Below are 545,107 nucleotides of genomic sequence, written 5' to 3' on the forward strand. Positions count from 1 at the left end.
GAGATCCAAAAGAACGGGTGCAAAGTCAATCAAAATGGAAATCAAAAACAAACACATTGCCCCATGGTCCAAATAATAAAATTGAAAACATCCACAAACTATGTACAAAGATGATTGTCCGGGTCCAATATCCCTAAAAACCATAAAATGAAACCTACCCAAAACCTAACTAATGCGAACTATATACAAAAAACGTGGGCCATTGTCCAATCAACCCAAATAATAAATAAAAATAAAGGAAACCTACTATCTACATAACTATATACAAAGGCGGCGGGCCAGTCCTGCGGCTCACTGAGAGATGTTATGGGCCAGGGCATCATCGAACTCCCTTTCTATCTCCCCGAGGCGTTCCTCCTCAATGGCCCCGAGGGCCCGCAGGGCTGACGCAGTGTCCACCTCCAAGCCCCTGCGGATCTCCTCGAGGCACTCGGCACGCCTCAGGGCCCTCTGCATGGAGTCCACTGCCCTGACCATAGCGAGCCGCCCCTCTTCTGCCCGCCGCCTCTCCGCATCTATTGCGTGGCCTAACCGCTGCCACACGGAAGACACATTCTGTCCAGGGTCCTCCTGCCCTCCAGCCGATGGCTGCCCCTCCGATGTTGATGGCCCCGAGCCATGACGCCTCCCACGTCGCTGCCGCTGCCTCTGCAGCCACTGCCTCTGCCAGCACGACGGCATCCAGGCTGATGGTATCCACCGACGCCGTCGTGCACGTGCCCTGCCTGATGATGCCGGCACATCCTCCACCTGCAGGGGTCCAGTTGCCATGGTGTCCACACCAGCTGGACCACCGACTCCCGACTGTGGCAGGGATGGGATCCCCACTGAGCCGGCTGCATTGGTCGGGGCAGGTCCACAGGGGGCCCTGGTGTCAACTGGGCCGGAAGACGGCAAGGAGAACGACTGGCGCATACTTTCCACAGAGGAGGAGATGCCCGACACATTGGCCATCACCTGCAGAAAACCCGCGCCAATGGCAGATCCCAACTGGGCCACGTCGGCACGGTGCTCTTCGTGATGATGTGCGTGCTCCTCCCGGGAAGCACGCACGTCATCACGAATGACCCCCGTGCGCAACGCGACCCCAATCAGGACCTTTTCCATGCGCCCACGGGTCCCCTCGTCCGCAGGTGGAGGGGAGTCAGATGACATAGACACCCCCTCCACCTGCGGACGGGCCTGGGACGGGGCATCCATGCTGGTGCATGGTGGTGCACTCACAGGGTCAGGGACAGCGACATGCACAGGCACCTCCACGGCGACCTGTGCTGCCTCCTGCCCCTGGCCCTGGACTGCACCACTTGCACCAGCAGGGATGCCCCCACCAGGCCTCAGGTGTGCCTCAGTCTCGGCCGCCTCCTCCTCTGTAGAAACCACCAACCTGGATGGCTCCTTGCCCTCTTCCGCTGTAGCTGGCCCCTGTGGGGGCTCACCCACCCCTTCCGCCGCAGCCGTGGGGGCATCCCCGCCGTCTACCTCCTCAGCGCCGTCTCCGCCCTCTCCATCACTAGCCGCTGCATAGAGGGAGACATAGAACACAAGCATCAGGGCACTGTACAATGGTCCCCTACACAGGAAGCAATATCAGATGACTGGCAATGGTAAAGTACACTTCTATCATGTCCCTCCACAACACATGGGTCAGGCAATACACACACGCAACACCCATGGTCCATGGCATGCACATCAACATACATGTCCACTGCACTCTTCTAAAGTACGATGTCATGGAACACACATGCATCATTGGTCATGCAAATCACACGCACACACTTCACCTCTGTCACATCCATGTGGCCTCGTACATCACAAACACAGTGGATACAAGGATGATTAGGCAGCATCAGTGAATCTGTACAGTGTCACAGACATGTGTCATGCATCCATGCCATTCAAAAGTCACAGACAAGCAGGTCAAGCACACCGACCTCGACACCATACATGTACCTGGCATCAGCATCCATCCCTCACCCACACCCATGTCCACGAACATACACTTGCATGCTCACATGTGTCCAATCTGCATAGGCCTCCTCAGGTTGCATAGCAACACATACAACAACCATGTGATCCACAAAATACTGGTCGCACATGCATCGCCATGACAACACTGCACACATACATGCCTACAAGGCCCATTCCACACATACAGCATCACACAACCAGCACACTGCAACATGCACTGTCTCACACAGCAATGCCTGCACACTTACCGCTCAACTCCAGACGGGTCTCCCTCTCAAGGACCTGGGAGTGGAGCGCTGGGTGTATGCGTGCCAGGACCCTCATTTGGATCGAACTCATGTGGCCCCGGCCCCCCTCCACGAGGCGCCGGGCCTTTGAGAGGGTCCTGGACCTGCAGTCCTCCCAACGCTTCCTGACATGTCGGTTGTCGCGGACTGCCACCCCCTCCGCGTTGATGGCAGTCACGATGTCGTCCCAGATCCGAGTCCGTCCTTCATAGTTGGCGCGGCTACTTCCGAAGAGGGCATCATACTGCCCCAGGACTCGCTCCACCAGGACCCCAACCTCGGTGACACTGAAGCTGGGGCCCCTCTGCCTCTCTGGCTGGGGGTTGCCAGTGGTGCCAGATGTTTCAGTGCCCGACATGGCAACCCCAGAGGCAGGAGTGGGTGGGCAACTTGGTCCTGGGGCTGGGCTGTGGAGTGGTGTTCTTCCAGTCGGGAGTCTTCAGTTCCAGCAGGGGTGGACACAGCAACTGTACGCCTGCAGATGGCTGATGTGCAGGCACCAAATGGCAGGGCACGGTGGCAGCAGGCAGGCAGGCAGCAGCAGATGGCACGTGGGAGGCTGCTCGGGGCACTGGGGGGCAGTAACTCGGCCTTCTGGGCAGGAGCGTGGTCTTCTGTGTGTGAACGCGTGGCCAGCTTGATACGGAGTGAATTGGCACGTGAAAATCATGCACGTCTGCGTGGAATCCGAGGAAAGGCCCTCAGCGCGTAAGCACGTCAGCACGCGTACGCGATTTCATTGGTCCAAAGGGCCAGGCGCTTAAGCGCGCCTATGACGCACGGGTGTTTCCCAACCCAAGTGAAAAATAAACACGTGCCGCGCGAGCGCATCAGCACGCGTACCCGATTTCATTGGTCCAAAGGGCCAGGCGCGTAAGCGCGCCTATGACGCACGGGTGTTTCCCAACCCACGTGAAAAATAAACACGTGCCACGCGAGCGCGTCAGCACGCTTACCCGATTTCATTGGTCCAAAGGGCCAGGCGCGTAAGCGCGCCTATGACGCACGGGTGTTTCCCAACCCACGTGAAAAATAAACACGTGCCGCGCGAGCGCGTCAGCACGCGTACCCGATTTCATTGGTCCAAAGGGCCAGGCGCGTAAGCGCGTCTATAACGCACGGCCGTTTCCCAACACGCGTGAAAGAAACACAAGCCAGTGTCAATGCGTGTGATTGGAGGCTGGCCCTTCAGCGCCTACACGCGGAAGTGACGCAGGACCTGTGGGCCTGCATAAAGGTACATGTAGAACGCCATTTCCTTGTACGTGCTTTTCGTGGAGAGCGAGTTGGTGTATTCTGTACTTCTTGTCAGTTGACACGCGATTTACTTCACGGCGTTCAAAGGTCGTACTCCCTGTTACCTCTGACAGCTTTTTCTCTTTTGCTCTTTTTCCTGGACCTGTTTCCTCACACAGCGTTCCCTTCTACTGTTGTCCTGTCTCCTCAGACAGCGTCCCATTCTTCTTTTGGCGGGGGTGTTGCCAACGCGCACACGCGCGTCTTTTTGACGCATTTCTCCCTGGCAGACGGTGAGTTGCGCACGCATCTATCATCTGTGCTTGCCCCGTGTGTCACGTACCTCTTCAGAGGTCAATCTAGGCTGCGTGTGACACGCATACGTTCATTACTGTGTTACTGGATGCCACAGCGTAGTGCAGGGTTTTTCATACGCACACGTGGTCTAGGAGGGGTATCGTGCACGTTCCTTAACTTTTTTGGGGTGCCTGTGCGTTGCGTGACCCGTCATCTTTCCCCAGGGGTGTCATATAGCCTTGCCACTGCACTAGGGTACGAATACCATCTGGTACCCAACCCCTTTGACACCCAATTGCCCAGGACAATTGTGCACACCCACTCCCATACGCACAATAACATCAGTGCCATGGTTGGGAGGCGTGCAAGCCGTAAGGGTGGCAAAGGTGGCCGAGCCACACGTGGTGGCCGTGGAGGATCCACTAGGGGACGTGGTTGTGACTTGCAGGGTGCCCCTGTCCCCCCCAGTCTGGAGGACCAGTCAGGGACACCCATGCCCCCCCCTCCCCCCCCCCAGGTTGAGGGTCATGTGGCTGATACCAACCCTGATCAGCCCTTGTTGGACCAGCCCATTGTGGCACCAGACCTGTCCGAGGGTGACTCCATCGCTGACATCCAGGTCAGCAGGTCCACTGCACGTGCACCGGTGCACATTGGTGTCATCAGGACACGCACATCTATGCCAGATAGGTCATCTGCTGCCCCCCGTGGCCAGGGTGTGGCTCCATCCACCCCACCTCTCATACACCCTGCCAAGACTGTGTCGGTCCTAGTTCATGCACCTCAGATCAGGCCTGACCCTATCCCTCTACCCCCAATGCCTGCACCTACTTCCATGCTGAGTGTGCAATCCCACACACCCAGTACTGAGTCCACCACGGCTCCTGCCCCTAGTGTCCACAGCGGCGTAGGACACTCTGGATCCCCACCCCCTTCCAAGCGGAAGAGGAAGAGTGCACGTCCGGCACAGGCTGATGCCCCAGGCACGGCTGCACAGTCCGGCCCATCAAGGAAGCCCAGCTTCACAGACGCCGAACTGAATGCACTTGTTCAGTATGTGTCAGACCATGATAGGGAAATGGTCATCGTTGCAGGGTCCAAGACCACACATGCCAGACGCCAGACACACTGGCAGACCATTGCTGACAAAATAAGTGCCCTTGGAGTAGTGAGGCGCACAGCTAGTGATTGCCAGAAGCGCTGGAATGACCTTAAGCGCAGGGCAAAGGATAAGCTGGCCTCAAGTCATGCCGCAACCTTGGTGACTGGAGGTGGGTCCCCAGCACAGGAAATAGAACTCACACCACACGAGTCCGTAGCTGGATCCTACGTCACCGAGGGACAACTCCAAGGTGTGGGAGATCTCCCTGATTACGAGGCATCATCCGGTGAGTGCACATGCATGTGTGTTATATCAATGTGCATGGTGTGTGTGCGAAGCCTTCATGTTGGGTGCCTGTCAAGGGGGTGTGTGGCAGAGTTGATAGTGTCACCCATGTGCCTCATCCAGTATGTTCAGTGCAACACCATGTGCCCACACCACTATCCCTACTGCCAACAGTGCACATATGGCCCTACACCATGGAAGTTCCCCTTGAATTGTCATTTTGTCACGACATTGTTGCTCATTCTCCCCTGTCTATTCATCTTATGTCTTACATACCATTCCTACACTTTCCCCCAGCCATTCAAGTTCCATCGTCACATGCCTGACATGCAATGATACCACATGCTAATGCGTCCTCTGTATATACATGGCACTCAACATGCTGTCATACTCTGGATTTTGCCTTGACACCCACCTCCTACCTGTGTGCTCTTGTTCCGTCTGGTTTCAAGCCCCATTCCCTCACACTCCATGCTGCTCTTCATGGTCTATCTTCCCTGACTTCTACTGTTCAGACCATCGTGCCCTACTCACGACACCTGCTTGCAAACAGTCAAATGAGGGCACCCTGCCCTCCAATGCGACCCACCCTATTGCTGACAAGTACATCTGAGCCTACTCTAGGTTAACTCTCACTGTCATCTGCTCATACATGCCTTTGCCTGTCCCATGGACCCTTCACATGGTCCCAGTCCTCTCTCCTTGCTCCTCTTCCACCATCAATGGTGTGACCTGTTGGGGTGTACTCTTGGCCTCCTTCCAATCCTCAGAGGCCACAATTGATGAGTATGGTAATGGGAGCATCTCAGTCCAAGGACCTCAGGCCAACCTTATTCTCCTTGACAAATGCTACCCACATCTCATCAACTTCCTTTCCTCTCCTGCTGTCCCCCCTCCTCTCTCCTCATCTATCCTTCACTGCCTCCCTGCACCCTCCCATGATCCTTCTCCGCCTCCCACTCCAACTCCTACACAAGCTGCACCTCTGATCTGTAGCACTCCCCGTAAGTCCTACAAGGCTGTCAACCTCCTCCACATTTACACTCCTTACTCTGCCGCTGCATCAGGCATTCCTCCAATATATGTCACTTACATGAGGTAATGCACCTTGACATCCTTGGTCTCATGGAAACATGTCTGACGGCCAGCTCTGTCTGCATCTTTGACACACTCCTACCTGACGTTCAGGAGATCCTCTCCTTGGCCCGGCACTACTGTGCAGGGGGGGGGGGTGCCCTTGCCTTCCCTGAGGGTATTCCTGCCACTGTCACTCCTACGTAGACCTACTCCCCTCTGGAATGGCTTGTGTGACGTCTCTCTCCATCTCACCTCGACATTCACAAACTGTGCGTACTGTGTATCGGAAAAATGGTCAAATGTACTACTTCCTTTCTGAGTGGCCTCACCTCTCCTCCTCACTCATGTCCCCAGACACTGAAATCCTCTTCCTTGGTGATGTACGCATCCACCTGCATGCTTGTTGTCCCCCCCACGTGACTTTTCCGTGACCTCAGCAACTCCCTATCACCCTCTAAACTCCCGTCTGTCCCTACTCATTCTGCAGGGCACACTCTTGATGCTCTGATCTCATCTGACCTTCCCCTCTCCATCCCTCTCTGCACTCCTCTCTCCTGGAGTGATCACTTTCTCCTCTCCTCCCACCTCACCCTCACCACCCCACAGGCAAAGCCACCCTCACCACTGTCACACACCTTCTTGGTATTCCAACCCATGAAGTGTGTGTCAGTCGAGGCTTATGCTGCCAAAATCTACCCCCATCCAGCTCCCCCTTAGGCTCACTCCCATCCTGACAGGGCCCACTCCATGCTCCACTCTATGTCAGGTACACTGGATGTCTTTGCCACGGTCTTGACAATCCACCTGAAGCCCCATGCCAATGCTGACTCCTGGCATGACTCGCATCTTGTGAACCCAAAACACAGGTGCCGGGTGGCAGAGAGGAAATGGCCTGCATCATGCTCATCCTCTGGCAAACTGGCCTGCCACCTGCTCCAAAGGCAATAGCGTCTCACCCTTCTCACCAAGATGAGAGCCCCAATCCAAGGGCACATATCTGCGGCATCTGACAACTCTGCAGGACACATTGAAATCTGCAAGGACCTTGCCAAGCCAGATGCAGTGTGTACCTCCCCTGTCCCCTCCGAGCCCACAGCACTGCATGACTGTCTCTGTACCCCTATAGGCCACCCCCCCAGCACTTGACTGCGCCTACCGCCATCTGCCCTCGACGTTAAGTCCTACTTACCTTGTACAGCACTACCAGCCGCAACTTCCCCTTGCACTTCATTGTGCCACCCACCTCTGCACTTGCGTTACATGAATGACACCAGCACCAGTAGGATTGTTGAATGGCATCCCCTTCTGCCCCACCACCCCTCAGTGCTCCGCTGTTCCTTCATACATTTCTGTACAGGTGCTTCACGAATGCTATATGAATCCATTACAGGTGATGGGGAGGTGGAATCTCATTGTTTACTGCATTTTGTTAATGTTGACAAGGCACTGTGCATCGTGGCCAATTGGGACTAGCAGATCCATGTCCAACATGTTAACTTCTTGATGTGATGAAGCAATGTCAGGACCAGAGTGGCCAAAATCCAAAATAGTTGCCCTCCTCTCCCTCTTCACTTGGTGGCTATGTCACATGCCATGTGTGTGATGGCATGTGCATTTGACATGGCAATCACCGGCCAATGTGTGATGCCAGTGCTAGGCAGCATGGGGAGCAGGCGTTGCTCTCCATTCTCTGTGTCATCATTGTGTGCCCTGAGCCTCCCCTCCAGACCCAGTGATGGTGAATGCATAGGAGGTTTCCCAGTCATGTGGGACATGTGTCATTGAACTACTGGCTCTGTTGTTCATCAGCCCTTGTTGTATGCCATGGTGCTAATGCCTGTTTCCATTTCTCTCTTTCATGTCTTTGCAGGGGACGACGCACTTGTTGATGCTGGGGATGTGGTGGTGGAGCCGTCCCAGGAGGGCAACCCGGGCCGACCTTCCACAAGTGAGGGACGTGGTGTGTTTGTGGGTGAAAACCCACAAGTGCTGCAGGTCGTGCTGTCGAGGGGTGTCTCTGGGGGTTCCTCCCCCGAGCAGTATTCAGGTGTAGACTCGGAGGATGACACCTATGTGCAGTCGCAGGTGAGTGTTCTTGGGAGAGAATCTCCTCTGTCCGACCCACCTGCAGCCGGGTTATTGCCCTCAATGGGGATGTCAGTGTCGGCAGCTCAGCCTCCGGTGGTTACGGATGCAGGGCCACACCACACAATCTCTGATCCTGTTCCTGGGGCTGCAGATCAGAGAGGGAATGCAGTCCTGCAGCCTGAGGCTTTGCCGGCACAGCAAGGCGCAGTCCGCCTTGCCCCAGGCAGGTGTGGTGCCCGCCAACGTGGTGGCCGTATGCCACCTGGCAATACCGCTTGGGAGCAATCCATCTACGGTATGGCCACCCAACAGGCAGCATCATCCGAGATGATTGCACAGGCCATGGATAGGGTGGCCACTTCCATTGTCCCCCCAGAAAGGCTGATGGAGCGACTGGAGCAGGCTACAGAGTCCATCTGCCAGGCACACAGGGAGGACATGTTGGCGTCCAACATGGACAGGCGGGCAGGACTGGCGACTCTGCGGGAATCACTTTCCATGGAGTCCCAGCGCCACAGGGAAGGCCTGAGGGAAGAATTCCATCACCTCAGGTCGACCCTGTCAGAGCTTGAGGCTTCATCCCATAGAAGGACAGAGGAGCAGCTGGAGCGTCTGACACGGACGCTCTCGGCCGAGATGCAGGCAACTCGTGCGGAGGTCAGGTCATCCCGGAAGTTACTGCATGGGGACCTCCGCATGATCATAATCCAGAACCAGACCTTCCAGACCCGCCTGCTTGCAGCCATGGAGGAGCAAACTCGGGCTTTGCGTGGGCTGCCTCCCATTGTCACACCATCTTCTGAGGCAGCTCCCCCACCTCCTGAGTCAGCTGCAGGGTCTGGCCAGAGCGATAGCGACTCATCTCCCACAACAGAGTAGCCGTGTGGGCCACGAGCCTATGGGGTGTTTTTACTTCCCATGATCCACACAGGTGGATTGTGGCGTGCATCCTGTCCTCGGACCTCATAGGTGGCCCCCCCCTCCCCGCCGGCCCTTTCATGGCCATTTATTCTTATCATATTTTTATTTTTCAAGTGTGTTGCCTTGTGTGGGTACCTGGGCATACACTGTATTGTGGCTGGGCACATGCAGGCTTGTCCTGAGTTTGGTTTCGATGCTTGGGTATCTGGCATCCACACCCCTCCTGCTTCCGTTTCCATGGGCTTGCAAAGGGTGTGCCCAAGTGACAGCAAATTACACGGTGACATTGGACTTCCATGAGCTGTTGGGCAGTCCATAGTCAATACTGTGTAGACATTCATGGTGTACATTGTTGTTGCACCTAACTATGCATGATGGTTTGATATGTGCCTCAACTTACATATGTTACTCATGTTTTGCAGGTATTTCACACAGTTCTTCACACGGGCATACTCTCTGGAGTCAGACTACATGTCGGTAGATGTGCAGTGACACTTTTGCGTGGCGCCATCACTGTACATCTGGACGGTGAGGACATACCAGCACAATCAGGTATTGAGACTACCATTGATTACATGCATTGTGTCTTGTTTTGGTGGGCTTCAGGGTGGGTTGGTGTGTAATTTGATTGAAATGACTCTTACACAGGTGTGTAGTAGTGCCTCCATCACGGTTAGCTGTTCAAGTGCGGCTATGTTCCATTTGGGGCACTGCTATTTGTGACACCGGTGTCATGTTGTGAGGGTCCGTTTCTTTGCTCTCACATACCATGACATGGTGTCCTCTGTGGCGGGACTGTGAAGGGATTGGGTGACATGGCAATGTTGTAATGTAGCAATTCGCCTGTGCCAATGCATTTTTGATGAATGGAGTTGTGTCTTTTCATAGTTATGCATTGCTGGTGTATGTGTAGGTAGGGGTGCACACATAGTGACACTTCCATGTTAACAATCTCAGGCTGATGTGTTTCTGACAGTTTATTGCCAAGAAATTTTGTGACATTGTCAGGTAGTGTCATCATTGATCGTCAGATGGTATGTGCCAGAGCAGTGTGCACTAGCCAGCACTGTGATTCCTAGGTGAAGAAGTTGGCCACCAGTTGCGTACGGGCTGCCTCCCCCCGTGCCCTTTCCCCTCCCATGCGCAGCGGCCGTGCATGTGGTTGTGGATGTGGGGGCACCACCATGTCCACGGGCAGGCCCCGGCGTGTTGCAACGTTGTGCAGGACACATGCTGCCACTATGATCCTGCACACTAGTGGGGGAGCATATAACAGCTGCCCGCCAGAACGGTCAAGGGAGCGAAAGCGTGACTTCAGCACTCCGAATGTGCGCTCCACTATGCCCCGTGTTGCAATGTGGGCTGTGTTGTACCTTACCTCGGGTGGCGTGGTGGGGTTCCGGATTGGGGTCATCATGTGGTGGCTGATAGGGTAGGCACTGTCCCCTGCGGAGGTGGTGATGGGTATCATTAGTGGTGTTGTGACATGACCCTGTATCTGACATGCATGCATGTGCAGTGGCATTCATGCTCACCAAGCAGCCATGTATCTCCATGCCGGCCAGCCTCTAGGTCCCGGCTTAGGGTAGACATTCTGTAGATGAAGCTGTCGTGGGTGGACCCGGGATAGTTGGCATATACTGATGTGATGATTCCCTTGGCATTGCATACAACTTGCACGTTGATGGAATGCCAGTGCTTGCGGTTTCTATAGATGTGCTCTGTTGCCCTGGGGGGACGTAGAGCCACATGGGTGCAGTCAATTGCACCAAGCACTTTGGGGAATTGCGCCACACCATAGAATTCCTGGATGCACGCCCGCCTTTCTGCAGGAGTCCTGGGGAGATATATGTGCCTGCGGACTGATGGCCGTGCAGTGATGATGTTCAAGACCTGGTGTAGACAGCGTGACTGCGTGGCCTGTGACACACCACCCACTATGGCACTTGTCCGCTGAAAAGATCCAGTGCCCAAGAAGTGCAGTACATTCAGGACCTTCTGCAGGGGGCTGAGTGCTTGGGAGCACAGGGTGGGTGATGTGAGGTCATCCTCCCACTCACTGACCAGGTCCAGTATGATGTGTGCTGGAAACCTGTACCTCCCATACACCTGGTCATCAGGCATCCCGAATAGGCTGGTTCTGGGTGAGAAAATTCTGGCCCTGACTCTCCTCCTCCTCCTCCTTTGGTAACCCACAGCCACTGCTGCTAGGAACGGTATGTTCATCTTTGCACTGAGCTTGTAGGATGTTTTCACGTGAATATTTAGACGTGCCGGGTCACGTACGCCTGCTTCCTGCAGGCGTACGTCTTTCCGTATTGCCTGTTGCAATTTTGCACGTGTCGTGGCCGAGCGTGTGTGACTACATGCTCGAGGTTTACCAGGTTAAATGTACGTTATTAATATTGTAATTGTATTCAGATGTAAATGGTAACCGGGCGTTTTTCACGCGCGCAGTTGAATATGCGATTACTCGCTGTGTGCCTTTGGACCAATGAAATCGGGTACGCGTGCTGACGCGCTCGCGCGGCACGTGTATTTTTTTCACGTGGGTTGGGAAACACCCGTGCGTCATAGGCGCGCTTACGCGCCTGGCCCTTTGGACCAATGAGATCGGGTACGCGTGCTGACGCGCTCGCGCGGGAGGTTTATTTTTTTCACGTGGGTTGGGAAACACCCGTGCGTCATAGGCGCGCTTACGCGCCTGGCCCTTTGGACCAATCAGGCGGGTTGGGAAACGGCCGTGCGTCATAGGCGCGCTTACGCGCCTGGCCCTTTGGACCAATGAAATCGCGTACGCGTGCTGACGTGCTTACGCGGCCTTTCCTCGGATTCCACGCAGACGTGCATGATTTTCACGTGCCAATTCACTCCGTATCAAGCTGGCCACGCGTTCACACACGGAAGACCACGCTCCTGCCCCTAAGGCCGGAATCCTGCCCCCCAGAGCCTCGAGCACGCTCCCACCTGCCATCTGTTGCTGCCTGACTGCCTGCTGCCCACGTGCCCTGCTGTTTGCTGCCTGCACATCAGCCAGGGGTGCAGTTGCTGTGACCACCCCTGCTGGAACCAAAGACTCCCGACAGCCGTACCATCGCTCCACAGCCCAGCCCCAGGACCCAGTTGGCCACCCACTCCTGCCTCTGGGGTTGCCATGTCAGGGAGCACAACATCTGGCACGACTGGCAACCCCCAGCCAGGGAGGCAGAGGGGCACCAGCTTCAGTGCCACCGAAGTTGGTGTCCTGGTGGAGCGAGTCCTGGGGCAGTATGATGCCCTCTACGGACGGATGCGCCTCGACAAGGAAGGACGGACCAGGATCTGGACGGACATTGTGACTGCCATCAACGCAGAGGGGGTGGCAGTCCGAGAATTCCATCAAGTCAAGAAGCGCTGGGAGGACTACAGGTCCAGGACCCTGAACAAGGCCCGGCGCCTCGTGAAGGCAGTGGATGCCAAGGGGCGGCGGGGCAACTTGTCGCAAGATGAACTTTGGGTCCTGGAACGCATATCCCCAGCGCTCCATGTCCAGGTCCTTGGGAGGCAGACCCGTCTGGAGTCGAGCGGTGAGTGTACATGCATACTGATTGTAAGCTGTGTGTGTGGTGGTGTGCCAGGAGTGTGCATGTTGCACATGTCTTTGTGTGGCCATGTATAAATGTGTGTGTGCAGGGCTGTGAGACAAGCACATGTGTGCCTGTGATGTGTGAGACAAGGATGGTGCATGTGTGTGTGTGTGTGCTTGCAGTGCAAATGCTTGTGTGTGGGCACATGTGTTTGACTGTGCATGTGAGTTGGCATGCTTGTGGTGTGACACATGGATGTTGATTCCATGTGCATTAGTCTGCAGCGTGTGCGTGTGTGTAGTTGTGAAGAGTGCAACAGTGTTGCTACATGGATGCAGGTGACACTGTCATGTTGGAGAGTGAATTGCAAATGTGACATGGATGTTCATCTCATGACTGACAGTTTGCGGAGTGGTACACATGCTTGGATGTGTGCTTTGCATGTGTGCATGTGTATTTGAGTCTGTGTGTATCATGTGATGTGTGGCTCACCTTTGTCTGCTCATGCTGCTGTATGTGAATGTATGTAGCGGGCTGTAGCAATATGGCTGTTGAATGACTCATGTGTGTGCGTTGAGGAGACAAGTGTGTTGGGGATTGTGATGCCAGGTCTGGAGTATGACAATGCCACTCTTGTACAACTGTTATGTGTGTGAGTCAATTGTACAGTGTCCTGATGCCTGTCTCCTGTCTCTCCCTGCCTGCAGCGTCATCTGATGTGGAGGGCGGAGAAGGTGCTGTGGAGCACAGCAGCAGGGATGCCACCGCCAGCCGGAGACGCAAGGCCCGGCTCCCCTCCCCTGTTGTCATCTCGTCGGGGAGTGAGGAGTCCGGTGCTGTGTCCCAGGTCGCAGCTGCCGAGGGGAGGTCCAGGAGGCGCAGGAGGAAGTTGGACTCCTCGGCAGCAGAAGGGGCAGCTGAGACCCCACAGGGTTCCGCGGCGGAAGATGGCAGGGAGTCATCCAGGTTGGTGGTGGGTTTGGTGGAGGAGGAGGCCGTGCAAGGGACTGAGATGGGGTCTGGAGGTGGGCATTCCACTGGTGCTAGTGGTGCAGCACAGGGGCAGGGACAGGAGGCAGCACAGGCCGCCGCGGAGGTGCCTGTGTGTAATCCTGTCCCCGGTCCTGTGTCTGCATCATCTTGCACCAGCAGGGTTGCCCACGTCCGGACCCATTCTCAGGGAGACCAGGCTGTGTTCCTCCATACACTGGGCCTTGTTCCGACCCCCTCCTCACCTGAACCCCCTATGCGCCAGTCGTCCTCCGTGCCATCTTCCTACCCACCTGTCACCTGGGTGCCCTGTGGAGCTGCCTCTGACGATGGGGCCAAGCTGGTGGAGGACACATCCCTGCCCCAGTCGGGAGTCGTGAGTCCAGCAGGGGTGGCCACCGCAACAACAGCACCCCAAACAATGGAGGATGTGCAGGCAGCAGGTGTCAGGGCACCGGCACCAGCACGTCAGCAGCAGGAGGAAGAAGGTGGGAGCCTTGATGGCTCGGGGCCATCACCATCAGAGGGGCAGGCATCAGCCGGAGGGCAGGAGGACCCTGGACGTCAAGTGTCTTCCGTGTGGCAGCGGTTGGGCCATGCCATAGATGCGGAGCGGCGGCGGGCGGAAGAGGTGCGGCTCGCTATGGTCAGGGCGGAGAACTCCATGCGGAGGGCCCTGAGGCGGGCCGAGTGCCTCGAGGCCATCCGCAGGGAGTTGGAGGTGGGTACATCGGCGTCCCTGCGGACCCTCGGGGCTGTGGAACGGGGCCGCCTCCGGGACATCGAGCGGGAGTTCGATGATGCCCTGGCCCGGAACAACGATCAGTGAGCCGCAGGACTTGCCCGCCGCCTTTGTATATAGTTCTGTAGTTTAGTTGTAGTTAGGTTTCCTTTGTTTTAATGTTATTATTTGGTTGCCAAAGGACAATGCACCACATTTTTGTATATAGACATTTTCTTACTTAGTGTAAATAGTTAGGTTTCATTTATTAGGGCTCATGGACCCGGATCATCATGTTGATAGTTTGAGGGATGTTAATATGTGTTTGATTTTTTCACATGAGGCAATGTGTTTCTTCTTTCATTTGTACTTGGATTTGATTTTGGACTTTGATTTTGGACCCCTATTTTACTTAATTTTTGTTAATTAGTGTTCGTGATTTTTTTGGTTGTGCTTTTTTATTATTTAGTTTGCATTGCATGTTTATTGTTATTTTTTATTTTTACCATCCTTGTTTATTTTTAATACATTTTCATTTGATCCTTCAATGTGTTGTATCATCTCATTGCTTTCATGCATGACATGTGGGTTGTTTGGACATTCACTTGCAACATCTGTGTGTGACAGTCATGTGTTCATTCATATGATTTACATTGGGTGTGTCACATGTCATTGTGTTTGATATGTGGGTGGATGGGATAGTTGTTTGGGAATTCTTGCAGGGCAGACTGTCCATTACGGTCATGATTGTGTGGGGTTGTGACCCAGGTGAAGGTGGACATGGATGGTACATGGGTGGGGGCCTTCTGGTAGGTGCCCCTGACTGCGGGGGGGGTGGTAGACATGGGTGGGGGCCTGCTGGAAGGTGCCCCTGACTACGGGGGGGGGTGGGGGTGGTAGACATGGGTGGGGGCCTTCTGGCAGGTGCCCCTGTCTGCGGGGGGGGGGGGTGGGGGTGGTGGGAGGCATGAGCAGGTGTGCAGGGTAGTCCCCTGTGGTGTGGGTTGCATGCAGGGGACGTGGAGGGTGTGAATGGAACACCTGTGAGGACCCACCCAGCAGAGCCGCGTGTGAAACTTCCCGCGCACCCCTGTAAATGACGTACCCTAGTTTTTCGCGTGTAGGATTTCACGCGCACCCCTGCAATTCCCGTAGCCTAGCTTTTCGCGTGTGAAACTTCCCGCGCACCCCTGTAAATGACGTACCCTAGTTTTTCGCGTGTAGGATTTCACGCGCACCCCTGGAATTCCCGTAGCCTACCTTTTCGCGTGTGAAACTTCCCGCGCACCCCTGTAAATGACGTACCCTAGTTTTTCGCGTGTAGGATTTCACGCGCACCCCTGGAATTCCCGTAGCCTAGCTTTTCGCGTGTGAAACTTCCCGCGCACCCCTGTAAATGACGTACCCTAGTTTTTCGCGTGTAGGATTTCACGCGCACCCCTGGAATTCCCGTAGCCTAGCTTTTCGTGTGTGAAACTTCCCGCGCACCCCTGTAAATGACGTACCCTAGTTTTTCACGTGTAGGATTTCACGCGCACCCCTGGAATTCCCGTAGCCTAGCTTTTCGCGTGTGAAACTTCCCGCGCACCCCTGTAAATGACATACCCTAGTTTTTCGCGTGTAGGATTTCACGCGCACCCCGGGAATTCCCGTAGCCTAGCTTTTCGCGTGTGAAACTTCCCGCGCACCCCTGTAAATGACGTACCCTAGTTTTTCGCGTGTAGGATTTCACGCGCACCCCTGGAATTCCCGTAGCCTAGCTTTTCGCGTGTGAAACTTCCCGCGCACCCCTGTAAATGACGTACCCTGGCTTTTCGCGTGTGGAACTTCACACGCACCCCTGATATCGACGTGGCCAGGGCAATCGCGTGTGGGACTTCCCCGCACCCCGGGATACACGTACCCAGGGCAATCGCGCGAGTGACTTCTCGCGCAACCCGTTGTACACACACGCGCGAATTTTTGCACAGTGGGTGTCCGTGTAAATGGCGTACACCTTTGCACATCATTAGTCCTTTGGGGTCACGGTATGGCCCATTGCTGTATGTGGGTGGTATTTGTTGGCGCAGGTTTTGGCGCACTTTCGTTGAGTGCGTCGGGACGCTACCGCCTGCTTACTTGTGGCGTACGTTTTTGGGCCTGTGCGCTGGTTTGATCGAGCGCTGTTTTGCCCTGTTCGAATCCATGAATACGTGTTGCCGGAGAGCGTGTGGGCGTTCCGCGCACTTGCCTCCTGTACTTCCCCGTGCCGCCCACATTCTTCCCCATTCCGAGTGTTGTGCCCCATTTTATTCCCCATTCCGAGTGTCCCGCCCTGTGTTCCGCCTACTTTAGAGCTGTGCGCTGCACTCGGAGTGATAGCGCAGTGGCCGTGGCGCACGCCGTTGGTTGACCTGTGCGCCGGCGTGCGCCGCGCACTTTTTCAGCGCACGTCCTATGCTTTTCTTACGCACGGACTTCCATGAATCGACGTGCGCTGGTTTCCCTGCGCTTTTCGCTATTTTTCGGCGCAGCGCACGTATAGGCCCCTCTGCGCCGGAATTTTCGGCGCACATTTATTCCATGAATCGGCCTGTAAGTGTTTACCTTGTGTTTTGTAAAGTATACGTTTTATATATTGTGTTTGATATTGAGTTTTATGTAACTTGATCATTTTATGAGTGTTAAATTCTATAGGTTTAATAATAAACATACATTTTAATGTGGATATTTGATATACCACCTGTTCTTTCTGTCCCATTTTGTGGTGTAGACATCTGTTAATACATCTTCTTTTTGAATATTATAGATCTTATCCATGTGGTAAGAAGTGTGTGATCCCCATAGAATAACACATGCCGTTTGAGAGTAGTGGCCAACTTGCTGTCATCATTCGTCTCCATCGTGGCCCTGAAATACATTTCAAGTCTGTCCATCGACATCTACCACCGTGGCCCCAAGCTCAAAGGTGCACCTGAGATATCAAACTCAGGCATTGGTGGGAGAGCACCTGGAGGTCTTGTCCCAGGTGGTTGTTGTGCATTGCAGGGGGCTGTGCTGGAGGTTGAACTGGTGGCACAGGGGGCTGCACTAGAGGCAAAAAAGGCAATGCAGGGGGTTGCGCTGGAGGTTGAACAGCCACTGCAGGGGGCTCTGCTGGAGGTTGGCCAGGCAACACAGGGGCTTGCGCTCGGGGCTGACCTTGTGCAGGAGGTTGCTGTTGGTCCACTGGTTGCTGGGGCGCCACTTGACTGCCACCATCCATGGCACTGAGCGCACAAGCACCCTTGTAGGAACACACAAAGGCCGCAACTCTGACCACCTTCCTTGCAGGTTAGCAGTGTCGCACCATCCCCATGATCAGCTGATTCAGCGACAATGTCCAATCTATACCAGGAGGAATCGCCAGCATGAGCACAGTAAGTTGTTAGTACACCCTTGTGGGTGAGAGTTCCAAAAATTGAGCCAGGTGGGCTCAAGGTTTACACCACTAGCTTAGCAGGCATCCCCTGGATCCACCTTACACTCTGTGAAAACACGATGAAAAATGTTCACAATCCTCATCAAAACTACATCAAGTGGTAAAAGCAGCATCCTGCAGCTAAGCGTTCAAAACCCTGGCCCTGGATGGCCCACCAACACTTCAAAATGAAGCCGCAACCTTCCTAGGCCCGATGTACAAAATGGCCACCGACCGCGTGGTTTGCATCCTCCCGTTTGGCATTATCAGACGGTGAAATTACCAGGAAAAAAAAAATTCACCGCTGACATCACCGCCCGGCCCGGGATGTAATCCTGCTTTGTCACCACTGTTTGGGTGTTCCGTGTCCTTGTGGATGTCTGTGAGCCCCCTCCCGCCACAGACTGTACTCGGACACATCCGTTCGGTTACCGGGAACGCCCCCTTTATTTGCACTGCACGCAGCGGAGTGCATCATCACTCCGCCGCGTGTGTTCAGCCCTTAAAGGGGCAGCATCACAGTCATGACATCTTAAAGGAGCCAGACACTACAGTCTAGGGTGACCAGACGTCCCGGTTTTCCTGGGAACTGGGACAGTCTGGGGAAATCACCCTCTGTCCCGGGGACTTTTTCATTTTAGAAACCTCGTGGTTGGACGGCTATGGTAATTAAAATTGAAATTATTTTTCACAACAAGTCGCAACACTTACTGACTGTGCTACAGAGACAGACTTGGAAATGACTGTACAGCAAGCCATGCAATATCAATTGGAGAAAACGCCTGTTTTGAATTAAAATTCCAAGGTTCACAGAAAAAACTGCACAAATGAGATCATATACAGTTTATAAAAAGGCAAAGTGCTGGAAATATGATTAGGTGGTGGTTGTGGGGGCGTGTTGGGGGTGGGACAGTAATTGGTGGGCTGCGATGGGATAGTTGTAAAGCCTTATGCTAGACATTCAGGATGCATCACTGAAGTACAGACCAGCTGTAGTCTAGGCTTGGTTCCAGGTAGGCTTTATTCACATAAGTACAATCTGTACAATACTCCAGTTACTCTTCATGTATTTACAGCACGCGTAGACATGGACAGGAACATAGGAAGGTATAAACATCACTAACAAAGGAGCAGACCCACCGGCCATCCATTCAACTCAGCTCAGGCCCCCAACTGACACTCACAGAACATTCACACACAGATCCACCCAACATTCTCCTGAGCTGCATTCATGCACCAACATTCTACAGCAAACATCCAGGCCAGTGACAGGAAAAGACTACATTACAACATCTCCCTTTCATACCAGACTCACCACACACAACATCTCCCTTTCGTAACAGACTCACCAGAACATCTCCCTATCACCAAAACCATCTAACCAAAACAAACACCTTCCATTTGGACCTGCCACATCCAAACACACAGCCTGCCACACTCTGGCACCAACCATACACAGCCAAAGAAGCCAATCATACATCCGGGTGGGAAAACAGGGGGGTGGGATCATGCATTTGCCCCGCCACAGACCCGGTGTCACCACAACCATGACACCCAAGGGATAGTAGTCCAAGTCCAACAATCTCACACACAAAAAGAGCTGTTGCCATGACAGGTCAACAATTGCAGAGGGGCTACTCAGATCACTCCTCTTTCTCTTTACACCCTCACAACACATCCAAATACAAATATATAGTCCCTCTTTTATGTTGTTGGCAGTCCCGGGTTTTCGTTTTGGAAATCTGGTCACCCTACCACAGTCCCTCGCGCGGTTTTCTGGAGCAGAGTTGCGGTGTTAGAAAAACTGGTACCAGTTAAATGTGGCAGAAAAACAAGATCAAAGACGCTTGTTCCAGGCAGAAAAACAAGATCAAAGACGCTTGTTCCAGGCAGAAAAACAAGATCAAAGACGCTTGTTCCAGGCAGAAAAACAAGATCAAAGACGCTTGTTCCAGGCAGAAAAACAAGATCAAAGACGCTTGTTCCAGGCAGAAAAACAAGATCAAAGACGCTTGTTCCAGGCAGAAAAACAAGATCAAAGACGCTTGTTCCAGGTAAATCAGTGTACCCCTATGCCCCCACTGAGCTGCAACAAGGGATTATAAAGAGCGTGGAGACTGGAGAGGGGGCACGTGAGAGCTGGGGCGTGAGCTGGGTCCCCGCAGGTTATAGGGGTGCAGACAGCGCCTGGGGCACGTGCAGCTTCACTCCAATGAATTCTGCCTCCTCCGCCTCGAGCTACGCCCATGCAGCCCTCGGCCCCTCCCCGGTCCTCTATTTCGCGGTTCGAGGAGGGGGCGTCACTGTCAGGGTAGTATAATGTTCGGCGCGTGCGCAGCGCTTAGTGAGAAGCGTAATGCCTCATCAGGCCCCTCGGGGAAATGTCTCCACTTCTGCGCCGCCGCAGTACATACCGCGGTGACGTTTCACTTATGCGCAGCCGCAGTGCAACGTGCTTCTGTGAGCGTCTTGGCTTCTGCGCAGCCGTAGAGCAACGTATCTAGCTGTATCTCGGCTTCTGCGCGCTGATGTGTCATCTGTCCGCAGCCGCAGTGATGTGTGCCACGTGATATCTCCACTTTTGCGCAGCCGCACTGCAGCGTGCCTCGGTTAAATGTCTCCTTTACTACGCAGCCGCAGAGCACCTTGCCTCAGTACCGTATCTCGGCTTTTCCGCCGCCGCAGTACGTGCAGTGATGCGTGCCTTGGGCGTGTCTCCGCTTCTGCGCAGTCGCAGTGCAGCGCTGGAACACCCTAGGGAGGTTTTCAGCGGAGCCGGAGCTGCTCGTCAATTGCCAAGGATCCTGCAAGAGATCCCTACCGGATCACAGGAGGGGATCTGTCCACCCACCTAGGACCACCGAGCACTGGGGCGACATGTCCGGCCAGGGCGCGGATGAGGTGAGCTCTCCTCCTGTAGCTTTTTGGGGGTCCGCCGCCAGCCCTGTCACCGTCATTCTCTTTTTAGGCCACCGTGCTTTGCATTCTGGGAGTTGTAGTTTCACTTTGTTCTATTATCCACGTAGTATGCAGAGGGCCTTGAGTTTCAAAGCCAGGACTGGCTTGAAAGGACATCATGGCCTGGAGTTGACAGCAATTGAGCCTTTGACTCTGAGGTCATTATTAGTTGGAGTTTTCAGAATGATCGCTCTGCTGAAGCTATGGAGACATGAATGCTTTGGGAATACTGGCCAAGGTCTACGCCCTGCTAACTAATTTAATACAGATATGTTGTGTCTGAAGGGGAGTTGACCCCATTCTAGGTACTGGGCCACGTAGGACAGTGCTGTTTTATGACTTGAGCAGCCACATTGTTGATCCTGGAGAGTGCGAATAGAAATCCAAACAGCCTACAACCTTTGTGTCCGTCCTCATATGCCACGCCCCATCTGTGCTCTAATGCAATATTGCCCGATTATATGGCGCTAATGCACAACCTAATAGCTAAAACTAAACATGAAATAGCACCAGATTTTAAAAAAATGAATATAAATGCCTTCTGAAAAATAAGGAAGGGGCACAGTGGTTGCAAGGATTCATAAAGGAGCAGTGTGATGTAGCTTAAACACAAATCTCAGCTTCAGCTACATTATCTCAACCTGCTAACTACCTCCTCTCATTTCTACCTTAAAGGGGTAGTGCCATCAAAAATGTTATTGGCTCAAAAGATGGGCCATCATCAAAAATATATATACAAAATAATCATTAAGAAAGTTGCTATGTAAACTTTTGAGCGAACGAGGCTCAAAGTCGCAGATTCAAAGCACCAGGAGGCATCCATTTTGTGAAATGGATGAGCCTCCTGTGCTTGTGTTAATTTTTGCCCTTGCAGCACTAATGAAGCAAAAAACAGCCAGCTGTAATTAACAAAAGCTACCAGCCAGTGGCTTTTGCTTCATTATTGCCGGAGAGCAGATATCAACACAACCTGCTGCTGTGCTGGTAAGTGCTTTCAATTTATTTTTTAAAAGCACTGGAAAATAAATGCTGTGGAGCCTGAGAGACGTAGAAAGAAAACCGCAGCATATTTAAATACAACCACGTTGTATGTCTGAATGCAGCGGCTTTGACTTTGAGTCTCCTGGGTGAACCCAGGAGACTCAAAGCGAAAGCTGCCGCAGTCAGAAATACAACGTTGTATTTGTAAATGCTGCAGCATTTACAAATACAACCACATTGTATTTCTGACTGTGGCTGCTTTCACTTTGAGTTTCCTGGGTTCCCCCGACCCGGGGGATCCCAGGAGACTCAAAGTGAAAGCCGCTGCAGTCAGAAATACAATGTTGTTGTATTTGTGATTGCCGTGGTTTTCCAACCACGGCAATCACAAATAGAACAAAGTTGTATTTATAATTGCAGCGCCTTTGCTTTTTGCATTTCATTGTACGTTTTCTTTGCTTCCCTTGGCTTGGGGAGCACCAAAAACGTAAAATGAAAGTGAAGGAAGCCTCCTCAGCTCATGCAGCGCTGCTCTGGCAGCATGCAGTAAGCAAAAGCTCCCAGTAGGGGACTTTTGCTGCTTATTTAGTGCCGCAAGGGAACAAGGGAAGACCATAACATGAGCTGAGCAGGCTGCCTGAAATGGTAAAATGGATGCTCCCATGTAAACGCTTTGAGCCTCTTTTGTTCAGAAGTTTACGTAGGAACTTCCATTAAAATTATGTGTAATTGATGTTTTGTATTATTGCCCATCTTTTTGGACAATAATATTTCTGTGGGCACTATTCCTTTAAGCACAGATCTCCTGATACAAGCAATACATCTACATCACAGAATGAATAAATGATGGGGGGAAAAGTCATGAAAACACAATGGGAACAGAGACACAGGTTGGTGTGGAGGGGGGTTCACCAAGCAAGACAGCAACATTCACCAGGATGAGCAAGCAATCAAGACTGGGGCTTTCCCGTTGTTTTCACCTGCAGTTCAAATGCTAGCTGACAGTCAGTCTGGGGAGGTGGGTGCCCACACACTTGTAGACAGCGGTGAAGCCAGGAAATCGTGCAAGCAGCTGGCATCCAGGAAATGTTGAAGGTACGAAGCTCCATTCACCGCATCCGCTTGTAGGTGCTCTGCCAGTCTCTTGTAGCAGAGTGTAGGGAAAAGAGGGGAAACGTTTTATTTTTATTATTTTTTTGTTTTAGTTTATTACAATCTTTTCATACTACACATTTAGTTTCCAATTAATTTCATATCTCCAAAAAAACCCCACCCAAGAATACCATCATTTGATACCACCAATTCATCTCTTGTTAATCCCAGTTGTTAAGAAGTACTTGATTTAAAAATGTCATTCCCACACAAATGATACAAACGTTTCCCCTACTTAAAAACATATTCCACCAATCCTGTAATTACACAGAATTCATATTCTTGGTAATATCCTCCAGGAATTTTGTTCACTTAACCGTTGGGCATGTGCGTTCCAATAATATATGTTTCCCCGACTCCATCAAACCTCGCCCAGTGCAAAATCAAAATCGACGATATGCCTTGTCTTTTGGAATTTCACCCCTACAACTTAAATTGTAACTCTAGTAGCTAATACGTTTAGACGAAGACGCAGAAGAGAATCCTGTATAATGGCACAGGGAAATTTGGATAGATACCGTGGAATCTGCCAATAGATCTCCTTTCAAGAGTCAAATTATGGGATATTTTATGGGTGTTCTGTTTATTTTGGGTGTTAATCCAGTCTTGTCTTCTTTGTTTTTGACCTTTTCTGGATTAGTCATTAACATCTCATCCATTAGCTCTAAGGACAATAACCAGCCTTGGCATCTCTGCTTCAATTTCTCCAAAAGCCATTCCCTTTTCATCTTCTGCCTAATTCTCAAAATCTCGAAAGGAGGGAGATTGTCTTGTAATATACCTTTACGGTAGAGAGCTTTAGATTTCCAGAGTACAATAGATTGGAGAGATTGTCGCCCTGATTGAGGCTATAGGCAGACCCTTAGGGAGGTGGAGTACCCTTTTCCAAAAGTCCCCTTACAAAAGATCCCAGAAATGATACATTTAAAGCTGCATCTGCACTGTAAGTTAGGAAAGGAGTCACCATCTGCTTATAAAGGTGATTAGAGGACTTGGAGTAAACTTTCCGTATCTTCCCTTCAGTACTCGAGCCAAACTAGCAAGACTTTTCGTTTTAGATCTTAAAACCAGCTTCTAGACACTTTCATCAATGTTCTGATTAATACATACTCCAAGTTAGGTGATTGCATGTACTCTTTCCAGTTTCTGCTTGCCCATCTAGCATTTTGCCTTTTGGGCTGGACTCCCCTTGGCCTTTGAACATTGCATCATTTTTGGTTTTATACATTCACTCTAAGGACATTCTCCTCCATATAGGTTTCAAGCAGATTTCATCTTCGCTGCAATCCCACTTCCGTCTGATCCATCATAACCAAATCATCAGCATACAGGATTCATAGAAGTGGGATGGCTTGGATTTTTGGAGGGAATGCTCTAGCCTTTTTTTGGCTCTCCCCCATGTCAGACAGATACAATCTAAACAGGGCAGGGCCAGGGGACATCCCTGTTTTAACCCCATAAAGGTGTGCATTTTATCAGAGACCACCTTATCCTTGGACAATCTCACCTGTATGGATGTAGAAGTATACAGAACCTCAATTGCCTCCACCAGATCTTCCGAGCACCCCCCGAGTTGCATCTGTCGCCACAACCTCTCCCTGCTGGCACTGCCTAAAGCCTGTTCTAAATCAATAAAGGCCATATAGTGAAAAGGCTTGGAGAGGTCGCAAACTGTTCCACCTTGGATGGCCTGCAATTTGTTGGCCCTCAATGACAAAAAAACGGAGCTCATGATTGTCGCCACCAAGAATACCCAGAGCAAGTTAACATCTGACTATTCTAACTTCTTGATTGCTGATCATGTCATAACAGTCTCAACAAAAGGTGAAAACACGTAGGTGTTACTCTTGATAACGAACTTTCAATGAAGTCACATGTATCCAATATCCGGTTGAGCTGTGGACTCATTAATAAACGGGTACAATACATCCGACAACTGTGCTTTGCTGTACACAGCACTAATACATTCCAGGCTGGACTATTGTAATAGCCTGCTGACCAGCACCACTGCTGCCAATATGCAGGTACTCCAAGTCACACAGAACAGGGCTGTGCGCACCATTTTTAAACTATTGCGTCGCACACTCATCTCTTCATTCAGAAAAACTCTACACTGGCTTCCCGTAAGGCAAAGAATATCTCACAAAGCACTCACTCTGACTCATAAATGTGTGTCTCTCACAAGCCCTCTATCTATAAGAGCGTATTAAGATGAAGCCTAATAATAGGAATCTTAGTTCTACCACGGCCACAGTACTTGTTCAGCTGAGATTCAAACTGACCCGGTTTGGTGGCACTAGCTTTGACACTCAGGCTCCCACTCTCTGGAATGCGCTCCCGGCGGCTATACGCCAAATACAGAACTACCTTCTCTTTAAAAAGGCCATAAAAACCTACCTCTTCAACCGTAGCCCAGAATAACCGGCCTAAGCTTCTGCTCACGCACTCTCCCGCCTGCTTTCCATTTGTGCGTCCCGTCGTCGTTTTATGTGCGGCCTGAGGGCATGTGGCGCGTTATAAGAATTATAAATAAATACTCTAGTTCCTGATCTAGAGGCCTCAAGCTTCACTAAATCAATAAGGTGCAAATGTGAAACACGGACTTCCCCTTTCTCCTGTATTTCATCAGTTTTTAGTTTACACACAGTAACAAATAGATGACATGTGTCATCATATAACTAACAGACTCAAAACTTTCATGCTGGTGTACAGGAAACGTTTGATTAATTTATTTTACAACAATCGTTTCCTCATTACAGCATTTCATATATAAAAACACAATTGGTGGAGGCTGCCCCTGGTGGCTGAGGGGTGGGGGGGGGTGGTAGACATGAGTGGGTGCCTGGTGGAGGCTGCCCCTGCACTGCTGGGTGGTGGTAGACATGCGTGGGGGCCTGGTGGAGGCTGCCCCTGCACTGCTGGGGGGTGGGGGTGCAGGGGGACATGAGTGGGGCCTGGTGGAGGCTGCCCCTGCACTGCTGGGTAGTGGGGGTGCTGGGGGACATGAGTGGGGGTCTGGTGGAGGCTGCCCATGCACTGCTGGGGGGTGGGGGTGGTGGTAGACATGAGTGGGGGCCTGGTGGAGGCTGCCCCTGCACTGCTGGGGGGTGGGGGTGGTGGGAGACATGAGTGGCGGCCTGGTGGAATCTGCCCCTGGTGGCTGGGGGTGGTGGGAGACATGAGTGGGGGCCTGGTGGAGGGTGCCCCTGACTGCTGGGGGGTAGGGGGTGGTGGGAGACATGGGTGGGGGCCTGGTGGAGGCTGCCACTGCACTGCTGGGGGGTGGTGGGGGACATGAGTGGGGGCCTGGTGGAGGCTGCCCCTGGTAGCTGGGGGGTGGGGGTGGTGGTAGACATGGGTGGGGGCCTGGTGGAGGCTGCCCCTGGTGGCTGGGGGGGTGGGGGTGGTGGGAGACATGAGTGGGGGCCTTGTGGAGGCTGCCCCTGCACTGCTGGGGGGTGGGGGTAATAGGGGACATGAGTGGGGGCCTGGTGGAGGCTGCCCCTGGTCTGGTGGCTGGGGGGTGGGGGTGGTGGTAGACATGGGTGGGGGCCTGGTGGAGGCTGCCCTTGGTGGCTGGGGGGGTGGGGGTGGTGGGAGACATGAGTGGGGGCCTTGTGGAGGCTGCCCCTGCACTGCTGGGGGGTGGGGGTAATAGGGGACATGAGTGGGGGCCTGGTGGAGGCTGCCCCTGGTGGCTGGGGGTGGTGGTAGACATGAGTGGGGGCCTGGTGGAGGCTGCCCCTGGTGGCTGGGGGGTGGGGGTGGTGGTAGACATGGGTGGGGGCCTGGTGGAGGCTGCCCCTGCACTGCTGGGGAGTGGGGGTGGTGGGAGACATGAGTGGGGGCCTGGTGGAGGCTGCCCCTGCACTGCTGGGGGTGGGGGTAATAGGGGACATGAGTGGGGGCCTGGTGGAGGCTGCCCCTGGTGGCTGGGGGGGGTGGGGGTGGTGGTAGACATGAGTGGGGAACTGGTGGAAGCTGCCCCTGCACTGCTGGGGAGTGGGGGTAATAGGGGACATGAGTGGGGCCTGATGGAGGCTGCCCCTGGTGGCTGGGGGGTGGGGATGGTGGTAGACATGAGTGGGGGCCTGGTGGAGGCTGCCCCTGCACTGCTGGGTGGTGGGGGTGCAGGGGGACATGAGTGGGGGCCTGGTGGAGGCTGCCCCTGCACTGCTGGGGGGTGGGGGTGGTGGGAGACAAGAGTGGGGGCCTGGTGGAGGCTGCCCCTGGTGGCTGGGGGGTGGGGGTGGTGGTAGACATGAGTGGGGGCCTGGTGGAGGCTGCCCCTGCACTGCCGGGGGGTGGGGGCGCAGGGGGACATGAGTGGGGGCCTGGTGGAGGCTGCCCCTCCACTGCTGGGGGGTGGGGGTGGTGGGAGACATGGGTGGGGGCCTGATGGAGGCTGCCCCTGCACTGCTGGGGGGTGGGGGTGCAGCGGGACATGAGTGGGGGCCTGTTGGAGGCTGCCCCTGGTGGCTGGGGGCTGGGGGTGGTGGTAGACATGAGGGGGGGCCTGGTGGAGGGTGCCCCTGACTGCTGGGGGGTAGGGGGTGGTGGGAGCTGCCCCTGGTGGCTGTGGGGTGGGGGCGGTGGGAGACATGAGTGGGGGCCTGGTGGAATCTGCCACTGGTGGCTGGAGGATGGGGGTGGTGGTAGACATGAGTGGGGACCTGGTGGAGGGTGACCCTGCACTGCTGGGGGGTGGGGTGGTGGGAGACATGGGTGGGGGCCTGGTGGAGGCTGCCCCTGCACTGCTGGTGGGTAGGGGTGGTGGGAGACATAAGTGGGGGCCTGGTGGAGGCTGCCCCTGGTGGCTGGGGGGTGGGGGTGGTGGTAGACATGGGTGGGGGCCTGGTGGAGGGTGACCCTGCACTGCTGGGGGGTGGGGGTGGTGGGAGACATGGGTGGGGGCCTGGTGGAGGCTGCCCCTGCACTGCTGGGGGTGGGGGTGGTGGGAGACATGAGTGGGGGCCTGGTGGAGGCTGCCCCTGGTGGCTGGGGGGTGGGGGTGGTGGGAGACATGAGTGGGGGCCTGGTGGAATCTGCCCCTGGTGGCTGGGGGATAGGGGTGCTGGTAGACATGGGTGGGGGCCTGGTGGAGGGTGACCCTGCACTGCGGGGGGGTGGGGGTGGTGGGAGACATGAGTGGGGGCCTGGTGGAGCCTGCCCCTGCACTGCTGGGGGGTGGGGGTGCAGGGGGACATGAGTGGGGGCCTGGTGGAGGCTGTCCCTGACTGCTGGGGGGTAGGGGGTGGTGGGAGACATGAGTGGGGGCCTGGTGGAGGCTGCCCCTCCACTGCTGGGGGGTGGGGGTGGTGGGAGACATGGGTGGGGGCCTGGTGGAGGCTGCCCCTGCACTGCTGGGGGGTGGGGGTGCAGCGGGACATGAGTGGGGGCCTGTTGGAGGCGGCCCCTGGTGGCTGGGGGCTGGGGGTGGTGGTAGACATGAGGGGTGGCCTGGTGGAATCTGCCACTGGTGGCTGGAGGATGGGGGTGGTGGTAGACATGAGTGGGGACCTGGTGGAGGGTGACCCTGCACTGCTGGGGGGTGGGGTGGTGGGAGACATGGGTGGGGGCCTGGTGGAGGCTGCCCCTGCACTGCTGGTGGGTGGGGGTGGTGGGAGACATAAGTGGGGCCTGGTGGAGGCTGCCCCTGGTGGCTGGGGGGTGGGGGTGGTGGTAGACATGGGTGGGGGCCTGGTGGAGGGTGACCCTGCACTGCTGGGGGGTGGGGGTGGTGGGAGACATGGTTGGGGGCCTGGTGGAGGCTGCCCCTGCACTGCTGGGGGGTGGGGGTGGTGGGAGACATGAGTGGGGGCCTGGTGGAGGCTGCCCCTGGTGGCTGGGGGTGGTGGTAGACATGGGTGGGGGCCTGGTAGAGGCTGCCCCTGGTGGCTGGGGGGTGGGGGTGGTGGGAGACATGAGTGGGGGCCTGGTGGAATCTGCCCCTGGTGGCTGGGGGATAGGGGTGCTGGTAGACATGGGTGGGGGCCTGGTGGAGGGTGACCCTGCACTGCTGGGGGGTGGGGGTGGTGGGAGACATGAGTGGGGGCCTGGTGGAGGGTGACCCTGCACTGCTGGGGGGTGGGGGTGCAGGGGGACATGAGTGGGGGCCTGGTGGAGGCTGCCCCTGGTGGCTGGAGGGTGGGGGTGGTGGTAGACATGGGTGGGGGCCTGGTGGAGGCTGCCCCTGGGGGGTGGGGGTGGTGGGAGACATGAGTGGGGGCCTGGTGGAATCTGCCCCTGGTGGCTGGGGGGATGGGGGTGCTGGTAGACATGAGTGGGGGCCTGGTGGAGGGTGACCCTGCACTGCTGGGGGGTGGGGGTGGTGGGAGACATGAGTGGGGGCCTGGTGGTGGCTGCCCCTGCACTGCTGGGGGGTGGGGGTGCAGGGGGACATGAGTGGTGGCCTGGTGGAGGCTGCCCCTGGATGCTGGGGGGTGGGGGTGCTGGGAGACATGTGTTGGTGATCGGTAGTGCAAGGTGACATGTGGGTTGGCTGGGGGGCATGGCCATGGTGGATGGGTTGCCTGTGGGACATGAGCAGGGGTGCAGGGTAGTCCCCTGTGGTGTGGGCTGCCTGCAGGGGCCGTGGAGGGTGTAGAGGGAACACCTGGGAGGACCCACATGGCCAAATCACGTGTAGCATTCCCCGGCACCACCTAAATACACGTACCTTGCTGAAAGCGCGTGTGAATCTTCCCGCGCACCTCGGAATACACGTACCCAGGCCAATCGCGTGTGGAACTTCCCGCGCATCCCGAAGTACACGTACCCAGGCCAATCGCGTGTGGAACTTCCCGCGCACCCCGAAGTACACGTACCCAGGCCAATCGCGTGTGGAACTTCCCACGCACCCCGAAGTACACGTACCCAGGCCAATCGCGTGTGGGACTTCCCGCGCACCCAGGTACACACGCACACGCTATTTTCCACACAGCGGTTGTCCATGTTTGTCGGTACCCCTTTGCACCTCATTTGTCCTAGAGGGCCACTGTATGGACCATTCATCATGGCTGTATATGGGTGCTTTTTGTTATCGCACATTTTGGCGCACATTTTTTTCAGGTGCAGGGACGCTTCCGCCTGCTTTCTTGTGGTGTACTTGTTTGGCCCTGTGCGCGTCTTTGACCGTGCGCTGGTTTGCCCTATTCGATTCCATGAATACGGGTTGTAGGCGAGCGTGTGGGCGTTCCGCGCACTTGCCTCCTGTACTTCCCCCGTGACGCCCATATTTTCATGCGTTGTTCCCCATTCCGAGTGTTACGCCCCGTGTTCCGCCTACTTTTGTGATGTGCGCTGCGCTATGTGCGATTTCGCAGTGGCCGTGGCGCACGCTGTTGGATGACCTGTGCGCCGGCGTGCGCGGCGCACATTTTTAGCGCACATACAATGTTTTTCTCGCGCACAGACTTCCATGAATCGCTGTGCGCTGGTTTCCCTGCGATTTTCGCACTTTTCCTGCGATTGGCACGTTTTGGCACCTCTGCGCGGGAATTTTCGGCACACATTATTTCCATGAATCGACCCCTAAGTCTATGCCATTCAAGGACACTCCTCAACGAGTGCAGACCAAGCTCATAACGGATCGCCATTAACGGTACACATTTGGGTAGGCATTTGACCATTGCTCTTAGTATCTTGGATTCATATATTGCCACCTCTCCCCTACACCAGGAAGGGGCTAGTTCTAATCAATAACAGAATTGGGCCACAATTCTGCTTTTATATAGGCGGAGACAGGGCAATAAAGAGAATTTACCATATTTTGTGTCTATTTTACGTACTTGAGCGATCAAAGTTACAGCCTTCGCATCCAGTAAGGTTCTAAAATTAGCCTTTTTTTTGGTCTCCAAAGACCGGATATCCTAAATATCTGAAGGGCGTGCTTGTAGGAAGTTTTTCATGATTTAGGAACCAGGTAAAATGTTTAGATTGTTTCTTCCCGGCTAGACATACTATCACCGTCTTGGAGTAGTTAATTTTTAGGGCATTAGCCAGGATGTAGTTATTAAAGGCTGATAACAGGCGCTGCAGGCCAATGGGGGTCCAGTCAAACAAGGTAACATCATCTGCATAAGCAGGCCATAATAATTTGCTGCCTTCAATCTTTGGAGAATAGATGTTAAGGTTTTTAAAACTATTTCCCATATCAGAAAAATACAAATTGAATAGGGTTGGGGCGTAAATACAACCTTGCCTTAGGCCGTTAGTAATCTCAATTTCGTGTGATAAATTGCCCTCGCCACTAAGTCGCACCCTCAGTTTGGAGTCCTCATGCATATGATACAGGATTGATAGTAAAGGTGGGGGCATCCTAGAGAGTCCAGTTTTGCCCACAGGATTGACCTATCCATAAAATCAAAAGCTGTAGTTAGGTCAATAGATGCCACAGAAATAGGTGAATTTCCTGGGGACCATGCTGCATTTTGTAAGATATTAATTACAAGACCGTTTGCATCAGTGCCTACGTTTTTCCTGAAGCCAAACTGGTAAGGTGAAAGAATGTTACATTTATTAATCCAGGTCCGAATGTGCTCCAAAACCATGCTAGCAAAAATCTTAGAATCAACGTCTAAGAGGGCGATGGGTCTGTAACTTACTGGGGATGCCCTATCCCCTTTTTTGTATATAGGTACGATGTACGACATTCTCCAACTAGTCGGGATGATTTTCATGTGGAGAATGTCTTTAAATAGAAGGAATAGCAATTTTGCCCATACGTTCACATTACCTTTCAAGACACTGATACAGAGCAAATTCGGCCCTGGAGCCCTAGAAGAGGAGCATTTGATGATTTTGTCTTCAACCTCCTTTACCACAAATGGGATGTTCCCGGCAGTATTCACAATGTAGGGCGGGGACTCCAGGCTCTGACAGACGATGAATACAAGCTACCAAAGTGTCCTTTACATTTGTTAGAGTTTACACATGCTGTTTGTAAGTTACTTTGTGCAGATCCACACTTGTTGATCAGTGTCCAAAATCTTCGTGTGTTTACATCGCCAAGGGATACCAACATGCCTGCGGCATCTCCCTGATTGGGCTTGCAAACATCTGGCTTTCCTCTTCCACTTATTTTTTTAGTCGATTGTAATCACCATGATCTATCACTGTTTTGGAATATTTATGGTGGCTTAGAAAGCCACGTATTTCACGGTTACGCTTTTTCTTGAGTGTTTTTATCTCATCTGAGAAAACGTGCTTATGGGGCTCTTGTCTCCTTTAAAAGAGATTTTTTGTTTTGTTTTCCCAATTTAGATGAAACTACAGATTCAATGTAACCCGTAAAAGAATTATGGGTATATAGCATTTTTTTATGAATAAAGACACTGCAATCGAAATGTTCCTGAAACAGCATGTTCACTTTATCAATGTTGGTTTTGTGCCACACAATTCTGTTCTTTTGTGTGTTTAGGGATACTGGGATGGCGTAGGTATATTTCTCAACCACATTTGCCGGTATCTCTATAATCCTATTTAACGTTTTGTGATCACTTTCCGAAGAATCAATCAGATTGAACTCCTAGATGAGAGAAAAGGTCTTAGTACAAACAAAGATATAATCTATGGTGGAACTCCACTTTCCACTAGACCAAGTGGCAGGGTCTGTTGTCTCCTCCATTATGTTGTTTGCACGTTGCAGCCCCCAACCCCCAATATATTGCCCCCATTGCACTCCCTGGGAGAGTTTCCGGGAAGCCCCCGTACTTTCTTTGTCCAACCCATCTTTCCTTCATACCCATCTTCTTCAATGCAAATATCTGAATTAAAATCTCCGCACATAATGACATACAGATCATTGTCCAATTCCAGGCATTCCTGAATCATTAAATCCATAGGGTCAGTATAAGTCTTTAAGTCACGATCAGGTTGCCAATATATGTTTATAATTAGTAGGTGGCTCCGGATACATTTCCAGGCCACCTTTATGAGGACTGCTATGCAGCCATTATTTAAACGAAAGTTCTTTATGGTGTTAAAATCTATATTATTCTTAATGGCAATAAGCAGTCCCCCCACTGGTCTCCCCATAGCTTGTTTTGTGGCTGGTTCCTGAAAGATCATGAAGCCATCTAATGATATTGCATTAACTGCCCATGTTTCTTGAATACATAGAAAGGAGTATTTCAGGAGCTCTACACACGTCTTGGCCGAATACACCAGTGGCCGGGACCCCCTGGAGTTCCATGATAAAAATGTGTACTTAGCAATACTCTAAGTAGGGTTTTTCAAACCTTGGATCTTGACCAAAAATTCCTTCAAAGATTCTGCCAGTGATCTGATCTCAGCCACTTCATTTAATATTTTCTCAGGGTGGGTATTACATCCTCCTTGTGTAGAAGTGTGATCATGTATCTCTGAGTATTGCCCTGTTCGTTCCCCTCCTTGATGTAATCCCGCACCCTGACTGAAGTTTACAATGTCGTAGCCAAATCTTTGCAGAGCCACACCTTCAGTTAACACAAGTTCATATGTTGCTCTTGAATAAAATACAATCCTTACGCAGTCGTATCTGGTGGGGTGAATATAATCAATGAGCTTAATATCTTCTGAGGAGATTAGAGACAGACGGGGAATCTCTTTAAACAAAGAGAGAATCCTCCCTCGATTTAATGACGGGGGGCCTCCCATAGTCAATACGAAATTCAACATTACACTAGGATCTTCTGTATATTTCGGTTCCCTCCATTCTCTCCTATCCTCTGACCAAACATTTTGGTGTCTAGTGTTCTGTTCTTCCCAGTTATATTGTTTCCTAGATTCCCAGTCCCTCCCGTCTCCCCCTCGAGTTTCAATCAGGGCCTCCTGCCCTTGATGAAACTCTCTAGCTTGTTTTCGGACCTTCTCTTGGTTCCACAACTCAAATTTTTCTCTTATCCGCTCTTCAAATTCCTTAGCTACGAGCGGGGAGGGTCCCTCACCGCGGGTGTCCTCACAAACTTTAGCGGTATTAGCCGCAGTTTTTGTGTAATCACCCCCATGTGATATAGTAGAGGCCTGAATAGTCAGCCCAACTTCCGGAGCAGAACGCTTAAGTCCTGGGTGGGACGTATCTTTGCTAACCTCTGTCATCTGATGGGGGGAATCCCTCCTCTGTTGTATCTCCCCAGAATTACCATCCATTTGTGACATAAGCAGAGGGAGAGGTGTACCATACTTAGTCGGATGTTGAAGCAATTTAAGTAGTGCTTCCTGAACCAGTTTTTTTATATCTTCACTGGGGACCATAATAGGTTCATTAGAATGTGGTTCCAGATTATCATTTCCTCCCACCATTCCCATCCCCTCATTCTGGGCAGAGGAAGAGGTATAAACTGTCCCCTTAGGGGCAGTGTAGTTAACCTCTTTTTCTTTTTCCTCAATCTCAGTGTGGGCCTTTTCCTTTGTTTTAGTGTTAAAGAACTGTTGGATACTCCGCACGTCTTTGTGTACTTCAGATTTACTGTCATTCTGTTTTTTTAGGTCTGTTTTTTTCTTTTTATTTCTGTATTTTGGTTTTTTTGTTTAACAGTAGGCATTTTCCCCTTGTGATTCATGGCATCTGAGAGGGTGTTTGGAGCTTCACCATATTCATTCACCTGCACATACAATTCGGTTTCTGAAATCTGAGGGGGGGCTCCCTCCGGGGGGCTCTCTCCCTCCCCACGTCCTGGCCGCCAGAAGTTGCTTTTACCTCTAAGGCCAGCTTACTTTCTTCGTCCAATTGTGTAAAATCAAGAGATCCTCCTTCCCCTCGATAAACTACAGATATCTTTGATGTTTGTATTTGAGTTCTTTATTTTGGTAGCTGGTGGGTTTTGTGATTTTTTTTTTTTCTTTTTGTTTTGTACTGATTTGACCCCCGCTCACTCTTCGCTCTTCTTTTGAGGGCTCTTGCTCTCATTTTCTTTTCTCTACGGGAGATGAGATACACAAAGGGCCGTTCCTCTTCCTGATTTGACTCTGAGTTCAGAGGGGACTTCGATCGCTGTCCTCCTCAATTACCTGGAATAATGCCGAGGGGCTATCGGGTTTATTTCTAATGCTCTGTTCGTGGACATTTATTTCTTTGGGATCACAGGAGTCTTGCCCCCTAGCCTGAAGACTTTCCACAGATTTCATCTTATCTGAATTAATTAGTATCAGTCTCATTTGTTCCTTCACCTCTTCCAACTTATTCACCTGCTCAGTATTAATTTGATTGGGTACAGAAGCGACGAGAGACGATTCTTTTTTTACCCAGAGGTTGCTGTTCCTGTCCATTTCTAGATTCTTACACTCTCTAGCCTCATCCAAGATTTGGCAGCCTATGCTGAGTCTCAATTCAGGTTCCTTTACTGAATGCGATAAGGTAAAAGGATTCAGGGAATATACAAAACCTTCCAACCTACTTAGTTTTTCTGAAGATTCCACCAACATAAATCCCAATTCCTGTAGCTCCCCATGAGCCCTTTCATGTCCCTTATCCAGGAGGTTTACGATCCTGGTAAGTACAGGAAAGGATTCTACCATGGGTGCATTCTCATCCACGTTCAATTCCTTTTCTAGGTGGTTGGAGGGCTGTTCATCACACTCGTGATTCTGGGGAAACGCAGATAAAGTGGGACTTGAACATTTATGAGTGCCAGGCTTTGGATCCCCCCCTATTCACACTACCGAACATGCCCCTAACTTCCCCCATGGGCTAGACGTCAGGTCGCAATGTTGGCACTGACAAATTCTCCTCCGCTCTTCCTACCACATGTCAAGACCTCCACCCCTCGCCCTTGCCGGATTTGAAGGTCCGATGGAGAGTCTGACCCTTCTAACCAACTACGCGGACACCACAGTGGCCAGAAGGGACGTATCCAATTGGGGTGTAGAGGGCAGAGTATCATCCAGATTTAGAGTTGAGGGCCTTATTGGTATGTCCTGTACACTTAAAAAGCTTTTTTGCTGGGGTTCTTCTGGGCGATCTAGAACCTTGGCATGTTCACTAGGGTCCATTGTAGGGAGTCCCACAGGATTCGGGAGCGGGGGGAAATCAATACCACTTAGGTCCCATTTTCCAACTTCCCCCTCCCCCTCCCACGATTGTTCCTTTTAAATCTTCTTCGTTCATTTTCCCCTGTGGCAAATTAACAATGCGGGGATTTTTGATGTTTGGGTATGCAAAGGTTCCGCTCGCAATAGGAGTTTTTCTTCTTCCCAATTTTTTGTATATGGCCCCCGCACGGCGTAGGTATCGTCCCACTTGAAGGGTTCCTACCATACCCCGGTTGTGGCAGCACAATCGAACCCTTAGGTGCAGAGTAACGGACCACTTATCTATTTTGTTGATAAGTTATTCTTGCGTATGTAGTGCCAAAATCGAGGGAACTCGACCATCCATCGGCCGCAATACTTTTTCAAAACAAGCCAATATTTACCTAAGTCTACGGAATAGTAGGTATTAAGAGCTATCCACTCCAATCCATCAAATAACCCACTCCTGCTCCCGTATTTATATTGTGAAAATAATTGAGCATAGGCTCTAATGAATAGATTTTCCCAACAGGCGTTTGGGGAGAACCGATGAACAGTCCACCCCCCCTTATGGAGCGCTCGGCTCAATGTATATGCACAAGGTGTACCGTGGCCAAGAAGCGGCACAAATGTCAGCAGTCCCTTCCACACAAATTACCATAACAATGAACACAGTTCAATTGAGTACAATTCCCTCCGCGCGCACAGGAATACAGACAACGTATATACAAGTGCACAACAGTGTACAACCGGGCAATCGGAAGTTGATTACCCCACTCCCACTCGAGGACAATGAATGACAACAAGGGGCTCAAAGAAGTCAAAACTCGCTGAGGGGAAAAGGCAGAGTAACTCCAAGGAAAACAGACACAATTCAATGAATACAGTTCTCCACACACACACACAAGATAGAAGCACCGTGCTGCGAATGCAAGCAGTTTACAGCCGGGGTTGCAGAAGTTATTACCCCGCTCCCAGCTCCCGTTGAAGGTCACACATGACAACAAGTGGCTCAACAGGGTAGATACTCCCAGAGGAAAAAGGCAAAGTAACGGCAAGGGAAACGGGCACAAATTACCTTGTTAGCATTGACGCTCCTGTGTGCCGTAATGATGAACCCTTTAGAATGCTGTGTAATGACCACACAAGCCGATATGCAGCACAATGATATAAGTGAGGAAAGAAAAGGAAAAAGTGAGGAAAAATACGCCTCTTGCGCCCCCAGGCTCCCGGCTAACAGGCAAACGGGCACTTCCTGGGCACTTCTCGGTGCGCGCGCGCTGGTGCGTGCAACCGTGCCTATTTGGGCGTGTTGACACAGGTGGGCGGGGCTTGTTGCTGAAAAGTAAATATAACGGTGTAAGTACTATAGTTAAGTACGTATATTATATATAAGTATACTATTGTAAGTATACTAAATGTCAGGTCTAAAAGCTGCATCTATTTTTAGTTTTTAATAGTTTCACATAGTTGCAGCATTTTGTATACCAACTTTGCCCCATTATTTGTCTATATATACGATTTCATGAGGCCCTTTTACTCAAATATTCTTCATATTGTGGGGTTGTGTTGATTTAACACCTAAGGCTTGACTTATTCAGCAGTCATCTCTTGCATCATGTGAAGATATTAACAATAATTCTTAGACCATAATGTTTGAATCTTTTTTGGTGATGAATCTATTACACAATACAACACAATGTGCATTTACATTTTTCAGATTTTGTCAATTCTTATTGGTTTAACATATCGCACATGATTAATGCACTGATTGTCTCTCATCTAATATACAGATATTCACAGAACTTGCTTCTTGCATGGTGCAATATCAATAATCAAACCATGGTATTTGGATCGCTTTAGAAGGTCTTTCTTTGGTTTCTGTTTCAGAGATGATGTATCTCTTACACAACACAACACAATATGCAGATACATGTTTCCTTTTGTTAGGTGTTTCTAGATTCAGCATTCTGATTACCCATATGCGTGTGTTATTTGCTTTGACAGAGAAATGTCAGAAAAGTTTGCAAAAGCAATATAGCAATACCATTTCTAATTCCAAATATCTTCACTTCATAACTTTAATTGTACACCCCATGCGGGGGCAATTCCTATATGTGTTCAGTCAATATTCAATTGTTTGGTGTTACAAACAGCAACAGGGTTAATCAAAAGGGGAGAACAACATTCATACATTCTGTCTTTGTCAGGAGTCCTCCCCGACACCCACATGCTCTTAAACCTGCACTCAGGTCGAGGCACACTCCTGTTCCCTCAACTGCTGTTACCCTTCCATTTCAACCCCTAAATCATAAACTGTGTTCCAGAAGGCCTCATAGGTTTGTTTCATTGTCACGCTTCTATTCGTTCACGGAACGCTGCAAGTTGTCGTGGAAACGTTGGCACCCCCTCCGCAGGCTTGCAAGGCGCTGCTTCTAAATTTGTTTCTAGCAGCATTTTTGTGTTAGGAACTTCTGATTCCTGCTTTTGTATCTTTGGCCTGTTTTCTGGACTCCTTGGTCTGTTCCCTGGTTCTGTCTTCTGCTACGCTGTTGGTTTTTTACTCAGAACGCTTTAACAGACTCCCTTGTTACTACCTGGTCTTTTGCTCCTGCTCGTTGCTGAACTCGGACTTCGCATCGGACTGTTTTGAATTGCCCCTGATTGCTACTACGTTTTCTTGGAACTGCTTCACTAGCGCATCAGCGCTTGGATTTAAGTACTGTTTCTGCATCACCTGGAACTCTGGACACTGGCGCATGAGCGCATGGAATAAGGACTTGGATATAGGCGTCCTTGTTTCAGCAGTGATGGGTGTGTTTCTTCTTGGACTTCCTTTACAGGCGCCCTTGTGCCGGCGGTAATAGGCTTTCAACATTACTCCCGGACAACCCACCTTTTTTCTCTAAATCTTTTGAAGAGTAGAGTAGTCTAAAGCCTCCTCGCCATTTACTACCCTCCCACGATACTGTTTAGTAATAGGTTGGATCTATGCTGGGCTAATTCGCAGTCTATTCCCCCCATTAGAGAGTTGTTGTGGGAGACAGAGCCTTCTTCTTCTGGCATTGGTAATTCGTCCCTCCACATCACGTTACCAATTGATGGTCACTTTGTTTCATTGGAGTAACCTTGAGAGTGTCAATTAGATCAATCACATTTCTCGACACAAACCAATAATCCAGATGTGCTTTCTGCTCTCCACTGTCCCATGTGAACTTGCCTGGGTGCCTGATTATGCCAGCCTGTGCGAACGCCGGATTGGTCAGTCGTTCCCCTTCTTGATGATGCCGTGAGTGTGAGCCAGCAGGTGAAGCCGGCTCACCACAAAGGGCCAACACTAAGGACCAGGTCTATTTCTGTCCGGGCCTGTCAGGGACAGGAAAGGGCCCTGCAGCTCTGCTTCCCAAGGTACGTTCTAACACCTGCGCTCCCTTAATAGACTATCTGGCATCGATGTAAGGCCCCACCACGCCTACGTATTTACTCGGCAGTCATTTACCCGAAATGTCTCTCTTCTTGCTCCTAAGGAAACACTTAACACCCTCCTCATCACAGCTTTGGACTCTTGGCCCCATTACCTCCCTCTGCTGAGGTTTCCCCCAGCCCCTCTGGGTGAAGATTTTCCAGCAGATGCAGGCTGTGTGTTCTTATTGTCTTTCTGAATATATTATACCTTAATCTATGGTATGGTATCCTGCGAACTTGCTGGCAACATACCTATTTTGACTCTCAGCCTTGTGCTGCATACGTATCTGTCCTGCAACGTACCTATTTCGACTCTCGGCCTTGTGCTGCATATGTATCTGTCCTGCAACGTACCTATTTTGACTCTCAGCCTTGTGCTGCATACGTATCTGTCCTGCAACGTACCTATTTCGACTCTCGGCCTTGTGCTGCATATGTATCTGTCCTGCAACGTACCTATTTTGACTCTCAGCCTTGTGCTGCATATGTATCGGTCCTGCAACGTACCTATTTTGACTCTCAGCCTTGTGCTGCATATGTATCGGTCCTGCAACGTACCTATTTTGACTTTCGGCCTTGTGCTGCATACGGATCTGTCCTGCAACGTACCTATTTTGACTCTCAGCCTTGTGCTGTATATGTATCGGTCCTGCAACGTACCTATTTTGACTCTCAGCCTTGTGCTGCATATGTATTGGTCCTGCAACGTGCCTATTTTGACTCTCAGCCTTGTGCTGCATATGTATCGGTCCTGCAACTTACCTATTTTGACTCTCAGCCTTGTGCTGCATGCGTATCTGTCCTGCAACGTACCTATTTTGACTCTCGGCCTTGTGCTGTATATGTATCGGTCGTGCAACGTACATATTTTGACTCTCAGCCTTGTGCTGCATGCGTATCTGTCCTGCAACGTACCTATTTTGACTCTCAGCCTTGTGCTGCATGTGTATCTGTCCTGCAACATACCTATTTTGACTCTCAGCCTTGTGCGTGCTGCATGCGTATTGGTCCTGCAACGTACCTATTTTGACTCTCAGCCTTGTGCTGCATGTGTATCTGTCCTGCAACGTACCTATTTTGACTCTCAGCCTTGTGCGTGCTGCATGCGTATTGGTCCTGCAACGTACCTATTTTGACTCTCAGCCTTGTGCGTGCTGCATGCGTATTGGTCCTGCAACGTACCTATTTTGACTCTCAGCCTTGTGCTGTATATGTATCGGTCGTGCAACGTACATATTTTGACTCTCGGCCTTGTGCTGCATATGTATCTGTCCTGCAACGTACCTATTTTGACTCTCGGCCTTGTGCTGCATACGTATCTGTCCTGCAACGTACCTATTTTGACTCTCAGCCTTGTGCGTGCTGCATGCGTATTGGTCCTGCAACGTACCTATTTTGACACTCAGCCTTGTGCGTGCTGCATGCGTATTGGTCCTGAAACGTACCTATTTTGACTCTCAGCCTTGTGCTGCATGTGTATCTGTCCTGCAACGTACCTATTTTGACTCTCAGCCTTGTGCGTGCTGCATGCGTATTGGCCCTGCAACGTACCTATTTTGACTCTCAGCCTTGTGCGTGCTGCATGCGTATTGGTCCTGCAACGTACCTATTTTGACTCTCAGCCTTGTGCTGTATATGTATCGGTCGTGCAACATGCCTATTTTGACTCTCGGCCTTGTGCTGCATATGTATCTGTCCTGCAACGTACCTATTTTGACTCTCAGCCTTGTGCGTGCTGCATGCGTATTGGTCCTGCAACGTACCCATTTTGACTCTCAGCCTTGTGCTGCATGCGTATCTGTCCTGCAACGTACCTATTTTGACTCTCGGCCTTGTGCTGCATATGTATCTGTCCTGCAACGTACCTATTTTGACTCTCAGCCTTGTGCTGCATGTGTATCTGTCCTGCAACGTACCTATTTTGACTCAGTAGCCCCATGTAACATGAGGCGAAGATTTCCCAGTCTGCGTACACACACCTATTTTGACTGTAACCAACGTGCTCGTATAAAGGGATTAGGATTCCTCTCTTCCACCACATTCAGGCCCAGACCCACTTGCACCGAGGTCATCAGCCCAGAATAAGGTCTGTCCGCCACCCCCTTTGAGGCAGGGTTCAGGAATACATTATATCCATCACATGTTGCCAACACAAGATGCCATGGGCTTCCGTGTTATAAAGATGCCTAAACCCTCTTGTATTCCAACATCCATTGTAGCGTAGGGCTCCGTCCTCCTTCTTCGGAAGTTATTGGGTAGTAGATGACACCAATGAAGCTGGCAGCCATGACCATTCCTGCGGCTCATTTAAGGGTTTGTTTTTGTGAGACTCTGTGACTTTTCTGTTATTTTTCCTTGCTTTATGACTTGTGATATGCAAGGGTGGGGAGGTTCACGTGTCTTCTTGTGTTTGTTTCTCCCTCATATGGCCCCCGATCTTCACATTCTTCCTAGGCAGAGGTGACTCCTCCCCAGATTATCTTGACTGCGCCATTGGTTCTTCACTCAACTCAAAACCTCGGGAAGAAGATCCGCAATTGCGTCCATTAAGGCCGTTTCTGACCAATCTCGGTGTCAAATGTTATATAACCCAATCCAGGTGAGCTTCATTAACAAATTGTACTATTTTGATGACATCCGAGACGGTCTCTCGCAACTTGAGAGCAGTACAAGAATTTCAATATTTTGGTCCGATTTTAAAACTAGGCCGTCTCTACTGCGGAGCGAGGGGCGCAATGCAACCTTTAACCCTGAGGCACCGGTTAACACCCTGCCCTGAAGGCTCCAAGGCAGGATCCCCACCATTGTAATGAAAGAGGCACTAAAGGGGCAGCTCTGCAGGGCATACTTCAAGGAGCTAATTAACGTGCTAGAATGAGAAATGGGTGCTAAGAAGTTGATGAGCTGGTGCTGGGCACCTGCGTGGTGGCCAACGCTGAGGGGGATGCAGCCAAATGGTAATGTAAAGGAAACTACCTGGCAAGGCAAAGGGGTGGATGAAAGCAGTTTCTACAGTATACTGCGCGATCATGGAAAATGCAGCCTCTTCCAGGCCAAGTATTTCTTTTTAATAAAACAAAGGCAGCTGCTGGACCCCAACCCGCTTGAGGCTCAGGTCCACCCTCAGAATGCTCTTGTGCAGGAAATACGAAAGAAATGGTTGCGCAGAGCACTTAACCTGAATTTCTTCCAGTGGATTGAAGCCAGTTTCCTGGGGTAACGTTGTGTCCTTGAACGCTGCTCTGCACTTCATTTTGCCTGTCGGCCGTACAAAAAAACAGGGCACTGCATATTACTCGGTGGGGGCTTGGGTGGGGCATGGCCAGCTTTCCACACACCAATCGCTCATGCTCTGCCTAAGGTTATCTATGTGCCTATTCCACCTCCAAACACCCCAAAATCTAAATGTTATGGCACCCTGGAGTGGCGCAGGCTCTCGGTAGACCTTTCCGTCTGCTAGAAGGCATGGCATATTGTAACACAAACAGACACATGCCCAGTAATTGTTAGCATGAAATATGTTTTGATTTTTAGCATGAGGGCTCAGCATGCCTTTACTTCCACACTTGGGCAGCATCTGGGCAGCCCTCCGAAGCTCAGGGCCCATTTCAAATGAAAGGGTTGAACGGCCCTGATACTGCCCTTGTGTCCAGGCAGCAGAGTAGCACTCTTCCTTACCTGTATTTCTAGACCCAGCACACACTATCTTACAATAGGCTGCTGGAGCGGTTACGTAGTATCCCCTTTGTCTAGTTTCTCATGTAACATTTTTATGTTACACTTTCTATAATTAATAGTTGGTGGCAGTGGTTTACGTTTTACTACCATTGTGTGTTTGTACCGTGGGTTTCGTTCGCAGCTACAGTAAAGCACCCATGGGTACCCATTGTGTCAAAAGGGCCCAGACTTCTTTTTTTGCCATTTCTTGTTGGAAAGGTTCTCCTTGAGATTTACTCTGCGCGCCAAACCAGGTTTGGTCCCTTTGTTTGTTTTGTCTTTGGCAGGATTCACTGGTGAAGGCCACCTCTGGCATCAGTGTGTCTGCAGGGCAGAAAGCGTGGGAGGTGTCCGAAACTCCCTGTGCTTAATTCGTTTGGTTACAGGAGTGCACCCAAAGGTGATTGGCCAGCTGGCTGTCCGGCAAGGACAGCCACCCTGCTGTGTGATTGACAGCTATGCTGGAATGAATGGGAGAAACCTGCATAAAAGGCGAGGCTTTTTGGCTTGGAAGGCAGAGTTGACCACTGGACGAAGGAATCTGGAGAAGAACTTGGAAGAGACGATTGCTGCAACTCCTGGACCGTTGGTTTGCCCGGTGAAGCCCTGCTGCTGTGCTGAAGCTCCGAATTCGACATGACTAGAGAAGCCCTGCAAGGACGACTTCTCCCCTTAAGTTGGTGTGACCAATCAACTCCAAAGTGAACTCGTTTGGACATCCTCATGGAGCTTCCACAGCTGCTGGAACCGAAGTGGCAGGGAGAGGAACACCAAACGGAGTGCATCAGTTTTAAGTCGGACCCGAGCTTGTGGAAGATCCCCCGGACTCCCAGTAAGCAGGACTGACCAAGCCTGAGCCACCTCAACAGAGTGCTGCACCCCAGATGCGAGGAAAGTCCAGAGTGGTATCCGAGAGTCTGCAGTGGTGCTATTTACTGAGACACGAGAAGCTGAAACTGCTAATTGCAGCTGAATAGAAGTTGGTCCTTTTCTGCCGCTGACTATCCTGTTGTGTTGTAGGAGTCCCCAGAACTCCTCCCTCTTGTCCCCACGACTGAGGCCCAGGAACAACAGGATCTACAGAGCCACATAGGAAGAGCAGCCAGCTGGAAACATTTCTTCTAACCAAAGGTACTGTACAGTCTAAGAGAACTTACCTCTTGTCTTGTAGCCTTACTTGATCTCAGTTGAGACGGGTATCAAATAACCGTTTCATGAGGATACTGTGTGAAAGGCAGAGGCGATATCAAGGGGCACTGCCCTCAATTGTACTACAATCATAACTACAATATACACTTTAATTATATCATTCCACCATATTACAAATTGTTTACTCCCTTACAGTACCTATAATTACTATACACATATTGCTATATTATGTGTTGCCAGTGGCCGCAACCACCACAATAAAATGAAACCATATAACAAGTACGTACAAAACCCTTTCACATAACAAAGCGTGCCCTCAACCTCCTGCAATTGAAATGATGTTCGCGGACACCAATATTGACCGCAGACTCGACAGCATCTGCAAAACCTTTTTTTCACCTATAAAAACAGCCCCATAGCCTCTTTATTCCACTCCACTCCCCTGCCCTTTCCTCACCCTTTGTCAGTCATCAAATAACCCCAAATATGTCTTACCAACTGTTAGTTTACAGAACTGTCTTCGGACTACTGCGGCAACTGCACACCATTTTTTCACCTATAAAAACAGCCCCATATCATCTTTGTTCCATCTCCACCCTTTCCCGCTCCTCTTTCGAACACCAAATAACCCCACGTGTGTTTTCCAGACTTTTTCCGCCGCTCCTGGTGCAAATTTGGTGAAACTCCTCCCGGCGGGTTGGGCTGTAGGCGTGAGCAAAATGTATTTTCCATTGCGTCTGAGAATTTCTACAAATATTGGGTGGCCCTGTATAACTCAAACCTTGATGAAACCGCACCAAACTTCACAGAATCGTTCCGGAGGGGATGGGGGTATATACTTATTTTGCAAAGTTTGGTGAGGATTCTTCCAGGGGGGGGCAAAGTTATAAGCTGGCCAAAAAGTGTTCTTTCTATGAGTTGATCAACTTAACCAGAACTACAGGGCCGTTACTGCAAGCCCTGTAATATATATGTTTTGTGTTTGGGGTCGGGGATTGGGGGATGATGTGTGGCAGGGCGAGGTGGTGGTGGTCGGTAAGATGGTCGGTAAAATGGAGACCTGGGGGAGGGAGGTAGCCCCCATAAACAAAAATGAGGTGAAAACTACCATAGGGAAAAGTGCACAACTAATGTGCAAACAAGGAAAGCGACCTTGTAAAAAACATGTACAACCGTATGAAATTAACACTCATTGAATACTGTACTACACTGAATGGAAATAGTAAATAATTCATGTCACATGTTCTATTCCAGGTGCAGCTCAACTTTCACGATGTTCCTGCCTGTTTCTCTGAAAAGGAGTGGAAGGTTTTGAAGGAGTGGCAGAAGGAACTCTACAGGAATGTGATGAAGGAAGTTCACCAAGCTCTGCTCTCTCTGGGTACAGTTACACCCCTGATATTTAAAAAGTGGCTTTGATGCCTATGAAATGGCTGCCTTGTAATTTCAGACTCTCCTAAGAGGCTTCTGTTATTCTGCATTTGATCTATCTATTTTAAATCTTTGAGTTTCCGTAATCCTCCTAAATGATTTACTTGTTGCTGTATGCATGATATGATATGATAGTTTATTTGTATGGCGCCTATACACAATGGGCCTCATTACGACCCTGGCGGTCCGGAAATAACGGTGGCGGTAAACCCGCCGCCACTGTTGTTTCCGGACCGCCTGATCCCGACCCCTGCAGGCGGGAGATGATGTTCCCGCCAGGTCTGACCTGGCGGGTTTAACACCTCCCGCATGCAGGCGGGCGAGGAAACACCGGCAGCATTACGAGATGCTGCCGGTGTTTCCATGATCCCGATTCCCATTGAGTCCCACAGGACTCAATGGGAATGGGGATTTACACCATTCCGCCTCCGTGATTCCCGGAAAACCGGGGTTGTAATGCCCCGGTAATTCCGGGAATCACGGAGGCGGAATGGTAATACGAGTCCGGCGGTAACCAGGTGGTTTTACCGCCGCGGTTACCGCCGGACTCGTAATGAGGCCCAATGTGTTTCAAAACGCTTCAAGGAAGGGAGGGAACAAGGGAGAAGTAAAACAATGTACATTCGTACAGTCCTTGATACATTCAGAATGTGAAAAACTAAAATCAACTATCATAAACAGCCTATACAGACATTATAGATAGTGAAAGTGCCAGGACAAAGGGGAGAGAGAGAGAGAGAGTTAGGGAGGGAGGGAGAGGGAGGGAGAGTGAGACAGACAAGCAGCTACATTACTATGCCTGACGGCAATTGAGGTAGTACCCGAAAGTTAACAGGTAGAGGGTGGGGGGTTAGTGGTATTGGAAGGAGGGGGAAGGAGAAGAACAGAACAGGCAACTATTCTACTAGGTCTGACGAAAATTCAGATCGTGCCGGAGGGGGGAGGGAAGGGGGGACATAAGAGGAAGGGGGATTTGACAAACAAGCTCCCATTAAATAGGTCAAAGGACGTATATGAAAGAGTAAGTGAAAAATGACAATGGTAAGGAGGGGAGGGCAAGAGGATGAGACAGACAGGTGGCTACATTACTATGCCTGGTGGCAATTGAGGTAGTGCCGGAAGGTTAACAGGAGGAGGGGGAGGTAGGGGGATTTGCATGAGGGAGACGGAGAGGAAACAAACAAGCAAGCTATTTTACTAGGTCTGACGACAATTCAGTGCAGGAGGGGAAGGGGATGGTGGAAACAAAAAGGTTTGGGGCAACAGACAAGTGGTTAACAAACAGGTCAGGTGACATATTTGCAAAACATAAGTGCTAGAGGTGGGGGACAAGGGGAGGGGGGAAAGACAGAAAAGAAGGGGGTTGGGCGGGGGAGAAGAAGACAGCATAGAGAGGTAGCTGAGCAGGGGGGTGACAATGACAGAAGATGAAGAGAAGGTCAGGGCCAACTAGGGGGGTGGGGTGGGAACACAGTCCGAAACAGTGGGTAGTGGGGAGCTGGAGGGGAAAGTGTGAAGAAAGGGGCAATGGAGGGAGCTGGGGGGGGGGCACAGTTAGCTGAATGGGGCAACGGAAAGGGGGATGGGGAAACCAGAGCTTTTAGGAGCAATGGAAGGGGGAGGGGGGAACACAGAGCTGCACGGGACAAAGGAGGGGGGTTGGGGATACAGAGCTGCATAGGGCAATGGAGGGGGGCACAGAACGGCATGGGGCAAAGGAGGGGAGTGGGGAGCCACAGACGCATGGGACAAAGGAGGGGTGAGTGGGGGGACACAGCTGCACAGGGCAATGGAGGGGGTGAGGGATACAGAGCTGCACAGGGCAACGGAGAGGTGTGGGGGGGGATACAGAGCTGCACAGGGCAACGGAGGGGGACACAGAACGTACACGGGGCAAAGGAGGGGAGTGGGGAGACACAGACGGCACAGGGCAAAGGAGGGGGTGGGGGACACAGCAGATGCACAAGGCAACGGAGGGGGGCAAGAAGCGGCATGGGGCAAAGGAAGGGCATGGGGTGACCAGGAGAGCAGCACAGGGCAACGGAGGGGGGACACAGAGCGACACGAGGCAATGGGGGGGACACAGAGCGACACGAGGCAAAGGAGGGGAGTGGGGGAACACACCGCTGCACAAGGCAACAGAGGGGGGGCAAGAGAGGCACAGGGGTAACGTAGGGGGGTGGGCAGACACATAAACGGCACAGGGCAAAGGAGGGGGGTTTACCTCACGAACTTGTCTCCGAACAGGAAACAACCAGGAGCCTTAGATCGAGCCTTGGAGGCGAGCCGGCATACGCCTGCCGGCTAGCCTGATTGGTGCTGATGTAATGCAGTTGCACCAATCATAGGCAGGCAGGCAGAGCTGGAAAGGAAGGCATGGTATCAAGGTATGGTATCAAGGTAAAACAGACACAAGTGACCACAGTTCAAGGGGGTTTTGTACAAAAAGACTGTATCTAAACGGTCGCATGTACAAAATGTTCTACAAATGCTAGCACCAAACGTTAGAACTTTTGGTGCTAGCATTGCAGGTACTGTGTGGTATAGTGAGCGGGGTGTTGCGGGGGACACCCCTGCAGTACACCCGTGAAAAAAAAAGAAAAAAACAGGGGCTGCGGGGGTTTCTCCCACAACACCCCACTCACTATACTTAACACTATAGTGAGCAGGGGTTGTGGGGGAAATCCCTGCAGCCCCCCTAAAAGAAAAAAAAAAGAAAAGGACCCTGCAGCGCCAGTTCCGATCACGGAAGTGAAAGGGAACTGGCGCCGTAGGGACCCAGCATGAAGAGAAGGTAAGTGGGGTTTGTTTATGTTAGGGGTGTGGGTGGGGGTGTGTGGAGGGTGTGGGTAGGGGGTGTGGCATGTGTGTGTTGTGGGTGGGGTGGGGGTGTGGGTATGTACGTATGTTCGCATGAGAAAGATGTGAACTTTTGGTAGTTCGCACCTTTCTCATGCGAACATTCCGGCTGCAGTAAATTCAAGCGCGGTCGGATCACGTGGATTTGTTCAAGGGCGTTTATTGAAATTTGACAAAGGTGTGATAAATGCCTATCTAATCCTGAATCTATAGGTGGGAGCAAGCTACAACCATCAAATAATAATAATGCAGTCCTAGTGGAGTCTCGTCAAAATAAAAAGGCCTACACTAAAAAACCTATTGTCAATCCTTATGGCTAATTACAAATAATGTGGTATAATGTTCATGAAAAATAAAGAGTTCACATAATGATAAATCAGGATGTTCAGGCCGTTGGCCTCCCTTCCCTACGTTTTTAGCATGGGATAAGGCAGTTCACTCGAGCATAGCACACTCTCTGGCTTCTTCGGCACAGGACACAGTTCCATTACCAACAGAGCCTTCTGTGCCCAAGTCTCTTACGTTATCAAAGTCTCTTGATTCAGAGGGCCTGGTGTACTAAAACAAATGAAAAGTTCCTTTAAAAATACTAAAGTCTGGTGAGTCACTCTTCACCCTGGATCCCCCTCAGCTGGGCTCAGATCCCTTTTACAAAACTAGTCTCCCTCAGCCGGGCTCGGACCAATTTCAGCAATGCTTATAGAATATCTTTTCTCGTGTGACTCATGGTTCACCCTGGATCCCCCTCAGCCGGTCTCGGATCCCTTTTACAAAACTAGTCTCCCTCAGCCGGGCTCGGACCAATTTCAGCAATGCTTATAGAATATCTTTTCTTGTGTGACTCACGGTTCACCCCGGATGCCCCACAGCCGTGCTCAGATCCCTTTTGCACAACTAGTCTCCCTCAGCCGGGCTCAGACCAATTTCGGTTTGTATTAGCTTATCGAAGACCTTCAAATGTGCACAGGATTTAGCTTGATCCGTTGCAGGACCACTTCGATTTCACAGTTCAACAATTTTACCCTATCAGTTGGATACCTAATAGAGACCTTCGAATGAGCACCCACGTGGTGCCGGCCCACTCTGCATATGGTATCTATCTTGATTTCAAAAGTTCAGTCACTCCTTGGATCTTCAAGTATGTTCGCGTCCTTCATCACATACACCTCACACTCTGTTCTTTGCAGTTTCCTTCATACAATGTTGCAGCTCACAACCTTGGTTCTAACACAGACTGGTCTGCTATCAGTTTCCGCGATTCACCTACTGTGCTGACTTTACTGACGCTGCTTTGATGTTGGAGCCAAGGACAGTACCACAGCAGCAATCACTCCTCCCTGCCTTGGCTATTGATGCAGAAGGGCACTGTGTACCTTTGACACAGAGGGATTTGCATTTGATCCTTGCAGCTATCGGAAGCCAGTGGAGAGTTTTTAGTGCTGGAGAGATGCAGTCCCTGGGCTTGAGGCCAAGGATAAGTCTTGCAGCCCTATTTTGGATTAGCTGGAGGGGCCGTAGAGAGGAACAGGGTAGATTAAGGAAAAGGCTATTGCAATAGTCTAGCCTTGAGAGACCCAGGGGTCTAGAGACATTGATCTCCTGGGGGAAAGTAAGAAAAGGAAGAATTCATTTGAGGAGGTGGAGTTGAAAGTGTAACTTCTTGGAAAGGTCCTGAATGTGAGGGATGAAGGAGAGAGAGGAGTCAAAGATGACGCCAAGGTTTGTGTGAGAGCCCAGGGAGGATGGCCAGAGTGAGGGAGAGAAAGAGGCAGCATGACATCCGATAAGAGGGATCTCAGTCTTGCTGACATTAAGGCAGAGATCATTGGAAGTACCCCAGGACTGGACAGTCAGGGATGATAGATGAAGGGAGAAGAGGATCAGTGGGAAGTTTGAAGATGAGTTGTGTGTCAACTGATTAACACTGGAAGTTTGGGGAGAAGGTGAAATGATGTGTGCAAGCGGGGCAAGATAGTTGTTAAAAAGCCAAGGAGAAAGGTAGAAGCCCTGGGAAGCTTCTCTTGGGTGTCCAGGGAAAGTCAGAAGCTACCCTGGGGGTGGCTGTCTGTGGCAGGACAACGTATGGGAGGACAAACCCCAGGCAGAAAGAAGAATACTGAATCTGAATGATCCTTGAGCTGTAATTCTGAATGACTTGTGTGTGTCTGCAACATTCCTGTATGGCTTATTGTGATGAAGGTGGGGAATTCCTGCGTTTTCATGGCCAAGAACATTATTTATCTCCTCCCCCCAGACGCCCCCACTTTGTATAGTGCTGGGACGAAGAGAAATGGAGTAATGAGGATGACGAGAAGCGGTAATCCAACGCGGCGTTCTAGTCTTTGGAAAATGTTAACCAATGCTGGGACATTTAAAACTGACGCAGCTGAACAGAATGTGAGAGAGAGACGGAAACTGCTTCTGAATCCAACTTCTTCTGATGCTGGTTGGGACACCAGAGGCGAGCAGACTGCAGGACATAGCACAGAGACTCACGAGAACCGTGTGCAGAGAACCCGAGCCGAGGCGTTTACTGCATTATTGCCACAGGCAGCTGGAGCTGCCAAAAGCAGAGGAAGGTAAAGCGGGAATCAAACGGCTAACAAGACACACCCCAAGTCAGCGGGCTAAGAGCAAAAAAAACGGTGAGACACAAGGAATGCCGAAGCCGCCAGTAAAGACTGGTAAGCCCAGTGAGAGCGAATGGGACACTGGGGCGCTTCAGGGCGAATGCCACGTACCATTGACAGCACGAGAGAGCCTAATAAAAGGAAATGTAATAGTTAATATGAGTATGAACCATGTTAAGAAAGGATTGGCGACCCAGTACTTGAAAAGCATTATTTCCTGGATGCAAGAGAGAGTGTATGGAGAACGGAAATGCCCTGGCAGGATAGTGAACCAGGCAAACTGTGAGTCTGGGACTCACACCCATGAGAGGACATGAAAAGCCCTAGCAAGAAAATAAACCAGGCGGTGTGCGAGTCTGGAACCAGTACCCAAGCGCGATATGCTGGCAGAAGTGTAAACCAGGGGTAAGAAGAGAAGTGAGAAAAGTCAGGGGTAAAAACCCCTGTCCTGAAATTGTGGAATAGTGATAACCAATATAAAAAGGGAAGAACCATACCATACCCCTTGTAAGGATAAGTAACAAAGTTGGGAATACCCCGGCAGGAGAGTACACCAGAGTACACCAGGGGTGGAAAAGGGATTAAGAAAGCTTGGGAGTCAAACCCCTGCCTTGAAATTGTGGAACAGTGACAATCAATGGACAAGGGAAGACCCATACCCCTTTTAAGGATAACTGTGATCCAGAGAGTGAGAGTAGGAAACATTCAACAGAACTGTGTGCATAAAGGAGACTCAAGAGAAGAGTCTTCTCCCTTGAACAAACTGGAGCTATGAGAAAGTGACATTCAAAGCACCAGAAGAAATCTAGGGGAAGGGAAGACCCCTTTCCTGGTGGAACTGTATTCCTTTTCTTTTCTGCACCTTAGAACGTTATGTTTTGGAACTTTGAAAGCATGCTATAAGTGTATAGCTTAAATAAATTCTGAGTTGCACATTATATTGAGTTTAGCGTTGAAGTGTCAGTTTAGCGTTTTTGGACACAGGATGGAAGATGCTTTTTGGTTTTGTTGAGGCGGGGAAACCCCTTTTAGGATTTGTGACAGGCTGGATTTCCCCTAATCCCTTTTTCCTTTGTTATGTTATTTATAAGGCTCCAAAGCCCGAAAGCGTCCAGGCACCATAGAAGAAAAAGGAGAACCCCATCTAAGCCAGGTGGCAGGTCAAGGACTAAATAAACAGAAATGTCTTCAACTGTTTCCGAAAAGCCAGGAGGTTGACTGTGACATGAAAAACGCGACCATTTACGCCAGCTCTTTTAAAACGATCTACTTGCAGGAGGCAATCATTAGCTGACCAAAGTGGTCTTCTAGGGATATATAATCTCAGCAAGTTCTGGCCACGCTGTATCCTGTATTCTTGCAGCCGCCTTGTATTCTGGCCACGCTGTATCCTGTATTCTTGCTGCCACCATGTATTCTGGCCAAGCTGTATCCTGTATTCTTGCTGCCACCATGTATTCTGACCGAGCTGTATCCTGTATTCTTGTAGCCGCCATGTATTATGCTCCTGCACCTCTGTACTTCGTCTCCTAACTCCCATCCTGCTCTTCTGGCGGGTGTGTGCGGCGGGGCCCATGAGATGCTTTAGAAGCAGCACTCGCTACTCCTCTCTTTCGGCATTCCCTTTACGCTGTCCGGGCATTTCTGTGGCTCACATGAAGGTTACGGATGAGATGGTGGATGTGAAGGTTGCCCGTGTACCACGTGTGGGCCTGCATCAAGGAGTGGACCGTGGACCTAGGTCCCCAGGCTTATCCCGATCCTATCCCGCAGCCTCAGGCTTGTGACTTCATCATAAAGGGCAGGAAACACGTTTCAGTAATGATCGTGCTGCGATGGAGTTAGGTTGATTGATTTGTTAAATAATGCACATATGTCTCATATTCTCTGGGCACTGGTAATAAACTATGGGTCTCATTACGACCCAGACGGTAAGGGGTTAATGGTGCCGTAAAAGGTGGCGGCGCCGTTAACCCCTTACCGCCTAATTACGAGGTCCCTTTGCGGGTCACTACCTTAACGGCTGGTTTTACCAGCCGTTAAGGATTGGACCTGCAAAGGGACCTTGGAGGTAATTACGGTACCGCAATTTGCGGTACCGTAACTACCGCCTTCCCCATTTCCATTGAGCCCTATGGGGTTTAAATGGGAATGGGCCAATGGTGAATGGGGAATTACCGCCCGCCAACCTTGGAATGGGGCGGTAATTCCGCCATTCACCATGGCGGAATCAGTAAAATACCAGCAGCAACGCCATGGTTACCGCATGGGTCGCAATGAGGCCCCATGTGTGAAAGGTAGAGAGAGATGAACGGGAAGATTATTCCAACGTTTTAGCCACTTGCCCGGCAAGCGTCTGCCCCCAGCTGCTGCAAGATGAATTCAGTGGATGCAGGGTAAGAGCTGGCTACCGCTCCTTAGCCATCTCTGGGGATGCAGGGGAGGAACCGGCTAGCACTCCTTGGCCATCTCTGAGGTTGGTTTTTTGAACATGTGGCCATGGGATATTTGGAAGCCAAATTATACTGGAACCTAAAAAGAATGTGTGCTTAGACATTCAGCCAATCGAAGGTTCAGGCATCCAGCATGTACCAGCTGGTAAAAAAATGGATGGTTCTCTTTCTTATGGAAGCGTCATGAGATTAATAATGAATGTGTGTTTTCTCTTATAACCAGGGCCGCTTATTGTCACGACCGTCTTTTCATTAAGGAACAAAGACCAGCAAGGCCCGAGTCACATGGACAGCCAGGAGGCAGTGGACAGAATTCATGGTATTAATTTCTTCATTTAAAGATTTAAATTATTTGCATTTGGCAACCGGCGCGGTGAGGGCGGAAAGGGTGATGGTGCTGCAATCACTTTTCCTGTGGCAAGTAGAAAGTGGGCGGTTGCATTTTGGACATGTTGCATTTGATGGGTCAGTTTGGGCAAAAGGCTGAGGGAAGCAGTCTTTCCATCATTGAGTCCAGAGGAGATGAGAACACTGATGATGGGCCGCCCGTGCACGAAGAAGAAGAGCTGAAGGATGTTCCTGCAGGTGCTTAGGAAGAATCAGCAGATGCTGATTAGGCGTACAACAGAGGATACCCAAGCCTTTGTCTAAATCTGAAGGGGAAGGGTAGGTTGAAGCGATAGAGGGCCAGAGGTGGTTGGAGTTTTGATAGTTAGAGCTTCTGTTATGTCCTTGTTATGGATCTCACATTCAGTCATGTCCATCTGGCGCGCAACGAAGGAGAGGCGCTACTGCCGATCCAGGAGCTAATCCATTCTGAGAAGGATTTGGGTGTCATCATTATATACCAACAGTAAATGGTTCTAAAGGAATGAATGAAAGGGGGCATGGGACAAACCGGGGCACTAAAGAGGAGAGGAGAGGAAGGAGAGACCCTTTGGGGACTCCACAGGTGGGGGTGGAGCAGGTGGGGCCTGGATTGGAAAGTGGGTTTGGCAATGATCGAGAATATGTCCCAGAGGAAAGATTCAATCCAGGAGAGTGCAAGGCTTTGGAGCAGAGTCCAGAAAGGAGGATGGCATCAGCCGTGCTGAACGCCGCTCAGAAGTAAACAAAATGAAGGCGCTGGCACCGCTGGCATCTTCACCTTCCACAAAACACTTGTGCCCTGAATATCACTAGTGCCGTCACCTTACATCAGCCAAGAGCCTATCCGCACCCTCCTCCAAGCAACCATGCACTATACCATGCAAGTGGCCCAAGGAACACATTACCAGCCTACCCCATCCCCAAACGTTAGGAGGGCCACCATCCCTCCTCAAGGCGCCCTAATAAATGCCAGCTCTATCCCAGCTCATGCCCTTGACGTCCATGATATGATCATAGCCCACAATGTAGACTTATTGGCCACTACAGAAACATGGTTACAACAAGCATCCGACCAAGCCCTATCCCTGGCAATACCTGATGGCTTCACAATTCTGAGAACTGAGAACTGGGCCCCACTACATTAGATTCAGGCCCCATGTGTAGACAATCCTGGCTACGCCTCTGGTTCTAGGCTGCACTGTCGATTGGAACGATAGAAGGATACTTTACATCTTTAAGCGCTTCTCTGAAGAGGACTCTTATTTCAAGATCCCATTAATTGTGCCATTTCTAAAGGGTCTCACTAATGTGTGCCCTCTAGTCCCTTTCCATGTCCCTGTTTGGGATTTGAATTTGGTATTGAAATTTCTCACACATATTCCATTCGAGCCATTACATTCATGTCATCCGAGGCTACTCACGTTAAAAACAGTCCTTCTAGTGGCTTTAGCATCAGCCCTCTCTCTTGTAAGCCTCCTTACACTGTATTCCATAAGGATAAGGTCATCGTCAAAGTCAAACCATCATTCCTGCCTAAAGTAGTCTCAGCTCACATCTGTCGCAAAGGGTAATACTGCCAGCTTACTATCCTCCCCCGCACTCAAGCAAGGAAGAGGAAAGGCTTCACAGGCTCGATCCAAGAAGGGCTTTAAGCCTTTATAGCTAAAGACTTGCAAAATTTAGGCAACATGATCAACTTTTCATTCGATATACTGGCCACAAGTTGGGCTTGGCCGTAACAAAACAAACTTTATCTAAGTGGATGATTTTAGCTATTGGAGAATGTTATGGACTGGCTGGCAAAGAGCCACCAGATGGGCTAAGAGCCACTTCACTAAGGGCCGGGCAACTTCTGCAGCTCTCCAGTGGGGTGTCCCAGTACGTGATCAGAGGGGTGTCCTGGTGCAGGATATCTATGCAGCAGCCACTTGGTCCTCTATGCACACATTCATAAAACATTACTGTTTAGATCGACATTGCTTCAAGGGGACTGGGTAGCTGATCTTAACACTTCTCAGACAACACTTCTTGTCCATGATCTGATCATCACATACTTTCCTTCACCTTCTCTCCTTCTAAGTCTCACCAGTGCACACACCGCCACCCCCACCTGGAGTCGCAGTGCCTGAAAAATGAGTAAAGAATCCTTATCCCCACACTTCTCACCACTGCTGCGCAATTCCAGAGTCCACATTGGTGGAGATTATGGCTGGGAGTTATTGTGCGAGTATGGATAGATGCCATCTGTCAAAAAGAGAGAGGAGAAGAAAGCAGAAACTACTTCCCAAATCTACTAAGCCTATAGTGGAGGTCTACGGTGTAAATAAGGAAAAAAGTTAACATATAATGAAACAACCTCTTTCCAAAAGAGGAAGAAAGAGGGGCACCAGAAAATCTAAAAGGCTTGCCCTCAAAACGAGTAATTTGACAACATGACTCCCTACATCTAGGAATAGTCTCAAGGTTAAGAATGTTACCATACTGCCTGATGTGGTAAACCTATCTGTGGTATCCAGCACTAGCTCGCTGGATACAACAGACTGCATGCCTGAGAGCAGTATTGAGTCTGTTGAAGTTCATGTACCTAAAAAGAACTCCAAAGTGAAGTTTAGAACTCTGAATCAGGAGGTACATAATATGTCCATGAGCAAGCCTAAGAGATTGCTGGAGGGTAATAATTATGGCAGGAAAAAAAATAGATATGTTCCCAACAGACAGTTCACTATCTCAGCACTGGCTAGGAAAAACAGAAAGCCTATTAACAGAAGCAAGCTTTTGGAAATCTTCAACTCTCTCAGCTGGCGTTGAAGACTATAAAAAGCGGGGATTTCAAGTTTGTAGAACAATGTCCTGGAAATATAACTAGGGTACACTGTTTTTCTGAAGCAGTGGTATGCCTTATTAGGATTTGTAATGATGAATTGAAAAGGAGTGGATATGTGCTGGATGTTTGGTGTGAAAATGATGGTGTAGCTGGGATGAATAAAATAATGGAAAAGTATGATCAAGTTGAACTGAGGGACTTAGGAAAGATACCTATGGATGGTGATGCAGAGGTGAAATCTCATTGGGAATAGTTGTGTTCCTTTCTGCCACCTATCAACAATGGCAAGTGAGCTAAACTTACCATAGTGTCATGGAGTACCCGAGGGCATCGCCATCTTTTGGCGGAATCGGGCTCCTATACTAGTTTTAATAAAGCTCAGATCATTTTTTTACAGGGGACTTGGCTGATGCAAGCAGTGGAGTTTGACGGCTATACTGCTTACCATAACTATGCCAAAAGAGGAGAAAAGGGCAGACCCTACGGTGGGCTAATTATATTGGTATCAAATGCCTTTGACTCTACTGAATGAATACAAGTGATGAATAATCCAAATATACTAATTGTTGACGTTCGAGTGAATGATGATAGTAAAATCATGTTGGTCAATATATATGGTCCCCCGGGCGATGACCATACTGTTGCTATCCAACTGGACATGTATGAATGTTTAATTGGCAAATATTCATCTGGGGCTGAGATGAATATCATCATGGGAGGTGATTAGAATTCCAATGTTGTACTGTCTGATAATATAAACACTACAAAAGAGGTGGACATCAGAAAGGCAGAAAGGTGGAAACCTTTCATAATGGATATGGAACTTCAGGTGGCTAATGGGTTCAGGTGGGACATGTCTAAAACTGTTTCGACATGGACTAACAGCCTTTACTCACCGACGCTTGTCTAAATCTGTCTATATGATAAGCTGTTTGACCATCTGTATCATTTTCAACTATTGGCAAACTCATTTAGTGATCATGCCGTGCTGGTCTGCACCATCACGTGGGACACGAAATTGCTGCACTTGGATAGAATTGGGGATGTAGACAACACCAGTAGAGGTAACAGATTAGTATGGTTGGATGCTAATCCTGCAAAGGAAAGAGTATGGAGTCAAGGACTACAAGTAGAATATCTGGCTACATGATCAGCTGAAGAAATCGTGTGTTGGATATCCTCACGCATGCACAACATGATGCCTATAGGTGGAAAGTTACGACCGCATAAGTATGGACATGATAAGCAGAGGCCATATGACAAGGTTATACGTGGTATGAAAATTAGGATGCGTAGAGATCTCAGAATATGTGATTGTGGTGGTCTCAGTCCTGATTGTCTACATACGGCTAAACGCCGGATTAAGAACAATCACAGAAATTGGGTCAGACGCTACTTGGTCTCTGATAATAACATCAATTGGCAACATATGTTGCGGCTGCTGATTGATGGAGATACCAAGACATTTTGGGCTAGCTTCAAATCTATTAGCAATGGTGGAAAGCATGAGCTTGTTATCCCTATTGACAGCCCAGATTGAGCTAAGTTTCATTTTATGAGTGCTTTCCCTAGATTAGGAACATGTAAGATTGGATGGATCAGTTATGCAGATGATATTATTGACTTTGATAATACCAATATTGGCATATGTAATAGTGCTGGGGCCACCTGTGATTATTCCGCAAATAATGGTCTAAAAATTAAGCTGTCTAGAACTCAATTTATGGCTGTTGGCCGTAAATGTTGCAAAGGTCATGTATCTCCTGCCCGTTGGGTAAGATAAAAAAAAAAGTAAAGTGTTGCAAATACCTAGGGCAATGAGGTATGTGGAGAAAAGAAAAAAAATAATCATATGGTTCAACAAAGTAAAAGAGTAAAAGTAATGTCCACTCTAACCGCAGTAATGTCCTTTTCCAAGAAAACGGCTGGGTACAGTCTTCTTGGCATTATTACAATCTATAAACCGAAACCTAAAGCCATATTCCTATATGCCTTGGAGACATCATATTCAGACTGGTTAGACTGGGCAGATGTCGCTGAGGGCACTATATGGAGAAGACTATTGGGGCTCACGAAGTATACCCTGGTTCAGACAGTTCATCTAGAACTGGGACTTATTTCCCTATCTGCACGCATCAAATTAAATCGAGCTACACTGTTTATGTTAAGATTATATTTGCTCGACCTGATACCATTTTGTCTATGCTCCGGGAAGGTTTGGAGGGATGTAAAATGGAAGATTTTAACAAATTTCAAGAAAAAATCTTATTATTTCTGGACAAGATAGGGTGGACTCCAAAATGGGACTATGGGGAAGGAGCACTGGTAAAATCTCTTAAGGATTCCATAGAGAAGTGGGACTGGGCTGTCAGCCACGATAAGGTGGCTAATATGAGATCATTAAGCTCCTTTGCTATGATGCCTTTTGAGTATAAAAAACGGCAAAGGTACCTAAAATTGCTGCCGTCTCCTGTGAGGATCTTCGTGATCCGACCGTGGCTGATTTTCCCACGGCCGGAAAGTTTGCATGAGAAATGTGGGAACCCCCAAAGGTTCGCTCATTTCCCATGCGAACACACGCACACAACACCTACATACCCACACCCACAACACATCCCCCACCTACCCCCTCAACACAGCCCCACCCACACCCCCAACATAAACATACCCGTGATCGGGAACCGGCGCCGCATGGTTCGTTTTTTTTTTTTTTTTTTTTTACGGGGCTGCAGGGGTTTCCCTTGCTCACTATACTGTAAAGCAGGTTTTTTTTTCCAGGTATATTATAGTGAGCGGGGTGTTGCGGGGGACACCCCTGCAGCCCCTGCAGTCTTTATATATATATATATATATATATATATATATATATATATATATATATATATATACTCACCTATAATAAAAGGTTTGAACGTTTGGTGGTAGCATTATTAGGACTTTTTGTCCATGCACACTTTGGGTTGCGGTCCGTTCGCACAATTCCCTCTGCGACATGCAGAATATTCTCTTAGGTTCAACCGTTTGAATATTCTAGAAACAAGGGGAGGGAGCATGGACTGGTATGCCGGTTGAGAAGAGGACATGTAAACTTATGTCTGGATGGTACTACGTTGGAATCGGCTAGACATGTACTCGCATGCTGTCCTAAAATGAGACCGATATATAATAAATACTTTGCTAAATTTGAGTTTGAAGAGGAGTTATACGGCTAGTGTAACATTCTGGCTAAGATGCCTCTCCAGGTATAATAAAGGGCTAATCACCGCCATTACCCAGATTTGGAAGAATGTTAACGAATATCTGCGTAAATTTGAAGAGGATGTGAAACAGTTGATCTTGAAATGTCAGTGTGATGCTATGATGTCAGCTGTTAAAGCTGTTATCCCAAGTCGAATGCCATTAGATCTCCTTGTCACTGAATGCATAGTATACATATGTTTGGATGGTTATAGCGGAATACTGTTCAGGGGCTTGATATATACGTTTTTGCCCTCAATTCTGCTTAGATACCGGTCTTTCTCCTTTATTGCAAGGTTTGATGTATTTTTTAATTTGTATTTTTAATGTAATAAGCATGTTTTTGTGATATTTTTAAATGTTATTTCATTGTTGTTCTCTTCTTCCTCCTTTCTTTTTCTGTATATGTTTATATTTGAATTTGTGTTAAAGTTTAATAACTATACACACAATAAAATAAAAAAATAAATAAATACTAAAATCATCAATGGAGGAGTTGTTTAGAGCAACAGTGATGGATGACGTATGATTAGGTTGAGCTTTACCAGTCGAAATATCAGTTCATAAAGATTGCAGGAGAGGGGAATGGGTGAATATATTTTTCTGCAGTGTTCAGCTCTGCCAAGTCTTTATTTGTGTTAACATTGCAAGTATTCAGCCAGAACTGGGGGGAAGTCGGGCTAATGATTAACTGTGTATTCCCATCAATAGGGTGGAACTCATGGAGGTTTACTTTCTACAACAGGTGACATGATTATCGATCCCGAAGAGTCATTCAGCGTAAAAGCAGAGGAAAACATACACCTGGCCCACCCTCCAGACACAGAAGCCTGCGGAAGAAAGCGAGACTTCCCCAGCCCAGCTGAAGTAGGAGGTATGGTGTCTGTGCTGTTCAAATTAAAAAAAGATCACAAGTCGCCCTCCCCCCCCCACATGGGGGGGCATTCATGAGCCCGAGCACGATGGCAGTGCCTCAATGAACTACATATAGCCGCAGGTAGAACCCTTCTTGATCCTGTGGCAAAACATGTTTATGGCTCCATACCGTAGGGCCGTGAGGTTTGGAGGTGCCTGAGGTGATTTGCTTAAAGGCTAGCTGCCCCATTGAACTGTGGCACAGGAGCAAATGCCTGGCACATTCATGTCTGGGTGATGCTGGTGTGGCTTACTGCGCAGGCTGGTGAACTGTGGAGCTGCTGTGGATCGAGACAAGGAGTGTGAGTGGTCCCAGCCTGCCTGGGCCATTACCTGTAATCGTCTTTCCCAATGGGCCGCTGCCTGAGGCATGGTGTAGCATGCCCGCATCACAGAGGAAGCTGCACACCTCTAGTGTGGCGTGTGCTTGATGAAGGCCACTCCTGTGCCTGGGACATTTCTGTATCAGCTGGAAGGTGACATATGGCTCCCATCCTATTCTCCAACCAGTGTAGTAGCTACATTGCTTTGCGGGGGAGCAGTGGTATAGAGCCCCACACTTATTTAGATGTTTTTTGTTGCCCTGATGAGCCAAGCTCTGGTAGTGTGCCACTGTGTCCGTTCTTTAGTTGAAAGGCCCTCCTTGGAATAGATTAGTGGCATCACTTCCACCGTGACCACCTCTCACAGTACTGTGCCTGCTCTATTTGTGAACTTCCTGTTATGGTCCCACTGTAAAGATCGGAGGGGGGGGTCTGTACTTCCGCTCTCTATTTGGTAGAGGAGAGACACAGAGACCCCTGCCAAGAATCTCTAATATTGGTAGTTGTGGTCGAGCAATCAAGGCCTAGCTTCTCAGGAGGTGATGCAAGCTGGTTCTTAAGTACAGTGTAGTCCTCAAGCACCCACAAAGGATTGTCCACACACTGTATCGGTTAAAACACAGTCTTTATATAATTAATATTCAAGGTCATATACACGATCACGATAACTCACTTGGTACTCTGAAAATCAACAATGGTAAATATATACAATTCTAAAGTGGTACCACTAACGTTATCAGATCTCATTAAAGTGCATACGGTCAGAATGACACACAGATCAAAATAAAGAGAAAACCAGCAGTAGAGAGAGGAAGGAAAGCAAGATGGTTGTGCATTTGGCAGAATACTGGCCCCGTACCACTAGACACAGTTCTGTGTGGAGATCCCGCCCCCCCCTCCTGGGCAACCTGTAGAAGAAAGATACAAGCCCAGTCCATATATTGTTCACACTAGACTTTCCAATAGTTCTGCAACCCCAAAGTACCTTGGCGTTGTAGTGTTCCGCGTCGGAGAACAGGTCGAGCTATGACTGTGAAGTGGCCGTGTCGTTCCTAGCGGTGCTCGTTGACAGTATGCATAAACGTCCTGCAAGGAAGAGGCGTGCGAGGCACATTGAGGTCAATAGTTCTGGACAGCAATGAGTTGAAGAACTGTGGCCCAGCAAGGGTGTTGAGTCGTCGGCGTGTCTGTGGTCTTTGAGTGGCCGGAAACCCACCGGTGGATGCTCCTCGGCGTGTCGACGGTCAGGCCTTCTCCAGCAGGATACAGCAGCGACAATGCGGATGAGAGCGTCCTTGGATCAATGAAGTTCTTAGGCAACAGGAGCACGGCGGCTCCAGTCGGCGACGGCGGTCGGCGACAGTGGTGGACAACAGTCCGGGCGCTTCTCCCTGGAGTTCCGCAGCAATCCCCGTATCGGGTCGGCAGCCTGTCGAAGGTCTGTCTACCAGGGAGCTTAGGCAAAGATCAGCTGTGCACGATGATCCCTCATAGCTCGGGAAGAGGGCGCCTTACCAGGTCCTCTCTGGGTCAGTCCTTGGGGCACAGCAGCTTTCAGATTGCGGAGGAGAGCGACAGCAATTCTTCTCGTCCAGCAGGGCTTCAAGATCAAGCTTCAGTTACTCGTCGTAGTGGACTTCAGCTTCTGAACACGATTCCTAGCAGTGACAGATCCCCAGATATACTGTTGATCTCCCATTCATTCCGCTGGGTCAAACTCAAGCATCCAATCACGACTAAGGTAATTCATGCAGGCAGGCAGCCATTCAGGCACACGGTGCATTCAGGCCATTCACTTCTCTCCAGACACTCACAACAAGTTATGTGTATTGGGACAAGACCCAGCCATTCAACACTCCAAGCTGCATTCATACCGGTTTCGGGCAGGGCTGTCTCAACCATTGTGTGAAACACCAGATACTAGACACCCACAACATAGAATGCATATTCGTCACACACTCTATTCACCCAGGTCCCACCCACAGGCGTACCCACAACATACGGTCATTGAGAAGGCTCCAGCCAGTCTGATCGGCACTTCCCCACACTACCATATACAGAACTTCTACCCAACAGCCAGTCAGGGGGAAGGGACAGAGGCAGGGCTTCCTGGGACTTCAGGAAGATCAAGGTAATAGGTGATGGAAGGCAAGAGGCCATGGGGACCATTTTGTCTCCATCAGGATTCCAATGACAGGGCCTGAGCATCCCAAAATGGAGGACGCTCAGGGCACCAGTCATTTCAGCACGGAGCTGCCACCAGCCCGTACCCTGCTCTGTGGGTCACACATAAGTGCCCAAAACATACACTAGGGGCACAGGGTTGTACTCCTACCCATGGGTGCCATAAGGGTATCCCATGGGTCTGTTCACCAAACCAAAAGAGAGAGAGCTGCACCACCAGGAGTCCCATACGAACTCCTGCGTGGAAAACACGACAGAACATACGATAAAAAGTAGTAAAGGACAAGGATACAGAGACCCTGTCCCTCCGATGCATTTCCAGCATCGCACCCACTTCCTTTGTTGTGCATTGGGAAGTGTTTGTGCCCTCCCTGTCTTATACGTGCAAGAAAATAAAACAAACACTCCCCGGACAGGGAATAAGGCAAAGAGAGCAGGCTGCGAGAGTTCAAGGAAAAGTTTATCTAGATCTCTGAGAGCGCTCTGACAAAGTTATGTTACAATACATTATATAGGTTTGCATGAGGCGTCTAACATATGATACTACGTTGGACCCGGATTGGTCAGCTGAGGTGGTGCTTTAGGTGTGGGCATCATCTCGTCCTCCTGGTTGGTTGCTCGGTTGGCGAGAGGATGAACGTCAGCCATCTGTGCTCCAGATGGTTGAAGGTCAGGGCATGGTGATACATGGTGGTCACTATCTAAGCTAACATAACTCATTCTCTATAATGCATGCACTAATTACTAGTAATTCAAAACACTCTCGGTAGTTTATCCTGTCTCTATAAAAGTCATTCAGGTATCTATATCATCTAAAACATTTAGATTATCCAAGTCACAGGTTAAGGGTCTTGACCACTATAATACAATGACCAGAGTGTAGGTTTATGTTTACAAGAATCTCAGGTATGTGGCATTTGTTAGTACTGGGTACGATATACTGCAGCAGGGGTCTAGTGTTAGTTGGGAGTCTGCGGGGTGGGCATCATGGCATGGTCAGTGGTCTGGCACATGTAAGGAATATCTTGCAGGGACACGGGGTCGAAATGGCAGTAAGTTTCCACTGGCGAGGGTGTGGGGGTAAAGACACATTTGTGATGATGGACGAGTTATGGCCTTAGTTCATGCTGGTTCACATGCAGGACAGTGATCTCAGAGGAAGAGTGATGTGTTACATTCATTAGTTGTTGCAATTACCTCCGGCTTCAGCGTGAGAATGGAGCTGCAGAGTTATCCAGTCAGAGTGAGGACGAGGGTGGGGGCCATATGCTCGGTGTGCCTGAGTGCAGAAATGAGAGGGAGAGAAGCGTTTCGTACTATCGCAGTGAGGCCTGGTTACCAAGATGGAGTCGAAAGGGGGTACTAAAATGGATGCCCTGTGTCCTGCTCAGTGGTCCCATCTATGCGAATGTCACCCAAAGTTAAGGGAAAACGTAGTTGCACTCTTTTCAATCATGCGCCAATAATAAGAAAAAAAGAAAGAAGAAATCCACTCAATTGGAATGTTTAGAAAACTGCTTCTGTATTTAGTAAGCATTAGTGCCGTCAGTGATGAGCATAGGTGCCCTATATGATTACATGTGTTTCAACGGACTGCGCCACCTTTTTCAAATCAGGGCTTGCATATGAGAAAAATTGAAAACATACAGTTGTAATTGGTCACAGTTAATGAAAAAAAATATATATATATATATTTGTTGTATGTGTCAGATGTACCACAGACATGAAGGGAGGGGTATAGGGGTGGATTCATGGGATCAACAATGTACCCATCAAAGATAATAATAAATCCATCATAAAAAGAAATGGGAGCGTGCAGGAAACACAAACGGGATAGGATGGGACAATGGAGAACAAAAACCACAAGAAAAAAGAAAAGAGAAAGAAAAAAGAGAAAGCTGTAAATTAATTTGTCTTAGGATATGTGGGTAAATATTAGTTAACAGACACGGTTGCTTTTGATTCAAATAATAGTCTTACCCAATTTAATAGATTCCTTAATGTGGAACGCTGCTTTTCAGCTTGAAAAAAGAAGTCCTTGGGATAAATCCCTGCCTGTCAAGTTAATGTGTATTTAAGTATATGCTTGATATGTAAATCACACTATAAAAGCCGAGTTGTAGTCAATGGAGAAGTAGCCTTATAATGGTTTCAAAGCATGATGCTTCGATATTAGATTATCGACTAGCCGCGAGCTACATACGTAATGCGCGTGTGTTCTCACTAGTAACATACAAAATCATAACCTGGGTTCCAGGAATATAGATGCGCTTGCTTGAATCTCCTTACGTTACGAGCGATTTGAGACACCAGGTATACTTTATCAAGTGGCTTCGAATCTCATTGTATTTGCGGGCGGTTTGTATTGGCAGGGCGTGTGCTACAAGCTTCAAAGCATATTGCTCCGGTATTGAGTTATCTGCTAGCCGCGAGCTGTATGCGGAGTGCACATTTGTTTTGACTGATAGCATACAGTTTTCTCTAGTCACTTCGAATCTCCTTACGTTACAAGCGATTTGGAATGCCAGGAATGCTTAATCTAGTCGCTTCGAATGTCATTGTATTTACGGGCGGTTTGTATTGGCTAGACGTGCGCTACAAGCTTCAGCTTACCTTTGCAGAGTATAAGTTGACAGCTCCGTACGAATCTGTTCGCGGAAAGGACCCAAAATGGCCGCTTAAGAGGTGGTTAATTTTGGTTGTCAACGCAACCACGAGAGTCATGCATTACAGAAAAACATGGGCGCCATCTTTTAGTGTCAAGGATACATACTACCAAATGTTCGTGAATGCATCAATAAAGCTCAGGGATAAATTCTAAATGGACAACCGTTGCCTATTTTATCATCACACAAAGAACTTCACAGAAACACTAATATTGTCCCAAATCATGTGTCCCAAATACTATGAACCCAATCTTATAAGCAAATTAATGTCCGGGCTGGAACAGCATACGAAATAGTTAAAGTCCTGTAATTCTTCTAATCACTGAAATATTCTCGTACACTTCAAAGTGATTATGCAAAACCTTATGTCATATAGAAACAATTGTTATGAACAAGAAAATCACACCATTAATCGTATACAGTTATTGTTTGTGTCATATTAGTCTCTACTATCCATCTGCGGAGTAAAGTAAGATTAGAATATTGGTTGGCAAGTGGTTCATATCTGATCTAGGTCTTATACGTATCAGTTTGTGTTCAAAGAAAGGAGGACATCTCATTGTCTGTGTTCAGGCCTCTATCTACTGTACGGAATTTGTATATTAATTTGGCTTCTTCTTGTTTTAGTCGCTTTACTTGATCTCCTCCTCTTGGACCAAGTGTAATCTTTTTGAGACCTAGAAATGTAATGTCTTGCTTGTTGCTGAGTTGGTGTTGCAGTTGCCAATGTGCTGCCAAAGGTAAGTTGGAGTTTTGGCTTCCAATGCTGGATAAGTGTTCACGGATTCTGATTCTCAATTCTCTGATCGTACTCCCAATGTACAGTTTCTTGCATTGGCAGATAATTCCATATATCACAAATTTAGTTTTACAATTGATAAAGTTGGAAATCCTATGTTTTGTGCCAAAGGCGTCCTCAAATACTTCAGTGTTTTCCATAGCATATTGACACATTGAGCATGTACTGCATTTACAAAAACCAACAGGCAATTGGGGTAACCATGATGTTTGTCCTGTAGGTTTGACCTCTGGTAAAAAAGAAGGACTCAGAAGATTTTTCAAAGTTTGTGCTCTCTTAAATGTTATTGAGGGGTTATCTTCAATCCAATCTTGAATGTGTGGATCCATTTTTAAGAGTTCCCAATTTTTTTAAAGAATCTTTCTTATTACAGAGTTATTGGCACAATAAGTTGTAATGAATCTGATGCAGTCTGGCTTACTTAGGTTTTGTCTATTCGAGATCATTATGTTCTCTCTTTTGAGCTTTTTTCGCTTGATTCCGGGCCTTAACAATATTTTTTGAGGCATATCCTCTGGCAAGAAAACGTGTTATCAGTAATTTGCATTCCTTATCAAAGGCTCCTTTCGCCACACAGTTTCTTTCGGGCTCTTATGAATTCCCCTTTGGGGATGTTTTTGATAACAGAATTAGAATGACAACTTGTCGCAAATAGTCGAGTTGGCCTCAGTTGGTTTTCTATATGTTTTAGTAAGAAGAACATTATCTTCTATATATATTCTTAGGTCTAGAAAGTTCACCTCTGAGGCACTGTAAGTTCCAGTAAATTGTATTCCTAAATTGTTTATATTTTCACGTTGTTGAAATACTTGCAGTAAGTCGTCATTGTCTTTCCAGATGAGGAAAACATCATCAATATATCGGTTCCATAGAAGAACATTCTCTGCGTAGTTAGGGTCTGAATAAAAGTGTTGATCCTCGTACATAGCCATAACCAAATTGGCAAGTGCAGGTGCATATTTGACTCCCATAGCTACACCACAGGTCTGTCTATAAAACTCTTTGTTAAACAGAAAAACATTATTCTTCAAAGTCAGGAGTAACATTTCTTTGAGCATCTGAATTGATTGATAGCTAGACGCTGTATCTTGTGAGAAGGCGTAGTCTATTGCATCCAAAGCTGTGTCGTGCCTAATGGAAGTATAGAGCGCTTTGACATCCCATGTTGCTAGGATGTATCCTGGTTGCCATTTCACATTCATGAGTTTTTGGAGGATTGCTGTAGTATCCTTCAGAAATGACTTGGTTAGGTTAACCTTAGGTCTGAGAATATTGTCAATATATTCAGCTATATTAACGGTTGCCCAACCTATCCCACTCAGGATGGGTCGTCCTTCTGGTATTAATTCAAACGGTTTATGAACCTTCGGTAAAAAGTAAATAGTTGGTAGTGTGGGGTTTCTAATTTCTTACGCTTGTTTCTCCTCATCTGATAAAAGACCTTGGCGGTGCCAGCATGTAATTGCTCCGAATAGTTCTTCAGTGATTGATGTTTTGGGATTAGATATTAATTTGTCATGGCATAAAGGTGTCTGCAGATGATTATAGGCCATTGTTAAATAATCTTCATGGTTCATCACCACAATTTTGCCGCCTTTATCAGCTGGTTTAATCGCTATTGTAGAGTCTTGTTGCAATTTCTGAAGAGCCTGTCTTTCTGTTATTGATAAATTATCAGATTTGTATTTGATTTTGGACAGTTTCTTTGACTTAGTCATATCAAATGCTTCATTGAGATCCTTCGTCGTTGTTTTGTAAAACACATCAATCAAGTTGTCTGGCATGAGTTGGGGTGGGAACTAAGATTTGTGTCTTATATCTTTAGGTGCAAGGCTACTTTGTTGAATCCGTAGTTCGTGTAGTGTTTCATGTATTGGTCTTTCCAAATTCTCTTCCAATGATCTGAGTAAAGGAATATAATTGAGATCTTCAATTGTAAGTTCACTTGGCATAATAGGAGTTTCTTTATGTCGGTATGTGTTTGTTACTTGAGTTGCAAACCATTTCTTGAGTTTTCTAACAAATTTAAACAAATCTATATGGACATCTGTGGTCTTGAAATTGGTGGTCGGGGCAAAAGAAAAGCCTTTATTGAGTAAGGAAATCTCATCTAAATTTAAATGTCGATCAGATAAGTTGAGAACTAGATTGTCTACTTGGTCTTCTTCGCTGCGTCTCTTGCTGCAGCTCGTGTCATTCTTCTGAAATCGTCTAATGCGTCTGGATTGCCTGGATCCACCGCTTCCACGCCTTCCCCTGGACCTGTGACTGGTTGCTGTTGTATTGTTTGAGGTGGAAGTAAAAAACTTACTTTCTTCACCCAAAGTTAACATTGCATAAGGGCAAGGGGCGTACCCACTACTGGAGGCACTTGGGCTGAGTTTTTTTACTGAGAAGTGGAGGTTACGAGGGGCCTACTGGCCCCTCGCTCCCTCACATTCCCCCCTTTCGTTACATCGAAAGTAACGAATATTTATTTTTTATTCTTTTCACTCTCCCTTCGGTAGTACTCAGCTTCTGCAACTGCTTCGTCCCATGCTGGGGTACCCTTTATTGGCATCAATGCCCTGCATACGCTTCTTAGGCTATTCCCTCTCCTTGCATATTCATCTGGTGTACATGTCATGTAGATTCCACCATCTCCATCCAAATCCACCCATACCTCTCTGTACCTGTAACGCTCACCTGACTCCCACGGAGGCGCTGGCCTGGTTCGCGCTGCTGTGACCTCTTCTAAGGTGATGCGCAGGGTTCGGAAGACGGACTGGACCGGGCCACCAAATCTGGCTTGTCTGGCTCGCAGAAGTATCCTTCTGTAGGCGAAAATAGGGGATTAACTGTCTGCGGGGTAATGCAATCAGCCTCCCACTTTCCCCTCTCACCCTCCTCAAAACCCTTCTGTGATTCCTCGTAGCGTCTCACCTTAGGGTCTGGAAGGACGAGCTCTCCATCCTGCTTCTGATGCAGGGGCGCGTTGGTATCCAGTTGTTTCACTGGATTTTCGGATTGGTGAGAACCAAACTTGCTTGGCTTCCAGGTAAGTTTTTTGATAAGAGGTTCCCCTTGTGTCCATGCATTAATGTACTAATGCTAGTGTCTTTTTCCCCCATAGGGGCCGGGGTACGGAATGCCGCGGAACAGGCACCGACCCGAGATGAGAGGTGAAATCCTTGTAGAAATCAGGTAAGTCTTTAATGAGCTTTTTTTTGGTAATGTCTTTTCATTCGCTCATTAACGCTGATGTCTCTTTTTCCCCTTAGGGGCCGGGGTCCGGAAATGCCAGGATGCGGCACGGACCCGAAATGAAGAGGGAATGAATCAACAGGTAAGTCTTAACATGGAGATTTAGCTTTCCTTATTCCCTTCTCTCTCTCACCCTTTGTTCTGGTCTTTTTTTCCCTAGGCGCTGGGGCGTGACTGCGAATCCGGATGATCGTTGCTGAACATGGAGGCGCCCTGTAAAGGTGATTGGAATGCGGCGCTGCAGCGATCGACGCGATGAGCTTTTAAATAAAAGTCTTCCTTTTCAGGATTGTCGGCGAGATGTCTCCGAGGATGCGGATTTAGCAGGTAAGGACTTTTCCTTCTTCTGTTCCCTTCTTCTCTTCCTTTGCAGGTGATCCAGGATGCTGGCAGGCACGAAGCACGTGTGGCTGTTCGGGTGGGGTTTAAATAGCCTTGGAAGAAGTTCCAGGTATGCATCCTTCCCCGACCACGCCCGGATGGTAAATTAGTCCCACAGGTAAAGTAGTTCCTTTCAGGCCTCAAGGAGGCCGGGATCCTGCAGCATGGTCTGCATCAGGTAAGTGCTCCCAAGCACTTCCATAATGAGCCTGGCGCCTATGGCGCCAGGACTGATGTCTTTTATGAGCCTGGCGCCATAGGCGCCAGGACACTGTCCAAAGGGTCCCTATATGGGGTTGCTGGGTCCTTCCTTGGGGACTGGATGTCCGCTTTCGGGGACACAGGGCTTGAACCGGCTCCCCGGGAGCGGGCATCATGACAGCACAACCCCCCCGAAACCCCCCCACCCAAGGCCCCTCCCAAGGTTGTTCCCTCCGGGGGTTTTGGTTTGTCTGGGAAGAGTCGGTGGAATTTCCTGACTAATCGAGGTGCATGCACATGGTCGCTGGGTTCCCATGACCTCTCCTGAGGTCCGTACCCCTTCCAATCAATTAGGTAGAACAGTTTTGACCTAAACATTTTTGAGTCTAAAATGTTCTTCACTTCGAATTCGGGCTCCCCATCTATTAGAATAGGTTCTAGAGGTTTGAGTAGTCGGGTTCCGGGTACCACTGGTTTCAGAAGTGAAACAGGGTGAATTTGCATACTAGCTGGTAAATCAAGTTTAACAGCCACTGGGTTAATTATTGCCGTAATAGAATAAGGTCCCAGATATTTTGGGTTAAAAGTTCGAGGCCCTTTGAGTGGTAAATGTCTGGTAGCTAACCACACTTGATCCCCAATCTGATACGGAGGTGCTTCACTCCGATGTAGATCAGCATTCTCCTTGTATTTTCTCTTGGCTTGTTGTAAATGCGTAGTTGCCTCTTTGAAGGCTTGGGTAATTGTAGAATGCAGATGTTCTACTGCAGGCATTCCGAGGTTCTGAGGTGAGTCAAGGTTTGAGGTTCGAGGGTGATGCCCCAACAAAGTATAAAAAGGACTGTGGCCAGTTCCAGAGTGTACCGAATTATTATATGCGTATTCGGCTATCCAAAGAATGTCTTTCCAGTTGCTTTCAGATTGCTGTAACATACACCGTAAGTATTGCTCAAGGGTCTGATTTGTCCTCTCGGTCTGACCATCGGTCTGAGGGTGGTGACTGGTCGTTAATCTTACGTCGATCTGCGCCATTTGACAACATTTGCGCCAGAAGTGGGAAATTAATTGGCTTCCCCGGTCAGAGATTAGTATAGATGGGAATCCATGTAGCCGAACAATATTTTCGAGGAATTCTTTGGCTAGGACAGAAGCTGAAGGTAAACCTTTCAAAGGAATAAAGTGGGCCATTTTGGAAAACAAATCCACAATTACCAGAATAGTATTGTACCCCGAACAAGGAGGCAGGTCCGTAATAAAATCCATTGATAGGGTGTGCCAGGGTGCTGGCGGTATGTCTAGAGGTTGAAGGAGACCGGCTGGTCTTTTCTTTTGACTTTTATTTTGGGCGCAAACACCACAGGACATCACAAAAGATTTAACATCTTTTCGCCAAGAGGGCCACCAAAATTGTCGTTTCACCTTTTCCTCTGTCTTGGCAATACCGGGGTGTCCCTCTATTAATGCATCATGATAACCGGAAATAACTAGTTCGTGTAATTCCTTATGTGGCAGGAATAAGCGTCCTTGGAAATAAGGTAAACAATTATCTATGGTAAAGTCTGATCCCTTTTGTATCCAATCCTGTAAGGTTGTACGGTCCAGGAGTTGTTTCACTCTGGCTTGAATGTCTTCAAGCGTCTGTAACGAAGTCATGCCTAGAATCCTCTGTTCGGGAATTATTGGTACTGGTTCTGAGTTTGTATCAGATTCTCCCATTCCAATTCGGGATAAGGCGTCTGCCTTGCCATTCTTGCAACCAGGTCGATAGATAATCACAAAATCAAATTCAGTGAAAAACAAAGCCCATTCGAGCTGCCGTGATGACTGAACCTTGGCGGTTTTCAAATACTGTAAATTCCGGTGATCAGTGATCACTGTGATGGTATGTCGAGCGCCAAGCAGATAATGCCGCCAGGCTTTAAAAGCGGACTTAATGGCTAACAGTTCTTTGTCCGTGATTGCATAATTAACCTCGGGTGCCGAGTTTTTTCTGGACCAAAATGCTACGGGATGCAGTTGGTTGGTTTCGAGATCTCTTTGGGACAGGACAGCTCCCATGGCTAGGCTGGATGCGTCAGTCTCGACGACATAAGGGAGATCTGGACGCGGGTGTTTCAATATAGGTGCGGAGGTAAACTTAGCTTTTAAATCCTGAAAGGCCTGCTCGGCTTCTTCAGACCATTCAAAACATTTATTTTTCCTCAAGAGTGCAGTAATGGGTTGTACCACGCGTGAAAATTCCGGGATAAACCTGCGATAGAAATTGGCAAAGCCGAGCATGCTTTGAACCCCTTTTACAGAGCTATGTGATGGCCATTTGAGGATGGCATCTGCTTTTCTTGAGTCCATTCGGACTCCTTTGGGTGTCAGGATGAAACCTAGAAACTCGACTTCTGTGGTATGGAAAACACATTTCTCCAATTTAGCAAATAGTTTGTGTTGGCGCAGTTTTTCAAGTACTGCCCTGACGTGTTTTCTGTGATCAGATTCCGAAGAGGAGTACACCAGAATGTCATCGATATATACGACAACACAAACATCGATGATTTCCCGAAGGACATCATTCATGAAGTATTGGAAGGCAGCCGGCGCGTTACACAATCCGAAAGGCATCACCTGGTACTCGAATAATCCGTATTTAGTACGGAAGGCAGTTTTCCATTTGTCGCCTTCTTTAACTCGTACCAGATGATAAGCTCCCCGGAGATCTAACTTGGTGTATATGCAAGCGTCCTTCACCTGGTCAAGGAGTTCAGGGATCAGAGGCAGAGGATAACGGTTTTTAACCGTTATCTGGTTCAATGCGCGGTAATCGATACAAGTTCTAAGGTCGCCTTCTTTTTTGGGCACGAAGAACAAAGCCGAGGATGCCGGGGACTTTGACGGGCGAATAAAACCATTAGCTAGGTATTGATCCAAATATTGTCTCAAATGCAGATTCTCAGGTTCGGTAAGGGCATAAATCCTGCTACAAGGGGGTTGTGCACCGGGCACCAGATCGATTTGGCAATCGTACGATCTGTGAGGAGGTAACGTGTTGGCCTGTTCCTTTTGGAAGACGTCCTGAAAGTCTTGGTATTCCGGAGGTAGTTGCATGGAGGCAGAGGTTACAGATGCTAGATTAATCTTCAGGTTTTCTGGGTAGCAGGTTTGTGTACAATCCGGGAAGGTTATTCTCTTAGCTCGCCAATCAATTCGAGGATTATGTGTCTCTAACCAAGGGATTCCAAGAATAACCTGAAACTGTGGAGCCTTGATTACATCAAACACAACACCCTCCCGATGGCCGTCGGGACCAATAAGAGTCACCTCCGTAGTGGAATGTGTTACCGGTCCAGAGGCAATTTCAGTTCCATCGACTGTGGTGATGACATCTTTGCTGGTTTTAGGACGGAGAGGGAGGTTAATCCTAGAGACCAATTCACGATCCACATAGTTTCCAATAGCCCCACTATCGATGTATGCCTTTATTGCATGCAACCGCTTAGGCTGTTCTGGATCTACGAGAACCATTGGCACAATGAAATGCGAGGTCTGAGAGTTAGTTTTCAAGCTCGGCAAGCGGACCCCTACACTTGTCGGGCGGAGTCGTTTCCCGAAACAGAGTCTTCATGGTTTTTATCAGCGGCTCCTACCGCCTTTCGGGGTGGTTTTGCCGGGCAATCTCGTAGAAAGTGTCCAGAATTCCCACAATAAAGACATAATTTTAACTGCCGCCTCCTTTCACGTTCCTTTTGAGTTAAGGGTCCTTTAACCCCTCCAATTTGCATAGGCTCAGAGACATCACCTCCCTTGGGATTAGCATGGGTCTTGACCAACACCCGGGTCTCAAACCTGGACCGATCTGCTTTTCTGTTTTGAAGTCTGTGATCCAATTGGACCACTAAGTCTATATACTCTGTGCATTCTTGGGGCGGATTTACAACTTGGGCCAAGACATCTTTAAGTTCTCCGCGTAGGCCTCGATAAAACAACGTGACTCTTTTATCCTCTGGCCATCCCGTTTCCACAATTAGTCTATTAAAGGTTGCAATATAGGATAGGAGGTCCTGATTGCCCTGTCGCAGGGATAGAAGTTCATCATCCAGAGCCTGCCCCTGAGAGTGTCGAGCAAATAACCTTTCCATGCTTGCTTGAAACCTTTGAAAATCACGGAGAATCGGGTCATCTTGAGTAACCAGTGGAACTGACCAATCGGCAGAGCAGCCGCTGAGATATGACAATACAAAGGCTACCTTGGTCTGATCATTAGGGAAGGCCCCAGGTCTGCATAGGAAGTGCAAACGACACTGATTCATGAATACGGCGAATCGTTTGGGGTCCCCAGCAAAGCGTTCGGGTGGGGCCAGCGGCATGTTTCCAGGTAGATTAATCTGCACAGGGTTACTGGAAACCACAGGAGCGGGGTTCCCTCCGGAACCGGGTAGAGGAGTTTGCCCAGCTTGACCTTGCAAAAGCTGTCTGGCCAGGTCATCGGTTCTTTCCTTTGATATTATTAATTCCCTCCTGAGGGCATTAGTCTCTTGACGAGCGGCATGTACTTCGGCCCGTAATTCCCCCAGTAATTGGGCCAACTGATCAGTCTCAGAACTTTCCATAGCGCCTGGGGGGGAATTTGTAGGAAGGCTTCGCGTTCTGTAACGCTCACCTGACTCCCACGGAGGCGCTGGCCTGGTTCGCGCTGCTGTGACCTCTTCTAAGGTGATGCGCAGGGTTCGGAAGACTGACTGGACCGGGCCACCAAATCTGGCTTGTCTGGCTCGCAGAAGTATCCTTCTGTAGGCGAAAATAGGGGATTAACTGTCTGCGTGGTAATGCAATCAGCCTCCCACTTTCCCCTCTCACCCTCCTCGAAACCCTTCTGTGATTCCTCGTAGCGTCTCACCTTAGGGTCTGGAAGGACGAGCTCTCCATCATGGTTCTGATGCAGGGGCGCGTTGGTATCCAGTTACTTCACTGGATTTTCGGATTGGTGAGAACCAAAATTGCTTGGCTTCCAGGTAAGTTTTTTGATAAGAGGTTCCCCTTGTGTCCATGCATTAATGTACTAATGCTAGTGTCTTTTTCCCCATAGGGGCCGGGGTACGGAATGCCGGGGAACAGGCACCGACCCGAGATGAGAGGTGAAATCCTTGTAGAAATCAGGTAAGTCTTTAATGAGCTTTTTTTGGTAATGTCTTTTCATTCGCTCATTAACACTGATGTCTCTTTTTCCCCTTAGGGGCCGGGGTCCGGAAATGCCAGGATGCGGCGCTGACCCGAAATGAAGAGGGAATGAATCAACAGGTAAGTCTTAACATGGAGATTTAGCTTTCCTTATTCCCTTCTCTCTCTCACCTTTTTGTTCTGGTCTTTTTTTTTAACCTAGGCGCTGGGGCGTGACTGCGAATCCGGATGATCGTTGCTGAACATGGAGGCGCCCTGTAAAGGTGAGTGGAATTGCGGCGCTGCAGCGATCGACGCGATGAGCTTTTAAATAAGTCTTCCTTTTCAGGATTGTCGGCGAGATGTCTCGGATGCGGATTTAGCAGGTAAGGACTTTTCCTTCTTCTGTTCTCTTCTTCTCTTCCTTTGCAGGTGATCCAGGATGCTGGCAGGCGTGGCAGAAGTCAGGATGCAGGAGCAGACACGGTGAGCGTCCAGCTGCTAGATGCAGAACAACGCGAAGCACGTGTGGCTGTTCGGGTGGGGTTTAAATAGCCTTGGAAGAAGTTCCAGGTATGTATCCTTCCTCCAATCAGGTATGTATCCTTCCCCGACCACGCCCGGATGGTAAATTAGTCCCACAGGTAAAGTAGTTCCTTTCAGGCCTCAAGGAGGCCGGGATCCTGCAGCATGGTCTGCATCAGGTAAGTGCTCCCAAGCACTTCCATAATGAGCCTCGCGCCATAGGCGCCAGGACACTGTCCAAAGGGCCCCTATATGGGGTTGCTGGGTCCTTCCTTGGGGACTGCATGTCCGCTTTCGGGGACGCAGGGCTTGAACCGGCTCCCCGGGAGCGGGCATCATGACAGTACCATTGTAGTTCTCTTGGTTCTTTTATTGTTGTGTGGGGCAAATTATCAACCCTATCTCCGTATTGCCTGTAAATGGCTGTCATTCGGTACTGTGGCATAGTGTATTCCCCAGTTCGCATTTGTGCATCTATCATAGTGGCTACCGTTGTCGGTCGGCCCATTGTTACCATCATCATAGCTGAGGTAGGCATGCTCTTTTCACAGCACCGGAGTCCCAGTTGGCACACACAGAAGAATAGGAGCACAAAGACGATGATAGGGACGAGTATTTTCATGGCCACATTCACCCATGATAGTATCCAGCTGAACATATTGTCGAACCATGTGCTTTCCTCTGCTCCTCCTTCATTTCTCATCCTCTCTCCTAAATTATGCACTGCTGTTATCGCATGTGAGAGTGTCCCGTTATCAGCATCTTCAGTTGGCACGAATGTGCAACAGGCCACCCCGAATTTTCGGCAAACACCACCGTCCATCGCCGTGAGGAGATCTAAGACATATTTGTTTTGCATCGTCATCAGGTGTATTGCGCGGAGCTCTATTTTTATAACATTGAACCCTTCTTCAGTGTCGTTAGCTAGTTGGATGAGCTCCCAGCGCACTATCTGCAACCATTTGACGTTTGTTCGTGCTTGGAGTCCTGGAACAAGGAGTGATGCGAAAAATGTCTCTGCAGACGAAAAGAGCGTGTACTTCTGCGGAATCTCAGCAAGGAGTTTTGAGGATTCTGATGAGATGTAATTGGAGGATCTCTTACTTCGTGTTAGTTTTTTCTTTAGTTCATATTCTGACAATAGTTCATACGCTGGAGCTTCTGTTATCATTAGTTGGGGCGCTGCCAATGGTTCAGCCGATTGCGCTGCCGATATGCCAGCCGATTCTCCTGCTGCTCCTTGGATATGACTCTCTGGTATTACCATCAGGGCTGTGTGGAGGGTGGCTAAAGCACAAGTTCCTTTCCACGATGTGGGGAGGTGCAGGTAAGCTTGTTTGCTGCAAATCCAATACATGTCCATTAGTGCTGCGGTACCTTTCTTCATGTCGGGTATGATCACTGTCTTGTTGCGCTTTCTTACCTCCCCCATGTTTATTTTCCCGTCCCCATGGAAGCATAGTTTTTATGTGGCACTTCCTTCTGTATTTTTATAGGTTTTTCCAATGCTGTGACCCAGGTTAGCTTTGTTACGTGCTGCGACCAGATAGGGGTGCATATGTATTTTATCCATTGGAATGTGTCATCAGGTAGACCTCGCAATGCTTCTGCCATGCACTCGATAGTTTCATTGTGCCACTTATTTTCTGCATACCTCGACCCTTTGATGATAAGAAATGGTTCTTTGACACAAATTACTCCCTGACGTCTGCTTGTGTACGTTCTTTCGTTTTCCAGCTTTTCCATTGTAACAGTGTGTGCCTGGAACTAGCTCTTTATCCTACACAAAACTAAATGAATCAAACATTGGGCCTCCGACAAGGGCACTTCCTGTGGTACCAACATTTTCAGTGTTTCTGATGCATGCGGGATGAGTGAACAGACATAACAGCTTTCATTTGTTGCTTGTTTCGCCGTAGCACTCATGTCTGAATACCATTTGTTTTATTGATCTGGGTGGCGAGGGTCCTCTATTTCATCTAACCCCAGGTCATGATAAATATCATATCTTTTCCCTTCCATTCCCCTTTTTCTTCTCCTTTTTCCCCCAATTTTACTATTTTCCACTTTTTGGTAATGTATTGGGAACATTCCAACCCAGGCAGTATCATTGTTGTTCAATATGGCATGTGTGTTTTCATCAGTAGCAGCGGCGTAATATGAGGTAGGGTTGATGGTTGCCCGTGCATACATACTTGTGTTTATTACATCATTCGGCCAATAATAGTCGCCATCATATATGTTCAATTCAAAATCATTTCTTATATTTATACTTGGATGTGCCACTGAAACATTTGTTGGATCTATAGTGGCCCATTTTGAAGGTTGCATTACATCAGTATCATTAGCATCAATGTCATATGTTTCTTTCCAAATTGTCTTGACTCCAGTCCATATTAAGTGCGAGCCTTCTCGTATCAGGTTAGCTCCACTCCCCCCCACCCCCCGTGCATGTCATTAACCAAGGATAGCAGTGTGTAATACCACACCATAAAAAACAGCATTACTGAAAACAAAACTGCAGCACATTTTAAAATGCATTCAACATTGCTAAACCTATTAGCCCTAATGGCGTCCCTATCGCTATCTAGCATTAATTGGTTCTCCGCGATTGTTGTTTGTTGGGCCATTTGTCACCTAAAGGGGTGATGCAAATTTGTTAAGTCATCACAATATATACATATATTTATGTTTCAAATTTTTATTTAAACATCGTTTTCATTCTCCTTTTGCTCGTTATTATTTACACATTCATTTCAGTTGAGCTTTTTGTGCAAGAAAGGGAGAAAGGAAAAGAGAGAGAGAGAGAGAGAGAGAGAGATTAAAAAGGACAACAATAAAAGGCATTTCATTAATTTCATTTTTGCAGTGTCATTACTTCTCAATTTCATTTGTTGTATTATTTGCACGTTCCTGTTCACTCTGAAGGATTGCACTATCGTGTGCCCTTCTCACATCTGAGAGGTGCACCCAATATTTCAATCCTTTTACCTTCACTGCAGTGGGTTTACTGTATATGACCTCGTAAGGACCGTGAAACCTAGGTGAATTCCATCTCCTTACAAAACTGCGAACATAGACCTATGCTCCTGGCATCAGTGGCCCACTTGGGCTGTCTATGGCGGGTGGGGTAGTATCAGTTGCCACATTTTCAGTAAATGGTGGTGCTATTTGTCGCGCTATGCTTCGCACTGCGCGCGTCAACTGGGTTAGGTATTCCTTGAACTCTTCCCCCAGCACTGTGGCAGCCCTGTGCCCATCTGATGCTCTCCTAATCGGAGATACTGGCATGTGTATTCGCCTCCCAGTTACAATTTCGTGGGGGCTCAAATGGTGGTCTTTCCATGGCTGCGTTCTGAGTTGGAACAGTGCTAAGGGTAAGCAATATACCCAGTTTTTTTTCAGTGTATTACACAATTTCGATGGCTTACTCTTCAGTAATCCGTTGATCTTTTCTACCACCCCATTCGCCATCTGATGATAAATGGAACATAGCTTGTGTTTTACCCCCAAGAGCGATGTCACTGCCTTGAAGAGGTCATTCACGAAGTGCGTGCCGTTTTCTGATCTTATCACATTGCATATTCCCCATCGGGAGCACACTTCCCGAACAAGCAATTTCGCCGCACACTTCGCGTCTTGGTGGGGACATGGGCCCGCTTCCACCCATCTTGAAAAGGGACATACCACTACAATCAGATACCTTGCTCCGTTACATCGCTCTCCCATGTCAGCGTAGTCTATGTGGAGTTCCCTAAATGGTCCTGTTGGTCTGGGCAGGGTACCCCGCAGTGTTCTTAACATCATTCCTGAATTGTATGTTTGACATGTTGTGCACTCTACTACGAATTTTGACACATGTTCCTGTAGATTGGGGACAAACCAATGTTCCTGCAATGTCAGCTGCAATGTGTTGTTTTGCTACGTGGCCTGGAAAGTGTAACTGTTGGAATGCTACTTCTAGTAATTTTGCTGGCATAACCACCTTTCCTGTTGTCTCCTGTCTCCAAATAAGGTCTGTGGCTGATTGTTTACATCCTCGTTTGCTCCATAATTCTTGTTCCTCCTGTGGTGCTCTTCTTTGTAATTCTATTATCTGCGCTATTGGTGTGTTGCTGTATGCTTCTTCTAGTGGTTCTGTAATGGTTGCCTTTACAATGCATTCAAGTGTTGGCGTTGCATTGAAATACGAGGCCTCCTTCGCCGCTGCGTCGGCTGCCGCGTTTCCCAATGAGATTGCATCTGTGTTGTTGGTATGGGCTTGGCATTTCACCACTGCCACTACCGATGGTACTGCTAGTGCATCTATCAGTTCATTCAATAGTTTGGCATGCTGTACTGGAGAGCCATCTGCCCGTCTGAACCCTCTTCTACGCCACCGCGATAACCCTCAATGGACTGTGGTAGTTGCATATGCTGAATCTGAGTATATGGTTACTGTGCATCCTTTAGCTGTGTGCAATGCCTCAATCAGTGCAGTTAGTTCGGCTGCCTGTGCTGAGTAATGGGACGGAAGGCGCTTTTGGACAATCGTTTCATATCCTTCTTCCTCCATGCGCACTACCGCCATCCCTACGTGTTTTTCCCCTGTTTCTGGGTTTATCGATGCTGACCCATCTATGAAATATATTTCTCCATCCTTCAGGGCTTTTTAACTTGCTTTTGGGATGTCATCACCTTCCCCCTCGTAGGTGGCACTATCATGTTCCTGTATGTCCTCTGTTGTGCATGGCTGAATGTTGCTGGGTTCACTGTCTTGCATCTGACCACATGTACATTGGGGCTAGAAATTATTATTTCATATGCAGTTGCTCTCTGGGTTGTCAATGTTGCTCTGCATATAGTGTTACTGAACATCCCATCACAATGGTAGCGCTCTTTTCAATTGCGAAGGCAGCAGCTGCGAGGGTCTATTCACACGCGAAGTGGCCTTGCATTACTGGATCTAGTGTCCCGCTGTAATAAGCCAATGGTTTGTGACCAAGTGATGTCTTTTGTGTCAGTAGTACTGCTGTCATCAGTGTTCCATTACAGTGTGAGAACAGGAAAAACTCTCTCTCATAATCTGGGTTCGCGAGAACTGGGGCGTCGGCAATGAGGTCTTTTAATTTAAAATACTGTGTCATCATTTCATGTGTCCATTTTATTGTGGCCCTGTTCTTCTGCGCTTCTTTTAATGCTTGTAGCAATGGACGTGTATATGCTGCACAGTCGAAGATCCATGCTCGGCAATAATTACAGATGCCAAGAAACTTCTGCATGTCTTTTACTGTTTTTGGAATGATTATGTTGCGTATGGCAGCTGCTCTGGTTGGGAGTATTTGTTTCTCATCTTTTGATATTAACTGTCCAAGGTATATGACCTCGGCGAAGCAGTATTGCAATTTTCCTTTGTCCACCTTGTAACCTTTGGTAGCTAACACATTTAGTAGTGCTACTGAGTCTTCTCTGCACTTTTCTTCTGTGTGGCTGCAGATGAGTAAATCTACGTATTGAATAATAGTGCTCTCTACATCTACATTTCCAATGTCTTCACGTAGCACTCTGTTAAAAATGCTAGGGCTCTCGCAATACCCCTGTGATGTTCATACCTGTTGTTCCCTAATGTGAACGCTGTCAGGTATTGAGATCCTGGGTCAAGTGGTATGGAGAAAAAAGCATTCTTCAAATCAATTACAGTAAAGCACGTTAATTCTTTTGGTATGCTACACAATATTGATGCTGGGTTAGGCACTAATGGAAACTCCTTTTGAATGACGTCATTGAGTGGGCGGAGATCTTGGATCATCCTCCATGCCTCTCCTTTTGCTTTTTTGATCGGGAAAATAGCCTTGTTACATGGAGAGTTTGATGGCACTATAATACCTTGTTTCAGGAGTGCATCTATTGTCTCCCTAATTCCCTCCTCTGCTTCTCTGGATATGGGATATTGTTTCACTCTCTGCGGTATGGTACCTGGCTTGAGTCTTATCTTTATTGGTGTCACTTCATGTAATAACCCTACATCGTGGGGCCCTGTAGTCCAAATTTCAGGTGGTACCTTTGCCATGTCCTCGTCAAATATGGTCGGTGGGGCATTGACACTAGCCATGAGTGGGTTGTGTACCTCTCTGTACTTAATCATGATGTCACATGGTATGCTTATTTCCATTATTATTTCTCCGTCATCTTCATTATCAGTGAATAATTCTTCATCTGTTCCGTCTCTTAGCATTATGTTTGGGTCTATGCATAACACAGTTCTCCACTCACACCCATGCGCGTCCAGTCCTGTGACCACAATACGTTTGCTTGATACTTGAACTGCCTCAATGTCTATGGACATGATCGTGCCTGGCACGACATCTGTGTGTGCAATTGGGCGGAATATAAAATCTGATGGTGTTCTCCACTCTTTTCTCGTTATCTGTGGTACTACTCTGGCTAGCACTTTGATGCCATAGATAAACATGTCTACATCAATGGGTATCCCTCGCACTACAACTTCGTTCATCATTGTACTGATCATCAACATGGCTCGTACTGGGCACACTCCTGGGGTTGAACATACTATTCCTCGTTCTGTAAACGAGATGGTCATATTCAACTTGCTTAACAAATCTCTCCCCAGCAGATTGATTGGTGCGTCTTCGTGGTACAGTAAGGGTGCGCGCACTGTTTTTCCCCCCACCTTTATATCAAGATCTTTAGTGTAAGGAACTTTTAAAATAGCCCCAGAGAACCCCTGCATTTCCAAATTCCTGCCTGAGAGCGGAAACCGCCCTTCCATAAGACATAATTTCTCTGCTCCTGAGTCTACCATAAAGATAAAATGCTTGTTTCCTATCTCTGCCCCCACTAGTGGTTCCTCTTCTGCACGTAGGGTGGTGGATAGGACTGGACACGCAAGTGTTCCCTGTGGGCTGTCCTAGTCTCAATGTCTTTCTTGTCCTGGTACTGAAAAGACATTGTCTCCAACCACTGTCACGCTACGGAATGGTGCAGGTGCACCATTTGCAGCCGTTGCGAAACAATTATGGTTTGCGTTTCCTACCGCGTTTTGTCTTGCCATAGGTTGTGGCGGCGGTTGCTGTCTTTGCTGCATTTGACGTTCGTTATAGCACTGGTCCTGCTGTCTCCCTCCTCCCATCGGTAGTCCATAGGGGCTACCTGGGTGTGGGCACCCCCATCCTTGTTCATTCTCTATGGCCTGCTGCCCTTGGAAGTACCCTGAAGGCCGCATTCTGCAGTCTCTTGAATAGTGTCGCCATCTTCCACAGTTCCAGCATGACCCCTGTGGTCCACCCCTCATTCCTTGCCCACCAAATCCTCTATTTCCCATTCCTCCGAACCCCCCCTCTCTGGCCACGATACCCACCTCTTCCTCTTGCCGGTCCCTCTTGCCACTGTTGTCTGCAGTAGTGCTCTTCTCCGTTCCACGGTCCTTGTCCTCCTGTTGCCCGCAGTGCTGCTATTGTAACTGGTCTGTTTCCCGCTCCTTCATTCCCCTTGTTTTCTCTATCTGTGGCTACGCTGGCATTGATGGCAGCGACCTTCACTAATTTGTTCTGTACCAGCTTCGCCTCGTCTGCCAGCCTTTTTTGTGCTATCTCCTTTTCTCTCTCTTTGATCCTCCTGCAGTGGTGCACAATTATACTCTGTATTTCTGGCCAACCTTTGGCTTCTATCCCAGCTATTTTATCCAAGGCCTCCTGTACCTCCTTCGGGAGCCCTTTCTTGATGATAAAATAGAACAAGGCGGTGGACTGGTTCCACGCCGTACCAGTTTCGCTTCTCCACAAATCCTGCACCCGCAGTATGAATTGCGTAGGATCTTCGTTCTCCTCCATTGTACACTGCATCACTAAATGTAAATCTGGAAACGTGCGCCGCAATGCATCCCACACTTGTGCTCGAACGTTGTTTAACGCTGACCCATCATGGCGGTCACAACTCATTGTTACTCCGAGGAATCCGGCCTTTTCCCACACTCTGTCTGCTTGGTCACCAATTGCTGACACTAATAAACTTTTCACATCCCCTATTGCTAGTGGCACTCCTGCCGTGTTCTTCTCAAATGCATGTATCCATTTCCCAGCCCCTCCCGATAGTGGGGGGAGGACTTTCAGCAAGTTGTTTTTATCCATTTGAGCCCACGGGATGTAGTTTGGCCTACCCGCTCCTTTATGTATCCATGGCATCTGCAACTTGTGTTTCTTTCCTACTTTACTTAATGTACCTTTCTTTATTTTACTTACCATCATATTCCCTCCTCGCTGTCTTAATCTACCCTGCCATAGTGGTGGTGATGGTGTATCTGTACTCCATACATCTTCTATTTCTGATTCTTGCTCATTGTTTTCCTTGTGTCCTTCCCCTTTCTCATTTTCCGGGGTGGGTGGGCGTATAATCCTCACAGGTTTATCATTTAGATGGAACAGGAACTCCCCTGACTGCCACTCTTTCCCTCGCCCTTGTGATATGCGTGTCCCCTGGGATGATATTGATCGCGCTGGCTCTGAGATTGCTGGCGCCACTTCCCCTGCTGTGCTTAATGATGGCGTGAGATCTGCCATGGACAACAGTGATACCTCTCCTCCTACCCCCCCCCCCCCCCGGCAGCATTTGGCCTCTATCGCACAATGCTCTTAGCCGTGTTATTTCCATCTGTGCATGCGCTAGCTGGCGGTCTAATTCTCTGGTTAAGTGTACCAAATTCACGGGAGGAGCACTTGTCGGGCCATACAAACCTCCTTTATCATAGGGTGGCGGTGCTGTAGCTATTGCTCCATTTGAGGGGGTGGGACATTGCCGGTACATACAGAGGCTCACTGTATCCCACTGCTGGTCTTGACATTAAGGGATATATTTTAGTTGTATCACCATCAGCTGTAGTGGTTGTGCACTTGCCTTTTGGCGTCCCGCTTACCTCTTCCCGCGTTTGCTGGTTTTCGTTCGTTCTTTCTTTACCTACCTCTGCTATGGGCGTAACTTCTTAGAACATTCGCCACAGGTCTAGTACTTCTCTTCTATTCTGTAACTGTTTCCCCTTATATTTTGCCAACAAGTGCGTGGACACTCAATCTAACACCCTTTTATCGAATGACCCACCTTCTGGCCAAATTGGCGTCACACTGTCTCCTTTTATCTCTGTCAACCACTGATCGTGGTACTTTTGTATCTTTTCACTATATAGTGGAAGGTGTTGACAAATATGAGCTAGCGGTGTTACTTCCCCCATGACGATATTTTTCCCTTTGCCTGTATTTGCGCTTGAATCTCTATTCCCCTCTAATCACCTCTTCACCCACTCTTCCTTTCTTCTAGCTCAACAATATACCAATATACCACAGACTTCTCAATTACTTGTAGTTTATATGTGCATATATATGTCTATATATATATATATATATATATATATATATATAGATCAATTTTCAATGTTATTCTTATGATTATTGCATTTTCAAATTCAACAGTTCACTTTTGCATATTTTGCCACTTACCAACGAATAAATGACAATACTTGGATATCCTTGACAAAAATAGACCGAACACGAAAAAACATATTGCATATCATGCACATGCACTACCTGTGCGCTTTTACTTCCCGTTTGTTCTTGTTACCAACCCTTCCCCGTTTCACCTACTCTTTTCATTCACTCCCCACCTCTTACTACTTTCCAAGAATTCTTTCGTACCCAGAAAAAGAATATTCAAAATAACTACTCCGAGTCTACTCAATATACGAGACTCCTACTATTTTCTCTTTATCTTCACTTATTTATTCTGCACTGGACGAGACAATGCTATGCGGCGCCGCCTTCTACCCCGTTCGGGCTAGGATACCTCTTCTCTTCTTCTTCTCCCTTTTCACAACACCTAATGGCCATATAAAGGATAGATCAGAAAAGCCTCAATGTCACTCGTACAGACCCTATTCCTGGCTGAAACCCCACTCTCACTTGTTCCCTTCTTCCCTTATATTCCCCCTTACCTTTTCTTGGGAACCTTCGCAACCTGCACTCCCGTGTTCAGTCAGGTAATCCCAGGGTCACCGTTCGCGGTCCGACCCCAGTTGGGTCCGCACCCCAACCAAGCCATGGCCCGCCTCAGCGAGCAGCTTTTCAGTCGGGTATTCGGGAACCCTTGATCCTTCCTCGTAGTGTGCACAGGCTGGTCGGCGGCGGAGGTGATGGTTTTGCTGGGGGGCGTCCCTGATCTCGCCGCACAGCGCCGGCCTCGAGGCACCTCTCCAAATCATGTTGCAGGGGGTCACCAAAGAGCGCTCTGACAAAGTTATGTTACAATACATTATATAGGTTTGCATGAGGCGTCTAACATATGATACTACGTTGGACCTGACTGGTCGACTGGGGTGGTGCTTTAGGTGTAGGCATCATCTCGTCCTCCTGGTTGGTTGCTTGGTTGGCGGGAGGATGAACGGCAGCCATCTGTGCTCCGGATGGGTGAAGGTCAGGTCATGGTGATACATGGTGGTCACTATCTAAGCTAACATAACTCATTCTCTATAATGCATGCACTAATTACTAGTAATTCAAAACACTCTCAGTAGTTTATCATGTCTCTATAAAAGTCATTCAGGTATCTATATTATCTAAAACATTTAGATTATCCAAGTCATAGGTTAAGGGTCTTCACCACTATAATAACAATGACCAGAGTGTAGGTTTATGTTTACAAAAATCTCAGGTATGTGACATTTGTTAGTACTGGGCACGATATACTGCAGCAGGGGTCTAGTGTTAGTTGGGAGTCTGCGGGGTGGGCATCATGGCATGGTCAGTGGTCTGGCACATGAAAGGAATATCTTGCAGGGACACAGGGTCGAAATGGCAGTAAGTTTCCACTGGCGAGGGTGTGGGGGGGTAAAGACACATTTGTGACGATGGATGTGTGTGATCGGAGGGATATGGACGGCATGAAAGGGAAGAGGCGAGAGGAGGGACCACATGGGAGAGAGCACCCGATGGAAGGAAGACCACCTGAGAGGGGGTACCAACCGACCAAGCTGCGAGGTGGGGAGAGCACGGTCCAGATAATTAACAGTCCTGCGACCCCGGAAGACAGCATTAAGAGAGACGTGGATGAAAGGACTACGGCTGACACCGCTTACATGAGTATAGGATACGCGGGAAGAGTTTGTTCCAGCAAATGGAAAAACCGGAACGGAGGCGATTGGGCCGTCCTTCCCGTACAACCGCTGGCTTACCGGGGCAGGGTTCCGCTCGAGTGCAGCATGGACCGTGGCAAGCCGAACGCCTTCACAGGCAGACGCCGGCTTCCCACGCGGTTCCTTTCGCAACACGGTCGAGGCCGTACCCAGTGACACGGAAGACAGAGACCTGCTTCCGAGTTCACCGCCAACACTCACTTTCAGAAAGCGTCACAGAGACCTCGAGGGTGCCAGACCTCTTCAAGATGGGGGGGTTCCTCGCGGGGACCCGGACTTGGCGGGCTGGGCAGGCAACCCTCCTTCATAGCAAGAGAAAGGGGGCGGGGCTTATGGGGATATTTATAGAGAACCAAGCCAAGTCTGTGCTGATTGGCTACCAGGACCCCAACCCCTATATAAGGTAAAAACAAATGATGGACGGTGTGCCTCTTTGGGGGGGGGGGGGGGGGGGAGGGAGGGAGGGAGGGAGGGAGGGAGGGAGGGAGGGAGGGAGGGAGGGAGGGAGGGAGGGAGGGAGGGAGGGAGGGAGGGAGGGAGGGAGGGAGGGAGGGAGGGAGGGAGGGAGGGAGAGGGAGAGAGAGAGAGAGAGAGAGAGAGAGAGAGAGAGAGAGAGAGAGAGAGAGGGAGAGAGGGAGAGAGGGAGAGAGGGAGAGAGGGAGAGAGGGAGAGAGGGAGAGAGGGAGAGAGAGCACTAGCACTAGCACTAGCACTAGCACTAGCACTAGCACTAGCACTAGCACTAGCACTAGCACTAGCACTAGCACTAGCACTAGCACTAGCTGCAAGGTCGAGAAACCACATCCATATACCAAGAAAAAGAAGCATTCTTGAACTTTTTGTTCCTTTTGAATTCCTTTATCCTGAATAAAGGTTTTACTTAAGTTCCACTTCTGGCTCATTCACAATGTGCTATGGCCTTAGTTCATGCAGGACAGTGATCTCAGAGGAAGAGTGATGTGTTACATTCATTAGTTGTTGCAATTACCTCCGGCTTCAGCGTGAGAATGGAGCTGCAGAGTTATCCAGTCAGAGTGAGGACGAGGGTGGGGGCCATATGCTCGGTGTGCCTGAGTGCAGAAATGAGAGGGAGAGAAGCGTTTCGTACTATTGCAGTGAGGCCTGGTTACCAAGATGGAGTCGAAAGGGGGCACAAAAATGGATGCCCTGTGTCCTGCTCAGTGGTCCCATCTATGCGAATGTCACCCAAAGTTAACATCGCATAAGGGCAAGGGGTGTACCCATTACTGAAGGCACTTGGTCCGAGTTTTGTACTGAGAAGTGGAGGCTGCGTGGGGCCTACAGGCCCCTCGCTCCCACACAGAAGCCAGCACATATCAGGCAAAAAAGCATTGAGGTTTCAGTGGGAAAGAAGAATAGGAAACTGTTCTGACGTCATCAGCATCGGCCATGGCTGCACAGGGTCTGGAGGCAGATGTGCGATCTGTGTTGCTGGACCTGAAGGAAGGCGTTAATACACTGTGTATCCTGATTTCTTTCCCCTCATCTGCAGAGTAGAAGACCTGCAGCGAAGGCTGGATTGCCATGATAATACCCTGGATGACGCTGAACAGAGCATTTCTGCAGTTGAAGCCTCATCCTCTGAGCTGGTGAAAGACCTCAAGAAGATGCAGGCCATCCTTCAAGTCATTGTGGCCACCGTGAGGACTGGGAGAGCCTCTTAAGAAAGAGCAATATCCGCATTTTTGGTGTGGAAGAACATTTTAGAGATCAGCTTGATTCCTTCCAGTTCTCTGGGGCATAGATCTTCACTTCCTTGATCGGGAACCGGCGTTGCAGGGTCCTTTCCTTTTAATTTTGTAAAAATGTTTTTGGTACCGGGTGCAGCGGGCTCCCCCACAACCCTCACTCACAATATAGTGAGCAAGGGTGTGGGGGACATCCCCGCAGCCCCTGCCACCGAATGGGGGATTTGGTAAAAATTTTCAGCCGTTTGGTATTTTTGGGCGGGTGAAATGCGTCCAAATCACCCATTCTGTCTTTTGAACTCCGTTTTTTTGGCTGATTCCAATCAAATTGGATTCCAGGCTGCCTCCAAGGGCCCCACCATGTCCCATCAGTGCACAGCTCTGAATGCTGGTGCAGCTAAGCCCTGCATCCTTTCCAGATTGGTAAAATGAGTATCATTGGGTGGGCAAAGAGTAACCTGAGCCAGGGCGAGGTGCAGAGAAGAGGGATCGTGCAAGGAAAAGGTCATCACACATCATTCCACTACTCCTCTGAAACATAGCAGACCTTTGCAAAGGGCGCATCACTGAGCGAGCTGGGTGGCTGGAGGCACCTGCTGCTCTTGCTGCGGCCTGGCAGTGCTTCGATCTTGCTGTGGAGACAGTGATAGGGCTTTTTGCAGGGTTTTTGCAGATGTGACCGCCTGGCAGCTGTCTTGTGGCCTGTGCTTTGCACGCCCAGCATCATGGCTGTGGAGCTGGCTGGGCCTCTGCTGCTTCTGGCTGGCTGTGCATCGGGGTCACAGGGTGCTGTAGTTGCCAAGGACCGGTGGTGGTAGTGCGTCTTCCTTTTTTGAGAAGCTGTGTTTCTAGAGAGTGATTCTCATGCCCAGGACATCCACCATTGCTCACTGTGCGTTTGAACGTGAGGTTTATGTTCTCTGCATACACTAATCATCTTAGCCATACTATCATCTGGAGCAGTTTCCTGGGCTTGTGATGGCCATGTTAGATTTATTTTTTGTGCATATCGTTTTATTATTTTATAATAACAAGTGAGTAATAAACAATAACAGCACAGCTGTTTGGAAAATCGAACCATCAGGACAAAACGTTCAGATTTTTATGACAAACGCACACAGTTTATGCCTGTGCACCTACCATAATAACTGTGTTCTTTACATTAATGCATGTGTAAGAGAAATAGAGGCATTCTCATGTTGTGCACTCTGGGTTAAGTTGTACTAAATAACTATACAAACTTTACTTAATGAAACATCTTTTCACGATGAGGATTTTACAACTCGGGGAGAACCTAATTATGTAACTATGAGTGGTTAAATTCTATATTTACCGAGGAAAATCAAACAGATTTTTTGCAAATCAGTTTGAATCTAACAAAAAGAATGCTTAAGATGAAATGTTGTTGAATTCCGAACAACCCTTATGTGTATTACAATATTTTTCTTTGTTTCCTTTTCTACTTTTTCTTTTCTCTTTTTTTCTCTTCTTTTTTCCTCAGCCATTCGATCCAAACCCCCTACCCCTCCCAATTCTCTGTCCAACTGAATGTTGTTGAATATATGTGTATACAAATATGTTGCGAATCATGTTAATAAATATCAAGATATGTGATTAGAACATATGTCCTATAATTTTGAAACGGGCTCAGGGTGAAGCCGAAACACGTGGCAATAAAAAGGGCACTTAAGTGATTTGTTCAAAACCTTACAATACAAATCTTTGAAAATGACTTTTTTTGTGGCACAGTTACTGTATGTGAGAGCAATCCAATCCAAGTTATAGCATGTGTGACTTTTTGGAGGGATAGTTAAAGCACAAAGTCAGAGGTTAGAAGAGTCTTTCATGGAGCCAGGACAGCCAATGTAAATTGAGCTAAAGACTAGGTGAGCGGAAGCACTTCTTGAAGGTAAGTAAAAAGTCTTGCACAATATTTTAGAAATGTTTGTAGAAAATTGAATCACTGTTGGGCTACAAGCTGTGAGGCTTATGAGGGATAAAGCTGCAAGCAACTCTGCAATGGCAACCAAGACACGTCTTAACTGAGAGCTAGCAAGGCTACACAACAAGAGGTAAGTACCCCTTAGTTTACAGTACCTTAGGTCTGACGAAATTGGTTCCAGCTGGCTTCTGTTCCAGTTATAGTATGGCAGATCCTGCTGTTCCTGGGCCTCAGACGTGGGGACAAGAGGGAGGACGCCTGGGGACTCCTGCACTACGAATTGAAGGTCGGCGGCAGCAATGGGTAAACTTCAGATCAGCTGCACTTTGCGGTTTCAGATTCTCACAAATAGCACCACTGTGGTTCTTGGATACCTTATAGGCTTTCCTCGAATCTGAGGTCCAGCACTGTTCAGGTGGCTCAGGCCTGGTCAGTCCCGCTTCATGTGAGTCCAGAGGATCTTCCTGGAGCTTGGGGTCTGACTTAAAGACAACACACTCGATTCTGGTGTTCCTCTCACTGGCAATCGGTTCCTGCAGCAGAAATGGAAGTACAGCCAGCTCCGAGAGTATTTCCAGATGAGTTAGTCTTGGGGCCGATTGGTCCCACATACCCAGAAGTCGTCATTTGCAGGACTTCTCTAGTGGAGGCGAATTCTGAGCTTTTGGCACTGCAGCAGGGCTTCACCGGGCAAACCAACAGTCCAGGAGTTGCAGCTGGTGTCTCTTCCAAGTTCTTCTTCGGATTCCTTCTTCAAGTGTTCGACTCTGCCTTCCAAGCAAAAGACCTCGCCTTTTATGCAGGTTTCTCCCATTCATTCCAGCCTAGCTGTCAATCATACAGCAGGGTGGGTGTCCTCCAAGGACAGCTAGCCAGCCAAGCACCTTTGGGTGCATTCCTATAAACAAGGGGAGTAAGCACAGGGAGTTTCGGGCACCTCCCTCCCTCCCTTCCTGCCCTGCCAGACATGCTGGAGCCAGAGGCGGGCTGCATCAGTGAACCCCGCCAAATACAAAACGAACAAAGGGGCCAGCACGGGTATGGCGCGCAGAGTAAATCTTAAGAAGGACCTTTCCAACAAGAAATGGTGAAAAAAGACGACCAGGGCCATTTTGACAAAGTGGGCACCGTGGGTGCTTTACTGCAGCTGCAATTGCAGCCCGCGGCAGAAACACACAATGGTAGGAAAAAGTAAACCACTGCCACCAGGTATTAATTGTAGAAAGGGTAACATAAAAATGTTACATGAGAAACTAGAGAAAGGGGATACTAAGTAACCCCTCCAGCGCCCAATTATAAGATAGTGTGTGCTGGGTCTGGAAAGTTACAAATGTAAGTAAAGTCAATTTCACCGCTTTTGGAAACGGTTTAACCAAGAGAAGGTATTTAAACCTTTGGGAAATCTAAGAGACTTCCCTGCGCTACTGCACTGAAGGTGCTGTGTGACAACATGTAAAAAGATGATGCCAATGGAGTTTGTCAGACTCACCACAAAAAGAAACCATGTTCAAATCAATGGAAAATACATGAGAGAGTGGGAAAAAAAGGTCTCACTCTCTTCTGGATAAGAATTAAAAGTCATAAAGTCCAGCAAAAAGAGCTGGGGGTCTCTAAGGTTGAAGGGAATTAACACATTTCTGAGAATTCTCCCTAACACCGGCTGATTGACCATCTTAACAATTTAGGATTCTCCCCCTTCATCTACATTAACCCTCTCAAGGGTTGGTGGTCTGTTTGAATTACAAAAGTAGACCCATACAAGTATGGTCTAAACGTCTTCAAAGACCAAACAATTGCAAAACATTATTTTTCAATTGTTGGCCACCTTCTTTCACGGTCCTTCAGTTTCCTACTGATGAAGCAGATAGGGTGTTCCCTGCCTTTCTCATCCAGTTGACTCAGAACTGCACCTATTCCTGTAGTTTAAGCATCAGTTTGTACAATACAGGATTAATTGTAGTCAGGAGCTCTCAAGACTGGAGCTTGACAAAGGGCTTTATTAAGTCCTTTAAATGCCTTAGGGCACTCCTCATTCCACCTGACCTTCTTGGGGAATCTGGGTGAGGAGATCACATTTAAGGGAGACGCTATGGTCCCATAGTTGTCAATGAAATTCCTAGAAAGGCTTTCACTTGGGTTTGAGTAGTAGGGGTAGCCTAGTCTTGTACAGCTTGTACGTTGCTAGGCAATGGCCTTATTTCACCTCCTCATACCTCATGTCCAAGGTAGACCACTTTATTCTAACCAATTTGACATTTGTTTGCCTTTATGGTCAGATGGGCCTGCTCAAGAGCCTGCAAAATATATCCAAGTTGGTCAAGATGTTCTTCCCAAGTGGGGCTGAACACTGCAATGTCATCCAAGTATGCCATGCAGAAGACCTCAAACCCGTTCAGAACATGATTCACCATCCTCTGGAATGAAGCAGGTGCATTTTTTAGTCCAAAAGGCAAAACCTTAAACTGGCAGAGGCCTCCTCAGGTGGAAAATGCAGTTTTCTCCTTGGCATGGTCTGTCAGAGCTATTTGCCAATACCCTGATGTTAGGTCACATGTACTGAGGTACTTGGCTGAACCAAGTTTATCCACCAGCTCATCTGTCCTAGGTAAAGGATGGGCATCAGTCGTGGTGACTGCATTAAGAGCTCTATAGTCCACACAGAATCTCAACTCCTTGGATCCTGCCTTTGGCACTAGCCCATGGACTTGTAGATGGCTCTATTACCCCGAGATGATATGATATGATATATGGCATTTGTAACGCGCTGTCATGCCCGCGCCGCTGGCGCACGCATTGGCAACCATCATGGACTACTTGGTACTCATTTATCCTCCTAATACTCCTTGAACAACTCCTTTTCACGCCTTGGTCTTTTATTTCCATTTGCTCAACTTTGGTTCTTTCTTATTTTATTCAATGAACTAGATTTACCATAATGCACCTGGCTACAGTCCTCAATTCCTGGCTATTCTCATGCATCGTTATTGGGACCACAATCCCGAGAAGCCCTAGCCGCCAGTGCTGCTTCCACCTGCTCAGGACCAGAGAGGGAGGAGGCAGATTGTCTTCAGGTGTGCTGCTCCAGGTGCTGTCAATTAGCCTGCCTCAGAACAGGGCAGGGCTGTATATAAGCAGCTGCCTGCAGGAGCACAGTGTCTTGCATCTTGAGATCTCCCCGCTCCTGTTTGCCGTGACCCTCTACTTTGTATGCTGTTCCTGTTGCTGCATTATCCTGTTTTGACCCAGTGTCCTCTGGGCTCCCTGCCCTGCAGCCTGCCTCACTCCGGCTGCCTACAATCCTTGTCCTCTGGGCTCCCTGCCCTGCAGCCTGCCTCACTCCGGCTGCCCACAGTCCTTGTCCTCTGGGCTCCCTGCCCTGCAGCCTGCCTCACTCCGGCTGCCTACAGCCCTTGTCCTCTGGGCTCTCTACCTTGCAGCCTGCACCTCTTTGCTGCCTACAGTCCTTGTCCTCTGGGCTCCTTCCTTGCAGCCTGCTCCCTCCGCTGCCTTCAGCCTGTGTCCTCTGGGCTCCTTCCTTGCAGCCTGTCTCACTCCGGCTGCCTACAGTCCTTGTCCTCTGGGCTCCCTGCCCTGCAGCCTGCCTCACTCCGGCTGCCTACAGTCCTTGTCTTATGGGCTCCCTGCCCTGCAGCCTGCCTCACTCCGGCTGCCTACAGCCCTTGTCCTCTGGGCTCTCTACCTTGCAGCCTGCCCCTCTTCGCTGCCTACAGTCCTTGTCCTCTGGGCTCCTTCCTTGCAGCCTGCTCCCTCCGCTGCCTTCAGCCTGTGTCCTCTGGGCTCCTTCCTTGCAGCCTGTCTCCCTCCGCTGCCTACAACCCTTGTCCTCTGGGCTCCCTGCCTTGTGGCTTGCTACACTCCTCTGCCTTACAGCCTGTTTTACACTTAGCTGCCTACAGCCCTGCTCCTCTGGGCTCCCTACCTCGCGGCCCTATTCTTTTGGGTTCTCTGTCTGTCGCCTACTACTAATCTCTCTCTGTCCTGTTCTTCTGGACTCCCTGCCTTGCAGCCTACTACAGTCCTCCGCAGTCCACTACAGTTTGCCTGCACCTAGTGCCACGCTTGACTGCAGACCTGCTTCCTACTTTGCAGCCCTTCTGTTTTCCTGACTGCTGCTCCCTTGTTCTCTTCCTTGAGTCCTCTGTACTCCACCTTAGGTTATCTATTTCAGTCTAACTTCCTTTCCTTCATTTCCTTCTGCTAGATTGCTATTTGACTTCCTTTTCGTTGGATATTTTTGTTCTTGTCTTCTCATGTGTCTTATGTAATCCCTTTGTACAGAGCTTGCCTGTTGGTTTCCGGCAGGCAACCTCTGCCCCTTCCCTTGTCGCGTTTTCAGTATTACAGATACCCACTGCTGTTGTTCCCAGCCATGAGCATACAGCGTGGGCCTCTGTTATAGCAATCTGTGCAGAAGGCTGGAGTTTCCTAAGGTTCGTGGAACCCTCTTTCCCATTTCAGCATACACCCCAAGAGGGAATCCAGTTTGTACCTTTGTATCTTTTGCCCCTTTTGGCTCACAGCTACAGTTTCCTACTCTTCTTTCTTGTTGAACTTCCTGCTGTGTGTGCTTATCTGCTACCTTACTTCAGCACAGCCACCCAAACCCTACCTGGGTACCCTGTGCCACTCTTGACAGAGTGCCATTCCAGACACGCGCCTATACACAAGTGTTTCAAGGCGCGATCATGATCAAGCATCTTCTTGACCTCTTCCTTTATGTGGGTTCTTACATGGTCTGACATCCTGTAACCCCTGCTTTTGACAGGGATAAAGTCACCAGTGAGTATATCATGCTGGCCCCAAGGGGTCAAGCCTTGTGTCAGTGAGAACAGGGAGGCAAACTGATTAAACAGAACTTTGCACTCCTCCTGTTGTTGCAGAGTCAGATCACAAGAGAGATTAACTCCTTCTATTTTTTCATCTAAAGGCTGTCCCTCTGAGAAGGTCAGATAGAGGTTCACTCTCATCCTCCTCTTGATCAGATGCTAAGAGCAAAGCTCCCCGTTCTGGTCTGGATACATATGCCTTTAGGCGGTTAGTGTGAAAGACCCAGGGGGCCTCCTTGGGATTGCCAAGTCCATTAAGTAATTGACCTATCCAAGTTTGCCCACAACCCTGAAGGGTCCAATCCATTTGTCCTGTAAGGCCCTCTGCCTTGTAGGTACCATAACTAGAACTAGCTGGTCGGGAGTAAACTCAACCATGTTGGCCTTCTGGTCATGCCAATGTTTAACCAGAGCCTGGCCTGCTTTCAAGTTATCAGAAACTTCTGTCATCATTTGTGTCAGTCTCCTTCGGAGACCTAACACCTAGTCAGTGACTCTCACTGGCTTGAGGGAAGGAGCACTCTCCAACCCTTCCTGGATTAGGGCCAATGGACCTCTAACCGTATGACCATAGAGGAGCTCAAAGGGGCTTCCTGAGGGACTTCTCTATAAGCAAAGAGAAGGCATGGCAGTAGAAGGTCCAACTTTCTTCTAAGGGGTTTCTCTAAAGCACCAATCATGCTCTTCATAGTTCTATTAAACCTCTCTACCAACCCATTGGTTTGGGGTTGGTAGGCTGTTGAGAACTTGTAGGTCACTCCACAGTTTTTCCACATGGCTTGACATGTAGTAGGGCATAAAATTGGTCCCCCTGTCTGAGATAACCTCCTTAGAAAACCTACCCTGGTAAAAATACTAATAAGGACCTTAGCCACTGCCTGAGTAGTAACAGTCCTCATAGGTATGGCTTCAAGATACCTAGTAGCATGGTCTACCAAAACCAATATAAATTGGTTGCCTGAAGATGTGGTAGGGTCTAGGGGACCAACAATGTCAATCCCTACCCTCTCAAAAGTAACTCCCACCACTAGGGGGGGCAACAAGGGTACCACGTACTTGGCTCCACTCTTGCCAGAAGTCTGACAAGTGTGTCAGCCTCTACAGAATGTATATACATCAGACCCCAACTTAGGCCAGTAGAAATACAGGGAAATCCTTTCCTTGGTCTTCTTAAAGCTTAAGTGACCAGCTATAGGAATCTCATGGGCTAACTGTAGAAAGTGAGGTCTCACCATCTGAAGCACTACAAGTCTTCTGTAATCTCCTGGGGTAGACTCAATAGGCTCACTGTAAAGGAGGCCATCCTCCTAGTACAGCCTGTGCTTCCCTGGCTCTTGACCTTCCAGCTGGGAAGCTGCCTGTTGGCGAAGTCCTTCAAGAGTAGGACACTCTCTTTGACCTCTGCTGGCTGATGTCTGCCATAGAGGGTCCACCTTCTACAAGCAAAGTCTGCAGCTCAGGGTGGTCTTTAGGATCCAGATCTCCAACATAGGGAAGGGCTGGTTCCAGCTCTGTTTCACCAGCAGCAGATTCACCATTCTCTGGTTGTTCCTCACACTCAGCCTCAGCTGGTGCAGGGGTCCCAGGTGTGACCTTGGACTGTCCACTCAGGGATGTCCTTCTCCTTTGAACAGGGGTGATACCTTTCTTCTTTCCTGAGACCTTGGGTTTCCCCCTTGTCTCCTTTTTCCTAGAAGTAGACAGGTAGCCTTCCTGTGGACTGGAAGTTCTAGGTTCCTCTGTAACTTCCCATTGAGAGTCACCTAAAGTTGCCTCTCTGGCCAATCAAGTCTGCTCCTGCTTCCTTTTACTGGGAGTCCTGGGGGTGCTTGATACAACTCCAAGAGGCTTTAAGTCATTCCCCAACAGGTCTCTCACAGGAACCTCACTTTGTACACTGACAGGGATTCGTACAGTCATATTGTTGCACTGGATGAGAGCTGGTCATCTAGGAATCCTCTGGAGTGGGTGCCCTAGCAACATCCTCTGACTTGAACAAAGTTCATCCACTACTGTAATGCTGGCCCCAGTGTCTCTAATGGCAGGGGTCTCCTGTCCATTCACAAGTACACTGTCCTTGTAGTATTCTTTAGTGTTATCTGATATACAGTTATACACATCTACATTTTCTGCTGTTCCCACAGCCCCAGGGACACTGAAGAAACACCGGCAGAGACTCCAATGGGGGTCTTCAGCCAATACATGAAAGTTACCACTAGCCATATGTACTTCATCCTCAGGGGTGAAGGCTAAGGAGACAGCGTGGACCCCTGAAGGTTTACCCTTACATCTGGTATCCCCTGTCACATGGTCAGTTGACCCACTGGCATAACATATACCAAATGTTTTGTGGAATGGGGGCTTCTGCTGACCTCCCTCGGTTTAGCACCAGAGTTTTCACTAGACTGACCTGGTTTCCCAAATGGTTTACCCTCCTTATGTTTGTGGCCCTCTTTTGGGTGGTTGGAATGTGAATTATCTTTTCCATCTTTCTTGTGCTGCTTCCCCTCATCTTTTTTGTGAGTGTCAGCAGCCTTTGCTAACTTTTTGGGATCAATCTCTTGAGTCAGCCAAGTGCTGTATGAGCTCAGGAGAGCAGGCATCAAAAATAGATTCTAACAAAAATAGATTTCTCATTCCTTCAAAGGAGTTTATTCTGTAACTCTTAACCAAACCAGGGTACGTGCCCCCACCTACCATCCACACATGCCACTAGAAAACTTGGTGCTCGCTAAATGAATAGGAAGTATAGACCCAGAGGCAAACAAGAAGCCAAGGTATGATCCCTTACTTAATCCCCTAAACTGGAGGGCGCAGGGTGGACGCCCCGATCACCCTATCCACATAACGCAAATGCATAGGGATACCTAGGTAGGTAAGGACCCCACTAGATGGGCAGGGAGGAACCTGAAACCTTAACCCAACCATTGCCAACCCCAGGATGGGGAGGATGCGCCTCCTGCAACATGTACACATACCACTAAAGTACTACAGATGAAATGCGCCACTCTGCAATGTGCCTGTCAACTAGATATCCAAACAACAATACCAAACAGGATAATCGTAGATGCTGATCACAAAACTCAAAGATACACTACTTACACAGAAACTCGCCCAACCAACTCTGCACAGCAATCCGCATGTACTTCAGACAAACAACACATAACAGGCACAACAACACATGGGAAAAACCACACTCAAGCTCCGCAAACGGTGCAAACCGAACTGAAGCCGCCAACAGGACATCACATTCTCTCGCATTCCTTTTCCCACGAACACCCCACAAACACTAAGACCCTCCTTTTCAGATCCCCCCAAAGCGCCTGGGGACCACTCCGGTGGTGATGGGCACAGTACAAATACCTTTGACATTAACATAAATTAAGCATAAATGAATGCAAGGTATACATTAAGCAGTGTCACATAGCCATATGCAATTCTGTAGGTCTGCAAATTAAATTGAAACTTGTGTAGCACAGTCTTCTATTTAAGTTTCACTATTAATTCAAAACATGGCTCACTCTTCATTCCTGGCATATGTTCAGGCCTCTCTTTCTCTCTTCACTGCAAGTTCACAGGGGCTAAGGGAGGGAGGGTGGAGGAGTACTCATCTCCTCTCTTAAAAGTGGCAAAGGCCTTTGTGGGAGTGCTAGGATCTTCTTTTCCAAATAATTGCAACCCACAAATAATCAGGATAATACTTTTATTAACTAGATCATTTTTGGCAAACACCACTATGTGGTTACTTTATTTTTTTTAAACAGTCAATTTTTGTTATATCACACATACTGGATTGTCTCCATGTTGTTCAGTAAACTTTAGGTTTGTGCATCTAAATATCATTGTCGGCTGCATTTCATTTTGTTGGGGCAGATGCATCTTATTTAGGGTTTCTAGTTTTCGGTAAATTCTGGAAAAAGACACCAGCGAATTGTGTTTTTCTTCCTGGGGGGGTATTCTGAAAAACACTGGATATTTTTTAGAATGTATTAATTGTGCGGGAACTGGATTCGAAACGGTGTCATCCAAGACCAACACATTACCGCAGAGCTATCCTGACGGCTCCTCTGAATCTGATTCTTCCTGGATGGCAGCTCATGGAATTACACATTGATGCCTCAATGGATTTGAAGCGAGTCACGTCACAACTATGCATGGTTCTGGTGCACTATGTAGGCTTTGTCTTTGGCGTGTGCTTATTGGACTCAGTGACTGTTACTTGGTTCCCACTGCGCTGTGTGAGATGGGCATGGTATCAAAAGAGACCCAGATTCAAAAGGGTTTGTTTGAAAACCTTTATTTACTAAGGTTCCTGGGTTGGTGTAATGCCTGACTGCACCTAACTCTAAAGGGGTAATTATTATTTTTTTTTAATTTCTTTTTTCATTTGTCCATGATTCGTAAATAGAACCTTTACAAAACATAATTGACAACATATGTAACACAATTAAAAGTTATCTTCATGGTTGTTTAGGCATCAACATACTTAACAAAGCAAAGGTTTAAAAACAAATATTCATAAAACAAGAGAAACCAAGGGGTAATTCCCTTAACTGGTATTTCTAATGGCTGGCTTTGTCCAATAGTCCAAAATAAACGTCTGTCTTTGTCTAAACCCAAGCTTGCCCTCACTCTGCACACAAACGTGATGGGAAGTCTTTTAAAAAGGGAAAATAGAAAAAAGTGGGAAACCAGAGTTGGTTTCAGGTGGTCTTCTCACCAGGTGCTATTTGGTCAATGTCACACAAATGAGTTCAATCAACAGGGCTGTTCATAAGACCTTCTCAATAGGTCCCTTGTAGTTATTCCCACTAACCTCAGTGTCTTTCAGTTCCTTGGGGGGGGTTCCCTTCCCCAAGCTTCAGCTTATTCAAGTTTCAACATAACAAATAAGAAAAAGTAGCAAAGTTCTTTTTGTAAGCTTCTTGGGGTTCCCTACCCCACGCTACACTCCTTTCAACACTATAACAAAACTAACAAGTCTCCAACTTATTTGGCCCTCTTAGGGTTCCCTTCCCTAAGCTCAGGCCCCTTCCAGCTTTTTAGCACTGTGTCAGTTTTATCTGAATACACTTTGTTTCCCTTGATTTCCTTGTTAGGCCTCTCCGGGTTCCCTTTCCTAAACTCAGGCCTCTTCCAGCTTTTTAGCACTGCGTCAGTTCCCTTCCCTAAGCTCAGGCCTCTTCCAGCTTTTTAGCACTGCGTCAGTCTTATCTGAATACACTTTGTTTCCCTTGGTTTCCTTGTTAGGCCTCTCAGGGTTCCTGTCCCCAAGCTCAGGCCTGACCCAGCTTTCAAACACAAAACGTAATCTATCACAGTTCCTTCTTGATTTCACAGGGTGCCCCTCCCCAGGTTTAGGCCCCTCTAATTCAAAACACAAATTCAGCTGGTCAGGATGCACCTTTTCCTTATTGATAATCTTTTCCACATACCATGCGTTCATGGGGTAGAATCGGATGCTTTTGAAACGCCAGGCTCTTTGCTTTTCCTAGGCGCGACCACTAACCCTTTGCCCCTCTCTTTGTTTTCTTCCTCTTACTGTTCTTGGCCCCTTTTTCTCTTCAGATGCCTGTTGCACCCCTTTATTTCTTCCTTCCTTTCCGTGCACACTTGCACTCTTTATTCTTGCTTTTCCTATTGTGCCCCTGGCACTTACTCTCCTCGTGCTACCTTGAACCCTCTTTTCCTTTTTATCATGCCCCTGGCACCTTTCTTTAACTCTTGTCGTGCCCACTCTTCCACTCTTCTCCGTTACGGGCCACTCGCACCCTTCTGCCTTTTCTTTACTTTCTCCCATTTTCTGCTCTGATCTGTTTTTTGCTCGCTTTCCCCTGCTTTTCGCTTCACTTTTGCCTTCAGCTGCGCTTTTAGCCTTTACACTTTCCTTTTCTTACAATTCCGTGCCACTTTTACTGTCCGTTCCTTTCTCCCGCTCCGCTCTCATCCAAACACACGCTGCCGAGTTTCTCTCACATTCGCCCCAAACTCACCAGGCCGTGTCTCGTTGAGAGGCGGTTTCTCCAGGAAATACGGAGTTGAGGTCAGGGTCTCACCACCTGTCCCTCAGGCATCCTTGGGGTTGGCACAGGCCCCAAGGGAACAAGCACTTTACCGAACCTGGCCGGCAGAAGGCAAGCTGCGCTTCTCTGGCTCCCTGGAGGCATGGCTCCCTCGCCACATTGCAGTCCTTAATCCACACTGGGCCAGCATCTCTGCACGGTATCCTCCTCTAGCCTGCAGCTCCTGCCTCTCTCTGCTCCTGGGCTCCTCCGGTCCAGACTGCTTCCCCAGCTCGCTTATTTCTGTGTGCATGGCCGCACCTTTTATAGTGAACAAACCAGTCAAGTGGAGTCAGGTGCGAGTAGTTACTATTGAATGCCTGACCCTGCCTGACCCTATTAGTGGGACAACCTGAGTTCTTTCTAGGGTAGGGTTCCCTCACTTTCCCCATGTTACTTCTTTGGGTAATCTTTACTGATCTTAGTTGCCTCCTCCTCTCAGTATTTGTTGGAAATGGGGAGGGGCAGATGGTGTAAGATTTTAAATATCCCTTTGAGGTTAAGGGAAAGAGATTAGAAGTGTAACAAGATTTCGATTGAGTTCTGATCATCCTAACAGGGTATTGACAGGGGGTATAAGAAAATCTCCTGATTCGGTCCTCCCCCTAGGAGGAAGTTGTCCCCTTCTTTGTCTGCCAATGGCTTATGTGTGTAGGGCTCTAGGTGTGTTCCCCATGATTTGGAGAGGATGAATAGATCTTGTTCTCAGTGCTCTGATCTTGTGTTACTTGGGCCTTCTTCCCTCTCCCTCTTGGGTAATCAACTATTTCCCTTCTTGCTCTGGGGTCATGACGCCTAGAATGAGATCTAAGGATTTTGCTCCCTGGATGGAAATCCAGATATCCCAAGAAGGCATCTGGGACTTCCTCCTCCACTGCTGTCCCGTTAGTATACTGCGTCTCTCCTAGGGTATTCTCCTGAGGGCAACCCCGACTTCACTTACTCCGGTGATCCTCCCTCGCTTGTTTCCCCCCTCACCCCCCGACCCTCTAGGCTCAGGATCCGAAAGCGATTGCTCTCCCCTGGCCACCAGAATAGAGTATTGTCGGGGTCTACATGGGAGAATACCCCGAGGTTTCTCACAGCTGCCAGAGCTGCTAGGTGGCGAGGTGCACACCACACACACACGTTTATATGATTATTAAATTGTCCTACACAGCTTGCTTGTTTAGGGTCAGTTAGAGGAGTTATGATCTGCCCTTCCTTATCACTTGTGGTGTGGGGAAAGTTTCTGTGGAACTTTTCTCTTGATAAGTTTCCCTGCAGGATGGCACCAGGAGCTGTGCGGGGTGAGTGATGCTTAAATATTCCTGGGTATTTCTTGTCCAGCGTTGTTTGCTCCTGGTGGAATAGGGAATGAGTAACTGTTATCCTGCTCCATGTCTACCCAACTAAGCAGGAGATTGGACAACCCTTTACACCTCCCAAACCTAGAGCGGGTAACAAACACATACTCAATCTCCCGGTGGCACCCTCCGGTCTGAACTAGAAAAGTGGAGCAAGGACCCGACAGCAAGTAAAGGCCAGTGCAGGTAGTTGCATAAACAGCTGTCCTGATGTGACCTGGCTTCTCTTTCCAACTGTCCCACAGGGCCCAATGATTTATACATATCCAGAGAAAGCGTTCTTACAGTAAGAGGTGTTACGTCCCCCCTAGGAGCCCACATCGCACTTGAGGCAGGAGAACACTTGGTTTGTGTCAAGGGGTGCCTGGGAACCAGAGGTACTGTGTCAACACCATATTTTCCACAAGTATTTTCCAGGCACAACTATTTTCAATTCCTTCCCCAGTGAGCAAGGGACAGCATATGGTCCTGTTTCTCTTTCCTTCTTTTGTGTGATGGTTCCGCTTCCTACTATTCAATAATCGGTTCATGAAGTGAGAAACCAAGCAACAGCCAGGAATATGACTGCAGAACACAAATGCAACTGCCTCAAAATGGTCTAATTCTCTATCCTCTTTGGTAAGCTAAGCATTTCTGCTTTGCCATTGGTAAGGTGAATTAACGCAGAGTTAATGCCCCACCAAACCTATGCAGCTCCAATTTTCTTTTCATGAAATGCTAGTCCGTGGCCCTACTTCTAGACAGACTACCTCTGGCAAAATTACAATTTAATATTAATGAGCTATATGTATGTATAGCCAGTCTGATCCTGGCAGCTACCACGCAAGTGCCTGCAACTCTCCATATGTTTTGGACTGCAACTTCCACGATCCCTCACTTTTAACTATGCTGACTGGGGCTCATGGGAGTTGTAGTCCAAACACAGAATCAGAATCAGCAGACCGACAGAATTAGGGATCTCCCCTCTAGCTCCAGAGGTGTTCCGCTAAAGGAATGTTCAGTTTTGCAAAGTTCCAATAAATCCAAACTTTATCCAAGCCTGGTGGTGGGTATAAAGCAAAAAGTGTTCAAAGTCTTCTCCTATTCCCAAAAGAACTGTGCACATGGTCATTAAAGACCCCCCTCTTCAGGGAGGGCATCTCTCTTGCTTCCAGGGGCTACTGAGAGAGAGAGGGTGTCTGGTCCCCTGGCCCACTCTCAACTGCAGGCCTTCCTAGGCTTTGGAACCATAGCGCTAGGTGCAGAGCTGTGTTTCTGAGGTGTTCTTGACTGCTGCCTTCTGGGTGTTTTCTTCAAGGTTCTCTCTAGGTAGAGCAGTGGGAGCTCCCCACCAGACTGGTCGCAAGATAAGTGTTTCACAGGATTTCGGGGCACACTCTTTTGGTGTGCAGAGGTGTGTGGGCCTATTCTTCCCATCCACCTACTTCTCTCGATATTCTCCCTTTGGCCCTTTTCTTTCCTGACTAACGCTACACTACCCTGCCTGTTCCCTGATGTTAGTGGTACCGCCTCGTTCCACCATACCCCTCTATGATCTGTCCTAGACCAATAAGACCCTCTGAATCCTTCCTTATCTCTCTATCTAAGTTATGATGATCGGCCTTATATCTCCCTCTATCTTGCCATTCTTTTCCTCTCCCTCCTGATGCCATCTCTGCTTCCCACCACAACTCCCTTTCAGCTTCAAGTATCCTCCTGCTCTTGACTCTACCCCTCTCCTATATCCAAAACTCCATATTAATATCCCCCATCTCCTTCCTTCTTTTCAAACTCAATATTACCCTCCTCCTTCCGAGAGTCAATATTTCACGACTTCATCTGAAAATCAGTATCTGTCTCCTTCCTCTCAAAGCTAACATCTTCCTTCTTCTCCGGCACTTTCTTGCTCCTTCCTTTCCCAGAAGACTGGCCTTTCTCTCTCTGCAGAGATTGCTTGCTGCACCTAGAAAACAGAAGACGCCACAGCCAAAAGGCTGAACAAGGGTTCCATTTGGCTCACAGCTGACTGACCGATTCAAATCCAAGATGGTGGACTCCCCCGTTTACACCGCTGTCTGCATCTAACTTGTATACTGAGGAGATGTGTTGCTGTCCTTTGATTTACCATGACGCTTGTCACTCCATGTTTCTCAAGCCCCGTGAACCTATGAGATTCTTCCAAGTTACATCCAACAAACTGGTGTTCCTTCTCTTCTGATCTGTAAGGAGCGCTTGCTCCATTAAGCCTTTCAGGCTTTCTTAAGCTTGTCGTTTCTTTCAACTTGCAGTACTCTTTCTTTCCTTTCCGAGCCTCATGCCTTGGCTTTGTTAATCCGCGTCTCTGACCCCCGTGACTACATATACGTGTTCAAACTTTCCCCTGCTTCATACCAGGGTTTTGCTTGTTCGGGACTTCAGGCACCCATGGCCTCATATGCTCTCTTGCTTCAAAGTGTTCATGGATTCTTTCCCCAGCTTTACACTGGATGTTTGTTCGGTCGGGAGTCTCAGGCTCCCATGGCCTCATAGGATATCTTAAACTCAATATACAATGCCCATTCCTCTCAATGGTACCTTCTACGTAGAAGCATTCGCTTCGCTGACACAGCGTCCCTCAACCGCTGTTGTTCGTGGAGCTTGGGAATTTGTTCCTTCCCTACTGGTCTGGTTTCTGTGTATGTTGCTAGGCACCTGGCCTACCGCTGCTTCAGTGAGGTCACGCCACCAGCGTAAACGAGGGCTTCCCCGTTGCCGCCCGTGCCTCCGACTCTGACTGCTCAGTCGGACGGGACGCCAGCGTTCTAGCATTCAGCTAGGCTCCGGCTCACTTCCCACCTCACTGTTTGCTCCGCTTGCAGACTTGGCTCTGCCCCTCAAGGACGTCCCTTCCGCAGAGGTGCCTCTTTGCATCAGGCTTGTTCTGTGCCCGGCGTATGAGATTCCTCTTTGTACACAGTCTTCACTCTGCTTAAGTACTTCCATTACTTTTAGGTAAAGAAGTGTCGCTGTTCGGTGGCATGGAGAAATTAGTAACGATATTCTTCTCTACATCCATATAAGCAGACACGGTGCTCTGGTCTGGGTAGTCTTCTTGGACTGCAAGGCTTTGTCCCACAAAGGGGAGTCCATCCCATTGAGGTCCTGCTTGCCCAAACCCCTAGGGAGGGTTTTGCAGAGCGGACTCGCCTCCCTAGCCTCAAACGGGGTTGAAGAGACAAATTGACCAGATTTGTCACACTTGCTTAAAAAAATAGCGCATTTGTTTTACTCTAAAACTATTTTACTCACAACTTCAAAAAATTGTCATGAATGACTCCTACTTGTGAATGGAGGACAGCACAGGGGCAACATGCTGGTCTTGGAAGCAAGAGCACGCAGTGCAACAGAGGTTCGAATCCCCGATCCGCGTTTAGAAACCGAACTCGAGTATTAAGCGTGTTATTAAAAAACTATTAAATTAAATATGTGAACATTTTATCTGGTACCCTCGCTAATGCCCAGATGACTAGAAAGAGAGGGAATCCAGATTTTGCACAGATTCTGGATGGTTCTTGAAATCTCTGCCTGTGATGATCCGGCTGCTTTTGAACCTTTTATCTTTTGGTAGCGTTTGGTGAGGTTGCCTTTCCCGTTCTTCCTGTGCTAACGCTACACTTTACAAGCGCTTAGGTTATCCTTTTTATCTTGCCTACCTGTCTTTTTGTTACTGATCTGTATATTTATGTCTCTTATAATGTTTGTGCATTGGGGTCTTGCCATGCACACAACCCCACATGCACAGCTATCCTTACCTTGAGACCCGGCTTCTTCTCCGCACCCCCCCCCCCCACTTCTAAACATCGGCTGGCTTGGTCTTTGGATCCCCGGTGAGCGACAGATGTTGCAGTCATTTTATTCTCGCATCCAAATCCTGTGGCTGCCGGAATGAGTACACAGGGTTCATGGTTGCAAACACTTTGATATTAGGGTGAGCGTTCTCATAAATACAATGAGCACTGAGCCCAGTGTTACACTGTGTGATTAGTGATACAATCATACAATGTTTCTCACAGGCATATTTGTCAATTATAAAGAGCTGTGTTATGTTCTTAAAATTCGCTTTGATTTTATGGAAATCAACCAGGAAAACTCATTGGTGCTACTTGCCCCTTCCCCATTCTTATAGGGGTATTTGGAAAGAGTAGAACAGGAGTGCGCCAGACTGTCCATCTTGCAATGATAACTTTCTCCCAGAAAATAATGTATATGGTTATTCTAGATTTTGCCAATGTGTTTTGCTCAGTAAGGCACGTGTAACGTTCTTATTATGACTACAATATATACTTGAACTGATCATTAGAAATGAATAGTGTAAGCATTTAAAAGAACCTGTTTACAATGGTAGTATACTTAATTCATATACAGTTGTTTTCCTTTCTTTTACCGGGTTTACACACTATTTTGTCTTTCAAATAGTAGTGAAAGGGTCACGCTCAGATTCAAACCAATGATTTGTTTCTTCTGGGAGCACCAATGCAATGTTTGTTTGCCTCTGATTAGTTGTTAGTGCTAGTGAACTTTTGAATCTGGTACAGTACAAATAACAAAATATAGAAAATAACTAACACAGTTGTAGATCCTGCAAGCTCCTCCCCTGATCTCTTAGAAGGGCTCTGAGAACCCCAGCGCCCCACCGCTCCTGAGCTTATCTGTATCCCTCTCACCTCCACCCATACAAATAATATACCCTCAGTGTGGTGGCAGCATTCCTGTAGGACACATGTGATGACATGTCGCCAAATACTGGGTCGATCCTACCTGATGGAATCTCTGTTCCTGCCGCTCTCCTTCAACTTTTAAGAATTAAAAATCACAGCAACCCCCCAGCCCCTCAAGATATCGTTATTCTCTGGGGCGGTTGCTGTCGGCTACAGCTGTGGTGGCTCTAGCAGACACACACGTGACAACATGACTCTTGCCCACAGAGCCAAAGAGAGTGCAGAGAGTGAGAGACAGACATTAAGTGACACTGATGAGAGACAGAGCTCAAGAGAGATGAGAGAAGGACAGCACTAGGTCAACACATCTGACAACATGACTCTTGCCCACAGAGCAAAAGGCAGAGTGAAAGAGAGTGCAGAGAGAGCAAGGGTGAGAGAGTCAGTGCAAGAGACAGAGCAATATCTGCATATGATCCATTGAGTGCAGCTAGTTGTAGTTTTATTCTTTCCATCAACCCAGGCTATTTTCAACTGGGCTTTCTGTTTCATTTCTTGCTTTTTCTGGTTTTTAATTAATTTCATATTATTGGCTCTTGCTTACTAGTCCTTTATCCTCTGTCATATATTACAAGTTAAACATGAAAATAAGTGCAGGAGATTGAAACTGCATGAGACGGAAGAGAGCAGAGAGGAAGTGACAGATGCTGTGAAGGCGAGGCCATGGGAGTTCGAGGGGGGAGAAAGAAGTAAGGAGGGAGTGATGGGGAAAGGCAGAGAGAGGAGTCATTAGGAGAGGGGTAGGGGCTATTATGTTGTTGGGCTTTGTCACTTTTTTTGTCAACACAAGATGCTTGCGGACATTCAGTAAACATGATAGTTGCTTGTTCTAACATCTAGAGGGAAGTGTGACACAGATAGGATTAGATGATGCATGGCTCTAAAGGCAGAAGTATATTTATATTCAGAAGGTGGGAATCATGGATATTTACTTTATATCACAGGTGACGTGATGACCAATCCTGAAGAGTTGATAATAGTAAAGATAGAGGAAGATCTACACCTCATCCACCCTCCGGACTCAGAAGGAAGAGAGAGAAAGGAGGTCTGTCTCAGCCCCGGTCGATGCAAAGGTACAGTATCTGCACTATTCAAACTCGCAATACATCACAAGTCCCCACCTGCCTCCTCGATTCAATTCCCAAAGCAGGACACAGAGTGATCATTGCAAACAATGTGACACACCCAAGAATTATGTCAGAAAAGTGTTTATCATTTACTTAATATGTTGTGCTGTTTAACTTCATGAACAAATCTGGTACAAGCCTTGGTTGTGTAATGGAGGAGGCGGTCGGTTTAGCCCCCCCATACATCTACGTGAAAGGGACCACCTGCTCTTGCACTAGTGGTGGGATGCCTTCCTTGCCCTTCTGTGGCCTTAGGGGACAAGTCCCTGGCACATACAGAGATGGGTCTATTGCAAGACACATTTGGACTCCAATTTGTGTACCCTCAACTCCATCTTTGGACTAGGCCGCATTCTGATATTGTGAGGTCTCCTCTCGTCTCAACAGCGCTGCGCACAGCGAGCACTGGCAGCACCCACCTTTTCCTCCCGCGCCTGTGCCTCCCAAGTCCCTTTCTCACGGATGCTCTGAGACAAGTTGTTGCGAACAAATAGTGTATTCTTTTCACCCTTCCTCTGAGATCACGGTCCTGTGTGTGACCAGGCCGAACCATGACTTGTGGCTCATCCATCTCAACAAACCTGCTCCTACACCTCTCACCTGTTCAACCCTGTGCCCCTCCAAAGCTATTCTTTTGAGGTAACAGAAGTGTGACCCTTCCCTGCTGACCACCCTAGAATGCCCACAATAAAACTCCTGTCACGATATATTCTGCCCTAAACTAACATGTGTCATTCCACCCCTCCGGCTCTGATGTGCCAGGCCTGACGGCTATCAATCCAGCCCCCCACAGGTTACTTGAGGGGCAAGACCCCCACACCCTTCACCTTGCCAGTGACCTAAAGTAAGATAATACAAACACACGTGTACAATATATAGGCCTCTCGTAAAAACATGAAAGGTGTAGTAATTATCATTATTTACTGTGTGTCTTAGGATAAGTGTATATATTAGTTGGCCAGAACCAGCTGGCTCTCTGGACCTGGCCCAACCTTCACCTTGCACGGACCGGCCCAGATGAACCACGTGATGTCCAACCTCCTGCCAAGTCTTCAGCCAATCTCGTGGAGCCGGCCCTTACAGCGCTATACTCGCACTCCTACCCTAATCTAGCAAAATGTAACTTGTAGCCTGTCTAGAAATCACCACAGAGGACTCTGTAACCCTTTAAAATGTATTGTTTCTGTATTGTTTGCCAGAGCGCTCTCAAAGCAGCAGGGTTCTCTGGATGCTGAATCTTATATAAACCTTTGCTGACTCTCAAAACCAATCTCTTGGTCTCATTCCCTACTGGGATGTGTCCATTATTCTGAGTTTTATTTGTGATGTGGCGAGTGAGCGCCTTCACTTGGGGACCCCTGGGACGTGATTTAAGGGTGCACCAAGAGTCACCCCTGTGTCATGCGGCGAGATCCGGGACACCCCCCGTCCCCCAGCAAAACCATTGCCTCCTGCGGCTGACCAGTGCGTGCACAGAGAGGTTCAAGGGTCCCGGCCATTGCAAATACCCAACTGTTCACCGGGGCGGGGTCACAGCTTGGTTGGGGTGCAGCCCCGATTGTGGATAGACTGTGAACGGAGGCTCTCGGATCACCCAGGACATGTGAGTATCGATTACGAGAATCCAAAGGACGGACATTTAAAAAGGAGATAACGAGTATAAGGGTAATTCTGGGCGAATAGTGGGGAGTCAGATTTAGGGCCTAGGGCTTGTATGAGTGTAACTGGTAGGCTTTTTCTTCTCTTTTCTTTATATGGCCATTAGGTTGTGAATATAGAAGTAACGGAATACGGGAAGAGTACAGGAACCTAGCTCCAAAAGGGGGTGGAAGGCGGCGCCGCGTAGCATTGTCTTGACCAGTGCAGGAAATCAGTGGAGATAAAATAGAAAAAACGTAGGAGTCTTGTGTAATGAGTAGACTCGGGAGATATTAGCACATTCTTTTTCTGGTGCACATAACTCTTTTAGAGGTCAGCCCGAAAGGGGCTCAGGGAAGGGGGAAGGGAGAGTGAGTGGGGGAGAAGAATATGATAGTGTGATCTAGGGCAGGGTGGGGGTGTAGCTATACATTCAGCAAATCTGTGTTATATGTTAACTGTTGTTAAAGTCAACTGTGCCGGTGTGTCTAAAAAGTATATGTGAATTTGTCATACATTGAATTGGTTTAAAGTCTGCTTTTATACATGTGGAATCGGAAAGGTGTAAGTGAAAGTCTTTAAACTGTGACATTGCACGATTGCTTATTAAGGTGTTATAAGATAAACAGAAGTGTTTCTTGATTATCCTTCTGACGCATAACACCTACATGAGTGAACCCAAAAGTGAAGCAGGGAGTTATGAGGGGAGATACACCATTAGCCCATATTTGCCAGCACCTCCCCCTGTATAGTGAGAAAATCCAGAAGTACCATGACCAGTGGCTCACAGAGATAAAGGGAGAGGGATTGTCCCAAGTGTGGCCAGAAGGAGGGTCATTCAACAAAAGAATATTAGATCTTGTGACAACCCAGCACAGCAAAATACCGGGGAAGGCAACTTCAAAATAGACGCGAAGTGCTAGATCTCTGGAGCATGTTTGAAGAAACATCCCCAGCGAGTGGTGCAGACAAGGAAGTGCCCGCCTGAAACGGCACTGGCCTCGGCAGCGGAGGGAGGAGAAGCAGCTGAAGGAAAAATAGTAAAAACAGGGGACGAAGAACTGACTAGACTTTACCCATTAACTAAGCCCACTGTGCGGTACAGTGACCCATCTTATTTTCCTGTGCCATATGCACCTTCTACTCCCGCAGCGACAGCCCCGCCTCCCTACGATCCTAGAGGATTGTGCGGTCCCACAAGTGCCCCTCCAGTAAATCTCGCACACCTAACTAGTGATTTAGAAAGACAACTTGCCACCACGCAAATGGAATTGACACGGTTAAGAGCACTATATGACAGGGGTCAAATTTTGCCTGGGGGAGGAGAATCGCCATGCGTCTCGGCGGGCGGGCCAACACCATCGCCACTCCCGTCCAGGAATCCATCTAGCCAGCCGGGAAGATGAATGGAAATCGGGAGTTTTTCTTTCACCTCAATAATACCCCCATAAGGATAGTAGGAGTAGGACAGGAAGGTAGCCAAGCAGGGGAGGAACAGGGAAGTGTAGAATCTGACAGGGAGATGGATGAAGTGTGGAGTGATCTAGATGAATATGAGTAAGGAGCAGCGGCAGAAGGAATGCCACTGCCACTACGAGAAGAGCCAGAAGATGGGTTGGTATGACAAAGGTGGTAGGGGAGGCTCCGCAGTACGTTGGGAAACATGTCAAAAGGAGTAAAAGTAAGTAGGAAAAGGGAGTAAAACTAAAATTTCAAATGTCTCTCATTCATAAAGGAGCGGGGAGGCCCCATTACATACCATGGGCACAGATGGACAAGCTTAATTTGTTAAAATCGTTGCCCCCACTTTCAGGAGGGGCGGGAAAATGGATATGCACATACTGTGGGGGTCCCACTGGCTATAGGGGACGTAAAGAGTTTGCTAGTATCTGCTGTGGGTGATCAAGCAGACAGAGTGTGGGTGAAGGCTGGTTTCCCGGGAGTGGCAACAAATTGTGACCACCATGTGACCGCCTTGATGGGTCAGCATTTAATAATGTAAGGTCTCAGGTATGGGATGCACTACGGAGAACCTTCCCTGACCTTATGGTGAACGAGAGTTTTTTCGCAGAGGGTCCTATTTGCTTTTTGAACTGCTTCCTGGTGATCATAGAAGATAAAGTGTGTTCCAAGCTCAAGTGTGATGCCTTGTCCTGTGCTGAAACGTAGGGAAGGGGAGCTTCTACCTCATCTATTCTGACATATTGTTTCTTGAACACTCTTTCTATTGCATACATAATTTCCCCACATCATTTGTATTTAGAAGTAAGGATTGGCAATAGGTTTATTAGTATAGACCCTTTTCATTTCGACAAGACTCCGCTAGGACTGTTATTTGTACTTTGATGGTTGTAGCTTGCTCCCATCCTTAGATTTAGGGTTAGATAGGCGTTCATCCAACCCATTTTAAATTCAATAAACACCCTTGAACTGTGATCATTTGTGTCTATCTTCACTGTTTGATACCAGGCCTTCCTTACATTACATGCGCGCGCACACACACACACGCACATGCGCACACACATATTCATACCCATGCACACACCTGTCACTCACCCATAAGCATTTCACATTCCCTCACACTACATTCTTCACTCATGCACCCACCAACCCAGAACATTCACAGTCACATTACTACCCATTCACTAACCTGTCACTCACCCATACACCTTCTCTCACATTCACTCACTCTCTTGCAATCTACACAGGTACCTACAGTAATCCATCAGGATTAAGACTCAGACACAGAGACATTATGGTGGTTGTTATAAACTTTTATTAAAGCAAAAGTAGGGTTGAAGAAAGAGCTATCTCACACTAACACTTTGAGGAGTTACCCTGCCTCAACGAAATTAAATGATGTCATTGCCAGAATGTCCAAAAATATAAGGAGTTCTCCGTCCTGTGTCCAAACTCGTATCCTGACCCTTACAAACTAATCCTAAGAAAAAGTGCAAAGGGAAAAAGTCTTTCAACTGGCCATCTGTAGTCTTCCTTACTGTTACAACCTAAAGTTCCAAAAGGTGTACAAATAAACAAATTATTAAAATTCCCCAAGGTTTCACAGCTCTCAGAACAATGGGGAAAGGTCTTCCCTTCCCTCGAGTTTTCAGCTCTCTACCACAGTTCTTTTCCTTGGCAAAAGGCAACTTTTAAATGAAGGGGGTATGATCCCCTCCACCTAGCATCACACTCTCAAGGATTCTTCCCCACCCCTTACTCCACAGTTCAGAGTGTTTTTATAATTCACAGTCCTCACAGTTCTTTTACGACTTTTCCACTCGGGGGGTAAGGTTCCCTTCCCCCTAGATTTCACACTTTTAAAAATATGGGTCTCCAGACTCACACTTGCTTTGGCTTGGCTGGCTCTCCTGCCGAGACTTCACGATATTTACACATTCAGATTGGCCTGGTTTACTCTCTTTCCAGGACTTAACAACAAGTTCAGGTGCTGGTCTCCAGAATTGCCTTCACAACGTTCTCCACTTATATATGGGTGCAGGTTCCCAACTCACACAGTTCCTGGTTTATTCTCTGCCAGGACTTTTGAAACTGTTGTTTACAACGTAGGTAGCTTTCAGCAGCCCTCAATCTTCTCTAAAGGCTCTCTTGGTTAATGTTCATTCTCTGGTGGCCCACCGGGACGATATTGGGTATACCTGAGAAACATTTGCACCTAATGTGCTATATATTACTGACACCTGGTTCAATGCCCATTTTGGCCCTGATATCCTTCAATTACTCCCTGCCAAATATGATATATTTCAACTAGATCGTGCACCTCCTAAAACTGGAGGGGGAGTTGCTTGTGTAGTTGAGAAAACTTATAGTTGTCAGACAATACAGTATATCCATAACCTTGCATGTGAGCGACTTCTCATCAAACTGCAGGTATCACTGGGAAACTAAGTCTACTTCCTTATTGTGTAGCGAACCACGGGTTATGCCAGCAATCAGTTTGTGGTTGATTTTTATGCAAACCGTAGTTTATCTAGCTCTCAGCTATCCCAAGTGAGTTCTATTGAGAGACTTTAACCTCCATCTAAAGCAGCCCCCTGACTCCCAAGCGTGGACACTTTTTGCCTCTCTTGTAGATTACGGCTTCCCCCTCAGTAATCACAGTCCCACGCATGAATGTGGTAACCAGCTCGATCTGATTATTCCAACATCTCTCACCTTCAAGTTTCCACTACTCTACCTGTGTTATGGTCTGATAATTTCTTAATCCCGTTCGCTTTTCCTTGTACTCTTCCTAAAGCCAAATCCATTTCTCATTAAATTTCAGCAACGCTGGTCTAAGGTCCCTACTGATGCTGTTTCTAACTCTGTTGTAACAATAACTCAACAGAGCAGAAATAAGTGCATGAACATTTGCAACGCTTTAGTGACCGCCCTCAAGCATACGGCCGATTGTTTTCGCCCCTTCTCAGCTGCTTCCCACATGTAACGTGCCTTCAGCCCCTTGGTACTCATCGGAGTTGAGGCTGAAACAAAAGTGCTGTCGTCTTGAATGAAAATGGCACCACTTGCCTGACCTCTCTACTAAGCTGGCCTACACACAAGCACGGAGCAACCATCATAGCTCTATAAAAACTGCCAACGCCCAGTATTATGCAAATTGTATTTGAAATGCCCCTTGCTCTTCTGAAGAGCTCTTTCGGGTAGCTAAAGAACTGTCTACTCCTGCTCAGCCTCCCTCTATGGCTATTCGCACTCAAATTTACAGCAACCACATTGCTTCTTTTTTTCAAGAACAAATTCATGGTATACGGAAGAAGATATGCGCGGAAAGATCTACTCCTTTTAGTATTACGATCTCCCTGATCGAGCACTTTTAACTCTGTGACCGTTAGGGAAACCTTGGTCACTAATGTCCTATCTAAATTGAAATCTGCCTCCCCTGTTAACCCTATTCCACTTCATATTCCTCAGGATCTCTCTAGGAATCTGGTTCCCCTCTTCACAGAGGCACTGGAATATTTTTGCACTACTGGATTTATCCTTAAGCCACTTAAATATGCTGTGATCTCTCCGCTGCTTAAGAAACCCCATCTTGATCCGGCAGTGGCTGAAAACTATCATCCAATCTCTCTCCTCTCTGCTATGACGAAGCTGTTGGAATCTATTATCACCCCTCAGCTCTTGGTCTACTTTGAGACCAATCATATTCTTCACCCTCTCCAGGCTGGCTTTCGGCCAGGGATGAGCATGGAATCGGTGATGATCGCACTTCATGACGACATTGCGATATTACAGGACTGCAGAGAGACGAGTATTCTTATTTTACTCAATCTCTCCACGGCCTTTGACACCCTTGACCTTCGGAGACTTTTGCAGTGCCTTTCGAATGCTGGACTTTCAGGTGTCCCTTTGAAATGGTTTTCGTCTTTCTTTTCTGAGCACACTCGGGTGGTGCCTCTCCCTCCGTTTACCTCTGCTCCTACGGTGATTGATTGTGGAGTTCCACGAGGTTCGGCTCTCTCCCTGTTGCTTTTTAATCTGTACATGGTCGCACTGGCCAAACTTATTTCTAGCTTTGGTGTGCATTTTGTCACCTATGCCGATGACACCCAGATTCTCTTCCGTCGTAATGCCCCTATGGAAAGCCCCCCCAACTGTTGAGAGACTGTCTCAGTGGTGGGAGAGTGGATGACCGAAAACTGGCTGAAGTTAAATGGAGAGAAGACTGAGGTACTGGTGGTCAGCCAGGCTTCCGCTAGCCCCTGCTGGAACTCAGTCTACTGGCCTGCATGTCTCGGTCCTTGCTCGAAACCTTCTGCTGTAGTTAAGAGCCTTGGTATTAAGGTTATGACCTCTGGCTCTAGAGAAGCGAAAGTCTCTTCGGTTTGCCAGACTGGCTTTGCCAAACTGAAAATCTTGAAGATTCTTCCCTTTCTCCCTAATGAGGCCAGGGCCAAAATTGTGACTGCCTCCATCATGGGGTCAATAGATTATTGCAACGGTATCTATCTTAGCCAGCCAGAGGCGCTTCTTCAGCGCCTCCAGATCCTGCAGAATGCAGCAGCTAGGCTTGCCCTTAATGCTCCTAGACTGTTCCATTCCCATGATCTCCTTCAGCGCCATCATTGGCTGCCTGTTAAAAGCCGGGGGACCTTTAAGATTGTAAGCACGGTTCACTGCGCCATTCACTCTATTGGAGCTGAATTTCTTCAAGCTAAGCTCTCTCTTTACCAACCTAAGAGATCTCTCCGCTCATCCAACCAGTTCTTGTTGTCTGTCCGCCGTTTCCGACGTCCTCGTGTGCAGGGGCACATCTTTCTCTGTGCTTGCCCCATCTCTGTGGAATGCCCGGCCTTTTCATATGAGGAACATTCATGTCTTATCCCTCTTTCACAAACAGCGTAAAACACTGTCGTTTCAATGTGTGTGTGATGCTGCCTTATCCTCTCTGGTTTTCAGCACCTGGATGCCACCAGGTCCTTGTTGCACTTTACAAATACATATGCAATACAATACAATACAATACAATACAAACCTGTACACTTCACTAGGCAACAGCCTTTTCCATGCTTTTCTTATCAGTTTGATCAATGGGCCTCCACCCTCTCGTTCAGTATTTTCATTACTTATCACTTATTCACTCTGAAGCTTCCCAATGTCACATGCTTCCCCTTTGGGCTTGCTAGTTTGGTTTGGCTGCTCCGGCATTCTTTATGTCGTCCCTTGGTTGCTGTGGCTTGCCGGTGGCTAGGTGCAGCTTCCTGCCTCTCTCTGCTTTTCTACTGGTCTCCTGCATCTCCTGACAGCTTTGCGCTACACTCAGTCTCCCTACAGCAGACCTCTGGCTTCCCAGACATCATTTCCAGCAGCCGTGCAACATCGGGTAACACTCTGCTTGCTTTCCAACTTCTGACCGGTGACGCATGCCGCGAGGTTCACTCTGCAGGATCTCTCTCCCTGTGATTCTCTCTGTGTTTCTCTCAGCTGACGGGTATGTAAACATCCCACTACTATGTAGCTCACGCCAACAACTAGAATGAGCGTAGGCTTCCTGGTTCATCACTCCCGTCTTCTTTCTTGTGTCAGTACTTTGGTATAATTTGTCAGACAGAACCCTGATGTCAGTATAAGATGGTTGGATGGGTTTAATATCACGATAAGCCATAACAGTCTGTACATTTGGGAGGATGGGTTATACTCAGAATGGAAAGGTGGGTGTTGTGTTTCTTGCCACCAATCACCTTTCCTCTCATTAGGGTCCCCTCCCTCGCCAGTGTATGAGAGCAGAGATGGCCCAGCCCCTGTACCCATCCCCATTGTGCCACCATGCTTGTTTGCAGACCCTTATCTTCATCCAGCCTTGGCTCAAGTCTTAGATACTTGCCAGTGTCCCTTTTCATTTTTTAGAGATCAACAACCTGGTGCAAAAAAAAGAAAAGCTGTTTCCTGTTTTAGTCTTAGAGCTTCATGCCTCTGGGCTCTTGTCCAGTGCTTTAAAATAAGTAAATAAAAAGCAAAGAGCAAGCACGACAATCGACATCAACGACCCCTGTGCCAAACAGAAGGAAAAAGACTTGAAAAGACAGCAGAGGAGAAAAGCTGCACAGAGAATCCGTAGCTCCTCTGAAACTTGCCGGCAGATGCTCCAATTACGGGAGAGAGAGATGTCTGCGATAGCAACGCATGGACACAGCACAAAGACCAGCGCCACAGAGCAGACAGAGCCTACCAGCTCAAATGAGCAACAAACCACAGGTTCCCTAGACCACCAGGGACAAAAATGGGAAGCACAGTTATCCTTCCCCAACAAACATACCGAAATAAACCCCACATATGGGCCCGGAACATGAACTGGAATATTTAATTTCCACAGTCAGCATCTTTGGTACCCGGCAAGCATGTGCAGAGACAGACTTGCCCTTGTACATGCATGCCCCAGGCGGGGAAGACGGGCCAGATCGGCCAGAGAAAGGTAGCCAATCCTTATAGGGAAAGGGCGATTTAAGCAGGGGACAAGAAGCTGGTAGTGTGGGGTTTTGCATGAGGTCAGAGGTGGAGGTGCATGATGACCAAGAGACCAGCAGGCGGAAGGAGGGAGCGGCGGCTTGTGCAAGAGATCTATGGAGCAGATGAGGTATTGGTTTAGGAATGTGAGTGGTTCTGCAAAGTGAGTGTGCATGTTTGTATGGCATCTAATTGGTGAAATTAGAGTAAGGTATGATTATGAAGTGAATGTAAGGAGTAAAAGGAAGGGGTTTGATTTGTAGCAGTGTGGGTGGAGTGTAGTGTGGGAGTAGTTGCACTGGTAGTGTGGAGGTGGAAGCAGTAGTATTGTGGACAAGAGTAAACCTGTCGAGGAGGGAGTAGTAGTATGGAGAAGAGAGTAGTAGGGGGAGAGATTAAGTAGTAACATGTAAGGGTGGAGGTATCAGGAGGGGCAAGTGACATCTGACGGACAGTAGAGTAGAGAGTGAGGTACAAGATGATGATTGGTTATTTATAACGCGCTTAATACCCAGAGGTGTCTAAGCGCGGACCTGGGGATTGAACCTGTGTTGCCCTGTGCCGTCTTGCTTCTAAGGCAAGCACGTTGCCCCTGAGCTATCCTCTCGAGACTGAGTGGTGATTTCAGAGGAGAGTAGTGCGGAGAGGAGAAGGAGAGACTGAGCATGACCGATCACTACTGGGCATCTGCAAGACACCATCCCTGTCCAAATAGAATGGTTGGTTCCATGTGTTAAAATCGCGGCAAAAATGGCTGTTTACACAAAAACTTGCGGCAAAAAGGCAGTGGTTTTGCAACCGCCATCAATGTAAAGGATGCGGTGGACACCCCTCGCAACCCCTAGGCCCATTATACCATTTAAGAGGTGCGGGGGACACCCCCGCAACCTCTGCTCCCCTTAAATGGTATAAAGGGGTACACCTTTACCAGGTCAAACCACAGCAATTTTTGCTGTGATTTTTTTGTAAAGGCGACATTTTTGCTGTGATTTTATCACTGCATACCAATAGAACGCTAACAAATGGTTAGAGTAGGGAGAGGTGGGAAGTTCCTGAGGGAGTCTAGTTAGAAAAGGGGAGCAGCATTTAGGGCGTCACACATAGAATATGTCAGGTCTTAGACAGTAGGGTTCCGCGTTTGGTAGCACTAACTGGTAGTTACGGACGCCGGTGTTAGGGAGGAGGGTCAAGGTGAGAGAGAGAGGGACGGCCGTAGGCCCCATCAATGAAAATAAAACCCTTGAAATGTCTCAAAGACTCAGTGATTTCTGTGCCATTTGTGTCAACCAGGGTAGGTTGTAGATTGTCTTTCAATGTCACACAATCCCTTGCGTGGATCTGACTAAAGATTATGCCTGTGATGGCGCCCCTTGAGAACCAGTGCACCTCTGGAACACAAGGTACAATATCCTAAATGTTATGATGACATGATGACGTCCCTCGAGAACCGTGCGCCTCTCGAACAGAAGGCACAATATCATAAATGTTATGATGACATGATGACGTCCCTCGAGGACCAGTGCGCCTCTGGAACAGAAGGTACAATATCGTAAATGTTATGATGACATGATGACGTCCCCTCAGAAGCAGTGCGCCTCTGGAACAGAAGGCACAATATCATAAATGTTATGATGACATGATAACGCCTCGAGAACCAGTGCGCCTCTGGAACAGAAGGCACAATATCATAAATGTTATGATGACATGATAATGCCTCTCGAGAACCAGTGCGCCTCTGGAACAGAAGGCACAATATCATAAATGTTATGACATGATGACGTCCCCGAGAACCAGTGCGCCTCTGGAACAGAAGGCACAATATCATAAATGTTATGATGACATGACGTCCCTGAGAACACTTGCGCCTCTGGAACAGAAGGCACAATATCATAAATGTTATGATGACATGACGTCCCCGAGAACCAGTGCGCCTCTGGAAGAGAAGGCACAATATCATAAATGTTCTTATGACATGATGCCGTCCCCGAGAACCATTGCACCTCTGGAACAGAAGGCAAAATATCATAAATGTTATGACATGATGACGTCCCCGAGAGCCAGTGCGCCTCTGGAACAGAAGGCACAATATCATAAATGTTATGATGACATGACGTCCCCGAGAGCCAGTGCGCCTCTGGAACAGAAGGCACAATATCATAAATGTTCTTATGACATGATGACGTCCCCGAGAACCAGTGCGCCTCTGGAACAGAAGGCACAATATCATAAATGTTATGATGACATGACGTCCCCGAGAACCATTGCGCCTCTGGAACAGAAGGCACAATATCATAAATGTAATGATGACATGACGTCCCCGAGAACCATTGCACCTCTGGAACAGAAGGCAAAATATCATAAATGTTATGATGACATGATGACGTCCCCCCAGAAGCAGTGCACCTCTGGAACAGAAGGCACAATATCATAAATGTAATGATGACATGAAGCCGTCCCCGAGAACCATTGCACCTCTGGAACAGAAGGCAAAATATCATAAATGTTATGATGACATGAAGCCGTCCCCGAGAACCATTGCACCTCTGGAACAGAAGGCAAAATATCATAAATGTTATGATGACATGATGACGTCCCCGAGAACCAGTGCGCCTCTGGAACAGAAGGCAAAATATCATAAATGTTATGATGACATGATGACGTCCCCGAGAACCAGTGCGCCTCTGGAACAGAAGGCACAATATCATAAATGTTATGATGACATGACGTCCCCGAGAACCATTGCGCCTCTGGAACAGAAGGCACAATATCATAAATGTAATGATGACATGAAGCCGTCCCCGAGAACCATTGCACCTCTGGAACAGAAGGCAAAATATCATAAATGTTATGATGACATGATGACGTCCCCCCAGAAGCAGTGCACCTCTGGAACAGAAGGCACAATATCATAAATGTAATGATGACATGAAGCCGTCCCCGAGAACCATTGCACCTCTGGAACAGAAGGCAAAATATCATAAATGTTATGATGACATGATGACGTCCCCGAGAACCATTGCGCCTCTGGAACAGAAGGCACAATATCATAAATGTTATGATGACATGAAGCCGTCCCCGAGAACCATTGCACCTCTGGAACAGAAGGCACAATATCATAAATGTTATGATGACATGACGTCCCCGAGAACCATTGCGCCTCTGGAACAGAAGGCACAATATCATAAATGTTCTTATGACATGATGACGTCCCCCGAGAACCAGTGCGCCTCTGGAACAGAAGGCACAATATCATAAATGTTATGATAACATGATGACGTCCCCGAGAACCAGTGCGCCTCTGGAACAGAAGGCACAATATTATAAATGTTCTTATGACATGATGCCGTCCCCGAGAACCATTGCACCTCTGGAACAGAAGGCAAAATATCATAAATGTTATGATGACATGATAACGCCTCGAGAACCAGTGCGCCTCTGGAACAGAAGGTACAATATCATAAATGTTATGATGACATGACGTCCCCGAGAACCATTGCGCCTCTGGAAGAGAAGGTACAATATCATAAATGTTATGATGACATGATGCCGTCCCCGAGAACCATTGCACCTCTGGAACAGAAGGCACAATATCATAAATGTTATGATGACATGATGAGGTCCCCCCAGAAGCAGTGCGCCTCTGGAACAGAAGGCACAATATCATAAATGTTATGACATGATGACGTCCCCGAGAACCAGTGCGCCTCTGGAACAGAAGGCACAATTTCATAAATGTTATGATGACAAGATGACGTCCCCGAGAACCAGTGCGCCTCTGGAACAGAAGGCAAAATATCATAAATGTAATGATGACATGATGACGTCCCCGAGAACCATTGCACCTCTGGAACAGAAGGCACAATATCATAAATGTTATGATGACATGATGACGTCCCTCGAGGAGCAGTGCGCCTCTGGAACAGAAGGCACAATATCATAAATGTTATGATGACATGATGCCGTCCCCGAGAACCATTGCGCCTCTGGAACAGAAGGCACAATATCATAAATGTTCTTATGACATGATGCCGTCCCCGAGAACCATTGCACCTCTGGAACAGAAGGCACAATATCATAAATGTTCTTATGACATGATGCCGTCCCCGGGAACCATTGCACCTCTGGAACAGAAGGCAAAATATCATAAATGTTATGATGACATGATGACGTCCCTCGAGAACCAGTGCGCCTCTGGAACAGAAGGTACAATATCATAAATGTTATGATGACATGACGTCCCCGGGAACCATTGCACCTCTGGAACAGAAGGCACAATATCATAAATGTTATGATGACATGATGACGTCCCCCCAGAAGCAGTGCGCCTCTGGAACAGAAGGCACAATATCATAAATGTAATGATGACATGAGGACGTCCCCGAGAAGCAGTGCGCCTCTGGAACAGAAGGCACAATATCATAAATGTAATGATGACATGAGGACGTCCCCGAGAAGCAGTGCGCCTCTGGAACAGAAGGCACAATATCATAAATGTTCTTATGACATGATGACGTCCCCCCAGAAGCAGTGCGCCTCTGGAACAGAAGGCACAATATCATAAATGTTATGATGACATGACGTCCCCGAGAACCATTGCACCTCTGGAACAGAAGGTACAATATCATAAATGTAATGATGACATGAAGCCGTCCCCGAGAACCATTGCACCTCTGGAACAGAAGGCACAATATCATAAATGTTATGATGACATGACGTCCCCGAGAACCATTGCACCTCTGGAACAGAAGGTACAATATCATAAATGTAATGATGACATGAAGCCGTCCCCGAGAACCATTGCACCTCTGGAACAGAAGGCAAAATATCATAAATGTTATGATGACATGACGTCCCCGAGAACCAGTGCGCCTCTGGAACAGAAGGCACAATATCATAAATGTTATGATGACATGATGACGTCCCCCCAGTAGCAGTGCGCCTCTGGAACAGAAGGCACAATATCATAAATGTTGTTATGACATGATGCCGTCCCCGAGAACCATTGCACCTCTGGAACAGAAGGCAAAATATCATAAATGTTATGATGACATGACGTCCCCGAGAACCAGTGCGCCTCTGGAACAGAAGGCACAATATCATAAATGTTCTTATGACATGATGACGTCCCCCGAGAACCAGTGCGCCTCTGGAAGAGAAGGCACAATATTATAAATGTTATGATGACATGATGACGTCCCCGAGAACCATTGCGCCTCTGGAAGAGAAGGCACAATATCATAAATGTTATGATGACATGATGCCGTCCCCGAGAACCATTGCGCCTCTGGAACAGAAGGCACAATATCATAAATGTTATGATGACATGATGACGTCCCCCCCAGAAGCAGTGCGCCTCTGGAACAGAAGGCACAATATCATAAATGTAATGATGACATGACGTCCCCGAGAACCATTGCGCCTCTGGAACAGAAGGCACAATATCATAAATGTTATGATGACATGATGCCGTCCCCGAGAACCAGTGCACCTCTGGAACAGAAGGCACAATATCATAAATGTTATGATGACATGATGACGTCCCCGAGAACCAGTGCGCCTCTGGAACAGAAGGCACAATATCATAAATGTTATGATGACATGATGACGTCCCCCCAGTAGCAGTGCGCCTCTGGAACAGAAGGCACAATATCATAAATGTTATGATGACATGATGCCGTCCCCGAGAAGCAGTGCGCCTCTGGAACAGAAGGCACAATATCATAAATGTAATGATGACATGATGACGTCCCCGAGAACCAGTGCGCCTCTGGAACAGAAGGCACAATATCATAAATGTTCTTATGACATGATGCCGTCCCCGAGAACCATTGCACCTCTGGAACAGAAGGCAAAATATCATAAATGTTATGATGACATGATGACGTCCCCCGAGAACCAGTGCGCCTCTGGAACAGAAGGCACAATATCATAAATGTTCTTATGACATGATGCCGTCCCCGAGAACCATTGCACCTCTGGAACAGAAGGCAAAATATCATAAATGTTATGATGACATGACGTCCCCGAGAACCATTGCGCCTCTGGAACAGAAGGCACAATATCATAAATGTTATGATGACATGATGACGTCCCCGAGAACCATTGCACCTCTGGAACAGAAGGCACAATATTATAAATGTTATGATGACATGATGACGTCCCCGAGAACCATTGCACCTCTGGAACAGAAGGCACAATATTATAAATGTTATGATGACATGACGTCCCCGAGAACCATTGCGCCTCTGGAACAGAAGGCACAAAATTATAAATGTTCTTATGACATGATGCCGTCCCCGAGAACCATTGCACCTCTGGAACAGAAGGCACAATATCATAAATGTTATGCTGACATGATGACGTCCCCCCAGTAGCAGTGCGCCTCTGGAACAGAAGGCACAATATCATAAATGTTCTTATGACATGATGCCGTCCCCGAGAACCAGTGCGCCTCTGGAACAGAAGGCACAATATCATAAATGTTCTTATGACATGATGCCGTCCCCGAGAACCATTGCGCCTCTGGAACAGAAGGCACAATATCATAAATGTTATGATGACAAGATGACGTCCCGAGAACCATTGCACCTCTGGAACAGAAGGCACAATATTATAAATGTTATGATGACATGATGACGTCCCCGAGAACCATTGCACCTCTGGAACAGAAGGCAAAATATCATAAATGTTATGATGACATGACGTCCCCGAGAACCATTGCGCCTCTGGAACAGAAGGCACAATATCATAAATGTTCTTATGACATGATGCCGTCCCCGAGAACCATTGCACCTCTGGAACAGAAGGCAAAATATCATAAATGTTATGATGACATGATGCCGTCCCCGAGAACCAGTGCGCCTCTGGAACAGAAGGCAAAATATCATAAATGTTATGATGACATGATGACGTCCCCGAGAACCAGTGCGCCTCTGGAACAGAAGGCACAATATCATAAATGTTATGATGACATGATGACGTCCCCGAGAACCAGTGCGCCCCTGGAACAGAAGGCACAATATCATAAATGTTCTTATGACATGATGCCGTCCCCGAGAACCATTGCACCTCTGGAACAGAAGGCAAAATATCATAAATGTTATGATGACATGACGTCCCCGAGAACCATTGCGCCTCTGGAACAGAAGGCACAATATCATAAATGTTCTTATGACATGATGACGTCCCCCGAGAACCAGTGCGCCTCTGGAACAGAAGGCACAATATCATAAATGTTATGATGACATGATGACGTCCCCCCAGTAGCAGTGCGCCTCTGGAACAGAAGGCACAATATCATAAATGTTATGATGACATGATGCCGTCCCCGAGAACCAGTGCACCTCTGGAACAGAAGGCAAAATATCATAAATGTTATGATGACATGATGACGTCCCCCGAGAACCAGTGCGCCTCTGGAACAGAAGGCACAATATTATAAATGTTCTTATGACATGATGCCGTCCCCGAGAACCAGTGCGCCTCTGGAACAGAAGGCAAAATATCAGAAATGTTATGATGACATGAGGACGTCCCCGAGAACCAGTGCGCCTCTGGAACAGAAGGCACAATATCATAAATGTTATGATGCCGTCCCCGAGAACCAGTGCGCCTCTGGAACAGAAGGCACAATATTATAAATGTTATGATGACATGATGCCGTCCCCGAGAACCAGTGCACCTCTGGAACAGAAGGCAAAATATCATAAATGTTATGATGACGTCCCCGAGAACCATTGCGCCTCTGGAACAGAAGGCACAATATCATAAATGTTATGATGACATGATGACGTCCCCCGAGAACCATTGCGCCTCTGGAACAGAAGGCACAATATCATAAATGTTCTTATGACATGATGACGTCCCCGAGAACCATTGCGCCTCTGGAACAGAAGGCACAATATCATAAATGTTCTTATGACATGATGCCGTCCCCAAGAACCATTGCACCTCTGGAACAGAAGGTACAATATCATAAATGTTATGATGACATGATGACGTCCCCCCAGTAGCAGTGCGCCTCTGGAACAGAAGGCACAATATCATAAATGTTATGATGACATGATGACGTCCCCGAGAACCATTGCGCCTCTGGAACAGAAGGCACAATATCATAAATGTTCTTATGACATGATGCCGTCCCCAAGAACCATTGCACCTCTGGAACAGAAGGCAAAATATCATAAATGTTATGATGACATGACGTCCCCGAGAACCAGTGCGCCTCTGGAACAGAAGGCAAAATATCATAAATGTTATGATGACATGACGTCCCCGAGAACCATTGCGCCTCTGGAACAGAAGGCACAATATCATAAATGTTATGATGACATGAGGACGTCCTCGAGAACCAGCGCGCCTCTGGAACAGAAGGCACAATATCATAAATGTTCTTAGGACATGATGCCGTCCCCGAGAACCATTGCACCTCTGGAACAGAAGGCACAATATCATAAATGTTATGATGACATGATGACGTCCCCGAGAACCATTGCACCTCTGGAACAGAAGGCACAATATCATAAATGTTCTTATGACATGATGCCGTCCCCGAGAACCAGTGCGCCTCTGGCACAGAAGGCACAATATCATAAATGTTATGATGACAAGATGACGTCCCGAGAACCAGTGCGCCTCTGGAAGAGAAGGCACAATATCATAAATGTTATGATGACATGATGACGTCCCCCCAGAAGCAGTGCGCCTCTGGAACAGAAGGCACAATATCATAAATGTTATGATGACATGATGACGTCCCCGAGAACCATTGCACCTCTGGAACAGAAGGCACAATATCATAAATGTTCTTATGACATGATGCCGTCCCCGAGAACCAGTGCGCCTCTGGCACAGAAGGCACAATATCATAAATGTTATGATGACAAGATGACGTCCCGAGAACCAGTGCGCCTCTGGAAGAGAAGGCACAATATCATAAATGTTCTTATGACATGATGCCGTCCCCGAGAACCATTGCACCTCTGGAACAGAAGGCACAATATCATAAATGTTATGATGACATGATGACGTCCCCCCAGAAGCAGTGCGCCTCTGGAACAGAAGGCACAATATCATAAATGTAATGATGACATGACGTCCCCGAGAACCATTGCGCCTCTGGAACAGAAGGCAAAATATCATAAATGTTATGATGACATGATGACGTCCCCCCAGAAGCAGTGCGCCTCTGGAACAGAAGGCACAATATCATAAATGTTCTTATGACATGATGACGTCCCCCAGAAGCAGTGCGCCTCTGGAACAGAAGGCACAATATCATAAATGTTATGATGACATGATGCCGTCCCCGAGAACCATTGCACCTCTGGAACAGAAGGCACAATATCATAAATGTTATGATGACATGACGTCCCCGAGAACCATTGCGCCTCTGGAACAGAAGGCACAATATCATAAATGTTCTTATGACATGATGACGTCCCCCAGAAGCAGTGCGCCTCTGGAACAGAAGGCACAATATCATAAATGTTATGATGACATGATGCCGTCCCCGAGAACCATTGCACCTCTGGAACAGAAGGCAAAATATCATAAATGTTATGATGACATGATGACGTCCCCGAGAACCATTGCGCCTCTGGAACAGAAGGCACAATATCATAAATGTTCTGATGACATGATGACGTCCCCGAGAACCATTGCGCCTCTGGAACAGAAGGCACAATATCATAAATGTAATGATGACATGATGACGTCCCCGAGAACCAGTGCGCCTCTGGAACAGAAGGCACAATATCATAAATGTTCTTATGACATGATGCCGTCCCCGAGAACCAGTGCGCCTCTGGAAGAGAAGGCAAAATATCATAAATGTTATGATGACATGATGACGTCCCCGAGAACCAGTGCGCCTCTGGAACAGAAGGCAAAATATCATAAATGTTATGACATGATGACGTCCCCCCAGTAGCAGTGCGCCTCTGGAACAGAAGGCACAATATCATAAATGTTATGACATGATGACGTCCCCGAGAACCATTGCACCTCTGGAACAGAAGGCACAATATCATAAATGTTATGATGACATGATGCCGTCCCCGAGAACCATTGCACCTCTGGAACAGAAGGCACAATATCATAAATGTTCTTATGACATGATGCCGTCCCCGAGAACCATTGCACCTCTGGAACAGAAGGCACAATATCATAAATGTTATGATGACATGATGCCGTCCCCGAGAACCAGTGCACCTCTGGAACAGAAGGCAAAATATCATAAATGTTATGATGACATGATGACGTCCCCCGAGAACCAGTGCGCCTCTGGAACAGAAGGCAAAATATCATAAATGTTATGATGACATGATGACGTCCCCGAGAACCAGTGCGCCTCAGGAACAGAAGGCACAATATTATAAATGTTCTTATGACATGATGCCGTCCCCGAGAACCAGTGCGCCTCTGGAACAGAAGGCACAATATTATAAATGTTATGATGACATGATGACGTCCCCCAGAAGCAGTGCGCCTCTGGAACAGAAGGCACAATATCATAAATGTTATGATGACATGATGTCGTCCCCCCCAGAAGCAGTGCGCCTCTGGAACAGAAGGCACAATATCATAAATGTAATGATGACATGACGTCCCCGAGAACCATTGCGCCTCTGGAACAGAAGGCACAATATCATAAATGTAATGATGACATGATGACGTCCCCGAGAACCAGTGCGCCTCTGGAACAGAAGGCACAATATTATAAATGTTCTTATGACATGATGCCGTCCCCGAGAACCATTGCACCTCTGGAACAGAAGGCACAATATCATAAATGTTATGATGACATGATGCCGTCCCCGAGAACCAGTGCACCTCTGGAACAGAAGGCACAATATTATAAATGTTCTTATGACATGATGCCGTCCCCGAGAACCAGTGCGCCTCTGGAACAGAAGGCACAATATCATAAATGTAATGATGACATGATGACGTCCCCCCAGTAGCAGTGCGCCTCTGGAACAGAAGGCACAATATCATAAATGTTCTTATGACATGATGCCGTCCCCGAGAACCAGTGCGCCTCTGGAACAGAAGGCACAATATCATAAATGTTCTTATGACATGATGCCGTCCCCGAGAACCATTGCGCCTCTGGAACAGAAGGCACAATATTATAAATGTTATGATGACATGATGACGTCCCTCGAGAACCAGTGCGCCTCTGGAACAGAAGGCAAAATATCATAAATGTTATGATGACATGATGACGTCCCCCCAGAAGCAGTGCGCCTCTGGAACAGAAGGCACAATATCATAAATGTTATGATGACATGATGACGTCCCCGAGAGCCAGTGCGCCTCTGGAACAGAAGGCACAATATCATAAATGTTATGATGACATGATGCCGTCCCCGAGAACCATTGCACCTCTGGAACAGAAGGCACAATATCATAAATGTTCTTATGACATGATGACGTCCCCGAGAACCAGTGCGCCTCTGGAACAGAAGGCACAATTTCATAAATGTTATGATGACAAGATGACGTCCCGAGAACCAGTGCGCCTCTGGAAGAGAAGGCACAATATCATAAATGTTATGATGACATGACGTCCCCGAGAACCATTGCGCCTCTGGAACAGAAGGCACAATATCATAAATGTTATGATGACATGATGTCGTCCCCCGAGAACCAGTGCGCCTCTGGAACAGAAGGCACAATATCATAAATGTTCTTATGACATGATGCCGTCCCCGAGAACCAGTGCACCTCTGGAACAGAAGGCACAATATCATAAATGTTATGATGACATGATGACGTCCCCGAGAACCATTGCACCTCTGGAACAGAAGGCACAATATCATAAATGTTATGATGACATGATGCCGTCCCCGAGAACCAGTGCACCTCTGGAACAGAAGGCACAATATCATAAATGTTATGATGACATGACGTCCCCGAGAACCATTGCACCTCTGGAACAGAAGGCACAATATCATAAATGTTATGATGACATGAGGACGTCCCCGAGAACCAGTGCGCCTCTGGAACAGAAGGCACAATATCATAAATGTTATGATGACATGAGGACGTCCCCGAGAACCAGTGCGCCTCTGGAACAGAAGGCACAATATCATAAATGTTATGATGACATGCCGTCCCCGAGAAGCAGTGCGCCTCTGGAACAGAAGGCACAATATCATAAATGTAATGATGACATGATGACGTCCCCGAGAACCAGTGCGCCTCTGGAAGAGAAGGCACAATATCATAAATGTTCTTATGACATGATGCCGTCCCCGAGAACCATTGCACCTCTGGAACAGAAGGCACAATATCATAAATGTTATGATGACATGATGTCGTCCCCCGAGAACCAGTGCGCCTCTGGAACAGAAGGCACAATATCATAAATGTAATGATGACATGACGTCCCCGAGAACCATTGCGCCTCTGGAACAGAAGGCACAATATCATAAATGTTCTTATGACATGATGCCGTCCCCGAGAACCAGTGCACCTCTGGAACAGAAGGCACAATATCATAAATGTTATGATGACATGATGACGTCCCCGAGAACCATTGCACCTCTGGAACAGAAGGCACAATATCATAAATGTTATGATGACATGACGTCCCCGAGAACCATTGCGCCTCTGGAACAGAAGGCACAATATCATAAATGTTATGATGACATGATGACGTCCCCGAGAACCATTGCACCTCTGGAACAGAAGGCACAATATCATAAATGTTATGATGACATGAGGACGTCCCCGAGAACCAGTGCGCCTCTGGAACAGAAGGCACAATATCATAAATGTTATGATGACATGAGGACGTCCCCGAGAACCAGTGCGCCTCTGGAACAGAAGGCACAATATCATAAATGTTATGATGACATGATGCCGTCCCCGAGAAGCAGTGCGCCTCTGGAACAGAAGGCACAATATCATAAATGTTCTTATGACATGATGCCGTCCCCGAGAACCATTGCACCTCTGGAACAGAAGGCACAATATCATAAATGTAATGATGACATGATGACGTCCCCGAGAACCAGTGCGCCTCTGGAAGAGAAGGCACAATATCATAAATGTTATGATGACATGATGATATATCACAAATGAAGAAACCAACTCTGAAGAGCGTTCTGCTCTTGAACTTTAAAGCTTTTTCATTCATGCACCAATGGTCAGGTGCTGTGAATTGTAAAGGGTTAAACCCATGGTCTTTACACTTGCAATGTTTCTAAAGTCACTAACGTCAAATGTTTAGTACCTGCCCTATCACCTGGAGAGGATCATGTTGTCTTAACGTGCATTTTTCCTTTGGTCTAGACTCACAATTGATTCTTCCAGAAACCCTCAACATTTAATAACTTACTCTTCATGGTTTCTTTGAGGAAAGATGAAGACCCAGCTTTGGTTCCCATTGTTCATTGTGAAGATGAAGCGGGAGGAAGCAGTGCAGACCCAGAGTCGGGTGAGTTTCCAATCTTTGGTTTGAGTAGGGAAGGCACCCCTTCTTAGAGAGTTGAATGCAGGCTTGATGAGAGATATATTAAAATAATTGTATGTGTTTTAAAGTACCTGATATTGATATATATTGTATTTTGTAATTGGTGATATCATTGTTTTCTATCACATGTTTTAATTGTAAAGACCTTCTTTCAAAATACAATTAAACAAAACATAAAATGCAAATCCAGTCCTGATTCGAGATATTGCTGCTCTTGCTCAGTTGACATCTCCCCTCCTCATATCACAGAAGCTCCTGGTTTGTTGCGTGTTTGGGTTGGACAGTTTGTGATCTCTTTACCATGTGTCATAGAAACTTGAGGGTTGCTGCGCTTCTCTGGTTGCACAGTGTGTGATCTCTTCTCCCCATCATACAGACGCTCCTGGTTTGTTCATGTTTGGTGTTCGACAGTTTGTGATCTCTTAGCCATGCGTCATAGAAGCTTGAAGGTTGCTGCGTTTCTCTGGTTGAATGGTTTGTGATCTCTTCTCCCCATCCTACAGAAGCTTCCGGCTTGTTGCATGTCTTGGGTTGGACAGTTTGTGATCTCTTAGCCATGTGTCATAGAAGCTTGAAGGTTGCTGCGTTTCTCTGGTTGGACGGTTTGTGATCTCTTCTCCCCATGTTACAGAAGCTCCTGGCATGTTGCATGTCTTGGGTTGGACAGTTTGTGATCTTTTCACCATGTGTTATTGAAGCTTGAGGGTTGCTGCGTTTCTCTGGTTGGACAGTTTGTGATCTCTTTGCCATGTGTTATAGAAGCTTGACGGTTGCTGCATTTCTCTGGTTGAATGGTTTGTGATCTCTTCTCCCCATCCTACAGAAGCTTCTGGCTTGTTGCATGTCTTGGGTTGGACAGTTTGTGATCTCTTAGCCATGTGTCATAGAAGCTTGAAGGTTGCTGCGTTTCTCTGGTTGGACAGTTTGTGGTTTCTTCTCCCCATGTTACAGAAGCTCCTGGCATGTTGCATGTCTTGGGTTGGACAGTGTGTGATCTTTTCACCATGTGTAATTGAAGCTTGAGGGTTGCTGCGTTTCTCTGGAAGGACAGTTTGTGAGCTCTTCTCCGCATGTTACTGAAGCTCCTGGCATGTTGCATGTTGGGGTCGGACAGTGTGTGATCTCTTCACTATGTGTAATAGAAGCTGGGGGGTTGCTGCGTTTCTCTGGCTGGACAGTTTGTGATCTCTTCGTCATGTTTCATAGAAGCTTGAGGGTTGCTGCGTTTGCGCTTGCAGGACAGTTTGTAAGCTCCTCTGCCCATGTTACAGAGGCTCCTGGTTTGTTGTGTGTTTGGGTTGGACAGTTTGTGATCTCTTCGCTGTGTGTCATAGAAGCTTGAGGGTTGCTGGGTTTCCCTGGGAGGATAGTTTGTGAGCTTTTCTTCCCATGTTACAGAAGCTCCTGTTCTCTTGCAGGTCTTGGGTTGGTTTCTTGGGTGTTTTTGGTGGACAGTTTGTGATTTCTTCTCTGCATGTTACAGTAGCTCATAGTTTGCAGCCTGTCTTGGGTCAGGCAGCTTATCCAAGCTGCTAGTTTGTTGCATGCCTTAGACTAGACACCTTTCTTTAGTTTTTTAATAAAACATGAATGGGTTTTCTAGGGAGGGGGGAGTTGACTTGTATCACCCCCACAGCAAGTCTCTAATCAGGATGTAATTAGGACAGCAAAACGGCAATTTCAGACATTTCACCTGACAAACTCCTATGAACCCGTTAAAAATAGCTTCCAAAAACAGTTGTCAAAGACTTGTGTTATAAGTTATTTACTGATGAGCATCACATCTTTCACACTGTTATTCCCAACGGAAGTGACGTTCTTAGTTCTTAGCCATCTCTCCACAGTTCTCTAGCATCACGTTACCTTTCTTTCTTCTGAAGTCCTGCAGCGAAAGTGGAATTGTTTCCTGCTAAGAAAGTGTGCATTATTTGTATTTATTTAAAGAACAGGAATGTCAATTTCGATCAGAAATGACTTCCAGTAACACATTTACAGATGGTTGAGGCGTTCCCACGAAGGATGCCTGCACAATAGCATAAGGATGAGAAGAAGTATTGAGCCAATTTATGAGGGTTTAAGCAAAACAAACAGAAACCAAATGTACATAAGAGAACAAGTCACTTACAAAGGTAACATTAACCTAAAGGAGCAAGTGCTCCAAACTAAAGAGGAGTACTAATTAAATAGACAGAATTATATTAAGTGTCACTGGAGCCAGTATTGGGAGTCAGTTAGGCTGGATGGGGAGAGGGCAGGGGGAGCTCCCTCTTTAGAAAGTAAGTTACATTTAAGCTGAGCTTTGGAGAACTCCGCAGTTGCGCTGCGTATGATTGTTTTGGGCAGTGGGTTTCAGTGGAGCAGGGCAACCAGGGAAACAGAGTAGAAGCGAACGGAGGCACAGGGAGCGTATGGGATGGTGAGGGTGAGTGCATAGGAGGATCGGAGGGAACGAGATAATGAGTAAACTGTTATACAATCATACAGATATTGAGGAGCAAGACCATTGATAGCTTTGCAGACTAGGAGAAGGAACTTGAAAAGAGAGCAGTTGTGCATATAGAGCCAGCCAACATGTTGTGGGTAGGTAGAAGCGGGGGAGGATCTCAGCAGGTTGTAGAGAGTGCGGGTAGAAAAGTTGAGGACTTTGTCTAGAGGGAGAAAGGAGTAGAGAGGAAGGGCAAGGAGTAGGCTTGAGCAGTAGTCTAGTTTTCTGAGCACAAGAGTGGAGATTTGAGTTTTTGTAAAGTGGTTTGTAAGAAAAGGACACATTTTCTGAATGTTGAAGTTAATATGAACAGCAGAGGAAGTGGTAGTGATGAATTGTTGCATTCGTAGTTTGACATAGACATGACTGCCCCTGTGAATGCCCTAGAGCTCCTCCTCTGGTCTCGGCGTCCTCGCAGCCTGCTGCTTTCTTCCTGCAGCTCTTGTCGGCGAGCCTCCTCGCTCCACCTACACAGGCACTTGCTCTTCCCTCTACACGGCTTAGCAGGGAGGTTTGGTCCTTTCGCGTCCACAGCCATAGCCGACACCATCCTCCTCCTTCCTGCATCACAGATATTCAAACATCCTGTCGAGCTGATTGACTCTCACTACTGGACAGCACATTGTTGGTTCTAGAGTCTTTTGTCTCTTTTTGTTGCCTCTTCCTCGTCCCAGTACCAAAGTGGTGTGTGTAAGAGTGAATGTCAATGGGTAAAATAGGGGTCTGGCCTACAGTAGCCCTCAAAGGTCTGTGTTATTGAGGGGACATTTTTAAGAGGGAAAAGGGGATACCATGTCTCATCTAAAGGTACCTCATCTCCTCTCCCCAAGTCTCCTCCACCCAGGTAGTCCTCCCTCACATATCCACCCCCCCCCCCAGGGTCAGGATCCGATAGCGACAGCCTTTCCCTGGCCCCCTGGGAGGAGGATATCTGGGGGAAAAGAAGTGAGGATGCATTCAGATACTTCACAGTGGTCAAATACGAAGCCAAACAGGCATACTGGGAAATGAAAGCCAGAGCATGAGAGTCGGGAGACAAGGCAGTGAAAATGCTGGTGTGGATGGAAAGGAGAGAGGAGGGGAATCGAGGTGGGTTAAAGGCATCATAGCAGGAAATGGCGAATACTGTACACAGGGCGAACAAATAGCCAAGCTTTTTAGCCAGTGCTGCCAAGACCTATATAAGGAAATGGACGGGCCAAACGAAGGGGGATGTATGTTAAACAGGATAAACATCCCTAACGTTGGGGAGCAAGCCAGAGCTTAAGAAGAAAAGGAAATTACCATAGAGCTGCAGGAAGCAATGGGACAACTGCAATTCAGCAAAACCCTGGCCCCTAATGGGTTCCCAATTGAGTCCTGGAAGTGAATAGGTGGAAAATGGCAACAGCCAATGCTAAAAAACTAATTGGACGAGCTTGGATAACGGGGCATTGCCAAGAGACCTCAAGGTGGCAACACTTGTCATTATAAATAAAAGGGGAAATCGCCAGAGTTGTGCTCCTGATGTCATCCCAGATAGCTCCTGAATTGTGGAACGAAAATGCTTGCAAAGCATTTGGCAAACAGGCTGATTAAATCATTAAGCCATCTAATAAACCCAGACCAATGCGATTTAGTCTCCAGCAGAGCCAGGAGGATGAATCTAAGAAGGGTGTATACGCCCTGTCAAAAGCCCTTACGCTGTACGGTCCACACGCAACAATGTCGTTGGATTTGAAGTGCAGTGAGACTTCCTCTGCGCTGTCCTGAAGAAAGCAGGAATAGAGGAGTATTTCATGTCCTTGGTGAGGCTGTTGTACTCGAACCAAATGGGCAAGGTGAGGGTGAACGGTTTTACCTCTGACAGTTTTCCGCTCAGAGAGGCACCAGACAGGGGTGCCTGCTCTCCCCACTTCTGTTCCTTCTGGCCGTCGAGCCTCTGGCTGAATTAATTGGGTCTGATCCAATACTTTATGGATTAAGGTGGCCGGGAGGATGAGAAGATCGGATATCACTGTACAATGGAAGACCTGTTAATCTACCTGGGGGATCTTGGAAGGTCCGGACCGAGAGTGATAGACTGGATCAGTGAATTGGGTCGGTTTAGTGGACTGAGGATTACCTGGAGCAAAACAGTAATGTACCATTTAATGGGGTGGCCTCAAGATAATACTGGAAGACTGCCCCTTACAAGTGTCCATGGGTCCATTTAAGTACCTGGGTGTCAACGTTCACATACATGAGTCGGAGTTCCTCAGATATAACCTAGACCCACTAATAACAAAACTACAAGAGGATGGCAAACACTGGTTATGATTGCCTCTATTCAAGATCATCGCCTTACCCAGGCTATTGTACATGCTACAAAACACCTCATCTGCAATCCCCAAAAATACCTTCAAACAAATTGAAGCAGTGGTCGAACTATTCTCTGGGGACAAGGTACCGCACGCATAGCACTAAAGACCCTGATGAGGTTGGTATGGGAAGGGGAATTGGGAGTACTAAACAAGCAAAAATACTATTGGGCATCACAGCTTGTGGTGGTGAACCAATGGTATTTGGTGGGGCAACTACGGCCCACACGAGATTGGAATTAACGATGAGGAAGGGGAAATCTCCATTACAATCACTATACGGAAGCCCGGGGGGAGAACTTGCCATCGGCCGGACAGAGAGTCATAGAAGCAGGGAAGGAGGTTACTAACACCATGAGATGGAAAGGGGAAATCGCAAGATGGGCACTCCTCTGGGAAAACACAAATATTCCTGAAATATTCAAGTTGGGGGCCTAACCCACATGGTATAGCAAAGGGATCAGAACAGAAGGGTGGTAGATATTATACACTAAAACAAACATGTTTGATGGGACAATATGGGCTAATGCAAAAAGACATATTCACATACATCCAAAGGAAACACACTGCAGAAACAGTTTGGCTGGGACATGGATATCCCAGAGTATACACCATTGGAGATTAGCCTGCTGAGCCGACAGATAGAGGAGAAGACCATATCGACACTATATCAGGCGATATCGAGGTTTCCCTGCCCACTCTTAACTAACTTAAGAAGGAGTTGGGAGGCAGATTTGGGAATATTGCAAGAGTGGCTAGAGCCGCACACCGCAGTAAGGGAGTCCAGCATGTCGGGTAGTGTGAGGGGTCAGAAATGTGAGGCCGACAGCTTTCTAGAGATTTTTCAACATTTGCCATTTGATTAAATAAACATTTTGAATAATCGACTCACTATCCGTACCCTGATGAGGATTTCTGTGCCTAAAATAAATAAACGGGATAACTCTAACCAAGGGACATCTAACCCTCACACGTGTACAACAATCAAAGCAACATAGGAATGATATGGCAATTCAATTCAACACACATATATATATTTAACATATGACCTGGGTTACAATCTGATCAATGTCTCTTGTCGGGGCCTGGGTGAACTTCCCTTCCCCAGATCCAAACAAGGGTTTTCTCCACAATTCAAAGGAAAAACAAGGGCATCCGATTTAACACAAAGTTCCATTTTAGTTCTTAAGTTTTTGTACTTGAATTCACAAAGTTCCATTGCTTCAATAATGTACCTTTAAAAAAAAGCCATAAGGTCTCAATCCTCCTGGAATAAGAACTCTTTCACATTTGTGGCAACAACAAATAGTTTGGCCAGGATGGTTCACCACAATTTTAACTATAGAAAGAATTGTAACTTTTCTTCAACCAGCTTTCACATTTCTTCCCCAAATGTAATAATTCTACATGTTGTTTGCTAATAGTACCACTCTTCAGCACTTGCACCTTCTACTACATGGCTTACCCTTTCACCAGGTTTCTTCTGGGCAATCACTTCTGGCCCTAGGGGTATACTCGCCTGCCTTTCTACCTCTTCAACACCAAAACAGAAAAGTGGTTCAATGGTAACTTTCAAAGTAGAATAACAACAACTTCAGTAGTCTTATTTGGTATCAAAATGTTAGCAGCTTTCAGGGAATAGAACATTCACATTGATCCTTATTGGGATGTCCCACGAACGATGCTCAACTCCCTCTGGATAGCTTCTTTCAGAAGGGCAGCCTGTTTGCCACCTTTCTTTCCCCTCTGCATCAATAACAAAGTACTAGTCAGGAAGTCTTTTTCTGCTTCTGCCTTAAATCGGCCACATTTATAGGGGTTCCTGAACCTCAGTCACAAACTTGACAACCTTGGGACTTTTTACTATTCCCTTCTTGGGGTCGGCAGCTTCTGTTAGACTGATATTGCCTGTTCTTTGATTTCTCTTGGCTTGGGTATTGGTGGTAGGACTGGGATTCTAATAAGGTCTCCCCACCGGGTTGTTGGTATTTGCCCAACTCACATATTCAGTTCTGGAGTTCTTTTGATTTAACATTAGCCACTTTTGTGAATTATCAATATGTTCGGTATTCGGAACGCTTAGTATTTTGCCTTTCACTCGCTTGCGAGTGATGCTGTCTGCGCAGAACACGCAGACTGCACCGGAGCGCCCCAGAGTCACTCGTTTGCCTCAGACTCACCTCTTAAGTCGCTTCCAGGTGCTCCAATCCAATCCATGTTCGCAGGACTGCTGAACCCGTGGCTTCTCCCGACCAGGCGCACCCTCTCTCTTTGGTCACCGCCACTTCTGCCACGCTAGTTTGGAGTCGCTCTGGCTCCCGAGAGTCTCCAGTGCAACCCAGCCACCTGAGACCTCTCGACTGCTCATACCACATCTGCTTCAAGCTGCACAACCTCTACACAACATAAACTCACTGGGTAAGCATTTCTTCTCCACGCTTACCGCTGCGCGGCCTCTGCAGGACGCACAATAGTCCCAGTGTCTTTTTGCTCCGCTACTTTTTCCTGCCACAGCATACACAGCCCACACTGCCTTCTCCAGTCCTGCTTTCTCTTTACCTGCACCTGAGGGGGCCTTTTAAGCCTCTGTGTCCCTCAGGTGTAGGTCTTTTTTTAAATTTTTTATTAGCTTTCCACGTCTACATTTTTTTTCCTCTGCATCCCTGACCCTCCTCTTAGTACTGAGGGGATTATGGGACTTGAAGTCCCTAATGATAAAATTTGTTTTCTTAACCTCTTCTGTATCACAAAGTTGATTTCTACTTTCTAAGACATTTAACAAAGGGATATCGCTAACTCCAGTCATAAGGCAGGTTTGAGAAGAGGACTTCTATTACTATATGCCTTTCTGTTATAAGGCCTTTGGGTGCTAAGGGAATGTATAACCGTAGGCATTTCTTGGGTTATAACTGGATGTTTATTACTTTTAACACCACATGGTCCATGTCTGAATTTGTCACCTTCAGATGGTTCACTGGGGAACAATGGAACTATGATGGCAACAGGCCATTACATACTATGGTAGTTGTAGGAGGTCTTCTTTACAAGAGGTTAAATACCGTGTCCCTCACACCCCTGACCCTTTTCTCCTCCTGGGTGATCCCACCCCACCCCGCAGTCCACCACCCCAAGGTCAGGATCAGGAAGTGTCTGACTTTCCCGGGCCACCCGGGAGGAGACTTTAGGGAGTGGATTCCAGTGAGGGGATCCATAGGATTCATCACAGTAGGCTTACGCTAGTGTAATATAAGGTCCTACTCTAGAGACTGGATCTATAGGATGGGGAGGAACCCGGATGAGGAACGAGGTGGGGGGCGGTGGATCTGGAAGTGCCAGAGGATGCTGTCATACTGGGCCAGGATACTAGCGACCATCGGGGTAGATAATAGGCAAACTAATTCCACTCTGCCCGAGAGGGGCCTTACTAGAAATATGGGGAAAAACAAATACACGTCTACGCAAAGGAAGATGTTTATAACGGCATTGGCAGTGGCTAAGAGGGACATTGCGATCAAATGGGGGACAGAGGAGATCCCAAAAATGTCCATATGGAAAGATCTAATGGTTTTGAAGAGATAGCATACCGAAACAGGAAATGGGTGAATGCAAAATGAGAGCAAGGTCACGTAGGATTGATTTAGACACTAACCTGAAATACGGGACATAGAGCTAAGGAGAAGAGACGCTTCACATGTACAGGGATTGAGAGGGTCAGAAGGGGAGCGTGGAAAGGGGTGGGAAGTAGGGGAGCGTCGAAAGGGAATGGACTGCTTTCATTGTGTTATGTTCTACTATAAGTCTTGTATTTTTCTAAATGGAAAACAATAAAAATTGAATATATATCTTGCAAGATGGAAGCAGGTATACCAGAATTTTCCTTATCTCTTCGACATCAGCGGAAAGGGCCAATACCATCTGTTTTATGTTACCCATTTCAGCCATAGTTCCAAGCAACATCAACCTTGGAGAATCAGCCTGTCCTCCTTCAAGATGTATTGCAATGGGAGGAGCTTTGCCCACCTTTGATAAAGGAGGAGGAGATGGAGTGGGAGGCATTTCCTCACCCAAATCCACCCGGTTGCTCAGCGGATCAAACCTGTTTGCTGGTGGAAATATTGCACACTAGGGGACCTTCTTTTATAGCTGGGAGGGGTTTGTTTTTTATTGCCGATGTCAGCAGTGCTAAGTTAGGGCCAGAATTGTCATGTAATACTACAGGGGTCTTATCATTTCTACCACCTTCCTGGTCTTTGCTCCCTGGGATTTCAAATTCAACAAGTGAGTCACCCTGTTTCTTCCTATTAGTTTAGTAATTGTGGGGGTGCTGGCTTGGCACTAGAGAAAATGGCTAACCCTTCCCCTTTGTTATTGCTAGACCCCACAATCCCTGCCTGCTGCACACACCCAGGCGTCTGCCTCATCCGAAAGTGCTGGGGGGCCTCCATGAGCGTCCCTCCTTCCCCACATTTGCCACTAGAGAATAGGACAGAACCTTCCCCCTTGTTATTGCTAGACCCCACAATCCATGCATGCTGAACAGGCCTGTCTTCTTCTACTACTATAGTATAGGACAGAACCATCACCCTTGTTACTGTTAGACCCCACAAACCTGAGTGCTTCACAGGCCTGTCTTCTTCTGCCACTAAAGAATAGGACGGAAACTTAACCTTTGTTACTGCTAGACCCCACAATCCCTGTGTGCCGCACAGGCCTGTTTTCTTCTTTTATTACTAGGATATCTTTGCTGATGCAATAATTATCCTTGAGGCTTGCTGACGCCAGCCCTCCAGGCTCAAGAGAGTCCTTGTTGTATCTGGATCTTTGAGTGAGTAGAGAGGTGTTCAATTTCATTCATTCATTTATCCGCGTCCCCCACTGGTTTTGTGATGCTGTGAGATTTATTTTCTTTGTTGAGATATGAGGCGAAAGGCCTTTCTTGTCACCATAAAGTCCAACGATGCATTTAACTACAAGAGAGTGCTATTGCAGAAGCGTACTAGCAGCTTTAGGCCAACAATCGCAGCTAAGCCCAAGTTCAAATGGTGTTAAGAATATTTAACCAATGCTCACCCAGAGCAAAACTGATCGATCGCAAGGTTGACCAAAAGGGCTAGGATGAAAGCAATAAGGGAAGATGGAGTGGGGTTTCTCCCCTCCCTCCAACTCTGTAAACCTACCAGAGTTCACAGATCCACCCGTTCACAAGTAGCTCTTAAACAACAGAAAATGAGCAACAAGCAACAAAGGGCAGTTGCCAAAAATGGCTTTTGTGGAATTACAGGTCAGTGATCATTCGGCCAAGTCAAGGGTGTATGAGATGAACTCGACACCGCTTGTAGAGCTTTTAAAGCCACATAGAGTAATGAATGAGTAGTCATTTCTCTGAAAGAGATGGCATATTCCAAAGTTTGTGTGATTGGCCCGGTAACGGAGATGGAACACACCACAGCTGCTCGGGCGGTCCAGAGGGCTCAATTCCCATGATCGTATGTATATAAGCGGCACTCTTGCTCATGAACCTGCGCTGACACGAACCTTACAGGAAGCTCTCATATCACATTCATGACTTTGGCTGGGTGAGTTAGAAAGCACGACAGTCCAGAAAACAGGGCATACAAATAAAATCCAGTACTGCTCGAAATCTCATAAGCCTTGCAACTCTAATCTAATGTAATCCAATGTGTTATTATATAGCGCCAACACGCCCATAGACCTCAAGGCGCTCATTGAACATACAGACAGTTAACACAGTGAAGTCAAGGCAGTCTGTAAAGTTTGAACTTCCTAGTCACCTTCCCCATCAAAAGGATAGGTCTTCAATGCTTTTCTAAACTGTGCAACTGAAGGGAGCTGCCTGTGTGACTGTGGAAGGGCATTCCAAATCCTTGGGGCACAGGGGTAGAAGCTGGCACCTGCAAACCTTGCCAATGGAAAGCACGGCTGTATTAGTAATGCTTCTTTGTTAGATCGCAAGGTGCGTCGAAAAGCTCTGTGAGCTAAGGTAAATGGGAGCTTCACATGTTAAGCATTTATAGATCAAATTTGATGCAACTCCTTAACACCCCCTCTTGCATGTGCTCATTGAGGAAATCACTGCACAAAGCAAACTCTTCCAAATACTGCCTGGCGTCCACGTGAGGCAGCAACAGCTTTCCCAGGGTCTTAGTGCTAGACTCAATGCGGCAGCCAACAGCGGGTACACCCTTATCGTGATCTTCACTGTAGGAGTAGAAATACTGGCTGGCGTCCAAGTGAGGCAGTGGCAGCGGCGTCCCCAGGGTCATGGTGCTAGACTCAATGCAATGTCCAACAGCGGCCCTTTCAATGGGTGCTGATCACTACCCATATAACTATGCTTGCAGGACAGTGGTAATTCTTTGATAAAGTCCACGGTTATACCAGGGTCTGCCATGTGTTTACAATGTTTGTAAGAGCCCAGCGGGTGGTTGTTGGATTTCCTTCTGTCGTACACAGACGGTGCATTCCTGTGCATAGGCGTGAATGTCTTCTCCACGTGGGGCCGCCAGAACCATAGTTGCACCATTTCCATCATCTTGTTTTGTCCAGGATGGCCACAGAGCTTGGAATCACGACACCACTTGTGTAGTTTGCGGCAAGCCTCTGATAAGGGAAGGGAACGTATAGGGAATCTTGCAAGTAGTATGTGCCTTCACGAGTTGGCTGCAACTCTGGGTACTGCTTTGTGAGCTTGATTACTTCCAGGGCATGAAGCAAAACCTTGAGTTGTTTTTCCAATACTGACATTTCCCCGATGGTGGTAGTTTGCACAGGATGCAGCATGCATAATGGGTCCACTAGAGTCATGGAGCTGGGGCTAATACGAGACAAAAGCATCAGCTTTCACGTGTCGAGTCTGGTCAGTAGGACAAAGTGTAGTTGAAGTGAGTGAAAAACAGCATCCAACAGCCACGCCAGGTGATAAAGCATCCGGATTCCTACAGGATTGTCAAGTTCATGTGGTCCACAAGCACTTGCATAGGGTGCAATCTCTCCCCAACAGATGACTCCATGGTGAGTCCATCCTTGATGGCCGGAAGTCCGCTATCTCAGATAGCGTAAATGTACTCTTCTGGGGTGAGAGTTCATGAATGGTTGGCCACGGGATGAAGCAACCATCCTTACCTCTCTGCAACCACACAGCTCCCATAGCCCAACTGGAGGCATCAGGTGCTGAGTGTTCAGTTAAATCAAAACAGGTTCCAACCAGAAGGCTTCTTTGAGATGCGTGAAAGTGTCCTGTGTGTCGTTCTTCCAAACAAAGGGAACGGACCTCAGAATCAATACATCAAAGTGTTTCATCTGCTGTGCAGTCTTACACATTTCTGGTAAAAAGTTGGCAAATCATAAGCTTCTCTGAGCTTGGTAGGTGTGGTCTCCCAAATACGACTGCATCTTTACCCTTTTGCAGATGGGCAGATAGCCCAAGAACCCCACTCCTTTGTGTGGAGCTGGCACTTTTCCAGTTTTGCGTACAGCTGGTGTTTTCACATTTGGTGTAGGGCTTCCTGTGTGTGCAGACATGGTCTTGTCTGTTGTGGGAGAGGATGAGTATGCCATCCAGATACAAAGCTACATAAACTCTGATAATGTCATGGAGCACACCATTGATGAAGTGTTGAAAGGCGGCAGCATTACAGAAGCCAAAAGGCATGAGTGTGTACTGGAAATGGCCGCACTTGGTGTTGAATACAGTCTTCCACTCGCCTCCTTTTCTAATCCATACCCAATTGTACACTTCTGGTAAATCCAGCCTCGTGTGCACCTGGAGGCGTTCAGAACTTGCTCAAACATCAGTGGAGATTGGTTCTTCATCTTTATCTGAATTAACTCACCCTAGTCAATGCAAAGCCAGGAGATCGGTTGTTCATCGTGATCTGATGTAACTCACTCTAGTCATTGGGCAGCCAGGAGATTGGTTTAGTATTTTAGTATTTATTTATTTATAGTGCGCACCTAACCCGGGGTTAGCACGGCGCAGAGACATCAAGAGGATTACGAAGCTTGTTCCATACAGAGGGATGAAATCCAGCTGAGGTTACATTGCTGGAGCATCACAGACAATTGAAGCCGGAGAGGCATAAGTTACAGATAAATATACAGATACAAAATGCAGGTTATATCATAAATTGTAACTACACAGGTCAGTTGAACACCAATGTGTACAAGTTTACAGTCATAGTAGTGTGGTGCAGCAGGCAGGCAGGCGTTGTATATCATGATCCTTGAGCCACTGAATGGTCTTCGATCTGAATTGGTGGTAAGGGAGGTCCTCCCTGCAGGTAGGTGGTAGGGAATTCCAAAATTGTGCTGCTTTTACAGGAAAGCTATTCCCACCCGACATCGTACGTTTAAATCTGGGCACATGGAGGAGATTGGAGTTAATCAATTTAGTGGGGCGGGAAGAAGCTGGTCTGGTGAATTTAGTTATGAGGTATTGAGGGGCTGCTTGGTGGAGGCATTTGTGGGTCAAAGAGACAGATTTGAGGAAGATTTTATCTTTCGTAGATAACCAATTGACAGATCTTCTGGTCTCCGAAATGTGGACTTTCTTAGGGATGCTAAGGGCCGCTCTTAGGGCATTATTCTGTAGGATTTGGATTTTGTTTGTGATATATTTGTTGCAGCCTACATATAACGCATTGCAATAGTCAAGTTTGGACAGGATCAAAGCCCTGGCTAGGGTGATAGTTAGATGGTTAGAGGAATGGTTTGGCTGTTCTGATAAGTTTGCAAGTGTAAGATATGGCAGAGGCCATAGCATTGACTTGCTTTTTGAAGGTGAGAGTGGAATCTAGGTAAAAGCCAAGGGTTTTGACTTCCTTGGCTACGGTGATCTTATTATCAATTACGAGAGAGGAGGAGCTTGGGTCTAGTTGGTTGAGGTTGTGTGATGACCCTAGAATGAGGAGTTCTGTTTTGTCATCAATCAGGCATAGACCATGTAAGGCCATCCATGCCTGGATGATGAGGTAGACTTTATTGACGAAGGCCAAATCCTTGTCATAATCCCCCGTCAACGGGATGAGGATCTGGGTATCATCGGCATAGTTAGTGTAGGTGATACCCAGACCATCTAGATCATCGAAAAGGGGCTTTGTGAAAATGTTGTACAGGGTCGGGGAGACGCAGGATGCCTGGGGCACACCACAGGTGATAGGCGATGGGAGGCTACTGCTAATGGGGAGAAGACTCTCATTGTGCGGTTGTTTGGAAAGGATTGGATCCAGCCGGATGCCTCTAGAGAGAAATGGGCTGCTTTTTGTAAGTGGCTGCATAGGATCTCATGGTCAACCAGGTCGAAGGCGGCTGAGAGATCAAGGAGTAGCAATAGTGCAGCCTTACCCTCATCTCTCAACTCATCAATCTGTGCCTTGAGATCTATGAGTGTGGTTTCCGTTTCTGTTGAGGCCTGAAGCCTGATTGTCGGACTCCAAGGAGATGGAAGTGTTCAAGGTAATGTTGGATTTGTTGATATGCTATTTTATCAAGGATTTTAAGTAGGAATGGTACTGAAGTGATGGGGCGATAGTTAGTAGGAGTAGCAGGGTTTGGATTAGGTTTTTTGAGAAGGGGGAGGACCCAGGATTGTTTCAGGTTGTTAGGTATGGTGTGAATGACGCATTTATTAGTTTGGTAATAAATGGTGCGAGATCACGAGCTGCATCCTTTATCAATTGTGCAGGGCATAGGGCCCCGTGGCAATTCGAGGGTTTGAGGGTGAGAATGACGTTTTCAACCTCTTTAGTAGATACTTTATGGAAGTTGAAGTGAAGTTGAAGTTCTTCATTGTGATCTGATGTAACTCACTCTAGTCAATGCACAGCCAGGCCTCTCTGACCCTGAGGCCAGCGGGCGAGATGGAAGGAACCCTTTCTGCAGGGTTTCATCCACATGGAGGAATATAATGTGTCTCTCTTCCTCAGGCAGGTAGGGTTCTCCATGCTCTATCTTCTGATCCACGATAAGGTCTATTTGGCAACGATGGGTGTGGTTTTGGCAGCAGTTTCTGAGCTTCCATTGGTGAGAATGTATCCACAAATGCTTAATATTCAGGCAGGATCTTACTCAGCATGGCAGCCATAGGAGGAACTGCCGAGTCTACAATGGGAGCGTTGCTGATAAACGCAGGCGCCCCGCATTGTTGACATTATTGACAACAATTCTCCTGTTGCTTGTTGGCCTTTTTGGATTGCCATTGGATTACCAACCCATCCATGGAATCACTTGTCACCTGGGGGCATAAATGAGCTTAAAGTGGTGGAATGTCTGATCTTGAATGGCTGCCTGATCCTGACCCTGGGGGTGGTGTCGGGAGGGAGGACCATGGGGGCGGAGATGAGGGCCGGAGGGAGGTGCTGGAGTTCATGTGGAGGAAATGTTACTTTGACAACAATGTGCAGTCTAGTTTTTATCAACTGTTGGGAAAGGGGCAGCCCCGTCCCACCCCGCTAAGTGCTTTAGGGTGAGGCGAGATGCATTCGAAGCACTATGATGGACCAGGAGACAGGGGTGGGAGGGCGTTGAAAGGACAACCCCCAAATATAAAGGACTCCACCTCCAATATACTAAAATATCATCAACCCACATAGTTAAGTGCAGAGCGCGAGCAACATTGCTATTTTTGCAAAGATGTCATTAATCGTAGTTAAGAGACCAGGCCTACGTGGCAAATGTGGCAGTGTATGCATTAAGCCTAATTGCGAGATGAGGAAAATCCCCAGCCATGCCGAGCTCCCATGAGGACAGCTCACACCTCCAACCACCACAACATCTATTCATTGTTCTAATAGTGTTGCAAAGATGTGTTTATTTTACCCAAGAGGAATGTGCTGTGCGAAACCTGAAGGTGTCTCACCTGCTAGTGCCTGGGGATCTGTCATCCAGGTGGCCAGGACACAGCCATCGCTTTTGGATCCAGTTCCTGGGGCGGTACCAGTGGGGGAGGATCACCTGGATGGGGCGTCTTCGGGGAGTGGAAGTGGGACACCGACTGGTGAGATGCGGTATGCTCTTCCTTCTAGCCCCTTTTCCCCATGCTACCCCATGGGATACCTAGAAGCTCTACCCACCCACCCCCTTTCCGAAACAAACACTTTCCTACACCGTGAAAGACAACGGACTAACACCAGAGCTGTTTACCTGACAGGTCCCAACACCAGGATCAGGCACATTTAGGCAATTGACCATAACTAGGCACACCCGACGGCCCTTTCCCTTCCTCACAGGAGAGCACACTTTCAGCGGGGTCAAACGCACGAGGAAACAGCTACACCGGACCTGCAGTTCAAACTGAGGAGAAAGGCAGCGAGACCGGGAAGAACGACGAAGGGGGGTACTGCCCTTGCCCTTTTCAATTCAGACCCGCAAAGCCTGCGAGAGGGAAATCATAAGACCGGGAAGTCCAGCTGGCGTGTAGTGTGACAGGTGTCAATGACACACAGGGCCCTCTCGCGCTGATAGCCAAAGCAGGAAGAATCAATTGCCGCTGTTTTGCCGGCCTTGACTCTCGAGACAAGAAACGCCAACAGTTCAGCACAGCCAGTGAGTCGGAGAAGACAGATAGTAACAAGCAAACTGTGCTGGGCCAAGGCTGCAGGCAGGGACCTTGTTGACCAAAGAACTTGTTTAATTGAACTATAAAGAAATCCTAGTAAAAAGGCTCAGAAGTAGAGTGGTCCGGCGTCATGGGGGCGCTTATTCGAAGGACTCTGACTAAAGCCTTTTTAGGTTTATTGTTTTTTTGGAATTACAAGAGCCAAGAGGCCATAGGAGAGGCTGGTGGGGGGTGTCAAAGTTGTCCTACGAGGGTTGAGCAAAACCCTTCGTACACTCGAAAGTCTTTGACACATTGGTGAAAACTGATCGAACTGTGATTGGGTGAAGCCTGACTGGGGGCTGAAAACCCAATGGAAGTGAATTCTGCATAGTGTTAAAACACCTATGAATATTGTGATGACAAGTGTGAACCCGGCTGAGGGATGTCCACAATGGATAGTTTCTTCAAAAGGACATTGAGATTGTTTGAATGCTGCGATTTTGAGTGAAAGGCCATAGTGAACCTGATTGGGTCAGGTTAACTTTACAAGAAGGATCAGAGCCCAGCTGAGGGGGATCCAATAGGCAAAGAGCAATCACCCAACGTGAAGGATTATCCAAGGAACATTTTTGTTTGTTTATTTATCGTTCAGCCGGGCTTCTAAGGCAAGAGACTTTGCAAGAAAGAGACTTGACCCAGAAGGTCCTGGCATTGTTGAAAGGAACTGTAACCTTGTGCTGGCGAGGCCCAGGAGTGTGCTGTGCTCAAAGGTCCAGCCTTGTCTTGTGCTAAAAACGTGGGGAAAGGAGACCCAGCCATACCATTCTGACATCATTTGGTGAGCACTTCTTTCTTTTCTTGTGAACATTATCCCACACTATTTTGTAGCATAGCTGTTAGGATTGGCAATAGTTCCTTTGTATAGACGCCTTTTATTTGACAAGACGCCACTAGGATTGCCTTATTATTATTTGATGGTCGTAGCTTGCTCCCATTTTAGATTTAGGTTTAGATTGGATGTTCCTCACACCCATTATACAGTTTAACAAGCACCCTTAAACTGTGATCGCGTGTGTCTGTCTTTACTGTTGCCACCATGAGTTCCTTACAGTGCCCTGCAAGGCCGCGATCAGAGACCGGCGCCTGGTGTGTGTTATCTCACGCTGGCCAAAGCATGACCCGGCCCATCCCTAGGCGACCACGAGTTATAGCCCATATAACTGACTGAGCCCTGGGTCCCCAGAATTCCATGGCACCAGGTGACCTCTCACCACCAACCCTAAAACAAACAAGTCCTGGATATATATATATTTCTGAGGCTTGTGGAATCTGCTTAGATCACATGCTGTGCATAGGCCGACATCTAGTGGAAGCTGCGGAGTATTACAGTTTGTTTTTCGAAAATCGAAAAAGGGCGTCGACACAGGGCGTGCCAGTAATACTATCCCTAGTGTGACGTCCACTGTACCCATGATCCCTCACGCGTCTAGGATCCCCAGATTGTTTTTTCCGCCATTCTGGTCGGAAGCACTTCATCGGAGTTCCCTGGCTTTGCCATATTTACACTTAAAACTATTCTAATTTGCCCCATTTTCTCACCCCTACGTCGACCAGCATCTCGACGCCGAACCGGGGAGGAGATCAACGTCGAAACCCGACGGATTGGGCCTTGAGGCTTCCGCCTCGGCTCGGGCCTGGGCCGCTGGCCTCGGCCCTACAGTAGGGAGAGTGGGGGGTGGTACACTTCCACACTCGGTTAGAAACACCTTCTTACCTACACACACTTGCCCGCTGCCCACAGGCGCGTATGGAGGGTACGCCCTTTCAGTTTTGCCCCAAGTGTAATAAAAAATACCCTTGGGTAGATAAGCACGCTACGTGCAACCTTTGCCTGCCCAGAGACCACCCCGAGGCGGGTTGCAGGGCCTGTAGCAGGTTTAAGACAAAAACTCTTAAGGACCGCTCCACCAAGCGTTGGGCCCACCACGCCAAGCTAGCAGCTATGGAGGCGGAGGGTACCTTCAGCGACGGCAGCGACGCCGGACTTTCGGACGGCGAGGGCACCAAGGCGTCGAAAGACAGCCTAACGCACGTCCCCGGCCTCGGAAGGTCGTCCGTCCCGGCGACTATGGGGAAGTCCCCCGGCGACAAGAGCGTTACACATACACACGCTAAACACAAAAAACCCACCCGAGATTCGACGTCGTCGAAACCTCGGAAAGAGGCACAAAAGGAGCGGTCCGAAAGGACGTCCTCTGGGCGGTCCCGGTCGAGGTCGCCGCACGACGTCAGGCAAGCCTCCACACTTGCACATAGTGCCTCGCCCATTAACATCACGGAAGATCACTCGTCCGGAGACGAACACGCCTTCCATCCCCAGCCTGCACCCCAGGGAAAGGGTACATCACTTGGGAGTGAGGAGGGCCCAGTTTCGAAGCCTAGTTCGAAACACAGGGATTCCACCTCCGATCCTCGACGCCAGGCGTCGAAAAATAAGGGAAAGGGTAAACACACTTCCACCCACGGGGAAGGGGGTAAGCAACAAAGGAAACAACCCTTGCAATCCTCCACAACTATAGAACTGACTTCCCCGTCCAAGTCTTCTCAGGGACAGTCCATAGAGAGTTCCAGCAGGGTCACCCCAAGCTCAAAACCCTGGTCATGCGAGGACATTGACAGAGTAATGTCAAGGATGTCCTCCTTAGCAAATTTCTTCGAAAGACACCCTGACCAACTACTAGCTTTAAACCCTCAGGAATCTTCTCCCTCAGGTTCAAGGGACCCTATCCTTTCAAATAAAAGGCCCCGGGTCGAGACACCAGTAAAGGCTTCAGAACCCTTCGAAGTCCAACCCTATTCTTGCCTTTTCCCTACAGGCCAAGGAGACTCTTCCCTTATAGAGGGCCAGGATTTTGAGACACCAGAAGATCTCGCAGTGTCAGATTATTACGGGGAGGACGAAGACGAGGATGAGCCAGAAAATAGCCCTGATATTTTCAGAATGGACTCACCAGTCGAAAGGGAAGCCCCAGTGTCTGATTCCCCAATAGATAATCAGCCCCTCCTGAATGAACTGCTCTCTCGGGCAGCTAACCACTTCCACATAGACACACAAGGTGTCCAAGAGGAGAGGGACTTCGCGGAGGAACTAATAGGGGAAAGGAAGACAGTAGCCCAGACCATTCCCATCCTGAAATCTATTCAACGCAGAATAGCACCATCCCTTGTCAACCCAAACTTGACAAGACCTGTAAACCCGAGAGTAGAGAAGCTGTTTAAAGCAGCCCAGTCGGACCCTCTATATATTAGAGGCCAATTTAAGCCAGACTCTCTAGTCGTAACTAACACCCGCAAGAGAGCTGGAACCCCATTATCTTCCTCGGAGGCTCCCCCCGACAAGGAAAGTAAGAAACTCTATGGTTTTGGTAGAAAAGTAGCTTCCACGGCAGCCTACCAAACCAGAATCGCGAATTCCACCACACTGTTGGCCAGCTACAACTGCCATCAGTGGGAAGAAGTGGCAGCACTAATAGATTCCGCTCCCGAACCCCTTAAGAGCCAGCTATCTCGCATTTGTGCAGAGGGAAGAAACGTCTCAGGCTGCATTTTAAAAGCAACTTTAGACGCCGCAGACAATGCGGGTAGAATTATAGCAGAGGGGACTGTCATCAAAAGACATGCTTGGTTGAGACAGTCGGGATTCAGAGCAGAAACACAAGCTGCACTCTTAGACAAACCAGTGGAAAGTGATCTCCTGTTTGGGAAGGCAGTCGAGGACGCACTAAAAAACGCTAAGGAGGAATTCGACACCCTCAAATCCCTTGGCCAGTTAACTACAAAACCACCTAACCAAAGAGGGAACGGCAATTTTCGTCGCCCCCGCGGCCAAAATTCCAATAGAGGAAATAGCTATTCCCACACCCAGGGTACACAGTGGAACACCAACTCACAACAGTCTACCCAGGGGTATGGTAGGGCTAGTAGAAGAGGACGTGGTAGAGGCAGAGGCAGCCCCAGTAAAGGAGGCGGCACGCCTCCACCGAAGCAGTGACGCTCATTTCAGGGTCCCTTCCCATGCAACCCCAGTAGGGGGACGAATATCCAGCTTCACCCAGGCATGGGAAGGGATAACATCCGACAGATGGGTGCTGTCGACAGTATCCAAGGGGTACTGTATAGAACTACTGCAACGTCCCCGAAACCACCCTCCAAGACAAAAAGTCCACTCTTTGGAACATCAAAAGATCCTCCTCGAGGAAGTCTACAATCTGCTCCTAAAGGACGCGATAGAACTCGTCCCAGGACACCAGGTAAACAAGGGTATCTATTCAACTTACTTCCTTGTGCCAAAGAAAGATTTAACAATGCGCCCAGTATTGGACTTACGGCCTGCCAACAAGTATGTCAAGCCCCAAAAATTCCGTATGACCACGCTACAAGAGGTAATCCCACTCCTAAAAAAGGGGGATTACATGGCAACCTTGGATATGAAAGATGCCTATTTTCATATTTCTATGCTCCCGGCGCACAGAAAATACTTGCGCTTCAAGGTGGACAGTCGCCACTACCAATTCAAGGTACTGCCCTTCGGGATAGCTTCAGCACCAAGGGTATTCACCAAGGTACTGGTGGTGGCAGCTGCACACCTACGCAGGGAGGCAATCCCAGTGTACCCTTATCTAGACGACTGGCTCATAACGGGGGAAACCCCAGGAATCTGCAGATCAAACATTCAGAGGACTATCGACCTCCTCCACGAATTAGGCTTCTCTATCAACGAGAAGAAGTCAAGTCTGGTGCCAAGCACCTCAAAACAGTTTCTAGGAGCTATCCTAGATACTCAGAGAGAATTGACCTTCCCTTCGGAAGAAAGAATTCGGAATATACTTCTGCAAATTCCGCATTATCAGTCAGGTCAACAGATAACAGTACGCAAAGCTATGCGGTTACTGGGCATGATGGCGTCATGCATTTACCTGGTCCCCCACGCGCGTCTGCGCATGCGTCCCATGCAGGAATGGTTGGCGAAACAGTGGTCTCAGGCAAGTGGTCAGTGGGACGATCTAGTGGTCGTTTCGCCAACACTCGTACAGAGCCTACACTGGTGGACAAGAGAGAATATCGCAAAGGGGAAACCCTTTTACGATCCCGAAGTACAGGCAGTGGTTACTACAGATGCATGCCTGACTGGTTGGGGAGCTCACCATCTCCACCACACAGCTCAGGGTCTCTGGTCTCACTCAGTAGCCAAGAACCACATCAATCTGCTAGAGCTTCTGGCAGTATTCCGAGCGCTGCAGGCGTTCGAGCCCCATCTACTGAACTTGTCGGTGCAGATCAGGACGGACAGCACGACAGCCATGTTCTATCTGAACAAGCAAGGAGGGACTCGTTCGCCAAATCTGTCCAAGCTTGCCCAGAAAATATGGATATGGGCACTCAGACGGAACATCTTCCTGTCATCGCAACATGTTCCAGGGGAGCTCAATTCCCTAGCGGATGCTCTAAGCAGAGACCCCCTCCCAGAAGAACACGAATGGGTCCTTCACAGAGACGTAGTAGAAGATCTCTTCTCTCAGTGGGGTTTCCCCACTATAGACCTATTCGCCACAAGCGAAAACAAACAATGCCCAGGATTTGCATCCAGGTTCCCCCAAACGGACTCCCAGGGGAATGCCCTGTGGATGAACTGGTCAGGGATGTTTGCGTACGCTTTTCCACCAACTCCTCTCATCAGGAAGGTGGTGTACAAGATGAACAAGGAATCAATGACGCTCATCCTAGTTGCTCCCATGTGGGCGAGACAACCATGGTTTCCACACCTACGCAGGATGGCGGTGTGCGAGCCCATCAGACTCTCAGCCTGGTACAACCTTCTGTCCCAGCAACAAGGTCAAACACTGCATCAGGAACCCAACTCTATGAACCTAGCAGCATGGCTCCTGAAGTCATAGAGTTTGGACATCTCAAATTACCACAGAGGTGTATGGACATTCTAAAAGAGTCCAGGAAACCAAATACAAGACACTGTTACTTTGACAAGTGGAAAAGATTCGTTATCTGGTGCCAGAATAAACAAATCAACCCGGTTGATTGCACTCCTTCCAACGTTGTAACATACATGCTCCACCTGCTGGATGCAGGGTTGGTTTTTAACCCTCTGAAAGTACACCTGGCAGCCCTCTCGGCTTACACCACATCCCATAACAGGGTCTCGTGGTGGAAAGTACCAGTGGTTAAAGCCTTCATGGAAGGAGTAAAGAGACTTCACCCTCCTATTTCGAACCCACCGCCAGGATGGGACCTCAACGTGGTGCTAGCTAAGCTCATGGGGCCCCCCTTCGAACCCATGCATAAAAGTAGTCTCAAACACCTAACTTATAAAACGGCCTTCTTAGTAGCCATTACCTCCATAAGAAGGGTCAGTGAAATTCAGGCTCTGTCAGTGCAAGATCCTTTCTTTACTATCCACAAGGACAAACTGGTTTTACGCACACACCCTAGGTTCTCACCAAAATTCATATCCAAGTTCCATGTAAACCAGTCCATCGAGCTTCCGGCTTTCTTCCAAAACCCACAAAGCTCGGCTGAGGTGAAACTACACACCCTAGATGTGCGTAGGGCGGTCTTATACTATGTAAATAAAACCAGACCGCTAAGGAAAACAGATCAACTGTTTGTCTCCGTAGCTACAGGCAGAGAGGGGGATCGCGTCTCTAAGGGCGCTATCTCTAAGTGGATTATCAACTGTATACAGCTGTGTTACTCTCTTTCAAAAAAGACTCTGCCGTTTACACCAAGGGCCCACTCTACTAGAGGCATTGGGGCCACTCTGGCTTTCATTGCAAATGTTCCCCTCGACACCATTTGCAAAGCAGCTACTTGGAGCTCTATTCACACTTTTACTCAGCATTACTGCATTGACACTCATTCCAAGACAGATACACAAGTGGGACAAGCGGTTCTAAGACACCTGTTTGCTCATGACCCTTCTCACATCCCACCTCCTTCTTCTGGTACTGCTCGCTAATCTATGCACAGCATGTGATCTAAGCAGATTCCACAAGCCTCAGAAGGGATACATTACTCACCGTAATCGTATTTCTGATGCTTGTATCTGCTTAGATTCACATGCGACCCACCCTTCCTCCCCTCCGAGAGAAGGCGCATGGTTGCTTGTAGTCTTACCTTTCTGTCTATCTGCTTGGACTATCTGTACTCACGCTACTCCTCATGCTACCTCATGTCAGGAAAAACACAATCTGGGGATCCTAGACGCGTGAGGGATCATGGGTACAGTGGACGTCACACTAGGGATAGTATTACTGGCACGCCCTGTGTCGACGCCCTTTTTCGATTTTCGAAAAACAAACTGTAATACTCCGCAGCTTCCACTAGATGTCGGCCTATGCACAGCATGTGAATCTAAGCAGATACAAGCATCAGAAATACGATTACGGTGAGTAATGTATCCCATATATCACATGGCCACGGTAGTGGCCATGTAGTTATGGTTAAGTTGCTGTTTCCATAGGAAGAGCACTTTTTGGGCGGCTTATAACTTCGCTCTCCCTGGACGGATCCTCACCAAACTTTGCAAAAAAAGTAGTTGGGTCACTCTGAATTTTTTTGCAGAGTTTGGTGAGGATTCGTTCAGGGGGGGAAAAGTTATAGGGGGGTCCCAAAACTTTTTTTTTTCCCATAGATTGAATGGGAAAAAACTTGCACGAACCGCTGGATGGATTTACACCAAATTTGCGGCAGGAGCGGCGGCCTGGTCCCAAAAGCGTGCTTTTGTAAATTTGGTGTAAATCTGTCCAGTAGTTGTTTTTAAAAATGACCAAAATGTAAGGCAAAAAAATTAGTGATATCTGCGTTCGCTTTGCGGACGGACTTCCCTGTTCGCTCCGCGGACAGCACCCCGATTGGCCCATGGGCTTGCGTCATGTCCGCGGACATGCGACGTGTTCGCTGATTGGACGGCGAGGGGCGTGGAGCGCGTCAGATTTTCTGTGGCGCCCGCCATCTTGTATTCGCAGTCGACCACGTGCAGCGCAGTGAAACGTGGATAAAAAATTGTATTTAGTGCCGTGTGTTGGTGTGTAAGAGTGTTTGGGGAGGGTGGGGGAGTATGAGATAGGTTCAATGTTTTGTTTTTTTATGTGCTAGACCTTTTTGTTGCGTTCGATTTGTCCGCGGAGAACACGGCTGTTCTGACATTTTGTAAATAAACTAACTGGTGGGGTGTTTAGAGGACGGAGTATGTGCCATTTTTGTTCGCAAGGAAGGTAAAAATGAGCTATGAACACTCGCGGTGTACTTAATTGTTCGTAAATACACAAACTGGGGGTGTCCTCAGGACGCTGTCCGTATTGTAATCTGTCTAGTTGAATGTGTTCTAAGAACACTCGCAGTGTCCCGAAATGGTTGCAATTACACAAAATGCACTCCTTTTGTTCACTAATAGTACAATTTCCTAGGGGCGTCAACCGACTTTTTGTCCACTAAAACGATAAATCCGGCTGGTGTGCGCCGACATTGTGATAATCCTATGACTGGCGCTATTGACCTGGCTGACTTGCTTTTGCGACACTAAATCATATCTCCCGCCCCTAAGCCTGATATTATCAAAGCATTCATATTCCCCGCCTCTCTCCGTGACGTTACAGGGTGCGTAATCAAACGCGCCCAGTCGTCTCCAGTACTATGCGACTTTACACAGAACCCGGAAGACAACACACATTATGTCACAACACAGCGCGCCACAATTCGGAATATGAAACTGTGGTTTAAAAGTAAACAGCAGGATTGTACATTTGGTAAAGTACATTTATTTCAACATGAAATGTTTAGTGAATATTTAGAGTTTTGTTATTGTCTCTACTGTCGATCAGGAAAAGTTTATTTGGAGCCACGTGTTGTTCCTTTGCGGTAGATAGGCTGTTGGTTTATGATAAAAGCAGTAAATAGTCGCTCTGATAATCGGAAGGTTGCTCCAACAACGAGCCATTAGACCACTCTATTGGTTGGTATGTTGTTTGTAGCCGCTAGTACTGCGTAAGGGCATATTGGTCCTTGGCGATTGTCTCATAAAATGGTGAGGGTCATGAAGTTGCATATTTGGACTTGCACCTGGCAGTTGAAGACCCCATCCGCTGGAGTCTGTAAATCGTGACATAGACAAAATGGGGCCACGTACCTGTTTTAAAAAACATAAATTAGTCTCACCAGCCGATCTTCATTAAAAATCATCTTTTTATTTATTAGGGTGTGAAACTATTTGCTATCGAAGCAACAGAGTATGTTAATAATAAAATAATAATATTTTCCCATTCATATAGCGCTAAGAACTGTGAGGTATGTAAGCGGCGCTTATTATTAACCACGGTGTGTGGTGCTCATTTATCGACCACGGAAGGATGAAAGGCTGAGTTTTGCCTTGCCGGGATTCAAACTTGCGTTAGCAAGCTGTGCACGGATGTCAAAGCGAGCGCTGTACTCGCTGTGCCACTTGAGAGGCTACAGTGAAGTGGCACAGCGAGTAGAGCGCTTGACCGCCTATAGACCGGTTAAATTATTTCTATTAACCCACCCTGTGTCGTCTGCCTTTTTCAGAGCCCTCTAAACGACAGGGGATCAATTCGGCGATGATAGTGCGCGGTAGAAAACATTATGCCACTTTCAACGAACAAGTTCAACTTCAGCGGTCTTTAATGCTATGCTATTGTAATTATATTTGGTATAAAGTAATCTAAAGGGTTACTTACAGTACAATTGCAATTTCCATTGTCTACGAGTGGTGCAGTCCCAAAATACGACTCTGCGTGTGCCAACGATCTTTCGCATAGTGATATAATATATAAAAGTGGTTTCGTTTCAGAAATTTCATCTTTATCTTCTCTTACGTTTTAGCAACACTCCTTCAAGAGAAGTCTTTCATCACAATCTCTGTCTGTCAAGGTCAAAACACAATACAACCTTATAGTCTGCTTCGTGAGCCTCTCCGGGGCCCGAGAAAAAAATGGAAGCAGCTGACCTTCACTGTGAACGAGCATAAATTCTTACTTTGCAACATTCTGTGTAAAGCCATCTGTAGAAGTTGGTTTTTGCACGCCATGTTTGTATATTGTTTGCGTGATATTAAAAAAAGTTTGTTTAAAGGACGTTATGGTTCCAAGTACAGCCGAAAGACCCCTGAAAATAGCAAGTTATGGTAAGCTATGAAAAATAACTCACGCAACCACCATGCACTGCTAAGACTAACACCCAGGACATCAAAGATGACATCGCAAATGTCATTGATGAAATCACTGATGACATCACATGTGTATGTACTTTTCATGGAATTTGTGTACTAGGGATTTTTATTATAATGTTCCGAAAAAAGTGTCAAGGATATTGCAATAAATATCATACCGTTATTAGTGCTTTGAACGATGCATTGATATAAATAGCATTGTATTATGGGATTCTATGTAGTATACTGAGCTACTAATGGAGAAAGATGGCATTGTGTGCAGAGTAAAAGATAAAAGTATAATATTTGTAATGTTAATATGTTGAATAATGAAATGATAATTGTCCTGAAATGTTCGAAAATTCACAAAATGGGGGTGTTCTGAGGACGTTATTCGTATTGTGTGATTGCTTAGCTGTATGCAATGAGGGAATGGCACAGAGAGTAAAGTGGACGCCGTCCGCGGACACCGCGGCTGTTCGTGGACAAGGCGTGGTACATCCGGGTTTTTCCAGGAAATCCAACATGGAAAGAAAACTGTACGGATCAGCCAATCAGATGTCGAGGTTGTGGATTTGTGTTGAAAGAGACTGTGTGTGGTGAAGATGGCAGAAGTGGAGAAAGTCAGGGTGTTGGTGCTCGGAGATATGTTTGTGCATGGTTTACAGCAGTACGCTGAATGCAGGCATGTTGCAAAGAACTTTGATGTGAAAGGAGTGGAGGTGGTGTGGAGCACTGTGCCTGATTGCAATGTACAGGGAATAGTACACGTTTGTGCGGATATGGCCACGATGAACCGTCCGCATGTGGTAGTTTTACACTATGGTGCTTTCCATTTGGGCAACGTCAGTGCCCCTACTTTGTTGGCTGATTTGGAACGCTTGGTTCAAGCCGTAATGAAGATCCTTCCAAATGCGAAGTAATTTTTTCTGGATTACTACCTAGGGCAATATGGGACAATAGTTCAGTTTTTTGTCCTCAGGAAAACATTGCTAGGTGTGTCATCAACCGAGGCATGTGTGCCTTCATGCTTAGAGCTGGTATGTTCTTCTGTAACAATGAGAATATTGATGCCAGTAATGCTGTTAATTTTAAAGAAGATGGCATTTCTTTATCTTTTACCGGAAATGCCTTTCTATTTTGGAATGTAAGGGTTGCTTTGGAGAAGGTTATGTGAAGATTTTAGGAGTAAAGTAAGAAAAAAAACCAAGAAAATAAATATAAAATAACAGGTGCCTGTCAAGCATCTGTAAAAAAAAAAAATAAAACGGCTCTTTTCAGAGCCAACTTCAAAGGGGAAATGGGGCACACTATTTAAATTCACATTCACCACGCTCAGATTTTCGATGTGTCCGCGGACATGGCAGTAGTCCGCGGACATGAAAATCACTACGAGGGGGTTAGTATGTTCTATGTTCTATGTTACATGTCAGGGATATTATGGTCAAGTTGTGCTACTAAAAACCTATGAAATTCAGTGAAAAAACTTTGTTAAAGGGACGTTATGGTTAAGTTGCGCTACTAAAAACCTATGAAATTCAGTGAAAAAACTTTGTTAAAGGGACGTTATGGTTCCAAGTAAAACCGAAAAACCCTTGAAATTCGCCAGTTATGGTAAGCTAAGCAACCATAACTCGCGCCACCACCGTGCACTGCTAAGACTAACACCCAGGACATCAAAGATGACATCACAAATGTCATTGATGACATCACTGATGACATCACATGTGTATGTACTTCTCATGAAATATGTGTAGAAGGGATTCTTATTATGTTGCGAAAAAAGTGTCAAGAATCATTGCAAGAAATATACCCTAATAAGTGCATTGAACGATGCATTGATATAAATAGCATCCTATTATGGGGTTCTATCTAGTATACTAAGCTACTCATACAGAAACATAACATTGTGTGCAGCGTGCAAGATGAAGGTATGATATTCGTAATGTTAATATGTTGAATAATGAAATGATAATTGTTTTCTTAATAGATTTTTGTGTACTGTGAAATATGTAATACGTAGCTAATAAAACCCATGTATTACATAATTGCATTACTATAGACAAAACACAAAGACACAAGAACACATACCAATATGGGTATATACAGGGAAAGTGAAGTTAGCAAAAAAGCACAAGTAGTAGCAGAAACAATTCATAACTTAACTGATTAGTTTCATGCAAATAAATGATTGCTCTGTTTCAAGGCTGCTATTTACCCTATGTATATGTATCACTTGATGTGATTGGACCCTAAGGAAAGTAGTGTGAGTACAATGTATACAAATATGACCATATACAGGGAAAGGACAGCCATAAAAAAAAGAACTATCAGAACGTGCTCATAAGTCTAGTGATTATCTTTATGCACAAAAAGGATTGCTGTCTTTCAAGCTTGTGTTTTCCCATATGTATATGTTTCATATGATGTGACTGTACTCTAAGGGAATTACTGTAAGAACCTACTAGAAGGATATGTCTACAAATAAAATAAAATTCTTAGTTTCTGACTATTACTGAAGAAAACCATGTGGCCTAGATATGTCAGCAAAAGAAAACATAGTGAGCCAGACATGTGATGTCATCAGTGATGTCATCAATGACATTTGTGATGTCATCTTTGATGTCCTGGGTGTTAGTCTTAGCAGTGCACGGTGGTGGCGCGAGTTATGGTTGCTTAGCTTACCATAACTGGCGAATTTCAAGGGTTTTTCGGTTTTACTTGGAACCATAACGCCCCTTTAACAAAGTTTTTTCACTGAATTTCATAGGTTTTTAGTAGCGCAACTTAACCATAACGTCCCTTTAACACAGTTTTTTTCACTGAATATATATATATATACATATATATATATAGTGTTGTCCGTCCGTCCGTCCGAGACCTGCCTTTGAGCACATTGTGATAGGAGTGTAGTTAATTTGTTCATTCACGTGAGAAGAGGATCACCGCAGCACCCACGTGATGGAAGACGGGCGGACTGGTGGATCACGTATAGGCGCACACCAGCCAGCTCTGTATGTTGTGTCATAAGTGACAATGTTTTTCTTTATAAGATTCTGATTCTTCTACTTTTCACTGGAATATTCTTGGCAGCTGAGTCCTATGCTGTTGCGCTCATCTGTCTATGAGAATAAAACGTGTCCTTACAAGATCAACTTGGGCTTTTCATCCCTAGCCCGTTGTATTCTCTCCGGTGTGAGCGGTGACCCCAACCCCGACACCCCTGTCTTGTACAGGCTCCATGGCCGCTTCTCCAGAAGGAGCCACGCCCACCTACAGAGACCGGTCCCAAAAAAACACATGTTCTCAGTGGTTTAGCAGGAGCCATTTTAAGAGAAGTCTTCTCTGCTCTTTGAAGCAGGGCATGGCTGGGAATAGTGTAGGGCGGTTGGAGGAGTTCCGGTGAGCACGCACCTGTGAGTAGACTCCTGTAAGCGATAACAAGTAGGGAACAGATGCATGGGGGAGTGTGAGAGGTGTGAGCACGTGGAGAGCGAGGATGTTAATGTGGCGTGGGCGTGGTTTGTGTTATTTCTTGTTGGTGTTTGAATTGGAAAGAGATTATTTCGGGAAAGGCATTATAAGGTAAGGCAGGGAGCCCTTCCCCGCAAGAGGAGGGAAGGTGGTACCATGATCAAATATATTATTTAAAGGAGGAATACAGAAGTAAAAGGAGTGGTCTCATATAAGTAATAGGCCTGGAACAAGTAATGGTTGTTATTTTAGTTTGTTATTTCAGTTTATGGTATTCATGTTTCATTGGATGAAGAGCAGGCCCTAGGAGGGGCATGAATTGTGTGTCACAGCATGGTGTTTTATTGAATGGTTGTGTGAAGTAGTGTGTGGGCATGGGGGAGGGGAACCGATAGAGGTCGATTTTCCCTTTTCTTGTTACAAGCAGTATGTGCAGCGCATTAGTGGGGCCTTGCGGGATTAGTAAGACAATAGACAGCCTTAACATGGGAGGAGGAACACCATTAGAGTGTATGTATAAGTAGACATGCCATAAGCATTGGATTGTGGAGACAGGAGGACGGGGAATGCCCTGCCCGTGGCCAGAGCAAGGCTCCTACAAGAAGAGCATCCAGGAACATATGTCCACATTTCTAGTAGCTAAGTATAAGGAGGAACAGCTACAGAAAAGAAGATAAATGTTTGACCCCTGGTATATGTTCGAGGAGACGTAAGATGGGCACAAAGACAGACAGATGGAAAGTGCAGGAAGGGCGAAGGAGAGGGCAGGGTGCCAGCGGAGCATGGGAGATTATGTCTCTTGACAGTGTGTCGTGCAGAAGGGTACACAAATCCAATCTATGTACACACCATGATGGGACCCCCTGAACTATGATAGGGACCCCTTCAACACCAGTAACACCGCAAGCAATGGCTCTCCCACCCCCATATGTGAACCCATCTGACACATCGGCATCCACGTGTGTTAGGTCAAGAGAGTTCGAAGACAGGTTGTCAGAGCTGTTAGCAGAACTGAACAGGATACAAGCATACTCAAGAGAGACAGGGGATGAAGGTGCACTAGAAAACAGATCAGGGAATGGAGATCAGCAGATATTTTTCTCAGAATGGATAAGGTAGGAATAAGAAATGTATGTGTTGAAAAGGAAGGAGGTGGGGGTAAGTGGACACTCTTTGGACAAGAGGATACAGTGGAGGGAAATGTTGAGAGGGAGGACATTAGTGACTTGTTTGCTAAGGAAGGAGTGAAGAGGTGGCAGAGAATACCCCCAAGCAGCAGGCACGTGGGGAGGGAGCAGGTTGAGGAGTAGGGCTGGCCGGATGGCGTTGGCAAGAGGGATAAGAATAATTTGATTAAGGATCTGCCACAGCTCACAGCAGGGGCAAGCAAGAGGATATGAGTTTGAGAAGCAAACAGCGGGGGAGCCTCTGGCAGTGGGTGATATTAATAGCCTTATGGTTTCTATAATTGGGGACCAGGCTGGGGATGTGTGTGTCAAACCTGGGTATCCGGGTATAACCCTGGGGGACGATGAACATGATGGAACATCCTTCAACGGAATTAGAGCACAGGTGTGGGATGCGTTACAGAGATACCCCCGATTTTCAGTCTCTGATGCAGTGTACAATGGGTAAAATTAATTCTTAAATTAAGAGATGTGGAGAGCTGAAACGGGAGGACTGTGGGATCGTTCAATATAATTTTTCTATTTTATTCTAAAGAGAGGATTGCCAAAAGAAGTGCAGAACGCGTTAGATGATATTGTGGGTATTGAGGCAAAGGTGTGGTTGGAGGTACAGAATATAATAGTGCATGATTCCAAACTGATTAAGGAACGGAAGAGGGAAACAGCCCAAAGGCGTCAGGCCCGGGGAAGTGAAATTGGTAGAAGAGAAATTGGCAAAGGTTGTTGTTTAGATACCTGTGTCGACACCTGTACAGGTGGAGGGGACAGAGCACCCAACAATTTGGGAGCGCCACCACTGCTGTGCCCTAGACAGAAGTGGACAAGGACAATGGGGTAGGGGGCAACAGTACCCCAGCCCGCATTGGCAGCAGGGATGACTGCAGCGAGGAAGAGAGGGCTTCTGAGGAGCAAGAGGAGGAGGATTTGGACCCAGAGGAGGTAGGTTTGGACCATCACAATGTTGGAATTGTTTAAGGTGGGTTGTTTCGCAACGGAGTGCAAGAGTAGGCCTGCAATGAGCTACAATTACGGGTCACCGCAGCAGTGCCAAGGGCCCCAAGGACTAGGGTATCCGCAACAGGGTCATGGGTATAAAAATCAACGTTATCTACAGGTGCAGCCCCAGACATATAACCAGCAGCCTCAAGTATCTGAAACAGGTGTGGCGGGTGCCACAGCAACAGCAGAGCGGTGCTACACTGGTCAATAGGGTACCGAGTGGGGCCACTGCTCCCTTCAGAGGAGCATCAGTAATGGGGCAAACCCTTCTCGTTTTCTGGAACGAACATATACCCTGATTGTCATGATGCCTACCTCTAAGGAGCCAGGCCGGGCCCAGCAACCCCAGAGGCAGACATCATTTTCCCCAGGGAAGTCTCAGCGGGCCCAGGTCGGGGCCCTTTGGACTCAGTCCTGGCGCCTTAGGCGCCAGGCTCATAGCGGACCCCAGTCCTGGCGCCTTAGGCGCCAGGCTCATAGAAGAGGATATGTGTTTAAGTGCTTGGGTGCACACTTGCCTGATGCAGACCTTGCTGCTTCATCCAGGCCCTCTTGAGGCCTGAATGGGACTACTTAACCTGTAGGACTACTTCACCACCCGGGTGTGGTCGGGGAAGGATACATACCTGATTGGTGGAAGGATACATACCAGGAACTTCTTCCAAGGCTATTTAAACCCCACCCGAACAGCCACACATGCTTCGCGTTGTTCTGCACCTAGCAGCTGGACGCTCACCGTGTCAGCTCCTGCATCCTGACTTCAGCCACGCCTGCCAGCACCCTGGAACACCTGCAAGGGGAGAAAGGAAGAGAATAGGAGAAGAAAAGCCCTTACCTGCTAAATCTGCATCCCGGAGTCATTTCTCCAACGGCCCTGAAAAGGAAGACATCATTTTAAAGGCATTTCGTTTCGATCGCTGCAGCGCTGCATTTTACTCACCTTTGCAAGGCGTTTCCATCTTCAGCAGCGATCTTCCGGATTCAGCTACGCCCCGGCGCCTAGAGGAAAAAAGACAAGAACAAAGGTGAGAGGGAGAAAAGGAATAAGGAAAGCTATTTCCTTTTAAGTCTTACCTGTTGGATTATTCCCACTGCATTTCGGGTCCTGCCGCTTCCTGGCATCTCCGGACCCCGGCCCCTATGGGGAAAAAAGACAAAGACATTGAATGACCGAATGCAAAGACATTACCTGAGCGCTCATCCAGAACTGTTTCACTTCGGGTCGGCGCCATATCTCCGGCACTCCGAACCCCGGCCCCTAAGGGGAAAAAGACATAAGCATTAGCGCTTGCTGCAATTAGACAACGAACATTATTATTAAGCTTGAATTTTTGAACAGAACTTTTACAGCGCCTTACCTGAACAGTCAAGCTTACCTGAACTCCCATCAATCCTCAATCCAGTGAAGTAACTGGGTTTCAACGCGCCCCTGCATCAGAAGCAGGATGGAGAGCTCATCCTTCCAAACCCTAAGGTGAGGCTTCACGGGGAATCGTGGAGGAGGTATTGTGGAGGGTTGGAAGGGAGTGGGAGGCTTGAGCATTGTTCCACAGTTGGTAATACTCCCTTTTCACGCACAGGAGGGTATCCAACGAGCCAGGGAAGCCAGAATAGAGGGGCCCTTCCTGTCCATCTTCAGAGTTCTGCGCCTTCGACGCCGTGCCTCCGTGGGAACCAGGTGAGCGTTACACTGATAAGGACAGCCCACAGAGAGGACTAATGTGTCTGGTCTTGATTGAGGCAGAGATAGGAAACAAGCAGTTCATATTTATGGCAGATTCCGGTGCAACGAAATCATGCATCTTGGAGGGGAATTTTCCATTATCAGGCAAATATCTTGACACTTAGGGATTCTCTGGGGCTATTTCCAAACTTCCATATACTGAGGAGCTGGACATAAAAGTGGGAGGGAAGTTGGTGCGGGCTCACTTGCTATATTCCGAAAGTTCCCCTGTCAATTTGCTGGGCAGGGACCTGCTGAGCAAATGAACCATGACAATATCATTTACTGACCGCGGTATAGTTTATTTCACACCTGGGATGAGCTCAATCAGGGCAATGCTGATAATACACACAATGAGAAGGGAGGTGGTGTTTCGGGGGATTCCCGTGGACCCAGACCTGTTTGTTTATGGTATTACTGTGCTTGTGGAGGTGATGCCTCAGATTGCCATGCAGTGCTGGTGGGTGCTGTGAGAAACCTGAGGGTATTCTCCCAAGTAAACCTCAGGAATCCCTAATTCAGGTCTACAGGGAAGTGCTGGCACTCGGATGAGCGAGGGACATCACCTGGGTAGGGGAACCCAGGGTTATGCTCAGGGGAATTCCCCAGGTGAGACGCAGTACTATTACCAGAGAAAGGGATGAGGAAGATGAGGTTCTCAAGGTTTTTATGGGCTGTATCAACTCAACCTCCCTTCCACCCAATGAACCTCCTTTTCGAGAATCCATCAACCCCTCTGCATCTGGCGAATCCATTAGACACCCTGTTGCGCTTAAAAACCACATTCCCAAGAATCGCTGTTTCCCTGTTTCCTACCTGAATACCCCCAGTCATTCTTCTTCACATCTCTTTGATCATTCTTTCCCAAAACCCCAGTATACTGCATTAACAAAACACTACCATTCCCACAATACCCCCTGTTCAGGTCACGATAAAAACTCTGGTCATTTTCATTCATTCCACAAACCCTACCAATCTCACTCTTCCGAATTTACCCAAACGCCTAGGACGAGAACTATAATTCCATATAACACCTTTTCCCCTTTCGACCATGTAGGATATTTGGAAACTCTACCACCTTCCTTTCCCAACACGAACACCTTCCAATAACGTGAAGAACAGACTAATTTGGGAACTGACATGTCCCAACCCAAGGGTCAGGCAAAGTCAGGCATTTGACCAGGATCACACACACACATGACGGCCCTTTCCTTTCCCCGCTGGAATAGAAGGTGGAGCACGAGAGCACAAGAAGAGCAAGGCAGACCGCACGACGTGAGAGCTACCTCAGCACGGCAGTTCAAGAGGAGGTGAAAGACGGCGCATACCGAGATGCTAAGAAGCGGCTCTTTCGATCAAGGCCTGTGAAATCTCTGCAGAAGGAATTGTAAGACCGCAAACATTAGCCAGCGTGTGTTGCAGCAGATGTCAATGATGCACAAGACCCTCCTTCGCTGATAACGAAGCCGGGGAGAGACGCTGGTCTCAGTGGTACCAACCTTGACTCCAAAGAGAAAGAAAGCCAAGCGGTTCATCACATCCGGTGAGTCGAGAGGAGTGTCGATAAGAAACCGAACTGTGAATGAAAAGTAGCACGCGGCTAAATGAAATGTGAAAGCATAAAGAGCTATTGATGCAAGAAGGGGGAAAACCAGCAATAAAGGAGGCCGACACCACGTGGGTGCTCACTCAGGAAACTCTAGACGATTACTTGATTGTTGAAACTACTATAACCAGAAGGCCTTGGGAAAAGGCAAAAAGGGTGCAAAGTTGTCATACAGAGGTCTTGTAAAATCCTCTGTACAGTCGAAAGTCTTTGGCCTACAGATGATTGTGAAGTTAAGGGGAGTGAGTCCCGCATGACAAGAGTTGAATGAGAAAGGCACGATTGACAAGATTGGCAAGAGTGAACACGAAGGAGGGATGCCGATAAAAGGGGCAAAGTCTAAAGTCCCGAAATACAGTGGGGCTCATTACAATACCGGCGGTAGCCGTAACGGTATAACAGACATGGCTGCGCTGGTATCATTTTTTTTCCGGCACCCGCGAATGGGCAATTACCGGGTCATTGCGGCCCCACCGGACCTGGTAATTGCCCATTTGCGGGCGCCGGAAACAATGCTCCTCATTCCCATTTGAGCCTGATAGGGCTCAATGGGAATGGGGAGGTTGGATGCACCGGCACGATTCAGAATGGTGCCGGTGCATCCGACAGGCTCTGCTCATGGGTCCCGATTTGCCTGCCAGGTCAGACCTGGCGGGCATACCGACACCCGCGAGCAGAACTCGTAGTTTGCTGGTCTGGTAACTCCAGTACCGTCAAGCTTACCGGTACCGTTGTTACCGGACCGGCAACCTTATAATGAGACCCAGTGAGTTGACAAGGGTGAATCCAACTGAGGGATGTCCACAGTGAACTGTTTTACAAAAGCTGGCAAGAGTGAACCCGGCAGAGGGAGGCCGACAAAAAGGGGCAAAGCCTGAAGAACTGTTTAAAAAGACATTAAGATTTGTGAATGCAAGGATTATTATAAGACCAAGGGAACTAGATTGTCCCCCTTGGCAATTGGATCGAAGCCTGGCAGAGGGAGATCTCGAAAGAAAGGCCTGAGCTCGATCAAGGGAAGCCTAGGGGTCTGAGCCCGAAAGAGGGAGTTCCAGGGGTGGTAAGTACTCACCCAAAGTTAATTTGGAAAGGAACTTTTGTTTATTTTGTTTTATACTTCAGGCCCTTGAAGGCAAGAGACTTTTTATTGAAAAGAGACTTAATCATCGAAGAGCCTGATAGCTGGTACGGAACTGTCGGCTCGTGCTGGGAAATCTCGAGTGTGTGCTGTGCTCAGGAGATCCACCTTGTCCCTTGCTCAAAACGCGGGGAAGGAAGACCCCTGGCAAATCACATCCTGACTTATTATGTGTGAACACTTCTTTCTTTATTGAAAACCCTATCCCACACTCTTTCTGTAATTGTAAGGATTTGGCAATAGTTTTGTTTTAGTATTGCCCTTTTACTTTGTCTAGACGCCACAAGGACTGCCTTATTTTTCATTTGATAGTTGAAGCTTGCTGCCATCTTAGATTTAGGTTTAGATTAGGCGTTTTTTCACCCCACATTTACAGTTTAATAAACACCTTTGAACTGTGATCACTTGTGTCTGTCTTTACTGTGGCCGCCATGAGTTCCTTACAGTGCCCACAGATTTCATTTTCCGCCCAGTTGTGTCACCTGAGGTGGTAGCAGGAACAATATTGTCACTGGATTTAGAGGGATTGTTGGTTTCTGACCAGACGGTTGTCCTACTCGGAATTGACATGGACTGGCATGAGTGGCGCACTGTGCTCTGTATAGATCCAACAGTACAATTAAAGGAAGTGATGGAAGACGAGCTGTTTGAGAACAATGATAAAGATGGTGTAATAGTATTAGAGATTTGTATCCTCTGGAACATAAAGGTACAATAGGGAAGGGCGCAGTGCCCTCTGATGGCAATACTAGCCCCACCTCTATTTCATGACGAAGACTTACAACAGGTGTCTCTGCATTTGTGGACTACAAATCTACCTGATGTGGGACTACTGAAAGATGTGACCCCCTATGCATAAAACATTGAAGCCTGGTGCAGTGCTTCCTAGGTTAAAATATCTGTTTTCAAGGGAGATGGAGAAGGGTATTCGAAATACAGTACGGGCCCTACTGGACAAGGGAATTATCGTGCCGTCCACGTCTTTGTTTAATACAGCGAAATACCCTGTCAAGAGTATCGACAGGGGGTAATTGAAGAATGATCCAGGACCTGCACCCCCTAAATGACATAGTGCAAAAAGAATTTCCAGTCGTTCCTAATCCTGCGACAATTTTATGCAGTATCCCTAAGTAAGCTACATACCTCACTGTAGTAGACTTGAAAAATGAATTTTTCTCGATTCCTCTCCATTCGGAATCAAGGTACCTCACAGCATTTACACAGGGCCAGATGCGGTTCGAACATACTAGGATACCTCAGGGGTACTGGGAGCGCCCAAGCAGGATACTGCACGCTGATTTAGGGAACATTCAGATGCCCAGTACAATTATCCAGTACGTGGACGATTTGTTAGTGTGTAGCGACAGTTGGCAACACTGCCGAAAGGATTCCATTATGCTCCTACAATTGCTTGCCTACAGGGTTACAGGGTGTACAAGGTTGATAAGGCTAAGTTACAATACTGCCAACCGGAGGTGCTCTAGGGTGGCTCATATCAGTGAAAGGTAAACGGATACTACCAGATAGGGCAGCGTCAGTACGCGCCACCCCTAGACCCGCCTCAGTTAAAGAAATGCAGAGGTTTTTGGGGCTGTGCAATTACTGTAGGGCATGGACCCTAGGTTACATGGCATACACAAGACCACTTTTACAAGCGCTTAGGGAAGCACAAAAGACAAAGGATCATAAGCCAGAGTGGACTGCAGACATGATCAAACAGTTCGACAATTTTAAAGAAGTTATTAGTTTGGGAGAATAGTGCAAGTAGAAGCAGTCTGTGCAGTCTATTCTTGGTCTGTCATTGCAGCTCATTGGTTTGGAGGCGGATCCCATTTCATTACAAAGACTCAGCTGCTGGCAGAGCGCAGCAGAGAGTAGCATGAGTAGAAGCATTCTGTGCAGTCCGTGCAGGGCTGTGGGCTGTCTTCGTCCTTGAGGTCAAGGAATATCAGAAGGTGACTGTGACATATACAATGTGAGGAGATGGGGTTGATGTTTGAAGCTCCCCACCCCCTTAACACAGGGAATGCAAGGCTTACAGTATTAACTGCGCACTGGGAACTTGCTTGCGATTCTGCTTGTGACTGCTTCCGATTGCCTGGGTAGCTAGTAGTCCATGTTCTCATTGAAATTGAGATACATCAAATAGCATGGAAATCATTATTTTAACTGCAGGGGAAAGCGGAAAGCACTTCCGTGGATTGGTGATTGCTTGCGACTGCGGGCCCCGGGCCTTTGAGCCGGCAACCTTTTTGTATTCCGATTCCCCATAATCCACTTACTACTGCATTGGACTACTCTTCACGTTTTTTATCTGCCAAATTGTGCTTTTGGTAGTGATTAAGGACGCTTGGTCTGTGCGAAATAACACTAGCGTAATCATCATAGTCTGCCTGACAATTTTAGCACAAACAAGAACAAAGGTGAGAAATTGTTTTGTAAAAGTCCATAATGGGAACACGTGCAAGGGCTTTAACAAAAACAAAGTCACAACAAAAGCGCCGGGCTACATTCTGTAGCGTTGTGGTTGGCGGCAAACGAGGGATGAGAGAAAATGTATCAAAGGTGTTCAATAAATTAGGGCAAATTTTACCTAAATAAAGTCTTTTTGGAAACATACAACCAGCAATTTCTCAGTTGGAAAAAAACTAACAACATTGCATATTGCAGTGCAACATTTGCCTCCAAATGTCTCTGCGGAATTAGACATTTTGGTTCAAATGACAATAGTAATTCACCACTTAAGTTGGTTGTAGGATTAAGACTGGCCTCTTTGTATGTAAAACACCAATGTTCATGCAACGACAAAAGAAGACAACATTATTGATATAAATCTTTCAAATTCACCAGATCTCATGGCATTGTTTTTTTCAGAATCAGGGGATAGTTCCTACGAGACAAGTAGTGAAGAAAAAACACAAAACAACAAATATAGAAAACCTCCAAAAGTGAGCTTTGAGGTGATGTTACTTAAAGGGCTAGTTGGCAATATGATAAAAGTAGATGCATGGTCTTTATTGGTATCTACTTTGGTGAAAGAGCAGTCAGACATTAAGACAGTACTTAGTAAGACTCTGAAAAGTCTGGACATAATGGCACTAGAGAACAGTAAGGTCAAAGTACCAGTTAAAATAAATGTCTAAACCAATGAGGTCATCTTGATTCTTGACTAAAGATGATGAAGTGTCTATGAACATAGGCCCTTGTCTGTTTATTCACCCTCTGAAGACAACAACGGGTGAGCTGACCTGGGACTATGAGGAGATATTTGTTTCTCCTTTAATGAGACTTGAAATGGTCAGATCTATCATCTAGGAGTCCAATAATAAAACAAAATGGGGCAGTCAAAACGTAGTCTTTGACAATGCAGAAAAAGTAATGGCTGCTATTAAGTACAGGGTTTCACCTTGTATTAAAAAGGTAACCATACAACCTGGAGTGATCAAGGTAAACAATATTCTGCCAGATGGAAAAACAGGCAGTACGATACTAAAGGGGCCACAGGAAAAAAACACAGCTTCAAAAATACAAACTGTGGAAAAGCACGATGGTAAATAGAATCGTGGTCCATTGGAAAAATCTATTATAGAGGTTGCATCTCTGGTCAAGGTGAATACAAATAAAGTGGAAACCTCAAAAACCTTACAGTGGGAAATGACAACTGTTTCCTACATGGACTTGGGCTTATGGGTATTGGTTGAGGAAATACATCCAGCTGCCCATAGCCCTTTTCTAAATAGAACAGATATGTTGGCAATTTTCCAGGAAATTCCTGAATTAAGTCTGATTGGTTCAGCAGATATGAAAGAGTGGAATTAACAAGGGTTGGAAGCCTAACAAATTGGGCATTGATCAAATTCTCCTCAATTGTCTTTATTGCCCTATTGAAGACTCATGCTCAATTGTTAACATCCATGGGTTTGTCTTTGACCCTTTGCTATAAAAAGAAAAAAAATGGTGCAAACCTGTATGGGAATAACCGGAAAAAAGAAGGAAATAAGGATCCAGCGGGATCGCTACTCAGAGAGAGGCTCCTTACTTGCACTACAGAAAGACGAAGACATAGCTATCACAAATACTTGTGAAGGAGAACGATGGCAACCTACACGGATAAGCAACGGAGCCAATTTAAATTTGTTTACAGATGACTTATTATTGGTATCTTGGAATACTCATGGATATAATTAATTCCTCAAACATACAGAAGGTTTTGAAATCCTACGGTCAAATGACATTTTTTTGCTACAAGATACCTGGTGTACAGAGCCTTTTCACGTAGATGGTTTTCAGACTATGCATAATTTGGCAAGGAAGTAATTTCATGATCGACCCAGTGGGGGTTTGGCCATAGGTGTGAGACAAAAGCATTATTTGGAAGCAATGAAAATTGAGTCTCCCTTGCCATATGTTTTGCCGTTCATTTTAAGGTTAGCTGGTGACCATTCAAACCCCATATTGTTAGTTAATATCTACGACCCCGGGGGGTCATTATACAAAAATGATTCTTCAGTCTATTGAGGATGTAATATTACAGTGGTTCATTAAGTTAAAGTCATGGACGATCATATTGGCGGGGGATTTAAATGTGAGAGATTTGCATTGCAACAAACATTGGACTGGGCAAAATGTTTGCCACGGCACGACTTGGTTTTGCTGCAGTGTAAAAAAAAAAATGATAGGTTACAAAGACACATACACCTGGTCAAATGGCAAGGTTAGATGACATATAGACTATATTATCACTGATTGGAACACAATGAAAAAGTGTGAAGCGGTAGAGATTAATATTAATAAGTTGAGTGATCACGCTACTCTGAGGTGGAAAATGCATAGGCCGACTGAAAAACAAAATAAGTAAACTATTGTAGAAGTATGTACTGACGCCAAGGGTTTATGACTAAATTGGTCAGCTTGCATAATTAAGACCATAAATGGGGTTATGAGGAAAAATAAAGAGCAACTTTACTAAAATTTGGCTAGAGTGGATTGGGATTTAACTAACTTAATATACGTCCAGATTAGAACAATCGGTAAAGAGGTCAACGACGAAAGGGTTTTTAAAGATCACAAAAGAAAGAAAGTTAGGCAACCATCGATGCTAAGATCGTAAGTAAAAAGAAGGAATACCATGTAGACAAAAACCTAATTAAAAAGAATTTAGATATGAGTAATAATGAAAAACTGGCAAGGTTGAGGAATTTAGCAACAAAATATAAAAATTGCCATATACAACAAAAATTAAGTATGAAAAACTCAAATTGGCTTTTGTTGTTTGGGTGGTTGCGTACCCATGATAGCAAGTTCTTTTCGCCAAAATGTAACAACTACAAGAAGGACCAATCACCTAATGAGTTGAACCCTATTGCGGAATCAGAATGGTTGGAGCACATTGCTGAGTTGTATTACGATCCGCAGCTAATAAATTGCTGACAAAGAGAGAGGATACAAAATTTAATATGAGTAATTTCAAGATAGATGAGGAATTGCTGGGTAGTATTATATCAAGATTAAAATATTCTCGGGCGCCGGGTCCCGATGGGATACCCAACATAGTGTTAAAGGAACAACCACAGGTATGGGCCTGGATACTGGTACTGTTCTATAAGCATACCAAATAAACTGGTATTAAACATCATAGTTGGTGAAAAGCTATTTTAGTTCCCATTTATAAGAAAGAGGACAGAATTGATTCACAAAATTATAGACTGATATCCCTGATGGATGAAGTCAAACACGTTTTGCTAGTATCCTATTAAGGAAAACTATGAAATGGGCAGAAGAAAAACAAACATTCAGCCCTTATCAAACAGGGTTCAGGAAAAAAATATAATACCTTGACTAATATAAGTGTGTCACAATACCTTTATAGTTGTTGTGTTGATTTTTCAAAGGACTTCAATCTTATCCCCCGGTCTCTGCTTTGGAAAAAATGTACAGAATGGGGCATTGATAAAAACGTATTGTATTATATACAGTCACTACAAACAAACACATCTATCACCATAAGGTTTAATCTCGCAGGCCACTGTACACAATTTCAAGATACCAAGAGTGGCCTAAAACAAGGTTGTGTGTTAGGGCCAATATTGTACAATTTGTTCATGGTAGATATGAAAGCAAGCAGAAAATATCCCACCTAGGATAAATGGCATACACATTGTGTGGCTAGCCTACGCTGGCGATATAATTATATTTGTTTGGACCCAAATAGGCTTACAAAGATCCAAGTGGGACATTTTACTATGATAAGGTACTGGAAAAAGGATGGAGAAAGTTGGCAGCAATAACATAATACATTGTTTACCATGGAGGTTATAATCTAGAAGGTTCTTAGAGACGTATAGGACAAGTATAATATCCATAATACTGTACGGGATGGTCGTATTGAATTCAGAACAAACCATATGGTTTGAACAGCTTGAAGGAAAAATGATACAATCAGTTATCAACGTTCCAAAAACAGTGCCAGTAGAGGTATTATGCCTGGAGTATGGTATGACATCTTTATGTATGTTGTGGAGTGTGCAAAGAACTTTATTGTATGGTAAATTTATAAGTAGCAATCAGGAATCCCACTTTTTGCTCTTTTTAATGGTAAAAAATCTGGGCGAATCACACAAAAACAAAAGTATGGCCAAATTGAAAAGGGCAGCCTTGGCTTTCATTTTAACAGTTAAACCTAGATATGGACATATTAAAGCAAGACCCCAACTATGACGTCACAATAAAGAATAAAGCTAGATCTTGGGACCTATGTAGAAACGTGGATAATCTACATAAGAAACCACAATATTACAAGTTTGCTAGGCAAGGATGGTATAGCCATACATTGGTCCCCTATTTGACAAAGTTAAGTGGAATAGATCTTAAGCGTTTTATTTTGTGTATTACATTTGAATGTACTGCCTACAATGGAATTTATTGGCTCTTGGTCCAAAATTCCTTAGACAGAAAGATTATGTAGGATTTGCCACGATGAGATAGAAACTTTTCGACACATATTGACAAGTTGTAAGATCGTGGGACACCTATACATAAAGGGATACAGAAAACGTGTCACTAATATTGAGAACTGTTTAGGAGATCAATTATGGTCGAGTGTATATGGTGGAACATCAGTGGTTGTTTGTTCAGCAGCATTTGACATATGGAGGGAAGTGTTGAAGAATATCAATAGCAACCACATTGAACTTCATCATTAAATGATGGACGAAATGTATTTAAACGTACATAAAATGCTGTTCCTTATTTTGTATTTAAGTGTAATAGAACAAAGGGGTGTAGGGAATTCATTTTGGGTGTACTGCTATAAGAGTGTTCTTTCAAATGTGTTGTATACATTTTTCTTTTTTGTGTTTTTAAGATGTGGTTTTAAACAGGTTTTTTTCCTTTTTTTCTTGAAATGTATTTATTTTCGTAATTAATCTTTTTGTATAAAAGTGCTTAAAGTTTTGATTTATAAGGAACTAAAAGCACAACAAAAAAATATAAATTAGTTTGGCACCTGTACTGGCCACCCCAGACTACATGCAGGAATTTTACTTATTCTCACATTCAGATGGCCAGCTCATGACAGCGGTGCTGACACAGAAGAGTACGATGGGCCATAAGCCATTGGCCTATTACAGCGGCACTCTGGATTCAGTAATGCAAGGGCAGTTTGCGTGCAAACGAGCATTAGCAGCTGCTGCTTTTGCAATAGAGAAAAGTTCTACAGTTGTAATGGGGTGCTCAGTTACGTTGTATTTGGAACATTCTTTGTTTGCCATCCTGGAGAGGTCAAAATCTACCCTGACTGCACAAAGGTATTCTGCGTACGAGATTATCCTTTCTAAACCCCATATTCATGTGGTTAGATGCAAAACAGTGAACCCTGCAACCTTCCTAACAGACATGCCTACTACAGAGGATTTAATCGTGGACGACTGTGCCACATATGAGGGGGAGGAGGACGACATCCCCAAAGCAAGGGACTGCGTATTGTCGGAGGGCGAGATACTTTTCGTTGATGTGTCGGCCACAATTGACCAGGATAGTGGGTAAAGACATACAGAGGCATGGGTGGTACGACTTGAAGAAGGGGAGTACAAGACAGTGGTCATGAAAAGATTGCCCATGCACTATTCTGCACAGGCGGCAGAACTCATAGCGCTTATCGAAGTTTTGAGGGCGTCCAAAGTGTGCCATGTCACAGTATATTTAGATTCAGCGTACGTCACAACAATGGTGCACGCTGGTCTATCCTGCTGGAAGAGGAGGGGGTTTTGGAGGGTGGAGGGATCCCCAGGGCAGCATGCAGCACTGCTAGAAATACTGCCCTCACCACCTGGCACCCTACCGTGCACTTCGTACACTGCCTGCATTAAAGGATAGCCCACCCCAAGCCCATTGTGACCGTGTGCAGGATTGCGCTAATGTGCCTGAATCTTTCTTCTTCTACTGCATCGTGCTGAATGCAAATCATTTCTTAACCTGAAACATGATATAACATTGAATCTGGACTGCGGCGTTCCATGGGGTAACTTTGTAACTTTGCTGTTATTCGATCTGTGCTGGTGCTGCCATTCAAATATGGCCGAACGCACCCTGAGCACTGGAGTGCTTTGGTCACAGATGCAGGTGTCCTAGGATTGGCTGAGGCCCTTTTAACTTGGGCTATTGTAAGGCCGGCAGGCTTGGCCATCCTGCCTCACAAGGCCCACTCCTAAGGACGCTGTCTGCTCCCTGTCCGCTCTCTGCGTGGGTCTGCAAGGCCCTCCTGCGCCCCTGACTACTGGAATGGTGCTGGCGCTTCTGGACTTATCTGGTGAAACTGAACCCAACGTGACTCCTCACTTCTCCGTGGGTTAGTCAGCCCTACGCACTACTGCCTCCTACCCCTCTGACTGTCCTGCCCTCAATACATCTCGCCTGGACTCCCTTTTTCTTTACCTAAAGCAGTGCCCTGTGGCTGTGAACCCACAGACCTGGGTCCTTTAAGACGAGGTAGCAATACAAGAGGTGGATGGGGATGCAGAAGTTACTCAAACATCAATAATCAAAGCGACTCAGGAAGTTGGCAAAGCTTTGTTCTGTTTTAATATCAATGATCTAAAACAGGGAGTTACAACGGTCATCATCCGATGTTCGCTCAATTTCTCAACACATTTTATAAAAAACAACTTTTATAGTCCCAATTCGTCATCATTGACATCGCACTATGTGGCAAACTACAAAACCTATGGGGAATTGTGGTTGGCTTAAGAGGAACATCTAGATATGCGTTCCATACTTACAGGGGTTGTGATTGGGTCACTAAAGTCAGGTGGACAACTAAGCCCATCCCAAGTCAAAAGTAATCTTCATCGTCACAAAATACACAGAGGTTTATTGGTTACACAAACTATAGGCTCTCTAATACGTGGCCCTCTGCAATTGGTTGGCACACTTGTACCCTTCTGGAATTTTCCACACGCTAGCAGCATGCAGGCGAGCATCCAAGGTGCATGGAAAGTTGGCATGATCTTGCGTCCCCACCCAATTAGCCAAACATCTATCATCACTCCTACAGTCTGCCAGTCAATTAAGCGTTTCAACTTGGCCTTGCCAAAGCTTTCTGTGCCTGAGAATGAAAGGGAGTGTGGCATCGTCTTGTCTTCTGGTTTCAGTGTAGCTTGACCCAAAGCTATTTTGATCTCGACCATGTGACTGGAGACCACTCTTTCGAGCCTTTTGCAGCATATAATACTATTAAATGATGAACTCTTGATGTCTTGATGCCTTCAGTGTTTTTTCATTCTGCTTCAAACTGAAGTTTGTTTCTTTCTCACGTTTGTTGTAGCCTTTTGACAGGCGCCCAACTAACTGTGGCCTCGACTTCTTGGTGCTGGGCCAGCAAGCCTTTATCGAATTTCTCCTTCGCCATCAGTTATTTTCCAACTGCGCCACACTGAAATCCTTTCCAATCATGGGATTTCAAGCCTTGCTAAAGTACATCGTGGAATATCCAGGTTCTATACATTCCTATGTATTTACATTGGTGCATTGCCGCAATCTATTCACTACGTAGCCAGCCCTATGATCACTTTGTCTACTTGCATTACTGCTTCTGTACAAGTTTAAAATGACTTTGCATTTTATTCAGTGCTTCTTTGCACAAGCATCTTGATCTTGAAATGTTGCTTCTTTTTCAGCTTTTATAGGATATCTATGTTTTTCTCCTCTGGTATGTCTTTTCAAGGTGTGTCGGTTCTGCTTCGCAGGACATCACCAGTCTCTTTTCTCGTTCAATTTCACACCTCTTCCGGAACTCCTTCAAGAAGAACGTTATTTCTTTGTGCATGCATGTAGGGTTTTCTCAATGGATACCTTGTTTTGAGAATTCTTTGTGGTCGTCATTTCCGGTTCCCAGCATATAGGCAACATGGGGGCAGAGCTTTTGGAGGGGGTACTTGGCTCCTCCTCCTCTACACTCCCCCCCTCTGGGGCGATTCATCGACCACTCTCATCGACCTTCACATCCAGACTTCCTTGTCTGAAGAAATACTTCTTTGGGACCCATATCTTTATAACTCGTTTCAGGCATCCTGCTGATTTCACATGCTCATCAACACTCCAGGTCATCAAACTGCATTGTCCATTGGGACTGCAGTAAATCCATCCATCTTCTTGTGGTGTCTTGGATACAGGAACGTGTTCCCTCAGGTGCATGAATGCTGGTCTTTACATAGTCTCTGATTTCTTCATCTGTTGTTTCCTTAGGCTCGACTCCTGATTCAACATTGATCACAATATTCATTCCTACTACTTTCTTTGTAGTCTTCTTGCATTGTGTGATTATTATCCTGATCACACAGAATCCAAGCATGATCATCACCAACAGGGCTCCAAGGAACTTGAAAATATTCGCCATCCACTGTGGAACCCATGAGAAGATCGATGCAAACCAGCTGTCATCAGCAATGTCTTCCACTTCGTCTACCATTTTGACGTGAGGTTTGTCAGCATCGTTATGGCCTCTGTCAAGGTGCTATTCTCATTATCATGAGAAGGTGTGAATGTGCAACATATCTGTTCTGTAGAGTCATCAGTCGTATGGCTCTCAGCTCTTCCTTGATGGCATTGAATCCCTCTATGGTAGTGTTGCTCATCTGCAAGAGCTCCCATCTGGTTATCTGTAACCATTTGGTATTCACCATTGTCTGCACTCCAGGCATAGAAATAACAGAAAAAACTTTGTTCATACGGAATAGCATCAAAGGCCTCTATTGACTTGGCTGAGAAATAATGTTCTCTCTTTTCTTTCTTCATTCGATTTAAAAAGTTCAGTAGATCTCTTCCTCCTCAGTTGAGCATCTGCTTTTGGAAACTCACCAATGTTCAGGTCACTCTTTGGAATCATCAATGCTGGAACATTGACAATCACTAGAGAACATAGTCCTCCCCAATTTCTGGGTAGCTTCATGTAAGCTCTGGATCCACAGGCACAGTAGTGATTAATTATCATTGCTGTCCCTTCTTTCATTCCTAGCACATCAAAGATTCAACCACACCTTTGATTCTCTCCAAATTTTCTTGTGCCGGTGTTTCTGAAACATAGCTTTGCACTATCCAGAGACATTATCTGCAAAGGACCTCCTTTGTCTTTGACCCATGTCAGCATGTGAGATAGGCAATGAGCTTTTTGATCATCTATTTCAATAGCTATGAATACCTTAGATTTTCCCATAGCATAAGGCAGGAGTGCACATGCATAGCACTCTTCCTCAGAAGTACTTTTGCCCACCTCTTTCACATGCTGATACCACATATTGTTCCCCAAATGTGCTATACTGTCTAGATAATTATTTAACTCATAATCATCCTCATTGCACTTCACTTAGGTCTCTGTTTTGCTAAACAAGCTCGTGCATGATGGTCATAAAGCATATAAAAAACAGACCATCCTAGAGGGGGGGTCACGGGCATTTGTCAAAGAAAATGGTGCCTTCTCATGCACCACTGGTGTGGAAACTGCCACAACCTTCTACAAAACAAGATTTAATCCAAAAAGGCTAGCCTCCCAAATGGTTCCCACTCCTCACCGGCCTTAGCGAAAAATCTACAACACTGCACTCCCTTCACGTTCTGGCAAGTAACACCAAAGGAAGTAGATGATACCATAAAAAGTCTAAAACCCTCTCACTGTCAGGGGGACATTTTCCCAGCCTCCATCATCAAGGAAGGAGCAATAAACCTAGCCCCCTTCATTACCACCCTGATAAATTCTTCCTTCTCGTCCAACCAGGTACCTAACAATCTCAAGGAACCCTTGTTATTCCCCTCCTAAAAAAACCTAACCTCGATCCAAATATTCCCACAAACTACAGGCCCATCATCACTGGCCCCTTCCTTCTAAATAATTTGGACCGAGTGGCCTACCTGCAAAGCTGAGTTTGGTTTATCATCTCTCAAAGCCTTGGTGATTCTTCAGAGAGATCTCTTGCCCCTCAGGGCCCTGTGTCATCCTTCCAGTGAGTTGCTCTGTGATATTGGCCAAAATGTTATAACTTTAAGACCGGGAACTATCTCTATAAATTCTTACGATGTCATGTGCAGAAAGTCTTATTTAAGTAAGAACTGGTCAATTGAGCGATCAATCTGTGGCAGATACAAGGGAATAAAAAAGTAATTTAAGAAGAAATCCTGTATGAAAGACTGGGAAGCCACTATCAATCACTTAAGTGGCCTTAAACATTATTCTTTCCTTGACGGTATTGTGTATAGCTACTGTACCCCGCAGCTGTATTTTTTAAAGTGTCCTAGTCCTGATGTGCGGAGATTTCGACTTTTGATGCGTACTAACCAATTACCTGTAAGAGCCACTCATGGTTCACAATGGAAACTTACTCATGACCAACGGATGTGTCGTATCTGTAAAGTGGCAGGCACATCAGAGACAGTGCAACATGTGCTTTCATTATGTCCAAAATTGGAGGTCCTTTACAGGGCTCGTTACTGTCGTTATTATCACCACTTTGAATGGGTATCGACTACCCACTTCTGAAACATGTGTCTTAATTCTTCTTCTGAAATTTTGATTATCGCATTATACAATGTTTGGACTGCGGTACAGCGTTTGTTTGAGTCCTTTAGTGGCAAATGATATGTTAACAAATGGCGAATGGGTGATAATGTTTGGAATAATTTTTTCTAACTACAATGAAGTGATTAATTGAAAAACAACCAAATGTCTTAACATGAAAATCATAGGAATGTTCGGCTTATATTAATTAGAAGTCTTGTATATTAGTACTGATATGTATATTTATATATGATGAATGTTTATAGTTTTCTTCTTCTTTTCTTAATGATTGTAAATCTATTTTGTATGTAGTGTTGTAAAAGTTCTTTATGGACTAAAATATAACAATAAATAAATCAATAAGCGCTACCAATTCTGCAGCCTATGCTGAATTATGCTTGCCACAATTCCAAATTCTCCATTCTCTCTATGCCTCACTCAAAGCTGAACCAGTCCATTTTTCCCCATTACTTTGATCAATTTTCGAAGAACCCTAAATAAAGAGGGTGTCTCCTCCAGATAATGCATTTTCTTTTACACAGGGTACGTCTTTATATGACTCTTCATAACTAGCGCAGTCATGCACATGCTCACCCTCTGCCACAGGTTCGGCTACAAATGTGGCAGGGTTCACTATTCTGCACCTGACTATTTTAATGCCAGGATTTGATATAACCACCTCATTAGCAGAGGGTCTTTGAGATGTGAACATACCCTTAGGTTTCTCCAAAACGGCAAACAATGCATGCTCAACAAACAATACAACAGAACACCCCATCACTATGCTTGCAGATTTCTCAATGGCAAACCCGGCTGCTGCCAGCGATTGTTCGCAAGGGAAGTGATCCCTCATTACTGGGTCCTCAATCCCACTATAGTATGCTAGGGCTTTGGTCCCTAATGTGGTTCTCTGTTTGAGTACTGCTGTCATAACTGTTCCATTCATGTGCAAAAACAAAAACAACTCCTCCGAATAATTGAGAATTCTGGAGCTGTACAAATTGCGTTCTTCAACTCATCAAACCCCTCCTTCATGTCCTCAGTCTATTCAATCTTTTCTTATTCCCCTGAGCCTTTTTCAGGGCCTGCAACAAGGGTCTTGTATATGAACTATAATCAAATACCTATGCTCTCACATAATTACACAGTCCCAAAAACTGTTGCATTTGCCTATCTTGTGGTGTTTTGATGTTTTCATAATTGCCTCAGCTCTTTCAGGTGTTACCTTCTTTCCTTCATGCGAAAATAACTGTCCTATGTATAATACATATTCCTGACAGTACTGTAATTTCTCCTTATCCACTTTATATCCTTTTTCTGCTAGGATAATCATTAACTGAATCGAGTCTCGTCTGCACTCTTCCTCTGTTGTGCTACAGACTAAAATATCATCTACGTATTTCAGCACAACACTTGGCAAATCAATATTGCTCAAGTCCATCTGCAGGACCCTATTGAAGATCGATGGTGACTCATAATACCCCTGAGGTAACCTTGTATTTTTCAGCTTCGTCAGATGAAACGTAAATGACGTGAGATCTTGGGAATCTTTATGCAACGTGATTGAGAAAAATGCATTTTTCAAGTCAATCACTGTTAAATATTGTGCTTCTGAGGGAATACTGATTAGAATCGTTGCAGTATTCGGAACTAGAGGAAACTCTGCCTCTAAACTCTGGTTAATCGGTCTCATGTCCTGAATTAAACACCATGACCCACCCTTTCATTTTTTGATAGGGTACACTGTGGTATTACATGGTGACTCTGACGTCACTAAAATACTTTGTTCCATCATAGCTGATATAGTCTTAAAAATCCCTTTGTCTGCCTCTCGAGACATGAGATACTGTCTTGCTCGAGGTAAAATTGCTCGTGGCTTCAGCTTAATCTTAACTTCTCCCACCCACTTCAACAGGCCTACGTCATAAGGGCCCGTAGTCCATAAGGAGATTGGTATTTTGTCCTTGTCCTCATCATAAAATGCAGGACGCTGCCGCACTATCACCATTCTCTGTGGGACCTCTCATCTTTCTGATCCAATAAGCAATGCTCATTTCAAACACCACTTCATCATCTGACAGGTTGTCTCTAAACATATCCTCGTAAGTGACATCAGTCAATCTGTTTCCTTCCCCAATGGCAATCACTGTTCTCCATGGCCTGTCCTCATCATCAAATCGCTCGAGCATGGCCACCTCCCTTCGTACTATGGCTGCCTGTAATTCCAAGGTAAATATCTATTCCTCCTCTTCGTCCATAGGTATCTGTGGCCTGAACAGAAATTCATCAGGTAATCTCATAGTCTTACCCACTAAACCAGATAGCCATGTTAAGAAAATGTATACCCCATAGTGAAAAACCTTGGGTTCTAGCGGTGTCCCTCGCAAAGCTATTTGCCCTGTAAATGCCACAATGAAATCGCTTAGATTTAAGTAATGTATTCCTGGTGTCGAACGCACTAGGCCTTCATCAGTGAAAGAAGTCATCATGTTTAGCTTCGTCATTAAATCTCAACCCAGCATATTAACTGGTGTCTGCCTCGAATACAATAATGGAACAGACATATCACATTCTCCGATAGAGACTGGCAATTTCTCAGTAAAAGAAACTCTACTTGTAGCTCCAGAGAATCCTTGAGCATTCATGGCATTTCCCCGACAATGAAAATTGTCCCTCTCATATACATGAACGAGTTGCTCCAGGGTCTACTAAAAAAGAAAAGGACTTGCCTCCTATTGTAACATCAACCCTTGATTCCTCTTGAGGGTTTGGCGCCACAGATAGTACTGAACACATCAGGTCACCCTGTGAGATGTCCTATTGTGGGTACATACGTATTCCCGTACCTGTACCTACTCTAGGAGTCAATAACTGCCCTGTCTTTGTGCTCTGCTGTATCTGCAATGGTGCGTGCTGTGACTGCCCTTGTGGTGCTTGCTGTGGCTGCAAGGCCTGTTTTGTTTGCAGTGTTTGCGTCTGATACACTGTCTGATCTTGGGCAAACCCATCCCTGCTTTGTGGGCTATATGCTGGAGGATAAGCTGTTTCCCCTCTTGAGAATTGCCCATTCTGTACATACCCTTGGCTTCCACATGTTTGCGCTACATGTCCTGTCATTCCATACGTCGAACATACAGGACGGAATCTCCTAATTTGCCCTCCCTGCATGCATTGATTATCATTCTGTAAATTTTGAAGACCCCCTTGGTTATTCTGGAAGTCTCCTTGATTATTCTGGAAGCCTCACCTTCCTCTGAAACCTGTTCATCTGCCTCTCAGCACAAACCTATTTCCTCCTTGATCGGACTGCCGTTGGTTATTCACCTGCAGTGTACCTGCTGTTTGCTGTGGTCCTGACCCTTCTCCGCTAGTCAACATCGCCCCTTGTATAGCATATTTCGACAGCTTCTTCTGTAGTAGTTTAGCTTCCTCGACCTTCCTAGTATCCTCTTTCTTCCAATTTTTCTCTTGCAACAATCGGCAATGGTGCGCGATGGTCTGCTGTATTTCTAGCCATGGCTTTGCTTCCATGCCCACCAGCTTCTTAAACTGTCTCTGTACCTGTTCTGGCAATCCCTGACATAGAACATGATAAAATACTGGTATCAATTTTCCCCGTGGCTCTTGAGTTTCCAAGGACCACTTCTCTTGGAAATTTAGAATGTAAGCAAGCTGAACTTTGCCGTCCTGCATTTTACATGCCATAATTGCTCCCATATCTGACGTATCAGGATATTGTACTATAAGCGCTTTCCAGACTGCCGCTCTACAATTATTAAACGGTGCACCATTGTGCGCTGTGTTCTGTGCAGTGACACCTGAGTATCCTGCTCTCGTCCAAATATCGTCCCGCCCTTTCCCCAAGGATAGCTGCAAGGAGACCCTTAATGTCCCCTATGGCTAGAGTATTCCCTCTGGTCATTTTTTCTAGCTCATATATCCATTTTCCTGCACCCAACGTTAAGCTGGGCAATTTACATCTTAAATTGTCCTTATCCATTAGGGGCCATGCTATATACTGCGGTCTGGCCCCTCCTTTCTCTAACAAAGGGAATTGTGAAATCCCAAAAACACAATCGATTCTCCTCGTCTGCCTATCCATAGTCGGGACAATGGTTCCTGATCACCTTCTTACTGGCAATGACCTTAGTCTCCTTACGTATGGTGGTGATTCCCCCCTCTCACTATGAGATCGCCCTTTATGTCGCTTTGAGCATGCCATAGGTTCTGGTGTTCTTTCTTTAGGCAGCTCCAAATTCACCTAACTTCTTTGTCGATCTGATAACATCCCTCTGGACCGCATGCGCTAGCTCTTTGCTTCCCACAGAAGGTTTACCTGTCTTTGTCTGACATATCCTGTCCCCAAGTCATATGGCTGTCATGCTTCTCATCCCTATTGAGAGTCAGCCTGTCCATAGACAAAGCTCTATGCTCAAGACTAACTTAACTTCCCTCTTTATCAACCCGTGACTGGAAAATCTCAAATCGATCATCTTTCCCTTTATTACTTGATTCACTTTTTGTTCTCTTGGTAAGCTTTTTTGATTCTATCTCCTATATTTCCTATCTCAAACTCCTCCTCTAGGTTTATCCTAGTGGGTCCTGGCATCGCCTCTTGCAACTGGAGAAACTCCTCTGTCTTCCCATGCTACTACTGGATTCGGTTCCATTAACTCTTACTCAATGCGATCAATGTCGCGTGCTGTCTGTCTTCTCTTTTGTTCCATTTCCTCATCAAATGCCCTTCGGTTATTTGCTTCTTCTCTAACTCTTTCTTCTTCCTGTCTTTTTGCTTCTCTTCTCTCATTTGCCCTACGCACTTCTTCATCCCTGCATCTTTGCATTCTTTTGTCTCTCAATTTCTGTTCCTCCTCGTCTTCTTTTTTCTTTTCTAGTCGGCCTCGTTCTTTGAATGCTCTCTGCTTGTTGTCATATTTTCTTAGCTCCTCTGCCCTTTCTTCCTTTCTTAACTGTTCTTCCTGATACATTTGTTCTCGTCTTTGTCTATTCTTTCGTTTAGTCTCATCCTCTTTCAATCGTTTCTCTCGTTCCCTGTCCTTTTCTATCTTGCTCCTCTTGATCTTCCCTTTGCCACTTCCTCAATGCTCTTTCGATCAAGTTTGAGCAATATCTGACCGCCCATCCACTCATTCTGTATGAGCGCTCTCGTCAGTTTTGTCCTTTTCGCCTTTCCATCTCTTAATTTCTCTTTCTATATCTAGGGTCGCACTTGCTCGTTCACTTTTCTCTTAATCCCATCTTTTTCTAGAGCTCTTTCTGGGCTCTCGTCACTGCTATAAGCAGGCAGTTCATACGTCGGATTACTATATCCTGCTGCTGCTTTAAGCTCTCTTAGCGGATAAACTCCTTCATCTTTTGCACTATTGCCATTTACTTCAGGCGCGGTAGGGGGGAGCAGAAGGCCCAACACCCCCCTCTTTACACTAGTTAAGCATCCAGTGTTCAAGAGGCAGGTCTTCCCTTTCCTCCTGGTACATCTTCCAAAGCAATAAGCTAGCTTACCTCTTTTCCAATTTCTTATCTGTGTACGCAGCATGCATGTATGTGGTCATGTGTTGCAAAACTGTCTTTGGTAGACAATCCCCCTTGTGGCCATGGCATCAACATTTTATCTGCTGTGCCCTTAACCCATTCTGCACTATACTGCTTAAGCTTGGGTGCATGTTTTGGCAACTGTTTGCACAAGTGTATGAGCGGAGTAACATCCTCCATTGTGACAAGTCTCAATCAACTGTTGATACTTGCTGTTCTTTTATACAGAAAAACAATATAATATGAGCGTGCACCAATCGTCGCCCCTCCAAACCTCTATGTCTCACTTTACTTCCATCTACCTACTGTGTCAATACTCCCAGTTACTAAATACATAAATAATTTGTACTCTCTCCTTCTAAACACAATCTATTACTTGTCGCTCTTTGACATCTCACTTTTTTCTTTACACTTAAAATACATAACACACAATACACAGACGAACTGGCCGGCCCAGCATATAAGCTTTGCATTACCTGTAAGTGCTGCTCCCTGATACCCTCGGGTCTGGTGTGCATTACAAATGAATAAACTAAACTATATATCTCTGCCAACGCTCCTCGTGGCTAATTCTTGCCCCTAAAGTGACTCCTGATAGGGAGTTTGAATTGTTTCCTTTAACAGATCTATCTGTTCGTAGCCCAATATATCCACTTGGATTTTGAAACAACTCCTGAACGTAGGACTCTGGGCTTTCATATGGATTGCTCCTTGTACATATACTTTACTTGACACTCTTTCATAATTAACTTAATACCCAACCAGCCCTCCGTTACTTTTCCCCATTATCACTTTCCCCAGGCAATACTTGGTTTCTTGCCACATTTCTCAATCTACTCACCATTTGCTTTTCTGTTCCTGACCCTCAGGATCGTCTCCTCCTTAACTGACCTCCATAGCCTTCGGTCCGCTCAGCTGCCTGTAGAAAAAGGGAGGGGAATTCTTGAAAGAGGGACTTGTCCCACCTATCTTTAGTGACTTGCAAGGTTTTACTATTGGCTGCTATCCACAGGGAGCCTTGAGGTCCTCCAGCTAAAGGTCGGAGGATGCCGATAATCCAAGACCCTTAAAAGCTTACTGGGTCGATGGGGACTTTAACCATCACCTCTACTCCCACGTGAACCCACAGACCCGGGTCCTTCAAGACGAGGCAGCAATATTTAGAGGTGGATGGGGATGCAGAAGTTACTCAAATATCAATAATCGAAACGATTAAGGAAGTTGGGAAAACTTTGTTCTGTTTTAATATCAGTTATCTAAAACAGGGAGTTACAACGATCATCATCCGACGTTCGCTCAATTTCTCTCAACGCATTATATAAAAAACATAACTTTTATAGTCACAATTCATCATCATTGATGTCACACTACGTGGCAAACTACAAAAACCTTTCGGCAATTGTGGTTGGCTTAAGAGGAACATCTAGGTATACGTTCCATACTGACGGGGGTTGTGATTGGGTCTCTAAAGTCAGGTGGACAATTAAGCCCATCCCAAGTGAAAAGTCAACTTCGTCGTGCCAAAATATACACCGATTTATTGGTTACACAAACTATAGGGCTCTCTAATACGTGGCCCTCTCCAGTTGGTTGGCACGCTTGTACCCTTCTGGAATATTCCACACGCTACCAGCACGCAGGCTAGCATCCCAGGTGCATGGAGAGTTGGCATGTCCTTGCCTCCCCACCCAATTAGCCCAACATCTATCATCACTCCTACATTCTGCCAGTCAATGAAGGCTTTGAACTTGGCCTTGAAGAAGCTTTCTGTGCCTGAGAATTAAAGAGAGTGTGGCATCGTCTTGTCTTCTGGTTTCGGTGTAGCTTGACCCAAAGCTATATTGATCTCGACCATGTGACTGGAGAACACTCTTTCGAGCCTTTTGCTGCATATAATACTAATAGATAATGAACTCCTGACGTCTTCAGTGGTTTTTCATTGCGCTTCAAACAGAAGTTTGTTTCTTTCTCACGTTCGTTGTAGCCTTTTGACAGGCACTCAACGCACTGTGGCCTCGAATTTTGGTGCTGGGCCAGCCAAGCCTTTTCAGAATTTCTCCTTCGCCATCAGTTATTTTCCAACTGCACCACTCTTAAATCCTTTCAAATTATGGAGTTTCAAGCCTTGCTAAAGTACATCGTGGAATATCCAGGTTCTATACATTCCTATGTATATGTACTGGCGCATCGCCGCGATCTATTCACTACGTAGCCAGCCTTATGATCACTTTGTCTACTTGCGTTACTGCATCTGTACAAGTGTAAAATGACTGTATTTTCTTCAGTGCTTCTTTGCACAAGCATCTTCATTTTGATCCCGAAATGTTGCTTAATTTCGATTCTTCAGCTTCTATAGGATATCTGTTTTTCTCATCTTGTATGTCTTTTCAAGGTGTGTCAGTTCTGCTTCGCATGACGTCACCAGTCTCTTTTTTTCATTCATTTTCACACCTCTTTCGGAACTCCTTCCAGAAGAACGTTATTTCTTCGTGCATGCATGTAGGGTTTTCTCAATGGATACCTTATTTCGAGAATTCTTCGTGGTACAGGCACCCTCACAGGTACTGCACATGTCATCATTTCCGGTTCCCAGCATATAGGCAACATGGGGGCAGTGCTTTTGGCGGGTGTACTTGGGTCCTCCTCTACACTTGTAACTGTGTTTTTCGCCTAGTTGCTAATTTCAGATCTAGCCTGCCCTGTCGCTGTAACTGTCTTCATTGAGTTGCAAATTGTTGCTTGTTGTCTGGCCCAGTGACTGCATTGTGCTACAGTGTCCTGCTGTTCTGTCTTGTCCACCTCTTCGCCCCCCCCCTCCGCTTCCATCCTCCCCCCCCCTCTCTCTCCTCTTCCTCCTCTGCATCACCTATGGCACTCTCTGTTTCCCCTATCTTCTCCAACTGTTTCTCCATTGACTATCCTACCCTTCTCACTAAGTCTGGCAGGAAGAAGTCCAAAAAGGATATATTGGTCTCTAACCCTGGTCTCCATACAGCTGACACCTACACTAGCGCCTCCTCCATACAGACCCTCACCGACATCCTCTTTGTCATTCCTTCGCCAGACCTATGGACTCTTCATATGGTCTCTGTGCTTTCTCCTTTCTCCTCCTCTCCCATTAATGGTGGCACCCGGTGGGAGGCTTTCCGGGCCTCCTTCCTCTCTTCTAAGGTCATCATTGGTGTTGACCGGAATGGCACTGTCTTGGTCCAGGCCCCCCAGGCCAACCTCCTCCTCTTTGACAGACGCTTCTCGTGCCTCATCAACTTCCTTCCTTCCCTTGCTGTGCCTTCTCTCTCTTCCCCGGCTTCCTTGCCTCCTGCTGTGGTCTCCTCCTTGGCTACCTTGCCCTCTCTTCCCTCCTCTTCTGCCCCCCCTTGGGCTCCTTCTACACCTCTGTAGGGCGTACTGCTGATTTGTACCCCTCCCGAGAAGTCTTTCAAGGTTGGAAATCTTCCTCATATTGCCACTCTCAACTTTCGCTCCGCTGTCAAACACTCCTCTGACATCTGCCACCTCCTTGAAGAACTCAACCTCGATGTCCTCTGTCTCACCAAGACATGGTTCACGGCCAGCTCTGTCACAAGCTTTGACACTCGCCTCCCTGATGGCTGCAAGATCCTCTCTGTGCACAGATCCAACTGTCCTGGTGGGGGTGTAGCCTAGATCTTCCTGGAGTGGATTCCTGCCTCTGTGATTCCTATGCAGGCCTACTCCTCCTTCAAATGCCTTGTCTGCAGGCTTTCTCTCTCTCCTGGCCACTCTCTCACCATTGCCACTATCTATGGGCCACCTGGTCAGACTACTTCTTTCCTCTCTGGGTGGGCGACCTCTCCTCCTCCTCCTCCCTCCCGGCCTCAACCACTCAACTCCTCCTCCTTGGAAACCTCAATATCCACCTGGATACTTCCTGTCCCTCTTCTGGACTCTTTCGCAACCTCTGCGACTCTCTCTTTCTAGTCTTTCCTCTGGCACAAATCACTCTTCAGGGCACGCTCTGGATGTTCTCATCTCCTCTGAGCTCCCCCTCTCACCACTCCTCTCTCTTGGAGCAATCACTTTCTCCTTTCCTCCCATCTCTCCCTCTCTACCCTGCAGGCCAAGCTGGCTCCAGTACTGCCACCTAGCTTCTCGGTTATCCGGCCCAGGAAGCGTGTGTCAGTTGAGGCTTTCGCTGCCACTTTCTCTCCCCCTCCTCCACATATGGCTGATTCTCATCCTGACACAGCCCTTTCCAAACTCCACTCTGCTATCACTGATACTCTTTCCCGTGTCATGAGGATCCGCTTGAAGCCCATAGCCAAGTGCAACTCTTAGTATGACTCTGACCTCCTCACCCTTGGGGTGGCTTAGAGGAAATGGCAGGCCTCTTGTTCATCCTCTGACAAACTGGCCTGCTGCCTGCTCCAAAGGCCATACTGGCTCTCTGTCTGCACTAAGAAGCAAGCCCACATCCAAGCCTGCATCTCTGTGGCATCTAACAACTCGGCCAAACTCGTTAAAATCTGCAAGGAGCTGGCCAATCCTGCTGCAATGTCTACTTCTCCTGTCCCCTCCCAGGCCCTCTGCACAGCCCTGACTTCCCATTTTATTTCTAAAACCCAGCGCATCCTGTCTACCCGCTCGCACTCTCCTCTCTTCTATCTCCACTACCCCGGCTCCTCTGCAGTCGCCTCTCCTCCCTCTTTCTCTTCCTTTCCTCTTTTCTCCCCTGACGAGATTTCTCGACAAGTCAGATCTATGTAAGCCTCGTCAAAACAGGTTCTTCCCTGTTCGTCCAAAACCATTAAGGACCACTTTGACACCCTTTCTCCTGCCCTGGCTGACTTTTGCAACCACTGCTTCGCTGCTGGAGCCTTTCCCTCCCCTCTGAAGCACTATCTTGTGCACCCACTTCTTAAGAAATCCACTGCCGACCCCTCCTGCCCAGCTAACTATCGCCCGATCTGTATCACTCCTTTCTATTGGTAGTCTTCTAGACCATCAGTCTTGTTTCAGAGCAGCCAGAAGCACGGAAACTGCTCTCCTGAACATCCATGAAGACCTGCTCTTCAACCTTGATTCTAATCTCCCCCCTGTCCTCATCCTACTGAATCTCTCTTCAGCCTTTGACACGGTCAACCATGCCATCCTGCTCAACTGTCTCCCTGATAACCTGGGCATCACTGATCAGACCCTGGCCTGGCTGGACTCTTTCCTCTCCAACACCCCCCCCAGGTCCTACTTGGGTCCTTCCTTTCCTCTATCTCCCTCTCCACTTTTGGTGTTCCTCAGAGGTTTAACCTCTCTCGCTGCCTCTTCAACCAATACCTGGCACCCCTTGCCCACCGCATTGCTACTCTCTGCTCCAACTTTCAGTGTTATGCTGATGACACTCAGCTCATTTTCAGGCTCCCCTCTGCCATCTCCTCTCCCTCTCTCATCTCTGATTGTCTGTCTGCAATCCAGGAGTCATGTGCCGCAATAACCTCTGCTTTAATGCCAGTATAACAGAGATCCTCCTCATCGGCACTCCTGCACCTTCCTTTCCTGTCCCTCTCTGACCAGCCTCCCTTGGCCCTCTTTCTGCTCCCACCTGTGATGCTAAGAACCTCAGGGTCATCTTCGACTCCATGCTCTCCTTTTCTCCACACATCTCTGACATCTCTAAGAAGTCAAACTACCAACTGCACCTCCTCAGAGGTATTCTTCCTTTCCTCACCTTCCCCTAGAAGCTCACTGTCTCCCGAGCTCTGGTTCTCTCTAGGCTGGATAACTCCAACAGCCTCTTTCTAAATTTGCCTGCTACTACTCTCTGCCCTCTGCAACTCATCCAGAACAGGGCTGCAAGACTTGTCCTTGGCCTCAAGCCTAGGGATCGTATCTCTCCAGCCCTGAAATCTCTTCATTGGCTCCCAGTGGCTGCAAGGATTAAGTTCAAGACCCTCTGCATTGTCCACAAGGCCTTCTGACGCCTGGGTCCACAATTCCTACAACTCTCCCTTCGGAAATATCTTCCTATTCAAGCTCTTCGCTCGTCCAACTCCCTCAGGGTCAGTTGCACGAGTTGGTGGTAGATCTTTCCTCGGCTGTGCCCTCCCTCTGGAACAGCCTCCCTGCCTCTCTGAAACTCGAGGAGAACCATCTTCGGTTCCGGAAGCACCTCAAGACCTTCCTCTTTGCTTCTGCCTTCTCTCTTCATCTCCCCTGCTGATCTCTGTCTGTATCTGCACTGGGCACCCTCTGAATTCGGGCCCAGATCCCTGCCCACCCAGCTGCACCCTTACACTGGCCCCTGGCAACCCCTGCACTTGTGTATGTATCTGCAACCCTGCAGTCCCTTTACCTGCACTTATTAGACACCTGTTGTCTGTGCTTAATTCTTGCACTTGCCACCTGCTGCCCCGCACTACCTGTTGTTGTTTTGATCATGTGTTCAGTACTTTCCACTCCTCCCCTGCCCCTTGCTCTCTCCCCCTTCCCTCTCCCTTGCACTTGCGCATTCTCAATGTCACTGGGCCTAGTAAGATAGTTGTTTTTGTCCTCCCATGTAGCTCTCCCTTGTCTCACTACACCCTGAAACACTTGTGTATGGACGCGCTATAAAGAATATATCATATAGTTTATCATATATCATATCACTGATAGAAGCGTTATCCCAGCCATTTGTTGTGGCGGTCGTCAAGTGCGCCGCCCACACTCATGGGACAGACAATATGTTAATGGAGAACATAGCCGCCAATGCAGCCACCAAAATGGTGGCATATCTGCCCAATGAAATTCCCGCTGAATACATTGTGACCACCCCACCAATAAGCGAACATCTGATACCTTATACAGCATCGCCCATCTCCCAGATTATCAAGTTACAAGGATGGGCGCCAGGAAGGGAGAAATGATTGTGGCTATGAAGGGGTTGCAAGCAATCCCCAACAGATCTGTTATGGAGACAAGAGAGCTCTGGGAAGATAGTAATGCCCCAGGAGCTGCTAACACCGGAATTTTAACAGTTACACTACCCATCTCACAGTTCGAAGCAGCACTTTGCAGCGGATATACAGAAGGTCTGGTTTATACCAAACATCCAGTAAAGCATTACAGAAATGGTCATACATTGCACCACATGTCAACGTTTTAGTACATGGATGACACTACGGACATTACAGGGCACATTGCTCTGCCCTACTGGGCTGTTCCGTGAATTACACATAGACTATGCTGATATGGATGAGTGTTGCAATGGCTCCCGGTACCTCATAGTAGTGGTTTGTCCCTTTTCAAGGGGGGTGGAGGCGGGGCTTTGTGTACATCCCGATGCCAAATGTGCTGCTAGATTTTTGGTAAGTGAAGTTTTCCCTCAGTGGGGTATGTGCAAGGTTTTAAGGTCAGTCAATGGCACACATTTTCTCAATGCACTGTTTCAGCACTTCACATCGCTACTTTAAGTACTGGATGTGTTCAGTTTACCATCCACAGTCCAATGGCATTGTGGAGAGGATCAGTGGGCTCCTCAAAAGTGAACTGTCCAAACTGTGTACCATGTTGAAGAACTGGGTGCACTGCTTCCCCCGGGCCCTCTTCAGTTTCCGTACACATCCAGCAAAGACTACCATTTGTCACCTCACAAAATGGTCACTGGTCAGCGTGTTCCCCCCCCCCGCACATCCCCTGTAAAAAGAGCTTCCGCCGCAGATGGTGCAGCAGCGGTGTTAGGCAGTGAATTCAAAGATGATTTGACCATACTAACTAGGCCAGCTAAATGTGTCTCCCGACAGATTACACCTCCCAGGATTGAGACGACAGATGTAGAAACCATGACGGCGACAGATCCCAAGAGCATGACCACACAACCGCTGTTACCTGGTGATTTTGTGCGCAGGTGGAACAGCCTTCGGTTCCCCAGGCCCTACGAGGTGCTGTTTTGCACTCCCCTCGTAGTGAAAGTGAAGGGCTTGTACTGTTGGGTCCACTTCTCAGACATCTGTAGGGTACCTCCAGATAGTATGTTGGCACATCAGTTATCTTAAAAGGAGTGGCAGTAATATCTGCACCCGATCTACCTCAACGGCCTGTCCAGGCGCAAAACGTGTGCAGTGGCACACTCCATTGGCAGGCCGAAAGCTCAGCTGCTAGCTCTATATCCTTTTTTTTTTTCAGGAGCTCTTTTTCTCCCTTTCTCTTTTTTCTTTCTTTTTCCCTTTCTCTCTTTCACTTTCTTTTTCCCCTTTCTTTCTCTCTTTCTCTGTCGCTCTTTCTCTTTGTAAAAGGTATGTCTTGTACGTCTCTCCTTTTCGTTGTTTTGTTTCTGTGCTTTCATTTTAGGGGAGAAGAAGATGGCCGTGACTAATGTAAATCATTTGTTAAGTAGGGATCTGAGGTGTGGATGCAAAAATGAGAAAATAGGGGCCTATGTGTACTGTTGTGGGTTGACCATTATCACAAGTCTCTGTGTGACATTGTATTTTTACGGCTGAGTGTAATCTGCTGAACAGGGGACAAATGGGTTCCCTTAGAATCTCCCGTCATGTTTGAGGGAAATGGAATCTAGAACTCGCAGATCTATCTCAGATCTATTCATTCTTAAACTGTACGATGACATGGAATAATACCTTGCACATCTGCTTCCTTCAACAGAAAATGGAGCCAAAGCCCACAACCTGCAAATGAACCCCAGAAGATGCACCTACTGTGATCAGAGCTTTATCGACCACTCCCAACTCATGATACATATGAAGGTCCACATAAAGGGTAAAGCATTTACTTGCAGTTTCTGTGGTAGGAGGTTCCATAACAGAACAGGTCTAATTGCACACAAGAGATCCCACACAGTTTTGAGACCCTATAAGTGTACAGAGTGTGATAAAAGCTTCACAAAGAACTCATGTTTATACCAGCATCAGAAGATCCATACTGGGGAGCGACCATACCAGTGTACACAATGTGAGAAAAGCTTCACTAAAAGCTCAAATCTGTACGTGCATCAGAAGATCCATACTGGGGAACGACCCTATCAGTGTATGGAGTGTGGAAAAAGCTTTGCTCAAAAGGCAAACATGATTCGACATTGCACTACCCATACTGTGAAAAAGCCCCACAAATGCACTGAATGTGGTAAGCTCTTTAATACTGTGCCACACCTAAGGCAGCATCAGAAATCTCACATAGGAGATGGATTATACCAGTGTTCCGAAGGTGACAAAAGCTTCATACAAAGGTCCAATGTATGTCCGCATCTGAACATCCATACTGGGGAGAGACCACACAAGTGTATGCAATGTAAGAAAACCTTCACTCAGAGCTCAGCACTGTACCGGCCCTAGAAGATCCATACTGGGGAGAGACCACACCAGTGTACAGAATGTGAGAAAACCTTTACTCAGAGCTCAGCACTGTGCCAGCCCTAGAAGATCCATACTGGGGAGAGACCACACCAGTGTATGCAATGTAAGAAAACCTTCACTCAGAGCTCAGCACTGTACCGGCCCTAGAAGATCCATACTGGGGAGAGACCACACCAGTGTACAGAATGTGAGAAAACCTTCACTCAGAGCTCAGCACTGTACCAGCCCTAGAAGATCCATACTGGGGAGAGACCACACCAGTGTACAGAATGTGAGAAAACCTTCACTCAGAGCTCAGCACTGTACCAGCCCTAGAAGATCCATACTGGGGAGAGACCACACCAGTGTACAGAATGTGAGAAAGGTGTACTTTTTTTTTAAACTTTTTTTATTATGTGGTTAAAACATGCAACCTTTAATAATGATAAATAAAATAAGCAGTTCATATGGCAATAAGAGTAAAATTCATATGAGTGCAGATCAAATACTATTGTGAAATCTTAAAACAATGATTACATTGAATAAGTAAATTGGCATCTTATGAAAGGAGTTCATACACATTAAATCTAGAATTCATTGTCAAATTCATTGTCAGAACTCATTGTCAAAAATAAAAATTCACCATCTAAACTCATCATTAAAGTTCATCATCATTTCTTTGTTTAAAAGACCATTATAAAAATCATCATCAAAATGCATAATAAAAATTCGTCATCATGAGGTCCATCATTCAGTGTTGATTTGTAGGTTCAGTGATTTTATGAAACCTACGACAGCAATTACGATTGAGGTGGCCCTCCCAGCCAAACAGGATTGCCAGAATCGCTGTCAACCGCAGAACTTGTATGCAAACATCTCTTAAACCATAGCAGTCAAGCACTTCCCAATGGTATCCATTCAGTTACCCAATGCCTGAGAGATTCACTTTTAATCTGGTTTATTACAATAGTGATAAGTAACCTGTTCAGAGGGTATGATGCCATATCTGAAAATAATTACTTAGTTTAGTGAGCAGCAAGTTCTATTGAAATCTTAAAAATATGGTCATTGTTAATTTATCTGGATAGAGACTTAAATAGGGTGCTAAGATGGCCAGCTTCTTCTAATCAATACACAGACGAATCAATGAAGAGTCAGAGTGCATAGAGTCCATGGTTTGAATCCAGTCGACGCATCAAATCTTCAAAGGAGCAATCGATGTCATGTAGATTGACAGTGCATCTTGCCGACATGTGCAAATCCAGGTACAACCTTCATCCTGTAGGATTTTGTTTAGACCTACGAACAAGGATCCTTCAATTGGACATAACATTTTCCAGAATAGCGATAACACTCTCCACTCTGCTCTTGCTTGCAGTGAAACAATGCCAAGTTCATAACTTATTGCATCTATTGGCAGAGAGTTTAGGAGTCTTAACGCTTTTCTGCAAATAAGTGCCTCAAGAGTTGACAGGCAATTCATCACACTGATGGGATAAACTTCAATGCCATAAAGTAACTTAGGCACAATTTTGCCCTCATAGAATGCAATCGCACGTTTCAAGGAAAATGTACAATATTTCTGTTCAGCCCTTATTAATTGGCAAGAAAGAGTATGGACGCAATCCTTGTACCATTGTTTTAGATTTTCTATACAGGGCTTTGAATTTATTACAAAACCTAAATAGATCAACGGGTTACAAAACTGATTTTTACATCTCGGATCTGTAAGGAAGGCATGGCATCAAAGTAAGACAGACACAAGTGATCACAGTTCAAAGGTGTTTAGGTTTTTAGCTCACCCATTTTACAGTTTAATAATCAAAACCTAAATCTAAGATGGGAGGAAGCGACGACCATCAAATAATAATAATACAGTCCTAGTGGAGTCTAGTCAAATAAAAAGGGCCTATACTAACAAACCTATTGCCAATTCTTACAGCTATGCTACAAAATAGTGTGCGATAATGTTCACAAAAAAAGAAAGAAGTGTTCACAAAATGATAAGTCAGGATGTTATGGCTGGGGTCTCCCTTCCCCATGTTTTTAACACGGGACAAGGCAGGACTCTTGTGCCCAGCAAACTCCTGGGCTTCTACGGCACAAGGATATAGTTCCTTTTCTCAATTTTAGGGCCTTCTGTGCCCATGTCTCTTTCATTCAAAGTCTCTGGCCTGATGCGCCATAAGTAACAAAACAAAAGTTCCTTTTGTTAATTGTCATGTCAGGTGATTACTCTTTACCCTTGGATCCCCCCCAGCCGGGCTCCGATCCCTCTCTTAATGTTACCTCCCTCAGTCAGGCTCAGACCAACAACTCGCTGTGGACCTCCCTCAGTTGGGTTCACGCTTGTCGTCACAATGTTCATGGTTGTGGCACTATTTTCTTCCCAATTTGTAGGCATCCCTCAGTCGGGTTCATGTTTGCCCTTTTCACACATTTCACTTTGTTTTCTTACAAATGCGGAATTCACTTCCCTTAGCTTTCTCCTGCTAGCCCTTCGTAGGGTTCACACTTGCCACAGTTCACAATTTCATCAAAAAGTCATTCTAGACCCCTTAGGTGCTTACCTTTACCTAAGTATGAGTCTCAGCCCCCAGTCAGGCTTCACTTTACTTCCTCAACGTGTCAAAGACTTTCAACTTTACAAGGGGTTTGGCTTGACCCTCGTATAACCACTTTGACACCTCACGTGAGGCTCCCTTAAGGCCTCTTGGTACTTTTAGTTTGCTCAATCTATTCTCACAGTTCAGGAGAGGGGTACCAGCTAGAGTCCTTCGAATGAGCACCCATGTGGCGCCAGACCACTCTCTCTCTGGTACCAATTTTACTCACAAAAAGACCTCTGTCTATTATCTTCTTTCTGTATATACAATGTTGCCGCTGCAACCTTGAGCCTCACACAGTCCGGTCCACTGTCAGTCTCTTCTGACTCATCGGCTGTGCTGAACTTGCTGGCATTTCCTTTGCCGCTGGAATCAAGGACTGTACCATGATGGCAACCGCCTCTTCCCTGCCATGGCTATCAGTGCAGGACGGTCCCATGTACCGCTGACATCCGTCACACCACTTGCCAGCTGCGATTCCCGTTCTTACGTTTCCTTTCTTTGAGGCTTTGCGGGTCTGGATTGAAAAGGGCAAGAGAAATTCCCTCCTGGTCGTCCTTTCAGATCTCCCTGCCTTTCTCATCTGTTTGAACTGCCGTCCCGGAATGGCTGCTTCCTCAGGCGTTCAGCCTTGCTGAAAGTGTGCTATCATGCTCCACCTTTTATCCCTGTGGGAAAAGGAAAGGGCAGTCAGGTTGTGTAGTTATCGGCAATTGCCTGACTCTGCCTGACCCTTGTGTTGGGACATGTCAGGTAAACGGCTGTGGCGTTGGTCCACTGTCTTTCACAGTGTGACGAAGTGTTTGTGTCAGAAAAGGGGGGGAGGTGAAGTTTATATGTATCCTACGGGGAACGATGGGAAAAGGGTGTCATATGGAAGGGGATATTGCGTCTCGCGCCTCAATGTCCCCCTTCCACTCCCCGGAAACCCCTCATCCAGTTGATCCTCCCGCACAGGTCCATCCCCAGGAGCTGGATGACAGATCTCCGGGGACTTTTGCTCTCAAGTTGCATTTTCTTGTAATAATGGCTGCATATTTCAATTCATGAGCAATGGGATCTGTGAGGGGCGTCGGGCTCGGTTCTGGTGATGAAGAGGGAGTTAGAGCTACCTATTATATTTAAATGGGTTTTCCTTCAAAACTGTTAAAATACATTTTTACAAGGGGCCATGATAAGTGGGGGAGGTGGAATCTCCCCCCTCCCCTTTCCTATGTAATCCCTACAAGGGCCACAATTAACCGTTTTGTGCATAGAAATATGCGTTAGTGGCATGACCCACAACTGTAGACAAACCATTTCCACCTTCACACGAATGGAGGAAAAGGCTGAAAAAAATAATTAAAGAGCTTTTTATAGTAGCACGGTGGGAGGTGCCATTTCTGAAATATCTCCAGAAGTATTCCAAAATGCCCCCCAATCTAGTGGTGAACCGTGAATTGGGCAGATTTTCAGAAATACCACTGTTGGAAGTGATAATCTGCCCACCTCTAAATGACCCGCTTGGTTTGTAGTCTACCAATAGGTAATGCCTGAACGTTACATCTACTGTGTGTGCTTGTCAACTGTACCCAAAAGCGTATCCCACAAACAGCCCAGCAGCCATTTCTATAACCACAAAAGTAAAATCCATGGGTGTTATTCAGGGTGCTATTAAACTCCTTTGGCAATGAACCCAGTAGTTTTCAAGAATTTCACCAGAACATAGGGGTATCATTCTTACAAAATTAAACCAAGGACAAACTATAATAAGATAGGGACCATTAATTCCTTGGCAAGTAGGAGTTGTGATAAGCTGAGGATTGTAACAGGCCAAAGATGTATGGGCTGCAGTGATGCACATATTGGCATCCAGAGTGACAGAATCTGTCTTTAAACGTGGACATTGCCGCTGGGCGGTATATGATATGATGGCCCTGATTCATGGATTATTTGCGCCGAAAAAAACGGGATTTGTGCTCCATTCTGCCTGCAAATCCAACAGGGATTTGCGGGCCGAATGGCGCACAAATCCTGTTTTGTTAGGCGCAAATAATCCATGAATCAGGCATGATAAGTCATTTGTAAAGTGCCTGTACACAAGTGTTTCTAGGCATGACAAGACAAGGGAGGTAAGACAGGAGGAGACAAACGATCTTACTAGGCCTTGTGTCATTAAGATAGTGTGAGAACGAGAAGTGCAAGGGGAAAGGGAGAGGGAGGGGTGAAGTGCAAGGGAGAGGGGAGGGGAAAACAGGGCAGCAATTCTCTGAGTAAGTGCAGCCAGGGCAGCGCAGCTCTGGGTAGTGCTAGGATAACAAGGGACTGTAGGGTTACAGTTACAGCCCCAAAGTGTGTGGTAGGCTCAGAGACAGTGCAAGGGTGACTGATCAAGAAACAGCCTGGTACCCAGTGAAACTATGAGGGTATCCAAGAAACCAGTCAGTACAGCAGACAGGTAGGTCAGCAGGGGAGGGAGAGACGAAAGCATAGGAGAAGAGGAAGTTCTGAGCTGCTTCCTGAACTTCAGGTGGTCCAGCTCAGGTTTCAGAGGGGAGGGCAGGGGAGGGGAGGGGAGGCCATTCCAGAGGGAGGCACCTGCAGAGGAGAGAGATCTACCCCCACTCTATGGCTGGAGAATCATCTAACCCTAAGAGAGTTGGCGGTAGCTGAGCGAAGGGCACAAGACGGAAGGTATTTTGGAAGAGAGCATTGGATGTAGTGCGGGCCCCTGTACCAGAAAGCCTTGTGCACACTGCAAAGGGTCTTGAACTTGATTCTTGCAGCCACCAGGAGCCAGCGGAGAGATTTCAGGGCTGGAGAGAGACGGTTCCTGGGCTTGAGGCCAAGGATAGGTCTTGCAGTACTGTTCTGGATTAGTTGCAGAGGGCGGAGAGTAGAGGAAGGCAGATTGAGAAAGAGGCTGTTGCAGTAGTCCAGCCTAGAGAGAACAAGGGCTCTGGAGACAGAGAGCTTCTGGGGAAGATGAGAAAGGGAAGAGTCCCTTTGAGGAGGTGCAGCTGGTAGTGGAACTTCTTGGCGACGTCCAAGATGTGAGGGGAGAAAGAGAGAATGGAGTCGAAGATGACACCAAGGTTTTTTGCCTTGCAGGAATGCGAAGTAAGAGTGCCCAAGGTAGGCAACCAGAGTGAGTGAGGGAAAGCAGAGGCAGGACGACCAATGAGAAGGATCTCCGGCTTACCGGCGTTAAGGCAGAGATTGTTGGAGGCACACCAATCCTGAATCGCAGATAGGCAGTCAGGAGCAAAAGAGGAGAGGAGGCTGAGGGGACCCAGAATGAAAGCGAGTGTCATCTGCATAACACTGAAAGTTAGAAGAGAAGGTAGAGGTCAGGTGGGCCAAAGGGGCCAAGTAACTGTTGAAAAACCAGGTTGAGAGGATAGAGCCCTGGGGAACGCCACAGGTATAGAGCGAGGTGGTGGAAAGAAAGGGACCAAGTTGGAACTGGGACGGGTGGTCCAAGAGGAAGGAGGTCAGCCACTCTAGGGCCTGGTTCTCAGAGAGTTGATTGATCAGGATGACGTGGTTGACCGTGTCAAAAGCAGAGGAAAGATCAAGGAGGATGAGGACAGAAAGAATGCTGGAATCAAGGTTGGAGAGCAGATCTTCACAGCCATTCAGGAGAGCAGTTTACGTGCCTCTGGCAGCTCTGAAACCAGACTGATGGTCATGGAGACCACCAACAGATTCAGTTTGGAGAGTAAGCTAGGAGATGGCCAGCTTTTCCAAGCGTTTGCCCAGGAAAGGAGTGATGGAGATTGGGCGATAGTTTGCTGGGCAGGTAGGATCAGCCGGATTCTCATGACAGGGGCAAGGATATCCAGGGTATTGGAAATGGGAATATGCAGATTAGAAAGGGCTGTGTCAGTGTGTGTGTCAGCCGCAGGAGTAGGGGGAGCGGAGAAAGTAGAGGCAAAGGCATTCACTGACACACGCTTCATGAGCAGAATGACCGAAAAGGTAGGTGGCAATGCTGGTGGGGGCTTTGCCCGAGGGATAGTGAGTTTCAGATGAGAGGAGAGTAGAAGGTGGTCAATCCAAGAGAGAGGAGTGGTGAGAGAGGGAGGTCTTCTGACCTGATGAGAACATCCAAAGTATGTCCAGCAGAGTGTGTCGGGTTGGAGGGCAGAATGGAAAAAGAGACAGTGCTGCAGAGGTTGCAGAAAAACCCAGAGGAGGGATTACAAGCATCCAGGTGGATGTTGAGATCTCTGAGAAGTTGAAAAGCAGAGGCAAGGAGAGAAGAGGAGACGTCGGCCCATTCAGAGAGCAAGAGGGCAGCCTGGCCTGGTGGCCTGTAGATGGTGGCCACAGTTCGAGAGAAGCCAGGAGAGATAGAGAGCCTGCAGACTAATTATTCAAAGGAGGAGTAGACCTGCGTAGGGATGACAGAGGCCGGGACCCACTCCAAAAAGATCAGGGCTACTCCAGTTCCAGGTTGGTTGGTTCTGGGGTCAAAAGGATCTCGAAGCCCAGAAGGAGGAGAGTGTCAAAACTTGTGACAGGACTGGCCGTAAACCATGTCTTGGTGAGAGCAAGGACATCCAGGCCGAGTTCTTCGAAGAGGTGACAGATGTCAGAGGAGTGTTTCATAGCAGAACAAGAGTTGAGAGTAACGACAAGGAGCAGGTTGCCACATTTGAAAGACTTCTGTGGAGGGGTACAGGCTTGAGGTAAACCCTGCAGAGGTGGTAGAGGGGCCTGAGGGTGGGCAGAGGAGGAAGATGAGGGCGCCAGAGAGGTGGTAGAAAGAATAGCGAGAAGGGAGGAAGTTGATATAATGCGGGAAACGCCTATCAAGGAGGAGATTGGCTGAGGGGCCTGAACCAAGACGGTGCCATTCAGATCGACATTAATGATGGTGTGAGCATGCACCTGTGGCCTAAGTGCTTCTCCTTGTCACTGTGGAAGCCCAGGTACGGAGGCCACCCAGGTACACCTCCAACATTGCTGAAATCAAGACGACTGACTCCCTCCATCTACACAGAAGCCAAGCAGACGTTTCAGCACTGAGCTATTTTGTGGCAGGCTGGATTTTGGAGGTTGCCCACTTCTTCCTCTTTTCCAGTCCGCCCCAGGAAAAAAACCCTATGAATGAACAGTGTGCAATAAAACATTCAGGCACTCGTCTACTCTGAGCAGACACCAGAGGATCCACACTGGGGAGAAGCCCTATGGATGCACAGAATGCAAGAAAAGCTTCTGTCACTCTTCAGCTCTGAGCAGGCATCAGAGGACCCACACAGTGCAAGTGAAGATTCGGTAAATCCTCTCATATTCCATCAAAGGGCCATACTTGGGAGAATACCCAGGGGTGCAGGGTACAAAACCACCTGCCTTGAAATCTCAAACATGAGGAGGCATCAGAGCTGTGTGATGAATAGAGGGATTCGTCCCTTCTCCGCAAAGGGGGAGACCGTCCTATGAGGCTAAGTAGGTGAGCCCGCTCTGCCATATCCTCCCTAGGGGCAGCGGTAAGTGGGACCTCACCGAGAGAGACTCCCCTTTGGGCACAAGGACTCCTGTTCCCATGAGGCTTACCGTCCCATTGCCTGTATGTGATGTGTTAACACACAAGTAAATATGAATTGTGAAGACTGCGATGAAGAAACTCCAAATGGATATCGTTATCTTGGGAGAAAAGGTTGTTTCCCTTTAAATCAGGACATCCCCTTTCCTGGGCATGAGGATGTTAAAGGACGTGCTGCCAAGAGCCATGTAGGGGACGCGAGAGAGGAACATGGGAGGCCCCAAGCTATGCTACACTGGTAGAGAGTGGAGAGTGAGAAACCTGCAAGTTTGTTGTTCGGGACGCCAGAGTCCTAGCAATCCCAAGACACAAGATATCCAGAGGGCAGGAGCCCAAGTCGCAATGGAGGTGGTGACGAGACCAGAGGGGCAAATCTGTCTCGGGAGGATAGCTCAGGGGCAACGTGCTCGCCTTGGAAGTAAGACGACACAGAGCAACACAGGTTCTATCCCCGGGTCCGTGCTTTGAAACCTCTGGGTATTAAGCGCGTTATAAATAATCAATCATATCTGTATTAAGCGCGTTATAAATAACCAATTATATTTTATCATATCTGTGTTGGACCTTTGGTCCGAGGAAAATCACAGAGACCGCTGCTCGCAAAGAACAACAGCGTGTCTTTGAGCAGAGTCCAGGAGGGCGGCGCCACGGAAAAGGGAGAGAGAGAGCAAGAATGCGAACACTGGATAGAAGACGGTATCCACGACACCCAGTAAGAAGAAGAGAACCCGAGAGCAAAACCCTCTGATGACATTCCCACCGAGGAAATAAAGTAGTCGGGTGAAGAGGAGGTATGGGGAGACTCTGGTGAATCAATATGTTATACAGCCAACTCGTCCTAGTATAGGACACGGAAGAGAGTTTGCTTTGAACATAAATGGATACAGAAACTGTGCATCAAGAGTGAATTATAATGCACAACCATCTCATCCCAGTAGAAGATATGAAATATATTTTACTTTAGGATCAAATGAACATAAAGAGTGTAAATAAAGAGAGACTCATTGTAACCTATAGTTAACTCGTCAGAGTAGAAGATAGGATGAATATTACGAGTCAAGAGAAAACCTTGATGAGAAACAGGACAATAAGAGAAAGAATCAGTGGGCCAAAATACCCTGGGAAAGGGGGAAGACAAAAGGCTATCCTGAACCAGAACAAAATACTATTAAAGAGAAAGAGGGCTCAGAACCTATTGACACTTTTCAGACACAAACCTGAGGAATCCACACCATGATATTCCATCAGAAGGATATAAGCAGGTTTTTGACCAAAAACCTAACCCAACCAAGAGAGAGCCAAAAAGGAACCAAGGTGAAGAAAAGAAGTACAACATCCCATTTGGGGAATTAAAGAGGCTAATACAAGAGGTCACAAGAGACTATTTGCGAATGGCATATTAAGGACTGGTGCTAGTAGTACCCTCAGTAGAAGGGAGTCATCCTCATTGCCCAAGTTAGTTTTCTTAATGGTGGAGTCAGATAGGGTGTCTTTGGGAAGCGTACTTGTTTGTTTGGACATTCATTACTGACAGACAAGCACGTTAGTCATTAAAATAGGTAGTGACCACCCATAGACATGGGGAAAGGTAGGCCTTCTATTTTGTTTTAATAAAAATAAGCATATCATGTCCTCTGAGGGTCTGTGTCCTTCATCTGACTCGCCACAGCTGCTTGCAAGTCAAACTTCAGACTCTCCTCAGTGCAGAGCAGGCATCAGAGGACCCATTCTGTGAAAAAGGTCCCTCAAACGCCTGGAGGGTGGCAAGGGCTTTAACCCTTTGAGTATTTCTACCCCGAAAAGCAGCTGACTCGCTCTTACATAAAGCATAGAACATTATGCTCAGGCTGATTGTCATTTGAATGGTGCGCAACGCAAAGTGAGTTTCCTCTTAGTACTGTCACGCAAAAGCAGAATGAGAAGCGGAAGAAAGAGAGGGTAGCTGGGGGTAAACGCCAGGGGGAGTGGAAGGGGAGGATTAGACGGGTTAACAGTGGGTTAAGTGGAAAAGCCTGATTGCTCTCCTGAACTGCAGGAGGGATTTGAGCCCAGCAATTCCTGGCTCAGAATTAATGCAAACAGGAACCTTACGAGGTGATGCTTATCCCGGGGAAAATGCGAGGCGGACAACTTTTATATGTTTGTTCAACATTTGCCATTTTATTGAATGAAAAATTAAAAAAAACACCAAACATCTCCTAACCCTAATCTAACAAAGGTTTCCCTGCCTAACCAAACTAAGGGGAAACACTCTAACATAGGATATCTAGCCCTCACATTTAAACATCAAACAAAGAAAATACGGCATTGCAATCAACGTCAACATATGTCTGTACAGTTGGTTGATAACCCTTTTGTTCACCTGGGTGAACTCCCTTCCCCAGGAGTCAAAGAAAATTCAGCAACAATGTTCAGCACAAAGAAACAAGGAATATCTTCTAGGTAGAACAGTCTCAATCCAGTTCTTGATGTTTCAATGTCAAGATAAGATTTTGTTAACCAAACTTCCAACAACAACAAAGTTTCTCCTCTTGGTGATAAGACTTGCCACTTCAACACAACAGCATCAATGTTATTCCTGGCCATGATGCGTTTACACAACTCCCAGTTGTTCAAGAAGTATTATCACAATTCTAAGGAAAACTCCGCTTCTGCAAATGTTGGTGAAACACAGTTCTTGGTCAACAGTTATAAAGTCTCTCTTTGTAAGATTAAGGATTTCAATAGGTATCTTTGTCAGGATGACTTCACAGTACTGCTACTTCTGCTTCAACAACTTCAATCAATTCTACCACATTTTACCATGAAGACATTCTCCTTTGTCTCATAGTAATTCACTCCACTTTTACTACTGAAGTCTTGCATCTACTGGCAACCAGATATATATAACTACCACTTCAGTACTTTGGGATACAACCAGGGCTTCAGTACTTTGTGAATCAGAATAGGTTTTGTTTCCGAAAATATTTACTTCAAGTCACTTCAACGCCTTAAAAATAGGCAAGGCACACTTCCTCTGAATATCTCTCTTCAAGAGTAGCAGTCTATTTGCCTCTCTTGTCTGTCTGCCACAATAACTACCTAGGTTTTCCTTTAGGACCCACTTCTTCCTTTCTCTGACAGTCTTTGGCAATATAGTTTGTGCCAACTACAAATAATATTGATGAGCAGCAAATTTCCCTTCCCCAAATGTGCCTTCTCGCTGCCAACTGTTAGCCAAAACAATTACCCAGAAGCCTTGGTGCCACTCTCTTGGCTTCAAGTAATGCTTGCGCACTTGAATCTTAGGCACGGGTAAACGTCTATTGGGCTCACAGTGGTAGTTAGATGGTCTAATGACTTTTAAGAAAGGCTACTTCAGTCTCAATAGGAGAATACTCTTGGCTTGGGCAATGCTTGATCTCTCTCCAACTGCAGATACAGCGTTTAAACACTCGACGACTTTTATGAGTAATGGCTCGCATGAATACATTTGTAGAGTTCACTCTTCCTTTGAAAAGCAGCACATCCAACTACTTCTTCATAAGCTTTACAAAGTTGAAAGTGTTTAACAATGGATTCTCAAGTTAACCTACACTTGAGAAGCCGCATACGACTTCTGCTTCATTATGTTTCAGCGTTTTAAAGGATTGAGAAATGGACTTTCACTTGAGAATCGTTTTTGGTCACACGAGACCACTGCTTGTTTTAAATTTCTAAGTTTAAAATATTTGTACAATGGATTATACTTCTCACTCATAGGCAAGTGTTTGGGACAATGCTGGTTCACACACGAGTGTCACATTTCCCATTGTTCCCAAGTTATTAGCGGTCACTCGCATAGGAGATTCTCAGCACGTGAACACTTCAGACTGGATACTGTTGCAAAAAAGAAGGGGGAGTCCCTCTGCCGGACGTTAGTCCCGGTTACGAGAGACTTACCTAGCATAGACTTGCGCAAGGGATCAGAACGCCAGGTTTGATTCACCGGCTTCTGTAATCCTTGGTCCACGGGTTGCACAGCTTCCACGGTTTCTGGCACAACTTCTACTGCTTCTCGTTTCCCTGGGATCCACAACCTTCCTCGCTGAATGTGTCTCTGGTCCGGCCACTCGATAAAGGAGCCCTTCTCAATCTTGAGACCTATGGCTTGACAACAGCTCCTCGCCTCGGTCTCCAACACACTTCTGGCACAGCAATCAACACAATTAGGCTCACGTGGGGAAAAGCAGCCTTCCTGTATGTCTTCCTGAAACCAGAAGCATATTTGATGTAGCCCCCGTACCATGAGGTGTGGCTGTGCCAAAGCATGCTTCCCTTAACTTTTCAATTTGCACTTAATGAAACTGGCGCCTTGGTACCTCAGGGTCTTGGGTACCGCTAAATGCTAAACTAAATAAATAATACATCGCATTGGCTCGTTCAGCTCTGACTGGCACTACCCCTTCACCTCCCCACTCCCTTGCACTTGTTACTGCACTTGCACGATCCGAATGTCCCAAGCCCTAGTAGGACCGTGTTTTATTAATCTTCATCCCTGCCCCTCCCCCCTCTTTTGTCTTGTTGTGCCTTGAAACTGTGTTTGCTTTATAGGCACATTATAAATACCCAATAAATAAAATAAACACCTGCAGATTCTGTCGTAGGGCCCATGACACCGGCCTTCACCGTGGCCCTTAGTACCGCCTGGGCGTTTATTTTTAGCCCAGATTACCACTGGCGATCATTTCTGTTAACACCAGTAAAGGTGTCATCCCAGGTTACAGTAATACCAGCTGTACAGTAGTAATGGATGTGGATTTACTGAGATTCTGCTGCCAGTGTTTCACTAAATCTGCATGCATTATGTAAATATAGGTTTTTGCAACATGTATATTATGTACACATTCTTTTATAAAGCAGAGACGCATCTATTTTTGAAAAGCAATATTTATAGCTTACCTAAAAAAAACAGTACAAGGAATGAAAAAGTAGAAACCTGTGAACCCATGTGTAACTGTGCAGTGGTGATCAATCCCAGCACAGTCTTGCTCCTTACCACCGGGTCATTTATGGGGAGGCAAGGACAAAGAAAGAGGGTGAAAGTGGGGGGGAAAAAGTAAAAAGACGAGAGCAAGGGAACAATAACCAGTCACCCACAATATCTCCCTAAACAAGTGTGTTAGGGATTACACCCCAAGAATGGTCCCCAAGGTCTCTTAACGTTGTACGCACACTTAGGATCCTTGTGCTGGATCTTTTGAAGAGATGCCAGTCCTCCACCCTGGGTGTCCCCTGCTCTTCCTTCACCTTAAGATTACTATTTTGCCTGCTAACACCATGGGTAGGTAAAATGTCACATGCCCCCAGGCTTCCTGATAGATCCCCAATGCCCAACACTACTAACTCCCATATGTCGCACATTGGGCAATCCATCATCACATGGAACCTGGCAAATATCCCATTACAGTAACGCTTGCCTTTCGTATAGTCATTAGGAATAGGGGACAAGGTCCCCTTAGGGCATTACAAGACAAGCATCCTTCTTCGCCTATCAGCCCTAAAAGTGTACAACGGTATGGAGATATCCAGTTTGATGCCATCCAAATTCTCTGCTAGGTGTAAACTACCCCATGGACTGCATTGGAGCTGAAATCCCACCCCATCGCTCTGTTCTGGTCTCCCTCCTTTAATTCAAGGCCCAGTTATTCAGATCAGATGTGACACAGTTTTGAAAAATCAGTGAATCCAATTGCCCCAGATAGGCCTATGTGTGTGGCCAAGCCCGATTTAAGACCCCTTTTAAGAACTTTCAGAAACTCAGCCTGTTCCTGCGATAGCACCACACAAAGCATCATGTTTGCCATGGCGATCCCCTTATCATGATTTTCTTAGTACCGTACATGCCAAAGCCTAACCTCCACCCCAAGCGAAGAGTGCTGTGCCCGATGCAGGGCTCTGGAGAGTGTTGAATCTCTGCTCTTGGTGCAAAAGAAATGATTACACATGAGCAGCTGAGTACCTTAGATACAATCAGTGAATGCAATAGCAAGAGTACATGAAATGTAGACTGTTCTTAAGGGGCTCCTTTGGAAATAAGATTTGTGCTGAACAATTGAATTGCGGATGTGGCTTTAACGGAGACGGATCATGTACCTGGAGAAGGACTTTTTGTGTCCAAAATGCCTTCGACTTTCACTTGTTTGATTTGTCTCCACATTAAAATGCCTTTTTAATTCCAACATGTATTCTCACATGTGGTGCCTTACTGTAAATTGTGTTTGAATAGGACAGCAAGGTTATTGCTAAGGGGCAAATAGCACGGGGGATGGTCTCATTGGTCACATGTCGGTACACATGACTGGCTTACTACCGCGCAGCAATATTGTTGTGGGTGTACATCTAGAGTATATAGTAATCAATACGTCTTACCCATGTGTGGATGATACGCATTTAATGTTATAAATATATCTTCTACATATAATATTATAACTAAACAAATAACTGTTTGTACCTGCAATGTAGTGTTCTTGTACGGATAAATAGCAACACATTAAGAATGCGCGGACTCTCTTGTTTAGCATTTGTGTATATGCATTCTCTAATCAAACACTATACTGTTCAAAATATTAGCAATACAGTAGTTGAGTAGATACCCAGCATCCTACTCTTCTATTAACTTGTGAACTATTAAAACGGGCTACAACAAGTCAGCAATATGGGTGTAGCCACTGGGGTCCATTAACATTTAAAATCTCCAAAGTATGGTGCTGTGTGGATTAGTGAACCAGGAGATGGTGAGAACATTCAAAGCCACCCCGAAATCATAACTAATGAGATAGGAATGGTTTAAAACTCTGTAAAAGGTCCATAGTGTCTACGGGCAGTTAACTCAGAACATCCTAGAAGCAATCTAGAGGCATGGATACAAAATTACAGGTACAGGATTCCTCTCGTCCTTCCTCTGTGCTTTGATAGATCCACTTATGCTGGCCAAAGAAGGATGAGGGGCAGCACAGACTATATTTATGTGCTGTGACAAAACTCATACTATGATCAAGTCAGTGTCACCAGCACAGGGAAAGTTGAAAGGCTTACCTAACAAAAACAACAGTGGGCCTCATTACAAGTCAGCTGGTCCGGAAACAACGGTGGCGCTAAATCCATCACCACCATTGTTTCCGGACAGCTGATTCCGAGCCCTGCAGGCAGGAGGTGTCACTCCCGCCAGGTCTGACCTGGTGGAAATAACGCCACCCGCCTGCAGGCAGAAATGGAATCACCGGCTCGGTCATAGACGGAACCAGTGTTTCCATGGTCCCCATCCCCATGGAGTCCTGGGACTCCATGGGAATGGGGATTTACAGAATTCCTCCTCCAGAATTATCGGGTCGCCAGGGTTGTAATGCCCCGGTGATTCCGGCAAGCACGGAGGCGGATTGGTATTACCGGTCCGGCGGCAGCCTGATGGTTTTTCCGGCATGGCTACCACCGGACTCGTAATGAGGCCCAGTGTCTTTTAATGGTGTTACTATGGAAAAGAAAAAAGGTTGGTAAAATACGTAAAAATCATGTATTTCAGTTCCCAAAATATAGAAATTGACAAAAAAAGTAGATCTTGGAAAAATTGGAATGTTTTAGGCTCATGAAGAGTTCACTGGGTGAAGGTGGAGGCCTCTGAAAGCTGTTTGCTTCTTGTTGCCAAGGCAGTACATATCTAAAATATAGTCTTGCTACAAATTTGGGCCAGGGGGATATCTCACCAGCGAAGCAGAGCAACACAGGTTCAAATCCCGGTTCCATGCTTAGAGACTGATCTCCGGTAATATGAGTGTTATAAAAGATGAATTAATTACATTTATTGAAGCCAGGATTAAAAACCTGAATGTTTGAAAAATGTGCAGTGCCCATTTTTGACTGATATACTAGAACTAGTCATGGCCTAGGCATTAAACAAGCTGCTTGCTCTCTTTTACCCAAAAAGTCAAGTCCTGTGGGATCTGCTGGGTCCACCGTTTTTTAAATTTCTATTTGTGCTTATAAAACACTTATCGCCGAAGCACTGAATAATAATTATTAAGGTAAAATATGTGTGCAATGATCGATTTACGAGGAAGGAAGAGAGTGAGTTTTCAACTGTATTCGAAAGGATGAACACAAGGTTATAAACTGAAAAGCCAGTGGGAGAGAATTCCAGAATTTAGGAGCCATATGAGAGAAGGAATGAAAACAAGATTGAAGACAAGGGGGACGTGTAACACAGAGGAGAACGAGAGATTTAAAGCATAGGGAACCTGGTGGTTGAAACCAGAATATCAAAGAGCTGAAACAAGAGGGTGCCGGCCATAGACACTTTTAGAAGCAATACAAAGGCAATGATATTGAAGGTGGAACTCAAATGATTGCCATTGGAAAGAAGCAAGAGCCTGATTGATGGAATAACAAGAAGCTTGAGAGCAGATAAGATGGGCCAGAAAAGTGGAAAATAGAACAAAGTGGAGCAAGGTGAAATCCAAGAAATAAAGAGGAGCTATACTCCGGTGTACCACGCCCCTGTACCCCTCCTCGGAAAACCTTTAAAGGCAGAGACTTGCTTCATCTAGCCACGCTTAATGCTCGCTCTGCTATCAAAAACTCTGCTGACATCTGCCTCCTCCTTGAAGACATTGACCTCCATATCCTCGCTCTCACTGAGATGTGGATCAGTGCCAGCTTAGTCCCCGCTTTTGACTCCCTTCTCCCTGACGACTACAAGATTATCTCTAAGCCTCGCCCTAACCATCCTGGCAGTGGGGTTGCCCTGATCTTCCCTGAGTGTGTCCCTTCTTCCCTCATACCCACCCAGCCATACTCCTCTTTTGAGAGCCTGGTCTGCAAGTTGGTCATCTCTCCAACCTCCTCCCTGACTGTTGCCACTATCTACAGGCCACCTTGCTCTATCACCCTGTTCCTCTCTGAATGGGCTGATTTCTCCTCCTCACTACTGACATCTTACTCTAAACTCCTTCTACTGGGTGATTTCATCATCCACCTTGAATCTTCATGCACAGCGTCCACTCTCTTCCGTGACCTCTGCACCTCTCTCTCCCTCTCCAATCTCCCCTCTGGTCCTAGCCACTTGGCTGGACACACTCTGGATGCCTTTATCCACACAGATCTTTCTCGCTCTACCCCACTTACCACTACTCTCTCTTGGTCAGATCACTCCCTCCTCTACTCCCACCTGGGCCCTATCAACCTCGTTCACAGACATCCATCTGATGAAATGAGTGTCAGTTGCTGCCTTTGCGTCCACCTTTGTCCCACCCTCTCCTCCCACTACAGACTCTACCTCTGACTCTGCTCTTAGCAACCTCCATCTCTTCAACTCCAACACTCTCGTTATTCTTACCCCAGTCATGAGAATCCGCCTGAAACATGCCACCAAGTGTAACACTTGGTACGACTCTGATTTAGCAGATCTGAAGCACAAATGCAGAGCTGCAGAGCGAAAGTGGCAGACCACTGGCTCATCCTCTGACAAACTGGCGTGTCGCCTTCTCCAAAGACAATATCGCCTCACCATTCGTTCTAAGAAGAGGGCCTACATCCAGGCCTGTCTCTGGATCATCCAACAACATGGCTGGACTCTTTAAAATCTGCAAGGAACTAGCCAATCATACTGCGCTCTCCACCTCACCTCTTCCCTCTCAGGCCCTTTGCACTTCACAAGCCACCCACCTCGCTGCAAAAACTCAGGACATCCTGAGCAGTCTTTCTTTCTCCCCTTCTCCCTTCCCCCCCTCTGACCACCCATCCCCCTGCCAGCCCTGGCCTCCCAACCTCCCTCAGCCTTTCTCTCTTCCTTTTTCTCCCATCACACCGGATGAGGTCACTAGGGTTGTCTACTCTATGAAGGTTTCTTCCAAACAGGTCTCCACCTGTTCTTCCAGAACTATTAAGGACAACATTGGCAACCTTGCCCCTGCACTTGCTGATTTCTGCAATCACTGTCTTGCTACTGGGTCTTTCTCCTCTTCCCTCAAGCACTCTCTTGTGGGCCCCCTCCTGAAAAAACCTTCCGCCGACCCCTTGTGTCTGGCTAACTACCGCCCCATCTCTATCACTGCCTTCCTTGGGAAACTCCTTGAAAAACTGGTCTACCCTCAACTGGCCCAGCATACTGAGCTTGTTGGTTGCCTGCACGAATTTCTCAGATTTTCTGTAACATGGATCTGTCACAGTGATAATTATTTAACTGACTATTTTACAATTTAAAAAGCCATTCTGTGTGCAAGAATGTAAATTCGTTCATTACAGTTCCGTAATGAATATTTTCAAAATAACAGCTGTGCTGTGGTTTTGATTGTGTTCTTTGTTCTGGTTTTTCATAGTAAAGTGATAGAAATAACAGATAATACTCTATGGGTGCTCATGCTTTGACAGAAGTTGGATTTTACACCCCCACCATGGTCGGTAACGGCCCGCCAGCCCACGCCAAGTTAGGCTTGAGCGAAGTGGGTGCCCCGGCGAGGGCTGTGGGCCATTTCCAGCTATGTCCACCCACCTGCCAATTGCGTGAAAGCCATTTGCACCCCAGGATTTATCTTGGGTGCAAATGCCCCCCTCGCCCCCACCGGGAGATTCGCAGCCGATATCCCAAGGGGAAAAATAGAAAAAAAGATGGCTGCCACCATAGGAGAAAAGGGACTCAGTTCCTTTTCCATGTCTATGACAACCGGGAAATGAGAGGTGCACTGGGACCAGAGTACAAGGCTCCGGTCCAGCAGGTAAGTAGGAGGTGTGCAAGGGTGTTGGATTGTTTTGGGGGAATGGGCGGAGTGGGGAGGCAACCGGGAGCAGCTCCCGGATGCCTCCCTGCATTACATTTTGTTTTAAATGGCGCCACCCGGGAAAAAGGCTTGGGTGGCTGGAAACAGTCTATTCTCGCCCGCTGTTCCAGCCACCTTATTGGCTGTTGGCCCTTCCCTGGGTGCAAATAACCTGTAAATAATACAAGATAGAAATAAACCCTTTAGTAGTTAATCAATGTCTGTGCTATTCATATGGAAAATATGCATTTTAAATGCACAGTCCTCTTCTGGCTCTAGGTCAGCACCCTTAAATGGGACCTCTAGTGAATGTGTGTCATTTCATTAGCGTTGAATGCAATTGAGAGAGTTTAATAATTTTTTGTATATTTTACTTGCACTGAAAGGAAAGGCTGTCAAAGCCGATAGCACCATGAATGTTCATATCTGAATATGCAGCTCTGTTTTACCAAACCCTGACAAAGTCAAAAGACCTGTTCCAATCATATGTGGCTTGCCTTGGATTGAGAGATGTTCAAATCACAGGTACATGTAGACAGTTTACCACATCTCCCCATGAACACTGCGAGGAAGTCTCTGTCCTGCACCTGTGAAAACTGTAGTGAATTCTTGGAGATTTTCCACCAGCTACTCAGACAGCAGTGTCTCTTTTCAGGCCTCCTTGCAGGAGTGTATCTCTAGAAACCATGCAGAGATGTCACTCTTCTTAGTTGTCCTTGCAGGAGTTCCGTGTTTGGAATCCTTGACAATGAAGATTACCAAAAAACAACTCGTTTTTAATATGATGGTGAGTAGACCTCATAATGTGGCCACCATGTTATTCTCTTGTTTAGATGATTCTGTTTGTCCAATCTCAGACTCCAAGGATGTCAAAATCACAAAGAGATCTCATTTTTAACAACAATACTAATCCAGGTACATCATGAGTTTGGCAGTAAAAGGGTGATAATTCCTCCATACAGAGTTACTGTTACTGCCACTGTGTCCAGCGGAATTACCTCCATATTACGAGCCCATGGTGGCGTACCAATCGGTACAGTGATAACAGTAATTCTGTCTGGAGAAATTACTGCCAAAACAGCTAGCAAATTCTAATTCTGCCAAACATTGCAAGAATTACCGTTACCACAGGTATATTTGGAGGAATTCGTCTAACAATCAGCAGAATTTAAAGCAGGCGAAATGGAGTCATGATGAAAAGGAAAAGCTGCATAGTGGACATCTTTAAAAATCCAATTAATTGGCTATCAACCAGAATAATACAGGAATCATGTCAGGGGAGAAAAGTAAATCCACAGTGTCAGAAGTGAGCCAGCGCAAGCCAAAGTTCTCAGAGGCAGAGCTCACTGTACCTGTAGATAAGGTGGGGGCTCAAGCCGATCGGCTGTTTCGGGTCGCAAGTCACAAAAACACACATCAGTAGAAGGCTGCCATCTGGGCACAGGTCACCAACACAGTAGTAGAAGTTGGGATGGTGCGGGACACAGAGGAGGTAAAAATGCACCGGAATTAAACTCTGGCATTGCATTGCAATGAGGCACTGTAGAACCACCCTCACCCCCCCCAGAAGAGACCGTCAGCAGCATCCTCCATTGCAGGCCTGGAGGGTGTCAGAGCTGCTGAGTGTGAAGCTGGCAGCCAAGCTGAGCCTGGTAAGTACATGACAATCATTTTGCAAATATGACATTCAGTACAGAATTGCAAGTCCTACAATGCTTGTCATCCTACAGACCCGGGCTGTCAATTGACATGAACTATGGCGTTATGCAAAAATCATGGCGCCAGGCAGGCAACACCTCGGAATACTTGAGGTGCAATGAGAACACACTCTATTATACCAGTCTCATAAAGGGTGTGTCATGCATCCTGAATTACCCACAAATTCCCAGTCCATAGACTTGCAACATAACTGTTCACTCTCTCACACCAGCATCCCGAACCCTGAAATGTAATGGGCCACACAGATGTATATGGCACACCTGTCACCTATCCACACCCCACCTGTGTAGGATGCATTTCCCACCAGTGAAGGGGCACTGCATGAGAAGTAGCACACCATCTGACCCCTCTGATCACAACTTGTACCCACTATCACTATTACCTCACCCACTGTATGCAGGTAGGCGACAGACATTGGCTTTAACGTCAACACTACTGCGATACATCCACACGATCCTCTGGATAGCAAGCACATCCATTAGAAGACATGAAATCTTGTCACTGTGTGCATGGGACCAACCTTATTGCACAGCCTATACAATGCCCAACTGCTTTTAGACATTGTAAGTGATAGAATGTCCCTTCTCTCTAAACAGGTAGCCATGCCAGCCAGGAAGAGGATGAAATCACCAGGACAGCAGCAACCACTTCATCAATACTAGTACCACCCTCTGGAATGCAGGGCAGTGTGCTTGCAGTCACAGGAAAATGACACGCGAGTTAGCTACTATCTTGCCAAGGGCCCATACCACTCCATCTACACTGCCTGTCAGCACACAGGGTACCTGAGTCATCTCCACCACTGATAGCAGACACTGGTGCCATCAACACCAGCGCCGTCGCCACCACCCCTGCTATCTGGGACTCTGATGCCACAGCAGCCAATGGTGAGACCATCACCTCAGCCAGATGTGTCTCTGACGTTCCGACCACCACTGTGGTAACTGACTTTTCTGAGACATGGTTGCCAGTGCGAGTCCGAAACTCGACGTGCGACTCTATCCCATGCACTCCTGTTGCCTCATTTGCTGGATTCTCCCCACCATACCATTGCCCTTATCCACTGGCCGTGCTCTGCAATGGCATCATCAGCAGGATACTGATTCCACTCCTGATGATGATGATAATGACACTGCAGATGGCAGGACCTGTGCATCAAGGCAGGATATCCCACCATACCCAGTCCCCCAGACACACTTGAGTCCATGGCACAAAAACAAATAGGACACTCTTAGGCAATGTGTGATGCTATTCAGGGGGCATTGAGGAGGGTGGTATCCACTGGAGAGCAGGGGAGTAGCAGCTGCCACTGCTGCTGTCACACTAGTGACCAGAATGGTGCTGGAGTTATCTGAGTCTATTGCCTCAAGCAATGAGAGCATGCTGAAGCCATTACATTCACCCTACAGCTTATTCGGGAGAGAGGGAATGACACAGCCGACTCCATCTCGGCCACACCCACAGTGAGATCTGTTCCAAGCACCCCATCGAGATGCTCTAGCCAGAGAGTTCCCCCATCACTACCAACTACGCAAGGACCTATTTGACCCAACAGAAGTAGGGCATGCCATGCCACAGGCATTGTTTATTGGAAGTGGCAGTTAGGTGGGCATTGTTGTTGGGGGTGAGATATATAGGTGGGGATGGGTGGTCATGGGCTTGTCCCTGGTGAATAAAAGATTCAGTATTGCAGAGAATGAATGCAGTGGCCATATAGTGTCTGTCATTGATGGGCTTTTAGTGATGAGTGAAATATGGATTTATATGTACAATACAAAAAAGATAGCAGGCGCCCCTCTCTCAAAAGAACACGACATGATAACCTGTTCAGTGTTTTGTAACCACTTTGAGAGTTCGCAGCCATCTGCTTTTTGCTCACTGTACCTTTCACAGATGAGAAATACTCATTTGCATATCTGTCTTTGTCCCGCCCACATGGGCAGTCCTGCACCAAAATGCTATGGCAATTCCTCTCTGAACAAGAGTACCAACAGCAACCCCATACACAGGTTTCAGCCTTGTTGGGCCTCATCAGTTAGGTGGAGCTGTGCCTCTCTGAGCACAGTGAGCAGGGAGTCCACGTCTGGTTGCCCCCAGGTAACTTAGGGTGACCAACGCCAAGTTCCTTCCACAAATACAAAAAAGATAGCAGACGCCCCTCTCTCGAAAGAACACGGCATGATAACCTGTTCAGTGGTTTACAACCACTTTGAGAGTTCACAGCCATCTGCGTTTTGCTCGCTGTACCTTTCACAGATGGGAAATATCCATTTGCATATCAGTCTCTGTCCCGCCCACATGGGCAGTCCATCACCAAAATGCTATGGCAATTCCCCTCTGAACAAGAGTACCAACAGCAACCCCATACACGTGTATCAGCCTTGTTGGGCCTCATCGGTGAGGTGTAGCTGTGCCTCTCTGAGCACAGTGAGCAGGGAGTCCATGTCTGGTTGTCCCCAGGTAACCTAGGGTGACCAACCCCAAGTTCCTTCCAAAAATACAAAAAAGGTAGCAGGTGCCTCTCTCTCGAAAGAACACAGCATGATTCAGGAAATATATTGCCCCCACGAGTACTTATCTGGGACTTCCCAGACGAAGAACAGCAAGCGTTGTCTCTGCCGGCTACTCAGCGCCCCTCCTGATCCTACCGCACCGTGAACGCGTGCGATCAAGCGTTCCTTCCCTGCATCTCGTTTCGTCGCACGCGGCCGCCTTCCTCCTGCTGCCGAACGCGGCAGCCTGCCTCCTGCTCCACATCAACAATAAGCCACACCTGCCCACCGCCGGTGCCTGCCTTTAAGCTGCCTTGATTCTTGATGCAGTACAGCTGGCAAGGCGCGCACGGGCCAAACTACAAAATAACACAAAGGATGCTGCGAACTGAAGTTTCCTTGTCCTTCCAGCACATAATGTCTTAATAGGCATATTTTAGCACTCCATGCCTGTGCCAACCCTGATTCCTGACAATAGCTCTTCTTTAGTGCCACAGACCAGCAGGTCATCTACATACTGAATCACTGTGCTCTGTGTTTGCAAGGTCCCTAAATCCATTTGCAATACCCTGTTAGAAAATGATTGGGGACTCGCAGTACCCTTGTGGCAAACGAGTGTGTTGAGATCTCTGGCCCCTGTAGGTAAAAGGTGTAAGGGGATGAGACTCAGGGTGTAATGGAATGGACAAACACATTTTTTAGATCTATCATAATAAAATAGGTAGCTTCTGTGGGGATATTACACAGGATGGTGGTGGAATTAGGGACCACTGCGAATTCTGCCTCTGCAATGTTGTTCAACAGGCATATGTCCTATACTATCCTCCAAGTTGACCCTTTCACTTTTTTCACAGGATAAAAATCTATCTTGCATGGGGATTCCCATGGCTGTATTATGCTCTGCTGCAATAAGGCCGCTAAGGTGGAGTAAATGTCTTCCTTTGACTTGGGGTATTGTTTTACTTGGGGCAAATCTGCTCCTGGTTTCAGTTTAATGCGAACAGCTGTAAGGAACCCATGGTGGCAACAGTAAAGACAGACACCAGTGATCACAGTTCAAGGGTATTTATTAAACTGTATAAATGGGTGGTAAGAATGCCTAATATAAACCTAAATCTAAGATGGGAGCATGCTTCGACCAGCAAATAATAATAATAATAATAATAATAATAAGGCAGTCCTAGTGGCATCTTGTCAAATAAAAAGAGCCAATACTAAAAAAATCTATTGTCAATCCTTATGGCTAAGTTACAAAAGAGTATGGGATAATGTTCACCAGAAAAAAATAAGAAGTGTTCACAAAATGATAAGTCGGGATGGTACAACTGGGGTCTCCCTTCCCCACGTTTTTAGCATGGGACATGGCTGAACTCTCGAGCACAGCACACTCCTGGGCTTGTCCAGCACAAGCTTATAGTTTGTTTCCAAAATATCAGGGCCTACTGTGGACATGTCTCTTTTACACAACGTCTCTTGCCTCTGAGGTCCTGATGTGCTATAAACAAAAACAAAAAAAAAAACATTCAGTTTTTCTTCACGTCTAGTGATTCCCCTTCACCCGTGGATCCCGCTCAACCGGGCTCTGATCCTTTTGCAATGTTGGCCTCCCTCAGTCGGGTTCACTACGGCCTTTCACTCCCAACATTATCATCTGTAATATTCAAGAGTCTCAATGTCTTTTTAAACAACTGTTCACTGAGGACATCCCTCAGCCAGGTTCACACTTGTCGACACAATGTTTACGAGGCGTTATGTTTTTCTCTCATTCGTGGGCATCCCTAAGCCGGGTGCAGGTTTTCCAGTTTAATACAGTTCCCTTATTTGTAACACCTTGCCAGATTCACTTCCCTTAGCTTTCTCTTGAACCCCTAGTCAGACTTCACACATTTACTGTACGCACAGCCTTTCCCTCACCCGGGCGCACACATCTGTTTCACAATGTCAAAACATTCGTAATGGGTTAAGGACTTTTGATTGTACAATGACCACCCTAACGCCCTATGCCGGCCTTTCCTATGGCCTATGGTTACTATGGTGTTCACAAGAAAAGGGGACCAGTCAGAGTCTTTCGAATGAATGCCCATGTGGCGCTGGACCACTCTGCAGCTGTTTTTTCCCTGGGCTTTAAAAGTTCAGTAGCACACATAAATTCTTTGTTCACATCATGTTGCTGTTGGCAACCTCCGCTCAACAGCATCCGGTTTACTATCGGCTCTCCCTCTGACTCAGCGGCTGTGCTGAATTCCTTGTCATTTCTTGTCTCTGGAGTCAAGTCTGAGATGCAAATTTCTCACCTTTGGCGGTCTCATGGACAATTACTTTCTTGGAGAACAGACATAGCAGAAGCTTCTCCCATTCTGGTTCTTTTTGGGGTCCCACAGGGGGCTAGCACATCCCTAGTATATATAATCTGTTTATGGTACCGTTCTTTGCTAATCTAGAGGCAGAGGGGATTATATTTTCTAATTACGTGGACGACACGCAATGTGTCGTCCCGCTATCAGGTTACCACTCACGAGACGAAGCAGAGTTAAACAGAGTATTTAACATAATTGAAACCTGGATGCTTAACAACAATCTAGCACTAAATAAAAGCAAAACGGAATTTATGATTATAGGAAGTTCCATTTCCCTCAGCAAGTCGGATAGCAAATTTCAATCCTTCAGGCTTGGACCTGACCAATTATTCCTGTCCCAAAAGTTAAGATTCTAGGAGTGACATTAGATCAGTCGTTGTCCATGACACACCATGTAACTAGCGTAATCTCAGCCTCAGCATATTACATCAAATTGCTTCATCACCTCAGACCACTCATTACAGAGGCAAGCTCAGAAACAATTGCCAGAGCCATCATTGCTGCGAAGATAGATTATTGTGGCAGTCTCTTAGTAGGTCTAAAAAAAGGAGACACCTAAAGATTACAGATAATGAAAAACAGGGCTCTCAGAGTGGTTCTGGGGCTGACCCGAAGAGACCATGTAACAGAGGCAAGGCAATGACTTCACTGGCTCTCTGTGGAAGCACGTATCAAGTATAGGATTCGGACAATTACCTTCAAATGCAGACAGGGCATCATGCCATCCTATCTGCAGAATATCATTAATGAAAAAACTCATTGCAGAGATTTGAGATCATCTGGTCATAACCTTCTGATAACCCCCAGGAGTAGAACCTCAAAGGCCGAGAACTGAGCCTTCCACTTAGCGGCTCCTAACCTTTGGAATCAGCACCCTCTCTCATTAAGACTCCAAAGTTCACTGCAGATTTTTAAGAAAGATCTGAAAACATTCCTCTTCGCCTACTTCGTCTTGTAATCTGTTTGTAACAATGTCAGCACCTTAATGGCCCAGGGTCCACAGCGCGCTATATAAATGCTGTAAAGTAAAGTAAAGGACGGTACCATGGTAGCAAGCGTGTCTCACTGCCTTGGTTATCAGCGCAGGAGGGTCACGTGCACCGTTGACAGCTGTTATACCACACGCCAGCTGCAGTTCCCGGTCTTACGATTCCTGTCACGGAGGCTTTGAGGGTCTGGGTTGAAAGGGGCAAGGGCACTTCCCTCCTTGTGTCCTATCCAGTTCCGCCACCTTTCTTCTCCATTTGAACTGCCATCCTGGAATAGCCACCTCCTCGTGTGTTTGTCCTTGCTCAAAGTGTGCTTTTGTGCTCCACCTTATATCCCTGTGGAGAAGTGAAAGGGCCGTCAGGTGTGTGTGGTCATTGTTAATTGCCTGACTCTGCCTGAACCTTGTGTTGGGTCATGTCAGGTAAACGGCTCTGGTGTTAGTCCGTTGTCTTTCACAGTGTAGGAAAGTGTTTGTGTTGGAAAAGGTGGGGTTAGAGCTTCTAAAGATCCTACGGGGTAGGATGGGGAAAATGTGTTATAAGTAAGGGGGTACAGCATCCTGCCTTTTGGTGTTCCACTTCCACTCCCTGAAGACCCCCCATTTCAGGTGATCCTCCCACCCCCAGGAACTGGATCCAATAGCGATGGCCGTATCCTGGCCACCTGTAGGACAGATCTCCAGGGACTAGCGGGTGAGATACCTTCAGGTTTCTCACACAGCCTCTATGCTTTTTAGCAGTCCTACATATTATAGGCCACTGGTCCACAACTGACTGGGCACTTTCTCTAAATTTTCCTGTAAGTGTGACAATACTGTGTTGGCAAGGAGCAGGGTGTGCAGTACTTCTCTGTGTTCCACTACTACCTGGCAGGGTATGGAGTTTTCAAATATCATCTCCCCCTCATCTTCAGTGTCTTCGAACAGCAGTTAATCGGACACATCCCTCAATCGCTGTGTTGGGTCAATGCATAAAACTGCGTCATTCAAGATCCTCCTTGTCCAAACCTGACAGGATCACCATGTTTGCATTGGTCCTGTGCAAAATGACCTAAATATCCACAGCACCAACATTGTGGCCCTGATCGGGCCACATGTTTACCATACCTCCCCCTCTGCCCCAATAGAAACCTCCTCTACCTCTCTGAAATCCTCCTGCTTCCCTCCTAAAATCTCTAGGCCCTTCTACCCACCCCTGTGTGGGGCTGTGATCAGGCTGCCCTTCTGTGGTATTTGTTATTACCGCCCCTTGCACGCTCAGCTTTGCTAATTTCTTCTGTACCAACTTTGCTCCTGCCCTCTGTGTTTGTTCTGCCCAATCCTTCTCCTGTCGCTGCCGGCAAATAATGTGTGATGTGCACCTGTATCTCAGGCCATAATTTGGCTTCCATCCCAACCACCTTATTTAAGTCTACCTGTACTTCCCTTGCGTAACATGTGATAAAAAAATAAAAATGTATTTGTCCCAAACCTTCCCTGTCTCTAATCGCCACATCTCCTGAATCTTCTATATTTAAAGGTTGGGGTCCTCATCTGCTCTCATTGTACGGGCCGTGATAGAATTCATATCGGGTCTGTCAGGGTACATGTTTCTCAAAACTTTCCATATCTGCGCTCAAAAGTTATTAAACTGGGCCCCATTGTGGGTGGTACTGTTCAACTTTACCCTCTTGTACCCACTTTATTACATATCTCGTCTGCATGCTCCCCTAGCAGGGAGGTGAACAAGCTCTTTATATCCCCCAGGGCTAGGGTGAAGCCTGAAGTATGATACTCAAGAAGTGTAAATCCGCTTACCAGCTCCTGCAGTAAGGGAGGGGAATGGCGTGCATTAAGTTGAACCAATCCATGTGGGGCCAAGGCACATAATGGAGGTCTGCCCGGTTACTTCTGTAACAACAGAAACTGGATTACCCTCTGTTTGAGCTTGGGGGCCCTCACCCGCTTCTTATTTCAGCTGGGGACATTCAGCTGGGCCGCGATCGAAGTCTACTACTCCAGGGTGTTACCTCCTGCGAGGCATCTGACGCCCACTTGTCGCTGTCCTCCCCTTGGCTTCCCTCTGCACTTAATAAATTCCTGTCATTCATACCCCCTGTCTCTGCCCATAAATTGCGATTCCACACTTGCGCTCGATGGTCGTGGTCTCGCCAGTGGTGGTCTGCCTTGCCGAGATCAGGGGATCGTTGACATCTTTACTATTGATCTTAAAGAGGATCCACCCCACTCTCCATTCATCACTACCTATAGGCGCGGTCTGCCCCTTCCCTTGTCCCTGCCCCTGCTCTCTGTTCTGGCCCTGCAAGTCTCATGTCAGCATAGAGGGGTGTTCTCAAACTAGAGGAAAGAACAACCCCTACCGGGTCTACTATAGCATGTTTTTCATGTGGGGAGAAAGAACATCTAGCAAGACAACGTACAAAGAATCGCAAAGACAAACCTATGGAAATAGGTTGAATGGAAAGGGAAGAATCAGTGAATTTAGAACGAGAAGAGACAGACATAGACACCCTTAGCAACTGCCTCTGTCTCTTTATTATTATTTTTATGGTATTTATTGAGCGGAGACTAAGCTTCAAGAAGCAACGGAGCACTTTACATAGGTATACAAGAATACTGGTACACAACTGAGCACTTTACAGAGGTATACAAGAATACTGGTACACAACTGAGCACTTTACAGAGGTATACAAGAATACTGGTACACAACGGAGCACTTTACAGAGGTATACAAGAATACTGGTACACAACGGAGCACTTTACAGAGGTATACAACAGTACATATGCATAACAGAGCACTTTTCAGATGTGATAACCGAACAGATAACAGAACAGATATACAGTGGAGAGAAGGGTAAAGAGGGGGCACAGAGGAGGGTGTGATGAATCTCAGGATGTCGTTGCTGCTTCCATAGGGGAGCCCCTTCCCATGAGGGTAGGGAGGTGAGGTTGCTACCCGATAGTCCTCCTGGGGTTAGGTCAGTGGGTGGATCTCATGGGAGGGGAAACTCCCTGTGGGACCAGTGATCACTATTGTGGGAGAACGTGGTATTCACCCAATCCCTACACCTTTCCTTCACCCCAATCTCTCCACCCCTTTCCTCCTATCCCATATACTTCTGCAGCAAACAAGAATTAAAGGAACGAAGATGAGGACGAATAGGGGTAGGTATAATGAAGATCCAAAACAAGAAAGAACTGAGACAAGGAAGAGGTATAGATCCACAGGGATCACTCAGAAGAATGTACCTGAAAGGTCTAGCTTTCAACTGCAGACCTTGATGAGAACAGATATAAAAACTGACAACGGATTTACCCATCACGGTTGGTGAACAGAGTACTCGCTTACCACATAAGTGAGTTTACCCCAAACATCCCCCGTCAATTTGTGTCTCCCCTGTTGTCATGGCTATGCGGCACACAGCTAATACGCGATGCATGTCTATATGTCAGTGTGTGATACAGAAACAACACTGAAGTATAAAGAAGTGTGCATCCATAGCGCTAATACCTGGTGATATTTTTGCTCTTTCATCTGGACCTCAGCCCTGTCCATATAATCAAACGTCAGGGCCATGTTTCACAGGAAAGGACTCCCTCTTTGAGGGGGCCCACAGTGGGCTGGCCAGCTGCAGCATTATTGATGGCAGGTTCCCCCTTATCATTTGAGGATTCGCTGTATCCACACATTGGCCACGTGAGTACTGACATTACCCGAATGTCAGATTCTACAGAGAGGAACCGCAAAAGAGACTGAGGCTCGCAAATGGGGACAGCAAGAGCAGACCTAGGTACCGAGACACTGAAGGGGCGGTCTACACCAAACTCGCAGAGAAAACCGAGAGCCTGGCTAGGGGAAGAGCCCGTAGTACAGCACTGCAGGAACACATAGTCCTGCGAGAAAGGAGACACTGAAGTGGGTCTGAAGACGCAGAGCCACAGCAGCAAGACGAGAAGCCTCTCAGGATGCCAGCAAAGCAAAGGATGACACAGGCAACCCCTCGACCAACCAGAGGGCTGTAGCCAAGACCCTACAGGTATTTGGGTGGCTGAGCCTATGTTTGGGGGTCCCCAGAGGGTGCAGTAAACCCTGAGAAGCATAGTGGATGAAAATGGAGAGAGAGAAAATAACCCATTGTAGCTTGCATGTTTCTGCAGCAAAGGCTATGTGATGTGTGAATTTTAGGTGGGACTAGATGGTAAAGTATAGGGATTTCTCCAGCATGGGGTCTGGCATGGATTCACATGCTCATGAATATTCCCCGTCGTCAGGCCGGGAATCCTCGGTATAGAAAAAAATCAGTATCAGTTTCGTTTCTGATCTGTCTTTCTTAGTAGTAACCAATCACTGTTCTCTGGGTCATACTGCCCCCAGCCAATGACTGCCCTCTCCCTAAGCCCCGCCTCTGGCAGCCATCCTCAGATTTTTACCGCACGTTCGAGGGTTGGGAGTCCTCGTGCTGTAGCTCTCGAGCTTTTGCTGCGTTTTTTGCACTTTTTCCGGAGATGTTTCTCATTTTTCGGTTAAATAGAGCCTCAAGCTCCACCGTTTCTACATCCGATCAACGGGGATCAGTTTCGGAGTTTTCTATGCCCCTCAAGGGTGAAGATTTCGTCGAGTTACGCTTTTGGAGGATTCCAGACGTTCCGAGGCCTACTCCGGACATGGCCCAGGAGAAAGGAAGCTCGACGCCCGGGAAGCTGTTCAGGACCTGCCCTGGATGCCAGCTTCAGAATGTTTTCAAGGAGGACGAGCATTCGTTATGCCTCTACTGTCTCCATGAGGACAAGACTCACATGGAGAAGGACTGTGCGTTTTGTGGGAACATGTCGGAGCGGACCATGAAGGATCGCCACCTCCGTCTCGCCAACTGGCTGGAAGGGAAGAGCCTGTCAGGTGAGAAGAAGAAAAAGAAGTCTGAGCGGTCTTCTAAGTCCTGTGAGGGCGCCCCAGCGACGGGGGCCCAACAAAAGGCCAAGCACCGCGAGTCCGCGGGCACCGGGAGCGCCGAACGGTTGGGCTCCTCGGCTGCCAGGCAGGGCGCATCCTCCCCGGTGCCATCAACCACGAGCCAACGCTCGGGTAAGAGGAAGTCTGAGAACCCGGCGAAGCTTCTGGAGAGGCCCCGGTCGATCTCGAAGATTCCGGCAGAGGGGGAGCGAGGCTCAGACCCTCCCCCCAAGGTGAAGACCCCAGGCGTACAGAAGGTGACGATGGCCTTAATTCACCCTGCTAAAACCTTGATTGAGGATGTCGCAGCGGCCCTGGCTCAGCCTGTGGAGGCTACGCCAGTGGAGGCGACCTCAGGACCCAGTGTCTCCCTGCCACCGCGGAGGGAGTCGTCTTTCAGGCCCATTGAGAAGACCCCCACGAAGTCCTCGTTGGAAAAGGTGGGGGAGGGGCAGGTGGCCATCGTGGATACGGACACGACCTCTGAAGAAGAGCTCATCGAAGTCGTGGAAGAGGCCCAGCCCATCGGGAGGGATCCCGACGAGGGCGACGACGAGAGTGACGGTGTCGCCGACAAGGTTCCTCAAGAGCCCTCGCGCCCGTCGTTTACGGCACCGCAGGACACTTCGGTGGCCATTTTGTCAGCGATTCAGTCCTTATGCTCGGAGATAAGGACAAGGTTGCCCCTCCCCCCGACTGAGGTACCTGAGCCAGACCTGACCGGGGAACCGGTGCCGGGACCTTCGGAAAGTCAACCGCATAAGAGGAGGAGGACGCATCCTACGCCACCTCTCCCACCTCTGTGGCCTGCTCTGCCCTCCCCCCGGTCTACTGCCCACGGGGATGATACAGGCACGGACACGGCTACGACAGGTACAGATGACGACAGAGGCGTCCCCCGTCGCCCCCTGCTCGGGCGTCCCCGCCCGACGAGATTGGATCCTTTCATGCCATGATTTCCAGGGCATCCGAGCTCTTCCAGCTCTGCCCAGAACAGAAGAAGAAGGAAGGGTTCCTTTACCAACGGCGCGAGGCTAAAACGAAGACGGTCCTCGCCGTACCACTTCTTGATGACATCTGGGTTGAGGGGCTTGCCCTCCTTAAGAACCCTGCCACGGCGCCGGCAGAGAGGGACTGATGCGAGAAGAAGTACCGGGTCCCCGACGCAGCCCCCTTGTGCCTTCGGGCGCAACCTACTCCGGATCCGGTCATCTCGACGGTGGCAAAGAAGAAAGCTGGGGGGGCATCGGCCTCGACATCAACTTCCCTGCCGGACAGCGAGGGCAGGAAGCTGGACACGATGGGACGACGGGTCATCTCATCCGCAGTGACGACTATCAAGGCGGCCAGCGCCCTGGCTATCGTAGACTGCTACGACAGGGAGTTGTGGTTCAAAATCGCCCCTCTGTTGGACTTCCTTCCGGACGCCAAAAGGGCTGAGGCCCTTGAAATCCTACAGGAAGGTGAGATTGCTTCGGACCACGCCATCACTGTGGCAACGGACATCGCCGACACCGGTTTCCGTCAGTTGGGCAACAGCGTTTGCCTGAGACGACGAGGATGGCTCAAGGTGACGGATTTCCGCCAGGACGTACAAACCAAGGTTTTGGACATGCCCTTCGATGGGAACAACCTGTCTGGGAAGGTGGTTGATGAGTCCCTTCAGGCCATCAAGACAGACACAGAGACTGCCCGGGCAATGGGAGTGCTCCAACGACGACGGCTGTCCTTTCGGAGCTCCGGAGGCAGACAAGGTGCCTCCAAGGGATCCGGCAGTGGCTCCTCCACGTACCGCCAAGCGGCAGGATCTTCGTCCCAGGAAGCCTACAGGGGACGCGGCAAGTCAGGTGGTGTCCGTCGTCGTCGACAGGGAGGTCAAGGAAGCAAGGCGGCCTCCAAACAAGATTGAACCGACCGTGGGGTCAGGCCCCCGCCGAAGCACCCCGGTGGGAGGCCGGCTGGCGAGGTTTGTCAGCATGTGGGAGTCCATCTCCACCGACCGTTGGGTGCTGGACGCCCTGGCCCAAGGGCACGCCCTCGAATTTCAGAAGAAGTGCCCTCGCATTCCACCCGTGGCCAGGAAGGAAACTCACATCCCTCAACTACTGTTGGAAGTAAGGGCGATGCTCAAGAAGGGTGCCATCGAGCTCGTCCCAAAGAGGCTTTGGGGCTAAGGAGTTTACTCAAGGTACTTCCTTGTAAAAAAAAAAGACAGGAGGATGGCGCCCCATCCTGGACCTGCGATGACTGAACAAGTACATCAAGGCACAGAAGTTCCGGATGGTCACCCTCCAGCACGTGCTGGGACAGCTAGAGGAGGGCGATTTCCTGTCGTCGTTTGGACTTGGAGGATGCGTACTTCCACATCCCCATTCTAAAAAGACACCGAACGTTCCTCAGGTTCGTGGTCCAAGGGCGGCAATACCAGTTCAAGGCCCTCCTGTTCGGATTGAAGTCGGCACCCAGGGTGTTCACCAAGTGCCTCGCACCGGTGGCGGCGCGGCTGCGCCTACAGGGGATCCACGTCTACCCCTACCTAGACGACTGGCTCATCCGGGCAAGGACAAGGGAGCTCGCCGTGGAGCACACTGAGAAGACCGTCCAGCTGCACATGGACCTGGTATTCTCCATCAACTTTCCAAAATCCCACCTGGTTCCCTTGCAAGCTGCCCTGTTTCTGGGAGCCAAGCTCGACACAGTGGCGTGGCTGACCTCACCGTCGGAGGAAAGGACTAGGACCATTCTGGGCAAGGTGCAGCGTCTGCTGGCCACGGACATGGCCAGGGTAAGATCTATTAAGTCCCTCCTCGGGATGATGTCCTCCTGCATTTATCTGGTGCACCTTTGCAGGCTTTGGATGCGCCCCTTACAAGAGTTCCTCGACGCCCGCTGGGTCCAGTCGACGGGCAGCTTCGAGGACAGGATCCCTCTCAACGAGACGTTCCGTCAGGCGATCCGGTGGTGGGGTACCCGCTCTCATCTGTCGGCAGGCACGGACCTTCAGACCCCAGCTCACCAGGTAACGGTGATGACGGATGACTCCCTGGAAGGTTGGGGAGCGCACTCCGGAGATCTTCATGCGAGAGGCCTTTGCCTCCCGGAGGAGAAGTCACTCCACATCAACATCTTGGACCTCCGCGCTCTGGGCCCTCAGGTCTTTTCTTCCGTCCCTCAAGGGCAAGGTGGTGAGGATCTTCACCGACAACACCACCACGATGTTCTACATCCGGAAGCAGGGCGGAACCAGATCCCCTGCCCTATCCAAGGAAGCCCAGGATCTGTGGCATGGGGCCGTCGCCCAAGGGATATTTCTGGTGCCTCTTCATCTGGCAGTAATAAAAAACACGATTGCCGACTCACTCAGCAGAGAGCTGCACTCGTGCCACGAGTGGGAACTACGCCAGGATCAAGTGGAACCCCAAATCCATCGCTTCGCGACGGCGACGAATTCCAAGTGCCGGAGGTTCGCCAGCAGGTTCCCCCAGCCGAGGAGCATGGGCGATGCTTTCTCGTTCCCCTGGGACGGCCTATTTCTTTATGCGTTCCCTCCGCTGCCGTTGCTGCTCCGGCTCATCAACCAGCTCAAGGGGTCCCGGTGCAGGATGATCTTCGTCGCACCGGTGTGGCCGAGACAGATCTGGTTCCTGCACCTTCTGGACTTGTCAACGTCCACACCAGTCAAGCTGCCGACGGACGCAGATCTTCTCTCCAGAGAAGGAGGCGCCATTCTTCACCACAACCCGGAGTCGCTGAACTTGCAGGCCTGGCTCCTGCAGCACTAGAGTTTGGAGGGTATGACATCCCGGCCAACTGCAGAGAGGTTCTTGCAAAGGCCAGGGCGCTCTCAACTCTCAAGTGCTACGGACATAAATGGAAGAGGTTCTCTGTCTGGTGCCGTGCACAGAAGATTAACCCTCTGCGGATTACGTCCCCTCAAGTATTGCCGAACCTACTGTCATTGGCCAAGGCTGGACTAGCTCACGCTTCCATCAAGATACATCTGGCCACCATCTCACGATTCACCAGAACTACAGGACGGGCGTCCTTGTGGTCTCATCGACTGGTGAAGGAATTTATAAAAGGATTGTTCTGATCATTCCCGCCGGTGAAGGCCCCTGCTCCGGCGTGGGGGCTCAACGTGGTGCTGACCAGACTCATGGGGGCCCCATTTGAGCCTATGCATTCAGCACCGTTGAGGTTTCTGTCGTGGAAGACAACGTTTCTCGTGGCCATCACCTCCGCACGACGAGTGGGAGAGATCCAGGCCCCATCTTGCAAGCCGCCATACTTGACGTTTCACGACACGAGGGTGGTTCATGCCCAAGGTGCCGTCAGACTTCCACCTCAACAAACCCTTGGAGTTGCCAGTTTTCTTCCCGTCTCCTTCGTCGCCGGCTGAAAGGACTCTGCACTCGCTGGACGTAGCTAGAGCGCTGAAGTTCTACGTGGACCGCACAAAGAGTTTTCGGAAGACATCACAGCTGTTTGTGAATTTTGGGGCTGTGAATCAAGGGAAGGCTCTCTCGAAAACTTCCATTTCCAGATGGCTCTCTGGCTGCATCATGCACTGTCACCGGTTGGCAAACCGACCGCTGCCCGGCCGTCCGAGAGCCCATTCGACCAGAGCGATCGCTGCTACCATGGCGTTCCTGTCTGGTGTGCCCCTGCTGGACATCTGCAGGGCTGCGACATAGAGGTCGACGCACACCTTCACAAGATTCTACTGCGTTGATCGGGACTCCAGGGAGGAGTCCAGGGTCGGCCAAGCAGTGCTGCGCAACCTGTTCGCTTAAGTTGAGCCTGGTGAGGAGGTAAGAGATGCTTAATGTTGAGTTGTTGTATTGCTTAATGTTGAGCCTTGCCACCTCCCGTGGTTGTGCATGCGTGTACTGCTATGTATTCTCTTATTCATGAGCATGTGAATCCATGCCAGACCCCATGCTGGAGAAGGAACAAGTTACTTACCTGTAACTGTTGTTCTCCAGCATGGGTCTGGCATGGATTCACATGCGAACCCTCCCGCCTACCCCTCTGCGGCTCTTCACTCGGTCATACTGCCACTTTACGTGCTAACAAATTTGAGGATGGCTGCCAGAGGCGGGGCTTAGGGAGAGGGCAGTCATTGGCTGGGGGCAGTATGACCCAGAGACCAGTGATTGGTTACTACTAAGAAAGACAGATCAGAAACAAAACTGATACTGATTTTTTTCTATACCGAGGATTCCCGGCCTGACGACAGGGAATATTCATGAGCATGTGAATCCATGCCAGACCCATGCTGGAGAACAACAGTTACAGGTAAGTAACTTGTTCCTTCCTTATCAGGTGTGGAAAGTGATGCCTGCATTGTCCATGGCAAGTTCTTTGATCCAGAAGTGAGGTTGGGTTTGCACCTGGAGGAGCAGATGAGGAGGTATTCCATTTTGGAGGGGGTGAGTTTGAGGAAGTGGATGGTGATGCTGGAGAGACAGCTTTTGCGTGCAGTTGTGAGGGGGTAGGACATTTGGAAGTATATTTTTGTGTGGTCTGCGTACTGGTAAAAATGGGCATTGTGATTGCTAAGGTTCTGTCCCAGAGAATAAACTTATAGGTTGAGGAGGAGGGACAACTGAGAAGATCCTTGTAGAACCTGATACTTGACTGTGTTAGGGTTGGATCGATAGGGGTTAATGGAGAAGAAGTGTATCCTGTCAGTGAGGAAGGAGTTGTTAGGGGTGGACCCCCAGGTCCGGCCGAGCCGCTTTGGGGGTCCGCTGGAGTGAGTCTGTGGAAGGCAAAACTCCTTCCCTTGGTCCTAATCAAGAACTCCAGGTCCACACAAGAGGCAAGGATTACTGCAGTTTTATTATACAAAATACGGCACAGGGATCACATACATGGACAGGCATCCACAAAGCTCTCAACGGACCCTGGCTCGCAGGCCAGTATTGTGACAATGTGACGTTGTGATTGGCGTCATCACTGGGAACAGTTTCAAAAACCTATCCTATCTCGGGATAGGCTGTCGAGTAGTAGGTCCCCTATAGAGACATATGGAAGAATTTGGTTATTGGCCTGGACAGTGTCAGGTGGTATGCTTAGCCGTTCCCCTAAAATTGTTACTTCAAATTAGTTACAGTGGCTGGACACTATGATTGGTTGGCGACCCTCACAATCTACCTCGAACGTTCTTTGCCCTGATTGGACCTGTGAACAATACTTTGTATACGTGTGTATCAGTAAGGTGCAACTATGTGTTGGTATCATACGGTGTCTAGCCCATAGCCATAGTGAGCGCACTCCGGTTCCCATTGCAGTGTTACGATGTAGCTGTAACTATATTGTTACAGTTATTGTCTGGATGGTGGAACAGGTGGCTCTTCTCAGGCCGTACTCTTGGCAACTCCTCACCATGGTCTGATCACGTGCCTGGAGACCGTGTTTGAGCCTAGGATAGTCAATTTATTCTGTATTTTGCCAGCAAACTATCCTCTCCTGCGGCCGCTGTTACTACAGTTCAGAAGAAAGAATGCCAATTGCAACATTACGACCTTGGCAGTGGCTTTGCTGCTGTTGCCGCAGTCCCGCTGTGCATGATCCTGTGAGGCTTTGGGTCCCATGTCCAGGTTGATCGTGGCCTACTCAAGTTAGTGAGCCATGGTCTAACTTCTGCTGCACACATGTTCTAATTCGTATATAGATTAGTACGTTATGGCTGTCAGGTCCCTAGAGTGCTCCTGTCATACCATGGGGTTATTTGCATAGGAGCATCAGCAATCGTATACAGAAACTCGTCTTGCTTTTTGCGTTACCGCGGTGCTGTAGCAGGCCTAATGGCAAAATAATAAACATGCAGGCAGTATGTATATGTCACAGTCCTCTAACTATAGGGCTGCCTATCCATATTCTTCGTGTAGTTAGGTGTGTGTGCGTGTTAGTGATGTGCGGATAGCACGTATGCTTCATGTCTAACGTGGCTAGGTCTTCGTGAGGTCACTAACGACAAGTGACATGGTTTCACTTTTAGATAATTTGATCCATATAGTCGTCTCCAATCTTGAGTCTCTTCATTCATTCTGCGTAGCATCCGCACCACTGCAAGGTTATAGGGTCTGCTGGGAGAGTATCTTCCGTGGTAGTTTTCCATTGTGGGAGCAGAAGGAATGGGTGTCAGTTCATATGATCGGTGGCCATGGTGTCTCAGGTGTTTCTTCTTGCTGGAGGGTCTTCTGGGGCTGGGGCACGTTCTGCTTCCCCTCTTCAGAGTTGAACGAGTCAAACAGTGCCTGAGAGTTTCATCGCGTGGGATAGAATGCTTAGGAGAATGGTGTGGTTGATGTTTTTGAAGGCTGCGGTTACGTCCAGGAGTATACTGGCCTTATCAAGAGGGGATGGAAAATACTCTGAGCCAGTGGTGAGAGCCCTGCTAGGGAGGGAGGGAGAAGTCCAGAGTCAGTCCAGTCCCTGATGAGGATGTTGGCATTTGAGATGGCCACAATCCCTGCCCCCAAACCCTGCTGCCAGCATGTTATTTTGGAGGAAACATTTGTTTCACACCATGCTTCCTGTACAACATGCTCACCAGACTCTCTCTGTTTCTCAGAGAGTCAGCAAAAGTGTCTTGAACCAAGAGGAAAACTCCTGCACTCCGAAAGCTATTGGAAGTCTGGAACTGAGTCAGCGACAATGACCCTCTAGCTGCCCGCACTTTCAGAGTTCCGAGCCCTACGGGTGAAAGATCACACAGAGAGAGTGCGCCAGCAAAGCAATTACTAGGTGGTGTCAAGCAGTGTTGTACAACGCTCCCCAATGTGGGCAGCAATGCACCGCCACTGGTGGTTTATGACCCAGACCACCAGGGACATTGTAACAAAGAAGGCGCTCCAAAAAGACTACCTTTACCTGTGGGCAACCCAGCACCGATCCCCCTAACATGAAAAGAGACATTTAACGCCATGGGCCACCGCCTGTGCAGAGACTTATGCCAGCATTTAACAGTTACGCTGCTGTTGTGTAACCCTAGCTAGGGAAGAAAGGGCGAGATTGGCCATGGAAAGGATACCAGTGGTCTGCAGACAGGAGGGAGACCATAAACAAGAAGCAGTGGGTGGTTCGGGAAAGGTCAGACGAGGTAGAGATGTCAGACCAAAAGACCAGCAGTAGGAAGGAAGGAGCAGTGGATTGTGCAGACGTTTTCTGGAGAAGGTGAGGGATTGGTTAGTGAGTGCACATGGTACTGTGTGTGAGTGTGCGTGACAGTGTGGCAACCGTGGTTAGGTAAGTTAGTGTAAGGAGTAACTGGGTGAAAGTCGGGTGACTGAGTAGAAGGAGGGAGTAGTAGTAGTGTTATGATTATTAGGGTATTTATTGAGGGTGGACCCAGCTTTGGGATGCAATGGAGCTCTTTACAATTATAGAGAAAAGACCATGGTGAGGGAAGCAGAGAATCAAAGGAGCGGGGAGGTAACAGGGGAGGCAGTTTGGTAGCAAGGGAGCTACACGCAATCAGGGGAGGAAACAGTGCGAAGGCAATCACCCAGCTCAGGTAGTGTGGGGGAGTGGAAGGTTTGTGGACCTAAGTGTTAGGGAGTAGCCATTCCTTGAAGAGAAAGGTCTTTAGCTCCTATGGAGGAGGGAGTAGTAGCGGGGAGAGGGAGTGGTAGTGTAGAGGAGGGATTAGTATTATGGAGGGGAGAGAGTGACGAGTAACATCAATGGGTGGAGGCGAGGCCTCGAACGAGTTAGATATCGAATGGACAGACTAGTTGAGAGATGTGGGTGGAGTTGGAGGAGGAGGGTAACGAGAGGTCAGGAAAGGGAGATGTAAGGAAGACATGGTATCAAACAGTAAGACAGATACAAGTGATCACAGCTCAAGGGTGTTTATTGAACTTCCATTGGGCATGCCTATCTAATCCTAAATCCAAAACGTGGGAACAAGCTTCGGCCATCAAATAATAATAACACAGTCCTAGTCGAGTCTGTTAAAATAAAAGGGCATATACTAATACACCTATTGCCAATCCTTACTTCTAAATACAAATAGTGTGGGAAACAAAGTTATGCGCAAGAAATGTGTTCAAGAAATGATATGTCAGGATATTCAAGCCATTGGCTTCCCTTCCCCACGTTTTCAGCACGGGACAAGGCGGCACACTCAGGCTTAGCACAGTCGCTTGCTTCTCTAGCACGAGGGTGCAGTTCAAATCTTCAACATCAGGGCCTTTTTGTCCCAAAGTCTCTTTGCCATTCAAAGGACATCATTACAAGCTATAGTTCGATATGCGACGCCGGTGACATGAGCATCGCAAAGGACCCACCGCGTCTGGCAACACCGGAGACACGCGGCAGCTGTGCCCGTGATACCGGAATGGCGTAAGTAAGTGTACATTTCAAGGTGCACGGACACGCAACCACTGGCATGGACATGTCGGTAACAACGTGAAAACGATTTCGGAAACACCAGGCAGCCATCCCCGCTTGCTGAAGGTAGTGTCTGTGCTACACTTTCTTGCCACAATGGGGCAGCTACATGGTATCTCCCAACCCTGTTTCTCCTGTGTGCTCTTCCAGGTGCTAGATGCACTCCTGTCCCACGTATGCAACCACATCAGCTTACCACGGACTGCGGAGGAGGTGAATGCAACAAACATTGCATTCCATGCACTAGCAGGCATGCCTATTGTAATTGGTGCGGTGAACTGCACACATGTGGAGCTGGTGGTCAGGCATGCTGTGGAGGTAGTATACCGCAAGAGGAAGCTGTACAATTCCCTCAACATACAGATGGTGTGTGATGTCCGCCACCTCATCACACATTGCTGTACAAGATTCCCTGGCTCTACACATGACTCCATGGTGCTGCGGAACTCCACGATGCCCCGGTACATGGCACGACACGCTGGACATCGTACCTGGCTGCTGGGTGAGTCTAACTACAAGGCCATGTGGAGTGTTGAATTGGGGGCGGGGAGTGAACAGCATAGCATACCTGGCTGCTGGGTGAATCTAACTACAAGGCCATGTGGAGTGTTGAAATATGGCCCAGTATGACACCCACGACCAGTGGATGTGCACACTGCATGCATTAATCCATCACAACACCTGCTGCAATTTCCTGAAGCAATTACCAAACCTCAGTGAACGCGCACACAGACCCGGATAGGCCATTAAAAGGCAAAGGTAGATGAGGAATAAGAGCAAGGAACATCATTACCCACAATTGTCACAATAATAAACCTCCAACATTTAAGGGGACATGACCCTACTCAGCGTTGTGAAAGCATGAAATGTGCAAGTGTGTAGGTGTAACTGAAGGTGCAACACAGTAGTAGCACACCAGAGCACAAGGCCTTGACAGCCGTGTCTCCATGTATGTGAAATATACAGTGCATACATAACTACATCTATTCGGTCCAGCAATAAACAAAAACCACATGTACCAGAATGCACCACACCGTAGTGACAATGATAAGCAAAAACACAGTCAAGGAAACCCACAACTCATGATGCTCAGCCAGAGAATCCAGAAGCTGCAGCCCCAAAATAATTTGTGGCTGCACACACATTTGACAGGTACATGACACGGGTACATTAGTACCCGTGTCATGTCTTCATAAGGAACACCTTTAAATGGAATAATAATAATAAAATGCTTTTAGACTAAAACTTCCAAATTGAGAAAATACTGAACTACCACTAGTAAATGAGTTTAAGGGGGCGGCACCACCCGATTCACCGTTTCCCACCCCTAAATACCCCCCCACCCTCATTGCATTTACTTAACCCTTCACCCCACACACACATATTTCATCAATATGTGTTTTCGTCATATGGGTTACGATATAAAGGCATGTCTATATAAAGGATTCATATTAAAGACTGCATACCGTTACTACCACTAAATCCCAAATGCATACCATTGAAATTCTAAAAGTACTGTTGTACATGGACATATAGTTGATTTTCATCTGTGCCACATTAATGACATTTACGTCCATTTGTGTCAGTTGCATGGAAATTGTTAGAGCTAATGTTGTCTGTGAATTGTCCATGTGAATGCAATAGCACAACACACACTCCACACGCATCCTGACAAAGTTCCCTTCTGGTACACGAAAAAGAACGTATGTTATCTAAACTCTATTCTGCTTGTGCATGTTAGTCTTCCCAAATGAACACTATAGAGCCTGTGCCAACATGAAATGACCAGGAAATTGCCATGTACTCTTTCTGTTGATCCCATGCAGGTAATACTGGGTATCCCCTGATGCCATGGCTAATGACCCCCATCAGGCAACCCCACAACCGTCACGAACAGGCGTACAACCGTGCCCATGTATGCACTTGTTGCAGCATTTAGCAGACTTTGGCCTGTTGAAGGCCAGGTTCCGCTGCCTCAGCAGATCAGGGGAAGCCCTCATGTACAGCCCTGAGAGGGTGGGCACAATTGTGCTGGCATGTGCCAGGTTGCACAACATGTGCATCAGGCGCAATGCCCCCCTGCCCCCGACATGGACATGCTGCCACCAGAGGCTGAGGACAAGACTGATGAGAAGGAGGATAATGCACAGTGCCGCGATGGCAATGATGGACGTGCCACACATGGAGACCTACAAACCACTACTTCTGAGCACCTGCTACACACATGGCACTGGACATCAAGCACACTGGGCACTGGACATCGATCACACTGGGCACTGGACACTGTACATGAATACATGCACTCACACTGAAAGATCAATGTCCAGTCATGATTTCTTTTCCCAACACCAAAAATAACTATTTACATTTGTGATAGGGCTTAACTACCTCTAGCTCTACGATCCCACCCAACTATCCCTCCCCACTACCCCTCCCCAACTATCCCTCACCACACCCCCTCCCCAACTATCCCCACACCCCCTCCCCAACTAGCCTCCCCACACCCCCTCCCCAACTATTCCCACACCCAGTCCCCAACTATCCCTCCCCACCCCCCTCCCCAACTATCCTCCACACCTCCTCCCCAACTTTCCCTCCCCACAACCCCTCCCCAACTATCCCTCCCCACACCCCTGCCCAACTATCCCTCCCCGCACACATCCAGTCTGTGTCCTATTTACGACCATGTTCATGCTTAGGGGTGCTGCAGGGCTAGTCAGCCGCTGCAATCTACGCCTTGGACTGCTTTGTGGTGAACTTGTGGGAGTGTTACTTGAAGATGATGCCAGTGGCAAGGGCATGTGCTGTTGGTCAGCAGGTGTCGGCACCAACACGGCGATGGACTCCACCAGGATTGAGATTGACCCATTCCCCTCCCTCACACGCCGTGCCAGATGGTATATGCCTTGTGTGGCCCGGCCCAGCATACTTGCGGTCCTCCTGGAGGTGTCTTGAGGTGTCTCTCGCATGAGTCAGGCCTTGTCCAGGTATTGTTGCACCAATGTCTGCATAGGTTCTTGTCGTGCCTCCATCCTCGACAGGCGGCCCTCGATTTCATGAACATTGGGTAGGGGTGGTGGTTGGGTTGAGGGCTCACTGGGCCCACGGGACTGAATCCCTGAGCATCGGCATAGCTGTGGTCGCTGGATACATTATCATCCACATCGTCTTCCCCAATGTCATCAGGTAGACACCCTTGGATAAGGGGTGCAAGTGCCTCCTGTCGGGGCGTTGGCTGGGCAACAGGTGCCTCCTGCTGGGGGTGGTGGTGCTGTGTCGGTGCATGTGCGGTGTGCGTACATGGTGTGTGCAGTGCCTGTTGCCTGGGTTACTGGTGTTTTCCGTTTTGGGTGTTATGGGTGTGCCACACAAGCTGTGTGATGTGGGGTTGTCTGATTGTGACACAGATGTGTTACACATATGTCTGCTGCCTATGGCAGTTGCTGCGTTGATGGTTATTTAGCGGGATGGTACATGGTGGGCGGGACTAGTGTGCCACATGTATCATTGATGTGTACGCCTTGTCATCTGCTGGTGGTGGGGGTCCTTGATGCTGATGTGACTTTGGGCATGTGGTAGCACGGCAGTGACAACATCAGTTGTGCAGTGTCAGGGGGATGTGTGTCTGAGTGCCTGCAGGTGCAACTTGTGGGAGCAATACAGGGCACCTGTGTGATGTGTGAGTGGTGTATGGGTGTGGGTTGCAGGCAGGTTCAATGTGGATGTGTGCAACCAGGTTGACGGTGGGTGGACTACCAGCAGGGCTATACTGGCCTTGGGTACAACATACTTGACATGTTGGCCTACCCATTAGCATTGGGGCTACACGGTGTGTGATATGACATTGGGCTTATGGGGACACACCAGCCTCATCAGATGTGACATCTCCAGTCTCCGCCTCTCCAACTCCCTCGATCACATCCAGGTGCATTATGCTGCTGCAGGTTTCCTCCCAGGCCTGGAGTTTGATTGATGATGGTGGTCCCCGTCCTGTGGCCAGGGGCGCGCTGTGCAGCAAGGAGGTTCCGTACCCAGAGACGTAGATCGTCCCACCTCTTGCGGCAGTCCCTAATTGTTCAGGGGGTTGTTCCCACCACTGACACCTTCCTGACAACCTCCTCCCAGATGGCATTCTTCCTCAATTGGTGTAACGCTTACCTCATAAACTCTGCAGGAGCACTTCTCTGGAAAATCAGGTTGTACTATTCTTAGTGTGCGTTGTAACTCTATGTAGTCATGTTATCTAAGAAAAAACATTCGGCAATCCTCAATATGCTTGTCAAATGCACAAATTCAGTAATTGCCTCTCTAACTCTCCAGGTTTTTTTTTACCTTTTGTTATTTGTTGGTGAGCTCTCCATCCTGCTTCTACGCAGGGGCGCTTGTTCTGAAGAATGGAGATGAAATGTATTTTCTGAAGGGAGTATGACCACTAGTGTGCGTGATATGAGAGAGAGAGAGCTATTGGGAGAAGGTAGGATATAGAAGCTATCCTTGACTAGAATAGCACAAAGGGAGCTGTTCCCTTAACAACTGAAAGTGCAAGAACTGGAACTCCTAACCTTCCTAAACCAAAAATGAGGAACGCCTACATATGCGTGTGAACAAGTGAATAGACAATTTCAACTCCTGAGAAAATGTATTGTGATTCCCCTCTGGGCATTAACAACCAAGGAGAACTACGCCTTACACTCTCAATAATGTGCTTGCCTTTTCATATGAAACACTAGTTTCATTCGTAATGTGCTGTATGCTAACTAGAGGGAGACAACTTCCAACAGCTAACTAATATGACCCTAGTTAATTCCGCTGACTGGGAAAATTGTAGCACCCAATATGTGATAACTCAAAACCTTGTCACAGGATTGCAGCACCCTACAGTGTGTGTAAAAGGCTGACTGACAGGGGAACAACTGACACAAAAACTAAGTAATTCAACTGACTGGAAAATGCACGCTGTCAATCTAATGTTCGCTAAAACAAGTGCGCACAATAACATTAACAGCCAATACTTGCGATAATGTAGATTGACAAGACAGCGAACTTCAAACAGCTGACGGAGATTCAACGAAATATTCCGCTGACAGGAATGAGCGCGGCAACAGTGCTGCGGCAGACGTGAAGGCAACTGCCGATAATGCTGACTGAAAAAACGAACACTTTGGAATACAGTGATAATGACAGGGAAGTTACTAGACTACTACAGAGGGAACAATGGAAACTACGGTGAAGGATATTTCAAGAATGGGCTGAGGAAAAAACTGTGACTGGAACTGGCACCGCGGTAAGCATACACTGCAAAGCAGACGACGCGAAGCGCAGAGCAGGAGCAGGGAGGGGCTTATATATGCAGCGAGTGTGAAGCACTAGACCATCACTATCACTTCCCAGAGGACCACTAGGCCGCCATTTTAGGTAATGAGGAAGTGTCTTCTGCCATATTGCCTAGACATGGTTTTTCCCTGGTTACAGACCAAGCATGATAAGCCGTGATCCACAAATTCTTAGAGGCTAATCTATGGGCATGGCCCATGCTCATGACAATTGGGTATGACGCCGTAGGTCATTGCAGAAGTCTTCTGCAGAGTTCTCCACCAGCGTGACCGCCAACATGTTCAGTTCGGCTTCACTGAATCACGGATTGCGCCTCTGTGCAGCAGGTTGCCTTGAGGATATGTCTGGGGAGGTTTTTCAGTGCTCTGGTTATGGCTCTGACTCCTGTGCACTGAGGATTGGAATGGATTGTGTTTTAATGGCCGCCGGTACATTTCCTGTTCCGTACGTGTCTGGCATGCCGGAATGTGCGTGGACGCTGACTCAGAATCAACTGTTGATTCCGGCAGCAGGGCCACACGGACACAGTAGGACTGGCATGCCGGTAATTCCAATGTTTTACCAACAATCTTGTAATGACGCCCAAAGCCTATTATTTCAGAGGGCCTGATGCAACACAACAAACATTAAAGTTCCTTTCTTCTTAGGATTTCACATATACAACTTCTTGGGTGATTACTGTTCACCCTGGGTCCTCCTCCCCTGGGCTCAGACACACTCTGACACAAAATCTTCAATTGGTCTCCCTCTGCCAGGCTCAGACCAAATACTTCACATATACAACTTCTCTGTGATTTACTTTCACCCCGAGTACCCCTCTGCCATGCTCAGACCCACTTTGACACAAAACCTTCAATTGGTCTCCATCGCTGGGCTCGGACCTACTCTTCTTTATCAAACTATCTCTACTTCATCAAAATCGAATACTTTTGACTGTTTGTAGGATTTTGCTTGACCCATCGCAGGACCACTTCGATTCACGATCACTCGTTCTCTTCTTGATATATTTCTCCCTTTCATGTTTGCTACCTCTCAGCTGGATAATTTACAGAGACCTTCGATTGAGTATCAACGCAGTGTTAGACCACTCTGTCAAATGTATTATATCTTGCTTTAAAGGTCAGTCACTCATCAGCAGTTCAACTTTTCTTGCGTCTCTTATCACACGCGTTTTATCAATGCTTGTTCCAGCGCTCGCCATACAATGTTGCTGCTTGCAACCTTCGCTTCAACACAGACCGGTCTTGTATCAGTCTCCCCAACTCACCAGCTGTGTTGATCTCACTGACGCCGCTTTGTTCTTGGATCCAAGGATGGTACCACGGCAGCTGGTGATTCTCCCCGCCTTCATTATTGACGCGAGAGGGCCTTGGGTATCTCTGACACACAATGCAGGATTCTTCAGCCTGGTTTCCTGGTCTAACGCTTTCTATTCTCAAAGTTTTGGGAAAATAATGGTTCATTGTTGAAAAGGTCAAGGGAACCTCCCTCCTTGTGATCCCCCTCTGTTTTGCTGTCTTTCCACTCTCGTTCAGCTGCCGTCTCGAAACTGCTGTTTCCTCGTGTGCTTTGCCTGGCTCCCAGTGTGCTCTTGTGCTCCGCATTTTATCCGTGTGGGGAGGCTTAATGGAAGTCAGGTGTGTGATGGTCAGTAATTGCCTGACCTCGTCTGACCATTGTATTGGGACACCTCAGGCATACTGCTTGGGTGTTAGTCTGTTTTCTCTCATAGCGGGCTGTCCGTGAGAAAGTTTTTGTGTTGTAAAAGGGAGGAGGGGAAGAGTTCCTAAATATCCTACCTGGTAGGATTGGCTAAAGGTGTTGCAGGGAAGGGGGATACCGCATCTCACCATCTGGTGTACCACTCCCACTCCCCAAAGACCCTTCACCCAAGTGATCCTCCAGCACTGGTCCACCCCACAGGAACTGGATCCAAAAGTGATGGCCGTGTCCTGGACGACAGATCCCTGGGGAATAGTGGGTGAGACACCTTCTGGCTTCTCACAGAGAACGAGTGTGATAGGCAAAGGACTGAATCGGGGCATATTTAAGGCACAATTCCCCATCCCTATAGAACACTAATGACTGTATAGAGTTGGGACAGTTAGGAAGTCCCTGAGGGAGTTTAGTCAGAAAAGCCATGTTCCTTCAGGTCCACATTGTAGAGAATTTAGCATATTGAGGGAGAAATAAATCGGTAGCTACTGACCTGGGTGTGAAGGATGCCTGGGTCAGGGAGGAGGCGCTTATAGAGGGGATATACATGGATGACCCCAGGGCCCTGCAAAATCTACTAAAAACCCTTGATTCGTCCCTGAGCATTTGAGTGTTTCACGAGGCATCTGTGACAGAGAGCAGAAAATAGAGGTAGAGTGGAGCTAGTCCATGTATGCATTTAAGCAAAATACTGAGAAAATGGCAAATGAGAAAATGGAAAAGCAAGCGAGATTCGAAACAGCATAAAGAGGGGACAATAGAAGAATGGGGGAAAGGCAGCACAGGCTCAGAACAGAAGAGTGAAAGGTTGAACAGAGTGGAGTAAGATGATAGACCAATAAGTAGGGGCGAATAGCAATCAAGGAGGGGACGAACCAGTGTAGATAGTAGTTTGGTGGCCTGGAAAGACAGAAAAGGACAAGCCTTGCATATGTTATAAAGTTGGTAGCAACAGGAACCGGCAGTGTTTGACATATGCATAGTGAAAGAGAGAGAAGAGATTGTGAGCAGAGGTGGAGAGCCAGAGGTTAGATTGGGGAAATAAATAGTGGCATGAAGAAGGGCATAGGGGATAGTAGGGGAGGGGGAGAAGGGTTCTGAGTCTTAGCGGGATTAAGATGTAGGAAGTTGGCAAATAACCAGGATTGGACTTTCCCTTCATAGTTTCCTATGGAACCCCAATCTTTTTGCTTTGTTTTGGATTCTGTCCTGACTTTTTGAAGGGGAGTTAAGCCTTCAGCTTCACTCCCCTTGCCCTTTGCTCGTTTTCACGAGGAAACTGATCAGTCCTTCAGACTATCAACACTGGGAAACTGTGCTTCCCTTTAGCATGCTTGTACTTTTTAACATTGCACACAGCACCTTTCAGTGCAGTGCAATGGGGATGCGTTTGTAGAGGAAGAAGAACTGAGAAGAGTGGCATGATCAGCTGTGTCAGAAAGATCCAAGAGAATAAGAATGGAGGAATGGTTAGAATATCAAGCTGGTAGGAGTGAATTAGAGACAGAGAGAATGGTTGTTTCGGTAAATGGAGAGGTCGAAATCCTGATTGGTGCTCAGGAATAAGGAGTGGTTAGCAAGATAAGAAGCCTGTGAATAGACGACATATTCCAAGATTTCTCAATGAAAACGTAGAAGACAGAGGGGACAGAAATGTGCAGGAAGGGAAGAATCGAGAGAAGGCTTTTTTTAGAACTGGAAGTATGACAGTGTGTTTGAAGTTTGCTTCAAAACAAACGATTACATGTGTGGGGGATAAAAGGGTATTAGCAGGCTGAAAGACGATATGCCGCTTGAAGTTGTGATCTTCCCAGTACATGGACTTCAATATATTCGGATTCTTGTGCTTGAAAACTATTCTTTTGCATTGAATTACATATGCATGTCAAACTCACAGTGTGTGTTGCATCTCTGTTCACATCCACTCAACCTATAGCTATAGAATATGTTTCTCATAGCTCTTAAAATCAAGCACGAGAAATGTTCATTCTGACAGGTTGTTTCCATCGTGTTGTCATCAGTGATGTCATCGGTGTTGTCTAGTATAGTCTAGTTTCCAGTGATGTCATTGCTGATGTCACAAGTGATGTCATTTCTGGTGTCATCAGCGTGCTCATTGGCTGTGAAACAGGAGACTCATAGTTAAGGTAGCTTAACTTAATAAAAGAAACACTTGATTTCTGGGGTTTTGTTGCCTTAAACCGGCACCCTAATGTAGCTTTCAAGGGTTGTGTTATGCTATACCTCCCACCACCTGTACTACTGCAGCTTTCTCGTTTGGTATCGTATGTGATATCAGTGGCAGAGCCAGGGTTTGGTGCCAGGGGGGGCGAAGTGCCGCTCAGTGGGGCACCACTGCCGCTACGTGGCGCGCCGGTCGGGTCTGAGAGGGGTTGGGTTCGGGCCAGAGGTCACTACCATTTACTTAATTTTTCTGGTATAACTAGGAACTTTTGACGCTTAATATGCAAGGGAAAACTGGCAGGGTTTTTTATCCGATATACATATTTCATTCATAAAACCTTACACTACAAGCCACATCTATTATCAGTTACAATCAAAATTTAATTTCAATGTGACAATGAAATCTAGAGATCTGCCTTCAACAAGGCAAAAAATAACAATTCAAATAACATTCACAAGCAATAGCCGCAAACGGACAGTCCGATTAGATTACAAGTTACAGTTAGAATCATAGTGAGAGTTACCCACTATTGTATTGTATTTGTGGGTTATGTAGGCCTCTTTCCTCTGTGGCACCTAGGCGAGCCAGGAGGAACACTGACATTTGCATTTAAGACTTTTTATTCACTGCGACGGGACACCCAGGCATATAGTGCCGCCATCACCGTCCTCACGTCGTGTACACAGAGTGAAAACAATCAAGGGAACAAAATAAAAAATGTGTGGGAAGAACTCTGCACACCAAATGTATGTATGTAAATACTGGGTTTAGATAATCTAGACCTAACTGAGAAGCAATAGAGCCTTGTACAAGAAGCAACAGCATTAGGATACTTAAAAATGCAAGTACAAGTCTAGAATATTAAGGGTTCAAGGGGGAGCAGCAAGCTGCAGGTAGGGGATTCAGGTTATGGAAGGGAAAGCAGACTCCGCCTGCTTCGGGGCGGGTCTTCTGAGGTGCTCTATCAGGAGATAAGTTTTCCTAAGTTTCCTGAATTGCTGGAGCCACTTTACTGTGCAACTTGCGCGTGTGCTACACATGAAGTCTCACTTATGACGATTAGAAGAGGGACAGAGACCCACCATGACGGCTCGTGGACTTATTCCCTACTGCATACATGATGTGTAACCCACTTTAGATGCCCCTCTTTCATCTGACCTCGTTCCTTGAAAAGGCAGGCCCTGGTGTGGCTCTCGGGCGTGGTGGCAATAGTCAAATCCAATACTGTCAAACAAATGAAGCCCTAATTCCTTATCGAGACACATTACCTGCTTTACCAGAAAACGTAACCCTTGACATTGCCACAAACTCTGCACTCCTCTGCTAAGAAGGGTGCAAATGTTAAGGGTCTGTTGGGGGCTGCTATGACCGTGGCCCACTAGTGATTGTTTATTAACTAAATGTAAAATACTCCATCTGACAATTGATTCTAGAGTGATGCGATTGTGCAATCTGCCGGACCCCCTTCCCCCAAGACAAGACATGCCATTTATTGAGGGTTTCGGCCAAAATGACTGAATCTAAATGACCTACACCACCAAAAGCTCTAAAATAGATACTACTAAATGTCCTACTGACTAAATGTTTGTAGGACACTTTGTAGTATCTATTTGGTTGCGTTGGTAAAAAAAAAAAGGATGCAGGGGTGTCCCCGGCAACATCCCGCTCACTATACTATACAGTGTAGTGAGCAGGGGTTGCGGGGTACAACCCTGCAGTTGACCTGACCAAAAGGAAAAAGGCTGTGGGGGTGTCCTCCGCAACACCCCTTCACTATACTATACAACCCCCGCAGCTGACCCGACCAAAAAGAAGAAAAAAAAGGAAAAATGTTGTGGGGGCTGCGGGGATGTCCCCGCAACACCCCACTCACTATACTATACAGTACAGTGATCAGGGGACACCCCTGCAGCTGACCCGACCAAAAAGAAGAAAAAGAAAAGGACCCTGCAGCGCCAGATCCTGAGTACGGAAATGAAAGGGAACTGGCATTGCAGGGACACAGTGTGTTGGAATGAAAGGTAAGTAGGGGGAGGGGGTGGATGTGTGGGTGTGGTGTGGACGGGGGTTAGTGTTTTTATAGATTTGGGGTCGGTTTACAGTGGATGTCAGAAATGGAAATGTACGAACAATTTTGTGTAACGTCCATTTCTCATGTGGTCAATTACGTCACAAACATTTCATCCGCGGTAAATGAACCCCAAATCTTATTGAGCGGCATACTGAAGGCTTCCTTGAACCCCAGAGCAACTTGTACCCTTTGTGGTACTACACTAAGCAATGTGCGGTGGATCCTAGGTCCATTGGTGTCATTGCCCAAAACGATGAGTATTTATGAGATGTGACACAATCCAGAAACAATATACACTGCGTGGTTTCCGGGACATAGAGTGGGAAATTGCCTCCACTGTATTTTAGGTCAAAGCAACGTATGGTATCCTCACAACCATGGACCCTCCAACTCTTTACATTTTCACAGTAGGCAATCAGAACAGCCAGTGGCGTTCTCTATGCTTGTGCCATCACTGAGTTTAAGAGCACCGGGAAACTTTCTACAGACCAATCACTTTTTTTTGCATGGCGGGTAAAAGATGATAAAATATAGAGCTCTATGCCAAACACATACTAAAAAAAAAATATATGAACAAGCAAAGGTCATGGCACGTGTACAATAGCACCATAAAAAATAGTTAAGACAATTGTGCAAATAAATTAAAGAAATAAAACACGACAACACACCTGATGTGAATCTGCATTTGTTATGGTTAGTTAGCATGGGCTAATCCATTCATCATCTGGTATAAACTCTATTTAGCAATATAGTTTGATCTGAGCTATCATGGATCAACATTTGCTGAGAGCCATGTAATTAGATATATTTGTTATTATGTATAGCGCAAAATCTTAGTTTCTAAGCACTAGAATTGTGGTCTGTTTTTGTCTATTATGAATTTGGCTTTTGCTGAGTGTGAAAGAAAATTGTAAAGATGATGCTGACGTGGTAAGTTTAAATAACTTTGTAAGTTTAATCCAGGAAGAGTCCCACCACCCAGGGCCGAGTAAAGGAGGCGGCTGCCCATTCTAAAGGGGCTGTTTGTTAGACACCCTGTTGGCAGCAAAGAGAAGTGATTGCATTGCCAGCCACCCAGGGCAGATTAAAGAGAGACTGTCCTGTTGGCTCTCCCAGGGTAAAGTGAAGGAGGACCCTGGTAGTTACCCAGGGGTGAAGTGAAGGAGTGTCCGGGCAGAGCTCCCAGTGAGCAGAGACTTGACAGAGGAACTAAGTTAGGAGTGAAATTCCTAAAACCCTCGCGAGCGGAGGTCCCAGCATTCTGGGTAAATGTAGGTGCTATTGACTGATGGGCAAGGCCTTGGCCTTTATGTGCCCTAAGAGTGAGCTGAGGTGATGAACTGCCCACACTTCTATAGTACACCGGCTGTTAAAGGCGATGAGATGCTGCCGGCGTGAAGAGTGAGTGCTGTGGGAATTTTACAATACGTCTCTTAGTGTTTTGCAGTGCAATCGGTAACAGGATTTTACCTGACGATCACATAGGCACCTGGTGCCTGGAGTCGGTTGGAGCTATGGAGCTTCATATGGCTCCGCTTCCCAGAAGAAAGTGATGACATAGGTACCAGCATTGCAAGTGCTGGTGCCTGGAGTCGGTTGGAGCTACGGAGCTTCGTATGGCTCTGCTTCCCAGAAGAAAGTGATGACGTAGGTACCAGCATTGCAAGTGCCTGGAGTCAGTTGGAGCTACGGAGCTTCGTATGGCTCCGCTTCCCAGAAGAAAGTGATGACGTAGGTACCAGCATTGCAAGTGCTGGTGCCTGGAGTCGGTTGGAGCTACGGAGCTTCGTATGGCTCCGCTTCCCAGAAGAAAGTGATGACGTAGGTACCAGCATTGCAAGTGCTGGTGCCTGGAGTCGGTTGGAGCTATGGAGCTTCGTATGGCTCCGCTTCCCAGACGAAAGTGATGACTTAGGTACCAGCATTGCAAGTGCTGGTGCCTAGAGTCGGTTGGAGCTATGGAGCTTCGTATGGCTCTGCTTCCCAGAAGAAAGTGATGACGTAGGTACCAGCATTGCAAGTGCTGGTGCCTGGAGTCGGTTGGTGCTATGGAGCTTCGTATGGCTCCGCTTCCCAGAAGAAAGTGATGACGTAGGTACCAGCATTGCAAGTGCTGGTGCCTGGAGTCGGTTGGAGCTACGGAGCTTCGTATGGCTCCGCTTCCCAGAAGAAAGTGATGACGTAAGTACCAGCATTGCAAGTGCCTGGAGTCGGTTGGAGCTACGGAGCTTCGTATGGTTCCGCTTCCAAGAAGAAAGTGATGACGTAGGTACCAGCATTGCAAGTGCTGGTGCCTGGAGTCGGTTGGAGCTTCGGAGCTTCGTATGGCTCCGCTTCCCAGAAGAAAGTGATGACGTAGGTACCAGCATTGCAAGTGCTGGTGCCTGGAGTCGGTTGGAGCTACGGAGCTTCGTATGGCTCCGCTTCCCAGAAGAAAGTGATGACGTAGGTACCAGCATTGCAAGTGCTGGTGCCTGGAGTCGGTTGGAGCTACGGAGCTTCGTATGGCTCCGCTTCCCAGACGAAAGTGATGACGTAGGTACCAGCATTGCAAGTGCTGGTGCCTGGAGTCGGTTGGAGCTACGGAGCTTCGTATGGCTCCGCTTCCCAGAAGAAAGTGATGACGTAGGTACCAGCATTGCAAGTGCTGGTGCCTGGAGTCGGTTAGAGCTACAGAGCTTCGTATGGCTCCGCTTCCCAGAAGAAAGTGATGACGTAGGTACCAGCATTGCAAGTGCTGGTGCCTGGAGTCGGTTGGATCTACGGAGCTTCGTATGGCTCCGCTTCCCAGTAGAAAGTGATGACGTAGGTACCAGCATTGCAAGTGCTGGTGCCTGGAGTCGGTTGGAGCTACGGAGCTTCGTATGGCTCCGCTTCCCAGAAGAAAGTGATGACGTAGGTACCAGCATTGCAAGTGCTGGTGCCTGGAGTCGGTTGGAGCTACGAAGCTTCGTATGGCTCCGATTCCCAGAAGAAAGTGATGACGTAGGTACCAGCATTGCAAGTGCTGGTGCCTGGAGTCGGTTGGAGCTACGGAGCTTCGTATGGCTCCGCTTCCCAGAAGAAAGTGATGACGTAGGTACCAGCATTGCAAGTGCTGGTGCCTGGAGTCGGTTGGAGCTACGGAGCTTCGTATGGCTCCGCTTCCCTGAAGAAAGTGATGACGTAGGTACCAGCATTGCAAGTGCTGGTGCCTGGAGTCGGTTGGAGCTACGGAGCTTCGTATGGCTCCGCTTCCCAGAAGAAAGTGATGACGTAGGTACCAGCATTGCAAGTGCTGGTGCCTGGAGTCGGTTGGAGCTATGGAGCTTCGTATGGCTCCGCTTCCCAGAAGAAAGTGATGACGTAGGTACCAGCATTGCAAGAGCTGGTGCCTGGAGTCGGTTGGCGCTACGGAGCTTCGTATGGCTCCGCTTCCCAGAAGAAAGTGATGACGTAGGTACCAGCATTGCAAGTGCTGGTGCCTGGAGTCGGTTGGAGCTACGGAGCTTCGTATGGCTCAGCTTTCCAGAAGAAAGTGATGACGTAGGTACCAGCATTGCAAGTGCTGGTGCCTGGAGTCGGTTGGAGCTACGGAGCTTCGTATGGCTCCGCTTCCCAGAAGAAAGTGATGACGTAGGTACCAGCATTGCAAGTGCTGGTGCCTGGAGTCGGTTGGAGCTACGGAGCTTCGTATGGCTCCGCTTCCCAGAAGAAAGTGATGACGTAAGTACCAGCATTGCAAGTGCCTGGAGTCGGTTGGAGCTACGGAGCTTCGTATGGCTCCGCTTCCAAGAAGAAAGTGATGACGTAGGTACCAGCATTGCAAGTGCTGGTGCCTGGAGTCGGTTGGAGCTACGGAGCTTCGTATGGCTGCGCTTCCAAGAAGAAAGTGATGACGTAGGTACCAACATTGCAAGTGCTGGTGCCTGGAGTCGGTTGGAGCTACGGAGCTTCGTATGGCTCCGCTTCCCAGAAGAAAGTGATGACGTAGGTGTCAGCATTGCAAGTGCTGGTGCCTGGAGTCGGTTGGAGCTACGGAGCTTCATATGGCTCCGCTTCCCAGAAAAAAGTGATGACGTAGGTACCGGCATTGCAAGTGCCTGGAGTCGGTTGGAGCTACGGAGCTTCGTATGGCTCCGCTTCCCAGAAGAAAGTGATGACGTAGGTACCAGCATTGCAAGTGCTGGTGCCTGGAGTCGGTTGGAGCTACGGAGCTTCGTATGGCTCCGCTTCCCAGAAGAAAGTGATGACGTAGGTACCAGCATTGCAAGTGCTGGTGCCTGGAGTCGGTTGGAGCTACGGAGCTTCGTATGGCTCCGCTTCCCAGAAGAAAGTGATGACGTAGGTACCAGCATTGCAAGTGCTGGTGCCTGGAGTCGGTTAGAGCTACGGAGCTTCGTATGGCTCCGCTTCCCAGAAGAAAGTGATGACGTAGGTACTAGCATTGCAAGTGCTGGTGCCTGGAGTCGGTTGGATCTACGGAGCTTCGTATGGCTCCGCTTCCCAGTAGAAAGTGATGACGTAGGTACCAGCATTGCAAGTGCTGGTGCCTGGAGTCGGTTGGAGCTACGGAGCTTCGTATGGCTCCGCTTCCCAGAAGAAAGTGATGACGTAGGTACCAGCATTGCAAGTGCTGGTGCCTGGAGTCGGTTGGAGCTACGAAGCTTCGTATGGCTCCGATTCCCACAAGAAAGTGATGACGTAGGTACCAGCATTGCAAGTGCTGGTGCCTGGAGTCGGTTGGAGCTACGGAGCTTCGTATGGCTCCGCTTCCCAGAAGAAAGTGATGACGTAGGTACCAGCATTGCAAGTGCTGGTGCCTGGAGTCGGTTGGAGCTATGGAGCTTCGTATGGCTCCGCTTCCCTGAAGAAAGTGATGACGTAGGTACCAGCATTGCAAGTGCTGGTGCCTGGAGTCGGTTGGAGCTATGGAGCTTCGTATGGCTCCGCTTCCCAGAAGAAAGTGATGACGTAGGTACCAGCATTGCAAGTGCTGGTGCCTGGAGTCAGTTGGAGCTATGGAGCTTCGTATGGCTCCGCTTCCCAGAAGAAAGTGATGACGTAGGTACCGGCATTGCAAGTGCTGGTGCCTGGAGTCGGTTGGAGCTACGGAGCTTCGTATGGCTCAACTTCCCAGAAGAAAGTGATGACGTAGGTACCAGCATTGCAAGTGCTGGTGCCTGGAGTCGGTTGGAGCTACGGAGCTTCGTATGGCTCTGCTTCCCAGAAGAAAGTGATGACGTAGGTACCAGCATTGCAAGTGCTGGTGCCTGGAGTCGGTTGGAGCTACGGAGCTTCGTATGGCTCCACTTCCTTGAAGAAAGTGATGACGTAGGTACCAGCATTTCTGGTGCCTGGAGTCGGTTGGAGCTATGGAGCTTCGTATGGCTCTGCTTCCCAGAAGAAAGTGATGACGTTGGTACCAGCATTGCAAGTGCTGATGCCTGGAGTCGGTTGGCGCTACGGAGCTTCGTATGGCTCCGCTTCCCAGAAGAATGTGATGACGTAGATACCAGCATTGCAAGTGCTGGTGCCTGGAGTCGGTTGGAGCTACGGAGCTTCATATGGCTCAGCTTCCCAGAAGAAAGTGATGACGTAGGTACCAGCATTGCAAGTGCTGGTGTCATGCCGCGGCAGGGTTGGCGGAAGTGGAATCGCTGGCGGTTCTGTCCGCCGTAGCATTCCGCTCCTCGTCTTCCGTTTACCGCTCTAGTCGTTGTACGCGTCCGTGACCCGGAAGTATAAAAATCCTCATTTCCGGGTCGCATACGCGTTGCAACGTTTCCGGGTTTGCTCCTGTGTTGCTGCCGTTCCATCTCCCGGTGAAATTCTTGACTTTCTGCATTTAGTTTCGCTGCTTTCCACTCAGCTGATTTCCACCCTGCCCAGTGCTTGGTCTCGTCCTTGTCTAGCCTTTTTCTCCTTATTTTTCCTTTTCCTTCCTTGTCTCCTTGCTATATTTTCCTTCTTTTCAAATTGAATCTACCGGTTGCCAGACCCCTGCCTGCCTACCGGACTGCCTGTGGTTATCCCCAATATCTCATTGGACTTACCTGTTGCCAGACCTTTTGCCTGCCTACTGGACTGCCTGTGATTTTCCCCTGAGTCCGTTGGATCTACCTTATTCCACATTCGGTGCCTGCTCATCGGATTGCACTCTCTTCAGCTATCTCATCTTCTGGGATCCTCCACCTGCAATACTACGTCTAGGGGTTTTTTGTGCCTTCCGGCTTTTTTCCCCCTGTGAGGCGTTCTCGGTAGGATAACCCCCGTTGCCCCTATCTTAGTGGCACGGTGGCATCCTATCGAGGGCGTCCTTATCTTCACAAGAAAAAAGAGAAGCCTCCACGACATAAGGACGGAAGGATTAAGCAAAAAGAGGAAGGTGAGGAGTTGGGGGAAGGGGGAGAACTTGTCATCTCATCAGAAGAAGAAGACATAACCGACAATCGTGACAGTTTGCAACGCCAACAAGAAACTGAGATGGCTACCCCCCAACAAGTTCAGGAACTAGTAGCCGCAGTCCAAAACCTTAATTTGGAGGTCCAGAATCTTAAGACAACCAACGCAGCATTGCAACTAAGAATGAATGAACGGGAGCGACCCTCTGCAGACCTACCTTCATACCCTTTGGTTTCAGGCAAGTTTGATGGATCACCGAAAAGAGTCAAGGAGTTCTTAGATGCCTGCAATCTTCACTTTTTCTTCCGTCCGCAGACCTTCACATCAGATCATGCCAAAGTAGGATTCATGATTACCCATATGACGGGTAATGGCCTGGCGTGGGCCACCCCTTTGGTTAATCAGCCAGATCCTGTGCTGCAGAACTACAATGATTTCAAGACCCTGCTGCAGCAAACATTTCTGCGCACAGAAAGTACTTTTATGGCCTCGGAGGACCTCTTAGATATCCGCCAGGGAAACACAGATCTTCTCTCCTATATCACTACGTTCAAACAGATAGCCGCCGAAGCTGGCTGGCAGGAACAAGCCCAATATGCCATCTTCCGTCGAGGGTTGAGAGAGGAACTCAAGGACGAACTAGCTCGTATAGACCGTCCATCCTCCTTTTCAGATCTCATCACGGCCACTCTTCGGATCGATTTCCGACTCTCGGAACGACGGTCAGAAAGAAAGAAGAGCAAACCCTACAGTCTCCCTCCCTTAGAAGCCCAGATACCATCTTCTCCACCACCTTCACGCCAAGGCAAAGAAGAACCGATGCAGATCGGTACTGCTCGTGCACCACTCACCCCGGAAGAACGGAAGAGACGAAGGGATGGCAACATGTGCATGTATTGTGGAGCCTCTGACCATCTGTTACGGAACTGTCCTAACATTCCTCCGAGGCGTTCGGGAAACGAGCGCCCTCGGTGAGTATGGGGACGCACTCCCGAGGGGCCATTCCTAGTCCTTATGCAACTTTGTCAATAGCCTCTTCTGGTTTACTAGAGGATTCTAGGTTGATGGTTCTGTCAGTCACTCTTACTGTAGGCAGGACCGAAGTCCCAACTCAGGCTTTACTAGACTGTGGTGCAGCCGGCAACTTCATAGATACCTTGTGGGCTAAGCAAAAAGGTATAACTCGTCTGGCCAAACAGGAGGATCAGAAAGTCGAAGGAGTAGATGGGGAACCTTTGATTTCCGGCATGATCACGCATACCACTGAGGAATTACAACTACGTATCCAGCAACATACCGAAAGGATCTCGTTTGACATAATCCGAGCAGCCCATTTTCCTATCATACTAGGGATAAGCTGGCTACGAAAGCACAACCCTCACATTGATTGGGCAAAGAACGTACTCTGTTTTCAGTCCACCTTTTGTAGATCCGAATGTCTGCCTGAACCAAAGTTTGAGACAGTACAAACTACCAATGTTTACGACTCCAGACTCATCCATTGTCTTCCACGCCATCTACAAGAATATACAGAGGTAGTAACAGAAAAGACGCCTAGTGATCTTCCTCCACACAGACCAGAAGACTGTTGTCTGGATCTTGTTCCTGATGCACTGGTACCGTTTGGTAGGATGTTCCCTTTATCCCTCAGAGAAAAACACTTCCTCCGGGAATATTTGGATAACAACTTGGCCAACAGACTTATAAGACCTTCAAAGTCACCAGCTGGAGCTTCACTGTTTTTCATCCCGAAGAAGGACACACAAGAACTAAGACCCTGTATTGACTACAGGGGTCTAAACAAGGTGACCATAAAGGACAGATATCCCATGCCTCTTATCACCGAAATTATTCAAGCTGTTCATGGCGCCACAATCTTCACAAAATTCGATCTTCGGAATGCATACCATCTCCTCCGGATCCACCAAGGGGATGAATGGAAGACCGCGTTTAGGACCCCTTATGGGTTGTACGAATACCAAGTGATGCCCTTTGGGCTTGTGAATGCCCTATCTGTGTTCCAGCGCTTTATGGACCGGCTTTTTTCGGACCTGCTGTGTCAGACCACGATTGTCTATCTCGATGACATACTGGTTTATTCAAGAACTCCGGAGGAACATGTTGTCCATGTCAAAGAGGTCTTCCAGAGACTAAGAGAAAATCACCTCTCAGTCAAAATAGATAAGTGTGTTTTTTCTGCAACATCTATCCCATATTTGGGTTTCATATTATCAAGTCAGGGTGTCGCCATGGATCCCCGCAAAGTTTCTGCCATTTTGGAATGGCCTTCACCTAAATCCATCAAGGAGGTACAAAGATTTTTAGGTCTGGCAAACTGTTACCGGAAATTCATATCCAACTTTTCCCACCGGATTGTACCTATTACCACGCTACTTAAGAAGAGCTCCAAACCATTCTTTTGGTCCAGCGAAGCTGAGGATAGCTTCCACAATCTCAAGGAAGCCTTCTGTACCGCCCCCATCCTTCAGCAGCCAGATCAAGACCGGCCTTTCATCGTCGAGACAAATGTATCTTCATCAGCTATGGGGGCAGTTCTTTTGCAGGAACATCAAGGTGAGGAACATCCAGTCTCCTATTTCTCCAAGACACTAAATGACAGCCAAAGGAACTACTCAGTCATAGAGCTTGAATTATTGGCCATGAAGTCAGCCTGTTTAGAGTGGCGTCATCTCCTGCAAGGAGGTAAACACCCGTTCTCCATCAGAACAGATCACAGAAATCTACAAGTTCTGCGACAGTTCGAGTGCTACAACACAAGACAGGCCCGCTGGGCTCACTTCTTTGCCCAGTTCGATTTCAACATTACCTACATCCCAGGGCCACAGAATATAGTCGCGGATGCTTTGTCTCGCAGAGGAGACTATGTGACCAAAACCGACAGGACGCCGGATCTTATGTTTCCCTTGACGAGGAGAATAGGTGTTCTGTCCACTTTCTTGAGACAAGTGAAAGAAGCTTCTAAGGGGGATTTTGAGTCGGAGAGTCACCCACAAGACCTCATCTATGAAGTCAAGGAAGGACTCTACTTTGTGAAAGGAAAACTGTATTTACCCACTTCAGAATTTCAGAGATTGGCATTAAAATGGTGTCACGACTCCAAGTTGGCGGGTCATCGAGGCATTAAGGGCACATTGAATTTCTACAGAGGCACTTTTATTGGCCACTGATGCGCCAAGACGTGGCCAGTTACGTACAATCCTGTGTGACCTGTCTTCGCAGCAAGAGTTCTCGTCTAAGACCTTTGGGCCTTTTGAGGCCTAATCCGGTTCCCGACGGTCCTTGGGAAGTTGTATCTACTGATTTCATCGTGGACTTACCTCCTTCTGAAGGAAGCACATGCATCATGGTGGTGATCGATTACTTCACAAAAATGGCTCACTTCTCCCCATTACCAGGGGTACCAACAGCAGCAGCCATGGCCGAGACATTCATCAAAGACGTCTTTCGTCTCCATGGAATACCAAAGAAGATCATCTCAGATCGAGGTAGCCAGTACACTTCTCGTTTCTGGAAACATCTCTGCAACCGTTTGAGTATAGAGAGAGCTCTAACATCAGGTTTCCACCCTCAGTCAAACGGACAGACGGAACGTTTAAATGCCACCCTAGAACAGTACCTACGATGTTATGTGAACCTTCAACAGGACAACTGGGTTTCTCTACTACCCCTGGCAGAGTTCTCCTACAATAACTCTTTCCAATCTACTCTCGGTTTCACCCCTTTTTTCTGTAACTATGGCTACCATCCCCGGGCTATACTACCAGTCTCTAACGTCTCCACCTCTTTACCCACAGTTGACTCCACTCTCGCCTTGTTGAAAGACGTCCACCTACAGGCTGAGCACAATCTTAGCAAGGCTCAAATGAGATATAAGGACCAGGCCGACAAACACCGAAAAGCGGTGCCTGACTGGGGGGTAGGATCTCAGGTCATGTTGTCCACAAGGTATCTACCACGATGGGCACACCCTTCCAAACTCTCCCCTAAATTTCTGGGCCCATACGAAGTCACACAAGTCATCAACCCGGTGGCCTTTCGTCTAAAATTACCCAAAAGCCTTCAAAGAGTCCACCCGGTGTTTCATGCCTCACAACTCAAACCTTTTCTTGCAGACATCTGGTCTCGCAAAAAGAAGAAAACCCCCTTGCCTGCTACTTCGACCCAGGAGGAATTTGAGGTAGCCCAAATCTGTGACTCCCGGTATCGCCGGGGAAGGTTGGAATTCCTTATACGGTGGAAGGGGTATCACTGGTCGGAAAACTCTTGGGAACCAGCCTCTCAGGTACATGCCCCACTGTTGGTCCGCAAGTTTTTTCGCTCTCATCCGGGGAAACCGGGGGGAGGTCTCCATAGGAGGGGGCATACTGTCATGCCGCGGCAGGGTTGGCGGAAGTGGAATCGCTGGCGGTTCTGTCCGCCGTAGCATTCCGCTCCTCGTCTTCCGTTTACCGCTCTAGTCGTTGTACGCGTCCGTGACCCGGAAGTATAAAAATCCTCATTTCCGGGTCGCATACACGTTGCAACGTTTCCGGGTTTCCTCCTGTGTTGCTGCCGCTCCATCTCCCGGTGAAATTCTTGACTTTCTGCATTTAGTTTTGCTGCTTTCCACTCAGCTGATTTCCACCCTGCCCAGTGCTTGGTCTCGTCCTTGTCTAGCCTTTTTCTCCTTATTTTTCCTTTTCCTTCCTTGTCTCCTTGCTATATTTTCCTTCTTTTCAAATTGAATCTACCGGTTGCCAGACCCCTGCCTGCCTACCGGACTGCCTGTGGTTATCCCCAGTATCTCATTGGACTTACCTGTTGCCAGACCTTTTGCCTGCCTACTGGACTGCCTGTGATTTTCCCCTAAGTCCGTTGGATCTACCTTATTCCAGATTCGGTGCCTGCTCATCGGATTGCACTCTCTTCAGCTATCTCATCTTCTGGGATCCTCCACCTGCAATACTACGTCTAGGGGTTTTTTGTGCCTTCCGGCTTTTTTCCCCCTGTAAGGCGTTCTCGGTAGGATAACCCCTGTTGCCCCTATCTTAGTGGCACGGTGGCATCCTATCGAGGGCGTCCTTATCTTCACAAGAAAAAATAGAAGCCTCCACGACATAAGGACGGAAGGATTAAGCAGAAAGAGGAAGGTGAGGAGTTGGGGGAAGGGGGAGAACTTGTCATCTCATCAGAAGAAGAAGACATAACCGACAATCGTGACAGCTGGTGCCTGGAGTCGGTTGGAGCTACAGAGCTTCGTATGGCTCCGCTTCCCAGAAGAAAGTGATGACGTAGGTACCAGCATTGCAAGTGCTGGTGCCTGGAGTCGGTTGGATCTATGGAGCTTCGTATGGCTCCGCTTCCCAGAAGAAAGTGATGACGTAGGTAGCAGCATTGCAAGTGCTGGTGCCTGGAGTCGGTTGGAGCTACGGAGCTTCGTATGGCTCTGCTTCCCAGAAGAAAGTGATGACGTAGGTACCAGCATTGCAAGTGCTGGTGCCTGGAGTCGGTTGGAGCTACGGAGCTTCGTATGGCTCCGCTTCCCAGAAGAAAGTGATGACGTAGGTACCAGCATTGCAAGTGCTGGTGCCTGGAGTCGGTTGGAGCTACGGAGCTTCGTATGGCTCCGATTCCCAGAAGAAAGTGATGACGTAGGTAGCAGCATTGCAAGTGCTGGTGCCTGGAGTCGGTTGGAGCTACGGAGCTTCGTATGGCTCCGCTTCCCAGAAGAAAGTGATGACGTAGGTACCAGCATTGCAAGTGCTGGTGCCTGGAGTCGGTTGGAGCTACGGAGCTTCGTATGGCTCCGCTTCCCAGAAGAAAGTGATGACGTAGGTACCAGCATTGCAAGTGCTGGTGCCTGGAGTCGGTTGGAGCTACGGAGCTTTGTATGGCTCCGCTTCCCAGAAGAAAGTGATGACGTAGGTACCAGCATTGCAAGTGCTGGTGCCTGGAGTCGGTTGGAGCTACGGAGCTTCGTATGGCTCCGCTTCCCAGAAGAAAGTGATGACGTAGGTACCAGCATTGCAAGTGCTGGTGTCTGGAGTCGGTTGGTGCTATGGTGCTTCGTATGGCTCCGCTTCCCAGAAGAAAGTGATGACGTAGGTACCAGCATTGCAAGTGCTGGTGCCTGGAGTCGGTTGGAGCTACGGAGCTTCGTATGGCTCCGCTTCCCAGAAGAAAGTGATGACGTAGGTACCAGCATTGCAAGTGCCTGGAGTCGGTTGGAGCTACGGAGCTTCGTATGGCTCCGCTTCCCAGAAGAAAGTGATGACGTAGGTACCAGCATTGCAAGTGCTGGTGCCTGGAGTCGGTTGGAGCTACGGAGCTTCATATGGCTCCGCTTCCCAGAAGAAAGTGATGACGTAGGTACCAGCATTGCAAGTGCTGGTGCCTGGAGTCGGTTGGAGCTACGGAGCTTCGTATGGCTCCGCTTCCCAGAAGAAAGTGATGACGTAGGTACCAGCATTGCAAGTGCTGGTGCCTGGAGTCGGTTGGAGTTACGGAGCTTCGTATGGCTCCGCTTCCCAGAAGAAAGTGATGACGTAGGTACCAGCATTGCAAGTGCTGGTGCCTGGAGTCGGTTGGATCTACGGAGCTTCGTATGGCTCCGCTTCCCAGAAGAAAGTGATGAAGTAGGTACCAGCATTGCAAGTGCTGGTGCCTGGAGTCGATTGGAGCTACGGAGCTTCGTATGGATCTGCTTCCCAGAAGAAAGTGATGACGTAGGTACCAGCATTGCAGGTGCTGGTGCCTGGAATCGGTTGGAGCTACGGAGCTTCGTGTGGCTCCGATTCCCAGAAGAAAGTGATGACGTAGGTACCAGCATTGCAAGTGCTGGTGCTGGAGTCGGTTGGAGCTATGGAGCTTCGTGTGGCTCCGCTTCCCAGAACAAAGTGATGACGTAGGTACCAGCATTGCAAGTGCTGGTGCCTGGAGTCGGTTGGCGCTATGGAGCTTCGTATGGCTCCGCTTCCCAGAAGAAAGTGATGACGTAGGTACCAGCATTGCAAGTGCTGGTGCCTGGAGTTGGTTGGCGCTACGGAGCTTCGTGTGGCTCCGCTTCCCAGAAGAAAGTGAGCACGTAGGTACCAGCACCTGGCTTCGAATGTGTGACGTCTTCTAGTGAGGAACACTGTGGCCGTTGGTGTCGCACAGTGCATTGATGAGAAGGCTTGAGTAAAGCACTCTTCTTTATGCTTTCACATGACCGGAAGAATACCCTCTCACAACCTCCCTTTGTAAGGAAAGTGAAGGGCTGAGATGCGGGGGAGCGAGCAACGACATAGCAGCAGTTTATTTCTTTTCAATACTCTCATGTCTCCTGTTCCACTTGTGTTTGGTGAGACGAAGTGTTAAGAAATGTTTTTATGCAGCTGAACACAGTGTAAGGATGTTTTCATAACAACTTGTCTCTTGGCCGACTGTCAGCTAGATTTTAGCTGCGAAAATAGCCTTGACTGATGTTTTCGTTCTGCAGAGTCCTTCTGTCTCGTGCAAGACTGGAATGTTAGCACAATATGCTGTGCCTTTCTTAGACTATAATAGAAGAACATGGAGTACAGTTCATGCTATGTTGAAATGTATGCACACAGGCAAAATGCTGTTTGCCATGGAATGTTTCTACGCATGTAATTATAATGAATATCAATGCCACAAGGCTATTCTGTATCAGAGTGGATTTCTGTTCTGTTCAGTGGCGAGCTAGAGAGGGTGGCGAGCTAGGGAGGGGGCTGGTGAGCTCTCAATTCGAGGGTGTGCTGGTATTGCTGAAGCTCTCATTGCTAGAGGGTGCCGATTGCTCGGGTGCTGGAGCTTTCATTGCTAGCGCTGAGTGTTGGGGCCTTGACTGCCACTGCTGCCATGCACAATAAACATGTATTTGTTTGAATATCCATTTCTGTGTCTTTGTGATCTCATTTGGTTTCCTAGTATAGTATTTCTGGATTCACACTGAGGGAGAGTGCTAACATGCTAATATAGAGCATTGAACTTACAGGCTTTTCCTGACGTAAGATGTCATACTTTAAAACTCAGCTAAAATCATTGTTATTCCACATATTTCACCAGCAGCCTGCTATACCGTGCCGGGAAAACGTGGACTTTAGTCATCCATGACAAAAGCTATGGCACAAAAGCTAGAAAGACAGTGTTTAAAGCCCATAAGTACAAGACTCAAAAATCGGAGCTGTTGTTCACATGCTGGGCGGACAGGGGTCGACACCAATAGAATTCACTCCAGTTAGAAAGCATGCCTTTATATCACTACGCTGTTTTAATTCGGGTATGTTTTAACAGGCGCAATCGATGTCCATGAATAATTAGCAAAGGTGGCGTGTGCTGTAAAGTTCATGACACCAGCACTTTGCACTCGCAAGTGTAAGCCTGTGATCTGTTCACAGGCTCTGCTCTTCCGAGTTACAGGCGTCCCAGCCTGCAGAAGCAACCCAAGCAAGGCAGCTGAGAAAGACCATAGAACTCCAGGAAGCCCTTAGCGGGGGCATCCCATTGCCACATCTCCCCCTTCTCCCTTGACCCGTACAACCTGCCCTGCTCGGGCCAGCCCCCGCCCAGCACCGGCCAGCATCAGCCAGTAATCCGAAACCACCTGAAAGAACACGCCAGACAATTTTGTAAAGGTTGGAAGTGTTAATGCCACAGCAGCTTTATTTGTATAAAGTCTTGGAGTTATCTTACAGGCGATCCGTAATTCACCACACCATTTTCTACGCTGTTTGAGGCTACCTAGGTATGCGTCCCTTGTCCACCCCCCCCCACCGTCCGCGTCCATTGGACGCCTCAGATTGAGCCCGGCCCTTGCTATCAACTTCTCTCTACCCATGGCCATTCAATATGTTCCCTTGTTTCACACTTCTTGACATTTTCTGTTCCCATGTATCACACTTCTTGTCATTTTTCCCCCCGTTGCTCTAAGGTACCTGTTTGTAACCCCCCCCCCCAGACACTCTGCACAGTGTCCTATGTCTAGTTCTAGCTAAAACAGGTGGCCACGCGATGCCACGCTATTACGTAGGTTTCTATACAGACACCACTTTTCGGTGCCCCAACACAACTCTTACCCCACATCACATATTCATTCTTAGCCGACACCACCTTCCGGTGCCGACCAACACGTTTCTACCTGCCTATACAGTCATCGCTTTGCAATGTCCAGCTATCCTAGCGCACATTTCTACACTACTCTGTGCTCCCGTCCCCAACTGTGCCACTTCTCCCCTAGCCCTACCTCCAAGCTTTGGGCCCCAGGTGTCCCCATACCGGCTTACTGTCCCCCGGGGAGAACATCGCCTTAATACCCGTGCTCCCAGTGCCCTCCCCCTGGGCCCTCGTCCAAGGTCTTACCCAGCGCCCTCACCCCCGTCAGGTTTCATAAACCTAGCCCTAAACCTTCCATCCCCCCGGCTTGCTCTTCCTCTCTTGTGGTGCCATGTTCTTTTGCATTGGGCCCCCCCCCCAACTTTCTCCCCCTACAGTTCCCTGTGCTCCGTTCACCCTGAAGACTCCCACCCCCGTTCTCTCATTTTTTCCCCCCAAGTACCCCCATCTGTTTGCCCCCCAGCCTTGTGCATTCCCCCCCCTGGTCCCTCTTGTCACCCCTCTTTGTATCCTCCCTTCCATTATCCCTTCCCCCCACCTGTTTCATAGGCAACCCCGCTTGTGCCACCATACCTTCATCTCGGTCACCCCCCCCCCCCCCAACTTCCCTTGTAGATCTTTGTTTTCACCTTGTTTTTACATTTTTTCTCCCCCCCCATTTTTGGGGTTGGAAATGGCTTCCAAGTCCCCTAAATCCCTCCCCTTTTTTCCCAGGGCCTCCCCTGAGTCTAGTACTCTTGGGGCGCCGTAAGATCTAATCTGTTGGCTGAGCATTCCCCTATGGGCCTGCCAGTATTTTGCTAGAGGGATCGACCTGTGACTCCTCCAAGACTCTCTGCTGGCTGCCGGCGGCAGAGAGTTCCCCCCAGCCTGCGCAGGTCGCTCCTCTTCCAGCGCTTCTATTCGCTGCTCATCATCTGGTCCTCCACACCTGTACCCACCTGCGTGTTCCCGCATTTGAACTGTACGCACCATACTGGACACACTTAGATGTGTTATTTGTGCTCTACCCCCTGCAACCGCAAAATCGTGGTGTCTGGTACCGTGCTCCTTAATATTGTGCCTCCCTTCGCCCCCCGTTGCACCGGACCGAGCACCCCACTCCCCAGCAGCTCTCTGCTCGGGGTGCAGGGGCTCGAAGCAAATGTGTGGTACTCTGTGTGGTCTTGCTTCCAACAGGGGCAAAGCGTCCACCGACCGGGGTGTAAACCGCGTGGAACGTTACCTTCTATATTCCCCCACCCATTTGTTCACTCTTCCCTTCGCAACTTTCCTTACCAGCCCCCTACCACTCTTTGCCATTTCCTGCCCCCTCCTGGATGTCCCCCCTTTGTCCCTCCTCGTACGCCAGCCAGAGCACCCCTCCCCTGAAAATGGAGAGGGGGATCGAGACTGCGCGCCCTATTTTAACCCCAATTGCCCAGACCCATCCGTTTCTGCGTTGCCAAATGTAGCAAACCTACTTGTTTACTTTTCCTACTAATAGTTTACCCACTACTGTGGCTCATGTCGTCTTGCTTCCAAGGCTAGCATGTTACCCTTGAATTTATAGTCCTGCAATGCTCGGTGATTAAAGCAACATGCGTTTTGCATTTATATAGGGCCTAAGTATCATTGGTATGATCTCAAGGCGCTGGTTGGTTGAACGCCCTCGGGAACATGATATACCGGCGAGGGAAAGTAGAGGGATGGGTGCCCTTAAAATTTGCGATGGGATCTCAGTTATTTAATGCCCTTGCGCATTACCAGATTGAGAATATGGGCCTGGTTGGTTGGTCCACTGTGCAAAGTTGAGGAATAATCACTGATTGGTAAGGGAGGCAATACCTGTCCTGGCCCTTTGCAATGTCTTGTCCGGAAGCCAACGCTGCCTAACTGTATTCTTCCCCCTGTGTCTTCCGGCTTCTTCCTAGGACCCCCCCCTTGTGGGTTGGAAATTTGTTATGGTAGATTCTCTATGCCCCCTTCAAGGAGATGAACAATTCATAAAACCGCACTTCCACGTATGGTAGCGTTGCTTTAAGAAAATTAATTAATGTGTTGGTTTATTCGAACTGTGCGTGCCACACCGGACACACTTAGCTGTGTTATTAGAGCCCTGACCGTTGCAACCCCCATTCACAGTGCCCAGTTCCGTACCCTTTAATATTATACCTCACTACGGCCCCCGCTCCACTGGACCGAGCACCCCGCTCCCCAGCACTGTCTGCTTGGGGTGAGGGGGCTCGAATCCAATGTGCGGTGCTCCGTATGGTCTAGCTTCCGACAATGTACCCGCCAGCCACCCTCTGTCATTTTGCTTCGTGCACCTGACTTGCGAGGTGCACCTATCCCCTCTCCGAGCCTGACAATGTTTAGAAAGGAAGATATTCCGGAAGATGTGTTGCACAAGGTGATAATGACTTCCCTGTACCCATCTACCACAACCTTGGATCGCTTTTCCCAGTACATGCTGTCTTGCCTCCTAGTGGTCCCCAGCAGCTGTTGGTGAACATAAGTGAAGAGGGTCTAGAGGGACATCGAAGGGTCCTCCAGCGCAATCCGGCACACATTTCGTATAACAAACAGTGTCGTCTGGGGGGTGCAGGGCCATCTTAAGCACTTTTGGGGCCCTGGGCACGGACATCTTTGGGGCTCCCCTCCACCAAACCAATAGAATGAAGGGATCAAGAATAGCTGCCCCGTCCCCCCCACCCTGCCACAATCACACCCCATAGATTGCTATACAGCCCTCCAGCATTAAAATGAAGGGCGTATACCCCGTTAAGTCCCCTTACCCTCTTAATTCTTGCGCTAGTCCGAATGATAAACAAGTAGCATTTGTAGGCCCACATTATCAGTCTATGAAGAGCTTACATCTGTTCTAGCATAGATTCCGGAGACCCTTTATAATGGAATCCAGGAAGGTATGCGACCTGTAGTATTAATGCAGCCGCATTAGTGGCTGTTCCTGATGCATTGCCACAATGCATTCTGGGGCATGTAGTCGCGTCCGTCCAATCTCAAAATTAAAAGGCATCCAAGAATGAGTAGGGCCCAAAAGTCACGCCCTGTGCCGAGACCCCGACACCCCTTGCACACCCTCAGAACATTACCTAATTTGAAAGGCGAGAGCCGCAGCGCCATACCGAGTGCACTGTAAACCCATGTGTTGCTTAGTACTGTGTCCAGCCACCCCGCAAACATACAATACTGTCGCGGGAAGCCCTCTATATCAGGGACCTTCCGACCACATCTGCTGGCAGCCGAAGTTCCGCAACACGTTTCTGCCTTCCTCCTTAATGAAAGCTCCTAATAGTCAAGCCCCTGCGCACATATCAGCCTGCTCGGTATGTTCTTTCCCCCTTATAAATTGCCAGCCTAGCCTTGCAGATTGTCTAAACATGTGTGGTCCACCGCCTTTAAGGTTGTACCCATTGTCCGCATTGAGTCGACGTTTCTTTCACCAGTGAGCGGGGCGGGCAGCAGTAACGGGCCATTCTTAGGCTAAGCGCCACTAAGCGCCCCTTGCATGGCTGTAGCCTTCTATGTGGCTCTGGCTATAAGGTATGCCGGGTGCATCAGTGCCACCTATGGAGCCCAAACTACTGCCCCGGGTCGCATTGCAAGCGGCAGGGAGATGGCATGTGGGGAATGGCCCCCCACAGCTGGTTGCTGGCGTTTGGTAGCCATGCCGAGACCTGGCCCCCTTCCCACCCCCTGCTCAACCTCGTCTGTGAGTCAGTGCTTATTGTGCAGTCACTCAAGCGTGGGCTTTTTACTGCTGCCGTTGACATTTCTGATGCATTCGTGGTAATATGCTACCAACTGTAGGTGAAAAACCCGTGTGAAAAAAACGCCTGAGGAGCATTTCGACATTACTCAACTTGAATACTCGTCCACCACTCTACTCCTGCATGGCCTTATATATTTTAACTGAAAGCGCAAAGTAAACCCAACACAACACAACACCATGATGAATCCGCAGCAAACCCAAAGTCGTCATCTAGTTGCTATATGGTGTGGCGTGGGCAGCCCTTCCGCCGCCATTACCACCAGGCTGCCCACCCCCCTCCTCCCCCTCCTCCTCCCACGTTGCTGATACCCAATATGTGCATGTATGTATCGCCGCGCAGCGGGGGCCCTGCACCCCCTGCCCGCGTAGCCATGCAGGGGTCATGTTGGCATTCACAGCCCTTCCCCGAGCCCGGCCGCAACCCAGGCTATGCCGCCGCCACTTCCCGTGCCTCGCCCTTGGCCCCCTGCCCACCCTGCCGCGTGTTAGGGGATTGATTCTGTTTCAATGATACCGATTACTGGTTAACTATTGCTTTGCCCTTAAATTGGCCCTATGTGCTTCTCCCTGTCGTTTCCCCCCGCCCCCTTTGTGGTGGCGCTGTGGCCCCGTCAACAGGCCCAGTCGCCATTACCCTCTAGGCAGCCCGCGCACCCCCCTGCCCCCCCCACCTGCGCACCCCCCCCCCCCCCCCAAAACTCCTGAACTGTAGTGGCCGCATCGTGAGTCGCTTCCGCCTCCCAAAAACAGATGCTCACCTGGGCTCGTTTCCTCATTCCCCCCCCCCCCCCCCCCCCAGCCACCCCCTTACTCCTCACCATTCCTGCGCTTGCCAAAGCCGCTGGAATGGTGCCCGGAAAGGCCTCACCAACCCTGTACTACGGCTTCACCCTCGACCTTTCCTATGCTTCCAAAACGCTCCAAAGCTCATGCCTGCTGCCTTTGTTACGCAACTGCGCGCCGCCCTGCTGGCAGCCGCCCTGCTGGCACTGGCAGCCGCCCTGCTGGCAGCCGCCCTGCTGGCAGCCGCCCTGCTGGCACTGGCAGCCGCCCTGCTGGCAGCCGCCCTGCTGGCACTGGCAGCCGCCCTGCTGGCAGCCCCCCTTCCCCCAGTAGACCAAAATGGCCTTTCTTCGCTAGTTCCCTCTGATTGAAAGCCGACGCCACCGACGCTCCCCCTACCTGGGCGCTATGTTTCCTATGCGTGCCTCAAGCAATCTCGGCCTGCTTGTGTGTCGGGGCGTTATGCATGCCATATCAATGGCATGTATAACGCCCTCTCATTTGGGCTGAACCTTGCTCGCCATTATCAGCTACCTGACCCGACCGCCTTTTAACCCCCGCCCCCCCCCACCCTTTCACTCAAGCTTCCAGACGAGTCCTCGCTCGTGCGGTGGCCCTGGCCCCTCGACTCTTTGATCCCACGGTTAAATATGGAGTAAACTAATTGTGTGACTATAATGTTCAACATTTACCGGCCGACACATGTGTTTGCAGGAAAGTCATGGTGGCCGCACTAATACAAGGCCCACGCTATAGCCCCTCCTCCCCTTAATGCCGGACGCACTATTCCGCGTTCCCTTAGCCTCCATCATTGCTCATAGATCCACATCGCCTCGACGACTGTACCTTCTATTCCGCACTACGAACTCGACCAACTCCATCCTACGTCGACCTCGATCCTCCTGCTGCATCGCTTCCCATGACAACGTAAAACCAAAATGCGTTCTTGGACGGAGGCAGGTGCCAAGGAATAGAGAGTGTGTTCCTCTTGTTCTTCTTCTTGCTGATAGATTTTATCCATCAGCGGTGATTTTTGGATACCGAGGCTTGAGCCTCATTACTCCATCTTCTCGTGCTGAGTGTGTAGTCGTGGGTTAGGATTCTTCTTGGTCTGTGTGGTCTTGTCACAGTAGTGCGGGTTTCCCAGGGTCTTCGCAGTGATGGGCCGCGGGTAGCGGTCAAAGGGGTTTGCAGTGGTGGCAGTGAGTCTTCTGATCAGAGGGTTCGGGTTCTGATCCAGTTCTTGGCAGAAGTTCTTACTCAGCTCCGCTAGATGTTCATCCAACATCTCGATGTCCAGGTCTCTGTGAAGGTCTGCTATCCTTGTGAAGATTGGTGCTCCGGACGATATCCGCAGGGCCTTGTTCTGGACTATCTGAAGACTCTTCCGGTGTCGCTCATGGCAGGTCATCCATGCTGGGGAGGCATAAGTCAGGGTTGGTCTGATGATCGCCTTGTAGACGTTGATCTTTGTCCGGAGTGGCATGGACTTGCTCTTCAGGAGTGGGTACAGTGCTGCCATCTTTCCTGTTGCCTTCTGCTGAGTATTCTCAATGTGGCTTTCCCAGTTGAGTTTGCTGTCCAGGGTCACACCGAGGTAGCGGCTGCTGCTCTCCCATTTGATGGTCTCCCCGTTGAGGCTGATGTGTGGGTGCTCCTTGATCTTCTTTCTGGTGAACAGCATTGCAGTTGTCTTGCTGGTGTTGAGTTCTATCCGCCAGTCGCTGTACCACTTTGCGATGGTATCCAATGAAGCTTGCAGGTTCTTCGCCACTTCCTTTTCGCTGAAAGACTGGGAGATTACTGCAACATCGTCTGCATACAGCGCCAGGTTCGTCTTGTGGAGATCTGTCGGGATGTCGTTGGTGAAGAGGTTGAACAGGAAGGGTCCGAGGTTCGATCCCTGTGGCACGCCTGCTCGGATGGGATGTGAAGAGGACATCTCAGACCGCATGGCGACATGCAAGGTGCGGCCTCCCAGGTAGCTTGCAATCGTCTTCACCAGGTAGTTCGGAAATCCCAGGCCAATCATCTTGTGCAGTAGTCCCTTGTGCCAGACTCGGTCGAATGCTTTGGCGACATCCAGGAAGACGATTCCTGTGGACTTCTTGATGTTGAATCCGTGGCTGATGGTTTCCACCACTCTCAGTAGCTGATGAGTCGTTGCATGCTCCTTTCGAAATCCAAACTGTTCCTTTGCTAGTAGATTTCTTTCGGAGGTGAAGTCGCTGAGTCGAGCGAGGAGGACCTTCTCCAGGAGCTTCGATAATCCAGAAAGCAGGCTGATGGGGCGTTAGTTTGCTGGATCCCTCAGTGGTTTGCCGGCCTTTGGAAAAACGATGACCCTTGCTTCTTTGCAGGAACTCGGGAAGTGCTGGAGCCTCATGCACGTGTGTTGGCTGTGCCCCGACCCTTTATAGGGCCTCCCTCTCCCTCGGTTCCCAGCCCCGCCCTTCTTCCGGCGACCTTCCCTGGTTCATCCGGGAGCAGGCTTTTCCCCCTGTTTAAGGAGCCCGCCCCCCGGTAACCGAGGAGGAGGAGGAGGTTGGCTGGGCAACCCCCACTAAGGGGCAGCGCCCGCCATGCCTCCTACGTCGGCTCGTTCGCCCGCCATAACATCGAGGGAGAATGAAAGAAGAACAGTATCCTCATTTATGACTGCCGGGACAATGTCCTACTGACACATGCTGGCTCTCCTGTGACCAGCAACCGGTTTGAGACCAGCGACCCTACCCGTGCCAGATTTCTCAAATTCGCCAAAGAATCCAATGTTTAATGCACCTTTATATCTGCTGAATACATTGCATTTTACAGGGCCGGACCGAGATAACGAGATGCACCCCTTTCTGTGCATTTGTTAATATTTTTAAAAAACCTTTCAACTATTTCATAGTCAACTTTTAGTAGAAGAACATGTGTTTAGGTAAAGAAGAAATGGTAACTATATATCCATATTGTCGTAACAAACAATCGCCTGAAATTACCAAGGAGGAAAGACATTGAACGCTGCCGCCATGAGTGCATTATTGCGCGAATGCGCTGCAACAGATGGTAAATAACCCCCCCCACCCCCCACACACACATTATACTTACATTTCTAAGTCAATCTCAGTCCTCTCCTCTCCTCTGTCGGTCTGAATTTCTGTGTGCTGCTGCACTGCCAGGCAGGGGCACGGCTGGGGCTGGGGCCAGGTGCTGGGTCCGGGCTGCTCTCAGCAGGCTTAGGGCTGCTGCCAGGCGGCACACTGGCACTGGCAGGCAGGCTGCTGCTGGGCTGGGTGGCTCGCTCCTCCTGCTGTGCTCTCCTGGATCTGGCTGACACAGTCTGGTACTGAAATGTTGTGAGTCTTGGGAGGCATACGTGGAGTGGAGTGGATGACCGGCAGATCCCAGGCACGGCACGCATGTGACACTTCACTTGTTTCTGCTGGGTGCAAGGATAGATTTGCAACATTTTATAGCAAATCATTGTGCCTAGTTGGCCCGGGATCTGCCGGAAATTGGGAAATGGAAATAGTGGTAATGTGTTGTCATATCTCTCTCTCTCTCTCCCTCTCCCTCTCCCTCTCCCTCTCCCTTTCCATCGCCTGAGAATAATGACACCTGCAAATGGACGGATCGGCGCCGGCCGGCTGCTGGCAGCAGAAGGAATAGGATGGCTCAGGCTTTAACACAATAACCAGCTCCAAAACGTGGATCGTGGCCCGCCTTCCACGTTAAAGGCTCTCTTTAACTTCCAAATTATACTTCAACAAAAAGTTCACGTAGGTTCCCCTCTGTCACGCTCAGACCGTTTCGGAACACAAATCAACAAAACTTGCACAGGGGCCCCCTTCCCCAAGCTGGTTACACTTCGGGTCTCCCTCAATCGGGCTCAGCCGGTTTTCAGATGTGGATGACTTTCGAACGCGCATGGCTTTATTTACAGATCTCCACAGGACCACTTCAACTCAAAAATTCACTGTTCTGCTTTTTACTCTCCCCTTCTCTCAGGGTTAATTTTGCTCAATTCGCTTTTGCAGTTCATTCACTTTTATCGCTTCAATGTACCTTTCACTGAGACTTTCAAGTGGGCTGCTTCTTTGGCCGGACTACTCCATTACTCAGTATTGCTGATTTTACAGCTGTCCTTACTTCAAAAGTTAATTCGTAGGTTTGCCTTTTGTTGCGTCTCATCCACACGCATGCAGCCTTCACTTGCGATAAAATGATACCAGTTCAAACTTTCTTCAAGAGACACTGGTCTCTCAGGTTGCTTGCCAAATCACCGGCTGTGTGCGTTTCTTTCTTGGTTTTACTATTCCCATTCACAAGTCAAGGTTAGTGCCACAGGCTGGGCCTCACCTCCCCACCTCTGCCGTTCACCCAGGAGGGTCGCTGGCATCCTCGGAACACAATGCAGTCTTCTGTTGTGGGATCTGGCCTTCTGCACGTGTCTTTCATGGCCTGTCGGAGGCAATAACCTCCAGTAGGGAACTCTCAGGATTCTCGACCCGCTGCTCTCGTCCCTTGGTCCGTCGCTCTGCTCCAGTAGGTGCACCTTTGTCCCGGAAGCTCTGCTTGTACTTGTGTTCAGCCTTGCTCAAAGTGTATCTTTCGGTTTTGCCTTTTATCCGTGTGAGGAGAGCTAATCGTCATCAGATGTATACACTTGGAGTCAAGTCCCTGACTTTGCCTGACCCGATTGTTAGCGGGACATGTCCAGTACGATGTATGAGTTAGTCATGTCACTCTCAGTCACTCTCTGCCCAGTGTTTGGGTAAAAAGGGGAAGGGTAGTTGGGACCTCAGAGAATCCTAACAAATAGGAAGGGTCAGATGAACATAAAACAGTGTCCAGTCAAAGGTTCGACACCAAAAGTATCGAATGACCAAAGGGTCAAGGTAATAGGACCGAAAATCAAAGGGTCGAATTTTTTTTAAAAAATATATATATTTTTTGGTTTTCGTTTAGTAAAAAAAAGTGTTTTTTGCACCAAAAAACAGGGGTTTGGGGGTGGGGGGACGGGACCCCCCACCAAAAAAAAAAAAAATGAAAATAAATTCGACCCTTTGGTTTTCGGTCCTTTTGATTTGACCCTTTGGTCATTCGATCCTTTGCATTCGAACATTTGACCTAGAACCACATAAAACGGGGGATTACTGAGTCTCACCACCACCTTCCTCACGCCCACTCCCTGAACACCCCTCACCCAGGTGATCCTCCTGCACTGGTCCACCTCCAGGGTCTGGATCCAAAGGTGATGGCTGCGCCCTGCCCAACTGAGAGAGAGATTCCTGGGAACTAGAGGGTGAGACACCCTCTGGTTTCTCACACATAGAAGATAATGGTGATAAGGGGAATTAAGAAGAGCGTGTTTTGAGTGTCAGCTAAGAAGTCATTTTGGAGAGTGAGTGGCGTGAAGCCATGTTAACTGATGCACTGATGATTGATGGCAAGGAAAGGCTTGAAGTTGGTTTGAAGGGCAATCAAATAAAAAAGGGTGTCATTCCTGATGCTGTTATGCATGTGTTTGAGGAGCTTCTAGGACAGGATGGTTTGGTTTTGAGAGGGGACAAGTTATTTCCGCCGGTAGGAGTTCGAGAAAGAATTTTAGAGATGGCTCATGAAGGGCATCAACGAATATCCAAAACAAAACAACTATTAAGACAGGATTATTGGTGGCCTGGAATGGATGTGCAAGTTGAAAGGGGTGTCCAGGAATGCACAGAATGTGAAAATGCTGCCAAAGGTTATACCACTAGGGTAGAACCCATGACTTTGATGTCTGTTCCCGCCATGCCTTGGAAACAAGTAGGTTTAGACATTGTTGGACCAGTGAGGTCTCACGGATTACTCAAATATTGTATTGTTTTAGTAGACATGCTTTCGCCTTGGGCAGAGATTGCTTGGGTTCAAAATGTGTTTATCAGAGACATCATTACACTTCTTGATGAGATTTTCAGAAGACAAGGTTATCCCACAACTATTATGACAGATAATGGTGTCTAGCTAATTTCAGAGGAGATGGGTGTGTTTTAAAATTAAAATGGCATAGAACACAAAACCGGCTCAAAGTATCATCCTGAAACGATTGGTATAGTCGAGAAATGTAATAGGCGGATTAAGGAGAGTATCAGATCTGCCATCTCAGAAGGGGGTGACTGGAGAAAATCTACTGAAGACACAGTTGTGGCTTATAGGTTTACCCCTCATGCCACTACGGGACTGTCACCTTTTGAGGTGTTAAGGGGAAGGAAGCCCAATACCAGGGTGTGCCTAGCCTGGTCAGCGAGGACATGCGTGAAACATATTGATTTGGAGGTGATCAAGAGAAACATTGGCAAGAAGCAGGAGTACAATAAATCCTGCTTTGATGTCAGAAATGCCACAAAGGAGTGTTTGATCAAAAGAGGCGATTGGGTGGGAATAAAACTTCCAGGATGGAAGGAAGTGTACATTGGTCTAAACCGATAGAGGTGACAGAAAGGTTGCATGGTGCTGTAAAAGTGGCGATGGAAGAATCCGGAATGTTAACAGGGTGTGTGAAGAAACATCCTGTTGTGCATGTCGGGAGAGGTGCCAGTGCTCAGATGAATGGTGATGAGAAGGATACTTTGGTGCAGGATTTTAGTGGGAACAGAGAGAAAGATATGTTAATGATCATAAAGAGAAGGGTCACTATGAGTGTGGTACTCGTCCGGTACGAGGCTGTGGCAAGCCTTTGTATCTCAGAGATTATGTAGAAGAGGGCGCCTATGCACCATACAAAACATTCTTTACGTCATTGGCACAAACATAGTCTGTACATAGTTCTCTTGTCGTAGTTCTCCACATATGTTGTAATTACATTGTATTATGACCTACTTTACAAGTTTCCGTTTATCAATGTTGTTTCTTTCAGGTACATTGTTTTAATGTTGGAAAAAAGGGAGATGTGTCGCATCTTACTTCTGATAGAAGGTTCTAGCTCAGAATGCAGAATTTAAGAGAACAGTGCAATATTGAGAGTCAGTTGGGTTATAGTCACACGTGTGTCCAGACGTATCCGGTGGGGTTCTACATGTCAACTTAAATGAAGCGTTTCCTTCTGCTCATCCAACTCCAGATCCATTCAGCCGCTTTTTGATGCAACGGACTTTGATCTGAACTATGAGTCCATCTGCAAATATGTTTGGTTTGAAAGTAAAGTCTTTGAGTCACCATCAACGTGAAAGGAAGAAGGAGGTTTAAAAGTGGCGTTTCCAGGGGAAAGAAGTTGCATGCATTTTATGCACTTTGGAGAAGAAGGAAATGTATGATGTGCCAGGAACTGAATGTAACTGTGCTGTGCATACTCAGAGACGAAAGTCACGCAAAGGGTCCTTTTCAATTGCATGGATGCTTAAAGAAAGTTTGGAAAGTTTTAAGATGGTTCAAGTAACATTGAAAAGAAAGGTTCCGACTACAGGTTTGGTGTGCATTAGTAATACTTTAAGGTGTGAAAAAAAGGGGTTGCAAGACGTTCATTTGTGAATCATTAATGTGACAAAGGTCGCACGTCTTGTTAAGGAATGTTAGGAAAGTATTTATGGATGGAGTTACCGGTACCCCGGTTCCCCAAGGAGTCTCCAGATAGAACGTGTGTTGCGTATAATTTGAGGGAGGTAAGTGGATTCTAGGATCCTCAATGAACATGTAAAGCAACATTTGGAGTAAAGAGGTCGGCACCACAGTGCATTCCCGCACAGGATATGGTGTATGCCACTGACATGCATTGGGAACGATTAGACCTGACTTCCTTCTTGCGTGGTTAGTCCTATGTGTGCATGTTGTGAGAATGCTGTTTTGTATAGTTCTCCTCTTTTCCCTAGGGAGTTGTGTTCTATACAGTGTATGGCCTTTCTCTTAACATCGTTGGGTCTGTGTGGGTCAGTTGTCTACGTGAGCCCTGTGTACCTGTATAGGGTTGGGCCCTTTGTCTTCTTTGCACTGTTTGCTCCTAGTCCATTTCGTGGTAGCAGTGTGTCTGCTGTGCTCCTTTTCCGCACCTTATTCTCTGGTTTTGGTGAGTATTGTTCCTGGGTGGCCCGTGTTGTCATGGTAGTTGGGTGTGGCATTAGTGTGTTTGGCAAAACAAGGTGTGTAGTGTTTTGCCCTTCTTCCGTGTGTCAGTTGTGGATATTGCTTGTACTTCAATGTGTTTGTTATAAAGTGAGGTTGTAGTGTCTTGTATTTCCTTCCCTTCCCTTTGTGAGTGTATCACCCTGCTAGTAGCTGTGATGTCCGAGTGAGTGTGGACTGTATGCTTATCAGTGAAGGTTCCTAGCACTCAGTTCCGATATAGTCAGATCTAGAGATACCTGCGTGGTGGGGTCTGGCGGGCCTTCTTCTCATGATATGTACTTGAACCATATGTATCCAAGACCTGAATAAATGGACATGTACCTACACCTGAACAGTGTGTCTTTCATTAATACAAAAATGCAGGGAGTATGCTTTGGGAGATTCTCCTATTTTTGGAAATCCAAAGCCACCTTTTTTAACAGGGCTCTGCAGTACTTCTAAAAGGATATTAGCCTAAATTCCTTCTCCCACAAAAAGGTGTCTAGAACTTTATAGATATCAGACGTCATATGATTGGATAATGGTAGTGGTAGCATATTAAAGCGATATAACTGAGGTTGAAAGGTTTTAGTAATCACTCCTATTTTCCCCCAAAGAGTCACATTAAGTTTCTCCCATCTATTAGACAGCCTTGGGATTTCAATCAGTTTCATCTGGATATTGTACAGTAAAATCTCATTGATGTTTCCAATCCCTTGAATCCCCAAGTATCGACAAATACTCCTCTATGGCAGGAAGGTGTTAGAACATTTCAGTCTTTGATGTATTGACCTTAAATTCAGAGATCCAGCCACATCTATCCAATACTGCCATCAATTATTGACAATAACTCTCAGGATCAGGTAATAAGATTAACAAATGATCTGTATCATATCCAGAGTTTCAATAAACAGATCAAAAGAGGAGATAATGGACATTTTAATTGGGAACACAGCTGAAGTAACCCCATTCACTGAGACTCGGGCGTCAGGCTTTATACAAAAGCATCAAAAAGACTTAAAAAGGTGGGGCCACATCCAATCTTCCACAGTACTTGATGCAAATAGGACCAATTAACTCTGTCAAAAGCTTTTTCTGCATCTATACTCAATACGGCCATATACTGGCACAGCCAGAATGGCCATAATGGCATTATAGGCAAAGGCACAATGCATGTGTTCTAGAGTGGGCACACACAGGCAGCATGGTCATCTCTCCTTACAGAGACATTATTATTGGTATAAGTGGCAAACCCAAACAAGTGCGTTATGTGGAAATAGGCCTTGAAACACTTGTATATAGGTGCGTTATAAATGCTGTATCATCATATCATATCAAACGTGCATATACTGGCAGGGCAAGCATGCTGTCATATATTGTGGACACAGCCAGCAGGAAAACGTCTAGTAAAATGGATATGATAATGATGTTAGTTTCTTCTTCCTGAATAGAACACTAAAATGACCATCTCAGATGAATTTTTTTAATTATAGAGCCTTTAGGCACAGTGAAAGAACGTGCATGCTAAAAACCCCAGGGGACTGATTAGGTGGAGATTGTATTGGTGCCTGGTGGGTCTGTCTAATCGGGATGTTTTGCTGCCTGATGCTCTAGGGGAGGTGGGAGTCTCTGGGGTGTCTAACGGGACACATGCTTGTTTGTTTGTTTGTTTCTTTATTTGTAATGCGTGCCAGACCCGAGGGTATCAGGGCGCAAGAAAGATTCATATTTTCAGTGGGTGTCACAGGCTGGGTTTATGTCTGATGGGAAGACTGGTGTGGATGTATGAAAGGAATTGTGTAGGTTGGGACTTTAGGATGTTTTATGTGGGTATTGGATGAGTCTGGCTGTCTGAAATGGGGATTGGGAGAGTCTGGGTGTCTGCTATGGAGAATGGGTGAGTCTGGTTGTCTGATATGGGGATTGGGTGGGTATGGGTGTCTGATATGGAGATTGGGTGAGTCTGGCTGTCTGATATGGGTTTGGGTGGGTCTGGGTGTCTGATATGGGGATTGAGTGGGCCTGGGTGTCTGATATGGGGATTGGGTGGGTCTGGGTGTCTGATATGGAGATTGAGTGAGTTTGGCTGTCTGATATGGCAGTTGGGTGGGTATGGGTGTCTGATATGGAGGTTGGGTGAGTCTGGCTGTCTGATATGGGGATTGGGTGGGCCTGGGTGTCTGATATGGAGATTGGGTGGGTCTGGGTGTCTGATATGAGGATTGGGTGGGTCTGGATGTCTGATATGGGGATTGAGTGAGTCTGGCTGCCTGATTTGGGGATTGGGTGGGTCTGGGTTTCTGATATGGAGATTGGGTGAGTCTGGCTGTCTGATATGGGGGTTGGGTGGGTATGGGTGTCTGATATGGGGATTGGGTGGGCCTGGGTGTCTGATATGAGGATTGGGTGGGTCTGGATGTCTGATATGGGGATTGGGTGAGTCTGGCTGTCTGATATGGGGATTGGGTGGGTCTGGGTGTCTGATATGGAGATTGGGTGGGTCTGGGTATCTGATATGGAGATTGGGTGAGTCTGGCTGTCTGATATGGGAATTGGGTGGGTCTGGGTGTCTAATATGGAGATTGGGTGAGTGTCTGTCTGATATGGTGGTTGGGTGGGAATGGGTGTCTGATATCGGGACTGGGTGAGTCTGGCTGTCTGATATGGGGATTGGGTTGGTCTGGGTGTCTGATATGGAGATTGGGTGTGTCTGGCTGCCTGATATGGGGATTGGGTGGGTCTGGGTGTCTGATATAGGGATTGGGTGGGCCTGGGTGTCTGATATGGGGGTTGGGTGGTTATGGGTGTCTGATATGGAGATTGGGTGGGTCTGGGTGTCTGATATGGAGATTGGGTGTGTTTGGCTGCCTGATATGGGGATTGGGTGGGTCTGGGTGTCTGATATGGAGATTGGGTGAGTCTGGGTGTCTGATATGCCGGTTGGGTGGGTATGGGTGTCTGATATCAGGACTGGGTGAGTCTGGCTGTATGGAATCATCCTGAAGCGCACTCTTGCCTGCACTGGCAACCAACGAAGGCTCCTTCTTGCATCTGAGATCTGGTCCCTATGCCCAAGTTCTTTCATCACTCTCACCGCTCTGTTCTGAATGACCTGGAGCCGGTGGATATCACTTGGTGCAATGCCTACAAAGAGGCAGCAACCATAATCCAATCTAGAGCCCATAATGGCTCTGGCTAAGGTCTCCGCATTCTTCTCAGATTTAAGTGGGAGAAGGTGCCTTAGCAAATAGATGAAATATGAAGAAGATAAGACCAGGCTGTTGACCTGGGCCTTCATGGTCAGATTCTTGTCCAGATAGATGCCTAAGGTCTTAACTTTCGTCATGACCTCAATTGTGTAATTATCTATACTGAAATCTTTATATAATGGGTCAAGTTTGGCCAACCTTGTGTCAGCCCCCACCAACAGGAGCTCCGTTTTTGAGCAGTTCAAAGCCATGCCATTCATTACCCTCCATCTTTGAATGGCTTGGTAAACCCTATTGATGTTTAGTTCATCTTCCTTATGTGAACCTGTGATGGGGATGACACATTGTATGTCATCCGCATAGTCAACAAAGATGATCCCTTCTTGTTCCAGCATGTGAAAAAATGGAATCATAAAGATATTATAAAAACAAGGGGATACACATACTCCTTGTGGGACTCCGAATAGCAGGGGAATGGGTTTAGCTTCTGCGGTCTCGCTTGCTACTCTCATCTGTCTTCCATTCAAGAATGAATTCACCCATTGGGTGGCTTGGGCTGAAAAATGGGCACAATGCTTTAACATGGTGGACAAGATAGCATGATCCACCAGGTCAAACGCTGCCGAAAGATCTAATATCATCAATAGAGCTATTTGGCCTCCATCCATTATTTGGAGCAGCTCTGATTTTAAGGATACCAAAGCAGTCTCTGTCCCATGGTCCTGCCGAAAAACCTGACTGAAATTTGTGAAGAATCTGGGAGCTATTGAGGTGCTGTGAGATTTGATTATACGCCACTCTGTCCAGAATCTTCAACAAAAAAGGGGTGTTGGTAATCGGTCTATAATTAGTGGGAGTCATGGGACAGAGAGAAGGCTTTTTCAATAGCGGGGTAATCCAAGCAGATTTGATGTTATTGGGTACACGATTCTGCTCAAAAGAGGCATTCACAAATGTTGTTATGGCCGTTATGAGTACCGGGGAGGTTTCCTTAATAATCACTGCAGAGCAGGCGTCCCCCTTGCAGCTTGTGATTTTAAGTTTTGCGATTATTTTTGCTAATTCAGATTCTGAAATGGGTGAAAAATTAAAGGTCTGAGGCTTAGTATCCCTCGTAGATAATGAGGGAAAAAAGGCTTCTGGGTTCTTTATATTCATAAGCAGTTTATTTTTCAATAGATGTTTTTATCTTATCTAATTTGCTGCACTGGGCATCCTGGATGCTTGTACACCATTTTTCGTTTTTTGGGATGGAATCTTGGATGTGGCCCTTAGGGTGTTCTTGCTCTTTTAGTATTTTAAAGAGCTCTTTACTATTGGAGGTTGCAATAGCAATTCTAAGATTCAGGGAATCTTTTTTAGCTTGAATGGTTGCCGATTTATACATCTTGGCTGCTTCTTTATAGGCATCCAGACTGCAGCAATCTCTACTCTGCCGCCTTAAGTTCTCCTAGGGTATCATTAAACCATGCGTTACCCAAATGTTTCCTCTGGTAAACCATCTTGAGAGGGGCTAAACTCTCGGTCACTACACTTAGTGATTTCATAAGTGTATCTGAAATCTCATCCAACCCTACTATGTTGGAGATGTCTGTGTTCAAACGCAGGGCCCAGGTGCTTAGGTTCTCTAAGTCAGTTTCTTAGAACTTCTTACCGCGAAGAGGGCTTTGGGCTCGGCCCATCTTTCTGAGAAGTAATTTATGCAAATCTGAAAATAGACACAAAAATGGTCCGAACATGGACAAGGTATAACTGCCACATCAGATACATTAAGATTATGTGTCGCGACCCAATACAGAGTATGTCCCTTTATGTGTGTCGGTTATTTTATGGACTGGGAAAAGCCCAAAGCATGCAATGCGGTCTCCAGAGACACTGCTGTAGCATCCGTGTCACTGCCTAACCAGAGATGAAAGTCTCTGAGAAGAACCAGTTTCGTCTTGTGTTTAAGACAAATTAAAAGATAGTTACAGAGCTGTGATGAAAAAGTAGGTGCTGGTGACGGAGCCCTGTACAGAAGGGGAATGTTCAGCTTTGTTTCAGCAATAATACCCACTTTCACCAGCAACAATTCCACTCCTGGGTTATCCTCCGTCTTGCTTTCCCAGACTTTGAGATTCGATTTAATAATCAAAGCCACTGCAACTAGTTTCCTAGTTTGAGTCACTACCAACTGATCCCCCTTGTTGTGATCTTTGGCTGCTGCCTTCCTAGTAGAAGAAGGGATTTTGGGGCCATCGTTACCCTGATCAGCCATAGTATTTGAAATAAAATCTCCTAATGTGAGCACCTGGGAGTCAGTCAGAGCACTATTGTCTGATTATTCCTCCCCATGGTGCTCTAAAAAGGGCTTTGAGAGCAGAGATTGAGATCCGCCTCGGGCGTGGATTTACGAGATACCTTCATTTTAGGAGAAACTCCCCACCTGGCTATATTGAGCTGAGAAGGCCAGACTATTGGCCACTGGTTTTTCTTGTGCACTCTGAATTGCAGCGAAGACATCCTCGATACCCATTATAAATCCCTTGCACTTACCAAAAGCGGCGATAAGGTGGGGGTCTGCTCCCTGAACGAACCGGCCCCTACGCGCCGGCGCTAACACACCTGATGTGAACCTAAATACTTGTTTAAACTACAGAATACTTAGGAGTTGTAGTTTATAACAGTCACACAGTAGCACGGCTCGTGAGGAGCAGGGATGCCGTGGAACTCTACTTGGCTGATGCAAATGCCAAAGTAACGCACAAGATAAACTTAAAGTGCAGTGTGTAAGCAGAAATTAAGTAAAAACTTAGCGGAATAAACTACTACGGAGTAGCACCCCACTCTCTTCACCATGTGACCTCCCACTCCTCCCTCCCCCATCAGCACCATATCCCGCCAAACCCTCCGCCAGAGACTGGTGGCCACCACCCTCACCCAATTTCCCTTTCCCACCATCACCCTTGGAACCTTTAGTCCCACTTCTCCCCCCTCCAGTCCTATGGGCCCCTTTGTCAGGCACACCACCACCAACCACTGCAGCCCCAAGGCATACCAGCCTAGTTTCCTTGTTTAACCCAGAGACTCTGGGTTTTAACGCTCTTCTCCGGGACTTCGAAAGACTACACATGACTCCCCACAAGGCACTTCTGTGCTGGAAAGGAAATCTGCAGACCAGGTTTCTGGTCCATTTCCAGACTTGTTAATGGGGTGCATTGTTATTAGTCACTCCCCTACTGCGCCAAACATTATAAATAACAAAAGAGAACCTTCCACTCCTGCGCATCAAGAGGCAGCGCAGCGGCCACACCACTCGGGCAAGCACATGGGCCATTATCCAATATTGAGCCAGATTAGAGTGTAATTGCAAAAACTAATGAAGACACCCCCAGCTCTCAGGGTGGGGGCTCCCTAATGGAATGTTTGGGCTCTCATAAAAGGGTGTTAATGAAGGCGAGAGCTGCAAATGGGAGAACGACTCTGCAAAATAATAAAGGCCAAACAACTCGAAAGAAAACAGCAGCTATTTAATTTACAAAAAACAATATTGCCTGTTTGTGGCTTCTCCAGTTGCTTAGTCTTAACTTCACAATCATGTAAATCAACCTTGCAGATTCTGCCTAATTTAATAAAAAATTAGATTACCAGTCTCCATCTTGCAAAAAGGTGGCCGGGGTATTGGGAAAAGAGGGCGGGGACCCGATGACGTCATCCTCCAGATTTTCCTATGCCAAATGTAGGCAGGTATGCCCCAAGGGCACCTTTGCTGCTTGAAACATCACCCCGCCCAGGGGCATGCCTAACATCCCTGTACTGCAGCCAACTGCCGCCTTCTCCAGAGCATTACCCTTCCCACTCATACCGGCGCGCAAGGATACCCACCACACATGTACCGACAACCAACTGCTGTGTCACTTTCAACCCCCCGGCGCCTAACCCATCTAGCCCAGGCCAGATCAACTCTCCTACGTGAAAACACTGCACACCCCCCCCGCGGGGTAGTGACTAGAATTAATCTAAAGTTGTAGCCTCGCTGCCCATGTCGTAATGTTCCTCCTTGACAACGACTGGGAGGCAACTGGTTCCCATTCTCAAGTATTCCCAGCCATGTGTCAGAATAGGTCGGCCAACTTTTTGAGATCCTTTTGCGGGGCAAGGCGGTGATGATGGCACAGCGTCATTCACGTTTGGCCCGCCCCATTTGCAATTTAAACAATTTGTTAATGGCTCTTAATACCTGGATTTATTGCAATGCAAATGGTTTGTCCTTGGGAGGTGTTGGTCACGTACTTTAACTAGAAACATGACCATCACGACCCCAACCCCAGGAACAAAGCTTTAGCATTGAAATGAAGACAGGTGTCGGAGCGTCAGCAGCAAGCCTGGAACAGCAGAAGCAGCTCGACCTTCAGACTCAAAAAGGATCGGGCCGCAGAGCCACCCAGGGAAAGACAACTGCAGGCAGCAGCGCCATGGTGTGTAGATGGCCGCTTCAGTTTGCAGAGTGGCTGTGCTGGGCGCAGGTGGTCCCGACTTGCTGTCTCCCGAGAGTCACACTCCAGGCAAGAAAGCAAGTCGGGGCGACCTGCGTCCAGCACAGCCACTCTGCAAACTGCGGGACACAGTCCCCAAATACGGGACAATCCCGCAAAATACGGGACGATCCGCCACCCTAGTCAGAAGGCCATCTTGGTTTTTGGGGGGGGGGGGGCATGTAGTTTTCCTAAGTAGATAAAACTACAAGTCCCAGAATTCAAAGGGAAACACGCAGGACTGGATGGCTTTGTCACTTGAGAGCTAGGGCATGCGTTGGGTCCCAACAGGTTATAGGGGGGCAGACAGCAGCTGGAGCACGTGCAGCTTCACTCCATTGAATTCTGCCCCCTCCGCCCCGGTGCTCTGGGCTGAAGCTACGCCCCCGCAGCCCCCAGGCATCGTCCTGGCCGGTAAGGAGGGCCACAGGGGGGTTGTTCTCTTTAGCACCTTCAGGAGGGGGTGTCAGAGCTTGGGGTGCCGCGTTCCATGCTTTGACAAGTAGTATCTCGTCCCGTACCCAGCTTCTGCGCAGCCGCAGTGCTTCGTGCCTGGATGAGTGTCTCTGGCCCTGCGCAGCCACATTGCATGCACTGGTGCGGCGTCTCGGCTTCTACGTAGCCTTAGCGTTGCATGCCTTATTGAGGCGTCTCTGCTTCTGCGCAGACGCAGCATTGCGTACCTGAGCGAAAAGTGTCGGCTTCTGCGCAGCCGCATTGCTTCGTGCATGGCCTGCCTCGGCGCAGCCATATTGAGGTGGCCTGAGTTCTGCGCAGCCGCATTGCATCCCTCGGTGATTGCCTGCCTCGGCCTGGTGTCTCGGCTTCTGCGCAGCCGCATTACATCTCTGGGACGCCCCGCTGCTTAGGGGGGGCTTGGGTGCTGCTCTGAATCCTGCAAGAGATCCCAGGCGCCTGATCCCTGCAGGATCACTGGAGGGAATCTGTCGCGCGTCACTGGACGGCGATCCAGGCACTGTCACTGTGCAGACATGTCCGGCCGGGGCGCACATGAGGTGAGCTCCCCCCCTGGATTTTGGGGACTCCACCATTTCATGCGCCAGATTTGGGGGGCGCCACTGCATCACCAGCGCTATTCAAATGGAAAGCATTTTATTAGCCCAGGAAGAGCCCTTTTACTGAACCCACATTTAGAGAAGACTGCAGGCAGTTCACTGGGTCACAGCTTCAGGCCGTCACTTCACTAAAGTACGTCACAGTCCCTGGGCTAAAGCTAAATGCCGCGCGTGAGCGCTTTCATTGTTAACAGTGGGAGAAATGCTTGATGCACTGATGGCAAAACTGGGACAGACTCGCCTGGAGACATCGGCTGCTGTTCCTAGTCCATGAGGGGAGTAACTGGCATCCAGAAACACTTTTGTACAGGCGCATTATAAATACTAAGGGCCTCATTACACGGTAGGCGGTGAGCCATGGCGCTATTAGCGCCATGGCTCATGCCGGTAAAATACCGGCACCGCCTTGGCGGAAAGGGGATTTACCGCCCCATTCCAAGGTTGGAGGGGCGGTAAATCCCCCTTCCACCATTGCCCTTCCCCATTCCCATTTCTGCCCCATAGGGCTCTATGGGAATGGGGAAGGCGCTAATTACGGCACCGCAATTTTGCGGTGCCGTAATTAACTCCGAGGTCCCTTAGCGGGTTGGATTTTAACGCCTGCAAAAAGCAGGCGTTAAATCACCAACCCGCAAAGGGACCTCGTAGTAAGGCGGTAAGGATTTACCGGTACCGGTATTTTACCGGTACCGGTAAATCCTTACCGCCATCCGTGTAATGAGGCCCTAAATCATATCAGTAACGGGCAGATGGGAGGTTGCAGTCACAGGCCGCCACCTCATACTCCCCAGTCGGAGCAGTCTTTATTCATTGCGGCAAAGCGCCACGCCGCTTCCCTTGTTGCGGCAGCGGCCCGCTTGGCCTCACATGGCAGGAGTGCGAGCCGTGCTGCGATGGCAGCGGGCTGCATCTTCACTGTGGCAGGGGGTTTTGCTGCAGCTGCAGTTCTGCCGCATGGTCCTCACAAAGGCAGTGATGAGAGCCACGGCTTTCCCCTCTAAAACCACATGGCCGCGGCAATGGAAAGCCGATCTTCCTTCCAGCGGGAGACTTGCCTGGGAGGAGGATCATGTTGCGCTGATGGCTGCAGAGACCACTCCAACTCGACCCCCCCCATGTGGGAACATTCTCAATGAAGCAGCATGCCACCTACCTCAGCTCGGCTGCTGCGACTCAGCTTTAATCTCCCCACACGAGATTCCTCGCTGGTACCATACTCTATTTATAAAACACCAAGAACTACCTACAACTCCCATACATCTAGAAATACTGGAACAAGGAGGTTGAACAGAGTAGTGCAGATTACCAGGAACAAGAAGCACCAGATATGCTCTAGTGGTTGAGAGCATATGATAGGTGCCAGAACATTTTAAAAGCTTTACCCAGCATGAAGTGGGAGAATGCTACTTGGGAAGGCTGAGCGCTCTCTGTGTTGACCGATGGACTGTGAGGATGCCAAAACGACCATGGAGCCGGCTCGGGAGAAAAAAGCAGGATACTGAGGACTGCAGAGGCTGGTTCACGGTGCAGCGAACCAGAGAGGGAAGGAAGACAAAATTTCACAGCAGCCACCTTAACTTGAAAATTGCCTCACTGCCACCCAAACCCAGTGCGAGAGCCCAGGGGAAAGCAGGAGCTGCGAAGGACGTGGAAACTGTTAGTTGAATCCGGAGAGCCTGCGAGCTGGAGGCTGGACATCAGAGTCCAAAAAGAAACCGGTGAATCGTTGAGAAAGAGAATGGGATACCGGGGCGCTTTGGCAATGCTGCCAAAGAAAGGCAAAAGCGTATGAAGTGAATGAGAAGGAATATGAAATCCAATGTTACACAAAAGGGGTTTACAGATGAATGTGAGAGAAAAGCAAGTTTTGCAATGTATAAAGAAAATCGAATGAAAAGCCCCGGCAAGAGAGTAAACCAGGTGAAAGCAAGTTTTCAATTTGTATAAAGCAAGTTTGCATTTGTATAAATTAAATAAGATGAAAAGCCCTGGCAGGAGAGTAAACCAGGCAAAAGCAAGTCTGCAAGTGTGTGGAGTAAATCACATGAAAAGCCCTGGCAGGAGAGTAAACCAGGCAAAAGCAAGTCTGCAAGTGTGTGGAGTAAATCACATGAAAAGCCCTGGCAGGAGAGTAAACCAGGCAAAAGCAAGTCTGCAAGTGTGTGGAGTAAATCACATGAAAAGCCCTGGCAGGAGAGTAAACCAGGCAAAAGCAAGTCTGCAAGTGTGTGGAGTAAATCACATGAAAAGCCCTGGCAGGAGAGTAAACCAGGCAAAAGCAAGTCTGCAAGTGTGTGGAGTAAATCACATGAAAAGCCCTGGCAGGAAAGTATACCGAGCAGAGACAAGTTCGCAAGTCACAAAGTAAATCACATAAAGACGTCCTGGCAGGGGAATACACCAGGCCAAAGTCAAGTCTGAAAGCAAAGTTAAACAAAGTGTTAAAAAACCTGGCTGGCGATTACCTCAGATATCCTACAAGGTTAGAACTTACATCCAAGTTGCTTTCTGTATACAAGTATTTTGATGAACAAAGAGCCCTAACGAAGATTCATTTCCTTAGGAATCTGAAGCGTCTTGAAGAGAAACACAGGGAAAGGAGTTCTCCCCTGGGACTGGGACCTTTATCCATTGGGAAATGTTGTTTTGGATTTATACATTTCTTTTGAACTTGGAACGTTTGGGCACTTACTAGGCCAAAGAAATTACCCTTCACATATTCGAGTTGTTTTGTTGAATATGAGGGTGAGGATAGGATTTCGGACACAGGACATTTTACTTTGGACATCGTGACACTGGACAGACATTTAGTTTTGGTTGAGGTAGGGAAACCCATCCTAAAATAGAGACAGTCCGGCCTTTTCCAACTCCCTTTTTATTTTGAATAAAGTTTTATAGCAAAATTGTGAGCTCACTGTGTCCACGTGTCATTCCTGGCTCCTTGCAGCACCTTCCCAGATGCTCTGAAAATGGGACAACTCCTCCCTCTGCTGAGGAAACCCTCATTTCGCCCAGATGACCTGTCCGACTATCGACTCATGCATTCACCCTTCCTTGGCAGAGTGAATGAGAAAATGGTCGCCATCCAGTTGCACAAAAGGATCACGCAGCCAAATCTCAGACTGCCACCATCCTCTGATATCAAATTGCACCAATACGTGTCAAGAGGATAGCTACAGGCAGGGGCACCTTAATGTCTTGGAAGCAAGACAACACAGGTTTAAATCCCGATCCTGTGCTTAGAGATTGGTCTCCGGTATTCAGCATGTTATGAAAGATTCATTAATATGCAGATGGCACACAGCTTTACCTAAAGAGCAATTGCATCAATGACATCCATTAACTCCAGCAGTGTCTGTCCCTCATCCAAGCCTGCATGTCAAGCATCTACCTGAAGCTCGGCCTTACAAAGACTATATTTGTTCTGCTAAGAAACTCACCAAGCATACCCACACCCAGACCTGGCTAGCTAACATTGAGCTTGGTGGATTCACGCCAACTCTTACCCAGTGCCAAAAACTATAACTTAACTATCAACTCTGACCCTTCATTCAAAACCCTCTTCACCCAGAAGTCCCCAGCAGCATAGTACAAGCTTGCACTCCTCTGCAAAGTCAAGCTCTTCGTTCCTGCCCAGAGTTTGAGAACAGTAGTTGAAGTCCTGGTCTTCTCCCACCTGGATAGTGCCAACACTCTACTCGCAGGAGCCCCCAATAACACTTTAGACCCTCTGAAAGCTGCGTGCTGCAGCACACTTCATCACAGGACTAAGACATGTCTACCACATAGTAATAAGACTGAACAATCAAGAAGGGGCATGAGAGTGTAAGCCAGGAAAGTTACGCAAACACAATATATCAGATAGTAATTGTATCGAGAAATAGGATTAATTGAACAGTTTCCTAGACAGGTGCAGATATGTATACAAACATGAAAGTACTCTCCTACCAGGAGTAACCACTTTAAACAAAGGTAAAAGTCAGATACTGGAACAAATACATAAATTGAAAAGAATATTTTTTTAAAAAATACATAGAGGTATTTGTTGGAAAGACCACAAATGAATGAAAAAGACGAAGGATACATTAATCGTACAAATTCAAACTTAATGAATCATGAAACCACCAGATCACTTAAGATAATTGTGGAAAATCACAGGTTCATACATTCATTGGATAAAAAAATCTGTGGACAAAAAAATGATTTCAGTTGTTACAGTAACACATTGTTTGGTCTTGGTAGGGTCGACATGACAACTAACAAATGACGTTTCTGCAATTTATTAATCTAATGCTTTCATCAGGACCAACAGGAGGGTGCTGTGCCAAGTCGGCACCTCATCTTTAAAAGAACTGCCCCCCAATAACATAAGGGAAATGATGTTCTTCAAGAAACAAAATAGTTTCCTTTGGTGGACGGCTGCTAGTGCTTAGCCATCAGAGCATTGATTTATAAATGTAAGAGGAACATGTTACATTTATTTCTGATTTGACAAACCATGTTTTCATCTGCGTAGAGAGAGTTAACTAGGGGTCTAACCAAATACACTTTGATTAACTACTCGGACGAATTCCAGCTGAAAATGAGATATTTGGCTTCGGTCAATACTTAATGATCACTCAAAGCCAAATGGTTTCCCCTACAAAATACATAAAGTGATGCGTTGGCTGTGTGCCTGGAATCATTCAGGAATGTCCCATTTATCCTTTAAAATGATCACTAAACAAATGCCGCTGTGCCTTTTTTGACTGAGTATAGGCAGAGCTGAGGTTTTAAAGTCTAATGAAAGTCGCTGCCCTTCATGTGCTAGACAGACATCATTTCATCTGGTGGATTGCTGGGGAGGGGTGAGCTGATGCAAAACTCTCAATATTTTGAGTGTATCTGTGATCTCCCCTCATTTTGTAGTTGAAAACCTTTGAGCTAGAACAATAGTTTATGAAGTCACTATTGGAGAATTGTATTTTTTTTAGGTGCTTATTGATTTGCCGGTGACATGTGTGAACAATCTGAAGATTACAGGTTCCAATCCCACCAATTCCCAATTCAAATAATATAATTAGTGGTTTAATGTCGTTGTTGCAAGATCCCGGTAAGTTCCAAATCCTGAGTAAAATAGTTCAGGGGGCCGTGCGGCTGCAGCAAAGAACTGTATTCAGCCTGCCGGCCAAGGTTATAAGGCAAGTAAGATGGCTCAGTGGGAAGCGTGCCTGTGGTAGAGATGTGCTTGTAATATCAAAACATAGGTTACAATTCCTGCCCTCCAACTTTCCCTTGTTGCCACTGTGTGTCCCTGTGACTTGAGTAAATGTGACAGAGGTTGCTTGAGAAGTTGCCTGTATTTCTGTACCAAAATAACTCGTTTGTGGCAGCAGAAATATTCCTTCCAACAATATAGAGGGATATGTGTTTAATGAAGACAAGGAGATACAACTTTACAATTCAGAAACATTGGACCAAATGGATGTACAAGTGAAACAAATAAGTAAAATAAACATGCACATTCTTATTAAAGATCTGAAAATCAGCACTATCCCTTCCCTGTAGGGTCAGCTGGGGACCATCAAGGACTCAGCCCGCAATCCCAATATATTTGTGTCTGGTATCTTTTACCGTGCCCCAAAACACCACAAGCATACCCACATCCAAACAAGTTGTTTAATGACTACTTAAGGAACCAGATAGAGGAGTACTTCAAGATTAATACAGATAGCGTAGCGAAGATGGGCCCGATATGGGGCGTGTTTAAAGTGGTCATGCTAGGAACAGCGATAGGGAAAATGGGAGGCCTCATGACAGAAATACTGAGAGCCGTGGAAGACATTGAAAACAAGATAGCGGGAGTGGAAAGTGCTGAGGAAGGAGCACTTGGGGAAACAAAGAAACTGGTGGAACTGAGGCAAATATGTATGGGAGAATGGAAAGGCTGGGGCACATTCACTTTGCAAAACATACTCAAAACCTACATGCAGAGGGGGACAAATCTGGGCGACTGTTGGTGTGGCTATGTAGGCGTGAAGAACCACGAGATGGGATCAACGCCATTGCACATGCACAGAGGAACATAGTTAGGACCCAGGATGGGATTAATGAGGTGTTTTCTGAATTCTATATATCCCTAGACACTGACAAAGTAGCTGAGAGGGACAGAAACACTGACGAAGCACTGCACCAAATCGCCCTGCCAAAATTAGGGGATGACCAGGTAGACACGCTGGATGCTCCATTGACACTAGATGAAATACGTGAAGTGATGAGAGATCTTCTGACTTCCAAGACCCCGAGACCAGACGGACTCCCAGAGAGTTTTACAAAGCATATGTGGCAATACAAGCACCCAGATTGCTGGGCGTCTTTACTGAGGCAGATGAGCTGAGAGTGTTGCCCAGTAGCCTGAGGGAAGCTACTATGATATCTATCCTTAAACCAGGTAAACCTCCACAGTGTTGCAGATCATACAGGCCCCTCTCAATGGTAAATCAAGACTGCAAAATCCTGACAGCAGTCCTGGCAAACAGGCGGAAGAGGGTGATGGAGGATCTAGTCCACTGACAGGGCGAAACTTGTCTTTGGATTCGTTTGTTTGTCTGTTAAATAAAACCATTAAAAAAATCATACCCCATCCAAAAAAGAAAGATAAATACTATCTAATAATGAAAAGACATTTATAAAATGCCTCGTCCCTACTCAGTACTGCAAGTAGAAAACATGGCTTTAGCATCCCAAAGGTTTTTATTCAGTAGCACTTCAGCAGACAGCAGGGGGTTAATTGATGTAATCCTTGTGTGTTTCAGTGCCTTGTAAGGCTGAAGATGGCCAGGCCCAAAAGGAACATTTGAAAGTACAAGTAGACGCATCCCAGTCTCCCCTCACAGTGATTGCATGAATACAATCCTTTTGGATAGTTTTAGTTACTTGGGTCCTGTCCAACAAGTGACACATATGAATGCCCAAAAATGCAAGCTTTGCTGTTATTGAACAGTTTACTTTCTCATAATTGGATTCCTTTCATGGTTCACACAAACATCTTCTGTAGACGGCAAAGAAAAGAAATGCAGTAGAGTGGATATAAATGTTTTAAAGTGTTTTTAATTTACAGAGTTTTGCTTTTCTACATAACTTTATTTATTAAAAAGGCAACTATTCGACTCCGTATTCAGCTCCGGTCGAATACTTGTGCAACTATTTGGTGTTCAGCCGAGTACTTTAATGCACTATTTGGTACACCCATAGTATAAAGGAAACGCAGCATGGTGTCAGCGTTAAAATGTCCTTCCACTTGAGAGTTCTAAAGTACAGAAAAGTAAAAAGTAAGGGACCTAGACACGATATATGAATCGAACTTGTGTAAAACAATACAAACAGACATAGGGCCTCATTACACGGATGGCGTTAGGGATTTACCGGTACCGGTAAAATACCGGTACCGGTAAATCCCTACCGCCTTACTACGAGGTCCCTTTGCGGGTTGGGGGATTTAACGCCTGCTTTTTGCAGAAGAATTCTAGGGGAAGTGAAGCCGCTTTCTTGGTGGAACTTTTTTTGTTTCCGTTTGTGCACCTTAGAACTTTGCTTGGAACTTTAAGAATAAGCTATATGTTTATAGCTCAAAGAAATCTCCATTTTCACCTGGAATTTAGATTAGAATGTAAGGGCCCGCTTAGGGTTTTGGACGCAGGACGGAGGACTCTTTGTTTAACATCCGGACACAGATTTTCTTTCATTTTGTTGAGTTAGGGAAGCCCCTCCTATAGGTAAGGATAGCTAGGATTTCCCAACCACTCTTATTATTTTGACCATAAAAGTTCATAACCAAAACCTAAGATGCTACTGTGTCCGAGTCTTACTCTGATCCCTTACACCGTGCATTGCTGGAGTTGCCTCTGTGGCCCTCCATTGCTGTCTTGTGAGGTTTGCCTTTAACAAAGCTCAGTTTATTCAGTCAGACGTTGCAAATGATGATGCATGGTTGCTATTGTGAAAACATGATGCTAAAAGGATTTGGTGAGGGAAGGCACTGAAGGACAGGGCATGTTTATATGACATGTATGCTGTGTTTTTAATGACGTCACTTTCCTTGTTTGCACATTACTTGGTCGTTTGTCAATGTAAAATAAATAAATAAATATATATATATATATATATATATATATATATATATATATATATATATATATATATATAGTTTGTGGGTTGACAGGAACGTGGGTGGCACTGTGAGGGGGTGGTGGGTGGGGTAGATGGGGAGGTTGGGGGTGGGAAACACCCTATTACAAAAACAAAATCGATTTAAAACTACCACAGGGAAAGTACATGAGTAATGTACAAACAAGGAAAGTGACCTCGTTAAAAACGCGTACAACCATTTGAAAGTAACCGACATTCATTGAATACTGTATAGTAAATAATTGTTGTCACATGTTCTGCTCCAGGCGCAGGTCACCTTCCATGACACTCCTGCCTGTTTCGCTGAAGAGGAGTGGAAGAAGTTGAAGGAGTGGCAGAAGGAACTCTACAGGAAAGTCATGAAGGAAATTCACCAAGCCCTGCTCTCTCTGGGTAAAGTTACACTCCTGATCTTTAACAGGTGGCTTTAGAGTCTATGAAAGGGCTGCCTTCTTATTTCAGACTCTCCTAAGGATGCTCTCCGGCTCTGTGCTTGAACATCAGTATAGGATTGTCTAGTCCTCCTGAATGATTTCCTTGTTGCTGTGCAAAGTCTGATTGATATCTTGTCCATAAGTAAACAGTGGCTTACTGTTAAGTATATGCTAATTGAGTTAAATGCAATACTGTGGTTGATGTTTAATAAAATGTGATAAAGCTGCTAAAAAAGCAGAAGGTATATCGCCAGTAGGCGGGTAGTGAATGCACAAGCATTGGTGCATTTCACACCAGTACCTTCGAAGCAATGATGCAACAATTCTTCACAAATGAGGTTTTTTTTGTTAAAATGAGCAAATCTTGTACAGGCAGAAATAATTCACTCCTTCTGCTGTGGGAAGAGTGTCTCATTTTCCACTACCATGCGTACCACATGGTCCTGAGCTCTATTTTCCAGTACCATGCTTACCACATGGCCCTGAGCTCTATTTTCCAGTACCATACTTACCACACAGACATGAGTTCTATTTTCCACTACCATGCTTACGACATGGATCTGAGTTCTATTTTCCAGTGCCATGCTTACCACGTGGATCTGAGTTCTATTTTCCAGTACCATGCCTACCGCGTGGATCTGAGTTTTATTTTCCAGTACCGTGCTTACCACATAGATCTGACTTCTATTTTCCAGTACCATGCTTACGACATGGATCTGACTTCTATTTTCCAGTACCATGCTCACCACATGGATCTGACTTCTATTTTCCACTACCATACTTACCACAAAGACCTGAGCTCTATTTTCCACTACCATGCGTAACACATGGACCTGAGTTCTATTTTCCAGTACCATGCTTACCACGTGGATGTGAGTTCTGTTTTCCAGTACCATGCCTACTGCGTGGATCTGAGTTCTATTTTCCACTACCATGCTTACCACATAGATCTGACTTCTATTTTACCGTACCATGCTTACCACATGAACCTGAGTTCTATTTAACAGTACAATGAGTACCACATGGATCTAAATTCTATTCCCCAGTGCCATGCTTACCACATGGATCTGAGTTCTGTTTTCCATTACCATGCTTACCACATGGTCCTGGGCTCTATTTTTCAGTACCATGCTCACCACATCGACCTGACTTCTATTTTCCAGTACCATGCTTACCACATGGTCCTGAGCTCTATTTTCCAGTACCATGCTCACAACATGGAGCTGACTTCTATTTTCCAGTTCCATGCTCACCACATGGATCTGAGTTCTACTTTCCAGTACCATGCCTACCACATGGATGTGACTTCTATTTTCCAGCATCATGCTTACCACATGGATGTGACTTCTATTTTCCAGTACCATGCTTACCACATGGTCCTGAGCTCTATTTTCCAGTACCATACTTACCACAAAGACCTGAGCTCTATTTTCCACTACCATGCGTACCACACGGACCTGAATTCTATTTTCCAGTACCATGCTTACCACGTGGATGTGAGTTCTATTTTCCAGTACCATGCCTACCGCGTGGATCTGAGTTCTATTTTCCAGTACCATGCTTACCACCTAGATCTGACTTCTGTTTTCCAGTACCATGCTTACCACATGGATCTGACTTCTATTTTCCAGTACCATGCTCACCACATGGATCTGCCTTCTATTTTCCACTACCATGTGTACCACATGGTCCTGAGTTCTATTTTCCAGTACCATGCGCACCACAAGGCTCTGACTTCTATTTTCCATTACTATGCATACCACATGGATCTGAGTTCTATTTTCCAGTACCATGCTTACCACATGGTCCTGAGCTCTATTTTCCAGTACCATGCTTACCACATGGTCCTGAGCTCTATTTTCCAGTACCATACTTACCACAAAGACCTGAGCTCTATTTTCCACTACCATGCTCACGACATGAATCTGAGTTCTATTCCCCAGTGCCATGCTTACCACGTGGATCTGACTTCTATTCCCCAGTGGATCGGACTGTCATGATGCTTACCTCCAGGAAACCAGACCAGTTCCAGCAACCCCGGAAGCAGGCATCAAGTTATTTTTAGCAAGCCCAAAAGCCCCTGCTAGGGGTTGTTTGGGTGCGGTCCTGACGCTTATGGCGCCAGTCTCATATGGAGAGTCAGTCCTGGCGCCATAGTCACCAGGCTCATAGAGTAGAACCTGTTGCAGACCATGCTGCAAGCTTACCTGGTGCAGACCATGCTGCAGAACTCCAAGCCAAATGAGGCTTGGAAGGGACTATTTTACCTAGGGACTATTTTTTATTCGGGTGGGGCTGGGGAAGAATACTTACCTGGGACTAATTTGGAGGCTATTTAAACCACGCCCGATGAGCAGCACACGCTTCGCGTTATTCTGCATCCAGCAGCGTAACGCTCACCGTGTCTGCAAGCCTGCATCCAGTCTTCTGCCACACCTGCCTCGAGTCTGCAGCTCCTAGAAAAAGGGAGGAACAGAAGGAGAAAGGTTAGAATAAGAGCAAACCTTCGATCCTTACCTGAATTCCGGATCCACCGCACCTTCGAGCTGGAAGAAAGAAGCATTTATGCGTGCCGCCTCGCCTGCTGCAGCGCCGCGCTGAACTCACCGGCCTTCGCAGCATCCTCACGATCCACCACATCCTTCTGCACGTTCCCGCCGCATTCTGGCACCTAAGGGGAACACAAGAACAACAAAGGTGAGCCAAGGAAATAAACAGAGGCAATAGTAACTACCCCCACATACTTACATTCTGGCCTTATTTTATTGAACTGTGTAGGATAAGCCAAATCCTTACCTGAACTTCGTCAGCTACCACGAGGAACTCTTCGCTGGGGTCAAACTGCAAACTGCAAGGAATCGGACAAGAGTGAAAGTCAGACATGTGAACTCTTACGAACGACATATTTTTTTAAGTCAATATTGTTCTGGAACTCACCAATTCCTTCGAGCCAGTGAAGCAACTGTTATCAACGCGCCCCTGCGCTTAATGCAGGATGGAGAGCTCATCTTTTCAAACCATCAGGCGAGACTATAGAGGGGACATCAAAGGTGATCTGTGGGGAGAACAATGGGGTGTGGGGAATTTACGCTCAACTCCACGGGTGGTTAATTCCCTTTTTCCATTTGCAGAAGAATATTCCTACGGGCCAAGCAAACGAAGCTAGGTGGGCCAGTACAGTCCGTCATCACGGCTCTACGCCTCACATTGGTGGAGACCGCTGCTGTCCAGTTCAGATTGACACCTCTGTGGGAGCCAGGTGAGCGTAACACTGACTTCTATTTTCCAGTACCATGCTTCCCACATGGATCTGAGTTCTATTTTACCGTACCATGCTTACCACATGAACCTGAGTTCTATTTAACAGTACAATGAGTATTGCATGGATCTAATTTCTATTCCCCAGTACCATGCTCACCACGTGGATCTGACTTCTATTTTCCAGTATCATGCTTACCACATGGTCCTGGGCTCTATTTTTCAGTACCATGCTCACGACATCGACCTGACTTCCATGCTTACCATATGGTCCTGAGCTCTATTTTCTAGTACCATGCTCACCACATGGATCTGAGTTCTACTTTCCAGTACCATGCTTACCACATGGATCAGGGGTCTATTTTCTAGCACTGTCCTTCCTACAGGAAGCTTTTTTGCATTTCTCAGGTTCAGTTTATTTCAGATAAACAAGGTTTCCATAAAACATAATGGGCCTCATTACACGGAATGCGGTAAGGGTTTACCGGTACCGGTAAGGGCACCGGTACTGGTAAACCCTTACCGCCTTAATACGAGATCCGTTTGCGGAACGGGCAAAGGGACCTTGGTGCTAATTACGGTACCGCAATTTGCGGTACCATAATTAGCTCCTTCCCCATTCCCATTGAGCCCTATGGGGGAAAAAATGGGAATGGGGAAGTGCCTTGGTGAATGGGGAATTACCGCCCCGCTCACCTTGGAGTAGGGCAGTAATTCTGCCATCCACCAAGGCGGACACGGTAAAATACCTGCGGCTCAATAGCTTTTAGGCTTTTGCTTACCCCGGTCTTTCTTGCCAGTTCTTCTGTGGTGTAAATAAGACCTCTCCTCTCCCGATGCCAGGGTTGTCTTGATTGACACAGATAAAACTAGCAAAGAGAAGGAAAACCCCTTGATGCTGTAGCTGTGCTGCGAAGCGTGTGATGAGGCTAAACTAAGGCAGGGTGGAAGTCTTCCAAGGAGGCAGGATGATGAAGCAACGCCAAGAGTACTGGAGGTAAAAAGGGATCGGGCAGAACCAAACACGGGCAGAGAACAAACCCACAAATTACAGGAGGCACAATAGACAGGTAGAGTATGATATGATGTGGCATATATAATGTGCCTGTACACAAGTGTTTCTAGGCGCGACAAGACAAGGCGGATGGGAGGGGGTGCGAACAATGGGAGGACAAGATAAAGATCTTACTAGGCCTTGTGTCATTCAGATCGCGCAAGTGCAGAGAAGAAGGAAGGGGAGAAGTGCCAGGGGGGAGGGGAAGGGGGAAGTGCAGTTAACTCACAAGTGTGGTCAGCGGGTGGCTCATAAATGCAGAAAGAAGGGACTGTAGGGTTGCAGATACAGTTAAGTGCTGGGGAGCCTGGAGGCAGTGCAAGGGCAACTGGACATGCAGGAGCCTGGGGCCAAATACAAAGGGGGACCAGGTGACCAGTGCACAGAGCAGTCGGGTGCACCAGCAGTGGAGTGGAAGAGAGAATGCAGAAGTGAAAAGGAAGGTCTTGAGTTGCTTCCGGAACTGGAGGTGGTTCTACTCAAGTTTGAGTGAGGCAGGGAGGCTGTTCCACATGGAGGCCCCAGCCGAGGAAATAGATCACCCCAACTCTCTGAGTGGAGAAGCGTCTGACCCTCAGAGAGTTGGAGGTGGATGACGGAGAGCTCGAGAAGGAAGATGTTGTGGAAGAGAAGGTAAAGCGATCCCAGGCCCCAGAAAGATTTGCGGACAATGCAGAGGGTCTTGATGTTGATCCTTGCAGCCACAGGGAGCCAGTGAAGAGATTTCAGAGCTGGAGCGGTACGATCCCTGGGATTGAGGAGAAGGACAAGGCCAAGGACAAGTCTCGCAGTCCTGTTCTGGATTAGTTGTAAAGGTCGAATAGTAGAGGCAGGAAGATTTAGAAAGAGGCTGTTGAAATAGTCCAGCCTAGAGGGGATTAGAGCTCTGGAGACAGTGAGCTTCTGGGGGAACGTGAGAAAAGGAAGAATACCTCTGAGGAGGTGCAGCTGACAGTTGCCTTCTTAGAGATGTCAGAGATGTGAGGAGAGAAGGAGAGGGTGTAATAGAATAGAAGGAACAGGAAGAGGTCCCAGAGTGGGCATCCAGAGAGAGGAAAGGAGGGAGCAGGTGTCCCAATGAGGAGGATCTTGGTCTTACTGGCTTTAAGACAGAGTTCATTGGCGGCAAAGCATTCCTGAATTGTGGCCAGACAGTCTGGTATGAGAGAAGAAGCAGAGGGGAGCCTGAAAGAGAGCTGAGTGTCATCCGCATAACATTGAAAATTGGAGCAGAAAGTAGCGATGCGGTGGGCAAGAGGTGCCAGGTAGTGGTTGAAGAGCCAGGGAGAAATGGTAGACCCATGGGGAACACCACAAGTAGAGAGACATATACAACAGAAGAAAGACCCCAGGTGGACTCAAGAGGGTCGGTCACTGAGAAAGGAGGTCAACCAGGACAGGGCCTGATCAGTAATACCAAGGTTGTTGCTGAGGTGATTGAGCAGTTTGGCATGGTTGACTGTGTCAAAAGCAGAGGATAGATTGAGGAGAATGAAGACAGAAGGGAGATAAGAGTGAAGATTGGAGAGCAAGTCTTAAAGGCATGGTCTAGTAAAATGTTTTTATTGTCCCAACGGGTCGGCCATGTTTTTTTAAGCCTAAGTGGCTCGATTTTAGAAAACTTTCCTATGGACCATACCCGAGTTTTCGTCCATTAAACGCACACGAAAACAAGCACCAGGGAGCTGCCATTTTCTGATAATCCTATCTTTTCCCCGATCGCCCTGGCTGACCTGCTTTTGCGGCACTGAATCAATTCCCCCGCCCCTGAGCCTGACATTGGGCCTCATTACGACCCAGGCGGTAAGTTACCGCCTGGGTCGTACCTTTACCACCATGGCGTAAACTACGTTTACGCCATGGTGGTTGGCGGACTTACCGCCCCATTCCGAGGTGAGTGGGGCGGTAAGTCCCCATTAACCCATTTACCCTTCCCCATTCCCATTTTTGCCCCATAGGGCATAATGGGAGTGGGGAAGGCGTTAATTACGCCACCGTAAATTACGGTGGGGTAATTAACAACAAGGTCCCTTAGCGCCATGGATTTTAACACCTGCTAATCTCCTGTGTGACAGAATTCTGTCAGTCCTCTCAAATCTCTTGATAGAGTTTTGTCGAAAACTATCTTCTCAATGGCTTTGTGTGTCGGTGAAGATGGAATCAACCACTTCTTCTTCCGTGCCTCCTCTGGGGACAAAGGGCCATGTTCACATTGGTGGAAATGTTCTTTTGCTGTCCAGCGGTGAACGTTGGTACAGTGGTGCATCAGTGACCGCCATTTTTCAAGTAGTATTTCCACTGACCCCTCACAAGTTTTTGAGCTCCACCAAAGATGGTTGGTGATAGAATGTGACCACTGCAAAATACTTTCAAAACCTTTTTTTTTTTTCCTACAGCCGAGATTTTCTTATTGATTGATTTAGCAAGATGCCATACGTCAAATTGATGTTTAATATGTGGGAACTGCTCTCTCATTGTCTTGGCAATTGTAACGTGTCTATCCGTGGCTATGAGGTCGATGTGCATCCCCCTTGATTGTAGATGTTCCACTGATTTTATAAATCCTAGTTTCTCCATGGCCACTGAGGATGTACCTGCATGACCTCCGAACTCACAATTTTCTTACTATCCATGTCCTGAAAGTGGTAGGTGCAGTACTTGGCAGAAAATCCAGGGCTATCGCACTGTCCATCGCCGCCTAGCCTGAATCGTTTGCCTTCGAATGTACTTGCTAGAGACAATTGTTCAATTTTCCAAGCATCACTAATGGCCGGAAACAGATAATCACGTTGGTATGTGTAGTACAGCGCTTTAGAAATGAAATGGTGTCCCACAAACTGAAAGAAAGCCTCTAACTTTCTAAAACTGGAGCCACTAAAAAGTGATGCAGCTGCACACAGTAGATTGCCTGCTGGCATTTTCCCCAGCATTGGTTGTGCAGACCATGAGAACCTATGATTTAATCTACAGGCGGCATTTATTTTGATGTTACTGCCTTTTATTTGACGAGTCACATTAATCAATGGCTTCCCACATACATTCCCTCTAATGGAACGCACACATTTCAGCATACTTATAATTTCCATCAAACAACTGTCGAATACATTGTATTTGCTCTCTTTCATTAGACTGTCATCCTGCGTCAACGTTATTTCGGCCTTTGACGTTGTGGAGATTTCAACACATTGGAAAGTAATATCGCTGCTATTAAGTATTGTTGCGTCTATGGATGCTGCGGCTGGTTCATTCTCTCTCATTTCAACATCTGCTAATTCAACATTGATGGGAGAACACAACAATGCCGACATGTTTTTTGGTGGCATTTTTTTGGCGGGTGTAGATTGTGTAAATTGATCTGCAACTACTTAAGAGCTATCTTCAATACATTCAATAACATCTTCTTGTGGTGGTCCGGTCGCACTGTAGCTATGGTCCAATGCAACTTTGCTGTAGTCTCCAAACACAGTTAATTCATGTTCTGGCCATTGGACATGAACATCTCGAGCCTGAACACGCCTCGCCTCAATTAATAGTTCCTCCATAGTGTACATGGTCTGGCAAGCCACATCTCTCATTCGCTTCACTATCTGTGTGTGTATAGTTCTGACGCCCACGGGTAACTGGAGGAGAGATTGGAAAAGGGATGTTCAGTTTAAACACAAGATGGAGTGTAGTAGAATTGACTGGAAAAAAACATAAAATAGTCCCCACCACAAACATTTTTTTAAAGTTATTAATTGTTTGTAACTAACCTTTTTTTGTTTTTTTTCTTTGCAACTTTTTTGACTCGACCTTCAACATCTGCACGCTGTAGCTCCGATTCGTTTCCGCATGTCCCCCCCTTCCTCTTGCGCTGCAAGGACTATATTTTCTGTATCCGCATAGACAGCACGGAATGAGGCTCCATCGTCTCCCTGAAACATAGTACTTTCATTACTATGGGCCTCATTACGACCCAGGCGGTAAATTACCGCCTGGGCGTGACTTTACCACCATGGCGTAAACTATGTTTACGCCATGGTGGTAGGCGGACTTACCGCCCCATTCCAACCTTGGCGGGGCGGTAAATCCCCATTTTCCCATTTTCCCTTCCCCATTCCCATTTTGCCCCATAGGGCATAATGGGAGTGGGGAAGGCGTTAATTACGCCACCGTAAATTACGGTGGCGTAATTAACTCCATGGTCCCTTAGCGCCATGGATTTTAACACCTGCTAAAAGCAGGTGTTAAGTCCGCCATGGCGCTAAGGGACCTCGTACTCAGGCAGTAAGGGTCGGCGCTGTTTACGCCGCCGTAAAACCCTTACCGCCTGAGTTGTAATGAGGCCCTAAGTATCAAAATATTGTTAGCATAAAACACACGTGAGAACGAACACACGGGTACATCTCAATAGCCAAACACGATTAAAACATTGCGTGCAACAATCAAATGACAAGTATTCGACCAGTGATGATCTATTTCGATGGAACTGCCCGTATCCATACCTCTGTCTCTGCATGGACTGCCATGAATGGTTGTATTGGAGAGGAGGCATCCGCATCTCCCTGAAACACAGTACTTGCATTAGTATGCTTTTCAATATTGGAAACACAACACAAACTTGGGGTCGACGGCACAGGTACATATAAAGAGATAACCGCAAATGATGCATTGTCCAAAAGAATGAAGGAAAATCCAAATATGATCACATTTCATCGACTTATTTCAACGATTCCTTTACATCTGCATCATCTAAATGAGATGTTGTGATTGTGGTGGAAGCTCCGTCGTCTCCCTGAAACACAGCACTTGCGTTAATAGGGAAGAAAGTATAGCAAATGGAATCACGTTATACGATCACGCATGATGGAGCTGTCATTATCCATACCTCGTGCTGCTGAAGAATATCTATGGATGTTGCAAATGTAGTGCGCACTTCCGAAAGCTGTTGCGCCGATTTGTATACTTCAATGTCAGGCTCTGCATCAAGTGCAGGGGTTGACGCTCGATCAACTGCCTGAAACATAGTACTTGCATTAGTGAGGATTACAATTGCGAAAACATAAAATACACCTGGGGTCGACAGCACAGGTACATATCAACGGCTAACCACGAATGAAACATTGTGTAGAACAATCAAACGACAAGAATTCCAGCTCTGATGATGACGCTCGATGGAGCTGTCAGTATCCATACCTCCTGCTGGTGAGGAACATCTAGAAACGTTGTAGATGTGGCGGACGCTTCAGCATCTCCCTGAAAGACAGTACTTGCATTAGTATGGATAACACTAATTATAACTGAAAACAAACACCAGTGAACGATAACTAAGGTGTATATTAATTGGAAAGCAGTAAACAAACATTCTGTAAAATAATTACACGATAGAATAAAACTATTACTTGACATGCATAAAACAAGTCTGTAGCGGATTTGCCTAGTAAGATTACCCTTACGCGCTAGAAGTGGTTGATAACTGCGACCATGTCAAGGATGTAGAATGTTCTTGCTTCAGATTCAAGGGATAGTCAAGAAGTTGTAAAGGTCAATTAATGATTGATAATGAAATGCCAATATTAAAAATAGCCATGTAAGCCGACAGAATACCTGAAAAATGCTCAATACAGCACAGTTCCCTCTCCCCATATATATATATACATTGCGTTTGTGGGTTATGAAATCGAAAAAGAATATATTGATAAATGTCATTATTCAAAAAAGTATACACTCATATCAATATCGAAATTATTACAAGGGATAGAACACCTACAATATCTATTAATCCATTCGGCTACACACCACCGCAAGGCCTAAAGCTAAATCCGGACACTTGACTCACCGGTGGCGGAATGTGGACGAATAGAGTGGGAATAGCGTTTTCGCGCAATTTCCGTGTCGTTCGCCGTTTATTCTTCTTTGTTACCCAAGAAGTTGTGTACATGTCCAAGGAAAAGTGCCAGCTGCAGATGCGGTATCGATCACCCCTCTTGTCCTCTAAGACTTGTTGGACTCTACTTTCCAGCTCATCCAGTGGATATCCGCAATGTCTGACCCATTCTCTTATTCGATCAACAGTTTTCGGGAATACATGCATTGTAGTTCCTTCAGATTTCGCATGGGTCTTCGAAGGGCAACCGCTAATCGAACAGGCAGGCATTGTTGATGAATCTGAAAAGTAAATATCGACATTATTATACAATCTTCAAGAGTAAAGATTTGATACAAAAGTAAATGAATCATACAATGATCAATGCAAGGTTTGTTTTGGTCGCAGGAACTATACCAGTTCATTATGTGCGGCTTAGTATTTGCATAAGTTGCAGAAATGTATAATTGATGTGACTGAAATCTGAACATGTGACTCGTCCCTTGGATGTTCTGTCTTGCACGAGAAGGAAACATGCTTACATTATAGACTGGACCCCCGAAGGATGCAATTCAATCACAATAGTCACAGATGAAAATAAATAGATCTATTGATAGCATAGCAATGGAAACTGAAGTCAATACCAATGAGACCAATGATATGAGATATGATAAGATATGATTGGTTATTTATAACGCGCTTAATACCCAGAGGTTTCTAAGCGCGGACCCGGGGATCGAACCTGTGGTGCTGCGTGTCGTCTTGCTCCCAAGGCGAGTATGTTGCCCCAGAGCTATCCTCCGGAGACTAAATGAACATAGCACTATTTTGTACTCTACTGGAAAATAGATAGAAATTTAAAAATCTGCGAAATATAACCAGGATACATGGCCTTACCTTGACCAACAAACAGTTGGGTTCAGCAAGCAGAGCAGTATGTTGCGGGAGAATAGGTGGATGGCCACAGGTAGCGCACTGATGGGTATGCTCGAAGCGGTCGGTCACAGAGTTCACGGATAGCACGACGACAAGCAGATTAGCATAGATCTCAGTGGTTCCCAGGTAGCACGTTCAAGAGTTGACTTGCAAAGCACAAAGATGTTCTCATGAGACATATCGAGTGGTTTTTAAAGTATTAGAAACTGGGGTGTGTTTGTGAATGAATGACGTATGTATGTTGTGGTCTTAGGGGGCGGCCTGCCTCAGGAGAGGCCTGCCTGGAGACACGGGGTCTGAGGAGGCCATGTGACCGATGGCCCCTTGGCATTGGACACCTTTTGAAGTGTACATGCAGTTTGGCACCTTGGCCTTTCGCGCCCCGGACAGCCCCCCATGCCAGCGCTCATCCCCGGGTGTGAACCGCCTTTGATAGAGGGGGGTGGGATGGATGGCCCTGGGGCGTGCAGATAAGGCACAGGAAGACTGCTGAATGGAGACACACTTATGTGGATTGCAGGGGGGCGGCCTGTCTCAGGGGAGGCCAGCCTGGAGACACGGGGTCTGAGGAGGCCATGTGACCGATGGCCCCTTGGCGTGGGACACCTTTTGAAGTGTACATGCAGTTTGGTACCTTGGCCGTTTGCGCCCGTCACAGCCCCCCATGCCAGCGCGCATCCACCGGCGCGAACCGCCTTTGATAGAGGGGGGTGGGATGGATGGCCCTGGGGCGTGCAGATAAGGCACAGGAAGACTGCTGAATGGAGACACACTTATGTGGATTGCAGGGGGCCGCCTGCCTCGGGGGAGGCCAGCCTGGAGACACGGGGTCTGAGGAGGCCATGTGACTGATGGCCCCTTGGCATTGGACACCTTTTGAAGTGTACATGCAGTTTGGCACCTTGGCCTTTTGCGCCCCGGACAGCCCCCCATGCCAGCGCTCATCCCCGGGTGTGAACCGCCTTTGATAGAGGGGGGTGGGATGGATGGCCCTGGGGCGTGCAGATAAGGCACAGGAAGACTGCTGAATGGAGACACACTTATGTGGATTGCAGGGGGGCGGGCTGTCTCAGGGGAGGCCAGCCTGGAGACACGGGGTCTGAGGAGGCCATGTGACCGATGGCCCCTTGGCGTGGGACACTTTTTGAAGTGTACATGCAGTTTGGTACCTTGGCCGTTTGCGCCCGTCACAGCCCCCCATGCCAGCGCGCATCCACTGGCGCGAACCGCCTTTATATCAATATACAGTATATCGCCTTTATATCAATGATAGTATATCGTTGCTTATCAATAACAAATGCCACATACCGGAGATTCTTGTGAGCACAGACCCACACTTCAACCGGTGTATTATAGTGGCCAAGACCCTAGGGCCTGTATAATCCAATGGTAATTGTTAGTATAGATATATGTGTGACTTTTATGGAGACATAACCTACTGAAAGACTTTGAACAAGTGTTATTTAGTGCATGCATTATTGAGAATATGTTATGTTAGCTTAGATAGATAGTGACCACCCTGCACAGGTGTCTGACGTCCATCCTTGAATGTAGACACACTTGATTCATTTAAAAATCGAGACAAACGTTGTTAAAATATATGTGGTGTTTTATTTTCTATCTTATTTTCATGACACAAAAATACAAGACTTTAAAGATTATACAGGTCAGGTTGCAGCACAGCGAGAGAAAATCCCCTGTACTGACCGCTGTCACTCGGAAACGTTTCTCTAATGGCACGAACGGCACAGGCGGGTATCACTCTTCGAACGCGGTGTCCAAGCCTCCCGTGAAGCCACCATGTAAAGGAACGATAGGCCACCAGCCTGTACCACCTGTGAAAAGGAATGAAACAAACTGTTTTTAAATGACCCAGATAAGTTTAATAAACGTTTGTTGTCAATGACAATTCTTGTAACTAATGCCATTTTACACGGACAAATGCTATCTAGACAATGCACACTATTGAATGACTTACATGTGTTACAATGATATTTAGATGTAATTTTGGATATAGTAGAAGAACATGAAATAGGAGTGGCATGACAAGCAGAGTATACTTACTCGTTACTTGGATTACGAGGACGAACAGTTGCTCGAAGTTCGTGCATAAGCACCATCATTATTCTCAACTCGGCCCGTGTGAGGGAGGCTGCCCTGAAGTCTGGCAGCTCGGTGATGCATTGCGGTCATGGCTCGCCTTCCGAAATGTAGGCCAGGCATCCCGAGTTTTCTCGGCAGCAGCAGTTCTCGTCCTCAGTTGGCATTAGCACGCACCGATTGCATGTGCACCAGGTGGAGACGCCGTCCATTCGACTAGGCCCAGGCTCTTCATCTGTTGATTCGTCCTGCCAACTGCCGTCCGAATCCCCATCGTTTTCGCGTGCTTCCCTTTCCAGTAGTTCCTCCTCGGTATACTCGGGCTCGTACATGTAGGGCATTATTGTAGCCATTGTGTGGTAAACAAAGTAAAATAATTTACCGAGATGGTACAGGTGTTCACACGGGCTACAAGCGGCGAAGGTAGCTGACCAGAGCACAGAAACGAGTCACAAAATACTCTAAGTAACACAGAGAGAGTAATGGAATCGAAAATCGGCTGCTGTGTGTTGTGAAACGGTCTGTTTATACTTATTGAGGAGAGAGGCGTCCTGCCATTTCAATGGCAACACGTCATTAGCTGAAGCGCAGGGAATGTTGACACGAGACGTGCTTTGGCGTTGGGAAATGGGCGGTACGAGTCCGCTGATGACAGGCTCAGGGGCGGGGGAATTGATTTAGTGCCGCAAAAGCAGGTCCGCCAGGGCGATCGGGGAAAAGATAGGATTACCAGAAAATGGCGGCTCCCTGGTGCTTGTTTTCGCGTGCGTTTAATGGATGAAAACTCGGGTAAGGTCCATAGGAAAGTTTACTAAAATCGAGCCACTTAGGCTTAAAAAAACATGGCCGACCCGTTGGGACAATACAAAATTTTACTAGACCATGCCTTTAAAGGGTGTTCAGTAGAGCTGTTTCCAGGCTTCTGGCAGCTCTGAAGCCAGACTGGTGGCCATGGAGGCAACCAACATATTCAGTATGTAGAGTAAGCTGGGAGATAGCCAGCTTTTCCAAGAGTTTGTCCAGGAAAGGAGTGATGGAGATCAGGTGATAGCCGTAGAGGAAGGATCAGTCGAGGGCTTCGTTAGAATAGGTTGCATACCAGAGTGCTTAACAGGGCAGGGGAAAGTTCCAGTGGAAAAGGAGTGATTGCAGAAATCGGCCAAGGCTGGATGAAGGGTGTCAATTGGTCCTTGATGGGTCTGGATGAGCAGAGGAGAACCTGCTTTGATGAGACTTTCATAGATTGGACTTGTCTAGAAACTAGTCATGGGTGAACAGGGGAAAGGTGGAGAAAGGAGGAGGAGAGACGGCCTCAGACCTCAGACGGGTCAGGAGTGGTAGAGCAGGAGGAAGAGAAGGGTGGACAGAATGTCCTGAGTTTTAGTGGTGAAATGAGAGGCCAAGGCCGTGCAGAGGGCCTGGGAGGGAACAGGATAGGTAGAGACTGCAGCTGTAATGGCCAGCTCCTCGCAGATTTTAAAAGGTTTGGCCGAGTTGATAGATGCCATGGAGATGCAGGCTTGGATTTAGGCTTTGTTTGTTAGAGAGGACAAAGAGTCTGTACTGCCTTTGGAGCAGGCGGCAGGCCAGTTTGCATGGTGTGCACCTGATGCCCTCCACTTCCTCTCCGCCGCCCTACACTTGCGTTTAAGGGCGGCAAGGTCGGAATCCTACCAAGAGTTGCACTTGGAGGTAGGTGCCCATTAAGGTTCAGAGCGTGGCCAGGTAACCAGTTAGTACAGCAGACAAGTACATCAGCGGGGGTGGGTGGGAGAGAGAGAGAAAGAGAGGCGATAAGGAAGGTCTTCAGCTGCTTTTGGAACCTCAGGTGGTCCTGCTCAAGTTTGAGAGAGGCAGGGAGGCTCTTCCAGAGGGAAGAACCAATTGAGGAGAGAGATCTAACCCCCACTCTCTGCCTTGAGAAGCGTCTGACCCCCAGAGAGTTGGAGGTGGATGAGCGAAGGGCTTGAAAAGGAAAGTGCTTAGGAAGAGAGAGTTGGATGTAGTGTGGCTCCCAGCCCCAGAAGACCTTGTGGACAATTAAGAGGGTCTTGAACCTGATCCTTGCAGCCACCGGGAGCCAGTGGAGAAATGTCAGGGCTGGAGAGATACGATCCCTGGACTTGAGGCCAAGGAAATGTCTTGCAGTTCTGTTCTGGATTAGTTGCAGAGGGCGAAGAGTAGATGCAGGTAGATTTAGAAAGAGGCTGTGGCAGTAGTCCAACCTAGAGAGAACCAGAGCTCGGGAGACAGTGAGCTTCATTGGGAAGGTGAGAAAAGGAAGAATACCTCTGAGGAGGTGCATCTGATAGGGGGACATCTTAGAGACGTCTGTGATGTGAGAAGAGAACGAGAGAGTGGAGTCGAAGACGACACCAAGGGTTTTCGCCTCGTAGGAAGGCCAGGGAGAGGGCCCAATGAAGGTGGCCAGAGTGAAAGAGGGAAAGCGGAGCAGGGATCCCAATGAGAAGGTTCTCAGTCTTACTGGCATTAAGGCAGAGATCATTGGAGGCGGACCATTCCTGAATTGTGGATAGACAGTCAGGAATGAGCGAGAGAGAGAGAAGAGGAGTCTGGGGGGAGCCTGAAGGAGAGCAGAGTGTCATCCACATAACACTAAAAGTTAGAAGAGAAGCTAGAGATGAGGTGGGCCAGAGGTGCCAAGTAAACGTTGAAAAGCCAGGGTGAGAGGTTGGAACCTGGGGAACACCACATGTGGAGAGAGAGGTGGTTGAGAGAAAGGACCCAAGTTGGACGTGGGAGGGTCGATTTAGGAGGAAGGAGGTCAACCAGTCCTGGGCCTGATCCGTGATGCCCAGGTTGTCACAGAAACGATTGATCAGAATAGCGTGGTTGACTGTGTCAAAAGCAGAGGAAAGATCAAGAAGGATGAGGATCGAAGGAAGGTTTGAGTCGAGATTGGAGAACAGGTCTTCACGGGTGTTCAGGAGAGCAGTTTCTGTGCTTCTGGCTGCTCTGAAGCCAGACTGATGGTCATGGAGACATCCAACAGATTCAGTATGGAGAGTAAGCTGGGAGATGGCCCTCCATTTCTTCTAAGCCACCCTTGCACTTGTTTTTCAGGATGGCGAGGTCGGAATCATACAAAGAGTTGCACTTGGAGGTAGGCTCTAAACGGATCCTCATGACAGGGGCAAGGACATCCAGAGTGTTGATCGAGAGATGAAGGTTAGAGGCCTGTGTCAGGGTGTGAGTCAACTAAAGGTGCAGGAGGAGGAGAGAAAGTAGCAGCGAAAGCCTGAATTGAAGCACGCTTCATGGGTTGGATGACCGAGAAGGTAGGTGGCAATGCTTGAGTTGGCTTGACCTGTGGAGAAGAGAGAGAGGGGTGGGAAGAAAGGAGAAAGTGATCTCTCCAAGTGAGAGGAGTGGTGAGGGGGTTAGAGAAGAGGAGGTCTGAGGAGATCAGAACATCCAGAGTGTGTCCTGCAGAGTAAGTCAGACCAGAGGAAAGAATAGAGAGAGAGAATCACACAGGTTGCGCAAGAGTCCTGAAGAAGGGCTGGTAGCATCCAGGTCGATGTTCAGGTCTCCGAGGAGGAAAAGTTGAGAGGTGGAGGCAAGGAGCGAGGAGGAGAGGTAAGCTCACTCATAGCGGAAGAGGGCGTCCTGGCCAGGAGAGATGCAGAGCCTGCAGAATGATAGAAGCAGGAATCCACTCCTAGAAAATGAAGGCTACACCCCCACCGGGATGATTGGTTCTGGGTTTGGAGAGGATCTTGTAGCCATTGGGAAGAAGAGTTTTTAAACTCGTGACAGAGCTGGCCATGAACCAAGTCTCGGTGAGACCGAGTACATGCAAATCAAGCACTTCCAGGAATGGCAAATTTCAGAGGAGTGTTTGACAGCTGAACAAGAGTTGAGAGTAGCAATGTGGCGCAGGTTGCGATATTTGAAGGACTTCCGGGGAGTGGTACAGGCCAGAGGTACACCCTGTGAAGTGTTGGAGGTGCCCGAGGGTGGGCAGAGGAGGAACGAAGTAAAGGCAGGGTAGTCAGAGAGGGAGAAGAGAGTGCCAGAGGGCGGTGGTTAGAGAAGCAGTAGGGGGTGCTGAAGAGGTGGCAGAGGAAGGAGGCGGCAGAGGATCCAGAGAGGGGTAAGAAGGGATAGCAGGAGAGGAAAGGAAGTTGATAAGGTGTGTGAAGCATCTATCAAAGAGGAGGAGATTGGCCTGAGGGCCCTGGACCAAGACGGTGCCATTTAAGTAGACATTAATGATGGTCTTGGAGGAGTGGAAGGGGGCCAGGAGGGCCTCCCACTGGATGCCACCCTTAATGGGAGAAGAGTAAAAGGGGGGGAGAACAGAGACCGTATGGGGGGTCCATAGGCCTACAGAGGGAACGACAAATAGTATGTTGGTTTGGGTCTGTCCGGAGGAAGCACTGGTATAGGTATCAGCGATAGGGAGACCTGGGTTGGAGACCAGGATGGCCCTTTTGAGCTTCTTCCTGCCAGACTTACTATGAGGGATAGGATAGTCGATAGAAAAGCATTTAGAGAAAATAGGTGAGACCGAGAGCACCATAGGGGATGCAGGGAGGAAAGGGGAGGTAGGGAGAGGTGAGCCCAGGCAGCAGAGGGGGATGTTGCGCAGGGGGGAGACTGGAGGGAGGCACGGGGGACAAAAGCAAACCACCAAACCTCCCACCCACTTTAAGCCGCCTGGGTCAACCCCCCTCTCCCTTATTCCCAACATCACAGACCGCAATGACAGATTAGGCTCCAGGCTCCCCACCACAAATTCTAAACCTAACTCCAGACCTTACACCAAAACTAATACAAAGCACATTGCACCAAACAAGCCCACTCCTTCCCCACTAAAAGGTGCCCTACTCAACGTCAGATCCCTGGCTGCCCACCCCAAGGGCTGAGATGCGAGAGAAAGGAAGGGAAGTGCATGGGGGGACGGAACAGGATGCAGAGACCTACAATGCGAGGGAGCGCACACGGCTACAGAAGCAAGGGAGTGCACGCGGCCTGATTTGAAGGAAGCGTACGAAGAGGGGAGACGTAAGCACATGGGGTGTGAGGATCGGTTGCAGGGGATCAACACATATGCAAGAGGGGAAAGGGGCGGAGGGTCAAGGGGGCTGCATGGAGTGAAGCAAAGCTAACACTCCCCAAACCTTCTTACCTTGCGGCCGCAGACAGGAGGGTGAGGTCGTCCACACTCAGTCTGCACAGCTACCCCATCGCCGCCAAACACCTTCATTGCTAAACACTGCAGCCTTGTCCTGTGAGGGTTTTGCCACAGAGGGTCCGTACATCAGTTCTTATAGGGACAGAAGCGTGGATGTAGCGAAACATGCTACGTATTATCGGGCACCGTCTCCTGCGCACCTGTGTCACTCAACACTGTGGCCTTATCCTGCGACACCCAGATTCGACTTTCCCATAAGGGGGAAAAAGGGTACGTTTTTTAGCACAACCAGATTTGACTATCTTGATCAGTCGCAGCAGGTCAACGGCTGCAGGCTACATGCTACTGTGGCGGACACTGGCAGACAGCACTGGAGTTGTCCTTTATCTCTGGTCCTTGGCCAAGGGGGCTGCCTTCGGCAGGGGGTGCCTTGGGTGGACGATTAAAAGGGCCCGCCAACCAATGGGAGCGCGGTGGGAGGGCCAACAAACGAGGAAGCAACCGGGACAAAGGGAGGGGGAAGCAGGCACACAAGCTGCAGAGCAAGAATACACATTTTGGAAATGCAGAACTTACTGTGCCACAGAACACCTGTCCACACCCCAGCACCAGAGAAGTTGGCATGAAGTAGAGTAATGAGAGGACGCACTGGAAGCCCAGTAGCAGGAAACAAAGATTCACAAGGAAGTAAGAAATTCACACAAGTGTGAGGGAGCGTTACTGCAAACTTGAGAGGTTGCAACGCAAGGCGCTGTGTCTGGACGACTGTTCTGTGAGTCGGCGGGAAGTAGCTCCTCTTCCAAAGGCTCTGCACCAGATTGGAGAGCCGACGCCATGTTGTGGTGGGTGGATTTGGTCCTGTGGTTGATTGGCATCCAGGTCGGGGCGTCATGTTGTGATTGGCTAACCCGGACTGACATAGTGGTTGGCATTTTACAGAGTGTGCCATATCTTGGTTGGCTTGTTGCTGTTCTTGGTTGGCGGATTGCATGCCATCTGTCGAGTAGGGACCAAGGATGGAGCCTGGTTCTAACAATACCACATAATAACTCTGATATTCCCTCCAAGCCTGTGAACCATCAATGGTAGCAAAAGGTTTTGCTCATGGTTGTGGTGGGAAGCGGGAGTTTCTGGATGAGGCAGAGGCATAGGAGTGTGTTGTAGGTGTTTGGGGCAGTTATAGGGCGGAGGGGAATGTCGCTAGCTGCATTATGGGTAGCTTACCATATGTTTGGGTGTAGATTGCGCTGGGAGTGAAACACCATCTTAGAAAACAGTAGCCATTTTGAAATCAAGGCCTAGCGCCACGCTGCAGCCAGGGCAGTGGGCCCGGGCCCAGGATATAGAAAAAGTGTGTGCATGAGTGTTCGGGTTGCAGCATAAGCGGCAGTGAGAAAGTGTTACGCTCACCTGATATCCACAGGGACGCCACACGATGCTGGATGGAGGCTGTGCGCAGTCCTGGACCCCTTTCCGCTTGTCTGTCTGTTGGCTGGTGGACCGATCCTATGACAGGAGAATGGGGGTTTAGATACTAAGCCTGTGATGGGAGTTCCCACCACCCACTGACCAAGTCCCTTAGGGTTATGCCTCACCTTATTTTCTTGTGCATGAAGCTCTCCGTCCTGTGTCTCCGTGCAGGCGTGCGTGTTGGTTGAGGGCATTATGAGGGCCTAGGTACTGCATTGGTCCTGTACCCTCATGTCGGGTCCAGTCCGGCTGTGACACTGACTTGTTTTGTGTGCACAGGTGAGTGTTTTTAGTCCTCGTTCCCTCTCCTGTCTTCTTTTAGTTCCCTGTGCCTTTCGGTGTTCTCTTTCCCTTCTTTGCTCTTAATGTCTCTTTCTGTCTTTCACAGATTGTTGCTGTTGCGGAGCCGCAGCGCCGGGTAGTTAAGGCTGAGGTAGTAGATTAGCGCGAAGCGCAGCGCTGCACAATGTGAGCCAGTTTCCTAACCTGTATTTCCTTTCTCTCCTTCTCGGAGGAGACAGTTCGGTGACCGGGTATGCAGGTAAGTTGTTAATGGTGTCTTACGTGTTTTTTCAGTCACCGTAGCAGATTAGCGTAGTGCGATGTTAGAACCCGCTGTTAAGGTTGTCCTTTACCTTGGTGACCGGGTATGCAGGTAAGTTGTTAATGGTGTCTTACGTGTTTTTTCAGTCACCGTAGCAGATTAGCGTAGTGCGATGTTAGAACCCGCTGTTAAGGTTGTCCTTTACCTTGCAGGTTGCAGAGCACTCCGGAGATGGTGAAGTCACTGAGCGCGGACGGATGAAGAAGCTGTTACTCACTGGTAATTGTTCCCCGCTAATGCTGTTCTTATTCTTGCAGGCCTCGGAACGCTCCGGAGATGAGTGAGCCACCGAGCGCAGAGTGATGCGTGGATGGGTGTTGGAGCTGCTGCTCACAGGTAAGTGCTTCTTGATAATGCTGTTCTTGTTCTTGCAGGTTGTCGATGGAATCCAGGGAGGATTCTGCAGATTCAAGCCGCCGGAGTAGCAGATGAGCTGGAGCTGGACAGGGTGAGCGTTATGCTGCAGGAGTGCAGAATAACGTGAAGCGTGAATTCCAGTTCGGGCGTGGCTTATATAGCCAGCCACACCTGAAGATTTGACCACACCCAAAACACTAGCCTGCATGCTTCAGTTCATGGAACTGAGGTGCAGGAAGTGCCTCCATATTGGACTAAGGCCCAAAGTGGGCTTGCCTTATTCTTGATAATGAGCCTGACGCCAAAGGCGGCAGGACTGCCTCCATGTCTGCTGTTGATGGGTTCTTAAGCCCCTTGGAGTCACTGTGGGGGGCTGTTACCTCATTGCTGTTTGAGGGCTGTTGGAACTGAGGGGGGTCAGGGATAGGGATCATGACAGAAAGACCAAACCCGCAGAGATTCATTAGCCTCTCATTGTCTTATACTGTTAGCACATGTGTCCAAGAAGGAATGTGTCCTGTAAGGCCATGAGTGGGACGAGAGCTCGGTTTGAGAGGTTATCCCACGAGAAGGAGGGTACGAGCCTCCGACCTTACCAGTCCAAACTCTTTAAGTCATAGGGCCTCATTATGAGTCTGCTTTGCTGGAATGCGGTGATTCCGTGTCGACTGTGATTCCGCTTCCGCGACCGCAACGTTGCGGAAAGAAGGGCCGATTACGCACATGGGTCGCGCGCAACACACCGAAGTGGAAACGGAGTCACCGCCGTCACGTAAACACCTACCCGCGCAGACATAGCGCCACAGAAAACAGCGCTAGAACCGTGTCTGCCCCCGCCGACACAGAAACACCGGAAGCGGAAATACCATGACCGCGGGGAAAAAACGGAAACAGAGAGGCGGCCATTATATAAAGCACAATCCACTGCCATCCTCAGACACCACAGGTCAGATCACCTCCCTGAGACTGACAAACCATCCAACACCATCATGGCATCCAGGATACCAGCACGCAAACAGAGAAAGCAGCGCTTCAGTGAGGCTGAGCTCACAGTACTGGAGGAGCACGTTGTTGAGGATGCTGAAATGCTCTTTAGTGCAGATCAGTGGCGCGCTACTCAGCAACACCGCAAGGATGTGTAGGCAGAGGCAGCATGCAAGTGCAGCGCGGTTGGCGTGACCACACGCTCAGTGAAGGAGTGCCACAAGAGGTGGGATGACCTCAGGCTCCGGGTGCGCAACCTCATCGCAGCACACCGCCAACACAGCACTGGTACTGGTGGAGGCCCTGCATCCCTTCTGAAGCTGCAATCATGGGAGGAGCGCTGCAGAAGTGTCATGCACCTCGAAGGCAACCACGGCATAGGAGAGGCAGAGGCAGAAGTGAGCCCACCTGCAGATGCTGGTAAGTGCACAGAGCACAAAGCCATACGTGTGATTGGGAGTGACCCAATGGACCCACTCCCAATGCCCCCTGCCCAAACAGGGCAGGAGTGACCCAATGGACCCACTGACTGGCCAAACGACGAGTATCACATCCCCAAAGCATGACCCCTCGAAATTCACACAGTGCGTGCCTGACTGGAAGCAGAGACACACACCTGTGTGTATCAATAGTCAAAAGTGTTGAATTGCAAGTGGACATGGATTGTGATGTTTGATGCATGTGATGGACACATTACGTAATACCACACAACTAACCGCATGCCCTCTGTATCCCCACAGTCGTGACAAGTGACAGCGACGACGGACAAGAGGCTACGCAGTGGCCACCTGCAGGCGCACAACGCAGCACTCATGTCCAGGAGGATGATGCGAGCTGCTCTGGCACACAGACACGGGCAGAACCAGGCACACTGGCAACATCAGGCACACCGACTGCAGAAGGCACACCGGCAACATCAGGCACACCGGCAACATCAGGCACACTGGCTGCATCAGGCACACTGGCTGCATCAGGCACACTGGCTGCATCAGGCACACTGGCTGCATCAGGCACACTGGCTGCATCAGGCACACCGGCAACATCAGGCACACCGGCTTCAGCAGGCACACCAGCAGACAACACCATCCCCATGCAGCCACCCACCCTGGCACGGATGATGATTCGCAGCCCATCTGCACAGCTGAGGAGGCTGCATCAAGTTATGGGAGTGCCCCGGCCATGCAGGCCGAAGCAGTACAACAGTGTGAGGGGGACTACATGGATGGCCTGTCACCCATCCATGGCCTACAGTTCAGCCCCCAGAACTGCACAGCCCCATGCTCTCCCCAACTCCATCCATGGCCGAGCTCTGTACATGATTGCAGCACATCGAGCAATAACAGGCCACCCTGACGCAGCTGGTGGAAAGACACCTGGACGAGGCCAGGCTGCAGCATGAGGAGGCCATGCATCAGCGGGAGGAGGCCAGGCTGCAGCGGCAGGAGGCCAGGCTGCAGCGGGAGAGCAATGCCACATCGGTGCGTCGGCTCACCAGGTCAATTGGACGATTTGCACCCACAATTCTCACCCTGGCACACCATGTCAGGGAAGGGAACAGTCTGCAGTTCAGCATTGCCGAGTCAATGTTGGTAGCCCAGCAGGCGTTTCAAGGACGCTTGCCCATAGTTACACCGACAGTCACCTCAGCCAGCACCACCCCATCCAGCTCTGCCACTGGCAGCCCACGGAGGCGTTCAAGTCCGTTGACTGGATCCGCCAGCAAGGACACACCTGCGCACAAGCACCCCCGCAAATAGTGGCATGTGGGGATGTCAGTCAACATGACATTTGGGGACACCATGGGTGTTGGAGGGGTGGGAATGTTTGGGTGGTGGGGGTTGCCCATTAGGGGGTTAGTTGTTAGGGGCCTGGTTGGGGATGGGAACGTTTGGGTGGTTTGGGTGGTGGGTGGGCATGGGTGTACAGCTTCCCTACCCAATGCACTTTCTTCCCTGTTTAATTGATAATACAAAACCTTTGAAAACTACCATAATGAGTGGACATCTGTCATTTCATTAGCAAACAAAAATCATTTATTCACTGGCATCTTCATATCCATGCTTTGCTGTCAATGTGCAGTCTCTCAAAAGTAAATGCGAATGAGTGCATCCCGTGCTTGTTGGCCATCTTGCGCACCCCTGGGAGGTTGTGGTGCCACACCATCCCCATCGCCATCCCCATCCCCATCCCCATCGCCATCTCCATCCCCATCTCCATCCCCATCTTCATCTCCTGCGTCTGGGGGCAGCGGAATGTTGCTGCGCAAGCACAGATTGTGCAGCATGGCACACACAAGCGCAATTTTACCTGTCTTCACTGGGCTGTACAGCAGTGATCCTCCTGATCTGCTCATGCAGCGGAACCTGGCCTTCAGTAGGCCAAATGTCCTCTCAATCATGCCACGTGTACGGACGTGTGCCCTGTTGTATGCCTCCTCATGCCTGTTCCTTGGCCTCCGTACAGGCGTCATCAGCCATGGCGTGAGTGCATATCCAGCATCACCTACATGGGATGTAGATGTGGGGGACATGTCAGTGTTTGTGGTTCATCTCATGATCTGATGCAATGCAATATTGTGTCATCATACATTCATTCATAAGGGCCTTGCCGTGGTCGGAAAGGCAGGTGATTGCCATCCGGGGGTAATTGCTGTAGATGGTGGCATTTGGACATGGCACTATTACTTTTTGTGCATATGAAGTGGACCTTATACACGATAGTGGTTGGTATGTAAGGCACTGTGCAATGACAAGCACACATGGGGGAGTCATTCCATGGCCTGTGAGGATTTTGCTGTTGCAGGATGTCTCATGTGCAGCCGTCATGTGCATTGGGGGAAGTGGTCCTAAGTGTGGGTGGCTGGATTGAGTGGATCAACTTGTATGGCCTGTTGGTAGCATTGGTCGTATGTCTCCTTAGGCAGGGTGTGTACTGTGGCAACCTGTCATGTGCAGATATGTGATGTGTGGGTTATGCTGACCGTCCATTACATGGCCCAGGGGGCGATGCATGTGCAGTTGTAGCAGCCCACTTACACAGGTCATTGGCCTGGGCACTCAACACACTTCCACAGGGCCTATGCATTGGCAGTTGTACTCACCCAATAGCCATGTGCTTTGTCCGGCGTAGCGTTCCATGTAGCGTGGCAATGTGGAATTCCGCAGAACCATTGAGTCATGTGTTGACCCCGGAAATGTGCCCAGCAATGTGTAATCAGCCATCCGGCATCACATGCCATCTGTACATTCGGTGAGTGGTACTGTTTCCTATTGCGGTACACCATCTCCATTGCATGTGGTACTGTTAGCTCCATGTGGGTGCAGTCTAATGCACCTATGCAATTTGGCATGACTGCAATGGCATGGAATGCCAACTTGGTTGCAATGACCTCTGCAAGTGTATGGGGTAGGGCGATGTGTTCCGACACATGGCGCAGCACAGCGTCCAGTACCTGTCCCAATATTTTTGTAAAAACAGGGTTGTGAGAGCCCTTGCAGCTCACCAACTGTGTGCTGATAAGTTCCGGTGCCTAGGAAATGCAGTACTGACACCAGCTTCAGGAGGGGGCGGATTGCGGTCCAGATGACAATGTGGCTGCTGATGTCGTCCTCAATCATGGCAGTGATGTACATGATTGTTGGACGGTCCAGCCGGTATAATGTGTGGATCTGTCCTGGGGTCAGGTTCCAGGGTGAGGCCCTGATACAGGGTATTGCAGGCTGCCTGTGGGGTCGTGCCGGCTGCGCAATTGGGTTTGGCATGGGTGCAGGGTTTGCTAACTGACGCCTGCACCTCCTCTGCCTCCGCTTTATCCTCCTCTGCACCATTGCTGCCACCATGTGCACTGCTGCCTGTAGGTTCAATAGTCCCAGTCCCAGTACTACTGCTGCCTGCATTGTTGTGTTTGGAGTTGGCCTGGGTGTGGGTGTGGCCCTTTTGTAGCCTCCCAGTGACCTGCTGGGTCCGGCTGGCCTCATTTGGGGCACCTGTGGCCTGATTCACCTCACCTGGTACTGTTTAACCTCATGTTCACGGTGGCGTTGATACCGCTTCCGTGCCCGCGGTTTTTCCGCCATTTTTGTGGCAGTGTTTCCATGTCTGTGGTACTCGTGATGCCCATGGTGTTTCGTGTTGCCGGTAACTGGGTGGTTTCGCTGGTAGAATCCGTCGCATTCTACGGATCCCTTAACTCCGCGGCGGCGGTTTGTGGTGGTGGTTTTTCCGGGCCGTGGGTCGTGATTGCACGGTCACGGAAACAACGCCGGTATGGTTTTACCGGTGGTGTTAAGTCCGGGTCGGCGGAATCGTAATGAGGCCCATAGTGCCCAGATGCCCCGTCCCAAAGCCCCAGCATTCCAGTGTACCCGCCAGTCCCAGACCACCGACCATAAAACTGTTATATGGCCAATCTGTCAGGAAGATCACAGCAGAAAGGCGGGTTCACCACATACTGGACGCCTGTGATTTGTGCTGCGAGTTCCCGGTGGAAAAGTAAAAAATCTAAAACCAGGGTGGGGAGAGTTGGGAAGGCTCCGACGTGTTTGGGATTGAGCTGGCGTTTGTAAGTTATTGTGTCCTCGAAAGTATCCTCTGCCCTCATAGCTGCAGTACCAGGTGCACATTAGGCCACAGATAGGGAATGCAATGGTTTGTGTTAATAATGACCAATTAGAAGCTTTGCACCTGATGACATATGGCGAAGAACCCCACGTGGAAAAAGACAGACAGGAGAACCTGGGACCAATAGCCTGGCATCCCTTGTGGAGCAGGCGGTATATTTAAAGGGTTCCACCAACCAGCCACCTGGATCTGTAACCTATGTAATCTACGTCACTTATGACACTGTGTGCTTTTATAACTCTACCACCTCCGCAGGGTGTACCTCAAGCCTGTACCGCTCCACGGAAGTCTTTCAAATGTGGCAATCAGCTCCACGTTGCTACTCTCAACTCTCGCTCTGCCGACAAACACTCTTCCGACATCTCCCGACTCCTCGAAGAGCTTAATCTGGATGTCCTCGGTCTCACAGAGACATGATTCACGGCCAGCTCTATCATGAGTTTTGATATCCTCCTTGATGGCCACAAGATCCTCTCCAAACCCAGAACCAACCGTCCAGGAGGTGGAGTAGCTCTGATTTTTCCAGAGTGGATTCCTGCTTCGGTCATTCCTACGCAGGCCTACTCCTCCTTTGAATGCCTGGTCTGTAGGCTCTCTATCTCTCCTGGCCTCTCTTACTGTGGCCGCCATTTACAGGTGACCTGGCCAGCTCGCCCTCTTCCACTCAGTGGGCTGACCACTCACCTTCTCTCCTTGCCATTACCTCTCTACCTCTACTTCTCCTCCTCGGAGACCTCAGCATCCACCTGAATGCTTCTAACCCCTCCTCTGAGTATTTTCACAATCTATGCAATTCTCTCTCTTTCTATTTTACCCTCTGGCCTGACACACTCTGCCTTGCACATCCTGGATGTTCTCATCTCTCCAGACATCCCCATCTGTAACCCTCTCATTACTCCTCTCTCTTGGACTGACCACTTTCCACTCTCCTCCCACCTGACGCTCTCTGTCCCCCAGGTGAAGCCGACCCCAGCGCTGCCACCCACCTTATCGGTCATCCGGCCCATGAAGCGTGTGTCAGTTAAGGCTTTCAACATTACTGTCTCTCCTCCTTATATGCCTGCAGCTAATTCGTACTCTGACACAGCTCTCTCTAACCTGCATCTCTCCATCTCTAACACTCTTGATGTCCTTGCTCCTGTCATGAGGATCTGTTTGAAGCCTACCTCCAAGTGCAACTCTTGGTATGATTCCGACCTCGCCACCCTGAAACGCAAGTGCAAGGGTGGCTGAGAGGAAGTGGAGGGCCTCAGGTGCCTTTCCTGGGCAATCTTCTAGAAAAGGTGGCCATCTCCCAGCTTACTCTCCATACTGAATCTGTTGGCTGTCTCCATGCCATCAGTCTGGCTTCAGAGCAGCCAGAAGCACAGAAACTGCTCTCCTGAGCACCCGTGAAGACCTGTTCTCCAATCTCGACTCAAGCCTTCCTTCGGTCCTCATCCTTCTTGATCTTCCCTCAGTTTCCGACACGGTGAACCACGCTATCCTGATCAATCATCTGTGTGACAACCGGGCACCATGGATCAGGCCCTAGCCTGGTTGACCTCCTTCCTCCTAGATCGACCCTTCCAGGTCCAACTTGGGTCCTTTTTTTCCACCACCTCTCTCTCCACATGTGGTGTTCCCCAAGGTCCAACCTCTCACCCTGACTTTTCAACGTTTACTTGGCACCTCTGGCCTCCCTCATCTCTACCTTCTCTTCTAACTTTCAGTGTTATGTGGATGACACTCCACTCTCTGTCAGGCTCCCCTCCGCCTCCTCTTCTCTCTCGCTCATTCCTGACTGTCTATCCACAATTGAGGAATGGTGCGCCTACAGTGATATCTGCCGTAATGCCAGTAAGACTGAGAACCTTCTCATTTGGACCCCTGCTCTTGCTTTCCCTCTTTCACTCTGGCCGCACTCCTTGGACCCTCTCCCTGCACATTCCTACAAGGCAGCAAACCTTGGTGTCATCTTCGACTCCACTCTCTCCTTCTCTCCTCACATCCCGGACCACTCTAAGAAGTCCCACTACCGGATGCACCTCCTCAGAGGTATTCTTCCTTTCCTCACCTTTCCCCAGAAGCTCACTGTCACCAGAGCCCTGGTCCACTCTGGCTGGACTACTGCAACAGCCTCTTTCTAATTCTACCTCCCTCTACTCTTCGCCCTCTGCAACTCATCCATCACAGACCTGCAAGACATTTCCTTGGCCTCATGCCCAGGGATCGTATTTCTCCAGCCCTGACATTTCTTCACTGGCTCCCGGAGGCTGCAAGGATCAAGTTCAAGACCCTCTTCATTGTCCACAAGGCCTTCTGGGGCCAGGAGCCACACTAAATCCAACCCTTTCTTCCTAAGCACTTTCCTTCTCAAGCCCTTCTCTCATCCACCTCCAACTCTCTGCGGGTCAGATGCTTCTCTAGGCAGAGAGTGGGGGTAGTTCTTTCTCCTTGGCTGGTTCCTCCCTCTGGAACAGCCTTCCTGCCTCCCTCAAACTTGAGCAGGACCACCTAAGGTTCCGAAAGCAGCTCAAGACCTTCCAAATCGCTTCTTTCTCTCCCTCTCTCTCCTCTGCTGATGTACTTGTGTGCTGCACAAACTGGTTACCTAGCCACCCTCTGAACCTTAATGGGCACCAGGCTCCTACTCGACCAGTAGCCCTTTGCACTGCTTCTCGGCTTACCGCGCACTTAGGGACTGTATCTGCACACCTACAGTCCCCTGTCTCCTAAAACGTACTCATAGCTGGCCTCCCCAGCGGCACTTATTTGAGCTTTGCCTTTTGCACTTTCTCCCTCCATTCCCCCGGCACTTCTCTTCTCCCTTCCCCCTTGCACGATCTGAATGTCATAAGTCCTGTAAGATTGTTTGTCTTGTCATCCCTCTGTCTCCCTCCCCCCGTCTTGTCGCGCCTAGAAACACTTGTGCACAGGTGCATTATAAATGACTTATCATATCATTATCAAATAACTTTAAGAGGCCATGAGGCCATCAAAATACATTCTAACACAAATAATTGCTAATATACTTTATAAACTGGAAGGCAGTCAAACGCAGCAATGCAACCCCCCCTTAGTTTTCACTTTGGGAATAAAGAACACACAGACCCTGTGCCGAATTGATTGCCCGCAGGCCTTGTCCCCAGTGGAGTTGAGTTTGCGCCCGAGAGGACAGAGTTGTGATTGACATTTCCCGAGGGGTGCATGATGCCAGGGAAGGGATACGGGCTAATGGAGATCAAGCTATTTGTTGGCCGCCCATCATTCGCATCACTGCCGAACACACTGCTGGTCACCCTCTGGTCCCTAAACTCCAACTTCACAAAGCCACCGGTCGAATCACCCTGATAATACAACCTGGAGCAGTTTACTATGGCTTCCTGGGTCTCGGAAGAGCAGCCCCTAGATGTATGAAGCCAGTGCAGGGATTTGTTTAGGAGCGCATCCCTCGGTTCCCGTTGATTGGGTTTCATTTTCGGTACTCCGGCTAGAAAGACTACGCCTCTCCTTTATCTCCCGTGATCTTTACTATTGATCAAACCCACCCGGGTTGGAGATCTGGGTGCAATTTAAAAAATATCATTAGGGGTGTTATTCCCCACATTGTTGGAAGCCCTAACGTCCCTCATTACATGTAGGGTGTAGACACAGGGTGGCTTATTGGCTTCCCTAGGTGTGGGCTGCTGCGCAAGTTGCTAATTTCAATGTTGTAGTCCAAATGAAAGTGCATATCAAGAAGAGTGTGGCTTGCTATGTCCCGGAGTCTACAGAGTCAAGCAGCCTTCTGGGCATTCTGTATCTCGGGGAATATGAAATCAAGCCAGGGAGCATGTGCAGTACTATATCCCGGGACTGTGAAGTCAAGCAGCCTTCTGGGCATTCTATATCCCTGGGAATGTGAAATCAAGCCAAAGAACATGTGCAGCACTATATCCCGGTACTGTGAAGTCAAGCAGCCATCTGGGCATTCTATAACCATGTGAATGGAAGTCAAGCCAGGAGGTGCGTTCAGCACTATATTTCAGCACCGTGAAGGCAGCCTTCTGGACACTATGGGCCTCATTCCAAGATTGGTGGTAGTCATGGCGCTATTTGCGCCATGACTGCCACCAATAACGGGTCCGGCACCGGTGTTGTTCAATGGGGACTTACCGGTGTAGTCCGACCCTGGCGGGACCGGTAAATCCCCATTGAACAAGCCATTCCCCATTCCCATTTGAGTCCCGTAGGGCTCAATGGGAATGGGGAGGGCGCTAATAACGGACTTGCGATTTGAAAGCCCGTTATTAGCGCCCTGGTCCCTTAGCGGGACCCGTAGGGGACGTGTGGTCGGACCACACGTTCCTTACGGTCCCCGCCAAGGGACCTTGGACTAGGGCGGTAAGGGATTACCGACACCGGTCTCCTTACCGGTGCCCGGTATCCCTTACCGCCCAGGTCGTAATGACCCCCTATAACTTGGGACTGTGAAGTCAAACAGCCAGCTGGGTGTTCTATATCCATGTGAAGTCAAGCCAAGAGGCATGTACAGCACTATATCTCAGGACTGTGAAGTCAAGCCAAGAGCCATGTGCAGCACTATATCTCGGGACACTAGAAAAATGAATCAAGCAGGTAATGTTATCACACAACACTCTAAATATAATACATAAATACAGGCACAGTTAGTTAATACAGTGCATCCATTTCACCCCAATACATGTAAGGAAAGGTAAGTCATTAGGCAATTTTATCAACAGTCCAGAGGAATACAAGCCCTAAACATTATAAGTCCAACCCTAAATTGAATGGCTCTCTGTGCCCAAAAGTTCACAAAGTACCTTTTTAAAGTTGCGCTAAAGTTAGGAAATGTTCCTGTGGATGTGAAGATTGACCAGACGTCTTTCAAAGGGATTTACAGATAAGTAAATGACTTATCTTGGCTTCTAGAAGACTTTTCTCAACAGATGTTTGAAAAGCAGTGGAATGGAATAGTAAATCAAAGTTATTCTCAAACTTTTTAATGGAGGGCACAGTGGCAGCGGTTAGTATTGCGACTACTCATCGCCCGTATGCTGATTTTCCCTAATGACTTGGCAGGCCGAATGGGGGTCGCTGGAGGTAGTTTTTCCTGCCGTTGGATCCAGGAGCTGCGGGTGCAAGGAATGTTCCATGAGCTGAGTGCAACCCTTTCCAGTGGAGAAATGCAGCAGGCACCGATGGAGGACTCTTATTATTATTTGTATTATTAATATTACAGTATTTCTTGAGTGCAGACATAACTTAGGGAAGCAATGGAGTGCTTGACAATCACAGGGGGAAGAACACATTGAGGGAAGCAGAGAGAAAAGGAGCAGGGAGCTAACGGGGAGGGTGGGCAAATGGCAGAATGGGGGAAGACAGTGGGGACCAGATAACTGAGTGTCAGGTAGGTTGGGGAGGACTGGGTGTGCGGACCTAGGTGTTAAGGTGGAGCCATTCCTTGAAAAGCAAGGTCTTGAGCTCTTTCCTGAGCTGTAGAAGTGATGGGGCATGTCTGATGTTGGTGGGAGCAGGTTCCAGAGTCTTGGAGCATAGACAGAGAAGGCCTGTCTTCTGGTTCCTTCCTTCCTGCACTGTTGTAATTCAAGTCTGCACATTTCCTTACTACTGATGGATCGCAAGGCCTCTAGCGATGCTGAGTTTTTCATTGAGGTGCTTGGGGACGTCAGAATGACAGCCTTGTAGATGATGCAACAGGATTTGAAGATGATTCAGGGTTGCAGTGGGAGCCAGTGCAGTTCAGTGAGGGTCAGAGTGATGTGGTTGAATTTGCGTAGTCCTTTAATGACTCTTCAAGGCACTCTACTGGACGGGTATGGCCGGTTCCAGCGTCAGTAACCGCACACAGCCAACAGCAGGAAGCCTACAGAAGGAAGCCTTTCAGAACAAGACTTATCATATCATCATCAAATAACTTTGAGGCCATGAGGCCATCAAAATCCATTCTAACAAAAATAATTGCTAATATACTTTATAAACTAGAATGCAGTCAAACGCAGTAATGCAAACCCCCCTTCGTTTTCACTTTGGGATTAAAGAACACACAGTCCCTGATAAATTACTTGAAGTCAGCGATCCGGACAGCTGATACACTTGCCGGTACGTCAGAGGCTCTCGCTTCCATTCAGACTCTGCAGGGAAAAGATATACAAGTTTAATACGCATGAGGCATGGTTTGTCAGAAAGGTTGCCTACCTGCTTATAAGATCATCCGTCATCATGCTGGCCCGCATTCCATCGGGAACAACGTCTGAGGATACTAATCAGCACTCAACGCTGTGATGTTACCGGAGCTACAAGTCATACAAAGACAAGTGGTAAAGATACACGCATGCTCTACAAAACAGCATGCACAACGTGTTGAGCATAGACTGCAAAGAAAAGGACAAGGAAGACTGCAAAGTAAAGGACAATACAGACTACAAAGTAAAGAACAAGAAGAGGCTGTGAGCGCAGAAGAGGTTTATTTGCAGTACAACAAGGACACAAGTACAAAAAACACACAAAGGACATTAAGACACTCACCTTCAGGCATCAGGTGTGCCGCAGCCAGTCGGGGCCATCAAACCCAGTGAAGTAACTGGAGATCAGAGCCTGTTCAGCAACAGCACTCCAAGCTGATTATAAGGTGAGCAGACTCCAGCATTGCCAGCCAGCACATCCTGCTCTGCTGAACAACATGGGAGGTGGGAGGAGAGCAGGTGCACAGTCACTTACCCGCTTCATTATCCTCCCTAGGTTACCCAGAGGGCCCACACAACCCGAAGATCCGGGCAATCACATCCATATGCAATCACCCTCAACTACAGTGTCTGCTGGGTGGATATCCTTTTCAGTGTGACAGTGAGAGGAGAGTGGTTGGAGTCAGCTGCATCCAGCCAACAACGCACAGCGACAGTCTGGACCAGGCACTCATGCAGGTTACCAGAGGAAAGGGGTACATAACCACAGTTACTTTACTGTGTTCATTATAATGCGCCAACACATCCGGAGGACACGTAAGACAAAGGACAAAATGAACAAGACAAGCAGTCAAGAAGGGGAGACAGTCGGAGAAGTTGGTGAAAGAGTCTAATCTACTTCTCTATTGAAAAAGAGGGTCTTGATAGTCATCCTGAAATGGGCCAAGCATGGAATAGATCTAACTGGAGTGGAAGTCCATTCCATGTTTCAGCAGCCGGATGGGCAAATCTAATTCCACTATGTTTCTTAAGATTATATTGTGGAACAGTAAGAGTTTGGAGTTCACGAAGGACCCTCCTGATGGGGGGCCAACCTCAGGCCTTCTGTCAGATATCTGGATGGCCAATCCATTTAAACCTTTGAAGGTAAGAGTAACAACTTTATGACAAATTCTTTGTGAGACTGTTAGCAAATGTAGATTGCGCCTAACCAGGCTCACGCGTTGCTTCTTCAGCCCGTGAACAGCTCGGACGGCTCCATTTTGAATAATCTGGAGACTGTTCATGTTGAGAGTCGAGGTGCCATCCAGTAAGCTATTGCAATAACCTAGATTTGAGGATATCCGAGCAGAGGCAATGAAAGCTCTATTCTTGATAGACGAATAAGGACGATTTTGCCGGAGAAGATTATTGAAGTAGGCGCATGAGGAGCGTAAGTGGGTGAGTTGTCGATTGAACGTCATCTGGAAATCCAAGTACACATCAAGAGTCTTCACAAAAGGGGATACTTTTGATAGAGCAACCAGCAATGCAAAAGTGACTATACAGAGGATCTCATTTCTCAAACCTCGGGCCAGATCCTGCTATCATCAAAGCAAGAGAGTTTAGAGCCACCCAAGAGTGAATAGTGGTTTAGTGATGAATCAGATGATGTCATCACTTCTTTCCCAGTGGTGACCTCCTTTCATGTGGCCAGGGGACGGCAGCTGCTACCTGATCCTGTCCCTGAGGGCGGTTATATGATGGAGAATCACATGGGGGGAGACAACCTCTGGGAGAGGGTTATGGTATCCCCCTTTACTTTCTGAAAATACACCTCCAGTACCCCATTCTAATGGAATTCGTAACACCTTCCCTCTTCCACCCATGGAGAATAGTAAAAAATCTTTTTTTACATCCCAAAGACCAACTCTCCATATCTAAGCGGTCTTGTAAAATTATGAAAGACACTTTTTCCAATCCCACATACTCTGCTTTCAAACCTAGTTTGCCTTTCAAACCCATCAAATACATTCATACAGTGTTTTCAGGAAGGGATCACAATTCCCATAATCCCCACAACACTGGGACGAGGAAGAGGAGCAGAGTAATGCAGAGCATGGGAATCCATGAGCACAAGCAGCGCTTTAATGGCAGCGAGCGCACACCTGCACCCGGGACATTTAAATCACAGAGACAAGGAATGCAAGCAAGTTGCTCCTTTACATTTGAAGGAATGTCTGCGAAGAAGTCGGCAAAGCCAACTGGTTCGGGTACCGGAAGGGAGAAGGCTGCTGGAAGCAGATGACACACAGCAAGAATGCTAAAAGCCATTAGAGAGCTCCTGGGCGTTCTCCGGCATCAGAGAACAGCACTTTGCTCACCAGGGTCCCATGCAAAGCAGATCATTATAATTATAATGGGTTATTTATAATGCGCTTAATACCCAGAGGTTCCTAAGCGCAGACCTGGGGTTAGAACCTGTGTTGCTCTGCGCTGTCTTGCTTCCAAGGCGAGCGCATTGCCCCTGAGATATCCTCCTGAGACAGATGAGCACAGTGGAAGCCTCAGGACGCAGGAAAACCGGAGAAACAGTTGCAAAGCAGAAAGCAGCAGAAGACCATTACCGGCAGGCCGCAGATGAACCAAGAAACACTATCAAGAACCGGTGAGTCCACAGGGGGACAGATGGTACACCGGGGCATATTGGCAGCAACGCCAAACTCAGACAGACAAATGTTTTCGAAGAGGAGAGACTGTCAAGTTTGCCAATGCATGTTGCGAGGAGGTAAGAGAGACACTATAGAAACTGCTTATAAGGAACCAAGTATATTAGCCAGTGAGGCTCACAAGTGGAACCATGAAAAGTGAGAGCGTGAGCAGGAGCTCACATATGAAAGAAGCCCTGGCATGAGAGGGTTCCATGTGTTAAAGTCGCAGCAAAAAGGCTGTGGTTTTACCGCCGCAATCCATGTAAAGGATACGGGGGACACCCCTCGCAACCCCCAGACCCATTATACCATTTAAGGGGTCCGGGGGACACCCCCGCAACCCCTGCTCCCCTTAAATGGTATCATGGGGTACACCTTTACCGGGTCAAACCACTGAATTTTTGCCGCAAGTTTTTGTAAAGGTGACATTTTTGCCACAATTTTATTACTGCATATCTGTGAGAGTATACTAGGTAATTACAAGTTGTTTTTTTCAAGAAGCCCTGGCAGGAGAGTACTGGTCGGGAAATACACCAGGCAAGTTGGAAGTAAATACAATGCAAGAACTAGCCAGCTGGCTGTGTTGCTTTAAGAGACTTGGTAACAAAAAATCCCAATCGCAGATGAAGAGAGACCATCAATTTAAAGATAACTTTTGTTGTTGACGCAAGGGAACGTCAAGAACTGTTATTTGTAACCCATGAAAGTGACGAAGAATCCAGGGAAAGGGAAGGACCCTTTGGAGCAAGGATACCCATCCTTGATAGATTTTCTTTTGTGGGAGCTGCCTCCTTATTCCTTTCTTTTGAACATTTGCAAAGCACTACAGGCCAAAGATATTATCCTTTTCACCCTAGAATTAATTTGTTTAAAGTGTGAGGGTCAGAATAATTCTTTGGACACAGGACGATTTTGTTTTGGACATTCTGACATATACGGATCCTTAGATTTGAGTTTAGGTAGGGAAAGTCGGCTAATGGAGCGACAGTGAGGCCTTTCCCCACCCCTTTTTACATTCTAATAAAAGTATTTTGCCAAAATCATGTCTAACTTGTGCCCAAGTATCATTCCTGACTCCTCACACGGCATAGATGTTATTAATGGTAATCGTAACAGTGGCACGTCCACCCATCAACTCATCTGTCATCTGCATAGCTGGTGTCCTTGATGATGCTTGTAGGACATACATCATCTGCATAGCTGGTGTCCTTGATGATGCTTGTAGGACATACATCATCTGCATAGCTGGTGTCCTTGCTGATGCTTGCATGGCATACATCATCTGCATAGCTGTGTCCTTGATGATGCTTGCAGGACATACATCATCTGCATAGCTGGTGTCCTTGATAATGCTTGCAGGACATACATCATCTGCATAACTGTGTCCTTGATGATGCTTGCAGGACATACATCATCTGCATAGCTGGTGTCCTTGATGATGCTTGTAGGACATACATCATCTGCATAGCTGGTGTCCTTGCTGATGCTTGCATGGCATACATCATCTGCATAGCTGTGTCCTTGATGATGCTTGCAGGGCATACATCATCTGCATAGCTGGTGTCCTTGATGATGCTTGCAGGACATACATCATCTGCATAGCTGTGTCCTTGATGATGCTTGCAGGACATACATCATCTGCATAGCTGGTGTCCTTGATGATGCTTGCAGGGCATACATCATCTGCATAGCTGTGTCCTTGATGATGCTTGCAGGACATACATCATCTGCATAGCTGGTGTCCTTGATGATGCTTGCAGGGCATACATTATCTGCATAGCTGTGTCCTAGATGATGCTTGCAGGACATGCATCATCTGCATAGCTGTGTCCTTGATGATGCTTGCAGGACATACATCATCTGCATAGCTGGTGTCCTTGATGATGCTTGCAGGACATACATCATCTGCATAGCTGTGTCCTTGATGATGCTTGCAGGACATACATCATCTGCACAGCCGGTGTCCTTGAGGATGCTTGCAGGACATACATCATCTGCATAGCAGGTGTCCTTGATGATGCTTGCAGGACATACATCATCTGCACAGCCGGTGTCCTTGATGATGCTTGCAGGACATACATCATCTGGATAGCTGTGTCCTTGATGATGCTTGCAGGACATACATCATCTGCATAGCTGGTGTCCTTGATAATGCTTGCAGGACATACATCATCTGCATAACTGTGTCCTTGATGATGCTTGCAGGACATACATCATCTGCATAGCTGGTGTCCTTGATGATGCTTTCATGGCCTGCATCCCTCACACAAGAGGTAGCTTTCATACCCTTTAAAATGGTAAGCATTTTGGACATGATGAAAAGTGAAAAAGGGGGCACCTCAGGAAATCCATCTGCTGAATTCAGGGGTTCTGGGGGTGCCTTTGAAGTGACTAATAGAGCATTGGGAGGTTTTAATGTATTTAGACGTAGAGCGATGTGTTATTGGTGTACCAATGTATTTCTGTGAAATACCTTCTGAATACCGTGCCATCAGGCATCACTTTTTTCAATTTCCGGCCTAGAGTTCTTGCCTTTTAATTCACAGAGAATATTAAAGATCTCATGCAAACTTGATTTGGGCCCAATAATTCTAAAATTATAGTTAAGACATTTAGCAGCAAAAATTGTTTGTTTATATGTTGAAACTGCCTTTTTATAATTCAGCAAATTATTCGGGCAAGGGTTTTCCTCTAAGCCCGTTCTTTCGACCTTTTTACTGTCCTGAGGGAAATCAAGTCATTATTAAACCAGGTGGTTTTTTGCTGTCCCTTTTTATGCCTTTTATCCTAACAGGAGCAAGAGAATCTACTACCTTTGAGCTAGTTTGTTGAAATTAGGAACTGGATCATTGACCATCATAGATGACAGCAAGTTCATATAAGCAGGAGAAACAAATGTTTCTAAAGCTAGGGCGGTAAATGTCGGGCCTTTTCCCTTTTAACAGAGTGAGCTACCAGCCCGGCATTAATCAAAGGAAGAGTAAGATTGAACATAATGAGATGATGGTCAGATCATGGGCGTGGAGAAACCTCAGTGAGGGTAACATCAGTGTTGTGGGTCCAGACCCAATCCAAGATGTTACCATCTTGATGTGTAGCACAATGTACTACCCGTTTAATACCAATAGCCTCAAGAGCACTGATGCGAGCAGGAGCTTCCCCATCTAGGTCATTTACATCCCAAACTCAAGAGCACTGATGCGAGCAGTAGCTTCCCCATCTAGGTCATTTACATCCCAAACTCAAGAGCACTGATGCGAGCAGTAGCTTTCCCATCTAGGTCATTTACATCCCAAACTCAAGAGCACTGATGCGAGCAGTAGATTCCCCATCTAGGTCATTTACATCCCAAAATCAAGAGCACCGATGCGAGCAGTAGCTTCCCCATCTAGGTCATTTACATCCCAAACTCAAGAGCACCGATGCGAGCAGTAGCTTCCCCATGTAGGCCATTTACATCCCAAACTCAACAGCACCGATGCGAGCAGGAGCTTCCCCATCTAGGTCATTTGCATCCAAAACTCAAGAGCACCGATGCGAGCAGTAGCTTCCCCATCTAGTTCATTTACATCCCAAACTCAAGAGCACCGATGCGAGCAGTAGCTTCCCCACATAGGTCATTTACAGCCCAAAGGTTGTAGTCCCCTAACATAACAAGGAGATACAAAGGTTTTCATTTCTCATTACAAAGTGCAAGAAAAGAGTGGCATTCTATGAGGTGGCCGATATAAAATCAAAAGAGAGATGGTAGTAATAGGGCCTAAGCTAAGGTTCACCAGCGGGCAAACAGAAAATATAATGACTATGCTAAGAATTAATTTTAGTCTATGGCCCTACAAATTGGCCCTTTTCAATTTTGCAGAATTCTGATTTTTAATGCTTGCTTCTATCATTTGGAGGCATAACTAAATTACATAGCGGAGCTGCTTGGAAACCAGAAGCAAACGTCTTTCAGATGCCGTCACTCTGAGACAGGATGCTGCTTCTGGGTCTAAAAATGGACACTTTGACAATTTTTCCAAATTCTAGTTTTTTGACTGTTTCAATATTTTTGGGTCTGAACTCAGCCATCTTTATCCATCTTTGTAATGTATATTTTCTTTCCTATGGTCCTACCATTAATAGGCACCAGGATGTACTTTCGATATGCCAACCTTTCAGCTTTCCCTCAGCTGGTGACACACTGAGTTTAGGGTGGCACTGAGTTTTGGGCACAGCGCCCAAGTATAACCTGTACCGCTCCTCGTACTTCTTTGGCCTGGATAAGCGGGTCCTTCAAAGCCCGGAGGAAGGGTAAGAGGAAACCGTAAAAGAGGATTTAAAATGCTTTACCTGTAATCTGTTGTGATCCATGGCTATAGATTGGTTTTAAGTTATTAGTTAACAAGATGCCAGGGACTTTTTCACCATTTCTTTTGCACCCTTTCCATATATGGGGATATTCAGTGGTTGGACTGTATAACCTCACCTGTCCCCATGCTCGCCAATCCCCAGCGTCACAATTGTGAGCATGATTTTAAGTTTTTCTTGGCCACAATAGCTGCACACATATGCTTGGAGTGAACTGAAGAGTTGTATGCTGCCTATCTGCTCAACTACATTATTGCTAATAATAGGACTGTATGTTGTTTGACTATTTTGTTTTAATGTTCGTATATTCTCTCTATAAGAGAATACATCTTCAGAAATGCTAAACAAGGTTGTAAGAGCATTCTTAATGGGTTTCTATGTATGAGTATAAAGTATACTATATGCAAGTGCAAATACTTGTTGATTTGGTGATGAAACTGTGTAGGGATGATATTGATACAATCTGATGTTTATCAACACTCACAAGAGTAATAAGCATTGCTGCAAATATACTCTACTCTAGAGGTAAACCCACGACAGGGACGATATTGATAGCATCTAATGTCTCGGGAGGATATCTCAGCGGCAACGTGCTCGCCTTGGAAGCAAGACCACACAGAGCAACACAGGTTCGATCCCCGGGTCTGTGCTTATAAACCTCTGGGTATGGAGCGTGTTATAAATAACCTATCATATCATATCATATATCATATCATACACTCTCAAGGGTAATAAGCATTGGTGCACAGATACTTTACTCTAGAGGTAGACCCTCAACAGAAAGATAGTGATAGCATCTAATGTTTAGCATACACTCACATGGGTAATAAGCATTGGTGCACATATACTTTACTCTAGAGGTAAACCCACAACAGGGACGATATTGATAGCATCTAATGTTTTTCAACACTCACAAGAGTAATAAGCATTGGTGCACATATACTCTACTCTAGAGGTAAACCCACAACAGGGACGATATTGATAGCATCTAATGTTTATCAACACTCACAAGAGTAATAAGCATTGGTGCACATATACTCTACTCTAGAGGTAAACCCACGACAGGGACGATATTGATAGCATCTAATGTTTATCAACACTCACAAGAGTAATAAGCATTGGTGCACATATACTCTACTCTAGAGGTAAACCCACAACAGGGACGATATTGATAGCATCTAATGTTTATCAACACTCACAAGAGTAATAAGCATTGGTGCACATATACTCTACTCTAGAGGTAAACCCACGACAGGGACGATATTGATGGCATCTAATGTTTATCAACACTCGCAAAGGTAATGAGCATTGGTGCACAGATACTCTACTCTAGAGGAAAACCCACGGCAGGGACGATATTGATAGCATCTAATGTTTATCATACACTCACAAGAGTAATAAGCATTGGTGCACATATACTCCACTCTAGAGGAAAACCCACGACAGGGACGATATTGATAGCATCTAATGTCTCGGGAGGATATCTCAGCGGCAACGTGCTCGCCTTGGAAGCAAGACCACACAGAGCAACACAGGTTCGATCCCCGGGTCTGTGCTTATAAACCTCTGGGTATGGAGCGTGTTATAAATAACCTATCATATCATATCATATATCATATCATACACTCTCAAGGGTAATAAGCATTGGTGCACAGATACTTTACTCTAGAGGTAGACCCTCAACAGAAAGATAGTGATAGCATCTAATGTTTAGCATACACTCACATGGGTAATAAGCATTGGTGCACATATACTTTACTCTAGAGGTAATCCCACAACAGGGACGATATTGATAGCATCTAATGTTTATCAACACTCACAAGAGTAATAAGCATTGGTGCACATATAATCTACTCTAGAGGTAAACCCACAACAGGGACGATATTGATAGCATCTAATGTTTATCAACACTCACAAGAGTAATAAGCATTGGTGCACATATACTCTACTCTAGAGGTAAACCCACGACAGGGACGATATTGATAGCATCTAATGTTTAGCATATACTCACAAGATTAATAAGCATTGGTGCTCATATGCTCTACTTTAGAGGTAAACCCACGACAGGGACGATATTGATAGCACCTAATGTTTAGCATATACTCACCAGATTAATAAGCATTGGTGCACATATGCTCTACTTTAGAGGTAAACCCACGACAGGAACGATATTGATAGCATCTAATGTCTCAGGAGGATACCTCAGCGGCAACGTGCTCGCCTTGGAAACAAGACGACACAGAGCAACACAGGTTTGATCCCCGGGTCTGTGCTTAGAAACCTCTGGGTATTAAGCGTGTTATAAATAACCTAACCTATCATATCATATCATATATCATACACTCTCAAGGGTAATAAGCATTGGTGCACAGATACTCTACTCTAGAGGTAGACCCATGACGGAAAGATAGTGATAGCATCTAATGTTTAGCATACACTCACATGGGTAATAAGCATTGGTGCACATATACTCTACTCTATAGGTAAACCCACAACAGGGATGATATTGATAGCATCTAATGTTTATCAACACTCACAAGGGTAATAAGCATTGGTGCACATATACTCTATTCTAGAGGTAAACCCATGACAGGGATATTGATAACATCTCATGTTTATCATACACTCACAGGGGTAATAAGTATTGCTGCACAGATACTCTGTGCTAGAGGTAGCCCCACAACAATATTGCTGTCCAACAGTAAGCCTGTCCGATTCCCAAGGGTAGTAGTTTCTCTTACACTAAAGCACAGACACAACTTTCTCCAGAGCCTTGCTTCGTGTACAGCAGGATTCTCTGCCGCAAAACCTGCCACAGCCTCAGGTGGGCATTTGGACCGCCTTTGGGCTGGCAGTTAGGCTCTGACATGCAGGGTATGATGTAAACGATGGCACTACATTCCAAACAATAGCTTTGGACTGAGAGCACCTCCCAGTTGCTACTAAACCACAAACACACCCGTGTACTGTCACAGGTGGTACAAAGAGCCCTCCAAACCTCACAGATGGTTGTTTGGTTTTATTGAAATGTTGCTGAACTATATGTTCATCTCTCGCTCTCTTGTCTCAAAGCACCTCCTCCCTAGCCCTTGCGTCCTTAGCCCCAGGCTGGTGTATAGCGATTGTATACTAATCGCTAAATAAACTGAAATGAATGCCTTGGGCCTGGTCTGACTAGACTCCCTCCGAAGCTTTCTAACTCTCCATACTCTATCCAGTGGTTAGTGTTCTACTGGGAAAAGATATTGTGCTTTGCAAATGCCCTGTGTTAGTCACACTACATCTGCCATACTCACTTTATCATTTCCTCTCCTTGCTTCTACACTCTCCCTCTCTTCAACTCCACCTCCCTCCCCCTCTGCTCTTCTGTTCCTCCAATGTCTCTCACTCCTTCTGCATCTTAACTCCACCCCTTGATGTTACTACCCTTTCTCTGATCTGGCTTCTTCCTCCTCTGCACTATTACTCCTTCCACCACACTACTACTACTCCCTCCTCCACATTATTACTCCCTCCTCCACTCTACTATGCCCTGCACTACCCTTTTACTATTCTGCAACCCTTCTTTCATCCTGTACCATACACTTCGCAATCACTCCTTACACTAACTCTTCTTACCACACACACTCACACTACAGTTCCACTTTCACACACTGTCCAATACCTCCCCCTCTTTAGAAATCTCATCCACACTTGCTGCTCTCCCCCAGCCCCATCCTGATGGTCTTTTGGTCTTCCTCTTCCTCTCCTGATCTCACCCGAATAACCCACTCTTCCTTCTTCCAGTGACCTTGTTCAATCCATGTTTGTCTGTGGATTGAGTCTCTGACCACTCTGGCCCTACCTTGCCCCCTGGAGCGGTGCGCTGTCAGGCAAAGTTATAAGTAGTGGGCTAAGCTCTGCCCACCTCCGTTGCACAGGTCCACCACGGAACAGCAATGGCAGCCCGGAAAGTCTAATTTCCTTGTGCAGATTAGGGTGCCCCATTTGGATTGCCCCTAATAAAAGTCTTGTGTTGTTGAGGGGTTGCTTTCCCTGTGCAGGTCCCTTGTTGTCTAGGCTAGTTGGTGCTGGATGTCTCCTCGCCAGCATCTTCCAACTGCTCTTGCTGCTGCACACAGGTGGTGTGGCTCTGTGCTCCCCACTCTGTTCTACACTGGTAGCACCGCACAGCTGTTCTTGCCACTGTGTGCAGCTGCTGTGGCTGCACTCCTCTCTCTCTGTTGTTCGGTCTCCACCGGCAGTGTATCGCTGGAGACTATGGAACGGTCAGCTGATACTTGGGTTGTGGGTTCTCTGCTGCTGGTGTGGGGCACTTGACGGGGGATCTCCCTTGGTTTCCTACTCTGACGTTTATTCTGTGAAAAAAAGACTGGCAAGCATCTTGTCGAGGAGATATGGATTGTGACAAAAGTGGGGTGCTTAGAAATAAACTGGCACAAGGTGGGGTGGCAGGAATTGGGGCCCTCTCAGCTACCACTATCCACCTCCAGACGAGGACCGTCTCTGGATTTTCCCCCTCTTTGGTCAGTCGAGCGATTTTCCTATCCAAACTTCACAAGGCAAGTGTACTGGCCTTGTCACGGTACTTTGCAGGGGGAAGTGCTGCAACTTGGAATTGGTACTTTGAGGTCTAGTGCCACAGCAAATAGGATCATGGTGTGAAATAGAGCATTGCCCAAGCGGGAAACTGGCGGTAAACACCCATGGGTTTCTACAGAGGACAATGAAAAAGACACCATTGAAAACATTGTTGCATTCTGGGATTGGACGGCACACTCCTGGAATATTGAAAGAACTGTTGCATTGTGGTATTGTGATGAATCTGATGATGTCATCACTCCTTTCCTGGAGGTAGCCTTGCCTCATGTGGCCGAGGAGCGGCAGCCGCTACCTAACCCTGTCCCGGGGGGCGGCTATATGAGGGAGGACCACATGGGGGGAGGCGACCCTCAGGGTGGTAATCCGACATCATCAGATTAAAACACATTTCCCCTTTCCTTTTTAGGGATATCCCCTCCATTTCTCATGCCTTTCTGGCGTACTGTGACAGTCTCCTTCAGCCACCCATAAAACCTACTGATGCCATCTTTAACTATTCTGTGAATAGAATGCCAAGCACTGCCTATCTTTCCCGTGTATATAGAAACACTGGGACAAGGAGGCTGAACGGAGCAAGGAGGATCGGTTAAGCCGAGAAGCTCAGGACATGCTGTAGTGGTTGCAAGTGTATGATGGGGGCTGGGACGTTTAAAAACTCTGACCAGCATGGAGGAGGGAGGACCCTATCTGGAGGAGCGTTGTCCTCTGTGCTGACCGAGGGACTGCCGAACTGCAGAGAAGACTGTGAAGGCTCAGGAGACGAGAGACGGAGAAGCACTGCTGGAGCAGGTTCACCATGCTGTGACCAAAGCAGGAAGAATAGGGAAGTCTTCCTGGTGGCCACAGGATCAGAAAAGCCATCCAGCGTGTCACGATTCCCAACAGTGCACAAGCACTCACTGCAGGCAGGGCCTGGACACTAGGGGTGGCTGACCAGCGAAGGCAGCAGTTTACTGATGCAACTGCCTCCACCAAGATGGCCCCCCGAGCAGGATGCCAGAAAGGAACCAAAATGGCCCCCAAATATCCATATCAGAAGAATCCCAGGTGGTCTAGTGGTGCTGGGTGTAGCCCAGGGCTATATAACCCCGCCTGGGCCACACTGGCACTTTGCGTTCTCTTCAGCTACTTGGCAGGCAGCGTAGCGCTTATCCCTGCAAGGATTCCACGTGCAGCGGCATGCGCCTGCTGTCGGATCATTAGCTGTTTATCTGCTTACCTGCTTTCGGATCCTGCAGTCCTCCGGAGCTCTGTTGCATACTTACCACGGCCCGGGTGGAGTTTCTCTTCAACGCTGCATCAGCACCTGGAAAAGAGATAAAGACACAGTGAGCATTAGGATCACATCAAGCAAATCACTGCGAACATCACTGCAGCCCCGTTTGTAACTCGCTCACCTTCAGCACCCGCTGCACACATCCGAGGGCATTCTAGGGACATCCTGGGTATCGGCAAGTCGGGACTCAGCAAACTCTCTCAAGTTCCGTTCTGCCGCACCTGAAAGAGAAGCAGAGTCATTAAGCAGTGCAGAGTTGCTTCTGAAACATTTGCGCTCACACAGACATTTGCACATTACCGGCAGAACAGAAAACTGCATCCAAGACGTTCCTGGACAGTAAAGAAGGACATTTAAGCCACGGAGAGGACAATTAAACACAGAGAAGACAAAGGATACTTACAACAGCAGGACCTGCTGCTTAACAAGAATACTTTCAAGGACACTCACCTCTAACACAGCATCCAGTGCGCCGCAGCAGGCCTGGGCCACAACCACCAGTGAGGAAACTGGAACTGGATGCCTACCTTCAGGCCTCGAGCCTAACGTCAGAAATAAGGTGAGCCAGGCTACCAGCCCGCCACAGTATACCCTGGGAAATCAAGGGGAGGTGGGGGGAAGTTAATTCAGCCAGGCAATTATGTCTCCCCTTGTTTTACTCACAGATTCACTTATCTGGCGGCCTGTCGACATACCCACGACATTGAGGTTCCTACCAAATCACTCCCAACCAAACTGCACGCTGGGTAATTGCCATTCGGCGAAGCAGAGGGGAGAGAGTGTTTTGGGCTAAATATCCATCCACCTCAAGAGAACCTGCTTCCGATGATCCGGACCAGGCACTCCTGCTGGGCTCCACAGGTAAGCATTACACAACGCCCCCACGAACATGGAGAAGGGCTCAGCAGCAGAACGGGAGCCACAAAGGCCGTGGAACCTGCCAGGCAAATTCGGTGAGCCTTTGAAGCAGAGACGGGACGCGGGAGCGTTGCTTCACGTTTACCGTGAGGACTAGAGAACACCACAAAAATCCGGTGAGTGCTTAAAAGGGAATCTTGGACACCAGGACACTTTGGCAACGCTATCAAGGATAGATAAGAGCAAGAGAAGTGAATGAAAGGGATTTGAAAGACGATATGTCAAAAGGAATAATAACAGAAGTCAAGTTTCCAAGTTTTTAAAGTGAACTGTACGAGAAAGTCCTGGCAGGAGAGTATATCAGGCAAAGTCAAGCTTATGAGTCAAATTGCATTGAATGTGGAAATTAACCTGGCAGGGGAGTATACCAGGTGTCCTGTGAGGCTGGGACCCACATCCAAGTTGTTTTGCATCCAAGTTGTTTTGTTAAACAAGGAATCCCAAGGAAGACTCCTGCTCTTAGTATTTTGAATTGTTTGAACAGACCTGGCGAAGGGAGTTATCCTATTGGGCTATCAAGAACTTTGGATGGTCTTGTTCTGTTGTATTGGTGAAGAGACACATGGGGAAGGGAAACATGACAGAACCTTCGTTTTGGTTGAGGTAGGGAAATACCTCCTAGAGTAGGGACAGCAAGGCATTTTTCAACCTCTTTACTATTTTGAATACACGTTTGTAACCACAATCATGAGTTCTCTTTGTCCTTGTCTCATTCCTGGCTCCTCACAGTATCTAAAGTGAAGGTCCTGCTATATTGAAGGAATGTAGACATTTGTCAGGTTTTAAAATGATTGCAGTCCCTGGATTATTGGAACTTCCTTTTAAATCATTGGAGATTGGCATTACTATCTTAACAAATGATGCCTTGAATTTTAATGTTGCTGCTCAAATACATAATTTGTAATTGTCCATTTACCAGAGTATTCATTAATATGTCTCGCAAGAGACTAATCCAGGGGTCATTTGGGGTAATCCCCTCCTTTCCCTTTGTTAAGGACTTTCTATACTTATTAAAACTTCGCAGGCCCAGGAGTTATCTGTGCCATACACCCCTTGAAGTTTGAAAGGGTGAGGATGATATACCTGATGCCCTATAAGTCACCCGAGCAAGCTATCAGCATGAATTTCCATTAATAGGGAGAACAGTGCTGCTGAGAGGCCCCAAGCCATTAGCAGCACCCACAATATTGAGAAATCCAGTCAATCGCAGAAGATACATTCTTGAATGCCAGATGACTGACACCCGTGGCCTTGCACATGCTTTGCAGTCTTGAATGGCAGATGAATCTGACATCTATGGCCTTGCACATGCTTTGCAGTCTTGAATGTCAGGGAATCTGATGCCCGTGGCATTGCACATGCTTTGCCCGTCTTGAATGCAAGATGAATATGATGTCTGTTGTATGGCAAGTCCCTCTTGTATTCATAAAAAGGAATCCAAAGAAACAAAAAATTTGATTCACGAGATATGAGAAAAACAAAAATGTGTTGTAATTGCCAAGGCAAGGAAATAGCTAACAGACATTCAAATGTTAGTAGAGGGAGTGCATGGTTTTATGGTGGTTACAGAAAGCAAAAAGCAACAATTTGTTACAAATTACTTCAACAGTTATTGGCTGGAGCCAGGCACAATATAAGCACTTCCATATGTTACACAGTTTCCTTGGTCTATTCTTAACATGCGGTAACAGTGATGTCTTAGCTAGTTAGCTCATGTCCAGTGAAGTCATCTCCCTTCTCACGCTCCATGGTTGGATGGCGAGTGTTGAAACATGTCACAGTCCGATTAGGTTTTCAATTGGCTGTTCCAGAAGGAGTAGATATGGAGTGAGTAAGCACAGAACTCTCGACCAATCAGAATGTGAGATGTGACAGTGCGACACCCAATTATAACCTCCAAGTTCTGTCTTAAATGACTAAGCGGTTGGCACCAGAATACCGTTCCCATCATTGAGAACTGTGTACTATCGCTTCAGTTTGCAACTCACTTGGTGGAAAGGTTACTAGCATGCCCTTCCTGCTTCTCATGATTATTATTGTCCAGACCCTGACCTTACTCGCTGGGACCTACCTGCTGATCTTTACTCTTTAAAAATGGACTCTATTTTGCTTGTTCATTCCGGCAATGTGGCTTAGGTGTGCACTACTCTGCTGAACTCTGGTTCCTAGTTGATGCTATAGTATGGGTAATGGTGCTCATATGAGGTGTGGCTTGAGTTGTCATTCTCACTGCTGCATTCATATGATGTGAGCTCGGTGTAACTGTCTGTGTTGTTCACTACTTCCTAATAAGGGCTGAGTCGTGGATAACGGTGACTTTGCATGACTGTTCGCCAAATTGAGCTCTGTGTGTGTGCGCGCTATAGACCCGAGAGGGGGACGGTCGGTTTTGTGCTTTGATCAGGCTCTCTCTATAAACATTTTTAATTGTATCTTACTGCGCGACTTCTACCAACGTCTAACCTTCATTAAGCTATGTTTGGTTATTTTGCCTAGGGACACAAGTTGTTATACTTTACAGGTTTTATTTATGTGATTTTTAGAATGTATAGAGACAATGTGGGATGGTGTAATAGAATCAGAAAAATATTAAAAATATTCTTTTTTAAGAACGATATGCTGCATTCAAGTCCTGAGGAAGATGATATGATACGATATGATATGGCATTTATAACGCGCCTATACACAAGTGTTTCAAGGCGCGACAAGATGGACATCAGCTTCATTTCTTAAACTAGATGTTACACCTTTGAAACTAAAAGAAAGGGAAACTCACTAATTAAGGGTGGAGGAGCTTGTCTTTTTAGATTGGTGCCCTTCCAAATTACCTTTAGTTGACAAATGTTTGAATATGTTTTAGCTGCGACGAATATTTTGTAGTTGCAATTCTTAATGGACAATAGTGTATATATATTGAGATAATGCCACAGTTGCCTACGGTCAAGATTACCTTAGACTGGCGGCGCAGATGAGTAAAGAATTTGCAAAAAAAGTATTTTTACACTTTCGGATTTGCACATCTATGCTTTGCACTTTTTGTACAATATAGCAATGATGCGAATTTGCACACTGTTAACAGAGTTTTTTATGAACAATGGTCTGTTTATATTGAAATTTGAAAACCTATTATTATTTTTTTGTTGAATTTATTAAGGTTTTTCAAAAGTATGGCAGTAAGACATTACAAGACTGTGTTAATGAATCAAAAAGAAGAAACAACAATATGCAGGTGGTCAAGGCAATCTGCCTAAAAATAACGAAGTATTCAATACATTTTCTCCCCTCCCTTTCCTACCGTCTCTGGAACTTCTTTCCCTCAGTCATCTCTTGGTGCACATTTTGAAGACGACTTGATTGGTGCCCTGTGCAAGCTCATTGGTAATCGTTTTAGGTGCGGTTGTCTCTGTACGGTTCCCTCAAGGCCATCATAAAGATCTCGTACAACCTAGTTAGTCAATATACTATTATCTGGAGAGCGGCCGTCATCCGTTTCTCCTCTGCATTCTAGTCATTAGTTTCAGGCATATATTTACATACAAAGTCTTCCCACAGTATGTCACATTGCACTGATTTTGCAGGTAGGGTTGAGGTTATTCTTTCCATAACACAAATATTCAAGGCAACATTAACCCATTCACCCTTGTTGGGCACATTTACAGATTTATACTTCATTGTTAAAGCTGCGCGGGCCGCCAGTAAGAGGTGGGCTGTGAGACCCTTGATTCTATGCCATTCATCACCATCGTGTTCAAACCCAAAAAGAATAGGAAAGGGGTCTGCAGTTCTCTGGATTCTGTCTAGATCCCTGATCTACCCCAGGACCTCATCCCAATAGACTCTGATCCGGGGGCAGTCCCACCACATGTGCCAGTAGTCAGCAATGCCACCACATTTTCGCCAGCACCCTGGGGAGAGTGTCTGGAACATTCTGGAGAGTCTGAGGTGGTCATACTGCCATCTGTGTAGTTTGATCACATGGAGTTTATACTGGCAAGACATAGAAACCTGGGGCGGCTCTACACATCCTTCCCCACATGCCCGGGTCAATCTCTTCACCAAGATCCTTCTCCCATCTACTCCGCAATGATAATGTGCAGCCCCTTCCAGCTTCAATCAGTTCTCTGTACATGGCAGATATCAAACCCTTCATCTCTGTCCTAGAATTCAACAGCATCTCAAAAGGGGTAAGTTCTCTACTCACTTTATCCCTCCATTTCTCCTTTGTGAGAATGCCCTTGATCTGTAAGAAGTGAAAGACGGATGGGGGCCAAAATCCAAGGCCTCTCCCAATTCTGACATTGTGATGAAGGAGCCATTTTTCCATAGCTGACCTACCCGCTCTAGCCCTGCCTCAAACCAGGTCTGGAATCTCTCTACATTTGGAATGCCCTTTCTGGTGCCGGTGGCCCAGAGATGGCTCAGGGCGGACGGCCATGAAGTAACTTCACACATGTCACTGCTCTCCCTCCATATTTCCCAGATAGTCACCAAGATCGGGTGGTCCCTTAGTCTTCTTAATAGTTTGTTTCTTGGCACCCATAGCCATTCAGAGACATTTGCTGGGGCCAAGTAGTGATTGTCCATTGCACCCACTGAGGTTCCTTATGGTTCCATAAGTGGGGAAACAAGATTCGCAATTGGGTAGCCTGGTAGTATTTCTTCAGGTCAGGTAGACCCAACCCACCCTTACCTTTAGGTCGTGCCAAAGTGTTATAAGCAACACTCGCTCTCTTTCTTTGACATAGAAACTTCAATAGCTCTTTTAACTTCATCAAAGAAAACCTTTGGCATTTTAATGGGGAGCATCTGGAAAGGGTAGAGAAAGCGGGGGAGACATACTATTTTGATTGCGTTTAGCCTACCTAAAGGATATTGTCAGTTTTTCCCATTTGGCCAGATCAGCATGAAGCCTTAGGAGAAGGGAGGGAAAATTGGCTTTATAGAGTTTGTTTATGTCCCTCGTGACCTGTATGCCCAAATATTTTAACTTGACATTTTCCACCATGAGTCGTAGCGGTGAAAATCTATCTAAATCTTCCTGTGTGGTAACATGTAAGGGAAATAAGATCGATTTAGCCTTAATAATTTTGAAACCAGAAAGTTCCCCATAATCTTTGATTAATTTAAGTGCCCGGGGTATGGATGATGTGGGGTTTGAGATGTGGAGAAGTAAATCATTGGCATACAGAGCCACCTTGTACTCGGCCCCACCTCGCTGAAGTCTGTTTACCTGGTGGTCATCTCTCAACTTCTGGGCTAGGGGTTCCAGTGAGAGTGCGGAGAGTATGGCTGAGAGGGGGCATCCCATTTGAGTTCCCCGCCCCAATTCGAACCAACGGGAATATTCTCTGTTTACAAAGACAGAAGCTCTGGGGGACGTGTACACTGCTTGAATGGCTCCTCTGAATTTTGGGCCTATTCCTACTTTGCAGAGGACTGCCATCAGAAAATCCTATTCGACTCTGTCGAAGGCTTTTTCGGCATCAATCGACAGAAGAACAGGGTCATCGATCATGTTTTGGGACGCGTTGATCAGATGTAATGTCTTCCTCATGGTGTCAGCTCCCTGTCTTCCCAATATAAAACCTCCTTGATCTGCATGTATCAGGCGTGGCATGGATGTTTCTAGGCGGGCTGCAAGAATTCTAGTGTATATCTTGGCATCCAGATTTAATAGGGATATAGGACTGTATGAGCCATATCATTTAGGGTACCTTCCCTCTTTCGGAATAACCGAAATAAGAGCCCGGACAAAGGAGTCCGGGGCTTTCCCAGTGTTGAGGATCTCATTGAAGAGTTCCACCATAATGGGGAGGAGGGAGGAGAGAAAGGATTTATAGAATCCAGCGGTGTAACCATCTTCTCCTGGGGCCTTGCCCAGCGATAGCCTTTTAATCAAATTTTTTACCTCTTCCTCAGTTATCAGACCCTGTAGGGCTAGAGATTCATCGCGTGTGAGTTTCGGCATTTGTACAGAGGACAGATATTCGTCAATCACCACCGGCCCAGGTTGCACTTCCGATATGCATAGGGTCTCATAGAATGAGGCGAAGGCATCAGGGATTTCTGCATTTAATGCGGTCTGGGAATTCTCTTGGTCCTCTATCTCTAAAACCTTCCGCTCAGCTCGTTGGTCACACAGCATGGCTGCTAATAGAGCATCTGCCTTGTCTCCCTTCTCATAGAACTTCTGTCTTAGAAGCTGTAACTTACGGACTATCAATCTGTGTTCCAAAAGACAAAGTTCTTCCCTCTTCCTTTTTGCCTCCAGTATCCTGTCTATTCTCCCACTCTTGTCCCTCTGTGCCACTTCATCTAATAAATATATCTCTATTTATATGCAGCTCTCTGGCCGGCCTCTCTTGGCCCTCCTCCCACTCCCACCTGCAAGGCTAAAAACCTTGGGGTCATCTTCGACTCTGCACTCTCCTTCTCCCCTCACATCTCTGATATCTCTAAGAAGTCACACTACCAGCTGCACCTCCTTAGAGGTATTCTTCCTTTCCTCTCCTTCCCCCAGAAGCTCACTGTCTCCAGAGCCCTGGTCCTCTCCAAGCTGGACTACTGTAAAAGCCTCTATCTAAATCTGCCTGCCTCCACTCTCCGCCCTCTGCAACTTATCCAGAACAGGACTGCAAGACTTGTCCTTGGCTTCAAGCCCAGGGATCGTATCTCTCCAGGACTGAAATCTCTGCACTGACTCCCAGTGGCTGCAAGGATTAAGTTCAAAACCCTCTGAGGGGCCGAAATACCTTCAACTCTCTCTTCCTAAATATATCCCTTTTCGAGCTCTTCGCTCATCTGCCTCCAGCTCCCTTAGGGTCAGTCACTTCTCCAAGCAACGAGTTGGTGGCAGATCACTCTCTTCGGCAGGGGCCTCTCTCTGGAACAGCCTTCCTGCCTCCCTGAAACTCGAGGAGAACCATCTCCGGTTCCGGAAACACCTCAAAACCTTCCTCTTTGCTTCTGCTTTCTCTCCTCCACTCCCTTGCTGAATTCCTTGACTGAAATTGCACTGGTTACCTGGCCACCCTTTCTGATCTCTGGCCCAGGCCCTGTCAATTACCCACCTGCACTGCCTCCCTGGCAACCCCTGCACTTGGTGACCGTTGTTCTGTATCCCTTTGATGTATCTTGGTGTGGTAAAGACAAAGGCAGGAAACTCAGAAACCACACCAGAGCCAGGATTATAAAAAATATAAAGTCTTCTTTATTGTTCCAGTTACAGTGGGAAAGTAAGATAGGAGATGAGGTGATGTGCTTCTGCTTTCCTTGGCTCTCTCCCTGCCAGTCCCCCAACCGTCCTTTCCTGGAACCCTTACACTCACCCCATTCCAGGCCTCGCACCAACATTCCAAGCTCCACTGCTCACCCACATAGACACACATAGCATATGTTAAGCTAGGATACTACAACATCCCCCTCCTTTGATGAAAAGAAAAGTATAACCATCCATGTGTAAAAGGAGTTTACCCTCAAGGAACATTTTCGCCTTTTGTCCTGGTCTGCCCCCAAGGACCTCAGGGCTGCCACCCCCAAGCACAACCTGCTCTCTCTGGGCAAAACAACATCTAACTCACCTAACCAAACTGTACAAAACCTCTACTCCTTCTGTAAGGCCCTGCCACACCCAAACCCTGGACCTGTCACGTCCCGGCACAACCTCACCCCAATACAGGACACTCCCATCCCTGTAAATAGAGCAGACTCACTACATCCAACATCCTATAAAATGATAAAAGACAAAACACATGAAGAATAACTAAGGTCTGGATGACACTAACCTTGCTTGTAACCAACCTAGCCACTAACAACATCACCACCCCTCTTCTCACATATAACAGAAAAGAAAAATGTTAGGATAGCCACTCACAAACAAAGATCACACAAAAACACGACACAACCACAAAAGGCGTGGTGCGTAAAGAGTGCACAGCCACTACCGTGCAAAGCAAACCTTCTGCCCAAGTACCAACAAAATGTAAAATGTGACACCTGCTGAAAGTTCCCGCCTCTGAACAAAAAAAAGTCAGTGCAAGCACAACAAGATGGAAATAGTAGTGCTTCTCCGATGATAAAATTGTATAATAATAGTACAATTCATCAATCATCGTGTCCCCAATGACACACAAAACAAACCCAAACTGTCTGTGTGCCCAACTCCAAGTAACCTCAGCCTAACTAGGCATTAACAGGAACAACATCCTACATTAACTGCACTACCTGGCACCACAGACTTTATGAGTCTAACTAATCACTCCTAAACCGACACTATAACCTCCTAACGGAGACAAAAGCGGAAACACTAACAGCATACCACCATAATTGTGTAGAGCCTACTCCAATAACTTCACGCGTTCTACTTATGCCTCGTAGTCTCCTACTATAGTGTCCTACCATAGGATCATTCTGTCCTATCTCCACAAAACACAACTCCTCTTTTGCGTTCAACCTCCAATCACCGGTCTCTCTAGGGTTTCCATAAGGCATCACACCTGGCCAGCATGCTATCCTCACCCTCTACTACATGCGTGCTACCTCTCACATGCCTTCTCTTCCTAAAGTACGTACTCATAATTGCATACACCCATTGCAATCTCACTCACTTCAAACGTGTCACCTCTCACATGCCTACACTCACTCACGTATGTCACAACATAACTCCGTTGCATACTCTCACTGCACTTGTCATGAACTACAGAACATGCCCCTTTTGGACTTCCTGGTCCTTGTCTCAATGGGGCTTACACTCCCTTGTACTTCCAAAATGGCCGTCCACTTTGAAACACCTTCCTCGCTCTACACCTTGGACATAGCGCGTTCAATTTATAGACCACGCCTCCCGCGGCTCAGCGCGTCTCAATGCTATTGCGAAGTAGCGACCAGACGTGTGCTCCGTAGCTCGTGGTATTGTTTCCCTTGCTTTTTCCAGCCAACCCCATTCCTAGTCCCTTTCCTTCCTTTCTTGATACCTGGACTCGTGTGCTAGTAGCGCACTCTGTTAATTTTCCGGATTCCTGGATCCTTGCATCCCGGAACTTTGAACGCACGCTGGAGTCGGAAGAGACTCGTGCAGCATTATTCAAGACTTGATCCGTCCACAAGAAGGCATCGATCAAGAAACCCAGCAAAGATCGAACTCAGGTGAGAAGGGGGGAACTCCTTGACAGTTTGAGACGCCACCCGACCGAACTCGATATGGACATGGAAGCGGCCGTCCAGGACCTGATGCGTGGCATGCAAGAGCTATCAACCGAGGTGCAGAATCTAAAGGCGGAAAACGCTGCTCTCAAACAATTAGTTCTATCCCGTGATTCTGCCACAAAAGAAAGTGTGTTGCTGGGCGGCATAGTGGACAAATACGATGAGTCGGCAAAAACCCTTCGCGGATTCCTTTATTCATGTTTGGTCCACTTTACTTTTAAGCGCTACTACATTTCAACTCCCAGGGCTAAGGTGGGGTTTATAATTTCCCACCTTTCAGGAAACTCATTAACCTGGGCTACGCCCCTTGTTAATTCCGGCGATGCTCTCCTAGATGACTATGATGGCTTCAAACAAGCCCTTAAGACCATGTTTGACTGTCCAGTGCAGGTCTATAGTGCCCAGGAACGCCTGTTAGACTTTCAGCAGGGATCCCAGGATATGCTCACCTATGTTACCCGATTCAAGCAACTAGTCAAGGAAGCTGATTGGTCCCCTGAGCAGACCTGCCAACTTTTGCATCAACTTTTGCAGCATGAAATGGCAAATTTTGCGGCACAAACCTTTATTTATTGCGGCATTTTTGCGGGACATTTTGTATTAATTGGAGGGTGTAAGATTGCCACATTGCAGGAAATAGGCGGAGTGCAAGGCTACAAGAGAACCAGGGTATCATTATTATGCATCTTTTGTATTAATTTAATAGGAAGAGTCCCAGATATCTCTGGCTTGGCAGAACAGTGTTTGATTTGGCTACATTTCTGGTTTAATGTTCATGCCTATTTAATAGTATTAACTAAATTGATCATTATCAATTGTAATGCTGAAAATATTCCCCTTCTATGTTCTCCAATCCCCCAAACACCCACACACCTCTCTCACCAACACACATCTCACCAACTCTCCATCACAACTTGCATTCCTTAACCTCTCACTCTGTCATACAAAAACTCACGTGCTATGTCACACTGTCAAGTCACAAATTGCACTGCCCAGCCCCTGCCACACTCCAAATCATACTCCCAACTCACACCTTACACTCTACAATTCCTCCCGCAATATACAGTCCTTCATTCTTTTGTGCTGCTTCTGCATCTTGCATCCTTTATCCCATTCTATTGCATTCTTCCCTCATCCTTTTTCCCAATCTGCAGCTCACTGCCTCTTTCTGGCCAACCACTTCCTCTCTGCTTTCTGGCTCACTGACCACACGCTCCCTCTACTTTCTATACCTCTGCTCGCTCTCAGATTTCTGGCCCACCGCATCACTGCTTCCTCTGCTCTTGTGCAGCGCTTCCTCCTCTGACCCACTGCTCTCCCTCTGCTTTCCTGCCTATCACTTCCATCTCACCCATCACTCTCCCTCTCTCTCATAGTATAATCATTTTTTTAATTTGTTTTAAATGTAGATTTTGACCCAGTTCCTCAAATAATGGGGCATTTAAAAAAAGAACAGAGGATATGCTATTTTTAGACAACCCATTTTTGGAAATGAGCAGGTCACCTTATTCTCAAAGGTGATCGGCGCATTTCCACAGGCTTGAGCTGTAGAGCAAATTGTGCGCTGGCCAGCTGCCTTGAATGGTGTTCTGGGTTGTTTGACCGAAGTGTAATTATTTGCGGAGGAATTGACCGTAGTCCATTTCGCTGCAAATTGATTTGCACTTCAGCCAAACAACCCAAAATGTACCTTTCACCACCACCCCACCCTCTCCCCTACTTAACTGCTTGGTCGCTGCCGCTTCCACTGCAACCCTGCGGTGCCAGATCCGTCCCTCTAACGCGGGTCGGATCCGACTCAGCAGGGTCCTTTTTTCGTTATTTTCTTTTTTTTCTGTTCCCGCCTCCAATTTTGAGGAAAAAGGGGAAAACACTTCTGCAACAACCATAGACCAAAAATACTGAACACGGGGAGCGGGTGACGCCCCCGCAACACATGTTCAGTATTTATAAAAATCGATCGAATAATACTGGACGAAATAGGTAAAATTGTAACATTCGATAGATTTTTGTCATCAAAATGGGCAGTACTTTGAATAGAATTGCTCTCCCGACAGTGTTCTGCAAGCTCCCAGCGCCTTTCACAGGGACAGGCCCTCCAGGTGCCTGCCGCTGTAAAAATGCGACCCAAAAAATGCATTTTTATCCTGTTTGAGGAACAGAAATGCAAGCGACACAGCAGCGGTTCATACCTTAAAAGAAATGCATGACAGGGTCAGGAAAGACCCTGTCATGCAGTGGCAGCCCCACATCCCGTGCGCGTAGGGTTGCCTACAATTTCTGCACATTTAAAAGTGAATCTTGCTTGGGAATGAGGGATGCGCTTTTAAATTGACAGAAACGCCACTTTATTTGATCAAGGAGGTGAAAAAGGCCATCTGAACGGGTGCGCATATAATATGTGCCCATTCATGTGCCCCTTGTGGATTGGGCTGCACTTTTTTGGGGCGCAACGCAAGTGATGAGATGTGTTAGCGCATTTCATTTCAAAAGTTGAGAAACTGGCACCCTGAGTATTATTTTTTTAAAAATTTTTGCAGATTACTTTAAAAAAAAAGTCTAAAAAAAATACTTTTTTTTATTTTTAAAGATGCTGTTTTTGCAGAAAACGGCTGTTTTTGCGGCATTTTGCACAAAACGGCCGTTTTCGCGGCATTTTGCGAGATCGCAAAATCGCTATAAGCTGGAGGGCCTGCCTGAGGCGAGTTTTACCCTTTTCAGGAGAGGACTGAATGAGGAAATTAAGGATGAGTTGGCCAGAGTGGCTCTCCCAAACTCATTCCAGGCACTAATGGACCTTGCCATGCAAATAGATTTCCGTATCCAGGAAAGGAAGGCAGAGAAGAAGAAATCCAGAGGTAATCCTCCGAAGCTGTCCTTTGAGAGTACCACCAAGACAGACACAAACCCAGACTCAGTCTCTGAAACAGAACCCATGCAGATAGGAGCCTTCCGTGGACCTATATCCCCGCAAGAAAGTATGAGAAGGATTCATACGGGGTTGTGCATGTATTGTGCCTCAGACAAACACTTGGTTAGGGAGTGTCCTCTAGCCCCTCCTCGGCATTCAGGAAACGCCCGCTCCCGATCCTAGATGGAGCAGAGCTTCGGGAGAGAGATGTTTGCTCCACATCAATTCCATCCTTGAACTCTCCTGGACAAAACAATTTGGTGATACTACAGGCCTTCCTGTCGCCCTCCAAGAATAAGACCTATCCCATTCTGGCCATGGTAGACTGCAGAGCTACGGGAATCTTCATTGATCAAGACTGGGTTGTTAGTCATCATATTCCATACGAGACACGAAGCACCATGCAGCCGGTGGAAGCAATCGACGGAAAACCCCTCACTTCAGGACTTGTAAGCCTGCAGACAAAAGAGATCCAGCTTTCCATAAACCATCACGAAGAGCGGATTGCATTCGACATCATTAAGTCAGCTCATTACCCCATGGTATTGGGTATACCCTGGTTACAGAAGCACAATCCGTATATCAACTGGACAGCAGGATCACTATTGCTAGGCTCAGAGTTTTGTATGTCCCACTGTCTATTCCTGGATCCCTCCTAGACACCCCCTAAAGAACCACTAAGAGACCAGCAAACACCACTCATGGTTTCCAATATTATACAAGTCCCAGAGGCCTATCAGGGATATGCTGATGTATTTTCAACTGCCATAGTCTAGGCCTTACCCCCTCACAGACCTGAAGACTGTGCCATAGATACAGATCCCTCAGCAGTGATTCCCTTCGGCAGAATGTTCATCCTTTCCGAACCAGAGAAAAAGGCCCTCTGAGAATACCTGGATACCTACCTTGAAAACGGCACCATAAGACCCTCAAAATCTCCAGCGGTTGCTTCGTTGTTCTTTGTTCACAAGAAGGACACCAAGGAACTCAGACCTTGCCTCGACTATCGTGGCTTAAATCAATGCACCCTCAAAGATCAGTACCCACTGCCCCTGATCCCGGATATCCTGGAAGCTGTGAGAGGCGCCATAATATTCACAAAGTTAGATCTCCAGGATGCCTATCATTTGATCCGTGTCCGGGAAGGAGACGAATTGAAAACAGCTTTTAGAACACCCTTTGGTCACTATGAATATCTAGTCATGCCCTTTGGACTAGCTAATGCCCCCGCAGTTTTTCAACGTTTTATGGATAGGGTGTTTTCTGACATGTTATTCCTCTTCGTCATTGTCTATCTGGACGACATATTGCTCTTTTCCAAGGATCCTCTAAACCATGAAGAACATGCAAAGGCAGTATTACAATGACTCCGTGAACACAAACATTTAGCCAAACCCGAAAAATGCTTGTTTCACGTTACTTCTGTTCACTACCTAAGATTCATCCTTAGCCCAGAAGGAATTGGTATGGACCCTTCAAAGGTAAAGGCCATACTGGCATGGCCCGCTCCCACATCCGTGAAACAAGTTCAATCCTTCCTGGGGCTTGCCAACTTCTACCAGAAGTTCATTTCTACCTTTTCCGAGATCATTCAGCCGATCGTTGCCCTCTTAAAGAAAGACACCCCCTTTATCTGGTGTACACTGCAAGATAAGGCATTCCAACGTTTAAAGACAGAGTTCACGCAAGCCCCCATCTTGGCCCAACCCGACATAAATCGTCCATTCCTAGTGGAAACGGATGCCTCTAACTACGCCATAGGAGTGATCTTGAAGCAGAAACTTGAGGATAAACTGGAACACCCCATTGCTTACCTCTCACGAACCCTGACGCCCAGTGAGACACATTACTCCGTCCTGGAAAAGGAACTGTTAGCCATCCACCAAGCCTTCACTGAATGGCGACATCTACTTCTGGGTGCTAGATATCCAGTTCAGGTCCGCACGGACCATAGGAATCTTCAAATTCTACAGTCGTTGGAGTGCAGGAACAGTCGTCAGGCGCGTTGGCCTACTTCTTTGCCCAGTACCAATTCCAAATCACTCATGTTCCCGGATCACAAAACATGATTGCTGATGCCTTATCTCGACGTCCTGACTATGTAACTACTGAAGACAGGGTCTATCCTAAGATGTTTCCCCACACGATCTTTGTAGCTCAAGCAGTCAACCTCCTGGAAGAAATTCAAGTGCAAACCCAATCCTCTGACCTCTGGAAGGATATTTCAAGGAAGAATCCATGGAACCTAAGAGTTAAGGAAGGATATTTATTCAAGGACAATGCACTGGTCATTCCTACACAGAAATGGCAACAAAGAATAATAAGCCTCTGTCATGATACCCTTCACTCCGGACATCGTGGCATAACCAACACCCTCCGTCTCATACAAAGACAGTTTTGGTGGCCTGGAATGAAGACCAAAGTACAGCAGTACATCAAAGCTTGTACTATCTGCAGTCAAAATAAACATGATAACAAGAGACCGGCGGGTCTTCTACTGCAACCTACACTGCCAACAAGGCCATTGGAATTCATTGCTACAGACTTCATTGTGGAATTACCACCTTCCCGAGGATACACGACCATCATGGTTACCATAGACCTGTTCACTCATATGGCTCATTTTACACCCCTCTGTAAGCTATCATCCTCGTCCGAGCTTTTTGGAATCTTCCTGGAACACATATTCCGTTTACATGGACTTCCTTCCAAGATCATATCTGATCGTGGACCTCAATACGTCTCTCAATTCTGGAAACATCTCTGTCGCATTTTGGGAATCCAACGCGCCCTCTCATCTGGTTATCATCCCCAAACCAACGGGGCCACAGAACGTGCTAATCAGACGCTGGAGCAGTATCTTCGATGTTTTGCCACCAAGGTTCAGGATGACTGGTCGCTCCTGATACCCATGGCTGAATTCGCCTACAACAGTTCCGATCATTCAGCACTTAAGACCAGTCCCCTTTATTGTAGCCAAGGGTTTCATCCATTGGTTCTACCCTCTGTTCTCCCTCATCCTACACCAGTACCTACTGTCGACTCCTGGATAGAAACCCTCATCAACGTACACCAGGAGGCCAAAGAAAACTTAGAGAGGGCCAGAACACAGACTAAGAGGTATGCGGATACCAAAAGAAGACCAGGTCGTTCTTATGCAGTTGGTGATCAAGTCTGCTTATCCTCGAAATTACTACTCCGACATCTACGGCCAAACAAGTTGGCCCCTCGGTACTATGGTCCATTTCCCATCAAGGAAATTATCAATCCAGTTTCATACTGGATCAGACTACCAGACTCCTGGAAGAAAATTCACCCCGTATTTCACACATCTTTATTAAAACCCTACACCCAGTCCTCCCGGAAATCCTGCCGACCTCCTCCTCTGCTGGTCGACAACCAATTGGAATATGAAGTATCCCGAATATGTGACTCCAGGTATAAACGGGGTCAGCTTCAATACCTGGTTGAATGGAAAGGATATCCTCCTAGTGAAAGAACCTGGGAACCACTTTCTAATCTCAAGGCCCCCTCGACTGCTCAGAAGATTTCACCTTATACACCCGGGCAAACCCGGAGGAACGGGTCTTCGGAGGAGACATGCTGTCATGAACTACAGAACACGCCCCTTTTGGACTTCCTGGTCCTTGTCTCAACGGGGCTTGACTCCCCTGTACTTCCAAGATGGCCGTCCACTGTGAAACACCTTCCTCGCTCTACACCATGGACGTAACGTGTTCTATTTATAGACCACGCCTTCCGCTGCTCTGCGCGTGTCAATGCTATTGTGAAGTAGCGACCAGACGCGTGCTCCGTAGCTCGCGGTATTGTTTCCCTTGCTTCTTCCAGCCAACCCCATTCCTAGTCCCTTTCCTTCCTTTCTTGATTCCTGGACTCGTGTGCTAGTAGCACACTCTGTTAATTTTCCGGATTCCTGGATCCTTGCATCCCGGAACGTTGAACGCACACTGGAGTCAGAAGAGACTTGTGCAGCCTTATTCAAGACTCAATCCGTCCGCAAGAAGGCATTAATCAAGAAACCCAGCAAAGATCAAACTCAGGTGAGAAGGGGGGAGCTCCTTGACAGCACTCTCACTTCCAGATACATACTACTAATGCAACCTCAACTCACATGCAAATTCACTAAATTGCATTAAACATCACACATGCACACAACATATGCCCACTAACACCTACTAAAAAGGGAGGATAGACACTAACAGACATGGTGTTGATCAGGCACCATTCTGGAAGTGTCATCTTAGACATAGAATTTTCGTTTTGTAACAATCCCTTATTTGTGTAATCTTAATAAACAAATTCCATTTAAAACTTCTGTGGACATTAACATCATTAAAGAAAATCAAAGCATAATTGTCTTGTTAAAACTTCATTTAAAACCTCATTTAAGAAATCTTCTAGACCATTTCAAACCTGCGCACATTCCTAAACATTCCCCACATGTATGCCGTACAGGATGAATACAAAAAACCTTCTGCATGTATTTTCAAAATATACTAATTCTATTTTGACACCCTTAGTAGCATCCTATACCTCACAACTCGCCATGTTCCATTGCAAACATTCACGCGACAACACTGTTTAAACACACAATGAATCCAGGTCCCCATAAACTAGTCATCGTTTTAATAAAAAAAGCACTTTTCTTGAAATCATGCCGCCAAAATCCTTCCATGGCCGTTGCATCAATCACTTTATAAGCTTTCATAGCGTCAACTTAAAATTGAAGTTGACGCTATGAAAGTGACCTGCTCATTTTTGGAAATGAGCAGGTCACCTTATTCTCAAAGGTGATCGGCGCATTTCCACAGGCTTGAGCTGTAGAGCAAATTGTGCGCAGGCCAGCTGCCTTGAATGGTGTTCTGGGTTGTTTGACCGAAGTGTAATTATTTGCGGAGGAATTGACCGTAGTCAATTTCGCTGCAAATTGATTTGCACTTCAGCCAAACAACCCAAAATGTACCTTTCACCACCACCACCCACCCTCTCCCCTACTTAACTGCTTGGTCGCTGCCGCTTCCACTGCAACCCTGCGGTGCCAGATCCGTCCCTCTAACGCGGGTCGGATCCGACTCAGCAGGGTCCTTTTTTCGTTATTTTCTTTTTTTTCTGTCCCCGCCTCCAATTTTGAGGAAAAAGGGGAAAACACTTCTGCAACAACCATAGACCAAAAATACTGAACACGGGGAGCGGGTGACGCCCCCGCAACACATGTTCAGTATTTATAAAAATCGATCGAATAATACTGGACGAAATAGGTAAAATTGTAACATTCGATAGATTTTTGTCATCAAAATGGGCAGTACTTTGAATAGAATTGCTCTCCCGACAGTGTTCTGCAAGCTCCCAGCGCCTTTCACAGGGACAGGCCCTCCAGGTGCCTGCCGCTGTAAAAATGCGACCCAAAAAATGCATTTTTATCCTGTTTGAGGAACAGAAATGCAAGCGACACAGCAGCGGTTCATACCTTAAAAGAATTGCATGACAGGGTCAGGAAAGACCCTGTCATGCAGTGGCAGCCCCACATCCCGTGCGCGTAGGGTTGCCTACAATTTCTGCACATTTAAAAGTGAATCTTGCTTGGGAATGAGGGATGCGCTTTTAAATTGACAGAAACGCCACTTTATTTGATCAAGGAGGTGAAAAAGGCCATCTGAACGGGTGCGCATATAAAATGTGCCCATTCATGTGCCCCTTGTGGATTGGGCTGCACTTTTTTGGGGCGCAACGCAAGTGATGAGATGTGTTAGCGCATTTCATTTCATGTGTAAAAAAAAAAAGTTGAGAAACTGGCACCCTGAGTATTATTTTTTTAAAAATTTTTGCAGATTACTTTAAAAAAAAAGTCTAAAAAAAATACTTTTTTTTATTTTTAAAGATGCTGTTTTTGCAGAAAACGGCTGTTTTTGCGGCATTTTGCACAAAACGGCCGTTTTCGCGGCATTTTGCGAGATCGCAAAATCGCTATAAGCTGGAGGGCCTGCCTGAGGCGAGTTTTACCCTTTTCAGGAGAGGACTGAATGAGGAAATTAAGGATGAGTTGGCCAGAGTGGCTCTCCCAAACTCATTCCAGGCACTAATGGACCTTGCCATGCAAATAGATTTCCGTATCCAGGAAAGGAAGGCAGAGAAGAAGAAATCCAGAGGTAATCCTCCGAAGCTGTCCTTTGAGAGTACCACCAAGACAGACACAAACCCAGACTCAGTCTCTGAAACAGAACCCATGCAGATAGGAGCCTTCCGTGGACCTATATCCCCGCAAGAAAGTATGAGAAGGATTCATACGGGGTTGTGCATGTATTGTGCCTCAGACAAACACTTGGTTAGGGAGTGTCCTCTAGCCCCTCCTCGGCATTCAGGAAACGCCCGCTCCCGATCCTAGATGGAGCAGAGCTTCGGGAGAGAGATGTTTGCTCCACATCAATTCCATCCTTGAACTCTCCTGGACAAAACAATTTGGTGATACTACAGGCCTTCCTGTCGCCCTCCAAGAATAAGACCTATCCCATTCTGGCCATGGTAGACTGCAGAGCTACGGGAATCTTCATTGATCAAGACTGGGTTGTTAGTCATCATATTCCATACGAGACACGAAGCACCATGCAGCCGGTGGAAGCAATCGACGGAAAACCCCTCACTTCAGGACTTGTAAGCCTGCAGACAAAAGAGATCCAGCTTTCCATAAACCATCACGAAGAGCGGATTGCATTCGACATCATTAAGTCAGCTCATTACCCCATGGTATTGGGTATACCCTGGTTACAGAAGCACAATCCGTATATCAACTGGACAGCAGGATCACTATTGCTAGGCTCAGAGTTTTGTATGTCCCACTGTCTATTCCTGGATCCCTCCTAGACACCCCCTAAAGAACCACTAAGAGACCAGCAAACACCACTCATGGTTTCCAATATTATACAAGTCCCAGAGGCCTATCAGGGATATGCTGATGTATTTTCAACTGCCATAGTCTAGGCCTTACCCCCTCACAGACCTGAAGACTGTGCCATATATACAGATCCCTCAGCAGTGATTCCCTTCGGCAGAATGTTCATCCTTTCCGAACCAGAGAAAAAGGCCCTCTGAGAATACCTGGATACCTACCTTGAAAACGGCACCATAAGACCCTCAAAATCTCCAGCGGTTGCTTCGTTGTTCTTTGTTCACAAGAAGGACACCAAGGAACTCAGACCTTGCCTCGACTATCGTGGCTTAAATCAATGCACCCTCAAAGATCAGTACCCACTGCCCCTGATCCCGGATATCCTGGAAGCTGTGAGAGGCGCCATAATATTCACAAAGTTAGATCTCCAGGATGCCTATCATTTGATCTGTGTCCGGGAAGGAGACGAATTGAAAACAGCTTTTAGAACACCCTTTGGTCACTATGAATATCTAGTCATGCCCTTTGGACTAGCTAATGCCCCCGCAGTTTTTCAACGTTTTATGGATAGGGTGTTTTCTGACATGTTATTCCTCTTCGTCATTGTCTATCTGGACGACATATTGCTCTTTTCCAAGGATCCTCTAAACCATGAAGAACATGCAAAGGCAGTATTACAATGACTCCGTGAACACAAACATTTAGCCAAACCCGAAAAATGCTTGTTTCACGTTACTTCTGTTCACTACCTAAGATTCATCCTTAGCCCAGAAGGAATTGGTATGGACCCTTCAAAGGTAAAGGCCATACTGGCATGGCCCGCTCCCACATCCGTGAAACAAGTTCAATCCTTCCTGGGGCTTGCCAACTTCTACCGGAAGTTCATTTCTACCTTTTCCGAGATCATTCAGCCGATCGTTGCCCTCTTAAAGAAAGACACCCCCTTTATCTGGTGTACACTGCAAGATAAGGCATTCCAACGTTTAAAGACAGAGTTCACGCAAGCCCCCATCTTGGCCCAACCCGACATAAATCGTCCATTCCTAGTGGAAACGGATGCCTCTAACTACGCCATAGGAGTGATCTTGAAGCAGAAACTTGAGGATAAACTGGAACACCCCATTGCTTACCTCTCACGAACCCTGACGCCCAGTGAGACACATTACTCCGTCCTGGAAAAGGAACTGTTAGCCATCCACCAAGCCTTCACTGAATGGCGACATCTACTTCTGGGTGCTAGATATCCAGTTCAGGTCCGCACGGACCATCGGAATCTTCAAATTCTACAGTCGTTGGAGTGCAGGAACAGTCGTCAGGCGCGTTGGCCTACTTCTTTGCCCAGTACCAATTCCAAATCACTCATGTTCCCGGATCACAAAACATGATTGCTGATGCCTTATCTCGACGTCCTGACTATGTAACTACTGAAGACAGGGTCTATCCTAAGATGTTTCCCCACACGATCTTTGTAGCTCAAGCAGTCAACCTCCTGGAAGAAATTCAAGTGCAAACCCAATCCTCTGACCTCTGGAAGGATATTTCAAGGAAGAATCCATGGAACCTAAGAGTTAAGGAAGGATATTTATTCAAGGACAATGCACTGGTCATTCCTACACAGAAATGGCAACAAAGAATAATAAGCCTCTGTCATGATACCCTTCACTCCGGACATCGTGGCATAACCAACACCCTCCGTCTCATACAAAGACAGTTTTGGTGGCCTGGAATGAAGACCAAAGTACAGCAGTACATCAAAGCTTGTACTATCTGCAGTCAAAATAAACATGATAACAAGAGACCGGCGGGTCTTCTACTGCAACCTACACTGCCAACAAGGCCATGGGAATTCATTGCTACAGACTTCATTGTGGAATTACCACCTTCCCGAGGATACACGACCATCATGGTTACCATAGACCTGTTCACTCATATGGCTCATTTTACACCCCTCTGTAAGCTATCATCCTCGTCCGAGCTTTTTGGAATCTTCCTGGAACACATATTCCGTTTACATGGACTTCCTTCCAAGATCATATCTGATCGTGGACCTCAATACGTCTCTCAATTCTGGAAACATCTCTGTCGCATTTTGGGAATCCAACGCGCCCTCTCATCTGGTTATCATCCCCAAACCAACGGGGCCACAGAACGTGCTAATCAGACGCTGGAGCAGTATCTTCGATGTTTTGCCACCAAGGTTCAGGATGACTGGTCGCTCCTGATACCCATGGCTGAATTCGCCTACAACAGTTCCGATCATTCAGCACTTAAGACCAGTCCCCTTTATTGTAGCCAAGGTTTTCATCCATTGGTTCTACCCTCTGTTCTCCCTCATCCTACACCAGTACCTACTGTCGACTCCTGGATAGAAACCCTCATCAACGTACACCAGGAGGCCAAAGAAAACTTAGAGAGGGCCAGAACACAGACTAAGAGGTATGCGGATACCAAAAGAAGACCAGGTCGTTCTTATGCAGTTGGTGATCAAGTCTGCTTATCCTCGAAATTACTACTCCGACATCTACGGCCAAACAAGTTGGCCCCTCGGTACTATGGTCCATTTCCCATCAAGGAAATTATCAATCCAGTTTCATACTGGATCAGACTACCAGACTCCTGGAAGAAAATTCACCCCGTATTTCACACATCTTTATTAAAACCCTACACCCAGTCCTCCCGGAAATCCTGCCGACCTCCTCCTCTGCTGGTCGACAACCAATTGGAATATGAAGTATCCCGAATATGTGACTCCAGGCATAAACGGGGTCAGCTTCAATACCTGGTTGAATGGAAAGGATATCCTCCTAGTGAAAGAACCTGGGAACCACTTTCTAATCTCAAGGCCCCCTCGACTGCTCAGAAGATTTCACCTTATACACCCGGGCAAACCCGGAGGAACGGGTCTTCGGAGGAGACATGCTGTCATGAACTACAGAACACGCCCCTTTTGGACTTCCTGGTCCTTGTCTCAACGGGGCTTGACTCCCCTGTACTTCCAAGATGGCCGTCCACTGTGAAACACCTTCCTCGCTCTACACCATGGACGTAACGTGTTCTATTTATAGACCACGCCTTCCGCTGCTCTGCGCGTGTCAATGCTATTGTGAAGTAGCGACCAGACGCGTGCTCCGTAGCTCGCGGTATTGTTTCCCTTGCTTCTTCCAGCCAACCCCATTCCTAGTCCCTTTCCTTCCTTTCTTGATTCCTGGACTCGTGTGCTAGTAGCACACTCTGTTAATTTTCCGGATTCCTGGATCCTTGCATCCCGGAACGTTGAACGCACACTGGAGTCAGAAGAGACTTGTGCAGCCTTATTCAAGACTCAATCCGTCCGCAAGAAGGCATTGATCAAGAAACCCAGCAAAGATCAAACTCAGGTGAGAAGGGGGGAGCTCCTTGACAGCACTCTCACTTCCAGATACATACTACTAATGCAACCTCAACTCACATGCAAATTCACTAAATTGCATTAAACATCACACATGCACACAACATATGCCCACTAACACCTACTAAAAAGGGAGGATAGACACTAACAGACATGGTGTTGATCAGGCACCATTCTGGAAGTGTCATCTTAGACATAGAATTTTCGTTTTGTAACAATCCCTTATTTGTGTAATCTTAATAAACAAATTCCATTTAAAACTTCTGTGGACATTAACATCATTAAAGAAAATCAAAGCATAATTGTCTTGTTAAAACTTCATTTAAAACCTCATTTAAGAAATCTTCTAGACCATTTCAAACCTGCGCACATTCCTAAACATTCCCCACATGTATGCCGTACAGGATGAATACAAAAAACCTTCTGCATGTATTTTCAAAATATACTAATTCTATTTTGACACCCTTAGTAGCATCCTATACCTCACAACTCGCCATGTTCCATTGCAAACATTCACGCGACAACACTGTTTAAACACACAATGAATCCAGGTCCCCATAAACTAGTCATCGTTTTAATAAAAAAAGCACTTTTCTTGAAATCATGCCGCCAAAATCCTTCCATGGCTTTTGCATCAATCACTTTATAAGCTTTCATAGCGTCAACTTAAAATTGAAGTTTTCCCATCAAGCTCCATAATGCTGGCAATAAATTAAAAGCACCTCTACTCTGTGCTGCCATGTCCCTTACATCAGAACGCTTGAATCAAAACACAGGGAATAGCAAAATCAACATTCGCCTTGATGCCGACTTCCTACTTCAAAGTGTGCCCCACTGAAAGTATTTCAAACCTCCATAAATGCTCTGCTCTCAGCTGGTGCTGCATCCGGCAACACGTTTGTGTCATTAACAATAAACGTTCCATAAAAATCACTTCTTTGTACCATTGTACAAAATGCACGTCCAAACGAGAACTGTAACTGCCCAGCAGGGCTTTTCCGTGATGCAGGATTTCCTTTGGGAAACGAAACTTGCCAGATGTGCGGATGCCATCAGCAAGGTGCTAGCGTGCACACGCACAAAGGGCTTTTCCTCTGTTACTTTCTCCGAACACGGAGATGGAGAATGATGGTGCCGGGCCCCTTATCCTTGCGTTCCAGCCCAACAGGCTTGCTGGGCGCGCGCACCACCCACAGCCCTGATGGACCCTCTCCATGGCCCCAAACATGTACCCTTTGTGCTGCTCCTTACCAGCTTGGGCTGGCAACATCAAACGCCTGCATTTCTTTTTTTTGCATTCATTTCTCCACTGCAACGTCGCGCTCTCTGGCTGCCCATCTACCAGTTTGCATGCCAGCATCACAGCTTCTTATGGCTGCCTGCAAGGATGTTCTGCCACAGTTCCCTGTGCCCTGCGGGACTTACACCGCTCCAAGTCTTCCCAATACCTCTGGTAGCATGGACCCAGCTGCTATCCACATGCTACGGCCTCCGTTTCAACTTCTATGGACCCCTGCTTTTCACCTGGTCCGACATCACCTCTGATGCCTCACTTCACTTTCTCTGGATCTCCTTCTCCAAAGTTCAAGTGCTTCCCACTGTTCTTCGGGTTCTTTTTGCTCCTCGTCGCCAAGTGATGTATCTGGGTGTGGTAAAGACACAGGCAGGAAACTCAGGAACCACACCAGAGCCAGGATTATAAAAAAGGTAAAGTCTTCTTTATTGTTCCAGTTACAGTGGGAAAGTAAGATAGGAGATGAGGTGATGTGCTTCTGCTTTCCTTGGGTCTCTCCCTGCCAGTCCCCCAACCGTCCTTTCCTGGAACCCTTACACTCACCCCATTCCAGGCCTCGCACCAACATTCCAAGCTCCACTGCTCACCCACATAGACACACATAGCAGATGTTAAGCTAGGATACTACACCCTTCAGTCCCCCTACCAGCACCTACACCTACATCTGCACTTCCTTGCACTTGCCACTAGCTGGCTTTTTTATGTGTCTTATTTATTCCCCTTCCCATGTACGGCACTTCCCCTCTCCCTTCCCCCTGCACACTTTTCCTTCCCTCTTCCCATGCACTTGCACAATCTGAATGACACCTGGCCTAGTAAGATCGTTGTCTGTCCTCCCTTTGTCCCCCCCCGCCTCGTCGCACCTTGAAACACTTGTGTATAGGCGCGTTATAAAGGCCATATCATATTATTCCTGAGTTTATTTTCAACCAGGGTCCTTTCCCTTTTTTTACTTGAACCCTCTCTGATCAGAACTCCACGCCAGGTCGCCTTCGCCGCTTCCCACACTGTTAATTTGGAAACCACCCAAGTATTGTTTACCTTGAAATATTCACTCATTTCTTTTTCCATCTCTGCTTTAAAGACAGAATCCTTCCAGAGAATTTCGTTGCATCTCCATCGGGCCCCCCTTAGTAGGTAAATTGTCCCAATTCCCTTCAACCGTGACCATATCGTGGTCAGACCAGGTGATCGGAACAATCTTCGATCCAGCCACGGTGTTATATAGCTCTTCCGATAGATACATATAATCAATCCAGATTAACGTATTATGGGGGGCAGAATAGAAGGTGTAGCCCTGTACATTGGGATGAAACTCCCTCCACGTGTCTCGTAACTTGTATATATTAAACATGTTCGTGACCTCAGTGCGCCAACTCTCAGCGGGTTCTTTCGCATCAGGATTGCCTACTTTCCAATCTCGCTCGGGATCGACCCACAAATTAACGTCACCCCAAGGAGGACATGACCTATGGCCTCCAGCATGATCTTCGGGACTGTTTTAGCCAGGAATTGGGATTGTCCTGTATTGGGGGAGTATACTGTGGCAAACGTAACGTTTGTTTTACCTATAGAACCTGCAACCAGCAGGGTATGCCCCTCTACGCCAGCCCATGTATTGGTGGCTGTGAAAACCAGCCCTTTTCTAATAAGTATGCCCACTCCACCCTTTCTGAGAGGCCCCGAGCCCCAAAACTCTAAACCCATTTGTGTCCCGAGAAGTCTTTGCTCTTCACCCTTTGACGTACTTCGTCTCTTGTAGGAGGAGAACATCAAGTTTTGCCCTGCGGAATTCCCGACATACTAGTGATCTTTTGGTTGGAGCGTTGAGACCTTTGACGTTTAGCGTTCCTGCCCTGAGGAGGCCGTTCACCTGTGGGCCCTTGCTAATCGCCATTTGTATTTGTCTGTGTCAAGTGACCTCTCCACGGAGATTGGCGTCTCTGTGAAGTATTAACCAACAATGTGTGTACCAGGTCGTGCCTTAATGAGGATTCTGTTCCTACCTCACCCCCTCGCACTTCCCATATCCCCCCCCTCCCGCTCTCATACTGGCGTCCGATCGAGATCAGTTGAAAACACTGATTCGGTATCAGACCACCAGTGGAGACTGTTACCTCATGGTCCCATCTCATAAACCGTCTACAATAACCTTTGAGCCCCCCTTTCACGTTTTCCCCCCATATCAATTCAAAACATTAACTCTTAAAAGAATGTTTGAAAACTCAACACTCAGACCAATTCGCTCTCAGTAAACAAGTTCTCCTTTCCTTAGCGGGAAGCTTGTCAGGCAAATGAAGATCTCGCTGCGCCTGGCCGGGCGGGATCTGGGCCAAAAAGGACAAATCAGATGTCTCACAGGGTCGCAGCACACTTCCAGTGTGAGCGGCAGTAAACTTTGAGATCCATTGGGATGTCCGCCTGACTCATTTGTCCCCCTCAGGGGAAGTGTTGCCTCTCCAGAATTTTCTCGACCCCTGACCCTTCTCCTCCTTGGTCCCTGGAGATGCCATTGTCGTTCACTTTGTCCCGCTTGCTCCCGGTCTCCACGATCTTCACCATCCTCACGTGTCTCTAGAAGTTCTGAGGAGAATGCACGTATCCCTTTTTCTGATCTCAGTCTTATTTTCTTGCTTTCGTGTTCAAAGGAGAGGGAGAAGGGGTAACCCCATCTGTACCGGGTTCCGTGTTCCTTGAGCCATTTTGAAAGGGGCCCACACATTCCCCTCGGGGCTAGTGTCAGGGAGGATAGGTCCTGGAAAATAGTGATTTGTGCTACGCAAAGGGTGATTGATCCACTGGTCTTGGCCCTTTCCAGGATCCTGGCTTTATTTTGGTACCTTTGGAAGCGGGCAAGGACCGATCTCGGTCCGCCTGTCAGACCGCCCGCTCTGTGAACTCTCTGTTTTTGGTTCGTCGATTTCTTCGTCTGCAACCAATAACTTGATTATATCATGCATCGTCTTCCTAAGGTCCGCTTCTGTTTCCCCTTCATGTTCTGGGATACCAAAAAAGCAAAGGTTATTACGCCTCTCGTGATTTTCCAAATCGTCCATTTTGAGTCGGAATTCTTCTTCCCTCGGCTATTTGAAGTTCCATTTGTGTTTCCAGGGTGTCTATGGAGGCTTGATTATTCTCTACTCCTTCGAGTCTCTCTTCGAACTTGTCCATTCGCTGTGTGATCTTGTCAATCTTCCTGCCTATGTTGGCCCCCATGTTCTTTATCTCTCTAAGGAGGGCAGCAATATCCCCTTTGGTGGCTGCTGAGTCAGTTACAGAGGTCTCCATGATCAAGGTGTCAGTCTTCCCAACAGCAGAGGGGAACGGAGAGTAGGCGAACTTGGCTAACTTCAATTTTGTGTCCATGTACACAGGGGTAGCCTTTCCGAAGTCCTTTATTGTTATACTGTTCCGTGACACGATGAGTTGTTCCACACCTTATAACAATGAATGAACAGGGGCCGTGGGCTTTCAATCAGAAGAAGGTAGGAGGTTGAATCTCTTAATATCTCCTTGCCAACGACCACTTATCAAGGACTGGTTTTGGTGATGTCTGAAAGGATCCATTTAATCCAGGCGTGGCCATGGTCCCTCTGGGGCAGTTACTTCGCCAGGGGAGGAGCGCGCTCACCGTGGATCTGAGTGCTCGCATACTATCCTTCGTGCAGGTCACTGTTCGCGTAATGTGACGTGTAGGGTGAACCTCTATGGCTAAGAGTTGCTGGGGGTTGTTGTTAGATGGTTCCAGGATGTGTTTCAAATTCTACTGTTCATCGGTACCGTTTGCTCATTCTTCCGGAACACCACCTTTCACAGCTCTAGGGTCTGGTGCACACTCTAGTTAATGGAAATCGGGGAGTCTTGTATTCTAGAGCCCTGTGTTTCAGTAAGAGCTGTTGTGAGGAGCACACTGTATTTAGTGCCTCGACAGACCCAGGGCATAGCTTCTGTGTGACTGAGTGGCTGTGGTTCTGGCGCTGTTCATATAAAAGATTTAGTCCATTGCCGCAGGTTCCCTTCTTCCTGTACCTGCTCGGATGTCCTTCAGAGTGTTTTCAGAGATAGGGAGTGAGCTACATTGGGTATGGTGTGTGAGAAGCAGCTCCTGACAACGTAACCTCTGGCTGGGTCCAGAAAATCCATAGCAAGTATCAATGAAGACCGTGGAGCATTACAATTATAAATTCTGACCTGTTCTACTGTGGGTCGTGCGTGAGCTGAGGGGCCCTGTCACCTGCCAAGCATGTGCACCGCTAAGGGTCCATATATACTGTGCGGTTCCCTCCAACTTCCCTTGTTGGGCCACTCCCCCCCTGGGCTCTGATGGGCCCCAGGCACACAAATTCATTAGCACCGTATCAGGGTGTTTTGGGGAAAAAGCAGCCCACCGAGGCAGCGTGGGTGACGGTGCGACCGCTCCCCGGGACGGGCTTCACTGTCCTACCTTGTTCCGCTGAGTTCAGTTGAGGTGCCGTGCGTTCGTGGGCCGGTTGTCCCCCCACGACGCAAGGCTCAGCAGGACCAGATCATGAGAAGTTCCGTTGTGTAGGGCGCAACTTAGTGCCAGTTCACCCATTGTGACTGGAGCAGGTGGTGTGTGCAAAAGTCAGAGCCCCATCGGAGCAAGAGGCACGGGAGCGGGCGCCAGTCCGTGCTTTTCTCCGTATGCATCCACAGGGCTGGTAGGGGGCCTGGGTTCCGCAGGAGCTTTAGTCCGTGGGACGCCTTCTGCAAACGACCAGGCCTCTCCTACCAGTTATCGGAGGGGCGCAGAACATGCTGCGGGTAACAGGAGACAGAGGACCTTTATATTTAGCGAGTGGCCATGCAGCGTCCGGCAGCTCTCCGTCGCACCGTCCATCCCTCTCAGTGCTGCTGCTGTATGCTTCCCGGTGAACCACGCTTCGGTGGCCAGGGGGGGAAATCTTCACCAGTTGCTCTTCAGGTTCAAGAGTGTGTCCGTTTATCAGGGTATTTCTTCCTGCAACCGGATCACAGGATCACTGCTTCGGTTTAATGGGCATTTCCAGCACTCTGTATCACTTCAGAGCTCAGTCCACTTTTAGGGACCACAGGACGGAGCTCACACGGTGGGGATGTCCTTCCGTGCGCCCCCAGGGGGCCAGTCCGTTAAAACTTTTTATAAGCAAAGAATTAAGGATATCTTTCTAAATTAATTATTATTGAGTACTTACCTGCCGCACCCCTTCTCCACTATCTGAGCCCCAATTTAATGTGATTGATATAGTTTCAGTTCCGTGAGGCATCACACTTTGTGGTTCATTGTTTTACTTCACAGGGACATGGTTGTGGGAACTCTGCAAACCTGATGTAGTCTGGCCAATCAGGGTACATTGTCTTGTCCTTAAACTACGGCGTCTGGTATCAGTTTCTATTGCGCTTCCATGATCTCACTAATGCAAACTAAACCCTGGGAAAGCTCTTGCCTCCCCTAGCTCTAGCCAATAATTGCGTGGCATTCGGCCTATGGCTGTGTGAATGTTGCAACTGGCAATGTGTGCCTTTCACCGAGGGTCTCACTACTGCTTTCTGCTACCAGGTGATGGGGAGATTTTCATGCTTCAGGAACAGCTAATTAAGTCTTGAGGCCTACCTGTAGTATATTCATTAAAATAATGGCAATCATGTATTCAGCAATATAAACACTTCTTCTACCTTTCTTTAATTGATGTTAAATGCAGCTGGTTTTGGGAGAGGGTACACGGCTATGTCAGTCTACAAGGGATGTGTGATGGCTTGGTTGAAGCAAGGCTACTAGTGCTCTGTTGGCCTAAGCATGAAGCCTTTTGGTAAATGGGGCTGCTTGCTCTGTCGCAGTGTACCGTTCTCAGTGACTTTCGCAGTTTATATTTCAATGCAGGTTTGGGGCGTTGGATAAATGTGCCGATATTCTCATACACCCCTACATTGTGGCCTTTCACATGCTTTTCAGTCTTGAATGCCTGGGAATCGGACGCTTGTGGCCTTGCACATACTTTGCAATTGTGTGGTGGAAGTTACACAATTAAAGGACCATTTCCAGGCTCTTCTACAGCCACATGTTTTCTGTTTATTGGCCGAATCACAATTTATAACAGCTGATTGCGCTCCATTTCCATCTGAAGACCACGCGCACAGCATCTAAAATGACTGACGCTGTAATTTGTTGTTTGGTTGCCTAGCATCCGTGTTTGAAGTGCCACGTGCAGGCCTGATTGGGCTCTGCTTCCTATATATCCAGAGGGTCAAGACCGGAAGGCACAAGCCGGCCCACCCATCTAAAGGCCGCCTCTTAAGGCCAGAGCCTGTCTTCCGCCTGTCGACGCCGCGTCGGAGCTGCGAGACGTGAACCCCTGCCTGCTCGCCTCAGTGCGCTACGGCCCAGGCCAATATCAGGCAACATCACTGGAGCCAACCTCAATCGCAACGCGCCTGCCGTACAAGTTTCGTCTCACAATGTAGGCCCTGCAGCCGTCTCACCGCACTTTTCATGGCGGTCGCGCTGCGCCTTTCCTAGGTGCCATAATTGATGCAGTTGTACAGCCTCCCCTATCATGCCTGCTGCACGTAAGCACATCTGACCCCGCCTAACTGTATACAATGCCTTTCCCCACCTCCTCTCACACCTAGCCCCTGCAACATCTACTCATTACACCTTGAACTGCACCCGATACGCTATCATTGACAATTCCATCATGTCTCAACCAATACGGAGACCGCTGCTCTCCGTGTCCACCAAAACGCTGACCCAGCCTGTCTGAATGACCAGTACTGTCGCATACCTAATCTGTTAAATATGTTGCTCTCCGTCTTAATCTGCTGATATCTTGCCCACATACAAATTGTGTTGTTCTAAACCTGTCCTGCTACGACTACTTGCCCACTGGCGTACCATACCGCTTTGTACTTACCCTAACTGTTGGTATTTGCCCATTACAAGCTGTGTTACCGAATCTGCCGATTTCCGCTCATTACATACCCATTAGCGCTCTGGATTTCATTGTACCTGCCCCAACTGCTGGTATTTGCCCTTTTCACAAATTGTGTTCTTCTTTTTCTGCCTACTGTGTAAACCTGCCCATTGGCGGCCTGAACTGCACTAACCATGCCAGTATCCATGTCTGATATTTACTATTAGCCTGTGCCTACTGCTCTGCCCATTGTTTTGTATTGCATTAGCCCATGTGTGATGCTCAGCCCTCTGCTCTAAATGCATTAGCCTACGCCTCATGATTACAATTAGCCCCTTTGCCTAATGTTTAGCCCACTTCTTGATACGGCATTAGCCCATGCTTGTTGATTAACCCACCACCCCTAATTGTAGTAGCCATAGCCCATGCTTATGCCTGATAGTTACAATTAGCCAGTGCCTAATGATGAGCCCTTGTTAGGACTGCACTAACCTATGCTGGATGATCAGCTTACTGCCCTGAATTGTACCAGCCCATGCCTGTGCCTGGTGATTAGCCCAGTGATATGTATTGCATCAGCCTTGTGTGACGCTCAGCCTTCTGCTCTGAACTCTACCAGCCTGTGCCTGATGATTAGCCCAGTGATATGTATTGCATCAGCCTTGTGTGATGCTCAGCCTTCTGCTCTGAACTCTACCTGCCTGTGCCTGTGCCTGATGATTAGCCCAGTGATATGTATTGCATCAGCCTTGTGTGACGCTCAGCGTTCTGCTCTGAACTGTACCAGCCTGTGCCTGATGATTAGCCCAGTGATATGTATTGCATCAGCCTTGTGTGAAGCTCAGCCTTCTGCTCTGAACTGTACCAGCCTGTGCCTGTGCCTGATGAGTAGCCCAGTGATATGTATTGCATCAGCCTTGTGTGACGCTCAGCCTTCTGCTCTGAACTGTACCAGCCTGTGCCTGATGATTAGCCCAGTGATAGGTATTGCATCAGCCTTGTGTGAAGCTCAGCCTTCTGCTCTGAACTGTACCAGCCTGTGCCTGTGCCTGATGAGTAGCCCAGTGATATGTATTGCATCAGCCTTGTGTGACGCTCAGCCTTCTGCTCTGAACTGTACTAGCCTGTGCCTGATGATTAGCCCAGTGATATGTATTGCATCAGCCTTGTGTGACGCTCAGCCTTCTGCTCTGAACTGTACTAGCCTGTGCCTGATGATTAGCCCAGTGATATGTATTGCATCAGCCTTGTGTGACGCTCAGCCTTCTGCTCTGAACTCTACCAGCCTGTGCCTGTGCCTGATGATTAGCCCAGTGATATGTATTGCATCAGCCTTGTGTGACGCTCAGCCTTCTGCTCTGAACTGTACTAGCCTGTGCCTGATGATTAGCCCAGTGATATGTATTGCATCAGCCTTGTGTGACGCTCAGCCTTCTGCTCTGAACTGTACCAGCCTGTGCCTGTGCCTGATGATTAGCCCAGTGATATGTATTGCATCAGCCTTGTGTGACGCTCAGCCTTCTGCTCTGAACTGTACCAGCCTGTGCCTGATGATTAGCCCAGTGATATGTATTGCATCAGCCTTGTGTGACGCTCAGCCTTCTGCTCTGAACTGTACCAGCCTGTGCCTGTGCCTGATGATTAGCCCAGTGATATGTATTGCATCAGCCTTGTGTGACACTCAGCCTTCTGCTCTGAACTCTACCAGCCTGTGCCTGTGCCTGATGATTAGCCCAGTGATATGTATTGCATCAGCCTTGTGTGACGCTCAGCCTTCTGCTCTGAACTCTACCAGCCTGTGCCTGTGCCTGATGATTAGCCCAGTGATATGTATTGCATCAGCCTTGTGTGACGCTCAGCCTTCTGCTCTGAACTGTACCAGCCTGTGCCTGTGCCTGATGATTAGCCCAGTGATATGTATTGCATCAGCCTTGTGTGACGCTCAGCCTTCTCCTCTGAACTGTACCAGCCTGTGCCCGTGCCTGATGATTAGCCCAGTGATATGTATTGCATCAGCCTTGTGTGACGCTCAGCCTTCTGCTCTGAACTGTACCAGCCTGTGCCTGATGATTAGCCCAGTGATAGGTATTGCATCAGCCTTGTGTGAAGCTCAGCCTTCTGCTCTGAACTGTACCAGCATGTGCCTGTGCCTGATGATTAGCCCAGTGATATGTATTGCATCAGCCTTGTGTGACGCTCAGCCTTCTGCTCTGAACTGTACCAGCCTATGCCTGTGCCTGATGATTAGCCCAGTGATATGTATTGCATCAGCCTTGTGTGACGCTCAGCCTTCTCCTCTGAACTGTACCAGCCTGTGCCCGTGCCTGATGATTAGCCCAGTGATATGTATTGCATCAGCCTTGTGTGACGCTCAGCCTTCTGCTCTGAACTCTACCAGCCTATGCCTGTGCCTGATGATTAGCCCAGTGATATGTATTGCATCAGCCTTGTGTGACGCTCAGCCTTCTGCTCTGAACTCTACCAGCCTGTGCCTGTGCCTGATGATTAGCCCAGTGATATGTATTGCATCAGCCTTGTGTGACGCTCAGCCTTCTGCTCTGAACTCTACCAGCCTGTGCCTGTGCCTGATGATTAGCCCAGTGATATGTATTGCATCAGCCTTGTGTGACGCTCAGCCTTCTGCTCTGAACTGTACCAGCCTGTGCCTGTGCCTGATGATTAGCCCAGTGATATGTATTGCATCAGCCTTGTGTGACGCTCAGCCTTCTGCTCTGAACTGTACCAGCCTGTGCCTGATGATTAGCCCAGTGATATGTATTGCATCAGCCTTGTGTGACGCTCAGCCTTCTGCTCTGAACTGTACCAGCCTGTGCCTGTGCCTGATGATTAGCCCAGTGATATGTATTGCATCAGCCTTGTGTGACACTCAGCCTTCTGCTCTGAACTCTACCAGCCTGTGCCTGTGCCTGATGATTAGCCCAGTGATATGTATTGCATCAGCCTTGTGTGACGCTCAGCCTTCTGCTCTGAACTCTACCAGCCTGTGCCTGTGCCTGATGATTAGCCCAGTGATATGTATTGCATCAGCCTTGTGTGACGCTCAGCCTTCTGCTCTGAACTCTACCAGCCTGTGCCTGATGATTAGCCCAGTGATATGTATTGCATCAGCCTTGTGTGACGCTCAGCCTTCTGCTCTGAACTGTACCAGCCTGTGCCTGTGCCTGATGATTAGCCCAGTGATATGTATTGCATCAGCCTTGTGTGACGCTCAGCCTTCTGCTCTGAACTGTACCAGCCTGTGCCTGTGCCTGATGATTAGCCCAGTGTTATGTATTGCATCAGCCTTGTGTGACGCTCAGCCTTCTGCTCTGAACTGTACCAGCCTGTGCCTGTGCCTGATGATTAGCCCAGTGTTATGTATTGCATCAGCCTTGTGTGACGCTCAGCCTTCTGCTCTGAACTGTACCAGCCTGTGCCTGTGCCTGATGATTAGCCCAGTGATATGTATTGCATCAGCCTTGTGTGACGCACAGCCTTCTGCTCTGAACTGTACCAGCCTGTGCCTGTGCCTGATGATTAGCCCAGTGATATCTATTGCATCAGCCTTGTGTGACGCTCAGCCTTCTGCTCTGAACTGTACCAGCCTGTGCCTGTGCCTGATGATTAGCCCAGTGATATGTATTGCATCAGCCTTGTGTGACGCTCAGCCTTCTGCTCTGAACTCTACCAGCCTGTGCCTGTGCCTGATGATTAGCCCAGTGATATGTATTGCATCAGCCTTGTGTGACGCTCAGCCTTCTGCTCTGAACTGTACCAGCCTGTGCCTGTGCCTGATGATTAGCCCAGTGATATGTATTGCATCAGCCTTGTGTTACGCTCAGCCTTCTGCTCTGAACTGTACTAGCCTGTGCCTGTGCCTGATGATTAGCCCAGTGATATGTATTGCATCAGCCTTGTGTGACGCTCAGCCTTCTGCTCTGAACTGTACCAGCCTGTGTCTGTGCCTGATGATTAGCCCAGTGATATGTATTGCATCAGCCTTGTGTGACGCTCAGCCTTCTGCTCTGCACTGTACTAGCCTGTGCCTGTGCCTGATGATTAGCCCAGTGATATGTATTGCATCAGCCTTCTGTGACGCTCAGCCTTCTGCTCTGAACTGTACCAACCTGTGCCTGTGCCTGATGATTAGCCCAGTGATATGTATTGCATCAGCCTTGTGTGACGCTCAGCCTTCTGCTCTGAACTGTACCAGCCTGTGCCTGATGATTAGCCCAGTGATATGTATTGCATCAGCCTTGTGTGACGCTCAGCCTTCTGCTCTGAACTCTACCAGCCTGTGCCTGTGCCTGATGATTAGCCCAGTGATATGTATTGCATCAGCCTTGTGTGACGCTCAGCCTTCTGCTCTGAACTGTACCAGCCTGTGCCTGTGCCTGATGATTAGCCCAGTGATATGTATTGCATCAGCCTTGTGTGACGCTCAGCCTTCTGCTCTGAACTGTACCAGCCTGTGCCTGTGCCTGATGATTAGCCCAGTGATATGTATTGCATCAGCCTTGTGTGACGCTCAGCCTTCTGCTCTGAACTGTACCAGCCTGTGCCTGTGCCTGATGATTAGCCCAGTGATATGTATTGCATCAGCCTTGTGTGACGCTCAGCCTTCTGCTCTGAACTGTACCAGCCTGTGCCTGATGATTAGCCCAGTGATAGGTATTGCATCAGCCTTGTGTGAAGCTCAGCCTTCTGCTCTGAACTGTACCAGCATGTGCCTGTGCCTGATGATTAGCCCAGTGATATGTATTGCATCAGCCTTGTGTGACGCTCAGCCTTCTGCTCTGAACTGTACCAGCCTATGCCTGTGCCTGATGATTAGCCCAGTGATATGTATTGCATCAGCCTTGTGTGACGCTCAGCCTTCTGCTCGGAACTGTACTAGCCTGTGCCTGTGCCTGATGATTAGCCCAGTGATATGTATTGCATCAGCCTTGTGTGACGCTCAGCCTTCTGCTCTGAACTGTACCAGCCTGTGCCTCTGCCTGATGATTAGCCCAGTGATATGTATTGCATCAGCCTTGTGTGACGCTCAGCCTTCTGCTCTGAACTGTACCAGCCTGTGCCTGATGATTAGCCCAGTGATAGGTATTGCATCAGCCTTGTGTGAAGCTCAGCCTTCTGCTCTGAACTGTACCAGCATGTGCCTGTGCCTGATGATTAGCCCAGTGATATGTATTGCATCAGCCTTGTGTGACGCTCAGCCTTCTGCTCTGAACTGTACCAGCCTATGCCTGTGCCTGATGATTAGCCCAGTGATATGTATTGCATCAGCCTTGTGTGACGCTCAGCCTTCTGCTCGGAACTGTACTAGCCTGTGCCTGTGCCTGATGATTAGCCCAGTGATATGTATTGCATCAGCCTTGTGTGACGCTCAGCCTTCTGCTCTGAACTGTACCAGCCTGTGTCTGTGCCTGATGATTAGCCCAGTGATATGTATTGCATCAGCCTTGTGTGACGCTCAGCCTTCTGCTCTGCACTGTACTAGCCTGTGCCTGTGCCTGATGATTAGCCCAGTGATATGTATTGCATCAGCCTTCTGTGACGCTCAGCCTTCTGCTCTGAACTGTACCAACCTGTGCCTGTGCCTGATGATTAGCCCAGTGATATGTATTGCATCAGCCTTGTGTGACGCTCAGCCTTCTGCTCTGAACTGTACCAGCCTGTGCCTGATGATTAGCCCAGTGATATGTATTGCATCAGCCTTGTGTGACGCTCAGCCTTCTGCTCTGAACTCTACCAGCCTGTGCCTGTGCCTGATGATTAGCCCAGTGATATGTATTGCATCAGCCTTGTGTGACGCTCAGCCTTCTGCTCTGAACTGTACCAGCCTGTGCCTGTGCCTGATGATTAGCCCAGTGATATGTATTGCATCAGCCTTGTGTGACGCTCAGCCTTCTGCTCTGAACTGTACCAGCCTGTGCCTGTGCCTGATGATTAGCCCAGTGATATGTATTGCATCAGCCTTGTGTGACGCTCAGCCTTCTGCTCTGAACTGTACCAGCCTGTGCCTGTGCCTGATGATTAGCCCAGTGATATGTATTGCATCAGCCTTGTGTGACGCTCAGCCTTCTGCTCTGAACTGTACCAGCCTGTGCCTGATGATTAGCCCAGTGATAGGTATTGCATCAGCCTTGTGTGAAGCTCAGCCTTCTGCTCTGAACTGTACCAGCATGTGCCTGTGCCTGATGATTAGCCCAGTGATATGTATTGCATCAGCCTTGTGTGACGCTCAGCCTTCTGCTCTGAACTGTACCAGCCTATGCCTGTGCCTGATGATTAGCCCAGTGATATGTATTGCATCAGCCTTGTGTGACGCTCAGCCTTCTGCTCGGAACTGTACTAGCCTGTGCCTGTGCCTGATGATTAGCCCAGTGATATGTATTGCATCAGCCTTGTGTGACGCTCAGCCTTCTGCTCTGAACTGTACCAGCCTGTGCCTGTGCCTGATGATTAGCCCAGTGATATGTATTGCATCAGCCTTGTGTGACGCTCAGCCTTCTGCTCTGAACTGTACTAGCCTGTGCCTGTGCCTGATGATTAGCCCAGTGATAGGTATTGCATCAGCCTTGTGTGAAGCTCAGCCTTCTGCTCTGAACTGTACCAGCCTGTGCCTGTGCCTGATGATTAGCCCAGTGATATGTATTGCATCAGCCTTGTGTGACGCTCCGCCTTCTGCTCTGAACTCTACCAGCCTGTGCCTGTGCCTGATGATTAGCCCAGTGATATGTATTGCATCAGCCTTGTGTGACGCTCAACCTTCTGCTCTGAACTGTACCAGCCTGTGCCTGTGCCTGATGATTAGCCCAGTGATATGTATTGCATCAGCCTTGTGTGACGCTCAGCCTTCTGCTCTGAACTGTACCAGCCTGTGCCTGTGCCTGATGATTAGCCCAGTGATATGTATTGCATCAGCCTTGTGTGACGCTCAGCCTTCTGCTCTGAACTGTACCAGCCTGTGCCTGATGATTAGCCCAGTGATATGTATTGCATCAGCCTTGTGTGACGCTCAGCCTTCTGCTCTGAACTGTACCAGCCTGTGCCCGTGCCTGATGATTAGCCCGGTGATATGTATTGCATCAGCCTTGTGTGACGCTCAGCCTTCTGCTCTGAACTGTACCAGCCTGTGCCTGATGATTAGCCCAGTGTTATGTATTGCATCAGCCTTGTGTGATGCTCAGCCTTCTGCTCTGAACTGTACCAGCCTGTGCCTGTGCCTGATGATTAGCCCAGTGTTATGTATTGCATCAGCCTTGTGTGACGCTCAGCCTTCTGCTCTGAACTGTACCAGCCTGTGCCTGTGCCTGATGATTAGCCCAGTGATATGTATTGCATCAGCCTTGTGTGACGCTCAGCCTTCTGCTCTGAACTGTACCAGCCTGTGCCTGTGCCTGATGATTTGCCCAGTGATATGTATTGCATCAGCCTTGTGTGACGCACAGCCTTCTGCTCTGAACTGTACCAGCCTGTGCCTGTGCCTGATGATTAGCCCAGTGATATGTATTGCATCAGCCTTGTGTGACGCTCAGCCTTCTGCTCTGCACTGTACTAGCCTGTGCCTGTGCCTGATGATTAGCCCAGTGATATGTATTGCATCAGCCTTGTGTGACGCTCAGCCTTCTGCTCTGAACTCTACCAGCCTGTGCCTGTGCCTGATGATTAGCCCAGTGATATGTATTGCATCAGCCTTGTGTGACGCTCAGCCTTCTGCTCTGAACTGTACCAGCCTGTGCCTGATGATTAGCCCAGTGATATGTATTGCATCAGCCTTGTGTGACGCTCAGCCTTCTCCTCTGAACTCTACCAGCCTGTGCCTGTGCCTGATGATTAGCCCAGTGATATGTATTGCATCAGCCTTGTGTGACGCTCAGCCTTCTGCTCTGAACTGTACCAGCCTGTGCCTGTGCCTGATGATTAGCCCAGTGATATGTATTGCATCAGCCTTGTGTGACGCTCAGCCTTCTGCTCTGAACTCTACCAGCCTGTGCCTGTGCCTGATGATTAGCCCAGTGATATGTATTGCATCAGCCTTGTGTGACGCTCAGCCTTCTGCTCTGAACTGTACCAGCCTGTGCCCGTGCCTGATGATTAGCCCAGTGATAGGTATTGCATCAGCCTTGTGTGATGCTCAGCCTTCTGCTCTGAACTCTACCAGCCTATGCCTGTGCCTGATGATTAGCCCAGTGATATGTATTGCATCAGCCTTGTGTGACGCTCAGCCTTCTGCTCTGAACTGTACTAGCCTGTGCCTGTGCCTGATGATTAGCCCAGTGATATGTATTGCATCAGCCTTGTGTGACGCTCAGCCTTCTGCTCTGAACTGTACCAGCCTGTGCCTGTGCCTGATGATTAGCCCAGTGATATGTATTGCATCAGCCTTGTGTGACGCTCAGCGTTCTGCTCTGAACTGTACCAGCCTGTGCCTGATGATTAGCCCAGTGATATGTATTGCATCAGCCTTGTGTGACGCTCAGCCTTCTGCTCTGAACTGTACCAGCCTGTGCCTGTGCCTGATGATTAGCCCAGTGATATGTATTGCATCAGCCTTGTGTGACGCTCAGCCTTCTGCTCTGAACTCTACCAGCCTGTGCCTGATGATTAGCCCAGTGATATGTATTGCATCAGCCTTGTGTGACGCTCAGCCTTCTGCTCTGAACTGTACCAGCCCGTGCCTGTGCCTGATGATTAGCCCAGTGATATGTATTGCATCAGCCTTGTGTGACGCTCAGCCTTCTGCTCTGAACTGTACCAGCCCATGCCTGTGCCTGATGATTAGCCCAGTGATATGTATTGCATCAGCCTTGTGTGACGCTCAGCCTTCTGCTCTGAACTCTACCAGCCTGTGCCTGTGCCTGATGATTAGCCCAGTGATATGTATTGCATCAGCCTTGTGTGACGCTCAGCCTTCTGCTCTGAACTGTACCAGCCTGTGCCTGTGCCTGATGATTAGCCCAGTGATATGTATTGCATCAGCCTTGTGTGACGCTCAGCCTTCTGCTCTGAACTGTACCAGCCTGTGCCTGTGCCTGATGATTAGCCCAGTGATATGTATTGCATCAGCCTAGTGTGACGCTCAGCCTTCTGCTCTGAACTGTACCAGCCTGTGCCTGATGATTAGCCCAGTGATATGTATTGCATCAGCCTTGTGTGACGCTCAGCCTTCTGCTCTGAACTGTGCCTGTGCCTGTGCCTGATGATTAGCCCAGTGATATGCATTGCATCAGCCTTGTGTGACGCTCAGCCTTCTGCTCTGAACTCTACCAGCCTATGGCTGTGCCTGATGATTAGCCCAGTGATATGTATTACATCAGCCTTGTGTGACGCTCAGCCTTCTGCTCTAAACTGTACTAGCCTGTGCCTGTGCCTGATGATTAGCCCAGTGATATGTATTGCATCAGCCTTGTGTGACGCTCAGCCTTCTGCTCTGAACTCTACCAGCCTGTGCCTGTGCCTGATGATTAGCCCAGTGATATGTATTGCATCAGCCTTGTGTGACGCTCAGCCTTCTGCTCTGAACTGTACCAGCCTGTGCCTGTGCCTGATGATTAGCCCAGTGATATGTATTACATCAGCCTTGTGTGACGCTCAGCCTTCTGCTCTAAACTGTACTAGCCTGTGCCTGTGCCTGATGATTAGCCCAGTGATAGGTATTGCATCAGCCTTGTGTGACGCTCAGCCTTCTGCTCTGAACTCTACCAGCCTGTGCCTGTGCCTGATGATTAGCCCAGTGATATGTATTGCATCAGCCTTGTGTGACGCTCAGCCTTCTGCTCTGAACTGTACCAACCTGTGCCTGTGCCTGATGATTAGCCCAGTGATATGTATTGCATCAGCCTTGTGTGACGCTCAGCCTTCTGCTCTGAACTGTACCAGCCTGTGCCTGTGCCTGATGATTAGCCCAGTGATATGTATTGCATCAGCCTTGTGTGACGCTCAGCCTTCTGCTCTGAACTGTACCAGCCTGTGCCTGTGCCTGATGATTAGCCCAGTGATATGTATTGCATCAGCCTTGTGTGACGCTCAGCCTTCTGCTCTGAACTCTACCAGCCTGTGCCTGATGATTAGCCCAGTGATAGGTATTGCATCAGCCTTGTGTGAAGCTCAGCCTTCTGCTCTGAACTGTACCAGCCTGTGCCTGTGCCTGATGATTAGCCCAGTGTTATGTATTGCATCAGCCTTGTGTGACGCTCAGCCTTCTGCTCTGAACTGTACCAGCCTGTGCCTGTGCCTGATGATTAGCCCAGTGATAATCATCAGGCACAGGCACAGGCTGGTACAGTTCAGAGCAGAAGGCTGAGCGTCACACAAGGCTGATGCAATACATAACACTGGGCTAATCATCAGGCACAGGCACAGGCTGGTACAGTTCAGAGCAGAAGGCTGAGCTTCACACAAGGCTGATGCAATACCTATCACTGGGCTAATCATCAGGCACAGGCTGGTAGAGTTCAGAGCAGAAGGCTGAGCGTCACACAAGGCTGATGCAATACATATCACTGGGCTAATCATCAGGCACAGGCACAGGCTGGTACAGTTCAGAGCAGAAGGCTGAGCGTCACACAAGGCTGATGCAATACATATCACTGGGCTAATCATCAGGCACAGGCACAGGCTGGTACAGTTCAGAGCAGAAGGCTGAGCGTCACACAAGGCTGATGCAATACATATCACTGGGCTAATCATCAGGCACAGGCACAGGTTGGTACAGTTCAGAGTATTGCATCAGCCTTGTGTGACGCTCAGCCTTCTGCTCTGAACTCTACCAGCCTGTGCCTGTGCCTGATGATTAGCCCAGTGATATGTATTGCATCAGCCTTGTGTGACGCTCAGCGTTCTGCTCTGAACTGTACTAGCCTGTGCCTGTGCCTGATGATTAGCCCAGTGATATGTATTGCATCAGCCTTGTGTGACGCTCAGCCTTCTGCTCTGAACTCTACCAGCCTGTGCCTGTGCCTGATGATTAGCCCAGTGATATGTATTGCATCAGCCTTGTGTGATGCTCAGCCTTCTGCTCTGAACTGTACCAGCCTGTGCCTGTGCCTGATGATTAGCCCAGTGATATGTATTGCATCAGCCTTGTGTTACGCTCAGCCTTCTGCTCTGAACTGTACCAGCCTGTGCCTGTGCCTGATGATTAGCCCAGTGATATGTATTGCATCAGCCTTGTGTGACGCTCAGCCTTCTGCTCTGAACTGTACCAACCTGTGCCTGTGCCTGATGATTAGCCCAGTGATATGTATTGCATCAGCCTTGTGTGACGCTCAGCCTTCTGCTCTAAACTGTACTAGCCTGTGCCTGTGCCTGATGATTAGCCCAGTGATATGTATAGCATCAGCCTTGTGTGACGCTCAGCCTTCTGCTCTGAACTGTACCAGCCTATGCCGCATGATTAGCCCATTGCATTATATTGCCTATGCCTGACTAACAGCCCACTGCAAAGATTGGAGTACTGCCTGCTCAAATATTAGCATTGGCAAACGACTGCCTCAATCCTTGGCTGATTATTAGTCCACCAGACTCGAGCAACCTAAGCACTAGAGTATCTGAGAAACATGATCCCTAAGAACACCTAAGAACACCCAGCAGTCCATATTTTTTCTCTTTATAGCAACTATCATCCTACAGATTACATCCCCCACAATGACCTATACCTGGTGCTCCCCCTGCCCTCTATCTGACAGAAACAACAGACTGCGGGCTAGACTCTCCTGCCTCTATAAGCCTAGGAGTAGTAAGAACATGAATCCATGCCTTAACTACAACAACAATGTCCCCGGGCCTGAATCTGCACTCAGTCTAAACAATGAGACCCCATCTAGAACCTCAATCACAGCATCCCACCCCTCCTTATAAGTCCAAAACTAAAACCAATCTACCTAAACCTGTTTCCAATAGATCACAGGATCCTAAAAACATGACTACAATTTCTGGAGCTCTAATTAACCCAGATCGCTGGTGGCACATGTCACCGAAATAGCAGACCTGATCTCTATGGATGACCTTGACATTCTGGCTGTCACTCAGTCATGGCTGCATGATGCAGCTGGCCCAGCTCTTAGGAAAGCAATACCCGATAACTACCAAATACTCAGAGCAGATAGATCCAATGCCAGAGGTGGCAGTTTAGCCCTCAACACTAAAGCTAACCTCGCTATAAGACTCAAGCCATCATCTCCACTCAAATCTTGTGAAATGCTCATTGCCAAGCTCCCAGTCTCCAATTGCTGCACTCTAACTATTTACCTATTCTACAGACCTTCGGGCCCTATTGGCACCTTTGGGGAAGATATCTCCAGCATTCTTGCCAAAAACAGCAAAGATTCCTCTCAAATTTTATTACTGGGTGACTTTAACCCCGGATTTAACGATCCTGCGGACAAAAATGCTCAGGCAGTAGCCAACATCCTTGTAGAACCAGGACTGACCCAAAGAGTATCCCTACCGACCCTCGACTGTGAAACCTCTATCACCACGGTAATCCCACAACTGTGGACGGGCCACCACCTGATTGCCTTTACCTTAGCAATAAACAGACAACTGGCCAGAGACATTGTCATGGCACCACCCCTCCCTACCACGAGCAAAATAAAATCACGTCGGAAAGGCTACTCCCACACATCCTACTGGCACTCAACCTACTCCCAAGTGCCTCCGACCCAAACCTCCTTGTTGAGGCATATAACAACACCATGTCCAAGGCCCTAGACATCATTGCACCTCTCAAAATGCGCAGAAGCAAACAACGTGCACATCTTAATGCCTGGTTCGCACCACAACTTAAAATTCTTAGACTACAAAAAAGAAAACTAGAATATGTCTGGTGACACAATCCCACAGAAGAAAACAAGTTGCACCTGACCAATTTTGCGAACAACTACAAAAAGGAAATCATTTGCACATAAAAAGACCTCTATAACGAAAGGATCACCAATGCCAGTTCCAACACGAAGGAACTATTTATGATTCTACGAGAAATGGAATCCCCCATTCCTCCCACAGACAACGTGCCCCAGAACACAAGCATACAGAATGCAATAGCTAACAAAATAACTCTACTCCAAAATAAGATGGGCAATAAAAAAGCCTCCTTGCCTAATCTTGAACCACTACCCACCAGTCCCACGGAATCCTCCAGCACCCTAGAACCTTTTAGATTTTCTAAATGAAAACGGAAACGGAAATATTTATCTCCATCATTGAAACCTTCTAACTGCCAGGGAGATAACTGCCCTTCCCAAATAATCAAAGACGCTGCGAGAGACCCAGCGCCGTTCATCTCGAAATTAATCAATTCTTCCTTTGCGACTAATACAGTCCCAAGCAACCTGAAAGAGTCCTGGGTCCTAACTTTGCTAAAAAGAAAACAGACTTTGGACCCCTCCATCCCAACAAATTACAGGCCTATTACCACAGTGCCCTTCCATCTTAAAATAATTGATAAAGTAGCATACTTACAAATAGAGAACTACCTTGAGGTTAACCATCTCTTAGGTTGCCGCCAATCCGGCTTCAGGCCACAACATGGCACGGAAACAGCGCTAATTGACTTAAAAACTCAAATTGATGAGCTCAAGGACAAATGGAAAACTGCTATGCTACTCCTCCTCAACCTGTCGGCCACCTTCGACCTGGTCGACCACGAAGTTCTGTGCAAACACCTGGCCTCCGCGGTCCACTTCTCGAGTGATGCAATGGACTGGGTCCAATCCTTCTTAAACAACAGAACAATGAGAGTTTTCCCCCTTCAGCATCAGCAGACCCCATCCAGACTACAGGTGGTGTCCCACAAGGATCTTGTGTATCGCCAACTATGTAAAATATATCTACAAAGCCTCTGTTTGACAAATTGGAAAGACTGGGTGTCACCTACACCAACTATGCAGATGACACCCAGATCCTCATCCCCCTTTCAGGCAATTATGGCAAGGACACGGCTTTGGTAAATAAAATGTACCTCCTAATTCAGGCATACATGGCAACCCATGGCCTCTGCCTGAATGACGACAAAACAGAACTCCTGATTCTTGGATCTGCCGCCGACCTAAAAGAACTGGATGCCAACTATTCTGCCTTTATCATTGATGGAATTACTATTAAAGTAGTTAAAGAAGTGAAAACCTTAGGTTTTTACCTGATTCCACTTTAACCCTAAGTAAGCAGGTAAAAGCCCTGGCCTCTTCATCCGCCTACTCCTGCAAGCTTATCAGGGCTTGTAGGCCTTTCTTAGCCAAAGCGAGCTGCATCATCCTCGCCAACGCACTAATACTCTCAAAATTGGATTATTGTAACGCCCTATATTTAGGTGCCAACAAATAAATCCTAGACAAGATCCAAATCCTACAGAATAATGTGCTAAGAACTGCTCTGAACATACACAATAGAGAACATGTCTCAGAAATCAGGAAATAACACCACTGGCTTAATATCAACGACAGAATTATGCTTAAAACAGTCTCTCTGTTATGTTCAAGTGCCTTAAAAAGGCAGCACCTCCCTACTTAACAGAGAGAATTGTTAGGAAAACCTCTACCTGCCCTTCTAGAGCGGCTAACTCCTACTGTCTGAACATCCCCAAATGGAAGCTAAATAAATCTGGAGGAAGCAGCTTCCCAGTGAAAGCCCCCCAGTCAGGGAACACATTACCCCTCTCTCTCTCTCTCAGAGCCGACCAATCCTTCCTTAGCTTTAAACATAACACCTTGAACTGGATACGATCCAATGACATATGATCTCTACTGTACTTACACTTTGTACTTGTCTCACGCACCTACTGTACTATTCTCTTGTATTCATCTTGAATTATTTCTTCTGCTTTCCCATGCCACCATGTAACCTTTCTTACCTTGTAACCTTTACCTGTCTCACCCTGTAACCTAAGCTTTAAGTATTCTTGTACCTGTTGCGCCCAGTTACCTACGGGTTTGGTGCACCCACAAATCAATAAACAAACAAATCAACAAACAAACATGGAGGGCCAGAGATTATGTGGATGGGAGGCTTTAAATCAATAATTGCCACTGGTACTGCTCTGGGCAACCTTTCACACAATCTTTTTCACCCCACCTCTGCCCAAGAACATGTTATGGTCCAGTTTAGAAGGGCTGTGCCTATTGTGAGCTAGGAACAAATGTGAGCTGCATATGGGTTTTCCCATCCTGACTTGGCCTTGCGCAGTGATCAATGCAGAATGTTAGGGGTGGAGCATTCCAGCGTGAGCTCTTCAAATGCTCTGGGGTTTTGGAGAGTCGCTGTGATTAACTCAGAAGGTTAGGGGTGGAGCATTCCAGCATGAGGTGCTGGAATTCTCTGGGGTTCTTGAATGCTCTGGGGTTCTGGGATAATCAGCTGGACTGGAGCTGTGGATATGGGAGCATCCATGATTTGCTTTACGGCTTTACGGATAAACCCACCTGAAATCATCATTACTGTGTGCACGTTTTTACATAACACTATCCCACTTTCTATTCAATATTTCGCCTCCCATCCTCCTCTCTTAGGCTTTACCTCCTCCTCTCCTCTCCCTTCCTCCTTTCTCTTCTCTGCTCCCTTTTCCCCTTCCTCCTTCATGCACCCTCTCCTTTCTCTCATGTTCTCCTCTTCATCTCCTTTTCTCTGCTCTCACTCCTGCTCCTCTCTTCCTCCTCCTCTTTCTCCTCCTCTATGATCTCTCTCCACTCCACTTCCTCCTTTGCGCCTCTCTATTGTCTACCTCTTCTTCTCCTCTGTACCTCCTTGCTGCTACCCTGTATTCTGGACAAGCCATCACCTGTATTCTTGCCGCCACCCTGTATTCTGGCCAAGCTGTATCCTGCATTCTTGCAGCCACCCTGTATTCTGACCAAGCTGTATCCCGTATTCTTGCCGCCACCTTGTATTCTGACCAAGCTGTATCCTGTATTCTTGCTGCCACCCTGTATTTTGGCCAAGCTGTATCCTGTATTCTTGCTGCCACCCTGTATTCTGGCCAAGCTGTATCCTGTATTCTTGCCACCACCCTGTATTCTGACCAAGCTGTATCCTGTATTCTTGCTGCCACCCTGTATTCTGGCCAAGCTGTATCCTGTATTCTTGCCGTCACCCTGTATTCTGACCAAGCTGTATCCTGTATTCTTGCCGCCACCCTGTATTCTGACCAAGCTGTATCCTGCATTCTTGCAGCCACCCTGTATTCTGGCCAAGCTGTATCCTGTATTCTTGCCGCCACCCTGTATTCTGGCCAAGCTGTATCCTGCATTCTTGCAGCCACCCTGTATTCTGACCAAGCTGTATCCCGTATTCTTGCTGCCACCCTGTATCCTGACCAAGCTGTATCCTGTATTCTTGCCGCCACCCTGTATTCTAACCAAGCCGTCACCTGTATTCTTGCCGCCACCCCGTATTCTGGCCAAGCTATATCCTGCATTCTTGCTGCCACCCTGTATTCTGACCAAGCTGTATCCTGTTTTCTTGCTGCCACCGTGTATTCTGGCCAAGCTGTATCCTGTATTCTTGCTGCCACCCTGTATTCTGGCCAAGCTGTATCCTGCATTCTTGCTGCCACCCTGTATTCTGACCAAGCTGTATCCTTTATTCTTGCCGCCACCCTGTATTGTAACCAAGCTGTCACCTGTATTCTTGCCGCCACTCTGTATTCTGGCCGAGCTGTAGCCTGCATTCTTGCGACCACCCTGTATTCTGACCAAGCTGTATCCTTTATTCTTGCCGCCACCCTGTATTCTGACCGAGCTGTATCCTGTATTCTTGCTGCCACCCTGTATTCTGGACAAGCCATCACCTGTATTCTTGCCGCCACCCTGTATTCTGGCCAAGCTGTATCCTGTATTCTTGCCGCCACCCTGTATTCTAGCCAAGCTGCATCCTGTATTCTTGCCGCCGCTCTGTATTCGGGCCAAGCTGCCACCTGTATTCTTGCTGCCACTCTGTATTCTGGCCAAGCTGTAGCCTGTATTCTTTCCGTCCCCCCTGTATTCTGGCCAAGCTGTAGCCTGTATTCTTTCTGTCCCCCCTGTATTCTGGCCAAGCTGTAGCCTGTATTCTTGCCGCCACTCTGTATTCTGGCCAAGCTGTAGCCTGTATTCTTTCCGTCCCCCCTGTATTCTGGCCAAGCTGTAGCCTGTATTCTTTCCATCCCCCCTGTATTCTGGCCAAGCTGTAGCCTGTATTCTTTCCGTCCCCCCTGTATTCTGGCCAAGCTGTAGCCTGTATTCTTGCCGCCACTCTGTATTCTGGCCAAGCTGTAGCCTGTATTCTTGCCGCCACTCTGTATTCTGGCCAAGCTGTAGCCTGTATTCTTTCCGTCCCCCCTGTATTCGGGCCAAGCTGTCACCTGTATTCTTGCCGCCACTCTGTATTCTGGCCAAGCTGTAGCCTGTATTCTTTCCATCCCCCCTGTATTCTGGCCAAGCTGTAGCCTGTATTCTTTCCGTCCCCCCTGTATTCTGGCCAAGCTGCATCCTATATTCTTGCCACCACTCTGTATTCGGGCCAAGCTGTATCCTGTATTCTTGCCGCCACTCTGTATTCGGGCCAAGCTGTCACCTGTATTCTTGCCGCCACTCTGTATTCTGGCCAAGCTGTAGCCTGTCATTTTTCCGTCCCCCCCCCTGTATTCTGGCCAAGCTGTAGCCTGTATTCTTGCCGCCACTCTGTATTCTGGCCAAGCTGTATCCTTTATTCCTGCAGGCACCTTGTATTCTGGCCAAGCTGTAACCTGTATTCTTGCCGCCACTCTGTATTCTGGCCAAGCTGTATCCTTTATTCCTGCAGGCACCTTGTATTCTGGCCAAGCTGTATCCTGTATTCTTGCAGCCGCCTTGTATTATGCTCCTGCACCTCTGCACTTCGTCTCCTAACTCCTACCCTGCTCTTCTGGCGGCTTCTGCTGAAATAGCTCTGTAGGGCGAGGAAAGGCCATGTAGTGGTATGATCAGGCTCAGGCTTGTTAGAGGTGTGAAAGTGTGTTGCCTCAGACCTGCGCGTACTACCAATTCCCCATTTTATTGGTGTTGGGCAGAGGACTGCCCAAAGGCGCAGCTTCCTGAGGTTACAAAGTGTGTGTCCGCCATTTCAGAAACCGTTTCAAAGCTGACTTTGTTCAGACAACCCTCACAAAAGCCCACCAGGCTTTCCCTCTGGAATCTCTGCATGGAATAATTCAAGTCCACCTGATAATCGAGGTACCCTGTGAATGGGTGTGCACTGTGGGGCCCATGGCATGCCCTGGAAGCGGCCCTCGCTACTCCTCTCCTTCGGCATTCCCTTTAAGCTGTCCAGGCATTTCTGTGGCTCTCAATGCAGGGGACCTCCTGTTCACACAAGGATATGGATGGGCAGGTGGATGTGAGGGTTGCCCGTGTACCACCTGTGGGCCTGCATCACAGAGTGGACCGTGAACCTAGGTCCCCAGGCTTACCTCAACCTCATCCTGTAATAATTGTGCTGGGGTAGAGTTAAGTTGATTAATTTATTAAATGTATTAAATAACGCACATACACCTCTGGGGGGGGGCACTGGTAATAAACTGTGTGTGAAAGGTGGAGAGGGATGAAAGGGAAGATCATCCCAGGTTTTAGCCACTTGCCCCCAGCTGCTGCCTGATGAAGGAAGGGGATGCAGGGCAGGAGCTGGCTAGCACTCCTTGGCTATCTCTGGGGATGCAGGGCAGGAGCTGGCTAGCACTCCTTGGCCATCTCTGGGGATGCAGGGCAGGAGCTGGCTAGCACTCCTTGGCTATGTCTGGGGATGCAGGGCAGGAGCTGGCTAGCACTCCTTGGCCATCTCTGGGGATGCAGGGCAGGAGCTGGCTAGCACTCCTTGGCTATCTCTGGGGATGCAGGGCAGGAGCTGGCTAGCACTCCTTGGCCATCTCTGGGGATGCAGGGCAGGAGCTGGCTAGCACTCCTTGGCCATCTCTGGGGATGCAGGGCAGGAGCTGGCTAGCACTCCTTGGCCATGTCTGGGGATGCAGGGCAGGAGCTGGCTAGCACTCCTTGGCCATCTCTGGGGATGCAGGGCAGGAGCTGGCTAGCACTCCTTGGCTATCTCTGGGGATGCAGGGCAGGAGCTGGCTAGCACTCCTTGGCCATCTCTGGGGATGCAGGGCAGGAGCTGGCTAGCACTCCTTGGCCATCTCTGAGGTTGCTTTATTTAACATCTGGCCGTGGGTTATTTGTGAGCCAAATTATTCTGGCACTTAAATGCCAGACTTGCTACTTTGAAAAGAATTTGTGCTTGCACATTTAGCTAGTGTCAAGTTCTGGCATCCAGCATATACCAGCTGGTAAATAACAGATGTGTTCCCTTTGTTAGAAGGGTAATGAGATTAATAATGAATGTGTGTTTTTTTTCTTTTATAAACCAGGTCCACTTATTGTCACTACTGTCTTTTCATTAAGAAACCAAGACGAGGAAGACCCGAGTCACACAGAGAGCCAGGAGGCAATGGACAGAATTCATGGTAATAATCTCTTTATTAAAACATTTAAATTATTTGCATTTGGCAACAGGAGCGGTGAAGGAGTAAATGGTGGTGGTGATGTGATCACTCTTCCTGCGGGAAAGTAGAAGGCGGGCGGTTGCTTTTTGGATGTGTTGCACTTAATGGGTCAGTTTGGGCAAGAGGCTGAGGGAAGTGGTCTTTCCATTATTGAGTCCAGAGGAGATGAGGGCACTGAAGATGGGCCGCCCGTGGGGGAACTAGAAGAGGTGAAGATGAGAGCACTGACGATGGGCCCCCCATGCGGGAAGGAGAAGAGGTGAAGATGAGAGCTCAGACGATGGGCCCCCCGTGCGGGAAGGAGAAGAGGGGAAGATGAGAGCTCAGACGATGGGCCCCCCGTGCGGGAAGGAGAAGAGGGGAAGATGAGAGCACTGACGATGGGCCCCCCGTGCGGGAAGGAGAAGAGGTGAAGATGAGAGCTCTGACGATGGGCCCCCCATGCGGGAAGGAGAAGAGGTGAAGATGAGAGCTCAGATGATGGGCCCCCCATGCGGGAAGGAGAAGAGGTGAAGATGAGAGCTCTGACGATGGGCCCCCCATGAGGGAAGGAGAAGAGGTGAAGTTGAGAGCTCTGACGATGGGCCCCCCGTGCGGGATGGAGAAGAGGTGAAGATGAGAGCACTGACGATGGGCTCCCTGTGCAGGAAGGAGAAGAGGTGAAGATGAGAGCACTGACGATAGGCTCCCCATGCGGGAAGGAGAAGAGGTGAAGATGAGAGCTCTGACGATGGCCGCCCCGTGTGGGAAGGAGAAGAGGTGAAGATGAGAGCTCTGACGATTGCCCCCCCCCCCCCGTGCGGGAAGGAGAAGAGGTGAAGATGAGAGCTCTGACGGTGGGCCCCCCCGTGCGGGAAGGAGAAGAGGTGAAGATGAGAGCTCTGACGATGGGTCCCCCCGTGCGGGAAGGAGAAGCGGTGAAGATGAGAGGACTGACGATGGGCTCCCTGTGCAGGAAGGAGAAGAGGTGACGATGAGAGCACTGACGATGGGCTCCCCATGCGGGAAGGAGAAGAGGTGAAGATGAGAGCTTTGACGATGGGCCCCCCATGCGGGAAGGAGAAGAGGTGAAGATGAGAGCTCTGACGATGGGCCCCCCATGAGGGAAGGAGAAGAGGTGAAGATGAGAGCTCTGACGATGGGCCCCCCATGAGGGAAGGAGAAGAGGTGAAGATGAGAGCTCTGACGATGGGCTCCCTGTGCAGGAGTGAGAAGAGGTGAAGATGAGAGCACTGACGATGGGCTCCCCATGCGGGAAGGAGAAGAGGTGAAGATGAGAGCTCTGACGATGGCCCCCCATGCGGGAAGGAGAAGAGGTGAAGATGAGAGCTCTGACGATGGGCCCCCCGTGCGGGAAGGAGAAGAGGTGAAGATGAGAGCTCTGATGATGGCCCCCCCGTGCGGGAAGGAGAAGAGGTGAAGATGAGAGCTCTGACGATTGCCCCCCCCCGTGCGGGAAGGAGAAGAGGTGAAGATGAGAGCTCTGACGATGGGCCCCCCGTGCGGGAAGGAGAAGAGGTGAAGATGAGAGCTCTGACGATGGGTCCCCCCGTGCGGGAAGGAGAAGAGGTGAAGATGAGAGGACTGACGATGGGCTCCCTGTGCAGGAAGGAGAAGAGGTGACGATGAGAGCACTGACGATGGGCTCCCCATGCTGGAAGGAGAAGAGGTGAAGATGAGAGCTCTGACGATGGGCCCCCCGTGCAGGAAGGAGAAGAGGTGAAGATGAGAGCTTTGACGATGGGCCCCCCCATGCGGGAAGGAGAAGAGGTGAAGATGAGAGCTCTGACGATGGGCCCCCCATGAGGGAAGGAGAAGAGGTGAAGATGAGAGCTCTGACGATGGGCCCCCCATGAGGGAAGGAGAAGAGGTGAAGATGAGAGCTTTGACGATGGGCCCCCCATGCGGGAAGGAGAAGAGGTGAAGATGAGAGCTCTGACGATGGGCCCCCCATGAGGGAAGGAGAAGAGGTGAAGATGAGAGCTCTGACGATGGGCCCCCCATGAGGGAAGGAGAAGAGGTGAAGATGAGAGCTCTGACGATGGGCTCCCTGTGCAGGAGTGAGAAGAGGTGAAGATGAGAGCACTGACGATGGGCTCCCCATGCGGGAAGGAGAAGAGGTGAAGATGAGAGCTCTGACGATGGCCCCCCATGCGGGAAGGAGAAGAGGTGAAGATGAGAGCTCTGACGATGGGCCGCCCATGGGGGAAGGAGAAGAGGTGAAGATGAGAGCTCTGACGATGGCCCCCCATGCGGGAAAGAGAAGAGGTGAAGATGAGAGCTCTGACGATGGGCCCCCCATGCAGGAAGGAGAAGAGGTGAAGATGAGAGCTCTGACGATGGGCCCCCCGTGCGGGAAGGAGAAGAGGTGAAGATGAGAGCTCTGACGATGGCCCCCCATGCGGGAAAGAGAAGAGGTGAAGATGAGAGCTCTGACGATGGGCCCCCCATGCAGGAAGGAGAAGAGGTGAAGATGAGAGCTCTGACGATGGGCACCCCATGCGGGAAGGAGAAGAGGTGAAGGATGTTCTTGTGGATGCTTAGGAAGAAGAAGTTGTGCTGATCGCAGTGTTGACTTTGCATACAACAGAGCATACTCACCCATTTGACTGAGTATGAGGGGGAAGGGCCGGTCGAAGAGATAAAGGGCCAAAGGGGGAGGTTTGATTAACTCAACAAGGACATAACAGAACTTCTAGTTAAGTCAGTGTCTCACATTCAGTCATTGGTAGCTGGCATGCAACAAAGGTGAGTTATTACTGTGGAGTAGGGCGCAAATCCATTCTGATCAGGATTTAGGTGTCATCGGCTTGAGAACAGAAAGTGTTGCCAAAGGAATGAACGAGAGAAGCCAATGAATAAATATTGGCATTAATGAGGAGGGGAAGGATAGACCCATTGGGGACCCAAGGGTGGGGGTGAGGTGAGGTGAGGCCTGGATTGGAAAGTGGGGTAAGCAATAATGAGGAATCTGTCCAATAGGAAAGATTCAGTCCAGGAGAGTGCAAGGCTTTGGAGCCAAGTCTAGAAAGGAGGAATAGCATTATCGGCCGTGCTGAACGCCGCTCAGAGGTAAACAAAATGAAGACGATGGCACCGTGGACATCTGCAATGGGACACATGTTGTCTAAGACCGAAGGCATAACAAGCTCTGTTCTACAATCAGAGTAAATCAGACTTAGTTATTGTTGTGTACGTCGTTACCTTCTATATAGGATTGAAGTTGAAAGGTAATGTTCTTTGATAGGACTTTTCCCAGGTAGTAGAAGTTGGAGATTTACCAATTGTTTTTAGAGGGTGAAAAGATAGGAGGGTGGGGGCAGTTCTTCATTTCCAGGCCCATTGACTGTACATGTCTTAAATCCCCTCGGCTTGGGGATGATGGACAAAGCAACTCTATCCACATCTTCATGGGGTTGTTGCAAAGACAATGCATCGCAATGTTCTTCCTTCCTCCTTTTCATCCTCGGGCATGATGAGTTGAGCAGAGGGCACGTGCGGTGTGGGCCAGTAAGGGCAGCCATTTGAAGATGGAGGGGGAGGCAGTCATCAAGGGGAGAGACAGAATTGGTAGCAGATGAAGTGTCATTTAGGAGACCATCATCGTAAATAGGGAAGAAAGATGAATGAAGGAGATGGAAGCAGGAGAAGGAGTGGGGGGTGCAAGTAAATGTGGGAGTGGTGAGAGAGAATTTACAGATGAATATTTTAGCTGACGGTTACAAGAGTACCACTTCACTGCTCGTCTGTACAGTATTGTTTGGGAAGTATTTTCTCTGGTGCTTCCCGGGTGGGGGCTTAGTTTGCTTCAAGGTGGCAACCTGGTTGATGGCGGTGCAGTGCAAAGGAGAGAGTTCAGCGAGGCATGGATATAACCGGGGCAGGGGGTCAAAGGGAGAGTCTAGTTAAGCTCAGAGATGACGGGAAATAGGGAGAGGTGTGAGATTTTCTTCCAAGGGCTGGATTGTGCTGCGGGTAGTGGAGTGCAAAGAGCAGGATACTAGAAGAAGGATTAAAGATCAGATGCGGGGGGGGCTAGAAGTGGGGGGGTAGGGATGCAGTGGAGATCTGCTTCTGCTCTTAGACCCAGGGCTTCCGTGTGGTGGGCAAAGGCATGGGCAGAAGTGTGTCTGGTGGCTCAATCCATGCATTGAAGTCACCAAGAATCAGGAGGTAAGAAGTTGCACAGTGGTGTCAGCAAAATTATCATTGAACAGCATGCTGGCCTGTCGGGTGGCATCATTGAAAGCAGCATGCTGGCCTGTCGGGTGGTATCATTGAAAGCAGCATGCTGGCCTGTCGGGTGGTATCATAGAAAGCAGTATCCTGGCCTGCCGGGTGGTATCATTGAAAGCAGCATGCTGGCCTGTCGGGTGGTATCATAGAAAGTAGCATCCTGGCCTGCCGGGTGGTATAATTGAAAGCAGAATGCTGGCCTGTCGGTGGTATCATTGAAAGCAGCATGCTGGCCTGTTGGGTGGTATCATAGAAAGCAGCATGTTGGCCAGTCAGTGGTATCATTGAAAGCAGCATGCTGGCCTGTTCGGTGGTATCATAGAAAGCAGCATGTTGGCCAGTCGGTTGGTATCATTGACTGCAGCATGCTGGCCTGTCGGGTGGTATCATTAAAAGAAGCATGCTGGCCTGTTGGGTGGTATCATAGAAAGCAGCACGCTGGCCTGTCAGGTGGCATCATTGAAAGCAGCATGCTGGCCTGTCGGGTGGTATCATTGAAAGCAGCATGCTGGCCTGTCGGGTGGTATCATTGAAAGCAGCATGCTAACCTGTCAGGTGGCATCATTGAAAGCAGCATGCTAACCTGTCGGGTGGTATCATTGAAAGCAGCATGCTAACCTGTCAGGTGGTATCATTGAAAGCAGCATGCTGGCCTGTTAGGTGGTATTATAGAAAGCAGCACGCTGGCCTGTCAGGTGGCATCATTGAAAGCAGCATGCTAACCTGTCAGGTGGTATCATAGAAAGCAGCATGCTAACCTGTCGGGTGGTATCATAGAAAGCAGCATTCTGGCCTGTCGGGGGCACCATTGAAAGCAGCATGCCTGCCTGTTGGGTGGCATCATTGAAATCAGCACGCTGACCAGTCAGGTGGTATCATAGAAAGCAGCACGCTGGCCTGTCAGGTGGCATCATTGAAAGCAGCATGCTAACCTGTCAGGTGGTATCATAGAAAGCAGCACGCTGGCCTGTCAGGTTGCAGCATTCTGGCCTGTCGGGTGGTATCATTGAATGCAGCATGCTGGCCTGTCGGGTGGTATCATATAAAACAGCATGCTGGCCTGTCTGGTGGCATCATTGAAAGCAGCATGCTGGCCTGTCGTGTCGTATCATCGAAAGCAGCATGCTGGCCTTTAGGGCGGTATCATTGAAAGCAGCATGCTGGCCTGTCAGGTGGCTTCATAGAAATCAGCATTCTGGCCTGTTGGGTGGCATCATTGAAATCAGCGCGCTGACCTGTCAGGTGACATCATTGAAAGCAGCATGCTGGCCTGTCGGGTGGCATCATTAAAGCAGCATGCTGGCCTGTCGGGTGGAATTATTGAAAGCAGCATGCTGGCCTGTCGGGTGGCATCATTAAAGCAGCATGCTGGCCTGTCTGGTGGCATCATTGAAAGCAGCATGCTGGCTTGTCGAGTCGTATCATCGAAAGCAGCATGCTGGCCTGTAGGGTGGTATCATAGAAAGCAGCACGCTGGCCTGTCTGGTGGTATCATAGAAAGCAGCATGCTGGCTTGTCGAGTCGTATCATCAAAAGCAGCATGCTGGCCTGTAGGGTGGTATCATAGAAAGCAGCACGCTGGCCTGTCTGGTGGTATCATAGAAAGCAGCATGCTGGCTTGTCGAGTCGTATCATCAAAAGCAGCATGCTGGCCTGTTGGGTCGTATCATTGAAAGCAGCATGCTGGCCTGTTGGTTGGTGGATGATGAGAGCGTGGAAAGTAAAAGGCTTTAGAAGGGCCGAAGTGGACACGTCCACATTCAGACTTGCTCGGGAGGTCAGTGACAGTAGAGGGAAGGATGGTCCTGTGGATGCAAGTGGCACCGACATGCCATCGAGTTGGCCGCTGGGTGATCCTTGGGGTGTGGCAGTAGAGGGAAGGATGGTCCTGTGGATGCAAGTGGCACCGACATGCCATCGAGTTGGCCGCTGAGTGATCCTTGGGGTGTGGCAGTAGAGGGAAGGATGGTCCTGTGGATGCAAGTGGCACCGACATGCCATCGAGTTGGCCGCTGGGTGATCCTTGGGGTGTGGCAGTAGAGGGAAGGATGGTCCTGTGGATGCAAGTGGCACCGACATGCCATCGAGTTGGCCGCTGGGTGATCCTTGGGGTGTGGCAGTAGAGGGAAGGATGGTCCTGTGGATGCAAGTGGCACCGACATGCCATCGAGTTGGCTGCTGGGTGATCCTTTGGGAGTGGCAGTAGAGGGAAGGATGGTCGTGTGGATGCAAGTGGCACCAACATGCCATTGAGTTTGCCATTGGGTGAACCTTTGAGTGTTGTGTGGTGAAGCTGCAGCTAGGGCAGGTTGAGCTCAGAGATGGTGTGTAACATATCCTCTCTGATAGGGATATTCAGAGCACAGTAGGATTTTAAGGCTAGACAGAAGTATGAGACGTGATGTTGAGGGGAGTCTGGTTTTTTAAAAGGTCTTGGAGGATTTCTGCAGCAGTCCTGGGAGATTGCATTGCAAAGGAATCTGGTGCGTGTAGCTCTCTCAAAGTGAGGGTGTGAATAATGCAGGCAGTGAGGTGGTGACGCTAGGGGACTTCTTTAAGTGATGACAATGGGTAAATTGGAAGAAGATCCCAGAAAATTCACTGAGGGAACATTATTCCAAGTGGCCGGGGGAGTGGCAGGCAGGGCAGGGGAGGGGAAGGGAGGAGAAAGAGAAAGGCAGCATCCTTTGGGGGGAAACCCAGATGTTGCTTGAAGTTATTTTACAGAGGAGGTGCCTGAGAAGCCAACGGAAGGGGCCGGGGGCTTTCTACTCTCACTTTCAGTGACTGAGAATAGCAGATTTAGTTTACGATGATGACTTGTGTAGACAGAATTTTCTGTAGGGTGGGCGTAAAACAGCCACCCAGAATTAACTACTGTGACAAATCGAGGGAATTTGTCCCTTTTCCCAAAGGCGCCCCCCACCTGCCTGTGAGGCTCGGGAGGTGAGCGCGGTCTGCAACATCTCCCTAGGGGTCGAAGCATGTGGGACCTCACCAGGAGAGACTCCCCCCTTAGGGCTCAAGGACTCCCGTTCCCGTGAGGAACTCCCTAACCCACTCCACATGATGGCACATATATTTATATTTATTTAAATATACATTACATTTATATTAGTGATGTCTTTTTTTTATGGTACGTTGCACGTGCATTATTGCTCTTTTTATGTGATCTACTTCCATATTTGTAATAAAAGAAGCTATTCTGCATAAATCAATATGTGAATGGACTGATAAAATATGAGGACGGTCTTCAGGTTGAGTATTACAGAGTGTGACCATTGGGTAAGAGATGTATTTTTGTGACTGTCTCACTCGATAGTTTCCCCTTTGTATGTTTCTGGGTCTCCACCCACCACTCAGATTGCGTGGCACTTCATCTCAGCTCCTCCTGCGAGGGAGAGACCAGTATTTCTTGCGAGGGTGGAGACCCAGGGCAGCTCGAGGAATGCTGCTGCTTCAACGAAGACGGGGACCCCAAAGACCTCGAAGCCGCTGAGGAAGGAAGCAAAGCCAAACCAGATGAAACATACTGGCGTACTAGCTTTACAATGCTGAAGTCTTGCAGAGGAAGAAGGTGCGTGAGGAAGCTAACCGTGCAGACCAGAGGCAGGTTGGGAGCATGGATCTGCACTGGCCAGAAAGACAGCGTCCATTAATAAGCACTGCAGCTGGACAGAAGGTGGGTGGAGGGCGTGGGGGCCACAGCCGAGCCTACGCTGGGCTGCGCATCTGCACACGACTCTGAATTGGGAAAGAACTGATAAACAGTGCATGGCGGATCAGCCCCGTAGTCCATGTGGGGCTGAGAAATTGAATACGGCGTTTTAGGGCAGTTTTGCTAAAGTCCACTTTAGGGTAAGACTTTATACACTATCCCAATGGTTTATAGATCCCCAACCCTTAGTATCAGTCTGTAATTATAATTATAATTACTACTCATGGAACCTTGGTCGAGTGGCAGAGCAGTCAGGCTTATCATAAGAGGAAGAGGTGAGCTGCAGGCAAGTACACTGAACCCAGCTAGTAATGCACACCAAAGAGACACTTACGCATAAATGTATATTAAAATATAGATTTATTATAGTTAAACAAGATATGCTTTTAAAAACTTAGTACATTAAACCAAAACACATCAAAATACTTTTAGATACTTTCAAAAGGCCACTGCTTAGTTGGTAGTTGCTCGTGGTTACATTTGTTACAGCTTTTGACACTAAGAACAGTTCTACCGTACTATCAGTAATAACGTGCACACGCGCACACGCAAGGATATACAGTAATTTAATTTAGTTAGCAAAACCACATTTTTTGGAAGAAAAACCGTTAGGTAAATACTAGCAGAGCTTTATGTTCTAGAGGCAGTTTCTTCACAAAGCAAGGATTTTAAAGTCTAAAACGCAACCCTAGCTAAAAGGCAGTTTGGAGAGGCTCAACGTCTTGGAAAGCAGCAGAACAACGAAAACACCTGTGGATAGTTTCTAGTCTCTAGTCTTAAAGATGCAAGAGGATCAAACAAATGTTTGATACAGTGTTAAAGGACTTGCTAAAGGGACACAAGCAGCAGCTAGGGTCAGAGGTAAGAGGGGGCACCCTGGACACCTACGTGCACTCCAATGCTCTGGAGCGACTTTATGGATTAAGATAAGCAATTCCTTTTTCCCCACAGTACCTTAGGTTTGAAGAAATATTCGTGGCTGGATTCTCCTCAATGTGGCAGCGCTAGACCCAACCTCTGTATTCCTTGGTCTGGTGAAAAAAGGCAAGACAATGGACAGGATCTCTGAGCAGCAGTTTCGAGGGAGGAACCCTGGCACGGATTTCATCAGCTTCTCTGGTCAGTCTATGGTTTTGCTGCCTTTTCTACAGCACCAACAAAGGACACGATTCGCCCAGTCAATCTTATTCTATTCCTGCAGTCCTGCACTCTGGTGAGGGGAGTTGAATGAGTTAGATTGTGTATCTGGAGAATCCACTGGAGCTCAGCAAACATTTGGAAGGATTCAGCCAAGAAGATGCGCCACAATTCGGTTGGAGGTGTCCTGGTATTTGCGGTCTGCAGCTGTGGAAAGTCACAGGACCTCGGGAGATGGCTCCGATTGGAGTTCGTCTCATGACTGGTTGGTCCCACCAGTCAAAGGGAAGGAGTCATCCTCTTCGGAGTTCCTCTGTCACATAGAAAACGGGGTCAGGACAACAGTGGTCGCAAAGGGTCTGCAGGCGTCTCTGGTCGTCTTCTTCTTTGGTTACTTCTGTTTCCAGTGGTCGACTTTCCTTTCACCTCAGGAACCTCACCTTTTGTTCAGTTTCAGCACACACTCCTCTGCAATCTCTCACAGCAGTTTACAAAAAGGGGCGTATGGCTGTCCAATCAGGACAGCCAGCCCCCCAGTGGGAGCTGGTTCTATTCAGGCACTCAGGCAGACAAACGGCAGGGGAGTGAAAACTCTCCCCCACTTCCTGCCTGCCCAGACACACTGGAACCTAGGCTGGGACACCCTAGAGTTCCTGCCAAAGGCAAAACACTCACACAGACCTCTCCCTCCCAGAATGGTCGAAGGATAACAAAGAACAAACACGCTAGAAATGGCGCAAAAAAGAAAGAAGCCCACAAGTTTGTACTTGGGTGCCTCTATTGTGCACAACCGGGACTGTGAATACAGTCTGCGGTAAAAATAGCACAATGGTACACAGAACACGTCCACTGCTTTCAGCCATAACTAGAAATGACCCCCATTATTTATTTTAATAGAATATCCTGTTCAAATATGTCCTTTTGTCTCCTGTGTTTGACTTACCACAAGAGGCAGAAAGAGAAAGGTGGATAAAGAAAGAGGGAGGAAGGGAGAGAGATGGGAGGAGGCAGTGAGGGAGTCAAGGTGGTGAGAGCGAGAGAACGAAACAAAGTGACAGATAACAGCCAGCAGCGGGAGAAAAGAACTCCTGAGAACCGGGGAGAGAGTGGGATCAGTGGAGGAGTTGTTTAGAGATACAATGAGAGAACATATGATTAGGTTGAGCTTTACTGGTTGAAATATCAGTTCATAAACATTGCAGGAGAGGGGAATGGGTGAATATATTTTTCTGCAGTGTTCAGCTCAGCCCAGTCTAATATTTTTGTTAATATTGAAAGTATTCAGCCAGAACAGAGGGGAAGTAGGACTAATGAATAATTGCTGCATGAGTCTAAAATCAAAAGTGTATTCCCATCAATAGGGTGGAACTCATCGTTGTTTACTTTCTACAACAGGTGACATGATTATCGATCCCGAAGAGTCATTCAGTGTAAAGGGAGATGAAAACCTACACCTGACCCACCCTCCAGACACAGAAGCCTGCGAAAGAAAGAACGACTCCCTCCGCTCAGTTGAAGTAAAAGGTATGGTATTGTGCGGATGGGCCTTTAATCACCTTAAGAAGTATGTGTTTGTTTGTATGTAAAGAAAGTATATTATACAATCGCCCGGGAAGGGCTAGTTGATTCTCAAGAGTAAAACTAATCCGAGTCTCTCCGAACCATAGAATTTGAGACATTATATACATTTTTGCAACAGTTAAAACACTCCCATATATATTACAATCCACCCCCCACACACACATGTGATTGGTCAAGACATATACAAAAGAAATCCAATCTTTCTCCAATTCCCCTGTTCTCATTGGTCATGTTTTATCTGATCTACGAGCTTCAGTTAATTTGTACAAGACACCCTCTTTTAGGATTGTCCGTGGTAGGCCATGACATCATCACATAGTTACACATTTATAAACAAACATCATTTATTACAAGTACCAGCTGGCCGGAGACCTCTTAATCCTAAGTGTAATTGCACATGGTTTGCACGAATACTTCAAACAATATGAGGAGTGGAAGAATAAACCAGTTCCCTTCTAACTGGTGATAACCTTCTCACCCACCACGATTTTCTGTCGTGTTCGGAGCACTGTAATCTAAATGACTACCAACTCAACACGCATGGCCTCTGGTCACATCCTGAAAAACAATCGAAGCCCATGAAGTATCGGTCACTCTGGCCTTGGGCATCTCTACACCTGACGTTTATTGCTTGTCAAAAAGTAATAAATAACAAGCTCCCATGCCCTTAAAAGATTGCATCTTCCTTCCGCGATACTACCAAGCCATAAAAACCATGGCCGGCTTGTTGGTTGACCACCTGCTTGGTTAATCATTACCACTGCTTCAGCTTCCAAACCTGTGAAACCAGTTTTTCCCAGTCACTCAGAATTCACCTCGCAACCCTGAGTGCAGAGTTTAACCAATGTATAAAAGGAGCATACTGAATATGGATTTGTATATTCCCCATGTGTGTATATCAGTGAATGCATGTTTAATAATTAGTGTGTCTTCTTCACAGTGGGTTTTTCGTGACAAGTCCCCTTCCTTGTATGCGCTTTAAGTTGCCCACCTTCTAGGCACTTTGTAGCACACCAAACCTAGATTGTGTTTATATTTCATTGGCGATTTTGACATTTATCTAGTGGCGCACGTGCAAATCTAAAATGTATCAACTTAAACACAAAATAACACTTAAAGTAACTCTTAAAGTAACACAAATCCCATTCTCATTAACTACGCTGGATACATAAAACATTGAAACATCACACCAACTTCACTGCTCCTCCAGTCACAAATATGGCTAGCATGATTATCTGTGCTGTTCAAATTCAAAATAGATCACAAGTCCCCCCCCCCAACCTGGGAGTGCATTCATGAGCCTGAGAAAGATGGCAGTGCCTTGATGAACTACATATAGCCGCAGGTAGAACACTTCTGGATCCTGTGTCAAAACATGTTTATGGCCCCGGGCCTTAGGGCCCTGAGGTTTGTAGGTGCCCGAGGTGATTTGCTTTTGGCTGCCCCAGTGAACTGTGCCACAGGAGCGAATGCCTGGCACATTCATGTCCGGGTGACTCTGGTGTTGCTTACTGCGCAGACTGGGGTACTGTGGAGATGCTGTGGATCGGCACAAGGGGTGTGAGTGGTCCCATCCTGCCAGGGTCGTTACCTGCAATGATCCATCTCAATGGGCCACTGCCTGAGGCATGGAGTAGCATGCCCGCATCAGAGCGAAGCTGCACACCTCTGGTGTGGCGTGTTCTTGATGGGGGGGCCTCTCCTGTGCCTAGGGAATTTCGCTATCAGCTGGAAGGTGACATGTTGTGCCCATTCTGATTTCCAACCAGTGTAGTGGCTACATTGCTTGGCGGGTTGTGGTGCCCTAGAACCCCGCACTTATTTTGATTAATTGTTGAAGTAATGAGCCCGGCTCTGGCAGTGTACTTTTAGGTGGTGGGGGAGACATAAGAATATGAAACCATACCTCAACAAAAAGACTAAGGACCCTGCCTGGATGCCCAGTCGAAATTAAAATAGTCCAACATCCTATGTCAAACGCCTATTTCCAACCCTCACACTTATAGCAAATAATAAGGGGTAAAGGGGTTCTCTCTTCCAGAGGATTGACTCCCTTCCTCTGGACAATGTTCATTTGTATGTGGGAACCTTGCCTGTGTGAGTGGCTTCCTTCTCAAGGTTTCAGGTCTCCTCAAAAAGGCAGATATAAAGTTCTAGGTCTCCGCAAAGTTCACAGTTCCAAGAAGATAACTCTCCTCTCTTGGCTTCTCGGGATTCTTACAAACAGTACCAGTGCTTAGGACCGGTTCACTAGCCTGCCAGGCATTCTCTCGTGTACATAATTCTCTTGGTTTCATAATGTTATGGTCCCCGAACCTTCTTACAACCGTATTGCAGCTTGACTGGGCCTGGATCACTATCTTGCCAGGCCTCTGTCTTTTTGGGGTGCTCTTTCACCCCCTTCTGACCACAGCCTCTGGGGTCTCCTCTGCCTTTCCGGTCCCCCTCCTCATACCTTTGCACTTGGTCCGTGAGGGTTCCGGTCCTCGGCAACACCGGTAAGATTCTGCTGTTTCCCCTGGGCTCTCACAGTCTTCTCTTGGCAGCTACTGCAAGAAAGGCATGGCATCAACAGTAAGATAGACACAAGGGACCACAGTTCAAGGGTGTTTATTGAACTTCAACCAGGGTGTGATAAACGCCTATCTAATCCTAAATCTACAGATCGAAGCAAGCTACGACCATCAAATAATAATAATAACAGTCCTAGTCGTGTCTTGAAAAAATAAAAGGCCTATGTTACAAAAAAACAATTGCCAATCATTACCTCTAAATACAAATAGTGTGGGAAACAAGGTTATGGAAAAGAAAGAAGTGTTCAAAATGATATGTCAGGATGTTCGGGTCGTTGGCCTCCCTTCCCCGTGTTTTCAGCACTGGACAAGAGGTTCACTCGAGGATAGCACAATCTCTGGCTTCTTTAGCACGAAGATACAGTTCAAGCAATTGCATTAGCGCCTTCGACGCACAAGTCTCCTTGCTCTCAAAGTCTCTTCACCTCGAGGGCTTGATGTAAAACAAAAAGTTCCTTTCCTCTTTAGATTCTCACAAGTATTCAATTTAGCAGATTCACTATTCACCCTGGATGCCCCTCAGCTGGGCTCAGATCCCTTTAACACAATTAGTCTCCCTCAGCCGGGCTTGGACCAATGTGTCATGAATCACAGAGTGTGCCCCTTTTGGGCTTCTTGGTCCCTGTCACAGCGGGCTTGCACTCATTAATACTCCCAACATGGCCGTCCAGCGTATCCCTTCTCGCTCCATGCTCTGGACATAGCCTTTTCTACTAATAGACCACGCCTTCCGTGGCTCCGCGCGTCTCAATGCTATTGCGAAGTAGCGACCAGACGTGTGCTCCATAGCTCGCGGTTCTTCTCCTTTTTCCAATCCCGCTATCCCTTCCTAGTCCTCCCCCTTCTACTTACCTCCTGGATTCCTGGCTAGCGTGCTTCCACTGCCTCCTGGATTCCTGGATTCGGCGTCCTGGAAACTGAAAGCATTCTGGATTCGAAAGAGAATGGGGCAGCCTTCTTCAAGACCCGGTCCATCCGCAAGAAGGCATCGACCAAGGACACGAGTAAAGAACGGACTCAGGTGAGAAGGGGGGGAACTCCTTGACACAATGTCACTTTTACATCAAGTATCGAAGACTTTTGAATGTGCATGGGGTTTGGCTTGACCCGTTTCAGGACCACTTCGATTTCACAATTCCTTTTCTTATAGCGTTAGTTACCTTGAATATCTAACGGAGACGTGTGAATGAGCACCCACGTGATGCCAGACCACTCTGTCTACGATATCGTATCTTAGCTTCAAAGTTCAGTCACTCATCTGCTCTTTTAATTATATTTGCAATGCTTACCACAACTTCTTACGCTGTTTTCTTCAATTTTCTTTATACAATATTGCTGCTTGCAACCTTGGTTTCCACACAGACCGGTCTGGTAACAGTCTCCCTGACTCACCGGCTGTGCTGCCTTCACTGGTGCTTCTTTGTTGTAGGAGCCATTGACATTACCACGGCGGCAAACGGCTCTCCTCGCCTTGACTATCAACGCAGGTGATCCCTGGCTACCTCCGACACATAATGCATGATTCTTCAGCTTTAATTCCAGGTCACATGTTTCCTATTCTCAAAGGCTCATGAAAGATACGGTCTTTCAGTGAAAAGGTCAAGGGCTCTTTACTCCTTGCAATCCTCTTTGGCCTCGCCGTCTTCCACCTCGTATTATACTGCCATCTTGTAACTGCTGCTTCCTCGTGTGCTTTGCCTTCCTCATCATGCTCCGCCTTTTATCTGTGTGGGAAGTCTGATGGAAGTCAGGTGTGTGTGTGTAATACTCAGTAATTGCCTGACCCTGCCTGACCACTGTAGTGGGACATGTCAGGTATACAGATCAGGTGTTAGTCCGTTTTCCCTCACAGTGAGTTGTCTGTGAGAAAGTGTTTGTGTCAGAAAATGGGCTAGGGAGTTGAGTCCCTACATATCCTCAATGGTAGGATGGGGTTGAGGTGTTATAGGGAAGGGGATGCCGTGTCTCGCCATCTGGTGTCCCACTTCCTCTCTCTGAAGACCCCCCATCCAGGTGATCCTCCCGCACTGGTCCACCCCCAGGAACTGGATCCAAAGGTGATGGCCCATTTCTTGGCCGCCTGGATGACAGATCCCCGGGGACTAGCGGGTGAGACACCTTCAGGTGTCTCACACTACCCAGCTGATCTCTTCTAGTTAGGGAGTTTCCTATTTCCCTGAGTCCCTTCCACCCTGCAGGCGCTCAAGAGTTCCCACCCCCATTTTTGGGAGGCACGCCTGTCTTCTTGTTTCCCCAGTGAGGGAGACTCCAGCTTCCCTCTGTTCCCCACAGGCGGCTGGGGGTCAAGGGATCCCCCTCGCTGGGCACTACAGTGGTCCACAGCCCCTTCGGTCCAGCACAGGATTCCGGCTTCCTGCACATCCAGGCAAGGCTTGACAACACCTCCTGGTTTCTATCTTCTATTTCTACTCTAGATGGACTAATTGGAAACTAATAACCGCTAGACTGTTCATTGTGGTTTTCAAGTGTGATCCTCATGCTTCTGTGCATCTCCCTCGTCACAGTACTAATCTTCGGACTCCCTTGTGATCCATTAAGCCATTAGGGGTCTTCCTCGTCACAGTACTGGAAAAGGGATCTTCACTTTGGTGACTCCTATTCTTCCTCGTCCCAGTACTTTCCAGGGAAATGGCAGGGTGACCACAACTCATGAGCCTATTTGGGAAGGGGATGTTCTTCGGTTTGTGGGAAGGGTGTCTAGTGTCAGGTGATGAGCGGGGAGAGCACAATCTCTCCTGATGGTCATCCCTAATCCAACAGGGGGGCCTCCCATCGATGAGATCCTCCCGCTGAGTACTACCCCTAGGGAGACGATCATGTAGCAGCCTCACCTCCCTGGCCACATTGGAAGGGGCTCCCACTAGGAAAAAAGGGCAGACATCTGAAGATTCATCACAAAGGAGTGCATTGAATAGTGACATAGTAGGAGGTAGTGGTGGTAGAAGGTAGCAGAAAGCGCTCAGTTATGCATCTGTACTGTTATATACCTCTGTAAAAGGGCTCTGTTGCTTCTCAAAGCGAGGTCCATGCTCATTAAATACCATAATAAGAACAATAATAATCGTAGTAGTTGGGAGTAGTGGTAGCTGTGGGAGGAACACAGTGGCAGGTGGTAGCAGAGGGCAGTAGTCAGTGTTAGAGGGTGATAGCGATAGCAGTTAGCAAGAGTAGTTGTGATAATAATATAGTCTGAATAGAAGGTGGAGCAGTAGTAAGGAGGAGGGAAGGAAATAGTAGTGGAGGCGGTAGTTGGGGCAGGAGTAGTTGGAAGTAGAAGAGTAAGGAGAGTGATAAAATCTGGGTGGAGGTGACAAAGGTGGAGTGTGAACGTGGAGGCACAGGAGTACGGTGGGAGGAGAACCAATTAGGACCCAAGGTAGAGAAGGGTAAGGTGAGAAAGTGTGTGAACGACAAGTCGTGAGATCAGCGTGGAAGAAGGCGCCTTAGGGAAACCACCAATAGACCAAGTTAGACAAAAGACAAATATGCATCCCTGATCCAATAGTGACTAACATCCCCATTAAGGACGCCTGGGCTAAGGAGAGGGGGAAACTGAGGGAAGAAATGGGAGAGGAACATCCCTAGTGCCAACTTCCCAAAGAGATCTCTTCTAAGAATCTACAGCCATTCCGTCTGTCTTAAGAATAAACACCCTTGAAAGGTTACTGGGGCATTAGAGTGGTTATTCGTGGTGGCCACCCATTACGCTTCTCTCAGAAAATAATGTATATGACTATTCTAGAATTTGATAATGTGTCTTGATCCGTAAGACATGTGTAACATTCTTAGGAATTCAGTATGTACTGGAACTGATAATTAGAAATGAATACAGTAAAGCATTTTAAAGGGCCGGTTTACAATACTAGGAGAATTAAATAACCATTTTGTCTTCTAATTTTTTTTCCTTCTGGGAAAAGATCACGCTCAGATTAAAACCAATGATTTGTTTGTTCTTGGAGCACAAATGCAATATTGTTTTTTTGCCACTGATTTGTTAGTAGTGCTACTGAACCTTTGCATTTGGTACAGTAAAAATAACAAAATATAGAAAATAACAAACACAGTTGTAGATCACTGCAAGCTCCTCCCCTGACCCCTTGGAAGGTCTCTGAGAACCCCAGCGCCCCACTGCTGCTGAGCTTATCTGCATCCCTCTCAACTCCCCCATACAGATAATATACCCTCAGTGTGGTGGCAACATTCCTGTAGGACACATGTGATGACATGTCACCAAATACCCGGTTGATCCCTCCTTTGGAATGTCTCTCTTCCTGCTGCTCACATTTGACTTTTTAACTAATAAAAATCACAGCAAACCCTAAACGCTTAAGATATCTGTTGCTGTCGGCTACAGCTATGGTAACTCTAGCAGACACTCATCTGACAACATGACTCGGCCAAACGGAGAGAGACCAAGAGCAAGAGAGAAGAGAGACAGCCCTAGGTCGGCATATGATGCATTGAGTGCAGCTAGTTGTAGTTTTATTCTTTCTGTCAACCCAGGCTACTTTCAACTGGCCTTTTGTTTTCAATGTTTGCTTTTGCTGCTTTTCAATGGAGAAATAATGGGAGCTAAAGGTGGGAAAGAAAGACCAAATGAAGGAGAGAGTGATGGGGAAAGGCAGAGAGAGGAATCATTAGGAGAAGAGTATTAGGGGGCTACTATATTGCCTGTTTTATTTGTCAACATAAGATCACACTTGCAGATATTCAATAACTATGACAATTGCTTGTTCTAACATCTAGAGGTAAGTGCGACACTGATAGGATCAGATGTTGCCTGGCTCTAAATTCAGAAGTATATTTATATTCTGAAGGTGTAAATCATGGATATTTGCTTTATATCACAGGTGACGTGATGACCAATCCCGAAGAGTTGATAATAGTAAAGATAGAGGAAGAGTTGCACCTGATCCACCCTCCGGACTCAGAAGGAAGAGAGAGAAAGGAGGTCTGTCTCAGCTCTGGTCGATGCAAAGGTACAGTATGTGTACTACTCGAACTCACAATACATCACAAGTCCCCACCAGCCTCCTCGATTCAATTCCTAAAGCAGAACTACATAGAGTAAGCATTGCAAACAACGTGAGGATGGTACACACCTCAGAATTATGTCAGGAAAGTGTTTATCATATTTACTTAATATGTTGTGCTGTTTCACTTTATGGACAAATTTACTACAAGGCTTGGTTGCAACCTCATGTTTCAAGCAATAACTCCTTTTTTTGTTGCAACATTTTTACTGCGTGATCTCAAAAAGGACTATGTGACAGGGGAGTAACGTGGCCTTGTCAAAAGGGGAAGGAAACCGCTCTCTGCCAGGGGTGGAAAGCCTAACAGGGAGGAATCAAGAGCCAGTCCTACCTTAGATGAATCAGTGATGATTTCTCCCAGGAACCTGGCCCAGTTGCAGTCGTCAGGCAATTAAGCCTAACAGCCCACACCTGAGAGATCCTGGGAGGTATACAAGGACTCCTCAGGTGCAGGCAATTGGAAGGAGCTGGAACTTTGACTGGAATGTGAGCTATAGTATAGTTGCTATGGTTGCTGTGCAGCAAACGTGTTGAAGTCCGAGGCGAGGCGCAGTTATCAAGCCATCGGTCTCAGGAATGAAAGGGGCTCCATAAACATGTGGCCAGACTGAAGACACCTTCAGAGAGGTAGGGTGCAGGTCCCTAAGAAGCCAGAAGCCGTAGAAATTGTGGCAGAAGTCATGGAGTCGTGGATGCAGTGCGATCCACAGATCAAGTGTTAAAGAATCTGGTGAGTGATGCCTGGCGTTCTAATACTTTGCGCGACCATTGCCAGCAACAGTATTCAGTTCCCTATTCACTCGCGTGTGATGTCTAGAGCGGGTCCTGCAAGGGGACCTCGTAATGGGGCGGTAAGATGTTAACGGCGCCAGCACCTTTACCGGCGCCGTTAACCCCTTACCGCCCCTCTCATAATGAGACCCTTTATCTTGTGAAAACTATATCAAAGAGTGGTCGCGTGTGCCTAATTATGATTCCTAAAGAAAGACTGAACCCTGTTCTTTACTTTAAGGCAGCATACCTTTTCATATATAAGCAGTTAAAGTGCATCTACTTTTGTAGAAGACAACAAGCATTTCCCAAGCAAGAGCCTTCCCATATTAAAAGTGAAACCTGCCTTTGTCAGAGTTAAAAAGCAATCTGTTACTGTGAAGTTAATAGTTTAATTGGCCTAAAATACACTTGTGCATGCATTACCTGAAGCTAAGAGTGGCGCCATGGCTTCTGAGTAATTGCTTGGGCTGAGAAAGTTGGGGAAGGGGAACTGGCTGCTTCTAAAGACTATTTTGAAGTTAACACAACCTGAATTGCCAGAGTTTGAGGATGCCAGAGAGAAGCGAGTCTTAAAGGCAAACCCAGGTTGTTATTGTGGCAGACCGACAAGAGAGGCAAAGAGGCTGCTCCTTTTGAAGAGAGATATTCAGAGGAAGAGGGCCTTCCCTTCTTCAAGGTGCTGAAGTACTTTAGAGTATATCTTGTTGTAGACTGTCTAGAGGTACAAATCACTGAAGCTGTGGTAGTATATCTGGTTGTCAGTGGCTGCAACATTGTAGTAGCCTAAACAAAGTGGAGTCCTGTGAGACAAAGGTGACTGATCTCATTGTGAATCAAGTAGAAGTGAAGTTATTGGTGTGGAGGCAGCAGCACCGTGAAGTCATCCTGACAAAGATACCATTGTGAATTCTTTCTTTTCTAAATCTTTACATTTTCAAGAAACAAGTAGTAAACAGTAGAATACAGTCAATGCAATGTTCTACAATATTGCATAAATCATATTTACAAAATAAATGAATAGAGCATATTCGGAACTACAATTTAACAAAATCAATACATAATGAATATAATCCCACCCCAACAAACAAACAATACAAAACACACACAAAGAAACACACAAAGAAACACACAACACTCAAAACCAGTCATGCACAATCATATTGCCAAGCGCATTAGAGCCACCATATAATTCATTGAAGGATGCCCAGATGTCATCATAGCACTCTCTTTTTCTAAACATCAGCTTTTCATACGTGGACAGTACACCCAACTCACTCAGCCAAGTTTGTATTTGTGGCTTTTTCCTTGGATCCCTACTTTTAGTATTTGTTTTTGTGCAACCACAAACGTTCGGACAACCCACATTCTCAGATGATAGTTCACTCCCTTACAACATCTACTCAGCCTCAGTAATGGGCATCTCAAAATCTCATTCACAACATATTCAATCTGATCAAGGACTTCTCTCCAGAACAATGTAACCCTTGAACATCCCCATAGCATGTGAAGGAGGGTCCCTCCTCCATCCCCAAAACCCCAGCAATAATGATCATTCTAGAGCCCTAGTAATTGCTGTCTCTCCAGAGTCAATACAATCTAAATAAACATGTTTGTCTAATCAACCTGACCTTAAGATCCAATTTCATCTGGGTAGCTTCTTTAGACATATTTTCCCACTCACACTGTGACTATTCAGAGTTCAACTTAACTGACCATTTTGACCTTAAACGTCCCTAACCATCAGCAACCTCCGACCGAACAGGTATGTGTATAAGAACATTTGACATCATCCTGGGTGGGCAGTCATAGATGTGAAACAGCCCTGGTCCATCAGCCAAAGGAATAGTAGACATATCCATCCTTTGACACAAGAAGGACGTCAATTCATTAAACCTCAGTCTGTCCCTACTCTCTAATCCATATTACATCTGTAATCTCTCAAAATTAACAATCTGATCTGCTTCAAAAACATCACCTATACCCACTATACCCTTCAACACCCCACTCTTCCAATACGACATCTTGTTATTTAACTGAAGAGACGGGTTATTGCACAATAACACCACCTTATGTAACCAGATAATCTGCTCCTTCTCATTCAACCACGGAAGCAGCGCAACACTGGGCATTCTAATAGTCCATAACCATCCAGCAACCATGTCGATCGGCGACTACGACTCGAAGCACCGCTGGACGGACCAAGTGGACGAAGAGGGCAAGGATGGAGAGTCCATGGCTCTACCGTTGCTGGCGCCCACTGAGTTGGTGAGCTCCCCTGGTGTGTATGTTAACTAGGTGTTGGAGCGTGGCAGGTAGCTTTGGTGTCTAGAGGAAAGGGACACGTAGTATAGGGCTCTAGTCAAGTGTCTTTGGGCCTTAAGATGCATGTGGTGTCAGCAGGGAGTCACTTGTATAGTGGAAATCCCTTGGTGTAGGGTTAGGGGTCGGCAGGGAGTTCTATTTGTTGGAAGTGGGAATATACGCAGTAGCATGGAGATCTGGGACATATGTCTTTGGTAGTGATATGGGGACACTGGATTTGGAGATGACAGAGCTACAGCATTATTCATGGGGCAAGAGGGAGTGACCTCTCACCTTAGGGAGCATGAAGGTCATGTTGTTATCAAACAATTTGGGGCATATGGTCACAGGTGACCATTAGCGGGGACCTGCAGCGGATGAACCGGAAACCTGAGAGCTTCTAGGGAGCATCGCAGGGCATATGTTCCTGGAGCCGGTGACTTGGGGTTAGGGCCTGTTAGTGATGGCAAGAAGCACAAAACCTGCAAGGGTGAGGTGGTGACTGTTATTTGGCATTTATATAGCGCTCTGTATATCATTGGTATGACCTCAAAGCGCTTGTGGGTTGAACGCCCTCTCGGACCGTAGTCCAGGTCAGTCGAGAGAAAAGGGAATCCTAGGGTGCTTGGGTGCACTCAATATGTGAGCAGCTGATGTGATTGCTTTATGGTAGCTGGGTTTATGTGCGGTAGCCGGCATGGGGTTGTGAGCGGTAGCCGGCCTGAGCAGCTGGATAGGATTGTGAATGCTGACCATTGCCACATCTGAATAGAGTAGCGCTTGTTGACCAATGCCACGTCTGGACTGCATCGGGAATGCTATCGAGGCCAGATTGGATGGAATTGCGAACACCTGCTTGCCTCATGTAAAGACATGTTTCAAAGGTGAGCAGGGGCCAAATTTAGACATCGTTGTGAATATTGGTAGGCATCATATATCGAAGCGATTGCGACTATCAACCCGCTCCGGATCTAGATAGAAATGCAGAGATGTTCACACGCCACACCTAGAAAGAACGTGAAATTTAGCACATCACTTCTAGACAGCGATGCCAATTAGCAATCCACTAACAATCTCACCCCTCTACATACACCTCTTAAACTGTAACTAACCACAACCCTATAGCACAACAACCCACACAAACCTCACTACACCGCAACAACAAAACAAACCACACATAGGCTTGCACAACAGAGCACGACGGCTACCGACCGGAAAACACCCCAAGTCCAGCGAACTGTGTTAACCGGGCTGAGGCTGCCAACGGCACATCACTGCTCTCTTGCACTTTTCCCGCTTAATCCCCCTAACTCACCCTGCCCTCTCTCTTCAGAGCTGCCAGAGCGCCAGGGGACCACTCCGGTGGTGATAGTGCATGGTACAAATATCTTTCAACATTAACATTAAAATAGTAGGCACAAAATTAACAGATCTTGGCATCTTCCACATAGAATAAACACTTGCAAGTCGGAAGGGAGTTATTGCCCAAGTCTCCATAGTCACCCAAATTGGTTATCCACACGAGTCTGTTCAAAATCTAATGCAGCCTTCTTAAGGGCAAAACCACTGAAATACTCTGCAAGATCTGGATATCCAAAACCCCCACATTCAACACCATGAGCTAAAACATACTGAAGAATGTGTTTAGTGTTCTTATCCAACCCATTAAAAATCGTTTGAAAACTCTATCTATCTTATTCTGCAACTGTTTCGAGAAAGGTAAGGGCAATGATTGAATAACGTATAACACTTTTGGTAATAATGTCACCTTTAACACACTAATCTTTCCCCATATATCCAAGAAATATTCTTCCACTTAACATCTTTCCTTCTGACTGAAATCACTCTTTCCACATAAACTTCAAAAATCTTTTTCAGATCTCTTACCAAAATAATTCCCAAGTTAGTAACTCTCTCATCTGACCACCTACAATTCCATCCTTCAAAATCAGTCATAGAACTGTTGTTTGTTAACAGGAACATTTCACATTTCAACCAATTAATCTTATGGCATCTCAACTTCATTAAAAATATTCCTCAGAAGTGGACTTGACACCTGAGGTTGGTAAAGCGCAACCACTAAATCATCTGCATATGCCAACACCCTAATTTCGACAGGTCCCATCTTCAATCCTTTAATAACCACATCCTGATGAATAAGCGTTATCAGTGGTTCAAAGGCAATATTGAAAAGAAAGTGACAAAGGGCAACTCTGTCTCGTGCCTCTATATAAACAAAATGCCTCAGAAATATTGCCATTGGCCCAGATCTTGGCTCCGTTATGTAGGCAATCACCATACTCGCAAAATGATCACCAAAACCCATCTTCTTCAAAATAAATCTCTCAAAAAGCCAATTGCGCTTTTCAATTTGTCATACTTATTTCAAATCGCGTTGATAAGGGGCCTAATATTATCATACCCATATCGTTGAATAATAAATCCAGATTGAGAAAAGTGGATCAATTCTCCAATACAGCAACTCAACCTATTCTCATAGATTTTCATCAGAATTTTCATATTAGCATTCAGCAATGAAATTGTGTGATTATTCTCACACTTAGTATGGTCTTTGCCTGGCTTGGGGATTAGTGTAGTTAAGCTTCCTTCACACTCACGCATAATTCACTCCTTCCCAGCAAATAATTATAGAATTTATACAATATCGGAGAAAGCTTTTCTGAAAAATCTCGATAAAATTCCACAGGCAAGGGCAGGTGATTTGTGCACCTGTAGCTGAGTAATAGCGGCAGTAATTTCAGTCTCTAAAACCCTCCTCCGCCAGCTTTAAACAATTAGCCTCTGATAATACTGGTAGTTCAACCTTCGTGAAGAATGAGTCCAACTCATAATGTGTAGGAAATATTGTTTCAGAGTAAAGAAACTCATTATACAATTTGAAGCAACTTCAGATCTCTTAATTAGTCAAAACTGACACGCCATCAGCATCCACAATATTTCTAACAACCGATAAATTCGAGTAACTCCTGAGCTTCCTAGCCAACCCCTATTTCACAATTCTGCCAAAATGTGTGCCGTCTCCGTTTGTTGATCAATTTTACAATTTAACAACTACTTCAGTCTACCCAACTCAAGCATATCATTATCTTCCTTTGCAATTGCATAACGCCTCTGAAGTATAGCCAGCGAAGTTTCCAACTGTTTAATCTCTGCCACACTTTATTTCCTGGTGTGATCAGTCTGACTGATCAGCTCTGTGGGAAACCTCAGGGTATCCTCACTCCTACTCCCCCTGGATCCTCTTTTCAGGTGGCCAGGGAAAGGCCATTGCTTTTGGATCCCGACCTTGGCGGTAGAGAAGCGAGGGAGGATCACCTGGAGGGTCCATGGGGGTTAGGAATTAGATGCGGCATTCCGCATTTCCCTTTCAGGGGAAACCCTCGATCCCAGAGGCAGGTATGGGATATTACCCAGAGATATTAACATTCTAGAAGCACCAGAAAGAGGGTGAAGAAGAAAAGGGTCAAGGTGAGACATGGTATCCCCTTTCCCTATCGAAGAACAACCTAACCCTCCCCCAGCCTTTATGGGCTATTGTCAAACATCTCCCCTCATTCTCCTATATATGTGCTTTCACAGTACCGAGACGAAGAAGAGGCAACTAGGAGTAGTTAACACCAGTATCTCCTTATAACACTCTAGTTCTGGGACGAAGAAGATGCCTGCAGGGTTCTGTGAAGGTCCAGCATGTCCCTATAGCTATGGTCAGACAATTATAATTAGAAGCTCATACCTGCAACCTGTCAAGGGGTTGCAGTTGTATAAGAGGAGACCAAGAGAACAGCAAAGAGACCAACAGGAAGGCCAGTGTGGAGCAGGCAGCAGTGCTGGGCCCTGCAGCAACGCCAGGACGTTGGCAGATGATCGTGGACGCTGTGCAGCCCAGGAGAAGTTGAGCTGTAGGAATTCCTCGGGCTAGGGAGCCTCCTTGGTTCAGGAAACGCAGCTGAAGCTGTGGGCAAGGAAAAAGAAAGCGACCCGCCGACAGGTTCCACATAAGCAGACCAGAGCTGCCGGCAATCCCAGAGAGGCATCAGAAGTGCGAGCGGGGCTCGCAATCCAAGGCGAGCTGGCAGGCGGAGCAGGAGTCCAGCGCAGCCAGCTACCGGACAGGACCGCCAGAGACTGGTAAGTGGAAGAGATCCTCACTTTAGACCGGGACACTCCAAGGGGGCTGGATGTAACCCGAATGAATGCTGAGTAAGCCGAAAAGCTTGCACAGAGTGCAAATGAACCAACCCAAAGTTACAGGTGGTATGGGCAAGTGGCAAATGAAATAATGATAAAAAAAAGCATACATATTGAATCCCGACAAGAATGAAAACTTTGAGAGCAAATCTAGGAGTTAATGAAAGTGTATGGCAAAACTCCCTTTTCAAAGCAACAGATGAAATACGAACGCAAGGGTGAAAGAGCATGATAGAAAGGTGGGGAATGAGATAAGACCACCGTAAAGTAAACAGTGCAACACAGCCCAAGACTAGCATAGGATTTGTGACATAGTGTGTTTGCCAAGAGGCGAATGAGGAGAAGCAAGGAGAGTGTGAAACTGCATATAAAGCCAAGAGGCAGATAAGAAGAAGCTAAGTGAATGTGAATCTATACGCAGGGCAGATACAGAAGAACCTGTGCTGGTAGAAGAGCCTAAGGTTCCTTGTTGCGTGACTTGTGATGGGGGGACCGTGTGGTCTGACAACTGTGCCTAGACCAGGGAACCTTCAATTGTGAAAACCAAAGACATGGTGAAACAAATCAAGAGAGTAATGTGAATGGACTGTTAATGTAGTCCACAGGGAGTGTCCAGTTGACCTGGAGTTGTTAATAATTGAAAGACTGAGACCAGTATAAGTTGCTACGTTGATGTTTTGGTGAAGGAAACCCCGAGACTTGATGAACTGCCATGTTGTCTTTAGGACGGAGCCTCAGGGCTCCTTTCTTTTGAACTGTATCGCCTTAATCTTGGGGAAGAGAACTGTGAGATACCTGAAGGTGTCTCACTCACTAGTCCTCGGGATCTGTCATCCAGTTGGCCAGGACACGGCCATCACTATTGGATCCAGTTCCTGGGGGTGGACCAGTGCAAGAGGATCACCTCGATCAGGGGTCTTCTGGGAGTGGAAGTGGGACACCGAAGGGTGAGACAGGTTATCCCCTTCCTTATGACACCTTTTCCACCTTATGCCCAGTAGGATACTTAGAAACTCAACCCCCCGCACCCTCTTCTACAACACAAACCCTTTCTCCCACTGTGAGCGACAACAGACTAATACCAGAGCCGTTTACCTGACATGTCCCAACACAAGGGTCAGGCAGAGCCAGGCAATTGCCGACAACTACACACACCTGGCTGCCCTTTCCCTTCCCCATAGGGATAAAAGGCTGAGCATGAGAGCCCACGCCGAGCAAGGCCGAATGCATGAGGAAGCAGCTATTCCAGGACGGCAGTTCAAATGGAGGAGAATGGCAGCGATACCTGAAAGGAAGTCAAGGAGGGAGTTGCCCTTGCCCTTTTCAACACAGACCTGCAAAGTCTCAGACAAAGGAAACATAAGACCGGGAATCGCAGCTGGCGAATGGTGTGACGGATGTCAGCAGTGCATGGATCCCAGCCGCACTGATAGCCAGGGCGGGGAGACACCGTTGCCATTGCGGTACTGTCCTTGACTCCAGTGGCAAAAGAAACGCCAACCAGTTCAGCACAGCCGGTGAGTCGGAAGAACCTGATAGTGGGTCAGACTGTGTTAGGCTCAAGGTTGCAGTGGCAACAGTAAGAAGATTAATAGACACAGGTCTTTTTGTGAACTAACTTGGTACCAGAGATAGTGGTCCAGTGCCACATGGGCGCTCATTCGAAAAAATCTCCAGCTGGTACCCCTCTTCTGATCAAAGCGAATGTGGAATTACAAAAGTATTGAAACTACAAGTACCAAAAGGCCATAGGGAAGGCTGGCGTGAGGTTTCAAGGTTGTGATACAAAAGTCAAGCCAAACCCCTTGTACAATTGAAAGTCCTTGAAATGTTGCAGAGGTTTTGTCGATTGTGAAATTGTGAACCCGACTGAGAGAATTGTGAAATAGGCGTTTGTGCCCGGCTGAGGGGAACGCTGTTCGAACTGCTATTTTGTGAAGCCCGCACTTGCCATAGGCTAACAGAGTGACCCAGCGAGACTTGACCACCCTTCGAAAGTCTCTGTTTCAAATTGGCAAGTGCTTGGGAAGGTCTGAGCCCGGATGAGTGGGACCTAACTAAAACTAGATGGTTGTTTAAAATGACATTGAAACTTTTGAATATTAAAAATGAAGAGTTTGCGATTGAAAGGCGGTAGTGATCGCGACTGAAGGATGTCAAGAGAAAAGCTAAAGGAAGTGAAACCCACATTGTGAAGAAGCCAAGTGAACTACATTGCAACGACACGTATGAACCCAACTGAGGGATGACCACAGTGAGTGATTAGTCTGAGCCTGACAGAGGGAGGCTGACTACTGAGAAAAGGATCGGAGCCCGGCTGAGGGGGATCCAAGGGTGAAGGGTAATCACCCCATGTGAAGATTAACAGAAGGAACTTTTTTTTTATTGTTTTTGGCTTATCAGGCCCTCTGAAGCAAGAGTCTTCGCATGAGAAGAGACTTGGGCACAGAATACCCTGATATGGAGAAAAGGAGCTGTAAGTTTGTGGTAGAGAAGCCCAGGAGTGAGCTGTGCTCAACGGTCCAGCCTTGCCCCGTGCTAAAAAACATGGGGAAGGGAGACCCCGGCTATAACATGCTAAATTAACATTTTGTGAACACTTCTATCTTTTCGTGTGAACATTATCCCACACTATACTGTAGCATAGCGGTAAGGATTGGCAATATGTTTTTTAGTATAGGCCCTTTTTTTTACTAGACTACTAGAGCTGTATTATTATTATTTGATGGTCGACGCTTGCTCCAATCTTAGATTCGGGTCTAGATTAGGCGTTTATCTCACACATTATACAGTTTAGTAAACACCCTTGAACTGTGATCCCTTGTGTCTGTCTTACTTTGATACCAAACCTTCTTTATAGAACCCCAAGGTTTTTGTGGTACTGTATTGCCTTGAACTTGGGGAAGGGAACCTCAAATATTTGTGGACTATCTTGAACTTGGGAAGGGGAGCTGAAGAGGAACCTAGGAGCTGGAAGAAGCTGAGAACTTTGTGTTAATCACCATTTCTTTTATTATTGACCTCGCTACACATTGTTTAGCTTTAGTTGTGAGGGCAAAGATAGGGTTTGGACACAGACAGACTTTTAAGTTGAACTTTCTGACTCAGACGTTCCTTAGTTTCGTTCAGGTACGGAAATCCCACTTTATCATAGAGCAAGTTAGGCACTCAACCATCATGACACTTGATTTAATAAACCATCTTATTTTAAACTTTACATCTGTTGTCTGTGTCTTGCTTCATGATGCCTTAACAGTTCCCCTCTCATTGCAGCCTTAAAGCAATCTCAGACAATACTTATATCTGCGGAATCCAGATGCCCAATGAAGAACGTATCAATGTAATTTCCTAACCCCTACGGTTTCATCTTTCAAAATACATGTATTCAATCTCCACCTCCTGTAACCTTGACTAATCTTCCATACAGTAAACTTCAATCTAACACTTGCATGGTCTGAAATGTTCCTTTCCTGGCTATCCACACGTGTGGCCCCATCCAGCAACGCATCAGTCATAAACAAATAGTCCAACCTTGTGTAGGAATCATGTACTGGTGATTGAAAAGTAAATTCCCTGCCATCTGGAAACATACCGCTCCAGACATCTACCCTATCAAAGCTATTGATTGTACTCCTCAAACCATCCGGTACATTCTGTCCTGGGTATCTACAAAATGCGAACAGATCCAATCTGTCATTGAGGTCGCCCCCCAGAATCATGCGGTCGCCACCCATGTTCTGCAGATGCATTGAAAAAATCCCCCAAAAAGCAGCACCATGTGCACACAGCCCGTAAAATCAAACCTCCAGGATAATATCACCCAATTTAAATCTTCTCTCCATATCTTTATTAATATTCTGAACCACAACATTTAACTCCTTTCGGAATAAAATACAAACTCCCCTTGATCTGGTAGTATAGCAACGCAATAGCACTTGGGTGTATCTCGAATTTAGCAACATATTCTGATCACATTCTAATATATGGGCCTCTTGCAAGACAGCAACATCCACCCTCGTTCTCTATAACTTGTTGAAGATTTTGTTTTTCTTTGAAGCACAATTAATTCCCCTCACATTCCAAGTTAAGTGAAGTTACCCATAAACTAAACCAACCAACAATTGTTAACACATGTCATAAAAACCAAACCCATGTGTGAAACTTGGTATGGGCAGAAATGTTTGAGGGCAAAAAGACTGAATCCAAAAAGACTGAATACGGTATACCGAATTTGACCGCATATATATGTGGGGGGGGGGCAGAGGGGGAAGTTAATAGGGTAAGGAGGAGCTGCGAGGGGTCAAAAGGAGAGAAAGAAAATAAAATCACATTTTTGGGATTTGTACCAGGTGCCTCAGACACCGAAACGAGAAATGTTTTTTGTTTGTTTCTTATGTGTGACAATGACCCACAGAATGACCAATTGCCTGACACCTCAAAACTAGGTGAAGCCACTCAAGTTAACTATATATCTGTATTTATTTATTTTAATTTTATTGGGCATTTGAAGGCGCTTATACAGCAAGAATTGTGTTTCAAAGCGCCAAGTCAAAAGGGAAGGGAACAAGTGAACAATACCAGACAAAGGAATACAAAATGACAATGAAAAGCAAATGACAACAGCGGTATTACTAGGCCTCGTGACATTCAGAGTGTGCAAGTGCTGAGACAGAGAGGGGACCGGGGATGGGGGTAAGTGCTGGCGGGTCCAGCAGATGGGAAAATGCCAGAGACCCAGTTGCAAGGTAACAGGTAAGTGACAGGTAAGTGCAACAGGTTAGTGCAAGGCGGTGACCACCCAGCAACTGAGGGCTTTAGCACGGGAGGGAAAGAGGGAAGGAGGAGAAAAGGAAAGTCTTCAGATGCTTGCGGAACTTGAGGTAATCTGGCTCAAGACGTAGAGAAAGAGGGAGGCTGTTACAGAGAAGGGAGCCAGCTGAGGAAAGAGACTGGCTGTCCGTTCTCTGCTAAGAGAAGCACTTGACAAGCAGGGAGTTGGAGACAGAGGATCGGAGGGATCTGGAAGGTGAGTATTTGGTGAGAGTGAGTTGCATTAGTGTGGTCCCTGACCCCAGACAAACTTATGGGGGAGACAGGGGGATTAAAATTCGATCCTTGCAGCAACCGGGAGCCAGTGGAGAGATTTTAGGACTGGAGAGATATGGTCCCTGGACTCGCAGCCCTGTTCTGGATCAGTTGGAGGGGGCAGCGAGAAGAGGAAGGTAGATTAAGGAAGAGGCATTTGCAGTAGCCCAGCCTGGAGAATACCAGAGTTCTGAAGACCTTGAGATTCTGGGGAAAGGTGAGAAAAGAGAGAATGCCTCTGAGGATGTGAAGTTGGAAATGGGCCTTCTTGGCAAGGTCCAAGATGTGAGGAATGAAAGAGAGAGTGGAGTCGAAGATGACACCAAGGTTTCTGGCTTCAGAGAAAGGAGAGGGGGGAGAGCCCATAGAGGATGGCCAGAGTGAATGGAGGAAAGAGGGTGCAGGAGTCCCCATAGGAAGGATCTCAGTCTTGCTTGCATTGAGACAGAGATCATTAGAGGTGAACCAAGACTGGATGGCGGGCAGGCAATCAGGAATGACAGAGGAAGTAGGAAGAGAGGCAGCAGGGAGTTTGAAAAAGAGTTGGGTGTCATCTGCATACCACTGGAAGTGTGGGGAGAAGATGGAGATCAGGTGAGCGATAGAGGCGATATAGATGTTAAAGAGCTAAGGCGAGAGGATAGAGCCCTGCGTAACGCCACAAGTGGAGTTAGAGGTGGGGGGAGGAGAGGGAACCCAGGATCACCTGGTAGGGATGGTCCGTGAGGAAGAGCAACCAGTCCAGTGCCCGGCCAGAGATACCAAGGGAATCATGGAGCCTCTTTATGAGGATGGAGTGGTTGATTGTGTTAAAGGTAGAGGAGAGATTGAATAGAATGTGAACAGTGGGCGAGTAAGAATCAAGAGTTGCGAGCAATTCTTCACAGGTGTTTATGAGAGCAGTTTTCATGCCTCTGAATGCTCAGAATCCAGATTGATGGTCGTGCAAGCGACCAACGAGCTCAGTATGCTGGGTTAGTTGGGGAAGACCAACTTCTCCAGGAGTTTCCCAAGGAAGAGAGTCGTAGAGATGGGGCGGTAGTTAGTTGGGCACAAGAGGTTGTCAGAAGGCTTTTTCAGGAGGGGCCGCACAAGGGAGTGCTTGAGAGAAGAGTGGAAATACCCAGGAAGAGAGAGAAGTCAGGATGTCTGGAGTTTTACCAGTGAAGTGGGTGGCCAGTGCCGCGCAGAGTGGATTGACTAGTTCCCAACAGATGTTGAAGAGTTCAGCCATGTTAGAAGCTTCAGAAACAAGGGCCTGAATGTGAGCCCTCTTCTTGGAGTGACTGGAGAGACCATTTTGCCTTTGGAGTAGACGACAGGCTAGTTTATCAGAGGATTAGCTCGAGGTCTGCCACTCCTGTTCCGTAGCTTTGCACATGCGTTTCAGGGCTGCTAGAGCAGAATCATACCAATTATTGCAGTTGGTGAAAAGTTTCAGGTGGATCCTCATGACAGGGGCAGGAATGTCAAAAGTGTTAGTGATAGCGAGATGGAGATTGCTGAGAGCAGTTAGTGGGTGAGTCAGCAAGGGGGAGGGAGACAAATGAAGGTGGATATGAATGCAGCAACTGAAACTCAATTCATCAGATGGATTTCTGCAAATGAGGCGGGCAGAACTGGAGGAGGTTCGGTCAGAGGGCAGAGGGATCCCAGTTGGGAGGAGAGGAGGGAGTGGTCAGCCCAGCAAAGTGGGGTGGAGAGAGGGGTAGAGAGCAGAAGATCAGCATGGATGAAGGCATTGAGTGTATCCAGCCGAGTGGGTAGGACCAGAGCGGAGAATAGTGAGGGAGAGAGATGTGCAGAGGTCACAGAAAATGGTTGAGGACGTGTCGAGGTGGATGTTGAAGTCACCCAGGAGGAGGAGTTTAGAGGTAGAAGTCAGGAGAGCGTAGGAGAAATTGGCCCATTCTGATAGGAAAGGGGAGATAGGGTCAGAGGGCCTGTAGATAGTGCCAATGGTCAGAGATATGCAAAGCTTGCAGACAAGGCTTTCAAAGGAGGAGTTGTGCTGGGTGGGTATGAGGGAAGAAGGGACCCACTCAGGAAAGATCAAGGCTACTCCACTGCCAGGATGGTTGGGACGAGGGTTAGAGATGATCTTGTAGCCGTCAGAGAAGAGGGAGTCAAAAGCATTGACTGAGCTGGCATTGCACCATGTCTCGGTGAGAGCGAGGACGTCGAGATCAAAGTCTTCAAGGAGGATGCAGATGTCGGAAGAATGTGTGATAACTGAGCGAGTATTAAACGTGGCTAAGTGAAGCCAGTCACCACCATTTGAAGGTTTTCCGAGGTGGGGTACAGGGGGTGGTACGCCAATCGGAGAAGGGGAAGGTGGTGTAGGGGAGAGAGAGGACGGAGGGATAGCAGGAGTTGGAAGGAAGCTGGTGAGAGCCTGTTAGGAGCTGATCAAAGAGACAGAGATTGGGTTGACGACCCTGAGCCATGATAGTGTCATTGCGATAGATGTTAATGATGCACCTGGACGATGAGACGGTTCTATGTCATTTTCTCGATTTTGTAGGTTGCCTAACCAAAACAACAATTTGGCCTACAAAAATAGAAATAAAGGACTTTTCTTTACCCATCACTCCTAACCCCCACCCTCTCTTACCCCTTTTAATTAAAAAAGGGGGGTTTCACCCCAAACCCCCCCTCCCTCAGCCCCCACCACCTCCCTCCCCTCCCAAGACTCCCCCACCATTACACACACAAAAACACACAGACACGTACACCCAACACACACAGAAAACCTCATGCATGCATGCACTTACCTGTTTTTCCGGTCCTGACGTGCCTGTTAGCCCCTGCACGCACTCTTGTGTGTTGCATGGGTGACTGTCAGATTTAGAAAGACTGCTCTGTGCGGTCACAGAGCCTTCTTTATATTCGTTTTTATTGTTCCATTTATTTTTTAAATGGTCTTTTGATGTAATACTGATGAGAAGCCAGCCAAGAGTACTTCCCATCTAGTGCCACCATTAATGGGTGTGGAAGAGAAGGGGGAGAGAGTGGAGATCAGGTGAGGAGTCCATAGGTGTGGAGAGGGGACAGGTAAGAAGATATCAGTGATAATCTGTCTGGAAGTAGCGCTGACATAGGTGTCTGCGATAGGTAAGCCATGATTAGAAGATAGGGGATCTTTTAAAAACATTTTTCTTCCAGACTTCGTGAGAGAGGGAGGATCAGTGATAGAATAGCAGTTAGAGTAGATGGGAGAGATGGACAATGCCATTAGGATTCAAGAGAAAGGAGTAAAGGCATATAAGAGAGGACTTCACAGGCACGACACGACTCAACAGGTGGCCTAGCAGCCGAGTGAGGTAGTTAGATGACCAACAAGAAGTCTTATGCTGAAGCGGCAATTCAGGAGGAATGGAGGACCATCAGGAGAGGCAGTGGCAAGCAGATCCAAAGGGTGCCTTCGACAAGAGTCAGGGTAGAAATACAGCAGAAGAGAATGAGTGGCGATCAGGATCAGCAGATAACAAAGACTGAGAGGGTCATTGTTACGAGCAGGCAGCAGCGGTCCCCATTTTGCAGAAGAGTTCCAAGCAAACAGGAGGGCTTGCGAGGTGTAGATCAGGTGGCAAGGCCCACAGTACGATAGAGAGTGGCAACATTGGGAGCCTCTGTGTTGAGCAAGGGTGTTAGGCCTCAGCACGCAGTGAGGTGAGGTGCTAGGCCCCGGATTGTGATGGACACTCTACTGTAGTGGAGGAAGCGATGGGAGGCCGCAACATGCGCCAAGCTCACTGCCAGGGACAAGCGTCGAGGAGAGAAGGGACGCTAGGCCGCAACTTGCGGCGAAGTGAAAGAATGTCACTCCAGGGCCACTACAATAAGATAGCAGGCTGCAACTTGCGCAGAACTGACCTAGATCACCAAACTCCACACTGCCAAGCACTATTATGAAAAAGCAAGGCATCAACGGTTGTTCTGCAGCAGGCTGACTCACCACTCCAGGACAACTCCAGCAATCCCTAGAGTTGCAGGCCATGAAAAAGATCCTAGGGCAACCAAAGCAGTCCTGCGCACCCCGAATCAGCCGATGTGGGATCAGGAGTTTCAGAATAAAAACATGCAATGCACTGCTTTGGCTGGGCCCAGCTACCCAAAGAGGCCTCTTCCTCTGGAGACATGGAGTCAGCCCCTTCAAAGGGTTCAACCGCACAGGCCATCCAAATCCTCCCCCAGGAGCAACACCCAAAAGGAACCAGTGATAACTCTACCTGAGTCTCCGTAGGGGGTGTCAGAGCTTTCACCTTGCATACTACATGATCCCATAACACTGGGTCGATGCACCCAGCTCCCAATGTAGGCCACCGTAGGCCAACTCTGTACATTTGGCTGGCTACTCCGCTAGCATCCAGTTCACTGTACCAGAGTACCAGTCAAGTCAACCACTTTGCATGAGGACTGCATGCGCAGGTCCCTCCTGTGCTTATTCACCCGGCAACTCTGCTGGACGCTCTGACTCGACTATATTGCGTGGGCCTGCTGGCAAAATTCCTCCTCCAGCCTTAGTGCTCCCTCCGGGCCCTCCAGCAGATATCTCAGTGTTAGGAGCGGCCCTGGTGTCATCTCCTCCCATGTGCTGATGCCGGGAGAGTAAACCGACTCCAACGACACTTTCCTCCCCCTCGGGGCTGCCATGAAGCGGCCCCTTTATCGAACAAGGCAGGGAGGTCGGTCTCTGTGTAGCCAGCAGTGCCCTCTAAGACTATCTGTTGCTTGTTGCACATCAGATCCCCTTTTTATTGTTGTTAGATACAAGTGGTTATATGTGGATCAGTTGACTGTTCGTGCCTGCTGTGCATTGTGCGGCTGTGCTGGGATTTGGATTCTTTGACCTCTGAGGGCTGCGGGGCATAGAAGAAAGGACCCTGATGCATGTGCTGAACGTCATGCTTCTGCGATTGCCTAAACCTCTGGGAAGACAAGGATAAATGGAGGATGAAGCGCCTCGCAATAATATGCTGGATCTATGAAGCAAGGGCTTGGACGAACGGAGTAATTATGGGCCATTTGATGCAGCCGCTAACATGCATGCGAAGGTTTGAGGATTTCAGACCATTTTTGAGAGGTGGCATTTAAAAAGAAGCATATCATTATTGGCCTCTTCCCCACCCTATAGTATATACTGGACGCTTTGCTGCCTAATACACGAGCAGTGAGGCTACATGAAGGAACGGTGGCGTAAATGTATTGATTGTAATAACTGTTTGTCTTCATAGCGCCAGGCAGAGAAGGAGATTGCATCTCTAAAAATGTCATCTCCAGGTGGATAGTCAGATGTATCCAACTGTGCTATTCCCTTTCAAATAAAACACTGCCTTTTTATGCCCAGGGCCCACTCCACAAGAGGTACTGGAGCCACTCTGGCTTTCATTGCAAATATGCCCTTAGACAGTATTTGCAAAGCAGCTACATGGAGCTCAGTGCACACTTTCACTCGGCACTACTGCATTGACACTCATTCAAGACAGATACACAAGTGGGACAAGCGGTTCTAAGACATTTATTCGCTCATGACCCTTCTCACATCCCATCTCCTTCTTCTTCCACTGCTCGCTAATCTATGCACAGCATGTGATCTAAGCAGATTCCACAAGCCTCAGGAGGGATACATTACTCACTGTAATCGTATTTGTGATGCTTGTATCTGCTTAGATTCACATGTGCCCACCCTTCCTCCCCTCTGAGAGAAGGTGCATGAATGCCTGTGGTCTTATCTATCTTATCTGCTTGTATACTCTGTACTCACGCTACTCCTCATGCTACCTCATGTCAGAAAAAATACAATCTGAGGGTCCTACACGTGTGAGGGATCATGGGTACAGGGGACGTCACACTAGGGATAGTATTACTGGCACGCCCTGATCGACGTCCCTTTTCGAGTTTTAAAAAACAAACTGTAATACTCTGCAGTTTCCACTAGATGTCGGCCTATGCACAGCATGTGAATCTAAGCAGATACAAGCATCAGAAATACGATTAGGGTGAGTAATGTATCCCATGTATATATATATTGTGCTATACAGTAGAAACACATACAGTGGTATGGACAGTGCAAATCTGGTATTTTACCCCTCCTGACTGAAGGTTCCTTAGCAGGTGTAGCCTCCATTAACTTAGACAAAAAGGCCACTGCTCTTACATGGTCATTTGACCATCCAAACAACGTGTACGATTGCAGGATAAATCATGTCATATTTCAATTTCTTTTCTCTTGCTTTTTTCTTTGCCAAGGCGATCAGCTTCCTCTTCTCCACCACATCTTGGCTAAGATCTACAAAGACCATAATTTTATGGCCACCGCAGACAGGTCACTTAACTCTCTTGCATGCCTCAGAACCAACTCCAGGTCACTTAACTCTCTTGCACGCCTGAGAACCAATTCCAGGTCCCTTAACTCTCTTGCACGCCTGAGAACCAACTCCAGGTCCCTTAACTCTCTTGCACGCCTCAGAACCAACTCCAGGTCACTTAACTCCCTTGCACGCCTCAGAACCAACACCAGGTCACTTAACTCCCTTGCACGCCTCAGAACCAACACCAGGTTACTTAACTCTCTACCATGCCTCAGAACCAACTCCAGGTCACTTAACTCTCTTGCATGCCTCAGAACCAATTCCAGGTCCCTTAACTCTCTTGCACGCCTGAGAACCAACTCCAGGTCCCTTAACTCTCTTGCATGCCTGAGAACCAACTCCAGGTCACTTAACTCTCTTGCACGCCTGAGAACCAACTCCAGGTCCCTTAACTCTCTTGCACGCCTGAGAACCAACTCCAGGTCCCTTAACTCTCTTGCACGCCTCAGAACCAACTCCAGGTCACTTAACTCCCTTGCACGCCTCAGAACCAACACCAGGTTACTTAACTCTCTACCATGCCTCAGAACCAACTCCAGGTCACTTAACTCTCTACCACGCCTCAGAACCAACTCCAGGTCACTTAACTCTCTTGCTCGCCTCAGAACCAACTCCTGGTCACTTAACTATCTTGCACGCCTCAGAACCAACTCCAGGTCACTTAACTCTCTTGCACGCCTCAGAACCAACTCCAGGTCCCTTAACTCTCTTGCACGCCTCAGAACCAACTCCAGGTTACTTAACTCTCTTGCACACCTGAGAACCAACTCCAGGTCACTTAACTCTCTTGCACACCTGAGAACCAACTCCAGGTCACTTAACTCACTTGCACGCCTGAGAACCAACTCCAGGTCCCTTAACTCTCTTGCACACCTCAGAACCAACACCAGGTTACTTAACTCTCTACCACGCCTCAGAACCAACTCCAGGTCACTTAACTCTCTTGCTCGCCTCAGAACCAACTCCAGGTCACTTAACTCTCTTGCACGCCTCAGAACCAACTCCAGGTCACTTAACTCTCTACACGCCTCAGAACCAACTCCAGGTCACTTAACTCTCTTGAACGCCTCAGAACCAACTCCTTTATGGGAAACTTCAAGAATTTCACACTGAAGTGCTGTGGACGCTGTTCGAATGAAGGGTTAGGACCCAAAGACATGTGAGCCCTCTCAAGAGCCACAAAGTGCCTGGGTCCAAATCCAATATCTTCTGAATACATGCTGTAGGATTTCCATGCTCCACTTTTTCAGGAAGCCAGCTACATAGATGTTGTTCTTTCTGGATCGATATTCCTGTTCAGAAATCTTTTGACTGAACCTTTCATTTGGCAGCATCATTTCTCTGGCAGCATCCTCCATTTTCACAATCCTCATGTCCAAATCATTTTTCCTTGTCTCTAACCCATCACTTGCTCGTGGCCATCTCCAGGCATCTTTCCTCTGAGATGTACAGTTTAGCTTTAATTTCAGCAATGTCAGTTGCCATCTTAGTCAGCATATCCAAGATCTTTGCATCTCTTTCCTCCTTATTAAGGACTTCCCCCTCTTTATCACCAGCTTTAGATCGCCTAGCAGGTTGTGAAAGCTCAGGACTTTCAGTTTCAGCCATGGTGCTCTATAGACTTTCAGTTGAGTCAAGCATGCCATCTGAATCCTAAAACTGTAATTAATGGAATACTTACTGTTAACCAAGACCTGTGCATCACTGACAGTTGTGGGTATTCATTTCTTTTGAACTGTGGCAAGTCTTCCTGAAGAGGTGACACATCATCGTGGTTGGGATTACCGTTGGTGAATGGGAAGTGGATATTTCACCAGGGAGAAGAGATTTGCTATCATTGGAACTTTGGTTAACAAACCTTACTTTGAAACATCAAGAACGGAATTACTCAGAGGTGGCCCAAGGGCAAAGATGGATACATGTTTGAGATGAATAAGACAAAAACAATTTGTGCAACTTTATTGGACTCCGACAACTATGTTTAAACTTAAATTGATTGACAAGGAGGCGTGTTGAGGCTGTGGTAATAGCATAAGAACATTGTTACACTTACTTTGGAGTTGTTCACGTGTGCATACTTCTTGGAAGGAGGTTTTAGATGTAATAGACATGGTTTTAAACATTACTCTCACTAGGTCAGCTCTGCATATGATGTTATTGACACGTAGCGGGAGATGCTCAATTGCAAAAGAATATGGTGGATGGATTGATAAGGCTTCGGTGGTTGCTGTGAAGTGAATTCTGACAGTTTGGAAAACTAGGAAAAAGCCTATTACAGAAGCCTGGATAGTGGAGATGCAGATATTATCAAAATATGAGAAAGTATTACTATTAAAAAAAGATTGTGAAGACTTAGAGCTCTCATTATGGAGTCCTTCAATAATTGTTATGAGTGATGTATTTTTTTGTGTGTCTTGTTGTAATGGATTTGTCCTTTTGGTATTGTGTGTGGCAATTGATTACATTTCCAATAGATATAACATGTAACTACCACTAATATGATAGGAATATGTTTGCTTAAGGTTGTTATGATGATTTTATGGTAGTTTCTATTACTTAATATACTAATTTATATTTTAATAGTTTTCTTCTTCTTGAAGTTATGTGATGTTATTGATATTCTTTTGTATTGGACGCATACATTTAAAAAATAAATATTATAAAAAAATACAAATGTTCTTTGGTTGAACATTAGCAAAGTTGACCTTTTATCCTGGGGAAGGGAATGCACTCAGGACATCAGAAGGTTATCCAGATGGGAACGTTGTTTCTTGAATACTGGGGACAAGAATGCACTCAGGACATCAGAAGTGTATCCAGATGGGAATGTTGTTTCTTGAATCCTGGGGACAAGAATGCACTCAGGACATCAGAAGGTTATCCAGATGGGAATGTTGTTTCTTGAATCCTGGGGATGAAAATGCACTGAGAACATCAGAAGCTTATCCAAATTTGAATGTTTCTTGAATCCTGGGGACAGGAATGCACCTAGGGCATCAGAAGGTTATACAGATGGGAATGTTGTTTCTTGAACCCTGGTGAAGGGAATGCACTCAGGACATCAGACGTTTATCCAAATGGGAATGTTGCTTCTTGAATCCTAGGGACGGGAATGCACTCGGGACATCAGAAGTTTATCCAGATGGGAATGTTGTTTCTTGAATCCTGGGGAATGGAATGCACTCAGGACATCAGAAGGTTATCCAGATGGGAATGTTGTTTCTTGAATCCTGGGGAAGGGAATGCACTCAGGTCATCAGAAGTTTATCCAAATGGGAATGTTGTTTCTTGAAACCTGGGGAAGGGAATGCACTCAGGACATCAGAAGTTTATCCAAATGGGAATGTTGTTTCTTGAACCTGGGCAAGGGAATGCACTCAGGACATCAGAAGTTTATCCAGATGGGAATGTTGTTTCTTGAATCCTGGGGAATGGAATGCACTCAGGACATCAGAAGGTTATCCAGATCGGAATGTTGTTTCTTGAATCCTGGGGAAGGGAATGCACTCAGGACATCAGAAGTTTATCCAAATGGGAATGTTGTTTCTTGAACCTGGGCAAGGGAATGAACTCAGGACATCAGATGTTTATCCAGATGGGAATGTTGTTTCTTGAATCCTGGGGAATGGAATGCACTCAGGACATCAGAAGGTTATCCAGATGGGAATGTTGTTTCTTGAATCCTGGGGAAGGGAATGCACTCAGGACATCAGAAGTTTATCCAAATGGGAATGTTGTTTCTTGAACCTGGGCAATGGAATGCACTCAGGACATCAGAAGGTTATCCAGATGGGAACGTTGTTTCTTGAATCCTGGGGAAGGAAATGCACTCAGGACATTAGAAGGTTATCCAGATGGGAACGTTGTTTCTTGAATACTGGGGACAAGAATGCACTCAGGACATTAGAAGTGTATCCAGATGGGAATGTTGTTTCTTGAATCGTGGGGACAAGAATGTACTCAGGACATCAGAAGGTTATCCAGATGGGAATGTTGTTTCTTGAATCCTGGGGATGAAAATGCACTGAGAACATCAGAAGCTTATCCAGATTTGAATGTTCCTTGAATCCTGGGGACAGGAATGCACCCAGGGCATCAGAAGGTTATACAGATGGGAATGTTGTTTCTTGAACCCTGGTGAAGGGAATGCACTCAGGACATCAGACGTTTATCCAAATGGGAATGTTGCTTCCTGAATCCTAGGGACGGGAATGCACTCGGGACATCAGAAGTTTATCCAGATGGGAATGTTGTTTCTTGAATCCTGGGGAATGGAATGCACTCAGGACATCAGAAGGTTATCCAGATGGGAATGTTGTTTCTTGAATCCTGGGGAAGGGAATGCACTCAGGACATCAGACGTTTATCCAAATGGGAATGTTGTTTCTTGAACCTGGGCAAGGGAATGCACTCAGGACATCAGAAGGTTATCCAGATGGGAATGTTGTTTCTTGAATCCTGGGGACGGGAATGCACTCAGGACATCAGAAGGTTATCCAGATGGGAATGTTGTTTCTTGAATCCTGGGGAAGGGAATGTACTCAGGACATCAGACGTTTATCCAAATGGGAATGTTGTTTCTTGAACCTGGGCAAGGGAATGCACTCAGGACATCAGAAGGTTATCCAGATGGGAATGTTGTTTCTTGAACCCTGGTGAAGGGAATGCACTCAGGACATCAGACGTTTATCCAAATGGGAATGTTGCTTCCTGAATCCTAGGGACGGGAATGCACTCGGGACATCAGAAGTTTATCCAGATGGGAATGTTGTTTCTTGAATCCTGGGGAATGGAATGCACTCAGGACATCAGAAGGTTATCCAGATGGGAATGTTGTTTCTTGAATCCTGGGGAAGGGAATGCACTCAGGACATCAGACGTTTATCCAAATGGGAATGTTGTTTCTTGAACCTGGGCAAGGGAATGCACTCAGGACATCAGAAGGTTATCCAGATGGGAATGTTGTTTCTTGAATCCTGGGGACGGGAATGCACTCAGGACATCAGAAGTTTATCCAGATGGGAATGTTGTTTCTTGAATCCTAGGGACGGGAATGCACTCGGGACATCAGAAGTTTATCCAGATGGGAATGTTGTTTCTTGAATCCTGGGGAATGGAATGCACTCAGGACATCAGAAGGTTATCTAGATGGGAATGTTGTTTCTTGAATCCGGGGGAAGGAATGCACTCAGGACATCAGAAGGTTATCCAGATGGGAATGTTGTTTCTTGAATCCTGGGGACGGGAATGCACTCCGGACATCAGAAGGTCATCCAGGTGGGAATGTTGTTTCTTGAATCCCGGGCAAGGGAATGCACTCAGGACATCAGAATGTTATCCAGATGGGAATGTTGTTTCTTGGATCCTGGGGAAGGGAATGCACTCAGGACATCAGAAGTTTATCCAAATGGGAATGTTGTTTCTTGAATCCTGGGTAAGGGAATGCACTCAGGACATCAGAAGGTTATCTAGATGGGAATGTTGTTTCTTGAATCCGGGGGAAGGGAATGCACTCAGGACATCAGAAGGTTATCCAGATGGGAATGTTGTTTCTTGAATCCTGGGGACGGGAATGCACTCCGGACATCAGAAGGTCATCCAGGTGGGAATGTTGTTTCTTGAATCCCGGGCAAGGGAATGCACTCAGGACATCAGAATGTTATCCAGATGGGAATGTTGTTTCTTGGATCCTGGGGAAGGGAATGCACTCAGGACATCAGAAGGTTATCCAGATGGGAATGTTGTTTCTTGAATCCTGGGGATGAAAATGCACTGAGAACATCAGAAGCTTATCCAAATTTGAATGTTTCTTGAATCCTGGGGACAGGAATGCACCCAGGGCATCTGAAGGTTATCCAGATGGGAATGTTGTTTCTTGAATACTGGGGACAAGAATGCAATCAGGACATCAGAAGTGTATCCAGATGGGAATGTTGTTTCTTGAATCCTGGGGACAAGAATGCACTCAGGACATCAGAAGGTTATCCAGATGGGAATGTTGTTTCTTGAATCCTGGGGATGAAAATGCACTGAGAACATCAGAAGCTTATCCAAATTTGAATGTTTCTTGAATCCTGGGGACAGGAATGCACCCAGGGCATCAGAAGGTTATCCAGATGGGAATGTTGTTTCTTGAATCCTGGGGACAAGAATGCACTCAGGACATCAGAAGGTTATCCAGATGGGAATGTTGTTTCTTGAATCCTGGGGAAGGGAATGCACTCAGGTCATCAGAAGTTTATCCAAATGGGAATGTTGTTTCTTGAATCCTGGGGAAGGGAATGCACTCAGGACATCAGAAGTTTATCCAAATGGGAATGTTGTTTCTTGAACCTGGGCAAGGGAATGCACTCAGGACATCAGAAGTTTATCCAGATGGGAATGTTGTTTCTTGAATCCTGGGGAATGGAATGCACTCAGGACATCAGAAGGTTATCCAGATGGGAATGTTGTTTCTTGAATCCTGGGGAAGGGAATGCCCTCAGGACATCAGAAGTTTATCCAAATGGGAATGTTGTTTCTTGAACCTGGGCAAGGGAATGCACTCAGGACATCAGAAGGTTATCCAGATGGGAACGTTGTTTCTTGAATACTGGGGACAAGAATGCACTCAGGACATCAGAAGTGTATCCAGATGGGAATGTTGTTTCTTGAATCGTGGGGACAAGAATGTACTCAGGACATCAGAAGGTTATCCAGATGGGAATGTTGTTTCTTGAATCCTGGGGATGAAAATGCACTGAGAACATCAGAAGCTTATCCAGATTTGAATGTTTCTTGAATCCTGGGGACAGGAATGCACCCAGGGCATCAGAAGGTTATACAGATGGGAATGTTGTTTCTTGAACCCTGGTGAAGGGAATGCACTCAGGACATCAGACGTTTATCCAAATGGGAATGTTGCTTCTTGAATCCTAGGGACGGGAATGCACTCGGGACATCAGAAGTTTATCCAGATGGGAATGTTGTTTCTTGAATCCTGGGGAATGGAATGCACTCAGGACATCAGAAGGTTATCCAGATGGGAATGTTGTTTCTTGAACCTGGGCAAGGGAATGCACTCAGGACATCAGAAGGTTATCCAGATGGGAATGTTGTTTCTTGAATCCTGGGGACGGGAATGCACTCAGGACATCAGAAGTTTATCCAGATGGGAATGTTGTTTCTTGAATCCTAGGGACGGGAATGCACTCGGGACATCAGAAGTTTATACAGATGGGAATGTTGTTTCTTGAATCCTGGGGAATGGAATGCACTCAGGACATCAGAAGGTTATCCAGATGGGAATGCTGTTTCTTGAATCCTGGGTAAGGGAATGCACTCAGGACATCAGAAGGTTATCTAGATGGGAATGTTGTTTCTTGAATCCGGGGGAAGGGAATGCACTCAGGACATCAGAAGGTTATCCAGATGGGAATGTTGTTTCTTGAATCCTGGGGACGGGAATGCACTCCGGACATCAGAAGGTCATCCAGGTGGGAATGTTGTTTCTTGAATCCCGGGCAAGGGAATGCACTCAGGACATCAGAATGTTATCCAGATGGGAATGTTGTTTCTTGGATCCTGGGGAAGGGAATGCACTCAGGACATCAGAAGTCTATCCAAATGGGAATGTTGTTTCTTGAACCTGGGCAAGGGAATGCACTCAGGACATCAGAAGGTTATCCAGATGGGAATGTTGTTTCTTGAATCCTGGGGACGGGAATGCACTCAGGACATCAGAAGTTTATCCAGATGGGAATGTTGTTTCTTGAATCCTAGGGACGGGAATGCACTCGGGACATCAGAAGTTTATCCAGATGGGAATGTTGTTTCTTGAATCCTGGGGAATGGAATGCACTCAGGACATCAGAAGGTTATCTAGATGGGAATGTTGTTTCTTGAATCCGGGGGAAGGGAATGCACTCAGGACATCAGAAGGTTATCCAGATGGGAATGTTGTTTCTTGAATCCTGGGGATGGGAATGCACTGCGGACATCAGAAGGTCATCCAGGTGGGAATGTTGTTTCTTGAATCCCGGGCAAGGGAATGCACTCAGGACATCAGAATGTTATCCAGATGGGAATGTTGTTTCTTGGATCCTGGGGAAGGGAATGCACTCAGGACATCAGAAGGTTATCCAGATGGGAACGTTGTTTCTTGAATACTGGGGACAAGAATGCAATCAGGACATCAGAAGTGTATCCAGATGGGAATGTTGTTTCTTGAATCCTGGGGACAAGAATGCACTCAGGACATCAGAAGGTTATCCAGATGGGAATGTTGTTTCTTGAATCCTGGGGACGGGAATGCACTCAGGACATCAGAAGTTTATCCAGATGGGAATGTTGTTTCTTGAATCCTAGGGACGGGAATGCACTCGGGACATCAGAAGTTTATACAGATGGGAATGTTGTTTCTTGAATCCTGGGGAATGGAATGCACTCAGGACATCAGAAGGTTATCCAGATGGGAATGCTGTTTCTTGAATCCTGGGTAAGGGAATGCACTCAGGACATCAGAAGGTTATCTAGATGGGAATGTTGTTTCTTGAATCCGGGGGAAGGGAATGCACTCAGGACATCAGAAGGTTATCCAGATGGGAATGTTGTTTCTTGAATCCTGGGGACGGGAATGCACTCCGGACATCAGAAGGTCATCCAGGTGGGAATGTTGTTTCTTGAATCCCGGGCAAGGGAATGCACTCAGGACATCAGAATGTTATCCAGATGGGAATGTTGTTTCTTGGATCCTGGGGAAGGGAATGCACTCAGGACATCAGAAGTCTATCCAAATGGGAATGTTGTTTCTTGAACCTGGGCAAGGGAATGCACTCAGGACATCAGAAGGTTATCCAGATGGGAATGTTGTTTCTTGAATCCTGGGGACGGGAATGCACTCAGGACATCAGAAGTTTATCCAGATGGGAATGTTGTTTCTTGAATCCTAGGGACAGGAATGCACTCGGGACATCAGAAGTTTATCCAGATGGGAATGTTGTTTCTTGAATCCTGGGGAATGGAATGCACTCAGGACATCAGAAGGTTATCTAGATGGGAATGTTGTTTCTTGAATCCGGGGGAAGGGAATGCACTCAGGACATCAGAAGGTTATCCAGATGGGAATGTTGTTTCTTGAATCCTGGGGACGGGAATGCACTCCGGACATCAGAAGGTCATCCAGGTGGGAATGTTGTTTCTTGAATCCCGGGCAAGGGAATGCACTCAGGACATCAGAATGTTATCCAGATGGGAATGTTGTTTCTTGAACCCTGGTGAAGGGAATGCACTCAGGACATCAGACGTTTATCCAAATGGGAATGTTGCTTCTTGAATCCTAGGGACGGGAATGCACTCGGGACATCAGAAGTTTATACAGATGGGAATGTTGTTTCTTGAACCCTGGTGAAGGGAATGCACTCAGGACATCAGAAGGTTATACAGATGGGAATGTTGTTTCTTGAACCCTGGTGAAGGGAATGCACTCAGGACATCAGACGTTTATCCAAATGGGAATGTTGCTTCTTGAATCCTAGGGACGGGAATGCACTCGGGACATCAGAAGTTTATCCAGATGGCAATGTTGTTTCTTGAATCCTGGGGAATGGAATGCACTCAGGACATCAGAAGGTTATCCAGATGGGAATGTTGTTTCTTGAATCCTGGAGAAGGGAATGCACTCAGGACATCAGACGTTTATCCAAATGGGAATGTTGTTTCTTGAACCTGGGCAAGGGAATGCACTCAGGACATCAGAAGGTTATCCAGATGGGAATGTTGTTTCTTGAATCCTGGGGACGGGAATGCACTCAGGACATCAGAAGTTTATCCAGATGGGAATGTTGTTTCTTGAATCCTAGGGACGGGAATGCACTCGGGACATCAGAAGTTTATACAGATGGGAATGTTGTTTCTTGAATCCTGAGGAATGGAATGCACTCAGGACATCAGAAGGTTATCCAGATGGGAATGCTGTTTCTTGAATCCTGGGGACAGGAATGCACCCAGGGCATCAGAAGGTTATACAGATGGGAATGTTGTTTCTTGAACCCTGGTGAAGGGAATGCACTCAGGACATCAGACGTTTATCCAAATGGGAATGTTGCTTCTTGAATCCTAGGGACGGGAATGCACTCGGGACATCAGAAGTTTATCCAGATGGGAATGTTGTTTCTTGAATCCTGGGGAATGGAATGCACTCAGGACATCAGAATGTTATCCAGATGGGAATGTTGTTTCTTGGATCCTGGGGAAGGGAATGCACTCAGGACATCAGAAGTTTATCCAAATGGGAATGTTGTTTCTTGAACCTGGGCAAGGGAATGCACTCAGGAAATCAGAAGGTTATCCAGATGGGAATGTTGTTTCTTGAATCCTGGGGAAGGGAATGCACTCAGGAGATCAGAAGGTTATCCAGATGGGAATGTTGTTTCTTGAATCCTGGGGAAGGGAATGCACTCAGGACATCAGAAGGTTATCCATATGGGAATGTTGTTTCTTGAATCCTGGGGAAGGGAATGCTCTCAGAACATCAGAAGGTTTTCCATATGGGAATGTTGTTTCTTGAATCCTGGGGAAGGGAATGCACTCAGGACATCAGAAGGATATCCAGAGTGGAATGTTGTTTCTTGAATCCTGGGAATGAGAATGCACTCAGGACATCAGAAGTTTATCCAGATGGGAATGTTGTTTCTTGAATCCCGGGGAAGGGAATGCACTCAGGAAATCAGAAGGTTATCCAGATGGGAATGTTGTTTCTTGAATCCTGGGGACGGGAATGCACTCCGGACATCAGAAGGTCATCCAGGTGGGAATGTTGTTTCTTGAATCCCGGGCAAGGGAATGCACTCAGGACATCAGAATGTTATCCAGATGGGAATGTTGTTTCTTGGATCCTGGGGAAGGGAATGCACTCAGGACATCAGAAGTTTATCCAAATGGGAATGTTGTTTCTTGAATCCTGGGTAAGGGAATGCACTCAGGACATCAGAAGGTTATCTAGATGGGAATGTTGTTTCTTGAATCCGGGGGAAGGGAATGCACTCAGGACATCAGAAGGTTATCCAGATGGGAATGTTGTTTCTTGAATCCTGGGGACGGGAATGCACTCCGGACATCAGAAGGTCATCCAGGTGGGAATGTTGTTTCTTGAATCCCGGGCAAGGGAATGCACTCAGGACATCAGAATGTTATCCAGATGGGAATGTTGTTTCTTGGATCCTGGGGAAGGGAATGCACTCAGGACATCAGAAGGTTATCCAGATGGGAACGTTGTTTCTTGAATACTGGGGACAAGAATGCAATCAGGACATCAGAAGTGTATCCAGATGGGAATGTTGTTTCTTGAATCCTGGGGACAAGAATGCACTCAGGACATCAGAAGGTTATCCAGATGGGAATGTTGTTTCTTGAATCCTGGGGATGAAAATGCACTGAGAACATCAGAAGCTTATCCAAATTTGAATGTTTCTTGAATCCTGGGGACAGGAATGCACCCAGGGCATCAGAAGGTTATCCAGATGGGAATGTTGTTTCTTGAATCCTGGGGACAAGAATGCACTCAGGACATCAGAAGGTTATCCAGATGGGAATGTTGTTTCTTGAATCCTGGGGAAGGGAATGCACTCAGGTCATCAGAAGTTTATCCAAATGGGAATGTTGTTTCTTGAATCCTGGGGAAGGGAATGCACTCAGGACATCAGAAGTTTATCCAAATGGGAATGTTGTTTCTTGAACCTGGGCAAGGGAATGCACTCAGGACATCAGAAGTTTATCCAGATGGGAATGTTGTTTCTTGAATCCTGGGGAATGGAATGCACTCAGGACATCAGAAGGTTATCCAGATGGGAATGTTGTTTCTTGAATCCTGGGGAAGGGAATGCCCTCAGGACATCAGAAGTTTATCCAAATGGGAATGTTGTTTCTTGAACCTGGGCAAGGGAATGCACTCAGGACATCAGAAGGTTATCCAGATGGGAACGTTGTTTCTTGAATACTGGGGACAAGAATGCACTCAGGACATCAGAAGTGTATCCAGATGGGAATGTTGTTTCTTGAATCGTGGGGACAAGAATGTACTCAGGACATCAGAAGGTTATCCAGATGGGAATGTTGTTTCTTGAATCCTGGGGATGAAAATGCACTGAGAACATCAGAAGATTATCCAGATTTGAATGTTTCTTGAATCCTGGGGACAGGAATGCACCCAGGGCATCAGAAGGTTATACAGATGGGAATGTTGTTTCTTGAACCCTGGTGAAGGGAATGCACTCAGGACATCAGACGTTTATCCAAATGGGAATGTTGTTTCTTGAATCCTGCGGACGGGAATGCACTCCGGACATCAGAAGGTCATCCAGGTGGGAATGTTGTTTCTTGAATCCCGGGCAAGGGAATGCACTCAGGACATCAGAAGGTCATCCAGGTGGGAATGTTGTTTCTTGGATCCTGGGGAAGGGAATGCACTCAGGACATCAGAAGTTTATCCAAATGGGAATGTTGTTTCTTGAACCTGGGCAAGGGAATGCACTCAGGAAATCAGAAGGTTATCCAGATGGGAATGTTGTTTCTTGAATCCTGGAGAAGGGAATGCACTCAGGACATCAGAAGGTTATCCAGATGGGAATGTTGTTTCTTGAATCCTGGGGAAGGGAATGCACTCAGGACATCAGAAGGTTATCCATATGGGAATGTTGTTTCTTGAATCCTGGGGAAGGGAATGCTCTCAGAAGATCAGAAGGTTTTCCATATGGGAATGTTGTTTCTTGAATCCTGGGGAAGGGAATGCACTCAGGACATCAGAAGGATATCCAGAGTGGAATGTTGTTTCTTGAATCCTGGGAATGAGAATGCACTCAGGACATCAGAAGTTTATCCAGATGGGAATGTTGTTTCTTGAATCCCGGGGAAGGGAATGCTTTCAGGACATCAGAAGTTTATACAGATGGGAATGTTGTTTCTTGAATCCTGATTACGGGAATGCACTCGGGACATCAGAAGTTTATCCAGATGGGAATGTTGTTTGTTATGTTGTATTGCCATATATTTTTGTGTATTTGCTGCTTAGTGTGAAGGCCCGATATCCTGGGTTGGAGTGTTTTCCCTTAACTTTGGTAGGCAGAGAAATCCTCAGCAGAGTAGGGATGGTGAGGCATTTTACTATATTCTTTTGAGAATAAAATGGCATGTTTTGATAAATCTTCAAACAGTTGTCCGCCTCGCATTACTGACCCCTCGCATAACATGCAACATTCAAACTTTGGGGGTTGTCAGTCCTTTCAGGACATCCAGCCTCCCAGTTTGAACTGGATTATCGCAGGCAGGCTGGAAGACAAAGGGCTGCAGAGTTTTGGACTCCTCCCTCGCTTCCTGCCTTCACTGACACTCTGGAGCCTGGGCGGGCTTGACCAAGATCTCCAACAGAAGATAAAAACCACACAAAGACTTTCCCTCCCTGCAGGGCAGGGGAAAGACCAAGAAGGGAAAAAAGCATGAAAATGGCCAAAAAGAAGACCAGGGCCATTTTGGAAAACAGCCAGTAGTAAAGGTGCACCGAATTTGTAAAAACAGTCACTGCCACCCGCCATTTAAGGTAAGCTTATCCCTGTAATAGAATTGTGGCAGTGCTAGTGAGAAAGGGGATACATTTTATCTATCCAGCACTCCACATAAGGTGGGGGTGCTGGTTTCACTTAATGACATCTAGAAGGCATACAAATATCCTCTCTACCCTTGGGAACTGTAGTTCTCACAAGGTTAGCCAGAAAAAGTGAAAGGGAATCCCCAAAGGGCAACCATCTACCAATAGAAATGTATATACAAACGTTGTCAAAGAGGATAAAATTAAAAGGACACTAGAGTCTTAAAAATGACACCCATAAAAAGATTAAAAGGATCTGTGAGTGTGGAAAAAGGTTCTCTCTCACTGAGTTATAGGGAAAAATGATCTATTAGTCCAGTAAAAAGTTCTGAGGTTCTCACAAGTGAGGCAGATTTAGCTCTAAAGTTAGAATCTTACCTAACAGACCCCACAATGAAAATAAAACCCTTGAACTCTCTCAAAGACTCAGTGATTTATGTGCCATCTGTGCCACCCAGGGTAGGTTGTAGATTGTCTTTTAATATCCCCTGCGGTGATGTGTCCAAAGATTATGCCTGCGATCGCGTCCCTCGAGAACCGTGCGCCTCTGGAACAGAAGGTACAATATCATAAATGTTATGATGACATGATGAAATACCTCAAATGAAGAAACCAACTCTGAAGAGCGTTCTGCTCTTGAACTTAAAGCTTTTTCATTCATAGTCCAATGTTCCGGTGCTGTGAATTGTAAAGGGTTAAACCAATGGCCTTTACACTTACAATGTTTCTAAAGTTACTAACATCAAATGTTTTAATACCTGGCCCATCACCTGGACAGGATCATGTTGGCTTAAAGTGCATTTTACCTTTGGTCTACACTCACAATTGATTCTTCCAGAAACCCTCAACATTTAATAACTTACTCTTCATGGTTTCTTTGAGGAAAGATGAAGACCCGGCTTCAGTTCCCATTGCTCATTGTGAAGAGGAAGCGGGAGGAAGCAGCGCAGACCCAGAGGCAGGTGAGTTTCCAATCTTTGCTTTGAGTGGCGAAGGACCCCTTCTCAAGAGCTGAATGCAGTCTTCATGAGAGATATGCTAAAATAATGTTACGTGTGCTATTGATTTATATTGTATTTTGTAAGTGGGGATATCATTGTTTTCTGGGGCACATTTTTTAATTGTAAAGACCTTTGATCAAAATACAATGAAACAAAAAATAAAATGCAAATCCAGTCCTGATTCGAGATATTGCTGCTCTTGCTCAGTCGACATCTCCCCTCCCCATATCACAGAAGCTCCTGGTTTGTTGCATGCTTAGGTTGGACAGTTTGTGATCTCTTCACCCCATGTCACAGAAGCTCCTGGCTTGTTGTGTGTTTGGATTGGACAGTGTGTGATCGCTTACCCATGCCTTATAGAAGCTTGAGGGTTGCTGCATTTCTCCGTTTGGATAGTTTGTGATCTTTTAGCCTTGTGTCATAGAAGCTTGAGGGTTGCTGCATTTCTCTGGTTGGACAGTTTGTGATCTCTTCTCCCCATGTTACAGGAGCACCTGGTTTGTTGTGTGTTTGGGTTGGGCAGTGTGTGATCGCTTACCCATGCCTTATAGAAGCTTGAGGTTTGCTGCATTTCTCTGGTTGGACAGTTTGTGATCTCTTCTCCCCATGTTACAGGAGCACCTGGTTTGTTGTGTGTTTGGGTTGGGCAGTGTGTGATCGCTTACCCATGCATTATAGAAGCTTGAGGGTCGCTGCATTTCTCTGGTTGGACAGTTTGTGATCTCTTAGCCTTGTGTCATAGAAGCTTGAGGGTTGCTGCATTTCTCTGGTTGGACAGTTTATGATCTCTTCTCCCCATGTTACAGGAGCACCTGGTTTGTTGTGTGTTTGGGTTGGGCAGTGTGTGATCTCTTCTTCTTCTCCCCATGTCACAGAAGACGCTGGTTTGTTGCATGTTTGGGTTGGACAGTTTTTGATCTCCCCACCATGTGTCGTTGAAGCTTGAGGGTTGCGTTTTGAGGGTTGCTGCATTTCTCTGGTTGGACAGTTTGTGATCTATTCTTCCCATGTTTCAGAAGATCCTGGCGTGTTACCGTGTTTGGGTTGGGCAGTGTGTTATCTCTCCACCATGTGTCATTGAAGCTTGAGGGTTGCTGCATTTCTCTGGTTGGACAGTTTGTGATCTATTCTTCCCATGTTACAGGAGATCCTGGTGTGTTACCGTGTTTGAGTTGGGCAGTGTGTTATCTCTCCACCATGTGTCATTGAAGCTTAAGTGTTGCTGCATTTCTCTGGTTGGGCAGTTTGTGATCTCTTCTCCCCATGTTTTACAGAAGCTCCTGGTTTGTTACTTTTCTTGGTTTGGTGACTTGTATGTTTTTGGTGTGTAGCTTGTGATTTCTTCTCTGTGTGTTACAGAAGCTCATAGGTTGTTGCCTCTCTTGGCTCGGGCAGCGTGTATATGCCAAGAAAGCTCCTGGTTTGTTGTACGACTTAGATTGGACACTTCTTTACTTTTTAAATAAAACATTAATGGAATAAGAATGTGAGGGTTTTTCTGGGGGTTGAGACTTGTCTCGCTCCCACACGGTCTAATCAGGTTGTGCTTAGGACAGCAAAACAGCAATTTCAGACATTTCACCTGACAAACTCCTATGAACCTGTTAAAAATAGCTTCCAAAAACAATTGTCAAAGACTTGTGTTATAAGTTATCTACTGGCAAGTAGGGGAATAGAGCTGAAGCAAGAGGCGGCACAGGGAGCGTATAGGATGGTGAGGTTGAATGCATAGGAGAATCGGAGGGAACGAGATGGTGAGTATACTGAGATGCAATCAGACAGATAGTGAGGAGCCAGGACCATTGATCGCTTTATGGACTAAGAGACGGAACTTGAAAAAAGAGCGGTTGTGCCTAAAAAGCAAACCAGCTTATTATCGGTAGGTAGAAGTGGGGGAGGATCTGGGCAGGTTGGAAAGAGTGCGGGTAGCAAAGTTGAGGACTTCTGTCTAGTGAGAGAAAGGGAGTAGAGAGGAAGGCCATGGAGTAGGCTTGAACAATAGTCCAGTTTGCTGAGCACAAGAGAGGAGATTTGAGTTTTTGAAGAGTGGTTAGTAAGAAAAAAACATTTTCCAAATGTTGAGCAGTAGAGGCAGTTGTAGTGATGAATTGTTGCAGTCGTAGGTCTCTATCAAGGAGAACCCAAGATTACGAGCCTTGCGTGAGGCAGTAAGATGGTCAGGCAGGGAGGAGATTGGAGAGGGGAGGGATGGCATTGGAAGGAGGGAGAAAGATTTTTGAAGTGTTCAGCAGGAGACAGCCGAGAGCCATCGAATTGCAGTGAGATGGTTCCTAATCTGTTCCGAGATGCCTGGGATGAAGGAGGGAAAAGAGAGAAATATTTGATGGTCCTCAGTAAAAAGGTGATGGTGAAAACCAAAGGATGAGATAAGTCTTTCTAGGGCAGAGGTATAGAAGATGGAAGAGCCGAGGACTGATCCTTGTGGTTTGCTGACAGAGAGAGGGGTGGGGTCAGAGATTTGCGAGTTCCAAGAGATTGTAAAGGATCAACCTTCCAGGTCGGATGCACTCCAGTTAAGAGCAGATTTGTGAACCCATGATCCTGGAGAGTGAGGGGTGGTCGACAGTGTCAAAAGCGGCAGAAAGGTCCAAAAGTATAAGTATAGAAGCGATTGGAAGTGATGAGCATTAAAGAGAAATGAGTGCAGTCTCTGTGGAATATTTGTACAGAAGCCAGATTGAAGTGGATCTTGAAGGCCATTATCTTCAAGGTACTTAGTGATCTGGTCGAAAACCACACTCTCAAGGACTTTTGAATAATTGGGAAGGAGAGAAACGGGGGCAGTAGTTTCCCGGGACAGTAGGATCAGCAGAGGGTTTCAATAATAGGGGTAGGTCTGTTGCAGATTTGAAGGTGGCAGGGAAGAGTCAAGCAGAGAGAGAGGAGAGGGAGGGTAGAGAGCTCAGCGAGATTAGGGCAAGTGATTGAGACTAAGTCTGACTTTTTGGGGAGCAAAAGGGTCGATAGGAGCGCAAGATGGGTTGGCACTGCTGAGAATGGGTGTTAATTCAATTTGAGAAGTAGGGTAGGAGTAGTCGAGGATAGAAGAGGTAGGGGGAGAGGTGGTGGACAGGAGAGCTGGCAAGGGAGAGAGAGGAGGTCCATGAAAGTATCAAGAATTGTAGAGATTTTAGAGTAAAAGTGTTGAGTGAAGTCATTAGTTAAAAGGGAAGAGGTGATGGATATTAGCTTGGGAGGTGTGAGCAATGATTGGACGGTACGTGAACCCTTGCAGTGGTGATTGTGAAGGGAGAAGATTAGGTTTGTGAAGTAGGAGGATTTGGCTGAGTATAGTCTAGAGGTTAGGGCAGCAAGCACATTTTTGTAAGTTAGGAGTAGGGAAGGGTCTGTAACCGGCGCCAGGGTCTTGGGTCATGGGACATGTTTATTTTGATGGTCTGAATTTCAGGGGTGATCCAAGTCAGGCTAGTGTTTGTGACACGGAGTCATAAGTGCATAGTGAGACAGAAACCGCGGTCAATTGAAGAGGAATGAACAGGAGAAAGAGACAGTAGAGATGCTGTTGTATCATCACAGTAAGGGGCACGAGAGTCCTGCCTGAATTTCCTCTCATTGAAGGGGGAGTCGATGTGTTGAAGGTGTAGGCACCAAGCTGTTAAAGTGAACAATGGAGCGATCAGAGTGTAGACGAGCAGGTGGATGCCTCTTCTCTAGTCCACGCAACTTCACCACTGTCTTATTGGAGTAGCAGATGAAGAGCTACAATTGGGAATTCATGCACAAGTTTGTGACATGTCCATACTGCGTCGATAGTATGAAAGACGATATGCACTCAGACAGCCATTCAGAAGACACCCTCACATTGAGGCAATGGAAGGAAGTTACCAAGAAGGGTGTCAGTTGCCCAAGTGCCAGAATACGGCTATGGGAATCATGGGCAAACTCTAAAGAAAAGGTTGTCATCATATTACTGTCGTCATGAAGATCTATAAGCCTAAGGTGAAACAATATGAAAAAACTCAAGACTGACAATGTAACAGAAGCATTAAGAGAAACATGTACCAAAAGATGAAGTGATTATGAGAGTAAGACTATGAAGTATCTTGTTGACCAATAACTGCAAATACGCTGTAATGCAAGGTAGATAAAGCATACAGTAGCTTGCTAAAAAGAGGTGTATACATTACAAGGCCCGCGGTAGCGGCCGTGTAGTTATGGTTAAGTTGCTAAACGCATAGGAAGAGCACTTTTCTTCGGCAGCTTATAACTTCACTCCCCCTGGACGAATCCTCGCCAAACTTTGCAAAAAAAGTATATGGGTGGCTCTGAATTTTGGGCAAGGTTATGTGCAGGGGGGACTTATAGAGGGGGTCCCAAAAAATATTGTTTTCCCATAGACTGAATGGGGAAAATCTTTGCGCAGGTGGAACGGCTGGATGGATTTTCACCAAATTTGCACCAGGAGTGGGGGCTTGGGCCAGAAAGCGTGATTTTGTGTGTTCGGTGGAAATCGGACCGGTAAATTATTTGGAAAACACTGAAATGTACGTCCCAAAAAATGAGTGCTATCTGGGTCCGCGGACAGAAGTGTCATTGGATCGCGGTACGACGTGGTGCCAGGGAAGTTTGGACGCGTCCGGTGGTTGGCTGGAAGGAAGCGTGCTGTGCGTAAACATATTTTGGTAAAGCCACCATGGTGTATCGGAGGACAGTGCGGCGGCGGAAGGGTCTGGAAAATGTACCATACGCATTGTGTTGGCGGCAATAAGGGAGGGAATGGCTAGGGTAGTGAGAAGTTGTTTATATGTGACATATGTAGGCTAGTATTTTCTGTGGTAATTGGAGGCAGCTGTCGTAACGGTCCCGTAGCTTCTGCCGCAACCTGTTTGCAGATAACTCTTTTCGTGGTGAGTGGTGGCAGGTCATTCGCATATGGGGAGTGAATTGCACATGACATAGGTTGGGTGGGAGCGCGGGTGGCGGTGCGCTGCGGATAGAATGCGGTAGTTGGGCACATGGAGGCATGCATGGGTGAATGAAGGTGCAGTGGGTCACAGTACTTTGTCAATGGGAGTGGGTACGCCTATAGTATGTGAATTAAAGTGTATAGGGGTGCAGGATAGAGTTATCTTTCCACATTGTGTTAACTGTTGCAATTTGTTGCTGCATAGCTACGTGGTGGTGCGCAGGTTGGGTAGGACTGCTGGTGGCAGTGGTGTGTATGTTGATGGTCATAGTTGGTGAAATGGTGAAAAGAAGGGTGGCATTACGTTGCTGTAGGTGTGTTCAAGGCCTATGCTGTGTGCAGAATTATTGATGTAGGCCGAATGTTGTGAAAATGTTGTGGTTAGTGACACAAAACTTTGTGAATGGCTGTGGGTAGAGGTGGTGGAGGATGTGGTATGTTTGTGCATTCTGGTAAGGGCGACCTGCGTTCGTGATTGGGTGTTTTATGGTGTGGGTGGAGTTGGGTGAAGTGCTGCTACCTACGTGTGGCACGTTTGTGAAAAATGGTAGCTACCCACATGGGCATTATGTTAACTGTTGCCATTTATTGCTGCGTACTGCCATGGCGGTGCGCAGGTTGGGTAGGAGTGTATGTGGCAGTGGTGTCTATGTGGATTGTCGCAGTTGCTGATATGGAGACATGCATGGTGGCATTATGTTGCCATGAGTGTGTTCAAGGCCTAGACTATTGGATGCATGGCCAAAGGCCATAGGCCATGCATTCAAGAGTCTAGGCCTAGAGGACACGCCCGACAGAAATGCATTTTTCAATGTGCATGAGTTAGAGGGTGATGACAAGTAAGGAATGGGTGTCGAGCACATTTAAGCTGTTATAGGCCACTGTTGCAAACAGATTGTGGGTAGGTTGGCAGTGGAACAATACTTTGTGAATGGTAGTGGGTATGCATATAGTATGTGATTGAAAGTGCACAGGGATGCAGGAGGGAGTGTCTTGTTTGTACATTATGGTAACTGTTGCAATTTGTTACTGCATAGCTCCATGGCGGTGCCCTGTGGTTGGAGATGCTGCAGTGAAAAGTCACGCTGTGTGGGCACGGGGTGCAATGCTTGTATACTGTCAGTATGTACAGGATATGGTTGATGGGCAGCTTATTTGTGCTTGGATAGTGTGCTGTGTGCACAATGCTTGCAGTATGGGCAATGTTGTAAACATGTTGTGTTTACGTTGCCAGTGAAACAATCCTTTCTGAGTGGAAGTGGGTAAGACAATAGTATGTGAATGAAAGGGCGTAGGGGTGCCGGAGACAGTGTAATGTTTATACATTATGGTAACAGTTGTATGTAATGATGTGTATGTCCTTTGTGGTGTCGAGGCTGGTTAGGAGTGCTGGTGCCAGTGATGCATATGTGCATAGTGGTAGTTGATGATATGCTGACATGTATTGTTGAATTACGGTGGTGGGAATGTGTGCAAGGAGCAGACCCACTGGAGCAATGCACGCTTGGCAGTGTATGAGGCACAGGGTGGTGATCTTTGGAGAATGCATGTGGAGCACATTGTCAATGTGCTACAGCAGCACAAGTGAGTTGCAAAGCGTGTATTGTGTATTCTGTGGTTGTGGTGATAGTTGGAACATGCTACAGTATTTGGTGTGCGGCAGGAGATGGTGCAGTGAGAATTTGGGTAGTGTGGCCACAGGGTGCAGAGCGTACGTAATGTGAGTATGGAAGTGGGTATGGTTGAAGAGCAGCTTATATGTGGTTGGATACTCTGCTATGTGTAGATTTATTGAAGTAGGCCCAATGTTGTGAAGGTGGTGTGCATAAGTTGGCAGTGACACAATAGCGTGTGAATGGTAGTGCGTAGCGGTGGTGCAGGCTGTGCTATGTTTGTGGCTTCTGCTAAGTTTGAGACGTTTTTGTGAATGGGTGTTTTATGGTTTGGGAGAGATGGGTAGAGCTGCCGCTACGTATGGAAAATGTGTGCATAATGTTAGGTGCCCACCTGGTCGCTTGCTTGGATGTATAGTGTTGTGGTGGGTGTGGAAAGGCATGCAATGTTGTGTGCATAGCTAAAGGTGTGCTGGGGGCGTGTTAGGATGTTTCTGGTGGAGGGGCTTTGCAATTAAACGGAACGTGTACTGAAATGGAAATGGAATTGTGGGAAATAGGCAATTAGGAGTTTTGGGCATGGTTCATAGGAAGGGGCGGTACCATTTCATCACAATACTGTCTCATGAGGGTGGTCGACATGGAGAGACGCACAGTGTTTATCGTCGGTGATACCTTTGTGCGCCATCTGCACAGGTGTTGCGTCCAAAGAGGCCTTGCTGGTAATTTCGGGAGTGGAAGCTTTCTGGGCCTGTCAGGGTGACTGCAGTTTCGACGGGATGGTTCACCTTTGCAGATATGTGGCGTTCGTCACGAATGTGGACTGTGTCGTGGTGCCCTATGGAAGTGCACATTTGGGTTACATGTCGTGTGGACGATTAATCCGTCTACTGATGAGGTTGCTGACCGCAGTGATGCCTATTTTTCATGAATGAGATTTGTGATGGCATATTTGATGTCATGGGTGTTAGTTTTTGCAGTGCACACTGGTGGCACGAGTTATGGTTGCTTAGCTTACCATAACTGTCGAATTTCGGTTTTACCTGTAACAACATTTTTCCATCGAATTGCATAGGTTTTTGCTAGTGCAACTTAACCATAATGTCCCTTTAACAATGTTTTTGTTAGTGATATTTATTTATTGTTCGCTTGTTGGGCGCTTATACAGGAAGCCAATTCTGTTTCAAAGCGCCCACAGGGCAACAGGGAGGGGACAGGGGATGATGGACAATTACAATACATAAAAATAATAAATAAAAGAATACAATGGGGAGGGGAAGACTAACCTACTATGCTTTGTGAGTGTTCAGAACGTGCAAGTGCAGAACAGAGAGGGAATGGGATAGATGTTGTGGTGCTCGTGGGTGAGCAGCAGGTGAAGTGCAATTTAAGGTAAGTGCAAGCCTCCAAGGGTGGAAAGATGAGCTGAGGCAAGTGCTGAGGATAGACAGAAGCTGGGATGATACAGTGTGGGAGGTCAGGGCCCCGAGGATGCATATGGGCCCTGTACACCATTAAAGCGGCTGTGCGATTAGCAGGGAAGAGAGGGAGGGAAGGAAGAGGTAAAGAGGAAGGTTTTGAGGCTCTTACGTAATTTAAGAAAGTTCTATTCAAGACGAAGAGGGAGGAGGAGGCTGTTCCAAAGAAGGGAGCCAGCTGAGGAAAGTGATTGACCACCTGCCCTCGTTAGGCGAAACTCTTTACACACAAGGAATTGGTGCCAGAGGAACACAGGGGTCTAGAGGGGAAATATTTAGTAATAAAGAGTTGCAGATAGTGTGGACCCGGCCCCAGATGGCCTTGCAGATGATATAGAAGAATTTGAAATCATTCCCTGCAGCAACCAGTAGCCAATAAAGACTTTTTAGGTCAGGAGAGTAGTTTTCGTGCCTCTGGATTCTTGGAATCCAGATTGATGGTCGTGTGTGAGAGTTGAGTTGGGCCAGGACCAACTTCCCAAGCAGTTTCCTCAGGAAGGGGGTAATGGAAATGAGCCAGTAGTTGGCTGGACTGGCAGGGTCTGCTGATGGTTTTTTAAGGAGAGGGCACACAAGGGAGTGCTTGAGGGAAGATTGAAAAGAGCCGTTGCAAATTAATGGTTACAGAGATCAGTGAGTGCAGGGGCTAGAGAGCAAATGTTGTCCTTGATGGTTCTGGATAAGCAAGGGGCAACCTGTTTGGAATAGACCATCATGGAGTTGACAGCTCTGGTGACTTCTTTGGGCGAGACAAGGGCAAAGGAGGAGAAGGGGGAAGCGGGAGGGTGAGTGGCCAAGCGAGGCAAGGGGGTGGCGGGTGGGTTGGGAGAGTGAGTGACAAGTCTGTTCAGGATGTCCTGAGGTTTGGTGGTGAAGTGAGTGGCAAGTGCGGTGCAGAGGACGTGAGAAGGGATAAGGGAGGAGGATATGCAGAAGGGTTGGCAAGTTCCCTGCATATTTTGTAAAATTCAGCCATGTTGTTGGAGGCGCCAGATACCCGTGCCTGAATGTGGGCCGTTTGTTGGGACGGATCGAGAGTCTGTAATGCCTTTGAAGCAGGTGGCAGGCCATTTGTCAGAGGGTGAACCTGCCACTTTCGTTCTGTAGCTCGGCACTTTCATTTCAGGTGTGCAAGTTCAGAGTCGTACCAAGTGTTGTTCTTAGAGGCGGGTTTCAGGCGGATCCTCATGACTGGGGCTAGAATGTCAAGGGTGTTGGTGATGGACAGGTGGAGGTTGCTGAGAGCAGAGTCAGTGGTAGAGTCTGAGTTGGGAGGGCAAGGGGGATAAAGGTGGAAGTGAAGGCAGCAGCTGACACTCGTTTCATCGGACGGATGTTTGTGAACAAGGTTGGCAGGGCTTTTGGAGGAGTGGCAACAAGGCCTCAGGGGCCCAGGTGGGAGGAGAGAAGAGAATGGTGTAAGGAACTTATGGTGGCAACAGGAACAACAGACACAAGTGATCACAGTTCAAGGGCTGATCTAAACCTAAATCTAAAATGGGAGCAAGTTACGACCATGCAAAAATAATAAGGCAGTCCTACTGGCGTCTTGTCATATGAATGGGCATATGCTAAGAAAAACCTATTGCCAATCCTTACGCTAAATAAAAAAAGAGTACGGAATAATAAGCACAAGATAGGAAGAAGTGTACACAAATAATAATAGGATGCGGTAGTCAGGGTCTCGCTTCCCCGTGTTTTGAGCATGGGGCAAGTCGGGACTGCAGGGCACAGCACACGCTCAACCTTTCCCAGCACGCTAATATGTTAAGAATATTTAGCCAGTGCGTGCCCAGAACAAAACGGATCGATCCCAAGGGCAGTTGGAAAAAATGGCTTTCGTGGAGTTACAAGTCGTTGATCCTTTGGCCAAGTTAAGGATTATGAGATAAACTCAGATCAGCTTGGAGTTGAGTCAAGTTGAGGCGAGGCAGTCTATGAAGTGGAACTCATTTTCTTGCTTTCCTTTCAACATGACTCGAGAGGTGGAGCTTGGCTTTAAAAACCCATTGTAACCGCAGAGTTGAGTCGAGTTGCGGTGAAGCAGTCTGTGCAGTCCATGCCGACATCAGGCTGAAGATGCCTTAAAGAATGCACTGCTTTGTCTGCGACACTTTGGATTACCCGTTTGGAGACTTTGGCACATCTTGGAGGTAATTACGGGCTGGTCTGTGACCATTTCTAAGTAAGTTTGGAGACGCTTTGCTTCCCTCTAAATACTGAAACCCTTCACTTAAGTATTTACTGGCGTGCTTGTTTTTTTTTGGGAAGCTGAACATTTCTAGTACAAGAAAGTTTGTTGCGCTCAGTTGGTCACTGGGTGTGTCCTCTTTTATGTACGACCTGCGGAGCGGGAAGAGTAAAATGCCACAACGTCCGAAATCTCCCACTTCCTTTATCACCTGTGGGAGACTTGTCCATTGTCTCCAATATGAAGGACATGGGTCTCACGGTACCAGTGGTGGAAAACAGCTCAGGAGTCCGTTCAACTCGTCTCCAATCTTCAAAGCCCAAGCCTAAAATTCTTTAAGAAAAGAGGGCGTCTTTCTTTTTTCCCCCCCAAAGACTGAGGTGCCAAGACCTGATGAAATTGAGCCTCCTATTAACAGAAAAGCTCCTTGGCACTTCCGCTCAATCCACCTATTGATCTAAGTTCCGCAGAAGGATCTTTGCTTATTACGAATATCTCGGCTCTCAATGCACAGAGCTTTGCTGATACCCCACCTGATTTGGTGCAAAGATATGTTCTGGACTTTGATTCCTCTTTCTTCAATTGCCTCTTCACCATCCATAGGCCTTTCAACAAGGTTTTTATCAATTGCGCCCCATCTGGAAAATATTGGGGGCAATACAGCAAACCAGACATTATTTGATATTAACGAGCTTCTTTATAGATCTTTATAGAACTGTCCGGGGAACTGTTTATTTTAATTCACGTCTCATATTTGACACTGTTTTGCACGAACGAGGTAACCTTAGAACCTCTGATTTTGACCTCTCCCGATACAAGGATAATATAAGGCCTCACACTGAATTGTTGGGGACTGAGAAAGAAACTGTTGTTATGGAGAAATTCAATTGTTAAAACAGAAAATTAATGTTTCAGAGGAAACCAAAGATTGGTCTTGGTTATTGAGTGCGATGCACTAAGAATGTCATCCAACCACTAGCTACCGGTGCCTCACAAGAGTCCAATTTCTCATTACTCACTTGGAATTCTCGTGGGTATTTATATCTGTTCTCCAATCCTGCTGTTGGGTAGACAATTATGTACTTTATAGTTATTTCTGTACAAGAAACATGGTTGAACCCCCCCCCCTGTCTTTTGATGGTTCTGCAGTATCATTTCAAGCTACTAAGCAGGGTTTAAGGGGTCACCCGTATGATGGCCTGCTGACATGGGTGAAATCCTGTAACGTTATCTCAAACATTCGAAACATTGATGTCTGTTTTGGTGCCTCAGCCACTCAAATCAGATTTTCAACTGCAGAGTGTTTGGACTTGCTCATTATAAATGTATAGTAGCATGACGGAAGCAGTAGTTTGGATGACTTCATAGATCGCCTCACTTGTTATGTCAATGAATGGATAGATGTGTTTGTGGGTGGACACATCATCCTTGTGGGGGGTTTGAACTCTGGCTGCATTGATGTGGAACCCTCGGTCCAATTTGTATCTTCTATATCCAGAAAAAAGAAGATAGACTTGGCAGAAGGAGGCTGGAGGGCATGGGAGGCCTTGGATTATTATTTTTGAATGGTAATGGTACTGGTGACGTTCCTAATCGGCCACCATGGCCTAATGGTATTGACCACTCAACCCATGATTATATTTTTTCTTGTAGTTGGCTGTTTGACAAGTACATTTGTCTTACCTCTCCCCTACCCCCCTCCCTTGCTTCAGGGATCATTCAATGCTTGAGGTCCAATTTAACATCGATTTAGGACCCAAGGATTTGCTTGGGCTTGGCTTATCAGCACGTAAGGACTAAAGTAGCGGGCACTAGAATAAGTTGGAATACTGTACAACATCAAAGTAAAATGTTTTCTCAATAATCTGTTCTCCTGCAATTCACAGGAATGGAAACTCTACACCTTTACGGTGGACCCTTTGGGAGGTTTCCTGGATTATCTCCTAAACTAGTAGGAGAAAGGGGGAAAATGTGACTAAAAATAAGCATCTTCATGCCTACAATCGGGATGTGATTATTCGGAAACGAGGGATGTCAAGGGCTCTTAGGCTAGTACAGAAAAGGAATGATCTAACCTCCCTGATTAGAGCCCAGAGGTGTAAAACGATACGCAGTCGTATGAGAATTGGCTTAATCAGACTCGAGCAAGAAGGTAGCTGATGCTACGTTGTATATTTTAGGTAGTAAAAATGCTCATGCTTTTTGGCACCTAATTAACAACATAGACTCTTCTACCAGAGGATGATGGGTGGGTCATTTCAGCTTACTTTATGCGCAACCCATGGGGGTGAACTTCAAATGACCATGTGTAGATGAGGGTTAATCTGACTTCTACCCTGAATTAGGCCTTGAGGAGGTTTCTGATTTTATTAGGAAAATGTGCTCCTCTAGGGCCCCTTATTCAAATCTGACTCCATGGTGTGGTCCTCAACATTATTCTATCTCTTTAAGGACATCATGAATATTAACTCCTTTGATGCCACTTGCTCTACAGCGTATATAATTCCTATGTACAAATGTTAGGCAGAAACCTGTGCAGTTCCCTTAGGGACCACTGCAAAAGATTTAGGACTACAGGTGTTTGGCAGTAAACCCAATTGGTAGCAGTCTGTACCACCCAGATTTACCTGGTAGCTGTGGCCGAGGAGTCAGACTTCTCTCAAGATGAGTTAGGCAGTATATAGAGTATACACAATAGGTACAGAGATACAGTAGCACAAGCAAACACTGACCAGAGCTTTGGTGTAAAAGTATATAATGATTTATTTAAAGACACACTTGTAAATTACACTAGCACAAAAAGAGGCAAGTAATTTCAACACACAGTCACTATTATATATATTCAACCCTGATTACTTATTAGACAAGTCTTAATGAGAAATACCACTTATTTTCAGACAGAGGTGAGCGCTTAACATAAGATGGCACTCTAATAAGTTATAGAAAAAGGGAGGGAAAAGGCAAAGTTATGAAAGCACACAAATTTTAATACTTTTAAAAGAACCACAGTGAGGCAGGTTAGGCAGAGTCTACTGGAGAATAAGGAAGTTCAAAGGCCAGGCCCACTCTTAGAGAGAGCAAGCGAAATGTGTCCAGGATCACACAGTGGGGTTATGACCAAAGAGTCTTTGTAGATAGTTCATAAAAGATTGAGATCAAGTCAGGAAAAGTTAGTTAACAGGCCCCAGGCTAACCCAGGTTAGAAAGTCGAGGATTTACTGTCACCCCGAACGATCTGTCGCAAGGGAAGCCAGGCGGGACACAGTACCTGAAATGGGAAGAGCGCTCCAGCGGGGGAAGTTGTTCCTGGCAGCGGTTGCAAGTCGGTGTTTCGTCCAGGGGAAGAGGAGGTCTCGACGTGGAGGAAAGATGAAGGTCGTTGCACTGCCACGGAAGAAACCAGCCGCGGAGTTTCCCGGTTACAAGGTACTACCCTTTTCTTCGCTGTAGTGGTAAACCGTGGTATTCCGGTTGCCGGGGTGCTTGGCACGGGCAAGGCGGCCAGTAGATGGTCCAGGAAGGCGAAAAGACGGGCAAACTGGTTATCCCCACCAGTCAAAGGAAGAAGACTCTCCGGACTGGAGATCTCCTCTGTCATCGGGAAAAGTGGTGAGACGGTTCAGCAGGGCTCCACCGGTGGTGTCATCGTTGCAGGTCGGCTCGGCTTCTCCCTCCTCGGATTGTTTAGGTCCTGTGGCGACTTCTGAAGTTCCAGTCCCCAAAGCCCTGCTTTTATGCAGAAAACCCCCATTCATTCAGCCTAGCTGTCACTCAAACATGCTAAGTGGTGAGCCGGGCGGCTCACCACTTGGGCCAATCACACAAGAGTGCGACTCGAGTTGCCGAGGCAACTCAGTCCAGGGTGCCTAAACCCCCTCCCACACACCCTGTGGTACCCAGACAGAGTGGCACCACTTTTGGAGGTTTCTGTGGAGAAGCCCGCCAAAAAGTGGAACAAAGGGCTCGACTTGGGTTGGAGTCACAGAAGCGAACACAAACGCCATTTTGGAACCAAGTTCCGGCAAAAAATACCAACCGGTGAATTTATATTAATTTAATAAACCGGAGGTATGTTCGAGGCTATATTAAAAAGTGGTAGCCTCGAACAATGGAAAAATCCCATAGGAATATATTTGCGGTCGAATATAAAAAGTAGTATCCACTGCCACCAGCCAAAACTCGGTAGGGGGGACTGGACAGTGCCCCCTCAAACAACAGACCCCGGGGCAATCGAATTGCCCCGACCAGTACGTCCACAATATGATGGTTTGTACTGGTTCTGTTCACAATTTAAGACTAGTAAAGCCAATGGTGACTTTACATGCCCTGGGAGACAGTAGTCAGTCCCAGGGTACAGAGTCTATGTTTGGGGGTCACTATGACACCCCTGTGTTACTGCACGGAGGGTGCTGTGTAACCCACATAGCAAAAACACATGAAACCCTCTGGGGTAAAGGACCCAATAGCCCATAGAACACATACCAAGTCAAAGGAACCCCTCAAATCATGTCTAAGAGTGGGAGAAGAAGAGTCTCACTCTTAGCAGGAGAAAAAAATAAACCCCAAAAATCCAGCAAAGCTGCTCGGGGACTCAGTAGGTTTGGGAAATTAGCCTTAACAGAGAATTCTCCCTAACAACAAAAAGCGTCGTCGATCTGACACAGTTAACTACAGACCCATTGCCATACTAGATGCGGAAAGTAAAGTCTTTGCCTCTTGGCTTTTACCGCATCTGGAATCCTGGGCAGTGGAATCGGGGAGACTTTCAAAATGGCAGACTGGATTCAGGTGAAATATGATAACATCTTTGAATGGTCTCTTGTTGAATTGCACTCGACGTCTAACTTGGTAAATATGAGTGGCATTTGACGCGGTTTATTGCAGTTTGTTGTGGTCCAAGCTTCTGTTGTGGGGTTTTCCTGAGGGTCCCCTGAGGCTAATGATTGGTTTGCACATGGACTCGAATATCCAAGTTCGGTTGAATCATTCTGGCCAACTATCCCGTAATATTTCAACTTACCGGGGCGTCGGGCAAGGATGCGTTTTGGCTCCTTGCCTGTTTAATCTATATATGGCGGTTATTGGAGAGTGCTTGAAGCCTGCAGCCTTTATTTCCCCAGAGCTCCATCACTTGAGACCATTTTGGCTGGCCTGTATATTTGACTTTCTTGTTTTTGATTGTATCGCTGTGGGCCTACAATCACTGATTTATGCCTTCTCAGCCTTTGTGAGTAAGCATTCTTTGAAGAGAAATCCATCAAAAACACAAATTATGCATTGCCCCAAGGGAAAAGGGGAGAGTTAATTCATCTGCCAACTTGGCTTGGCGCCTATTGGCAAAGTGGAATCTATGATACATTTGAGATTTGTGGTTACCTCTAGACCTAGCTTATCAAAGATCCAACTGTGGTACAAAAGACGGGCTTCCGCAATGGCCAATCTGATAATTAGGGTTGACTCCAGATGCAGTAAGTTTACGATCCAACCTGCGATTCGATATCACAGAGGCAAAATCATCCCCAAATTGTCACATGGGATTGATACCTACTTCTTGACCATGTTGTATTGTTTACCTATTCTTGGGGCTTTGAGTTGGAGAAGAGTCTTTCAACTCCCCAATAGTGTTCCCATTCACGCCATTAGATACAAGTTGGGCATTGTCTCATTGAGGGCTAGGGCACATTGGAAGTTTTTATCACCCCTCCGTAAGATTCTGTGTCTAAGTGTGTATTGTCGGTGTTTGGATTTTAAGTTGATATTCAAGATGGCAGTGTTCGGCTAAGTAACATGCAAAAAACTTGTCTCAACCTTCTTGCTAATCTGGGTAGTTCATGTATTGAAATTGTTGATAACCTGGTTAAAGTAAAACAATAACTGTTATTCAATCTGGATTGGATTAACACAATTGAGTCTATGCACTTGTATTCTTCCTTGAGCCACTTCCAGGGAGAACGCAAGAAGGCAGGGACAGTATCTCCTTCCCTGGCAATTTATCCAAATAAGTACATAAGGCATCTCTTCCTGTGTTTTCGCTGGAATCTGATTCTGAGTAAGCAGATTTTGGTGAGATATGGTCTGCCCCCGGCAGAGCAAGCAACCTCTCGCTTTTGTAACATGGACGACCAGCAGGCAACCCTTAAGCCTCTGTTGGTTTCATGTATGGCTGTCCAGGTTGCAAGAGAGAGTTATTTGAAACAATTTGAACGCATGCTTAGAATGGGCCAGGAGGATTTGGCATGGCCAATCTGCCTAGTGGTTTCTACTGCTAGTACAGTTCCTGAAGTCACTGGTTTACTAGGGTGCTTGAAATTGAAGGCCTATGTAACTGGAGTATGAGGGCTATTTGGAGTTGCTACTTCCTTTGCTGGTTATATGTGTTCTTAAATTTAAGAAATGTAATGCAAGTTTTTGAAATGGGTATTTTTCTATATGAATTATATGAAATGTTGACTATTTTTTGTAGGAATTTTTAGGAATATATTTTGTGATTTTATACATGTGTGTAATGTGTTATATAGTTTATTTTCTTTTTTTATGTGAATGGAAAATTGTTAAAGGTTAAGTAGTGATGAATGAGACGGTGTGCTCCAAAGCTTATGATGCATGGCTGGCCCTGTAACAGAGAGTGAACATGCCTCAGCAGCTCAGGCGGCTCAGTTACCACAATCATACGTGTATGAGCGGCACTCTTGCGGATGAACCCGCGCTGACACAGACCTACAGGAAGCTTGCATACCACATTCAGTACTTTGGCAGGGTCAGTTGCATACCAAGGCAGCCAGAAAACAGGACATGCAAATACAATCGAGTACTGCCCGAAACCTCACAACATCTCAAAACCCCCTCTTACTTGTGTCCATTGATGAATTCGCTGCCGAAAACAAACTCTTCTAGTCACCTTTAAACACTGGCAAACTGTGGCCAACAGTGGATGCACCCTTAGCACGGGCTTCGCTGTAAGAGTAGAAATACTGTCTGGCGCCAAGTGAGGCAGTGGCAGCGGCGTCCCCAGGGTCATGGTGCTAGACTCAATGCGACGTCCAATAGCGGCCCTTTCAGTGTGTGTTGAACACTGCTCATTCTTTGTTAAAGTGCATGATTGCGACTCCACAGTGGTCTGCCAAGTCCTTCCAGTGGTAGTAAGAGCCCAGCGGGTGGTTGTCGGACTTCTTTCTGTTGTACACAGACAGTGCATTCCTGTGCATAGGCGTGAATGTCTTCTCCATGTGGGGCCGCCAGAACTATAGTTGCACCATTTCCATCAGCTTGTTTTGTCCAGGATGGCCACAGAGCTTGGAATCATGACACCACTTGTGTAGTTTGCAGCAAGTCTCTGGCAAGGAAACGTATTGGAAATCTTGCAAGTAGTATGTGCCTTCAAGAGTTGGTTGCAACTCTGGGTGCTGCTTCGTGAGCTTGATTACTTCCAGGGCGTGAAGCAAAACCTTGAGTTGTTTTTCCAATACCGACATTTCCCCGATGGTGGTAGTTTGCACAGGATGCAGCATGCATAATGGGTCCACTAGAGTCATGGAGCTGGGGCTAATACGAGACAAAGCATCAGCTTTCACGTGTCCTGTCTGGTCAGTAGGACAAAGTGTAGTTGAAGTGAGTGAAAAACAGCATCCAACAGCCACGCCAGGTGATAAAGCAACCGGATTCCTACAGGATTGTCAGGTTAATTATGGTCCTCAAGCACTCCCATTGTCAGTAAAGTCAGTAGTTTGGTTCACCTGAGTCTTCCTGTGTGCTGACTTGGTGGCAGACGATCCTTGATGTGTCTTCTGTCGAGAGCGGGTGTCTTGTAGATAGACCGAGACTCTTCAGACACCACCCTGCCTGATTATGGTATTCCCAGGAGAGGTGGGGTCCTGAGCAGAATGCCAACAAAATGAGGAAAAACCTTCCAGCGGGAAGGAAAAAACCTGTATGCTGCGAGGTTTCCTGGAAAGCACTTGATGCACTGAAGACCAGATGACAGCCTGACAGAGAATAATACCAATAGACCAAGGATGGATACAAACTCCACGAGGAGCTGGGTCCAAGTAAACAGACTCAGCAAGAATTATGAGAAAAGGCAGGGGAATTAGGAGCAAGGAATTGCCAGTAAAGAACAGAAAGCCGGGGAAGGCTACAAGAGAGCAAAATCCTCTGAGAGAAAGAGCGCTGACCAAGGAAGGGAAAAACTGCGTATTGAGCATTGAGATGCAAGCATTATTCGCATCCTGTGTTATTGTGCGACGAACGGAAGTGAAGCCTGGAGCTTTCCTGAAACGCTAGAGCAGGAAAATCGCAACTGTAAAGTAAAAATGGCACCCGCGAGATGCAAGCGCAGTTTCCAGGACAACCACCAGGGTCTGTGCAACATGACTGCATGCCCCCTTTGAAACCTGGCACCACCCGGTTGAAGATGATGAAAACATCGGAGAAGAATGGGGGCATGTACTGTGAGGAATCTGAGGGGGTCCTCGCTTCTTTCTCCAATATATCCTCCTCGCAGGTGGCCCGGGAAAGGCCATCGCTTTTCGGTTCCTGACCCTGGGGGTGGATATGCAAGGGAGGATCACCTGGGTAGAGGAGACTTGGGGAGTGGGGTTGAGGCCACCTTCGGTGAAACACAATATTCCCCATTTCCCTTTCACAAGGAGTCAAACTCCTCCCAAGTCTTTATAGGGTATTATCAGTCTGTACCCTCGTATTCCAGGAAACTCTCTCCCAATATACACCAGTCAGGTACTGAGACAAGGAAGAAACAACCCAGAGTCATACATCTTCTCTTTTTTAACACAGACATACACAAACACCGCTCTGGTACTGGGACGAGGAAGAGGGATGCCGAGTACCATGACCGTTACTCAGTAAAGAGGCATTGCCTGCCCGTGGGGCCTGGAGTGTAAAAGGCCCACTCAGGTGAAGCAAATGAGATCGCCTGTGAAACGCTTGCAGGAGAAGCCATAGATGAGTCAAGGGAGACGTGTTCCCGAAGTGTTCAGGTCCTGCAGAGTAATTGCAGCAGAAGCGGGAAAGGTCTCCGGTGGCAGAACTGGTCTACAGCCCTCCAGGAGTCAGAGGGACTACCTCTCTGTACAACCAAGGTGGCAGAGATCCTGGAACCAAAGCGCACCAAGCCGGGAGCAGCGGCAGCCACAGAGAGCCGGCCGATGTGGACTGCAGTACCCGGAAACAGCTTATCCGGTGAATCAAAGGAGTTTGAATGACTCTGGGACGCTGTGGGTTAAACCGTGTGGCTTGTGCAGGTTTGATCGCTCACGAGTGAGCAAGGGACCGTTTAGTCACTGGGAATGCCGGTCCATCTTCAAAGAAAGACTTTTGACAATACGATAACTTAAAGGCTCAGAAAATTGAACAGAAGAGTTTGTGAATACCGAATTGTGAACCAGATGAAATTGATACGGTCAAGAAAGAATTGTGTTTCAAAGAGCCACAAGACTAAATATGAAGGGAAGATGGGAGAGAAACAACATTGGGAAAACAGTAATTATACAGTCGTAGTCCTACTAGGCCTTGTGGTATTCAGACATGCAAGTGCAGTGATGAAGTGCAGGAGATAGACATGGGTGGTGGGGCAAGGAATGTACAAGTGCTGGTGGTGGGCCCGGGAGGGAAGTGCCAAGAGAAGCCAAGGAAGAGGCCTCAGACCAAGTGCTATTGCAGGCTACTCCCAAGTGGTGTGGGATGTAGAGCTGCCAAGCAGGGGCCCGCAGGGGCAGTGTAGTGGGAGAGAGGTGCTGTTATTGACTGGGTAGAAGGGCCTGGTATCCTGGGAGAGTCACGAGGACCAGGCAACCAGTCTCAGCAGCAGTGGGGTGATAAGCAGGGAAGGGAAAGAGGTAGAGAAAGGCAGAGTTTCAGGCAGTTTCTGGAACTTAAGGAGGTCCGGCTCAAGTCTAAGAAGGACATGGAGGCTGTTCCAAAGGGAGGCACCAGCCGAGGAGAGAGGCCTGCCCCCACTATCTGCTCGGAGAAGCGTTTGACAATCAAAGAGTTGGAGTTAGAGGAGCAGAGGGCTCTAGCAGGGGAGTTTGTACGGGGGGAAAGTTGGAAAATTGAATGAAATGAAGCTTTGTGTTTTGATTACCAAACCTAAAGAAAGCAAGTGTGATTGAATATGATTTGAATTGCAAGCAGTTCGGGATATTCCCTGATACAAAGGAACTTTGAAGAAGAAAATAAAGTGTTGGCAAGTGCCATGAGAATAGAAGATTCTGTGAATTGTGTAAACTGAAGAAACCAAGCTTTGGCAAGTGCCATAAGCATATAAAGAACTGTGCAAATTGAAAAAATAAACAGTGGCAAAAGCTTTGATAATATTTTAAAGTATAACAAGTGACTGTTGGCAAAACAAGTCCAGAGATAGTTTCAGGAGGAAACCCAGTTCTACTGTGAAGCTGAAACAGTGTCAGTGTAACTGTGAATAAGAAGCAAGTAAGGAAGTTAGGTGTGTTGGTTGTGTGACCTGTAATGGGTGAACTGTGTGGTCTGACAACTGCACCTAGGCCGAATACACCCACGTAAGGGAAAAGCCACTTAACTCACCCATAAATTTGTGTTTGACTGTCCAGGAGAAACTTGGGTGATTTGATATTATTGAACAGAACTTTTGTTATATTGGTGAAATTGATGAAAGGCGCTGCCAAAAAAGCTGAGAAATATCCCAAGGAATTGTCTGATTTGGAACAGGAGGATACTTGAAAGTGTGGGAAAGGCAACACCCCTTTTTGACAGTGAATCATCCTGAATATTGGGGGAGGGAACCCCCCACTTCCAACCACAACCTCGAAGAAGCTCTGAACTGTTATTTGAACGCTTCTTATTTTGATGCTGACATCCCTACACATATTCAAGTAGTTGTGAGGGCAAGTATAGGTTTTGGACACAAACCGACATTTTCTTTGGTCTTCCTGACAAAGACTCTGGTTAGTTTCAGTTGGCCTTTTCCAGGTGTTCCTTGTCCTTTCTATGTATTGCAGTCAGATCGGCCATCCACTTATCCAGTGAGGGCAGGTTAAATTGTTTGGGTAGCTGTGTAGGGAAGACTATAGGATGAAAACCATGAGAACAATTGAAAGGACTGGTTGCTATACAACAGTGGACGTTGTTATTGTACGTCAGCTCAGCCACTGGTATTAAAGTTACCCAATCGTCATCCACCTGTGTTTTGAAACAACAAAGGTATTGTTTGCGGGTTTTGTTTACCCTCTCTGTGATCCCATTGCTTTGTGGGTGACATCCTGATGATGCTCTTTTATGCCCAAGAGTTTGGAAAGCTGAGTCCACAATTTTGAGACATATTGGCTACCCTGATCAGAATTAATGGTAGAGGGAAGCCCATGTATTTGAATAATTTCTGCGAGAAATTAAGTTTCAATCACAGCCGCCGTTGGTAGTTTGTATAACGGAGTGAAGTGGGGCATTCTGGTAAACGTGTCTATCATGACCATGATTGTGATATATCCTTTAGACGGTGGTAGATCAACAATATGATTTGCCAGGGTCGGGTAGCAAGATCGGGTTGATGTAAGAGACCCAAATGTTTGTGTTTTGGTATCTTATTTTGGGGACATACTACACAAGACTTAGAAGAAACAGTAATTGTTTCACCAAAATAAATGCGCTGCTAGCACCACAAGATAGATAGCTTGCGATGAGAAATTAAGTTTAGTAAATGAAGCAAAACACTAATGAAAGTCACTAATAACATTCACAACGTTATTTTTCATAATTTAATCATGTCCATGTTCAAGAGTCAGAGTAATATGCCAACACGTGTTTCGACCTCCACAGGTCTTCTTCAAGGCAAAGCTCCAAGATGCAATTCTAGCCAAAAAATGTATTCATGTCAAAAAGGGACTCGGACCTGACCGCACTCGTGAGTCAGACAACCGCGAAAGAATATAAATAGCTAGTGAGGAATTGAAAATTCGTCGTGCAGCCACTTGTACATGAATAGCATTAGAAGAAAGATTATGGACTAGGTTTTCAGAATAGATTTGGATTGTAGGTTCCTCAGACTGGCCCTGGTTTGACGTCTGTTTATGTTGTGCCCTATATCTGATCCTAGATCCTCTTCCTCTTCTTCCTCTGAAGATGTAGTTGGTGTTGCTGTAGTACATCCTAAAGGGACAGTAAATCTCACATGTTTATTCGTATTAGCATTGTAATTGGAAAAATGCCCTTTTTGTGCCTTTTAATTTCCGCTGTGAAACCCCTTCTACGATGTGTTACGGAGGCGATAGGATTATCTTCCCCTGAGCCTTCTGATATATTAGATGGTTCTTCCTCAGAGTCACCCTCTGAGGAGACTGGAGTTCCCATAGGTGTTTTAACCATCGGACCAATATTATCCTTATCAAACTTAACCTGAAATGTGTATACTCTGTCATTTTTGTAATCTCTCTCGTCCCGAAATTGTTTTCGGAATTTCCGAATTTTGATCTCGTCTTGATAATCTTTCAAAATGGTGTGCATTGTGTCAAATTTTTTCTTTTTGACAACTGGTGAATTTCCCATTTCTTCTATTTCCTTATGTAAAGTCTCAATTTGTGTGGATACCCTTTCATGTTCTCGTTCTGCGTGAATAATCAATAATTTTAACATTTTTTCAGAACTCACAGTGAGGTTCTCCTCCCATTCTTGGGCAAGATCTTGGTCTGCATTGTTGGTAAAGTCAGGAAATATAAGGATACGCAATCCCCTGTTATGCTCTAAGTAGAGACATGCAAGGGGAGGGGGTAGGGGTGAGGGGAGGAGACAGATGAGGTTGCTCAGGGACAATTCTAATAGAGTAAGTGCATAGGAGAAAGTGAGGGGAGGAGATAGGAAAAGTGAGAGGAGGAGAGAACAGAGAGTAAGCAGTCAATAAGAGTGGGAGAGCGAATACAATTGCAGAAGTCAGTAGTAACACATAATGTTGCAAGCCAGGATACAAGATGAAGATGGGAACAGCATGATTCAGGGCCACCGTGAGTACAAGATGCAAAGGAAGTCCAGCATGAGAGTTGAGAATGGGTGACACACCGTAAATCAATGAAGTCCATAAAAGTCAAATCCATCATTGGCCACAAGACGTTGATGGTGAAACCAAAATCTATCAGGACAGACTCCTGCAGAAGTAAGATGGAGGGGGATGAGGGTAGAAGATTCAAGCAAAACAGGCAACCCCTGTGTGCGAGAAGGGTGGGATGAACAAGGGAACATCACGGTTGGATCAGAAGGGGCGGGGGTGGACTGTGGAGACACCGGGTTTAGACACATGTTGGTGCATGCTTACCTGCTGTCTGAGCAGGGGTTCGGGCCCTGGGTCGTCCTGGTCCGAACAGGTCCAAACAGGAATTGCCCTTTTCTTCGACTGCCCTTGGCTTTGGATGCCTGGGCGAGAGACACCCTCAATCTAAGAGTTAAGAGCAGGAAGGAAGAGGCAGGGCTAAGAAGGTGGATGGTGCTTAGGCCAGGTGACCTAGATCCAGTTGCACCTGCTCCCCATCTGCAAAGGAATAGGCAGGAGGGCTCCTTAAGTAGGGAAAAAGAGCAGCAACCTGGAAGGCACCAGGTGGGTGGGGCGTAGGCCAGGTGACCTTGAGCCACTTGCACCTGCTCCCCATCTGCAAAGGAAAAGAGGCGGGAGTGCTCCTTAAGTAGGGAAAAAGAGCGGCAACCAGGAAGGCACCAGGTGGGCGGGGCTTGCTAAGTGGGGGAAAAAGAGTGAGACCCAGGAAGGTCCCAGGTGGGCATGCCTTAGGCCAGGTGACCTAGATCACTTGCACCTGCTCCCCATCTGCAAAGGAAAAGAGGCTGGAGGGCTCCTTAAGTTGGGAAAAAGAGCGACAACCAGGAAGGCACCCGGTGGGTGGGGCTTGCTAAGTGGGGAAAAATAGGGACAGCCAGGAAGGCACCAGGTGGGCGGGGCTTAGGCCACATGACTTACATCCACTTGCACCTGCTCCCCATCTGCAGAGAAGAGAATGGAGGGCTCCTTAAGTAGGGAAAAAGAGCAGCAACCTGGAAGGCACCAGGTGGGTGGGCGTAGGCCAGGTGAACTTGAGCCACTTGCACCGGGTCCCCATTTGCAAAGGAAAAGAGGCTGGAGTGCTCCTTAAGTAGGGAAAAAGAGCGGCAACAAGGAAGGCACCAGGTGGGCGGGGCTTGCTAAGTGGGGGAAAAAGAGTGAGACCCAGGAAGGTCCCAGGTGGGCGTGCCTTAGGCCAGGTGACCTAGATCACTTGCACCTGCTCCCCCTCTGCAAAGGAAAAGAGGCTGGAGGGCTCCTTAAATTGGGCAAAAGAGCGACAACCAGGAAGGCACCCGGTGGGTGGGGCTTGCTAAGTGGGGAAAAAGAGGGACAGCCATGAAAGCACCAGGTGTGCGGGGCTTAGGCCACGTGACCTACCTCCACTTGCACCTGCTCCCCACCTGCAGAGAAGAGACTGGAGGGCTCCTTAAGTAGGGAAAAAGAGCAGCAACCAGGAAAGGCACCAGGTGGGCTGGGCTTGCTAAGTGGGGAAAAAGGGCAGCAACCTTGAAGGCACCAGGTGGGTGGGGCGTAGGCCAGGTGACCTTGAGCCACTTGCACCGGCTCCCTATTTGCAAAGGAAAAGAGGCTTGAGTGTTCCTTAAGTAGGGAAAAAGAGCAGCAACCAGGAAGGCACCAGGTGTGCGGGGCTTGCTATTTGGGGAAAAGACCGGCAACCTGGAAGGCACCAGGTGGACGGGGCTTAGGCCAGTTGGCCTATAGCCACTTGCAAGATAAGCTTTTGATAGTGGGGTCCAATGTGAATATATCCCCAGGAAATGGGTAATCTGGTGAAAATATTGTCAGCAAAAAGTCGTTTTAGAAAATGTAGTCATTCAATATAAATAAATGGAAAATGAGCAGTGAACCTATTACCAGCTCACCACAGATGATATAGCCCTTCCCTAACTCAAACCCTTGCTGTAATACTAACCTTACCCTAACGGCAACTCTAACACTTACCCTAATGCTTATTCTACCCTAACCTCCAGGTTTATCCTAACCGCTATCCTGCGCCAAAATCACCAGCACTTTTCAAACTCTGTTTCCCTTTCTTTAACGGATCTATGTGATCCGACCGCAGCTGATTTTCCCGCGGCTGAACAGTTTGCATGTGAAATGTACGAACCACAAAAGGTTTGTACATTTCCCATGCGAACACACGTTAAAAACCCCTACATACCCACACCCTCAGCCACACCCACAACACGCCCACGACACACCCCCCAGCCCCACCCTCAACACACCCCAACATAACCAAACCCTACTTAGCTTTTCTTCAGGCTGTGTCCTTGCAAAGCCTGGTCCCTTTCACTTCTGTGATCGGGAACCGGCACCGCAGGGTCCTTTTTTTTTTTTTTTTGGGAGCTGCAGGGGTTTCCCCCGCACCCACCGCTCACTATATTCTAAAGTATAGTGAGCGGTGGTGTTGCCAGGTACAACCCTGCAGCCCCTGTTTTTTTTTTTTTATTTCTTTTCAGGTGTGCTGCAGTGGTGTCCCCGCAACACCTGCTCACTATACCACACAGTATAGTGAGCGGGGTGTTGCGGGGGACACCCCCACAGTCTTTTTTTTTATATACTTACCTACAATGCTACCACCAAAGGTTCGAACTTTTGGTGTTCGAACCTTTGGTGGTAGCATTTTTCGGACTTTTTGTATGGTCAGACCTTTTTTTCGGTCCGATTGTACAATTCCTTCTTTAACACTTACCCAAACCCATAGAATAACACTTACCCTCCCACTTCATCGACCCTAACCACACCCCAACATATTTACTCTAACCCTAACCCCTATCCGAACCCCTATCCTAACCCTAAACCAGCAATCACAAACCCACTAAACCCTCAGTAACCTTAACAATTGCCCTAGCAGCACTACATTTTTGGCTACTTTTCAGTAGCATTTTTGACAACTTTTTGCTTGGCAACTTTTTCACTGCAGATGTATTTTCACCAAGACCTTTTCATTGACTACATTTTTGTTAGCTACATTTTTATTGGATACCGATACTGGCTGGGGCAGGATACAAATTTACTAGAGCGGACGCAAACGTTGACTACTATCATGTTTCCGTCATTCAGACGGGCGGTCCTGAAGACTTTGATCAACTCGAAGCACCATGTCGATAGGATCTTGGCTGGGGCAGGATACACATTTACTAGAGCGGACGCAAACGTTGACTACTATCATGTTTCCATCATTCAGACTGGCGCTCCCGAAGACTTTGATCAACTCGAAGCACCATGTTGATAGGATCTTGGCTGGGGCAGGATACACATTTACTAGAGCGGACGCAAACGTTGACTACTATCATGTTTCCGTCATTCAGACGGGCGGTCCCGAAGACTTTGATCAACTCGAAGCACCATGTCGATAAGATCATGGCTGGGGCAGGATACACATTTACTAGAGCGGACGCAAACGTTGACTACTATCATATTTCCTTCATTCAGACGGGCGGTCCCGAAGACTTTGATCAACTCGAAGCACCATGTCGATAAGATCATGGCTGGGGCAGGATACACATTTACTAGAGCGGACGCAAACGTTGACTACTATCATATTTCCGTCATTCAGACGGGCGGTCCCGAAGACTTTGATCAACTCGAAGCACCATGTCGATAAGATCATGGCTGGGGCAGGATACACATTTACTAGAGCGGACGCAAACGTTGACTACTATCATGTTTCCGTCATTCAGACTGGCGCTCCCGAAGACTTTGATCAACTCGAAGCACCATGGCGATAAGATCTTGGCTGGGGCAGGATGCACTAGAGCATCCTGAATTTCATCCCGGATCCCATGTTGTGAAACCACCATCATACATGTTACATTTATTAACTGCATTTGCTTTCTTTCACTCTTTTTCTATAATGAATTCTACATTACATGCTAAAAGTGATATTTATACTAAGGTCTTCCCAATTCATCTCAAAATGTAAAGAAGGATATAGTAATCATTATGATTTTAAATGATTGCAGAATTCACCGAGCAATTCCATTTTGTTAATTTCAATGCTCTGGACAGAGGAATGCTCAAAAGATTATTAGTATTTATTTTATAGTGTAAACCTATCAATGCTGTTCAGTTGTCAAAATGTTATTTTTATGGCTGAATGTAATCTGCTGGACAGGGAACAAATGGATTCCCTTAGGATCTCCCCTAATGTTCGAGGGAAATGGGATCAAGAACATACAGCTCTATCCCAGATCTATTAATTTTTCAGATGTACGATGACATGAAATAATACCTTGCACATCTGCTTCCTTCAACAGAAAATGGATCCAAAACCAACAACCTGCAAATGAACCCCAGAAGATGCACGTACTGTGATCAGAGCTTTAACGAGCCTTCCCAGCTCATGATACATATGAGGGGCCATATGAAGGGTAAAGCGTTTACCTGCAGTGTGTGTGGCAGGAGGTTCCATACCAGAACGGGTCTAATTACACACAAGAGATCCCACACAGTTGTGAGACCCTATAAGTGTATGGAGTGTGATAAAAGCTTCACAAAGAGCTCAAATTTATACCAGCATCAGAAGCGCCATACTGGAGAATGGCCATACCAGTGTGCAGAGTGTGGGAAAGGCTTCACTGAGAAGTCACAGCTAACCCAGCATCACATGATCCATTCTGGGCGAAAGCCCTACAAATGCACTGAATGTGGGAAGCGCTTTAACTCTATGTCCTACCTGAGGAAACATCAGAAATTTCACACTGGAGATGGATTGTATCAGTGTACTGTTTGTGACAAATGTTTCACACAAAGCTCACATTTAATCCAGCATCAGAGGGTCCATACCGGGGAGCGACCATACCATTGTACACAATGTGAAAAAAGCTTTATTTCTAGCTCGCATCTGTACCAGCATCAGAGGAGCCATACAGGGGAACGACCATACCAGTGTACGCAATGTGAGAAAAGTTTCATTCAGAGCTCAAATCTGTATCAACATCAGAGGATCCATACTGGGGAACGGCCCTACCAGTGTATGGAGTGTGAGAAAAGCTTCGCTCAGAAGGCGCATATGATCCGGCATCGCATTAGCCATACCGTGAAAAAGCCCTACAAATGCACTGAATGTGGTAAGCACTATAGCTCTTTGTCATACCTGAGGCAACATCAGAAATCTCACACCGGAGATGGATTGCCCCAGTGTACAGAAGGTGACAAAAGCTCAGATTTAAGCCAGCCCCAGAAGATCAGTACTGGACTGCAACCATACCAGTGTATGGAATGTGAGAAAAGTTTCACTATGAATTCACATCTGGCCCAACATCTCATGATCCATACTGGAGAGAAGCCTTATGAATGCGCAGTGTGCAAAAAAACATTCAGGCACTCCTCTACTCTGAGCAGACACCAGAGGATCCATACTGGCGAGAAGCCCTATGGATGCACGGAGTGCAAGAAAAGCTTCACTCACTCCTCAGCTCTGAGCAGGCATCAGAGGACCCACATGGTGCAAGTGAGGATTCTGTAAATCCTGTTTCATATTCCATTCAAGGGCCATGCTTGGGAGATGGCCCAGGGGTGCCGAGTACAAAAACATCTGCCATGAAATCTCAACCGTAAGGAAGCATCAGAGCTGCCATATCGGGGAGAAACCCTGTGAGCGTACAGAGTGCAAGTTAAGCTTGTTAAGTGCTGAGCAGGCATCAGAGGATCCATTCTGTGAAAAGGTCCTTCAAACGCCTGGAGTGTGGCAAGTGCTTTAACCCTTTGTGAATTTCAACCCCGCAAAGCAACCGACTCGCTCTTACGTAATGCATAGAACTTTATCTTCAAATGTATTGTCATTTGAATCATGCACAATGCAAAGTGAGCTGCTTCTTAGCACTAGGAAGCAAGATCAGAATGACAAGCGGAAGAAAGAGAAACACCAGGAGGTTATGTGGGGGCAAATGCGTGGGGGTAGTGGAGGAGGAAGAATTAGACAGGGTGTTAAAAGAGTGGCTCTCCTGAATTCCATGAGGGATTTGATCCCAGCAATTCCTGGTTCAGAATTAATGCAAACAGGAACCTAATGAGTTGATGCTATCCTGGGAAAACCCTGAACATTAACTAAAAACAATTTATTTTTAAATTAAAATTAGCACATTAAAGACGGTGAGAGGCAGCATATGTGTAGTGACAATTACAAACAATTGGCACATAAACGCCTGCTGATTAGTAATTAACAGTGGAATTCTAAAGGAAAGAGAAACTGAAATCCAATGATAAAATTATACATGACTACACACAAGTGCTGGGCCAAGGGCAGGATTGTTTATTATTCTAGAGGGTAAACAACCTTAGTATCAAATACCTGTAGATTCTGTCATAGGGCCCATAACACCGGCCTACACCGTGGCCCTTATTACCGCCTTACTGCTGGCGATCATTTCTGTTCACGCCAATAGTAATCTGAGGTGTCAGCCTAGATTACAGAAATACCAGCTGTGCAGTAGTAACAGATGTGGATTTACTGATATTCTGCTGGCAGTGTTTCACTAAATCTGCATGCATTATGTAAGTATTGGTTTTTGTACCATTTCGTCCTTCTTGAGATGTACATGATTATGTACTGTACCAGATCATACGCTACCACACGGTTTATAATTTAGAGAAGCAGCTGTTTTTGAAAAACATAATATTACAGTTTACCTCAAAAGAAAACAGTACAAGGCATGAAAAAAGTAGAAACCTGTGAATCCATGTGTAACTATGCAGTGGTGACCAATCACAGCGCAGTTGTGCTCCTTACCACCAGGTAATTTCTGAGGAGGAAAAGATGACAAAGGAGGGTGAAAGTGGGAAGAAAAGTAAAAAGAAGAGAGAAAGGGAATGATACCCAGTCACCCAGAAGAGCTCTCTGAACAAGTGTGTAAGGGATTACACCACAGGATTGTTCACACTTACGATCCTTGTACTAGTCTTAAAGTGTACAAGGGTATCCAGTTTGAGGGCATGCAAATTCAATGCTAGGTGTACACTACCCCCTGCACTGGAGCCAAACACCCACCCCATCGCTCTGTTCTGGTCGCCCTCCTATATTTCAAAGCCCACTTCTTCAGATCATATGTGGAACATTTTTGATAGTCAGTGAACCGAATTGCCCCTGATAGGATTATGTGTAGGGCCAAGCATGATGTAACACCCCTTTTGAGAACTTTCAGAAACTTGGTCTGTTCCTTAGAGAGCACCACACAACACGTCATGTTTGTCATGAGGATACCCTTATCAAGATTGTCTTAATACCTTGCAGGCCAATGCATAACGTTCACCCCTAAAGAAGGTCTAAATGTCCACCAGGGACTGTGGCTGGTTTTGTGGCAGTAAAGAGTGCTATTCACACCGCAAGGATCTGAAGAGAGTTGTATCTCTCTGCTTAGTGCAAGAGAAACTACAACCCATGAGTACCCGACAGGCTTACTATTAGACAACAATATTGCTGTGGGTGTACCTCTAGAGTAGCTAGGAACCAATCTTATGCTGGTATGCATGATCCATATTCAATGTCATCTATATATCTTCCCGATACAGTATTATCACTAAACCAATAACTGTTTTCACTTGCAATTAGAGTTTTTTTTAAACTGATAAATAGAAACATATTCAGTATGCTCTCTCTCTCGTTTAACATGTGTTTATACATATTCTCTTGTAAAGATATTGAGTTTAGATGCCCAGCAGCCTTCTCTTCTTAACACTTGGCCAAAGAAGGATAATGGGACACACAGGCTATCTTTATGTGCAGTGCCAAATCTCATACTGTGACAGACTCAGTGTGCCTCCAGTATAGGTAAAAAACATCACGATGCCCCTTAATGCTGTAACCATGGAAATGAAAAAAAATATTGTTGCAAAAACAGGTAAAAAGAAACTTATTTTAGCCCCCCAAAAAAAATAACAACACAAAATTAGAGCACTGGAAAACGGGTATGTTTAGGCCAATGAGGAGTTTAGTGGGAGATGGCAGCTGGAAGTGGTTTGCTTCTTGTTACCAAGACAGTTCATCTATTTACTTTAGTTGTGCCTCCAATTTATTGAAGCAAACATTAAAATTCAGATTTTTTTAAAAAAATGTCAAATTGCCAATTCTTGCTCATAGACCAGAATCATAGTCCTGGCACAGCCATCAAATATGCTGTTTGCTCTATTTTACCCAGGTAGTGAAGTCCTGTGAGATCAGCTGTTTCCACCATTTGTTTCATTTTATGTGTGCTTATTTAACACTTATCGCCAAAGTACTGAAAAATAATTAGTAACAATGGTACAAATAAGGTACAATTAGTGTCCAATGATCCATTTAGAAGGAAGAAAGAAAGTGAGTTTTCAACTGTATACGAAAGCAAGAACAGGAGGTAAGATATTGAATAATCAGAGGCAGGGAATTCCAGAATTTAGCAGCCATGAGAAGGAACAAAAAACGAGATTGAGCACACGGTGAACTGGGAACAGACAGAAGGAGTGATTCAAGAGCTTAAGGGCGGCTGGTACCAGGATATGAGAGATATGAGATAAGAGGGTTCCATGCCATAGAGACATTGTAAAAATAATACAAAGGAAATATTATTGAAGGCGAACATAAGATAGCCTATGGAGAGAAGCACGAGCCCGATTGATGGCATCACAAGAAGAGAGGTAGCACACAAGGAAGAGTGGAAAATAGAAATAAATGGAGTAAGTTGAGGAGCAGGTAAGCCAAGAGCGAAAGATGACCAATAATCGATGCATGAGAGAATAATGCTAGAAACAAGAAGTTTAGTTGCACAAGAAATTAGGAGTTGGTGGACCTTACGTATGTTAAATAAATGGAATTGTCGAATGAGAGCAGGAGCTAGAATGTGTGAGGAAAAAGGCAATTAAGGGTCAAAAGTGATGCCAATCGTATGAGCAGAGATAGAAAGAGTTGGGCTAGAAGGAGGAAAGAGAATGGAGGGGGGAGGAATAGGGGAGGTGAGATCTGGCCTGACTGAAAAAATGAGAATTTCAGGTTTCGATGAATTAAGGTGAAGAAAATTAGAGGTGATGCAAGACTGGATTGAGAAAAGGCATGCAGAAGGTTTGGAATGCAGAGACTCCGAAAAAATGAAAAAGAAGAAAATGTGAGTGTCATTTGCATAAAGATGATGGGAGAAATTATGGGAAGAAACAATAGCAGAGCATGGAATTGTATACCAAAAAAAAGAATAGGACTGAGAAAAAAAGCCTTGGGCGACCGCAAACAGTAGAGGAGAAGGAGAGGATGAGTGACAAGCCCATGAAACTGAATAGGTGAGATTAGCTAAATAAGAATAGAACCACTACTGAACAGAGCCAGAGGCACCAAGAGCTAGAAGTCTAGATGAAAGAACATTGTGATCAACGGTATGAAAAGCAGCGGATAGATCAAGCAGTAATCCGTTCCAGAAAGTAAATCTGTTTCAATGGAAGGGACATAATCCAGACTAACGAGGGGAAAGTCAAGAATGTAGATTGATTGATTTTAAAAGGAAGATACCTGAGAGTAGACAAAGCACCCTTTGGCTTCTGGACCCGCATGACTCCTGCTTGTACAGCTGGTGTATTTAGGCTTAATACTTCCCCTGTTACCCTGTTGGCCAATCCTACCAAGTGGATGTCATTTATTTAATCAGTTGCACTGGACATTTGACTTGAAGCCAAATTGACTGTTAGCTGTACACATTTAATATGGCACGCAGCCAGGAAAACTGACACGATTGTCATCCATCTTGGAAACTCCTCCCAAGACGAGTACTGTCATATCCCCGGTAGCTACCTGCTTGCACAAAAGGATTTTGCATTGTTCGATTCCATTTCTCATTGACCACCATGAATTCTGCTAAATGTTTTTACATAAACAACTTCAGATAAGAACAGATACAACGACTAATTATAATTGTAGCCTATCAGCATCTGCTTCTTATGACTGGTATTGCACAAGTAAGAATGATTTCTTTGCGTGACATCACATTTCAATATTGTGGATTTCTCTTGTTTTCTGTTAAAGTCAGAATTTGTTTAACTGACCATTTTACAATTTACAAAGCCGTTTTGTGCAAGAATGTAAAGTTTCATGTATTAGTTTCATAATCTTAAAGATCTTTGAAAAATAACGTGTTTATCAAATAGCCGTGATGTGGTTTTGATTCATCATGTTCTTTGTTCTATATTTTCATTAAAGAATATAGATTTTCATAATAAAGCGAGAGAAATAACAAAGAATACGCTGTGTGTGTTCATGTTTTGTATTGTAAACAATACAAAGGCCTCATTACAAGTCCGGCGGTAACCGAGCCGGAAAAACCGTCAGGTTACCGCTGGACCCCGTATTACCATTCCGCCTCTGTGATTCCCGGAATCACCGGGGCATTACGACCCCAGTGACCCGGGAATTCCGGAGGCGGAATTGTGTAAGTCCCCATTCACATGGAGCTCCATAGGACTCCATGGGGATGAGGATAATGGAAACACCGGTTCCGTCTATGACAGAGCCGGTGTTTCCATGTCTGCCAGCAGGCGGGTGGTGTTAAACCCACCAGGTCAGACCTGGCGGGAGTGACACCTCCCGCCTGCAGGACTCTTAATCAGCCGGTCCGGAAAGAATGGTGGCAGCGGTTTTACAACCACCGTTATTTCCGGACCGGCAGGGTCATAATGAGGCCCAATGTCTGTGCCATTTATATAGAAAATATGTATTTTAAATGTACAGTCCTCTACTGACTCCAAGTCAGCACCGTCTCTTGATCCCTCCAGTGAACATGTGTCAATTTCATTAGTGTTGAATGCAATTGAGGGTTTAATAATGACTTGTGTATTTTACTTGCGCTGCAAAGAAAGGCTATCAAAGCCTACAGCCCTGAATGCACATACATGAATATGCATCTCACTGTGTTTTACCATTGTGTGTCAAAGTTAATATACAGCTTCCAATCATATGTGGCTTGCCTTGGATTGAGAGATGTTCAAATCACAGCTATATTTACACAGTTCACAACGCCTCACACTCCCATGGACACTGCGACGAACATCTCTATCCTGCATCTTCAAAACCTGAGAGTAGACCGAGAAAAGTGGAAAAGAAAACAACTGCTTTGTAGTAAATTCTTGGATATTTTCCACCAACTATTCAGGTAAACATGCTGCAGTGTCTCTGTTCAGGCCTCCTTGCAGGAGTGTCTCTGTAGAAACCATGTAGGGGTGTCTCTTCTTTGTTGTCCTAGCATGTGGGTGACTTTGTTTGGAATCCTTGCAAATCAATTTGCCCAAAAAAATACTTGATTCTAACATGGTGGCGAGTAGAATTCCTGATGTCGCCACCACGTCATTCCCCTGTTTCGGTGATGCTTGATTGCTTAGTCTCAGAGTCCAAGGACATTCAAATTGACAAACAGATGTAATTCTCAACGACGGCACTGATCCAGGCATAAAGGGCCATATTATGAGTTTGGCTGTAAGTATGGTAGTAATTCCATCATACGCAGTTACCATTGCCACCACTGTGTCCAGCAGAATTAGCTTCATCAATCAGTTTGATTGTAACTGTAATTCAGTCTGTATAAATTAGTGAGTAAAATAAACACAAATTAATTCGAATTCTGCCAAACATTGCAGGAATTACCATTACCGCAGGTAGTATTTGGAGGAAGTACCAAACGGTAATTTCTCCAAAGATCAGCAGAATTAGCACAAGGCAGAAATGGCACTGCGATAAATACAGGAAGCTGCATAGCGGACATCTTTAAAAAGCCAATCCATTGGATGTGACCCATTTCCAGCTGCCGCCCACAGAAGGATACAGGAATCGTGTCAGGAGAGAAAAGTAAATCCAAAGTGTCAGAAGTGAGACCGCGCAAGCCAAAGTTCAGAGGCAGAGCTCACCGTACCCGCAGATAAGGTGGGGGCTCATGCTGATCAGCTGTTTTGGGGTCACAAGTCACAAAAGCGCACGCCAGCGGAAGGCTGACATCTGGTCACAGGTCTGTGACACAGTAATAGCAGTTAAGATGATCCCCTAAAACGAAGAGGTAAAAAAAAGCACTGGAACGACCTCAACTACATGGCGCACAGCCTCCTAGAATTGCATCGCAAGGAGACAGCTGCCACAGGAGGAGGCACTGTAAAGCCACCTAACCTGACCTCCTAGAAGGAGACGGTCAGAAGCATCCTCCATATGGCAGGCCTGGAGGGTCTCGGTGCTGACGAGCGTGAGGCTAGAAACCAAGCTGAGCCTGGTAATTACATGGCAGTCCTTTTGCCAACATAACATCCAGTACAGAATTGCAAGGCCTACACTGCTTGTCATCCTACAGACCGGGGGCTGTCCATTGACATGAACTATGCAGTTAAGCAACAATCAGTGTACCGGGCAGGTCACACCTCGGAACGCTTGACGTGCAGTGAGAACATACTACCATACCAGTCACATAAAGGGTGTGCCATGTATCCTAAATTACTCACAAAGTCCCAGTCCATAGACTTGCACCATAACTCTTCACTCTCACACCAGCATCCCCAATCCTGAAATGTAATGGGCCACACAGATGTATATGGCACACCTGTCACCTATCCACACTCCACCTGTGTAGGATGCATTGCCCACCAGTGAAGGGGCACTGCCTGAGAAGTAGCACACCATCTGACCCCTCTGATCACCAGTTGTGCCCATTATCATTAATCACTATTAGCTCACCCACTATATGCAGGTAGGCGACAGGCATTGGCTCTAGTGTCAGCACTACTGAGAGGATATGACCGCAGGAACACTTGGCTGCCGAGGGCATTCACTATAAAACATGCCTTCCTATCACTGAGTGCATGTAACCAGCCCCTCTACTTTAGAATTGTGTTCTGTTCTTGCAGAACTATGCATTGCACATTGCAGCACCTTATACTGATGGAGCACACACATAAATGTTGGTTGTTAACCCAGGGTATGTTGTATTTATCCTATTTTTATTATGTCTTTTTGTAGTGACACATTTTTTTAATTAAACTATTATTTGCATATGTTCGTTCAATGCTCATTAAATACTTGTTAGGGACTATAACACTAAGGGTATGATACAGAGAGGCAATAAGTTCTCTTCTATTTCAAAGTAATCAACTGGATTGGGAAATAGCAATTTTCGTTTTTTCTATTTTTGTCCCAGTTATTGTTCATTACACACCCTCCTGTTGATATATACATAGAATATATACAAGAATACATAGGACACTTGGGCAATGTGTGATGCTATTCAGGGGGCATCGAGGAGGCTGGCATCCGCTGTTAGGGTGCTAGGGAGAGCAGGGGAGTAGCAGATGCCACTGCTGCTGTGATGGTAGTGTTCTAAATGTTGCTGGAGTTGTCAGAGTTTATTTCCTCAAGCAATGAGAGCATGCTGAAGCCATTACATTCACCCGATAGCTTATTTGGGTGAGAGGGAAGGATACAGCCAGCTCCATCTTGGCCACACCCACCGTGAGATCTGTTCCAAGCACCCCATTAAGGTGATTTAGCCGGAGAATGCCCCCCACCAGCAACCACGCATGGACGGGTTTGTCTCGATGGAAGTAGGCGATGCCATGCCACATACGCATTTTATTGGATGAGGAAGATTGGTCAAAACTAGGGAATTCATCTCTTCTGGCCAAGGGAGATGCACCCCCTTTAGGATCGGGGATGAGAGTCTGCTATGCTTAACACACCCTGTGGGACAAGGTAAGCATGAACCACTGGAGCCAACTACCCCCTGACCCCCCCCCACTTAGAGGACATCGAATCCCCAAGTAAGAGATTTACTCCACATCCCTTTATTTCAGAATCCCAAGTATTTGTTGATTATATTGGAATTGAACAGGGCAGTAATGTACAGGATGCTTTACAAGAAGATGGCTTGGTTGCTGACCTGTATTTGTTGCCGCCCTTGCTTGAAGTGCAGAACCAATGGATTCTCCCAACTCGTTCCAGGGAGGAATATAAAGGTCCCGGGACACAGACACAGGAGGTGAGAACCAGCCAGGTCTGCACAGCCATGCAGAGGAGAGAGGGTATCCTTCACATGAGGTGGCTGGGGGAAGAGCCTCGCAGATGGTCGGATTGGTGATGGGCCAAGAAAGCCTGCAGTACGCTGACGCTTCGACGAAGGCAGGGAAACCCGAGGAGCTCAGCCACCGCGGAAGAGGAAGCAAAGCCATGCAAGAGCCGCCATTGCCGAAGTCTTGTTCGTCCAGGACAGGAGGAATCGACACAAGAGACCCGACCATGAAGACTGGAGTGAAGTAGAGAGCGTGGGTGCGCACAAGCCAGAGAGTCAGCATCCCATAATGAACACCGCCGCTGGAAAGCAGGTATGCAGCTTCATAATAAAGAGTGGGTGGAGGGCTCCAAGGCCACAACAGAGCACACTTTAGCGGGGCTAAAAGAATCCCAGGGCCCACGCTGTGCTGAGATTCCAAAGATCCCATGTGGGGGGAGAAAGCTGAGCAGCGAAGCAGGGCTAAGAAAGCCCATAGCCGACACCAGGCTGAGAATCCAGATACCCCATGACGCGGGTGAGAAAAGTGACAAGGAAAGCAGGGTTTAGATGGCCCATAGCCTATGTAGGGCTGATAATTCAAATACCCTGCAATGGGGTGATAGTACTGGTCAACAAAGAGGCTGAATATCTGAGGGACCCAGGCTGGGCGAGGACACACAATACTCCACAGGACGGGGGCGCTTGACAGCCTGAGCAAGATGGTCATGGGCTAACGTCACTGTGAGGGTGGAAGGACAGGCCTGTTAGTAGTATGCCCGCTACAGATTGCCACTGTGTGATATAAATCCAGTCAAGGGTTGTGTGGTCCCCCGAGCTCCTGCTACCCGTTTTTCTGGAGCTGGGGGCTCACCGATCGCCTGGGATCGTGTGGTGGCTGAGGTGGACCGAGGCTCGGTGCATCTCCTGAGGCTGCTGATGACGGTGGGGATGCTGTAAGCCTTATGAGGAGCGGCCCGCTCCCATGGTCTGAATAAAAGGAAAGGAGCTCGGAGCTTGCAGCGTGCCACGTTTTATCTCTGAATCACCTGGGCGGGTGAGGGCAACCAGCGACATAACCGCTGCAATTAGACTAGAACCAGCTTGCAAGTCTGGGGCCTCCTCCCCGCCGCCGTATCCGAGTGACCTCTGCCTGCACCGCAGATGCCATTTCAACGGACTCCAAAGACGCTGGTCTTACACTTAGGACAATTGGCATAGCTCGCTTCCCCAGCGCTAGATTAGCTGGCTGTTAGAGGACCTCTGCGTTTCATCACGCAATAAAGAAACAACACAGAGTTGCCACGTAACTGAATCGTAGGCATTTCTTTAGAGTCTACGACGTGCGACGGAGATATTGGATAAGCGGCTGGCAACACTGTAACGCAGATGGCGGGAATGATGACAAAGAAACGGTGAGTGACACTGGAGCACATTCACATTGAGACAGGAAGATTGCAAGTTATGCAGTTTTGGAGAGACGCTGGGTGGCACTAGTGTACAAGTGAGCAGTATGACAGGACAAGTTGCAGGACAGTGAGACACCAGTAATCCAGCAGTCCAGTGAGAATTTAGAGGCACTTTGGTACAAAATAACCGGACATGGCTGGTGTCCCAGCTCCAGTATTTTTCTTAGCCACACCAGGGGAGCCCAGGGTGTGTTGGTCCGACTGGAGAGAGGGCTTCACGAAATATGCTTCAGCTATGTTTGGGTCTAACTATTCGAATGATAGGAAAGAAGCTCTGCTATTTCATTGCTTGGGGCCTGCAGGTCAAGATATTTTAAGAAAATGACCTGAGCCTGTCGCATGGAAGAGTCAGGTGCATATGAAAAGACATTGGCTAAACTTGATAGACAGTTTGAGGTGGAGGAGAATATTATTCTGAAGAGGCATCGATTTGCAACCAGAGAGCAGAACACTGGTGAAAGTATTGAAGAATTTATAACGGTGCTGAGAGGGTTGGCTGCGAAATGTCAATTTACCCACTGCCAGGATGAGCATTTGCGGGATCAATTGATGATAAAATGCAATAATGACAAGGTTAGACAGAAGATGTGGAGGGAGAGAAATCACACCCTGACGAGGGCTATTGAAATTGCGAATAGTATGGAACATACTGAGAAGTGTATTAAAGTTCTCCAATTAGACAAGTGCAAGGAAAGTGACAGTGGTAAAGTAACTGTGGAAGAAGGTGCAGTTCACAAGGTTTCAAAGACGTCGCAGAGACAAGCAACAGGAGGGTCGGTGGGCAGAGGTAGACATTTGAAAGGAAGACGAGAGACATATCCAATGATGCCAATCACAGCAACAGCAGGAGTGTGGGACGACCTTGGGGTCCTCCTAGAAAATTTAAGGTGGCGGTGGGAAAAAGGTGTTACAGATGCGGCAGTGCGACGCATCTCGCATATGATAAGGATTGCGTAGCGATACACATTGTTTGTCGAGAGTGTGGGAGGAAAGGTCACATTGCTCGATGCTGCAAGAATTTTAACCCTGGCGGTCAAGCACAAGACGTCAGTGTAAGCAATGAAGATGAAGTCTATGTAAGTCTGGGCATAGAAGTTGTCAGTTCTGTGCAAGCTGTGTCAGGGGAGGTGAGGAGGCGCAAACCATATGTGGTTAAATCCATTAGCGGAGTTCCCATTTCCACGTTAATTGACAGTGGTGAGGAGCGAACCATGTGTGAGAAGAGGTTACAGGGATCATAAGTTTTTGGTCCCGGAAAGGATGAGGAATGCAGTGGTTGAGTTGGCGCATACCGGTCATCTAGGTTTTGCTAGGAGCAAAGGTTTGGTGAGGTTGGATTTTTGGTGGCCGGGGGTTGACAGAGATATTGAAGAACAAGTCAGAATGTGTGTTGAGTGTATGGAAGAAGACAAGGGTCTCAAGGTGCAGAAAACACCCATGATTTTAAGGGAGAGTCCCAGAATGCCGTGGGATGAGGTAACACTGGATCTTTTAGGGCCTTTCAATATTAGAGGATCCAGGGATGCCTATTTACTTGTAATAATAGACTTATTGTCCAAGTGGCCAGAGCTGTGTGTACTTGAGGAAATCACCAGCAGCATAATACGGTTTCTTGAGCCATTGTTTTGGAGAGAGGGGTTCCCAAGGAGGTGTCTTTCTGAAAATGGCCCACAGTTGGTATCAAGAGAGTTTAAGGAATTCTTGGAGAGACACTGGGTAGAGCAATGCACTACGTGGTTGTATCATCCACAAGGGAAGGGGTGTGCGGAACAATTTAATTGCACCCTTATGGAAGCCATTAGGATTGCAGTTGCCACAGGTGGTGATTGGGTCCGAACTGTCACGGAGAGGACATTTCAATATAGGTTGGCTCCGAATGGGGTTACTGGTGTGCCTCCCTTTGAGTTGCTGCGAGGCAGGAAACATAACTCGCAATTGTGTCCTGCATGGATGGGCAGGTTGCAATGTGTTCGCATGGAGATTGAGGGTGTGAAGGAAAAAATGTCGGCCATTGAGCATAAATCCAAGTTGCGTTACGATGAGAAGAATTGCTGTAAAGAGTTGGTGGTCACGAAGGTGAAGAAAGGTAGCCCTTTGTTTTCGGAGCCCAAGGAGGTGATCAAAGATCTGGAATCTTCAGTGTTAGTGAAAGGAGGAGTGGTATGGAACAAGGAGAGAGTGGCGGTGCCGAGGAGGAATGAGTCAGTGGTTGAGTAGTAGGAGAAGAAAGGGAGGTTTTAGAGGTGCCTGCAACTGCAGGAGTGCTTGCATAGGCTCCAACATGATTGTACATAGTTAACATTGGCCATCCACCAGTTCACCAGCAGTTGATTTGAGCCTTCCTGGTTGGGGGTCGTTACAGATACAGCTGAACCTGTTTGATGCTATATGTTCAATAATAGGGCAAGAATCTCTGCTACGCAACGTGTATGTGTCCTTCCTTCCAAAATAACACTGGCCCACTAACTGTGCAGTATGTTGATGCCTAGTAAATGCACACAAAGCGACCCACCGTGGGACATCTCCGCTTGTGGAAATGTGATTGATATGCCATGGGTCAAAGTGATCCTCACACTGCATTGATTGGGATGCACTGTGGCAGGTGGCCATGGCATGCTGAACTACGTGCCTACAAGCTTACGCCACGTTTATTCTGCCACACAAACAGCATTATTTACTTAAATATGGCCTCTCATGATGTTATGAGCACCACAACCTGCCCTATAGCACAGGGGCAAACTTCCCTTGAGGCAGGGAGGAAGGACTGGCTATGGATTTTTAGTTTCTAGCCTGCTCAACACCATAAGTGCACAACCACATGTCACATGTGTTAGTCCTGGAGATGTTTGAACCGACTCTCCTCGGACTCGGATGAGGTAATTACCCCTCCTGCCATACCTATCCTCCCAGCAGGCCTGCTGTATTATTCTGCTCACTGACAGTGTAGAGCCCTGGGGACACAACTATATGCATCTTGAAGGCAATGCAGGGAGAGAACAGGGACACTGAGCTGCTGTTACTAGTCTCATCACCAGCAAACGGACACGGTGACGAGATACATGTGAGAGCGCTGGTGGGCTATGTCCCAACATTCATCTGATTCGGAGGCGAGTCTGTGAGTACTCGCACCTCTGCACTAATACTCCCACGATGGTCCATGAGACGCAGAATGACCATGGATATCCCAACATAACAGCAGGCCATTCTGGCCAAAATCAAGAACATTGGACAGTGCATGCAAGAAATACAAGGTAACGGTGCAAGATATAATGAAAGAGCTCAAGGATATTAATAGTCCCCTCGACCTCCAAGTCGAACATACCACACGTAATGAGAGATGCATAAATGTGCTTGAAGACAACCACAAAACTACTGCGATGGATTATGACGCATTTATTAATGAGGTCCAGCATCTCGGCGCAAAGGTTGAAGACCAGGAAAATAGGTCACGCCAGAATAATCTGGTTGGTATTCCCGAAATCTTTGAAGGCACAGACATCGAAATCTTCCTTTATGACTTCTTTTGAGACAAGCTGAACCGCGTACCATTACCATCGAGCGTGCACAGCGTGCTCCTACTCCCAAACCATAAGTCGGGGAAAGGCCCTGAATTATCAGACTTCGCCATCTCAATTTCCAACATAAAGTGGCTATCTTGAAAGCATATCGGGCGATGGGCACCATACAAATGGTCAAAGCAACGGTGCAGATCTTTAATGACTATTCTGTGGAAGTTTTGATGCGCTGAATAAGCTTCAATACAATATTTGGTGCTCTGCTGCGATTCCGACCATCGCCACTATCTCAAGTTCCTGGCAATTCGTGTTTAGTGTTCACATTGCACTTTATATGGTCCGTGTTTTATGCACTCACAATTTCAACACGTAAATGGACCAGGGCAGAGAGAGAAGGTGATCACACAATTTTGAAATTGCAAGAAATCAAGGTTTTTGTTTGCAAAGGATATGCCTGCACCCACAACAGTTTGACGCCAATATGAATTGTCACATCAAAGAAATGTATCAAGCCTCTCACCCAAATATTTATTGCACATTGGCTAGAAATGATTAGCAACACTTTTGAGTGTTTAACCTGAAGACAGTATGGCAACATATCTTTCAGAGGCCCATCCCCCGAGGAATCTCTCCACCGTCAAAACATTGTAGCCTATAATTTGTTTCACTTTTCTGTGAAGCAACTGGGGCTTATAAAGAGCTCTCAAATGTCCCAATGCCAAGGAAACCTTCAGTCCTGTTGCTTTCTTGGAATTCTGGAACTTGTAGGTTTGTCTTTTTCATTCTATATTTAGGATTGGTTGTATTGTGTTATTGGCTGTACTTTGTCAACCTTACACAAATATGAAATTACACAATCATGAAAAAACATACATAACATTGACCAACTAACAATTTACGAAACATATCCATTTAATCAGATAACTTGTCAATTATCATTTATATTAAAATTAAAATATCCCATTGTCAATTTCATTAATCATACGTTTACTATGATAAAGTTTCTAGTACAATTGACTATCTAATCAATGCTAAAGAAGAAGACAGCCAATACCTTTAAAAGAAAAGACACCCAACACTTTAAAAATGAATTCTCACAACCCAGGCACTGCGTAACAATTTTACCATAGCAATTGTCCGTCGAGTCGCCTCCCCATTTTCTGGCTTTAGATAAGCGGGATCATTGAGCAAGTGGCCTAACAACAATGCTCTGCAATTCAGAGCATTCCACGAGGATCTGCTCCTGTGTGTGCAGCACATGTCGCACGTCCCAGATGCCTCGGAAGGTGTATTAGATCTTACTCTGCAGATCTCCCCTGTTGGTAACAGAATTAACCTGTATCTCAATAACGGGGTCCGCCAATAAGTAATCAGAACTTTCTTACGATAAGCCAGTATTTCTCCCAATGGTTTATCCAGGGGAGTTAAACTTCTATTTAGCTTAAACGACATTAGTTTATCCATCGTTTTCACCCAATCACGGCTATTGATATTTTATTTCTATTAAGCTCGTACAAAAGTGCTTCAGAGCGGGACAAGGCAAGGGAGGGGAACAGGGCAGAACAAAACAACGATCTTACTAGGCCCAGTGACAGAGAACGTGCAAGTTCATGGGAGAGGGGGAGGGGAAAAGTGCATGGAAGAGGGGAGAAGTGGAAAGTGCGGAGCAAAGGACAAACAGATAGATAATAATAAATAAATAAATATTAAAGGCAACAAACAGTGGTAGTGCAGCCAGCAATTGGCAAGTGCTGGGTTTAAGGCAGCAGACAGGGTAGATCTGATAGGTGTAGGAAGAAAAAGGGGGGGGGCTGTATGGGTACAGATACAGACCCCAGTGCAAGGGGTGGCCCGGAGGCAGTGCGGGAGGGTGGCAGGGTGAGCAGGTACCTGGGCCCAGAGGACAGAGAGTGCCACAGTGCCAAGAGAGTACAGATCAGCAGGGGAGAGGGCAAAGAGGAAGGTCTTGAGGTGCTTCTGGAACCGGATATGGTTCTCCTCAAGTTTTAGAGTGGCAGGGAGGCTGTTACAGAGGAAGGCCCCAGCCGAAGACAGAGCTCTACCCCAGGCCTGTTTCTTTGAAAAACGACTGACCCTGAGGGAGTTAGAGGTAGAGGAGCGGAGAGCTCGAGAGGGGAGTTATTTGCAGAGGGATAGCTGAAGGTATTTTAGACCCAGGTCCCAGAAAGCCTTGTGGACAATGCAGAGGGTTTTTAATGTAATCCTTGCATCCACTGGGAGCCAATGGAGAGATTTCAGAGCTGGAGAGATACGATCCATGGGCTTGAGGCCAAGGACAAGTCTTGCAGTCCTGTTCTGGATTAGTTGCAGAGGGCGGAGAGTAGAGGCAGGTAGATTTAGAAAGAGGATTTAGAAAGAGGCTGTTAAAATAGTCCAACCTAGAGAGAACCAGAGCTTGGGAGATCATGAGCTTCTGGGGGAAGGAGAGAAAAGGCAGAGTACCTCTGAGGAGGTGCAGTAGGAAGTTTGACTTTTTAGAGACATCAGAGATGTGGGCAAAGAAGTAAAGTTTGGAGTCCAAGATGACCCAGAGGTTCTTAGCCTCGCAGGTGGGGGTAGGAGGAGGGCCAAGGGAGGCCGGCCAGAGAATAAGGGGAAAGGATGTGCCGATGAGGAGGAGCTCTGTCTTGCTGGCATTCGGACAAAGATCATTGGCGGCACACCAATCTTGAACGGCAGTTAGGCAATCAGAGATGAGGGAGAGGAGGTGGCCGAGGGCAGCCCGAAAATGAGTTGAGTGTCGTCAGCGAAGCACTGGAAATTTGAGCAGAAAATGGCAATGCAGTGGGCGAGAGTTGCCAGGTATTGGTTGAAAAGCCAGCGCGAGAGGTTAGACCCCTGAGGAACACCACAGGTGGAGAGGAGGATAGATGATAGGAAGGACCCAAGTTGGACCTGGGAGGGTCGATCAGAGAGGAAAGAGGTCAGCCAGGCCAGAGCCTGATCAGTGATACCCAGGTTATTACGGAGACGGTTGAGCAGGATGGTATGGTTGACCATGTCGAAGGCAGAAAGATCGAGAAGGATGAGGACAGAGGGAATGTTAGAGTCAAGGTTGGAGAGCAGAACTTCACGGATGTTCAGAAGAGCAGTTTCTGTGCTTCTGGTGGCTCTGAAGCCAGACTGGTGGTCACGGAGACATCCAACAGAATTGGAATGAAGGTTAAGCTGAGAGATGGCCAACTTTTCCAGGAGTTTGCCCAGAAAGGGATTAATGGAAATTGGGCGATAGTTAGCTGGACAAGAAGGATCAGCTGTGGGTTTCTTGAGAAGAGGATGCACAAGGGAGTACTTCAGAGGGGAGGGGAAGGATCCTGAGGCAAAGGAGTGGTTGAGAAAATCAGCAAGAGCTGGAGCGAGGGTGTCAATGTGGTCCTTGATGGTTTTAGAGGAACAGGGATACACCTGTTTTGACGAGGCTTTAATAGATCGGACTTGCCTAGCGACCTCATCAGGGGAGAAAAGCGGAAAGGACGAGAAGGGTGGGGGGGTGGCTGAAGGAGGGTCAGCAAGCACAGACAGAGAGGGGAGGGGAGAGGAGGGGAGGAGAGAGGAGAGAGAGAGGGGTGGACAGGGTGGACAGGATGTCCTGGGTTTTTTTAGTTAAAGTGAGAGGCAAGGGCATTGCAAACGGCCTGGGAGGCAACAGGAGGGGTAGATAATGCAGCAGGGTTGGCCAGGTCCTTGCAGATTTTATAGAGTTCGGCCGAGTTGGTAGATGCCCCAGAGACACGATAGAATTGTGGAGTTTAGCCATGCATCACATTAAGATAGAATTGAGAAGATTAACCATGCGTCACTTCTAGATAGAACTGTGAAGTTTAGCCATGCGTCACACTTACAGTGAAATGTGAAGATTACCCATTTGTCAGACTTATGAAGGTTGACCATGCGTCACACTTGGATAGAGCTGTGAAGTTTAGCCATGCGTCGCACCCAGATAGAATCATGAAGTTCAACCATGCAACCACTTCTAGATAGAGCTGTGAAGATTAGCCATGCATCACACTTAGAGAGAATTATAAAGTTTAGCCATGCGCCAGACTTAGAATAGTGGAAATTAGCCACATGTCCCATTCAGATAGAATTGAGACGATTAACCATGCGTCACATAAAGATAGAATTGAGAAGATTAACCATGCGTCACACATAGACAGAATTATGGATTAGTAATTTGTCAAAACAGATAGGCCAGTGTAGATTAGCCACATAGAAGAATTTAGTGAGGTCCCAAAGCACTAACCGCCCTGCTTCTACTTCCTCAAACACCACCCAAACACTATACACGCCCACTGGGCTAGCCAACCTATACACTAACACACACTTACAACAAACAAATAAGGACACTGGACCTTGCCTGTACGGACTCAACATGCCAGTGCGCACAACCTTAAACACCTGCCAATCTATAGATAAACACACATACACACCCCAACATAACAGTCACATAGAAACATCCCAGGCAGTGGACCTTACACGTACGGATACAACAAGTCAGTGCGCAAAACCCTAGATACCAGCATTCTACACATAGAACATACAGACAAAGCTCAACACAACAAACCGCCACACAAAACCTCCAAGGCATTAGACCTTACCCGTACGGATACAACTAGCAGTGCACGCAACCTACCCTCTGCAAGCCAATGCACACAGATGCCAGTTTCTCCTGGTTCTGGACCTATCCTGTTATTCTTCCCTCACTAACTAACCCTGTCCTCTTTCTTGCAGAGCCATGCGAGTGCCTGGAGACATTCCTTGGGTGGTAATGGTGCACGGTATAAATCAACATTACATAACAATCACTCGCACAAAGTTCCCTTTCAGTCAAATGTGTATAGCTGATCAATTCACCTACAGCCAAGTCTCCAGCCCCCAGGATGGCATCAGCACAGCCCTTATTAAATGTAATTAACGGTGGGTAAGACATTTGGATCATTACACTTGCAAGGTCCTTGTATAGTGTCCCTGGCGATGGGCCAGTTAAAGTGCTTAATTTGCACACAAAAAGTGCCAGACCCCAAATATTTCCTAGCATGCCTGTGACACATTGGGGCAGGCTGCTGTGTGGCAATTTTTTTTTTTTATTTGTTACACGCCCAGACCCTCAGGTGTCACGGCGTGGTTATAAGACAGCTTAGCAATTAGTAAGATTCAAACATTACATTCGTTCCATTACATGATATAAATTACAGAATATTCACAACATTATACAATAGCCTAAATATTCACAGCAGTCTAAAATGGATGGGGTCCTATCTTTGGGTGCTAATATTGGTTGAATAACCAGGTTTTTAACTGTTTCTTAAAGATCGTGAAGGAAGATGCTTTTTTGATGTGGATGGGTAGGGTGTTCCAGTGTTTAGGGGCTAAAGTGGTGAAGCTGCTGCCCCCTGCTCTTGTGTTTTTGAATCGGGGGGGGGGGGTCCAGGAGGAGTTTGTCATTGGATCTAAGTAGCCTCATGTCGGATTTGGGATGCAGAGTGTTATTGAGGTAGATAGGTCCTTTTTTGGTAAGGCATTTGTGGGTGATGCATAATGTTTTGAAGATAATTCGGGCTTTGATGGGGAGCCAGTGAGCATTTTTCCTAATCTTGGATATATGGTCTGATTTTTTTTTATGCCTAGAGCGGCCCTCAGGACTTTATTTTGCAAAAGTTGCATTTTGGCTAGGTTGGTGTTAGAGGTGCCCAGTAGTAATACATTACAGTAATCCAATTTCGATAGGACCAGTGCCTGGCTAGGGTGAGGCAATTTGCTGGGGTCAGAAATTGTCGGCTGAGCGCAATTAATTTAGAGGTGTAGGCCGTGGAGGAGGAAAGTACATTGATCTGTTTAGTCATGGTCAGGCTGGCATCGATGTACACGCCCAGTGTTTTTACTTGCTTTGACACTGGAATATTGGTACCGTCGATATTGATGATTGAATGTTCTGGCTGAAGGGTTGCTATTTTGGCTGGAGATCCTACGATGAGGACTTCTGTCTTCTCATCGTTAAGGCATAGGCTGTTTAATGCCATCCAGTTTTGTATGATGACGTAGATTTTATTGATTGTTAGTGTGTCCTGGTCATAGTTGCCTGTCAGTGGTATAAGGATCTGGGTGTCATCCACAAAATTTGTGTATATGACACCCATTTCGTCAAGTGCTGAGAACAGGAGCTTGGTATATGCATTGTACAGCGTGGGAGAAAGGCAAGAGCCTTGGGGTACTCCTATGGGGACTGGGATGGGGTTGGCTGCTTCTTTGCCTATGGACACTCTGGAGGTGCGGTCGGTTAAGAAGGATTTCACCCAAGCAGTGGCTGCCCTGGAGACTCGCGGGCAAGTGAGTTGCAGAGTTTGTCGTGGTCCACCAGGTCGAACGCGGCTGAGAGGTCCAACAGCAGAAGAATGCAAAGATTTCCTGAATCTCTGATGGCATCCATCTGGATTTTGAGGTCCAAGAGAGCTGTTTCAGTGCTGTGGTTAGGCCTGAAACCTGATTGTCTGGTGCCGAGGAGCTGAGTGGATTCTAAATGGGTTTGAATTTGGTTGTACGCTAGTTTGTCGATGATTTTGAGTAAAAATGGGACCGTGGTTATGGGGCGATAGTTAGTTGGAATGGTGGGGTCTAGATTTGTTTTTTTTAGAAGTGGTGTAACCCAAGCTTCTTTAATGCAAGTCGGAACTGTATTGGAGTTGAATGAGGCATTGACAAATTTAGTGATGAGAGGGGTCAGGGTGTGTGCACAGGCTTTGACTAATTTGGCCGGGACAGTGTCTCCTTTGCAGTTGGATGCTTTTAGTTTGGAGATTGTGTCGAGTACGAGGTCGTGGGTGACTGGTGTGAATTTGAAAGGGGTGTTGGAGTCACTTGAAAGGGTGCAGGGATTAGGAGAGGGGGAAGGGGGAGTTTTTGGTTGCTAGGAGTAGTTTTTTGGAATTGATTTTATTTTGCAGCATAGTGATTTTGGAGGCAAGAGCGTCTTGTATGGTGGTACACCATTCTTTACTTGTGTTTGTGGGTGTGTCGGTTGGAAGTGGATTTTCAAGTTCTCTAAGGATAGAGAAGAGCTCTTTGGAGTCTGATGCTGCATTGCTAATGCGAGCATTGTAGGCGTTTGCTTTGTGGGCGATGATAGCTGATTTGTAGAGGGTATTTGCGTATTTGAATGCTTTGGCTGCGTCCGGGGAGGGATGTTTATTATGGACGTGCTCGAGAGAGCGTTTTTTCCTTCTAAGGGCGATTAGTTCCTCATTGAACCAGAAGTTGGATTTTTTATTGAGGCGTCTTAGTTTGGAGGTGACAGGTGCTATGGTGTCAATCGCTGTGGAGAGGCATTTGTGGTAGTACTCAGCGATGGTATTTGGGTCATTGCTGAGGATTGAGTGTGTATCTAGCAATTTGTTCAAGGTGGGGTCGAAGTTCTCAGCTGTGAGCTTTTTCGGGTTTCTACTTTCAATGGTGTCCATAGTTATATTCTTGGGTGTGCAGGGGTCGTCACTAGTGATAGTAAATTCTATGCAGTAGTGGTCTGTCCAATTAAGTGGGGTAATCGGGCCTAGAGTGATGTTGGTGTTGAGGGAGAGGATCCAATCAAGGGTTCTGCCCTTGGTGTGAGTGGGGACATTGATGTGTTGACAGAAATTCATGTCATTTAGTGCCAGGAGAAGGGCGGTGGCTTTGGTATCTTGGTTGTCATTAAAACCGAGATTCTAGTCACCAATGATGATACATTTCGTTTTGGGTTTAAGGAAGGGCGCCAGTATTAGTGGGATGTCTGTTTCTGGGTGGCTGTTTGTGCTAGGGGATCTATAGATGACCACTATGTTAATTGTGGTGTTTTCATTCAAGGTGAGTTTGGCGAGCAGTAGTTCGTACCCTGCGATTATTTCAATGGAACTTGATCTAAGGTTGATGGCATTTTTAGTAATGATTGCAACACCGCCTCCTGGAGTGGTGGTTCCATCAGATCTGAGAATGGTGTAATCTGGTGGGATGGCCAGTGCTAACAGAGGACCTGAGGCTTGGTGTAGCCAGGTTTCTGTGATTACTAACAGGTCTAGGTCGAGTTCGATGATGAGGTCATGAATTTCAATGGCGTGGGCTCCAAGGGAGCGGGCGTTGATGAGTGCATTTTTTAGACTAATGGGGGGTTGGGATCCTTAGTAAGAGTATTTTTAGTTGGTGGGCAACACGGTGGAGTAGTTTTAGTTACTGTAGGCTGAGTGTGTTTATTATTTGTTGTGTGGGCCGTAGGTTTGGGTGATCTGGGTGGCTGGGACCTGGTAATGGTGTTGTGGTGTGGTAACCTTGTGCGTGCTCTTAATCGGGGTGTTCTCTTATATCCTAGGATAGGGTATGTTTTACCATTGATTGAAGGGTTGGGGAGTACATGTGGATCATTGATGATGGCCGGGGTGGGATGGTGTTCCTTACTGGTTATGTAGGGGTCCTTGGGACTGGGAGTGAGAATGGAGGAAGATGGGAAAGGAGGTATGGTAGGGAGGAAGGGGGTAGGACAGGGGATGGGATGGTGTCTTGGGCAAGCTAGTTTGGTGAGCCCATTACTGAGGGCGAGGAAGTGGTTGCCAGTGCATGGGGTGTCCGCTGGGACAAGGCAGAAGGGGAACATGATGCACAATATCCAGTTTATCATAGCTAAGGATGTGGGGTGGTGTAAGATGAGGCTAGGCTCACTTTGTCTACACCAATAAGGCTAGATACCGTAGTCAATAGTAAAGTGCCAGTAGGCTGGTAGCAATAATCCTAGGAGGGGTGCAGTTTAGGCTAGATAACATGATCATACATGCAGAAGCATTAGGCTAACAACAATAATCCTAAGCGGGACACAAGCTAGGCTAAATATCATTAAGGCACATGGGACAACATTGGGCTAAATGCGGTAATCCTAGGTAAGACACAAACTAGGCTAAATACCATTGATGCACGTGGGACAGCGTTAGGCTGAGAGCTGGGCTGTAAGCTACAGTATTAGAATACAGTGTAAACACAGGATCAGAGTGCCAACTGGGCAAGAGCGGCACAGGAGAGCACTGGCTGTAAGTACAATGCTGCAGTGATCTGATCAGGGCAGTTAGTGATATAGTCTCTGGTGGTACACAGGCAGTGCAATTGGGCACAATGAGGGATTAGCTCTAATAGGAAGTACGGTGCTGGCCGGGTGTCAGCAGATTATACAGATGAAGCGTAAACAATAGTCATTGATCTGCAAGCACAAGTGGCATGGTTAGCAACCAGATGGGGCTCTCACCTTTTGCAGACTAGTAGTAACTGGGCGAGCGGTGGGATGTGGTGGTGGAGCTAGATGACTTAGTCCTTGGAGTCGGAATAGGCGGCTGGCGGCATCCACCGGCGAACAACGGCAAACAAGGCCTTTTCCTCTGGCCGGCGTTTCCGCCTGCCGGTGGATGTTTTCCACTTAGATGGCCTTCGGTTGCCTAGCAATCAGGCCACGAGGCTGGAGCCTCGTTTTCATCCCGCGCTGCGCCCGCCATTGCAAGGTCAGGCGGAAAAATGGGACAAGGTCAGGCAGGGATTTCAAACAGGCAAGATGTTGCCACCGCCGCCCCCTACAATATCATCATATTTGGGTAAACACATTATCATGGTTAACATCTTGCAAATGATTCTTTAGATGGCAAAAGGAACGTATTGACTGTCTAGCCACAGAAAACCGCAAACACGCTTCCTCCTATGGTTAACTGATGTACAAATGCAGGCAAACTTCAAATGAACTCTTCTGTCAACCACTGCAGCAAGATCTTGTGCAGGCTGGCACTCGGGACAGGCACTCCTCCTCGGCAATGGCCATTTCCCTGGTATTGCCCTGAAGTTGGTACTGCTGGCTTCCCTGCTGTTGTCAACCCGCCCTGCTGTGGCATTTCTTCTGGTTATTACAGTAGTGGAGCTGCATCAATGTTATGAGGGCTGACTGGAGCGGTTTGCAGGCATGGCCAGCACGAGTGCATGGCATTGTACTGTTCCACCTCATTGGTATTTTTGAAAATTAAGAACTAGCACTGCAGGTCATCATGTTCATGAGTTGCAACGAGCCAGCTCAGGATGCAGACACATGCGACCAGGGCAAACTGTTGTTGCTTGTTTTGTGACTACTACTAATTGACAGTTAAAAGTAATAATGTTGTTAAAACAGCACACCATTATTAAACTGAGTCTGGTAAACTGAGTCTTGTAAAATAAGCCCTGGCAACCACCCCAAATTAAGCACTGGTCCAGTAGCTTTTGGTATCGTCCAGAATGTTCCAATCCAATTTGCATTGAATTGAAAGAAGGCCCAGCTCATAACGAAGCACAGCTGTCGGTACACAACTTGGGAGGCAAAGAGCCTTCTTCCAAATACCTGATTCCAATCCACGGATCTAACAGAATGACCAATCTCCATACCATATAGTAAGGCTGGTGCAACTTTCATTTTTATAAAAGTTGATTAGCGGTATGATGGATAACCTACAGTATTTTGTGTATATTATTTTCATTTGCGCTGAAAGCTTTCCTGCTTTAAGTACTATACGGATTGCAGTTTTGCCTTTATTGGGGTTATCTTCCATGTGGAAGCCCAGATAAGTTATCGTTGGTACTGGGGCTTTCTCACATTGGATTGGCAAACCTGAGAGCTCTGCTTATAACGGAGCCTGACACTATGTAACGGATTATAGAAACATGTTAAGCAAAACAATTATGGTTCTGCATTAGAGGAGAAATTAGCACAACAGAGAATATGTATTCCAACCAATCGAATAAATAATCATAGCAAAGAATATATATGTTCGGAAGACAATGCAGAACAACTGATGGATTAAAGAAAAGCATCCGTGTTATTCTACAAAGTGGAACGTTAAATGCTAGTTATGGTCATGTGATGTATACCGTGCATCGCTGCCATTGTGTCATGGACTCCTGGCGCTCTGGCGGATCTGAGAAAGAAAGATGGGGAGGAGTGGGTTAGCTAGTGGGAGGTGAAAGAGAGCGCAAGACTGGTTTTGCTGTTCTCTTGGTAGTTTCAGTTTGGAAAAAGCAGTCACTTTGCTGGGTTTGATTCTAGGTGGTATGGTTTGTTGGGCATTCGGGTGTGTGAGTCTGTACAGCTTGTTTTGCGTGCCTGTGGTGTGGTGTTAAGAGTTGAACGTGTTGTGATTGAGTGAATTTTTGAAATTTTTAGAGTTGCTGCTGTGGTAGTCATGTGTGGGTGTTGTCTTTGGTAGGTGTGTGGTGTGTTTGCAGGAATATGGAGAGTTTTAGCAGGGTTTGGTTTTTTATTTGTATAGCGCACAACGCCCCAAGGCATGTAGGTGCTTAACTTAAGAATATGTTTACAGTACGTGCAGTACAACAAATACAGAGCAGGTGTACATTAGGCCTTGGAAGTGCAGGATATTACATACATGGTAAAGCGTTGCCTCTTATGCAGGGAGCTACAACTAAGTACACATGTTAATGGTAGGTAGGGGGTGATCCGGATGCCAATGTTGCGAAGGAAATGTGCTATTATTTAAAATGTGAGATTTGAATAAACTTGATGACACAAAGCATACTCCCGCTTAGCAACAGAGGTGAACGAGCTGTAACTTTTGAAGAGGACGCCTCTCATGCAGAGGCAGAGCTCTCCCTCTCATGTGTTCTCATGGCATGCATGAGCAGGTTATCCAGTCCTGTTTTTTTTCCCTTGGGATTCTGGGGCTTGTAGTTTTCCTGAATTTATAATGGAAAGAAGAAAAGTGCATGTCGCAGAATAAAGGGGAAAAGCAGGCCTGGATGGCCTTCTCGCGATGGCGGGAGAGGGGACTTGAGAGCTGGGGCGTGAGCTGGGTCCCCGCAGGTTATAGGGGTGCAGACAGGGGCTGGCACTTGGGTCCTCGCAGGTTATAGGGTGCAGACAGCGGCTGGCACTTGGGTCCTCGCAGGTTATAGGGGTGCAGACAGCGGCTGGCACTTGGGTCCCAGCAGGTTATAGGGGTGTAGACAGCGGCTGACACTTGGATCCCAGCAGGTTATAGGGGTGCAGACAACGGCTGGCACTTGGGTCCCAGCAGGTTATAGGGGTGCAGTCAGCGGCTGACACTTGGATCCCAGCAGGTTATAGGGGTGCAGACAGCGGCTGACACTTCGATCCCAGCAGGTTATAGGGGTGCAGACAGCGGCTGACACTTGGATCCCAGCAGGTTATAGGGGTGCAGACAGCGGCTGACACTTGGATCCCAGCAGGTTATAGGGGTGCAGACAGCTTGGGTCCCGCAGGTTATAGGGGTGCAGACAGGGGCTGGCACTTGGGTTCGCGCAGGTTATAGGGGTGCAGACAGCGGCTGACACTTGGATCCCAGCAGGTTATAGGGGTACAGGCAGGGGCTGGCACTTGGGTCCCAGCAGGTTATAGGGGTACAGGCAGGGGCTGGCACTTGGGTCCCAGCAGGTTATAGGGGTACAGGCAGGGGCTGGCACTTGGGTCCCAGCAGGTTATAGGGGTGCAGACAGTGGCTAGCACTTGGGTCCCAGCAGGTTATAGGGGTGCAGACAGTGGCTAGCACTTGGGTCCCAGCAGGTTATAGGGGTGCAGACAGTGGCTAGCACTTGGGTCCCAGCAGGTTATAGGGGTACAGACAGCGGCTGACACTTGGGTCCCAGTAGGTTATAGGGGTGCAGACAGCTGCTGACACTTGGATCCCAGCAGGTTATAGGGGTGCAGACAGCAGCTGGCACTTGGATCCCAGCAGGTTATAGGGGTGCAGACAGCTTGGGTCCCGCAGGTTATAGGGGTGCAGACAGTGGCTAGCACTTGGGTCCCAGCAGGTTATAGGGGTGCAGACAGTGGCTAGCACTTGGGTCCCAGCAGGTTATAGGGGTGCAGACAGCGGCTGGCAAGTGCAGCTTCACTCCAGTGAATTCTGCCCCCTCCGCCTCGGTTCTCTGGGCTGAAGCTAAGCCCCCGCAGCCCCTCTCCCAGTTTTCTTCTGTCCGCTTAGTAGGGTCACATGGGTTGTGGGGTTCTCTACTTAGTAGAGGGGGCGTTAGATGGGTTTACCGTTCGGCGCGTGGCTTGATGACTAGTATACCATGACCTCTTCACATGCCTCGGCGGCGTGTCTCTGTTTCTGTGCGCAGCTGCAGTGTACCATGCAGTGTCTGTGCTTCTGCGCAGCCGCAGTGCAACACAAAAATCTTTGCTTCCACGCAGCCGCAGTAAAATCGGAATCTGCTTCTGCGCAGCCGCAGTATAACCCAGGGTCTGCTTCTACTCAGCCGCAGTGCAGCGTGTCGTGGATCTGTTATTACGCAGCCGCAGTGCAGCCTGTAGGTCATCTGCTTCTGCGCATCCGCAGTGCATCGTGCCGTGTCTCGGCCTCTGCGCAGCCGCAGTGCAGCGTCCTAGCGTGTAGGGAGGCATTCAGTGGAACCACGGAAGCTCGCCTGTTGCTCTTACTCCGGTATGAGGTCTCCGGCGCCCGATCCCTGCAGGATCACTGGAGGGAATCTATCCCGCGTCACTGGACGGCGATCCATGCAGTGCTACTGTGGAGACATGTCCGGCCGGGGCGCGCACGAGGTGGGGCTTTAAGACCTTGCATTCATGCCACAGCTCATTCTCAATCATGTGTATGGCAGAGAGGTGGGGCGGAACGCAACATGGCGGTGCAAATGCTGGAGTTCCCAATGGGATCCGCCTGCCTTATGCACCAGCCCAATACCATAGTGGGGCGGCTGCTGTAATGTAAGTCTTGTGTTGTCACTGGCCAGGAGTGCATGCTGTTAGAATGTTGGTGTATGCATGATGGGCAGCCCAGGAGAATGTTGAGTGGGTCTGTGAGCGAGTGTTTCATGAATGTCAGTTTGAGGCCTGAGCTGGGTGTGTAAGGATGGCTGGTGGGTCTCTGTACCTGTCTCTACCTGTCCCTGCACTTGTAATGTCCACTATGACTACCTGAACTGGAACCAAGACCAACATTTCGTTTTCCGTGACTGGTGCAAACTCAAAGGCGGGGGTGTTCAATTCACCCCCCTGGGGATATCTAGGTGGATAGTTTTACCATGTAGATCCCGCTTTGCTTTCATATCCTCCTGGGTCGTTTTTATTTTATGAATCGGCGCCTCTTGGATGGAGTCACACCATTCTTTGGCTTCATTGGCCACAAATACAACTGGGGCTGGGTTTTCCAATCCCCTTAAGATTTTAAACCGTTTTTTAGTATTTAACTTGACACTTTTTATCCTTTGATCAAAGGCAATTTTCTTGGCCTAGGTAATAGCATCGTTATGAGCTTTAGTTGCTGCCAGATTTTTGTTTCTATTGATTTCCCCTCTCGCCATCTTCCAGCACTCAAACGTTTGCGCGTGTCTGCTTTAAGGTGTTGAATGTCATCAGAGTACCCACAGTTGGATTCCTCTTTCGAAATATGGTGTATCTTTTCTGGAGCTTGCATGTTTTGGTAGGCCATCGCTATTTTGTTCGCAGAGTTGGGGCAGTGTTTTTAGCGTTTCTTCAAAAAAAGTGTAGGTAATATTGCGGCCGATAGTCGACTTGTGTGTCTTGATGTCGTCACCACCCTTACTGGTTTGGGTTTCCTTGACCGGGGTGGGCGGGCAGGCAATGTTCAATTGGATAAGCATATGCTCTGACCATGGGGAAGGCCAATGTCCTTTCTGTGATAGTAGCCCCTGATCTGACTCATCATGGAGTCCTAAATTGAAGTCCCCCAATAGTATTACCCTAGAAGCGGGTTTAATAAACAGGGTGAGTATGTCTCCCAGAACTTCTGGAAATTTAGGCATGGCAATGGTTGGATGATAAACAAGCACAACGTCAATGGTTGTGTTTGGATCAATTAGAACCTTGGCACACAGTATTTGACATGGATTTTGTATTGGGAGGCATCATTTGTGACTCTGGAGGGATGATTTGTGAATCAATTGCACCCCAACGCCCCACTTTGCCCCTGGGTCTATCTGCATGAATAACTGAGTACCCGATGGGGACCGTGATTGATACAGCAGGTCCTGCCGCCTCATGTAGTCAGGTCTTCGTGATGGCACATGTATCTATTTGTTCCACTGTGATGTAGTCTGCAATATCCATTGCGTGCTTTATCAGGGAACGATCTGAGAAGGAATCCAGAACATTAATCGCACCAGTTTGGCCTCCTTGTGTTGTTTTAGGTTTCTTTGAAGGATTCACACTGACAAATGTTCGTAGACGTATTTTTCTCATATTTGTCGAAGTCAATATGGGTATCGACTTAATTATAGAACGATGTCTGGCAAAAGCTTAAACCAAAACTTAACTCTCAATTGATCTTCTGTTAATTCTAGATTCGACAAATTAATCACTTATTTACTTTTAAAGGTTTTAGTCATATCTATATCCGTTTGCCAGAGTGCATGGATCTCTCTCCCGTGTCTGTCATCTCCCTTCGGACCCCCTCCTCCCTCGCCTGGTGTTCTTTGTTTTTCTGAACCCTTGTCCCCAACCTCTGGGTCTTTTGTTCATTCTTCCGTCCTGGCACAAAAACCCCATTTCTTATAAAAAATTCAATTTGACTGAAAGTTCCTCATTTTCACTACTTCTCATGTCCGACTCGGATACACTAGCTTGATCACTTCCTATGTCTGGTTGCTTCGCCTGTAGTAAGTGCGCCACCTGAGATTTGTTTCCTTTTACAATCAAAACAATTTGTTTGCAATGTTTTGCCTTCTTCTGTTTGTGGAATGGTTCTTAATTTCTCGGCTAATCTTGCAAGAACCGTACCACAATCCAAACGTGCATATTTGATCAAAATATTACCTATTACCTGGACCTTAAAAATCAAATAACCACTATCATGGATAAAATCAAACCGGCACTCCTCCTACTCCTGGACCTCTTGGCCACCTTTGACCTTGTGGATCACAATACTCTCATCTCCCACCTCAGCCATGCTGCTCATTTCACCAACAAAGCCTCCTCTTGGAAGGCAGAGCCATGAAGGTCTTCTCAGACCAGTCGAATACAGCCCCTTCCACCATCAAATGCAGAGTTCCTCTGGGTTCCTGCACAGCCCCCACCTTATACAATCTGTTCACAAAACCGCTCTTTGACAGATTGGACTCTCTCGGCATAGTTTATACCAACTATGCTGAAGATACTCAGGTCCTTCTCCCACTCGCAGGCATTTATGACCAGGACGCTGCAGCTCTCCTCCAAATCTACACTACTATCCAGGCATGGATGGCAGAAAATGGGCTGTGTCTCAACTGCGATGAAACTGAGACTATCATCCTAGGCCCTAAAGAAACACTAGCCAAAATTAGCCAACAATACTGCAATTTCACTATCGATAACTCCATCATCCCAGTTTCTCCAGCAGTCAAAACACTAGGGGGTCTTCCTAGACGCCACTTTGACTATGACTCGCCAGGTTAGTGCCATCGCCTCTTCATCCGCCCACACCACACCACCAAGCTCATAAACGCAGTCAAACCTTTCCTCTGAGACAAAAATTGCCTAACTATCGCGAGAGCCACCATTGGAGCCAAATTAGACTGCTGCAATGCTCTCCTAGCGGGAACCTCTGCCAAAAACCTAAATAGACTCCAAATAGTCCAAAATAATGCTCTCAGAGCAGCCCTCACGAAACCCAAAAGAGACCACATCACGCAAGCCAGACGAGATGCCCACTGGCTTCCCATAAATGAGCGAATCACCTTCAAGACTCTCACTCTAACTCACAAATGCTTAAGCCTCTCTGCCCCTCCATACCTATCAGAAACAGTATCCAGAGACACCTCCTCTCGCCCTAAAAGAAACTGCCACGTCAATAAACTACGTATCCCTCCTATCAAAAGAGCCAAAGCAGGTGGAATCGGCTTCCCACACTTAGCACCCAAACTGTGGAACAACTTACCCAACACACTCAGAGCCGAGACTTCCCTCACAGTATTTCGGAACAAGCTCAAAACTACTGTCTTTTTAACTAACGCAGCTTCACCTGCCCACCCTGACCATACCTTCACCACTCCCCTAAGTATGTACAGTGCCTTCTCCTTTCTATTTCATGTCTTTACTATGTCTGCAACAGCGCCACAATGCCCTTGGGCTGCTATGTGCTTTATAAATGTTAAATAATAAATATTAATACCTTTATATTAATACCTTTTACTAAGCGTCCATTGGTGGCTTCCCCCCATTCCTGCAACACAGCCAGATCCTGTTCTTCTTTCTGACATTTGTCAAGTTCCTTTAAGAGTGAAATCTCAATATCGTTAATTTCAGGAGCAACTACATTTTTCTGCCCCCACAAAGTGAGAGCATGTTCTCTCTGGACCACCTCCTTATCTGCCCGGGAATGTATTGATATATCAGAGCTATGAAAGCCCTGTCACTTTGCCGGTATTCGTCTAAACATAAAAATGAACTCCTCTGGGCACCCAATAAAAGTATCAGAAATGCTACATAGTGGAATTGATGAGGGTATTGGGCACAGAATCAAAAAAAAAATGATCTCCAAAATGAGTCCAACAAATGCACAGTCCAAAGGTGGGATGGCACGCACCAGAGAAAAGTGCAGTCCATTCCGTACTCCGATGTGGAGCATTACACCCGCTCCAGCGAGCCACTACAGGACCACAAACTTCTTGGGCTGTTGAACAGTTCCGGTAATACATGTTCGAAGTCGCCCCAAGCAGCAAAATCGACTTGCAGCGTATAAAACCATACACTAAATATTCTTAATTGGTGCCGGTCCAATGCCAGAACCCTAGAGTGTGTTCAATATCTGAGATTGGAAAGGTACTGATGTACCTCAGACCGTGCTTGTACCCAACAACAAAAGCAATGAGTGCCAATACTTCTGTGACACAATGCTTTATTTTTGAATCATTTCAACCGATACAGCAGATAAAGAGAGTCCAATAACACCCTTCACGCCTAACCTGTCGATCATATATGTACATTAAAAGTTAAAATGCATAGAAATACAGGCATCGTCATATAAGGAAAAGTGTACAGTGCATACATAGACCAGCAGTAACTTCATGTAAAAATGGAAGCACATGAATTCCAGTTGAAAGCTTCTAGCGACCATGCGAGCCGTCTTCGGATACATAATGCAGCACAAGGCATCCGCAATGCAGCACAGGAATCCCCACAAGGCATCCGCAATGCAGCACAGGAATCCCTACAAGGCATCCGCAATGCAGCACAGGAATCCCCACAAGGCATCCGCAATGCAGCACAGGAATCCCCACAAGGCATCCGCAATGCTGCACAGGAATCCCCACAAGGCATCCGCAATGCAGCACAGGAATCCCCACAAGGCATCCGCAATGCAGCACAGGAATCCCCACAAGGCATCCGCAATGCTGCACAGGAATCCCCACAAGGCATCCGCAATGCTGCACAGGAATCCCCACAAGGCATCCGCAATGCAGCACAGGAATCCCCACAAGGCATCCGCAATGCAGCACATGAATCCCTACAAGGCATCTTAACACCCTACACTGTCATCCCAGCATGACACCGTAGAACCCCTATCACTCTACATGCTTTGTGTAAACACTTTGCAACCGAGCAAACCATAGCTCCATTATCGGTTCTGTAGCAAAGGTCCATGGCTTTCACTGTATTCCTAATCCCAGGGGTCGAGGAATATCGGTTTTAGATGGAGATTCCTAAAACCCACATACAGAGGGACAATTAACACAAAATGAGCAGCGTTTTCCAGGGTTGTCTTACAGTATTCACGTCGCTCACAAACCTTGGGATCCCACCGGTTCAAGAGCTGACATATTGGAAGTATTCTAAATTTGGGTTTCAGTATGTCCATGTACCACACATAGCCCAGCATTGACTTTCTATGCCTATATGTGCAGAGGTTAGTCGAGTCCTAGATCTTGCAAACCAGTACAATTTCGTCCTACAACTGATCTTCTGTCTTGATGGCAATCCTAGTCAACGGATTGATTGCATCTGAGTTATCCTAGGCTGCACTTGGACTAATCGTTCTCAAAGATTCCCTGATGTGTACACACCAGGGAATTGTGAGAACTTTCAAAAGTTATCAACTTTGAAGAGGAGCTGCCGAGGAGGCCATCTGTGGGTTGCAATCGATAACGGACCCCACCAGAGGAGAGCCAAAAGATTTGACAACGAGGTTACTCAGGAAGGAAGGTTCCGGTGGGGAATGGAGATCCTGTGGCAGGCGAGCTTTAAGTCCAGTGCCCAGGAATCCAGTCTGCAGGCTGAACCCCCCCCCCCCCAAGCACAGAAGAGTGGCACCAATGATGTGGTGCGAGTTGGATGGCCCCCAGGATGTGGAAAATGTGACTGTAGAGTGCGCCACAGAAGCTCAAGAGATGAGTGTGCATAGACAAAGGTGTGGCCTCCGCATGGGTCGTGCTTATGCAGTGTCTGCACATAAAGCCCTGGTGATGGAGGAATGGGACGAACAGGGCGACATTCACTGCTACACAATCATGAACCTTTCTGTGATTCTAGCAGGGCACTCCTGCTGTCTTGTGAGGTTTGCCTTTAACAAAACTCAGGTTGTTAAATCTTGCTATTGTGAAAACGTGCAGTTATAAGGATTTGGTGAGGGAAGGCAGAGAAGGGAGATGGCGTGTTTATTTGAAACGTATGCCTTGTTTTTAACGAGGTCACTTAGCTCGTTTGCACTTTACTCGTGCCTTTTTCCCGGTGGTTGGTTGTTTTCATCAATAAAAAAAACTATAAATAATTTGGTGTTTAGGGGCGTGGGAGGTGGCGGGGTGGGTTAGATGGGGAGCTGGGTGGGGGGGAGGTATGGGAAACCCACATTAAAAAAAGAAATTGAAAACTACCACAGGGAAAAGTGCACGAGTAATGGGCAAACAAGGAAAGTGACCTCGTTAAAAACACGTACAACCATTTGAAATTAACCGACATTCATTGAATACTGTAGTACACTGAATGGAAATAGTAAATAATTGATGTCACATGTTATGTTAATGTTGTACCGCACACTATCACCACCGGAGTGGTCCCCTGGCGCTCTTGCGGCTCTGAAAGAGGGGAAAAAGGGAGGGTGAGTTAGTGGGAATAAGCTGGAAAAGTGCAAGGGAGCAGTGATGTGCTGTTGGCGGCCTGGGTCCGTTGGCTGGGACTCGGGTGTTTGCAGCGGTAGTCGTTGTGTACTGTTGTGTGAATCTATGCATGTTTTATGTTTTCTTGTTGCAATGTAATGAAGTCTGTGTGGTTTGTTGTGCTGTAGGTTTGTGTTTGGTTTGGAGTTTGAGCGGTTTGTTGTGCTGTAGGTTTGTGGTTGTGTCTGGTTTGGAGTTTGAGAGGTGTAAGCAGAGGGGGAAATTTTTAGTGGTGAATGTTGATTCATAGATGTTCTGTTCCAGGCGCAGGCCACCTTCCAAGACACTCCTGCCTGTTTCACTGAAGACGAGTGGAAGATTTTGAAGGAGTGGCAGAAGGAACTTTACAGGAATGTCATGAAGGAAATCCACCAAGCTCTGCTCTCTTTGGGTAAAGTTACACTCCTGATCTTTAACAGGTGGCTCTAGAGTCTATGAAAGGGCTGCCTTCTTATTTCAGACTCTCCTAAGAGGGTTCTGTTATTCTGTGTTTGCATGTATTTTACATCATCATAAGTTTGACCAATCATCCTGAATGATTTACTTGTTGCTGTATGTAGGTATGGTTGATATGCTGCCCATAACTAAACCGTTGCTTGCTGTTCATTATATGCTAAATGGTGATTGAGCTAAATGCAATGCTGTTTAATAAAATGCGGGAAAGCTGATGAAGAAAAGAAGGTATATCGCCAGTAGGCGGGTAGTGAATTCGCAAGCATTGGTGCATTTCATACCGGCACCTTGGAAGCAATGTTGTAACAATTCATCACAACTGAGAGGTGTGGTTAAAATTAGTAAATCTTGTGCAAGCAGAAATAATTCACTCCTTCTGAGTTCTATTCCCCAGTGCCATGCGTACCACATGGATCTGAGTTCTATTCCCCAGTGCTCGCCACATGGATCTGACTTCTATTTTCCAGAACCATGCTTACCACATGGATTTGACTTCTATTTTCCAGTACCATGCATGGATCTGACTATTTTCCAGCACCATGCTTACCACATGGATCTGAGTTCTATTCCCCAGTGCCATGCTCGCCACATGGATCTGACTTCTACTTTCCAGTACCATGCTTACCACATGGATCTGAGTTCTATTCCCCAGTGCCATGCTCGCCACATGGATCTGACTTCTACTTTCCAGTACCATGCTTACCACATGGATCTGACTTCTATTTTCCAGGACCATGCTTACCACATGGATCTGAGTTTTATTCCCCAGTGCCATGCTCGCCACATGGATCTGACTTCTATTTTCCAGGACCATGCTTACCACATTGATCTGAGTTCTATTTTCCAGGACCATGCTTACCACATGGATCTGAGTTTTATTCCCCAGTGCCATGCTTACCACATGGATCTGACTTCTGTTTTCCATTGCCATGCTTACCACATGGATCTGACTTCTATTTTCCAGTACCTTGCTCACCACATGGATCTGACTATTTTCCATTACCATGCTTACCACATGGATCAGACTTCTATTTTCCAGTACCATGCTTACCACATGGATCTGACTTCTACTTTCCAGTACCATGCTTACCACATGGATCTGAGTTCTATTCCCCAGTGCCATGCTTACCACATGGATCTGAGTTCTATTCCCCAGTGCTCGCCACATGGATCTGACTTCTGTTTTCCATTGCCATGCTAACCACATGGATCTGACATCTATTTTTCAGTACCATGCTTACCACATGGATCTGAGTTCTATCCCCCAGTGCCATGCTCGCCACATGGATCTGAGTTCTATTTTCCAGCACCATGCTTACCACATGGATCGTACTTCTATTTTCCAGTACCATGCTTACCACATGGATCTGACCTCTTCTTTCCAGTACCATGCTTACCACATGGTTCTGACTATTTTCCAGTACCATGCTTACCACATGGTTCTGACTATTTTCCAGTACCATGCTTACCACATGGATCCGACTTCTATTTTCCAGTACCATGCTTACCACATGGATCTGACTTCTACTTTCCAGTACCATGCTTACCACATGGATCTGACTTCTATTTTCCAGTACCATGCTTCCCACATGGATCGGACTTCTATTTTCCAGTACCATGCTTACCACATGGATCTGAGTTCTATTCCCCAGTGCCATGCTCGCCACATGGATCTGACTACTACTTTCCAGTACCATGCTTACCACATGTATCTGAGTTCTATTCCCCAGTGCCATGCTCGCCAAATGGATCTGACTTCTATTTTCCAGGACCATGCTTACCACATGGATCTGACTTTTATTCCCCAGTGCCATGCTCGCCACATGGATCTGACTTTTATTTTCCAGCACCATGCTTACCACATGGATCTGACTTCTATTTTCCAGTACCATGCTTACCACATGGATCTGAGTTCTATTCCCCAGTGCCATGCTCGCCACATGGATCTGACTTCTACTTTCCAGTACCATGCTCACCACATGGATCTGACTTCTGTTTTCCATTGCCATGGTTACCACATGGATCTGACATCTATTTTCCAGTACCATGCTTACCACATGGATCAGACTTCTATTTTTCAGTAATATGCTTTCCACATGGATCTGACTTCTACTTTCCAGTACCATGCTTACCACATGGATCTGACTTTTTTTCCATTACCATGCTTACTGCATGGATCAGACTTCTATTTTGCAGTACCATGCTTACCACATGGATCGGACTTTTTTTCCATTACCATGCTGTCTTGATATTGGGCAAAATCTTCCTCGGGGCCAGCCCTTTGAGAGCAAAAATACCCAATTCAGCCCAAAATACAGGTTCTATTGTGCTGAGCAGTGATCTCATGCTAGTGACAAATGACACCCTCAAAGTGTTATTAGCATATTTATTCTAAGCAGTGAATTTCATATACATTTGGGATTCAAGTTAGAGAATATTACAAAGCATAAAACAAAGAGCAATGCAAAATATAGTGAAACATGGAACTTAGATAAACATAGAGAAACATGGAGAAATATAGAGAAACATAAACATAGAGAAACACAGTCTTACGTCCCTTAATCTCAGCCCTGGGAGACCTGGGTTTCTCATAAGCTAGCTGTAAAACAAGCCCCGCTCATAGAAAAACAAGGCTGGAGGACACCGTGAGAGCCAATTCCGGGCACCTGACTGTACACGAATCAAGTCCACAGGCGATCTCCCCCTGATCCCATGTGTGCATGGATACTTTATACTCTCTTGCTGTCAGTCACCATGACGCATAGTTCCAGAACTTTCTCTGTGAGGCTGGTTCATGGAAAAAACCCAGCTCTCTCTGAGATGCTCCCTGCTCGCTCCTACCCCCTCCCTTGTTCCCATCTGCGCTGGCTGAGGAATGTCTTATCAGTACCTTCCCAGAGAAAAGGAAGATTAGCTTGGAGCCAGGGCTAACGTTAGTGAGGCTGAATATTCTAAGGGAAGCAGGGATGTATTAACCCCATCTGCAAGCTCTAAAAGGCATGCACTCATAGCTTAGTGTTTATAGCGCTTAAGACTGGCTATCTAAGCGCTATATAGGTGCCATGATGTTCCAAACACTCCAAAAACCTATTAGCTACATGGCTAGGGGCCCTCCCTGCCTGTCTATCAACAATGTTTAATTTGACCTATCTCATACTAGGCCTGCATATTCCTTGTAGCTCACTACTGCATAATGGAAGTGCTACAACAGACTACTGTCAGCATTTTTAGCACATACTTTGAATACACTATTGGCTTTCAGCGGCTAATGCTGTCATCTAAAGCCCTGATTGGCAAGGTTGCAATTTCGTGTATCACTACATTCCACCCCTATTCAACGTTTGTGCGACAAATGCTGACTAATACCTATCAACATAGTATTTAGTGCAGTGATAAAGACCTAGGGGCTTTGCAAGAGGTTTAAGCAAACTATCTTCTAGCGGTTAGTTAGCGTGGCATGCAAGGTAAAACACTACCTAAACAAAAATGTACACAAAGTGAACAGTGACATATACCCTTGCCAGAACCTGGCCTACACAAAAATACCTACGCCAAGTGAACATGGACATTTACTCTAGCCAAAACCTGGCCTACACAAAAATACCTAAATCAATTTTGTATAACTGATTGTCAGTTAAAAAGCAGCATGCAGTTAAAATGTCAAGGCAATCCAGTGTAGTCTAATCTACAATGCACTATTGCATTTATGTATGGTTACCAATTCTAAAACCTGGCAGCCTTTCACCCTAAGGGCCTACCCTCCCCCTGATCCCAGGGCATTCAAGCGTGACTATGGGCTGTGTGACTAGACACTTCCCCCAGGTAGGTGGAACCCAACCAGAAACCATCTAATTTCGTGAACAAGGTGAACCCATGGGCACCAGGTTGTCTAAATAAAAACAATTCTACTAATTTACATCAAAGCATGGCATGTGTTATTCATGCAATCAAAAGCAAGCAATTCAATCCATATGTATGCTGGTAACTGTAGCTCTGCGTGCCAGTGTGTGGAGGATGGTCGCCCCCACCCAGTAAAAAGCCAACACCTGCTGATTTAACAATGTTTGCCATACAATGCATTGTGTGTATTTAGCAGTCTTGTTGACCTGCCCTATGGCAGACAAAAATGTCTTCATGTCTAAAATACTGTTATCTTCAATTGGCTGTCAATACTTGTAGCAGTGCTGGGCATATCAATGGGCCCCACTAGGCCAGAAGTTCTATAGCAGAGCTGGCATCAGAACCCATAGTGGCTAGCTTATTGTGCACAGTTTCTATGTCACAAGCATATAAAGCTCCTGCAATTAATGAATCTAGCTCCCTAGCTACGCGCACTCTAGTGATGGGCCATAGAAATGGACTCCATTTGTAGCAGCTTGGTAGTACTAAGGAAACATTGCCTCATGATAAATCTATGTCTAAGTGTAGCACTGTAATAATGAAGGTGTGCATTACCAGTCTACAATTTACATGTTGTCTTACCACTGGAAAATCTAACAGGTTCACAGTGTCTACCTTCTGTGACTTGGAGAATACCCTTCTTCAAGTGGGATATCTACCATATACAATAATAACTTTAGCCACAAACACCATACTACTATCCGGCAGTGGCTGTTTCATCACACCATGGAAAAAATTCATTTAGTCAAGTTATAGTTCATAAGATCTTGGCGAGAACACTCGCTGCAGTTCTTGGTCAGAAAAACATCACATTAGACAAATTAAACAAATGGTATCCATTCAGTGACAAAAGATGCCTGACAATGTGCCAGGCCAGTACTCTAGCAATTCCATGTGGATACTCATTTGCAGCGCTTTTCCAAAGAATTATTCCAAATGTTTACAATCAAAAGGTGACTCTTTGCATTAGTGTGCTGGAGACAGCTGTCCCCACAAAAACATGAAACTGGTTGGTTTAACAAAAACCGTGTCACACTCTGTGTCATAAAATCAAACATCAAGTCAGTCATGGTTTCATTTACCTGCCTTAAGCTGGCTGTAAAAGTATCCAGTGTTTCAAAGATTACCATTTCAAATTATAGCTCATACACTTGGCAGCATTACTTCAATTAAGAATCTTAACCTACGCACAGGTGACTTTGATGTGCGCACTCATCTTATCTCAAAATTAATTACACTCCTGCTTGCATAATTCTGCTGCCCCAACAGTTCATAAATCATTCTCCTGCCTACGTGCAATGTAGAATATTTTTTTTTTTTCAAAAAACAAAACATCTCTGGTTAAAGCCATTCAGTTGGAAGAGTAAAACCATTTGGCTTTTTCAGATTCATCTCAACAGTGCATTTAAAAACCATTTTTCAATGTGTTAGCATTCAATTGCTGTGTCACACAGCTGTATGTGGTGCCTGATGTTACAGTCCACAATTCATTGTCCATAGTCCTTTAAACAAGAAAGGGCAAAACATGTCATTTAAATGTGTAGCATCAAATACTTGATAATTAGCCAAGTCTGCATCGTGCCAGTTCAGCAAAAGTTATTACTCTGTTGGACACTATTCGCAGGTTACAGCATTGAGTGTGGTGCAGGGCACGTTAAAGTTGAAATAGCATGTCGCAGTGGCTCGCTTTCTCTGAGAATGCGTCTGACCCTTCTTTGATCAGTGTCACCCACAAACTGCATATTATGAAATGTCTTGTCGTGCTTTGCCTAGGCAAAATACAAACAGAAATGTTAGGATTTCATCAAAAGTTCAATATCAGCGTTATCCACCCCTTCCCATAATACCACCCCCATCTTCAAAAAGTCTCATCAGGTAACTACACACTTTGTCATTGCTACTGCAATTATTTATCACCTTTCTGCATGTTTCTGGGGGCTTATTTACACTCAACCATATGGGGTGTAACTGCCTAATCACAAACTCATTTGTGCAATGCAATCATAGCTGGTCAATGGTACCTCAGACTGATCTGTGCTTTTACAAAGCCATATAGTAAGTACCCAGGTCGCAGAATGCTTTTCTTTTTCACCAAAGCGATTACAAATGCCAGGCGCCAACTTGCTTCCAGTGTCCCATGATCTTGGTTTAGGTTGCCCTGCTGGCATCACTCCATTTTTCAAAGGTAAAGTCTTTCAGTCCAATACCGCTTACAGTTGTACAAGCAGCTTTGTTTATTTATCTTTCTTTTCTTAGCAGTGTCTTTTCAAGTCTCTGGTTTTTTCACTTGTCATTTTTTCAAAGGGCGTTTTCTGTTTTTGAACCACTCCTTTGAGTGCGATAGTCTGAGTCAGTTTCTTTTGTTGCTTCAACAAATCATTCATTCTTGCACTAAGCCGTGTGGCTTCTGGATCATGGCTAATGTGCAGTGTTCATGTTGTACTTCAAAGCCCCGCTCTGCATGTTGTCTCTTGCAAAACGGCTAAGCACTTTTTGTCAGTTTTGCTTCCATCTGGAATGCCATAATGTCTTTGTCAGTTACTCCATCCCTGGCAATGTAGCTTGCAGTTTGCCAGATGTGTATTTTCTCTTCTCAAAGCGCCTAGAGGTTTCTTCTCCAGTGCACAGCGCTTTACTTCAGTTCACATCACATGGAGCATTGGAATGCAGCTTGCACAGCAATAGCGCTTTACTTCACTTCACATCACATCACATGGGAATGCGGTTTGCACAGTAATGTCTGTTGGAATGGGCAGCTGTCTTTTCTTGGCCCATTCACAGATGCATAGGTAAATGTTCAGATGTGATGTGCCCGTCTGCCATCCTGCATGAAGCCTTTGCTCCGTACCACAGTTTACTGGGCAAATTCTTTACTTTTTGAACAGCTCTCTGTTTTTGCTCCCCCTTCCTCAGGAATGCAGGCATGTTTATCTTTCGTGTGCACCTGGCAGCGCCATTAGCACGCAGCTTATCTCTTTTGCCTATAACTCTTATACTGTGGCGGCTTCACTCGTTTCAGACAGTTCATCCAAATTAACTCTTTCTTGTACTGTTTCTGCTTTTGTTTGCCTTCACGCACCTCGCCCAAGACAGCTTCAAGGCACAAGCTCTGCACATACAGCAAGACTCTTGTTTTCAAAAGCGGCACTTTTCTTGTCATTTTTCTACTCCATGTAATTTTGCAAAATGTCAAAGCGTCTTTTTTTCTTGTAATGTGCGATCTTTCAAGAGAACTCACAACCCATTAAATCTTTGTGCTATCTTATCACACACAGATGTTTCATTCTGTTGTACCATTGCCAAACTATAACCACTCAGTTCAGTGCATTTAAAAAATAAAAATGCCATATTTAGTGCAGCTCCCTGCACGTTTTTTTTTCTGCAAGAACAACCCACACTCTATTGCTTGTGGGCTGTTTAATGTGTCAACAACATTTTTCCCCATGTATCACAGTCAACAGGTCACTATTTCCAAAGCATACATCACTATTAAGGCAACAGCACAAATCCATGGCATAGCATGGGGACAGTCAAAAATACTCCAGGGGCAATTTAGAAAAATATAAATTGTTTTTCCCCCCAACCATTGCAAGCTGGTTCTGCAATTTCAAATCAGTACACAAAAATCGAAAATCCAAATAACATTCACTCACTTTCCTTTTAAGTGAGTCTCTCACCCAATAAAAGCATGGCACAGCCTAAAATGCAATATAACCATTTTAGTGTGTTTCCTTTAAACAGAATTTGCCACCATTAGCACATGGAATTTTACAGTTGCCAAAAGAAAGAAAAAACTCTTTAGGCTCTCAGCACAGATGTTACTCATTCTCCTAAGCATGGCTCATTCCCCTTCCTCATTATTCAGGAATGCCAACCCTTCAAAAGCATATATCAAAAAAGACGAACCTTCGCCTCCGAACATTACAGCCCCCACTCGCTAGCACACTGGGGCTGAGTCAATGGTTAAATCACTATTCACAATTTGCATGTCAAATCCCTGCAATTATTATTTTTTTTTCCTGCCCTCATGACAGAATAGAGATGAGAACTCCATCTCATTATGCATTCCAAATTACAACTTTAAACTTGGGAAACCACATGATAAAATTCTTTTTCTAATTGAGCATACATCTTTCTTAACCATTCATCGGAGTGCTTTAAACAAAGCCATTTCCCGCTCGTTTATTGCCTTGTACTCCCTGGCACCAATCCCATGCAATAAGTCAGTCACGACTGATTTACTGAAGGGAGTCTTAACCACACAAGCTATCGGCCACGGCAAACCGACACAACATTGCTGCCTTTTGAAGTCTCAGAGCTGCAGTGAGACCATCAAGGAAATGCGACAGCCTGCTCCCCACTCTACACTGTGTTCTCTCACACCATTTGTCATGTCATGGCACTGCTATTCACAAATCCCACAAAGCTGCCACCAAATGTCTTGATATTGGGCAAAATCTTCCTCGGGGCCAGCCCTTTGAGAGCAAAAATACCCAATTCAGCCCAAAATACAGGTTCTATTGTGCTGAGCAGTGATCTCATGCTAGTGACAAATGACACCCTCAAAGTGTTATTAGCATATTTATTCTAAGCAGTGAATTTCATATACATTTGGGATTCAAGTTAGAGAATATTACAAAGCATAAAACAAAGAGCAATGCAAAATATAGTGAAACATGGAACTTAGATAAACATAGAGAAACATGGAGAAATATAGAGAAACATAAACATAGAGAAACACAGTCTTACGTCCCTTAATCTCAGCCCTGGGAGACCTGGGTTTCTCATAAGCTAGCTGTAAAACAAGCCCCGCTCATAGAAAAACAAGGCTGGAGGACACCGTGAGAGCCAATTCCGGGCACCTGACTGTACACGAATCAAGTCCACAGGCGATCTCCCCCTGATCCCATGTGTGCATGGATACTTTATACTCTCTTGCTGTCAGTCACCATGACGCATAGTTCCAGAACTTTCTCTGTGAGGCTGGTTCATGGAAAAAACCCAGCTCTCTCTGAGATGCTCCCTGCTCGCTCCTACCCCCTCCCTTGTTCCCATCTGCGCTGGCTGAGGAATGTCTTATCAGTACCTTCCCAGAGAAAAGGAAGATTAGCTTGGAGCCAGGGCTAACGTTAGTGAGGCTGAATATTCTAAGGGAAGCAGGGATGTATTAACCCCATCTGCAAGCTCTAAAAGGCATGCACTCATAGCTTAGTGTTTATAGCGCTTAAGACTGGCTATCTAAGCGCTATATAGGTGCCATGATGTTCCAAACACTCCAAAAACCTATTAGCTACATGGCTAGGGGCCCTCCCTGCCTGTCTATCAACAATGTTTAATTTGACCTATCTCATACTAGGCCTGCATATTCCTTGTAGCTCACTACTGCATAATGGAAGTGCTACAACAGACTACTGTCAGCATTTTTAGCACATACTTTGAATACACTATTGGCTTTCAGCGGCTAATGCTGTCATCTAAAGCCCTGATTGGCAAGGTTGCAATTTCGTGTATCACTACACATGCTTACTGCATGGATCAGACTTCTATTTTGCAGTACCATGCTTACCACATGGATCAGACTTCTATTTTCCAGTACCATGCTTACCACATGGGTCTGACTTCTATTTTCCAGTACCATGCTTACCACATGGGTCTGACTTTTTTCCAGTACCATGCTTACCATATGGATCTGACTTCTATTTTCCAGTACCATGCTTACCACGTGGATTTGACTTCTATTTTACAGCACCATTCATGGATCTGACTATTTTCCAGTACCATGCTTACCATATGGACCTGACTTATATTTTCCAGTACCATGCTTACCACATGGATCTGATTTCTATTTTCCACTACCATGCTTATCAGGTTGATCTGACTTCTATTTTCCAATACCATGCTTACCACATGGATCTGACTTCTACTTTCCAGTACCATGCTTACCACATGAATCTGACTTATATTTTCCACTACCAGGCTTACCACATGGATCTGACTTCTATTTTCCAGTACCATGCTTACTGCATGGATCTGACTTCTATTTTCCAGTACTGTGCTTGCCACATGGATCTGAGTTATATTTTCCAGAACCATGCTTACCACATGAATCTGACTTCTATTTTCCACTACCATGCTTACCACATGAATCTGATTTCTATTTTCCACTACCAGGCTTACCACATGGATCTGACTTCTATTTTCCAGTACCATGATTACTGCATGGATCTGACTTCTATTTTCCAGTACCATGCTTACCACATGAATCTGACTTCTACTTTCAAGTACCATGCATACCACATGGTTCTGACAATTTTCCAGTACCATGCTTACCACATGGATCTGACTTCTACTTTCCAGTACCATGCTTACCACATGGATCTGAATTCTATTTTCCAGTACCATGCTTACCACATGGATCTGAGTTCTATTCCCCAGTGCCATGCTTACTGCATGGATCTGACTTCTACTTTCCAGTACCATGCTTATCAGGTGGATCTGACTTCTATTTTCCAATACCATGCTTACCACGTGGATCTGACTTCTACTTTCCAGTACCATGCTTACCACATGGATCTGACTATTTTCCATTACCATGCTTACCACATAGATCTGACTTCTATTTTCCAGTACCATGCTCACTGCATGGATCTGACTTCTGTTTTCCAGTACTGTGCTTGCCACATGGATCTGACTTCTACTTTCCAGTTCCATGCTTACCACATGGATCTGACTATTTTCCACTACCATGCTTACCACATGAATCTGACTTCTATTTTCCAGTACCATGCTTACCATATGGACCTGACTTCTATTTTCCAGTACCATGCTTACCACATGAATCTGACTTCTACTTTCCAGTACCATGCATACCACATGGTTCTGACTATTTTCCAGTACCATGCTTACCACATGAATCTGACTTATATTTTCCACTACCAGAATTACCACATGGATCTGACTTCTATTTTCCAGTACCATGCTAACCACATGGATTTGACTATTTGCAATTACCATGCTTACCACATGAATCTGACTTCTATTTTCCAGTACTATGCTTACCACATGGATCTGACTTCTATTTTCCAGTACCATGCTTATCAGGTGGATCTGACTTCTATTTTCCAAAACCATGCTTACCACGTGGATCTGACTTCTACTTTCCAGTACCATGCTTACCACATGGATCCGACTATTTTCCATTACCATGCTTACCACATAGATCTGACTTCTATTTTCCAGTACCATGCTCACTGCATGGATCTGACTTCTGTTTTCCAGTACTGTGCTTGCCACATGGATCTGACTTCTACTTTCCAGTTCCATGCTTACCACATGGATCTGACTATTTTCCATTACCATGCTTACCACATGAATCTGACTTCTATTTTCCACTACCATGCTTACCACATGAATCTGACTTCTATTTTCCAGTACCATGCTTACCATATGGACCTGACTTCTATTTTCCAGTACCATGCTTACCACATGAATCTGACTTCTACTTTCCAGTACCATGCATACCACATGGTTCTGACTATTTTCCAGTACCATGCTTACCACATGGATCTGACTTCTATTTTCCAGTCCCATGCTTACCACGTGGATTTGACTTCTATTTTCCAGTACCATGCATGGATCTGACTATTTTCCAGCACCATGCTTACCACATGGATCTGACTTCTACTTTCCAGTACCATGCTTAACACATGTACTGACTTCTACTTTCCAGTACCATGCTTACCACATCGATCAGACTTTTTTCCATTACCATGCTTACCACATGGATCAGACTTCTATTTTCCAGTACCATGCTTACCACATGGATCTGACTTCTATTTTCCAGTACCCTGCTTACCACGTGCACCTGACTTCTATTTTCATCTACCAGGCTTACCACATGGATCTGACTTCTATTTTCCAGTACCATGCTTACCAAATTGATCTGACCTCTACTTTCCAGTACCATGCTTACCACATGAATCTGACTTATATTTTCCACTACCAGGCTTACCACATGGATCTGACTTCTATTTTCCAGTACCATGCTTACCACATAGATCGGACTATTTGCAATTACCATGCTTACCACATGAATCTGACTTCTACTTTCGAGTACCATGCTTACCACATGGTTCTGACTATTTTCCATTACCATGCTTACCACATGGATCTGACTTCTATTTTCCAGTACCATGCTTACCACATGGATCTGACTTCTACTTTCCAGTACCACGCTTACCACATGGATCTGACTTTTTTCCATTACCATGCTTACCACATGCATCTGACTTTTTCCCATTACCATGCTTACCACATGCATCTGACTTGTATTTTCCAGTACCATGCTTACCACATGGATCTGACTTTTACTTTCAAGTATCATGCTCGCCACATGGATCTGACTTCTACTTTCCATTACCATGCTTACCACATGCATCTGACTTCTGTTTATCAGTACCATGCTTACCACATGAATCTGACTTCTATTTTACACTACCATGCTTATCAGGTGGATCTGACTTCTATTTTCCAGTACCATGCTCGCCACATGGATCTGACTATTTTCCATTACCATGCTTACCACATGGATCTGACTTCCACCTTCCAGTACCATGCTTACCACATGCATCTGAGTTCTATTCCACAGTGCCATGCTTACTGCATGGATCTGACTTCTATTTTCCAGTACCATGCTTATCAGGTGGATCTGACTTCTATTTTCCAGTACCATGCTTACCACACAGATCTTACTTCTATTTTCCAGTACCATGCTCACCACATGGATCTGAGTTCTATTCCCCAGTGCCATGCTTACTGCATGGATCTGACTTCTGTTTTCCTGTACCATGCTTATCAGGTGGATCTGACTTCTATTTTCCAGTACCATGCTTACCACATGGATCTGACTTCCACCTTCCAGTACCATGCTTACCACATGCATCTGAGTTCTATTCCTCAGTGCCATGCTTACCACATGCATCTTACTTCTATTTTCCAGTACCATGCTCACCACATGGATCTGACTATTTTTCATTACCATGCTTACCACATGGATCGGACTTCTATTTTCCATTACCATGCATGGATCTGACTATTTTCCATTACCATGCTTACCACATGCATCTGAGTCCTATTCCCCAGTGCTCGCCACATGGATCTGACTTCTATTTTCCAGCACCATGCTTACCACATGGATCTGAGTTCTATTCCCCAGTGCCATGCTTACCACATGGATCTGACTTCTGTTTTCCAGTACCATGCTTGCCACATGAATCTGACTTCTATTTTCCAGTACCATGCTTACCACATGGATCTGACTATTTTCCATTACCATGCTTACCACATGGATCTGACTATTTTCCATTACCATGCTTACCACATGGATCGGACTTCTACTTTCTAGTACCCTGCTTACCACAAGCACCTGACTTCTACTTTCCAGTACCATGCTTATCTGGTGGATCTGACTTCTATTATCCAATACCATGCTTACCACACAGATCTGACTTCTACTTTCCAATTCCATGCTTACCACATGAATCTGACTTCTACTTTCCAATTCCATGCTTACCACATGAATCTGACTTATATTTTCCACTACCATGCTTATCAGGTGGATCTGACTTCTATTTTCCAATACCATGCTTACCACACAGATCTGACCAGTACCATGCTTACCACACAGATCTGACTTCTATTTTCCAGTACCATGCTCACCACATGGATATGACTTTTACTTACCAGTACCATGCTTACCACATGGATCTGAGTTCTATTCCCCAGTGCTGGCCACATGGATCTGACTTCTATTCCCCAGTGCCATGCTCACCACATGGATCTGACTTCTACTTTCCAGTACCATGCTTACCACATGAATCTGATTTCTATTTTCCACTACCATGCTTACCACATGGATCAGACTTCTATTTTCCAGTACCATGCTTACCACATGGATCTGACGTCTACTTTCCAGTACCATGCTTACCACATGAATCTGACTTCTATTTTCCAGTACCATGCTTACCACATGGATCTGAGTTCTGTTTTCCAGTACCATGCTTACCACATGAATCTGATTTCTATTTTCCACTACCATGCTTATCAGGTTGATCTGACTTCTATTTTCTAATACCATGCTTACCACATGGATCTGACTTCTATTTTCCAGTACTGTGCTTGCCACATGGATCTGAGTTATATTTTCCAGTACCATGCTTACCACATGAATCTGACTTCTGTTTTCCACTACCATGCTTACCACATGAATCTGATTTCTATTTTCCACTACCAGGCTTACCACATGGATCTGACTTCTATTTTCCAGTACCATGATTACTGCATGGATCTGTCTTCTATTTTCCAGTACCATGCTTACCACATGAATCTGACTTCTACTTTCAAGTACCATGCATACGACTTGGTTCTGACTATTTTCCAGTACCATGCTTACCACATGGATCTGACTTCTATTTTCCAGTACCATGCTTACCACATGGATCTGACAAGTACAATGCTTACCACACAGATCTTACTTCTATTTTCCAGTACCATGCTCACCACATGGATCTGACTATTTTCCATTACCATGCTTACCACATGGATCTGACTTCTATTTTCCAGTACCATGCTTACCACATGGATCTGACTTCTATTTTCCAGTACCATGCTTACCACATGAATCTGACTTCTACTTTCCAGTACCATGCTTACCACATGGATCTGACTTCTATTTTCCAGTACCATGCTAACCACATGGATTTGACTATTTGCAATTACCATGCTTACCACATGAATCTGGCTTCTATTTTCCAGTACCATGCTTACCACATGGATCTGACTTCTCCTTTCCAGTACCATGCTTACCACATGGATCTGAGTTCTATTTTCCAGTGCCATCCTTACCACATGGATCTTAGTTCTATTCCCCAGTGCTCGCCACATAGATCTGACTTCTATTTTCCAGCACCATGCTTACCACATGGATCTGAGTTCTATTTTCCAGTACCATGCTTACCACATGGTTCTGACTATTTTCCAGTACCATGCTTACCACATGAATCTGACTTCTATTTTCCAGTACCATGCTTACCACGTGGCTTTGACTTCTATTCTCCAGTACCATGCTTACCACATGGATCGGACTTCTATTCTCCAGTACCATGCTTACCACATGGATCGGACTTCTACTTTCCAGTACCATGCTTATCAGGTGGATCTGACTTCTATTTTCCAATACCATGCTTACCACACAGATCTGACCAGTACCATGCTTACCACACAGATCTGACTTCTACTTTCCAGTACCATGCTTACCACATGAATCTGACTTCTATTTTCCAGTACCATGCTTACCACATGAATCTGACTTCTACTTTCCAGTACCATGCCTACCACATGGATCTGACTATTTTCCATTACCTTGCTTACCACATGGATCTGACTTCTATTGTCCAGTACCATGCTCACCACATGGATCTGACATCTATTTTCCAGTACCATGCTCACCACATGGATCGGACTTCTACTTTCCAGTATCATGCTTATCAGGTGGATCTGACTTCTATTTTCCAATACAATGCTTACCACACAGATCTGACTTCTATTTTCTAGTACCATGCTCACCACATGGATCTGACTATTTTCCATTACCATGCTTGCCACATGGATCGGACTTCTACTTTCCAATTCCATGCTTACCACATGAATCTGACTTATATTTTCCACTACCATGCTTATCAGGTGGATCTGACTTCTATTTTCCAATACCATGCTTACCACACAGATCTGACCAGTACCATGCTTACCACACAGATCTAACTTCTATTTTCCAGTACCTTGCTCACCACATGGATCCGACTATTTTCCAGTACCATGCTTACCACATGGATCTGACTTCTACTTTCCAGTACCATGCTTACCACATGGATCTGAGTTCTATTTTCCAGCGCCATGCTTACCACATGGATCTGAGTTCTATTTCCCAGTGCCATGCTCACCACATGGATCTGACTTCTATTTTCCAGCACCATGCTTACCACATGGATTTGACTTCTATTTTCCAGTACCATGCTTGCCACGTGGATCTGACTTCTACTTTCCAGTACCATGCTTACCACATGATTCTGATTTCTATTTTCCACTACCATGCTTATCAGGTGGATCTGACTTCTATTTTCCATTGCCATGCTTACCACATGGATCGGACTTCTATTTTCCAGTACCATGCTTACCACATGGGTCTTACTTCTACTTTCCAGTACCATGCTTACCACATGGATCTGACTTCTATTATCCAATACCATGCTTACCACACAGATCTGACTTCTGTTTTCCACTACCATGCTTATCAGGTGGATCTGACTTCTATTTTCCAATACCATGCTCACCACATGGATCTGACTTCTACTTACCAGTACCATGCTTACCACATGGATCTGAGTTCTATTCCCCAGTGCCATGCTTACCACATGGATCTGAATTCTATTCCCCAGTGCTCGCCACATGGATCTGACTTCTATTCCCCAGTGCCATGCTCACCACTTGGATCTGACTTCTACTTTCCAGTACCATGCTTACCACATGAATCTGACTTCTATTTTCCAGTACCATGCTTACCACATGGATCTGACAAGTACAATGCTTACCACACAGATCTTACTTCTATTTTCCAGTACCATGCTCACCACATGGATCTGACTATTTTCCAGTACCATGCTTACCACATGGATCTTACTTCTACTTTCCAGTACCATGCTTACCACATGGATCTGACTTCTGTTTTCCAGTACCATGTTTACCACATGAATTTGACTTCTATTTTCCATTACCATGCATGGATCTGACTATTTTCCATTACCATGCTTACCACATGCATCTGAGTCCTATTCCCCAGTGCTCGCCACATGGATCTGACTTCTATTTTCCAGCACCATGCTTACCACATGGATCTGACTTCTATTCCCCAGTGCCATGCTTACCACATGGATCTGACTTCTGTTTTCCAGTACCATGCTTGCCACATGGATCTGACTTCTATTTTCCCCTACCATGCTTATCAGGTGGATCTGACTTCTATTTTCCAGTACCATGCTTACCACATGGATCTGACTTCTATTTTCCAGTACCATGCTCACCACATGGATCTGACTATTTTCCATTACCATGCTTACCACATGGATCGGACTTCTACTTTCTAGTACCCTGCTTACCACGAGCACCTGACTTCTACTTTCCAGTACCATGCTTATCAGGTGGATCTGACTTCTATTATCCAATACCATGTTTACCACACAGATCTGACTTCTACTTTCTAATTCCATGCTTACCACATGAATCTGACTTATATTTTCCACTACCATGCTTATCAGGTGGATCTGACTTCTATTTTCCAATACCATGCTTACCACACAGATCTGACCAGTACCATACTTACCACACAGATCTGACTTCTATTTTCCAGTACCATGCTCACCACATGGATCTGACTTCTACTTACCAGTACCATGCTTACCACATGGATCTGAGTTCTATTCCCCAGTGCTCGCCACATGGATCTGACTTCTATTCCCCAGTGCCATGCTCACCACATGAATCTGACTTCTACTTTCCAGTACCATGCTTACCACATGAATCTGATTTCTATTTTCCACTACCATGCTTACCACATGGATAAGACTTCTATTTTCCAGTACCATGCATGGATCTGACTATTTTGCAGCACCATGCTTACCACATGGATCAGACTTCTATTTTCCAATGCCATGCTTACCACATGAATCTGACTTATATTTTCCACTACCAGGCTTACCACATGGATCTGACTTCTATTTTCCAGTACCATGCTTACTGCATGGATCTGACTTCTATTTTCCAGTACTGTGCTTGCCACATGGATCTGAGTTATATTTTCCAGAACTATGCTTACCACATGAATCTGACTTCTATTTTACACTACCATGCTTACCACATGAATCTAATTTCTATTTTCCACTACCAGGCTTACCACATGAATCTGACTTCTACTTTCAAGTACCATGCATACCACATGGTTCTGACTATTTTCCAGTACCATGCTTACCATATGTACTGACTTCTACTTTCCAGTACCATGCTTACCACATGTATCTGACTTCTATTTTCCAGTACCATGCTTACCACATGGATCTGACTTCTATTTTCCAGTACCATGCTTACCACAGGGATCTGACTTCTACTTTCCAGTACCATGCTTACCACATGAATCTGACTTATATTTTCCACTACCAGAATTACCACATGGATCTGACTTCTATTTTCCAGTACCATGCTAACCACATGGATTTGACTATTTGCAATTACCATGCTTACCACATAAATCTGACTTCTATTTTCCAGTACCATGCTTACCACATGGATCTGACTTCTATTTTCCAGTACCATGCTTACCACAGGGATCTGACTTCTACTTTCCAGTACCATGCTTACCACATAAATCTGACTTATATTTTCTACTACCAGAATTACCACATGGATCTGACTATTTTCCATTACCTTGCTTACCACATAGATCTGACTTCTATTTTCCAGTACCATGCTCACTGCATGGATCTGACTTCTGTTTTCCAGTTCCATGCTTACCACATGGATCTGACTATTTTCCATTACCATGCTTACCACATGAATCTGACTTCTATTTTCCACTACCATGCTTACCATATGGACCTGACTTCTATTTTCCAGTACCATGCTTACTACATGAATCTGACTTCTACTTTCCAGTACCATGCATACCACATGGTTCTAACTATTTTCCAGTACCATGCTTACCACATGGATCTGACTTCTATTTTCCAGTACCATGCTTACCACGTGGATTTGACTTCTATTTTCCAGTACCATGCTTAACACATGTACTGACTTCTACTTTCCAGTACCATGCATACCACATGGTTCTGGCTATTTTCCAGTACCATGCTTACCACATGGATCTGACTTCTATTTTCCAGTCCCATGCTTACCACGTGGATTTGACTTCTATTTTCCAGTACCATGCATGGATCTGATTATTTTCCAGCACCATGCTTACCACATGGATCTGACTTCTACTTTCCAGTACCATGCTTAACACATGTACTGACTTCTACTTTCCAGTACCATGCTTACCACACAGATCTGACTTCTATTTTCCAGTACCATGCTTACCACATGAATCTGACTTCTATTTTCCACTACCATGCTTACCACATGGATCAGACTTCTATTTTCCAGTACCCTGCTTACCACGTGCACCTGACTTCTATTTTCATCTACCAGGCTTACCACATGGATCTGACTTCTATTTTCCAGTGCCATGCTTACCAAATGGATCTGACTTCTACTTTCCAGTACCATGCTTACCACATGAATCTGACTTATATTTTCCACTACCAGGCTTACCACATGGATCTGACTTCTATTTTCCAGTACCATGCTTACCACACAGATCTGACCTCTATTTTCCAGTACCATGCTTACCACATAGATTGGACTATTTGCAATTACCATGCTTACCACATGAATCTGACTTCTACTTTCGAGTACCATGCTTACCACATGGTTCTGACTATTTTCCATTACCATGCTTACCACATGGATCTGACTTCTATTTTCCAGTACCATGCTTACCACATGGATCTGACTTCTACTTTCCAGTACCACGCTTACCACATGGATCTGACTTTTTTCCATTACCATACTTACCACATGCATCTGACTTTTTCCCATTACCATGCTTACCACATGCATCTGACTTGTATTTTCCAGTACCATGCTTACCACATGGATCTGACTATTTTCCATTACCATGCTTACCACATGGATCGGACTTCTATTTTCCATTACCATGCATGGATCTGACTATTTTTCATTACCATGCTTACCACATGCATCTGAGTCCTATTCCCCAGTGCTCGCCACATGGATCTGACTTCTATTTTCCAGCACCATGCTTACCACATGGATCTGAGATCTATTCCCCAGTGCCATGCTTACCACATGGATCTGACTTCTGTTTTCCAGTACCATGCTTGCCACATGAATCTGACTTCTATTTTCCACTACCATGCTTATCAGGTGGATCTGACTTCTATTTTCCATTACCATGCTTACCACATGGATCTGACTATTTTCCATTACCATGCTTACCACATGGATCTGACCTCTATTTTCCAGTACCATGCTCACCACATGGATCTGACTATTTTCCATTACCATGCTTACCACATGGAACGGACTTCTACTTTCTAGTACCCTGCTTACCACGAGCACCTGACTTCTACTTTCCAGTACCATGCTTATCAGGTGGATCTGACTTCTACTTTCCAATTCCATGCTTACCACATGAATCTGACTTCTACTTTCCAATTCCATGCTTACCACATGAATCTGACTTATATTTTCCACTACCATGCTTATCAGGTGGATCTGACTTCTATTTTCCAATACCATGCTTACCACACAGATCTGACCAGTACCATGCTTACCACACAGATCTGACTTCTATTTTCCAGTACCATGCTCACCACATGGATCTGACTTCTACTTACCAGTACCATGCTTACCACATGGATCTGAGTTCTATTCCCCAGTGCCATGCTCACCACATGGATCTGACTTCTACTTTCCAGTACCATGCTTACCACATGAATCTGATTTCTATTTTCCACTACCATGCTTACCACATGGATCAGACTTCTATTTTCCAGTACCATGCTTACCACATGGATCGGACTTCTACTTTCCAGTACCATGCTTACCACATGAATCTGACTTCTATTTTCCAGTACCATGCTTACCACATGGATCTGAGTTCTGTTTTCCAGTACCATGCTTACCACATGAATCTGATTTCTATTTTCCACTACCATGCTTATCAGGTTGATCTGACTTCTATTTTCCAATACCATGCTTACCACATGGATCTGACTTCTACTTTCCAGTACCATGCTTACCACATGAATCTGACTTATATTTTCCACTACCAGGCTTACCACATGGATCTGATTTCTATTTTCCAGTACCATGCTTACTGCATGGATCTGACTTCTATTTTCCAGTACTGTGCTCACTGCATGGATCTGACTTCTGTTTTCCAGTACCATGCTTACCACATGAATCTGATTTCTATTTTCCACTACCATGCTTATCAGGTGGATCTGACTTCTACTTTCCAGTACCATGCTTACCACATGGATCTGACTATTTTCCATTACCATGCTTACCACATAGATCTGACTTCTATTTTCCAGTACCATGCTCACTGCATGGATCTGACTTCTGTTTTCCAGTACTGTGCTTGCCACATGGATCTGACTTCTACTTTCCAATTCCATGCTTACCACATGAATCTGACTTCTACTTTCCAATTCCATGCTTACCACATGAATCTGACTTCTATTTTCCAGTACCATGCTCACCACATGGATCTGACTTCTACTTACCAGTACCATGCTTACCACATGGATCTGAGTTCTATTCCCCAGTGCCATGCTTACCACATGGATCTGAGTTCTATTCCCCAGTGCTGGCCACATGGATCTGACTTCTATTCCCCAGTGCCATGCTCACCACATGGATCTGACTTCTACTTTCCAGTACCATGCTTACCACATGAATCTGATTTCTATTTTCCACTACCATGCTTACCACATGGATCAGACTTCTATTTTCCAGTACCATGCTTATCACATGGATCGGACTTCTACTTTCCAGTACCATGCTTACCACATGAATCTGACTTCTATTTTCCAGTACCATGCTTACCACATGGATCTGAGTTCTGTTTTCCAGTACCATGCTTACCACATGAATCTGATTTCTATTTTCCACTACCATGCTTATCAGGTTGATCTGACTTCTATTTTCCACTACCAGGCTTACCACATGGATCTGATTTCTATTTTCCAGTACCATGCTTACTGCATGGATCTGACTTCTATTTTCCAGTACTGTGTTTGCCACATGGATCTGAGTTATATTTTCCAGTACCATGCTTACCACATGAATCTGACTTCTATTTTCCACTACCATGCTTACCACATGAATCTGACTTCTACTTTCAAGTACCATGCATACCACATGGTTCTGATTTTTTTTCCAGTACCATGCTTACCACATGGATCTGACTTCTATTTTCCAGTACCATGCTTACCACATGTACTGACTTCTAATTTCCAGTACCATGCTTACCACATGGATCTGACTTCTATTTTCCAGTACCATGCTTACCACATGGATCTGACTTCTATTTTCCAGTACCATGCTTACCACATGAATCTGACTTCTACTTTCCAGTACCATGCTTACCACATGGATCTGACTTCTGTTTTCCAGTACCATGCTTGCCACATGAATCTGATTTCTCTTTTCCACTACCATGCTTATCAGGTTGATCTGACTTCTATTTCCCAATACCATGCTTACCACAGGGATCTGACTTCTACTTTCCAGTACCATGCTTACCACATGAATCTGACTTATATTTTCCACTACCAGGATTACCACATGGATCTGACTTCTATTTTCCAGTACCATGCTAACCACATGGATTTGACTATTTGCAATTACCATGCTTACCACATGAATCTGACTTCTATTTTCCAGTACCATGGTTACCACATGGATCTGACTTCTATTTTCCAGTACCATGCTTACCACATGGATCTGACTTCTACTTTCCAGTACCATGCTTACCACATGGATCTGACTATTTTCCATTACCATGCTTACCACATAGATCTGACTTCTATTTTCCAGTACCATGCTCACTGCATGGATCTGACTTCTGTTTTCCAGTACTGTGCTTGCCACATGGATCTGACTTCTACTTTCCAGTACCATGCTTACCACATGGATCTGACTATTTTCCATTACCATGCTTACCACATGAATCTGACTTCTATTTTCCACTACCATGCTTACCACATGAATCTGACTTCTATTTTCCAGTTCCATGCTTACCATATGGACCTGACTTCTATTTTCCAGTACCATGCTTACCACATGGTTCTGACTATTTTCCAGTACCATGCTTACCACATGGATCTGACTTCTACTTTCCAGTACCATGCATACCACATGGTTCTGACTATTTTCCAGTACCATGCTTACCACATGGATCTGACTTCTATTTTCCAGTACCATGCTTACCACGTGGATTTGACTTCTATTTTCCAGTACCATGCTCACCACATGGATCTGACTATTTTCCATTACCATGCTTACCACATGGATCGGACTTCTATTTTCCATTACCATGCATGGATCTGACTATTTTTCATTACCATGCTTACCACATGCATCTGAGACCTATTCCCCAGTGCTCGCCACATGGATCTGACTTCTATTTTCCAGCACCATGCTTACCACATGGATCTGAGTTCTATTCCCCAGTGCCATGCTTACCACATGGATCTGACTTCTGTTTTCCAGTACCATGCTTGCCACATGAATCTGACTTCTATTTTCCACTACCATGCTTATCAGGTGGATCTGACTTCTATTTTCCAGTACCATGCTTACCACATGGATCTGACTATTTTCCATTACCATGCTTACCACATGGATCTGACTTCTATTTTCCATTACCATGCTTACCACATGGATCTGACCTCTATTTTCCAGTACCATGCTCACCACATGGATCTGACTATTTTCCATTACCATGCTTACCACATGGATCGGACGTCTATTTTCCAGTACCATGCTTATCAGGTGGATCTGACTTCTATTATCCAATACCATGCTTACCACACAGATCTGATTTCTACTTTCCAATTCCATGCTTACCACATGAATCTGACTTCTACTTTCCAATTCCATGCTTACCACATGAATCTGACTTCTACTTTCCACTACCATGCTTATCAGGTGGATCTGACTTCTATTATCCAATACCATGCTTACCACACAGATCTGATTTCTACTTTCCAATTCCATGCTTACCACATGAATCTGACTTCTACTTTCCAATTCCATGCTTACCACATGAATCTGACTTATATTTTCCACTACCATGCTTATCAGGTGGATCTGACTTCTATTTTCCAGTTCCATGCTTACCATATGGACCTGACTTCTATTTTCCATTACCATGCTTACCACATGAATCTGACTTCTATTTTCCACTACCATGCTTACCACATGAATCTGACTTCTATTTTCCAGTTCCATGCTTACCATATGGACCTGACTTCTATTTTCCAGTACCATGCTTACCACATGGTTCTGACTATTTTCCAGTACCATGCTTACCACATGGATCTGACTTCTATTTTCCAGTACCATGCTTACCACGTGGATTTGACTTCTATTTTCCAGTACCATGCTCACCACATGGATCTGACTATTTTCCATTACCATGCTTACCACATGGATCGGACTTCTATTTTCCATTACCATGCATGGATCTGACTATTTTTCATTACCATGCTTACCACATGCATCTGAGTCCTATTCCCCAGTGCTCGCCACATGGATCTGACTTCTATTTTCCAGCACCATGCTTACCACATGGATCTGAGTTCTATTCCCCAGTGCCATGCTTACCACATGGATCTGACTTCTGTTTTCCAGTACCATGCTTGCCACATGAATCTGACTTCTATTTTCCACTACCATGCTTATCAGGTGGATCTGACTTCTATTTTCCAGTACCATGCTTACCACATGGATCTGACTATTTTCCATTACCATGCTTACCACATGGATCTGACTTCTATTTTCCATTACCATGCTTACCACATGGATCTGACCTCTATTTTCCAGTACCATGCTCACCACATGGATCTGACTATTTTCCATTACCATGCTTACCACATGGATCGGACGTCTATTTTCCAGTACCATGCTTATCAGGTGGATCTGACTTCTATTATCCAATACCATGCTTACCACACAGATCTGATTTCTACTTTCCAATTCCATGCTTACCACATGAATCTGACTTCTAATTTCCAATTCCATGCTTACCACATGAATCTGACTTCTACTTTCCACTACCATGCTTATCAGGTGGATCTGACTTCTATTATCCAATACCATGCTTACCACACAGATCTGATTTCTACTTTCCAATTCCATGCTTACCACATGAATCTGACTTCTACTTTCCAATTCCATGCTTACCACATGAATCTGACTTATATTTTCCACTACCATGCTTATCAGGTGGATCTGACTTCTATTTTCCAATACCATGCTTACCACACAGATCTGACCAGTACCATGCTTACCACACAGATCTGACTTCTATTTTCCAGTACCATGCTCACCACATGGATCTGACTTCTACTTACCAGTACCATGCTTACCACATGGATCTGAGTTCTATTCCCCAGTGCCATGCTTACCACATGGATCTGAGTTCTATTCCCCAGTGCTGGCCACATGGATCTGACTTCTATTCCCCAGTGCCATGCTCACCACATGGATCTGACTTCTACTTTCCAGTACCATGCTTACCACATGAATCTGACTTCTATTTTCCAGTACCATGCTTACCACATGGATCTGAGTTCTGTTTTCCAGTACCATGCTTACCACATGAATCTGATTTCTATTTTCCACTACCATGCTTATCAGGTTGATCTGACTTCTATTTTCCAATACCATGCTTAACACATGGATCTGACTTCTACTTTCCAGTACCATGCTTACCACATGGATCTGACTATTTTCCATTACCATGCTTACCACATAGATCTGACTTCTATTTTCCAGTACCATGCTCACTGCATGGATCTGACTTCTGTTTTCCAGTACTGTGCTTGCCACATGGATCTAACTTCTACTTTCCAGTACCATGCTTACCACATGGATCTGACTATTTTCCATTACCATGCTTACCACATGTATCTGACTTCTATTTTCCACTACCATGCTTACCACATGAATCTGACTTCTATTTTCCAGTTCCATGCTTACCATATGGACCTGACTTCTATTTTCCAGTACCATGCTTACCACATGGTTCTGACTATTTTCCAGTACCATGCTTACCACATGGATCAGACTTCTATTTTCCAGTACCATGCTTACCACATGGATCTGACTTCTACTTTCCAGTACCATGCTTACCACATGAATCTGACTTCTATTTTCCAGTACCATGCTTACCACATGGATCTGAGTTCTGTTTTCCAGTACCATGCTTACCACATGGATCGGACTTCTATTTTCCATTACCATGCATGGATCTGACTATTTTTCATTACCATGCTTACCACATGCATCTGAGTCCTATTCCCCAGTGCTCGCCACATGGATCTGACTTCTATTTTCCAGCAGCATGCTTACCACATGGATCTGAGTTCTATTCCCCAGTGCCATGCTTACCACATGGATCTGACTTCTGTTTTCCAGTACCATGCTTGCCACATGAATCTGACTTCTATTTTCCACTACCATGCTTATCAGGTGGATCTGACTTCTATTTTCCAGTACCATGCTTACCACATGGATCTGACTATTTTCCATTACCATGCTTACCACATGGATCTGACCTCTATTTTCCAGTACCATGCTTACCACACAGATCTGATTTCTACTTTCCAATTCCATGCTTACCACATGAATCTGACTTCTACTTTCCAATTCCATGCTTACCACATGAATCTGACTTCTACTTTCCACTACCATGCTTATCAGGTGGATCTGACTTCTATTATCCAATACCATGCTTACCACACAGATCTGATTTCTACTTTCCAATTCCATGCTTACCACATGAATCTGACTTCTACTTTCCAATTCCATGCTTACCACATGAATCTGACTTATATTTTCCACTACCATGCTTATCAGGTGGATCTGACTTCTATTTTCCAATACCATGCTTACCACACAGATCTGACCAGTACCATGCTTACCACACAGATCTGACTTCTATTTTCCAGTACCATGCTCACCACATGGATCTGACTTCTACTTACCAGTACCATGCTTACCACATGGATCTGAGTTCTATTCCCCAGTGCCATGCTTACCACATGGATCTGAGTTCTATTCCCCAGTGCTGGCCACATGGATCTGACTTCTATTCCCCAGTGCCATGCTCACCACATGGATCTGACTTCTACTTTCCAGTACCATGCTTACCACATGAATCTGATTTCTATTTTCCACTACCATGCTTACCACATGGATCAGACTTCTATTTTCCAGTACCATGCATGGATCTGACTATTTTCCAGCACCATGCTTACCACATGGATCAGACTTCTATTTTCCAGTACCATGCTTACCACATGGATCTGACTTCTACTTTCCAGTACCATGCTTACCACATGAATCTGACTTCTATTTGCCAGTACCATGCTTACCACATGGATCTGAGTTCTGTTTTCCAGTACCATGCTTACCACATGAATCTGATTTCTATTTTCCACTACCATGCTTATCAGGTTGATCTGACTTCTATTTTCCAATACCATGCTTAACACATGGATCTGACTTCTACTTTCCAGTACCATGCTTACCACATGAATCTGACTTATATTTTCCACTACCAGGCTTACCACATGGATCTGACTTCTATTTTCCAGTACCATGCTTACTGCATGGATCTGACTTCTATTTTCCAGTACTGTGCTTGCCACATGGATCTGAGTTATATTTTCCAGTACCATGCTTACCACATGAATCTGACTTCTACTTTCAAGTACCATGCATACCACATGGTTCTGACTATTTTCCAGTACCATGCTTACCACATGGATCTGACTTCTATTTTCCAGTACCATGCTTACCACATGGATCTGACTTCTATTTTCCAGTACCATGCTTACCACATGAATCTGACTTCTACTTTCCAGTACCATGCTTACCACATGGATCTGACTTCTGTTTTCCAGTACCATGCTTGCCACATGAATCTGATTTCTCTTTTCCACTACCATGCTTATCAGGTTGATCTGACTTCTATTTCCCAATACCATGCTTACCACAGGGATCTGACTTCTACTTTCCAGTACCATGCTTACCACATGAATCTGACTTATATTTTCCACTGCCAGGATTACCACATGGATCTGACTTCTATTTTCCAGTACCATGCTTACCACATGGATCTGACTTCTATTTTCCAGTACCATGCTTATCAGGTGGATCTGACTTCTATTTTCCAATACCATGCTTACCACATGGATCTAACTTCTATTTTCCAGTACCATGCTTACCACATGTACTGACTTCTAATTTCCAGTACCATGCTTACCACATGGATCTGACTTCTATTTTCCAGTACCATGCTTACCACATGGATCTGACTTCTATTTTCCAGTACCATGCTTACCACATGAATCTGACTTCTACTTTCCAGTACCATGCTTACCACATGGATCTGACTTCTGTTTTCCAGTACCATGCTTGCCACATGAATCTGATTTCTCTTTTCCACTACCATGCTTATCAGGTTGATCTGACTTCTATTTCCCAATACCATGCTTACCACAGGGATCTGACTTCTACTTTCCAGTACCATGCTTACCACATGAATCTGACTTATATTTTCCACTACCAGGATTACCACATGGATCTGACTTCTATTTTCCAGTACCATGCTAACCACATGGATTTGACTATTTGCAATTACCATGCTTACCACATGAATCTGACTTCTATTTTCCAGTACCATGGTTACCACATGGATCTGACTTCTATTTTCCAGTACCATGCTTACCACATGGATCTGACTTCTACTTTCCAGTACCATGCTTACCACATGGATCTGACTATTTTCCATTACCATGCTTACCACATAGATCTGACTTCTATTTTCCAGTACCATGCTCACTGCATGGATCTGACTTCTGTTTTCCAGTACTGTGCTTGCCACATGGATCTGACTTCTACTTTCCAGTACCATGCTTACCACATGGATCTGACTATTTTCCATTACCATGCTTACCACATGAATCTGACTTCTATTTTCCACTACCATGCTTACCACATGAATCTGACTTCTATTTTCCAGTTCCATGCTTACCATATGGACCTGACTTCTATTTTCCAGTACCATGCTTACCACATGGTTCTGACTATTTTCCAGTACCATGCTTACCACATGGATCTGACTTCTACTTTCCAGTACCATGCATACCACATGGTTCTGACTATTTTCCAGTACCATGCTTACCACATGGATCTGACTTCTATTTTCCAGTACCATGCTTACCACGTGGATTTGACTTCTATTTTCCAGTACCATGCTCACCACATGGATCTGACTATTTTCCATTACCATGCTTACCACATGGATCGGACTTCTATTTTCCATTACCATGCATGGATCTGACTATTTTTCATTACCATGCTTACCACATGCATCTGAGACCTATTCCCCAGTGCTCGCCACATGGATCTGACTTCTATTTTCCAGCACCATGCTTACCACATGGATCTGAGTTCTATTCCCCAGTGCCATGCTTACCACATGGATCTGACTTCTGTTTTCCAGTACCATGCTTGCCACATGAATCTGACTTCTATTTTCCACTACCATGCTTATCAGGTGGATCTGACTTCTATTTTCCAGTACCATGCTTACCACATGGATCTGACTATTTTCCATTACCATGCTTACCACATGGATCTGACTTCTATTTTCCATTACCATGCTTACCACATGGATCTGACCTCTATTTTCCAGTACCATGCTCACCACATGGATCTGACTATTTTCCATTACCATGCTTACCACATGGATCGGACGTCTATTTTCCAGTACCATGCTTATCAGGTGGATCTGACTTCTATTATCCAATACCATGCTTACCACACAGATCTGATTTCTACTTTCCAATTCCATGCTTACCACATGAATCTGACTTCTACTTTCCAATTCCATGCTTACCACATGAATCTGACTTCTACTTTCCACTACCATGCTTATCAGGTGGATCTGACTTCTATTATCCAATACCATGCTTACCACACAGATCTGATTTCTACTTTCCAATTCCATGCTTACCACATGAATCTGACTTCTACTTTCCAATTCCATGCTTACCACATGAATCTGACTTATATTTTCCACTACCATGCTTATCAGGTGGATCTGACTTCTATTTTCCAGTTCCATGCTTACCATATGGACCTGACTTCTATTTTCCATTACCATGCTTACCACATGAATCTGACTTCTATTTTCCACTACCATGCTTACCACATGAATCTGACTTCTATTTTCCAGTTCCATGCTTACCATATGGACCTGACTTCTATTTTCCAGTACCATGCTTACCACATGGTTCTGACTATTTTCCAGTACCATGCTTACCACATGGATCTGACTTCTACTTTCCAGTACCATGCATACCACATGGTTCTGACTATTTTCCAGTACCATGCTTACCACATGGATCTGACTTCTATTTTCCAGTACCATGCTTACCACGTGGATTTGACTTCTATTTTCCAGTACCATGCTCACCACATGGATCTGACTATTTTCCATTACCATGCTTACCACATGGATCGGACTTCTATTTTCCATTACCATGCATGGATCTGACTATTTTTCATTACCATGCTTACCACATGCATCTGAGTCCTATTCCCCAGTGCTCGCCACATGGATCTGACTTCTATTTTCCAGCACCATGCTTACCACATGGATCTGAGTTCTATTCCCCAGTGCCATGCTTACCACATGGATCTGACTTCTGTTTTCCAGTACCATGCTTGCCACATGAATCTGACTTCTATTTTCCACTACCATGCTTATCAGGTGGATCTGACTTCTATTTTCCAGTACCATGCTTACCACATGGATCTGACTATTTTCCATTACCATGCTTACCACATGGATCTGACTTCTATTTTCCATTACCATGCTTACCACATGGATCTGACCTCTATTTTCCAGTACCATGCTCACCACATGGATCTGACTATTTTCCATTACCATGCTTACCACATGGATCGGACGTCTATTTTCCAGTACCATGCTTATCAGGTGGATCTGACTTCTATTATCCAATACCATGCTTACCACACAGATCTGATTTCTACTTTCCAATTCCATGCTTACCACATGAATCTGACTTCTAATTTCCAATTCCATGCTTACCACATGAATCTGACTTCTACTTTCCACTACCATGCTTATCAGGTGGATCTGACTTCTATTATCCAATACCATGCTTACCACACAGATCTGATTTCTACTTTCCAATTCCATGCTTACCACATGAATCTGACTTATATTTTCCACTACCATGCTTATCAGGTGGATCTGACTTCTATTTTCCAATACCATGCTTACCACACAGATCTGACCAGTACCATGCTTACCACACAGATCTGACTTCTATTTTCCAGTACCATGCTCACCACATGGATCTGACTTCTACTTACCAGTACCATGCTTACCACATGGATCTGAGTTCTATTCCCCAGTGCCATGCTTACCACATGGACCTGAGTTCTATTCCCCAGTGCTGGCCACATGGATCTGACTTCTATTCCCCAGTGCCATGCTCACCACATGGATCTGACTTCTACTTTCCAGTACCATGCTTACCACATGAATCTGACTTCTATTTTCCAGTACCATGCTTACCACATGGATCTGAGTTCTGTTTTCCAGTACCATGCTTACCACATGAATCTGATTTCTATTTTCCACTACCATGCTTATCAGGTTGATCTGACTTCTATTTTCCAATACCATGCTTAACACATGGATCTGACTTCTACTTTCCAGTACCATGCTTACCACATGGATCTGACTATTTTCCATTACCATGCTTACCACATAGATCTGACTTCTATTTTCCAGTACCATGCTCACTGCATGGATCTGACTTCTGTTTTCCAGTACTGTGCTTGCCACATGGATCTGACTTCTACTTTCCAGTACCATGCTTACCACATGGATCTGACTATTTTCCATTACCATGCTTACCACATGTATCTGACTTCTATTTTCCACTACCATGCTTACCACATGAATCTGACTTCTATTTTCCAGTTCCATGCTTACCATATGGACCTGACGTCTATTTTCCAGTACCATGCTTACCACATGGTTCTGACTATTTTCCAGTACCATGCTTACCACATGGATCAGACTTCTATTTTCCAGTACCATGCTTACCACATGGATCTGACTTCTACTTTCCAGTACCATGCTTACCACATGAATCTGACTTCTATTTCCCAGTACCATGCTTACCACATGGATCTGAGTTCTGTTTTCCAGTACCATGCTTACCACATGGATCGGACTTCTATTTTCCATTACCATGCATGGATCTGACTATTTTTCATTACCATGCTTACCACATGCATCTGAGTCCTATTCCCCAGTGCTCGCCACATGGATCTGACTTCTATTTTCCAGCAGCATGCTTACCACATGGATCTGAGTTCTATTCCCCAGTGCCATGCTTACCACATGGATCTGACTTCTGTTTTCCAGTACCATGCTTGCCACATGAATCTGACTTCTATTTTCCACTACCATGCTTATCAGGTGGATCTGACTTCTATTTTCCAGTACCATGCTTACCACATGGATCTGACTATTTTCCATTACCATGCTTACCACATGGATCTGACTTCTATTTTCCATTACCATGCTTACCACATGGATCTGACCTCTATTTTCCAGTACCATGCTCACCACATGGATCTGACTATTTTCCATTACCATGCTTATCAGGTGGATCTGACTTCTATTATCCAATACCATGCTTACCACACAGATCTGATTTCTACTTTCCAATTCCATGCTTACCACATGAATCTGACTTCTACTTTCCAATTCCATGCTTACCACATGAATCTGACTTCTACTTTCCACTACCATGCTTATCAGGTGGATCTGACTTCTATTATCCAATACCATGCTTACCACACAGATCTGATTTCTACTTTCCAATTCCATGCTTACCACATGAATCTGACTTCTATTTTCCAATACCATGCTTAACACATGGATCTGACTTCTACTTTCCAGTACCATGCTTACCACATGAATCTGACTTATATTTTCCACTACCAGGCTTACCACATGGATCTGACTTCTATTTTCCAGTACCATGCTTACTGCATGGATCTGACTTCTATTTTCCAGTACTGTGCTTGCCACATGGATCTGAGTTATATTTTCCAGTACCATGCTTACCACATGAATCTGACTTCTACTTTCAAGTACCATGCATACCACATGGTTCTGACTATTTTCCAGTACCATGCTTACCACATGGATCTGACTTCTATTTTCCAGTACCATGCTTACCACATGGATCTGACTTCTATTTTCCAGTACCATGCTTACCACATGAATCTGACTTCTACTTTCCAGTACCATGCTTACCACATGGATCTGACTTCTGTTTTCCAGTACCATGCTTGCCACATGAATCTGATTTCTCTTTTCCACTACCATGCTTATCAGGTTGATCTGACTTCTATTTCCCAATACCATGCTTACCACAGGGATCTGACTTCTACTTTCCAGTACCATGCTTACCACATGAATCTGACTTATATTTTCCACTGCCAGGATTACCACATGGATCTGACTTCTATTTTCCAGTACCATGCTTACCACATGGATCTGACTTCTATTTTCCAGTACCATGCTTATCAGGTGGATCTGACTTCTATTTTCCAATACCATGCTTACCACATGGATCTAACTTCTACTTTCCAGTACCATGCTTACCACATGAATCTGACTTCTACTTTCCAGTACCATGCTTACCACATGGATCTGACTTCTGTTTTCCAGTACCATGCTTGCCACATGAATCTGATTTCTCTTTTCCACTACCATGCTTATCAGGTTGATCTGACTTCTATTTCCCAATACCATGCTTACCACAGGGATCTGACTTCTACTTTCCAGTACCATGCTAACCACATGGATTTGACTATTTGCAATTACCATGCTTACCACATGAATCTGACTTCTATTTTCCAGTACCATGCTTACCACATGGATCTGACTTCTATTTTCCAGTACCATGCTTACCATATGGACCTGACTTCTATTTTCCAGTACCATGCTTACCACATGGTTCTGACTATTTTCCAGTACCATGCTTACCACATGGATCTGACTATTTTCCAGTACCATGCTTACCACATGGATCTGACTTCTATTTTCCAGTACCATGCTTACCACGTGGATTTGACTTCTATTTTCCAGTACCATGCATGGATCTGACTATTTTCCAGCACCATGCTTACCACATGGATCTGACTTCTACTTTCCAGTACCATGCTTACCACATGTACTGACTTCTACTTTCCAGTACCATGCTTACCACATCGATCAGACTTTTTTCCATTACCATGCTTACCACATGGATCAGACTTCTATTTTCCAGTACCATGCTTACCACATGGATCTGACTTCTATTTTCCAGTACCCTGCTTACCACATGGATCTGACTTCTATTTTCCAGTACCATGCTTACCACATGGATCTGACTTCTATTTTCCAGTACCCTGCTTACCACGTGCACCTGACTTCTATTTTCATCTACCAGGCTTACCACATGGATCAGACTTCTATTTTCCAGTACCATGCTTACCACATGGATCAGACTTCTATTTTCCAGTACAATGCTTTCCACATGGATCTGACTTCTACTTTCCAGTACCATGCTTACCACGTGGATCTGACTTCTATTTTCCAGTACCATGCTTACCACACAGATCTGACTTCTATTTTCCAGTACCATGTTTACCACACAGATCTGACTTCTATTTTCCAGTACCATGCTTACCACATGGTTCTGACTATTTTCCAGTACCATGCTTACCACATGAATCTGACTTCTATTTTCCAGTACCATGCTTACCACGTGGCTTTGACTTCTATTCTCCAGTACCATGCTTACCACATGGATCGGACTTCTATTCTCCAGTACCATGCTTACCACATGGATCGGACTTCTACTTTCCAGTACCATGCTTATCAGGTGGATCTGACTTCTATTTTCCAATACCATGCTTACCACACAGATCTGACCAGTACCATGCTTACCACACAGATCTGACTTCTATTTCCCAGTGCCATGCTTACCACATGGATCTGACTTCTATTTTCCAGTACCATGCTTACCGCATGCATCTGACTTCTACTTTCCAGTACCATGCTTACCACATGAATCTGACTTCTACTTTCCAGGACCATGCTTACCACATGGTTCTGACTATTTTCCAGTACCATGCTTACCACATGGATCGGACTTCTATTCTCCAGTACCATGCTTTGTAACGCTCACCTGACTCCCACGGGGGCGCTGGCCTGGTTCGCGCTGCTGTGACCTCGTCTAAGGTGATGCGCAGGGTTCGGAAGACGGACTGGACCGGGCACCAGATCTGGCTTGTCTGACTCGCAGAAGTATCCTTCTGTGGGTGAGAATATGGGGTTAACTGTCTGCGGGGTAATGCAATCGGCCTCCCACTTACCCCTCTCACCCTCCTCAAAACTCTTCTGTGCTTCCCCGTAGCGTCTCACCTTAGGGTCTGGAAGGACGAGCTTTCCATCCTGCTTCTGATGCAGGGGCGCGTTGGTATCCAGTTACGTCACTGGATTTTCGGATGGGTGAGAACCAAACTTGCTTGGCTTCCAGGTAAGTTTTCTATAAGTGGTTCCCCTTGTGTCCATGCATTAATGTTCTAATGCTAGTGTCTTTTACCCCATAGGGGCCGGGGTACGGAATGCCGGGGAACAGGCACCGACCCAAGATGAGCGGTGAAATCCTTGTGGAAATCAGGTAAGTCTTTAATGAGTGTCTTGGTAATGTCTTTTCATTCACTCATAAACACTGATGTCTTTTTCCCCTTAGGGGCCGGGGTCCGAAAATGCCTGGATGCGGCGCGGACCCGAAATGAAAAGGGAATGACCCAACAGGTAAGCCTTGACATGGAGTTTTAGCTTCCCTTTTCCCTTCTTTCTCTCACTTTTGTTCTTGTCTTTTCTCCCTAGGCGCGGGGGCGCGACTGCGAATCCGGATGGTCGCTGCTGAACATGGAGACGCCCTGTAAAGGTGAGTAGAATGCGGCGATGCAGCGATCGATGCGATGTGCTTTTAAAAATAAATGTCTTCCTTTTCAGGATTGTCGGCAAAATGTCTCTGGGATGCAGATTTAGCAGGTGAGGCCTTTTCCTTCTTCTGTTCTCTTGTTCCCTTCCTTTGCAGGTGATTCAGGATGCTGGCAGGTGTGGCAGAAGTCAAGATGCAGGAGCAGACACGGTGAGCGTCCAGCTGCTAGATGCAGAACAACGCAAAGCACGTGTGGCTGATCGGGTGTGGTTTAAATAGCCTTGGAAGAAGTTCCTAGAATGTGTCCTTCCTCCAATCAGGTATGTATCCTTCGCCGACCACGCCCGGGTGGTAAATGAGTCCCACAGGTAAAGTAGTTCCTTTCAGGCCTCAAGGAGGCCGGGGTTCTGCAGCATGGTCTGCATCAGGTAAGTGCACCCAAACACTTTCATAATGAGCCTGGCGCCATAGGCGCCAGGACGCTGTCCAAAGGGCCCCTATAAGGGGTTGCTGGGACCTTCCCCGGGGACTTGATGTCCGCTTTCGGGGACGCAGGGCCTGAGCCGGCTCCCCGGGAGTGGGCATCGTGACAGCTTACCACATGGATTGGACTTCTACTTTCCAGTACCATGCTTATCAGGTGGATCTGACTTCTATTTTCCAATACCATGCTTACCACACAGATCTGACCAGTACCATGCTTACCACACAGATCTGACTTCTATTTTCTAGTACCATGCTCACCACATGGATCGGACTTCTATTTTCCAGTACCATGCTTACCACATGGATCTGACTTCTTCTTTCCAATTCCATGCTTACCACATGAATCTGACCTATATTTTCCACTACCATGCTTATCAGGTGGATCTGACTTCTATTTTCCAGTACCATGCTTACCACATGGATCTGACTTCTTCTTTCCAATTCCATGCTTACCACATGAATCTGACCTATATTTTCCACTACCATGCTTATCAGGTGGATCTGACTTCTATTTTCCAATACTATGCTTACCACACAGATCTGACCAGTACCATGCTTACCACACATATCTGACTTCTATTTTCCAGTACCTTGCTCACCACATGGATCCGACTATTTTCCAGTACCATGCTTACCACATGGATCTGACTTCTATTTTCCAGTACCATGCTTACCACATGGATTTGACTTCTATTTTCCATTACCATGCATGGATCTGACTATTTTCCATTACCATGCTTACCACATGCATCTGAGTTCTATTCCCCAGTGTCATGCTTACCACATGCATCTGAGTTCTATTTTCCAGCACCATGCTTACCACATGGATCTGACTTCTATTCCCCAGTGCCATGCTCGCCACATGGATCTGACTTCTATTTTCCAGCACCATGCTTACCACATGGATCTGACTTCTATTTTCCAGTACCATGCTTACCACATGGATTTGACTTCTATTTTCCATTACCATGCATGGATCTGACTATTTTCCATTACCATGCTTACCACATGCATCTGAGTTCTATTCCCCAGTGCCATGCTTACCACATGGATCTGACTTCTATTTTCCAGTACCATGCTTACCACATGGATCTGAGTTCTATTCCCCAGTGCCATGCTCGCCACATGGATCTGACTTCTATTTTCCAGCACCATGCTTACCACATGGATCTGAGTTCTATTTTCCAGGACCATGCTTACCACATGGATCTGAGTTTTATTCCCCAGTGCCATGCTTACCACATGGATCTGACTTCTATTTTCCAGTACCATGCTTACCACATGGATCTGACTTCTATTTTCCAGTACCATGCTTACCACATGGATCTGAGTTCTCATTTCCAGTACCATGCTCGCCACATGGATCTGAGTTCTATTTTCCAGTACCATGCTTTCCACATGGATCTGACTTGTACTTTCCATTACCATGCTTACCACATGGATCTGACTTCTATTTTCCATTACCATGCTCACCACATGGATCTGACTTCTACTTTCCAGTACCATGCTTATCAGGTGGATCTGACTTCTACTTTCCAGTACCATGCTTATCAGGTGGATCTGACTTCTATTTTCCAATACCATGCTTACCACACAGATCTGACCAGTACCATGCTTACCACACAGATCTAACCAACAAACTAGCTCTCTTACACCCACCACGCAAATTTCTCAAACTTATCTCTGCCCGCAAACCATCCAGCTCCCTGCTGGACCCCTGCCCAGCCACGACCCTCAAAGAAATATTTGCATCTACCTGCGCAGGAGAACACGCAAGAACCATCATAAACGACTCCCTCTCCTCAGGAATTTTTCCCGACGCTTTCAAAACCGTTCATGTCAAGCCTCTTCTAAAAAAAAAAAAACTCACTAGACCCTCTCGAGCCAAAAAACTACCGCCCCATTTCAAACACCAGGTTCCTTGTCAAACTCATTGACCGAACCGCTTACTCCCAACTAAATGCCTTTGTTGAAGCCAACAATCTCCTAGACCCCGCTCAATGTGGTTTCAGAGCCCGAGACTGAACCGAAATCACCCTAACCTCATTGTGGGATGACCTTCAAAACACTGCTGATTCTGCGGGATGCGCTGCACTAATCTTTCTTGACCTATCAGCCGCCTTCGACACAATCATCCACTCAATCCTCCTTGACCGCCTCCACTCCCTCGGAATCCGAGGAAACACTCTCAAATGGATAGAATCCTTCCTCGACAATAGGGACCAAATAACCCTACCCTCCACCTATGCTTCCCACGCCCGACTAGTCAACACTGGAGTTCCACAAGGAGCATGCCTATCAGCCGTCCTGTTTTACCACTATATGGCCACCCTGCCACGAATAATCCTATCGCACAATATCCTGTGCTACAATTACGCCGATGACACACAACTAATCCTAAAACTCCTGAATTCAAAACCCAACTGCCAACCCGACCTCGCTTCATGCCTCCTTGACATAGATCAGTGGATGACCATAAACCTCCTCTTGCTAAACCCCTCCAAAACTGAAATCATGATATGTGGCAACACTGAACTTCTTCTGCAACCGCTTCCCTGGCCATCTGCCATTGGCAACGCCCCGACCCCCTCAAATTCAGTAAAAACCCTTGGATGCACCCTAGACTCAGACCTAACCCTCTCGCTCCAAGTCAACAACGTCTCCAAGTCCTGCCACTACCATCTTAAAACTCTTAGGTGTATTTTTCCATACCTCTCCTTTCCGAACAGACTCTCCACGGTCCAATCAATTGTTATATCAAGACTGGACCTACGCTAACCCCCTCTACCTCGGAATCCACGCG

The 545,107-nt window shown here is 47.1% G+C and overlaps 2 protein-coding genes and 1 pseudogene across 5 annotated transcripts in view; all 3 read left to right on the forward strand.

The window, feature by feature from the left end:
- The first annotated feature begins 20,516 nt into the window (after positions 1–20,516).
- LOC138489471 (zinc finger protein ZFP2-like) lies at positions 20,517–476,554 on the forward strand. Of its 4 annotated transcripts, XM_069617206.1 has the most exons (8): positions 20,522–20,878; positions 41,978–42,122; positions 45,644–45,770; positions 53,986–54,081; positions 60,938–61,066; positions 409,532–409,660; positions 442,963–443,037; positions 470,617–476,554. In XM_069617206.1, exons 2-8 carry the CDS (start codon positions 42,102–42,104, stop codon positions 471,825–471,827), a joined length of 1,788 nt encoding a protein of 595 aa, XP_069473307.1. In that variant the 5' UTR covers positions 20,522–20,878; positions 41,978–42,101; the 3' UTR covers positions 471,828–476,554. The 4 variants fall into 4 exon arrangements, with proteins under 4 accessions (XP_069473308.1, XP_069473307.1, XP_069473305.1 ...); XM_069617204.1 differs by lacking the exon at positions 41,978–42,122 and having other exon boundaries at positions 20,525–20,878; XM_069617205.1 differs by lacking the exons at positions 20,522–20,878; positions 41,978–42,122; positions 45,644–45,770; positions 53,986–54,081; positions 60,938–61,066 and adding exons at positions 286,060–286,223; positions 294,716–294,842; positions 391,281–391,376; positions 401,902–402,030.
- On the forward strand, positions 183,731–197,896 carry LOC138489473 (zinc finger protein 530-like; annotated as a pseudogene).
- A 22,080-nt stretch (positions 476,555–498,634) lies between the features above and the next one.
- The window catches only part of LOC138489472 (zinc finger protein 586-like), a 155,028-nt gene continuing 108,555 nt past the window's right edge, over positions 498,635–545,107 (forward strand). Inside the window, exons 1-2 of the mRNA XM_069617208.1 lie at positions 498,635–498,896; positions 505,706–505,832. Coding sequence (XP_069473309.1) covers positions 498,780–498,896; positions 505,706–505,832 — 244 coding nt within the window. The 5' untranslated portion in view covers positions 498,635–498,779. The remainder of the gene's footprint in view (positions 498,897–505,705; positions 505,833–545,107) is intronic.

Source organism: Ambystoma mexicanum, chromosome 9, assembly GCF_040938575.1.
Source record: "Ambystoma mexicanum isolate Mex_15411 chromosome 9, UKY_AmexF1_1, whole genome shotgun sequence".
NCBI classification, from domain to species: Eukaryota; Metazoa; Chordata; class Amphibia; order Caudata; family Ambystomatidae; genus Ambystoma; species Ambystoma mexicanum.

Excerpts from the sequence above, each read along its gene's own strand:
- LOC138489471 (XM_069617204.1), top strand. The coding sequence starts at position 20,855 with ATGTCCGGCCAGGGCGCGGATGAG. Across the intron at positions 61,067-409,531 it reads CAGCCCAGCTGAAGTAGGAG|GTGACGTGATGACCAATCCC; the intron begins GTATGGTGTCTG and ends TTTATATCACAG. Across the intron at positions 443,038-470,616 it reads CAGCGCAGACCCAGAGGCAG|AAAATGGATCCAAAACCAAC; the intron begins GTGAGTTTCCAA and ends TTCCTTCAACAG.